General features: G+C 39.5%; 5 protein-coding genes and 2 long non-coding RNA genes across 11 annotated transcripts; 4 read left to right on the top strand and 3 right to left on the bottom strand.

Moving 5' to 3' along the window:
- The first annotated feature begins 19779 nt into the window (after positions 1 to 19779).
- CDYL (chromodomain Y like) lies at positions 19780 to 123171 on the top strand. Its single transcript, XM_082754645.1, has 7 exons — positions 19780 to 20132; positions 68658 to 69324; positions 112333 to 112589; positions 113284 to 113456; positions 115627 to 115837; positions 120096 to 120239; positions 121311 to 123171. Exons 1-7 carry the CDS (start codon positions 20109 to 20111, stop codon positions 121467 to 121469), a joined length of 1635 nt encoding a protein of 544 aa, XP_082610771.1. The 5' UTR covers positions 19780 to 20108; the 3' UTR covers positions 121470 to 123171.
- Positions 22347 to 54172, top strand: LOC309875321. The gene is made up of 3 exons (XR_014317011.1): positions 22347 to 22376; positions 23994 to 24091; positions 54150 to 54172. It is a non-coding gene; the product is annotated as an uncharacterized lncRNA (long non-coding RNA).
- On the bottom strand, positions 97679 to 125956 carry LOC309875322. Its single transcript, XR_014317012.1, has 3 exons — positions 125866 to 125956; positions 124248 to 124468; positions 97679 to 98097 (listed from the first exon to the last, which is right to left on the bottom strand). It is a non-coding gene; the product is annotated as an uncharacterized lncRNA (long non-coding RNA).
- A 15808-nt stretch (positions 125957 to 141764) lies between these two features.
- Positions 141765 to 153588, bottom strand: RPP40 (ribonuclease P/MRP subunit p40). The gene is made up of 8 exons (XM_082754646.1): positions 153396 to 153588; positions 152485 to 152629; positions 151117 to 151185; positions 149531 to 149626; positions 148222 to 148347; positions 143939 to 144137; positions 143465 to 143599; positions 141765 to 142659 (listed from the first exon to the last, which is right to left on the bottom strand). Exons 1-8 carry the CDS (start codon positions 153519 to 153521, stop codon positions 142461 to 142463), a joined length of 1095 nt encoding a protein of 364 aa, XP_082610772.1. The 5' UTR covers positions 153522 to 153588; the 3' UTR covers positions 141765 to 142460.
- Positions 153589 to 160936: 7348 nt separating this feature from the next.
- PPP1R3G (protein phosphatase 1 regulatory subunit 3G) lies at positions 160937 to 179672 on the top strand (the record flags this gene model as incomplete). The annotated part of the gene is given in 6 exon segments (XM_082755370.1): positions 160937 to 161093; positions 171840 to 171948; positions 172881 to 172945; positions 174671 to 174910; positions 174913 to 175011; positions 175014 to 179672. Coding segments are annotated over 6 exon segments (1611 nt in total). The 3' UTR covers positions 175955 to 179672.
- A 4188-nt stretch (positions 179673 to 183860) lies between these two features.
- On the bottom strand, positions 183861 to 275494 carry LYRM4 (LYR motif containing 4). 2 transcript variants are annotated; one of them, XM_082754421.1, is made up of 3 exons: positions 275313 to 275494; positions 249885 to 250005; positions 183861 to 184227 (listed from the first exon to the last, which is right to left on the bottom strand). In XM_082754421.1, the coding sequence occupies exons 1-3, from the start codon at positions 275396 to 275398 to the stop codon at positions 184165 to 184167; spliced, it is 270 nt and encodes an 89-aa protein (XP_082610547.1). In that variant the 5' UTR covers positions 275399 to 275494; the 3' UTR covers positions 183861 to 184164. The 2 variants fall into 2 exon arrangements, with proteins under 2 accessions (XP_082610547.1, XP_082610548.1); XM_082754422.1 differs by lacking the exons at positions 249885 to 250005; positions 275313 to 275494 and adding exons at positions 223339 to 223483; positions 227084 to 227205.
- Positions 275495 to 275497: 3 nt separating this feature from the next.
- On the top strand, positions 275498 to 521718 carry FARS2 (phenylalanyl-tRNA synthetase 2, mitochondrial). Of its 4 annotated transcripts, none has more exons than XM_082754420.1 (9): positions 276051 to 276141; positions 281214 to 281290; positions 312152 to 312245; positions 330774 to 331406; positions 344886 to 345045; positions 351671 to 351802; positions 421045 to 421205; positions 442160 to 442311; positions 521390 to 521718. In XM_082754420.1, exons 4-9 carry the CDS (start codon positions 330792 to 330794, stop codon positions 521526 to 521528), a joined length of 1359 nt encoding a protein of 452 aa, XP_082610546.1. In that variant the 5' UTR covers positions 276051 to 276141; positions 281214 to 281290; positions 312152 to 312245; positions 330774 to 330791; the 3' UTR covers positions 521529 to 521718. The 4 variants fall into 4 exon arrangements, with proteins under 4 accessions (XP_082610543.1, XP_082610546.1, XP_082610545.1 ...); XM_082754419.1 differs by having other exon boundaries at positions 312147 to 312245; XM_082754417.1 differs by lacking the exons at positions 276051 to 276141; positions 312152 to 312245 and adding an exon at positions 275498 to 275549.
- Positions 521719 to 576716: the final 54998 nt, after the last annotated feature.

Here is a 576716-nt window from a genome sequence, read left to right as displayed (position 1 = left end):
TTACAATCAGTGTGCATACCCAGATTATTCTAAAAATTGATGTGCCTAGGGAAGGAAAGAATTAAAAGTGCAAGTTTAAGATAATTTCTTTCACTTGCCTCTCTGCTCAAATGAACTTATTTTTATAATCAGGATGCTTTATTTATATACCTAAATGCATTGTCTTGAAAACAATATGAAATGCTAGGGACTGAAGCAAAATTAGCTGTAAAAACTTTGAACATTTGATTATGGCACTTCCAATATCCAATGCCTACAGTACATCTTTCAGATTTGCATGTGTTCTGACACAAGGCATTCCTCAGGTGTAGCTCTCCTCAGGAAAGAGCTGATTTTATTATTGAGAGTGCTTTAAATTCCATGTTGGTAGTGAAACTGTTTAGAAAACTGATAGACTTTGAAGGAGGGAAGGTGAATACACACCAGGGTGAACAGGTTGTCTCAGCCCCCAAGAACTAATGTGAAAATCTTTATTCATTTCCATTGACATTCATTTAATTCAATGCATTGCCTATTGGTATGTATGAGCTATTTTGTATTTACTCCAAAGGGTCTGAGGTCCCTTTCTCAGCTACTATCCATTTGAAATCAAGTAAAGAATCTAGGTCTCTCCCATACAGTCCTCTTACTGCAAATGATTCGGAGTTGTTTGTCTCATAGCCTATTAGTTACTGTGTTCTTTCCTGTAGTCCCTCTTCAGCTTTACTGTACAAACCTTTCTCATGGTGGCCAAACCAGCTTAAAGTGCTTTTATCCGCCCCTGCCCTGGGCAATTTGTTCCTGCTTTTGCATAGGAGTTAGATGCCCAGTTCACTTGTGCTAATATGACTTTCTGTGAGGCTGTGTTATAACCTGGACCAGAAACATGGTCTGAAGTTTAAAAAGAATCTGTGGTATTTTACCTTAATTCAAGTTTCTGGCAACACGAAGAGTTGAAATATGATTGGAGATCTGAGCAGCAGAACTTGAAGTGATGGTGTGCTGGCAAGTAAGTCTTCCAGACCTGGAAAACTACACATTTCACCTTTTCTCAATTAGATGTATGCATGTAGGCCTCTTTTCTTCTTCATTCCTCAGCTCTGTAGTTACTACATTGCAATAAAATAGGTATATATTTTAAAGTACAAGAATCTTGACTGGCATCGTGTAAATAACATCAGTATAGCCTATGAACAAGTAAAACTAATGTTGTGGAATCCACTCTTTATTGGGGTAGCTCTCCTGAACCAATTGCTCAGATAGACAAGTTAACACACAAAAAATCCTATGCAATCAGAAAGATAAACCTGTCTGATTAGAATGCTGGTGTCTCAGATGGCCTCGGTTACAAACCTAACAATGCACTATCTAGCAGGAAGCTTCCTTGTGACACCCCTCAAGTAAATCCCAGGTACAAATCCTCATTGACAACACTACTAAAAAGAATGGAAAATGATTGCCACAAAGCTTAGCTACTAAACTGCAGCCTGAACAGCGTTTCTTTATAACCTTACTGAATGCAAGATGTACCTATACTTAAAGTTGCTGAAAAATGATAGTAGAAAAAAAAAAAAAAAAAAAAAGCCCATAAATTTGGATTTATACCAAAAAAATACAGGATTGAAGTTGATGCTAGGGAATCACTGGCAGCAAAGAAGGGATTGTTTTCCTACTATGAGCATTTCTATGTGCAGGGAAATACAATATATACCACAACAAGAAGCAGTAGATTTAGAAGAAATTGAATTTAGGTTTTCCTATAACTTTGGGCAAAACTATGCCAAGAAGCTTTGGAGGGTAAGTTACACAAAGCTATGAAACAGAAGAGTATTAGTACAGATAGAGTCTTTATCATATTTAGCTAGCAACTGTCTCTAGGTTTTTCCAAAGAATGACATTTGGCCTAATAATTACTGAGTGGATTTTCCATGGAAGGGTAGCAACCTTGCCAAATTTTAAGTCTTTGCTCAAAATTACTGGAATGTTAGACCTGGTTAGTTTTATTCTAACACAGAGGAAAAGAAACCACAACATAATTTTTTTCAGAAGAAATTTCCCACAGAAACACGAACTGAAACAGACCTTTTGGAAAAGGGTAAGTCCGGATTTGAATCTAGATGGATTTTATGTTTTTTGAAGTAAAAGACAAGTGGGGAAAAAAAAATGGAGCATGTCATGCCACTACTGTGGCAGCCTACAGCAAAGATGACATTTTAAAATTTACTTTCTATAACTTGAGATGTGCATTAAACTGTGCAGAAATTCTTTCATGAGCAAGGGGAGTACTAAGGAAGCTTGCTTCTCTATGAGTTTTGGTCCTTCATTCCTAAAAATTCACACCATAGTAACATGACTTTCTCTCAGCAGTAATATGATTGGATTACCTACCTTGCTGCTGACTTCCACTACATTTTAGGGAGCTCGGAGAACTCTGTCCTTCTGTAAAATTTGTCTAAAATTATTTAACAGGTTTATAAGTCATTAGAGAAACTCTAATAGAAAATATCACATAATTTATCAGGCTACCAAAAATAAACACCCTTTTGTTTCCCAAGTAAGAAGTTTCCTTTTGAGAGTGAGTGTTATGTTACATGTCTATATAGCAAGTAAAAACATAACTAATTGGCGTAATAGGTAATTTTCACCTGTAAAGACAAACACAATAATCAGGTAATCTCAAGTCAACAAGATCTGAAGAAGCCAGGATGGTTTTTAAGAAACCATCTCAGATGAAATGCAGTAAATGACAGTCTGTGTATTCTCAGCTATGGAAATATAAATAAGTTAGCCTTTAAATCATTGTGACAAACAACTATACAACATTTCCAAAAATAAAACCACAAAACACCATTATTAGTGACTAAAGGAATGTTTCCCTCTCACCATTATAGTAACAAGTTTAGATGAATATGAACAAGCTTTTTTTAAAAAACTCATTGGAAAAATATATAATGTATCATGTATTATTTTCCCAGTTTTATTCAGAGGGACCTAACAAATAGATTACCAGTTGTTAAATTATGCCTTTTTTTTTTTTTTTAATGCATTTTTTTAAATTGTTGTGATCCTACTTAAAATACTATTTTTTTTTTTTTTTTGAGAAGCTCGTAATTATTTAATGATGTGGATGAAGGTCTTAAAATTTGGCAACTAAATAGCATCTGTATCAGGGATGAACCTTTTGTAATCTCCCTGATGAACTGTCACAATGATGTCTTTAATGAAACCCATTCTTTGCACATGCTCTGCAGTGCTTGGTCATAATTTGACAGCCGCAGTCTCTTACGAATTTTTCCACACTCATGTGCTGAGCTGGAAAATCCCTGCCACTACTCCAGGTTGCTGTAGAGCACTGTAGGAGCAGGTAACAGAGTTAAACCCAGAAAGACCATTCTTTGTGTTCTCAGTGTTTTTATACTGCCAGATCAGTACTAAGGAAAGAATTCATATGAAACATAGAAAAAAATAAATGTCTGAAATGCAATATGTAGCAAAAGCTTGGAAATATATTGCTTGGGAACTTGGGTAGGCTTTGGGGACCAGGGAACAGGTTTTTCTTATTGGCAAATTGAGAAAAGGAAATCGGCTTCAGGAAAGGGAGATTTGAAACAAAAATAGCGAGGGAATAGGAAGGCTGAAATAGAACAGAAAGTAGAAGGAGATCCTGAGACTATCTACATAAAGAAACTGGACCAATAATTCTGGTTTGAAGGATGAAAGGCTGGGAGATGGCAAGGAAGCAGACAAAAAGCTGGTAGAAATTGGGGAAAAAAAAAAAAAAAAAAAAAAAAAAAGCTGGTAGAAAGTGGGACTGGGGGAAGAGACAGATTTTGTGTATGTTCGAAGAGAGTTGAACAGAAAAGGGTGTGGGGAGCAAGAGCAGCCTGGGAATGGCTAAGCACACTCACCAGGGCAGGAAACTGGTTGTGAGCCACAGCCAAAAACTGATTAGAACAGGAGCTGGGGAGTGGGGAGGCTGGAGCTGCAAGAAGAATTGTGGAACTGAAGACATATATTAGCTGACAACAAGTCAACAATGGTGTCTCCTAAGATTATAATGGTGTCATCCTAAGATTATAAAGAAAACAAAGACCTGAAAGACAGATTTGAATGGATGGGGACAGTAAACAGCCAGCCATGTTGAATAGAGAAAAAAACTCTGCCTAGCAGAGCACACCCTGGCAGTGCTTAGACCTGACCCCATGTTTCTTGACTCTTAACATTCTTCTGTGTCGGCAAGTACTCATGAAAATCACTAACATGCAGGCATCTCATTATGTGGCTTTATACTTGGCTTAAGTGGATTTAAGACCACACTGCCACTGAAAAGGATCAACATGTGTTCTCTGGTTGTCTTTTCTTGCTTCAGCACTGACGATTTTGGTCCCACAATAAGAGTTGATGCAGTTCACAGATCTAATCAGGCACTAGATAGTATTTTGCAGAGGTAGTTTTCAGTAAGATCAGCAAGGTGGTCTGATTTATGGCATTGCTACATGATTACTCATACTAACAAAAGTTAATATGGTGGAAGTTGCAGCAGAGACAGATGGGAATGCAGGGAACACCGCCAGTCCCAATTTTTTTTGACTGTCTGGTCCTAGATCTACTTACACCAACCCTGAAATGGTGCCCTCTTTCCCTGCTACTTGTCAACCATATGGAGATGGATAGCTTACTAGTACTAACTGCTACATACTAACTGAAGTGGCAGCCATCTCCTTTCAATAACTAAAAATTTCAACCCTGATAGTTGTCAATAGTACTGCAATCTGTATGATGCTGTACAAACAGATCTTGGAGTTTTGTTTGCTTGTTTAATTCTCTAGAAAACCAAAAATGGAAAGATCTGTGTTAAATAAGCATTCTGAAATGAAGAAACACTACCATTAATGTTGCCTTTTAGAAAAAAAAAATGTCATTGTATAACTAAAGACAGTATCATAATGCCTATAAAAGTATACAATTAAGGCAACTAAGAGTTCTTGACTTAGCAAACTTTCATAATGTTCTTTTAACATTTTCTGTGCATGTGAAGTAGTATACAAGCTGTTTTGAGTCTCTGCTTAAATATATTAGAAAATCTAAGAAAAGGGAGAGTCATAGGTGTTTTGTATGTATAAGCAGGACAACTAAAGGTACCATAGCTGAAAGAGAGTGAAAAGGCACTTACATCATACAGTTTTCCTGTAATAAAACTAAATACAGCAAGGATTCTTGAATATTCCCTTGGGGTTGCTTATTGGCACCTGCAAAGCTAAAAGAACTCTTTGTATTGTATTCATTATAATGTCTCAGTACCACTAAGAATAATGCAATAGTACTTTCTTTTTCACTCTGAGGGAGAAGGGGAAAAGTCAGTACTAACCAGCTTATTTAAATAACTCTAAATATTAATTACCTGAAATTCCACGCACCGAGTTCCTGTAGCTGTGCTTAGAATTTGTATGAATTCTATAAATGTGTTTTTGTTGTTGTTGTTTTTTGTTTGTTTAATAGTTGACTAGAGAAAATGCCTAATACGTGCAAAAGATGATTCCAAGTAACAATCACTCTGCTTTTATAGGCAGTGGGCTTTGCTTTAGTAATTTATATCAAAATCGACAAACTCAGGAAGGAAAGATATCCTTTGTACAGGCATGTCTGCTTGGAGAGTTTGTACTTGCATAAAGCGAATTTGATTGGAGCAAAATGGCAGCTGCATTTGCAGAGCTGACTTCTCTGAGAATTATCTTATCAGGCTGGTAGCATTGGTTGAACTGACCTGATTTCACAAAGAAGCCTGAGAGGTGATGGTACTACTATCTTGTTGGTCACAGCCTGGGTCACATTAGAAAACTGGACCAGCTAGTTGCAAAAATAACTGGATCAGTTGCAAAAGCTGGTTGCAAAAACAAGCTGGTCCCGGCATAAGTGATTTTCTTTAGGTCGACTGGAACAGTCTACAAGAGACACCTTCCCTTTGTTACCCTTGATATCACCAAAGCCAAGCAGATTGATGAGTAGGATGATTTCTATTTGAACCTGCAAAATTTTGATGGAATGACTTTGAGCTTTTTGTCTGATTTGTTTTTCCCACTTTACTCCCAATAAAAGATAGTCGTATTCATATTCTCCAAGGATCTTGCAAATGGCAAGAAGTAGTTTATAGGGATAACTATGGATTAGTTTCAATTTCTAGAGCCAAAAATCAGCTGGATGAACTGGAGGTAGGAGACCTTAGGCCTTAGTGAAATTTCATTCATAAGACAGAACAATGACATTGATTCCAGTAGAAAAGGCATACCTTTGCACATTGTCAGGATTGTGGGTTAGCATCCCTTTCTATCAGAGCATTGTGCTAGTGCGCTAATTGAGGAAGATACTCATTTTGCTGTGGTTTTGACACCAATATATATATGATTTATATAATTTATATAATAGGTATAGGCTTAATATGCTTGTTTTGTGTCAGTCTACACATTAGAGGATCACTGCAATGGAATGTGTATCAATCAAAAGAAGACCCTATATGTTGTTATTACAGAAACCTAAAACAAAAACACAATTTTGTGGAAGTTGCAAAGTGCTTTGGACAGAATTGGACTTACTTGTAGATTGGGAAGAGAGTACTTAACACCAGTCTACACGGGTTGTCAGCATTACTTTATGCCCACTGCAATGGTTTTAGAAGATGGTTTCTACCACTAGAGTAGTTGCTCCAAGATAGTGTTTCCACTTAATTAGAAAGGAAAGCAAACAAACAAACAAACAAAACCACTTTGCTTTGACACATTTGAAAGGCTTGTTGAGCTCCACTCCAGGAGCACATTCTGTGGGTACTGCTCTTTCCCAGAATCAGTTAGCAAAGACTCCGGTTGAAGGTATCAGAAAAAATTGTACATTTTTTTTTTGTTTTGTTTTGTTTTTTTTGCCAAGTGTCGTTATTTTCTGTGAATGAATTGCATTATCTGTTTTGAATGTGTCACCAAACATGTCTTGCATGTCTACACACTTGTAGATTATGTCTAAGAAGAAAAGAAAGATCAACAGAAAATCTCTAAAGAGCAAATTTGACATTATTGACACTTTGAAAACCAGAAATGCCAAGGTTCTTTGGCATAAGTCAGCAGTAGCTTGGTAGTGTGGACACTGCTGTGAATCTCTACTACATGTTTCTCAAGCCACCCTATAGAGAGCAAAAATATAAAAAATCCAGTGTGAAAAGAGCCTTAGTAATGATTTATACCAGAATGGATTTGAAAAGGATTTTTCAACTATGAATTCTTCAGTTAGGTTTGAAACAGATATGTTCTCTAACCTACATGCAGTTACAAAACTAAATTAAAATATGCTTTCTGAGCAAAAACATCTCCTGTGGTAGCAGAAGGGGCTTACATGGTATTGTTGGTGAATCCTGACATGTAACCCAGAATTTAATGGACTGCATTCCTATGATCAAAATAATGATCACCACCTATTTAAGATAGGAGGTCTAAATTGAATAAGAAGAAAGTATCTGAACTTGTATCCCCCAAATTGCAGTTGGAAAAAAAAAAAAAAAAAAAAAAAAGAGAGATTTGTTCTGTGTAGAATCAAAAAATTGGAATTTCACTTAGGAGTGAAAAGATAAGTGAAGTTCATGCTATTTAAAGGAGACTCAACAGCCAGTTGTGAAAGGCAGGAAATAAAAATATTGCCTTAAGTAGCTGATGAGGTCCTCAAGATTTAGAAGTGCCTGAAAACTATTCATAATGAGATTTGACGGGGACTGTCAATGAATGGAAGCCAAAGTTCACCAATCTTAGTCTTTTTTTAACTCTGTACTTACTACTGTCAACAGGTAAGGAAACAATACCTGAAAAAATGTAGGGATCCATTCACTTGTTCCTGCATGCAGGAGAAAAGAAGAAGCCTAAGTCTAGATTAGTCTTTATTTCACAAATGGCAGGAATTCAGGATTGGTACCAAAGAAGACAAGGTTAGAAAGAAATATAAAAATAAACACCCCAAGAAATTACAAGAATTATTCATTAAGCAGAGTTGCTGATCTTCCAGATTTTATATGTTAGTTGAGTGCTTAGGAATAAATCTCATTGTTACTTGATTATCATTCACAGTAAACCAAAGCTTTTAACCTCCTATCAACCTTTACCTTGGTGGACACTTAACAGCCAGAACTAGAAATTCCCTTGAAGAATAGGATTATCTCGTCTCTTCAGGGGTAGGGTTTGTTTTCAGAAACAACATCCATGTGAAGACTTTTTATTTTTGTTTTTATTTCCCAAGAACATTTATAATTGTCTAATGAGATTTAAATAGAAATTGGATTTCTTCAGGAAGCCTGAATCAGCAGAGCGTTAGTTTACATGTTGAAGACTATTTATAGTGGAGGGAAAAGTATGTGTATGTGCATAGGTGTCTCGCTTTAAAGTTTATGTTCTGATGAAAACAAAAATTCTTTTCTTTAAAATACTAAAATATGAAAACAAATTCTTACATTAGGCAGCTCTTCAAAACCCAAGGATGTTAGCAGATATGCAAAAACTCTTTTAAATATTTTTCATTTTGCCAGGAATAGCAGAGAGGCTGGATGTTAATCTTCACCTTTATAAATTCCCTTTATTCCCTGAGATTCCAAGTTAGCTGACCTGTTTGAAAATTCTCCTCAACCAGCTGGACAGAAAATAAACCTGCTTAAAACCAACTTACTTTGTTCACTGCTACATTTTCATCATTAGGAATGCAATTGTCTTTCACGTTACTGAAGAAAATACCCATGATGAAAGCTAGCAAAAGCTTCTGTGGAACAGAATAAATAAGAAAGTGGAAAGAGAAGTTTGAAACTATACATATCTTCAAAAACTATTGCATTATTTAATCTCTGTTAAGGACATAGTTACAGCTATTCTCCTCTTTAACTTTCTGTAAGTAAACTAGAATATTTCCTGATGTCACATTTCATGCTAAAACCAAGCACATATTTTAACAGACCTTAGAATACCAGATAAATCTAAAATCATTGGAACCAATTCTGTTTCATTCATGTGCCTCTGTTTATTTTATTTTTGCCAGATATTGTTTTCTTCTTACACAATGTAATAGGAATGTGACTGTGACAAATGTGGGTGTGCCTTTGAATAATTTTTCAAGCTGTATTTAGATCTGTCCTTAATATGATGTTTCTGTACTATATACAAGGCACCGAACACATTTGACTTTCACGTTTTGAGGTACATTATCACTTCCCAGTTCTGTCAGGTGACAGACACATGCGTCTAAACACCTGGGTTAACCTTCTGTGGATGAGAGTATTCCCCAAATGAAGTTCTTCGTTCATTGATATCCCCACTGGTTTTCAAACTCACTCGTGCAAATCAGGTTATTTGACCTGAAATACTCTTTCAAAGTTGATTGTGTCAGTTGTTAGAAGTTGCCTGTCCTTGGGGTGTGGGGGGGAGAGAATTGTGAGAAGCTATTTGATGACTATCAGCATGACTATGTTATTCCTGCCTAACCCTATGAAGTGGATTAGTTCCAGCTGGACCTTAACCAAAATTAAATAAAATATGCGCTTAGGCTCTTTGGTGTTTCTAAAATCCCCTTGTCTCTCATGCTTTATTCCAACTACTAAATAAAGGTGCCTTCTTTTAAGGGAGCAGTTTGTCAATATCAAAAGAAAAACAGGTGTCTGAAACCAGTCAGATCTGCAGGATGATAGGCATTAGTACATACAAGATAGTGCTTGCCTCCTGACTAAAAATAAAAGAAGAACAAGATTGCATACAAACACAAGCCCAGGATCAGACAAGTCAGGAGCCAGAGGTGAAGCCAGTCCTGTAACACTGAAAATGCCATGTCAGGTTTCTGGTAAAAGATAATAGCGATTCCACTGTCTGCTCTTAAACTTACAACTCTGAAAAAAACAACAAACAAACAACAACAACAACAACAACAAATAATAATAAAAAAAAACACGGACCATCTTACCATCTTTTGAGTTTATTACCCCTTGGATACAATGCATTCTTCACCCAAGAATGAATACTTTCCTTTAGTAAAATTATGTTTGCTGACATTTAGAAACTGCTTTATAAAACCCTTGAAAGTCAATGAGAGTTTTATCACCTGACTTATGGAGTTTGTCCTTAAAACATTTAAAAAAAAAAAATCTACTTCCTTTTACTATATGAAACTTAGCAATTATTTTCCTTGGTACCTTTCAAGTATACACAAGAACAACCAACACAAAGAATAGGATCTGGAGCAGGCCCTGAGCCCTCAACTTCTCCTGTTTCATGCAGAAGCAGAAAAGTTTCTTCTGTGATACCATCTCCAGTTTCCTTGAAGTGTTCCACATGAAAGATTCTTTAAATATAGACAGGAAGATGAACAGTCCCTGTTCTCTTCTCTGGACTTAGATACTTTTAATAGAAATACAACCAATTTGTGATACTTGTCGTAATATGTTTTTGATGGTTGACATGTTTTTTTCCTTGTCGTTCTGCAGAGCTTTGTGTAAGAAGTGTATTCCCTTGGGAGGGGCCAGTGTTCCAGGCTTTGAAGTTGTAGAAAATCCTTTATTGCACTTTAAAGCTGCTTCCATATGCAGAAATAATTTTCAGTAGTTCTGTGGTCTTTTACAGGTATTAAGTCTTTGTCTTGCCTGAACCTTAAATTAGTTCATTCAAGTTAATTAGAGTGGCCTCTGTAGGTACAAATGACAGAGACAACAATTACTGTACTCTTTTTCAGATTTTCAAACCTACATTTCAAGTAGTTCCTCTCCAATATATGTATTATATTGAAAGCACGTAACACTACAAAGTGATATATAAAGATGTTACCTTCTGCACTCACTTGGGATGACCCATATAAAACTAACTCATAACTATGCTATTTGTGAGTAATGGAATCATCCCATCTTTATTTTATAAAAATCTTTATACTATGTAGTATTTATGCATGCCTGTGCTGATCTGAGATTGTATCTTTGGGGAGTGCGTTACATGCTATGTTATACTGTTTTTATTATAGGCAATACATATAGCAACGCCTACAGTTAATGTTGCTTGACACTTTCTGGAATAAGACACTTTTATGTTGTTATCTTTGCTAAATTCAAGCCATTTGGATTACAGTTTTTCAAGTTGGATACATGCCTCTTGACAAATTCTTTAAAGGAATATTTCACCTAAAAAGATTCAGCTTGGAGCTTTTTGTTTTCCCCAGAACAATATTCATCATAAGTATGTTCTTCTTTGTATAGCTTTTGTAGCTTCTCCTTATTGGGTTGTGCCAACAATACAGCTTGATAACTGCTTGACTCCTTGAGGAAGTACTCACTGGAGTGTCCTCATATCTCCTTTGTTCACTCGTTTTACTTACTGCTTCATAGTGATCTAAGGGTAAAACACAAAAAGGTAGATACAGGGAATGGTTAATGGCAAGAGTTCCTTCCAGACTACAGATGTGATCAGTTGTGGAATTTCAGTTAGTACAATGTGACATAAATACACAAACATGGTTGACATTTAATTAGTTTCTCAGTCTGATTAGACATGGCTTTGGACTTTATTCTTTTTTTTTAAAGAAAAATGAGTATTATGCTGCAACACAAAAGTTATTAATGACAAAATAAAAAATATGGCATGTGCCTGTGTTAATGCTTGACCTTCCAGAAGAAAAGTCATTCCCATTGCATTGTATAAAGACATAGATAGAAATGTATCCATACTTTGCCAATCCACAGTTTCCTTGTGTGAAGACAATGAACACAGCTCAAGATGATATACATGTAGAGGCTTGATGCCAAAACCAAATGTTTACTAGTGTATTACCCTTGTTTATTGACAGCAAAACTTGAAAAATGATACCGGAAGATCCCCAGCTACCAGCTGCTACTAATTAACAGAGCAAATCCAGTAGAACTCAACATATCCTAACACAGGCAAACTTCCGGAACTAGGCCTTTTGTTCCAATGCCACCAATCTAAACAACAAGGCTCCTGACTGCATGCACCAACCTTTGTTAGTGAGGGCTACCTGAAAAGAGGGAAATTTCATGAGTCTGCAAGTTCAGATTTATTAGTTCTCAGCTGCAAAACCTCCATCTGTAAATTGACCTAAGAAGAGAAGTCAAGTTGAATTAAGCTTCCATGTTAAAAGATCATATTGTCATAGTCTATCCCTAGGAAATATAATAAATTTTATATCCAGTGGCAATGCTGAAGAAGTCTCAAGAAACCATAGCAATAGTTTTGATCTCTAGTATCACCATGATTGTTGCAAAAGGTTATTAACTCATCTATGAACCACCAGTCTGATCAGTAAACCCTCTGGACAACTTCAACAACAGATAAGGAACAAAATGAAGGGCATTCAGACAACTTCCTCTTCTACTTCGTCACAATTTTACGACGCTATATGCTGGCAGGGCCATACTTCCCCCAAAAAGGAACTCTTCAGGAACCACCTCCAAGAAACTTCATTAATTCTCCCACTAAAGATTCCTTACCTTGTGCAGCTCTTCCTTTATGGACGACAACATTGTTTTAGTTCAGACTATATTGAATTCACAGTCAAATTTCTAGTCTAATGCCGAATCAAGTCAAACACTTTACTTTCCCCTCCCTATGTTGAATGGTAGTTTGCCTATTTATTTTTATTTTTTGAAAGAATGGTGTTTCGAACTCCAATCCTAACTGATTGGAATAATATTCTTATATATTAATATAATTTTGGTGAGATATACTGGTAGAACTAGGCTACGTTACAGTGGAACAGATAAGTCTACTTCATGATGATTACACAAAGTATAAATTTAATCTGCTGTCTAGAAAGCCTTGCCCTAGGCAGTCAAGGGAAATGAAGTAGTAGGTCATTTCTAGACCTATATTCCCAGTACTGGGTGGAAGGCAAAGAACCAGACCTACATGTAAGAAGCCAACCATGTGGCTGTTTATTTCTTCATCATCTTCTTCAGACAATATTTTGCATTTCTGTAAGCTGGAGGAAAGAAAGGATTACAATCTGTGCCATTCTCTCACAAACTCTAGTTGAAACATCACAACACTACTTGATACGTTGAGATTACCGTGTTAAATTAGTCTTCTGGACACAGAAAAATACTGTGTTAAATCTTGAAACTGAAACTAACAAACCAACAAACCCATAGATCTTTGACCCATTTCAGATCTGCAAAAACTGTTAGATCAGAAAGTCCATAATTTTTATTCCTAATGATGCCTTACTATTGCTCTAGGACAGAGCTTTCCTCTGCATTTTCCAGTTTTCCTTTTTCTTCAATTACTTAAGAAAAAGGAAAAAAAAATGGTCAAGTCAAGCTTTTGACTTTTCCTTTCTGTTAGGAAAAAAACAATGTTTGTTAATCTTTCTAAAATTATCAAAAGGAATACCCTTTTCTTTCTCAATATCTAAACATGCCCTTGCCACAGAGAACAGCTAATATTTTGTCACTTGGACTAAGATTCTTTTCTCTTGTCAACACTGGTTATAGGATTTTGAAAATGCTTGGTATGTCATGCTGAGAAAAAATCTTGAAGATTTTTAAGTTTTGGAAAAATCAACTTGTAAATGTCATACTCATAACCTGGGGAAAAAAAAAAAAAAAAAGAAAAGAAAAGAAAAAAAAAAGTTCTTTATGAACATATATCAATGTATCCTGCATGAGCTATATTGGAATATCTACCTCTTAAAGATCTGTAGGGTTCTTTGTATTCACTATGAAAGCACGTAATTTCAGCTGCCTATACTCTCCACATATCAGTGACTTTAAAACTGTATTTAGACATGAGAAGGAAAATTAGAGATTCTAGATGAAAGGAAAGAAAGACTAGCTTTCAGAAACAGAACCCACTTTTACATCAGTTCTCAACCTACTTCTTTCTTAGTTTATGGCATCTCCTTTCAAACATTTAAGAGGACTTTCCCTAATTTAATTTTCAGGTAATGCAGTCTTCATAATGATCATTACTTTGACTATGAGAATAAGCAAACTGTTATGGCTGATCAGCCACTTAAAGAGTTCTGTAAAGATAAAATCATCCTTCAGCTTCATTCCATGCTTCCATCCCAACACAACCATTAAGGTAGGATTTTGTTTCCTGAATTGTTTTGTAAACTGGTTCTCATCCTTGCCAAGGCAAGGGAAGCTACATTACAGTGGTAAGATTGCGCCAGTTTGAATAGGACCAAGGCATTCAACAAAGTAGCTAAAACTCCGATGTGGATGTCAACATCTAGGCTCTGCTGGTGACCAATGGGGTGAGCTGCAAGGGAGAACAATGTGATTGCACAGGATGTTTTTTCTTTTCTGTTTCCAGTTTGGGGCTTTACAGATAAACTTTTTTAAAGTTAGGTAATACCTGTACACATTCGCTGTCTGTGTGCATGCTCACTATCCAGTCAGCTTCTCACATCACCATTTCTATGGAGCTTTTGCCTCATTCATGGCACCTTCTACGAATAAATCAGGGATGTGTGGCAGACAGATTTGCCAGGGATGTAAACAAAGTAATCAGATTTCCATTACTATTGACTGCATGGCTCCCATAGTCAGGGCTAGGTCTGTCCCTGTGCAGTGATGGAAGCTGTTGTATTTCAGATTCCAGTGTCATGTGCTGAAAAACTAGAAAGGCTGGTAGTGAAAGAGGTAGGAGAAGGCAGGAAGAGAAACACAGGTCCAATAGATAAAAGATGCATTTTGTCCCTTGAGATTATAATTTAGTCCTACTTCTGTCACGGAGCTTTAATTTGATACTAAGCAAGTCATTTTTAAAGCATAATGGCCAAGGATGTCTTTTCTATATATCTTCAATATATAGAGAATATATAGAGAATTCAATATATAGAGATTCAATTCAAGATGTTGGGCAGACAGATGGAGTTGCAGAAGTATTTACAGCTGCAACTCGTATAAATAAAAATGCTACTTTTAACGTATTTTAACGTACTACATATAGAGGAGGTGAAATGGCCTCAAGTTGCACCAGAGGAGGGTTAGCTTGGATATTAGGAGGTTTCATTACTGAAGGGGTTGTGAGGCATTGGAACAGGTTGCCCAGGGAAGTGGTTGAGTCACCACCCCTGGAGGTCTTCAAGAAACATGCAGATGAAGAACTTAGTAGCATGGTTTAGTGGTGGACTTGTCAGTACTAGGTTAAATGTTGGACTAGATGATCTCAGAGGTCTTTGCCTACCTGAATGATTCTATGATTCTGTGGCTCTATGATATTATCGTAGGTACTTAAATCTAGGCCTTTTTAATGGAGCAGCAGATATCTCTGACAATTTTGACTTTAATTTCTTGTCTCAGTTCTACATGGGTAGATGATGGATTACAATACAAGTTCAATTCATGGGCAGATTGTGAAGAAAAATTATTGTTTGTTAACAAAAATTATTGAAGTCCACAAGAAAACAGTGGAGCATCTGCTAACATTTTTGAAAGCAAGAATCTGGTGAAATAAACTATGCCCTTTTGTATAAAGAACTAGATATGATGATAACAAAATGTACAAAAATTACCAGTAATCTATTACTGTAAGTAATGATTACCACTGTTTTCTTCAGTTATTTACATATGATTATGTTACTGTCCTAATCTAATCCAAGAGTCAATGTTTTTCAGATCAATGCAAATCATGTTTTAGTAGTTGAGAGAATAAGGAGACTCCATCTTCTAGACTTTCACTTCAAGAGTCTTGTTTAACAGCCATTCCTTTAGGTGATTCCATTTTTCACAACATGTCACGGAACAAAAAAAACATCTTTCTGACTGAAACCACCTCTGTTTAAGCCACCCCTACAACAAAATGGGAAACATAATCCCCAGCTTTGTGTTGAAATTATAGATACAGATTTCAATAAAAGTGGTTTGTTGTTGTTATTTTACCTATCATTTGTAATTGTTTATTTTAACTTAAATATCCCAAGACACTTAGAAGACAAGAGAATGAGACAGAGATGGGGAAAGGAAGAGGGATAGAAATTTCAAGAGACTATCAGAGTACAAGGATGAACCATATCCTAGGAGTTAAGATGAGGGCAAATAGGAATAGGATCAAAATATAAAGTGAAAATATTAGGGGCAAATGGATATTATATACTACATACCTAATCTTTCAACGTTGTTTGGCTAACATGGAGTTTTAAATCATCCAGTTGTCTTAGATGAAAAAGACAAGATCATACAAATGTGAGTAGGATTCATCTTACCTTTCTTAGGCAGTTGAAGGATAGGTATCATACTTTCAATCAGCAAAAATTCAGCCAACATAGTCAATCAAATTTAAAGTGCAATTCATCTGGCCAGACATAGGCAGCTATCTAAGATGAGACGAAGCATGCCCTGAATTCCATTGACTATGCTGACTAGCTTTTCAGTGACTGTGAAAAAGTAGCATGGGATGAGAGAGATGTGGACATACTGGAAAATGTCCAATGGAGGGCCACCAGAAAGATCAAGGGACTGGAGCACCTCTCCTATAAGGAGAGGCTGAGACAGTTGGGACTGTTCAGTGTGGAGAACAGGAGGCTCAAGGAGGATCTTATCAGTGTGTATAAATACCTGAAAGGAGGATGCAATGAGATGGAGCCAGGCTCTTTTCAGTGGTGCCCAGTACCAGGACAAGAGGCACAAACCAGAACACAAGAAATTCCATATGAACATCAGGAAGCACTTCTGTACTGTGTGGGTGATGGAACAGGTTTTCCAGAGTGGTCGTGGAGTCTCCCTCTTTAGAGATCTTCAAAAGCCATCTCGATGTGGTCCTGGGCAACCTGCTCTAAGGTGGCCCTGTTTGAGCAGGAGGTTGGACCAGATGGCCTCTACAGGTCCCTTCCAACCCTAAACATTCTGTAATACTGTGATTCCATGATATAATTTGATCAGAAGTTAATATCTATAGCGTAGACCATCACATTTGACCTTATCAGTCACATCTTTTGAAATCCTTCAGGTAATCACTGACTACATCTCAACTACTAAATGCTTTATTTCCAAGTTCTACTCCCAAATATATATTAAAAACAAAAACAACAACAACAACAAACTTAAAATGACCGATCAAAACAGTTACTGATACTCACCTTAATGTCAAGAGTTATGATCTTGTGGATAAATGTCTGCATATCACATATGGCTGAGATGCCTTGGTCAGAGCAGATTCTGGAAGTGTAGACTCATTGCCATCTAATACAGACCTCTATGATATTTTCACTAATGCCAACTTTTAGGCAGCTATGGTCTAACACCATAACTATCTCAAATTCAGCCACTCCACCATCAATGAAGATCTTTATAGACATTTCAGTGGCACATGGTGATATTGAAATGGAGTTGACCTTTTTAAATTAATGTGATTCCATGATCTGCACCTTGTCCATAAATTTAAACATTCTTCACTCTGCTAAATGAAAGAACGATTGTCCCGACATTTGCCAAGACTGCCACTACAGGCAGTTGTCTTCTTCAAACTGGAAGCACTGTATGCTAAAACTTGTGCATTTTTCACATTGTCTGATTCTTTCCAAGACTGGGTTAACCAAGGCTGTTTCACTCACCTCTAAGAAGACACCCTGCTACTCTCAGATTTCAAACAGGCCTGGCTTTTCACTTTTCCTAGACTGCTCAGTAACTGTATTCCATACAACCTCTTTACTAGACACATTGGTATGCCACATTAATAAAGCCATTTACGAAGTTGCTGTAAAGTTTCATTTTAACAACAAAGATTGTTCAATAGAAAAGGCAGATAAAAAAGATACATCCTGCCTCAGTGAGGAAAGTGTGAAACACTTTAAAAAAATTAGAAGGAAATGCTGATCTAGACAACACACACAACATTTAGACAACTCAATTTTTTCTAGAAAGAGCAAGAAGAGATCAAGCTATCGTGAAACTTAATGTAAGAAAACCCAAATGCAAAACCTTGATACCAGTCACAAAACTTGGTACCTCTCAGATGCTTGAACCACAGCAGTATCACGTGGTATTTTTGAACAGTATGGCTGATTCACCTGAGAAGTCTTACAAAGCAACAAGGACAAAAGGTTAGAATAGGCAGCAAAGAAGAATTAATGGCACTGCAAGCAATGAATACGTGTAAAAGAAGAACGTCCTTCAATGAAGATGAAATGTGGAGGGTGGTTGAAACATTTAAAATTAGTAATAACTCTGAGCCTTTTGTTGTTTCCATGAAGTACTAAAAATAGAGCAGTACTGATGAACTGTATTTCTTTTTAGTCATCCAGAAGAACAAAACGCCTAGGATCTGTTTGACTACAACGTTAAAACAGAAAAGAGGGGGCAAGAAAAGAAGAACTTCCTGTGTTCTATGCTTATGCCTTGCAAGCAAAGCAGCATCTTCAGCAACCATTGCTGCCAACCCTTTGCCAAAACATGACTACAGAATACTTTAAAAGGTTGTCCTTCAAAAGATGGCTACAACGATGGTATGCTGTGTACAGCTCAAAAAGGATTCAGACCACAGCCCAGAAACTGAGTGAATGCTCACCTCAGGGTCAAGAGGAAGGCAGTCACAGAGATCCTAGACCTCAACCATGTCCATTTCTTACACAGGCCCAGACTTGGGTCAACGATCCTGTCACTGAACAATTTACAATACCTAGGTTAAGCCCAGCTCTTGAAGACCTCAAGAAATGGTTTAAAGACAAATCAGTTCTAAACTCTTCATAGGCTAGTTAGGAAATTACAAAAGTATTGAAGGTGGCAGACATTTTGTCTATGGAAATGGTGTCCATCTGGCTGTCCAGTGCCAGATTTTCAGTCATCTAGAGGAAGAACGTTGGCCTGGAGGAAGTGATCTTTTGGTCACGAAGAACGGATGGATGGGTAAACCGCATCTCCAAAAGGAATTTCCAGTCCTTTCTGTATAAATCATCCAAATCCCGTAAGTAGATCGGCATTTTCTGAATGGATGCCTCCTGGACAGTGGTCCCAAACTCGTTTATCAAAGTAGAACATTGAGGGGTGTCTTCGTTTTTGAGAAATGCTTTTGCAAGTCTTTGGCCAAAAAAAAAAAAAATAGTAATAAAAAAGAATAGAAGCAAGAGGTAACTTGATCAAAAATTTGTTGAGTCAGTGTGTGGGTTGACTACACGCGTGTGATGAACTCCGCTTTAACTTGCGCTGCTCTGCGGCAGGGTGCAGCTTTCTGGTGTAGGATGAGACACTCACCTGGACGGGTGGCTCGGCGTGACCCGGTGTGGCACGGGCACGGGCACGGGCACGGAGGAGGAGGAGGAGGAAGAGGAGGAGGAGGAAGCAGGGCGGCGGGGTGCCGCGTGCGTGTGCGTGTGCCCCCCACCAGCCCGCGCCCGTCCCGCGGGCGGCCCCGAGCCCCGGCTGGGCAGACAATGGGAGATCAAAGCGGGGGGAGGCGGAGGAGGAGGAGGAGGAGGAGGAGGAGGAGGAGGAGGAGGAGGAGGAGGAGGAGGATGGTGCCGGGCGGGCGGCGAGGCGGAGCGGCGGCGGTGCGGCGCTCTCTCTGCGCTCGATTAGTGTTCCTGGGGAGGGAGCGAGCGGGCCGGGCCGGGGAACGGAGGGCTTGAGGGGGGGGGGGGGGGAAGGAGGAGGCGGGAGCGCGCGCGCGCGCGCCCGGGGCGCCGCCGCGTGCGCGCGCGCGTGAGCGAGCGCGCGCCCGCGGGAGGTGGCGGAGCGAGGGAGGGGAGGGGAGGAGAGGGGAGGGGAGGGGGGGTGTGGGGGGGGAGTAGAGCGCGAGGGCGCGCTCGCGATCGGGGCGCGAGCCGCGTTGCGCAGCTGCGGTGCGCGCAGCCCCGCCGCCAGCAGCAGCGGCAGCGGCAGCGGCAGCTCAGCGGCATTCAGCGAGCGGGGCTGCGGGGTGCGCTGGAGAGAGACGCGCGGGGCGGAGGAGGAGGAGGAGGAGGAGGAGGAGGAGGAGGAGGAGGGGGAGGAGGAAGAAGAAGAAGAAGAAGAAAAAGAAGAAGAAGAAGGAGAAGAGAGGAGCAGCAGCAGCAGGAGGAGGAGGAGGAGGAGGAGGAGGGAGACGGAGGAGACGGGGGGGGAGGAGGAGGCCACACGGCCACCAACTGAAACAAAGTCTCCGCGAGCCCGCACCCAACTCCACCTTGTGAGGCTCCCCAGCATGGCTTCCGAGGAACTCTACGAGGTAACAGCCCCCCCGCCGCCGGCCCCGGCCCCGCCGGCCACCCCGCCGCACCCCGCCCCGCCCGCGGCTCGCCTCGCCCCGTGTCACCCCCGCCGGCAGGGCCCCGGCCCGGCTGCCCCCGGCGGGAGGACGGAAGGAGGGCAGGAGCCCGAGCGCTGCCGCCCGTGGCCTGCGCGGCCCCCCCCGGTGCCCTCCGGTCCCCTCCGGACCCCGCCGGTGCCCCCCCGCTCCCCCCGGTGCCCGGCAGCAGCGCTGACAGCCGCCGCCGCTCGGCCCCGGGGCGAGCGCGCCAGAGCGGCGTGCAAAGAGGCGTGCAAAGAGGCGTGCAAAAAGCCGAGTTAGCGCCCGGGTCCGGAACCGGGCTGCGTGTGTGCGTGTGCGTGTGTGTGTAAAGGGAGAGGGAAAAGCGGGGGGGGGGGGGGTGTTGGTGCGCTGCTCGCTGCCGGCGCCGTCCCCGCAGCGAAGTGCTGTGCCACCATCCTGCGCGCCGCGATGCGAAACGCCAGGAGCGCGACCTGCCCCGCGCCACAGCGCCGGGCACGGCTGCCCGAGGAGCCGGGGGGGCTCCCGAGCTGGGGCTCCCGCACGCCGGGCGGCCGCGGGGCAGGCTGGCAGCAGGGGAAGGGGCTTCGGGGTGGCGGCGGGGGGTGCGGTGACAGCCCAACTTCGAATTTCCTGTCCTGTGTGTGGCAATTCTCACATCCTTGCCCTTAATTGAAAGGCATCATGGTCCTCTTGGATTTAACTTCCTTGTTTTTATTTTGACGAGAAGTCATCCCTGGGAGTGCAAAGCGGTGGCCGTTTCGGAGCCTGTCTTGTCTTTTGGGTAAATGGGGTAGTCACCCCAAGCCACAAAGGTGTTTATCGCATGGTTAGCAGGCAGCCAGTCCGCGATTTATATATATAAAAAAAAATATATTTATATCTAGAGGCTGGAATGCTAAGGTCAAAGGAGACAGGCGGCCTTCAGGACACTTGGCAGAAGGAGACGCCTTGCTGTGCGCACTGCTGGTGCGCAGGTGTCTCCTCAGAGTGGCATTACACCCGTGGGCGAACAGACCTGTGTAAGCCAGGGAAGGGTACCCCGTGTGGGCTTATGTCTGAAGCAAGTTGAAGGCTGAGCAGAGGTGCTGAACTGATGGATGAGAGGACCGAAGGCCTGTGTTCCCAAGGCAGATAAATCACGGTTAATTGCTTTGGCAAGTTTCCCCCATCCTCATAGTGTGGCTTAAGCCAGTCTTGAAGGGATGATCCCTGGAAGTGGCTGAGAAACGTAGGGACTGCTCTGTGTAGGAAAGAATTGCCCAAAACTTGCTTTGACTTCAGGAAAAGTTCTGTCGGGTTTGAAGAGTTGGGCCCGTAGACCATGCTGTGGCCAGTGCTTGCGTGTTGCGTGTTTCTGGATTTGTTCAATGACCAACAATGGGACGTCATTTTCGATAGGCATGAGAATGACAAGAAAAGTTCTGCTTGCTGGATGTTGGGCTGAAGTTAAACAGTGAGCAGCCTTTATTAATCTGTTTGTTCGTCTTACGCTGTGTTCCCAATGTTGACTTGTATGAAAGGCTCAGTAGGCTGTTGACCATGGTCATCCTCACTAGGAAGGCTACACATCGTATTCGTTGGGCAAAAGTGCGTCTCTCAAAATGCTTGCAATCATAGACTGCTTTTTTTTTTTTTTTTTTTTTACTTTTAAAACCAGTCACTTTCGTTCATTGTGTAAGTGCAAAGTTTACTTGAAGTGCCAAAATTGTTAATGCTTTTGGACTCAGATGTGGTCAAACTGTTGCATGTGTTTGTTTTTTTCTAAGTTGCTGTTATTGTTTGACAAGTTTTGTCTTTTGATGCAATTTACAGAGCCGTGCCTGAAAAATCAGAAATCATAAATAATTTAAATGTAGTGAATACTAATTTGGGAGGTATATAACTTCAAGTTGAACTGAAACGTTGAATATTGGATAATTTAAATTCTCCGTGAACTACCATGTTATTGACCATTTTGTGGATATTTCATTGTAACTAACGCAATACAGTATTTTTTCAGTCTGGTGATTGAAGTCCAGTGCAATTTGCTATATATCCATTTTTCCTTCTGAATCTTCGTCTTGTGTCTTGAATGAAAAAAGTGTAAAATCTATTTGAGATTGTTAGGCTGAGTATGAATGCTAACTGCTCCTGCTGATAGGTGCCATGGTTCTTCCAAAATACAAATGAGAAATCCGCTTATAAGCAATACAAATGAAGGTAAGTTCCTTTTTTAACAAAAAATTCTTTGTGGATTTGGTTGTGTATGGGATGATTTTTACTCTAGATATAAACTTGGGAGAGAGGGAGCCCAACTATAGGCCGATGATTGGGAATTCAAAGATAGAAACCTTGAAATATGCTAACAGGCTGAAAGAGTGACTTTGTTGGGCTGGCTGTATCCTTCATGTCATTTGTTCCTCTGCTTTCTCAGAGCTGTTTTAATGATGACCAGCGCTTTTTTTTTTTTTTTTTTTTTTTTTTTTTTTGAGGGGGGAGTTGATTTGAAGAAAATGTGAAGCATTTATAGAAAAGCATTGAAGAGGCTGTCTTTTCTAGATGGAAAATGAAAGACAGTAATCTTGCCAACCTCAATGGGTGAGGCAAAGAGCATAGTTTTTCTGTTTGTTAGTTTGAGTCTTCAAGTGACAACATGTCAGTGAGGTGGACAGACTTGGAAAAATTGGTCAACAAGGCAGGTAAAGGAAAATATAAGTAAAAGTGCCATCTTTTTTTTTTTTTTTCTTCCCAAATTTGTTTCAATAGGCGCGTTTTACACCATCTTTCTTCATCCATGTCTGCTGCCTTCTGCATTGCTGTAGCTTTTGAGAAGTTCTGTGTTCCAGCAAGTACTAGGGCTACTTTCTTTTATGTTGTGACAAGTTTGCTTTACTTTATGGGCTTGTTCCCCGCCCACTGCAAGACTGTTGCTTGTTCTCGTCGTCTCCAGTGGAGTAGTTGTAAGTGTGGTGCCATACTGCCACGTAGATGGTTCGTTTGGAAAGCAGCTGTGGTTGCTGCCTCCGCAGTCACATCACTTGACCTCCTCTGGCAGACCCTTGCTGTCATGTCTGGGATTAAAGTCAGCCTAAATCGAGATTGCTGTGACAAATTCATTTGATGAAATGTAGAAATGATCCTATAAAGGTACTTCCCTGGACAACTGCATAATCTGACAGGTCAAAAGTACCAAAAGCAGTACTAAAGCCGTGCTCAGTTTGGCAGGGTCTCTATCTTCTAAATTTCAGTAACTGCTGTACTAACTGCAGTGGAAATGTAGTGAAATTCTCTGCCTGTTGGAGATTTTATCTAATCAAACGACCAAGTGTTTCCATCTTTCCTCTAGGTATAACTGTTACAGTTGATGGTTTACGTGACCCACTGGATCAATACATTTGAGTAACTGTAGTTAGACCCGGGCTGTGATTGCTACTCAGATTAAAACATTCCTACTGGGGTTTACCAGGAAGTAAGCAGAGCGATTTGTCTGAACCTCGCCAAGTGCAAGTGTGCGTTGGTGTCTTTTCTTCACTGTGTATTTCACCTTGGCATTGCTCATAAACCTAGTATTTTAAAGTGACTTAACCAGTTTCCATTAAAATATTAAAAGCTGACATATTTAAAGTCCTGTAGTCCAAAATTATATGTTTATTTATGTTTTATAGATTAGAAAATGTCTTTTTTTAAATCCTTCATGTGTCTTGCAAAATACATGCACTTTTTTTTTTTTTTTATCCTAAAGTCTGTTGTTTTCAAGGTGATATTTCACTTCAGATGATGATTTGTTATTTTTGTTTTTATTTTTAGAACTAAAGCCTTTGACATTAAATTTTACAGATATAGTGAAACTACAAACTGAAACCAATTTCAGAAGCACCTGACTGAAGTTCTGTGGTCTTGTATTAGTCTATATGTCAAGTTTGATCACCTAATATGTAAGCCCCAAAGACATGTATTCTATGAATATTTAAACTTCGTGTATCCAACAGTGGTCTCAAGTTCAAAAAAATAAAAATAAAAATGCTTCTGATGCCATGGGCTCTTCTTCAACTACTGTGCTAATTTCTGAAATGGTAGAACATAGAAAACTGGAGGAGAAATGCTGTCACTTAGTTGAAAACTGGATCCTGCATGGGAATCATCAACTTAAAAGTAAAGTTTGTATCACAGTCCTAGTTATATTGTAGCAATCACATCTTTATCATGTTTTGTGAACTTTTACCAGGAAGTTTAAACATCTCTTTCACTCAAATTAGCTGAAAGGTGAAATCCACTATCTGCTGTATGCAACTTGGAATGCATTGTAGTTTTTGGTAGCTATTTGATAAAAAACTGATAGCAACATAAAACCGATAATACCCGTTTGGGCAGTAGCAATTTTTTCCCCACTGAAACGGGTTGTTTTTATTCAATCTGTCTCATAGAAATTTTAAAGTATCTTGGGATATCTCTTTTGTTTCTTTTTTTTTTTTTTATGTGACAATTCCTAAGATGTTGCCCAAATATCAATGACATTTCTTCATGAAAGGGGGTCTTACAGTCATTGTGTTGTAATGGCTGGATCTTTCTGGTTTTAGTTTGACAACAAATTGAACGAATATTACTGCTTATTTCAGAAGAGGTGAAAGACTAAGAGAGACTTGCTTGGCTAGGCCAAGTGCAAGGTCCTGCACCTGGGTCAGGGCGATCCCAAACATGAGTACAGACTGGGGGATGAACGGATTGAGAGCAGCCCTGAGGACTTGTGGATATTGGTGTAAGAAAAATTGGACATGAGGCAGCAACATGCGCTTGCAGCCCAGAAGGCTAACCATATTCTGGGCTGCACCAAAAGCTGCAAGGGAGGTGATTGTGGCCCTCCACCACGCTGCTCTTATGAGACCCCACCTGGAGCCCTGCACTCAGCTCTGGGGCTGCCAGCACAAGGACATGGACCTGTTGGAACAGGTCCAGAGGAGGGTCATGAGGATGATCAAGGGGCTGGAGTACCTCTCCTGTGGAGACAGGCTGAGGGAGATGGGGTTGTTCAGCCTGCAGAAGAGGAGACTCTGGGGAGACCTTACAGTGGCCTTCCTGTACCTGCGTGGGGCCTACAGGAAAGCTGGGGATGGACTCTGTGTCAGGGAGGGCAGTGAAAGGACAAGGGGAAATGGCTTTAAAGTAAAACAGGAGATTTACACTAGACATTAGGAAGAAATTCTTCACTGTGAGGGTGGTGAGGCACTGGCACAGGTTGCCCAGAGAAGCTGTGGATGCCCCATCCCTGGAGGTGTTCAAGGCCAGGCCAGATGGGGCCTTGGGCAGCCTGGTGTGGTGGGAAGTGTCCCTGCCCACGGCGGGGAGGTTGGAACTGGATAGGCTTTAAAGTCCCTTCCAACCCAAACTTCTCTATGATTCTTCAAGAAGAGTCGAAGCTGTACATCTAACTTAAAATAGATTTTAGGATTAGCTGTTGGTCCCACTTTGGTGACTTTCCCTTTTTAAAAATGGAGAGCTAATGGAAGAGCACCTTAGGAATGGCACCACCACATTTAGTGCAAGAAACGTGATGCTTTTCCACATCCCTTGCCACATTGTCTTTCACCAGTTTGAGATATTTCTTATCTTCTGTCCCAGAGCTCTAGACAGAACCCAGGAGGCCTCGGTGCCCCCTCTTCTGCTGCTGCCTAGAAACTGCCTCAGCCCCCACTCTTTCAGCGTGTCCTGCTCTCTGCTGTGATCTGGCCTAGCAAGAATCTAGTAACTGCTCCTGAAGTCCAAACAGCCAAAGGAGTTTAATTCTGATTGTGTCCTCTGTAGGATTGCAAGTGAATCACAGAAAAGGAGATGGTTAACAGTTTTTTAATGTACAAAACTGCTTTGTACGAGCATGTATATGTAATGTGCATGTATATTATGAAAACAGATAGAGATATATTTTTTTGCTTTGACTTACCCATGTCTGTCAGGGAGGGAGAGGGAGGAGAGGAAGAGAGCAGGGGGAGAGATGCTTCCTCCACAAAGGATACGAGGTTCTGATAATTCTTACCTTCACAGTCTCTCCCTTGCAACAGACTGCAATTTTATTTCTTGAGGTTTTTGGGTCAATCAAAGATGTTGGCTAATGCATTGCCACTCACACGTAGAGTTACAGAGTAATTACTTCCACCTTACAAGTCTGTACTATCAGAGAAGCTTGCTCCCACTATTCCTACTTTCAGTACCTCTTGAATGAGGATAAATTGTTGGACACACTGAACTTAACAATACATGCCACAGCCTCTTGTTCTTCGGGAAGCTTGATACAGCTGGAACAGCATCGGTGATGCAGTATCCCCCTTTGACTTCTCACTAGGTGCAGCTTCATTTATTCCTGACCACTGTGGCATGACTGACCTGTGCCAAAGCCATGGAAGAAACAAGTTACGAACTGTTATGGTTTCATCTCTCTCTCATAAATTCTCTGTGCTTGCAAAGATTGTACTTCATACAAAGCATTGACAACCAGAATGACTTTTTAAATATGTCATAGCTGGATGTGCAGATGTGTTAGATAGAACTGATATGCAGGCCAGTAATGCCACTCATAATGTACTATAACAAACTCCAAATCTGGTGTCACTGGGTAATGTATTATTTTTGGATATCTGCTGAAAGAGTGAGCTCTACAGACTGTATTTGTAAGGTGAAAGGGAATATGTAAGTCCTGTTAACTTCTTCTGTGCCTTTGAGGTTTTGGATGGATGTTGCGATGAGGTATGTGATGACCTTAATTTGTCAATAAATACAGGATTGTTGGGTTTTTGTTCATCTTTGAGTTGGACATTTGTAATTTTCATATTAAGTGTACAGTGTGCTTTCTCTGACAACATATTGTTAGTCTAGAAAATATCTTAAGAATGAGAGCTCTGTATTTTTCATTATCAAATATATTATCCAAAGTCATAACATCTCCCCAAGCAGAGCTTTTATTTTTCCAATTTTTGATGGGCTTTCAATATTTACAAACAAGAATATTATGCTCTTTGAAATATTTTCTTTGAACTTCCCTCCATACTACTTAGAGGAAAAGAAAATTAACATTTTACCGGTTCCGTACAGTATAAAGGCAAGAATATTTACTGTTTTAATAAACATCCTCAGAAGATTTCCGTGTGTCCCTTAACAGTGACCTGCTGTAGATCTTTTGCAAGGAATCTACAAACATGTATGAATACATAGATGTATGTTAGAAAAAAAATTAACCATAGATTTTCATTTTTGTAATGATTTTAAAGCCACTTTGCTAGCATTAAAATGTGAAGTAAAGTAACTATTAGGTAAATAGTTGAAAGATACTTAGTAATTTTACTGAATAGTGAAACAAAGTAATTACCATAACTGGGTTTTGGATTTTGTGATAGATTTTGTGATTCTTCAGTGAGGTTGCACAGTTTATAATCGCACTGCATAAAATAAATTAGTACAACTCTGATCAAATCTTGCTTCTAGGCCATTTTATTTTATTTTATTTTATTTTATTTTATTTTATTTTATTTTATTTTATTTTATTTTATTTTATTTTATTTTATTTTATTTTATTTTATTTTATTCTGTGGAGAAAGATAAAGTAAATGTTTTAAGTGGCCTAACCACATTTATAGTTGTGCTTCTCCAACTCTTCTGCCCCCACAGTTTCTGAAAGTTTCACAGCTTTTCTGTAAATTAAGACTTATGTTCAGTCTTTGCTGATTGTCATAATAGCATCTGAAAAATCAAACCCTGTTTTTCAGAGTACGTTGGATAGATACAGAAGGAAGGAAAAATCTTTCTTCCTTTCTGACTGGGATTTTCATTTTGCAAGTGCTAATGCATACCTCTGTAAGAATTTCTATTTGCTGTAAAGCACTAGTTTACAGAAATTTGTTTGTTTCAAGGAATAATAAAAAAATGGTTTTAGTCTAAAGCCATTGGATATACATTTTACAGATATGCAAGTGGGAAAACCATTGAGGTACATTTTTAAGTCAGTTGAAATATATACAACTTCAAAATACTTCTCTGACACTGTGTTGTGTTGGATGTTGTATTTAGTAGATACTCAAAAGTCGGTATTTTTTGAAGTTCTTTCCATAAAACAGTTATCTGATGAAACATCATCTGCATATTGACAACACTTGAATGTAGAAATATTAAGGGTTCAAAACAATTCAAAGTACCTTCAGGAAAATTAGCTGGATTATACTTTGGCTAGTTGCTATGTAATAGTTATGCTTGATTTTAGCACCTGATTTTCCCCAGTTGCATGTATAAAATATAGCGTGTGCCAGCACAGTGTGACTCTTCAGTCATATTTTACTGGCCAGGTCACGTACAAGGTTAAAACTAACAGACCTGGAATTGTGTCTTGAAGAAATAATGAGTTTGTAAAACTATATGCATTGTCACAAAAGATCTGCCCAGTTCAGCATCCTATCGCTGGTCAGTAATGTCCATCTGTCAGTAACGCTAGAGGGGAAAAATGGGAAATGTAGCACAGCAGTAATCACTGGGAGCTTTTGTGGTTCATTTTGCTGGGGCCAAGAGAGATTTTAGCAGTGGCTTTAAAACTTGGGCAATGTAACCCAAGCCTTCCAGGTGTTGATGCCTGCTGGAGGGCGGCTGACACAGGCTCCAGCAAGGAAAGGCACACCCGTAGGAAGAGCGATGCCTCACACATCTGTAATTTCTGTTGGTATTGGTAGGGCATGATGTGAGTGGGAATACAGCATGATAGCCAGATCTCTCGCTCTGTGTGTTGAGCTAAACTTTTGCTGCTTCCTCTCAGGATGTTTCTAAACACACTCTGATATGTCATTCAAATGGTAGAGTTTAAGGCATTTGTACAAGTCTTCTCTTAGTCAAAACCGCTAAAAGATCGCTGTTACTAAACATGGTTTTAACTTGAACCTAAGTTTTCAAGGAGAGGTTGTTATCATATATGTATATGATCAAACAAAACAGAAGCATCAGCTCCAGATAAAATCTAAAATTATCAACATTGTACACTCTAGATAGCCGCAAAGTTTGTGGTGGAGACTTGGTATACTAAAGGACTAAATATACTAAATATACTAAAAGACAAAATAAGGACTGGCTAACTGCTTTGTGTGGGTAGACTCCTAGTTGAGAAAAGTTAGAGAGAGGAATATGGCCACAGAATAAAACAAATCGTAATAACAAACTCCAGGAATTAATCTCACTATTTGAAATTAATACCATTTAATACCATTTTGTAAGTGGGAAAATTGGGAAGATGGGTGGATAACATTTCCTTAAAGAGGAAAAATCAGTTTGTTTGTTTAGCTATGTAGGCTTTTTGCCATGCAGTAACCCTATGTGGTAGCTCTGAGATGGCTCCTCATGGTTTCAGGGCTGAGATATGCTTGTTTGGGTCACAGATAAGGACCTGAAGTAATCTTTGATTATTAACAGGGCTTTCTAAGAACAAAGAAACACAAAGAAAGAAGAAGTGATGGTGTTTTCATCACACGGAGAATCTTGAGCTTTTGTTCTCAGTGTACTTATCTGCGGAATTACCTCATAAACATAGTTGCTGTCAGAGAATGTGTTTAAAGCCAATGCTACAGTCAGTTGTGTGCGTATTTATAGCTAAACGATTTCTAATGCTTTCTGAAGGTGACACTGCAGATTGTCTTCCTCTGGAAGACTGGGCTTCCATAGAAACAACTACCTACTGTCTTTCGCAGCTGAAGAAATAACTAGATGTGCAAACATTCCCAAGGGCAATGGAAGTTTTAAATTAGTGCAGTTTTAGAGGAGTCAATCAATTTTCACTTATGATACAGTAAGGTCAGAAGATTCAAAGTTAAAATTTAAACTCAGCATACACCGGGTTGTTTATAGTGTGTGTAAGTATCTAGAGAAGGTTAAAGCCCAACTTAGAAAGTTCTTTTCAAATTTCTTCTTTTCTTTGTCTGGTTCATGTGCTTAGTGTTATGCACTTCTTGTTTTGGTTTGATTATACAAAAGGCTGTGTGTTGAGCAGGAGACGAAAGGACATTTGATATCTATTTTGCTTTAGTTGAAAAGAAACATACATGAGACAATGTAAAAGACAAGTCTAGTGCTAGTTTAATATCATGATTTTTGAGAGGCATAGCTTCCAGAGAATCGAAGCTGGATAAGCTGTATTTTTACCCAGGTCATTGCTGATCATCAAGGGACGGTGATCAATAACAACAAAGGATTTTGGTGCCGATGGCAAATAAAGTAGCTTCCTGTTTCGAAAGGTCCATAAACGTTTCAGATTCTATTTCACTCAAGTTAGAGGCATCTCTCTCAGATCAGGGTAGCTGCTTAATTGATTTGTTTTTCCTTTCTACCACATTATACTCATCAAATCTCCAGAGGTTTGTGCTTATTTATTTAAATTGCCCAAGAATAAAATATTACGTTCTGAATTAGATAGAAATAATTTTCTTTAGGGATGCTTCTTTGCGATGTAACATTGTAAGACTGTCAAAACGTGGAAGACAGTATACACCCATCTTAATTCTATGCAAACAGTGCCATGCTTCTCTACTTTCTTATCAGTGAAGGTTGAATAGTCGGGCTGTTTGTCTTTTATTGGATTTATTATTATTAGAAATGCTTATTGAGGTACATCATTATTAAAACACCTAATTTTTCCAACCAATTACTTACAGGTGGAATGCTGAATAAGCATGTTGAATGAGGTGTGTGTTTTGGAGATTGTCTCTGATGCCATCAGTGACAAAACATGGATTTAATGAGAAGATAGGATGAGTCTGTCCCATGGATGCTAGGGCTTGACCCACATCTAGTGATAGATGAAACATATTACTGTTACTCGCCTATTCTTAAGTTATTTTGCTATGATCAACCAGATGAAACTGTTCTATTCTAGCTTTCTTACTTTTAGATACTTGTGAAAAGCAATGAATGACGCACAGTTGTCAGTTAAGTTACAGTTAAAATAGTGTGAGATAAAATTTCTTTTCAGTGTAAATGAAGATAATTGTTAATCATTTACTGTTATTGGTCTGTAAAGTGTGGAGTTCCAGTCTTTATTGCTGAGTGTTATTTGAACACTTTCAATATTAATTGAATTATTCAACATTAAAGTTGTTACTCAAGTAATTACAACCTAGTTTATTCTAAAGAATGTAATCCTCTGCAGTTGGACATATATATTTCTAATCAAAGCTAATAGATGTAACAAAACTGAGTCATTGCATGCATAAAAAAATAATTTCTTTTATTATGTCATTATTATTGTCAAGTAAAAAAATGTCCTTTGGCTTCTTTGCTTGTTCTTGATGGACATTTTTATAAATATTGGGAATTAATAACATTCATTATTCTAACTTTATATATATATATATGTGTCTGTGTGTTTTTATTCTTTCCATTAGTAAAAAAAATATTTTATTTGGCCGTTTTTTAATTTTCTTCTGTGCTATTATATATGTTTAAGAAACTTGAATTGAGGTGTGATTAATTTTGGGAAAGGGATTTTAGATGTTTATATGCTAAATAAAAAAATTATACCGAGACATAGTAAGTCACAAGAAGGGGAAGAAGAAAGTCACGACTGGCCTGCAGAACCATGTGATAACTCTGTGTTCTGCTTTTAACAAAGCAAATGTCCCATTTTCATTGCTTTGTCCCTTTTGTCAAATCTTAGAGCTCCACCTTCCCAGCCTCTTTGCTGTACCTGTCTCTCTCATTTTCAGTCAAACCACCAGAAAAAGCTTTTACCATGTGACTTATTCAGAAAAGGACGATTTCAGAGTAGAATCAGTTCCCTATTGATTGTAAAGTAAAGATGATTTTTGTTTTTCTCAGCAAGAAGCTGGAACTTTTCTATGGAGTGGAAGAAAGGCATATCATATCCTACTAGAACTTCCTTATCATTTGTAGAAGTTGGCAAATAGGTAGGCAGGGGCTGTGGGGAGAAAATGTGGGATCTCATCGTTAGGACACCTGAGTGCTGTCTTGAAAAATGCCATTCTTCCTTCCCTTCTGTCATGGTTAGTCTAGCACTGAGCAAATCACTCAGCCTGAGTATTTCAGAGATGGTTGCTAATCATTTGCTCATCTCTCTGACAAAGTTTGAATCCCAGAGCCAAAATATAAGCAGAATGGAATAGCAGAATGTCTCACCCCCCGCCCCCCCCCCCAGCCTCCCAAAGTAAATATTGTCACAACATCTTAGAATAAAGCAGAGCAATCTAACTGAGTCTTATAGAAGGAAGCAATGTTACAAGTACTATACACAGATAAAGCTGTCTCTCTTTTATGTCTTTTTTTTATTTCCTTTTTTTTTTTTTGGGGGGGGGGGTGCGTGTGTGTGCACACTAACTGCTGAGTGAGGTATTTAGCTAGCATGTAATGTCATCTCTGATATCCTTTGTAATCAGTGATAAGAGTCATCCAGAAGGCCATTCAGACCATTCAAATAAATTCCTCTAGAAGGTCACCAGAACAGAAACTTTATCCCCTTTCTCTACAGAGAGGTTTAGAAAGGTTAGTCTGGTTAATTTAGTCATTCTGTTAAATATGCTTAAATTGTGACCCCCTAAGCAGTGATCTTTTTTCCCTCCCTACGGTCTTTTGAACCTAATGCAGGATAATACCCAACTTTTCTTTCATTGCAGGCCTTCCCATGGGACTGTAAACTGTGTTAGTAGGTGAATGTTGTTAAGGGATTGTGCTGTTGAAGCATATAAAGGGTTTAGGCACAGCACTGAGCTGCCATGGCGTAAATTAAGTTCTTTTTTTATCTGAGTGACAGTTAATCTGAGTGATGGATCAAGTTACATTTTTAAACCATAATTGTTGTATTTTGCTTTGTTTCAGCTTAAATCTCAGAAGGGTTTGGGGTGGTAGTGTGTTATAATTGACTTCAGGAGCTCCTTCCTCAGACCATTCATCTGTTTCTTCCATTGAGCCACAACAGCAGCTTGGCCACATGCTAGGAGGATTAAAAAGCTGACCTTGCATAATAAATGACAAACAAGAACCCTAGCTCCAAAAATATTTGTTTGGTTGAATCCATTCCTCCGTGCGGTTCAGTGCATTGCTGTACACGTATTTGCCAGTATGACAAAGCAGGTGTCGAAGGTTGAGCTCTACAGCCAGCAAGTAATGTACACAGAAATGCCCTGAGACTAGAGGAAGAAATTTGCCCATTCTGATAGCACTTGTGTTGGTTTTCCTCTCTTTCTCTTAATGTTTCCTTGTTTGTCATAATGATTAAAAGTCAGTTTTAAAGCATACTAAATATTAAGGAAGGAGACTAATTATTCCTTGTCTGGTTCCAGCTTGCAGTCTGAGTGCTCAGTTCTCTATGGCTTAAGCAAATTTCAGTGCTGCAGGCTTTACTTTGCACTACTGCCTCTTTCTCTGGCAAGCCACCCATTCTTGCCCCCTTCCTTTGCACTGACACTGATTTGTGTCACTGGATCAGGAGAACACCACTGAAGGCAGCCTACCTAACTGAAAGCTGTCCGCTTCTTTCAGAGTTTTCTGCCTTCTCTCTGACTGACTCAGGCTGAAGCCAAAGAAATGCCATTTCAAGTAAAGGAGCAGGAATACATGGCGTGGTTGAAGGGAGATGTGTGGGGAGGGAGGGTTGCAGCAGTGACTTGGATCAGTTGAAAAAAGAATCCGTCAAATGGCACGTGTGATTTTCAGCTGGGTCAAGTCACTGGACTGACTTGCGGTGCGGTTGTGCAGCTTCTTGCCCCTGAGTTGTGTTGGCTCTAGAGTAGGGTCAGTGTCCCTGGACGGCACCTTAAGGTCAGGGAGCTGTGTGCAGGGATGGGGCGACCAGCGTGAGAAAGATGCTGCGCGGACTGACAAGGCGATCGTCTTCAGAGTAAAGGACAAAGCTGTTCTGCGCCATATAGTTTTAGTGGCCAGTTAAACTCCCACTTTGATTGGCAAATGGAAAATTCATACTTGCAACAATTTGCAATGCCAGTTAATTCTCACTCCTGCATGACTATTACTTATTATCAACATTTTCCAGAATTTTACACTAGCATAGCAGTTGCAACATTTGATGAAAGTCTTCATTGTTTTTAGAGTGCAATAAGTAATAAAAGTCCTGCAGCCATGTAAGGTTGTTTTTTACCTCTCCACCCTGACTGTACTATAATTTTGCTGAGGTGCTGTTATGCAAACCAAATCTGAAGCCGTAGGTGGCATACAAGCATAATTAAGAGTATCATTTGCTTTTAAGTATTTTAGTTTTACACTGGCTGGGCAGTGGGCAGGCACTGGGATGGGACAGGCTGTCTGTTAGTAGCTGAGCTCACTTTAGGCTTTATTTCATTTAAAATGCTGACACTAACAAAGATTGTTTTTTAGCCTCTCCAACGGAATTGAAGTTCCAAGTATAAGTACTGTCAATATCTTCTGAGTAGAAAAACTTTTGCTTTAATGACTTTTGGTTTCGGTTTCACACGCAGGAACAAATTATATTCACTTTGAATGTGTTTATGTGAGGGTGGGAAGACTGATAAGGAAAGTAAGCCATGTTGCTCTTTAACTCCTTCCAATATATAAATAAAAACTGGTAGGAAAGAATAATATCAACTAATACTAAGGACTACAAGGCTAGTGCTCTATTATTGAAGCATTTTGTAACTGAGTGAGAGTTTATAAAGCAGCCAAGTAGTTTAAGTGCCCCAGATCCAGTCTTCTCAGTTCTGTGTGTGTGTGTGGACCCTATAGTTTGGTTATATTAAGTAAAAATATTCTGACAATTATTTTAGTGTAGCTAATAATTAATTAAGAAATGTACTATTTCTTAATTTTAAATATGATAATAAAAAGACTAGATTATGCATTCAGCATTTTAAAGACAATTTTATTAAAAGGAATTTATGTACTTACTACAAATCTAGTCAGCATTTGTATGCAATTTGAAAACATCATAAAATAAATTGATTAAAATGTTTGTTATTTCAGAGGTGTAGCACACAAAAAATAAGATCATGTGAATGTATATTCAGATGACTCCCTGTTTTAACAGGTGCACATAGCAATAAGTTTAAAACCTATACTTTGGTTTTAAACCAAAACAAGTTAATGTCATTGCCAACCACTGGCATTGATCCTTCATTTAAATAAATAAATAAATAAACATGTAAAAAAAATGAAAGTACAGAACAAGACTACACTCAGTTAAAAAAAAAAAAATGCTGTTGATCACCATCTGGAAACTTAATCCAATATATTCAAATTTATTTACTTGCCATCAAAGTGTAGAAAAAATACCCAAACATTTTAGGCTAGTTATGTGAAAATTACCAAGGCCAACAGACCTTCACTGTGCCAGCTTTTACTGAGTGCCACACTTTTATATCAAGAGTAGGATCAAATTATAAAGTTAGGCTATTCTTATTGCCCCTTCCACTTTTTCCTCCGTGGTTCAATTCTCACATTGTATCTAACAGCCAATGTGTCCTGGGAGCTGTTTTTTGTTTGTTTGTTTGTTTTTATATATACCCAGAAAGCAAGGATCAAGCCATTGGATACTATCTCTAATTATTTGCAAGATAAAAACAACAAAATGGTTTCTTAAGAAAGTTGCCTCAGAAAGTTCATTAGGTCCTGAACTTTCTTTTTATAGAGATAACGGCAAGTGTTCCTGGGATTCATAACAGCCAGTGTTTTTCTTATCTGTTGTTTTGGGCAAGGTTTGAAAGTCATCACTGATCCTTTGGTGTTTTTTTTTTGTTTTGTTTTGTTTTGTTTTTCAGTCTTTCCAAATTACAATTTGAATCAAAGGTATCCTAACTAAAAAGGACCATGGGCACAAGAAAGAATCGTGATTATTTTCTTAATGAATAATAACCCACTTCTGTACTGTGTGAATATTTGTGAAATATGTTAGGGTGATTTGTGCTATTGCTAAAGTAACATCAGCACATATATAATCATAGAATCACAGAATGGTTTGGGTTGAAAGGGACCTTAAAGCCCCCGGTTCCACTCCCTCTGCCACAGGCAGAGACCTCCCACCAGACCAGGTTGCCCAAGGCCCCATCCAGCCTTGAACACCTCCAGGGATGGGGCATCCACAGCTTCTCTGGGCAACCTGTGCCAGTGCCTCACCACCCTCACAGTGAAGAATTTCTTCCTAATGTCTAGTGTAAATCTCCCATTTTACTTTAAAGCCGTTCCCCTTCATCCAGTTCCTACCCTCCCTGACACAGGGTCTCTCCCCAGCTTTTCTGTAGGCCCCATGTAGGTACGGGAAGGCCGATATAAGGTCTCCCTAGAGCCTTCTCTTCTCCAGAATGAACAACCTGAACTCCCTCAGCCTGTCTCCATAGGAGAGGTGCTCCAGCCCCTTGATCATCCTCGTGGCCCTCCTCTGGACTTGCTGTAATAGGTGCATGTCCTTCCTATGACAGAGCAGAAAACCAGTAGTGGAGGTATCGTTTGATTAGAAATAACTGATGATGCAGAAATGAAATAAATACTCTTTACTGAATCAGTACTCTGTGAAGTAACCTGTTTCAACATTTTGATTTGGAGCACTTACATCAAAGAGGAATCTTTCTTTAAATGTCTACATACACTGAAAATATGCATTGTTATTTCAGAGCCCTTATATTAGGTGATCATATAAAACCTTACTGGAATTTCTAATGTCTGTAAGTCATTCATCATACTTTCCTGAGACTAAGAAATTGTTTTCTGTTCAATTTTACTTTTCTTACAAAAATTAAATAAGATAAAAGATCTTAGCTTTCACCAAGACAATCAGCACTGACAGTTTTCATTGCATATTTAAATCAGTTCTATCCCACACAGGCCTTGCCAATAAAATGTGCTTACTTTTTCCAAAAGGATGATTTCCGAAAAATAATTTAGAGATTTTACTGAAAATATAACAAAATCAATTTTGTCTGAAAGTTACATTATTAAAAAAAAAAATAAAAAGTTACCCAGCAGGTTTATAGTTCTAACAGTGAAAATTCATTACAGATAGGCACGAAATTATCATGGCATAGTAAGGCAGGGGTGAAGATTCAAATATTCAGGTGAATGAAGACAGAGAAAATGCAGGGAACAATAGTGATTATTAGCTGTCACAAAGAAGAGAATAATTGTAAGAGATTATATAGACAATAATAACAAACCTTCTGTAAATGGGGTTAAAGACAATATGAAAATTTTCTTTTTAATTGAGAGAAAAAAAAAAGTGTTAGTAATGACATTGGCCTACTAGGTAAGGATAATAATAGCAAAGAAGACAGAAATAATGCAGAAATATTCAGTAATTCTTTACAAATGCTGCTTTAAGTCCAACACTGTTGTTCTTTGGCCAACATGTGGATGTTGTGTTCATAGTTTACAATGATTTACAAAAAAAAAAAAAAAAAAAAGGAATATATTTTGTTGTTGTTACTCTTAGCAGTGAAGATTTTCATATGTACAAAATTATCCACCTGAAGACATCTAAGGTATTGGGTTTTGTATTTTGTTTTTCTTTAATTTTAATTGTTGTAGAGGTGTAAATGAGATCGGAAAGGACAGGATGCAACATAAATACTGGACTGGATTAGCTGATAATGATCAGAGGAAGAACTGCAGAAAGCCTGAGATGAGAGCTGGTTAGCAGAAAATTAAAGAAAGACAGCAGAGTCAGTGCTTGCCCAACTAAATAGGTCTGCATCTATTTCTTCATGGTGAAGCTGAAAGTTTGGTTGACAAAGACATTCATGCAGATATAGTAATATTGTGAGGTATTCAGATTTTCAAAACCTATCTCTTTGCTAAGTCAACATGGCCCATATTAAATATATTTTGAACTGGTTAACTGACAGATCATAAAGCAGTAATAAATGGAGGACACTCATGTTAGATTTTATAGAGATTTTTCACAGCCCATTGCTTTGAGGACTTGGATAATGATCTGGAGGAAAATAGAATATAATCTCTGGTAAAATACATACATGCAAAAATTGATGGATTAATAACTGTGAAGGATGGTCTCTAGTTAGTTAACAGAGATCATTTCAACATATGTTAATATAGCCAAATGTATCTGTCTAGACAGTAAGATCATGAATTTAGTTGGAGAGTAGTATTTTGGAAAATACTAATTCTTCACAGATAACAATACTGTAGCTAAAATGCAATGTACAGTGCCTTGGTATCGATATAGGGATTTCACGATGAGTGAGGTGTGCTTTTATTTTGCTGTGAGGTAATGTTAGAAAGCTATATCCTGTTTGAGGCTGAGATGCAAAAACACCCTTGATAAGCTTAAAAAGATTCAGAAAAAATACATCAAGGACAATTAAAAACCTCAAAAGAAGTAAGTGAACAAATCCTGAAGTACTTAGTAAAAGCCTAGAGCTGAGTCTATTAAGTTTGCAAATGCAAGTTTAGGAGGTGACTGATGGCCTGTCCTGTAAGTACCTATATGGGGCAAAGATTTCAGAAGGAGCCATTCTTTCAGTGTAGTAGACAATGGTAATTAGAAAATACAGTGGCTGAAATCTGGATTAAGGTGTATTTCTTCTACAAATATAATAAACTTTAAACTGAAGGCGGTTATATATCAGAAGAGTTTATTTAAGGATGTTCTGGAAATGCCAGTGACAAAAAGCTGTGGATCTTTCCAAAAAGATGTCTCTAGTTCAAGCAGAATATGATTGTCTGCTACAGGAATACACTGAGTGAAATTCTGTGTTGTACAGGAAGGCAAACTAAATGATCATAACTCAGTAAAATCTGTGAGTTTGGATAATACACAGGTCACCTACCAAATCTGGCAAAGTTGTTTTCAGCATCAAATGTGCCCTGTACTCAGTTGTAATGTCTGTCCCTGTATTTTAGAAGGTATGGCTGAAAAAAGAAGGAAAAGCAGGGCTGAGGAAAGTGAGGAGAGTGTACTATAAAGATCAATTTACATTATATTTTATATATACTGGTGTATTAAGTGTGAGATTTATTAAATCAAAATACATAAAAATCCCAGCAATATATACTTCTTCTACCTACCATTTTGAAGGATTTCTACATGATAATGGTGTGAATTAGCAACCGTCTGGGAACAATACCCTGCTATTTGTTAAAGGAGAGGACAATAAAGTTCTTCTAGACAGGAAAGAATCTACATTGTTAACAGATGACCTGAAAGTTCAGCTCATTGAAAAGGCAAATATTTTGACCAGGAGAATAATTCTTCCTGTGGAGCAGTATGAGTTGCAGTGCTTAAGCTGTACAGCTATTTTTAACCGTGTCACAGCTATTGAGCTTAGTCTTCAATTTACTTCATAAACAATGTAAAAAAGACTAAATAGATCTTTCTCCTTGATGAACATAGAGGTGAATATGTCAGAAACCTTTTAGGTTGCAGTTTTTGTTTCTTTTGTGTAATTTCTGTAATTTTGTAACAGTTCACATATGGATTTTTGTCTCTTGTTCACACTATCTGCCACGTTCTGTTTTGTTAAACTCCAGAAATATTGCATCAGAGTAACCGAGGGCAAAATCTGGACTTGTACATGGAATGAAGGCTGTTACGATCAAGGAATAAAACATTAAGTCTCTATATAATCCTATTTTCCTTGGGTGGCACAGCTATGGTTTTCCAGAATTTTGTTCTTGAACACTTCTGTGGCTTAAAATGCAGTTTTAAAGTAGAATTGAGTTCAATGTGTAGCTTTTCAGCTTGTCTAGATTCTTTCAGATATTTCACTTGAGCATCTAGAGCATCTAAAATCTTTAACAGAAAATCTTTAATCTGATTTACTGAATTCTGTATTTGATATTTTTAAGTATCTCTAACTTGGAATGATAAGTTTTGTTTTGTTTTGTTTTTCTCTGTTTTGGATAGTAGTTTTGCTTACTTTAGTGCTTTCTAAGACTAAAGTTATGCCTGAATTATGTTTTGCACATTAAGATTCTTCCATTCACAAGATTTGTTGATAATACAGTTAAGATCTTACTGAAAAATATTCGGAGGGATGAAATGCTGTTTTCAGGATCTGCATTTATCATAGTTTTAATATAGCTCAGTTTTCAAAGATGGTATGACGGAAAATTTGTTTTAACCTTAAAATTGTGCATCATTTAGTAAACAGGCATATATGTATGTCTATGTAGTTCTTTGTTGCAGTCTCTGAATGTTGCTTTGTGATTGCCTTCTGAGAGTGTGTATTGTTTATATAAGTTCTATATGATCTATTTGGACCATGCCATAAAGTTTATGCTTACTCTGTGTGTGTACGTAGGTGTGTAATGCATCCTTTGGGAAGAAAATAAGCCTCTTACCTCTTTAATTACCATGCTCTTCCTTGTAATGTGGTTTTAGCTTTTCACCCGTTTCAGGAAAGCATGACCTAAATAGGAGAGACTGCGAACTGCACATAGTGCAAAGCTCTGTGAATTTGGTTTCCTTTCCACTGTTGAAATTAGTGAGTATAGTCACTGTGTGTTTCTAAATGGTGAAATTTGGTCGGGCCCAATCTTTTCATTCTCTCCACCACTTCACTGTGCCCATGTTAATGCATATGTGGAAAAATGGAAGGAAGGTATGATGTACTAAATGTCACGGTAACTTGCTTGGCTGTTCAGGAACAGATTAAGAACAGACCGGGGTACCTTTGAATATTATTCATGGAAATGAACTAGAAAGCATAGCCAAGCATACAGAATATTTTTAATATTCTTTGTCAGGTTACATTTTGGTATCTTACTGTAATTTTAAAAATAATTTGTTTGACACTTTTAGAAAGCTTATATTAATGCACTTGAAACTATATTCACACTGCTCTCTGATACAGGTAACTTGCAATGTTTATATGTTACTACACACACACATAAAAAGATATTTCAAATTCAGTTCCCACCAAATTATGAGATAGTTATTTTGCTTGTGTGACAAACACATGTACATATAAACAAACCACATTTAGATTAGCCCCTTGTTCATATATACTTGAAAAATCTGATAAAACTCTTGCACCCTTGGAAGGAGGAGCTTTCTAGGGCAAAGGCTGTGTCTGAGCATCTTTTTTTTTTTTTCCTTTTTTTTTTTTTTTTTTTCTTTAGAGATTTTATACCACCTTGTAAAAAGACTGTTATTTACATCACAAATTTAAACACTCTAGATTGAGGAAATGCCAGACTTACGGTTGCCTGTGAGTTCTTAATTCTCTTTCTTTGTGTCTAATTTTTGCACAGAGTAGATCAGAGGTCCTGCAGGCAGGGAAGAAAACTGCTTGCAGTTGCAATTAAAAGAGAACTAGAAGGTGCACAGCAAATCAACCCTTTCTGATGAATAAAGTAGAAAGCAGTGCTTTCCCCCTTGGTGCTCCCAGGCAGGAAGCATAAGCTATCAGCAAAAAACGTGGTAGTGGCGTGTTTAGCTTCTCCTGTTTGTCCTTATTCTCAGCCACTAGAGATTCCCAGATACGGCAAATGCAAAGTGTGTTGATAACCTGCCTTCCCACCGCCTCCTCATCTGGGTGTTCCCTCTGCCAATGCTGGTGCTCATAGCATTTGACAGAGTCAATTTAGGTAGCTCAGGCATCTGAAAATTCTTCTCTTCCTCTCTCCACCCCACCCCACTTTTTTCTTTTTCTTTTTTTTTTTTTTTCTCCCTTCTTTTGCCTAGTGGTTTGAAGCTGGATTTGTTCCAGGAGCAAGTTCAGTTTAAATTTGGGCAACCCCAGAAGGACTGCTTTAAGCAGCTGGGGAAGAGCATCCTTAGACTGTTCAATCTGCTGAGTTTCAGAGCTCACTGGCAGTTTTGGAGGTGATATAACTTCTCAAAAAGATGGCCATTATTAGGTAGCTTTAAATAGAGTATTATTTCACTACTAGCTCCCCAATAGTGGAATGTCTTTAAAGTAGCATACAAAATTATATTAAAGGTATAATAACTTCGTAGTTGAAATACTAGCATTGTTGTGTTTCTAGGTGTAAGCATCTTGAATGAATTAGGTCATTAAAAACTTGAGTTACATCTACTTAAACAAAAAGGTAAAGTCCAATTGCTAGATCTGGAAGTTAAAAAACAAACTTTATGGAATTTTATATGCTAAGACTGCCTGTTGCCTTCTTACAAAAGAGAGCAGGGTCAAAACTTGGTTTTCTTCTAGAATTTGCTTGTTATTCTTTGTTCAATAATTTTCTTAACTTGGAATGTAGATAAGGAGTTGATGTTTTTTGTCAATGTTTTTTGTCCTTTGGAAAATGAGAAAAATGCAGGAGTAGGGGGAGTACCTAATGAGCTTTTCTCTGTTCCCATTATCATCATTACAAACCTTGTATCCAGTCGTATAGATAATGAGTTGGTAGTTGTTTCCATACCAACAGACCTATCACTCATAATAATGATTTTATTTTTCTTTGACTGTCTGCACAGATTCCAGTTAGTCTGCTTGACTCCATGTGCAGGGCATCAATCTTCTGGGTAGTAAGGCCCGGTGGGATCTTGCCTGCTTCTATTCATTGCCCCCCTGCCTTTCCCACCTTTCCCCACCTGAGCTTAAGAGTACCTGTTTTTAAAAGATCAACAAATTTCCTCTCTGTATAGCATATCTTCCTGTCTCTTACCTGGTTTAATAAAGCAACCCACCTACTATATAGAGTTACAATCCTGTAGTTATGCTCTGGAAGAACAAGTCCACTCCGCACCATTCATCAGTGCCCTCTACCTAGTGTTACTTTTCTCTGGTCTGCTAGCTGAGCTACTCATGGGAGCTCTCCCTAATCCAATTCGGTCAAATTGAACCATGTTAGGAAAGATATGTTATTTAAATTGCTTAAGCTGATCTAGCTTATTTTGACTGACATGTTTAGGTTGCTCTTATGTGTGCAGCTCAGCCAGAAGATTTAAGAAGTGGTAACTGTCAGCAGGATGTGATGATAAGCTGGGGGCATGGGTGGCAAAGAGCAGATCTTTCCCAGGTATGGCTGAACTGGTTGAGGTATTCTTGTGTACAGCCTGAGATTTGGGATCCTGAATTTCTTAGTGGAGTACTCTTAAGTCTGTTGGTTCATTGAAAAAGAAAAAAACTGCCTCATACCAGTCCCTCTCTGAGTGCTCCTGTTTGCCACAGCTTCACCCGGCACCACCTAGGGTATATTGGCCAAGAGGCTTTGATTGTCCACTTTTGAACAACTCCTGCCAGCATTATTTCATAGTTGAACTAAAGTGCAGGTCTCCCTCTGGTGCCTACTTTGTAAAAGCACAAGATTTTATAATTGGGCTGAGCAATTGAAAATCAACTGTATGGAAAGAGAAAGGTCTCTTTGTTGTCCCAGTAATAACAGTTCTGAGAGTGCTGACAGTAACATTAGACAGTAGACTACTTTTTTTCTCAAGTTACATAGTGCTAATCTGTGCATAAATTCAGAACTGTGTATTCACTGTCAGCTGCAGCAGTGCTTGTCCTCCACACCTCTTCTAACAGAAAAATCTTCTGTTTAGGAGGTATATTTCTTAGTAGATATATGGAAATGTGACAGAAGGGTTTTGCCAATTTCTTACCTATTCCACTTCTTTACTAATTCCTTTTAGCTGTTCATTTTGGAAATTACTTGACTACTGGTTGGTCTTATATAACTGGAAGAGTTTTCTGCTTTGGTGCATTTCAGGGTGTCATGATCAGGATCTAATATAAAGCCCTTTCCCCAATGGTGGAAAAGCTTAAACATGAAACATTGATAGGAGCACACCACCACACATCTTCCCAACAAAATGCTATAAACTGATGCCATCCCCAAGGGAGGAATTTTTCATTTGAATCATCTTCTACCCCAGGGCTTCTGACCCCTTTAGAGAACCCAGCTTTTTAAACAGCCCTATAGTTCATAGCTATCTGTGTGTGGTGTTTTGTTGTTTTTTGTTTTGTTTTGTTTTGTTTTTTCCATATTCCCAAGAGCACAAATTTCAAATGTTTCTCCAAAATATCCTGGTTATGCCAAACATCAAAAAACTGCATGCATTTGGGGATTGTTACCTTTTGGTTGTACCTTTCTGACTTTGAGAATACCTTGACAGCTTCTGATAACAGCAGGCAGTTCTCATACAACCCCAAATGATGTGTGTGACTCAGTCCTGCATGCAGGTATTTCCACAAATAAGTCTGTTTTATAAATGCTCTGAACGGTTGTTTAGAAATACAGTTTTAGAGGAATATTGGTCAATGTTTCAGACACAAGCTTTTCTCATCCTTTGTTGTGAACCAACACATTCAAAAATATCCCTGGTACGAGTAACAGAGCAGCAAAAAGGCCTGATTTGGACTGCCCCAGCATGAGCAAGGTTGGGTTGATTTTTAGGAATGACAAACTGATGGCACCTCCCCTCAGTTTTGCCTACTTGATGTGCTCTTACAAAACAGCAATCTGAACCTGCATTTGAAGGCAGCCTCAGGGCATCTCTGTGGACGATGTCCAGCACAAAAATGAGCTCCACTGAGGTACAGAAAGCCTGTCTATGGGGATACAAGCTGCTGGCCTTTAAGAGAAGCCACAAGGTCTTTTGACTGCATTTGTGCTTTACCAGTCTTTGGAAAACTGCGGAGGAAAATGATCATCATGGTCTTTTGGGGATGGGGGTGGTGTTGGCCTTTATTCTTTTTCTATTTCTCTACCCCCTTGAGATAAAACTTGTTTCCCCATTGGAGTGTTAGGTTGTAGTTAGGCAGTACTGCAGCAGGAGTGATGTGTGGGGACGAGACATTTGGTTTTTGTTGTTGTTGTTTTCCAGTGGGCTCTCTGCATTTTGCTGGCTCATCTGTTTTTATAGCTGAATGTTAACCAGGTCCAGAAATTCAGCTAAAATGTAAATATTATCCTCATCTGCTTCTTAGCAGAATTAGTACCCTGAATGGGTACAATATGCAGCTGCTCAGCAACTATGCCAGCACAATAGTGGGGGAGTGGAAGAGAACATGAAGAACAATGTGGCGTTTAAATTTTCATAAAGATTCTTGAAAGGAAGGAAGCAAGGATGAGCAGGTAGCAAGTCACCAATTGGGTAATACTTTCCTGCAAGTTGCCATTAAATGGCTTCTGTTCATTTCAGTGAAATGAATTCTCGGCTTGAACATCTGTCTGTAACCAGTCTTTGTGTTGTCCTCTTCCCATATTTTTCTAACACTTTCATAGGAAACAAAGCAAAGTGTTGAAGAAGCTCTTTCATGCTCTTATTCGGCTTTCAAAAGAAATAAATTGGGCTCTAAATGCTTTGTAATTGTGGTGCTGTCCAAGGCAGGTCAGTGACCTCATCTAAGAGCAAATCTTAGTAGCCGATTACTTTTTCACTGCTAGCATTTAGTACCTCCTTAAATTCTGCCCTTGAGTTTAGACATCATCGCAAAGAAAGGCAATCTAGGTCCCAGTGGTAACAGATGTATGTGGAGAGGTGGTGAAAGATTGCTTGCAAGAGTCTCCTGTTTTTTCAGCGATATAAAAAATTGTTTTGTCCTGGAGGCTCAGTCAGATGCTTTACAAGGCTTCTGAATCTTACTCCTCCATTTCCTTCCCAAGGAAACTGCCTTTCTTTGTGTAATTGTTTTGTCTTTAACAATTTGTTTGCTTACAATCTTCTGAAGTATCTTTGAATCAGAGAAACCTTAAAAATATGGAGTTCTCAAAATGCACTCGGTGCTGCGAAAGAATATTGCTCAAAAGGGCTTGCCATTTTTCCTCACTGTGATCTTCGTTGCAAAATAAAGGAGGCACTAAAGATGAATGGAAGCTACCCAGATCTCTGTCAGCACCAGATTATGGGAAAATTCGGTTAAATATATTTCGGAGTCTACCTGTTCACACATGCACAACGTTGCACTACATTCGTAAGCTGGGAATCGCGGTAAGGATTGTACTGCAAGGCGAGTTAACATAAAGCAATGTTTTCCAGTAAGCCCAGACATTAGACTGGCTGCTAGAGGGAGGAGGTGTTCAGAAGAGTTTAATGCACTTCCATAAAGATACCCCCACAATTTCCAACTGCTTTTCTTTGGCTAAACAATGTCTTTCTGGAAGACAGTTCTTAAGTAAGGTGGTACTTTCAGTGCTATCTAGTTCCACTTTAGGAATAATTCTTGTTTAGACTGAGTTAAAAACTAGGTGGTGGCGTAGTACTATTTCTCAAAATAGCCTTTTTCCTCATTTAATTTGTTTAGAATTAATTTCTTCTGCACATATCTTGAACAATTGAGTTTTGGATTGACTTCAGTGGAGTTTGAGTGTTACTTGTAGTGTGAGCATATCTACTAGAGCACGATCTTCACTGGGGCTTAAGAGCATCCTAGCCCCTCTTTGAGACATGACTGAGTTTAGCCAGGTGCTAGCATCTGGTTTCGCAAATCAGGGTACTTCTGAGCATCAGTCTTAGCTATGCTTCCAGTACTGTAGCCCTGCAATATAATAATTAAAGTATTAATTCATAGCATGCTTCCTCCTTTTCCATTTGGCCATTTTACTCCCATCTTCTACTCCAAGTCACTTTCAAATTTGTTTTTGCATACAGTGCTGAAAACACCTTGTCTTTCTGATGAAAATACCATTGTACAGTATTTTTTACATGCAACCTTTGTATTCTTTGTTCTAACCTAATCCTCACTTTCTTTTTACTTGGCTTACTGCACAGTGTTGCTTCTTCCCTTCTGCTCAAATCATTGCTCTCAAACATTATTTCCATATACTCATATTAAAAAAATATCATCTACTCTGCCATGTTGAGAACTGAACACAGGGAAGGATGGTGAGTTGTGTTTCAAATGATGCTCTGTCTCAGGATGTACTGTTTCATTATTCCCTTCTCCTCTTGTCTTCCCTACTGTTCTCCTTCCTTTTCTTAATGTATTTTAAGATTTTGTAGATCAACTATGTAACTAAGCACTTAGCAGCAAGATTTCAAGTTGTTTGGCAGGTGCCAAGCTGAGCATTTTTTATTTTTCTTTTTTTTAAGAATTCCTCTGGTATCAGAGTAAGATCTGGTTTTGCCGATTTTGATTCATTAGTGGTTGTTGGCAGTCAAATATCTCGTAAACTGTGTCAGTGTGATTCAGCCACACCACTAAACGTAATATCTGGTGGTTAGAAGTGAATATATTTACCTTTGACCTTTGCTCTCACATTAATCTCCATTGTACCTGTGTCTAACACTAAGGAGAGTGTTTTGGAAACTGTTCAGAATAAAGCAAATGCTGGTGCCTTGCTAAGTAGTAGCATATTAATTTGTTTTCTAAAAGAACACAAAGTCAATCCTGCAACTTTTACTTGTGTGGGAAATGCGTACTGAAACAAACAGACCTGAGACTGAAATATTTTTTTCAAAGAATTTTAAGATATATTCAAAGAATTGTTTGTTTATTTTTTCATGTCTGAAATACATATATAGAGAGATTGTTAAGATAGAAGCAGTTACAGAGATCTACATATATTGGACACACTCCATCAGAACATGCGAAAGGCAGCGTATTGATTCCCAAGTCTGAAAATGGCTATCCGAGTGAATCCACACATACTGTACTTGGGGCTCCTCATGTTCCTTAACATACTTCCTTAATTAGGCTGTTCATTTCCTAGATTTAAATAACTGTCCCCAGCTGTTGTGCGTTAGCAGATCCCCACTGCTGGTCTAAAAAAAGTTGGCTGAAACTTTTTTTAAATTTAGAATTTGGTCTGAGTTTAATTTAGCCAGTGTTTACTACTATAACTTCTTGTTCTTCTCTTTCTCTGGAGAGAGAATTTGGCAGTGAAGTAATAACGTGTAACATATACAGTAACACTTAAGTAACAGGAAGAAAGCTGAATCTGAGGAATTAAAAAAAAAAATCTCTTTTCACGATAGAACAAGGAAGTGACAGTATTCTACTAGATAAGCAATTAAGATGCAGATTAATGTAAAATTGTGAATATGTGATGACGTGGCTAGGTGTATTTCTAAATAAGTAATTAAATTTATTAAAAATCATACTTCATATTATACCTCATTTAAAGGCTGAACTTTCTATAACTTACTAAGCTACAGAAAATTATAGAAAAGTATAAAAGACTGTATTTTTGCTGCTGGAGAATTACATCAGTGAATCAGTCACTAGCTGAGCTTAAGTAAACTTGAGCTTAATAATAAATTAATAATCCATTCCTGCTAGCAAATGTTTTTATAAAAGCAGAGAGATAATTTCTTTGTTTTAGCTTATTCAGCTGTCTCAATTAATTTATTACAAGCTAAGAAAGCATTTTGGACTTCAGAATTCAATGTCATCTATTCCTGTCTAAATAATAGATATGAGTTAAGATATTTTACTTCTAAAATCTTGATTTATACATTGTACAGTATATTGAACTAAAATATTCAGGAAAGTAAGTTTTGTACACTGTAGCTGAATTTTAATTTACATCCAAACAAAAGAAACACATAGGTTATAAACAAAATCCTAGATTTTAGTATTTAATACAGTTTCCTTAATTCCTTTAGAATTAAGAATGATTTATCTCTCAGCTGAATAAAAAAAAAAAAATCAAGTAAACATTTTCACACCTTTTTCATCACACTAATAAATCTGAGTGATGTGTTCACCTGTTTGGCAAAATCTACCAAGTTTGGTTAAAAGATAGTTTTTATCATTCTGATTTAACAATACCAATCAATGAAAATGGGCTTTTCATTAAAATGGAAGATTCAGGCAAGTAGAAAACCTTGTTTTAAATTAGGATTCAAGTCTGTGGTGGTTTTCGTTGTTTGTGTTTTTATTTTGTTTGTTTGTTTGTGTTCCCCAGTGAGTCCATTCTACTGCTCCCATGCCTTCACATTTTTTCGCTGTTGATACAGCACCTATCTGGTAGAACAGACATACCCTGAAGGAAGAACAGGGCAAGTTGAATCATAAAGGATTTATTCCCAAAATGTAATGAAGGAGAGAAACAGAACAGGACACTGTTTCTTTGGAAGCTGCAGAAGTGGTTGAGGAGAATAAGTGAAAAGACGATTGAACAGAGAAAGCAACTCTCACTGAATTGATCTGATTCATTTCCATTTTGGGGGTAGAGGCAGTTAAAAAGGGCAGGAAAGAAAGTGGTAACAAATCTGAGTTAAAATAAATTTCACTAGTGGCCAAGAAAAGGATAGAGTGGGAAAAAGAAATTTAAAAAAGCAAATTGAGCAATACCTCTGTTTTAGCCCACTTGTAATACCTGAAATATTCTTGTATTTTCTTCTTTAAATTTGGCTTTTTTAACCACCGTGTTTGGTGGTTAGTCTTTTTTTCTGATAGCTAATGTTTGGGGGAAAAAACAAAACAAAGCAAAAAACACAACACTCATTCAGATGATTTGAGAAAGCAAGGATGGAGTTAACTACCCAGCAAAGATCAGGATGATTCATGAGTCCGGAGACTCCAGGTTTGAAAAGGTCCTCGATTACTGGGGGCTGAACCAGTGTATCCGAACAGTAGGAGATGCAGATTCGAGGTGCATTTTCATTGCAGTTTTTAAGCTGACTGACTGCAGACTGCTTGCAGTTTCTCTTTCGAGCCATCTCAAACTACGGTTTCCTGCCTTGCACGAGTGCTGCTGGATCTCATGGTGGGTTCAGAGGCCTGGTGAGTTTTCGACTGAGTGGTGGGACAGAGAATTCTCTCTGAGGTCAGATGAACTGGACTAAGGGAAGGGTTGAGGACAACTCGGGGTGAGAAGAGTGATGCTGTGGCATGAGTTATTGTCGTGAATCTTCCCTTAGAGGAAATCCAGAAAATGGCTAGGTGTTTTGATGAAATGACCTCTCTAAGGTTTTGCTGAGTGGGTAGGAATATTGTGGTACATAAGAGTTCAGTTCATCTTCAGTAGGCTCGGCTAGTAGGGAACACTTGATTGTGGGGGAGAAAAGGAAAGATAACAGGCTGTAAGAAAGAAGATATATAACGTGATAGTGGGACAAAATGTTTGATGATCGACTACAAGAAGTCTTTAGATATTTTGGCAACTGCACAAGTGTGGTCATGATTGATTAGCACTGAGTGGTGGCATTTCTGCTTGTAGTCATTGGGTTTGTCAAATCATATAAAGAAAGAGTTTGCAGTTCCAGGGAAGAGCTGGACCTAGCTATCCTTTCTGAGGATAGTTATCCTTTCTGAGGGTAGCTAGGTTTCTTATCTCTATTTTGTTTTTGTCATCTAATTGTTGTCAAAGTTCTAGTTTGAGGTAATTCAAAAAGCCTTCCTGCTTTCAGCCGATGCCTGCTGTCAGCTGATAGAAAAGAGAAAGAATACAAGAAAAAATTACCCAGATATTCCCCATAATTACTAGATTTCTGTTGAGTAAGGGATGGGGAAGAGTAAAACAATGCCTGTTTCAGTCATCATAGAATATCCCTAGTTGGAAGGACACGGGGATTATTGAATCCAAACCATGGGTCTGAGAGCATTGTCCAAACACTTCTTGAACTGCAGCAAGCTCAGTGCCGTGACTGCTACCCTGGAGAGCCTGTCCCAGTGCCCAACCACCCTCTTGGTGAAGAACCTTTTCCTAACACCCAGCCTGACCCTCCCCTGTCCCAGCTGCATGCCGTTCCCTTGGATCCTATCACTTGTCACCAGACAGCAAGGATCAGCACCTGACACTCTGCTCTCTTCATAAGGAAGTTTGTTATTTACCTGTGAGCATCTGTAGACCTTCGTTCTATTCCAGCATACACAGCTAAAATTAATTGCATTGGCATAAGTTAGCACCACTGCCACAAAAAGCAGAAAAGTCCTCTTCCTGTAACTGGCTGCTCCTTCCTGCCCCCATATATAGCAAGGTTTTTGGCCAATACTGCTGAAAAATGATACCAGAATCAAATTTAAGTTGAAAATGTTATGTTGTTGTTTTTTTCTTTGCTGGGACATCCTTGAGCTGGATCTGTTTCCCAAGATTGTTCATTGTGTAGCGCAAAAAATGTGCTAAAGTTGTAAGAAGAGGACTATTAGCACATGGTCAAATAGCAGGGATTGCTTGTCCTAGGTGCTGGTGCCCATGCTGAAAGAAGAGTACCTTGTATTTTTTAGTCACAACTATATCAGTTATTCCTGAGTTGTTGAACGTTTTTGTACAAATATTTTCAGTTGTTTTAAATTTGAACTCAAGGCTCTTGCATTATCATTTGTCTCTGACACTGGCATCCTAGCTATTTGACTGCCTGAATATCACCTTGCTGTAGGGCATGGAAATTCTCACAAACAGAATTTGTTTGGGCTTGGGGCAGGGAAGAGAACAACAGAAGATGTGGGAAGTAAAATGGAGTGAACTTTTTGACAATAGAAGGGTGTTGGTTGGCTAGTTGTGTGTGTTTTTTTTTTTCTCCTTGTGAATGTTGATCTGATTTTTTTAATACTTCAACATCAATTTTGCTACTGTGGCATAGCAACTTACAAATACTGTGGCATGGCATCTTAGGGGTAGTTTAGGAACCTCAGTATGTTATTTATCCAAATGAACCAGGATCTTTGGTCAAGTTATTTCTCCCAGAATACACGGAGAGTTGTGTTTCTCTTGTGCTTTATACAAGGATAGGGAGGAGAGATGCCTGTATAGTATGAGCTATTTCGTATCTTCTGAGGAAGGGCTTGATATGCTCTAAAAAAGAGTGAGGGCCCTGGGGGTTGGAGAAGAGGCCATCATGTCAACTCTTATAGGAAAACGAAGTTAAGTAGGTTTTGAATGACATTAAAGCAAAGTGCATTGAGCTTTAAATAACATGTTGAGATATTCCAACTGAGATCAGACAAAAGAATGAAAAAAGTTCCTAATGTTTTTGTTGTTGTTCACTGGGGGAAAATAAAACTTTCAGAAGAAGTGAAATTTCCAGTGGAAACATTGATTTAATGAAAACTGCCCTACTGAGAAGAAAATGTGTCATTTGAAATATTCCTGACAACATTTAAATCTCGTAGGTAGTTACCTTTGTGTTGGTTATACTTTCAGAACTACCTCTGTAATAGTGACTCAGAAGTTGTCACTGGTCTGAATTAAATAGAACATAAAGGCTACTAGTCCAGTTCATGCTCTTGATTTGCTGGTTGTCTTGGCATTTCCATAAAGCTTCATACCCTGTTGTCAATGAAATATTAGTCCTCACCTTTCTACTTCTTCAAAGTACTGAATGGCTGTTGATGTAAGAGGAGTCTATTGGACAAAGGTTCACCTAAGTAGTGTCATGTCTTGAAATAATGGTAGTGAATGAGTAAAGAATAATGAGACAACACAGAGTGATTCTTCCTTTCACATACCCTTTTCCTAACAGTAATTAGGAAACAATAATTTAAGAGTTTCCTGAGCTAGAATTTGCATTCAGTAATTAGTAATCTATCGTGGATTTATTGTTCATAAATTTGCCTAATCCTTCCAAGGTGCAATGTTATATGCTCTATAACTTGGTTTTATTTAAAAATGAAACAGTGTGTTCTTGTTTTTAATTTTTTCACCAGGTCTGTCCCCTGCTTTTTTTTTTTTTTTTTTTTCTTTTTTTCTTTATAATATTACGGGAAATACAGGAAATAGTTCCTGTTCGTTTTCTTATTCATCGTTTCAAATACCTCTAAATCTCATTCATTTCTTTCCCAGACTGAAGTGTCAGTCAGTCTAGTTTTTTCTTCTTTGGAAACAATTACCATTATGACCATTCTTGTCATTTGTGATCGTGTAGTCTTAAGGGGGGGGAGGGGAGAGGGAGAGAGAGAGAACTGCACATGATATGTAGTCTTTAGGTATATACCATGCAGTGCTTGAGGAGCTCAAGTAAACTTCAAGATGTCCATTAATTATGTTTTGGAGATTTCCACTTTGAACTCTGGGGAGTCAGCTTTTTTTCCAAAGTTTTCATGTTTGTGATGAGTTGATAAAACAAGAAGGACCTGATGGCATGGGGAGGTATCAAAAAGATGGTGCTTTAGACATTTAAGGGGGGGTGGGAGGGAGGAGGTAGTCATGGAGAGGTGGTGCTGGGGAGGGCTAAAATAGTTGGAGAAAAAAAAAGATGAGACAAAAGCGAACTCAGAAGGTCACCTGTACTCATAAAGATCTAGATAGAGACTTTGAGAAGCAAAGCCTATTTCAGCACAGAATTCAGTTTTACACATAATGTGGCTCAACATAGCAATCCTGGCAAATATGAGTTCAAAAAGAAGCCCCTCAGAGTACAGGGCTGTTCCAGGAAGTTGGATTGCATAGCTGTTTGTCTTTTCTGTCTACATCCACCCATAAAAAGCCATGCTCACACATGAGCATTTCTGTCCCATATACACAAAGTTTATTAAACTTAAAAAAACATTCAGCAGAACCTTAATTTCTGCAGTTAGTTTAGGAAAGCCTTGAAGGATTTTCCATTAATTCCAGTTATTCCCGTTTTCACTCTTTAGAACTGGTTTCAAGATCCTTGGTTAAATTTAAGTTGCTGTGTTTATCTTTCTATTTATATTACCATTACATAGTATAAAGTAAATCCTCTCCACCAGTACTCACCAACAGTTAAGTGTTTTCAATTAACATATGATTGAAATAACAAATAATACCAGAAAATAGGCTTCCATGATTTCCGTCTTATTTCTCCTGATTTTACGTAAACATGGTTGCAGCTTTTAATAGTTTTTATTGGCTTGCCTTTTTTTTTTTCAAGTGAAAACCTTTTCCACTTTGTTAGAACAATTTCCCTAATTTTTGACAGTATTTTGAATTGTTTCCTTCCCTTCTTACATAAATATGTATATTACTTTCCTTCAAATTGTAGTCTATTTGTGACTGTTAGACCCAAGTATTAATTAAGTCTATTTGATAATGTGAGTAGACTATCCATCATATTATCAAAATACAACTCCCTATCCAAATTTATGGTCTCATCTAAAAAAAACGGTAGTAAACACTCCATTGTAAACGTAAGCTGCCTTGGAGGAAAAAAAAAAAAAGAAAAAAAAGAAAAAAAAACTCTAAAGAAAAAGGAAACACTGGTGAATCTGATTTCTTTTATTTTTTTTTCAGGGGAGGAATGGTGATGTAGACTGCAAACTGGATACCTTGATCTAGACAGGCTACTGGCACTTGGAAAGCTGTGAAGGTGTAAGAGTCAATCTGCACAACTTTATGCAGCAATGTTTTAGGATGTAAGGAGGTAGATTGAAACAGTTATGTTAAAGTTAATGGAGGAAGAAGGGTTACATTTCTTCTAATACACATTTTACATTTTAACAAAAGAGCTGTCACTCATGTCTGGTTAAACTCAAAAAAAAAATAAAGTGGGTGGTGGTGGTGCAAAATATATGTGTGCACTAGCAGTAGTTCATCTGTGGAAGTTTATCTTTTTCATATCTTGTGACAGAATTGTAGGCAGGAAAAAATATTCTGTAAGAAGTAAAGGTAGTGTTAGCAAAATGTCTCTAAGGTGCATCACAGAGATGTGTATAAAATCGTTTAGAAGGACTAAACCATTTTTTCCCCATATTTCCTTTTGAAATGATACTTGCTGTATATGTATAATGGGAACTGAAATGAAATTTCACATTTATTAGTAAACTTATCCTTTAGGATTAAAGATGATTCTGTTTCTCTTCTCTTTCTCCTTGCTCTAGTGAGACGTCACAGAGTTCTGGAAGTATCAGTAAGAATCAATTAATTCAGAAATTGGCATTTGAATATCACTTTTTTAAAAATGCTTGACTTAAATGATCTTCTAGTTTCAAAGCAGTCATGCATTGTTTGTATTTTAGCAGAGAACTCTGAATGAATATTTCAATCTGGCCCTTGAATAATTATTTGTAAATGTGAGATGCTAAGTTAAAATAACAATATAGTTACAGAACAAAACTAAAAACTTCTTTGTAACCTTTTTGTGTTTATGCAGAGTACTTATATATGTTCCTTAGAAAAGTGCTGGTTTTCTTCCAAATTTTATTTTCTACAGTGGGATAGTTTCATTTTTACTTACCCTCTGGTTTAGTTGTTAGAAAGCAAGACCTCTTCAAACATGCAGTGCAGTTAGGTAAGGAATACATGGAAGAAGAGACCAAGTCCTAATCCTTTGTTTTGACACCATGTTGTACTTGTTACTGTGTAAAGATTCATGTCATAAAACAAAGGATTAAAGACTTCAGGCAGAAAAGCTTTTGAAGGAGGTAGACTTTTCAAAAACATGATAATGTTCTTTACCATTAACAGAGCCAAGTTGTTCCTGATTCAATAGAATATGAAAAAAAGGCGTTTGTTGTCATGGATTATAATTATGAGAACATAAGAACTTTTTCTTAAGATCTAGTCTGTTAAGGGGTAGATGTGGGAAATTAATGGCATGCATTTTTTTTTAAATGCATTTTAAAAGAAAATAACTTTTTAAAATAATAATAATAAAAAAGTTATTACTAAAGAGTACTTTACTTTTTTGTATCTTTAAAGATCAAAAAAAATCTTTCTCACATGAACGGTATGACTAATTTCTCTTAGTTAAGTGGGAAACAGCCTTAAAGTCAATGCCCCAAATAATCTGGGAGTATATCTGTTCTCAAGTAGCATGATCTGGTATACGCAGGCTTATGAGTTAGATGACAAAGTACGGCAGCATGGACACAGTTTCCTGGAAATCCCTTTAAAAACTCATTAGTACTTTGGATTACATCTAAACTCATGCATTTGTTTGGGAGATCTAATTCTGTTCTGTGTAGTGCTACTGTAATGGTAACAATATCAATTCATTTAGGCTAATATTTGAGTAACTCTAGAGAGAAGACTAAGTTCTGTTCTGAGTAGCACTTCACTGTGCTAAGGTATTTAAAATGCTGTCAAAAACTATCACAAAAGACCTTTAATATGCAAACATCCTTTTTTAAAGGTATGTTTTAACATGTATTCAAGTTAGCCACTAGCTATTTTGAATAGTAAAGTGATACTGGACATTACCAACAGATGACTAAACTCATTATCAGCAACTGAAAGGTGAAAATATCTATTTATAAAGAAAATTTTGAGATCAAAAGATTTTCCAAAATGTTACTATTTATAGAAACAGATTAGCTCATTTTGCAAGGAGTTCACAGCATAAAATGTTTGGATGGAATATAGTTATACAGTAATAATGGTAGGAATTGAGACAAATGTGTAGGGAGAAAGCAAATCTCATCTGTCTTTCCAGTAACAAATGAAAGAACCGGAATTATGCTTCTGTATTTCAAAGTTATTGTAACTATACCATGGCAAAATAAGTATAATGCTGTATTCGCGGAAGTGGTTGACTTGCTGTTAAATTAATTATTTCTATTTTATACAGACAGGGATTACCAAGTTTAGAAGTTTAGCAGACCAACAAGCTAAATCTTGCCTAAGCATTCCCTGAATTTGAGTACTTGTTTATGCAATGAAACCGACAGGAATTACTTCTGCAGAAAAAGTGTTTTGTGAGTTAGTAACTATTACGGTAGGGTAACTCCCCGCTGTTGATGGGTATGATGACTGTTTCTCAGCATAGGCAATCTGTAAATAACATTTATGTTGAAAAATGAAGATTTTTTTTTTATGTATTTTTTTCCATTTTTGTGGCATTAGTTTGGATATATTTTTTTCCGCTGCAGAAAGGCAAAAAGTGCTAAGGTGTTATATATTTTAAAAGAGTTCTTAAGTGAAAAAGCATTCATACTTACAATGCATATTTAAACTCACTTCAGATATGAAAAATTGTAGTGAAAGGGAAAACAGATACCAGTTTGTATCATATACTTAATTTTTACTCTCCAAACACCCATTACTGAATTCCTCTAATTCGTAATCAGAGATGAGACAGCCATTTCTTCTCTTTAGCCTATACAGTATTAAAAAAATGATTTGAGATGTTTGTGATATACACATAACTAAGGGAAAAACAAAGGTTTAGGATTAACTTTAAATATTTTCTATATAATAAAAAGCCTGTTTGCAAACAGTCACTGTAACACAAACAGTTGCATGGATAAAGGTGAAAACAGTGATTTTTATTTTTTTAAATAGGCATAGCATTATTTTTCACAGTACTTCATCTCAGTGTGGAAACTAGAGAAATTAATAAGAGTTTAATATGCTGTTACAGTGTAAAATGATGAAGAAAATAATCCTCAAGGCATTATTTGGAGAGCAAACTATGATGTGTGATTAGGTAAAGCACCGAAAAATAGCAGTATCAGATTCAGACAGAGACAAAAACAGGGAAAGAAATAAAAAGTAACTGAGACTTAAGGAGATGGCATGAGAGTAGAGAGAAACATTAACTTCTTTCTTTTTTCTTTTTTTTCCCCTCCAAGAACTACTCTTTTAAACAGATCGAGTTTAGAAGCGAGTAAAATGGGTGAGTGTGGAGGCATCAAAAGCCAATATAGTATCGGTACTTGGTGGAAAATATACCAAAATATCTTCTTCCTCTGCAACACAGCACATAGTAGTTAACTTGCAACTATTTTTGTTGTAATAGCAGAAAACTGTCAGATCGTTTTTATGTGACATCTCAGAGAGGGAGTGGGGAGGAATTTGAATGTAAGTAGAGAAGGAGTTTTTTTGCTAGAAGCTAACTCTTGATTTCTGAGACTGGACTTTGCAAGTTGTAGTGCCTTGTCATTTCTGGCTGAATGAAGATTTTAGCCATGGTTCAGGTTAGGAGAAGGCTCAGGCTTTCCACAGACTTTAAAGAGCATTGGCAAAATCTCCAGAACAAATAGTTCATGTTTCCTTAATATCTGTATAGTGACCTTTAAAAGGCAGAGTTTTAATGCGTTTTATCAAGAGTACAATGGTTACTTTATGCTAGGACCAATTTTGAGACAGTGTTCTCTGGACAAAATATATGGGCAAGAAGAAATGTTTTGAGTGACAATAACTTTATTACCTGTTTCTGGAAGCTAAATGTATTTTTGCTTCTCTTACTTCAGTTGAGAGAAATAAAAGATTCTTCAGAAGGAGGTCTTTATATCTATATTACTTCAGAAATTCTTGTTAATCATGTAATAGAGAAGTTGTGTCTACTCAGCTTTATTTTTCTTATTATTGAACACTTGAATTGTTGGAAAATGAGCAGAACACAAGCTGCTGTTGCTTGAGCTGTCATTATCCAAGCCCAAAGCACTTTCCCTGCAATGTGTGTTGTTGCCAAAGCATGAGGAAATTTGAGATGGGACAGCATGTTTAATTAACCAATGTCAGAATAATCAGTTTAATTTCTACTGCCTATTTTTTTTTTTGCTTGCATATATTAACCAACAGTGGGTAGAATTGGTAAATAATGGAGCTTAAAACAGTGCATATTGTCAAAACCTTATAGGCATCAGTCCTTCTGATTCAAGACCTGCAATGGATTACTTTGAATGAGTAGTGATATGATGTTAAAGAGTATGCATTGTGCCTAAAGCATTAGATACATTTCAGGAAAATCATAATTATTAGATATATGATTCCATATAAATAAAGCTAACAGGAGGTGTGTGTGTGTGTTAAAAACAGTGATGTAATGTATGTCAGTTTCGTATCAGATTGACTTGTTTGAAGGATAAAAAGCTGAGGCTTAAGAATCCCTTACAGTTATAAATACAAGTGAAATAAGAGTCATTTGAACACATACCTTATTGAAAAGCTTGAACTACTAATGTGCTATGTGCAAGTTTAGTAAGAAGTTAATTATGTGCCTAAGATCATGAACTTAATTAATGTACACATTGTAAGAACATTTAAAAACGTCTTGTTGCAAATAAACATTAAGACCTTTTAGGCTGGAAGAATCTTTGCCAAGCAGAGTTACCAGCAATCCCACAGCTTTATTGGTATCCCATGGGTAGAGGGGATACTGTTCCAGAAGACAATGGAAATTAGAGAGTGGAATTGTAGAAGTTGCAGTGGTATTAAACAAGAATTTAGGTTTAGACCAGAAGCTGGGCAGATATGGAGGGAGCTAAGACCTTAAATAGAGAAATGTCTTTTTCCAACTGATAGTCCATGCAAAAATAGATCATCCACTAATAAATCCCACAGAGAAACAGAATGTAAGAACTAAGGCAGCTGTGCAGCACTGAGGTTGATTAATTAGGGGAAATTTCCGTATCACTGTCTTTTCTAGATGGGATTAGATCAAGTATTAAGAAAAGTCGTATTACAGGCAGATGGACTGGGGAACTGTGCTCATAGAGTGCATTCACCCAGGAGATGCTGGAATTGAAGCAAGGAATACAGAAGAAGCCAGTAAAGAATGTTGATCTTAAATATTGATCTTAAATATGTTGATCTTAAATATGACCTGGAATTGTTTAATGTGTTTTTCTGTATTTGAAAACAAAAATGCAGTTATGATCTTGTATCCAGATGCTTGAATTATGTCTTGCCGAAATAAACTTTCGCTCCTTGTTTATCATTAATTTTACAAGGCAAAGCTGAGGAAAGTCTGGTGGTGCAAGTAAGGTATGTGAGTATTATGTGTTATCAAATCCAGTGATTCCAAGGAAAGCTGTCTCTAGACATCTTTATTTCACATAACCACCTTAGGACCTCTAAGAACAATAATTAAATAATAATAAAATGAAGAAGCAGTACCAAAAAGAGCCCCACTGAGTAAGGGTTCTACAGTAGCAGACTCCTTGATCTCCCTTCTGCAGGCAGTAGGCTGCTGAAAAGTCCCATTTGGTGTATAAAAGTATTATTGTAGAATTAAGGATTTGATAAAATCAAATACAGCATACCAAGTTCCCTCTTAACTATCCTATGTTGTTTCTTTTTTTTCCTTATTCTTTTTCCTTGCTATAGTTCCCACTGCTGAAGTTTACTTAGCCGTGACAAAGCATTCTCTATCATTTGGAGACCATTTGTGCTGTGACCTATTATCTCCTTAAGACACCCTATTTAGATAAAATATTTTGAATCCTTGTCAGTCATTTGCCCTTATAGAGTCTTTCTAACTGAGTACTGTTGAAGATTCCGTTTCTCCTGCTTTGAAAGCAAATGTCTGCTGTCTTGATGCTTAATGATGATGAATTCTTCATCTGCTACTCTCTATTATTCTAGCTGCAGGATAAAGTGACAATATTTCTATTGGCATTATCCTTTAAGTAAATAGCAGTCAAGCTGTTGAAGCTCTTACTGTGAGGTAGCTTGAGTTTATTACTATGCTTTTCCAAATTATCACATCCCAAAACGTAATCATCTTTCAGTGAAAGAGGTTTGCAGATTTTTTTCTTCTTGTCAGAGTTGCCAGTAACGTATATACACTTCAGTTGTCTGTATTCTTGAGGGGAAAATAATATTGGCTGTGCCAAGTTTGAGACTGTCACATTTAATGGCTGTAGTGGGGAGATACCAGCAGCAGAATTTGACTAGTCTAGATAGAGTTTTTACCTCTGGGGAAAAAAAGGACGTAGGATTTGCTTCCTGTATCATAGCTATTACTAATGATTTGGAGATGAGAAGAACATCTTTCAGAATTCTGTGTGCGGATGATGCTGAGATCTTCTGGTAACTAGTGATGAGAAGATGATTGATAACTTCATGAGAAAAACAAAATAATGGTTATGAAATAGCCCTGACTGTCCAGAATGCTTATTTTAAATCAAATCCTAGTAGTTTTTAATAGTTTCTTCTGATTAGGGCATTGCCATTTGAGAAGATAGGCCTATTTTAAGCTATTTGCTCTCATTTGAAAAGGGAGGAAACAGTGTATGTTTGGCAAGAATACATTGTTGCAGGAGATTTCTTAATATTATTATTATTATTATTTGTATCCAGTACTGGGCATATATTAACAACTTGTCTTATGTTTCTTTCTGCTTTTGTACAAAACAGGAAATTTGCATCACTTTGTAAGTAAAAGAACAGTGATGAAAATTGAGTTGAAACGTAAGAGTTTTCTAACCATTTCTACAGTAACTGGATAACTAATTTAGGCAGGTAGTTGATGATAGTTCTGCAGTAGGATTTAACTTGCACCATAGACACTTGCTGTGATAATTTCTATGTAAGTTTTAACTGGAAAGATCTGTGATGTTAACATTTTAACATCAATTATTAGTGGTGATTTGTCAGGAAGTAAATCTCAGGCAAGCTGCTTCTCCAGTAACTTCTTTCTCTAAAGCAAAGCAAACTCCTCCCCACCCATTTCTCATGTACTCTATCGAAAATGCTTCCTAAGATCTTTTTTCTGACCATAAACTGTATTTTTGAATAGATTGTAAAGGAGTCACATGTACAGTGATCGGTGATCCTCAGTTTGTTGAATGCAAAGGCATAAAACTTCGTAATGTGCAGCCTGGGCATAGCACGTGTCATGACCATGATTCTCTGAAACCATTTGTGTTGGTGAGAATGTAGCAATTGTTTTGTTTCTTGTGTGTATTACCAATAGGCATCCATAATCTTTACAAAGATGATGGTAAATTATGAGCTTGACCAGGATGCTTGTATTCTTATAGGCAGCTTGATGAGAAATTTATGCAGCAGGTGAACTAAAACTTTAATTATGACCCATAGGGCAGAATAACAATAGAGTGTTGCAGATAGTTGAAGCTGGCTCTTGCATGACTTGTGTCCAGGAATCCCAAAAGAATGGACAGCCCTTGATCCAAGTGAAGTTTGGAAAAAGGAAAAATCTCAGTGTTTGTATTAACACAGTTATTTATTTTTTAGAAAAAAGGTTGGTAATACAGAGTTGTTTCTGTTGCAGTGCCAGTACAAAGGACCACAGGAGTCATATTAGCCCTTTGCCTGATGCTTGTTTGTATGTCTAGAACTTGACTGCACAAAGTGCTTCCTCAAAAGGCAGCTGGGGAAATGAGGCTCTAAGACCTGCCCAGCACTGAATTGCAAGCACAATGGCTGCAGATTGTAAAGCATTGGTCCTGTGTAAACTCATCCTGCTGGTCCTGACTACCAGAAGACAATCTTGTGTGTTAACTCTGTGTTGGCAGGCCTCATCTCTCATCTCAGAACTCTCATAAAAGTCACACATGAGCTTAATCATTTTCTGTAGCTAATTTGACAGGAAGGCAATAGTCAGCCCACATCTGATCTGTAGTGATTTTGTACACCTCTGGCTTCCAGAACAATATATATGTAATACAGATGGCACTATAGCCAGGGATTCCTGTACTGTATGGACACTCCAGCTAGTCGTGCCATAACGATGCAGCAGCTCAGTGTACAACAGTTCATCGACTGCTAATCCAATCACTCTGTTCTGCTAATCAAATCAGTCAGCTTGAGGGGTATGTTGCAGCAGGGTAGCATTCGCTCCCAGATTAAGGCAAATTGTGTAAGTTGGAGCTGCAATGAGGATGAACTCTAGGATGTATATGGTATTTTAGGACAATTTTTTAATGGTGTCAGTTTGAATTTAAATCATACAATACCATGTGTGATTTTGGTGTTCTGAGCATACGTTTGTTAAACTGTTTGTAAAATTCATCTGCTGGTACTGCAGTGAGTAGTACTCAGAACTGGTGTTAAGTCATAGCATTGGAAATAATGTATTTTCTAATTAAATGTACATTAAAGATTTTAGTTCTCATTTTGCAGACCTTTGGGTGTGTTTTGACTTCCTTATCAAACTAGTTTTTGTATAACTATTTTCCCCAAACTGGTTCCTCCTTTCACTATAAGCAGAATTTGGCACTTTACTCTTTTCAGCTGTTGTGTGCTGCTATATATTAGTTGCTTTTTAAAAAAACTGTAGAATGCATTTATCTTACTTACAATAAGAAGTACTTGAAAACTGTTTATCACTGACTTCTGGTAGATTTTACTAAATGGAGGGTATAATCATTCATAAACATTGCTGATGGCTTATGGATGATCATTTAGATCCCATTTTCTAAATTAACCAAGTGTGGCCATTCACGTGTAGCACATGTAAGTGTGCAAAACTTGCACATGTTCTAGCTTCAGTCACTCAATTGAAGAATATCTATATCGGTATTTTGGCTTAATAGGAAACCAGTAGAGTGAAAGAGTTGGTACTGTCGCCCCCCTACCTCTATGCATTATGCTGTGCAGCAATTTTCTTTTGGACTAGATTTAATTGAGCCTCTCAGGATCAAATATCTATGCCACAACATGTGTTGAAACTGATCAGTTTCAACTTACTGGTTATTTATTTGGACCCATATTCTCCTGTAGTGGCTGAAGCATGTTTTTTGTAGTGGAAGCACCATTTTCAGTTTATGTTTCTCCAGAAAGAACCCACATCACATACATGAAACCATTGCACAGTAAGTGGGAATAGTGGGGAGTGGAAAAGGATTTGCTTCTCAATTGCACTTTTGCTCTGAACCAAACATAGCCTTAAGCTAACAGAACAAGGTTGTCTTCTATATTTTACAGGCAACAGACTATGAAGTCAAATAGATTCTATTCTGTTTACTTTTAAGTTAATTTTGTCTGACACAAATGTGAGGACAGAGAGAAACACCATGGGAATGGAAAATGGATTTATGATAAACAAGGCAATACTCCTTGAATATTTACTTGCCTACTTATATGTTTATTTTGCTCATTCTGTTTATTTTTTTCCTCTTCACTGGGAACAGCTGTACCTTTACTTTAATCTCTTCAAATCTTCCATTAAATTAAAATATGATTTTTTAAAAATTTATACATAAACATATGCATGCACAGTATGCCTTATGTAGAGTTTACAAACATGCCCAAATTACAGTGCTTTGGACAGAGAACATCCTTTTGGATTTCATCCTTAATTTGATTGAGCTGAACTGAAGACCTTTCATCCTGGATTAAGGTTGTATAGAATAAACCATAGAACATCCCAAGTTGGAAGGAACCCACAACAATCATTGAGTCCAACTCATGCATGTTTTATTTCTGACTGTAGCAGAATGAAGAGGTTACTGTACCCATCCCGCTCATAGGTGTTTATTGTCCTCTGCAGTCCTCTTAGATGTGTCAGAAGTATGGCGTATGTGGCTGCTCTCCAAACCTGTTATTTCAGGGTGCCTACATTAGCTCAGGTATTCTTAATATCTAAACCAGGTCACTTTGACAGAGCTACATTAGGGAACAATTACACAAGAAGTTATGCGGGCTGACAGATGGGGAGGAGCTGTTGCCTCTGAGCATGGGACAGGGAGGAGCCGTTGCAGGTGGGCTATAAGTGTGATCATTTTCACCTGGCACAGCTGCAGCCAGACACAGTTTTGACTGTGACCTTATCTTATTCTTATCTGTTTCATTTGAAAGTGTAAATGCTGTATATTCTATTAATAAAAGCAATTAAAATCAAAGTATTTGCTTCTTCAAAGGGCGAGAAAGCAAACACTAACCAATTCTCACCACATTTGTGGAAGGAAGGGAAATTTACCATCTTGCAGATGGGAAGTCTCAAATACAATTATTGTAAGTAGGACTGTAATTTGCATATTCCAGTGTTGGTTTATATGTCTGAGCAGTATGTTAATTTTTCTGACAGTTTTTCTTCTGGCTGAGTTTTGAGTGTCATTGACCAGTACCACATGTGGAGAAAGCAATAGCTTAGCATGTTAAAATAAACTGGGAAATGTTATCTTTTGCCACCCAGATAGTTTGCCTGATAACTTTCCTTCATATTCATTTTATCTTTCCTTTTTGTATCATTTTCCTTTTTATTCTTCCACAACACTTGAAAACTAGATGTTAACAGCACATCCTGGCAGCATGGAACCTTTTAACAACTAAAAATAAATATTACCCTGTGGCAGAAGGCATTGGATGCTGTAGATATGGTAGCTGGCAAGAAGTAGTTGTCACCAGCATTTCTGGCATGATCTTGGCCTAGGATGTGATCTTGCTCTTACCTTGGTGCTTTGCAGTACTCTGCCAGTTTTTAACTCTCTGAACACCACCCATCATAGGATCAGAAAAGCACTAGCTCAGCTCTGTAACAACAGGGGGGAGAAGCTATACTGCATGTTTTGATGTTACCTAGTCCATCAGTTTAGATGTATCATCAAACTGCACCTTAATTGGAAGAAGGAACATAGACATCTTGTTTTTCTATTTTCCTGCCCCACTCAGTTATATTGTTCTTCATTTTATTATTTGAATGTGAGTTATTAGCATCTTCTAAAATAAGACCTTGAGGTGTTTTGCATTGTATTTCATGTCATGTCACCACTGCATAATGACGTAGAAATGTATAACTTGGCCAAGCCTTCTTTTCTATTAGCAAAAGAAGTACAAGCTTGTAGTCCCTGTTTTAGCTCTGAAATTGAGTTTAAATGTTCCTTTTCTATTGTGACCCCATGTCACTGTCCTGGTTTCAGTTAGAACAGGGTTAATCTTCTTCCTAGTAGCTGGTAGGGTGCTATGTTTTGGCTTAGGATGAGAAGAGTGCTGATAACACCCCGATGTTTTAATTGTTCCAGAGCAGTGCTTACACCAAGCCAAGGACGTTTCAGCTTCTCACTCTGTCCTGCCAGTGGGCAGGCTGGGGGTGCAGCAAGTGCTGGGAGGGGACAGACCCAGGACAGCTGACCCAAACTGTCCAAAGGGGTATTCCATACCATCCGACGTCATGCTGAACAATATACAGGGGTGGCTAGCCAGGGGAGAGAGGGTTGGGCTGGCTGCTCGGAGTTAGGCTGGACATAGGTCAGCAGGTGGTGAGCAGTTGCATTGTGCATCACTTGTTTCGTACACGTTATTAGTAGTACTATTATCATCATTATTGTTATTGTTATTATTGTTATTATTATTTTCCTGTCTTAATAAACTGTCTTTATCTCAACTCACAGGCTTCACTTTCCTGTTTCTCTCCCCCAACCCAGAGAGGGAGGGGAGAGGGTGAGTGTGGTGTTTAGCTGCAGGCCGGGTTAAACCACAACAGTCACCTTATTCAATGACCCTGTGTACATTGTGGAAGCATTCCAATCTTCTCTCTCCAAATCTGGATGAGAAACACTTTTGTAGCTGTTCTTATCAGCAAGAGGTCCTAGCACAGTTAGACTAATTAAGTGGAGGCAATTCAGAAAGTCCTTCACTAAATCTCTGAAGGCACGTGATAAATTGTGTGTTGCAGGTTAATTGATGGGTTTTTTTTTGTTTGTTTGTTTGTTTTGCATTGTAAATAAAACAGATATAAGATGTCTTCAGGAAGAATTAAACAGTGTTAGAGAAAAACTTTGAATCAAAAAGAGCAATGTCAAAATAGGTTTTGATGCAGAGTTGGACAATACAGCTAAATATAAGTTTCCTGTATGTGTTCCCGTTTGCTCTATAAATCATCAGGTTAGTAATGGATTTTTGCATCTCCTGTTCTAGAGTTCATCTGTTATCTCTGCAAGGTGTCTGTTTTTTTTGGAAGAGAAGAATGGCTTCCTACTTTAAAGGGGCATGCCCTTAATGAGTGGCCTTTCAACACCTAAAGATATTAGTAGAAGTTTGTGCCCAGTAATCAATGTAGTTTGTTATGAAGATTTCCTGATAGGAAAAAAAAAAAACTTGTTAGTAGCAGAGATCTTTCTCTGAGAATCATATTTTTAAATTTTACTCTAAAAGGTCAAGAGAAGGAGAAATGATATGCAAAACTAATGCAGGAACTAATTTTTTGATGACATGATATCAGGCTTCTGATTCATGAGTTAGTTTTTATGTTTTAGTTTAATATTTCTGACTTACTACTGAATATCTTTACTTCATGTCTAATAATTTATTTTTTTAAATGAAGGCTTATTTTTCCATTATGGCTTTATTATTTGAGATAGCATTTTAGTTAAGATGTTAAGTATAGTGTCATAGAAAAATAATAGTTTCAATACTGTGGGGTTTTTAAGTCCAGTGACTCGACTAAAAAGTGCAATAACCAGCATAAAAACTGTTTTAATATTTTTAAATATTAAAATGTTTAATATTTGGACAATTTTTATTGTATTGCACTTTAAAATGTACTGAATTGCCAATACCATACAACCGAGTAACAAAGTAAAACTGGGACTAGTCTGACAGTTTGTGTTTCTTTTATTTGTAGTGGATTTTTTGTTTGATTTTCTAGACCTTAAAAAACAGAATGATGCAACATCCTAATTACAAGACAGCATAGTACAAGGATACATCAAGTTCTAGGATGTATAGTTAGTTTGCTGCTGAGATTGTAATAATAGTAATCAGTAACAGTAATCATTTAACTTTGCTGTTGAAAACAATGCTGTACATTATGATAACATGCAACACAAAAATTCAAAGCTGAGGTGCACTCTTCAGGGAAACTGTTGTAAATGATAATGTGATTCAGCAATGGCATATATACCTGTATTTTCCTTCAGTCCTTCCAAATTATTTTGTAGATCCTCCGTTCTTTTTAATGCCACTCCAGTAAGTGTTACTAGTCTTCAGAGGTTATCCTAAGTATGTGTGATTCTTGCTTATGTGCATGGTCTTAGTTCATGAGTGGCTAAGCAGCAGGGCTAGGAGTTAAATTAATAAGCAGTAGTTTCATCCCATTTCACGTTCCCCACTATTTTTTCCACCTTTTTTTTTTTTTTTAACCTAATAACCAAAAGGGAGATAAAGATGGGGAAGAAAGCTGTATTGGTTCCGTAACTGAATTGAAGTGGGTTGGAGGATTTACCAGAAGGAGCAGCCTTTTCTGAAAAAGGGGAATTGTGAGACTAACCTTACACTTGCATCTTTTCTCTTTTCTTCTTCTTTTTTTTTTTTTTTTTTTTTTTTTTCTTCTGTGAAAGAATTCAGTTTCTGAGGTGCTGCATGACTGGCAGTAGTTTTGGTACAAGGCATGAGGCTCTGTTTCTGCAGCTGCTGCTGTCTGCCCTGGCGTGCTTTACTCCAGTGCCTGAATTCCTCTAGCCTGTGGCTCCCACATGCAGTTATAGCATGTGCATGCTTAATACTTGTGACATAAATACCATCTCTATTTGCAGATAAGTGAGGCATAGTAATTGGTTCAAGTATGTGTATCAAAGACTCTGGCCAAAACAAGTTCTCTGTTTTCAGAAGACAAAGCAAACTCTAAAAATTCTTGCGTATTTGCTCCAATTTCTGAGCTGTACCATATTGTCCCTGGTAACTAAAGGATATCTCACCATAAGTAAAAGATTCTCACATATGCCTTATGCTAAGTAAGCAAATTATTTAAACAATACTAAACTGATACTTTTTTAAGGTAAACAAACTGTTTTTGCAGTATATTTGAACATGGTCTCTATATTCAGAGAAGCATTGATTAAGATGTTGAAGCTGGTATTGAAACTTAGCTGGGGCCAGTGCCGATCGTTAATATATGTTTATTCAGGTTCTTGTGCATACCAAATGCGTGTTGAAGAATAACTTTGGTATTTTAGAACATCTTGTATTAGACAGAAATAACAATCTGAAGTTTAAAGAAGGGTGTTTTCAGTCAGTAATGAAAGACTATGAGATACAGAGCTACAATACAGAAGTACAGAACTGCAACAGTAATTTTAAATCCATCTACACTTAAAAAAGAATTGTTTGCATGAAAGTTGCTCACTTGACTTGCATATCTGCCCATATCTAATGTTTAATTTTCATTTTCAACAGGTAGAGAGAATTGTTGACAAGAGGAAAAACAAGAAGGGAAAAACAGAATATTTGGTGCGATGGAAAGGATACGACAGTGAAGATGATACCTGGGAGCCAGAACAGCACCTTGTTAATTGTGAGGAATATATACATGAATTTAACAGACGTCACAATGAAAAGCAGAAAGAAAGCACATTAACCAGGACAAACAGGACCTCTCCAAATAATGCCAGAAAACAAATTTCTAGATCTACCAATAGTTCTTTTTCAAAGACATCCACTAAATCTTTAGTTATGGGTAAAGACCATGAGTCAAAAAATAATCAACTCTTTACTGCCACCCAGAAGTTCCGGAAAAACAATTCACCATCTCTTTCTGGAAGGAAAAATATGGACCTTGCAAAATCAGGTATTAAAATTCTAGTGCCCAAAAGTCCAATTAAGAGCCGGACAACTGTTGATGGCTTCCAGAATGAAAGCCCTGATAAAATGGACCACATAGACCAGGATCAAGAAGACTCTGTAGCACCAGAAGTAGCAGCAGAAAAACCAGTGGGAGCGTTATTAGGACCTGGTGCAGAGCGTGCCAGGATGGGGAGCAGACCAAGGATACATCCATTAGTGCCACAATTGCCAGTGCCAGTAACAGCCACAATTGCATCAGCATTAACAATAAATGGAAAAGGTAAGTGTGCAAGTTGGTCTTTTTTATGTAGATTTTTCATTTGACTGATCTTTTGAGCTGTTCAGATGCAAACAAATTATCCACTCTGTTTCAGCCATGTTAAATCAAGTCTGGAGAACTTCACAACTTTATTTTTACATAACTGTATGACTATAAAGCCATTTTGAATTTTACCAGCCTTTGCTTTCCTCACAGAGATTCATTGATATTTGTGTTTTCAAAATCACCATAAGATACATCTGTGTTTGCTTTGACATCGTGTGGTACACATATTCAGTGTACCATTTTAAGAGATAGCATCATTGCTTTAAGTTTCTTTAAATATGTCAGACTCAATTTTGTTATGAACATTAGAAGCATACATTAAGTTCTATTAAGATTAAGTTCTATTTTGGTGAGAATTTGAGCCAGTTGTGCAGATACATATGCCTTCTGTCTGGATTGAATTCTGTCTTCGTTATATTTTATCAATATTTTGTTGTTTATACCTCATTTCATATTGAGATCTTATTTAGATTTAATGTCTGACATGGTAATATCTCAGTAGATTTATAGTACAAGTTGAATAAACTGTACATTTTTAACACCAAATAAACCCAAAGTGTTTTTGTGTGTGGGGAAAAGCTGTTCGTTCCCCACACCCTGCTGAGAGACTGGATTAAGACAGTCATTGTGCTGATGTCCCGAACTTTTATTCTTCCATGATGGACCTAGGCTGTTGTTGTAAGCATGCTTCCGAAGCTAAATTTTCAAGTATAACGTTCTCTTCAAATAAAGGGTAAAATCTGCAAGTATTCTTTTGATGACAGCTTACTGGAAAAAAATATTGAAACCCAAGGACTGGGCCTGCAAGAAAACATGCTTAGAGACAAGCTATAGGCATAAAAATATGTTAAAGACTTTGTGAGAGTTTGTGTTGCATGCCCCATTATTGCTTACATACAGATTTTGGGGGTGGGGGAGGGAAAGCTGCTGTTGCAGGAGAGGTTGAAAAGCAGTGGATAAGGGAGGAATGCTCTTCTGGAGCTGTGGTGTCAGGTCATGGACCAACCCATTTTGCTGCAGTTGAACTAGGTAACCATGGTAATGAACACACTGATGCCAGGAATATCTCGTCCTTTGCATGGGCTAAAGAAGGAATGTAAATCTCAGAGGATGTAAACAAAGCTGGAGGGGAAAATGCAAGAGGTGCATGCCAGTATGCAAGTTTTCTGAGTAGGTGAGGCAGATGAGTGTGTTCACACACGTGATGGTTTCATGATAATTAATGCACATTTTGTAGTATGATGGTGTTCCTAGTGAAGTGGCTGATAAGCACTGCCTCCAGCATCCTGGATTTTCCTCATGGCGTTCACAGACACAAGCAAAAAACAACATAAAAAACTTAACTGGGTAGGTCAATAACCACAAATGATTACATCACTCCCAGCAACCTTTCACTCTGGTAATACTGGTATTTCAAAGGCCTGTTATAGGGCATCAAGTGGAAGTGGAAAGGCCTGCACAGGAACGATAGTGACATATAAGATATTAGCTGAGGTACATTAATGCGTTTCACTGAGGTGTTACAGGTCCCTCAACTGTCACCACCTCCTTCAGCTTTTCTGAGGCATTTGTCTGACCATCTAATATTGAAAACTCTGCTTGGGATAGTGGCAATATGAGATTTTTCTTACACTTACATTTTTGCAAGACCTTAAGGCATAGATCAAAAAAGGGGGAACCAAGGAGATAGCCACAATACATGGTAGCACAAAAATATGCAGTATATTTGTCTTCTATCTGTTTCTGGAGGTATATTAGTTCAAGTACATTATCTTAGGCTTTCCTTCTCTGACCATACTGCCCCCAAGCTGAGGTGTGCAGTTTGCTGTGACACAGAAGCAAATGTCCTAATTTATTATGGTTTTGTGGTACTTACGCTTATCTACAACTTTTGGGGAGTAACATCCAAATCGAGCAGTAACTTTCTGATTACAAATGTGGAAGCAAGTTACAAAAGAAGAATATTTTGCAGACCATGGTTATATCTGACACTAGGCTCTTTTCCTAGCATTTTAGGATTTCTGTGACCGATATCTTTTTCACAGAAGCCCAGGGTCCTACTCAGCCATTCCACCACATGTGGGTGGACCTCTGCTTAGAGGGAAGCCCAGAGGGGCCGCCCCATCTACTAGAACTAGCCTGACCTTGGAGCTTCCTGCACTGACACATTCTTCATCTCTTTGTTAAAGGTGCACTTTTTGCTGTTTTTATTTTTAACGTCACACTGCTATTCATTAAAAGGTGGTAAATAGACGCTCTCCTTCCTCCCCTGCACAGGGTTCTGGCGGTTCAGAATCCTGCTTCATCCCTTACTCAGGACATTCCTCCTGCCTTGAATGGACACCTCATCACATTTTCAGCGCTGTCAACACCTCAGTAACCATGCCTCACAAGAACTGATCGCTGTGCAGAAACTTCTTCAAATTTGTACCCTCAACACTAGCTCTACATATGCACCAGATCTGACATATTAATAATACGGATGATAGATCTGGCATTTGAAGCACTCATTCCAAACATCCCACCTCCTCCACGTACACCTTCTGTTAATTTTAAGAGTTCCAGCTTCCACATGGAGGATGCTGTCAGGAAGACAAAAGCATGTTTTGAAAAATAACTTTGTACTTGAGCTGGTTTAGGAAATTTTTATCAAAACATTTCTGTTGGAAAATCCCAGTTAGTCAAAATAGAAATCATTAATTGGAAGGTGTAATTTTGAAGCATTCTAGAAAAATACAAATTACATTTCAAATCTATTTTAGACAACTTTTATGATCATACCTGTTTTCACTGTTGATTTTTTTTAAAAAGCAATTTTGGAAAAAACATTTAAAATTTTAATATGAAAGCAGTGGTCTGAATTTGGGGATTATTGTTATGAATGCTTGTGAAACTCTTCACAATTTAGTCAGTTCTTTGTGTGTTTTTCCCCAGCCTCAATTTATTCTTATTTTTTAATCATAAGAGTACAAACAAGAAAAAAACTTGTATACACAGGAAAATCCCAATTTTATTACTGGAATTACTAGGAAATGTTAGTATTGTTGTAGCACCTAGTTATGCTTTTCACATGACCAACTGCTATGATGTAGTTCTTGTTCCGAAGAACAGTCTCTGAAAAGGCAACCAGCAAATATTTACACAAATATGCAGGGGTGCCAGGGGAATGAAATAACTGTAGTGTTTGCTCTGGGAGTTGGTGGTTTCAGCACACTAAAATCTAGCTGCTGTCTGAAGTATATATTTTAACAAACCAAATTATTGTATTGAATATTTATATTTTAAAGGCTTGGCCTTGAAAACAAAGTCAATGGTGTAGTAAAGTACATTCAAGTCTAAGAAGGGTGATATATGGAAGAAGTGGGAATTGTCCATTAACGAACATTGCTGTGGCGATCAACAGCTGTTACTAAAAGTTAATTGAAGTAATTCTTAAAGGGATCAGTGAAACAGAAAAACAACACCAAAAAACTGAAATGTTGTGGAAAAACATTTAGTGGTGCCTACAAGCAGTAAGTATTATTCAAAACTAGGCAAGACAGAAAATGGCCTCCTATTTGACAGTAGGTTTTGATACATTTCAAGTTTTTGATAGCTTCCTTCCTTCATCAAAATTGAATTAAAAAAAATCTTAGACACAATTTTTAGACACAGTACACTCCAGGGAATTTCCGTTGAATAGAGTACACAAGATCTGAAACTCTAAAGACAATCTGTGAGGTACACAAGGCTAGAGAGTTGTCTTGGAGTTTTAGAAAGGACTAAACCACTGGATAGTTTGTTCACCCTCTGTGAAATTTTACCATAAACCAGGCCAATTCCCTTGCTTTGGAAATTGTAACTGCCTTGCTATGTGTTTGTTGTTTTTTTTTTTTCCTCTGGATCACCCTACAGTCACTAAGGTTTTTATTCAGCTAACAATGTCCAATATGTGGATGTAATTGAGAATCAATGCAACACAGAGAGAGATTTTGGACAGAAGAGCCTGCAAAACTTAAAGTATAAAATGAGTGCGAAAAGCCCGTCTAGCTGCATATGTTGGTATAATTAGGGTAAGGTAGGCTGGTGGCTGGTATGTGGGAAAAGAAGAAATACAAGAAATGTAGTGAATTACTTGCACCACCAGTGTGCACAGTAGCGTTAGCATCTCCCTCCTTGCACATACTAAACCAGATGAATAACTTGCAGGTGCAGTAGGCTGTCTGACAATGCAATGATAGGAGTATATCAGCCTATGAGTAATGAAGGTGTCTGCTGATTTTTCAGTTGGGTGATGGTGCTGTTCTTATCTTGAAACAATAGAATTAGCTCAGAAAGAAAAGCCAGACCTCTTGAAAGATTGATTGAACTCAAGTTCTGTTTATCTGTTCTCTCCCTTCTCCAAGACAATTTATGGGATTAAAACCCACAGATTTGGAAAACCAAAAATCCATTCTTAACAGCATGCAAAATAGCACCCATTCTTTGGTTGTCTTGGTCTCTACAGGAACCAAGCAGGTGTAGAAGCACATATGGAGCTGATTAGAACTAGGGAGAAAGGTGATGTTGAAGTAATGCCAAGCTGATCTGAAAGGCTTTCAACCCTCCCTGTTTCTTAGGATGAGGAGATCTCACCCAGTTCCTTCCCACATTTTCCCAGTTACTTTCTCCCCTCTCCCTGTATGGGCCTGGGTAGTTGGTATTACATGAGGAGCCTCTTGAGCAGGCTGCTGGCAGCAGCACAGCTCATTAGGCCACCCTCAAGAGGCTCAAGAGCATCACAGCTGACAAAGGTGTGTAAGGGGTGAACCAAGGTATTTGTCCTTGTGAACCATGAACGATGCATATAGTACCCTTCCATAAAGCAAAAGAAAGCTCTCATTGCTGTGGGAATCAGAGCAAATGGTACAATTAGAGGAAAGTTGGAGTGATGTATTGCAGTTTTTCAGATTCCTTTTTATCATTCTGGAAAGATAGAAGCTGCTCTGAGTGCTCCTTCTATTTGTTTTTGTTTCGTCTTGGTAGTAAAACATAATTCCAAAAAAAGACTTGAGACAGGAACTTCCTTTTTCAGTGTGTTTGTAGATTGCACTTGGATGGTGGCATGATCTCTACTGAGTGATCTGGAAAGCAACCAAGTATTTTATTAGTGGAAACAAAAGCCAATGAAATGGGTTAAAGTCCTATGTAAAGCCTGCCTAACTTCTGAAATTACTAGTTCAACCTCTTTGTTGAATGCAGCAGAGTGTAATTTTATCTTTTCTATTGTGTATGCATTGTGCAAATCACTAATTCAGAGTAAAACAGTTTCCATTTAGTCAACCTTAGAGATACCTTTTGGTTTTTTTTCTTCAGAAGTTGCATTTCATTTAGAATCTGCTTTTGAAGAGTTCACATTATTACTTCAATTATGCACTAGACTGCAACATTTTAACCTACTACCAAATTTTCCATCTGTATTACTGCATTTTCAGTTTCTTCAGCTTCTCTACTCAACTAAAATAATATTCCAAATTGTTAATGATTTCTTGTTTATCTGTTATTTTCTGGTTTAATATAAATGCAAAAGTTTTACATAATATGGTAGACTGGACAGTCCATATTATGTGTAAAATTGATCTGTTATCCCAAATTGTTCTGTTTTTCTTGTACACCTCTTCCATCACTTGTGCAGTTTCTGTTATGTTGTACAGAATACTGTTACTTTAGGTGGTGCTTCAGGATCGAGAACTTCCTGTGAAAATCTTTTGTCTTGCATCAACATATTAACCATAATGACAAAGTAGGATTTAAGTGCAGGGCTTGCTTGAGGCTTAAGGCTGTTTTTCAGTGAACAGAAGGTATGAATGACCAGTTTCTTGCTTTTTCTGCCTTTCTGACCTCTTCCACTTCTTTGAACAGAAATGCCAGTTTTGTCCATTTGAAGACTGATGGTGTCGACTTTTGATACAGCTGAACTGCTATAAAGGGTGTCTCTTGATAAGAGTGGTTCCATTGCTTTCCCTCACTTCCCCAACCCCAGGTTACATTATGGCCTAACTAACTGCTCCTTCAAGGACAAACTCATTTATATCAGCATTCTGGAAGTGACAGCAGGGAAGAGGGTACATCTCTGGAGACAGAGACAGGCAGACACCCACACATGGGGATACAGATGCACATTCTGTCCCTGAAAAACCTTTAATGGGAACTCTGGGTATAATATATATGTGTGTATGTCTTTCTATGTATATGTATATATACATATATATAAAGGGAAATAAATTTCTCAAAAAATAAGCATTTTGGAAATAAAATCCTCAGCCTCAGTTGATAGAAAAGTTCCTGTTATTTTCACCAAAAGTTATTACATCTACAGAGCCAATGGGAAACGTCATGCTGTTAGCTGTGCTTTTTTTCGAGTGTTCCATCAATTTACACTGACTGAGGGCCTGGGGTCTAAATCTCTCTTGACCACTCAGAAGGGGTAATGATCATTAATGATCAGCCATGACGTCCTCCTACAGTACTTGTATCAATATGAGACAAAAGTAATTTCTGAGGGCACATTTGTCATACCTGTTATGGCAATGCTTGAAAAGCTTGGGAAAGATGAAGCAGAGTGAGCACAGGCTCTGTTTGTAAGGCTCACTTTCAACCTACTTTACTTATGTTGATGCAGAGAAAATGCAGTGAAGATCAGACTTGAATGATAGAACAGAAGTATTGAACTAGATTTGTTTTCTTCTACATTGTCAAAATTAGGCAATGTAAGAACAGCTTTTGATAATACAGCAAAAATGGGAAGTGCAATCAGAAATATTCTTATGGTGTCTTTTGTGGTTTTGTGTCTGACATAGTAACCAACTCTTTTTTGTCTCTCGCTGTTTCAACTTTTAAAGAAGTTATATCTCCCATCTTTCTTAAGACTGTGAAGTAGATTGAATATAACTTCCCTGAGGAAACTGCCAATATGAATCTGTGTTCTGTTGACAAGAAGATTATTCTTTTTATGTTGATACAAAGATCCATAAAAGCTGAGCAAAAATAATCTTAGCATGGTTCAGGGAAGATTTGTCTACATCACATTATCTACTTAAAAGGGGAAAGCATGAGCATACAGGTAAATTTTCAGTCAACAAGAAGTCCTTATAGGGAAGCTGTTATAGGTGGGGAAACATAGCATAAAACTATTAAATAAACTGTTTCATTTTTTCCATTGATCCTTGTAAAAGATAGCAAATTGTTAGATTCAAAAAAATGCAAAATCAAGACTTTCTTTCTTTTCGTGTTTTTTGTTTGTTTGGTTGGTTGGTTGATTTTCTTTACTTTTTTTTGTTGTTGGTGGTGGTGGTAGTGGTTTTGTTATCTGCTTGATTAACAGCTGGTAACAGCCTTGCATTTTACAGTTATTGCAAATATACTTTGTTGTTTTTTAAGTGAGACCTAATGAAATAGCCAGATCCTATATTGTCTTGGGATGCCTCTATGTAAGTCGTTTTACTCAAACTGGTTTAATCATGATCCAAAACTACTGCCACTGTTATTTATAACAACAAAGTAGTATTCTCTTAAATAAGAGAAAATAAATTCAGAAGCTGTACATTTGTGAAACTGTATGCAGTTTTTCAAATCAAACATAAAAATGTTTAAATTATCTGCTGTACTTGCCATTTATACTGTAAACATATTAAAGAACACACACTAAAATGCATTAGGCCACAAGTTATTAAACAGTTAATTCTCCTCTAGTAATTGTTTCCTTAATTTTTCAGTATTAGATTGCATAAAAATAAGGTGTTGTTTTAAGAAATATTTTTAATTTAAAATGGTTTAAAGCTTATTATATTTTAAATGCCTTTAAGAAACAAAGACAAGTATAAACACTTTTGCTTTCAACTAGAATATTCTATGTTTGAACATATTTGAAAACTGGAAAGTTCTAAGATTTAACTTGGGAAAAAAAGAGAAAGAGAGTATTAGTCTATTGTATTAAGAGTTCTCTGAACGTCTCTGTAAAACAGGGGATGAAGAAGTACAGATTGTAATTTATCTTCTTTGAAAGTATTCCTTGAAAGAGGCAACTAAAGAAAGTAAGTAGTTATGCTTCAAAAGGCTGCTAAGAAACTGTTACTAACAGGAAGATGGAAAGCAGAGGAGACTTAATAGCTCATTTTAATTGTGTCAGAAGCTTAGCAGTGGGATGTCATAAGAAGGCTCCATAATAGGATCTGTGCTTATTTATATTTATTAGAGATCTTAAAAAAAATGCAGTGGTCAGCAAAGGTACAAAAACTTTCAGAGAAACACATAGTTATTAAGATACAAGAAAATAGAAACTTCAGAGGGACATATTTACAGCTGGAACATTAGCAATGTGATGAACAGCAGGGAGATAACTGGTACCAATCATTTTCCTTGTTGGCTCCTAAATAGAGTTTATAGCCTGAGTACAGATAAGAATGTTTAAATGCTGCGGAGGACAACTCCAAGAAGGCTTGGATTAATATTGGGCTAGAGAAGCTCTCAAGGTTTCTCACACATTTGTCATTACTCTTCAGTCAAGCTTGGTGTGTAACAAATCTGTGAATGATATGTATTGGCTGATATAGTGTCTTCCGTGCGTTAATTGCCATATTGTTTTTAAGATGGGCTCGGATGAGGGAGAGGGAGTTGAAAAACTGTCTAGCTGTCTTCTCAGGCTAGTTCCACGTAAGAGGTTTCAAAGTGGATTTGCAAAGTATATACAGTTGGAGAATCTAGGACAAGCCGTTGGTGAAACCTTGGTACAACAGGAACAAAGAGCATATTAATATGCATCTGAAGGGAATACTGAAAATGTTGCATCTAATTATTTTAGAGAAGAATTAAATTAGAGATGTGATGAAATAATTACTGATGTAGTCGGAAATTTCTGCTCAGGAATGAATGACTAAGACATGGGGATATCTAAAGAAATTGAAAGGTGTAAAGTTCAAAATAGAAGGATATGTTTTGATAAAGTTTCCATTTAGATAAGAGCAACAGGAATAAGCTCTGTTTACAGGAAAGGTATTATGTTAGAGAAAATGTAAGTCCTCTTGCCGTAAAAGGAAGGAAATTTTCTGTGACATACCTGAAAGTTGTAATAGAGGGATTTTTATACCTCATTCTACATTGCTAGCCATTAGTAATTACAAAATAATTAACTCAACTTTTATTTATGAAATTACTTTTGTACTGTACAAACATTTAGAGATTCTATTCGTTTTCCTCTTAAGATATTAGGAGAGGTTCCTACTGAGGTCCTTACAGGGAAGAACCTTTAGCAGTGCTAACTCTGTGGAATTCAGAGGTAGGTGTTTGTATGTCCACAGGTAGCAATGTGGACTACTTTCTTGGTTATCCTTTTCTCATTTCTATTCCAGGTTTGTCTCTCTTCTATGTCAACAAGCACACCCACATCCCAAACCATTTTGCACATCAAATCAGTAGCTAGTAGCTAGAGAATGTCCTATTGTTATTACTGGGGGTTAGCATGCAGATTTTAAGAGTACTTCTGGAAGCGTTTAGGTTCTGTGGATTCACAGAGAACTTTTAGCAATTGTGCTTGAGTGGCATATAAATAATATATATTTAAGTCGTAAGATGCAGTTTAGTTTGTGGTGTTTTGTTTGTATTTTTTTGGAGGGTTGTTTGGCTGGTTGGTTGGTTTTGGAAGTTGGAAGTTGAAAGCATCATCCGTCATATCTGTCGTAAATTGAAAGCCTTGTCTTGTTTCTAACAAATTCCAGAGGACAAGCTGTGAACTGGGACACTGCCCTTTCTCTACTCCAGATCCACATCCTTTCCATCCTTTAAAGGATTCCATCATTTAAAAAGTTCCATCCATATTCATATTCATACATTAAAAAATGCTTAGAAAACTTTATAAAACAATTATCTTGAAAAAATAACCCAACCACAAAATGTAGATGTTTCAGTAAACAATACAGATTTTCATTCATCCTTTTTGGTTTTGGGACAGTCATCTCAAAAAACCCTCAAGTGTAAACAGATTTGTTTTGTTGTGTTCCCCCCTCATCCCTTGGTTTTCTGGACAGATTTCAATGTCAGTGGGCACTTTTTAGAAATACAGGAATGAGTTGAAACCAACTATAAATGCAAAGCTAATTCTTATTTTACGAGACATTAAACTGTATTGACATGGATAATTTAAAATTAATTTTCAGCATAAGGAAAGGATATCCTGATAGGGTTTCTCTTAAAGTTGATGATTGTGTAAAGATGTGTATGTGGCAGTGCAAAGATAGGTTTTACTTCTTACAAGAGTACAAGTAGGAAAAAATAATGGGTATTTCAAACAAAGTGCTGTGTGTTTTGTGATTTTTTGTTTTGTTTTGTTTTCATTTCTGAATACAAAGGATGACTGATTATCCTATGTTCTTTAGTTTAGAGAATCATCTATTTTTACTTCGTGTGCATGTGTAAGCAATTAGCTTGAAAACCTGTTTTAAATATTTAAAAGTTTATACAAAACACAAGTTACATCTTTGATTAGCAATATTGAAAGATAGTGAGTTCTTTTGTTTTCTTCTTTCTTTGCTTTGTACATTGACAATGCTTTATGTTCTGTCAGCTTTAGTGGTTCCTGTATAGTGAGCTAAGTCAAGGGAGTGTGTGTTGTTTTCTGTTTTTTTTTTTTTTCTTTTTTGTTGAAATGACCTTTCTAATCACGAGCAATGAACAGCAAAAATAAAACAAAAATATTTTTTAAAGAGTGAAAAGATAAATTTAGACATACTGCTTATCTCATGTCCTTGTAGGAAGTGGGAAGTTTTCCATTAAATATCTATCTATCTATATACATACACATATATATGCTTATAAACAAATGAAATATAGTTCTTATAATTGAATATGATATATTTGCAGAATCTTTTTTTGTTTGCTTTTTAAAGACAGAGAATTCTTATTAAAAAAAATAATTGGATTTAGTCCCTGATTGTTTATATTTCTTTGCTTCCCATTTTTTAATTCCTGCTATGAAGTCTGATATTGAATTAATTTATATATTTATTTAGATTGTGGCAGGTGAAATTTAGGCTCCAATGAAATTAATGGATCCCTCTAGTTTCTTTACAGGTTAAGTGTAATATTTGTTCAGTGCCTATCTGAAGAAGCTATTACTATACTATTGTGTATTACGAATTACAGACCCAGTAGGGTAATGTAATACAAATAGGCCATATGCATCCATATGTTCGGGTTAAAGGCACGGAGGGGAAATACTAGATAAAATTTCTTTCCTGATAAACTTGTATAAAAGTCATTCAGTCAGTCTGTAGTTGACCTGGCATTAGTATCTGTATACAGTTTGTATAATTTTGTCTTAATAGTTTAGTATTTAGCCAGCACAAGGAAAAGCTATGCTATGTTCCTTCAACATCTTACTAAAACTTGATGATCAAATTCTCAGATGTTTCATGTGTGGTGGTGGTGGTTTAGGGGGGAGAGATACTTAAATATTCACCTGTGTTCCTGTTATGAGTATTGCATATAGTTCTTTGGATGAGCCTTAAACACACCAAAAAGAAAAATCCATTATAGTAAGTCATTTTTAAATAATTTTAATTACACTTAGACTACTTATTTTTCTCTCTACAACACTTTTCCGGTTGTATGCACTAATTGGTTTCTCTGACTTCTCACTGAGACATGCTATAATCCCAGCACATTTGCTCACACAATTTACCTGCTATTCCCAGGAAGGAGGGACCTGCACAGGGGCTGGTTTGGCAGCACTGTTTTGGGGTCAGGAAGGCCCTTCAGAAGGCTGTTGAAGTCTTTGGATGAAAACTTAGGTACTCCAGCATCCCTGGGAATCCTCAGAAGTCAAGGAGGATTTGTGTTTGTTGTACAAGGATACTTATGCAATCATTGTATGTTTTGACAGTGCTTGTTTATAAGTCAGTACCTTTCGTGGCATGTGTCCAGTATTCACAGATACTTCTTCGAGCCTGCAGAATTGTGTTACTGCTTTACTTAGAAGGAGTAAGAACTTTTTGTAGGGGCTGAGGTTAGGTTGGTAAATTGGTTTGGTGTTTTTACGTTTAGATTTTGCAGAAAACTGCAGAAATTGCTATGAGATCCTAGAAGTGCTTTGCCCAGTGCTTGTTGTGCCTCAAATCAGTCTTGTTTACCTCAGTCAGACACGGTGAAATGGCCGTTCTGATCAAGTGAACAAATTAAATACCATACTGTTGCAATGATAAAGGTTTCAATGCTCGGTATTTAGTGAATTTGTGTGAAATGAGTTCATACATTCAAAAAATATGGTGTAATAAGATGACAAATTAAGAAGAAAACTATACAATTGAAATCTTGTTCACCTTTTATCTGCCTTCATGGAAAGCAACTTTTATCTAGGGTCAGCTAGTGTAAAGCCCATCAAAGGAAGTGATGCAAATGGGAGTGCATTTTATTTCTCTCTTAATAGTGGAGCAAAGCCTTCCTTCAATTCTGAATTTTCATAATAACAGAGAATTGTAAGCAGTTTGTACAGGGATCCCAACTGTCTTTTGTTCTCAGTGAGCAACTAAAAGACTAAAGCCAAAATGTGACTATTTTGATTTCAATATTTTTCAGTTGTAGGAGATGAGGTGGTTTTTTTTGTTCGTTCGTTTGTTTGTTTGTTTTTAAATACAGCACTGAAAAGGACAGCATCATTATTCCGGTTGCCTGAAATAATTTTCTCATTTATTACATTCTTATATGTGCTGCCAAGTTGCTTAGTGTGCTGTGTCCACTTTTTCCCCCTACAAACAATAACAGGTTAATCTCTGAAAAGCTAGGAAAGCTCTGACCAGGCAGGTAAGTTGTTTTTACTACTAACCTCCAAGGAGGAGCCCCAGACCCCCAAACTCTTCATTTTCTTTTTATCATTTTGTTATTATTTTAATTCAGAGTTCCTTTTTTGGGAAAAAAGGTAGGAGAGGTGCAAAGATGTCTGAATAGCTCTTGCTTACCAGTTAGTCTTCTTGGTTTTCCCTAGTGCAAAGCTGCTAGCTGGTTGGACTTCTAGCTGGCTTGTTACTTGTGGGAGAGCCAGACCAAGGGGGAAGATTTAGGCTTGGCAGCTGCCTTCTGTGGAGTTATTAGAATTTAGGATTCTGAGTCATCACCTCAGCTATACGTTCCCAAAAGGAGAAAGAGAACATGAAATCAGACTGTCTGGCAGTGCTTGGAAATAGTCTGGGCATCTACTTGAACAGGAAAAATTAAACAGGAAAAATCTACACAATTATGAAAAACTGAAGCATCATTTTTGATCAGCAGCCTCCAATGCTATTTGCATACCTGTTAAGGCTTTTCAGCATTCCTGATGTTGCATAGAGAGGAAAAATAATTATGCAGGCTAATCTTGTCAAAGGCACTTTGAGTCAGGCAAAATCAGCTAAATAATAATGGTCTCAGACTCTTCTAAAAATAAGAGTTACACATTTTAACAAAATCAAAGTTTCTTTCTCTTCAAAGCGTGTTTAGGCATGGCTCCTAGTGTATGTACTGCATTGTACTGTTGTGTGGTAGATGAACCTTGGTGTATCAACACACACACAATATATTATGATTCTTCCCTGTTAAAAGGAAACGTGTTTTTCTATTAAAGGTGGCACTCAGCAGTGTAAGAGGTGTGGAGTAGGAAGGATATAGAGAGGGGAATATTTGATAATATTTAGCTTCCTTTTAAATTATGTCTTTTCTGTATGTAGTGATGATTTCCTTTGACATGATCGCCTTCTATAAGTCTTGGTCATGGTTGCTTAGACTTCACAGTGAATAGAGATTAATTGTCATGGCTCAGGAGGAATTGCATAAAACACAATATGGAAGCTATCTGCAATAGCATACAGAATCATACAATTCAGTGATTGCATGACAGTATTGCTAATATGATAGGATGTTTTGCTTCCATTTCTATTTGTATAAATACAAAAAGTTGTGTTAGACACTTTTGACTAACCATAGGTCATGGTTGTTCATCAGCACAGAGACTACGATTGCTGATTGTTCTTTTTTTCTTCTACAGTTGGAATTCTTTAATTTTTTTTTAAATATAACATTTAAGTCAAAACACTCTGAGGTAGTCTAGTCTGCGCTCCAGTGTATTACAAGTCATTACATTTCAACTCTTATTGCTATATCCTGAGTTAGTTTGAGTTAGCCTAGGGTATTACCAGACTCTGGAGACTAAATTTTTGTTTGTCATTTAATGCTGAATAGCAGGGAGTTGATTAGAAAAAATATGCTCAGATGAAAATACTTGTTTTGTGTGTCATGTTCTGCATAACATCTTGAGAAGATGCCATCTGCTTCTGAATAAATAAATAAACGGGATTCCTATTAAAAGAGCTTGCTTGCAGAAAAGCAGCTTATGTTTCAGCCATGTACACATAGCCTAGCCCTGGTAGTGTGCCCTCCAAACGCTTCCTTCTGGCAACCTCCGCTCTTCTCACCAAGATCCATGCAGATTGTTCTGCCTCCCTGAATGTCTGAGTATGCTGACAACGTAAAAATGTGCAGGCTGGTTATTAAAATGGCTGTTGAGGTCATGCTGTTAAAGGGCTGTGTTTCAGTGTTCACAATTTCTACCTTCAGTGTTCTTTTCAGCTGAGGAAGAGAATAGAGGTGGGCTCAGATGATCCCCTGCTAAACTTCTGCAGCAAAATCTGTGGACTTTCTGCTGCACATAAAAGTCGATTTGGCATAAGCAGCTTTATGAGTACTAGAGATGTATGGAGTTGTTTTGTTGTTGTTTTGTTTTTAAAATACATGAAAAATGGTTGGGGGTGTTTTGTTTTCTTGTGGTATTTTTGTGTTTTGGTTTGGTTTTGCTGCAATTGCCTATGCGTATATGCAGAGACATTTTTAAATTTTACATGTGTCAAGCTAGACTGTAGCCTGGAACAACTCTTGTAGGAGCTCCAGGCCAGGGAGATGCAGTGTGAATAGATTTAAAGATAGAAGAAATCACAAACACATGCTGTATTTTTGCTTGCATCAACTAGGCTCTGGAAATTCTGCAAAACTAAAGAAAATATTTTAGGCTTCAAATTATTGGAAGCTGGTTTCAGGAATATCCTCAACTTCCCTATGCTGAACACTCGCAACGGTGGGAAAGGCCCTGACAAAAAGAAAGGACTTTTTTTAAAAAAGCATCTAGGTTATTTTTCCTGTTACTGAAGTGTCTTCCCTAAGTTCATTCTGTCTGTTGAATGCAGCTTCTTCAAAATCTTCTGTTTACGTCAGGGGAAGAAGAAATCCAGCCGCAGGTTCCTGTTAGGCGACCCAGCTATGCTTTTCCCTTCATTTAGCACTACAGTTAAACATTAAGTAGAAGTGCTTCTGAGCCAGTTTGAACAATGGCTTTTTTTCCTTCTACCTGTTCCACTTTGTGGTTTTGGCTGCTTATTTCTGTCCATATTCTTAATTCATGCGAGCTCCTTAAAGGGAACAAGGAGGGGCTGGGCATAGGAGGGGCTGTAAACTGGCCCTACTGTTTACAGAGGCATAACCTCAATGTTTTTTGAAAAGACTTTTCATTTGTTCTTTCTCCACTAAAAACATCTGGTAAAGTGGTGGAGAGTGGTAAAAAAAAAAAGCTGGTTTCTTTGTTGGGCAAAGGCCCTTACACTTCGTATCTTTACAAAGACCATAGATGCAGAGATAATGCTGGGGTCTACTAATTAATAATCCCTTAGATGCTTCTTCTAACTCCTGCACAGGATACCGATCTGCTCCCTCTTTCATAGAAGCATGTAGTAACGCCAAGCAGTATCTTCAAATGCAGGCAGTGAACATAATAACCTTTGAACAGTTTTACACCAGTGGAAAGAATGCTTCATATCTTAACGAAGCTAAGTCTTTTCAATAACGATTTCCCCATGCCATCCACACTCTTCTCATTGGCAGCTTTATCTCTGTGGGTGAAGAGAATGGAAGTAACTGATGTGAAACTTTGCTTCAGCCAAGAATTTTATAAGTCAGATGCAGCAAAATATGGGTCACTGGTAAATAAGATGTTCTGGAACTACCTGATGAGGAAAGAAGTCTTTTGATGCATTAGACTAATGTGATAGCAGGTCACAGAAAGAAGCTAAGCAAATTTTAAAAGGCAGTATTCAATGGACAAATATGTCCCTGTTTTTTACTCAGCTCTGTAATAGGATTAATACTCAAGATTGAGCAGATAGGAAGAAAAAAAAAAAAAGTAATCCAGTCTTCTGCTCAAAGTTCTGTATTTTGTTTTGCTTCTTAGCAAACACTCAGACACCCTCTTAAAGGTTGCTCAGGGCTTGTTTAGAGTATCTCTGAGGCATGCTTGTTCCCAATCTTGACAACCTGATTATGACCTGTTCTTTTTAACCTAACATCTAATCAGAATTTCCCTGGTTACAACTTGTTTCCATTGCCCCTCATCCTCTAATGTGCACCTCCAAGACGAATGTGGTTCATCCTCTGTACAGCCATGTGTTAGGTAGTTAGACATGAGTAAGGTCATCAGCCCTCATTCAGTGCTTCTTTCCAACGTGTCATGCCATCCCACAAAGACCGCAGGAACCAGCATTGGAATGGTTTTTGCTTTTGCTTGTTCACCTTTGGCTTCCAAAGTCTGATTTGGGTCGGGGAGAAGAGGCGATTTCTTAGATCTGAGAATCTCCCATCTGCTTCATCAAACTGTCAAATTAAGCTTGTAAACTGTGTTCAGATCTTGGTTTTATTCAATATTGGTCACTGTTTGAGTCATTTGATTATTTCAACATGTAGCCTTGCAGTCTTTGCTACAAATTTGGAGAATTTGAGAGATCAATAGAGCTCCTCAAGTGGATACTGTTACCAGATGTGAATTCAATGGCATGTGTTAGGGAGTCAGTTTGAATCTCTTGCAAAGTTAAGGTCCCCACTGGCTCTGTCTTTAGTGGTATGGATTTCTACCAACAGCTTCAAACTAGCAAGACGGTATGTGTTTATAGTAAGCCTGTTAGTCAAGCACTTTTTTCTCCATTTAGCAATACCTAGCATCTCAGGCCTTAGAGCTGTGTAGAACAATGTGTCACTGAGGCAATAAATTTTGGCCTTTGCTCACGTTACGATAGCACTGAAACCAGGACTATGCATGTGGAGAGCAGATTATTTTAAATCTCATGGGTGTTATTAGAACTGCAGGTTGGACTAAAGGAGATGTTGATCAATTTAGTCTATTGTTGAACTGAGGCAGAATAGAGCATGTGTTTGTTTTCTCCAGCAGGAATTGTATAATCTGTTCTTAAAATATTTCCACAATGGGGATTAAACCATCTCTACTTCAGCTTTTATACTGCTTTTATTAGAAAAACCCTTTTCCATTGCTTTCTCCAATAAGTTTTAATTGCTTCAGGCTAAACTGATACTATTCAGTAGCATTTCTTCCAATGAACAATTCATATTTGAATTTCACCTGCTGTAGAACAGCTGTCAGAGCTCTATAGGTACTTCTTTCTACCAGACTAAAAATACACCATTTCTTACCGTTGTTGGTCAACTGTGGACTGTCAAAGGGATCTCTCTTCAGCTATGGTGCCCAAAACTGGATTGTTTCAGCAGATACTGACACTGGCACTTGACAGAAAGTATTATCTCTTTGCACATGTAAAGTTTCCTTACCACAATGCCTCAGAATTGAGCTTTGCCCTTCTTTTTACATCTCACTGTTAACTGGTATACACTTTATAATTGATTATAACCCAATAAGCTTCTCTGTGTTCTGTTGCTTAGTCTGTAAAACCACATTTTTTTAATGCATGTTCTATTTTTCTTTCTAATAAAGTAATTTTTTTTCTTTTTAAGCTGTCTTCCAGACTCAGCATAATATTTTAGAAACTTGATTCTTCACTTCTGAAACCTTGCAATCCTTTCAGTTTGATGTAATCTGTGGATTTCATAAGTTCACTTTCTCTTACATTATCCAAGTCTTGAATAAAAAAAATATTGATTAAAGTTGGGCCTAAGGCAGACCTTTGTACTTGAGAAGTATCTTTAGTTTGATAGTGTATAAATAATAATGTTTCCACATTTATTTTTTCAACCATTCTTTTACCTTGCTTCTCTTACTTCCCTATTGTTATTACCCTTAGACAATTTCTTATCTTGTCATACCACAAAAACCAAAAGCATCTACTCCATCTTTTTTCTTTTATTTATTTTTTCCCATATCACTATGTCATTTACCTGATTTCAGAGAACCTGTAGAGGTTGGCTGTGGGTGTGGAGTGGTTGTTTTTTTGTTTGTGATCGTGGTGGATTTTGTTGGTTTTTGGGAGGTTGAGGGGGAAGAGTGTTATTTCAGAACTAGGTGGTAGGGAACAAAAGCAAAAATTTTACCAAACAAATGACAGCAATGGTCTAAATATGTTTACAGGTGGAAATGTATTTCTTAGCTACTTTTTTTCTTTTTTTTCAGCAGCCCACCTCACCTGTGCTTATAACCACTGCCCCAGTAATCCTAATGATGTCAGTAGCGTACCCTTTTTCCATTTGTCTAGTCCAGCAGCTGTGACTACCTTCAGAGATGTCTTAACATTGTTTTGCCGTCACTCAAACTTCAGGGTGCTACTGTCACCCACTTGACTTTCTAGGTTGTGCAGACTTCCAGGTTTTTTCTTTATGAAGCTAAAAAGGAGTTAAAGCAGGTCACACAGTTCACAGTGAACTGTTTGCATCTACTGCACCAATACACCTGGCTTATATTTTCTACTATAGGAAGAAAATGCATTTCTTCCTCCCCCCAAGATTGCTAGATTGTGTGTTTTCTTTTTTCTTTATAGCTAGCAACAGTAAGGCCTGCTGTTTCACTGACTCAGTGCAGCACTGGGCAATGCTCACTGTCCTACCTTCTGTGGCAAGGAGTAGTGCTCTTGGGCTCAAGTTGTGGCCCCTTCTCTAAGGGGAGATCTTTGCATGTCCAGTGAGTGGGCTGTGTTTGTTGGCAGCCCCTGAACTGCTACATGTAAGGTTTGTCCATCGTGCTATCAAGCATTAACCTCGGCTGCTGTAATTTATGACTGCCTTGTATTTTCATTGGCTTTTATAGATCAAAGTGTGTGCTGCTCCTGAATCAGTTACAAATCTGAAATGTTTTGCCTATCAGATTTTAAAGATCACTCAGGAGATTATCAGCCTGAGTATATTTGTAGATGTTGTCTTTAGAACATATTGCTCAGTCAGTCAGATCAGATGATGTTTGCATATATTTGTAACATGCAGCAAATACCTTTCTTCCTCTTTTTTTTTTTTTTTCTCCACACCTTTTACTTTATTTTAGTTTGGTTTAGTTTGGTTTACTTTATTTTATTTTTGGAGTAGTGGACTTTATTGGTTTGATTTCCTTTTGGTAACATTAACCACATGTTTTGACCAAGGAGCTGTGTAATTATAGTTATTTTTAGTATTGATTTTGGAGGAGTGATTTGCAGTGCATCTCTTCCATGGGAATAATTTCCAGTGTTTATAGTGCACTGGCTCTTCCATTGCACAGTGACTTGCATTTTTGATAGTTGACACTGCTGAATCAGCTGCACTTTTTGTTTCAATTTAGCTGCAGACTTTCAAAAAGGTTATGCACAACTTGTTTGAATATATATAGAGAGAGATATAATGCTTGGTCCTGCTCACATCACAGTCAGATTTCTTTATTTTCCCATATATTTCCCACTCTTTAGGCTGTGACTTTGTAAGTAAAAATGAGCAGTCTCTTATGTATTGTATTTCTTTCAGGTGGTGATCACTCTCCTTTTTTTTTTAAAAAAAAAAAAAAAATAGTGCCAGAGTTATTTAGTCTCCTTTCTCTGTGAAGGTAAATGATTTATAAATCACTTAGACTCAAGTACATGAATCAGTAGCCTCATTACTGGGCTTCAGCTCATTTAAATTAAGGGTTGTGATTCAGAGGTTAGGGGAAAGTACTCATCTCAAAATATCCTATAAATCTACATAATACTAGAATAGGTACTGAATGGATGATTTTCAGCATTTATTTCATTTTATCACTCTTGAAATAAAACAAGAAAGTCAGCATCCAGTTCCGTATTATTTGATAACTGTACAGAACCACGGAAATGTTTATGCTCAAACAAAATACCTGTTCAGAATTTAAAAAATAAATAAATAAAAGCATAATGGGCAAAATCATTAATTATAAATAGGCAGAGCTTCAGTTAATTGAATTTCTGCTAAGAACTTTTCCTGTCGGTGCTCTGGCTTCCTGTTGCAGACTTAAAGAAACAACATGGGTATCCTAAAAACCCTCCTGGTCTTTCTGTCCTACAGACAGACATGCTTTTCACTTTAAGATTGTTACAATGATTTTTGGATGACTGTTTAGTGCCATAATCAGTGGAGCATTGCATTGAGACTTTCTTAAAAACCTTTGACTCTTCCTGGTTATATTACATATCATAGAAAGTGGCAAATCTAGCCGGTGCTGGTTTTTGTTTGCAAGGTAAATGTGACCTCAAACTTTCAAAGAACTGACTTCATAGGGTCACCACTCAGAAGGATTAAAATATCTTGTGGTGAAATTCAGTGGCAAATTGTATGTGTTTAAGAAAAATAATCAGTAATTCTTGCCTTATAAGTTTTATTTTCCACCATTCCACATTGTCTCAGGTACCTCTACCGGTTTGAGACAGCAGCCTGTATTTGGTCTCATTCTGAGAGCCAAGAGTCATAAAAACTACCAATGGTCTCAAGAAAGGCAGTTGTTATGGTGAATACAGACATTTCTTGAAAAGGGTGAAGAATACAAATAAAGACCAAAGGATTTCAAATGTTTGTGCAACAGTTTGGTAAATAAAAATGCACATCTCCAAATTTAAATACAGCCTGCATCTTATAGGCTATAACAGAAAGTTTATAATGATCTGTGTGGTTCTGTAAGAGGTGACATTTTGCCAGAAAAGGCGAATTACCTTCAAGAGCAATATACCTTTCTACGGGATGGTGGTTTCTGTAGTCTGGAAAGTTCAGAATTTAGAGTGATAGTTTTGATACCAGAGAGTGACAGGAAAGGTTTCTTTGCTCACTCTGCAGGTAAGAAAATTGTCTTAGTTTACAGGCTGACCAGAACTACTAAATTTAGGGCTTTTTGTGGTTGCATAAAACTGCAGTTTTGCACTTGCTTTTGCCAGTGGCAAATCATTTCTTCTATGTGAAGACCGTAGCAGGATGGCTTCCTTTTAGTACACCTGTGAGGGAAGATGCATAATATAATTCTTAAATGATATTTTTCTTGGGGAAAGTCTTTGTATATTTGACAGTGTAATTTGCAGGGATGTGCACAGAGCACTAAAAGTATGATTCAGATGATGCAGAAAATGAATTTCAGTGTGTTTAACATTAAGTATGTGTTAGTGTTAATAGTCCCTTACAACTCCCAACACTGATTCCCAATTCTGTAATCCCACCTGTGTTTCAGAGACTTTTGTAAATTCATGGATCAACATAGCAAATGTGGAGCATATCCAAACTAGCTTGGACTTTGTGGTCTATAAGTAATAAATAATAATTGAGGGGGGAGAGAAGAGAAGTTACTACATATGAGTTGGTTAAATTCCTCTTCAAGTCACATTCTTTGGTTATAGTTAGCGTAATAGGCTTTTGCCCACAAAATGCACTGGTCAGGCTCTAGGATCAGGTTTTTTTCATTTTTGTTTAAGTTATGGAGAATTCAAATTTCATTGCCTGATTCTGATGCTTTGAATTAATAACACGATTAAATCTAAGAGGTAATAATCTCCATATCTCTACCTTCTATTTAAGACTGTACAGAGTTTGATAGTTTTTTTATTTTAATGTTTGCATGTTATTAAAGCTCAGGATAATAAGATCCCCTGAGATGGCATCTGTAAGTACATGGAAAATCCCTGCTTCCCTACTATTCTGCTGTCTGGTTATGCCAGAGAACCAGGCTGTCAATATGAAATCATTAAGACAATTCTTTAGGCTGGTAGGAAGCACTGCAAAAGTATCAGGTTAATCTAAATCCTTAAATTTTACAAAGACTTATGTTTGGTGAAGAGCAATTTAATTCCTGAGCATTAAGGGTTCTTGCTGTCTCTTCTATTTCTTTTAGTCTTCTCATGGTAATGATATGTGGCCTACGAGATGTAGCATGTTTCAAAAGGGCAAAAAGAGGTTCTAACTGTTATTGTTGGGGAAAGTTTTCAACTCATGCATCTCATCAATGCTTTTCATGACACATCTGAAAAGACATTTTGGACCTAGTTTCAGCATGTAAATAAATAATACAGATTGGTCCAGCTGAGAACTAAAGCTGTATTGTTTGCATTAAAGAATGTAACTTAGTAATTTTCTGGTAATGTGCAATAATACATTAGTAATTGTACAAATCCCAAGGTTTATTTTTTTGACTTAAAATAAGGAAAACAAAGGGCATAGCACCCTTTCACTATTTACAGGGGGTTTGCCCATTTCCAGTATGAGCACTCATTAAAGTCACTGGCAGGTGTTAGATTTTCTCATAATTAAAGTGAAGTTGGTGTAATTCTGTTAGTTACTTGCTTTATAATCATTTGGATAGTTTACCATATTAGCTCTCTTTGCATGAAAGATCTAATACGTCTTTGAAGCTCTACTTTGTGCTTTAATAAGAAACTGCATTTCACTTTTGAAGAAATGTGGGTATGTTTTGGGAACTTTATTTTTTTCTTCTAAAGTCAGTATATTCTTTTACAGTTGAGGCTGGTACTGTGATACTCTCATATGCTATTGCTGCTCAGATCAAAAAACCCTTATCTGATAGCTCAACGCTAAGTTCAGATTTATACATTTTATATCTCCGTATGTTATCTTCCTTTTTTTCTGTCCTTTTGGTTTAGTTTTTCAATATAATCTCTGTTTTTCAGTACTAATAGACCTCTCAGGTTTTTGTTTGCTTCTTTTTTGTTCTCACTGTGTAACAGTTTTTCAGTTGCTGTGAGGTGAAAAGGTACAAGCAGCAGCAGCAGGGTAGAAATGAAACCTGCAGAAAGCATGTTGCTCTTTTTTATTTCTAGCTTACTTGAAATGATTTAAACAACAAAAATCTGTAAAACAACAAGGAACATTTAATGAATGCCACAGGTTTCAGTGCATAAAAAAATCAGTGAAGTACCTCTTGTTTTGGAAGTTCATTCCCTAAATCTACCTAAGTTTCCTGAACAGAAGATACTTGGGCTTTATCTGATTATTGCTGTTATACAGCCCCCTTTTTTTTGCCAGTTAATTTTAGTGCAAAGTCCTGCAAATGTATCCTTACTTTAATTCTTTGGTCTTCAGTCTTTAAAATGTTTAGATATCTCTAGGTTGTCAGTATTTGTGGTTGCTTTGGAGATTATATTTGTTTTTACCTCTTTGTTGCAAATGTTCTTAGATTTTAACTTGTGAAACAGGTTAACAGCTAAAAGACAAATAGTTTAAATTATGGAGGCAATTTATTTTCTTTATGTCTCTCTCTCAAAACATTGTACAGTTTTATAAACCAGAGGAATTCCATAGACAAACATTCTGGTTGACCAAATCTGTTTGCCTGAAATATCCACAGTTTTGTGGATTAATTTCATTCCAGTTATTACAAGCACTGCAGAGGTAATAGTTCATCTGTTATTCTCCACTGCTGTAGTGGTTAGGAGTGTCATAATGGTGATGATGCCTTAACATTCATGTTCTTGGTCTCTCATCTCCACTGGTTAGGTTTGGCTAGCATGTTCCTAGTCATGCTGTACTTTTTTGCTCTAAAGCTCATGTTTGTGTTTATGTACTGCTCTTAAATATTCTTTTTGAAATTATTTTGTTTATTGATTGATGCCAGGTGAAACTTCAGCACTTGGAACTTGCAATAAGGACATGGATAATTGCTCTGATGACTGATTTTCATAATCTCTCAGGTGTGGTCTAAGTGCACATATACAGAGAAATGTCCATGTGCTTCTGATTGTTTACACAAAATTATATTTTACTTGCTGTTTTATAGCAATACTTACTTATATGTACTTTGCCATATTTTGTAAGAGAAAATAGGTCTTAATGTGGTCACATTGTTAAATATTAACCAAGAAGTGTGTCTTTGCCAAGTGATAACAAAAGCATTTTTTGAAATATAGGTTAGAGATAAAATTAAATAAGCCAATGTTAGATTATTTTAATGAAGTTTAATGCTAAAATCCACATGGTTAAAGAATCAATTACACTGATAAAAAATGACAAAAAAAAAAAAAGTTGATTTTCTTGAATCATAAATGCAGCTCTGCTAAGCAGATGAGAAGGAAGAACTTCCAGTGCTGATTGACCTCTTTTACTATGACAGACAAAGGAACGTCCTTTCCAGGAAGAAAATTAGTTATTAAAAAAAAAAAAAAAAAAAGAAGAAGTTTACAGAGTTTTTAGTGTGTGTATATATTCACACAGACTAAATTTCAGTGGGCAGACATATTTAATGGATAAATTCCATTGAAAATGTTACATGGTGTATGTCATATTTGTGGGGGTTGGAATTACTTTAAGGCATTTTACTTGCACTATTTAAGCTTTGGGACAGTGATGAAACTTTGGCTTGCGCTTTTAGCCTCTTGGGAGAAGGAGGAGCAAAAGCTTTGGCATCTTCACCTGTTATGGAAGTTTAAGCATAGTGTCTTCATCAAGAAATTTGATCTGCAGAGGAAAAACTTAATAGCAGAAAGTTTTGTAGTGAATATTGGGTTTACATCAGAGGGAATTATATGAAAGAAATGTATGGGATGTCTAGAATTCTCTTAAGACATGAGTGCAATAGGTTGCTCAGAGGTTTGCTTTCCAAATATCTCAACAGTGGAAGTAGGGGAGCAAACATCTGCCACTTACACAAACCTTTGTGCAATGATTTCCAATTTAACAGAGCTTTGCTCTTTGTGTCAGAGATGTGCCTTTTGTTTTGTTTTTTTTTTTGGGGGGGAGGGGGTATGTTTTTGAGAGGAGTATTTTTGTAACTTGCTCCTTTTGTGCTGGGAGGGTGTGAGGGCTGTGCCTGAGCAGGCCAGGTGGGGAAGGGGCTGCTCACCAGATCACAACCAGCTGTGGCTGTGTCTGCTGGAACGCAGCTGAGGGCTCCTCCTGCTGAAACTCTTTCCTCCCTCCCTTCCCTCTTGACAAATTTCATCAGCCTTTGCTATCTTTCTGCAGCTAACACTTTGCTTCACTGTGAGGGGATGACTCTCTGCTCTTGCCATGTCCTTTCCACGTCTGCGTGGCAGGGAGCCTGCCTTCTGCTGGACAGCCCTAGGGCAGTGGCTGGCCCAAAGTACAGCCGGTGTGGAGGTCCCTCCTGCAACTCATTCAGTTCCTGAATGCTGGTTTGGCTTGCAAGGACCTTTCCCTGGCAAAGCATTGCTCAGTTTATTGCACTGCAGAAGGTCATCCCAGGGAATGAGTCGTACAGTAGGCCATAAACTCCCTTGGGCAGTCCAAAAGGTATTGCACAAAATATATCCAATAATAGCACCCATATTTAATTTAGATAGTATTTTGGTTTGTGTTGAAACCAAGGAGATTAGCAGTTTCCCCTGATGAATGAGTGGTCATGCTCCTTACCCTTGGAGGAAAGGGAATTGTCAGTTCTAATCTGATCATTTAGAAGTTTCCTCTTACCACAGGCTATTTCTCTCATCATTATTTTGTGACTTTTATAAGGTTATCGTTTATTGTAACCAGTCACAGAGTCTAGTCTACTGTATTTAGAAGTATTTTACAAATAACACATAAAATGAGAGCAATTTTCACCTCAGTGAGGTCACTGCAGAAATGGTGGGCTCAGAGTGGAGAATGCAATCCGTAGGGACATTCTTACAAAAACCTTATGTAGCATAAGACTCCAAATTTTGTGGCAGAGGTACAGATACATAATAGATCTGTGGTTGTGGCTTTGCAGACAAATACTCGAGGCATGTCCACAGAAGAGGATTTTTTTCCTTCCAGGGTTCATTCAAGGACAGGCAGAGAGTTTCCCATCCAGCCTGAAAGCAGCAGTTAGCTGAGAATCCAATTGTTCGAGGGTTTGCTAATCCGCATGTGATACCATCAGTCCAGGTAGCTTTTCTTTATCCAGCTTGTTGAAAAGTAACTGCCTTGTAGGTCAAGACAAAAAGGCGGAGTCTCTAGATAACGTGGTCATGTATGCATCACAGGAAGTAGGGCTGGAAGAGACCTTTGTCATCTAAATCTATCTTCCCCCTGGACTGCTCTGCAGATGCTGTTATTGATTTAATCAAATGGCTAACACATGCAGGAGAATGGGCACTTGGAAACAGCTGTGGCTCTGTGGTTAAAGAATGGACCAGCAAGAGGCCAGTAGCTTTTATCTCACTAAGCATAGATGAAAGGAAGGAGCAAGGAACTGTGAAATGGAGGTAGGTTCTCTCTGAGGCTCATCTGGTGGAGCAAAAGGTGTTTTAGGTAGTGCTATAAATCAGAATGCCGCTTGCTTTTGTAGATGTGCTTAAGACATCAGAAGTTGTGACAGAGCCAGCTAGTCAAGGGTGCAGGGAAACAGTTTTAGTGAGGGAAATTTTCAGTGAAAATGATGTTTAGTGAAAATAATTTGTCTCTGGAGATGCATCGCTTTTTGTAGAACTGTGTTTGCTTGTGATGACTGCAAATGGGGGGGAGGGGATTGGTTTTGCTTTGAAATTTTGTTTGAATTTGTTGTTAAAGTGTTTAGTTGCATCAGAATAGTAAAAAACACTTCTCAGACCTCTGATAATGTAGAATTGGGACACAGGGCAGTGCTCATATGCTATTTTATGTGGTTATACACTCACTATTTTGCATATGGGTACAGGTTATTTGTCTGGCTGTGTAATGTGCCTGCACAGGGAAGCCAGCACCATTTTGCTTGTGATCCTGTGTGAGACAAAATCTCTGTGTTTTATAGTAGTATCCTGATTGAGGGGACTGTGGACCTGAGGCTTGGGGTGGACTGGTTGTTCTCTGGTGCTTTTGGAAGGAAAGTAACTGTGAGAAGTTGTTATTTCCAATTGCCTTCTGACCACTGAGATGTAATATTTTTAAGCTGCCAGAACAGTGCAATCATTGTCAGACCCTATTGGAAGAGTGACCTTGAAACAGTCTGAATTCAAGCTATTGGTTTCTCTTCACCATGTAAAGGAAACATCCTTCTAATCTTAGAATTTAAGGTTAAATCACTTCTGGCTTTCAGCTATACATATGTGGGACTGAAGTTATGATTAATTTTATATCAGTCTTGAGGATATAGCATTGGGTTTATTCTGCTTTACTTTTAGCCTCCCTGAAGGAGAATTCACTGAGCTAGATGCTGTATTAGTGTCTGCAAACTCTGTTATGTTTCTTATTTTTTCTTTCCTACACTCAACATGAATAATATGCATTCAGGATCATAGATCAAAAGAAATAAATACTAACTATTCATAGTAATAAGTGCTATAATTACTTTACTCTTGAATGGATAGGCAACTTTTTTTTTTAACAATAGAGATTGTAGCAAAAGCGAGTTTAGAAAAGAGAAGAAAAAAATCCTATTTGCAAATGAGTTTGATATATTAAATACACATCTGACTTTGTTTAGAAGCAACATTTTTATTTTAGTTCAGAGCAGTTTAAAGAATGTTATACAGAAGGAGTAAATCTGAAAACAAAAGAAGAATCTGTTTAGTCTTTTTTGTTGTGTCTCCATTTCACCCTCTTGAGCTAAAATCCACTCCTACTCTTGATTGTTTCCTATTTAATGGTGGTCATCACATTTATTTTCCATTAAATCAGGATGAAGATTATATGTTACAGGGTATGCCTATAAACCAGATAAAAAGGAAAGAGAAAAGTGTTTTTTTTAATTGTTTTGTTGTTGTTGTTCAGACAGACAAAAAGAAAGGGAAAAGGGTTCTTTCAGAGTGTGAGGCACAGCAAAAGACTTGTCTTAGGAACGAGGGGCTCTGGGAAAACCAGTGTGGCACTGTGCGAGTCTCTTTGAGACCAGGACCGTGTCATGGGCTGGTAATGATGGGCAGCATGTCAGGGCGCGTAGAAGGAATATCTTCTGACATGAAGACTGCAATTTACTGCAGCTGTTAGTTTAGGGGGGGGAAAAAATCCAGTTTTCCCAGCATCTTTAGAGGCTCTGTCAGTTCCACTGTTTTCTGCATTCTCTAAAGTCAGCAACTAAACAATCCCAAACTGGCTTTTTGAGTATGTTAATATAATTCTCAGAGATGTCAGACCATTCTCTTTACAACCCTTTCCAAAGTAATTATATGATTAAGTAATAGGAATATTTTCCTAACGATAAGCTGCTGAAATGAAACAGTTCAGGACCTTCTACCCTTCATCTAAATTCAGCTGTGCTTAGAGGAGCATTTGGAGAGTCTGCTTTATGAAGCCACTTTGAGCATTTGTCTTCTTTCCTCTTTCATCCAATTTGCTCTAGAATTTATTATTGGCAAAACTCATGCTGTAGAGACAGTCCTGGACCTAGTAGGCAATGAAATCCATGTTTGTGAAGAGGAAGTGATGAATGGTCATGCTTCTCTGACTGTCCTGGTTCATGCTTTACTCCACTGCAGATTGTGGCGCTCTCAGCAGATGCATGGCTTTACCTCCGATCTCGTCATTAGCTCGTGGCTCAGCAGGACGTCTTGTCCACTTCTAATGTTGTTTCCTTCTCTATGACAACTTTTGTTGTTTCCTTGCTCTCTGGCAAAACATAAATAAACTACAAATTGTTGTCATCAATGAGATGTGCTATATTTCTCTACCAGATATCTGCTGCAATTTTCTCATGATTTTTCTGTTTGGAAACGTTTGAAGTGCTTTCATGACTGGCTGTTTTCCACAGTATCAATAAACCAGTCCACAGATCCATTCTAAATGATAATTCACCTTATGCTTGCAGAAGTAATTAATAGTCTCGGTTTTTGTTGTAGACATGTGATTGAAATATTAGCAGTTTACATTCACAACAGGTGTTTTTTTTTAATGCTCTAAACTGTAGAGCATGAAAGAGTTATGTCGCACTACAATGACTACTACTATTCCCTACTGATTTCAGTTCTGCCATTTTGCTGTGCAGACAGATCAGTGGTTCACTGAAGTTTTTCAATAAACTCAATCTCATAATTAAATGGTTTGCATGAGAAAATACCTACCCTTTTCTAGAGTTGTTTCTGCCAGTCAGTATATATATATTTTTTAAACCTGGAGATAAATGAGTTGCTGTTCTCTAGATGTGCTTCTCAAGCTTTTTTTCAGTTATCCCATCATCTCTTTCCTTCTCCCCCTTCCCTCCTGTCCTGCTTGGTCAGCAGTAATGCTCAGGCAGCCTGATGAGGCAGCTGAAGGAACTGACCAAGCTGAAACCCAGTGCACCCTGCAAAAATGTTTGGCTCGTTCCTGTTATTAAAATAATTTTTGTCAGGGTGTTGTTGTTTTTGGCATATCTTCATTTGTTTACGTCAGTTTATTACTCATTTCTTGGTACTTAGTCATACGTTGATATTTCTTTACAAATAATGAGCCCACAGTAGGAAAACACTAGTACGTTTTCCTGGATGTTATGCTGTAATTGAACTAAGTTTAATGTTCTTTGTAAGTTTGGCTTGGTATTCGTTTTCGGCTTTATGACTAGGAGATGGGAGAGTAAAGTTAAGTGGGGCAAAAATATTGATGAGGGTAAGTCTGTTTTAAACAGAAATTCTGTTTACCTTGGGGAGCCTTCAAGGAATTGTTCAGCAACCGTATCAGGGAGGGGAGAAGGTATTTGGGAGCCCTGATGTGCTATTTTTGGGTTGGATATAAATACCCACAAAAAATGACTTCTTTCCAGTCTGGTGGGCCCTATACAGGTGAGAGACAGAAATGTGAAGGGAAACAAATCTTAATTTTAATTCTATGTAAACTAGATCAATATTTAGATACTGGTGAATAATTCTGAATTAAGAGGGAAGAGCATTTTCCATGGGGTTATGATGAGACTCATGGAGGATCCTTGGCTTGTTTTCCTGAGCATGCCAGCTAAACTGCATGTTAGTCTGCTGGCAAGAGCACTCTAGCCCATGGACAGACGTACAGCAGATGTATTTCTTTCCCTTTGGAATAGGGAAGAACTTGGAGAATGCTTTCAGGGTGTTGGCCTAGCTTGAGCCAGAATATGATCGTGTTCCTTCTTGCTCTTAGTCTCTTACCTGTTTCAAAACAAACAAAAAACTTAAAGAAATAAACAAACAAAAAAACCACACCACATATATTATTTTGGAAATTTCAGCAAGTGTATCATTTTGTTTAAGAATTAATGAAAAAGTAAATGGTCCCACTGCAGCATTTTTGTTAATTATAATGAGTTGAGAGAACACCTTCAAGATAAATTCCTTTGAGATCCTGACAGTATTTTAACTGAGCTGTTGGGGGAAATCTCTGCTACTGTAGTATTTTCTATGATCTAGCTATATTTGAACACTTATCTACAGTAGTAATTAAAAATATTGATGCTATTCATAAATCCTCAATATTGTGATGAGTAGATAACAGAATAGAAACCTATATGCAACATCTTCGCTTCAGAGTTAACTAGTGACCTTATAGCAACATATTCTGAAATCAACTGGAGGTGCAAAGTTCCACACAACCCTGAATATCAAACTCCTGATGACAGACACTGTTGCCAGTCTTATCACACAATAGCCCTGAAATCTGAGTTGTTATTAGAAAAACAGAATTGAGTAATAACTTTCACTTTTTGGCATCAATAGAAACTTTCATGTTTTAGGATCTTATAAAAATAATCTTATATAGGTTTGTGTTATTTTTTAAAAAAACTTTTCAATGTATTTCCAACTTGATAATCACTAAGAATAATTGCATACAGCTTCAGTGTTGAGCGAAATCATGTTGCTGTGTTGATATTATTCTAAAATCGTGAAATTTACATTAAATTAAGTATACATGTTAGGGAAGCTTCTGATGCATGTTTAGTAATGGTATGAAATCACAAAATATTGGTAAAATATATGGCAAGTAATGAGTGAACTGTTGGAAGTAGATAAAATTTCTCTACAGTATCCAGTATGGCTCTCCTGAGTATTGCTTTGGATTCCCAGTAGGTTTTAATCAGAAGGGAATTTTTAAAACATGACTTAATGAGAACAGTCTTGTAACAGAAGTAAACTTCAGAAGTTTAGGGCTGTTTGGTCTGGGCTAGTTGGTGTTGGTGGTGTTGTTTCTGTTGCCTTTTTTTTTTTTTTCTTTTTTTTTTTTTTAGTTTGTTTGGTTTTAGTTTTAGGATTTTTTTTAAACTTTCTGAAACTATATCAATACAAATTTTATTACTTGAGGTACCTTCCAAGTTTCCCAGTCTTTAAGCAAGCAAGTCTCAGAGGTGTTTCACTTACTATGATACATTTCCCATCTAGGCTATCACATTTATGTTTTTCTTTTTATACTATAAGTCAGCAATCTTGCTGTGTTCAAGCTCTTTAGTCTGTCACTTGTTATATGTAAAATATAGTCATTATAAATCCTTTCTGTTTTCTTTTGGCATGCTGATTTCCCCACTAATATTTTAATTCACTTTGTAACTTGCACTCCATTTCACTCTTATTTTTGGTCTGATTCTCCTCTCTCTTGTTTTTTTATTTATCACTGGAAAAATGATTTGTGTTTAGCATCTTTAACTATTAAAACTTTAGAGTTTTACTTTACATATCTAATACCGTTCTTTATCTGTTTTAGCATCTCCCTGTATTCTTCCCAGTGTTCTTTACTTCCTATTTTCTTGTAAGTATAGCATATTCTATTTTTCCCCTCAGTTCCTATTGACCTGTTTAACCATGTGGAGTTAATTGAAGCTACATCTCACTCCTGAAGAAAATAATTCAATTACAGTATACGTTTAGTTCAATTTATTTACCTTCTCCTTATGAGTGAGGTGTCGTGGTATTGTCTAAAAAAGTATTTAATGCAATATCTTTTTACATAACAAACTTATCTAAAATTGCACAGCGTTCATCTTAATAGAAATTAAAGTACAATTCTATTTGACAATACCGTCTTATTTCTGTTTTATTTATTCTGTTTTGTTTAGTGGTCAGAATCTGACTTGAGCAGGTGGGTCCCTGGCAGATTTCAGGAAACAATCAGTAGTATAATTCAGCTACCATTTTGTCTCATCTATGGCATGTTTTAGGTGGTTTCCAATTTCAAATTTTGTTGAAAATTGGGGTGAAAATTGTACTAGTCCCACCATTTTTTGTGTACACGATCCTTGTTTTTCTTATTAGTAATGCTTCTGTCTTTTATGTACTGACTTCCTCTGATATTTTGGACTTCTTTGTGTATTCTTAATGGGTTGTTTCCAAAGGCAAGATTCACTGCTTAAGGCTATATGTAAAGATATGTTCAGAGCCCCATTACCCATGAACCTCTTCTGAGTAAATGTAACTCCAAACACAGCTTTATGAAATTCCTACCGAACATCTGAGGCTCCATCACTGCACTTTGGAACTGCAATCATTCCCAAGCCCAAAATTCAAATGGAGGTTTCCATGACCCCACTATCTCAAGCTGTCACTTTGTGGACCCAACTCTTTCCAGGCACTCGCAGTGATCATGTTCAAAAATGTACAATTTGACTCTTGAACTGCGATCACACCAGCGTGACTCCTGTGAAAAGATGTGCTCCTACCTCCATTTGCAATCATCAGATAAACTTACTTTGCCATTGCCAGCTACACAACCTAGAAAATTCTTTCAGAGGCTGCTGCACACTTCAGTTGAAAGAATCAGATATGATAGGCTTAGTTCTTAGTTTTCTGCGGCAAAGGCATTATGGTCCCCAACTAAGCTTCCCGTTTTCAGTACAGTTGATAATAGTTGCTAGGTCCTACTCTAAGATAGATCTTAACTGGTTTATCTCTTTTAAACTTGTTCTGAAATTGGTCCTAAACCACATCGGGTTTTGTGTTTATTTTTTTTTTTGTCGTTGTTTGTTTGGTTTTACTCTGCCACATCTAAAACTTCCTAAATTCTTGAATTTTTTCTTCAAGATTTCAGCCTCCTAATATTAGTCTTTGTAATATCTTAGGGAATGTGGTTTCGTATTGGTGCTGCTGAAGCCAAATGTTCCACTTACTGCTTCCTTAGCTGTCTGTTCTGACTAGCAATAGTATCAATATTCTTATTTGTACTTTGTTCTAGGTGCATATAATTTCTGGGAAAAACAAAACACAAAAACAACCACACACACACACACACACAAACTAATTTATAAAAGCAGATTTTTACAAAGGAAAGTAGCTTTTGGGACCATCTGTAACTGTTTTAAGCCTGACTTCTATACAGACTTGCTCTTTAGCCTGAGGGAAGCCACTTAGCAGCTCTGCACCATATTTTTGAAAGCCTAAGCAATTAAAGACAAGCTGATTTCTTTCGTCAGCAATATGAAGAGAACACACCCAAACGCTACCCATGCATCATGCAGTATAAAGGCAGCTCAATGCCTTCAGTTCTTCCCAGCTACTGGCTGAGATTGGGGCGCTGCATTTTCTGTTTGCTGCTTTCAGATGTAGTTATTGCCTTGTGGTTTACTCTTGGCATGTTTTATTTATTCTATTTGCTTATTTACCTCTATATTCTCCATTTCAATATTTGATGTAAATATATTCTTTTGATGGGCATTTTCCCCAAATACATGGCAGTGTTCAAGATTTTTGCTATCTCTGCAAATCCCAGAACCTGGAGAAGCACCCCATTTGTACTGGGGTTGAGTTACAGGGCAAGATGATGTGGGGACCTATATGTCCTCTTTTCTAGTAGTTGCCTGCCTACTTGAGAGAGGATATTGCTGAAGTTTTCTTCATACAAAGCATCTGTTCCAAGTCTTCTACTGTCAGCCTGCTACTGTTAAATTTAGGACTTTCTCTTCCTTTTCTTCTTGTTTTATTTTAATAGGGGAAGTATGAAGAATTCTAGATATTCTCCACGTGTTCTCCACTGCAGACATGTCCTCACACACACTGATCTTAGCTGGTATTGCCAAAAACAAACAGGAGAGATGATATCTAACTTGAGAGCAGAGGGTGTATTTACTCTTCTCCATCCCATCTTAACTTACTTAAGCTGTTTGGAATTTACTCCTCTCCAACAATAAAAAAGGACAGATTTGGCAAGATAATGTTCTGAATCACTTTTTCAGTTCAGTGCATTGGACTACCCAGCACCTGTTGCATCCTTTCATCATCCAGTTTGTCGTGTGGGTTTATTTTCCCAGGATACTGGGAAAACTGGGGGAGAGATTTGCCTCCAGAGTAATTTGTGAATGCCTCTTTAGATGTGGTGTTCATAGCTGTTCTGTGCTTTACCTAAATGCAGGATCTTTCACAGATCTTGGCTCAAATCCTTGATTCTTCCGTAGAGATTACTTTCCTCTGTTGAGTACCTCAGATTCAAAAGTATGAGCCTGTTTGGCATGTACATTTCTGAATGCATATTCATTCATCAGACGGCTAGAGCTGTGTTGCATATCACCAAGACCTCTGATCTTTCCACCCATACTTTCCTCCATTTCCGCCCCCCCCCCCCCCCAGGTCAATGCCCAGCTCTGTTGCTTTTTGCTCTTCAACCCTTCAGGCAGCAGAAGTGCTACAGGCACTCTTGCTTAACCACGTGACTCAGGACTAAACAGCCAGCACGGAAACACTTAGTTTTTGTTTGTTTGTTTGTTTTTCTATGTACTCAAAAGATTCAAGTGAAGACTCCTGCTTTGTGCTTTCCCCTCCCACCCCAGGCAGATATTTCTGTCGAGGTCAGCTATTTCTGATGAGGGGTACTGCTGCAGAACAGACTGCCACCCAGCAACACGATGTGCTGAAGACTACCCTGGTTGAAGTTATTGCTGGCCATGTTGCACAGCGTGTGCAGCTGCGTACTGGGAGGTGGCCTTTGTGCATCAAGCTAGTACAGCTTCAGGTCACCTGTTCACTGACACTTCTTAATGAACTTCTTGGTGACCATCCCACAGGAGGTCAAGACATCTGCTGTTAATGACAGATGTCAGGCAGTGTCTGCAAAGATGTCTGTACCTTCTTGGGATAGATCTGTAAAAACAGAGATAACTTTTTGCAGCTGGGATGTTTACTGCAGCTATTCTGAGCAGTAAAAATCAGAGTTTCTTGTAGAGCTCAATATGTACACATCAGCCTCCCGAACCTCCAAAAGTCCTCTGTCCCTGTTTGCCTTGTACTTTCCTCCATCTGAATGCCAAACATTTCTGTGGACGGTTGTGAATGGAGTTCTTGCAAAGTCTGGTATTTAAAGCCGCATCTGTGTGATAAGAATGAAATGTGAATACTTATTGACATGTTGTTTTCAAAAAAAAAAAAAAAAATTATTTTGCCACCTATTTAATTTTTTGTAAAAAGTTAGAGAAAATGTTTTAGGAAGTTGGAAGTTTCGGTAATTCTTACAAGAATTATGTCACTTGTACAGGGTATGTACAAGTTCATGTCTATACAGGAAAGTGCCTGGGATTTCTTCTACCAGTATCTATTTTAGGCTAGCCTTACATTAGGACACTCTTATTCCACATGAAGAGAGCCTTTTTTTAAGATCACTTTGGGAATTGGATTAAATTGCAATGAAGTGCTCTTAATATAGAATGTGTTCACCTCAGGAGTTAGTGTGAAATAGCTGGGTATACTTCACATTTAAACCTTAGCCTATTTTGTGGTAGCTTTCGTCTGTAGATGAGCCCCAAGAGATGTCCTTACTTAACTCTCAAATTTGAGAGCATTTCAAATGAATGCTCTGGTATCATAACCTGCAGCTCTGAGAATATCGAGGGACGAGATAGGAGAGGGCTCTTCTTATGACATGTTCCCAGTATTAAGTGGCCTCAAAAAGGAGTCAGTAACCTGGGGAAGGTTTTTATCATTTGTATTTATTTGTAAGGAAAAGAAATACAAATAACTCTTTGCTTCCCTCATCAAATGCCTTGGTGCATGCTACTGTGAAATATGGCTGGGATTTCTTGATTGGAATGATAGCAGAGCATCTTGGGCTTTTTTTTTTTTTTTTTTTCCTCTCCTTTCAAACATCTTAAATACCATCTGAAACGATGGGAATTGTCATATGCACTTTTTTTCCCGTTTATCAGTAGTATTTTGACTACATTCAATGGAAGGAAATTCACTCCAAACCGAGTCTAAAACAGAAGTGGAAAGGGGGAAGAGAGCAATTCTAATTTGTCTAGATGCCAAGATAAGGGAGAAAAATAATGTGTTGAGTGTTAGCTTACATATTTCAGATGAAACAATAAGGATGGAAATGGGTTTGAAAAGCCTGTTCAGTTGTTAGGAGGGTTTTGTTGTTTTTTTTTCTGCAACGTAAGACAGCAAGTGGAAAGTTTACTTAATTAATGCCTTATGCATAAAAATACATAGCTCCTTCTCAGAGGTAGCAAAATTTGATCAGACTTTTTAATAGCTTTGTTACCAAATTACATTAATAACGTTTTGCCTGTTGTTTTTTACATGCATAGTCCTAGCAGATGTCAAGGCTAATATATTGTTGCTCACATCTTTTTAAAAGTATGTAAACATTGTTATGATCACTTGTATGTCTTAAAGTGACCAAAGAAAATTTGAGGTGGAAGAAATGTTTCTACCAGTTTTCTCTCATGCTTGCTCACTTTCAGCAGTAGAGTGTTATGTTATTAGTTGCATTTTGGGGGTTGGAATTACAAGTTTCTATTTACCTGTGAGGTTATACTATGAGGAGGAAAGACATTCAAAACCAAAAATAATTGCATAGTCTATAACCTATTAAAGTGAAATGTGACCACCAATGCTACCATCTTCCAAACAGCGTCATTGTAAACATATTTGATTGATGCTCTAAGTAACAGAAGATAGAGAGAAAACTATCTACAGAAGGAAAATATGGCTGCTGTAGATCATATTGCTCTAAATGTGACGTGGCAGCCAAGACCACGTCACATTTAACCCCACACATTGGTGTGGGGTTAAAAAACTTTTAATCAAAAAGGGAACTACTACCTGTGTGTGTTTGTATGTGTTTCTCATCTCATGTTAACTTTGTCCACAAAAAATGGTGTCTCGTAAGAAATGTAGGTTAACAGGTTTCAAAGTGATACTTGAAACCCATGCAAAATACAGGAAAAAGAGTAGGGATTAAGGGCTTTTTAGAAGTTGAAGACAGACACTGACAATAAAGCCTGGTAGCCACTGAAGGATTGTTTCTCTCTACTGCTAACTTATAGTTACCTGTTGCAGATGCTTCACAAGAATCACCACAGTAATTCACCAAGTAGGCTGTGCCTAAAACATGCAATCTTCATGTATGGACAGCTGACAAATTTGCAGAAACCTGAGGTGGCTGAGGAATATGTGATTCCTTATGTAATTACTTCCCTACAACAGAATCAAGAAGTGGCTAAATTTATTTGAAAAGATAAAGTGACTGCACATCCCCACTTCTCCCCCCAACACCATGAGTTTGAGGAGGTTTCAGCCCCGGTGGCAGGGGATGGCAGTGACCAGCAGCCCATCATTTGACCAGGTCCCACTGTTTCCCCTCCTGGTCATGTCTGAGGCTGCCTGTTCTAATGCTGGGGTTGTGCAGAGTAGTGTTGGTAAAAACGGCTGGTTTGTGCACTGCGTCAGTGTAACGCTGTCTCCTGGAAGGATTTATGTGAAGTGAACCTTTCCTTTGTAAGTGACAGACACCTTCTGAACACTTTTTCAGAAGCATGGTACAAAACAGTATTTTAGGTGAAAGGCACAACAAATTGAGTTATTTTCTTCTTACAAATATTTGGAGGATGCTGCAACTGTTACTTGATGCCAAAATGTAAATGCTGCAAATATATATAATTGGTCAAAAAAAATTAAAAAATGGTACAGGTATAGAGTAGCTCTTTGGAGCACATACGGTTTTGATAGTTTTTTAGAACTCGTTTTGAATTTCTATAATCTGTGCCAATACACTGCAAATATTTCCTTTGTAATTGCTGAAGCAGAGGTGGAAAAATTACTGGAAGCTGTTGTTTATTAAGTTCGCATTGCAGTATCACTGTCTGGGGTTAGAGTCTCATGTGAAATACTTGATGTACTGCAGGGTTAAAACTGTGAAAGCTTAGCAGTATTTACAGTTACAGTTTCCTAGTACCTATGAATGTGTGACAAGAAACCACTGCTTGTGGGCAAAAAGGGAACACGAGGCAACCTGTGCTGGACAACTGATATGAAGTCTGGTCATTTGTACATACGGGGAGTACAAAACAGTGCAAGTATAGAAAGGACATTATTTGTTGGCGTAAAATGCAACTTCCAGCACTGTTTTTTGTGTGTTTTTGTTTTTAAAATCAGTTTTGCTGATCTTACTTTTCCCTCTCCCATACTTGAGTTGAAATCAGTTAAAATTACAGCATTATTTTTGCAGTTAACAGTTCAAGAAATTATTGTTGCTGGTGTTAGTTCATTTGCTGATTCAGTGGGTGCTTCTTATTAACCATTTTGTTACTTAGATTAGGAGAGGAAGTGGTTGGTGCATTACTGTACAGGAAAGGTGTGAAGGTCCCTGAAGCTCACTAAGATCGCTGTAGACACATCTCAAAATACTGAGTGATTGCATGATTAAAATGAGAGATTACTTGCTGTGCAGATGCATCCCAAGTAATGAGGGGGGCCAAAACAGAATTCAGTACAAAAACTCTGCCTCTACCAAAACATAAAACTAATGGCTGGTTCTTGACTACGTGGCACTGCTCCGGAAAAGGTCCTTGGATTTGTTTTGGGTGTTTTCCTACAAACATTTTCTCAGTGCTAGCTTAAAATAAAATAAAGTAGAAATTATCTTAGAAAAGGACTGAAGACAAAAGAGGAGGCTTGAATATGTTGCATTATACAATCCCCATCTTGAACATTGTGTGCCAATTTGTTTCAAGATTTAGCAGAAGAGAAAAAGGTGTACAGAGGAAAAGGGCCTTGGAATGACTTCTGGAAGAAGAGAGGGTAAGTGGATAGAGATTGATCAGTTTGGAGAAGGGATGTGCTCACAGGATGAAGGAATTTAAAAAAAAAAAAAAAAAAAAAAAAAACCTTGCAGAACTTACTGCCAGAACTCCTTTTGAAAGACAAAACTGGAGTGGCTTCAAAAGTAAATTGGACAGTTTCATGGGAGGTGAGACTTTGAATAAATGGCTTTGGGTGCACCCTATGACTGTGGACATAAAAATTTTAGGCATCTGTAAATTTGCAGTGGCTGGAGTTGAGGAAAATAGTTGGCATTGTTCACACCTCCCATCTTTCTATGCTCATTCCTCAGGCATCTGAAATAGCACTGTGTCAGGCTATGTGAACTAAACCAAACTTCTCAAGAATTTGTGAGACAGTAACAGTAATGCATTTTGATTGTTACCCCCTTCATATTTTGGGGAGATGGCTTTTATCTGTGTTATTGTTGTCTTCTGCCAGTGGGATGGGGTGACACCGTAGCTGTTTTCCCCTTTTTCAGCTCCTATATTTTGTGTATTTCTTCCTTTTGGCTAAGATCAGTTTTTTATCTGTTACCCGTAGCCTCACCCGCCCACCTTTTTCTTCTAAGAGTGCTGCATGAAAATGGTGACTGTTACCAGGTTTTGATCAACAGCCACAAAACCCGAGTACTGCTAATTTAATTTTGCATCTGTATGCTGAAGGTTTAAGCACCAGTACTATGTCTTCACCTTTAAGATGATCACATTGTGTTGATTATTTTTGTAACTATGAGCTTCTTATTTTTTAAACAAACATTGTTCTGCATTAGTTGATGATATCCAGGATAAATTGCTTTCTTTCAAGCTTTTTTTTTTTTTTTTAAGGGGAGGGTCATGGTGCTTTGTTTGTCTTTGATTTGCTATCTTCTACAAAAACATTAAAATGGAGAACTTCTTTTTGTTTTGTTATGAAATACACATTATAAAATTATAAAATATAGTTCTAATTAACTTGAAAATAAGTAACCCCAATGCAAAATTATCACCTGTGGAAATATATGGAAATACATTTACTTCTCTGTGGTATGTTTTTTATTTTCATCCACGTTTGCTGCAACACATGCCCAAGACTGCCTGGTGATGTAACCCTTCCCTGTTTATATTTATCATGAAGCTCTGCTTTACATCCCTGGGTTGTTTCTTCACTTTCAAGGACTGGATGCCAAAGAAACAGCCCCCTACACTTCAAGGTGTAGATCATCACGAACATACAATGCTAGTAACAAATACTGATGACTTTGTTTTAACTCTGGGGATGCCATGCTCTAACTCGTAAGAGCTGGCTAAATCTCCCTGTGCAGAAGTGCTGTTTCTAAAGCAGACAGGCTTTTGGTTTCGGTCTAATTGTCCTAAAAGTGTGTTTACAAGATGAGATGGAGGAGACTTCTTCCACTGCCTTGCAGCTGTCCCTTGTTTGTGGTTGGAAACTAACTATTGACAAGTGTGGACAAAATTTATATAAAAAAGCTAAAATGTCTCTTGCCAATTCAATAAGCATGAGAAGTGTGGTGTTTACATTTTGGTCCATCTTGCCAAACGTTTTGCCTCTCAGGAAGCATATAACCATTGCCTGTTAAAACTCAAAAGTAATTTTCTGCTATTTGAGTCTGTCTTTAGCTGGGTGAGTTGTGCGCAAAGATCTACTCAAAGTTCTTATGCAAGTTTACTAGCTTGGTTTTTTTTTGGTGGTGGTGGTTTGCCTTTTTTTTGGCTTAGTCTAGTCTATTGTGCTCTCTGGGTTCTCCACTTTTTTCATGACAGCTAGGACAGAAGCAAGAAGATCTTATATCAAAGTTTAGAAATTAGATGATATTTCAGTTGTATTAATATAATGCTCATATGGAAAAACAAACCGTTGTGGATAGTGATGCGATTTCATCTCAGTTTCCTAAAGAAACGTGGGGCAGCAGTGTTGCTCCTGCAAATTCCCTTTGAAGGGAATCCTTTTAAAGGGGTGTAATCCATACAGTGTAGCTTATAAGGGTAAGGTATCTAAAGCATCCCTCATCAATTTTACATTTGGTCTGCATTAATTTATTATTTTTTTTATTCTGCTGAAATTAAAAAAGGCAATTTGATAAGACGTGAAAATTCAGGAATAAACATGAATCTTCTGTGATATTATAAAATATTTTTTTTTCTGTTTCCTTTTGTTCACATCTATTCTCTCTAAGGATGATTGCAAGCTGAATTCAGCTTCTTACTCCTTTCACTTTAAACAATTGAAAAATCTTAATTGTCTATCCTTACAAAAAGTGTTGTGGTAAGAGAATTAAATTACTCATATGACAAAAAAGATTTCAAAAAGTAAAATAAAACCTTATTTCATAGCTTCTTTGGCAGGCAACCTACCTAATTAATTAGAACAATCACAATCAGGTGTATTTATTTAGGAACTTCTAAAATTAAAACTTATAGTTGAAAGCATTTTCTGTAATACAGATAGAAAAATGTACAGTGTTCTAAAGTTTAATTTCAGTAGTCTTAAGATTATATATCCCACTTCATACGGGTAAAATTAAGCAACTTTTGAATATAGTCAAAATGTGGAGACTCAAATTATTTAGGTGAGTCTTTTAACACCTTCACTGGTCCAACAAGTGGTTCAAGTATCTTGTAGAAACAAAAAAAAATAAAAAGAGGTAATTATAGTATCACATATTAGAATGTTCCAAATCTATCTTCTTCAGAAAGTTAATGAAGAATGGAGCAAGATCCACCAGTGACATGTAAATAGGTGGCTAATTAAATGTGTTTTAACTCTGCTTTTTAAAAGACATTTTATGCATGATGTTCTGGAATATCTATGAGATAAGGACTGAAGGTATCCAGAAGATTTTAACGTAGACTTAGGCTTCTGTTTTCAGCAAAAGACTTTCAAACCTCCTGTATCTTGGCCTGTGATGCATTTTTCCAACATTTTTAATTCCATTCCTCATGCACACTCGATTACTTTGATCTGACAAACTTTATGGATAGTTTACATTAAAAGTTTAACATACAGATGGATAATAGATCCAAGATGTTCTCTTACTTTCTCTTATGAATGCTAATTTTTTGATATTATGTCTCTAATGTGGATTATAGAAAAACCTGTCCCTTCTGTGTTATGAAGAATGGCCTGTTTACTTGCATTCCTTCAAATTCTGTCTATTTAAGTTACTGGGAAAAGGACCAGAAAGACATAATGCTCTATCCTCTATTTGCCAGTTTTAATAGCAAAATTGTTTAGACTTGAGAAATATCTCATTGTCTATGAATCCATTAAAATATCCATCACTGCATGGGTTTTGATTCCTTCCCAAAGCAATATAGTCTTTATTTTTGTCTTCCTTTAAAGACTACCATGCTTTATATGATCTTGTCAATCAAGATCTTTATCTGACTTGCTGCAGGTGTCATTTTCTTCCATTCATTATTTTTTGTGGTTTTTGAAACAAAAGACATTTGCTTTCTTTTTGTGATCTTGATGCTGTTGGACCACTTAAAAATGTTGGAAAATGAATAAGTAGAGCATTAGTACATTGTGTGATTTTTTTAATTTTTTTTTTTTTTTTAAACAAGTAGAAACCTACTGAAGCGTGTTGGTATTAGGAACATTTAGGAAACTTTTCCCTCCTTTCTAAAAGGAAATTTATTTCTTGGTCTGCTTTGCTTCTTTTCTCACAAACATACAATTCATTTGCCTGGATCCCTTTACCACTTTACTTTTGCTCTGTGCACTGTGTATATTTCTGTAATGTTGCATTGACTTCCATGGGAGTTTCATATTTATGTGTGTTCTTAATAATGACTAGCATGTTTTCATGCTAATAGGGATCTTGGAACTGCTGAACTAATTAAGATGTTATTAATGGAAGGTTACTGTTTAAACTATTTTACAGGTACATCCACCTTTATGGAAGCATTAGCAGCCAATGGTACAACCAACATACAGACTTCTGTAACAGGAGTGACAGCCAGCAAACGGAGGTTTATTGATGACAGGAGAGATCAACCTTTTGATAAAAGGCTACGTTTCAGTGTGCGACAAACGGAGAGCGCATACCGGTACAGAGACATTGTTGTTAGGAAACAAGATGGATTCACACACATTTTGCTATCAACAAAATCATCGGAAAATAATTCACTAAATCCAGAGGTCAGAACAATTCTGATTTTGGGGGGTAAGGGTACAGGAAGAATTATAAATCTCTTATTTGCCTTATTTGTACCATTTATTCAGGTACGAGCGTATGCAAAATGGCACTTAGATTTTTTGTTTGTAAGATATTATACATCCAACTGAATTCTAGTATAATTCTGATGAATTTATTTAGCTACGTTATCTGAATATTTTGATGGATTGTCTTTTATAATAAGTGTGGCAATTTGTCAAGTGTAACTTGAAACAAACTTTAGCCTGAATTAAGTTTCTTTTTTTCTGAACTGGTTGCATATGCCATCTGCTGTCCAAATTACAGAAATGCTGAATGAATTCTGTAGTTACAGATAACATCTAATAGATCTTTTCTTAATGTTTTCGTTATCTTACCATAATTACATGGTAAGCTTCTAATGTAATGTAATTCCAAAATGTAAAGCTTCTAATACTGGTGGGGTTTTTTGGTTTGGGGTGGGTTTTTTTGGTCACTTGGTTTTTGTTTTGTTTCTGTTTTACTTTCTAATATTTGAATAACGAAAAGAAATTAACTTTTCTAATATCGTGGTTGAATGGATCCTGAGGAAAATTAAGGATGTAGAAGACTGAGATCTCTCATGGTGGAGGGGAAAGAACAGTATGCTACTTTTTAATGATATAATGAAAGGATTCTAATGATTTTTTGATTTTTCAGGTAATGAAGGAAGTCCAAAGTGCACTGAACACAGCAGCTGCAGATGACAGTAAACTCGTGCTGTTTAGTGCAGTTGGTAGCATTTTCTGCTGTGGTCTTGATTTTATTTATTTTATACGACGCTTAACAGATGATAGAAAAAAGGAAAGCACTAAGATGGCAGAAGCTATTAGGTATGTAAAGCTATCTTCAATCATCTGAATAGGTATTTTTCATTGTGTAGTCTGGCTTGCTTTATCTTTTCTATTTCAAAAGTCTCTAATTCAACAAGACCTCAGATGTTCACCTGCTATGTGATAAGTGTGCAGCACTTCTTCATGCTCCCTGGCCATTTCTATTTGGGTTGTCATTTCATGCATCACTATTTATACCATTAAAATTTTACTATGAAAACTGGCATTATGATAATATTTCTCCAGTTGAAACCAATTTTAAAAGACTTAAACAGCCATGGAGTTTCTGGAAAACTAATTTAACACACAAGACAAAAGATGTGCACTGAATGAGTAAAGATACAGTGCCTACAGAGCAGTGGAATGATGGATATTTCACAGAATTAGACTAATAGTAGTGAACATCATCCCAGTGCTAGGTTCCAAACCTAATGTTTAAATAAAATGAGCTGAGCTACTACGAACTAGAAGAATGTTTACAGAAGAAATGTATGGATAAGTACAAGGAAGCAGATTATAATTTGAACACTCTGCTTTTGAAGGCTTGAGATCTTGGAATAGCTCTTGCACATTTCCAGAATACTAACACCCCTTCAGAGACCTACGTTCAGTAGTTACCAATATGTCTCTGAACTTTAAAATTATGAATAAATCCTTTTTTTTTTTTTTTTTTTTTTTTTAAGTAAGAACCCTACATTCAGCATCTAAAACTAAAATGAAAATTCACCTGTTGTTCAGAGCACAGGATTGCTTCACAGGTGCTGACTCAACTGTATGATGTACAATGTATTCTATACAGACCTCAGAATTTAAGAGTCATGTACTTGCACTAAACATGTACAATTTTATCATTATATGTGATAGCTGTTAGCTAAGAAATGTCAGCATCTTTCTTTTGAAGTGCTGAAATTCTCCCATCCATGTTTCATGTCTGTATTTTTACTAAGAATATCTCAAAGATATTTAGTGTTTCAGAGCAGAGAAACACTTAAGCATCCATACAGGCACAGGAATATACCACAAATGCTTCTGTATCAAGGAAGGAAACTCCATAACCTCACTGGTAATCTGTGCCTGTGCTCAGTCACACTGCCAGTAAAGAAGTGTTCCCTGATGGTTGGATGGTATCTCCTGTGTTTTAGTTCATACCCATGGCTTCTTGTCCTGGTGCTGAGCACCACTGAGAATAGTCTGGCTCTGTCCTCTTTGCACCCTCCCTTCAGGTGTTTGTACATATCAATAAGATCCACCCCACCGCAAGCCTTCTCTTCTCCAGGCTCAACAGTCCCAGCTCTCAGCCTTTCCTCATAGATTTGCTGCAGTCCCTTAATCAGATTTGTGGCCCTCCGTTGGACCCTGTCATGTATACTCACATCTCTCTTTTACTGGGGAGCACAGAACAGAGCACAATATCCCAGTGCTGAGCAAGGGGGATGGATCACCTCCCTTGACCTGCTGGTGAAGCTCCTCCTCACACAGTACATGATACCATTAGCCTCCTTTGCCACAAGGCAAGTGCTCGACCTGGTGTCCACCAGGGCCACCAGGTCCTTTCCTGCCAGGCTGCTTTTCTTCTGGTTGCCCCCCAGTATACACCAGTGCCTGGGGCTGTTTCTCAGGTGTAGGACTTGGCACTTCCATTTGAGAGGCTCCCGTCAGCCCATTTCTCCAGCCTGTAGAGGTTCCTCTGGATGGCAGCATAACATTTTAGCATACCAGCTGCTCCTCCCAGTTTTTTGTCGTCAACAAAATTGCTGAGGTTATGCTAAACCCACTGTCCAGATCATGAATGAAGATGCTGAACGGACTGGACTAAGTACGCACTCCCAGGATACACCACTGGTAACTGACCTCCAAGCAGACTTTGTTCCACTGTTCACCACCTGCTGGGCCCAGTCATTCAGCCAGTTTCCAGTCCACCTCACCATCTGCTCATTGAGTCCATACTCCATCAGCTTCCTTATGAGGGTTTTATGGAGGCACCAATGAAAGCCTTTCTGAGGTCTAGGTAGACAACATGCACTGCTCTTCCCAAGTCATGTCAGGGCAGGCTATTATCAGGTTGGTTTTGAAAATGACATTACTGCAGAGATGAATTACTACTGAGTTCTCAAGGACTGCCATATTTTGCTTTTAATATGAGTGCATGTTTGTTTTTTTTCCTCTTCAGGAATTTTGTGAATACTTTTATTCAGTTTAAGAAACCTATTATTGTAGCAGTAAATGGCCCAGCCATTGGACTTGGAGCATCTATATTGCCTCTGTGTGATGTGGTTTGGGCTAATGAGAAGGCTTGGTTTCAGACACCGTACACTACTTTTGGACAAAGTCCAGATGGATGTTCATCCCTTACATTCCCCCGGATAATGGGCCTGGCTTCTGTAAGTAGCTTGCAGGGTAGGGGACGACAGCCTCACAATGCCATTGTGAAAATTTATCCAGAGTGATTTCAAGACCTTTTAACCTTTGCTGTGCTGTCTTTTATTTTTCTTTCTCTCCTGAGAATCTTTCATGAGAAACCAGTACTTACTCAGCTCCATGCTGTTACAACTTAGTTTACAAGTGAGTGCACAAACCAGAAGGCGTGGGACCTAATCCCACATCCTGGGCCCCCTTCAGCCCTGACAGTGGAAGAAGGGGAAGATGCATGCCTGGATACTTGTTCCCTGCTGGTGCCTTGTGAGGCCCAGCCACCAGTGTCCTGCACTCAGTACAGCATCAAGGAGCGCAGCAGAGAGCGGGCTGGTTTGCACTTACATAGCAGGCCCTGTACCGCCAGCTATCAGCAGTCTCGTGCTAGTTTGCAAAATAGTCAGTTCAGCTTTCATGCACCCATTATGCTCAAGAAGTTGTGTTGAACTTCCCTTCTTTGTAGACCTCTTCTGATACTTAATATGAGCATGTTATGCAGGTAATGCTCAGTCCAAATCATCCTTGTGATTTGTTTTAGTTTTGTACTCTGTATTTACAGTAATTCTGGGTTGAAGTAACTGGTTATGCTTTGCATTGTTGCTGAAGCTATAAGCCACATGTTATTTAAGTTTCTCTTTTTTCTCACTTTCCAATTAGATGAAAGAATTAAATGTAACAAAAAAGCTATTTAAAAATCTCTTACCTACATTATTTTAATGTTGTTTACTATTTTTATGCTGCATTCCTTGAAAGCTGAGACCTACATCCCATTCTAATTGAAACTGAATAGTAACAGTATGAAACAAGTGCTTGCAGCTATGTGTTTGTTCCTAAATAATAGTTTATAATAAAATCCAGTTTTTCCCTATAGGCATTTATTGATTTAAAAATACGATTTTGATATATTAAAAGCATCAGTTTGAACAGATCTTAAAACTAATTGTGTGATGTCTAGATTTAGTATAGAAGACAAGGTAATTGAAGAAGGTAATTGAAACAGATTAATAGTTGTAAGAGTGTCTTTAATATCTTAGTGTGCTACAAACTACTGATTGTTCCTTTCCCTTTTTATTTGGCCATCCATCCATTCATTCATCCATTCATCCATCCGTTCCATCCATCCCTGTCCTTTAGAGATTTGTGGTTGTTACTTTTGCTTTCTTCAGAATTTGTATGAAAACACAAGAAGCTCTTCCCTAGCATACTCTTTCATGCGCCTTTGTGAGTGCTCTCATTGTTAAAGACTTATATGTAAAGCTTCCAGTGCTACCTATAAATGTATTAGAGAAAGTCCCATGCTTTAAGTCAGTTTCAGTGTGTTCTTCTTATAAGCAGCAACTATGTAGAAATGTTCAGTGGCAAGCTTGTTGAAAATACCTTTCCTGACTGAATCGATCTTGGTTGTTGAGCAGTCTGTCATGGAGCTTTTTTTCACAGAACGTGTTTGACATAAAGTTCATTACTGCGGGAAATTTAAAGCCCAGACCTCAGGATTCAAAACTGACTCTATACGGGGAATACCAGGAATCTCAGAAGGATTCTTAAACTTTGCTTTTGAGTTCTGAAAGTAATCTATAATAGAGATTGTGCAGGCTGTTTTGGGAGCTGTGTTAATGCGTATGTGCTGTGGAGCTCTTGCTGTGTGTTTTTTTTTTTGTTTTTTTTTTTGTGTGTTTTTTGTTTTGTTTTGTTTTTTTTTTTTGTCTTGGCCATAAAGCACAGGAGCTGTGTGATCAAGTTTCACATGCTGGGTTTTTGTGTCAGTCTTTAGCATGCGTGGCAGTATGACTTAAGCTTTTCTGTCAGTCATGAGGGATTCACGTTTCCTAGTGTGTATAGTTTACATCAGAGCCAGGATCTTGAGCACTGTAGAGACCAGCTGCTTCTCAACTGTAGTGGGAGCATGGGAGAGCTGAGGTGCTCCGTGGCAGCAAGGGCCTGTGGGCTTGCATGGGAGGTTGCACATGAGCCTCAAGGCACTTGCTGTAAAAGAGGGAAACTGAGACCAGTGGGTGTCCTAGTGAAGCATGAGGATTTCACAGTGGAAGGAGAAAGACAAACTAAATAGAAAATAAGAGTTGGTAATGAGAATGTGATATTAATTATTTTTATCATCTTCATTTCTATTGCTGTATTATATTTCTTGGAAAGTAAGCAACAAATGTGTTAAATCTCACCACAGATAGTCATCTAATCATGCCCTCTAAAACTTGTTTAGTAGTGGGTCTCCGGCATACGCTGTATGTAGATTAAAAGTGAAACATTCCCCTTCAAAATCTGTCAGCTGAAAACACTAATGGGAGTGCTCATTTCATGTAAGGTTTTCTGCTAACGCTGCATTACAGCTTGCAGAAATCAGATAACTGCACCACTAGTGTTTGTTGTTTTCACATTCAGGAGAAATGAGTCTTAGGAAAAAAAAAAAAAAAGGTTTTATAGCATTAATTTTTTTAACCTCATTACCAAAGATGCTTGTGAAGAAAATATAACTCACCAGCGAACTTAAAATTTCTGAGTTTCCTAACCCCCAATAGATTGACTTCATGTTTTGATCATCAATACCAAGTATCTTTTGAAATTATTTTGGATTTTTTTTCTCAATTTCCGTAGGAAAATCTATTCTTATTTTTCAGTCTAACTAGTATAGATCACTGATCTTTGGCTAGTGTTTCAAGTCAGTATCATTCATAAATAATTTGGAAAAGTAGAAGACATAGTTGTGATACTTCTGTTTGCTGGAACCTTTCAGAGAAAGTATAACTACAGGGATATATAACTTATGCCTTTGGTTTGACTTTTAAATAATAATAATAAATGTGAATCACAATTCTCCATATTAAGTTATGGAAGATGTAATAAATGTTACTTTTAAAAATCCTAAAAAAACAACCTCTTTATACAAGCCTCTAATGGACTAGGAGTCAGTAACCAAACTGCCACTAGAATGCAGGTTTTGTATTTCATTACAAAGGGGCACGTAATAGGACAGCTGAGTGCTTAGATTTCTCTAACAGCCTCATTCCCCATATTCCAAGTGTCCACTGATAGCTTTATCATATTTTCAATGTAAATCAGTCATTTAAAAAAACAGTAAAACTGATTTTTCAAGGTTGACAATTGCTCTGAGTTTTTAATCCTTCACTGGCTCTTTCTGTGCAAATGCCAAGGCAAACAAAAAGTTTAGGTGTTTATGTAATGTCAAAAAAGGTAGAATTAAAGCATAAGCATAAATGGTTGCAGGGTGATATTTTAACAGGGAAGCTGTTAAATAGTGAAGAGTGTGATTGCAAATCAAAACAATTTACAGACCTAGAGATAACTGCATACAATGTATTACTCTATTCCATACCTTTTATTAATGCTTTTAAACTGTGTGTAAGGTCTTAAATAGGTGGGTGGGTTTTTTCTTTTTTCTTTTTTTTTGGTTGGTTGGTTTTGGTTTTTAGTAAGGCTGCTATTTAGAAAGAATTTCAGTTCACTATTGAACTTCTAAATAAATGGGAATATTTTCAATGAATTTGAACAGAAATTGGATTATATCCTGTTTACTTAAGTGGGTTTTGTACGTTGAACTCTAAGATGTGCCAGCTATTTCAAATGCTGCATCATAAATGAAATACTATGGTGCTGGAGACATTTGAGATGGGCTCAAAATAAACCATATAATTAGACTTCAAAAATATTCATTATTGAAAGAAAAAAAAAAAAAAGCTGCAAAATATTTAACTTTGTGTTCCTTCCAAGACTGTCGGTTCCCAGGAGGTCTACTACCAAAACTGGCTTATCTCTCTAACTTACAGATAATGTAGACTTTTTAGGAAGGATTTAGTTGCTACAACTAAAAGGCAAGCAACTTCAGTATCACTTTACAGGCCTGTCAGGCATTGTAACATATTCTTACATATATAGTTAATCAACTCTGAAATACTCCAAGAAAGCTGGAGCTTATCAACACTCATGACTAGGAAATGACAAAAGATGTTTACGCTTTTCATGCCGAATCATAGGCGTCTGTATTTTTATAACTATTGAAGTAGTATAGTCAACAGCATTGACCAGATCATCTGTAGGCAAGTCTTTGTCTTTAATAATTAAAAGTTGGAAGAGCCATAATCGAAGTACTTCAAAAATAGTGCAGGCATTTTCCTTATTTGTTTTGAGCATTTTTCTTTTAAAGAGTTTTGTCTCATTACATTTCATACCAGAAGTAACTTTTTATCCCTTCAGGCCAATGAAATGTTGTTCAGTGGGAGGAAGTTGACTGCGCAGGAAGCTTGTGCCAAAGGACTCGTCTCTCAAGTGTTTTGGCCAGGAACATTCACACAAGAAGTAATGGTTCGAATTAAGGAACTTGTCGCATGTAATTCAGTTGTAAGTGCCCTTTATTTTCTAACCATAAGGCTTTTTATAATTAGATAAATTAAAATTAATCTATTATTAGACTTATATCATCATGTTCTCCTTAAAAAAAAGTTTCATGACATGAGGACCACATTTTAGAAATATTAATGCCTTTTAACATTTGAACATATCTTGTTCTGTGTTTTTTTTTTTTTTTTTTTTAAAGGTATCTGACTTCTCTTTATCATATGCGTTAATATATTGTGGTTAAGAACATAACATAACATTGGACTCCTTAAAAATATACTTCGTGTTTAATTTAAGTATAAATGGTATGGCATATAAATCCAGCTTACCCTAATTAACATAAGAAACAGTTGGCCTGAGAACTGAATAGAAATGGTATCTTAAGTTGTGATTTAAATTAATAAGGAAATTGGTAACTTAAAGAAATATTTGTAAACATAGAAAAATTCAGCCTTTGTCATTAGGCTGAACTTACAATTTTACCAATGATGCATAGGCATTCATGGTTTTGTGCGCTAATGGCAGTTGCATGACAGCTGGAACTACCAAAATCTGATGCTTTTTTATGGGAAGAGAAAGTACAAATCAACTGTTCTGTGCATTAGAAATGCTAGACTTTGAAACAGAATAATAGTCTTCTAAGTGAAGAAGCAAACTTAAGACTTTTTTTTTTGGTCTATTTTAGATACTATTATTTAAGCGTCAATGTATGCCTGGTTATTAGAGCAGTTTTGGTTACTAGTTTTATAGTTGGCCTTCACCAAAGTGGAGTTGGCGTTTTCTCTAGTTACCAGTATAAAACCACGTATATGTATTCGTATTTATGGTTATTATTTTCATAATGGCTTGTTATTTTTGTACTTTATTAAGTTGTGTTGGTATAAGGTAAAGGAAACTGTGTATGACTGAGCAAGAATCCATAGGGTTATAGTATATGAAAAGATTGATAAGTGATAAAAGATTAAATTTCAGGCTTTGAAAAAAAAAAAAAAAAAAAAAAACCAACAACTGTGAGCACACAAGTTGCTCTGTTCTCCTGTAATACTGAACAAACTCTCTTCTCTATTCACCTAGGTACTTGAAGAATCCAAAGCTTTAGTACGTAATATCATGAAGGTGGACTTGGAACAAGCAAATGAAAAGGAGTGTGAAGTTTTGAAGAAAATCTGGGGCTCAGCACAAGGGATGGACTCAATGTTAAAATACCTGCAGAGGAAAATTGATGAGTTCTGATGAGATGCCCATTGACACTGGAATTGTATTTCTTGGACATCAGGGCAAACGGCATATGCCCATTTAAAATCCTATATAAACTCACCCCTTGCTCAGCTTGGGAACAGCAGTGGAACTTCCCCCACCTTTTATTGTCAAGGGGTTTAAAAGTACTGTATCACTTAAATTTGAACAAAACTCTTTTCTCCCTGATTGTTACATGTATATATGCACATACATAATGTGTGTGCATATATATATATAAACTTTTTATATATAAGTATATATATATAATGTGTGAGAGTGTGTATGTAGACACACACACACAAGAAGCTAAAAAATGATAGAGTGCACTACCAAACATCTCTTTAAAGGCTATAGTTTTTGTTATCTTTGGCTAGTACTGTATCAAATAGAGAATGGATTAAAAAGTGAATGGTGTTGCATTTATTTTCTGTGTGGCAGGGAAGTCTGGAATAACGCTTTTCTTTTTTCATTAGAATACAGAACTGAAACGGGTATTAGCCAGCCCTTACTTTCACTGCCCAACAAATCAGCTCAGATGTAAAGCATTGTCTCAGAAGAAGGTTGACATACCTCAACTAATGGAACACTCTAAATTTTTTCAGAATCGAACTCCAGAAAGATTAAATCACAAAAATCCCCCAAAAGAGAGTGTGCTCAGGATTAATGCTAAGAAAACACTCTGTGCTTTTTTTCTGGGGGGAGGTATAGAGGGGTGGGAAGAAGGTGGCAGGAATACATTTAATTCTTACCCAGACAGCATGAAGAAACCACTGTCTCTTGGGGAAGGGGAATGAGGGGAAGTGGAGGGGGAAGGAAAAAAAGACAAAAAAAGCTTGTTTTGCAGTATTAGTGAATCACTGAATATCTATGTATGAATATCCTAAGTTATAAGTTAGTTTAGTGTTTTTTTTAATAGCCTCTGTTTTTTCTTTCTTTTTTTTTTTTTTAATAACTACGTAAGTGCTTATGTTGCTGGGTGAGAATACTACTTTATATACTTTTTTTTCCTATTTGCTGGTTTAATTGATGTATTACACCAAAAATGCATTTTATGTTCATAAATTTTAGGTTCACTTAGAATATATTATTTAATAAGTTAAAATTCTTTTGGCACACTATTAAGTAAAAAAAAAAAACTTTAAAAAAAACTACCTTATATTAGATGTTTAATGTTCTTTGTCTATGCTTTTTTATTATTTTAAATATACACTATATACAGTATGGTGTAAAAGAGTGCCCTGTGTAAATAGACCTATTTTGCATTCCTTTCAGGAGTGGTTATTGATTCCTGACTGCAGATATCTATTATTACTTGGGTATCTGTGCTTGCAATCTTAATGAATGTATTATGAAGAATGAAAAAGAAATCAAACCTTATTTTTGTACAGTTTTGAAGTTTTTAACTTGGAACTGACCCACCTCCCCTTCCCAGTGGAGAGCTGTACAGTGTGTAAATCTGCCTTTACCTTGGATTGGTACAGTATTTTTGCATCTGTGGGACCTACTTTTTTGTTCTAGTAGTTTAAACTATATATAAACTGTACAATCTGTAAAGTTTTTATAGAATAAATATTCAGCTGTGAAAACTGGTTAAATAAAACTAATATTTCTTAACACATTTTAAATGCGGTTCTTATATAGTTGTATTTTTCAAAGACAGTTCTGATTTTAAAGAAAGAGATGCATAAATGTTGCAAATTAGAGACTTCAATATTAAGGTTTTAATCTGTCAAATGTATATAAGCTCTTAACAGTTTCCATTGAAATGTTGAAAATTAATTTGTTTTAAACTATATAGATATTTTCTCTTAGATAAGGTTGATAGGAAGACAACATTCAGTAAGTCATTTGATTCTTAATTTTTTTTGTTACAGTTTGCAAAAAAATTACTGAATACTCTTTCATATCTCTTAAGAATGTATCATTTTCGCAATAATTCTGTGGTAAAGCAAGTGAGGATTCCCTACCTGAATTTGATTATATTGAAAGGGAGAAAGAAAGATACATTACACAAAGTTCTGTAATGTTAAACCTTTTTGAGTTTGACTCAAGTTGTTATTCACATCCCTTTTCTGGCAGCTTGAAGAAGAATTTGGGCATAGATTGCATCTATTTCAGCTTGAGGATTATGTATGCTATTCTTAACCATGAATAAATTTCACTGAAACAGCCAGCTAGATCTGGAAATATTTAGAAGAATTATATCAGTTGAACATGTAGGCAATTCAAATGAAAAAAATAATTCCATTTGCTTCATTTTGTGTTGTTACTTTCAGTCAGGCTGTTACTATGACTCAATTTGCATATTAAGCTGTGAATAAACGAGAAAAAGTCCTTACTTCAGACCAATTTGTATAGTCATTGCCACAGCTACATAGCTGTGTCACTGCGCAATTGCCCTACCTTTATATTAGAACCAGTAACTAACTTTACACTATTAAAAATATGCTGTCATTCATTAATGACATACTTTTGTATATATCAGACTATAGAGATATCATTTCTATAGGAAAGTTCTGTACAGTTCTCTTAGGTACAGGTCAGGAAATATCCTCAGTGTGCAATTGTTACTGATATGCACAACGTACCTGTGGAGGTTCTGAGGATGTTTTCATTTAAGATCAGAAGCATTCAGCAGAAATAGTAAATCTTAGTAATACCTTGCTAAGGCATTTGTACTGAAGAGGTCATATAGGGAGTAAACAGGGTAGTTTTTTTATTTTAGTGTCTCTAAGATGAATATGTGGAAGCAATGTAAACTGAACATCTTACCCAACAGGAGAGGCCCATCCAGCAAGGTAGGCATCAGGTACTGAAGTAAAATGCAGTGTACCTGTTTTTCACATTCCCCTCACATCTGAATTGCTGCACTATCAATCCACAAGAGATACCTCCAATAATTGCAGGTATGTGAATCTTCCATGGCTGCCTCTTCTTACAGGGCTTGAATTCTATTAATGATGATTTTTGAAGAGTTTACAGATTTCCAAACACTTCAGGGAAAAAAAAAAAAAAAGCACTTGTGAGGAAAAGTGGCAACACTGTGAAGATTTTCTATCAAATATCTAATAAGTAACACAGAACTTTAATTTTAGCTGCTGTCAAAAAAAAAAAAAAGTCCTCCAACCCACACAACTGAGGACCATATATTTGAATGGAACAACATTAAGGCTAGTTTAGTTTTTAGAAAACCATAACAGAATAAAAGACAGCAAAATGATGGCCTTCTAATAGCAATCAATCAATCATGAGATCATATAAAGTGACTCAAGACCTTTTAAAATTAGTGTTTTCAGTGCTTTTCTTCACAGAAGTCAGGTCTTTGTTTAGCCTGTTTCGCTGCTGATGCTTGTATTGTTCTACACAAGCTTGCAATACTGCATAGGTAAATCAGCCTGAAGAATCAGATTTAGCTTCTGATCCTTAAATGCAGCTGCAGCCACAAGGGATTTACTGGGCCCAAGGACAAGGGTGGAAAGACTGCTGAAACCAGCATTACCTTCTAAGGCACTTTGGAGTTGCAACTTCACAAAAGCAGTTGCACTTTAAGACGCCTTTTCTATGCTGATTCTGGTACTGAGGTACTGGGGTGTGAACAACTTGTTCTAGGAAATTTTGGAGCCTCACAGGTTGTTGGACCCAGGTGCTAAGAACATAGAAATGATATCTTTCTGAATGTCTGAGAGAACTTCCATATGGTGTTTTTGTGGTTTTTTTTGTTTTTTTTTTTTTTTACACCCTTCGGGCACAAAGACAAATCACAAAACCTGCTTGGGTGTCAGACATCTAGCCAATGGCTAGTAGAATTTGGAAAGATGGTACTGGAATAGGAACTTGAGTTAGCTTTAACCTGGCTCAGTCTTGACCCCTAAGGCTCCTGTCAAGACTGTCTGCTACTGTAAGTGCTTTGCTGTATTACACAATCTGCTCTGTAAGGAATTCAGAATTCACTAGAGACAAGTGAGAAAGCAACTATCAGTGTTGGTGCTGAAATATCAAAGTATGACAGGAACCTTAATAGTACAGTCTAGGAATCTCTCTGGGACATTCTAGTTCTCCTGAAGTAGGTACTATCACAGGCAGTAGAAGCAGCAAAGGGTTAAGTACTGGCAATTGAACTGGGCAGGCCTTTGTGTATGCTTACTGCATAAAAAGTTCCATTACAATCAAATTTATTTTTGGAATTAAATAAAGTTACTTTTCTCCTGGTCAGGAAACAGTACCAGAAAGACATGATTTGAATGTACTTGGAACTGTAGGAAAGCCACCTGCCACACCTTCTCTTGATTTGTTACTTTGGGGAAAACAGAAACTACAGCAAGGTTTTAGCTCTAGATAAGTTAACCTACAACAAAAGGTATTTGGGGCTAATTTCAAAAGCTGAACTTACCTCGAGGTCTTTTCTTTGTTCCACGTTACTCATTTGCCTAAAGCCTGGATTTCAAGCAGTTTCCTTCAAGAAGTCCTTCACTGGATTGCTGATGTTGCTAAAGGGTACTTCTCTGTGCTCCAGAAACCGCACCATTATTGTTCTGAAAAAAAAAGCAGAAGAATTTAATCACCTTTTTAGGTGAGATCCTTTTGTTGAAGCTAGGCTTACTTGAAAGCAATTGAAAAAGGTGTTGAAATACATCAGTGCAAAAGCAAGCAGTTATAGCTCCATTATTTCATACTTTATCCAAACAGTGGGGAAAAATAGGACTGCAGACATCTAGGGAACAGGGCCATAAACAAAACGTTTCTGGCTGAGTGGATGGGAGAGATGCTCTTCAATGAATCGAGCCAATAATCTACCTGGCTTGTTGGTGGGAAGTTGAAGTACTTCGTGTTCATCTGGGCTTTGACAAGTACACCTTGGATGAGAGTAGGAGGAAGGTGATATCTCTCAACTCAATTACAGTTAGCCTTATGAATTTCCATGCTAAGGAACTGCCAGCAGCTGTCAACACTCAGGCAGTCTTACAGTGCTATATCAGAGGCTGAGTTGGCAATGTTAGATCACGCAGCATGAGTGCTGTTACACTGAAGACTGCACACAGGTAAGTTTTCCTTTCCAAAGGAAGCTGTAGCCATCAGGATGAGAGCCCCTGTATGGTGTAAGATCACCATGTCATATACCTGTTCTGAAGAGCTGCTCACATTTCTCTAGAGAATACTTCAGTTACAGGTCTCCGCATTTTTTTTTCTTACTCTTGAGGAACATGACTGGTGGATTGTCATACACCAGACGTTCAAACACAAGCAGGGAAATAAAGAAAAAAAAAAAGAAGAACATTGTGAGGCATTACCAGGATGTAGAGCAGTTTGACATGTAAAGATTCTGAAGTGCAATACGAAATGAGGTGATGGTGACAGAGTCCTGTTGGTTCTCCTTAGCCCTCCTGCACAGGGAAAAATAAAACAAATAAGGGAAACTGGTAACCACCAAGACAGAGCAGGGAAGTATTTAAAACAGCAGTATGAAGAAATAAAGGAATAGCAGTTATACTTTCTTAAGTCCTAATGTTAGAGGAGAGAAAGGCCAGGTGAACATTTACCTGTTCAATCCATCAGTGTAGAGTACGTTATCAGTACCTACAGCTTAACTCATGCAGACAAGCCTCACATTTGCAGTCCCTGGTCCTCACGGGAGACTTCAACCACCCCCATATCTGCTTGAGGGATAACAGAGAAAAGAGAAGGCTCCAAGGGGTGAATTCATCAATGTATAGCAATACCTGAATGGAGGGTATCCAGAAGATGAAGCCAGGCTCTTTTCAGTGGTGTCCTGTGACAGGGCAAGAGGCTGTAAGCACAAGCATAGGAGGGTCCATCTGAACATCAGGGAACGCTTTTTCCAATGTCAGGTTGACTGAGCAGTGACCCAGGTTGCCTGGAGAGAGTTGAGATCTTCAGAAGCCTCCTGGACAACCAGCTCCAGGTAGCCCTGCTTGGGCAGGGGAGTTGGACCAAACGACCTCCAGAGGTCTCTTCCAGCTTCAACTGTTCTGTGTTTCTGTGGGGAAAACAGAACTAAAATAAACTTGTATTTATTTTCCAATGATACAAACATCATCCACAAATGATCTTTATGGCTAGAGCTGAAGGATCATCAGGCTCTGCAACACTACATACTTTAATCTTTTAAGAACCCAACATCTTGTGCTCAAAGGTACCAAATCACCCAGAACAGAGCTGAACACAGAGTGACTTGTGTGTTTTGGATAAGACGGGGATCATCTTTTACTCTAGTAAAAAGCCTAAAGAAAAAGTCTTTTTTGTTTCTTCAAGGATAAACAGGATTGAAATACTTAAACAAAACAAATACACATGCCTTTTATAATACCTGAAGAATTGCTTTAACCTCAGCAGCTTCTAAAAATTTTGCCTTTTTCTTCCCTGAGGTCTGCCTTAATCAATCAAGCTGCAATGCTTCTGGCAGTCATACTGAAATGCAGCCACACTGGCTACTGAAGAAGACAGTAAAATATGTTAAATTGGACCTAACAGCTCACACAATCTGCTGTGTATATCCTCTGGATATAACTTACCAAACACACTATAGAAAGACAATATAACACTGCAAGGTGAGAAGTCAATTAACAATGCTATAATAAAACAGTATTTCCTAAATGCTTCTTTCTGAGACTCATTCATTATGACCCTATACTTCCATCTCCAGCAAAATGTCATGATCGTTAGACAAAGCCCAGAATATAAATACTCTTCAAAGTCTTGCTTAGCATCCCTGCCTCTTCCTTATCAATTAATATTTCACCGAATTCACAGTACCATCCTTCTCAGTGGGAGCAGGCACTCACACACCTCAGCATCGCTCCAGCCATGTGCTAAGCCAACTGGCCACTGCCAGTAGCAACTTCTGTGAAATGCAGATGCTGCTCCTCACACTTCTAATGTATTTGAAATTCACTTACCTTGTCAGGTTGGATGGGAATCTTTAGTCAAACACTATTATTTAAAAAACATAATAAAAAAAATTGTTAAGCCAGGAATAACTAAAACACACACATCTGCAGAAACGGTGCTTGCACTCCATGATGTAAAAATGACAAAATAAGTAAGTTTTCTTTCCACGTTGGTTTCAGTAAGGTCTGCTGTGGCACAGGACTGCTATGTCATAGAAGCACACTATGTTCAAATGTCACAAGGCACACGTCCACATTTTTTTCCTTCCTTCTCTTCAGCCCTCTCACTGGGCTCTACACTCAGAAAGAGCAGCGGGAATTAGAGCTAGAAATGTGGCAAGTCCTGAACATAAGTTCTGAAATAATTTTTTGATTCTAAATAGCAGTTAACAAAATTAACAAGAACGTAATGCTGGGAGCTTCTGAACGAGACAAGCACTTGAATCAAGAGGATCAAAATAAGACAAAATAAGAAAACAAAGGAAAGCAACCATGTCCACAAGAGGTTTGTTTTTGTTTTTGCTTGCTTTGTAGGCCTCGTGACCAGTCATGTCAAAATAGGAGTCTGCAGACTGAACGTTGCGATCTCAAGAGCTGAGCTGTAACATCCCCAGAAGCAGCTGTAAAGTCAGCATTGCACCGCATCTAAGAATAACTGAAGTCACACTTTCATTTTGGAGTGTTTATGAAGGAATTACACATTCCTTTATGCTGACACAGAAAATCCCATTCTAGATATAGATTAAGTATGTCTGTACATCCAGGGGAAGACAAAAGTCAGGTTTTGACACCAATTTCTATGAAGCAAAGCAAATTTCATTGCTGAACTTTCAAAAATAAACAAGCAAATAATACCGCAGTCCATAACATTATACATATATAATGTAACAAATAAGCCATATAAAAAATTTCCAGAAGTTCCCCAAGACAGGTTGATTAGCTGAGGAAAAAAGAGAAAAAAAAAAGTAATAATAATTTTGCCAATTTCTAGGAAAAGACAAACAGAGAACTTTAGGTTCAGAGACCTTAGAAGTCCTCAGCAGAGTTTTGTACTCCAAGAAATTGGCTTGAACCCAGGAAGTGCCCTGAAGGAAAATTTCTGGCTAGTAATTCCCAATAACTTGACATCCCACCATGATTTCCCTGTCTCTGACATTCCTGGTGCTCCTTTAAGTTCTTGCCAATGAAGAGGAACTGTGCTTGAGAAGAGCTTCAGTGCTAATGGCAAGGATCTACAGCACACTCTCTGGAAATGTGTTATCGCTGAAGACACAGTACCCAGTAGTACAAGGCACAAGCAAGGTAAGTGTTGGATTTGCTCAGACCACTGCCTCATCACAAACTGGAACTCTTTACACGGACAATGGAGAATAAGAACACATCCAGAATGTACAAAAAATAAATAAATAAAAAGTAATGCACAAAAAGAGAGGTAGTTCCCTTGCAAGAATGACAACTGAGAATAAGGCTCTTTTACACCTGTTTCTCCTACAAGTACAACAGGAGCTCTACTCAAAACATGGCATGAAGGTGTCTGTGCACAGTGCCTCGAATGCTGCCATACTTGACACTGCAAATCACTGATGATAAACCATCAAGAGTACAACTTTGCTACAGACTTGATGACTTTCCCCACTAAACACACTATCACCAGCTCGCAGGCTTTCTCATTAAGGCAGCCACAACCCCAGCTCATACCAGCAACATGAAACTGCCCCTTCCAACATGTTCTCCCTGATAACTAACGCCCAGCTGCTTCACGTCTTTGTCTAGCCAAAACAGCCAACCAAGGCACACACATGGGAGGAGGTGGAGTCTTCTAAGAACCCGACAGAAGCACTGATATAACACTGCATTATCCTAAGGGCCTTCCAACCTCACCGTACTTGCAGCCCAAAAGCTGCTGGGTAGCCAGCACCTGGTACTAGTTCTTTCTTTTCGGTTTGTGGTTTGATAAGGGACACAGAAAATTACTTCAACACGTGCACGAAACCACTGCTGGAATTGCCACAGAAATGGGTGTGGAGGACATAATAGAGGACAAGGCAAATGCCAAAGCACCTCAGCCTGTGAGAAAGATTCAGAGATTGTGTAAAACCATAAAAAACCTGAAGGCTGTGGGTCTCCTGCAGCAAGACCTGGCTTTCTTGCCTGGGGCCAGCAGGGATTCAGCCCCCAGAAGCGAGGCTGTTGCTCGCTGCTCCCTCTGTGGAAGGACTGCATTTGTCAGGGCTGGATAGCCCATAACTGCGTCTCCGTGGGAACCCCTAAGGGGGAAACCAGGGTCTCCTCAGAACTGACAGGAAAATTTAAGACTTCCTTGAAGAAGAAAAGGAGCAAGGCACAAGAAATCCAAGGCAAGAAGTGGAACTATTCCTAGCAATCATGATAATTGCAGTTTTGTAAGTTAGGCTGGCTGGGTGCCCAGAATGGGTAAACAACCCTGAACCAGTTTAACTGACAAGCGTATTACAGCTTGCATGGCTCTGACACAAGGCAAAATGACCTCCAACTTTTCCAAAATCTTAGCTACAGATTTTCTCCCCATGTTTCCCATGTTTTTTTTTTTGTTTTTTTTTTTTCCTCTAATTGTGTAATTTAATAAACCTAGAACTGCTCTAGGATAGCAAAGTTTGGTATTTCCAACAGTAAGCATGAGGTTTAGACACAGCTATCAGTAAAAGCAAATGGGAAATAAATTTTGCTTAGATCTAAGTTTTAAAAATCCTTATTTTAAATATATTTCTAACACATAAACAGCTGTTGTACATACACAATGCATAACATGTAGTATTCACTTGTATATGCTGCATGGACAATTTACCCAATAAGTTTACAAGGTTTTCCCCATTGTAAGAGTTTTAGCCATGTTTTTTCCTTTATTTTTGTTGTTGTTGTTTTACAACTCACCCACATACTTTTGTATGAAGACAATTTTAAACTCAATTTTATCCCTGTGTTACAATGACCCAGTATTATCCCAGCAGAATTTCTGAATTCAATGCTTCTGAAGATCAGAAGCATTCACAAAATTGCAATGGAGGGCCTGTTGGCACAGCTTCAGGAGCTTTACTTAAAGGTCCAAGATTATGTGCGAGGGAGAAACTTTCACAAGCAGTTTTAAGAACTCTGAAGGTAGATATCAGGCATGCTTTACTTGAAGTCCTGTGTTGTAAACAAACATTTATTTATTTTTTAAATAGAAGATGGAAGATTGCAATTATTTCAATTTTTGGTCTGCACAGGCTTTTCATGCCTACAACGATTTCATCTGAATGCCAGTGTTCTTTCTACAGCTGGAACTATACATCCCCTCATCAAATAACACCAATATGGAAAGACAAAATTATTATTAAAAAAAAAAAAAGTGTTGTCTCTCAAGTTTACTGAGGGAAGAGGCAAAAACCTTATGAAACAGGAGACCCTGAAAGGCTGTGCACTATATCCTTCCCCGGCTTTCCAATTAGCACTGTATCCAGATACATGCTTAACATCCTTCAGCCCTCTTTGCTGTGTTACCATTATCCCCCAGTAACCCCGAGGCAGAACTTGACAAAAGCTCAGAAGAGCTCCTAGAAATAACGTGTAAAACCATTTGCCACCTGAAGGGGTCAGTCGGAACTGACTGGAACGCAGGAGAGCTGGAAACCTGGTACCCTTCTAGCTTGACCTGCCTGGAGCTGGTTACCACGCTGCATTTCTTCAAAACCCCAAATCTTGTGGTGTTTAGGCTCCTAAACTCCTATTCACACATACACAAAGTAGAACATGAGCATTGTTGGCCACAAGCTGCTGAAAATTGTACTACCTAACTTCAATAGGTTCATCTTTCTTAATGATAATTTTTTAATCACAAGACAAAAAACAGTCCCTTCGATCCACTTTTGTTTCTCCTTGGGCCTTTTTAATTTGCTAGCTTCTCAGGCCTTGATTCCAGCTTCCCATAAACTCAGAATCACATAAATCACATTTTTTGCATCACAATTTGCATCTTTTCTAATAAAAAGAAGGCCTAATTCTCTCCTAGCATTATGTCTTTGAGCATTCTTCCTTAGTGTCCTGTGGAGCTGCATCCGATTCACAGCAGAGTACAAAAATGACTGGAGCATAGCAAATCTTTTGGTTGCCTTCATTCAGACCCCATAGTTTCTTTTGCTGTTATCTATCTTTCCCACAAATTCCACTTGATGCCTACTAACAAAATGCACAGCACGCTAGCTCTAGACTTGCTGCTTATGCTACTCTTGACGCTTTTCTTTTCCCCAACCCCCTACCATCACAGTACTTTATTTATTCTTCTGACTTCTGCCAAACACTGAAGTCATAGCTTGAATCTTCAGTTTACTCAGGTCTCTAGCTCTTTTCCTTATTCTATAGCTGCCTTCTCCTTTTCCTTATACACATTATCAAGTCTGAGTAACTGTATTTTTCATACCTGTATTACATAATGGACAACTGTAGTTTATTTTCCTTCTCCCCTTCTCACTAAAACCTGGCAGCTCACAACGCTCAGTCCATCTGCATTTGCACATCTTCTGGGAAAATCTGGAGTTCACTGTAACACAGGGGTTAAGAAATATGAAGCTTATTTTGGCTCTGCTGTGATTCCGACTCCTAGCAGCCAACTTGCCTCTTTCAAAATGTCATTTTTCAACAAAACCCATGGGCTCTAAGACTTTAATTCATCCCCAAACTACATGCAGATGAGCAGGCTCCAGCCAGCTCTCACTTGCCATGAAGCCAACATGCTAATACAGCTCCATCTTTGCTTTCAAAAACCTCATGACAGGCTAATTAATTTAATAGTCCAGACTTCTCTTTGGCTGGTTTCAATTCCCTTCCCAGAAAGCTTCCCCCAGCTCTTTACAATACCTTGAAACTGTTTTTCACTATCTCAAACAATTATTGTTCTTGACAGTTGGTCTCAGAATTTTCCATGTACCAACCTTTTCCATCACCATGGCAAGCCAGATGCTTTGGGAAGAAAAGAAGGAAAAACAAGGCATGACAGATCCCTTTTGTACTTTGCCCAAAATCTCCAAAAAATGTTAAATATGACATTATTCAGCTGGCAATAACACACTCAGAACAGCTACAGGGACACAAAGCAACAGGCTACGTGTCTAACCATGGGGCAACGACAAACTTTCTGAAGCTTGTTTAAGAACAACCAAACAAACTTGAAAGCACTGGCTTGGATGAACCAAACTGAAGTGCGTTTCTCTCTATCCTTCCTTTTCTAGCAACAGCAAAATCTTTTGTGCAACTTCACCACTTTTGAGTGTGTTGTTTGTTGTGTTGTGTTTTTTTTTTTCTTCAAAAGAAGATTGGAAACACTGTAAGGTGGAAAGCAGAGATGGACTCTGCACATTACTAGAGTGCTGGACACAATGCTGGTGTGCCTTTCACATTCAGTATCAAAAATGGTTAGGGTTTCAGTGAAGTTCTCAGAATTTGCACTACTCCCTCTTTCTTATTCACAAATAGTGAATCCTTCACTGAGAACATCTAGGAAATTTATGCGGGAGGGTTTAGACATCAGGAATCAAGTTTATTCCTCATAGGAAAACTGACTGTAGTAACTTCCAAACTACAGATGTGGCGAAACATCTTGTGGAGTTAAATTAGACAGAAAAAAAAAACAAAATCAAAAAAACAAAACAACAACAAAAAACACACTGTGAAATCAAAAGAACAAAAGTCCAGAACAAGGCAGCTACCTATTTCTACTTCTAAATGGAAACAAAATTCTTCAAAAAATCTGATTCAATAACCCCTACCCAGTGGCACACAGAACACCTTTGAGCAGAGGAGAGGACACAGCTCCAGTGGCCAGCGTCACCAGATGATTTAGGCAAAAGACATACCATCCTCAACTGTACTTATTTATAAGGCAGAGTATTGTAGAGTATTGTAGTTAATTTACAGTAAGTGCCTTTCCTGGGCATTTTCTTGCCATAGTACCACAAGAAACCAAGAGTGCTTATTACAGTGGTGTCCAGCCTCTTCATTTTTGCACAGATCCTGGTATTTGTAAGTCTTCTTTTAGGGAAGTATCTCCTCTTCTTGTTTGACTGGGAATGGAATATATCTAAACATACGTAGAAGTATTTGGCACAGTAAGCTATTGTTTCATTAAGAAAAGTACAATAACCACTTGATTTTTACCAAATTCAGCACACTGTGGAAGAACATGGGAAATCTCAATCTGCACTGAAATCAACCTTCTTAACACATGCTGACCTCTTCTGTCCATTTGACTCTTACTGAGTTCACAAAAAGAAGTACAGAAGAAATACTCAAAAAATACTCAACTTAGTACTAAAACACTGTAACTTTTTCTCAATCACTAAGATCTCCCTTCAAGACAAATTTTATGTTTAATCTCAGTCCAAGACCAATTTCTAAGGTCTTCTATTTCTTTCCTTTATCCACTTTTTTTTTTTTTTATGGAAATGAATTGAGAGGGAAGAAGGGCACCACAGACATTTTAGAGCAGTAATTGTATGAGCTTGCACACTTCAGCCTTTTTAAGAACCTGAGGTGCTTTTACCTTGCTCTCATCGTTTACACAGACAAGCACTTAAAACACTTTGGACAAAATCTGTTTCATAAAGCAATTTCTATGCTATTGAAAAAGCCTCAAACATCTGCCCTGTGTTACCACTGCAGTTATTCATTACTGAAATTTGTTTCTGAATCATATTTTTTGAGTATTCCAGAAAATATCAGGTATTCCCGAAATGACTGTTCTCCAAGGAAAAAGAAAGAAAGAAAGAAACAAACAGAAGCACCACCTTCTTGGAGGTATACTATTTGCAAACTAAACTGTGAGTTGCCAGTGCTGAGAGCTTTGAATGACAGTTGTCAGATTGCTCTTCCAGAAGAAAGGCCAGATGTCCACAGTTTATATTCCCTGGAAACAAGTCCTCCTTGCATATCTACATAGGCTGTGGCAACTGCTGGCCAAGGGCAGAGTAAGCGGGCCACTGAGCAGTTTTAGAAATGATGCCAGTAAATCCAGGAGCACTTGAACTTTCTGAATCAACCCACCAACCCACGCTGGTGTAAGGAAAAGAAAGAAATAGCTGCTTCAGACTACAAAGTACCAAAGCAGTCCTGAATGCAACAGACCTACCTTCTGACAGGTAGAAAGACCTGTTCTTCACAGCTCCTCTTCATAGAGGTCATCAGCATATAGTGCACTTGATCAGGCCATGCATCAAAGGACCAGAGAGAACAGCCTCCAGATCTAAAGAAGTCTCAAATGCAGTTGAAACTTAACAGCAATTCCACTTTCAGCCCCCAGGTAAGAAAAGTCGGTGTAGGTTGTCATTTACAAAAGCAGTGAATCTATAGGATAAAAATTGGCTTTTCCATCCGGTCTACCAACATCAGTGAAAAGTTTTGCACAGAGCATGTGTGCTTTCTTACATGGAAGTGTCATGGCTATGCTCCAAGCTCCTAGTTCCACAGGAGCTATATAGGGAGGTTCCCACAGCCAACAATACCTCGGGGACTTGAAAGGAAGCTACAGGAATGCTTCGCTATTTAAAAATGCATTCATTTCTGTTCAGGGGAAGGGAAGACATAGAGGAGAAAGGTTCCCATACAAAGTAATGTAAGTGAGGTTGGGCTGAAGGTCCTTTTGAAGCCGTATCTTACATAGCTTCTTGAAAGCATGCTCAGTCCCTGCTGAATCTTGCCCCTCTAAATCTTCACACAGGCACGGAGCTTTGAGTTCACTCTCATTTAATTTGGCATAGCGTGTAAATATTTTGAGCATTGCTTGGGGAATAGCAAAGGGAACCTGGCAGGAAGAAGCTGAGAAAAAGAAAATTAAAAATAAAGTCCTTTTGAGAAACCAGGGAACTAAATAAGCATCCTACTGATTCTGCAAAGTTCAAGGACCTCTATCAACAGGGATCAAAACCTAAAGCCTGTGTATTATCCCCAGAATAAAGCATTGGCTGCTTCCCACCAAATGCATCAATTTCTGTCTAGATCACATAGAAATGACATGCTTGTAATGGGAGCCATAATTAGTAGTGTTTCCACAAAACAATACATGGGAATTTAGCCATGTCTCTCTGCTCGTTTTACAGGGAAGTCCTACAGCTAAAAATCTCAGCCTTCCTCTTGGGGAGAAGAGAACAATGAATCTTGCTGCAGAATGACATATTCCAGGCAATTAATTACAAGAGCTTCAGCCCTCAAAGCCACACTCTGAGCATGACTGGAACATAAATAGATTAGCAACTGCTAAGGATTGCTTTTCTCCTGATTTGGAAAGAATGTTCCCACTTTGCTTTTGTAGCCTTCAATGATGCACAACCATTCTTTAAATAAGAAAAGCCATTTCACATTTTTATAAATATACCAAATGCTTCATGTTACCCTTAGTTACCCTTCATCTCTCTATTCTCTTCAATGTTGCCACCTAAATGGAGCCACATTTTCCAGCACACCGCAGTCTTGCCTTAAGCAGAATAAAACCTATGCCGCTTCCTTCACTTACATCATCCCCCAGACAGGTAAAGACAGGACTTGTTTCACCCTGGAGTCCTGGTCAAAGCCACCGCTCTCCGATCAGCAGTCTTCAGAGGGAGAAAGACATGGCCAGAGCTGATCAGACATTTTGAGGTGAATTCTGTGAATGCTGCATGCACCTGTAGCTCTCGCAAAGTGCTTTACAAAGCAAGTAGCATCGCTCTGTTTGTTGCATTGAATGAGAAGCTGTCAGAGCAGTACGGAACTGCAGAATTATTTGTAGAAGGTCACCCCCCCCCCCCCCCCCCCCCCCCCAAAAAAAAAAAATCCACCAACACCAAAACTCCTATTTCCATCAGAGCAGACTGAGCTAAACTGCAGAATGAGATAACCTGAAGGTGCACCACAGTCCTTCACACTTTATAGCAGCTGCTTTTTCTGCATCTCCTTTCTAAGCACCTGAGTAAATGAGCTCTGTGGGGCTAGGAATCCTGTTGACGGCTGTTAATGCCATTGGGAAACAAACTGCCTACAAAAAGGCATCACAATGCTCAGCACCGCTTTTGAAGATCTAACTACAGCTACAACCACTTGATAAAACTCAGACCCTTTGCAGCCTCTATAACCCTACTGATGTACAATGCAGAAAACTTAAGATTATTGGGATCCAGTGAACCTAGACATCCAGCTTAGATATTAACAACAATAATATTAACATCGATGCTCATCTTCATTTGATAGTGGGTGGGGAGAATAAGTGTTTAGCTCTCTGCCAGACAAAACAGCATACACTACTGCTTAGGATATTCTTCAAGTGCAAAAAATATATCCATATTCTATTAACTAAAGCCAACTAACTTGTTGCAATACAGCCAACTAAAAGAAATTTGGCATAGCCATCTCAACACACTCTCTGGAAAGCTCAAAACTGTGCAAATCACTTCAGCTCCCCCTTTTTGCTCCTGTATATGGCTGCATTAAAAGTTTTAAGCAGTGCTGAAAGTAAACTTCCAAAGATGGATCAGAAGCCATATTTTGCTCTGCCAGAAGAGACAATCTACAAAGAATTGCCTTGGTTTGTAGTAGATACTTAAGAAACTGTTAATATTCAGAAGGTGGACGTTTAATACCCCATGAATTGGATTAGTCTCCGTTTTTACTCTTTAAGCTCTATCCCAAGAATAAAAATGACTGAAACAGTTCAAACATGTTCCGGTATAGCCAGCACATAAGGATATACCAAAGACAGAAACAATGCACGTATTAATATTTAATTAACAGCACCATAGGAACTACGATCTAGTAGCTAGAGTACTAGATTGGCTATAATGAGTCTTCGCTCTAACCCCAGATCAGCCACTGACTTGCTATTACCTTCCATAACAGGGAAAGGAAATACTCCTCTAAGCCTTCCTTTTTGCTTTTCGTGAGTGTTTGTGTGTGTAGCAGGGACTCACTCTACACGTACAGAACTCCACAGTGGCTCTGCAGTACTGGGCAAAGAGTCCTACTGCAGATTGCAATTAACCGTAATAGCAGCATCTTCCAAGCTACCTCAAGACTGTTTTAGATCTTTGGTATTTCCAAACCACTCTTAGAAGCTTTACAGATAAACCAAAAGGCAGCCTGTGGAAAAAAATAACAACAAAAAAAAATCCAACAAAAACATTATAACGCTCAATTTCTATGCAATCGTCAGGCTGATGACATGAATGTGTTTCCTGTGTTTTGTTTTGTTTTTTCCCCAAGAATCCAACTGTACATCTTGGCTAGCTTCTCCAAAATGGGTATTTCTCATCAAACCAGAGCAAGATGCAGCTAAGACAAAGCTAAAGCTCCTCCTTCCATTAAGCCCCGTTTCCTCCCTTTCAAGCAGCCTTAGATTAGCATTCATTTTTGTCTCTCCAACATTACCCAGAACTAAGCTGTGCCAAATCTTGCTGCATTCTTTCTACAACCACAGCATCTTTAGTATTGCTTTGGATAGTCCAAGTTCTTTTTCCTCATCCTTACGTCTAACTTTTTAGATTTTCCCATATTAATACTAACAATATTAATATTTCCTCAAACAAAACAGCGCTACCGAAGTTAACTCCTATTCCTGCCATTGTCAATCACAGACAGCTTTGTTTCTCCAGACAGGTTCCTGACTCGGTCACCATTTGCAAAACAAAAAGGCAAATATATTCCATTTAGATTGATTTTGCATAACACATTATCCAGCTGCCTCAGCTTTTATATCCCCTTTGTCAGCATTAATGTTTGTTCTCTATTTGTTCTGCACCCACCAATTTCTAAATATGCATAAGCACTTGCTCAAACGTGGGGCTGGAGAGAAGCGAGTGATCTTTGTGGTCTGTTCCCAGCTTGCTGCATTATCATCCATTAATCTCAATAAAACTCTTTCCTTCCATCAGCCAAGAGGACTGGCACGGCTCCGTAGAAGGCTGAGGTTAAAGCAGAGCAGTGGTTCCCAAACTCTATAGGAGCGCCTTATCACTGTCCACATACCAGGAAACAAAAACCTCTACCCCTCATGCAACCAGCTTGCCCCAGGCTTGTCTCTGGATCAAGTATTTGGCTCTCCTTCCCTATGCTAGATAAAACACTCCCCAGAGGCCAAACTTCTTAGTAAGCACTCAGCCCTTTGATCTCAGAAGCAGCTGGCGGCACAGCTGCTCCCCATTACTTTTGCAGCTCTCAGGAACCCTTTGGATTTTCCTCATCCTCCCTCACAGCCAGGCACAAAGGGCAAGCACACCACCAGCAGCCACCTTTCGTTCTCATGAAAAACTTGAGCTGCTGCCTCGCCTCACGTACCCAGCCCAATTCTTTCTTGAATTACTGCCCAACCGGCCCAGCCCCAGCTCTTCCCCCGTAAGCAGTTCCTCAAGCATGTGAGCAATGCCTTTCTTCAGCAGGTCTCATCCATGCTTGGGAGTTTGCTGGGGAAGACAGGCTGCCCTCTGCACAGCACTTCGTCTGTGCTACAGGCTGTAGGGAACAAGGTGCTGCCTCCTGTCCCCCACCTCCAGAAAACCTTCCCTCAATTCACAGCGGGTGGCAGATGGAAAAATGCCAGTTCCACCCAGTGGAGTCTCTCCTTTGCAGCTACAAAGCCCAGCAAGTGCAGGACCAATTACCTCCTGAGAAGGCACACCACAAAACCTTCCCGGGGAAACAAGGATCTGGTTAACAACGTGTGATCTCACAGAGCAGACAACTGCAGTGACTGAGCACAGCAGGGTGCTTTCACTGATACTCCACCAGCCAAAAGGAAACAAAAGCTAGGAACCAACTCAGCATCCCAAGTAAGCTGTAGGATTCAGAGAGAGTATTTTAATCCCTTCCCTGGCTGGCAAATTCATTTGAAACAACCACAGTAGATGACTAGGGACTGCATGAAGCAGCATTAACAAATGACTCTCTGCCTGCACCACCAAGCTTTGAGAAGTGCTTTTAGGTTGTTGCCTATGTAGATAGGCCACAAGATACATTGGCCAAGCTGAGATTTCCCAGGATATCTGTAAAAGATTAACCTTAGTACTCACATGCTGATGAAAGCTGATAGAGCTGAAAGACCTGCTTCTGAGCTCGCCTTCCAGAATCATCTCAGTGAGGCTGCCACAGCCCACCCACCAGTGCTTCTGCAGCAGCTGCCTAATCAGCTATACCAACACGCTCTGTAACCAGGTGCCTCTTGGAAAAATCACTTCACCTGGTCCTACTGCTGTCCTTTTAGAGCCAAGGCCAGAAGCTGCTGCGCTCCTGTTGGCTCCTTAGAAAGCACACAAGTAAGACCTCATGCCTTTCTCTTAGTTAAGAAGGGAAACTAGCCCACTGCTACAAGGCTCTCGGTTCTGGAAGGCAGAACTCTTTTGTGAGAGGGGAAGTGTGTGTGGTGTGTGTATAAAAAGTTAGTTTTCTTAGAATCTGCCAGAAAAATGAGAACTTTCAATGGAACAGCTACAAATGGTTTCCATCAACCAACTTTTCACAAAGTTTTTAGATTTTTATAGAACTTTTGCTGCAGGTGTTACTTCCAGGAAAGTCCAAACTCTCAAAAGACCTTCTGATCAAGAGGAAAAAGGAAGACACTTCTGCTTACTAGTCTCTTTGTGAGAGTTGAAATATAGCACAATCCCTGAACAGAGACTTTCAAAAATAAACTTTAGCCAACAACTGATACTATCTGCACCCATGCATAGCAATGAAACAGTAACATTTGAACCAGACATGTTAAATATTTACCAGTCAAATGTAAAGCCAAGAATTTCCCCAGATTCATCCTCCATTTGTGATCATGTGCCTGAGTCTCTGTCTGGACATGTGACAAAGTGTTACTTTTGCTCTAGGTAAGCCATTAGAAACATCTCATGAAAGGTTAATTTTGAAAAACAATGACTTATAAAAGTGTTACAGTTAAAGTAAATAGTAAAGTTGTTACAGTCATGTGTTTGCAAAATGTGCAACAAAAACTGAGCAAAAGAGTCTATGATTGGTGGAGGTATATGACTTATTACACAGTAAATCATCCAGGATGATTCTCTTCACAGAAGAGAAGCAATAAATAAGTAAAATGAAAGCTCAAAAATGTTTTCCGAGGGCTTTCTGCGCCACTCATCCTGACAGGTCTTTACTTTCTCCTCTACAGCTATGCCCTAACTTCCACTATCAACCTCCCACTGCATTAAGTGAACAAATTCCATTCTAGACCTGTATTGGTACTTTAGCTCACTCCATAAAACAAACACATCCACCAAAAAAAAACAAACCACCAACATCCAGACTTTAATGGACTTCAACAGGAGTTCAACTTGATTCTTTAGAGCTATGCTCTTAGCTTTACTGCTTATTATAACAAAAGCAGTTTTCACATCAGCTGCATTGTTTGAGTTTCCATAGTGTTCTTCCCAGAAATGTGTTCCTGCAATAATATGATAGTGAAGCCTTAGCTCCTCTATAGGCTGCCCTGTAAGCAAGAATCACAAGCTACTTTTAAAAGTAGAGATTTGTTGAGGTTTGGGGTTCTGAGTGCGTGTGGGCAGGTCAATAATAAAAGCAGCGAGAAGTCTTCTGCATCACTATTGACACTGCTCCTCACTTCTCTTCCCTCTTCCAGCTTGTGGAGAACACTTCTCCCTCTTTTTATTTATTTATTTATTTTTGGCCTGCATGTAGGCTGAAATATCTTAAACATGAATTCAAAGTTTTTAGAGATCTTTAATGTAAGGAAAGAAAACATTAAATCCATAAATGAGCTTTTCTCCCAAATATGTAACAATCTTCAAATCCCAAAATGACACCTGGATAAGAGGAAATCACCTACAGTCAAAGTCAGAGAACTTACAACTTTTCATTTTCTTAAAGCTAGAATTGTGAAGTCTTTCAGAAAACACTGTATGACAGTGAAGAAACAAATATCCTTTCCTTCCATTGTAGGTCATGCTTTAAGGGCTATAAATAACAGATTAACACATAAAACTTCTTAAAACCTAGCTTGTTATCTAATTAGTTTATAAAAACTATCTTACTAGATTTCTATACAGTACCATCGGATTATTAGAATGCTTTTCCTGCAGACAGAGCTTTACGGAGGACAATCGTCATGAGTTCCTACAGCCATCTGAAGCCAGTAGTCCAGATTTCTAAAAACAACAAAGTTGTACAAGTTCTCTCCTCCTTTGTGAAAACCATGTTCATTTTCTCTCCAGGAAACAGGACTGTCTGCAAAGCCATGCACAGTTAAGGTCAGCCAGTGTGCCAGTTTTGGTTCACTGAAATAGGAGCTGCAAGGAAGAAAACAAGGTTATCAATAATTATAATGGAATGGCCAGCATGGTCAAGTATACAATATAAAGTAAAAAATCAAAGATGCAGGCACTTTAGTGAACATTTGCCATTAGCAATTAACAAAAAAAAAACTGCTTTATAAAATAATAAGTAAATTCAAGAAGAAAATATTACATAGGGAGCTTCCAGAATTCACTCTGTAGCACTAATACAGGCAGACATCACATGGATCCATGATACGCTAGTATCATGTAGTTTGGTATTTAACTAGAACCACATCTACCCTGTTCATCAATATTCAGTGCCCTACGTTGTTACTACACTTGATTAAAAAAAAAAAAAAAAATCATTATAAGGTAATTTACTGTAATGCCATAACAACCTTGAAGTAACTTGAAATACTCTTTCCAGTATCATAAAGGGATTTCAATCTTATTTTCCATCAGTAGTTAAAAATGCTAAATCAGGCATATTTGAGGGCACCTGATGTTCATAAGCAGAGAAAATTTGAAAAATGTAGGAGCTCAGTGCAGTCACTGTTTAGAAATTAAGATAAAAAGCACAGTCATTACTAGGATACAGAGCAACCATTCTCAAATTTGTATGTATCAAAAATAATCCAATTTACTGCTTTTTTATACTGACATTAAGCTTCCTGCCCATTTCCTAATTCAAGTCTTCATTTTGCACATTTTATTTACTTCCAGTAGTGCTACTGAAAATAAGTATTTGAAGCTGATTTCAAAAACTAAAAAATTTTAGAGTACACATTTTTTTTGATGTACTGCTGTGAACCCTTACCACAGCTGCTCCAACAACTGAATTATCTTATCAGGAATTATAAAGCCTGTAATTGTGCACAAAAAAGCTTGGTCCACTGTTGTGTTTGGCTGAGGACAGCAATAGGTTGATATGAAGCTAGAAGATTTGTTGTCTCTGAAAAAAAACAAACACAAAACAATGGAAATAAGCAAACTTTAAAATTTCCACAGAAAGACTTAGTAACAAAAATTTGTACCCAACAAGTAGTATCTACATGTATGTATGTCATCTAAATTAACATCCAAGCAACTAATGGCCACGCAACTCCCAAGATTCATGGGTACCTCCAAAATCACAGAAGTTACTCAAGAAGTATAACCATTTAAGTGCATAACAGCCATCCCACTTGCAGAAACGTGCCTTTCTTAATTCTTACTTAACTCTTCCTTAAAATAAATCGTGGTTTTCCTTACTTAACATGTATTTAAAGATGAAATAAATTCAAGTACTTACAAGTTAACTTGATTCAGGACAGCACCTAGCCATTCAAACAGTTCTTCTGTACTGCAGGACTCTTCTGGCTTTCCTTCTAATTCATTACTTTGCAATGCTGGACACTGCAAGTCTCTTAATGTGCTGAATGTTATTTTTGGCTTCAGGGCTCGTATTTGGTTTTTGGGAAAGTATGACATCAATGTTGATCCCTCTGCACCTTAACAACACAACACCACAAGGAGCGCTTACAAAACTACCAAACAAAAGGAGCACAGAATTCATGAAACATTTGTATGTGCGTATAAGAAAAGGCAGCGTGCGGTGTTAAACTGCAACTGAAACTGCTTACATGCTGTTATCTTTTGCAAAAGCCATCTTTGGCTTCCATGTCTTCTTGGAAATGAGAATTAATGCAAAATCCAGCACTTCAGCACAGCTCAGTTAAATTACTACTTAACTAGCAAATGAAGAAATAGAACTGCCAATAGAAAACCTGAGCAAAATTAACTGACCAAGTAATGAAATTAACTCAGTAGAAAGAGGAATTCAGAGCATTCCTGAAAAAGAAAGCATGAAAGGAAAGCTACTTGCATGTTATCTGCTCCCCAAGACCTGCAAATATATTCACACTGTAAATACACCCACACCTATATATCTGAGGCCAAGGAACATTTTGCCTTACAAGTGTCCATACATTCCCTCCCTGCTCACATGCAGGTATCTGCTGCCCTGTAAGAGTGATATATACATTACACCATTAAGTCACCTCCAGGTCAGCATCTCTAGAAATTCCTCAGGCACGAGAGGGAGAATACATATGGTAAATGTACTCGAAGATAATGCATCTCAAAACCATTTAACTGGAACTTGGCTCAAATGAACTTGGGCAGCATTTCTTCCACAAGCACAGAGCATCTGGAGGGATCCCTGCGTGTAAGAAAGCATCCCAGAGGCAGCACGGCATCTGGAAGCTAGAGCAGCTTTGATGGGGTGAATTGGGAAGTTCTCAAGAATACCTTGCAAAAAGCTATAGTATTGTATAAATTCTCCTGGAATATCCCTTTACAACTACAAAAAAAATCCCTTTTCAATGATATGAACGGCACTTATTCTTCTACCTAGGATGTTAAGGTAAGTAAATCTTTCAGTTTTCTCAGCTGAGGACAAGACCATGTAAGAATTGTTCCCAGAGGCTTTAACCCATCAGTAAAAACAAGGTATCTGATGTTCTAGGTGTGATGGGAAACCTAATCTATGAGCTGTAAAGATTTAGAGAAAAATTCTTGATTTACAACAAATTGAGAATTCATCTTCAGATGCGGTGTATTTGGAAGGTAAACTCATTCCAGAGAAATATCAGAATTAACCATCGAGATAAGAAGCTCTCCCACCTACCTGGCTGAGGTGTCTGCCATCCCAATGGCAGACACTGAAAAAGTGGGCAGTTGACTAGTTTAAGAACTGATTTATCACTGATAGAAGAGAAATTCTAGGACTGTCTGAGAGACAAGGACTTTGAAGGGGAAAGGGTAATGAAAACAAAATGTATGGCATATCTCACTTTACTAGGATCAGAGAATAAAATAAAAAAAGTGAGAAGTTTTCAAATGCAGTAAGACTGCAACAGTTAGATGTACCTTGATGAACTTTATGGGAAAGGATCTGTTTCTTCAGCTCTAGTGATTGATTCAAACCAGATGAAGTCCTAAAAACCTTACATAAACTTGGAAATTAGCATCTCGCAAATCAAGAGATATTAACCAATCTTCTTCTTGAAGCAGTAAGATAACTAGCGTGAAATCAATTCTCCTGAATTTAAAGTTCCAGGTAATATTCAGTTTTCAAAATGTGACATTGTGTTCTCTAGTAAACAAGAAATAGTACCTTACTCATGGGAAGTCTGAAGTCCAGAATAGCATTTAAATACCACTGGAAAGCCACGTATGAACAGAGGAAATCCAAGTACAAGGTACAGATAACTGCAGAACAAAATATTCATGGCTCACTATCAAAAGTTCTGGACTGCTGCAACTCCGTTAGCCATTATCTAACCCACCAAGGGCAATCACTTGGAGGAGGAAGGCTAACCTGACCCTTTTTAATCATCCTGCAAAAGAAGACTGTCCAAGTGCAGAAAGGCACTTTGACAAAGACAGGCAGCTACTGAACTCGTGTTAATTTATAAAAAAAAAAATTGTTTGGAATGCTTTAAAACAAACAATCCTCATGCAGTCTGTACTTTCCATAAGCATTCGTTAGACTGCTCAAAGGACGTATAATATTGCCTGAGAAGTCTTAGTCAAACAAGAATTTATACATTTTAAATGTCCGCTCCAAGTGGGATCCTCAGTGATAGTCTTAACTTCAGGAAATCTCGAAGGCTACAGCCAAGACTCCAACAGAGCAATTCATCTAGCTACAGCATAGCTTTCTGTGTCAACAACAACCAGGCACATTATCAAAGTTCTCCTGGAGTTTAGTGAATTTCAGCCAATAAACATTTAAAATGTCATACAAATTACAGCAGTAGAACAGAGAAGAAAAGATTGTTTTGATTGCCATTAAAGACACGAGACACTCCACATTCCCTTTTTCTGTTCCTCTTGGTGCCAGCACCAGGAAATAGAAAAAATGGGTATGAAAACTGAAAACCCTGGTTTTGGAAAGTGACACGAACGTTCACAGGCCTGCAGCAGTGCTGGCCATAGCAAGAAACATAAGTTACCAGCTGGAAGGCTGCAGGCACTATACTCATGAAGGACAAAGATCTTCCCAAGAAAATACATCTCTTTTCCCTTTCCAGCAGAATCCACACAGTGCCTCATGTCTATTAATAACATCTTTGAAGGTTTTATTTTTGTCAGTACTCAGGAAGAGTCTTTCAGATGTTACAAGCTCAAGAATTCCTGCTCAAAAAGACATTCTGATTTAACTCCATATTCATGAAGTGATTAACCTGACTAGTTTTTTGGCCATAAGAAACTGACAAAAAGGAATGCTATTCTTCCTGAATGCTGCTACAACTGGCAGCAATAAACGTAAAAAACATACTGGCCCTGAAGTCATTTTGCTCTCTGTCCAGGGTCAATAAATCTAAACAAGCTGAGCCTGAGGATCTGCCACCTGAGCTGGATTTATGTCACCGTTTATGGTAGCAGGAGACTTCACCGTGACATCTTCCTGAAGATGACAAAGGCAGAAGTTGCAAGCTTTAAACAACTTCTGTATGACAAGCAAGGAAGAATACTTGTAACACATTTAGTACTTAAAAAGGAGGAGGGGAATGTGAAAGACTATCAAGTGAAACACGGGACAGTGCTGAAGGAGCTTGAAAGCAGTTTTAGTTTCTTACAGTAACTTTCAGATTTAGTCTTCAAGAGTCAGGCAAGACTAAGAATGTAAAGAGCAGATTGGAAAGGATCTCTCTAATATCTCCTCCTGCTACTGTGGAGACTTTAGTAACTCTGAGCAGAAACACACTAAAAGCTACACAGCTCTGATAGGTCAAGCTTCTTTTTTTTTTTTTTTTTTGTAGTTTTGTTAATGCTGCAGAAATGCTACATATCCTTAGACACGGCCTGTTCTGAGGTAATATAAGCAAACAGAGGACTTTGGAAAAAGACCCTCAGAGGAACTGCAAGACTTAAATCCTTGAAGTAAAATTAATGTAATCAGAAACCGGTAGATAAATGGACACTGGAATTACGATGATTTGAGACAGTACAATTTCTTATAACAAACTCTCACTCTGCTCCACTCTCAACAAAGTGTTGAGAATAACACTTCGAGAATAAAGAATAAATCATTTTAAGAATAAAATGATGTAATACCAGACTGTGTGTGTATCAGTGTGTGCAGCATGTGATGGAAACGGGGACTTTTGAACACGTTCCATAACCACTACTGAAACTCACAGTTCCCCACCTCAAGTACTACACCAAGTATGTAACCTGTGCATACTCATAATGGTTACATAGGTCACAGTTTTATAAAGTAGGAGCAAAACTATCAAAGAGGCAAAATCAGGCCAGAAATCCTGGGCAACAGGGAGACAAAGAAATGAAGTAACTAATGTATAACTCCTAAGAATCACTGCTAGATTCCTGAATTGATCTGCTGTGTAAGAAGTTGCACAAACACAACCAAACCAAACAAATAATAAAATCACACCCAAACATAATTTAATCTAACTTTGCACTCCACTAAAAATGCATTTGGACAATACTAGAAAAGAACAATAAGCCACAAACATTTGGACTTCAAGGCAATTAAATTTTACTTTTACATTTAATTCTTATTACCTGTATTATACCAAGCCATTAGGAAGTCAAATTCTAAAGGTTTCTTTTCTTTCAAGGCCCAAAGCACCCTCTTATGTTTCTTGCCATCAGGGTGAAAGTCAGAATCAGTCAAGTCAATAGTTATAACTGCAAAAATGTACAAAAGACATTTTTACTCATTTGACTGACTTTAATGATAACAATGAGTTAACAATTAAATAAACACAGAGAACAAAAAGCATTAAACTACCTTTTCACATGGTACAGCATCTTTACAAAGCATTTGACTATGCAAATATGACTCCCCGTTATATAAATTAATATTCTCCTCCTGCCAGCCTTGTTTTGATATAATTTGAAACTGCTTTCTAGTGACTGCAGTGACAGATTCATTTGTAATGGCAGTGACAAAGTCCCAAAACAGTGTCTTTAAAAATATTTTAGTAACTAGGCAAGCTATGAATAAAATAAAAATAAAAAAAAATAAAAATAAAATAAAATTTCTAGCATTAAAAGCCACGTGTACGGCAATGACACAATTACAAATCTTTTTTTCTAGATAAACTTGTCCCAGACTGAAGTTTCACTTTTCATACAGAAATTTCATCATACATTTTACCTGACAAATTGAATGGTAAAATGATGCTCAATTTTCCAAAATTCTTACTGTAGGTACTAAAGTTCCCTCTTCAAAAGTTAATCTATATCCACTAGCACAAATTTTAATATATTTGACATAGCACAGTAGATATTTAAATTATTATTTAAAAATCATACTAAGTATGTTTCCTCTGCATCTGTTGTAGAATTAAAACTTTGAGTACCATAAAGATTACAATTTTAATTGTGTCAGACAATATAATTCTCCCTTTCAAGCAAGTAGTCTTGCATGAGTCTCCAATGTTTGTGTGTGTGTGTGTGTGTGTGTGTGTGTGCGCGCGTGTGTGCATGCGTGGAGCATGCAAGTTGTCAGACCTACTTTAATTAGGTTAGTATTTTGTTTCAAATCAGAATGCATAGACACTCCACAAAGTATACAAAAATTATTGAATCCTACATCACCCCAATATAAAAATTTCATCAAAACTGCAAAAATTATAAGTTTTATAGAATACCCACAATATCTCACATTTGTTTCCTTACAGCTGCTTTATTTTGAAAAACTGTTTTTTCTCTTCATGCAACCCTTTCATCTGCATCTGGAAAAATACCATGTAGACAACAACCAACTATAAGGAAAAGTAAGTTTTGGACTACTGGTTTAACATCCTAACAAGGTGCTTCTCAGACCAATCTGAAATAAGCATTGTCAACTATAAATTATACTTACTATATCTCATTGCTTTTTTGCCAGAATACCGAGAAGGGCGACCTTGCAGTCCAAGTTCCTCATAAGTATCTTTATCCACTGACAGAATTAGTTTTCCTATAACAAAAAACCTCACAATATAAATTACCTTCTACTTAGTTCCCTTGAAAGTCTTCTGAGCACCATGTACTTTATACAATGTTAACTTTGGATCACTAGGTATTACCAATGTACTCCAGACTCCTTAGTTTCAGTTAAACTGATCACCAGATTAACCCTTAAAAAATACATGTACATTTAAATTCAATTGTTCTTTCTTATCATACAGGTCTTACGTACTAGGATGAGAAAAGTGCAACATGATTCCTGAGACAGGCATAATTTGTCTTTTTTTTTTAAACTGTACTACCTAAATGTTTTCCTCAGTCTTTCCTCTACTTGTCCCCTAACATTTGCTGTTTCACTGGTTGAACATTACACCAGGACGCAATTTTGTAAAGATTCGTGCGTGCACTGCTCAGTTGAACACAGAAAAGCAGTACCTCCCGCTCCTGTGGAACCACACACATGGAGTAAAATACGTTTAATAGTGACGAGCAGATATGCTCTGGAACAACTCCACTTCCTGGTTCATAAGCCAAATCTGGCAGCTGCCAGTTGGTACAGAATTTCACACAACAGATATCGCTACCACAGTATTTTGACTCTAATGCATGTAACAGCATAATATAGAATATAAACAAGTAAGGCTGTTGCTGAAGATTTCAGATGGCGATATCACCAGAAACTGTAATGCTATCTCTGCATTAATTGTGCATCACTTATAATAACTGCACCATGTACTGTGCAGACTCAATCTCTATCAAGTATCTACTTTGCTAGGACTGTGTTAATAATATACATCAAATAATTCTTCCTCTGAAGAATCTGAATTTACTTCTGCTCTGATAGGCACTGACTCTATCATCTTAGGCTAGAGAGCAGACAATCCAATTTGTTTTTCAACTGTGCTTGATATACCCTGAAACGTGAAGACACATCTGAATCCTACAACAGTTACATTATTTTCACAACAATTACATTATTTTCTTTGTATGTAAAGTCCCATTTAAGAAGTGTTTTGTCATAAAACTGTGACGGAAATGGAACAGAGACTTTTAACACATTAGACACTTCTCAAATAATGAACACAATGTTTTAAAGAGTGTTCCTAAGCAGTGCTAATAACTTTTCTTTTCTACTTATTTCTTTTTTTTGGTACAAACTGTGTCTTTAAGACTAGTAGGAAACAAAAATTTGTAATGCAGTGTATTCACAAAAAGAATCCTCAGTAGCAACTGATATGTCAGAGGAAGTACTGACAATCTAATACTATAAATAAGTTATGCTGATTTTCTAAAAATTGTTTTACCTAAAGGAAAGTTAACAACACGAATCAAAAAAGTTAAAATTAAATATTTTATCAATTCAAGCATACTTCTAATAAAGTAGACTAACATGGTAGGCACATTTTCTAGTTTACATAATTCCAAATGGAAACAAAACAAAACCAACACTGAAGACCACAATCAAAATGTGTATCTTATTAAAAAGAAAACAAAACATACCAGTTGGTAGCAGAGCTGCAGTATTATCTTGATCAATTTTTGTATTATAGGTAAGTGCATAGCATGAACCTTTAATAGTAAAGCAGAAAACCATGAGATTATACCATTTCTGAAGAAAGATAACAGGAAAAACATCAAGATAATTAAGCATGTCAAATATATTTGGAGTCATTCTCAACTCTCATTTTTTATCAGGTACCTTTCCTCCACCATCTCAAGTGAAATGCTGTTGGGTTTTTTTTGTTATTATTTTTTTTTTTAATAAACTTTAGACTGGCATTGTTTTAAAGAATTTGTAATAGAGATAACGTCAGTAATATGCCCCAGTATGGATGCACTTTATTTGCACATGCAACCAAAGAAACTTTTATCCTGAAATATTGACGTTATTAATTCACATTAAAAAAGGTGGAAGATGCTCACATTATTCAATATATTGTGTGTCAGATACTGCCACAAAATTTGGTTTAAATATTCCAGATTAAATATCTGTTTTAAACGTGCTTCTCAAAATACACAGTCAGATCCTGTAAAGTTGATACACTAATGTCATACCGCTTCCATAAAACTAGTGGCAGAAAAAACATTAATGAGACTAAAGTAAACGTGACTAAGAAAAAAAGCCCCACGTTTAGCAAGTAATATACATGAATTTCTTGTTTTCCTCTTTCTCTGACATGTTTTCTTCTCCCCTTTCTTTATTCTTTAAAGCTTTTTGCCTCCCTGGCAATCATCTCAAGAGTATAATATTTATCAGGAGCCAGACAAACGGGCCCCACTAGATGAAAACAGCCCACATGGAGTATGTAAAAACAAGCTGGCTGGGCACAGGCTGCATCTTTTCAATCTTTCTTTGCATCCTCTTTGCTCTTACTACATCAAGATGAACCACCACAAGCTCATCAGCCAAAAGAAAAAAGAAAAGCAGCAAGCCTGGTTTTCATCTTGAAAAATAGGCACAGGCTTTGCCAGCAGTGGAACACTGCTCTGTGGTGAAATATGAAGGAACCAGAAAGACAGAAGGGAGACGATTTCTGCAGGAATTTGCATTAAAATGAAGAGCAGAAGATGAGAGGTGAGATTATACGTAGAAGCCCTCTTGATAGCTGGCTTGCAGAATTAAGATGGAATAAGGAAAAACGAAGAAGAAGCAATCATAACTGCTTGGGACCCATCAGTTGTAAACAAATATAGACACCACAAAGTGGAAAAAAAAATGAGAAAGAAATGCATGGAGAGTTTTCTTACTACTTTTTCTTTTCTTCATTTAAAACACATACCAGAATAAATAGCAGTAAATAAATTTTAGCGTTTTATGAAAACATAAACAACATTACTGTGTCTGTTATGTTCCAATTACCTCCTTACCTTTCTTCACAAAAGAATCGATGAATTCATGAGCAACCAATTCATGAACCGATAAATTCTTCACCAGATAGTACACTCCAAAGTCTGCAACGGTGCTTTTCAGCACTTCAGGTAGTATACCACACTCAGGGATCAAAACAGATACCTGTTAGGAACATAACTGGAATGTAAATCACATCCTAAACCACACTCAGGGGGAAAACCAAGAAATACAAAAGAAAATCTTTCTTTTTCGAAGAGATCAGTACATTACGCCAAAATGAGATGAAAAAGTAATTTCAGACTACTGTCTTTAAAATGAATTTGCACAAAGCCTCAGTGTACAGCTGATACTTTTTTTTTTTTTTTATATTACATGCTACACAACAGCATTTGATGTGTTGTGCAAAAGCATGACTTCACACGGCATGCTTTAACCAAAGTCATTATAAATTTGGCTTGAAGTTGCACTGGAACATTTCCTTTGGCCTTTGCTGCAGGAAACGATTATAAGCAGGAACACAGGCTAAGCATTTATGTCATCTCAATGGGTAAGTGAAGCTCTCAGTACAACAAATTAGTTTTTGGAAAACACGTTTTCTTTTGTGGGCTATTTTGGAGGCGAGCAGAGAGGGCAGACCCCTCGAACGAAACTGGGGAGATGGGCTGAGGATGGCCATGGAAGCCGTAAGGGACGCGTTAGGGCAGGTTTATCCCTGGGAGGAGGAAATTAATGTCCCGAGGTGCCTGGTGCAGCCCGGGTTCCTTGCCGAACTCGGTGTCACTCCTGTGCCAACCCGCACAGGGGCACAGCGCGCCCAACGGCCGCCCCCTCAGCGCCCAACGGCCGCCAACGGCCACGCGCGCGGCGGCGGCGGCGGCGGGGGGCAGCACCCATTGGCTCGCGACCCACTCCCCCCCCCGGCACTCACGCGGCAGTTGTAGGCGTGGTCCCGCACGTGCGCCGCGTGGCGCGAGCGCGGGTGGCGCGCGTGGCCCTTCTCGCACACCAGCAGGTGCCGCGGCGCCTGCTGCACGCGCCGCAGGGGCGCCGACATCCTCCGCCGGCCGCCGCGCGCGCGCCGCCGCCCGGCCCGCCAATGGGGGCGCGGCCCGCCGCTCGCGTCACCGGTAGCCGGGCGGCAGGGGGGAAGCGGGGCGGTGAGGTCACTTCCGTGCAGAGCCGGGCCGCCGCCCGCCGGGGCGAGGAGGGCAGCGGGGCGCTGTACGCATGCGCTCAAGCAGGGCATGAAGCGTGGCCCGCAGGGCGGGCGCCATCTTGCAGTGCCCGCCCCTACGTAGCGCCGTGGAGGCATTGGGGTTGGGAGAGCCCTCCCCGGTCACCTGGTCCAACCACCCCCCTACCACCAATGCCACCCACTACACCGTGTTCCTAAGCACCACGTCCAACCTCTCCTTGAACGCCGCCAAGGACAGTGATGCCACCACCTCCCTGGGCAGTCCCAGCGCCTGACTGCTTCCTGAGCAGAAATGTCTCCTCATTGCCAACCTAAACTTTCCCTCGCTCAACTGATCTCAATAGAATTGTTCAGGTTGGAAAATGCCTCTCAGGTCATCACGTCCAACCATTAACCTAGCACTGCCAAGTCTACCACTAAGCCATGTCCCTAAGCACCACATGTAATGCGCCTTTTCAGTATTTCCAGGGGTGGTAAAATGAGTTTTCTGACCTCGATATGGGGCTTTGTGCTGAAAAAGGAGGGTTTCAACTCACAGAATCACAGAATTTCTAGGTTGGAAGAGACCTCAAGATCATCGAGTCCAACCTCTGACCTAACACTAACCAGTCCTCCACTAAACCATATCCCTAAGCTCTACATCTAAACGTCTTTTGAAGACTTCCAGGGATGGTGACTCCACCACTTCCCTGGGCAGCCCATTCCAATGCCTCACAACCCTTTCAGTGAAGAAGTTCTTCCTAACATCTCCCCTGGCTCAACTTAAGCCCATTCCCCCTCGTCCTGTCACCAGGCACGTGGGAGAACAGGCCAACCCCCACCTCGCTACAGCCTCCCTTGAGGTACCTATAGAGAGCGATAAGGTCGCCCCTGAGCCTCCTCTTCTCCAGGCTGAACAAGCCCAGCTCCCTCAGCCGCTCCTCGTAGGACTTGTTCTCCAGGCCCCTCACCAGCTTCGTCGCCCTTCTCTGCACCCGCTCAAGCACCTCGATGTCCTTCTTGTAGCGAGGGGCCCAAAACTGAACACAGTACTCGAGATGCGGCCTCACCAGAGCTGAGTACAGGGGGACGATCACCTCCCTAGCCCTGCTGGTCACACTGTTCCTGATACAAGCCAGGATGCCGTTGGCCTTCTTGGCCACCTGAGCACACTGCTGGCTCATATTCAGGTGACTATCAACCATCACTCCCAGGTCCTTCTCTGCCTGGCAGCTCTCCAACCACTCATCTCCCAGCCTGTAGCTCTGCTTGGGGTTATTGCACCCCAGGTGCAGGACCCGGCACTTGGCCTTGTTGAACTTCATGCAGTTGACCTCAGCCCATCGGTGCAGCCTATCCAGATCCTCCTGCAGAGCCTTCCTACCCTCAAGCAGATCGACACACGCACCTAGCTTGGTGTCATCTGCAAACTTACTGAGGGTGCACTCGATGCCCTCGTCCAGATCATCGATGAAGATATTAAAGAGGACCGGCCCCAGCACCGAGCCCTGGGGGACGCCACTAGTGACTGGCCTCCAACTGGACTTGGCTCCATTCACCACGACTCTTTGGGCCCGGCTATCCAGCCAGTTTCTAACCCAATGAAGTGTGCGCCAGTGCAAGCCAAGAGCAGCCAGTTTCTTGAGGAGAATGCTGTGGGAGACGGTGTCAAAAGCCTTGCTGAAGTCAAGGTAGACCACATCCACAGCCTTTCCCTTGTCCACCCAGCGCGTCACTTTGTCATAGAAGGAGATCAGGTTCGTCAAGCAGGACCTGCCTTTCATAAACCCATGCTGACTGGGCCTGATCACCTGCTTGCCCTGCAAGCGCTGCGTGACTTTGGGCTCTCAAAATGGAGGCTTGAACCCTCAGTTTTCAGTCCAAATCATTCTAAGTCTTGAGGATCTGGACCCCAAACAAGGCCACTCAACCCCCTTCCAAGTGGCATGACCTGAACTCAGGGGTCATAGAACCATAGAATATCCCGAGTTGGAAGGGACCCATAAGGATCATCAAGTCCAACTCCTGGTACCACACAGGTCTGCCCAAAATTTTAGACCATGTGACTAAGTGCACAGTCCAATAGCTTTCTAAATTCATACAGGCTTGGTGCAGTAACTACGTCCCTGGGGAGCCTGTTCCAGTGTGCAACCATCCTCTCGGTGAAGAACCTCTTCCTGATGTCCAGCCTAAACTTCCCCTGCCTCAGTTTAACACCATTCCCGTGGGTCCTATCACTGTTGTTTACAGAGAATAGGTCACCTGCCTCTCCACTCCCCCTCTCAAGGAAGTTGTAGACTGCAATGAGGTCCCCCCTCAGCCTCCTCTTCTCCAGGCTGAACAGGCCCAGTGACCTCAGCCGCTCCTCATACGTCTTCCCCTCTAGGCCCTTCACCATCTTTGTATCTCTCCTCTGGACACTCTCCAACAGTTTCATGTCCTTTTTGTACTGTGGTGCCCAGAACTGCACACAGTACTCGAGGTGAGGCCGCACCAGCGCAGAGTAGAGCGGGACAATCACCTCCCTTGACCTACTAGCGATGCCGTGCTTGATGCGCCCCAGGATATGGTTGGCCCTCCTGGCTGCCAGGGCTCGCTGCTGGCTCATATTCAACTTGCTGTCAACCACAACCCCCAGATCCCTCTCTGCAGGGCTGCTCTCCAGCATCTTGTCACCCAGTCTGTACATATAGCCAGGGTTGCCCTGTCCCAGGTGCAGGACCCGGCACTTGCTCTTGTTAAACTTCATGCGGTTGGTGATCGCCCAGCTCTCCAGTCTGTCCAGATCTCTCTGCAAGGCCTTTCCACCCTCATCAGAGTCCATAACTCCAAGTTTGGTGTCGTCAGCAAATTTGCTCAGAACACTTTCTAGTCCTATACTCAAATCATTTATAAAGACATTGAAGAAGACTGGCCCTAAAATGGAGCCTTGAGAGACCCCACTGGTGACCATCCACCAGCCTGATGTGGACCCATTTACCACAACCCTTTGAGCCCTGCCTGTCAGCCAATTGCTCACCCATTGTATGATGTCTTTGTTAAGTTGTATGCTGGACACTTTGTCCAGTAGGATCCTATGGGAAACCGTGTCAAAAGCCGTGCTGAAGTCCAAAAAGATCACATCAGCTGGTTTCCGTTGATCAACTAGATGGGTGATTTTGTCATAAAAGGAAATCAAATTTGTTAGGCAGGACCTACCCCTCATGAACCCATGTTGGCTGGGACCAATGACTGCATTGTCCCCCAGGTGTGCCTCAATAACTTAAAGAATCATCTTCTTCATAATTTTACCAGGCACTGACGTGAGACTGACAGGCCTGTAATTGCTAGGGTCTTCTTTCTTACCCTTCTTGAAAATTGGCGCAACATTTCCCAGCTTCCAGTCTACTGGGACCTCTCCAGATTCCCAAGATCGTTGAAAAAAAATTGAGAGAGATCCTGCGATGACGTCAGCCAGCTCTCCGAGCACCCTGGGATGAATCCCATCTGGACCCATGGCCTTGTATGGATCCAGGTGGAGCAGCAAATCCCGCACGTGTTCAGGGTCAGTTGGGAGTTTACCATTCCCACCATCATGGTCCTCCAGCTCAGGGCACCCTGGATCCCAAATCCCATCATCAGTGTTAAAGACAGGGGCGAAGAAGACATTAAACGTCTCTGCTTTGCCTGTGTCATTGTCTGTGAGGAGACCTTCCCCATCAAGTAGCAGACCTATGTTTCTTTTTGGTTCTCCTTTTTCTGGTCACATATCTAAAAAAACCTTTTTTATTGTCTCTCACAGACATGGCCAGCTTCAACTCTAGATGGGCTTTGGCTTTTTAAACCATCAAACTCCTATAATTTTACTAGTTCACCAGCCACACATCTTGGTGGTTTGATACAATACCTCAAGCACTCTTATTCTTCGTGTCCAGGCTTTGTTTCTGGTGGAAACTGCACTTTTCAGGTGTTCTGTCTCTGTTTAGGTCTCTGTGATATTGCTGATCAATAACTCTACTGTGAGAAGGCTGGTTTTTGCAAGCTCCGTGTTACAGAACTGCACTTGGCTGACGGCAGGAGGGATGCTCCTGAAGTTACCAGTTCAGTGATTTTGGCTCGTGAGACTGACTCAGACCCACTTGTTTGCAGGTACGTGCTTTCCGGGTGCTTGCACACAAAAGTAACATCAAGACATTGCTCCTCTGAACTCGTTGACTTCTGTCCTCTGGCTTGTGAGACTCAGGTATACATCAGGTCACTGCCTGATTAACATTGGTTGAGGAGTTCTGAATTCTGCACTTACATCATGTGTATAAATTGGTTTATTAGGAACCAAGAATGGCTGTGTAATCACAGTAGTCTCCTAATTTAAAGTGTGCAAAAATTAATGGGAAAAGCACTACTTGATGGATGTCAGTTATTACCATACCCGCAGGCAGAAGCCTCTGTGAGCAAACAAGCATTACACTCTGATGATCAGAAAGCCTGTTCTGCTAAAGGGGTGAAAAGTTCAAGTCTCTGATCAATAAGCCCAGCCAGCCAGAGAGGAAATTCAGCTATATTCAAGGCAGCCTGTGGAGCTGTGTTTGTTTTGGTGGTTTCTTTCTTTTCTTTTCTTTTTTCTTCCTTTTCTTTCTTTTTCTTCCTTTTCTTTGTTCTCCGTTTTCTTTTTTTTTTTTTTCTTTCTTTCTCTTTCTTTCTTTCTTTCTTTCTTTCTTTCTTTCTTTCTTTCTTTCTTTCTTTCTTTCTCTCTCTCTCTCTCTCTCTCTCTCTCTCTCTCTCTTCTCTCTCCCTCTCTTTCTCTTTCTGAGCTTCTCTATGCTAGTACGATTAATACTTTCTGCTAGGGATACAAATGGATAGGGAAAGAAATGTGAAAAAAATATGTTGGGTAAAGGGCAAGAGAGTCAAGATTCATGGCTGCATATTCAACAGAGTTAAGTCAGCGTTTGGGGGATTTTGGCAGGCGTGTACTTCACTGCAGTTCAATGGAGCATTGAAGGATTTACATCGCTGTTCAACTAGTTCGGTTCATGTATCAAGCAATTAATTTTAACCCACCCTTACTTTTTAATGTTGCTTGTCCTACTATAGGGTATGTGTGTTATATAGAACCCCCTGAAGACACTGAGCTATGTTAAAAAAACAAAACAAAACAAAAAAGCATTTAGCAGTCCAGTAGTCTGTACTATAACATACAGAATTTTCCTGTCATTAAATAATGGGCTCTATATACACAGTGTAATTGTTGGTAAATGCTGACATTTTTATAGTGATTATTACAGTTTTGTAGGCAATTAAGTGTATAGTTTCTATATATTGTTTTTTTTTTTTTAAAAAAAAAAAAAAAAAAGACATAATTTAAATTACTCAGTCCTTGTAAAACCATCACAATTTTCCCAGGGACTTCAAACCAGTGACAGGTTGATGCAGCTTTACTGCAACTTAGTTTCTGCATGCTTAAAGAGAGTTACAGGCTGTAGTCTAGAGGAAAGAAACGCCTGGAGGCAACCTGTGGTAATAGCCTAGAGTAGGAAAGGATTTCTAAGATACTTCCCGGAACTGGGGAAAAATCAATTTTTTTTATAAAATGACTGAGTTTGGAAATAAAAGCCTGATCTTCACACTGTGTACAGTATCTCTATTTGCAAAGTCCAGGTACTTCTTTCATGTATTTTTTCACTGTTGAATAGCAATCTTAACCCATTCTTTCTGTTGGATTTTCTGTGATTAACATGATTAAAATACCTAGACTTTCATCAAATAAAATTTTAACAAGTATTTGTCACATTTGTATTTTGAATTTGGTTTGTGTCTTTAAGATTAAACAAATTATTTTTGAGTCAGCAGTTTCTCTTTCCTAAATATTGTTGACTGCAGAAGAGAAGGAAGGAAGGAAGGAAGCTGTCTTAACCATTTAACCTTGGCTATTGCAATTAGTACTTTGCAAAACAGAAGCAAACATATACCAATGGTGCCTTGTTTATCTGAAATTATAATAAAGTGTGAACAACCGAAAACAACATTTCACTTGATAAGTGTCAACTATATTTATTTATTTATTTATTTATTTTTTCATTGAGAGAAGTGGAAATATGGTGAAGATATTGATAGTTAGCTTTATATCCTGTTTTTACACACTCTGGTCCAAATGCGGTGATGGATTGTAGATATAATCCCACTCAGACTTGTTTTTCCAAGAGATTACAAACAAAGCTTCTGCCAAACTGCTCCCCAAAGCTGCTTTTCAGGCCAGGAAGAATAGTGAATGACAGATAGCTCTGGACCAAGCTGCTGTTTTTTTTTTTTTTGTTTTGTTTTTTTTTTAAAAATCTGTTTCTTTTATTGTTAAAAAACCTCTGTAATCTGGGAAATTTGCTCATCCTTGTCATATTAGAATGGAGCAGGAATGGTTTTGATCTTCAAACAGGCTTCACCTCTGCTTGCCTTTTAAGGACCAGGTTTTGGCTTGGCCGTGCATGGTGATGGGGAATTTTCTGGCACTTTCTGTCTTCCTTTAAGCAGATCCCCTGTTGTCACATTATGACTGTTACGAGGCACCCTTACAAGATGCCGTGGCTACACCATGGTGTTCGAGGAGGAGTCAGGACTGTGTTTCTCTGTTCACATTTCTAGCAGAGAGCAGTGAACTGGTTACTGCCATTCCCCTGGTTGCTCCTTTATTTTGGGGGGAATGTCCTGGAAATGCTTCCACATCCAGCTAAACACTCAGCTAAACCTTCCATTGGCAATAAATACACGTTCCTTTCCTTGTCCCATAATGAGACAAGGAGTCACTGCTGCCTTTTCTTTTGCTAAATTCTCCTTCCCCAACCCTGTAGGTACCAGACACCTTTTTTCTCAGACTGTCAATTAACAGGATCACAGGAATTTTTTTAACAGTATTTTTTAAAACAACAACAACAACAAAAGGCTATGTTGAAATTTAATAATGTAGGGTATATTTTCTTTTAAGATCAATGCAGGATAATTCCTTTGTGTTGCAGTTAATGAAGCTTCTGGTCTGCTCCAAGGAGAGGATTTGCCATTCCCAGCAATAAATCATTACTTCGTGGACCTGTTATTGTGTACTCCTTTGTATGTTGATGCATGTTGTTAATAAACATTCTGGTTGCAAGACCAGTGGAATTTTCCCCCGTTTCTCTTACATCCTCAAATCACAAAAGGCCCGGTGCTGCCCTTCACACTGCCGCGATGTGTGTAGCTGTTTTTCAGTGCTTGGACCGAGGACGGGCAGCAAAGCTTGGCCCTGCACAGTAACTTCAATCACCCTTTTTCACTGCAACATCGAAATCATGCGGTTGCCTATTTCAAGCAAAGAGCAGCTGAAAATGGTGCCAGCAGAGGAAGAAAGCCACGGGGAGAGGAGGAGACTGTCTTCTCAGCCAGCTGGAAGCCTTTTTCTCCAGGGCTGGAAGGCAAGCTTTCCTGAGCAATCCAGCCTGTACACAGGTATTCAAAAGCACTTGCCGAAATGCCTGCCTGAAGGCCTGATTTCTTTCTTTAGTGTTAGCTATAAAGTCAAGCAACCAAAACTGTGTAGTAATTTAAAATAACCTAAGATTAAAATAAGCTACATGTTCCCAGCTAGTAGCCATACTTTCAGGAGGATCTCAGGATTCAGGGACCAAGGCAGTATTCTCAGAAGTGAAGCTTAAATTGTGAATAGTACATTTCATTTATCTGAGCAAGATTCAAATTAGAATCTAGAAATAGACTAAAATAGTTATTCTGGATAAACTAGTTAAGAATGATTTTTTTTTTTTTCACAAAAACCCATTTCAACACACTTATTTTAGAGTAAATCATCTTTTTCTCATTTCAGTTAATTCACATTATTAGGATTAAGGGTGTTACATACCGAGTTGTTCTGAAATGTGTGTTTTGTTATAGTTGCAATTACAGACATAAACTTCAGTAGCCTGCCATATTATAAATTTCTTTCAAAGACATGACATAATGTTTCAGATAATTTTCACATTAAATCTTTAACAAATATTATTCTGTATTAGCAGGCTGTCCTTATCGTTCTGCTTCAGATATATTTTTATTGCTCAGAATATTTTGTAGACTGCTCCTGTCATGCCAAAGCATTATTTATACATTGGGATTTAGGTGCCAAAGCATGGTATTTTCACGAGCTGCACTGTAGACAACATGTACATTCCTATGTCATTTGGAAAATATTTTTTTAAATCTCACACTGAGACTTAAGTGTGGATTCAGGCTTTCAAGTTTAGCTTTGTAAGTTTCATATGTAAACTCTTTGCAAAATTCTTGACATTAATGTTCAAAGAATCCCATAAACACCTGTTAATTGTGCCTATTATATTAATAGTCTTTGAAACCTTTCTCCCCAGTCACCTGGAAGCTCCATTGTGAGAAATAAGCTTCATGGAGGCTATGAAGAGAAGGGTGAGGAAGCAGATAAAGCCTTGCTACTTTCATGTAAATATCTGCAAGGTATTTATATCACTAAAAATATTCCTATCCCCACCCTCCAATTGTGCTTGACAGCAACTACTATTAAAGTGGATCATAGGATCAATGGAAGCAAGCTTTTTTTCAGGAACTACTGATGAAGGGAAACTGTCTCTTCTTTTTCTCTTGCTCTTCTCTGGGATGTTCAGACTCTCATTTACTTTTTTTTTTTTTTTTACTTTTTTTTTTTTTTTCAGAATGACTTTAAGGCCTTTCTGTTTATATATATATACATATTTATATATTTTGAATAAAACAATAAAAATGCCACTTTGAAAGACCAATTGCCTTGTCTATGTGAATTTTGGTTTGAATTCAAATTCTGGTGAACTTAAAGCAATTACATTTCCTCTGTTTCCTATTTCCTGGGACAACTGTGCAATTCCCTCCATTAGTTTTTCATGGGTAAAGTGTTTGAGAACAAAATTGGATAAAAACTTTGCTGCTACAGATCAGCTCTTTACCTGAGATCTGAGAGCTTCTGCATCATTTGGTACACAAACCATTTACAGCAAACCAGATGCTAATTGCCATGATGGGAGGAAAAATTCTTTAGAGCCTTCGTCTTTATATTCTGCCTGCTAGTAGTTTGCATCTGGATGAACGTCTTGCCAGTATTGCTGCTACTGCTTCTGGCCAAATGTGTTAGGGAACAGGCAAGCCTTTGTATGTCTGGAAGTTTTAGATGAAAAATCCAGGCAAGAAACTGTGCCATTCATTCAACCAATGAAGCAGCAAAAATCACATCAGTGTGAAGATTTAGCATCTCAAAAAAGGCTTTTGAACTTCACTGGCTGCTTGGAGGATTATTGGTGTTTGCAGAACATACAGCAAGGTCACCACTTTGCTGCATTTACCCACTGCACTTATATGTCAAAAATAAATCGGCTTGCATCTTGTTGCAGTTCAGTGCCGATACTTGATGGGTCTTCCTGTTCCGTAATATGAATCAAGAAATGACAACTATGTGGATTTGGTCATAAACCATAATGGAAGCACACCCACTGAACATATGTCAGGAAGGACATGGAGTTTTACATAGAGGCATTAGTTTTCAAATTTGAAAGGAAGACAGATTTCACAGTAAAATAAAAACTCTCTGCATTTGGCCAAGATAAATCTTTTGTTCTTGGATTTAGAAGAACAGGGATTGTATTGAGAAATAGATGCACGCTTCTTGTAGGAGGAGTAAGAAATGCCATTTTTTTCTTCATTTGGAGGGATAGGTAGAAAATGGCATATAAAGTTACATGAAAATAAGTAGAATCTTTCTGACAATGGCTAAAAAAGGAAAACTCTGCAGGAGAGAAAAATACTCTTGAAAAAAGCTTTTGAAAAAGAAAGCCTAGAAGTAATTTGACTTAATCACTGAATCCATTCAATATTCAAAGTGAAAACGAATCCGCTGCCCTTAAAGTTTTACTCAGTTCATTCATTCAGTCTCCCTCTTTGGTTATTAAGCTGATTCTCCCTGTGACTCCAATCTGATTACTACATCACTCCACAAGATAATTAAGGGCTCCAAATTTTGGTTCCTTAAGATTAACCTGGCTACTCTTGATCTAGTTGAGTTATCCTTAGGTCTGAAAGTAAGAAAGAAAGTTTGAAAGTATTTGGGTGGGACTGCTTATATCATTAGGAAATGATATGCGAGGGAGACAGCTATGGGAATCAATTAATAATTGAGACTCTACAGGCTATGATTTACTTAAAAGATTCACAGTTATATTCTGAATACTTTTACAGTAGTGTAAGCTTGGAATTACTTCCTTAACCTTGGCTAAGCTATGCATGGTATGAGTGACACTGACCCATTGGTGTTGTGAAGAGGATAAGGTAGAACAGTAAAAAAACTTTCTTTTCACCTTAATTGTGCTCATGCATATCCATTGTTTGGAAGGGAAACAGAGCAGAGTGTAAACAGCAACACTTCCTATTCAAGAACATCTCTGACTTGAACACCAAGTGTCTTCTTTCAGTTGAATTGTTTCTGAACTCCTTACTGTGCAGCTGCTTCTTGAAATATTTTCTGAATATTGAAAATATACTGAATACTAATACTGAAGTAACTTGAGTCCTTCTACTTCAACAAGTAAAAAGATAAACAATTCAATTTTGGCACCCTGAGGTTGCATTTACAATCTATCATACTCACATTATAGACACTAGATATGAGGTATTGAATCACTGAAGTAGCTGCCTTTAAATGCCTCACCAGTTTGGGAGTGAAAAACAATGAGAGACATGTGGGATTCATCTTTTTGTTTTAGTTGGATATGAAAATGGAGGCGCAAGCAGAGTTACAGCAGATTAGTTGTGCAGACACCAGCAAAGGAAACATATTTAGCTAAGCTTATTCTTAAATATTTACTGTATGGTAATGTGAACTGTCTATTATCTACAGATGGCTCAAAAATGACAACTGCCCTGAACTACGCCAAGCCTGCACTGGGAACAAGGAGCCTAAAACAATTTTATTAAGGTGGAATCTCAATTCATGTAGATATGAATTGTGATAGTATTTGTGGTAAGGTTCAATTTACTTACTTTAATTTACTTACTTATTTACATGAGTAAGGATGTTCTCTGCAGTATGCACTATGGAGAATCCCATGAGGAAATCCAATCGCATCTCCAGAGCAGGACTGGAATACTGTTCAATAAGTAACGCCTACAGCCACACATTGAGCAATGTAGAGAAAAACAACGACAACAGCATTGAGTAGCTGTCTATCTTGTGTGCTTAATGTGAGAGTCCTGAGGGAAAAATGCATAGGAATACATAATTAAAGACTGTAACCTAAACAATACGCACCAAAACACCGCATTAAGGTTACAGAGGCAATGTCACTTTGGGCAGCTTTTAGCATATGGGTGCTCACATCTGTTTTCTCAACATACTTTTTACATAGATTTTTGTGGGTAATTAATAATAAGCTCTGCTTTACTCTTTAGAAAAAAAAAAAAAAAAAAAGGTAACAGTGCACTGATTTGAGGAAATAACACATATTTCATAATTGAAATGCAGGCACTAAAAAGAGTAGACAAAGTGTGTTTTACTCACTGGAGTTTGCAGGAGAAGTTTTATTTATATCTCTGTTTATGGCTGCTGTTGTTTGTCCTTTGGCTAGGATACTGGGACTGGTCTTGAAATTGCCACTGAAATTGTTACCTCTTTAATAAACAGTAACAGACATGAGTTTGTACAAAACAGTAGGCATAGAACTTCTGTAGTTAGATCTGGTGTGATTTAGCTAATTAGTATTATATTTTATAATGTTTATAACATTTTACAACATCAGTTTGGGGGTGTATACCTGCCAATTCTGTAAAGCACTGACTTCACTGAAATTACCAGTGTTGTATCTACACAAACATTTACAATTAAATACTTGCTAAAATAATTTCTAGACTTTGGTCAAATTATTTTACTATGACCATTTGCACCACTCCCGTTTGTTCAGCATTTTTTTGCAAATATCCAGTGCAGGCACTGGTAAGCCTAATATTTATTTTTTCTAAACCGTTCTGTGCATCCAGGTTCTTCTACCGTGTGTGTCAATACATTCAAGAAGGTATGACTTTCACAGCTCAAGGTGATAAAGTATAATGGAGGCAGGGAGGCAGAAAGCAGCTTCCTAAAATGTAGTCATTTTCTTACATTAAAAAAATGATTAAAGCATCTGATTTGGTTTTCAGAACAAAATATTGCAAATCTATTATATATAGAACAGTTCAAGATTCTTTGAAGAAAGGAAATACAGCATCTTTTCCAAACAAATCACAGTTTGTTCACTGAAGAAAGTTAATTTCTTATAAAAACAACCCGTGAAAAGTTTGTTGCTTTAATTTGAGAAACAGGAACAATGTTTTAATATAACTGCTAACCTTCCAGAATCTTTTGTGTGACAGGTTCATCTGTGATCCTGACTTCACATTCACACTCCTCCTCCTTCATCCTCTGGCTAATGATTACTGCCTTCTCTTCCTCCCACCCCTGGGCTGCAGCAGGTTACCTCTTGAAGTGTGCTAACATACCCTTGTATTTTTGTTTGACGGTGTCGTGGTTTAACCCGACCGGCAGCTAAACACCACGCAGCCGTTCGCTCACCCTCCCCCCTCCCTCTCTGGGACGGGGGAGAGAAATGGAAAGTGAAGCCCGTGAGTTGAGATAAAGACAGTTTAATAAGACAGGAAAAAAAATAACAAAAATAATAATAACAATAATAATAATGATGATACAATGGTGATAATACGAAAGTAATAATAGTATGTACAAACAAGTGATGCACAATGCAATTGCTCACCACCCGCTGACCGATGCCCAGCCTAACCCCGAGCAGTCCGGCCCCCTCCCCCCGGCTAGCCACCCCTATATATTGTTTAGCATGACGTCAGATGGTATGGAATACCCCTTTGGCTAGTTTGGGTCACCTGTCCTGGGTCTGTCCCCTCCCAGCTCTTACTGCACCCCCCAGCCTGCCCGTTGGCAGGACAGAGCAAAGGCTGAGATGTCCTTGGCTTAGTATAAGCACTGCTCTGCAACAATTAAAGCATCGGGGTGTTATCAGCACTCTTCTCATTCTAAGCCAAAACACAGCATTCCACCAGCTACTAGGAAGAAAATTAATTCTGTGCTAACTGAAACCAGGACAGACGGCCTGTTTCCATTCTAGATTAGTACATGACAGGGTCATATGTGCATTGTATTAAAAGGTATCAGCTCTGTTTTGCTTCAAACAGAAGCAGTTTCTGATTTTAAAGCGTTTTCTGATTTTAAAATGTTAGAAAATGCTGGCTTAGTTTGCAGGAGAGATGATCTTTCATATGCTACTTCAATTTTTCATTTTGTTGCTGGATAGGAATGCATTTGCAATCAAATGAAGTTTAAAAGCAATTACAATCAACCACACCACTAGATGGAGCTTCTTTTCTGCCTTTCCTCCTAAAGATGCTTAAATTAGGACTGAATTCATACTGAATTCATAGTATGTATGACCTATTCTATTTATAGTCAATGAAATATAAAGCTTTTTTTTTTTTTTTTTTTTCACTTCTGGTGATGCAGGATTGAGCATGCCTCCATTCATATATGGCTATGTCAGTGACTTTTATTTGAATACTCTTAATGATAGCCATTAATGCCAATCCTTTGCTTTTGCAGCATTAGGCAGTAGCACTCAGTCCTAGATTTCTTGTTCATGAACATGAGTTTTGAGGTGCAGGCTTACTTGCTAGAACAGCATGTTGATAGTAAAACAGCACATATTTCTCCTGTTTCTTTCCTACTGTTAAAACTATTAATATTCTTTAGAAATGCAAATCTCTTTGTTCAGACCACTACATAAGCTATTTCATTCACTGAAATTCAACTGTTTTTTTGTTTTTGTCTTTTAGCAGTACTGTGTGTACTGTGTTACAGATAGCCAGCTGCAGATACTATAGAGTACAGATACTGTATATGTACATCAACTGCACAACTGTATATGTACATCAACTGAAATAATCCTTTCTTAAGTCACAAGAATCAGTATAAACAACTGCAATAAAAATTCTCTCTTGCGGGACCTTCTATCAGGTACCTACCTGTTTTGCTGTCTTCTAACATACCTTAGCAATTCAGAACAAACTCTAATTGTGGCAGTCCTGGGGAACCTAAAAGAGTCAGAGTTGAATTTACTCCTTTTCCTGCAGTTTGGAAAACTACGCATTCAAGCAAACTATTTTTAACACAGCATTTATACATCAAGGTTATGACTTAAAGCCTACTGACGCGTTTTAAGACAAGTGAGAGAAATAACTGACGTACTACTTACCCAGTTGCGACTGCCGTGCTGAAAAGGTTGCCCTGCATTTGCTAGGAGTTACTAGAACGTGCTATATTGCACAACTCTATTTTCCCAAAAGACAGAGGTATCTGAGCTGATGAGGTCAGGTTAACATTCGCTTTTAAAAAAGCCAAGTCCAACATGACTGTGAAGCACGTCAGAGGCTTCACCAGCTGACGTGGCAAAGGCCCCTCTGACCAGCTGACCAACTCTGTTGTCCAAGAAGTGTCCAAATGAGTTCATGCCACTATTGATTTTGAGCGAGCTACCTTCTTGCTTATGACAAACACAAAAACACAAAACAGAAAACATCTGGGTGTAAGTTCATTTCACTTTCCATTTTCATGTCCTATTTCCAATGAGCAAAAATCTAATGTCTTAGAGAGGAAAAAAAAAAAAGTAAAAAAATCTAAGGTGTTGGACATTTAATGGTTCGTGGCTAGTGACTCAAAAAATGGTTTAGAGATGCATTGCTTCATCAGTTATGCATTATATGCTATCTAGAAGCTCATTTTGGAGTGTATTTCAAGCATTTGGAATTCTGGGGTGTCCTCAGTCAGGAAGTAAACATGTCTTCTGTCTGAGTAAGTTTCCTTACAGAGTTTTAAGGAGATGTTCGTTTTCAGTTTTCCAGAGGCAGACTGCTAGGTGGCAGAGCAGGAGCAAAATCCAGTAACTTAAGACAGATGGCAAGAAAAAAATAGGATTATTTTAATAGCCCAGCAACAGTTTTGGGGGTAGAATGCCCTTTATACTTGGCATAAGATGGAGCTCCATTCTTACTAAAGTCCAGTGCCATACGATGGCATAATCATAGAATCACAGAATCATTCAGTTTGGAAACGACCTCTAAGATCATCTACTCCAACCTTTAACCTAGTAATGTTTGTCCTGCTCTGTTGTTTAGGGTAACTTCTTTTAAGTTTGGGAAGAATGCCATGAACCTTTTGTTCCCCTTAGGTTATCCTTATTAACCCTGGGGCATCTAGAGGAGACAGCAGAGCTCTCTTCTGTGTGGCAGTTCTAGCTGCTTGCTTTTACTGTTTCACAGGTTCTGGCGTTGCCTTGATGTCTAACTTTGAGCAACTGCTGCATAGGGTCTGGAGGCCAGAAACAAATTAAATTCTTCATATGTCCTTGTAAGTAGATAGCCTGTATGTCTTCTGTCAGACTTTTGCTCCAGCAGAAAGCTTCATCTGCACAATTTCCTTTGGCTCTGTTTCTAGCTGACACACTAGTCATCATGATCAGCATGGGGCCTCCCATGAGGTTTCCCACCCACCGCCTCCTCCTGAAACGACTTTGTGAACAGTTTGTTGATGTCACTAATCACCAAGTTTTAAAAAATCTTTGATACCAAAAACAGATCAGCGAGGAGCCAGGGCAGCTTCTGCAGGAGCTGGGCCACCACGCGGCTCTGTCTGAACTCCAGATTTCTGTGTAAGCTCTGGACCAGCGCTGTGTATCAAGACATGCAATATAGGGTCAACATCAGGCACTGTTCCCCTCCTTTAATTGCAGCCAAGCAAGAGATGAGGGGGACACCCACCATGAGGCCATCCCACCACCCTCCAGCTGCAGCTGGCCCCTCACAGCTCACCCCCCAAACACCCTCAATCCCCTTCTTCACCTCACAGGGACAGGCCCGGGCCTGTAATTACATTACAGTGATTATGTACAGCAATAATGTATGGTGGAATTTGATCCACATTATATTTTTTCCTAGATTGATAAGCAAAAAATATACATAAACACATAAACCCATTTTGGAAGCTGAAACCATTTTTCCAAGTGACTATCTGAACTTTGCCTTTTTAAATACTCTGTCTTTGGGTTAATTTGTTGAAATGCAGTAACTGTCTGTATTAGGATGGTAGCTTGTACACAGGAGGGTATTTTTTTTTTTTATCATAACATGATTTACTGCTTAAACATCTGACAACCATGACTTACGATTTTCAGGGTACCATGTGAATATATAAAAGTTGACATAAACATCTTACAAATCACAGGTTAGTACCTTTACGCCTCGTAGAACCACAAGAACCAAATCTGAAATCTTAGGGAATGTAAAGGTTTTGTTCAATATGGTTTTGGTCTTTTTTACATTGTTTGTTAAAGCATTTTAAATCTTTTCCATGCAATTTCTGCAAAGTAGAAAGTCAAAAAATATTGATGAATCATTTTGTGCCATTGCTATATACTTGGTTATCACAAAGAATGAGCTCAATGTTTATACCACATGCAGAGGAAGAAATCTTGGAGCGATTGAAATTGATTACAAAACTCCAACTTCAGAAAGGGTATTTCACCCAAATGAAGGGACCTTCCTTGGCCTATTGCTAAATAGTTATTAGTAATTAAAAAGGATATTCCACATCATTGTGGGAGACACAGCCCTTGCTATAGTTCAGGAAAACTGTATTTCTGTATATTTTAAGCAATCTCCACTTCCCATAAGGAATGTCAGCATCAAGTCTTTTTAGAGACAAGACAGAATACAAAGAACAGAATAGTTCAGTTGGAAGGGACCTATAGAGAGCCCTGGGGAGGTAGCACTGCTGGTGACCAGCCAGGTGCAGCCCCATTCACTGCAACCCTTTGAGCTCTACTGCCAAGCCAGTTCATCACCCAGTGTGGTGTGATCTGGTTTGTCTCACAGCTGGACAGTTTGTCCAAAAGGATGCTGTGAGGGACAGTATCAAAGGCCTTACCAAAATCCAGAAAGATATGGCAGACATCTCTAAAAGAGATTGCCTGAAAGGCTCAGAGCTCTGAAGGATTTTGTTTGCTGAGTATCCTGCAGAAAAATTAGGATCTTGGATTTAAATCTTTGGGTTTAAGATTTGGAAACTAAAATGATCACTTCCAGATATTTGTTTCCATTTCAGTACTTCTTCCATTACAGACCTAATCCATGCATTTCTGGAGTACAGCTGCTTGGTTTTCCTGCATAAGGAAGAAAATTAGGTCTAATAATCTACTTCTGAATAATTTCCAGTCAGGTTTTATAGACCCACTGAGTCTTTCAGTCAGTGATCATACTCACAAACATAGTAAACTGAATCCTAACCTTATTAAAAATACAGAGAAACTCAAATTTCCCATGGGCTAGGGAGCACTTAAAAAAATAATAATAATTGAGGAGACTATTAATATCCTCCCTGCCATTTTTGTACAACCATATCAGCTGCTACAACTTGGATGAAGAATGTGTTTTTTGAAATGAATAAGATAGTTCAGAACCAATTTTGCTAGAATTTGAGAGAAAAAAAAAAAGTATTAATTTCATGTGTGAACTGTGATAATCCCTGCATATTTGCAAATCCCTGTAAATATAGTTAAATATTTCTTAGTAGTTATTAGTCATTCAAGTTGTCTGATAAGCTACAGGAGATTTTCTTAAGTAAGACTTGAGTGGGGACTTGAAGAGATATGGCCTATTTGAACTGGCTACATTCTACGTGGTAGAGTACTTTCCATCTGGACTAACAGGAAAATCTTCTAGTTTTGGGTTTGAAGGTTGAAGCTAATATTAAAAGTGCATGAAAAGAAATGATGAAAAGCATTTGAATGGACTCCTGGATTAAACTGTGTGGCTGAGTTGCATGAACAGAATCCTCCCATTACTTGACTCTGTGTGTCTGCAAACAAATACTTTTATGTTCATTTTGTGTCCAAATGATGACTATTGATCCAAAGAGCTCGACCAATTTATTAAATTGCACATCAAATAGAGCTCCATCCCAAAGCAGCAAACAAAAATCTTTGATCTAACAAGTCCTGAAAAATATATAACCATGCAATCGCAGTCAGAATTGAGAAAGCAATACCATGAATCACTTACCACTGATTTGTGCATCCCTATTTTTCTCATGTCACCCTGTAGCCATCTTAGGATCAAAATGCTCCTGCAGGATATGTGTATTGAATGCAGGATGGGGATTAGAGGGACAGGGTAAGGAGATGGGAAATAAGAAGGGAGAAGAAGAAAGAAGGTACATGTACAATGTTAATCCTGTGTGTCATATGATACCGTAAACATAACTGGCAATACCCCAGGGAATGCAAAAAGCCTCCTGACTGTGACTCTGCTGTCTTTTACCAGGAAATCCCTCCACTTTTATCTCAACATTTTCTTTAGTAACAAATGCAGTAAACAGTACTTGGTAGTCTGAAGCTCTGGTTGCCCCATCCTTTTAAGAGAATCCATTTTGAAATATTTCAGAGACAACACCAAATACCTCCTTAAATAAATGTCCACCATCACATCACTTCAATGTTGTGTAAAGAAATGCCTGTTGTAAAGATTTATCTGATTTCAAGTTACACTCATTTTCAGAATACTAGCAAATGATTACAATAAAAAAAATGAACTTCTCTTTGTATGCTGCTGCCTCATGTAGACTCTTTTCATGTAATATGGATTCCTGTTGTCTTAACTGCTTTTTCAAATTTTTTGCATACAGTAATCCTTTTTGCAGATCTGTCTCCCAGATTTATGGAGTATATAAAAAATGTGTATCACTTCCTACAACATTACTTATTTTTTATCAATATTTAGATTAAGTTTCTCATTTTGCAGTCCGTTATTTTGCTTAAACCTTTCACATTGCTCTTCAATTTCTATTAGTCCAAATGGTTTTGCATTATCAGCAAATGGCACATTTTTCCCCTTTGCTGCTTAAAACACTTGTTAATTGGTTTGGCAAGCTGAGAAAGCATGCTTTAGTGGAATAAACACCACATGAGGAAGTAAGTGCTGGCTTCTTAATTTCTGTTTTCTTCATTTCTGTTTTCTTCATTTTAACATAGGTATTAATTTGAGAAAGTAAAGTAGTCACACTGTATTTTATCTCAAGATTTTTGAAGACATTTTAAGTACTAAGCACTATTAACCATGTTATGTATTCATCTTTCTTCATTTCAGCTTGGTAATTTTAGTTGTCACAAACCTAGAACAGGTAGGCCATGAGCTCTCATTTCGGGGCACAGGTAAGCAAGGGCCTGCATTGCAACCTGTTTTGGTCAAAGTGAATGTTAACAGGACGGTGACACAGCACTGCCATTTATTGTTCTGCCTCATTGAAGCTTTCTTGTAACATGTTGCAGACCTCAGCTCTGTGGTTTACTTCCATTAAAATGAGGGTGGCTAGTTTAAAGAGCTTAAGTGGTGGCACACTGTTCACTTGGACCGGGCTAGGTAAGGGACTGCTCCTATGAATAGTTCAGCTGACAGCCTGGTGAACATGGCAACTTAAAGCAGAGTGTTGGTGATGAGCAGTTGACGGCAAAATGGTATTAGTAATGTTTTCCATTAGCACAGCTGGTGCCAAAGAGAATGTTTGTCCTTCATTCCTGTTCCTACAATGCTCTAAAATGAACTGCTAACAAATGTGGAGTGCAGTGCCAGAAGCTACAGGAGTCAAACGATTTGGCACTCCTAAATAACTGTTGGCTGCTCAAATTTTCACTCGAGGTGCAGGACGAGTATCATCACAGCACTATCTCCTAAGGAAACTGCTCAGTAATGCTTCTGCTGCTCTGACATTCATTCCTCTGTGAGATCCAGACTGCACACTCAGTCAGGCAGCACTCACGTTGGTAGGATGCATTTTGGCAACCAAACGTATACCAAAAATAAAACAAACTATGCAAAATAAACAAACAAATAAAAACCAAACTAAAATATGAACAACAACAACAACAAAAAAAGATAAATCCATAGTGGGAGTGCATTGCTTCAGCTAGTACAGTGTTATTTGCATATGCTTTTTAGTGTCTTTTCCCTCAGAATGAAGGGAAGTTTAAGAGTGAAGTATTTTTGCAATCATCCATGCAAATCATCCACAGACAATAGCAATGGCATGCACAAAGAATGAAATTAAATTTGGAAAAATTCTCAGATATGGGTCTCACCATCGTAAAAAAGCGTCTTGTTAGGAGGATACTGTTTACTATACATTACCCTCAGAAAATAAACCTGAGGCAGAATTCCACTTCTTTGTTTAAAAGGTAAAATTTGTGTTTTGTTTTTCCTCCTGGATAAGTTTTGTTGTTGTTGTTGTCAGCTTGGAAGTTCAAAGACATTCTGACATTCAAGTCAGGGTGCATGTGCACATGTGCCTCAAGAGGCTTTGGACTGTATTTTCCACAGGTGGAGAACTGCGGGCAACAAACGTGGGGGGAGAAAAAGCAGCCAGCAAGATTTGCTCAAAAAATAATAATGTTAAAAATGGATGCATTTGGTGTTCCATTTACAGGGCTTCAGGTCTTAAAGGCATTTGGTGTTGCATTTACCTGCCTTTGGGGTTTTGTCCTAGAGTCCAACTCTCAAAGTTTCCCCCAGCAGTCAGGATGGGTGGAAACTGATCTAAACGTAAAAGCTGGTGTGTGTGTGTGTATGTGTGTGTGTGTCTTACATGCTCTCCACTGCAGGAGATGGACATTTTACCATTAGTACAGAGCATGGGGCCTGCTTCGTGCACTGCTTATGCTATCTATCTACCTCCCCGCGGCCTCCTGCCTCGGTGGGAGCCGGGCTCTGGCTCCGAGGTGATGCCATCGTGGTGCAAGGGTTTGTCCTGCTTAACCCTGGCCCTCTGGGTTTCTCCTTCGGGCCTCCTCTGGTGCTGCCGCGCGATGGATGGAAGCCTAAATGGTAACAGCAGCACAGCAGCAGCAACAGCCCCAGGAAGAGCTGTTCTCCCCCCTCTCCAGACCCCATAAAACTCCCGGCGGCGTTGCTCGCGGCTCTCTGCCCCTCGCTGTGGAAACCGCGGCCCCCGGCGGTGGGGGGACGCCGTGCCCGCCCCCCGGCCGCCGCTCACGCCTCGCATTTCCTCCCTGTTCACTCCGGGAGAGGAGAGGGGAGGGGAAGGGAGGGGAGGGCAGGGCAGGGAGCCCGGCAGGGCCCGCCCCCGCCCGCAGCTCCGCCGCAGCCCTCCGGGGTGGCTCCGGGCCCGCCGGGGGACGCGCCCCCCACCCGGGGCTGGCGGCGGGGGCGCCGGATAAAGCGGTGCCGGCCCCCGACGGGACGGGACGGGACGGGACGGGCAGGGCCCGGGGGGGGCCATGGCGAGCCCCTTGCAGCCGCAGCAGGAGCTGACGGCCCCCGGCGAGCAGCGGCTGCTCTGGGGGAGCGGCGCGGCGGGGGCGAAGCGGCAGCCGTCGGGGGAGCGGGCGGAGGGGCTGCTGCTGCTGGAGCTGCGCCGCTGCCCACGGCCGCCGGCCCCCGGCGCGGAGCGGGAGGAAGAGGAGGATGAGGAAGACGAGGAGGAGGAGGAGGACGAGGAGGAGGAGGGGGAGGAGGCGGCGGCCGGCCCGGGCTGCTGCCCCAAGTGCAAGAAGCGGGTGCAGTTCGCCGACTCGCTGGGGCTGAGCCTGGCCAGCGTCAAGCACTTCAGCGACGCCGAGGAGCCGCGGGTGCCGCCCGCCGCCCTGTCCCGCCTGCAGAGCCCGCACGTCGAGCCGCCGGAGCCCGGAGCGGCCGCGGGGCTCCCCTGCGGCGGCGGGGCCCTGCTGCTGGAGCCCGACTCCGACTTCCCCGACGGCGGGGCGCCCTCGGCCGAGCGGCTGCGGCGGCAGCGGGTGTGCCTGGAGCGGCTCTGCCGGCCCGCCTCGGCCGCCGGCGTGCGGGGCACGGTGCAGGTGCTGCCGAGCGGCGGCCCCGCCGAGGTGACGGTGCGATACACCTTCAACGAGTGGCTCTCCTTCATGGACGCCCCGGCGGAGCCCCTGCCGGCCGCCTCCACCACCAGCACCACCGCCACCAGCACCGCCGCCCCCGCCGTCGAGGCGCCGGCCGAGCGCTACGGCTTCACCCTGTGCGTGCCGCCGAGCCCGGGGGAGGGCTCGGCCCTGCACTTCGCTGTCCGCTACCGCAGCCAGCAGGGCGAGTACTGGGACAACAACCAGGGCCGCAACTACACGCTGCGGTGGTGCCGCCGCGACCCCGACGGCGGCCCCGGCACTGACGGGACGGGGCGGGAGGGGGGCACCTGAGGTGGAACCGGGGCCGCCGTGGCTCGCGGGGTCGTTTTTTATCACGTTTTGGAGGATGTGAGGGGACTGAGTGGCGTGTGGTTTGGTGCTGGTCTTGGAGAGGTGTTATTTTCTTTCTTTTTTTTTTTTTTTTTTTTTTTTTCCTCGACGTCGTTTTCCGAGGCTTCGATTCGGGCTTCACCGCACCTGCCTGCTCGCCGGAGCGCCCGAGTGACAGGAGCCTTAACGCAGCGCCCCGCTTCCCCTGCTCGCACGGCCCTTCCAGAGCCGCGTTGGGCCTCACCTCTTTGGCATTATTTTTCCAATCCAGCGGTCCCCACCAGCGAGGGCCCCTGATAACTTCAGTGCCTGCCCCACCTTGGCCGTGCCCCCAGCCTCAGAGCTGGGTGCGGGTCGGGGCTGCCCTGGCTTTTGTCACTCAGCGGGCTCTGATAGTGCTCACAGCCTTCCCCAGGCTTGGGTGCGGATCCCTGCGTGCGCCTGGCTAATAGCAGCCAACGGGGACTGCTGCAAAAGTGTTTTTGCTTAAAATAGGCCGCTCGCTGCTTCTCACACAACTGACGGGCCTAAAAACGGGGCAAGGGAGGAGTTAAAAATGTTTGCAGATACTGAGTCTGTCAGGAGAACTTTGATAACAACACCGTTGAGTAATGTAAAGTAAAAGATGGTGCCTGTCTCGCACACATTTCTGTATTTTCATATTTGGGGAGCAGTGACTGAATTGGATGACCTTCTCACTGAGGAGTGACAATGTGATACGGAGAGGGTATCCTCACTAATGAATGAAAGCAAATGCTTTAGTTCAGCTCTCCTTATGTTACATTTTGCACTGCATTTCTCAAGTATTTTTAATTTATTCAGCTTATTTTGCTGTGCCTTTTCTAGTATTTGTATGTTGTTGGGAAGGGGGCTTGTGTGCACCGCAGCGCTGGACACTTACCTGATTTCCTCTTCACTCTTGCATTGCAAGCCCGGAGGTGGACTGCCACTGGTGTCCCAAGCCCTGAAACTAAGTAAAACGTACCAATGCAGATGGGTTTGTATGAATAAAAACTTGTAAAAAAGCTTCTAAAAAGCCCACTGATATAGATCTTTTTTCTGTATCTTCGGCCAGCAGGATGTAACCAGATAGTTCGCAGCTCCCCAGCCTGGTCGTGCCCAGGCCCTAACGCGCTGCAAGTTGCAGCTCCTGCAGTGGGGACGGAGCTGTTGGGGCACCTTGCATTGACCACGAAGTCTCACCATAACTGTGAACGCTGGCAGCTGACAGGCAGCGTTTGGGACGGGGGTCCTGCCAGAGCCATGCAGCATACTCTCCGAACAGGCGTCTTGTGAGAGCTGTCCTGGGAGGAAGCTTTGCTAGCACAGATGGACAACAAGAAGGTTTTGGTAGAGATTTTTTTATGGCTCCTCTGCAGCTTGACTTACCTTACTTTGACAATAATTTTTTGATGGAAGAAAAAGTAGATATTATCAGGATGCAGAAAAAGCTTTGACCTTTGGATGTGTATTCTTTAGCAAGGCCTTCAGTGATTATCCTCATTTTTAAAACAGAACATGCTGTGAGTTTTCTCAGATCTTCATTTCCTCTGAAGATACAAAACATTTTAAAGCCCATTCTATGTGCCTTAGAAAAATTTGCACCTCTATAAAATTCCCCCTACTTATACAATAGGTGCTCAGATGACCTGCCCTCTCAGTGAGCTGGCACAGAATCAGAGGTGGTGGAAGCAGCAGAAATTATGTGAAAGAGAGGGAACTTCAGCCTGCAGTCCCTGCAGTTTTGCTAACACGTGCTGCTTCTGGAAACACAGCCTGCCCTTCCCCTCCTTGAAGAAAACATACATAAACCGTAGATTATGGCATGAGTACAGCCGAATATAAAGGGGTGTTTAATTCCTCCAGAAGCCATCTTGGTAGTAGAGCCGTACCTGTATCTGTGCTCAGTATCATTGCTTTAAAAATGCACAAAGTAGAAGCTCTGTGCATGCAAACAGCAGCTCTTACTGCTGCTTTCCAAGTTCCATGTAAACTCTCTCCAAAAGTATGGAAGTTATTTAAGGAAGAATAGACAACTCTGTTACTGCTGTACAGAAGTTTGTTTTAGAATAGTGCATTATCAGATTACAGGGTTTTGCATGGAATAATATGCTGTGAATTAGCCTTTCTTCAGATAGTTTTATCAATGAAATAATGTGCTTTTAAGCTGACATGTGTTGGTAATGGTATTAAGACAGATTCTTCATTTAAGTACAATGTAATACTTTGAACTTCTGGGGCCCATTCCTTTTTCTGTGTTTTGTTTATTAATTGCTTCAGAGAAGAAGGAAATTTCACCAAAAAAGGGCGGGCTGAAGGGCTCTCTCCTTAAACAGGATTTAAACGAGTAGCCATATTCTGATTTCTGTATCTGGGCAGAGGTAGACGGAAGAATTATAGCTAGTTGCAGTTATTTATAGCGGGTAGAAACATTCTCTGTTGTACACAGTACACTTCTGTACTTTTAAGATTTTATATAAGCAGAGATTTCCAAAGCAGGTTTCAAAGACCACTTGCACACAGTTCTCTGTATTTTCATTAATGAAGTTACTGGGGGCTATGGAAATGCAAGGCTTTACCAAAGATTACATTGGGCATTATGTAAAAATCAGAAGTAGAACATGTATGTACTGAATGCTAGCAACCCTTAATAACCAAATACAGGGCTGCTGCTCGATGTTGTAGGTCAAGATACATAGCATATAACTTTATTCTCAAAGAAATAGATTCAAATTGAATTAGTTCTAATTCTATAAAATGAAAAAGCCCGACAGAGTAAAATGCGAAGAGAAACACATTTTCTGTTTGGTTGCATTACTGTTCGTGGAATATTTTATAGAGATTCAGTGCATAGCTTCTGGAGCATGTACTCACAAACACCCTCCCTACCCCAACTTAAGAAATAACAAAGATAAAGATTTGTTAGCACTCTTGGAAGAACTCCAGCTCTACAGATTTTCAGTTTATGCAGATTTATCTTTTTTTTTTTTTTTTTTTTTTTTTTTTTTTTTTTTTCCCCATGCCCTTAAGGGCATAACAGAGAGATAGACGTCAAAGGATTTTATAAGTATGAATAAACCCCAAAAGTTTAAAACAATTGAACCTCTATATTGGGTAACTGTGAAGGACATCAAAGTTAAAAGTCCTTTAAGCATTTCTTTGCAGTTTATAATAACGTTTAAATTAAGATTGAAATGATTTCAGAAAAGGACCGTGAAGTTAAATTTACTTTGGCATCATGAAGAACTACAAACTTACATGCAAACTACTTGTGTCTAATTTAAAGCTGGGGCTTTCAGTCAGAACTTGAAAAGTCTGGCTTCTGCTCCCATTGACTTCCTGGGATCTGGATTCAGCCCAAAGTATTGCACGAAGGTAGGGGAAATGATGGAGGTTTAATTGTCTGTTCTGTTCAGACACTTGTGTTTTAGGGTTAGCATAACATGGCACTGTGATGAATGTTCATCTGTCAGAGTTCAAAATCTGTTCTCTGGGCTTGGCAGTAATTAAATCACCTTAATTGTTTTTTATGACTCTATTAAAGAGAGGGAAAATTACTTGCCTTGGATTAGCATATTTCCAAAGACTGGTATAAATATTTATGTGGTGTACTCTTTCAGTAGAAAGCCTGAGCATTCTTCACAGGTCTCCATAGTTCTCTCCCTCCGAACATAGAAGAACAGTCATCTGAATGCACGTCTTGCCATCACTTCCCATTGCCCCTGCAAGGCTTCAGTAGTTAGTGGGCTTAAACTGCAAAAAAGGAAAGAAGTTTAGAAAGAAGCAGCTCTTACAACACACTGATGGTAGTTAATTCTCTGTGTAAACGGCAGAATTCTTTGAAGAAGCATATGTCTGTGAAAGAGGTTTGAGAGTTCCTGTCCTTTTTTTATCACGAAATTGTAGAAAATGCACAGGACTAGAGAAATTACTGGTTTATCTCTCTCTTTTTTTTTTTTCCTTTTTCTGCTTCCACATTAAGGGTTTGTGCACATACTTTCTAAAATACTGAAAAAAGATAAAGCAAGAATATAAACTTTTGTTAAAAGAACTACACACATTCACTTTTTTTTTTTTTTTTTTAATAAATGTTATCAAGCAAAACATTCCTACAGTATGAAATAATGTTGCCCATGCTAAGAACCAGGGAACGAAGCAATCAGCGTAATCATGACTTCAGTGATGCCAGGATTTCACTGTAAATTATTATGGAAAACTGCGGAAAACAGCCACCACATAACTCCTCATGGCTCTATTTACGTATATATGTGTATACGGTCCTTACTGGACACCTAGAGAGACACACTTACGGTGCATTACAGGAAATAAGTTGAGGGGCTGATGTTTCTCTGTAAAATTATTTTTTCTTCAACCTGTTGATATTAGAAGGTAAAAGTAACACTTTTAATGCTTGGAAACTTGGTGAAGTTTCATACAGAAATCTCTTTCTACATGTTAGTAGTAAGTTAAAATCCTTGGCCTATTTCATCATCAGATGTGAAGTGTTCACATGCTGCTCTCCTGGGTGGCTTTACTTCAGAAGAACTTTCTTGCTGATATATCTACGCATTTTGAAACTGAGCTTTCAAGTGCAGTAAAATCTAGTGAGAAATTGTAACACAACAGGCATGCCTCTCCTTTAAACAGCTATTAATGTTGAATGAAGTATTCTTTTTGCCTTTTGGAGAGCTGTTTCCAGGTTTATATTGTAAAATACATCACAAACCAGTATATGTAGATAGTCAAATTTTGGCACACACTACTGAGGTAAATAGCTTGCTAAACTGTTGAGATCACAGACAGATTAAAGTTTCAGTATAACACAAAAGCAAGTTTTTTTTTTTTTTTTTTTTTTAAAGCATTGCAGCTTTAATAGATATTTATTGAGCTGCCTGCCTTCTATTATAAAGAAAAAGGATATTCCTTTTATAACAGTTAACACTCTACATAAATCATGGGATCATTCCTTTGTGTTCGATCTATTCCCGTTGTTTACACTGCTTTGACAACATCCAGTAAAACTACTGACAGAGTGCCAAGACAGAGATTTAATGAGTACTGCAACGTAAACTCTGCTGCTGGAGCAGGGAAGGTGCAGCAGTTAAGGGCACAGAAACTACGAGGTTGGGCCAAAGTGCCATCTCCCCAGCACGCTGCCTCCACCAGTGACAGTGTGAGTAAGCCAAACAAAGAGTAAGGATAGGGCAAGTGCATGTGAACGTGAAACTGGAGGTGTCCCAGCCTACAACTATTTCTGCTCTGTGCTTCCTAAGCCAGGTGAGGTTTCTGAGTATTTTCCTTTCATAGCTTATAGGATTTCAACAGTAAAGCATTGGTAAGCTGTTTTTACACAGAGCTGGGTACGTTATGACCAAAAAAAAAAAAAAAAAAAAAAAAAGACATAAAAGACATTAGGAAAAGGCAAAATAATATTTCTAGTTATCTTCCAATCCCATACAGCTGACAGGCCGATAACTAACACTAATGGGGAGTGCACTACATGCGTGTTGGTGAGAAAAGGAAACACATCTGGCCCAAACAGGGAATAGACATCTAAAATGCAGTGATTATGTGGGATTTGGGGAGTATACCATTTAGGTGTACTAATACCTTTGCATTTGTGTTTACAAGTTGGATAGTATTATGGAGGTTTTGGGTCCTTCGCAGCAGAAATTTCTCAAGTTACTTCTAGTGAGTGATATATAAATACTGTATGGTAAGCTGACGGTTAATTTGGAATAAGAACTAAATTTTCCTTGACTGAGTAAGCGAACTGTCTTAACCTCTGCACTACAGATTGGGGAAAGAGGGAAGTACAGAATCTGGATCTCATTTTAATTTTTCTTGATGGATTTCTGTAGAATGTATCCTGAAGACTACCAGTGCTCCTTTACAGGTACTGATAGCTAAGGGAGAACCTGAGCGGTAACCTTGAGACAAAAAAGCAGGAACAGATGGCACAAATTAGGAGCACAGCAGTGTTTTATCTACCCTTAAAACTTAACAAAATAATTTTCAGGCTTTAACATAGAAATAATCTCCTTCATACTTTTAAGGCAATTAATAAGAAACTTCATATTCACATGACTGCATGCCTGTATGACAACATGTAACATCTACAGCTGTATTATTAGCAGAAGCTGAACAATAAAGATCTTCGATAGGTACTAGTATTTTGAAAGAAATGACCATGCATGTAAAAGGACTCTATTTGCCCCCCCCCCCGTCTTTTTTTTTAACATACCTTGAAAACTGAGATTTAAAAAGTAAAAACGTTACAGATGCAATCATTCCTCTTCATACATTAGGACTACACTGTTTGCAAGGATGTTTATTTTGTTTCCTAGCACACATTCTCCGATCCTGATTTGGTACGTAATGCTGCCAGTAACGAAGCTGTTTTAAAGAAAGATTTTGCACGTATTGTGGATGGCCAAGTTTCTTAGAGCGTAAAACTGGCATTGCTTCCAAGCCTGTGTTCTCTAAACGTGTAAGATGTTATTACATTTATTCGAGTTCACTGGAAGCTTAAATAATAACCTTTCCTCTCCTACACTTCCACCCATTAACTTAAGTGCACTGAATTTTCCAGTTATGAAGTTCTCATTTTAGAATGAGAATCTAACATATTTTGCTTATCAAAATAATTAAATTCCATTTTAATAAAAAATGGATATACTATACTTTTTTTTTTTTAAAGTGAGAATTTGTAGTCTCAGGTCGTCATAGTATCTTATTCTGTACGCTATATAGTTAATGGAATGCATTACTATACATTTCTACATAACTACAAAATTATAAAGGATACTTTAAATGGCTGTGAGGACCGGGAGTTTGCTCTAAGATACTTTGTCTATCCTCTGCATGAGTAATATTGTCATAGCACGGGCAATGCAAAACAGTAGAAGGTCTAAACAAAGATGAATTTGGGGAAGCAAGAAAAGTAAAAGGTTTTTAGATGAATTTGGGGAAGCAAGAAAAGTAAAAGTTTTTTAAAGGCCACGGTGTCATGGAACTAGTTTTGAGTTTCTGCTTCTGTGTAAAATGACAACGACCACAACAACAAAGAAACCCCGTGGAAGTGCTATTAAAAAGCTTTGTACTGGTTATTTTTTCTTCAAGTTTCTAATAGAAAACAAATATAAGCCCAGCAGTGACTTGAACAGAACCCATATAAAATATAGCTTTTTTTTTTAAAAAAAAAAAAAAAACAAATGTATTTTCTTAAAAGTGTTAATTAATCTACAGATTTAAAAAGAAGCAATAAAAAGCTATCCTGAGTGTTCCACTTCTGATAGGTAAAAGCTTACTTCCAATTCCTGATCTAGAGCACTCGAGTTATTTTCATAAGTAGGTGTTTTTTTTTTCTACTGAATCCAGGAATTTTGTTAGAAAGGGAAATCTTGCATGAAGTGATTTGGTACTTTCTGCTAATAGCTTTACCTCAAAAAAAAAAAAAAAAAAAAAAAAAAAAAAAAGAAAAGGAGTCAGTGGTGAAAATATATTTTAGAGCTCTCAAGCTGCAAGTCTTACATTCTGTCATATACAATACTACCTATTCCTTGTTGCAACTAAGGTGAGACACATTGTTAACTCTTGTTAACTCATTGTTAACTCTCAAACTGAAGAAACAAGTGAAACTTTTATGTCAACTCCTGAAATATCAAGGAATGTTCTTGCTCTGTTCATACCATACGGTTTTAATATTTAAAATGAACTATGTATTTAGTGATTTAATTCAGATGCTGTACATTTTTAAATGAAATAGGATAAGTAAGAATTTACTCTTAGTAACTGAATGAAGGGTTTTAAATCTAACATATCTTTCGTACAAAATGAGAGAAAAGGTCAGCAGCAGGAGAACGTATCTGGTTACAGGTAGTTTAATGAACTTTTATTGCCAAATTAGCACAGGAACTATTTTATCACATGGGACATACAAGCAAACAGATTTCAAGACTACCTTACATGCTATTGTAAATCACAGCAATACATTTTAGAATGTGTGAAACATAAGAAAATAGTACTTTGGTTGCCAAAAACTGAGTCTCTCAGACATTTCTTCTGCTGAACAGAAAAGCTCAGACATGCAGTGATGTTATGCATCTGTATGTGGCACTGTAAGATGCTGAAGATGGTCCAGTGTTGCTTCAGGATCAGTCTTCTCATAGCTATGTGTTTCCTGGACTCTCGATAACCAATTTCTGCGTGGAATACAGTTGGCCAATAGTAACCTGAAATCAAATCAAAATATTAGAAAAAAAGGAAAGTAAACATATATAATTTTAATTTAAACTTCACAAAGGAGATTAAAAACTAACCATGAAGTGAGTAGCCCATGTATTATGCTTTTTCATAATGACATTTTCCTATAAGCATTTTTTCTAAATAATATTTTTCATCACCCTAGGCCTTAAGAAAAATAATGAATATGGAAAATAGCTGCATATATAAGATCTTGAAATAATGATGTTGAGGGATACTGCTCAAAGGCACACATTAACATTAGAAGTCATTACAGAAGAAACGCGTACAGCCTCCATGTTCAGAAAAATGAAAAGAAGGATTAAAAAAAAAAAAAAAAAGATATTATCAGCAGGTATTTCTGATTACGCCTTTGGGTGGAGAGCCTAGATATAAATTGCATGGTAGGGTCCTGTTTTCCAGCTCATTTGGAACCCCAATTTCGTTGCCTCACAAATGGTGAAAAGTTACCTGTACAGTTAATTCAGCAGGAACATTTTACACATGCTGGGACTGACCACAAGAGGTTATTCACACTTCATGTATTTGTGTTTTCCAGTGAGATGAAGAAATGAAAAATAACAAAAATGCAACACTGATGTTTTGATTCCTCCTGTCCTTTTCTAGCCTGCATCGTGACATTGGTAAACTGTAGCTGGCAACAACAGCAGTCACACACAGCTCTTTGCTCAGCAGTTGAGATATGGAAGGAAGAAGTTTCATGCAAGTAGGCTAACGTAAGGAGAAGACAACATTTATTTTAAAAGTATAAAATTTGGAGTTGAATTTTTAATACTGATTATGCCATTTTTTGCCCCTAACTCTCTCCCCAAGGCCTGGGTACACAGCAGCTCTGTGTCCTTTTCACTGAAAATGTTATATTTAATTAAGGAAGTAGGACAAAAAAGGCAGGTGCTTAATTACATGAAGCAGAATATATGTAGCAGAACTTAATACTACACTAACTTTACTTTCTCTCAAAATAGAAAAAATACTGAAATATTTTTTTCAGCATTTTTCATTTCCTATGTTTGAGGGGAAAAAATCCTGGCAGCTCTTAAATTTTCTCATATATGCCCACGCTCACATAAATGTAGATAATATTGCCTTTTAGGAAATGAGCTATTTAATCTTGATTAACAGCCTTGTCTGAAACATGTAACACATTGATTTTAATCTTGAAATATTCATTAGGAGGGAGCACGTATCAGCCATTCTTAAAGGAACAGCAGCTCTCCTTGCCAGCAAATATTCCACTCTTCAGGCACTCGGAGCTAAGTCAGTAACAGCATACGAGCAATTCTGATTATTTCTGAAATTCCTTATGCAGTATGCTGCATAGTGAGCATTTAAAACAAAGGCCACACGTAACTGTGTCATGTGTTACCGAAAGAAATTTTAAGCTGTCACCAAGTGTCACCAAACGGAACTCGCTGCTTCGGGGCTACACGGCAGGCTATATATACTTCACTTGCTGCCTTACCACAAACCGTGCTGTAGTGCTTGATTTTTGTCCTCTGTGTGTTTTGGACCCCAAAGAATCTTTACACCTTTCCCACACAGCGCAGCAAGTTTAAAGGGAGGCTCAGGGAGATTACATAAATGCTGAAACCTGAATTGCCATTTTTTCTCCACCCACCAGGGAGATGGATGAGGCTGAGTACGTGACTTCTCAGTCAGTCACACTCAGCCAGGGCACGTGGCTTTGTAGGAGAAAGATGAAAGCTGCTGTTTTTTCTCTCCTCGTGCCAAGAGGCGGTGTTATCTACCGCTGTACCCCTTGACTTGAACACAATAAAGTCACAGATGTGTGTGTTGAGCTGTTTCCTTAACAAACCACAGGTTTGCACACATTTCAGAGTGTACAGCCAGTAACGCTGTGCCCTTCTGTCTTTGCTAGTCTGCTGCAGCTGACATGCTCTATTGCCTCACTTCCAGAATCTATTCCATAACATTTTAAGCTGAACTTTGAAACTTAAGTTTTTTCTTTTTTTAAACCGCTGGCCTCAAATTTCTTAAATTATGATCAAGCTTTTTGCTGTTTCCCATGCACTTCAGACAAAACAAATACATGTTCCATTTATAGCTGTTGAAAAATTTGCGTCTATAAACATCAACTGCATCAGCAGAAAGACGGCAGCAGTATTGACACACGGACATTCATTAACTCTCTGAATCGAAATAACATTCCAAGCACGCCCTCGCGGAAGTTAAGTCTAAAGGAAGCTTTCAAACAGCAAGCATCACCAGGATCATTCTCCCAAAGCTTCTAAAGAGTTAAGTAGCTATCAGTGTTCTTACTTCACCATGCATGCGCATTTAGTTTATACACAGCATGCCATTTACTCTTCTGGCAGATGGCTGGAAGCCAGCACAGAGGTCAGTGTCACAGCATTTTCATTAATCACAGGAAACTGTTGTGGAAAAAGGGTCTAGCATTTGCTCGGCAACCTTGCTGCCCATAATTTTATTTACCTCTGTAAGGTAATGGTGCAATTTGATTCCGCAGGAAAGAATGCACGATAAAGAACCACTCTGTCATCAGGGAGAGACAATCAATACAAGTATAAAGCTGCTTTTCAGATCTTACTGAATGACTTCTATGTCCGGATGAGTCTGTACTTGATGATTCAATTCTGTCTGCAGAATTCTCTACTTTAAAAATAAGCATGACGCATCCAGGTCTCAAAACCTGACCATTTATCCTTGTTTAAAGTTTTAGTATTATTCTATACGGTCCTTTTTTTCTCTTGTGGATGTGAGAAAGTTAATCTTGCCTTCCACCTGAACTCAGGACAAGCCATGCTTTCAGAAGGAAATTTGTCAGCGGACGTTAAGTGAGGCAACAAATGGGGAAAAAGAAGTTACTGAACAGTCAGCACTGATTCATCCTGTAGCACAGCTGTACTCTGCTTCTTATTTGGTGTTTGCGCATTCACTTACAAACAAGTGCTTTCCCTTGCTTGTGGCTGGCAGCAGTGACCCCAGGAAGAAACTAAACTATTTCATGCCATCTTCCAAGGCCAGCTCTGCCATACCGCTACATCGGGTCTGAACCCCAGAGGCTGCCCTCCTGTCTGACAAAGCCAGGGGCTTAGATATTGCAGATCCACTGCCACCGCTTGCTATGTACTGATGGGATCTTCAGCTTTTAAAGGTATGTGGCACATCTGGTGGCATGAAGATTTTAGTTTGCTGCTCAGAGCTGAGAGAGAAGGGACTGCTTAATATTGCAGCTCTGAAAACAAGGTGACCAGGTTTTAATTTTTTTTTTTTTTTCTGATTTGCCTCAGTCCTGTTAGAGGGCATGGTTCTGCTCTGAAAAGTACGGTGGCATCTTTCCTTGACAGCTCTGTCTATATTCAAAATGTCTGTCCACTTTAATAGCCAGTACCACATTTTGTCCTCCTTAGGGCAAAAGTGGCCAGGTGCCTATTTTTTCCCCATGTAATTGACAGAAACATAACTGAGTGGTAAATAAACTGTGAGTACTAACAAATCCTGCTGAGCCAGCAGAACAAGATATTTCTTGTCATTGTCCCCAAACTACTCATCGTTATCTTCCTGCCAAACCTAACAGCCTCCCAACCACTAGCTAGCTGCTTGCGTCAGCTGTCACTGACAAATTTCAATCAGAAAGCCCTAAAACCACTCAGGGAATTTGCTACGGAGCAGATCTGAGCAAGGGTAACATCCAACAGGAAGAGGCAGCGTACAGCCATGGTGTACAGCCATGCGGGGGGCTCTGAAGAAGGATGGCCACAGCATCAGGAAACAAATTCAGAGTCAAAACAAGAAATCTGGTTTATAATCTCTTAGTAGGACTGACACCTAAGAACGGAAAACACCAATTTAGGTCTCAAACCTTGACAGCATCTTAGTACCTTGCACAGCTGGATGTTGACATACCTTGACCGAGTTTCCCAGCACGCAGAAAACATCATCCTCCTAATTGCAATCACGTACGCTTTCATGTAAATTAATGCAATATGACTACAGACACTTACAATGGTATTTTCTACCATCCCTTTCTAAGCAAAATCAACATAAGATTTGTATGGGAAGCAAACAGAGTGCTCAATGGGGCAAAAGATAAAGTATTTTCTCCTAATGATGTTTTGGATGTTTGTTAATCTCTCTGCTTGCAGCATAATTAAGTTCCAAATCTCCCCATAGAAACTTTATTTTCTATTGTGTGTTTGTTTAAACCAACTGTTAATCAAGTGATGAGACGGTGCCCAGAGAAACTACCCTTGCATGCTTCCCATGTGGTTTGCCTTCTCTGTCCCTTCTATGCATCACCCTAGTTGTAAAAACAAACAAAAAAATTAACAGGATTTATTTAATAACTCTCCCTCATTAAAAAAGTTTCCGAAGTAATCTCTCAGGAGCAATATTCTGCCCACAAAGGCAAACCAGCCCCAGGTTTTCACACCCTTTATTTTGTGTGACAGACAAAAGCAGAAGCAGCCTAACAGGAGATGGCAATAACACTCTTGCTCTGCGTAGAATCGTGTTATTGGTAAAGACAAGGTCTGAACACGTGAAAGTGCCACCACAGCATAGGAATGTGAAAACATCATAAGCAAGCAATTCCTTTAGCTCTCAATTATTTAAAAATCAATTTCCTGAGAGAGTCATTATGGAAGCAGTAAAAAAACATTTATTATTATTTTTTAAAGAAACGTAGATGATAACTAAAGTTAATGTACCACAGATGGCTTTGCATATTAAACGCATTTATATATATATATATATAAATAGGCTATTTCATATATGTGTACATACACACGCACACACGCATATGTATAAAACAATCTCCACATAAACATAGCAATCTTCTCTCTTTTGTTTCACATTTGCTTGTAGGGAAAAAATAGTTCCTTTACTACAGCCAGGAATCACACCAGCGTTTTCATGGTTATTAGGGAAAGAAAGTCCTGTTTAATGTACCTATATCATGTACACACATGTTAAATCAGCTTGGTTCATCTTGTTGCACCTGAGAAGTTGACAGGTTTATCTTACAGGCACACTGATGAACCTCAGCAAGGAAGAAAAGCCACTGACGACTCCACTGTCATACCACATATACTGCTGGTGATCCTGGCCTCTAACACCACACGAAGAACTCGTCCTTTCCTGTTTTCTTGCAGCACAATTATAAAATGTGTATTAAGTGAATACTGACAAGAACAGAAATGTATGAGAATAATGATTATTTGTAAGAGCCAGCCAGTGTTGTAAGTTGTTTACCTACTATCTTATCTGTTGGACAACGTCTACCAATTTGCAATCCTATTGCAAATGTTAGTAAGTGGATATTATTGTAATTACAAAGAATTCTCTTTTTTTTTTTTCCATGCCTGAAATCAGATGTTATTCACGACACACTCCATCATAAATATTTTCCATATTAACTAAAGACATTTTAATGGCTTTTATATAAATATAGACAGTAATTTCTGATGACTTTGTAATGCAATAATAAATACACCAATGTGGCTCATAGTAATTAAACCCAAACAGCAAACCAAAACCTCATCAATAACTGTTCAGTGCTTTACCAAATCTTTGTGTTGATGTTAAATGCTGTAGCAGCAGACTTATTTATTTTTGCTTAGGAAAGAGTGATGAAAAAACTGCATTTGGCTCCTTAAAGACAGTTTAAACACAGGTTCTTTACAGCTCAGTTCTTCTGAGCTGGAATCAGTATAGAATAAATTAGATGATGTTGGAGACATTTCTTTTCATTTTCAGTGACTCCACTTGTTCCAGGAATGGGAAAGAAAGCGAAAGGAAGCATGGTGCTAAGAAGTTAGAGATGTTGTATATTCTACTTTTGCCTGTGTTTTACAAGTGCTGTTTTCTTTGTTCCTTTGAGCCAAAACATCTTCTACAGCCAGTGCTACATGAAGCTTTTGAAAAGGCAGGAAAATAACTACCATTTGTTCAATTTTCAATAAAGAAGGCGTGAAGTAAACTATCTAACAGGCAAGAATTTCTCTGGAAGTTATTTCTCTTCATATTGATAAATTATGTAGTTTTGCTAGAACCATAAGCACAATTGGCAGGATTTTATTCAGCCCATCACACATAATATTTATTTAGTGCTTTTATTAATCTGTTCTGGGGGTCCCCCTAAAGAGATACTTTTCAGCAGAGAATCGTATCTAATCCAGCAGTGATTAACACAAAATACTGTGGGCATATGTACATATGTACACAGAAGTGTATGATGAACTACAGTTGCAAGGTACTCTTCTTTTTAGATGCTATTTCTTACTAAAAAGAGGATTTATTATTATTATTTTTTTAATATAAATTACACAGACCTGCTACTATCCTTACAAGACAAAGTGGACATGACAGACATGGCCTTTGCTCCAAATAGCTACACACTTAATATAGCTTGAAATAACAAGTAAGGGTCCTAAACAGAAAGGAAAACATTGGAATGACAAGTAGGCAAGATCATGTGCTCCTTCAGTAAAGTCACACTGTTTCACTTCTCTTATTTCCTCCAAGCCTCTTGGCCTGCAGGAAAAGTGAAGGTGACAGGCAAAATGCCATCTTAAAAGCACGTGGGGCAATATCACAGGTGGCAGGAGCAGTGGCCAGCTGCAAAGGGGTAAGAAAAGGGGGAAGAGGCATCCCTCTACTGCTGCAAAGGTGACCCTCTATGGATTGCAGAGTGGGTCACAGGAGTGCAAGCAGCAACTGAGCTGGGCCTGAAACAGCCAGGTGCAAGTTTGAGACAACATGCACCCAAGGAAGAAACAGATCTGCACGCTGACCTGGAGATAGCTTGCTGACCCTGAAAGATCTCTGCTTGCTTTCCACGTACTGGCAATCGCTGGGCACACACCTCTCCTCTTCCTATTTGTTGCCTGCTATCATGCTTCAGCATCTTGCCTTATCTCTCTTGTTTATATATGAAACCTCCACCTCCACAGAGAAGATCAAACTCTTCAGAAAGCTAAGTGCAGAAGCAGCAGCTTTTCTAGAGTCAGTCCCATGTGGGTAAGGGGAAGGAAACTTAATATAGCCTGAGCTCTTCTGAACATAGCATGCAGAACAGAAAAATCACTTGGCTAAGATACTGAGCATGGCAAGACAAGGTATACAAAACATTGGTACTTGAAAATACAGAGAGCTAGACAAAGACCTGGATAACACCGAGTGTGGTGTAACAGGTACTCTGGTAATGCTGACACATTTGGTATGGAAACGCTCAAGCCATACACAGAGAATCCTTTGTTTTATAGCAGCTGCTTAAGCAAAATTAACCAAAGTCAGTGGGAGTGCCTGCCGTACTTTTCTGATTACTATCATACAACAGCCACTTTATCAAAATACATATTTTGCACTATATCCAGTAAAATACTGTATTTTGTTAATGGCCTTTGAGTCGCAAGAATGTTTAAAAAAATACATTTTTATCTCCCATTGGTGCTTTATTTTGGGAGGTGAAAGACGCAGTAAAGCTGCTGAATTTTTACATGAATGTGTATCAGCCACAGTTTAATTATTTGCTGCTTATTATTATCATACATGTCTGCTTCAAGACTCCATATTGTCCTCGCTTAACTTGTTAGTGCTGGTTACAGGATGGCACCAGGTACACTGCATTTTGTAAAGCTGACAGATGCTTTAGTACCTTTTCAAAGTCTTTCAACATTTTGAAAAAAAAAAAAAAAGAAAAAGTCAATCCTATACCTTATACACTTTCCCAAGACCTAAGGCACATAAAACCCCTTTTTCTGCCCTTCAAGAAAACTAAAGCTTTGATAAAACCAAGAACTAAACTCATTTTTACAAAACAAACAACTTACTTGAATATTCCCACATCTTTCTCTGCACTGATGCTACCTTACACATACCTCAGACATAACTACTGAGCTTATCTGTGCGCACATTCAAACAATATAATTAAACTTGAAAGAGCTGAATTTATCTTTAGAAATTATATTCCTATTTCCAAGATAAATTTTCTGTTGGATGCTTTGGATTTAATCTCTATCTTCACACAGAAAGTAGCACCTCATCTATTTAAATATTTACTTGTCAAGTCCCTATTGCTGAGGCTAATCCAGCACTTAGCTGATCTGTAAATGTATTAGAAAAGGAATAAGAGCTTTTATTTTTCTGCATTAACACGACTTCCTTTTTTGGCAAAATTCTAACATATTACTAAACTACAGTCATCTGTTCCTGACAGAATCACAAAGATAATTTCCTTGTTTATCTGACTCTCTTTGATGGAAGATATCCAAAGGTTTTTTTTTTTTTTTTTTTTTTTTTTTTTCTTGTTCAGCTGTCATTTGCATTTTAGTACCTCCAAATTCAAATCCCATACCTGAATGTGACCTGCACTTCAAAGAGGTTTTTTTTTTTTTTTTTTTTAATGGAAGAGTTACAATGGAAGCTGCATAAAGCACACAACTTCCTGGCTTCCATATCCTCAGGGGACCAGAAGTGGTCCCTCTAGCTCTTGGGAATCAACGACTTCAGCGTTTGGAAATTCAGCTGGAAAAAGCATTGTCTGGACCATCTCAACTCTTCAACCCCCTGAGCAGGGAACAGGTGAGAAGTACGTTGATATTTTAGGGCTAAGGATGGATTTGCCAAATTTCAGCTGAGGTTTGTGACTGTGTGTTACCACTTTATAAAGACTGTAGCATGGACAACCTGAGACAAATTCTCAGGTTTGGTTCAGTTTCCAAACACCTGAGACAAAAAAATGCCATTAGGCAGCCTCAGCAGAGGCTGTAGTTGCAAAGTGAGGGAACTACTCCATCACTCCAGAAGATGCTGCAGGTGAAGATGTGGAGACTGCAGTCCTCCTGCACCTTTCACCACCCAGCACCAGGCATACCTGGGGCAGGAGTCACCCTCCCTGCCTCCAGTGCGGAGGTGAACAGCTCTCAGCACCACACAGGGCTGGAGACAAGCCCTCAGGCTTGAGCAGGCTCAGAATTTGACCAGTGTCCTCTCATCAAATCACTCTTCAGTCGGCAAGCTCGCATGCAACTTGCTTGTTGAATGTGTCCTGTACACAAACGAGTTAATTTCCCACTGCTCCTCAGCCCAGCCCTTTTCACAAACATTAAAAAGAATTAACGAGGGAGAAAATAATTATTTGCAAACCCTCCAGCTCTTGAGCAGAAGATATCTATGTTTGTGTGGATAAAGGGCGTATCTTACATTTACTTGTTTAATTGGAATAAACTACAACAGCACTATTTTATTTATTTATTTTTTGGCTAAGATAAATTACTGCGTTTAGCACAGCTGGTAAAAGCTAATTCTGTACACACAGTTCTTTTCACTAGTGTGGGTGGCAAAACATTTTCAGCAACTGGCTTAATTAGTTCTTCCTTCTTTGCAATAGCACAGGACACTTAACAGGAAAAAAATAAAAAGATTTAATAGAATACATGGTATAAAATAATCATGTTTGCTCTTCTGGTTTTGCCAGATCTCCCTTACTCAGTGTCACGCCATGCAGAGGCTCGCCCTGGTATTTCTCAGCAGCGATAACAATTAGCAGCGAGAGGCTAGCGGTTATGCCAAATATAGCCCGGGAACAACCTCTCCTCTTCTGCACAGGACACATTCGAGCATTCCTCAAACAAAACGAGCTGGCCAAAAGCAAGCAGCACAGCAATGGGAGCGCCACGGAGGGCTTTCCCCTCTGCAGAGCTGCCATACGGCCTGTGGGTGGATTATTGGGGAACGACTGGGAAGCCCGCGCTGCGAAGGAGACGAGCTGCCGAGCACAACCTTCCCGACAGGGATCATTTGTATGACAGAGCCCAAGGTGGGTGCCAAGCACAATCATTTCAGCTTCACTGCTCCCAGTGTATGGCACGCCAGCCGACAGCCACGACCCAGAAGAAGCCTGAACACCCCCAGCACAGACACGGACCCCTCCATCCATCCCCTATCAGCTGGAGAAGCGCCGGGGGGGCTCTTCCAACAGCACAGACATGGAGTGCCTACGTCCCACAGCTGCCAGCAAGATACAGCCCCCCCGAGATAATAACTGGGGCTGGCAAGATACGTTTGACCTCCTGAATGCCAGAGGGAGAGAAGGGAAAAGGCCAGAAAGGGCAGAGGCATCTGTATTTACCTTCATTATATGCCATTTAGGAAGCAGCCAGGACTATTTTTTCTGGCTGTTTTGTCTAGAATGACTCTGGAGCTACACTACAGCGAGTAACAAACCCATTTAAAAACCAGTCCAAAGAATTACAAGCCATTAGAAATATTTCTCCTTGTCCTCACTAGATTGAAGAAAGGCAGGAGTATGAAACATTTCTCTTATGAAAAACTGAATGTGGAGGGGGAAAGCCAAATTAAAACTGAAGGACTGTTTTAGTAAGACAAAATAACCAATTAGTGAGGAAAACTTTTAAGATATCTTCAAGAAAAGCAAGTAATCAAAGTACAGATAACATTGTTTTCCCATATTTGCTGTTCCTATTTTTCTTTTTCAGGGGATTATTTTTACATATGCCTATTCGTTTCTTTTGGCAGCAAGCAGAAGATGATGGAGGGCTACTCCATAGATAGCATCAGGCAGACTGATTAGGAACAAGAACCCATCAAAACTTCTTGTAACTGCTGACAGCTCATTTATGAGCAGTCTGATACTGAGAAAATTTTCTAATACATACTTCTCTATAAAAGCTGTTAGAAAATCTATGAAGCTTTGGTCCTTGGAAGTTTGTTGCTAAACTTTGAAAAGATTGTTCAAAAACACTTCAGGAAAAAACAAAACAAAGCAATGAAACAATAACAGACAATTAAGGGGGAATACATTGAATTTAGAATTTTGTCAGTGGAAAATTCCATCCGAAATAATTTCTGACATGACACTTCTCATTTTTTCTATCTTGACAGGTTACATATTTCTTAGTATTCATGTCTGTATGAAAACATTGAACCAAAAGGGGAAAATAACTGATTATAGACAGAAAAAGCTACTATGAGGGATATAGATAGGAAGCTGAGATCCCTTCAGTGCCTTGAAGTACTAATCATCTCAGAGATACTTTTAACAAAAGGAGAGTAAGATTAACTGGCAAGAGATTAGAAATGATTATTTAATATATGCAATTCATTTTGTTCTTTAACATACACACATTACAAAAAAAAAAGCTTGTTCATTCTGTGCCAGATTATTTATTTTGCCATTTTAAAATACCATATAAACCTTATGAGTAGAAAAGAACCCCCCTTTGGGGGAAAACACAGGAAAGTGAGCCAGTAGATGGCATTGTGGCACTTCAAAAGACATTTCAGAAAATCCCACTTAAAAAAATGCAAGCCTAAATCCCACTTAAAAAATTGCAAGCCTAAGTACTGTGTTTAACCACTTACTGCTTAACCAACGTAGTATCTTGCTCCTGCTCAATGCTACACATGCTCAACTGAATAAACAAAACCACACCATGTAGCTGCACTGTCATATTAGCTCTGAAACAAATCTCCTCTGCTCTGGTTCCCAAATCCAATTAGCTCCGTATGCTAGAGTTACAATCCCAGATTTGAAAAGATGATCCTTATTTGATGGCTAATGCCCCATGAGCCATGGCCATCAAGGGGATACCAGAAAGAATGCTTTTAGTTGACAAGTATTTTCTAAAAGGCAGTCACATACAAGATCTTACACATCAATGCAGATGATATCACACAAAAATCCACTGCAGAAAAATTATGTTTAGGGCATAATATCCTTCCGGAGTATTTTAAGAACACTCCCATTTTCTTTCAATTAAACTTTCAATTACGCTCTCACAGCTATGGAGGAGAAGACTGTGGCATTAAGGACCTCACTTTCTTGTGTATCGCACCAATTTTCCAATCTGCTAAAACCACAACAAAATTGAAACCATCTTGAAGCACTAGATGTACAGAAAAAAAATCAGCAATTTACTTTAAGACTTATACGACACACAGAAAACCTTATTTCAACTTGTGGTTAGTAGTTTGTCTGCTCACTACTTAATGGACAAATCTGCTTTCTCTGGACCTGCTCTTAGCAGGGCTTGGGCCAGAGACCTCTGCAGGCCACTTCCAATCTTACATATGGATGCCTGAGGCTTACGTACAGATGTCCCTCCTGAGAATTCATGTTTAAGACAAGGTCTGGTTTCACTGTGGTATTTGACTTGTATCCTTGTATAATAACAAGAAGAATTCAAGACAGTGTAACCAAATCTGCCTAGCTTAGGGCCTCTAACTTAATTCAATAGTGTTCTGCAAGTGACAAATTTTCAGACTTCCTTCATGTCCCTTCCAGACTAAATTAAAGCAGTCTAGTTTTCCTGAAGGAGAATTTCCCCTTCAACTCTGCATTTTCTGATCGGCTAATATATGAATTATAAAACAATCAAGCAATGGAAACCTCATCGACAAATTAAAAGAACAACTCAAATATTTTTGACAATTTAGTGTGTATGTACAGACCCATCAGGCTCATTTGACCAAAGCAATTTTTGTATGTGGAAATCCCCCTCTTTGAAATTTAAGTAGCTTTTAAAAACACAGAAGAATATGAGAAAAATCCCTCTGTGAAGCTAGTATTACTGTGAATGTTTAAATAGTATACATTAATGAATCCCTCCTTTCCCGAACAGAGAGGTCAGGTTGGACTGGAGCACCCACCCGGGAGGGCAGTGTGACAGTTCTTTCCTCTCACCATCACAGACAGAAGCGGTCCCATCTGTAGAGGCAGACAGCAAACGTTGCAATTCCCAAAGCACTTTGAAGAGGAAAGAATGGCGGAGAAGGGAATGCAAGCACTGCTGTCCTGGGTGGGTTCAGAGCTTTTTCCAGTACGTTGTCCCCAACACTGGTCATCAGCAGGTCCTCTGAGAGAGGCAGCACGAACATGGCAAGTATACATTTATCTTTCTTCTGGAATGCCTCCCCTGCTTCCAGCGACCACAACTTCTTGACAACTTCCTGTCCACGTAGCTGCATTCATACCATCCTGATAAAAGGCTCGATTAATTTGTCTCACCCGTGTTTGAACCCATCCACATGCTGGCTTCCTCAGCATGCTGTGGCAATGAGTTCTAGGATATAAACTGTGCACTTCTGTTGAACTCTCAAACTTGAAGGCTACTCATTTTGCCGTAGAACTTGTAATAATGTCACTCTATTTTTACTTTCTTCATGCTGCTCAGCAAGATTATCCTCTTGGGAGAGCTTTCAAGGTTCCTCACGGAGGTACCTTCCTTTATGCACAACTACCCAGGAAGGAGGACAGCAGCCTATGGAAGGGCTATTCAACCAGCTAACACATGTGTGGCCAGGAGCAGTGAAAGCAGGACTAATGAGTGGCATAATCCCAGACAAGCTGCAAGAGCACCTTGACATCTGCAACCAATCTGACAGTAAAAACTGGTTCGTCTAGGGAAAGGCTACCTGAATGACTGCTCTTACTATTATCAATGCACATCTTGCAGGATTGTTGGGAAAGCAAAAGAAAGTCCTCATGACAATGGAGGGAAAAGTGCACTGAGGCCCACCTCTTCTCAAAAGCAAACACAACAGCACTAGCTACTTCGCTGCCAGGGATTGGTCTGCAGAAGGGACTCCCTAAGAACAGAGCACACCAAAGTTTAGGAGTGATGTTCAGAGTGTCCAGCTGCGCCTACTTACCTCAGTCTGGTTCAGAAAGTCGCTTGTGCCAGGGTGGACCCTTGGAATAAATAAAGCATGACCTTGCACGGTGACCCCCAGTGTTTGGTGGCTAACAGGAAAAGGAAAGCATTCGTCCCCTCTCTTATTTATGATGTATATTTGGTCTTGTATCCTGTGAAGCTCAGGGCTGGGGATTGCCGTAAAACCAGTAGGAAGATGATACTGGGTCACCTGATGGTTTTGAGTTCCAGAAAGTTCATTTCTACCTTAAAATTAGTACACACCTGTCTAGCCTGGACCTAAATGTGACTTGAAGAGGACACTACTAGGTGTTACTGAGAAAAGAAACTTAGTTCTTTTCCTGTGTTCATCAGTTACCCCTTGCTGTGAGAGATCTTGATGGGGAAGGCAGTCTGACTCTTTTAAGAAAGACAGTTTTTTCCCAGCAAGTCCTGTCTGTTTTGCCCTTGCAACTGGATCTATGGAAACTGATTTCCTCCCAACCACATCGAGTGCTTGACCTTTTTGCCCTTTGGCATACTTTACTTGTAAGCATCAAGTCTTCTTGTATGGCCACCACTTCAACAGCATTAGAGTTGGAGCACGTGTGAAAGCACTCATACTCTGATCATGTCATGTGGTTTTCTCAACCCATTCAGCAGCTCATGGTGTAATGGCCAGACCCTGCCAACCAATTCCAGCTCTGTCCAGTACTGGTTTTAGAGAATTTTAGCTAACCCCAAAAGATAAGACTATTTTTTTAAGATGTCTGTTGCTTCAAAATTCACATTGTGAACAATCTGTATAAATTACTGTTGAAAAAATCTTAAATTAGCTTGGTGCTGATTCACCAAAGCTGAGGCCATTGTTTAATCTAGCACCAGAGGGGATTTTCTGAGACAATGTAAAAATGGTAACAACTGTGGTTGTGCCACAGGCTTTCACTGCTCTTCCAGGACAAAATTATAGTCAGAACAAAAATATCTGCCCTTACTTGCACAGATGCTGGGAAAATTTGTGGTACAATTCACATTAAAGCTGTCTGTACAATTTTCCCCTACTGTTCCCACCACTTGCAGGGCTGGTAACCATTTGTGAAACAACAGCTTCCTAACCCATACCCAGCAACAACCACACAACATCTGTACCATGCGTAGAGCTCAGTCTTATGGTTCCCTGAGGTTGGAGGCTCCCCACTGACAGCATCTGTCCAAAAGGAAATGCAGATGGCCATCTTCTCTGGACTTTTCTGCCCACCTGACCTAGTGCTCTTTACACCAGTCACTTGGGCAGATTTAAGGCAGGTTGACAAAACCCCTTGGGTAAATTAAAGAGTTAATTATGTGACAATACTTCTTGGTCCTAAACATTGGATTAATTGTTGGGGATCTGTTTATAGTTTCATTATAAGACCAAATCATCAGAGAATGTATTACCCTCAGGATACTATATTTGCTAATTCGCTGTATAATTCTAGGGTTAATTGACAACTTCTTGACATTCCTAAAATCAGTTCGACAGATTTTCCAGGCGCTCCAACACTGCCTACAGCAATTCTAAGCCAGATACAATAATATCTACTGCCCACAAATAAAAAGAAAAAGCTCTCAGCTCAGCAAGAATTATGGTTCTTGAAAAAATAAAATAATAAAGAATCCTACAAGTTGGTGCATAGGATCTTCTGTACAAATCGGCATTTAAAGACTAATGTTTCTCACCTTGCTGCAAGCTCACAATCCAATCAATAGACACATTCATATATATCAACAAGGAAAAAAAATACAAATAACAGCCAGAAGTAGAGGATGCTTAACCCTAGGATACCTTCCAATTAGGAATTTCTTTAAACTGCAAGCATCCAAGTCAAATTTAACTAATAAGTTAAAATTTTATTATTTTGATTTTTGAGCATTTACATTCTCACCTCTGTAAACTCATTCTTTAACTGCATACTCAGTTATAGACAACTTCTTTCAAGCGGTATTTCACTTCATTTCCCCAAGCCTGGTAGGGTTTTATGGTTACACTGTCTGCATTTCTGCTGGCAATAACTTCTGAAGCTGCCAACTCACTTTTACAACAGAGTAAAGATATTAAGTTCTCACAAGTTCCTAAAGATACTAGGAACTACCTACATGAGAAACCCAAATTAATAGCTTCTCTGGAGGAAAGGTAACAGCATCAAGTGCAGTTCTTTCTGGTTAGGCATCAGAGAATCAGTTTGGAAGAGAGAGGTTGTAAAATGCTTCAGCTACAGTGTAAGCTAACACAAGACCTCTTAAGGTCTCGTAAGAGAATCATGATAACTGAGCCATGAGACCCAACAACATGGACAAGCAGATTTCATAAACTGAAATGTTCACAGTCTCTTTTTAAACTTCAGACCCTTGTGCAGTGACTGTGTACTTCCTCCCCACCCCCCATTACTGGCCCCCGCTTTCAAGTGCCAGCTAATATCACCTTCTGCTCGACACAGGACAAGATCCACACATGACAGCCTCAAACAGAGGTCACTCATCCCCTGCAAAGTCCTCTTGTAGATTGTCCCATGTTCTGAAGCATGGTAAACAGCCACCCTTCTCCCTAAGTTTCGATACAAGCTCTTCAGCATCTGTAAATAGGAAGCACCCAGCACAGGAGCTGAACTTGCAGTGTTGGTGTTACAGGACATAAGACTGATTTCTTTCAGTCACAGAGGAAAATGTTAAGTTGTTAAAGGACATTGTAAGAGATGGAATAAAACTACAGCCTGCCTGAGTAATTATGCAAGTGTTAGAAAACTCCATGTGCCAACCGAGGAAGTTGCTCTTACAAACAAGAATGATAAATACCATATTTGCATCAAAAGATATTTTTCCTTTCAACTTCCAACTAGACAATAACAACTTACAATACCATTTGAGGGAGAAGCTTTCTCAGGAAATACACTGGAAACTCATTTATTGTTTTCTGTAGCTCAAATGATCCTTGACACAGTTCCTCTCCAGATCTTTCTGCCTGCTGCCCACCCAACGCTGACACTTTGGTTCTACGAGGAAACCAAGTCTCCTTTCGGCACCAAGGGCATGAGGAACTACATAGCAACTCTTTAAGCAGTGGTCTAGCTAAAAAAAAAAAAAGCATAGAGAGTCTGAGCAGATACATTATTTGCCTTGGTCCAAGTCAGATTACTGAGTGTTATACTTCAAACCTGAGAAGTGAATGCATTTATTTTGAGTATTTCTCTTCTTCTACTCTTCTTTACAGAAACATGCAGCCTCTTTACATGATGCAGGCTGAAGTAACCCTGCTGAAGAGGCATCACTTGTATGTAAGGGAGCTTGAGCAGTTTATTCATGCAAGAAACCTGTTTTCTCTGAGGATGGGGGGAACCAGTCCAGAAGGAAGCTCTGACAGGGAACACTAGGTCCTTGAGCAGGGGGTCCTAAAGCAAAAATCAGTCAAACGTGTAGAATAAAATGGTGCACTACAGTGTCTAGTGTCCCAGTTTCATGGTATGGGAATCGGGGGAACAAAGTCATCCTGAGGTGACTGCACTTCGTCACTTACAGGCCTGTTCGGCAACACCCACTGACAAGGCCAGAAGCCAGCAGCAGCAGCAGCAGCGTGCCACAGTGAATGCAAACAAATAAAACAAGGCAAGGCTCAGTGTCAGACAAGAAGAAACCATCTTTTGAGGGGTAAAATTATACTGGCAAAGACTGATGTAAAATGAAGATGATCCATTATTTTCATAAGTGGCAGGAACTTTCTGTCTATTCCAAAATAAAGTAAGGCCCTTTGAAATCGGATACCACTTATCACTAAGTTAAATGCTAGGAAGGAAAATACTATAGATGAGCACCCAGAACATTAACACACTGCACTTCCTTTTACATCCAAATGGCCATCTTTCTGCTGTTAAAAAGTTGATGTTCTCAGCATTTAGACTGTTTTGCTTCTGCTGTGAAAAATATAAGAGGGAAGGTCCGCGGCCTTTTGGACTCTGTGCCAATAATGCCAGTCAATACTAGCACGTAAGTTTTTAACGATTCACTATACCGTTTGATTATCCGCTCCTCAAAACCACCTTAATTAGCAGAAATATTGATTTTACACTGTTCAAGCCTAACAAGCTTAAGAAATACGAGCTGAAAAAAACTAGTACTGAATAATAATAATAAAATAATAAACTGATATAGTAATAAAATTGTAACAAAAAGAAAGCATCTTTCTGGATATAAACTGAGTTGCAGTGGGTAACATTTTAAGTCATTTTAGTTTGCATCCTGCTGAGGCTATCATTTATACAGTGCTGCCTTGCCAAGCAAGTCACCAAGTGCTCCTTGAGACGACATGGTTGCACTGCTGTCACACTGTACTGTCTGGTTCAAAATATTCTCCCTGAAGTATAATAGAGTCACAGCACAAAGCAAATGGTGCCAAAGGTCTAGCTGACAATCTTTTTTTTTTTTTTTTTTTTTTTTTATCAAGGAGAAAAGCCACTTGGTCCAAACCCAGATTTTAAAAAGAATGACAGAAAGTTAGTGTTAATTCATTCAGCAATTTTCTTTTTCCTCACACATTTTTATCTATTAAAACAAACATTCTCCTTCTCTCTGCAAGAAATTCTGAGCACCTTTTCAGTCTTCAAAACCATAGCGTATTTGAAGTAAATGGACACGTTTTAAAATAGAAAAAAGAAGTCTTCATAACTAACTCAACTAGATAGACTTTGAAGTCTGAAGGGACAAGTGAGTAAGTCAGCCTCTCCTTCAGTTTTAGGCATTGCCAGTGATTCCCGAGATAAACTTTTGACAATTTTTGCTATAGCACTTTCACTTTTTCAAATACTCCATTTGCACAAATGTAGTTGAAATAAAACAGCATCCTTCTTCCATAATAAAAGATTAAATGCTTTCATTAGATGCCCAGAAAGATGATTTAGTTGAAGAACCTTGTCATTTCCTATGTCTTAATAATAAATAAGAGACACCTTCCCCCCTTTTCTTTAAAGGGCCAACCTACAGTAGGACGGTACTCACAGACAAGGAGGGTGCAAACAGTTTTTAAGTAAAAAGAACACATTTTAATCCATTCTTCCCTGACAGTAAATGTATCTTTCAGAAAAGATAAAAAGCATGTCTTAGCCTTATGCAAAGAGCCAAAGTAAATAACTAAATCCTGGCTAATATTTGACAGTTGCTGCCTTATGGAAACACAGAGGTTTGCAAGGATAGCAGCAGAATGATTAAACTGTAAAACAGTATGTCAGCTGTTGAAGAGATTAAAAACCAACAGTCTGTATAACAGCAACAAGAACAAAGACGAACAGGGGAACAGCAAGTGGTGGTGGTGGCATCTGCAACACCAGAAGTGTGTGTCTGAAACATGCCTGAGTTCTTACTTCAGCTTCTAAGTGAGTATCACTGCTAAGGTTGAGCCCATTTAACAAATTCTGCCTCAACTTGAGCTTGGCATCTGACCAGTTGGAGTTATATACAGAATGTAACACAAGCAGGACTTCAGAACAGCACCTCAGGCCAGAGCGTACACCAACACATTTCCTTCCTGTTTGCAAGGACCAAGGCTCCAGATTTGGATTAGAAAAATGCATCACAGTCAGAAACAACTGGTGGAACAGGCCATGGAAGGTATTAAAACCCTCTCGTGGATGTATACGTGAAAAACATGGTCTAATTTCTAAGGAAATTTTCTTATTGCTGCCAGAGCTCATTCAGTTCTACCTATGTTAGAAAAGCTGTTCTAGGTCCTAACACAAAAAGTATACCAGCAGTTCACCCCCAGTTTAAGTACCACCCACGCTAAATGACAATTCATGAAAAACTGTACAGAATGTCAGCATCAGTCAAGAGCCAATACTCTTTGAGCTAATACACCCTGTTATCAACAACAGGCAGCTGAGAGAATGGCAGCTCATTTTTGGATTCCAGGCTAGACTGGGTACAACTGCAATCACCCTGTGGGCTTCACAGGAACAGTGGTTAGCGACTTGTTGCAAGCACATAATGATGTAACAGCTCATGCTTTCAACAAGCTATTTCAAAGTTTTTCTTTTTTTCACATTTTTTTTTTGTCTTTAGCTATGCTCTCATTTTCCTTTCACTGACTTTACTGAGAAGATTAATGATGAAAATGAGATCTTTTGGAACTTGCTTCTGTATACGAATTGTACCTTCAGAGTTCATCTAGGCAATGGAGTCACTAAGGCTACTTAAAAAGCTCCTAATTGCTGTATTTCAATGGATGCAGTGTGTTGCTTGAACTGATCTTCACCTAATTACCAGTAAAACGTTTACTTATGTTCCTTAATTAGTAGAATTTACCAACACATTCAGGTAAAGCCAGACACCTAGATGCATGGGCTTAATGAGGTGGCAAATAATGCAAACAGAAATAAAGTATTACCTGTTTAAAAACTATCAGGTAAATAGATTTGTATAAAGCAGAGGTATAGGTCATACTCAATACAATTTTAACAACTGAAATGGACTTGGTGCTTATTCCTACCTGTTACTATAGCCTCCAGTTCTCACTTTTTAGTGTTCTGTACCAGCTTCAGCACTGCAAACTTGTAATCTGAAATGTATATTTATTTATGTGACTGCACATTTCATTGTAGGTACTTCAAATCATTTTGCCAAATGGATCTGTTAAATTTCACAAGTTTTCTGTGATGTAATGCAGTATACTAACTTTCCAGCAGTCAGGTCCACTTGACATTGAGAAGAATGTTGTCAGCATTCGCAAGCTACTTTCAGTTTCTGCTGATCAAATGCATGTTACTGTCTCTGAGTCAGGATACACAGGGCAAACTGATACAATTTGAGAAAAGTGAACCAGAGGATCCAAAGAGCACACAAACAAAGGTGAAATGTTACTAATTTGTCTAAAATATTAATTACCAAGTGTAACTCCTGTCCATACAAATTTTTCTGTTGAAATAAGTTCATGGTCAAAAGGAAGCAAGAGAACAAGGTAGAGGTTAATTTCTAACATGTATGATGATTTACAATCAATCAAGGACAGTGATTTGGTTCCCTTGTCATTGTCCTGTTATTGAGAATTGTAAAGTGGCAGGCATATATTTAGGGGATCTTTTAAGAATGCCAGCAAGAAGCTTCCTAAACGGTATTTTCTTGCAACCACAGAACAACTTAGAAATGTTTTCTTGTAGTTAACTATGACTGCAATAACAAACACAAAGGTCTTGCAAAAACAAACACCAAGTAAAAATTGCTGTTGGAGTCTGCAGGAAGGACAATGCTTAGATGTGGACGTTAGAGGCACAATGTCCTGGCAGATCACATCTACCCATGAAAGAGGTTAAAACATGCAAAACAAAACTAACATCTTCAGATGTCTCAAGACTTGAAGCATGGACCCTGAGTTACACACCTACACTAGCAGTTAGGACTTCCCAAATTCTGAAAATTTCAAGTTTCTGTAGAAGACAAGACGCTGTGGAAGAACAATGGCAGAGACTGTGCACATAAAGGGAAATGATCTAACTCACCAAGTTCTCCAAACTGCAACTATTAGAGGATAATATCTGGTGGACATCAAGTGGGGAAATTAATGCATTTGGTATGAGAAATCTCTGGCCTCTCAAAGCACACATTGTTCCAAATACCATCATCACAGGTGAGCAGGTAGGTGTCTAATGACTAGATTATCTTGCATGCTCAAGTTCTTAGGCATGAGACCAATGGTTCACAAACAATTCAGAGGCCAAGTAGAACTTTTGTTACTATTTACCATAAAAATCAAAATCTGCTTCTCTCAGACATAACGTACGGATACAACCATTCGGCAGTCTCTCAGGTACCAGCTGACTGCCACAGAAGTGAACACAAGTGCGTTACTTTCCCTACAGCCTCTGGTGTTCAGGTGTGGTCAGGCCAACAGGCAGTGGAAGAAACCCCTGCTGCCTCCCTCCATGGTTCTTGTAGTGCCAGCTCACTGCATGGAGCAAGAAACTTTGGGTATCAGGAAAAACACGCTGGAGGACAAGGACACATGGAATGTTTCATACTTCTGGTTTACTGAATCCCTTTGCGATTTGCTGTTACCCAGCACCAATCCAAATTGTAATGAAGTTGACATACAGCTATTCAGCCATAAAATCAAAACTGACGACATGAAAACATATACTAAAGACACAGGTGTGGAAATGAAAGGAAAACTGTAACTGGTCTACACTGACTGGGAATACACCTCCTTGCTCCCAACCTCCTTGTGGTGAATGATATTCAATCTCACTCTCTTCAGCAAACCATTACTTAATATATCACTTTTAACTGTTATGTTTTGTATGTCATATGCATGACAAATGTTGGTGGCCTGAAATCTAGAAGCACTTTATTATGTTAAATGAAACAAAATAAAGTCCACCCTGCAAAATACTAGTATTTTATACCGAACATATTAAAAATAATTTCACATCGATAAATACAATAATCTTCTTAACCTTTAAAAACAACATTTCCTACTAAATGATCATAAAACCATTTGTTAGTGCCTGTTGTGGTTTACTTATAATTGCTACAACGTAGGCGTCCTTGTACCACCGACAGGAAAAAATACAAGTTCCGCAAGCTAGAGCAGAAGAAAAGAAAATGTAGGGGTTCTCACTCCATTAGGTCCCCTCACCTTACTGACTTTTCTCTACGGCCATAAAATGGTTGCTGCGGAAAGTACAGACACCTGTATATATGTTGTTCTCACACTGCTCACAACCTAAATCGTAGAACATTATCACCTATTTACTTTAAGTTCTTACATATTTTAATTAACTAACTGCAAGCAGGTTACTTCAACACACAACTCAAATTCTCTGTGCTATTTTCCTGGTGCATTTTCTAAATAAACATACAATGTCCTGGGTGTCCTGGAAAGGATAAGTAAAGAATAAGCAAATAGCTTGCCTTCATTTTTTAAATTAATTAATAAAAATAAAATAAAATTCTCAAATTAGAACAGAACTTAGGCAGGTCTGAACTGACATTTTCTGCAGCAGAAATATTGCCTAAGCCCTTTCAGAACTTGCTTGCATGCCAGAGAAAATATTTTCATTTCCTTGAACTTGCTAGGCAACTCACCAACGTGAAGTATATGGTAAAAATCCTCTCTAGCAATATCAAGCCTGGAATATTTATTAAAAACATTTGCAATCCATGAAAACAAATACTAATTCTGCACATATTCAAACTATGAACTCCACTTTGTGTATTAAATAGCACAACAGAACCTCATCTAAAACAGATTTTCATATTGGAGGGGAAGAGGTGGTGGTGAGTGGGCGCTCTTCTACACATTATTGCTTAGATTTGACCTTCTGAGCCACCCCTGACTAAAATTAGCAGGTTTCATTTTGAGCTTGTTTGGAGGCACACTGCGCTATGTTCCAGTGCTCTACAGCGGAACTAGCAGTAGGATTTAGAAGCGTTCTGTGGTGTTTTCTTAAGAGAATATAAAGGGACATAAGTTAGCACAGATGCTGCTGTACCATCTATACCTTTCTCTGATATACCTAACATTGTGCAGGCTTACATGATTACACCTTTCCACCTCCACCACCAAAAATTATATTTGTATACCACTGCAGCTTCTAAATAATAGAAATATCAGTGTAGACGAGGGTCCGTTATTATGTTTGTATGTGGGACAGCTTATATAAAAATAAATTACATTCAAGGTCCCACTTCTTTTGTATAACTAGTCAATTTAGAAAAAAAAATTGTTCTTGCATATGATTCTTTAAATCTCTCAAGGTCACATCTTGTTTTTCTCTGACTCTACGGTTGCCTCTGTTCTGATAAGTGAAGGGAACAGAGCTGCATGTTATATGACTGAACAAAGAACTGTTATCCAGTTTCACAACATGGTTGAATGTAACGTTCAATTGTATTTATTTAAGCAAGAAACCTTTCTGAAAAGGACTGAATTCATAATGACTGCTGTTGCGTTAGTTTGTTGATAGGGAATTCTACCCATTCTTGAGAGAGACTTAAATGTGAGGACTTCTACAATACATAAAACCAGAAGCAAAATTTTTTAGTGTAACAATGGAAGGCAGCATGAAACATGCCTGCCCTTTGGAGTCTGATTTCTGTGATTTTGAGTGCTGAGCCTCCGTATTATATACAAAGTTGATAACCAAATAGCTGTTACTGCCTTCATGGTAAAAGCCTGGCTCTTGCAAAGACAGAACACTTCCTTATGTGGGTTGCTATTTGCTGTGATCCACATTTCAGTGGAAATCCACCTCTGCAAAAATGTTCTGAGTTTTATTCTTGTTCTTGAAAGGATTAAAGAGGAAATGTACACAGACAAACTGGTTTTTGAACACTTGACATTTTTGACCAAGAGTTACAGCAAACAGGAAAGAAACAAAGGACAAACTCACAGTCACCATCTTAATACCACACAAGAAGAAAGGTTAGACAGAAAGATCAAGCACCTTGCATCTCTAAAAATGATCTACTGGAGTCCAGGGTCATCTTATAGCTTCACAAGCTTTTCCAGAAAAGCAAAACCAAAAATAAAACAACACAACAATGACAAAAACAAAACAAACAAACAAAAACAATAAAAAACACTGACCAAAACCCAAACCAGGACCAACCCAAACAGAAAGAATACCAACCAACCACTCTCCACTGACCCCATCTCCCTGCTTTGATTTTTATCTTCTTTTATAATGGCACCCAACCATCAGGCTGCGAACACTGTGCAAACAGAAAAATAACAACGCTTTTCATATTGCTTTTTACTTGAAACTGTCCTGGACTAAAAAAAAAAAATAAAAAAAAATAAAAAATAGAGGGTGAAAAGGGAGAGGAAGAAACGTGTGAAGAAAAATGGCATTCAATAATGCACTTTCTTGCTAGCCAATTTCTGCCAACTTCTGTAAATAAAGCACAGAAACAGCTTGTCCATTTTGGGGTTTCACAGGAGAAAGCAAAGATTGAGTAACAAGCGAGAATCTATCAGATGAGTATCAGAAAGTGAGGACTAGGCGATCCAGGTTGGATTAGAATTAGGACAGGCAGGACAGGCCGTCACAAGAGGTTATTTTCACAACCAGGAGCTAGCAGAACATACTTAGAAAGACAGAACTAGAACATCGGGAGTAGAAAAACTTATTGATGTAATATCAGGACTTAAAAAGCTTCCGATAGAAGGCTAAGAATTGACACACACAAGGTCACAAAGACAAGGGAGAAAAATACTGCAGGAACTGTAATACTGTCTCTGGGCAACTGGATGGCATTCGTTGCTTCATCGTTAAGAAGCAGTTTTCTTGGGTGAAGGTTGTTTGATTTTTCTTTACCATTTCTTTGCCCCTTGAAATATTCTGCAAGTATCCACTGGAATATTTCCCCCTTAGTTATCTGAACAACAGTTTGTGAAGAGTTAAGAGTATCTACAGAAAAAGATCACGAGAAAAATGAAACACACCTAAATGTTATTGGAAGAAGTACAGAGAAATCTCAGATTCTCTGGAAGTATGACATTATCAACCATCACTGACTGCTCATAGTTCTGTTTACACATCTCTCCAGCTATGAAGACGACACACAGCTTGCTGAAGCCCAAGAAGCTTCAGAGAACAGGGCATATGTTACATGGGTGGCCCTACACTTGGTCCTACAAACCTCCACAACTAAAGAGCTGACAGACACACGCTGCATATACAGCACTGAGCAAAGATTCAAACAGAGTTCAGCAGCATCCCCTAGCAAAATTCAGAAGTGCTGGGGGTTTACTGGCCTTGGTTGTGACTAGATGTAATTGTTGGTGGCATGGCATGAGTCACATCTGAGCTGCTTGCGGCTGCTGTGGAGTTCAAAACGACGGGCTCTCCACCCCTTCTCCTCAGAAAGCGTATGGCTCAGTCTATGGTGTTTACAGCATGAATTGGCTTTAAAAAGTGCTTTTTTCTTGTTTTGACTATCCAGGAAATGTGAACACTGCTAGTGAAATGAGATGAAATGACAGAAAACAAACTATTTACTTCCAGGTGGACAGCTGCATGAAACTTTCACTTGTGGATAAAGAAGTGCAGATAGTGAAGAGAGGGAATAGAGACATACGTACTTGGCAAACCCACAACTGAATCCATATAAAAACTACAGGTATCATCTTAAGCTCTTCACTTACCACATAATTCTCTTATCTAGAACAAAATTAAAATAAATAAAAAAAAAAGTTGCTGGACAATAGTGCACAGAATCTGTTAGAATCCGACACTCCCAAAATAGCAGTGTTCCAGTTACTGATTGCCAGTGCATACCCATTTAACCTCAGCTTCACTCCTGCACAAAACTAAGCAACTTAAAACACTGAAGCACCTCCCATGGATTTGCTGTTTAAGATTTAAAACCATTGATTTTCAACTGCAGCATAGTTGTTTAACTCAGGGGAAAAAAGTTGGTACTAGTTTGAAGCTTGTACTAGTTAACAAGAAGGAATCTAATTCCCCAGGATGATCTGATTTATTTATTTTTTTAATCTCTTGTAAGGGCAACAATTAAAAAAAAAAAAAAACAACTCTGCAAAAACAACTCTGCAAGGACAACAATAATAGGAATTACTTCACACTGGAGGATGAGTACACATTTCTGAAAGATGAGTGAGTATCTGTCAAAGTCTCGTCACAAGAAAGTGCATTCCAACACAGCAGACACTGCAAAGTGCGCGTGTAAGGCATAAAGGGCAAACTGGCAATGACACTTCCCCAAACCCTGTAAAAATATCAGAAATTTGCCACTTGCTGAGATAAATGACAGCAACTGAAACAAATGACAGGGCTTTTCAGGTACAACCATTTTCAAATTCTGATGCTCCTCTCTCAACACACTCCTTATTTAAAATTCCTGAGGAAGAATCAACAAGCAAGGGTCCTCTGGAGCAATGAAAATATTCAGAAATTCTCTTCCAGATTTAGGCTGCTTTTACTACCACAAAACCTCCTCTCAGACTCCTAAGATTACTCAAGAAAATTGTCTGCTCACAGTTTTGTTCATTAACAAAAGACTGAAATTCAGTCCAAATACGAGTAAGCCTTTGACTCAATCTCAGTATGTATTTTACGCAAGGCCTATACAGTGGCACTAACATACAACATTTTTTCAGGAACTCTTATTTTTTTTTCTCCTAGTATGTATTTTATAAAACAAACACACAATGCATTCATCCAAACTGAAAAAAAACAACCACCGCCCTTCTGTCCTATGAGGTATGAGGGGTAGTCTTGGCTTGGTTTATATCTAGTTACCAAGATCTCATCACACGTCCGCTGGTTCTGAAACCAGCCAGATATAATATATAAATGGAGCTGTGTGCTGCCAAGAATCCGAAGCACTGATCATGGACAAAAATAACAGCAGTACAGCTTAGTAGGAAAAGCATGTAGGGAGACAGCATTTTATAGGACAAATAAGAACAGTTAATGGTGGTGTTTAAGCCCTTTTAAACCTTTAATTCACAGCTCTGCTTGTTTGTTATTATAAAGAATGTACTTTTCAGGAAAGATATTCCATAAACTTAATGGGGGAAACGCTAGAAGTTAAATTCCATTCACACTGAATCCATTAGCAAAATTCCCATTTGCTTTAAGTGGGATCAAACTCTGTTTACGGTTTAGAGTTATTTGGTTGCATGATGTTTGGATTAAGTTTGAGGTATACAAGGGATTAGAAAAGAAAGAATGCCAACTGTTTTGTCTATCTTATATTTTCTAGAAATAGAGACTGCTTCAGCTCATGACAAACGGTCTGCTTCACCAAGTTCAGAAGTAGCCACATAGCCAGAAAAAAAAAATTAATTGCAGTGACTCAATTTAATTGGACATTTTCAGATGCACAAACTTACCTATTCACATCTGTTTACCTCCCTGCTATTGAAGAACTAGAAAATACACTTATAAAACAAACAGAAACCACCAAACTGTACTAATAAAAAGGGGGTTTTAAGAGCAAGACAGAGCTTTGTAAATGGTAGATGAATCAATAAGACTGCAGTTCTTCATGGAGACTAAAAATCAATAAATGACCCTGTATTATTCCAGTGATGCTTGTAAAGGGTTTTGTTAGCATTCCAGAGAAGGTGTGATTACAGCGCTGATCACTGCTGTGCAACTCTGTCACACAACGCAATAAAGCCATGCTTTCTAACTCTGCAGCCAAAGAGGCCGAGAGATTTTGCTTCTTGTTTCTTACAGTAATGTAAGAAGCATTCAGCATCCACAATGAAACAGCAGCAAATCATGCATTCTGTGCTCTAAAAACAGCCTGGAGGGCAGCGCTGTACAACATGGAGTCCTCCTAAGTTCTGCAGAAAGTTTCAAATGCTCACCCACTACAGAAGGTTGCTGTTAGCTGGTTGTGTACTACAGCTTGTCTTGGTAAGTTGATCTGTTTTACCATATAACCATTCTCATCTTGATTTATTGTTACCATTATATCAACGTGCTACTTTTGTGATAATTCCTTAAGACTGATAAGACTGAATTTCGGAAGCAGTGGACAGAAAACAACAGCCCTGCTGCTGCTTGCTTACTGTGCTGAGATGGCAAAAGTAAAAAAGAAGCCACTGAAAGAATCTGCATCTTCTTTACTGTTGATAAATCCATTTCACGACTGCAGAGAAACACGTCTGCACTGGGCAATGGTTCCACTTAAAAACAAAAATAGAAGAAGAGAAATCATTGTTTTAGAGCACATTACAGAAACATAACTCCCCAAGTGAGTCTGATGCATTAAAAACACCTCTTTAACCACTGTCTAATGATTTCTGCAGACATGAAATGGAATATTTTACTACTATTTACAGCCATCTGTGCTGCTTTTTCTTTCAGTTCAGGTTTGCCAAAACCGTAATGAAATTCTCTGTGCTTTATACCATCACACACTTCTTAGTATCAATACACCAATTAAACATATCACTGGTGTCACAGATACTAACTGCTGAACTCTCGCATCGACAGAAGCACAATTTTGTTCCACATATAGCTAGAACCTTCTAATTACTAAGCCATCCTCCTTATCTACTTTAAAGTTTATCTCAATAGCGAAGGGAATGCAGAACGAAACTTGCCTCAAAGTCCTAACATGATGCAAGGATTCAGAAGATCTTCACCTATCTTCTTGTTCTACCACAGGCTTTTGTGACTGCGGACAAGCCATTCTGAGTGCATTTCTTCATTTTTTTGGGCTTTGCTCCACATTGTGAGCCAGTGCCTCAGCATGCATGGACTGAATTCAGCTCAGACTAAACCATCTGAGAGATCTTCTCCAGAACCACATCAAAGGTGCTCTAGCAGTAAGTAAGCATTAAGCTGTTTGGACTAGACAGGAGCTAGTCGACAGTAAAATAAAACTAACAACAACAGCAAGAACAAAATCACAGAAATGAACAAACAACAACAAAAAACAAGGTCCCCAAATATACATAATGCTGATGCCAGGTTCTTGACACAAAGTATTTTGTTTTATTAATCTGTTTGTATACATCTTCTCTAGGGGGTTAATGTGGACATTGTCTCAATTTTCTCAGCCTCCCGGACAGATCCATCTTCGGAGATAGTGATGTTTAGGATACAGGGATGGAGACCACACCTATATGGTGGCAATGTACCAACTTCAGTGGGTCCTTCCATTGCCACCCACTGTTCCTTATTGTTATGATCAGTATTTTCATGGCCACAAGGTGAAGAAGATAACTTTCTAACAAAGATTATTATACTTCTCCACAACAACAAAACAAGCCACTTTTCAGCTGGGTCAGCGTTGTTGATCTAGGTCACTATTTTGACTTCACAAACTGAGACACTATTACAAAAAGGGGGAAGAGTTACTTATTTTGACACTTAAACATGTTAACCAAACTATGGCCTGAAGCACAGATATAAGAAGGCAACAAAACCATCTAAAACAGACAGGAAAGTGACACATTATATTTACAATATTTAAACTATTTACAATGTAGATTAATTACTAGCATAAAGAGAAGGGGTGTGATAGACAACCTGCAAAGTCAGAGTGAACACTAACAGATCAAACAGCAGTAAATCAGAAAGATTCATAAAGCCTTGTAGGGGTTTCTCTTTGGAATGGGTCCATGTGATTGAAAGTTATTATTCTCTGTTCATCTGTAGCCTGCTGTCAACTCTTGTCCTACTTAGTGATAATCTGGTAATTCTCCCTCTCTTCACTGCATTCCTTAGCAGTTGAGCAAAATGAATACCAAGCAAACTAAATAAGGGAAAAGTTGAAAAGCAAACATATTTATCCAGGTAACTAATACTGGATGAGGTAGTGCACCCATATTTATTTGCATATATAACTAGAGAAAAGCTGCTGTGAACTGACAAGTCTAAAGAAGGCTAACTCAGAGGTAGCAGTAATGTGATTGTATTTAGCATTTACAAGTTTTTCACTGCAGTAAAAAGAAGATTACTTAAAATACTTGAAGATATGTATGGAGAATACATATCTTTTCCATGCTGTACCTTAAAAGAACAGCGAACTTCAAGCAAGCTCTTCAGTCCTCACTGCAGACCAGGTTTCACTACCCCCTGCTATTTTAAAGTCAAAGTAGCTTTTTAAAAATTTCTGGCTTTTACAACTGCAAAATATTTTCTTGTCACCTACACATCAAGATTTTTCATGTTTTATCCCAAACATGCAGTGTTTATGTGATCTGAATTAAAATTACAAAAAAAGAAAAAAGGAACAACTTATAGTGAGTGAAATGTGGATAGTAGGGAAAGAAAACTAGGGAGGAAGTCAAGTATAAAAAATGGAAGAAGAAAACTGGGTTCAAAAATTGTCCATTATAGCAAGGAAATATACATCTCTATTAAGTGACATGGTCAAAAATTGTAACTTTATCTGTAATTACTCAATTAAATCAAGACAAATGTCTTAATATCTCAGCCTTCTAGAAGTTCTTACTCAATGCAGAGAAATTAGACAAAAGCAATAACCTTAGGTTCAGTAGACTATGATCAAAGGTAACATTCAGCTACTGGCTTGCAGGGGCAGATTAAAAAAGAAATTTCACAAAGTATTCCCATACCTATACTAATATCATCGATAAAAAAGACATTTTGGCAGCACCTACCAATAAATGAACTGAAGCTGGTGATATGTATTTGACATGCAATGTTCTTTCTTCTTATGCTGTGAGCTTGCTGAGAATGGTCAGCACGAGAGGAAAATCTGAGTGATGCAAGAAAGGGATCCAGTGATTTAATCTGTGGCATCACTTAATTCAAGTTTGTCCTGGCAGAATTATTACTCACAAACATTGGGGACCACTTGACTGTTGTCTTTGAATCCTCAGAAGCAAGGGAAAGTTGTCCCTCCTTGTGCAGTTTCTGTAGTAGTGCAATCTAAACGTGTGCTCTCCCTCTCTTGCGTGAGTCTCTGCCATGACACGCCTGTACCCAGTTGATGCACTGGTCTAGGGGCTGCTTAGAAATCTGCACTGGGAAACCAACCTCCTGTTTTTCTGAAGTGGAGCTGCTTATACTAGCACTGCTGCAGAAAGAGCTTTTCACACCTTTCCAGTTGCATCTTCCAGAAGATAAGGGATGCTATTCCCAACCTGTTAAAAATCAGTGGCTGCCATTTGACACACGATTTATCCAGACAGCCAGGCTATCACCATCACTCAAAAGCAGCACTTGCGTCACTTTATGCATTTTCTTCTCCCTACCCTGCTCTTTCTGATACCAACATGTTTGGTGAACTGACTGGGAGAGTGACCAGGCAAACCACCACCACCCCTCTGGTTCCTGCCTACAGAGGTTGCTTCCCTAGCCAGCCTGATCCCACTTCCCACGTGCTACACAAAATACTAGTACCTGCACAAGGGACGAGGCAGGCTTTTCTCCAGCTACAGGCTGACAGCTGCAGTCTATCTCCAAGAAATTCTTCTTTGGTTTAAAATACATATTCTGCATTTTCTTCCCTGAGCCGTTCAGAGACTTGGCTTAATCCTCCATCACAGGCACATCTCAGCAAGGTGTCTAATTGATGTCTCTCAAGTGTTCCAGTTTCTGCTTAAGTGCCAGCAAAATTCTTTGGAATACCTCAGTATCAAAGGTGCTACACAAGATCTCATTTTTAATTGGATACAAACTGCAAGAAGAAAATATTCACCCAAAGCAACAGTTTTAGGCTATCGAAAAGCAATTAAAGCTACAGCTACAGTAAAGAGTAAGTTACTTCTAATACAGAAAAGTGCTTTCTAAGGAAAAAAAAAGGCAGCAGTTCTATGCAAACTATAGCCAGCATGTTTTGCAAATACAGATAAAGAAAACAAAATTTGTGACCTTGGTGACTGCTGTTCGTTTGGCAGTTGCAGGAATATTTTTTTATTTTCCAATATACTGAGTACTAGTTTATATCACATACATTTATTGGAAGAGCAATGTTCTATGCCTGTCTTCAGTGAGGAAAGCACTATTGTATAACAACATTAGATCCTTGCTGTGCATTTTTGTAGGGGTTTCTTCAGATCGCTACAGGCCATTAACCTTTCACTTCAGGTAAGTAATGAACAATGACTTTTGCAACAAAAGGAAATCAGCTGTGTTACCAATGACAACTCCACTTTTAAATACATGCACCAACCCCCTGTGCATACCCTTATTATTTATTTATTTTTCAAAATCAATTCCGGTATGAAATAAGAAAGGTTCCCTTTGGCTTCACCTTGAGCTGATAATGAAAAAACCCTCTGTGAGGCCTGCTCCAAGGAAGTCTTCTTTAATAGCACTGATTAAAAATAAAATGAAGTTTGTACTTCGGAAACAAGATGTATTGCTTCCTGCTCTCTTTCACCAGGATATCTTGTAACTGGACCAGTGCTAATTGGACACTTTGGCCAAACAATTTAATTTTAAAGTGGGAAAAAAAAAAGGATTTAAATTTCCCTTGGTTTCCAACTGAGCCAATGTCACTGGACAACACCAAAATGCTGAACTGTGAAATCAACACAAGATCCTAATTACACCAGGGGAAAGCACAGGAAAACCCTGGTGGCATCTGTCTTCCCCATCTCATTTATGTACCAGATTAACATACATCTTCAAGCAGAACCACAGAAGTGTTTCTTAAACACTTCTGGTGTTTCTTCTGCTCTGATTTAATGGGTCTTACACAACTTTAGGATGTGCAGAATAGGCACGTTGCTGACACCAGGGCATATCGTTTACAGAGGAGGTGGTAAAAGCTGACAGAGTCAGGACAGCAAGCTAGAAGAAATAAGCACACAATTAAAAAGGAGGCTTCTTCTTAGGCAGACACTAATTGGGAAAGACTTGCATCTCTTTGTTTTTTGGTTATACATCATGGTGGTCAAAACCACATAAATACCAGGGAGCTGAAAATCTTAAGCAGCTGCGGAAATGCAGTAACAACAAAAACACAATACTTATTTTTCCTTTCCCACCCTGCTTTATTCTGTCCATTAATTCACTCTTAACCCCTGTGCCCTTAAGGCTTCTCTTCCTTTCATCATTTCTCCTATTAGCAGGGCTTTCTCCTCTCCAAAAGCAGCAGATGTGAGCTACTTCCTTTTAATGCCTCTTTCCAAAACCAACTTCTTCCACAAAGTGGGCACGCAAGAGCTCATCTCAGCAGAACACAAGAGCCTGTGAGAGGTGCTGGAGAACAAAGGAGAGCCAAAGAAGAATCTACCTTGCATCTTTTAATGCTTGCTTTCTCTTTGTGTTCTGTCTATGGCAAAACCACTAAAAAGAGCACACTGAAAAACTGCATCCTACTACTTCTTTCCTTTAATTCCATACATTGGTATTTGTAATCAGATTTTGTTTATGAAATCTAAGACAGATTTTATTCTGTCTATAAATTCTGTTAATAAGATGATACATTTTTTTCTTTTTTTCAAAACACTTGTAATATTCTTGAGGCAACAATATGCAGTTGCATAATGCCTTGATGCATTTTATTAAGTTTTATTCAGACTTCCTTAATATTCTGCATGCAGAAACTAGAATCAGGAGAACGGCTGATGGGCTGTACTTCAAAATTCTGTATTGCCTCAACTACTAGCTCAGTAAAGACTTTAAATAAAATCATAATTTAAAGCCTCAAGAGAACAGAGAGACTGCTATTCGATTTGTTATGGAAAGACATACTCAGGAGAGATTTCTGATTCGAGCAGAATAAAATCTGTAAGTCTAGAAAGAGACTTTTTTTTTTTTTTTCCTGGAAGAATATATGCAATGCCAACATCTAAAACAATGTTACAAAGCATAACCAAAGGCATATAAGATGTCTTGACATTTATCTGCTGAATTAGACAGGGCCTACAGCACATTTCGTATTTTTAGAACTTCTGCCATGTGCATATAATTAATTAAACTTCAATCAATCACTTCTAAATACTGAAAGAAACAGTTCCACACTGTACCTCTGGATTACACATTAATCATTGGTTTGAAAGATCATTTAATTGCAATGAGAATTAAATATATCACAGTATTCCCCCAAATTTTTGTGCATTCTCCCCAGAATTTTCTGCCATGCTCTGCCTTTGTATGAGCCCTCTTTTGCCTCCTAATATTTAGGGAAGGTCTGCCTATAAAATAAAATATGAATAAAGCTTTCTGCAGTTCAGGCTGCCTGGTAACTACACATGTATGCATTGGCTACTTCCCCTCCCTACCTTCTCCAATGTGGTTTGCAGGAGAAGTTTGTAGAAGCATAATAACATCCAAATATTTGCATAGGCAAGATTTTGAAGATTCCTCCAATTTCTTTCTTCTGTATGCCCAGTTCATCATCTTTCAACCCAGTATGAAGATGCTGATTGTGCTACCCGCCCTTAGCTGTAACAGCAGCTTTCAAATATCATGACTTCCCCCAAAAGTTTAAACACTGAGATGCCACGCATGTCAGAGTAAATTTTCAAGAATAGAAGACCCAAAAGAGACCTAGCCACAAATGGCAGGCTTCGGCACCATACTTTCAGCGGATTAAAGCAAAATAAATCTAGTGCAACAGGTATATTAGTTATTCCTGCTGCTTACCTACGTGTTTGGAAAAGAAAGCATTCTGCCTACTTTTTGTTTAATTAAAAAAAGCAGAAGTCACCTACAAAAATAACAGCATCAAGTAGGGTTTCACATACACACTGTCTGGTAACTGTTAGACTGAGCCTTTCTCTTAGACTAATTCCTTGGTCCTTAGAGGGGTGTTTCCAGACTGAAACCATGAAGTACTTACAGAGCAATGACAAAGTGCTGTTAGACAAGGGATTTCATTTGCTCAAGGTGTTTTGGTTGGATTGTGCAGCTGTAATCTCCTGACATAACACTCTGTTTCTTAAAAGCTACAATTCACTGCTCCAGCAGTGGCTATGCCAACATGATGACTATTAGTCGTCACATTTGGTACCCAGCGCCAGGACAAGAGGCCACGGGCACAGACTGACACACAGGAGGTTCTGTCTAGACACCAGGCAACACTTCTGTGCTCTGCAGGTGATGGAGCACTGGCACAGCTTGCCCTGAGAGTTTGTGGCCTCCTCCTTGGAGATCTTCAAAAGCCACCTGGATATGGTTATGCTGCTTATGGCTTCTTACCATGCCAAGCCAGATCTCCAAACTTGCTCCCGTTCAAGTTTGAAACACATTTTATTTCAGCCTGCTCAAAACATTTTGCACCACTTGGTAACAGCTCCACTACAGCTCTCCCTTTTGCCTCATCCATTAACAGGTATTTTCTCAGTATCACTAAGTGTTAATACAACCTACAGCAGAAGGCAAAGCTGACTTCAAATCAGCACATATGGATTAATTGAGCTACTAGGTTTTTGTTTGTAATAGTGAAGAGAATGGGGTAGACTACAAGTTCTTATTGAAAAATGCTGTTTGATTCCAGGCACACCCTTTAAAGTAAAAGGTCACCATTTAGCAAGTTACTACACAGAGTGGAAGTTCTCTATGTAAAACTGAGACCTTAAAGCAGTAGATGCAGGCCTAGCAATCTGCAAAGGGAAACACAAATGCTCTTGCAGTACTACAAAAAAAAAAAAAATAATAATAATGCACACACACAACAGCCAACTGCAAAAGGTACAAGTGTTTGTGTGAAAAAAGAGATCCGATTTCTATTAGGGTGCCTGGGCATATACACGGTGAGGGCAGATACTGCTACATGCCTGTGGTTTAGTAACTGTAAATTGTATGCACACTTATTAAAAGCTAGCTAATAGCTGGTGTTGCCAGTGTACAGCACTGAACAGGAGGCTGGTGAAGGAACACATAACTCGATGGTGTTCAAAACACCTTCCACCCAAAAGGTGATGCCCTGGGTCTCATTTAGGAATAGCTACATGGATGCAGCCTATGTGACAGTTATTCTACAGATAACAAATACAATAATTCTCTATTACACAAGCATCATCTCAAGGTCAGCAAACATTTGTTAGGAATCACTGAGAGAACTGTAACCTGTGTTATTTTCTGACTCTTCCTTATTACTTTATGTAATAAGGAATACTTATATGTATATATATAATCAAACAGCTTTCAGAAGAGGTGTGCAGATCTAGCTAACTTTCTTGTGTACGGGAACAAACAGCTATTATTTCTGTGCACACAAGGAACATTACTGTTCTTGGCAGAAGTGCAAAAATAGAGTCAAAGTCATCTTTCAGGGAATTGCCTAATGCAAAGGAGGCACCCTTCAAACCCAGTTTTTAGAAAACAAAGACATGGTTGTGATTACTTTCCTCATGTGGAAAGAATGACAGACTCTTCTTCACGTTCTCCTCTATGTATTTATTTTGGAAAATTACTTTTTTTCCACTTCAGCTTTCAATGGCTTCCTGTGCAACAAATGGTGGGCTGTGGGGAAAGAAGCTTTACTACAGATGAAGAGCCTCAGCCAGCTTCCCCCCGCCATGCCTCGCTGTATTTACAGCCACGCCTGATGTTACTGAGTCCTGACCAAGCACAAGGTACCTGCAGAAATGTTGCTGGTTCAGAATTCTTCACCCGCAGTGAGGCAGCCTGCTACGCCCTCTTACACCCACTTCACACACACACAATGCCTGGTGACTGACTGGTGACCAAGCAAGATACAGCAGGGTAGTGGCAAACTCCTGTTATAGTTTTTATTCTGGGTTTGGGATTTTTTTTTTTTTTTAATTTTTAAAAAGCAAGATATTAATAAACCAAAGGGTGCTCCCCTGAGAGAAAAAGCACTCATATGCAGTGTGATTACTCACTTGAATCAACCATAACGCTACAACAAGTCCTTCCCTAACTGAGAAGTCACCTATACTACAAGGCACCTGAGCATCATGACTGAGAGGAGTTTCTGCGCAGCATTAAGAAGGTGTGACCGAGAATAAAAAGCAAAGCGATGAAATTCCGAAGCCCTTTTTGGTGCTGAGCACTGGCAAAATGCTGCAACTTTAAGGAACATCACTCTTCCACCCAAATACCAGATTGCAAAGGTATGAATGATGTTTCCTCACTAGGTGATCAGCTTAAAAGATTGTGGAGTAAGGACACAATCACAGGTTTATGTGACTGAGCAACAAAAGTGACATAAAATGTTTGAAGTCCTCCTAGCAAGCACTGTGTGAAGGCAGGCATGGGAGTGTAACTAGTATTGTATATTAAGGAAGTTACTCTCTTCTTCCTTCCCATCAAAAGCAGCCATCTTCTGCTCTACTGCAGGTACCTAGTGCAACAGGGATTCACGAAATTAAATGTAACTGCAGAAATGCAGCACTGACCATTATTTCTGCTGAACAGATTATCCCCCCTACAGTGCTATAAGGCAGCACAGACCATAAACGCTTGCTGGAAACTCAGGACAGAGCAACACTAATGAATAAGGGGTTACCTTACCAGTTCTATTACCTATTGCCATTATCAGCATGTTACTTTACGTTTAACTATCAAACAAGATTAAAAGCTAAAAAACATTTGAGCGGAAAACTGAAGATATAAATAAGCAAAGAAGAAAGCAAAACCAAACAAAGAATTAGACGCACAACATGGCTGAAGACCTTAAGTCTGTAACAAGTATATAAAGTTTTTACTTTTTCACCTTCTGATGGTGAAGATAATGAATTATTTTTTAGAATGCAAAAGCCCTTGAGAAATACATTTATATGGCTGAAGTCTAAAAACAAACCAAAACCTATTCTCAGAACAAATCATATGTGCACAGTTATTAATTCCACTAATAATTCCAGTAAGACTGTAAAACAAGTCACCTCTCAAAACATCTGAAAGAATTATTCACTCATTATGCAAAATGCATGACACTTGGCTTTTTGGATAAACTTAAAGAGATGCAAAATGCTTCCAAGTTCCATCTACCTATAAATAATTTCCGTGTTTTTAAAAACATGCATCAGTAACAACATTTCATAGCACTAACATTTATTTTCTTAGTTGAGATGACTACCTGAAATAACCAGATTTTTTTAGTCCTTTGAAGAGAAGACCAGTTTCACAACATGACTGAAATGCCTCCTACAGGAACAGAGGAATGAGGGTGGGCTACAAACCTATCAAACACTGTTAAAACAATGTTTTTCTTTTCAAGAACATGTCCTACATGTGTTTGCATAGTAGCCTGAGGAATTAGCTTATATAGAAGAGGGATCTTGAACAGCATCTGTAGAACAAGTTTGCTATGTGTGGCACTGTCCACAGACAGCCTCCTGGTGCTGTGGAGGTTTGATTCCTGTGGTCTCTGAACATGGAACCAACACGTCCTGTGGATGCTTCAGCCATTCCCAGCAAGCAGCCAGCTGATCTTGTCTCTTACAAGAAGCAGAAGAAAGACTCATGCTGGTACCTTAGGGAGCAGGGGGAGAAGTCATCAGGCCACAAGCTGTAACACCAGGGAGGGACTTCTGGAAGAGGATCATGTTTTGAGCTGTTGGCAGAGAAGTGACCTGTGAAATAAAAAACTGGAGCAAGACACTGCAGCTGTAATAGGGTAGACTAAGAATTTGTGCACTGATGGTGCAACCCGTTGCACCAATGCTAAGTCCAAGAGGACTGGCTGACAGAAGCTTGAAGTGCTGTAACTCCTACGGAGACACTCAGCACCAGCTGGCAAGAACAGAGAAGGAGAACATTGCTAACAGATGAAAGAAAGGAACCAGACCCAGCAGTGTTTGTGGTCCTACCCACAAAAGCAGAAGTGACCTGGAATACAGCCAAGGCCTTGAGTTTCTTTCTTAGAATGGACTTGACTTGGATAAGATCTCAACTTGCCTCAAGGCTTACAAGCCTCAGAAGGCAACTTGCAGGGCCGTGAATTCTCAAAGTCCAGAAAAGAAAACACGTTCTTGGGATCAGTCTCACCACACCAAGAGTCACAATAGCACAGGAGAATACAAGGTCACTTAAGAAACACCAGCCCTACCATCTTTGTAACCAACATGAACACGTCCAAGAACGAGTCTGCAGGAGGTACCTCTGCAAAGTAGCAGTATTTGGAGCAGAGACATAATGTCAGATATGTAGTGGAAGCATGGAGTGCAGAATTACTTCTCGACTCCAAGGAATAGCTGAAAAGGAATAGAAAACAAATTAATACAGGAGCCCTCCTACCCCCCAAACTGCAGCTCAAGACCAGGGCACTTAAGAGGAACTGCAGAGACATAAAAATTTTGCTTTATATCAACCACATCTGTTTATTATCATAGCGACCAACAGGACGTTGCTGTGGCCTATTTCCCATGGATGACTGTGCTTTTAATAGCACATATGACAGAATATCTAGAATGCCAGGTTTTGTAGTGACTGTAACAAACATTTTATGTAAAAACCGAGGAGTAAAAAATAGTTGTCTAAAATGCCTATAATTCTACTAATGTTTGCAAATACCCATACATCAGAGAATATATTAGTGAGAAAGCTTCAAGCTTGGAGTGAAAGAACACTGACAAGAGGAAATAAATCCAAAAAGATGTCTGCTTGCTTTTCTTTCTTACACTGCTCTGGATGTACACATTTTTAGACCTTAGAGCTTTGTTTAGTTATTTTGTGCAGTGGATTGGAATTGTTTTTGTGTGCATGTGAGAGTATGAACACATGGCAAAATTCAGTAGCTGCACAAATAAGTTAATAGGTCTTTTAAACTACTTTGCTTTTCCTCAGCTTCCGTTGTTTCTACTCCTTGTTCCTTAAAACGCAATACTAAACCATTAAGCAATTCTGTATCTGCTCCAAAAAAACATGTGACTGATGAGAAGAACGACACATAATGGTATGCCCAAGAAGCCCCTTGCAGGGTAATATACTTCATCCTTCATACCAGGAAAAAATATTGTTATAGTGACAACAGCACTTTCAAGCAATGGTAGACCCTCAGAGTGGAAATTCTGGGATGCCATTACTGTATTCGTGACCTGTTTGAGGGCTGCACAGATCTGCTGTTTTTTACCTCCCCCAAGTGGTCAAGAGAGTTTTAAATCTGCCTCGGAGGAGCAGCTTCCTCTCTAGAGCATCTTCTACAGAGTCAGATGAAAAGGCTAGTGGCGGACTAGAAAAAATGTAAAGCTAAACAAAAAAATGTCATTGAGAGGGTAGAAAGCCCAGGAAATGCTCAGCCTCAGAAGTAACACATTTAATTCACATATCCCCATATAACCCCTAAATTTGATTCCTGACTTCCAACGTACAACTGACCAACAATGTGAAATAGCACCCATGTTTGACAGTTTACAAGTGGGTTTAATCACCTTGGTACAGATTTACTACTAATTTATAATCCAATTTGTCTTTGAAATAACTAATATTTCAAGTACCTGACATCAGAGGTAGCTGAACCAGTATAATCTCATTGCAATTAATAGCCTCAAACCATTCAGTTGCAATCTATCACCACTCAAACAGCACTGATTACAATTACATTCCACTTCTCTTTAACATCTCCTGTAAACTTTAGTAAGTAAGCAACTATTCTTCACCCTTTCAGTTACATGTATTTGTCTAAAAATGGTATGGAAAAGTATATAGAGAAAGAAGAGGAAAACCTTACTGTTACTTCAGCTATACTCTAAATCTGTTACAAACATTAATGTGGCTGGAGGCCAGTTTAGACAGGATATAAATGACTGTCCTCCAGTTTGTTCTTTCCTTCAGTCATTAAAGTTTACTTAATATTCATGAAAAATACCTCAGATTCCTGGAAGCTGAAATCCTCTCTTTATTCACAATACAATTATACCTCTGGCTGTATCATAAATTACCTACATTCTCAGAACAACATACTTACTATAAACTTAGTCTGGAGGTCCAATCCTAGATATGAAAGAATAAATTTGTTTTTATACCTAATAATTATTTAAAATGCTTTTCTGTTTATTTAAGTTATAAAGAGTATTCTTTGTACACGGTTGTCAGAGCTTTCTAGGACCACTGAAAAATCTTTCAGTCACTGAAAAATTTGAAACAGGGAATTTCCACTGGTGTTTCTGCTTTGTACTCACACACAGTGAACTTCCCTAGAGAGATATATACAATTTCATGATTGATCTTCCCAAAGAAAGGTCTAGCTGGAGGCAGCTGGCTTTGGCCGGGAAAAAGCAGTCACCAAACAGGCATCTTTCTCATTATGACAGGCAAGGGTGGCTTTGGAAATGATATTAAAACTATTTTCTTGCCTTGTCAAAGCTGTCCCTGTGACTGGGATGAAACATACACAGCTTTCCACAAACTGAAGTTCAAAAGTATGTCTCAACTTCTACTTCCATTGGAAAAAAAAAAAAAACAAACAGAAAAAAACAAGCACAATTTTGTGTAAACAAGTTATGAATTATAACTTTGGCTTTAGTTGTAATCTGATGGATCTACTACTGTTTCATGCCCACTTCACCTTTGACTTTTTATCGTTAAGTACTGGATTGTACAATAGCTAAACTGATGAGTTGTTTTAGTCAGACTCCTGTTCTCATCCTGTAGAACTTCTTAGAAGATTTCACCATTCCCATTCACTATTTACATGTTGATTGAAATTTTCCAGCATTTATCTATCCCAAAGCAGTATTTTCTCCCAGGAACTATGTGCAAGATCCTTCCTAGATCCAATAGGGAATACAGTAAAGCAAGACACAAAGAAAAATATCCTTCTGATTAAAAAAGAAATATTTTAAGTATTTTGATCTGAAGAAATTAGACTAAAACACATATGCTTAAAACCTGAAATTTAAACTGGATAGAAATCTCTGCTAACTACTACTTAAATGTTACTTTCTACACCAAAAATAATCTGTAGCATGATACAGATTAGTATCAGATACAGATAGTAGTTGTAGTTAGGAATGAACGATGGAAATTACATGCATTACAAGTATATACCATAATCAAATTAAGCACTGCTTTTACCCTGGCATACTTTACATACACGTACAAAGATTTTGCTCTCTAAACAGTATTGGCATTTAGAACCTGTTTCTGTAACTTGAAAAATATGCCAGGTTACTCCTGCTCAAGTTCCCTAGCTTTTTGTGCATCTATTCAAGAATGTTATCCTTAGTTCATTGCTATAGTTGTTTTAAAGTGTCTTCATAACCTCCTCCTGTGCAAGAGGACAGAGTCCATCAGTAAAAGAACAAAACCAAAATCAAAGTCCTAGCACACTACCATTAAGAGTAGGTTTTAGTTCTGTAAACTAGATGAAGTCACTGCTGATGCTCGTTAATACAGTAGTAAAAATAGTATTGGCAATAACAACTCAGGATAGGCTTGAAATCTTTGCAATTCTAAGTCTCCCTGGCCTTCAGCCTTACGAAAAACTAGCAATGCTGGAAAAAGAAAAACCAGCAATACAAAAGAGAACTATCACTGGATCTCACTTTGTTCACACTGATTAATAGCTGCCCTTTGTGTTTGTCCTTTTGTGTATAAGATACGTTTTATAAGAAAGACCTAATTCTTAGCCAGGTACATTCATGCCTCAGTATGCATTCTACAAGGGGACTTGATACCCACCATACAACAAATACTGTGCCATGGAATTGGCTGCACAAACGGTAAGAAGGGTAAGTGGCTTTTTAATATTATTATATTGCACATTTTTACCACATAAATTTTACAACGTATCTGTGTACTGACTGTGTGTAACTGAAAAGCTGGGCAATATAATAAAGAAAAATGCCACTTACCTGACTTCCCATAACATGGTCTACAAGAATTCAGGACTGTCTCTCACTAGTATGCTAAACATAGGGATGTCATAGTACAGCAAAGAGTCAGCCTTTTGACAACGAAGGATGTCATGTAGCCTAAGGAAAAAAAATTACAAAGGATTTTTGCTTCTCTAAAAAAACTAGACTGACAGGTTTGTGGAACATGCATCACACAGGATGAACTGAGACAGCTTCTGTGAAATTGTTCACAGTTCAGCTATGCTATTTTCTTCTGTTAAACCAATCCTCTATTTAAGTTTTCCTTTTAATGAAACAGAAAAAGGGATGTTTGTCTCTCCACATACCACTTCTATATTCTTTCAGAAGAGATCCACTATTTTTTCTGAAATTCTTATCCTAAACATGATTTTTTCTGTTGCTAAAGATACTTCTAATACATGCACCACTTTCTAAATAGCTTTGTACCACTGTCTGGGGGATGGAATAAGGGTAGGAAAATTGGAGGAATTTCAAAGCCAGACATAGAAAATTTCTTCAAATAACTTTTTCTAAAGCCATAATTTACTGCAGCTTTATAGTACTGTTTAAGTGTTCAATAAGATTCATACAATAAGAATAAAATCAAAAACCAACAACAAACAAAATCCAACAGCAAACTTATTTAGAAAATGCACCAGGCCTGAAGGTATCTTGGTACACTATAAGTAAAGATTAATGAAAACATGACTTACAAAGTGCAGAACAAAAAACAAATAAACAAAACTAAAAAGCCCTACCCAATTCCAGAAGACTGTTACAGTGTGCTATAAATAAAGTTTAGGCATTAAATTTAGTTTAAAAATATCATTCACCCTTTATATACAAACAATATCAAGAGGTACCTTGAAATACCGATAAATGGAATATCTATGAGCACTCTAGGATACTCTTAGTGCAATGAACACAATATTGCCGGGAAAAAGCAGGCTCAATTTCCTGCAAGAGGTGTAACATAGTTCATCTGTGTTCAGTAATAAGGCTAGACAGATGCCTAATGCCCAAATCTAGAGCATCATTTGATAAGGTGTAAAGAAATCTCTGGTACAGAACATTTCATGGAGGCAAAGTCCAGCCACCTTCTGACTGAGGTCAGCTGAAAGCAAGCTTTACACCTGAGGTCAATAAGAAAATGATTAACATTTCTAGCTTCACACTATCTGTGCATTGGTGATTTTAAGATACTGTGGTTTCTTCCAATGTAGTATGGGTTACAATGCTCTATTTTTCTGCTTCCCAATAACTCCATTCACATAAATACACTTCTACCATGTAAAAGTTACTTTTTCAGGGTAACTGACAGCAATACATTTTCCTGTGATGTTACATACTCTTCCAGTTAACACTTCTCCACTTTTGCATGAAGTGCAGTTTTGATTTTGCAAAGATATGTGTCAGTGCAGTAACAAAGGCCAGACTTTTGGTTCATATACAATTACGCACAAATTCACATCAGAATTGAGAATAAAAAATTCCTCAGTATTAAGCAATCAATCACAAAAACCCATTGTGCTTCTAATGTCTGGTCAAAATTTTTCTGCATTTGCTACTTTTAAAGGAGAACCAGGAAATTCATTACCTATACTCACAAGTTCATGTGGAATAATTTGCTATGTGTCTATAGTTTATTATGGTTTCCAGCCCCAAAAGCTAACTTGAAGCAGAGGAATGACAAAGTCAACTTGAATTTCTTCACAGATTATACAGGATCTAAACCAACCCTCTTTAGGACCCTTGAAAAAAAAATCAAAACCTGCATGAACTTTAAATCCAACTACTGCAGACTCTCTAAACCAAACCTGAAAAGCCTAAAAGACATTTTCTAAAAGAAAAATATATTCACAGCACCCAACACCAAAAAGAATCTTCATATTATGCCAGTGTTAAAACACCTGTCATATACACAACTGGAGAATTACCTGTTTTAGAAATGGAGAAGCCAAGACAACAGGTAAAGACAAAATGGTTGAACAATGTTCTACATCATGGCAAAACCATAAGTTAAACGTATTATTGTAAATCGCTGTTTCTTGAGACTAAATACTTGTTTATCCTGCATCCTTTTCAAATATCTTGGGTATTCTAAAAAGAACATGTGTAAGTATACACCACACTCCCACTCAGCTACAAGGCAAAGGGATGATACTAATTTTACACTTGCAAAATTCTATTAATACTACTGAAATGTTTTCTTTCATCTCAGGAGAAACCTTCTTTCTAGTGTAATTTTCTTCACGTTCCTTCTTTAGCCATGGAATTGCTCTCCATACATCCTGCTGTTGGTGAGTATCACTTAATAAAGGTTACTGTGGAAATATCTATAGATCAGTAGAAATTTCTGTTACAAGAGTATGGTCCTTACATGTGGGTTTTAATCTTTCAAATAAAAAGACTATGTCAGCAACTATTTTTACCACGGGGAAAAATCTGATATTGCTTATTAAGAGACATGTTACAACAGCACCTTTTTGTTGCCTTATTGTAAGTGCTCAAAGACAGCTTTGAAAAAAATAGGTTCCCATGAGAAAGGACTACACAGCAGACACAATTCTCTTACAACACCTTTGAAAATTCCACAGAGAAAAATAAAAGAACAAAAAAAAAAAAAAAGAAAAACCAGCAGTAATAATTTGCCAAGATTTTATAGAAAAAACAAAACAAAACAAAACAACAAACACAAACTACTGAAAAGAACAAGAAAATCATACCTACCATTTAGATAGAAAAGATCACCTGAACCCTCCATAATACTACTACCAAAAAGAAATCGTCTCTAAATACAACAGCGCTATTCAGTATTTTAGCTGCACAGTTCTAGGTCACAATGAGGCTGCAAGGTGGTGGTGCCAGGAATGGGGATTTCCCTCTTCCCTCTGAAGTGCTCACTGTGGGAACCAGAAGATCATCTCACAGATCGTCAAGGAAGAGCAGTCCACCTGCAAAATGCAAGCTGGTACTAACAGCCTTTCCAAAAGTGTGTGGTACAGGACTTCTGTATCCCATGCCTAAGGCCTAGGATGTACAGATCCTTGCTGAGTGCAAGTTCTGAGTAACTCTGTGGCTCCTTCTTCCCTCCAACAGAGCGCTGGAGGTAGCAGGTGCAGAACAAGGGACACAGGCAGGGAAGCAGAAACTGAGGGTCCACAAACTTGGAACTAGTTTGCTGCCTATTTCAGTAGTCTTCTTTCTGCTAACACACTGTAAGCCCCTTGGCTTTTACTTCAGCCAGTAACAAATGGTAGAAACGAGCCAAAATAACTCTGTTATTACCTACAACACAGAAAGGCTGCATGCTAACAATTAAATGTTCATAGAACCCAAAATTTCTGTGCATTTATGCAATTACTACACCAGTAATGAAATGCTCAACCCTAAATATATAGTAACACAATTCAGGCAATTTTTTTAGAAGTGATTTTTCCACCTCTGCTATCCTCAAATCTCCTTATGCTCTCACAACTACAGATAAATACTGAGAGTGAATTTTCAAACAGACTCCCAAGCCTGAATCTCAGCTCAAAACCCAGTGGAAATGTTTTGCAATAAACGTGTTTCTAAAAATGGCCCAATACGTCAGAATAGCACAGCACAGATTTAGAAGGAGTGTGAGTTTTTCCTCAATGCGATACTGAAAACAGCATTTCAGCATGATTTTAAACACAGCCTCGTAAGTGTGATAATAGGGAAGAGAACTATTAATACAAAAACGTCATCAGCTCCTTCTCCTCCTCTCAGGTTTTCAGGCTCTTGCAGCACATTGTTGCCTTACTTGATCCAAAACCAATACAAACGTGACCTGCAGACACAAGCTGGCAGAGCAGACCATTGGATCAAGGTAGATACGGCTTCGTATTGCAGGACCCATGACCCTCTGCCTCTTAGAGGTCTTCTTTTGACTATAAGCTCTTCTTTTACTACTTTTCCCCTTTGAAGATTTGACTTGAAGGATAATAAGGCTTAATTAAGGTTTAAAATCATTTGGAGGCGGATGATCGCACAGAGCAGAGAGGACAGCACAGCACAGAGCAAAATAAGGATAGACTACACAGACAGGAACAGAATTGCAAGAGCAATTCCAATGGAGGCAAAGTCTCTGTTCTGTATCCACAGTCATCTTCATACTGAGTGCCGAGTGCAGGAAACGCATGTGAAATGTTTAGTTTTGTTTGCATTTTACCTTTTGATGGATCCTGGGATGAACAAGCATGCCAGAAAAGCAGAGGTAAAAACCCAGTTGATCATATGATAGATACCAGGTCTTGACAGTTTACCCACACCCGCCCCAAACCCTAGCATTTCCAAATCAGAAATATCTGCACACGAGTCTTTTAATTATAGGATTATTTCCAGAACTTCTCTCTTAAATGGCTCCTAGTGATATAGAATTTAAAATGTCCCCCTCAGTGTGATTTCTACCAATTGCCCTGCTTGTCCAATATTAAACAACAACAGCAACAAAAAAAACAACAACAAAAATCCACAAACATAGAAATCTGAAATCCACCATTGTAACTATGAAGAAACGGTACTGAAAGACATGTCATGTGCTAAAATTAGGAAATCAAGCTCTTAATTATTCCAAAAGTTACAGGCGGTGCTGGTAAATATTTCATGCTTTTTACTGCAAAAAAGAAAAAAAAAACACACACACACAAAACAAAACAAAAAACACATTCTGATCTCCAGGGTTCAGAACATGAATCTGTTCAACACCACTCTCATGAGACTGAGCACGGAAGAGAGGAAAATTTGCAAATACGTGTAACAATATCCCATGTTAAAATGCCAGGGTGAAACACCAAGTCTTTGCAGGAACATTCTGAAATCTACTCTTTATGCAAGGACAAGAGATGGAACTTTGCAATGAGGGACATACTGACTAGAAATCAAAAACAAACTAAATTTCTATATACTTTAAAAAAAATAAACAACCCCCCCCAGATGTTAACTTCAGTGTGCTTCCTTAACTATTACATCCATATCTCATATTACACACTTTGATGTGTGATTGTAAAATGTACTGTAAAATTGTTATATGGAATTGAAATTTGTTGCAAGAATGGATGAGGTTTTAAAATGCTGTATCTAGGCTAATAAAGCAAGTGCTAAATATATGCTATTTGACAGATGTAAAAGCAGACTGTTTCACAAATGCTGTTACAATTTGTACAGCACTTTAGAAACTTCAGGCTAACAGCAACACATACATGTAAATCGCCAAGAACTGGCAAGAACGCTAGGTTTTATTTTTGCTTGTTTACCCAAATCCTTCAAAGAGACTCACCAAACCACTGCTGAGATCCACAGGAGAAACAAGGAAAAGGTGACTCCATCCATGAGACCTTTTCTCTAATTATCTCAAGCCAGATTATTAGTTTAGTTGAAAAAAAAACACAAACAAACCAAAAAACACGAGTCATGCTACACATAGGGCTGTCTGATTATTCATTCATGTTTCTACAGTTAATATACAAAGTATGGATTCTAAAAGACTTTATGACAAAGAAAAGTTCAATAAACAAATTTCAGATTCTACCATCGTGTGATCTACATGTAGATTCTGATCTTTTTAAAGCACACACTAACTACTATAGTAGGTGCTCTTACACACACACAGATGCTTCATTATTTAATTTACTAAGCAGCACTTCTGATCATGTGTCACAATGATTCAGAACAATCTCAGAAACTGCAAGTTCAAACCACAGCAGGATTCTGAATCAGGTTTCTTTAAGTGTTTCGGGTCAGTAACATCATTTAATCTCAGGAACACACTGCTCTGGCGTAGCTGTGTTGTATCTCTGGTGCCAGGAAAGAGTTCCCTCAGACAGCAGCAGGAAATACAAATTAAAATGCATATGTCATAAATAAAAAGCAAGGGGCTGCCATTGATGAGGAGTCCACATGCCTGCATGTTGGGTAGAAGCTCCACAAACTCCACATATGGCAGAAATGACAGTTTTCAGCACTGAAGTTCATGGAAAGCAAGCTGGTGCTATGGTATACATCCTAACAGCACAACACGATGCATGGCTAGGAGTAGACAGCATGAGCAATTAAAAAAAGAAATAAATTAGAAAAGATGAGCAATAAAAACATGGGTGAAGTGTTATGACTGTAGATCATCATCTGCTGTTTAGCTACTAATGCAGACTTTTCAGAACTGGAATCACTTTTATAAAACATCTCTCATTACTTCTCATTTCCAATCAAATAGATGTGGACAACAGGACGTGTCCAACTGTACACATACAATCTCTTAGCCAAGTATGCAAATAAGCAGCTGATTCCAGTAATTTTCTTCTACAGCCAGACACTGGCTTGTTTGACAGCAATGGATGCCATGAGCAGTGAACTGTGAATGCCTCCATGTGGTTGGAAGTGCAAAAAAAAATACTCGGTGCACGACACTTTAAGTTAGACATTCTGGGTCCCAGGGGAAGACCAAGAGCAAGAGGAAGATGGTGGAACAGGGGCCCTAAATGGCTACAAGAAAGCAGACGTGGATGCCAGGCATCAGCTCTGACCAGGCTGGTCCTTTGAAACTGCTAAGGTCTGAGCTAGTGGTTACACTGAGGTAGGAGAACAAATTATGTTGATGTATTATTACATCTGCTGCACTGACCAAGGCTCTCAGTTGTGCAGAATTATGCAGAGAACCACGATCACAGCACTCTGTATTTGCATTTATTTACAGTGCTGATCTACTCACAATACAGACAACAGTCGCAGATTTACCAGCAGCACACTAAGCATAAATTTGTGTTTTGTACAAGAAATAACACATTAACAATTCTGTTCTGAAAGTCATGTTGCGTAAGAAGATCTGGTATTAATTTACAAGGGTAGGACCCCAAATACACATGCCTTATTGTGATGAACTGCAATTTGTCAGTTATTTATGAAACACAGGCTAGTGAGTACTCTGTGTCTCTCCCCACATGCCTAAGAGAGGATCCTTTAGTTCTACACCTATTCCATAACCCTAAAAGCACCAAGCCAAAATGAATGGCGCCCTGCATGTTTAGGGATACCAACTTTAAGAACACCAAGGGTGAATTTAATGCACAAAAGGCTGGATCAGAATTAAGGGCTGGATATAAAAGCCTCCAATTATTCTGCAGTATGTCAGGCTATGCTTTTATTTCCTTTGCTGGAGAGACTGAGGAAAGCATTACTGTAAAAACATTTTAAAATGAGAAGCAAATGGCATTTAAAACAGCTTCATTTCCTACTTAGAGTAGACTCAAGAGCAAGGGGAGCAAGCATGTAGGAAGGAGAGTGCTTGAAGAAAGAAAGAAAGAAAAGCACAGTAACCGGCACTTCTCTGCAATAATATTATCAGCCTGCTGAGAGCAATTACAATAGCACAGACAGCCCTTGCTTTATTGTGACCTTATTGAATTAAATCTGAGGAAAAAAACTCTGAAATTCAGCAGGGAATTTCTTAGAAAATTTTAATGCCAACTTAAATTTGATCCAAAGGCCTCAATATTAAAGGTCATATCCATTACAGTACAGTGGGAAACCGTGGATCTCTCTGTTCCTATGTTCCACCCTTTCTTAGTTTTGTTTTCTTTTCTAAGAGGAGGTCAGAGATTCTCCTTCTCTCAGTCGTACAGCACTCTGTATCAGAGGTACAAGACTATTTACATTTTAAAAAAGCATTAGCCAGCAAATCAAATAAAAAACCGTCCTATCTTACTTTAAATGAAAAGCTGAACACAAAACCACAAATCAAACAGCAATGATGAAACTAACGCACTCTACAGTCTGATTTTACCACCTTTTGTGGATGTATACAACATGCAATTTGATCTTAATTCAATTATCTGCCACAGCACTTCCAGATCAACTATCATCATGATGGAAGGCAGGTATCAAGTGACCACTGACTTTAACAGAATGGTAAAATCTGTGATTTTTTTTTTTTTAATCAAATTCTTAATTCTTGATCACAGCAAACCTTTGAAATAGGGAGTGCATTCCCAAAAGCCTGATCAGCTGAGCCTTCAAGGTTCCTTGTTTGTACATCAGCAAGCACAACGGTGACAAAAGTTATGGAGTGCCCCTGCAAGCCCCATCATTCCCCTACTCACAGCTTTCAGCTTTACAGCAGGAGATGCACATGCTAAGCACCAGTGAGAAACAGCACACTGTACAGCATACATGGCACTGCTCATGAATTCCTTTCTGCAGGAGCTATTGCTCCCAGATTTTCAGGATATCTACATGAAGTTACTCTGCTTTTTAGCTAGAGAGTTAGGAAAGAACTCGAAACATATATGGCTTGTACTTTTTCAAAAAGATTAAAAAAAAAATCTACTTTTACACAATTTTTTTTTCCAAATATGAAAGTGTATGAGAGAAAAAAAAACCTCAAGCTCCTGAATGCTTATGTAATTGCTTTTGAGCTTTCATTGCTGTGACTTCCAGTGCAACCTGAGCTCCTAAATATGAGAAGGCAAGTCTGAATCCTTGTTATCACTTTGCTCAGGTACCCTCTGAACAAAAGAGCCATTGGTTCTTTTCAGCCTAGGAATATTCATGATGGAATTAATATTCCTTACAGTTCTTACTTTCTCAGTAGCCTCAGTATTCACTTAATGTAGGATGTCTGATGAAAGGAAAAAGGTTAAAAGACAAGTTTCCCATACCAGGGTCATCTAGGTTTCAGAATGTATCCCATCTGATGACCTGGCAGTGACAATTTCAGCATTCCCCAAATGTACTGGGGAACCTGGCAGTTGAACTAGTGTAACCTACCAATCAGTCTTGGTTGGCATTTGTGGAGGACAGAGAATAAAAATAATCTTTTCTGAACTTAATTCATACGAGATTTTAGATTCTTCATGCCAAACTACATTTCATGTGTGTCCCGAGGACATTACCAGGTTTGAAACGAACAAGGGAAATTCAGCTTGAATGCCACCACTTCTTAAACTACAGACATGCTTTCACCTATCAGTATGTTGATCCAAACTTACTCTTCTACACTTAGATGCAAACTACCCCTAGCTCAGAACTTCTGCAGCAGTGTCCGAGCAAACGTGCCCTATCAGCCATACACCAGGATGACCGCTTTTGAAACTAAATATAAGTTACTCAAACACTCTACTACAAAGCTCTCTGCAAATGTATCAAAATGCCACGCTAAAGAAAGCATTGATGGTTTTGTCTTCTGAATTACTTTACCCTTCACAAAGAGATTGATTACACATCCTTGCTTTAATCTGATTTGATTTGCTAACCACTGTAATTTTGTTCCTCAGACAATTGTGTCTTAGTCCAAAAAAAAAGAGGGAGAGACTTAATTACTTTTAACATTTGCAAACGGTCAACAAAATGGCTGCTACACTAGAGAAAAAAAAATAGCATTTTGTCTTCTCATACAACAGCTAGCCTTGATGTTACAGTACAGACATCTTAGTTTTGTAATACACTGTATTACATTTTGTATTACAAATTTATTTTATTTTATTAAAAAAAAAAAAAGGATTTTATCAGTAAGAAGAGGTTACAAACTATAAAAATAGAAATTTCAATTGTGACACTGGGTAGGATGGCATCAGGCTTCATAAGTGTTAACTCACCTGTTTGGCTGCCATTTTTGTCTCATAAAAGTTCAAAGAGGTGAAATAAAAACTATCAATCTACCAATAATAGTTTTCAAATAACAGCAGCTTACTCGAAATACAGAGAAATAATTATTTTAGGGTACTTAAGCTACTATGTGAGGGACCAAGGAATTGGAGTGGAGAACAATGAAGGCTGGAGGAAAGGAGTACAGTTAAATTGCTCAAGTGAAAGGAACTTCACTATCTGCATCAAGATTTGAGTGTTTAAATTGGTCCTTAAATTTCCTAGGACTGAGATCCTGGTGAATTTTTATTCACCCTTTTCTCACCACACTTGCTAAAAGGAGAGTTGGTATCATCAGGTATATAAATATTCTTTTCTTACTCTTTCCACAGATTAAAGATGCTAGTCATGCTCCTTTTCCTCTTTTTCAATTGACCTGTTGTTCCTTCCTAAAGCATGCATTTATCTTCCTAATCTCATTTTCAACTTAAGCAAATGGTGTATCTGACTCTATGGAAAATCCCACTTAATTCTACAGCATTTCAGATAACAATTCGTTTAGTCAACAGTTCCTTCTACGAGTAGCACTGTAAAATTCAGCCCTATACAAGAAGCTATTAAAATAATTAATTTTATATAATATTTGAGTATAACAACATTAATTAATTTTATCTTAATTGTTGTACATGTATGTGTGTTTACTTGAAAAACTGCATTTCACCTATAAGACCTAAATTAAAAAGACAAGAAAATTACAAAACACAAATAGCTGCTTCCTTGCTTCTCTGCTTCCCTACCATGTCACACTGTGTAGAGTCAGTGGCTCTTCTTAAACTGCCTCAGCTATTAAGTCTTTCTTCGCTGTTCATTAGACAAGGTTTTTAATTCTCAATTTGTCTTTGGTGTGTCCCATCAAACATGGTCAGACTGACACAAACAGTGTGGTCAGCATCCTGCCAGCTTTCTGTCTCAGCTGTCTCTCATTATCTTCCAGTTTACTGCTATTTGGATGTAATGGTAACAGGAAAAAAATAAAAAAATAGAGTGAGGTGGATGGTAAAGGGCTATCTACTGAGTCAGACAATATTGTAAAATTTGGAATACCAAGCTTTAACTCCTGCTGTAAGCATTCTTAGGGAACCCGGGCAAATAATTTGGGTCCCAATGCACCAAAGTCCTCAAGTTTATGCTTAAATTTAAATAGAAATTGCCTGCCTCATTTTTACCTCAATACCTTTAAGGGCAAGCATGTGGTGAAATGCATAGCTAAAAGCAGGTGTCTTGATCTCCAAGAGCTTGCTGCTCCTTCTGTAGAGCAGGGGTAGCACCAGTGATTCTCCCTGTCCTTTGCCTTGCTTGTGCAGCTGGGAATAGAGAAACAGTCCCAGCCCTGACAAGGTCCTTGCAAGACAAATGTGCAAGTATTGCCACACTCACAAAAATGTTAACAATAGTAAAAGCTGTTTGAAAAGACTCTTTTTTTTTCCCAAACCCATAAAGTATAACATGTATGTGGTAAAGGTATTTTTCTGTCATTTTAATGGGTTAGTTTTTCAGTATTACTTTACAGCATGTGACTTTGCATATAATTTTTTTCTCTTCTTCCCCCTTGAGAATACATACAAATCATTTAAAAGCAATTTACAACATGTCAAACTGCTTAAGGAGACTCTTAAAAAAAACTAATGTATGAAGTTAACCACTGGCATGATTTATTATTGAAGTTCCACTGTTATAACTTGACAATTAAGAAATATTGATAAATGTAAACACATTATTGATGTCAATTAAAAAGCACAAGATTGATTAACCTCCCAGAGGTATACTGGCTCAGGCTGTTAGAGAGTAATCACCCTCAGCAAGTATTCACTACTGACAAATGTGCACAGAAATTAGACTGCTGTGAGACAAAAAGTACTTTCAATTAAAATTAAGATCATCTGAACACATGACCAAAGCATCGGGTCAACAACAAAATAACACCACCAGAAATACAAGCAAGATACGTATTAATATGAAAGGCTAAGTGATTAGGTCACATAATGCTCTCATTAATCATGCACTGATGAAAATATGGTTAAAAATTACTGAAGGAACTGCTCAGCAAGTGAATTATACTCATGAAAGAGAAAGAAAGGCTATGAACGTATAATTTAGCCACTACACTGCAATATTCATAACTGCCCTGCTGAGGGACAAGACCTTGCTTACAGGATAAACATCAGATCCCAGTTTAAAGTATATATTTATGTACATCCTAGAGGTGACCAAACTATAATGGTGAACTTGAAACTCTACTTAGCAATGGTTCAATTTCTGCAGAGCAAACAGATGTTCAGGTAGTACATACTTTAGAGGGGGGAAGCATACACCTGGCATACCCCAGAAAGGAAAAAAAAAAACAGGAATCAGTCAGTTTGTAATTTAAACATGCCTGGAAGAATTTGGCCTCTTTTTTTTTTTTTTTTTTTTTCTTTTATTCTTTTTACTTGCTTACAGAATTAATGTACTGGCATAATGCCTGTCACCACAGTGAAGGGCACTGCAGCTATAGCTTTTAATGACAAGAGAAAAAATAAAACACCAAAAAAGACCTCCAACACCAAACATGCTCACCTCAGAAAGCAGAGCTAAAGACAGCAGCAATGCACCAGTACCAAGGAGACTGCGTAAACAGTAATTAAACTCCTCACTACACTCTTGTCTAGAAAATAGACTTCACTTAAACTTCCAAGGGCTTGACCAGACATACTGATAGCAAAGTCTGGCCACTTCCCTCCCGAAAGTTTGACCTCCATCACAACTTCATGGATCAGACATGTTCCATTCAAATACAAGCAGCTACAAAGGCATTAGACAGGATCTGAATTAATGCACAAAATGTAAAATTGAAACACATCCATGATAAAGCTTTTTTTATTTGAAAGAGCTTTGTGTGAAGGCCACACGTGTTTATGTTTATTGCCAAAATAAAGTGAGATCACTCTGGACCTACGTGGCTGCAAAATTCAGTCAAATGGTACTTGTGACAGATCCCGTGTTGGGTGCTAAACTAAAACACAGGGGTATTCAACAGACCCCACACAGGACCACTGGTATATGAAGACACAGCAGACACAAAGGACAACTGCTGATCATTATTATTTTAAATATTAACTTTTTTTTCCCCAGATTTTCATTAACTTACAGTTAACATTGGTAGGATTTATAAACTGGTTTCATTTTGACAAGCAATTTTAAAATACAGAAACAACTGTCAGCTTAGCTACTGGGACAACGGAACAGCTTCAGGGTCAAAAGCAACAGAAGCATGACGATAACAAAATGGGTCGGCATAAAGGACGACTGAAGGCAGGTTTGTGGAGCAAACAGGACAAACAGAGGTTTTTTTTAAAGCCTGGCGTTATGCTGAGAACGAAGATGAGAAACTGTTTAGACTGAACAAATTATCTATGGAAGAAGCAAATTAAGGTATCCAATTTAAAGTGGCAGGGGAAGATTTTACATATTGTATTTTCAACTTGCTGTAGGGGGACTTGTGTCCATCTGAGAAGTCAGGAAAGAACGCAAGTAGCTTAAATAGAAACTAAAATGCTGCTTCTTCCCTTGAAAAGCTATAAAGAGAAAACCTGTAATTCTAATATGCTGAGAGACTGATGACTGAGCATGTTGGGAGAAAATGTCATTACGAAAACATAAAAACCCAGCATTGTGCCCACGTTTACAAGATCAAGTGACTTGTAGGTCAACGAGGTCGTCAATACCATCCTAAATTGCAGACTGAAGCTCAAGGGCAGCAGGACACAGTCCTGGGGATCTGAGGCACCAAAGTTGCCAGAACCTGTCCTGTACTTGCTTAGTTCTGATGCCATTGAGCCTGGCCCTGCCTCTTCAATAAGCAGTACAAAACTGGGATGAAAAGTTTTCTCAGCAAGGAATGAGAAATAAAAGAACAAATTAATAAGCAATAAAATCTGTGGGAGAACAAAATTAAGATCACTGCTGTAATAAAAGCACCGTTCTCTCTCTCTCTCTCTCTTTTTTTTTTTTCTTTCTTCCCTGGAAGTCCTCAAAACAGCAATCCCTTTCATTTCCTCAGGGTCTAGCTCTACTTAAAACTGGTTTACCCCCATTATACCACCACAGATCAGCAGAAAGATCTATCATCTGAAATGCAAGTAATTTACAGTACACATGCAAGGCATTTACAAGATAGTATGTTTCATAAATAACACACCAAATACAGCCACACATCTCTTTCCTATTCAGTAAAAAAGAGAGCTTCCACAGATATTCTCTGCAGCAGACTGGCACCTCCAGGAAACCACGTAGCAAGAAAGGGAAAGTAAGTTGCTCTGAGCTGAGTGTATTTTCACAGAATCACAGAATTGAAGGGGTTGGAAGGGACCTCGAGAGATCATTGTGTCCAAACCCCCTGCCAAAGCAGGTTCCCTATAGCAGGGTGCCCAGATAGGCATCCAGATGGGCCTTGAATATCTCCAGAGGAGACTTCACAACCTCCCTGGGCAGCCTGTGCCATTGCTACGTCACCCTCACCATGAAGAAGTTCTTCTGCATATTGGTGTGGAACTTCCTGAGCTCCGTTTTGTGGCCAGTGCTTTCAATGCTATAAAGTCATCTTCACAGCTCCCGGGGCTGGCACCAGTGCATTCAGAATGGCAGACCCAACAACACCACAGTCACATTACAAACATGGCAGAAGTCACCTGAGTTTGGGAGGCTCAGATGGGTGGCACTTATTTCTACCTTTCCTCTCGGCAACGTTTTGTATTTATATTAAGACACACGTGTATTTGCTATTATTTGCCTTGTTTGGAAGAGGCCCACGTGAAGTTTTGTAGCAACAGCCATCCTTGTGAGCTGTATTCATCTACGTACCAGACAGAAGCCTTAAGACTTGAACACAGGAAAGCAGAAAGTGTGAAGGGATGAGTAGTAGATGAACACATTTCCCTGAAAACAAGATTTTTTTCTCCATGTGTCTGAGGCTTTCTTCAGCACACGCTGGCTCAGTTGGTGCTGCTGCCTCTTTCAAGGAGCTCCAACCAGCCAGGCCGGAGCAGCTTGCTCTTTTCCATGGGGAAGCTTACACCTAGCACTGATCTGATCAGATGCGACACACTGCCAAGCCAAATTGCTCACTATAGAAAGTCAGTCCTCCTCCTGTCCTTCAGACAGCCCTCCTCTATGTGTAACACCAGATGCTCAGAGCTCTGGATGCCTTATATAACTACTTATTATTTATGATAAGGCCCCGACCTCTCTGGATTAGCAACTAAATATAACGGAAATAATAGAAGCTCTTTAAAATACTTCATCTGTCATACAAGCAGCTGTTAACACTCAGGTCGTGTTTTTTTTTTTTTTTTTTTTTTCTTCCTTTACTTTTTTTTTCTTTTCTTTTTTTTAAAAAAAGGTTGTTGTGTATTTCAAATGCTGTGTTGTATGGCAAGCATTCCTGTTACATCTTTTGGAGCAGGGAGACTCTTAGAGCTTCAGGCTAACTCCCAACTGCCCCCGCCTGCAGCCTAAAGGTTACTTTCAATGCAGGACCTACTTCGGTATTTAATATTGCAGGCAGAAGCTGCCACTTGCAATTTAATCAGTGGGGCAAACAGCAAATCATTTGTGAAAATGCTGTCTTGTTCTCCATCAGGAGAGTTAAATGAAAGCCTGGAGAGTAACACTGCTCTGGAGACTCACACAGGTGTAACCTGGAGAGCAACTCCACCTGAAGATGGTGAGATGTCTGCTGTACTTCCTGCACGTTCAGTTGCTAGAAATTAAGCTGGTATGACAGCTCTGGGCTTGTGGCACCTGTTACAGTACTGCTCATCTCCAACGCTATCCCCCATGACAAGATGAAAAAGCTACTTGGAAAGGTCAGCTGAAGGAGATCTCACTACCACCACGTCCCATGAAGGGACAAGTGCTGATTCACCTGTGCTTCAGTTCAAATTTACCAACCCTTTTTCAAGTGACTCCTGTTTCAGTTTTCTTCTTGTTCCTTCTCACGCTCCTCCCCCCCAAAAAAACCCTGTATGTATAATTACTGGACATAAGATGTATTTACTCTCATACTGGAATACAAAAGTAGTGTAGCTCTGAATTTTATGCTTCAATTTTAATTTCAGCCTCATTATACTAAACGCTAGCTATCATCCATCCCTAAATCTCCCTCATTTGCATCTACATCTCTTTCCAAGTAAAGAGCACTGAAACTTAGCGTATGTTAAAGATTTCTGTTTTTCTTCAAAGCATGTCCTTCTATGTAGGTTACAGTTACAAAAGAAATATATAAACTTATATTTCTTGAGTTATGTTCTTAGATCGTCTAGAGAGTAAATGCAACTTGGATAAATCAAATAGGATCTAAATGACTGGGAGGGAAGTGTTAAAAAATCACCACTTCAAGAACTTTGAAATCAAAACCAAACCCAGCCCACAGAACAACTCCCCTAATGCCACCTCTCCTCCAAATTAGCTAATTCAATTTCAGTATTTGGCTTCGCCAACAAAATTCCAGCATAATTTTAGAAAATGCACACAGGGAGCCAATCAAGTGAGAACTCCTCTGCCGAATCAATTAAAAACTGACTACTGGCATTACAACAGACTAGGAGATGCAAGAAAAGTGAAAAAAGTTTCATTCCAAACATTTTCATTGTAGCTAAATTCTAGGTGGCATTGCCAGTTTTTACAAGCGTATGGATGCTTGATTACCTCCAAAAACTAATTCTATACAGTTATTTGATCAAACTGTTTTGATAGGATCGTGGGCCATTGTTTTTTCATGTTGTTCACCTCCTGATCTTCTTCTGCAAGTGAGGCATTTAAAAATTCTTCCCTGCTTCTACCCTTGCTTTAACAGAGTAAATTCTCGAGAGGTAGAAATAGTTCTCTCTGTGTAATTTTGGCTTTATCCTGGTTTGAAAGTATAGGTGTGCAACTGTAACAGCTATAAATATGACACTTCCAAGGAAACAGTGCTTAGGTAGGAACTGAGAGTCAATAAACTTTAGTACAAAAATAGGTATTTGCCATTGAGAATCTGAAAATTAAGAAGAAATATATATATGTTTTCAAGGAACTTTTAAAGAAAAACTGTAAATGAATCTGATTTTAACACCCCTTCCAGTGACAAACTTGTTATAAGGAAACCATCTTAGAGCTCCAACATAACAGGAAGCCAGCAGGAGGAAAACGTAAGTGACTTGCCAACATCGTACACATTGGTGAACAGCAACGTGGGTGCCGCACACTGGACTCACGGGGTTCAAAGAGCTTTTCCAGCTATTCCTTCATTTTTATCTCTAAACTGCTGCTAATGTAATCAAATGTTATAAAGTATTTCAAAACTTTCTTACGTATACAGAAAATAAAGTTGGAAATGATTTGTAGCCTGCCATTGGAACTCCTATTAAGAATTTTCTGCTTCTAAGGAGAAGAACCCTCTAAAAATAAGAACCTTCTGATATGGTTATCCAGCCTACAGTGCTGTGCTGCATTGGACACAGGCATCTTCAGGTACACATAATTATTTCATAAAAGTTGGAATTGACTATTTCAAAGAACTTCCCAGTGTCCCAGCTGTGCAAATTAGTACCGGTCTCCTGCATGCCTAATGGTGTGCTTTCAATCCAGAAATACATACACTATGGTAATTAAGCACTTTACCTGCTATTCCTGAAAATCAATCACAGGATTACTAGAACTGAACTTTTAAAAACAATGGGAGTGTTTGCTGATAAAGCTAGAAAGCGTGAGCAATAAAAATCAAAGCAGGCGCAGTAAACAAAGTACTTCTATCCGTTCTTACCATAACCATAATAGAAATTATTTGTCCTGCTAAAACTATTTTGATCAACTGAAATATGATTGCTTATGCTGTGGCTGTATTATTACCAGTTTATACTAAGTGCTGTATTTGTACATTCTCAGTATAATTTCCACTTCCATTCAATAGTTACTTTCATCTATGATAATACTAAAATGAGATAATGCCAATAAATGGCTCAAGAAGATGCAGTACTTGGCTATGCACACCTGCACTGGCAACATGGCTTGTTTAAAAGCATATTTCAAAGGAACTGTTCAACTGTCCTTATTTCAAACAAATTTCAAAACAAATCCATACTAATCATATTTACTAGAGGTGGAAAATATGGAGAAACATGAGAGTATGAGACCAAAAATCTCATACTAATTGTGATATAGTCTTTTACCAAGGCATAGTCATGAAGCATTTCATTAAAACAATATTAAAAGTTCTGTTAATAAGAGACTGCAAGCATAATAACATACTTACAACATGCTGCAAACATGAAAAATGTTGCAAGTGCTCAATATTTATTGTTATCAGTGCCTTTTTAATAGTTTTTATACTTCAAAACCACATTCCTTCACTCTTTTTCGTATCTGAAGGGAACCGCAAAGAGAAGGTAAGCCTGAAGGAGAACAACGCAAGTTTATGATGAATTTTGTCCATCTCTGCTTTTAGAACATGCCTATGACCAGTCAGATACAAAGGAAGCAGATCTTCATGTCTTGACCGTCTAATGCTTCACAACATCTTGTCTCCCTGCTGAAGATTTGTGTAAAGCATGATTCACGTTGGTCTGGATTAGTTAAAGGGACAAAGGCTGTGGAATGACAAATACGTTACACTGAAGAGTACTCTGCAGCTATGTGATCTCAAAAATGGTACAATTGATATGCAAGCCTTCAGAGCTGGCAGGGAGTCCAGCATAACCCTTCTTAGCTAGACAAGACGACCAGTGGCTTCCATCTGCAATCTGAACTGAGGAAAAAGTATTGTGGAGGAAGGCAGAAGAATGAAATGCCCTATATATTAAAAAAAGACATTTAATCAGAGCACACAGGTCTAATACAGCTTTAGAATTTCCCTTTTATATTTTCAAACCAACTTGAGATACAGTATGCCACAGAGAAAACTAACAAATACTTTAAAACACACAGTATTACCATATCTTCATAGTAGCTTATATAAACCTTGAATCTCAACAACAGCAGTAACATTTCAGGGCTAATTCTCTTACCACTCATACAGCGATGGAAATTCACAAACAACATCATACTGCATGGCCAGAACTGGCTGTTGTGATCATCTTCTTTCTTAAGGACCTCAAAGAATTCTCCTGAAAACTTTTTAAAACTTTTTACTTCAAACTACTGTGTGACAATGCATTTCTCAGTGCCCTTCTTGAAAGGGAAGATGCTATAAATTGTGCTGTTTACACAGTGAACACACACACTCAGACACAAAATCTTCAGAAACTGTGTCGAGAAAAGAATCAGAATCGTTCCTTTCTTTAGCCATCCTATTTTTAAATCAAAACCGATAACAAGCAGAGGAGGACTAAGTTGAAGATGAATGTTCCTCTATGCTTTTCAGCTTTATAAAGCTACTTTTATAACATTCAAACAAATAGTACAGTGACTGACATGAACAAAATGACAGTAATCTGTCACCATTTCACATTTCCCACTAGGCTGATTCAAATACTTATTTATGAACCTTACACTTCAATGGTCACTTTGATGACTAAACCATAAATTAGAATGTAAAGTGAATATAAATTTGATTTTAGAGTAACAATAAATTGTCAGTGAAGTGGGATGTTATTTAATTTTTATTGACACACTATGAAAAAGTCAGCAACACCAAGATGTGCTACATCATAATAAACCCCAAACTTAGCAAAAAATGCACGCTAGAACTCATGTTTGTTTCCATGCTTCTGCCTTTAAAAATAAAAACACTTAATATTACGCTGGTTAGTTTTAAATATAAGCTCTTAATAATGTCAGATGACTTCATTACTTGTGTTTTCAATTAAACAAAGAGCAAGAATGATTTTTTCCCTACAGAGCATGATAAAATTTGACTGCAAACACATTAATATAAATTTAGACTCTAAGGTTTATTATAGTTCTAAGGAAAAGCTTACTTTTAAGATAGAGGGCTGTTATTTTTCCAGTATTTACCTCTTTCTGTACAACTGAACTGGAGATGACACTGACACCTCATAGAAATTTTGCAAAGAACAGTTCTCCATTTACTAGGAAAACTTTGCTAGGGGGTAGTGATGGGTGAGGGCATGACTCAGCAAAAATAAATCTGTGTTACCAAAGCATCGGGAAGTCTTCCAGGAACTCATGTCTCAAAACAATATCTTGGCAAACTCATTTTCTTTTATCAGATCTTTTTTCGTTAAATGTTCCACTGCCTATTATATCATTATTTTGAATCCCACAAATACATGCATAATACAAGCACACCTTTCCAAAACTGCATGCAGCATGATTATGCTTTGAAATTGGAAAACTTCTGTAAGTGTGACACATATGAAATAAATCAATGTAAATTGCACTTTTTTAGCAGTGTTAAAACAGGGAAGTGGTGTCAGAATCTCTTTAATATTCCTTACTTTTCGAGTTTGATTTCCTAAAAACTTACATTGAATGATACTAAAATGTGATCCAATTTAAAACCTACTTCAGCAGATGTATTTTGCATGTGGGAGAAACCTCTTAATTGTTGAGAGTTAAAGCAACAACAATCAAAACCTTGTGGCTTTAGCAGTAACAGGTTATTCTGCATTATCCTGGTTATGTCCTAGTGACAAAGACACCCTTCAAAGAACAAACACAGAGAAAGACAGGCACTTAATGCTGTTTGCTTGACAAAAGTTTATAAGATACTTAACGTGTGTGCAATATGTTTGTACCAAACTCTAGAGTTTTAAATGTGTGTAAAAGGAGATTATCATATTCAGAAAATTCAAGTGGAACTTGAATAAAAGGGAACTAGAATCCTACATGTCCTTTCTGTTTCTGAATATCTTCCTGGTTGAAAAATAAATGCCTACTTATAAAACATTTTAAAGCGAGAATTATGTATGACATTACTGAATGGAATGTGGCTTTCCATGACTTCGCCCAATCTTAAATTGAAAAGATTTATTTATAAAATTGGCCATTACTATAAAGTAGCAAAACGAAAAAGAAAAAAGTAGCAGCAGATTAAAATTGTTCAACTGATAATGAAAAAAGGCATAACAAAAGATTCAAGACATGATGCACATCATAGAGGGGAAAGCGTCCTCCCATCATGACTCTTGTTTTAGAGAATTGGTATCTTTTTTCAGTGTCTACAATAACAAGGTAATCCCTGTATTCACAGGACTCATTGAGAAGAGAGAAGTTTCATTTTAAAATCTGTCCTGGACCTATTATGGGTTAGATGAATCAAAAGAACCATGTTTTCTCAAAAAAAAAAAAAAAGACTGAAAGCTTTTATTTTAGGAAGACTTATCCAGCAAACTGACCTTTTGAGAGTCAAATGCTAGCTGTATGAAGCTGGGGTATCCCAAACACTAACGTAATATCAATCAGGGTCATCATTTCAGCATCCCAGGTAGGTATCAATATTTCCTACCTATTTCAAGTGCTTTGATACCTTGATACTGAATTCTTTTCAGAAAGAGGAAGCGCTTGTTATTAAAAAAGGTTGCACCAAGTAAGTCCTACTTAAATTTATTTATGGTTTAAAGTACCACTTCAGTCATCTATTTCACAGCAAAATAGTTATTATGATAGCCTCATTAATGCTTTTCTGAGTTATCAAAGATACGTTTACATTTTTACTCACATCCATCACAGGTCAATTTTCTGACATGATGACTGTTTCTATATTACAATCCAGAGCAGATTTTTTTGTAGTATTTTATTTTACCAACAAATTGTTACTTTTTTTGATGCAGATTTCTGCAAGTGGCAGAATTGGACCCCATTCATTCTTATCTTCCGCCACCTTTCTTCTTCATTATTTTGTCCAGTCTCTAATACTTCTCTGCATAACAGACCTGCATAAATTGCCTCTCCAAGAAAGACTTCAATAACAAGAGCTGAAAAATGCTACTTGTCACATACAGGTATGAGAAAAGAGAAACAAACAAACAGAAAAAAACCCTTGGCATTTAAATACACTTGCACTGAGTTAATCCAATCATAATTGCTTCCTTGAGAAACATTTTTTAAATACAAGATTAGCATCTGTTTGGGTTTAAAAAAAAAAAAAGATAGCAAAGCTATGGGAGCACAAAACAACACCTGGTCCTGAAAAAAAGAAATTCTAAAGAAATAATTTAATTTACACCATAATTTTAATACTTTCTTGTTGAATCAAAGGGCCCAGCTTCTTGTTGAAGTAAGAATCTAGCTAAGTGACCTGCTGGTTGTAAAAAGCACCGTGTTAAAACAGCCATTGGAGGACCAGGTGCTTAAGGAATATTCATTTGGTATTTAATAGAAATACTACTGAGCTCTGACCAGTATCAGTAAGTGCAGACTTGGCATGGAGACACAGCTGAGGCATTACAAGTGCCCGTAGAGAGTTCAGGACTAGAAGCTTTCTTTGTTTGTATTTCCAGTGGTCACTGCAGATAGAGTGTTTTTACAAGAAGTAAAAAAAAAATCTAAAGTTTCATAAAGTGTAGTTTGTATCTAAATATAGTACGCACTAGAAGGAACAGAGATGCTACAAATCCTACTGAGCCCACATCAGAGAGATCACATCAGTGACTCAACTTTTTCTGAAGAAAAACTTATCACCCTGCTTGGACACACATTTAGCCAGCATTTCATTAATTTACTGTAGGATTTTCTTGTTCTGCTATTGTTCTAGAAATGTATCTGCAGCTGGAGAAATACAACCACAGAAGACAAGACTATTTGCAGTGGTTGTCACTGCCACTTTTCCAAAACTATGATGGAAGGAAGAAGGAACGGGGAAAGGAAATCTAATATACATGAGGTAGCGCAAACAACTTCAAGGGAAAATGAGGGCAGTGCAGAGAAACAGAGTGAAGAGACAGACAGAGGTAGTAAAATAAACAACAGAAATGGTAACAGAAGATCATATAAACTTTTGATAGCAAGGCCTTTTCAGGCTGCTAAAACGAGCATCCCTAAATCCCCTGTTAAAAGCATGATGGATAAATGAATGTTTCCCATCTTCTCAAACTGAGACATAAAAACTACTGCTCATCCAGAGATATTTTGAGCAAGGATTTAATTTTTCCATCTGTAATGGCATAAGCCAGTAGACCGATGAATATACAACTCTTAGCTAAAATAAGAAAAACAAACATACCTGCCGATGAATAATCTCTAGGTTTGCTTTTGCTTTATTCACTAGTTCTTCTATTTTTTCAGAATCCGTTATATTCTTGTTTTCTCTGAAGGCATCTCTTATCCTTCTGATGGCATATGTTCTAAACATAAACAATAAAAAGACAGGTTCATAAATGTGCCACAGTTTATGACATTTCAATATTCTTTAAAACATATATATATATTTTAAATACATCTACACACACGCACACTTCACTTCACTAGTTTTTTTTCTCTCTCTCTTTTTTTTTTTTTTTTGATGTATATATTTATTTTTATTCAGGGTCTTGTCTTGCCTGAGTTGAAACACTGACCAGATTTTTTTAAATTAAAAAAGCCATTTTACTTAAAGTTGTTGGAAAACTTCATACTTCACGTATCAGTCAAGTCTTTATAGCTCTGCTTGTTATTACTGTAAACATACTGTTGGATTCCCAGTCTGGATACTATAAAGCTCAAGAACATAAAAACAAAACAAAAAAAACACAACCAGCTCCCAAAGGACTGTGTGTCAGCGTGACTATTTTTATTCCCAGTATCCTAGAGGTCACTGGTCTCAATGCTAACAATAAACACATTATACATACGAACGAGTTCCGACTTTCCACTGGAAGACTAATGGACCAACCACACCAAAAATGGCTCTTTCTGTCACCCATTTTTTTCTGACAAAGCATATTGCACCTTTCAGTCCAACACCTCATCCATTTCCCCACTCATAAGCAGTAATAAGTAGGATCTCTGTAGTCATCTCTGAAACTCTCCCCGTTCTTTCAAAGCCAATAAGAACCTTTATGCAGTCTGCAATGCATTGCTTAATAAAAAAATAGGGCCCATTTCAATATTAAAATGCAATTTTCAGAGTGAGCAGGACATGCTTTTATTACACACTTGTTAGGAGGATGGAAGGAGAAATGGCAGTACGCTGACCCTGCCCAGCTATCCTGGTAACGTTCTACTTCTCTATCACATCAGTACCAGTTTTACTGCAGAAGGTAAAACCCCACATGCGGCTCTGGAAGGAAAGGCTGCTGCAACCACCACAAATAGTATAGTATTTCAACAGCTGTTTCCAATCTTTCATGAAAGTGAAACACAAGACACAAAATTGTCTGAAACGGGATCATGAACCCACCCAACTATGCTGAAAAGTGAAAATACTGGTACAGGGGACAGGGGAGGGGAGAGGAAGACTATGCAGGACCCCCAGCCAGCATCACTCCACACCATTAGATGGTGCTATCCAGCTCCTAATGCCGGATCCACCAGCCAAGAGGCCTTGTTTTCTCTTTGAGCTCATAAATAATACATTTCAATCACAGGAATCGGGATGGTTATGGAGTCCCACCCTGCTGCCACACACCAGCAGATGGTGCGCGCTTTTAATTAGGGCCTGTTCACCTATAATGTGACACTGGGGTGTGCGAGTGAGCGAGCGTGTGCTTGTATGTGTGAAGTTAATAGAATGTATTAAATATGGAAGCTCATTCTCATCTGCAGCTGGTGTCCTAGCAAGATTTGAAGGGGAAGCTGCTTTCTTCTAGAAAAAAAAAAATATATATATATATATAAAAATCAAAACCCCCACAAACCCAAATAATTAAGATAGACTGTAATTTTGTTGCTTGATAATTAATGGATTTCAAATCATCGCCTATATATATGTAGGATTAAACTGTGCAGAAACATGTTTTCTGCAACAAAGGAAGGGTTGCCAAAAGATACACAGTCCTAATATAATTATTTTTTTTTTAGCTTAATGAAAAACAACAACAACAAAACAACAATAAAATGGTAAGCATCCATTATTGGGTACAAGTCTTCCAAAATGCAATACAAATGAAAAAAAAAAAAAAGGGGGGGGGGGCCTAAAGCAAATGCTTGTTCAGTATAACACCTACAGACTGTTTTTTCTGTTCTGTACATATGGTGCATTAATTGTTTCATTTTCTCCTTCCTCCTCTCGTTACACCCAACAGTTACTCAGAAAGAAAAGATATGTGCTTAAAAACTGGTTAACTGGTTTGATGTTTTCTGTCTATAGTCAGAAAGTATGTTGCGTTTTTTTCCTCTTATAGTTTCTTTAAAACTTTATAAACATTAATACCCAAATGAAGCTATTTTACATAGGCTTAAAAGCATAACCTTAATTCTACAGCTAAATCATTGTATCTCCAGTATATTCTAAACACGCTTCAAAGAATAGCTCTGTATCGTGGCACTACACTAAGGTTACACTGAGATTCAAATTGCTGCTTAAGGAAGAGCTGAACTCAGAGCTCAAACGTGATACTATACTTGGCTGCAAAGCATCCTTTCCTCTCCACTGAAGGGTGCCAGGAGAACAGCTCCAGCTTTCCAACACTCAAAAGTCTTTGAACATTATGTAATAAGTCAAGATATAAACAAATTTACTTTGTTCATTAAACAAAACAACAACAAAACTACAAAAACTAAACAAATAAATCACACAACTTTTTATAGGCTCAAATTGGGAACAATCTCAGTTCCACATCTTAACACTCTCTACGCTTCAAGAGCTGAGTGAGCACCAAAATCTAGCACTAACATATGGCTGCAAGCCCATGAACGACAGAGCTCTTTTGAAATAGAGCAGCATGTGTAGCAACATGCTGTAAGGACACACATGGTATGAAAAGAACCTGTTCATTTAGACACACAATCTGTTTTTGATAGAAGAACCACTCCGAAGATCTTCTGGGTGATGAAGAGAGACTGATCAGCTGACCAACTGCCCTTATGTTGGGTATTTTCAGTTCAATAAGCATAAACACCAAAAATCAATTGTATACCATTTGAAGGTGCAGCTCGAAATGTCAGTGGTAGAGAATACATGGCTATCCTCACAAATCCTTACAGAATCAACCTAAAAGGAGTACTGTCTGAAGACAGAGAAAGACGAAAAGTGCATTGGCAAGTGGAGTGGTTGCTGCTACTCCCAGATGGGCATTTACCCGAAATGACACAAAGAAACCGAGGGCATACCTCAGTGCAACCAGTTTCACTTGATGTGAGAAAACAAGAGATGCTGCAGTTCTGCCACCCTCCCCGCCAGGCAGAAACCCCCCTTCTGCCACATCATGACTCCAGCCAGCCTGGTACCTGACCCCGTGGTGAGCCAGTCCAGCTTAGTGAACTGACAGAAATCCTACCTACAGAGGGAGAACCGCTTATTTGTCTTTTTTTTCCCCCACACCAGTGAGTTCAGTTGGCTCTGTACAGGACTGGACAAGATCTGAGGAGGAGGAAACGAAGCAGTACTGATTTAGATGGGTGCAGCACGTGACAGATGCCACTCCAAGAGAAGCTGAGCAAGGCGGGTAAGTTAAGTTTGTATCTTTGGGAAAGTTCTGAAAAAATGCAAGAGTTCTCATTAAGAAACATCATTACAAATGAAATTTGTAACGCATTTCACAATCTACTGTTTTTCTCACCATTCTTTGGAATGTGATACGCTTTTTGTGATTCATGGGCATCCATTAAACAATTAAATCCCAATTAAATCAAAAGTATGTAATCAATGGGCAACAGATTCAGTGCAATGGCTTCAGACCAAAGCTGCTGCAGGTGGATACAAGGTAACAGATGTTCTTAAGTACAAAATAAAAGGAGTGGTTGGGGCTTAATGCAAGAGCAAGGCCAAATCATTAAGACAAACTCAAAGGGAATGGGGACTAGCTGCTCATGTTAAGAGAAAACAATGGCCCCAAATAATAGTAAAAACCAGAGGTATGGTTAAAAAAGTATTTTTCCTAATACTCAGTCATTTAGCTCTACCTTCTGAGAGTCTGTCTTTCTCTTTCCCTGAAGCACACTTGAAAGCCTAACATGAGTCCTCATAAAAATGACGCCTGCAAGAAGAGAATGAAATCACAACATAGGTACTTCAGAAAATAATTGCTACTTGGGAATATATTTTTATTTCAAAAATGTTTGCTTATCTGATGTCTGACTAGAAAATAAAATAAAAAATTAAATATGTCAGTCTCCTTTTCAAGTGTTCACTCTTGCATCTTTGTACTCTGCTAAAGTGGAGTGCAAGAAAAAAAAAAAAAAGCTGAAATACTGTGCAGGCATACTTGCTTCGTACTATGAAGCATTGTATCTTCAAAATAAAACTGGACATATACCGTTTGTCTCAGCAGCACTTCGCATTTACCAGTATCACAACATGCTAAAGGTTTAAGTCATCTTTCAAGGATAGCTTTACAAACATGTTGACACTTCTTCTTTGTGACTGTGAACAAATACAATCTATTAATGGATCACATCGCAGTTACAGGCAACGTACAGTTAAACATAATGGCTTTACAAATTGTTCATCATTGAGCATTTATGCAAATACAGAAGGGGAAGATTGTGACACACAACCTGTGCACACAAGACAGACATTGCAGGGGAAGCGTCTGTTGGGTTAGAACATTCAAGACTTTAAAAAAAGGTATAAGCTAATAAGGAAAAATGCATTTTCTTTTAAGTTGTATTTAATCAATTAAGGGGAGAGATCAATACTTAATCTCTGGGAAGCCCACTATAGTTAATAATTCTGAAATAAAGTATATGATGCTTTTACTTCAGTATGCAATGTGCAGAAGTGAGATACTGATATACAATATAAAAATATACCAAGTGAGGGACCCTTCTTGTAAAAGGTAGTTATTTCCTTTTGATAACTATATTTTCTTACTACCTCTCCTTTCAATCTTGGAACATCTATTAATTTAAGGCAACAATAACATGTATTCTCAGAACTTCCCATTGTTACTAACAAAACGTGCACCAGAATTGATTGGCCTAACTGAATTTTCAGAATTACATGTAATTTAAAAATTGAAAGATTTTAGAATTTAAAAAATGCAGAAAATTAGTACCTTAAACTTTTATTACTATTAGTGAGGATTGTCTCCGTTACAGCATTAGTTCCGAGGGAAAGATTATTTCCATACAGATATGGAAATATGTATGTATAATGTATCTATCTGCATTTTCTGTAAAGGTCTCATTAAAAGTCACCAATAACGGTCATGCAAAAGCCGCATGCAATTACCTCTTAATAACAAAAAAAGAAACATTTGATGACGGAAGTGTGTTTGAGAGTGAGAGGCAAGAAAACTCAACTTGGACCAATAAAGACAATAAATTCTTCCCTAAGCCTTTATATTCCATAAAGAAGTAGTTGTGACTTGCCTAATTAAATGCAGGAACAAGAGCATGGTGTGGATGCAATGCTTTTAATCAGCAAGGTGTTCCTCAAACTCCATCGCTAGACTTTTTTTCAGCACTGCCACCTCAGTGGCACAGTAAGAAAAACACCTGCCTGTTCTGTCAAATAAAAGCAAAGCTTGGAATCAGGTCTTGCTTGGGGGAAGCAAATGGGCAGTAGCTGGAGAGTAGGATTGGACGACAGGAAAATAAACAGAAAAAAAATCCTTTGGTTAAAGTGCTAGAAAACTTAGTACCAAAAAAAAATATCTTTCTAGCATAGACTGTTGATTAATCTGATATTATTTAATTTAATCTTTGAATTGATCAGAAATCGTGATTTGTTTCCTAGACAAAGTTTTCCCCAAAAATGTAGAATGAAACCTGCAAGCTGTTACTTGGTTTCTCTGCTCATATACAAAATATGAGTTGCAATCAAATTGCCAAGAAATATGTCAGGAAAAGAACAGCACTAGCTACACTTCATGAGAGAAGATTACCCAAAAAGAACAGAGGAAGGGGATAAAAATAAGGAAACTATGCCCTTCTGCCATAGGGGGAATGGTATAGTGAATCATTATAGGGAATAATAATAGAAAAGCTACTATTTACTCTTTCTCCCTACTACAGAATTAAGTTCGGCATTTCAGCAACCTATTTTTCAAAGGTTGAGGTATTGAACATACATAGATGACAAGGCATTTGCTGATGAACATTAGAAAATACATTTGAGACCTGGTGACTGTGACTGAGTATATATGACATCCTATATAATCAGATATAAAGATTTGCTAACAACTTCCTTCTAAAGCAGATCTTGTTAGTTTGTGTCCCATATCTCAGAACTCGTTCCAATAAAAACTCCAACCTTTTCAGTGCAAGCTGCCCTTGATGAGAAAGACAAAAAACTTGCAATATACATGTCTATTTCAAAAGTTTCATTTTCTTTAATTAATCTAAAAACTGAAAGTGCCTCCACATTTTTACATATAGACTTGCAGCTCTTTTTGGGAAAAAGCATTTATTTCTTCCAACTATCCTTGCAGAAGTTAGTGCTTGTAATCATTTCAGCAATGACAACACGGATTACTGCCCAATTGGCAGGATCACAGAGTCATTCAGGTCAGAAAGGATGTAGGGAGGCCTCTAGGCCTGCCTCAGTCTGAAAGCAGGGTCAGTAATGGGATCGGGCCAGGTCACTCAGTGCTTTGCCCAGTCAGGTCCTGAAAACTAGGAGGGCAACTGGACCACCTCTATGGGCAACCTGCGTGCTCGCTTCAATGTCCTTGGAAAAGCTCTACCTTCAGCCAGTTTGGAAACCTGGCTCCCTCAGCCTCTCCTCACTGGGGCCGCTGCTTCTGCTCCCAAACATCTTGGTGGCTTCTGCTGAATTTACTTTAGGTTATCAATATCTTTCCTGGGGGTGGCCAGACTGGATGCAGTATTCCAGATGTGGTCTTACAAGCACTGAGTAGAGGGGGATGACCACCTCCCTCCATTTGCTGGCTGTGCAACTGCTGATACAGCCCCGGGTGGTCTTGGCCTTCCTTGCTTCCTGGCTTCCACTGCTGGCTCATGCCCAGTTTGCTGGCGGCCTCAGCCCCTTTTCAGCAGCCTGTCCCAGCATGTTCTGTTGCTGTGCTGCTCCTTCCCAGGTAAAGGACATCGCGCTTGTCCTCACTGGGTTTCATGAAGTTGCTCTTGGCCTATTCCTTCAGCCTTCCTCAGTTACCCCGGATGGCAGTCCTACTTGACTGCATTAACTGGTTTCCCAATTTAGCGTCATCTGGAAGCTGTACGAGAATGCACTGTTACTTCCTCTGGGTGTAAAGATGTGAAACAGGATGAATCCCAGGGCTGACCCCTGAAAAAACATATTTACTACCAGTCTCCTGCAGAACACGTACCATTAACTACCACCTTATAAGCCCCAGCACTCAACAAGTCTTAAAATAGTGTGGTTGTCCACCTATCCAGACCCTAATATCCTAGCTTATACACAAGAATATTGTGGGAGACAGCGCTGAAAAGCCTTCCTAAAGTAGAGATAAATGATATCCGCTGCTCTCCCCTTGTTCTCAAATTCAGGTATTTTATCATAGGAGACAATAGAGTTGGTCGGGTGTGATTTACCCTCAGTGCTCAAACATCTTCATGTCCCCAGAATACTACCGGTGCTTTTCACAGAAAACTACAGCTATTCCTGCAGTTCTTTGAAACATACATTTTTGTTGCCATACTTCTAAAAATAAAAACAGTTTTTGGGTTAATTCTAAGCGTAAAAAATTTCTGCAGAAGGGAGTGCTTTTCATAAGGTCAGGGTTAAAAGAAAAAAGGAAAGATGCCCAAATGAAAGAGTTCTTTTAATCTTAATTGGAGTTGTAAGTGCAGTGTTATATTGCAGAAGAGGTTAAAAAAGGGGGGTTACCAGTGAAGGACCCCATCGAACAAGTTGTTCAGTTAACGAGGCACCAGGCAAGGATGTGCTGCAGGAACCAGAAACAGAATTTGCCACAGATGAAAAGTGTCCTGATGGCCTCAAATGACAAACAGCTCTCTGCTACACTTTCACCGCCCAAGACCCTGGCAACTGCTCACCAGGACACCAGGGTAGCTTTGCAGTTCAATTACCAGGCGGGGAATGCCTTGAAACCACAAGTTCAAATCCTGACAAGACGGATTTCTCTCTTCCTCCTTTTGAGGCAGATGTATACCATTCCATTTGTTGTGCTACTATTTCTGAACAGCTCTTAATAAAGGACTAGCCTGCTGTGAATCACCATTACAAATTCCATTATATTTTCCCAGAAATACTGGAGTTTTAGTTCAGTGCTGTCACCAAAATTTCTCTCTTCACCACCGGCCAGGGATTGCCTTTCATTCTATGAAGAGAAGTCGTTCAGTCTCTGACACAGGTACCCTGAAGACAGCCAGCCATACTGCAGGTCTTGGCAACACAAACTGTTCATTTAGAAACCAACTGGGTGCTGAGCAGCCTTGCTGGCTAGAAGCATTTCCCACTTGTCAGTACAAAGCAAATTGCCTTTGATGAAGCAGTAGTGCTTTTTTTTTTTTTCTTTCTTTTTTTTTTTTTTTTTCTTCCCCTACTAAGAAGCAAGGCATAAAGCCCTGGCATACTCCACCTTCTTGGACTGCAGCAGGTTTGGCCTGGATTGAGACTTTGGCCAGTGACACCCCCAGTTGTGCAGTGTCTCATCCAACCTGGCCTAGAGCACTTCTAGGGATGGGGCATCCACAGCTTCTCTGGGCAACCTGTGCTAGCGCCTCACTGCCCTCAGAGTGAAGAATTTCTTCCTTATATCTAATCTAGATCTATCCTCTTTAAGACCATTGCCCCTTGTCCTATCATTATCTACCCAACTGAAGAGTCCTTCTCCATCCTTTCCATAACCCCACTTTAAGTATTAAAAGGCTGCAATGAGGTCTCCCCAGAGACCGCCCTTCTTCAGGTTGAACAGCCCCAGCTCTCTCAGCCTTTCTTCACAAGAGAGGTGCTTCAGCTTTCCAATCATCTTCATGGACCTCCCCTGGGCTTGCTTTTAACAAACTGTGTAGTGGGTTTACGTGTCAAGGTTTTGGTAGCAGGGGGCCATAGGGGTGGCTTCTGTGAGAAGAATCCAGAAGCTGCCCCATGTTAGGTAAGGGCCCCACTGCTGACCAGAGCCAAGCCAATAAGTGATGTTGTTTGCACCTCTGTGAGAGCATATTTAAGACAGGGAAGAAAAAAAAAAACAACACTGCACTACACAGCAGCTGGGAGAGTGCGTGGAGTCAGAAACAACCTTGCAGGTGCCAAGATCAGTGTAGAAGGAGGGGGAGAGGTGCTCCAGGCGCCGGAGCAGAAGTCCCCTGCGGCCTGTGGTGAGGACCATGGTGAAGCAGGCTGTCCCCCTGCAGCCCATGGAGTACCACAGTGGAGCAGGGCTCCACGCTGCAGCCCATGGAGGAGACCACGGTGGAGCAGGTGGACCTGCACCAACGGAGGCTGCCGCCTGTGGAAGACCCCTGCCAGAGCAGATTTCGGGCCAGACCTGTAGCCCGTGGAGAGGAGACCACACAGGAGCAGGTGACCCGGCAGGAGCTGCTGCCCGTAGGGGAGCCAGGTTGGAGCAGTTTTCTCCTGAGGGATGGACCCCGTGGTACGGACCCATATCTGGAGCAGTTCTGGAAGAGCTGCCGGCATGGGCTTCCCACAGGCAGATCAGTTCACCAAGGACTGCATCCCGTGGGAGGGACCCCACAGCACAGGGAATGAGAGTGGTTGAGAAGGAGTGGCAGAGAAGAAGCACTGTATACTGACCATAACCCCCATTCCCCCGTTCCCCTGCACTGCTCAGGGGGAGGAGGTGGAGGAGGATGGGTAGAGAGAAGGCATGTTTTTGTTTCTTTCCTTTGTTTCTCACTTCTCTAGCTTGTTAGTAACAGGCAATAAATCTTGCTATCTCCCTACTCTGAATCTGTTTTGCCTGTTATGATAATTGTTGAGAGATCTCCTCATCCTTATCTCAAACCTTGAGCCCCTTTGTCATATCTTTCTCCCCCCTTCCCTCTGAGGAAGGGGAGTGAGAGAGCGGTTGTGGTGGAGCTTGGCTGCCCACCCAAGTAAAACCACCACACAACTCTATGCCCTTCTTGTGCTGGGGGCCCCAGATCTGGATGCTGCACTCAGTTCATCCTCACGTCTGGGACTGCCCTGACCCAGGTGCAGCACCTTGCCCACTTTTCTAGCTTGCCCAGGTTCCTTTGCATGGCATGCCTTTGTTCTCTTGTATTGACTGCAACATTCAGCTTGGTGTCATCTGCAAACTTGTTGAGGGTGCACTCAATCCCATCATCTATGTCATTGATGAAGATATTGAATCATATTGAAATTAGACACAATTCAGTGATCTCATAACAAAGGAAACAGTATACCACAAATACCCTTTATTAAACAATCCGCATGAAGTAACAGACACCCTGTTCTGTCTGCTTACAAATAACAGACTAAAAATTACAGGATTTAGAAGATTACCATTATTATCCAAACTTTATCCTCTCATCCACCTCTATCACCTCTACAGCTGATCCAAAAATCTTTGTTTCTTAAATCTCAGTCAACAGTGACAACCATCCCCCACTGGACCTCCCATCACCATATGGCTCAATGACCTTCCCTCATTTATAGCAAAGCGTTACATGTTTAGCTTAACAAATTTGCAACATCACTTTTGACAATAATGATGGATATTTGAAATTACAATGTAATACTAAGCAGCATAGAAAATTCTAATATATGCAAAGCTCATTAGTCATATCTAAGACCTAAAAAAATTAATCAGTTTGGAATGCATAATAAAATCACTGTCCCACTTTTTGCCTACAGAGTACGGAATATTATTTTTAGACATTTGGAATGTGAATATAGTGCCTTTGAACAATACAAAAATGTTTTAGGTAGCTCAGACAAACTACTGTGATTATGTTACCAGAGGTTCAGAAAAAAAAATAAATCAAATGCAGACTGTTTTATACACCATGAATGCTACCTAAGGCACAGCAAGACAAGAACTGGATTTTATCCTTCTGTATTTTCTTCTGTTTAATTAGTTACAGTCTATGGAAGTCTCCACAAGTCTCACAGATGGTAACACTAGCAGAAAGGAAGGGAGGGCTGAAAACCCTAACCTCCGCCAGCAGCAGAATACTAACCCAGAAGTGGAATGGGTACCAACTCTGGGTGGTATTTCATGCCCACAAGAAATCATATGTAGCTTCTTACACGATAATAGAGCAGAAGGAACCACAGTTGAACAGAAGCAAGATTTGAAGGGAAAAGAAAATTCTGGTTGCTAAAGCTGAGCAACTAGCTCACTCGCAGGCCATGTCAGATACACAGATTTGAGTTTTTGAGACAGGCACAGCCAATTTTCATCCACATAAATTAGCTAGCATCTCTGTGCTTTCTGCACTGTGTGGCTCTCCACTGCTTGTACCTCTAAGATGCTACTGCCAGAAACAGACACTGAAAAAGCCAGACCCCCCTTGCAGGCTGGTTATGCGACAGCTATGCTCAGAGGTACTGGCCTTCACCGCAAAATGGCATAATGATGGTCAGCTAAAACATACCTGACACCTTTCAGTGAACAAACATCCATCTTCTCAGGGCATATATATATATGTATATATATATATAAATAGAAGATCACATACATCTTTCTGGAGTCCAGAGGTAACATGAATCAAACTAATACTAAATCTAAGTGAAACTATACAATGCTCTTGGAAAGCTACTGCACACCAAAGAATAAGAAGACTACACCTATTTTCCTGTTATTTTTCCTATGATTACTCTAAAACACAAGGTAAGACTGCAGATCTGCCAGTTACGAAGATGAGGATGGCCATGGCTCCCAGCCAAAATGTTTCTTCTGGACTAAGTATGGCCTCCACCTCCAAAATTTTGGTGCACTGGCTCACACTCACAAAACTGTTGATGCCAGCATAGAGCAATACTTTGATCTGACAAGACAATAAAAATATAACCTAGTATCAGACAGAAAAACGAGATGAAATTTAAAACTTTAGATATGCCAGTTCAGTGAACAGAAGTCATTCGGTTAACTTGCTGGCATATCTTCTGTGCACTGAGGCAGTTTAATCTTACCACCATAACAGAAAGAGAGACTAGAGATGTCCAGGAAGAAGAGAAACATGTACACGTTATTGTCTTTTAATATAGTCAAGCTCAACTACATGAAGTCCAGATGTTACAATTTAAAGGTGAAGATAAAGCCTAGGGAAAGGCCAGTATTTTATTTATTTATTTTTTTTAAAGAGTTTTCCACTCGACTTGTTAATATTCTCTTTTAGAAGCTTATACTATGAACTGGGAAGAAAAATCAGCTTGTTCTACTGAATAAGTTCAGACTAATTCATCCATATATCATTAAACATTCTGCATTTCAAGCCAATATTGTGTTACAAAAAAAAAAAAAAAAAAAAGGAAAAAAAAGCCAGATAGAACTTACTAGCTAAGTAAAAGTCACAAGAAAATACAGATTCAGTCATATGAGTGATGGTAGCACTTTTTTGTCCTTTATTTACAAATAAGAAGCAGCCACACAGCAAATAAAGACTCCTTTCAGTCCCATAGGCACACGGCTGTAAGGAGAAATTCCTCTCAGATAACAATTACTCTAAAAGTGGAATTAACCTTGGGCTTAAAAATCAGTAACTCATGAGTACTGGCTAAGGCTACCACAAGAGATATTAAGAGAGGAAAAGATACATGATGAGTGGTCTATTTATCATAATAATGTTTTCAGTATAACATCTTACGAGTAGGGCAGATTACCTTTCCTCTGACACACGACACGACCTTCCATTTCTTAGGGTAGCAGAAAGGTTTCCAATCTCAGAACAAATTATCCACAGAAGCTGCTGAAGCACTGGGTCCCTAGTTAATGGCAGCAATAACTCGCACTGATAGAGAATTTCTCCTTCAAGGATTCCAACAAATTGTTGGAAAAAACAACAATCAAGCCTCAAAATCTATATAGGTTAGTATGTACAATTGCTAGTTCCCAGAACGAGGAATTACAATATAGAACGCTTATATGCCTAAAAATGCAAAAATACTACCAGAACTACTACATTAAAAATTTAGTAAGAAATACACTCAGTAGCTCTGGAAATTGGGAAACCTATTTGGAGGTCTATTTCTGTGCTACACAAAATACATTTCTTCTTCCTGTTTTGTAAACAAAACACTTAAACATTTATTCCCATATTGTAAATTAAGTCAGAGAAAAAGCATTACTAGTGAGACATCTAATTTTCTTCGGGTAGTGCTAAAATTATTTAAATCAATCAATAAACATTCATCCCTTCAAAACCAGTTTACACACCAAGATCATTCTTCTGAAAAACTATTCGCTGATTTATTGAACTAGAAAAATGCTGTGATATTTTAAATGAGTCCGAGATGTTTCCTGGAACTTCATAACAGGTTAGTACCAAGGCACTTCCATCAGACATCCAAAACATTGCACAAGCTGCCGTACCTCCTAGAACCTTATAGCTTGAGCTCTCTTTTGAGAAAGAGCTCTCATTTGAGCTGTACTGACTTAAAAATGTTTTCCTAAAAAGGAAGCATTCTGATGTTGTTTAAATAAATAAAAGCATTGATTACAAAGAGGATGGCACACGCTGACATATGAAGAGATTGTTTCTCAGAGGATTCCATTGATGATTCAACCCCAAACTTATGAAGTTTGATGGTTTGTACCCAGCCCCTTCCACAGAGATCTGCTGTTCTTAACTGCAATTAACAGCGCAAATGAATGATAGCTTCTGAAACCTCTGCCACATTTCTCATGCTGCTCTTCCAACACGGTTTGCAGAAGTGTTATAGCTGCACATTCACTGAACACGTAACTCTCGCCAGTGGCTATCCACAAGCTGACTGATAAACTGGTCACATCCTCCTCTCTTGCTCACTTAAGGGACAGAGCTCAAACCATCCTTTCTCTAAGAATGTAATCTAAACCAACGTGAATGCATCAATTTTTTGAAGATGCTCTCCAGCATTTAAAAAACAACACTATATACATGTATAATCCTTGTTAAGTATCTGCCAGTTATGTTGATAGTCTGCATAATTTATCCAATATAAAGGGTGATGGAACTATTAAGCAAAATTAAAATGGGTAAGCTTTAAATAGAAAATTAACCAGCCAAGGCAAATGTCTTTTTTATTTTTTTAAATTTATTATTTTTTAATAAAGGTTGCATAAGATTTTATTTATTTTTTTAAGGGAGATACATCAGTTACAATACCAAAAACCAGGCAGGGTCCTGAGGAGAAATCCCTACCCTGTGCATTACATCATGGGGTTATTCTCCCTGTAGTCTGTAGGCTCATCGGGATGTATTTTTCATTTCCCTTTTTCAGGTCTTTCCAGCAGAGTTTGTTTACCACTATTTGTATTTCCTAGTATTCACCCCTTCCATGTTCTCCAGTCCCTACAGAAGTTGTCTGTTAGTTTCAATCACCATCTCTTTTGAGACTTTAGTCAGAAGACCTCAACCTACGGTCTGGCTTCTTTTCCATAGACCAAAAGAAAAATGCAAGCTGCTACTCTCCCTCCCCTCCACCCCTCTTTACCCACATTGTCAACTTAAAACAGAAATGAATACTTTTTCTATTCCCACAGAAGAGACTAGCATAACATGTAATTTATTTGTTTGACACATGGAAAACAGAGAAAATTGCTAAGTGAGGCACCTAGAGCTCTGATTTCTATACAGCGCTGAAAGCAAGCACATACTGACAGTGTATTAGTGTTCTTACTTAAAAAGTAATTTAATAGATTTAACTTAAATTAGTAGTCAGTTTAAATAGCCAGTTTGCCACCAGACTGCCACTAACAAATGGCTTGAGTACTACATCATTATACTTAAATAATCATGTATTATTTAAGTAACTTAATTACTTAAATAATCATGTATTATTTAAGTAATTAAAAAAAAAGAACCCAACCAACAAGAACTTGAAAAATGGCAAAGATATTTCAACTCCTCCTCGCTAGAGCTCTTTAAGCTACAGAATTCATGTTATTGCATAGACAGCTGACCTTCACCATGCCCCCAGAGTTCATATCCAGTAAATTTATAACAGTGGGTGAGGTTATTGAACTAACAGGAGAGGTACTATTAGCCACTTGGCAAAACCATTCCCATGTAAGATATTCGCACAATGCTGGTTTGGAGGAAAAAGACAAGATCTGAGTGCAGAAAATAGACTAGACACCGCAGACCTAGAGAATGGCGAGTATGTAATCAAAGCTGACTGAAAGCAGTCACAACCTTTAGTATATAGACAAGTCACATCTAAAACAAGCAAACAAAAACAAAACAAAAAAGGAAAATAGACACATTCTAGAGACACAAATCTGCTGAAAACATTTTTGGCAAACTAACAGCTCAGTTCTGCATTGAAAAAAAAAATTATAAAGATAGAGGCCTTGTAAAAGGAAAGTTCCCTGGGAAAGGCCTTCCATTTTCATAATCTGTATGAGTTTAAGATGGTTTATTAAAGCTCTCCCTCAACATGCTCGAGGGCACCCAGCTCTGAAATTGACTAAAAGCCTGTCAATGTTCAAAAAGATATCTTACAATGTGATTACTAAGAGGAAGATTAGAAAAACAGCATTGCATCCCTGTGTCGATAAGCAACAATATGTTTCCGAAACGTGTTTACAAATGAGCATTTATGATGTTTACTGTTTTTTGAGTAAGACCAAATCTAGTGTACTGTTCATGATATATTTAAATGCACTGCTGAATTATGGCCTACAGTCAAGTAACACCCAGGCTCTTAAGAGACCTGTGTCCACATTTCTTCTTATGCAGATGATGAACAGATGATGAACATACACCTGCCTATGACTGCAACTAAGCATTGTGATATTCTGGATGCTTGCTGGAGAAATAAATAGTATCAGTGAAGAAATACTACCAGGCAACAACACCATGTGTCCTGCAAGCAAATACTAATTAGAAGGAATCGCATGCTGTGCATGAGAAAGATGGTGATAACTTTATGACAACCTCAGAAGACACAGTGAATTATTCTCACAGGAATTTAAGGCCCAAATAAACTCACAGATTGAAGCTGAATTGTATAGGCTTCAATACCCTAATGAATTAGTGATTATTGGCAATACATACTTTGGAAGCGATTACAGCTTCAGGGAAAGCTTTTTTTTTTTTTTTTTTTTTTTTTAAAACGAAAGGTACTTTTCTCTGGCAGCTGAAATGAGATAATCTTACTTTTATATGAGCAAACAACCCAGAAACAGGTATTGAATGGATCTAAATCAGGACATGCCAGACAAGCAGACTCAGAAGGGGTGTCAAGACTTGGCAATGAAGTCTGTGGAGACTCTGACTGCTCTGACTGTTGTCACATTCAGAATCTGGCCAGACATTTTGAAACTCCAGATGATTTGATGTTCAGCTGCATTTATTTAAATACTGCTTTGGTGAAGTAGATACAAAAACATAGTTAGTTCTGCCAAATTATAAATCAACATTTTCTCAATTTAAGTTAAACATCTGTTCATCTAAATGCTACTGAGCTCAAGAAAGAAGAACACTGCAATTTGATAGAAATGAACTTGTTATAAGACTTAACACAACCATCTTGGTTCCTGGTTCCATCATTGTCTTCTGCAATGGCTTTATTTATTGCTGTAAATAGGATTTTTTGAAGAACAGTTACTGGTATGGAACTGAAGTGATTTCTTGACCTCTTGATACTAATACCCACATAAATGCACGTACACACACACACACAAGCTTTATTTACTCTGTGCGTAGGTTCTTTTTTGCTAGAAGAATTAAATGTGATTCAATCAATTACAACTAGTTAAAGAAAAGTTAGAAAAATATATCTAAGCAACAGCTTTTTCCAAGACTTTGTAACAAACATGATGTTAAAGAAAGTCAAGTCATAAGTACTAAAAGTCTCTGGCTGAATATCTGGTCTTGCTGGTCAGCACGTTCATAGCACAAGACCTACATATTTTCCAGAGGAATACTTAAGAGATTTTATTTAATACGCATTTCGTTATGGAATATGGAATCCGAACACAACTGAATGCTTTCACTGTTATCATACTGAATGCTCAGATTTAAGTTGCATCCTGAGAAAAACATTAGAATTTCATATAAAGAAGAGGTAAAGCGGAACAGAATAAAAAGGATAAAAACATACAAGGGAAAAAAAAAAAAGCAGTTTTTCCCTAATGCCATAACTAGCCAGAAGAATATTGTCAGAATGATTTGTGACATCATCTTTCATCAGAAAGGACTATAACATCAAGAAGAGTCCCCAAAAATACTCTTCACTAAGGATGTCCTCCTGGAGAGGTCTGCATAGAACAGTCACAAAATGACTGACCCAAATATTCAAACATGTTAAAAAAAAGAAGATTTTGATTTCTTTTCATGCCTGTCTTTCTGGGAAAAACAAACAATCATGTACAATCTAGAAGTTGCACTTTTGTGGTTAGTAAAACCAGAAACCATGGGAAGAGCTTTATCAGAGACATAGTTCAGACAGTTATGAATTGCTATAGCAGTGGTTCTGATCACCCGCAGTGTCCTTTTTTTTGCAAAATCACTCTGATTTTTTTTATTTTATCTTTAATCCAGAACTCTGATCTGAAGAATACTTGAAATAATAACTTGTGCCTTGTGTGTCTTGAATAAGTCTGAATGTTACAAGGCCAGCGGCTTCTCATTGTGGGCAGCATAAGGAAGGATAGTCAGGAGCTCAATGTTAAAGCCTCACCCAAGAGCAAGAAAAGGAGGTGGTGAGCTAGGACAGTACTTCAGTACTTAAGAGCTATTACTACATTGCAAAGTGATTTCATTTACCAGAACTCATATGCACACATCTATTGGCATGAATCATTACCAGAGACAGTAATTTTTCCATCGCTCTCATTAGTTCCCAAACAAATTCTACTGGTAATTAAATCTTACATAAAAAGAAAAATGTCTCTGTTCTACTGTGCTACATAAGGAATGTAAATAATGTCTTGGATAACAACTACATCAGATTTACTCAATTTGTGTGCCTTTACTAAAATAACAAAGTCCATTAATTTTTTGAGGAAGACTCCACTCATTTGTTTTCCAACTATAAAACTTCAAATTTTTAAGAGCTCTGGATGCCATTTATGTGCTCCAAACTCTTCCTTGCATGTTATTAGTATTTAAAACTCTCTTCTGGGGGAACAAAGTTACAATAAGATTACAATAAAATCACATCAGAATTGATCTGTAGCTATCCTTTATTGTTTTGAAGAACATAATTTTACAGAGCCCAAGTGAACGTGTTTGGAAAGTGACAATTATCATACTCCTTTTAAATCCAGGAAAGCAACTCAAAATGAATGCAACCAACTGTACTGGGTCTGGCTGGAATGTTAACTTTCCCGGCAGCAGCCCATACAGTGCCGTACTCTGTACTTGTAGCTGGAACAGCAGTGTTATCACACCAGTGTTGTGGCTACTGCTGAGCAGCAGTGGCACAGCATTGGGCCTTTCTCTAACCCTCCTAGGGGGTGGGCAAAAAGTGAGGAGAGAAACATCACTAGGGCAGCTGACCTAAACCAATCAAAGGGATATTCCATACCATGTGGTGTCACACTCAGCAATAAAAGGTGGAAACAGGAAGAAGAGGGGAGGGGTGGGCTCTCGTTGAGAAGACGTCGGTCCTCCTCTCGAACACCGGCTGCGTGCGTTGAGGCCCTGCTTCAAGGACGTGGTCAATCATCGCTCATTTGTGGGAATTAGAGACTAATTTCTTTCCTCTGCACTTCCATATAGCCTTCATTTATTTTGTTTGTTTTCCTCCCTTCTTTTTATTTTTCCTTTTCCCCTCCCTTTTCCCCTTTCCCTTTTTATTTCCCCTTAGTTAAATTGTTTAGTTCATGGTAGTCTTTATTTAATTATTATAATTATTTCCCTTTAATTAAATTATCCTTATCTCAACCCGTGAGTTGTTCTTTGCTTTACTTCTCCCCCTCCTCATCTAAAGGAGGGGGAGTGAGAGAGCGGTTGTGGGGTTTAGCTGCCCAGCACGCCAACAATTCTGATGGAATGATTTACTACTGGGGAAGTTACTATCAAAAATCAAAACATTTTGCAAAATTGTTTCCATTTGGTTTAAAATTCCATTTCAGAGAAGAATGGTACCTAATGGTTATGTTTTGACATTTTTGGAACAGAATGTTTTAGCTGTTTTTCCAAAATATTTTATATATAGAATACTTAAGTTAAACGGAAATACCTAGTACCGTCAGACCCAAACTCTGACAATTTGAAATCATGTCTGCATTTATGCCTCTAGAATTTCTTCCTAAGTGCTTGCATTTCCATGTTTTACTACAATTCAGAGTGCTATCTTCTTAGTCCTTTCCACAACTCCAATCCTAAAAGTACCACCTTGCAATACTGACACCTCTAGTCAAAGATATATTGTTTCTGACAGAACAAAGCAGTATATATAAGAGGCCCTCAAATAACATTATTGCAAAAGATCTGCGCAGTAACACTGAATGTATGTCCAAAATTTAACTATGCAGAGAAGACGACAATATTAATAGGGCCAACCATAAATACATGTCAGGAACAAATTGTTTTTATAGAACACTGTTTGTCCGTGATTTTGGGTCACAAAGCTGCCAAGCCAAAACAAGTATGGGGAACAGCATGTGCCAGAAATGCCCCTGCACCATGGGCTAAGAGATACCACATCTGCTTGCAGCCCTGACTTTTTTTTTCCCCAAAAATACTTTTTCAAGGATAGCCACATACTCATCACAAGGGAAACTAACTGAAAAAATCCTGAAGCTTATTATCACTTGGAACACAGCCAGCAATTACACAGCCAAGGAAAAAAACAGATGCTGTAAGGCTGCATGTCAGTCATCTTACTCTTACAAAGAAGTCGGACAGCTCTTCTGGACAGAACTGACAGTTTTAATTTCTCTGGGTTTCTTATCTCAGTTACAGACTACCACTTAGGACAGAATACAGTATTTTCTACAGCATGGTATGTCTCTGTTTTGTTATGATTGTTTTGGATTTTTTTTAATTTAAAAAACAAACATCAGCACCGTTCAGTCTTTTTTTTCCCCTCCCCAGTACACAGTGATGTGATACCCAGAGCTGACAATCTGCTAGTAGATCTCAATCACAAACATCATTAGGAGAAGCAGCAAGAAAAACGTGTATCCAGCTTGGGTAACTGTCACATGGAAAATCTTAACACAGTTGCTAAATTAGCTGAGAAAGAAAGGTGTGAAAGAACCAATGACCAGATTCCACATCCCAGAAGCAAAGCAAGACTCTCATTAAAGTGCCCGAATAAGGTATGGTGGGAGAGGAGGAAGAGAAAGAATACCATTTTGGAAAAGAGTTTATTTATTTATTTACATTTTATTTGGTATGAATTATATTGTCAAACAACTGCTGAGACAGAAGCCAAGCCAAAGCAGAGAGTTCTGGCAGGAAGAGCTTCCTCCGGTCACCCTCTTTCCAAAGGTCCCATATACTCAACTAAATTGCATCATGTAAGAAACTATCTAGATCCTATAAGGAAGAAGGAAATCAAGGAACAACTGTGATGTACTTATCATATATTTATGCTCCATCAAAAATTCCATTTTATTCTAATTGACACAAGGTATTAAGGGGCTGGATGCAGCGCCTGTGCCCAGCTGGCAGCGGGAGAAGAAGAAAAGGTTGCATTAATTCTCTAGCAACTCAAACACCTCTTAACACTACAGGCACCAACACAACAAGTTTGTAAGGAAACAAAAAAACAAAAAAACAGACAAACAAAAAAAAAACACACGTGGAGAATAGATTAAAAACAAGGCAGAAAGATGAAATGGGATTTAATAAGACACAAAACAGCTTTTAATGACACTTTTAAAAATTAAAGACCTGGAATTCCATCTGGGAGATGAGAAGATGAACATGATTAGAATTGTTCTGCATATCTTGTGTTAAATTTACGGTCAAGCAGTTCCCTATAGCAAAGTTTCACATCTTCTCCACTGCCTAATATCTAAGAATCGTATTACACAGAGTATAGAAAAATTAAAACAGTAGTATATTGACATACTACTTATTATGTCCCAGTTCCTTACCTTAGCCCAACAAGTTGATCAGCACACTCAGTATCTGAGTAAGACTTTAACTTGGCTAGCAGTTAAAAAGAAGACTCAAAACATAAAAGACAATAGTTAAACAGCAACAGAAACAACCAGAAATGGTGCATCAGTAAACCAGACCCTTGTCCAACGACAGCCCTTTTTTTTTTTTAAAAAATCCAAAGACCTGATCAATCTTTACATAACAGCAGCTGGCTCTCAAGATTCTACCTACTTTCACTTTCCTGTTTGCAAAAAACAATTAATTACTGCATACACAGGAATGATTGTCAGCTGAAATATTTTTCTAAATATAGATCAGTATACATATATATATATCTATAGATATATATGTGTATATATATCTATATATACCTATATCTATATATATATATATTTAACCTTAGGTCAGTAAGTTACCACCTCTACACATACAGTATATCTGGACATCCAGGCCAAACTTAATGACAGTGAACATGAATAAGAGACTATTTTCCTACCCACCTAGACTCACTGTCACTAATAAAAAGAGTAAGCACTTTGTTTATGGTAAATTGAGATATTAAACCTACTGCAAAAACACAGGAATCAAACATTTTTTGGAAGAACAGCTTTAATGCCAAATGACTAAAACCACCTTAAGAACAATGCTCTGCCCTACATAGTAGAAGCCCTGGATTTTCACTTCCAGAACTTTAATTCAAAATAAGAAGAAAAAAGCCACGTTTATCACAAGCAACTTCTGAGATTTTTAAAATTAAGATTTTTTACATTGATAAAATCCATTGTAAAAAATAACAAAAAAATAATTTACTTTTAAAAACAAATCTATTCAATATTACTTCTGAAGTTATGGCCTTGTATTAAAAGCTCAGCTTACAATAGTCTATTTTTAAAGAAGGTAAAGTAGCACTTCAGTGTCAGATATGCTGTCAGAAATTTTAAAGTTAAACCACTGCAAACTTGAAGAGCAATCAGTAAAGTATCACTTGATGGAAAACAAAGTTTGTTGAAGTGCTAAGCACTTTCTGAAAAAGATTAAATCAAAATCCCATCACCAGCTATATCACTGAAAGCAGGAAAAGCAACCGACACTGGAAAAAAAAAAAAAGCATAACTTATTTTGCTTATTGGTGTTCTTAGGGTGGCAGAGATTTGAAAAAAAAATCAGATTTACTAGTTGCAAAACCTTGAAGGACACGGCTCAGATGGAACTGGGTGCATTTAATTCACTTGTTTCCAATGCAAATGCTGTTTTGACCTATTTCTTTCCCTGGTTCTTCTATATTCTGGGTAGTTTTATTAATCAGGTAATATTGCACATTCTAACAGAAAAATCAAATTCCATTAAAATGTGATTTATATGGACAAGAAAAAGACTAGAAAAAATACAATATCCACCAGTTAACAGAACATAATGGGCAACAAATATATGATAAACCATACAACACCTTAAACAAACAAATTATTTGCAAAAAGTTTCTGCAAATGGATTTGAAGCTTGTGACACTGCTCATGATTACAAGAAATTAAAAAGTGAGAAAGGAGACCAGCAGGAAGAGAGTAACATGATGTTTCTCAGAAGTTGGTAGTCAGTATTGTTCTTCATAGGCCAAGGAAGACTGAGGACCAGAAAATCATAGTGTTCATTAGCTAGAATCTCTGAAGCTCGTCTAACCCAAACTCCTACCTGAAGTAGGTCTACCCCCAGCAAGGCCAGGTCAGCCATGGTGCAGTTTTATTAAAACTGTCACAAAAACTTTAAAAAATGGAAATGTCAAAATCTCTCTGGGTGACCTGCTCCAGTCCTGCACTACCCTGTCACTCAATTCCAATGAGTTTTGACCACTGAGTGTCAGCCACATTATACAAACAAAAAAATTCAAAGTTCAGGTTATTCACATTGGCTATCAAATGTTTTATCAGTTTTTACAGGTTCATAAATCCTTTTGTTTTCCATACCAAAAAGAGATATAACATAAAGCTGCTATATAAATTGCAAATGCAATTTTTTTTAGAAAAAAATTAGAAATTACAACCTTAATTGAATTAAATTAAGATTGTAATCTAACATGTTACAAACCATCAGGGGATCTACTTTTTGTCAACCATGCAGAGAAAACAGTACACTCATTAAAAAAACACCTTTTTTTGACTCAAATCTTAACATCTTCCTCCTTCATGTATTGATTTTCCACCAGTACAAATCACACTTCCTTCTTCAGACCATCTGCATAGGTAATGGGGCAGAATGGCAGACAAGAAATTACTTACTGTCTACTAAATCCTCCCCTGCTGTTAAAACCTGGCCAGCACACCTGGGCTGTGGAACACTCCATAATGTTTACTGCTGGACTCCAGAGACAATCCTGAGTGCTATTATTCTAAAGATGGTCAGTGGTGACCACAGCTACTTTTAAGATCTTAATGCTATTTTTCACATTTACAGCAGTAAAAGTTCTGTTGGGGTGCCAGTAGAAAATTTGCTATTAGAAGGTAACATCTAGAATAGAAAATTTACACAACAAAAATATTCAATTTTACATCACAATCTACATGTACACTTCAGAGAAAAAGCATAGGAAGCAAATAAGGAGCCAATAACCAGCAGATCATCCTCCAGATGTACACTTATAAATACGCACTGTTTGCAACCGTGCTCTGAAATTCTCCAGCTGAAGTCATGAATCAATAGGATTCATCTTCAGTATGTCCTACCTTGGTACAAGTCGGTTCTTTACAAAGTCACTAAGTTTACTCCAGGGTACGGCAATATCACGTTACAGCAGCCCCAAGGACACAGCAGAACTGCTTATCAGAAAAGAAGCTCACAAGCTGTCCGTTTTAGCTGTGGGCGCGGCATAAAAACCAAGGCAGAAGGGTTGTTGTGGTCCCAACAGATCCCTAGGTGTAATAGCTGCTGCCAATTGGTTCCCACTAGAAACTGCTGCTGAGTTTAGCGCTCACAAACACGTATGCACACCAAGACTTTATGCATTTGCCAATTTTATAGTATCTAAGGACAAGGCCATACAAAACTAAGCAAGATCTTTTCTTAAGAAAAGTGAAAGCTTACACTGTGATATAGCACCAAAAGATAGCAGATACCCAAGGTAAATGCATACCTTCTGATTTCAGTGCTGTAAAATCTGTTGTTAGTATAAAAACACTCACCGGTATGTTTGCTGTTGTGTGATAGGCGGCCTGGTCTTTGAGCTGTAAGCCAAAATTTCCACACAGCTGAGCCCCCCTCAAGTGCGTATCTCATTTCTGGGGAACCTTGGTGGGGGTGTGGACTCTGGATGTAGTTTACACAGAAGAGATGACAACAGCTTCTTATATCCCTTGCTTTCCATAAGAAAGGAGCAGGATAGAAGCAGCCCACATATGGCGTGAGGCTGGTGCCACCACTTGCTGCTGGCCTGCTTCCTCCCAGCACTGCAGGGCCAGCTTTCTTGCTGACGGCCCCCAGCACAAACACATTGCTGGAGGAAACACTGTGGCCCAGACAAGCAACTACACACAACAGCTCACCAACCACACCTCTCACAGCCTCAAGCCATCCCCAATACATGTGATCCTCTTGCTACCATCCAGAATAACAGCAAGCTGGGATCCTTGAGACAGCAAGGGGAAGTTTTGATAGCTGGGGAACTAAAGGAGAGGAACATGATGCACACATGCACAGCTGCAAGGAGTCAGCAATAAAGGCTTCTGCACTCCAGTTGGGGTCTGGCCCTGCAGCCTTTCCTCTCAGGGCACTTTCTTGCACTTAAAATTTGGGGAATAGTTATTCGTTGAATAGTACAGACCCTGCCATTATGTGAGTTCAAAGGCTTCTGCTTCCAGCTCCATGGTTCTTGCCAGGCTGGAGGTGATTCACAACAAAGGTAGCTCACATGTCTCTGTGGTTCAGCGGAGCGGCAAAGTGAATCTGCTGCCAGTAGGTAATGTAATCATGCCCGTACTGATGGGGAGCAGCCCCTGTGAATGCTGTGGGTACCCAAATACGACCAGGCACCCAAATGTGACTAGGCCTGTACCTGTAGCACACAAGTCGATGTACCCTTGGCCAAATACTGCTGCTTAGGGTTCACAGCTAACCACAGAAAGCAGACACCCACTTCATACAGCAACCTGCGTGGCTGGGCGAGCGCACCTTACAGCGTGCTCCACACATTGAGCTCGACCTCGGGGACAGCGGGCTTAGGCAGCGAGCCCAGCCCGGGCAGGGCTGCAGCTGGCCCAGGGCAGGACCCTGCGGGGCAGCAGCTCCTGCAGCCTGCCACCTCCACCGGGCACGGGGCAGCCCCCCCTCGCCTGCTCCAAGCCCCCCAAGCTCAGGACGTGCGCGCAGCGCCGGGCTGCCCCTTCCTCCTCCTCCTCTTCCTCCCCACCCCGCTGATTTCCACCCCCGATCCCCTCCCCAGGGTCGCAGGGACGGGCACCTGTAGTTGTATCCGCCGAAGCGCTGGCTCTCCCGCAGCAGGGCCCGGTAGAGCCGCAGCACCTGGGCCCGGCTGGCCGCTGCCATGTTGCCGACAGCGGGCGGCTCCTCCCGCCCGGGCCGCCTGTCCCCGCCCGCAGCGCACGGGGCCGCGCCGCTTCTCGGAGACGCCTCCCAGCCGCCCGCGGCGGCCGGGCAGGGGCAGGGGCAGGGCGGCGGCGCAAGGCGCGGCGGGGCGGTGAGTGACGGCGGGGGCCTTGCCGCGGACACGGCCGTCAGACCTGGGCCCGAGTGGGGCCCAAAGCCTGGGCAGCCCGCGCCGGGCGGCATTTGGCGGCGGGCGGGCGGGCGGAGCTGGGGGGGGGTGCTCGCGGGTCTGTGCTGTGGCCCTGTGGAGGGGGGGAAGGTGCAGCGTGGGGCTGGGATCGCTGTGGGGCCTGGAAATAAACAGCAGCTGGCGGGCACTCGGGAGGTTTGACGCGAACAGCAGGAAACGCTGCGTTACTGTGCTCTGGCACAGGTGCCCAGAGCAGCTGTGGGGTCGCCCTCCCTGCAGACCTGCAAAAGCCACAGCCGTGCTGGGGGGCTGTGGGCGTGGAGCATTCCTCCTCCAGTATCCCCTTTCAAGTGGAATGAAACCATACCTAACGCTTCATCTGTATCGCTACAGCTCAGATACTGGTTAAATTAACCTCCCTCAGAAGCTCTCACCGTTTTAACCAGGGTTTCCCCCCCCCTCAGCACTTTCATTTTCAAGATGAAGCCTCCTCCGTTTACCATTTCTCGTAATTTCTCCATAGCCATGAGAAATGACCACACCGGTTTTATTGGTGAGTTTAACACACAGGCCCACGTGTCTTAAAACTGGCCTTGAAGGGGCAGTACCCAGGCAGCAGCCCATACACACAGTGCCTCAGTATTGTATGGTCCACAGACCAACAGGTTACCCCAACAACTTAACGAGTAGGTTCTATTTGTGGTGTTCTGTAGGAACACCTATCTGTTCTGTATGTTCTAAACACACGTATAGGTTCTATAGAACATATAGGTTCTATATAGGTGTTTATTTGGTAAATCTTAGACTTTATTTTCCACTGTTGTGAGGCTGGGGCTCTTGTTCTACTTAACCACCTCCTTTGTTGTGTATGCTTGAGGCATCCCAGTCCTGTTGTTGCTGGGAACCACATGCATAGCATCCTTTTCTGCTGAGAGTTTTGCCCCTGCAGAAGAAATTTGACTTTGTAACTTAGATGTCTGTTGCCCCAGCTGTATTGATAATATCAGTAATATGGTTTCTGTGATTACATGTTCTTACTTTCTTTGCAGTGTGTTTTGTACATACAGCGTTTATATATATATGTATATATATATATATATTCTACATGTGTCTCTGGCAAAAGTGCTTAAATTGTTGCTGTGGATTGAACCCATGTTTTGTTGTATACATGTTTGAGTATTATTGTTTGTGCCAGTTGTATATCAGATGCAGTTGCATGGAACTAAAGTACTTCTTAAATAATAGAGATATCAGTGGAGCTTCGCAAACTCATCCTTGCATGCATGCTTACGTGGTTGCTATATTTTAAAAGCCCTTTTAGGCTGTTGGAAACTGAGATTTTCCGTACATACCAAATTTCTTGGATGTTCATTTTATCATAAACCAAATCTAGAAATTTTATAGGAAAAGTTGCATTTTTATAGAAAAATGCAAGCCAGGGAGGTGCTGTGATAGGCGTAATGTTTTTGAGGCCTTCCTCAGAAGTCTCCTCTCATCTCCCGTTTCTGTCTTAAACTTTATTTAATGTCAGGAGATAAGAACAATTTTTAAGCCAGAACTTCTCTTTACGCAGTCAAACTAGTGCTGTTGACTGGAAAAAATTATTTTCATGTGTGTTTTCCTATTGCTTTTTCTTGTAAGCTATAGATTATGTCCTCAGAAGTCCCGTCGTTCTGTAGCAAGTGGGCATTACCTCTGCTATGACTGAAGTCTGTAATTTTAATATGATGGGTTGCATGTTCCTGCTTGCCTTATGTTTAGGTGCATTACTGCAAGCCTGCAGAGAATTTCAAGCACAGACTCAGCCCAAATGACCGCTGTTGTGTCCTGTGACATCACATTGGAGCCTATGTATGGTGAAGCTGAAGAGATGGCTTTCTTAAACTGTCTACTCCTGTCTAATGGGAATCCATACTTTAATTTAGTTTAGACATCAAGTCAGGACCAGTCACCAGTCAAGGCATGGGAAGATGTTTTTCTTTAATTCTCCTCCTCCCTTTTTAAAAAAAAAAACACCTCTGGTTTAAAACTCAGTGCTGTTTTATTTTTACCATTTATGGGGATGGGAGAAGAGATTTATTTTTTAATTGCAGGCGTGCATATCATTGAAGGGGGTTGGTCAGTGTTCATTTGTACAGAAATCTTTACTTCTGGCATTTGGTCTGAGGGAGGAAAATGGCCTGTGCTTTTCCTTTCTGCATCTCTTGTGATAAATAAGCGATTTGAGAATGATGAGTAGTATTGATATTTGGAATAGTTACTAACATTTTGAATTTGTAGCTGCTTAAAAGAAAAAGAAGGGGAATTTGGATGACATACCTGAAGAGACCGTGGACTGGTGTGAAAGGAAACAGCTGTTATATTCTTCAGTACATATTGGATGTTCTATTGTACATTGCCAAATTGCTCCTTGCGGTACACTATCTCAGCTTTATGACATGGCACTCAACACTTTAAGAGAACATGTGCTTTCCTGTTATGCTGCTGTTCGTGTTGATTATTTTTCTTTTGGGGTCAGAATGATAATTGATTGTTGTGATATTATCATCTCTTAATTATTATTTTCCAGTTTGTGAAAACTTGTTAACTTTTCCCTGCTGCTGTGGTGCTTTCTCTCTCTCTCCTTTCCTGCAGTTAGTGTTGATGGACAGTGAGATCCTATCCGTCCTAGAGTAGATCCTTTAAAACAAGGGTGGTAAATCAAGGGAAGTTTTGGATTTCACTCACAAACGTAATGAATTACAATTTAACCATTCCCAATAGTGAGCAAAATTTCCACAGTATCAAAAGGAAGCCTTGAGTGTAACTATGCTTTTTTTCTTTAAAAAAAAAATATATATATATATATATATATTTATTTGATTGTCTTATAGGACAGGACATAAGAGGAAATTTTTAATCAGGAGGAGAAACTTCTGTGTTTCAAATTCATCCCTGCTCCTGAGTTATTTGTGCATCTTGGAAAACTCTACTTAAGATTTCAGAGGGAAGAAAAAGCAGGAGGAAACTCCTTTGTCATTTTTTATGTTACCCCATTTCTTTCTGAACTGAATTGCAGAATGTTTTGTAAAGTAAGACTTTAAGAATAGCAATAATAATTAAAAAAAAAAAAAGCAAACATAACACACCAAAAAGAAAAAAGCACACCTGAATTCAGCAGTTGGTTTTCTGAAGTAATACTTACTCAAGTCAAGAAATTCCTGTTTTATCATTGCTGTTAAATCTGTGCTAGTTCCTGATTGCTAGTGCTGCAGGTATTGGACTGGAGGGAACAGCAAATTCAGTTTTTGTTTTTTGACCTTAGTTTTAATTCTGTAATTTCCTGTGGCTATGTGCAGCACCAGAGTGTTTCATGGCCATTGTATTGCCTGCTAATTGTGTATCACGTTAAGCAGCTGGACAGTGCAGTTCAGCAATCATCAGATAACATCTGGATCAATGATGTGCTGTGTTGACATACACTGTTTATTTTAAAAGATGTTGATAGCAAACATGTGTCTATGAAATACGTTGAAATTCTTGAATAAAAAATGCTGTAGCAGTCCAAAGTTAAAAAGATAATTTTGTTACAGGAATAGGCCAAAGAATAAGTAATAGGGGATTAATATTACTAATAATGTTCAAATAATTCTCTGTGTAATAGCTACATAAGATGCATGTGACACATCTGACCTTAATGCTGATGAAATCCAAGGTATTTTTCTGGACCAGGAGCCAAGGAGTGAAAGTATTTCCAGTGTGGTCATTTGCTATACTGAAATTTTACTGAGAAATTTAATCATGGGAAGAGCGAAGGACAGGCTTTATTTATTAAGCGTTGTCATCCATGGCCTCATCAATTCACAAGTGCTTTCTCTGCTGTGCTTTCCAGTTTCATCTTGTCGAGACTTAAATAACTTCCTTTTCCATGGGAAAAATAATCTACTTCATATCATGTCTTGCTGTTAAGTAATGTTTTCTGCTGCTTAGCCTAAGCCACCCTCTTACCTAAGTTCATCCTGCTATTTCAGCTATGCCTCTTAGGGTCACTGTGTGTAATTCCTCACCTCTCTTATTTACACCATCATCATACTGTCCACAGCTGTCATCTAGCCAGGCTAACTTATGTAGTTATTTTGATTATTTTTCTTCTTTCTACGTAGATACTGCATTTTTTAGCTCAGAAATCAAGCTTAGCTAGAAAACAAGGACTGATACTTTGTTTAAGAGTAACTGATAATCTCTCTGTAGCCAACTCCCTTGTATATTTTTTGCTGATTTGTGGTTTGCAGTTGATGGGCTGGTTATAGAGGGTGCTGCCAGCCTTTTTATTAAGGACTATGATTGCATCTGAGACATCTTGCTAGAGCAAAGTTTGTCCTTCTCTTGAAATAAACTCTCTTGAGTTTATTTCTTATTGTATGTGTGATTTGTATCATATATGATTTTTTTAATGCAAATACGTGTACAAGCAGCACGCAGTCATGTGGTGGTCGTAAAGGTGAAGGTCAAGCTATTCATCCCTGATTTTCAGTGCTGCAACATTGCTTCATTCACATCAGGCACTGTTCTGCAGGATTCTCTCTCTTTTTTTTCCCAATTACCCAGACTCACATTCCAGGTATGGGAAACCAAAGGCCACCTGTAGCTTGTGTGCATCCTGGTTCTTCCCTTGTTCCTGCATTGTGGGCATGGCCCATGATACAGGGGCTAGCTCCACCCAAGTCATGGGCTATTGCTTAAGTCCTCCCTGAATTTCCACTTCACTAAGTGTTTCCTAATGAATACTTGTTTAGTGGTGATTTCCTGGAAGCAATTCCTAAAGCAAAGTATCAAAAGGAGATATCTCATTGCTATCAGCTAGAGTGGAGCTGCTGTAGGAAGAGTTATTATCCAAGGTAGAATAAAAGCGGGGAGTGTTGTATAATGTGTGGAAAGCATGTAATTGGGGAAAGATGTGACCTCTGCAAAAGGTACATGTGGGACACTAATATTTTGAATTTTTACTGAAGGAAGGTTAAAACAAAACAGTGGTTTACGATACATGTGTAAAGCAGTAAGGATGAGGTAGGTTGTAAGTAATTTGCCTGTTTTAATTTTCTGACTGTGGTGAGGAGAGGGGAGATGTGGCTTTCCATTTGTGAGGTGTTTCCCTTTTATATGATGCCGTGCATCTATGTGACATCTTGCTCTGTTAGCTTTGACTTTTGGTCCAGAAAAAAGTTTAAGTATGAAAAAAAAAAAAAAAAAAAAGCAAATCTAAAGAGAGTATTTCTGATGTGGGAAGGAGTCATAGTTATGGAGTAACGTTTTCATTGAAATGAGGAAAATAATAGACCTGTGTTAGAGCACTGTAGTAATGGTGGTCTTTAAGGTAATACTTTAATTTTGCATGATCCTTCGCATTTTTGATCTTTTATTCTCTGTCAATATCAAGTTTTTGTCCCTGGAGCTCTGGCTAGCATTCATAATAGTGCATTAAGAACATGTTTATCAATATCTCATGCTTCAGATGCATTTATAAGATAAGATAAATTGTCAATATCTCCTACGTGCCTTCACACTTCTAGACAGAATTTTCTTCTAATTTTATTCCTGTTCCAGTTCTTCATATCTGGGCTGATTGTGTCAAAATTTACCTTTCAGCCTGTCTCTGAAGAGAAGGAATGAAGCACTAACAGGCAAAGGAAGCAGGGCTGCAAAAATATTATCTCCAGTTGCTGGTAAGTGCTTACAAATACATTTAGTATTCTGAATCTGTTTTTGACACCCGCATTGTCAGCCTTTTTCGTTAATAACAAGTTTTGAGTCTTTGTTTAAAATAGTAACAATAAAAATATATTCATCAGCAACTGTTAAAGACCTTGCTACATATCTAACGTAGATTTCATTAAAACGTATATCTAACATACAGATTTAATGGGTTTCCTTACTCCCAATACCAAGACAAAGAAAATGATGAGATTCAAGATACAAAGATAGGCAATAATAATATTCTAAAGGACAAGTTATATATTTGCATTGGAGTCAATTTCTTTGAGTATGGTTCCTTTGAAAGCTGTCCAACTATACAGGCAGTAAGTTTCTGTTCAGTGTGAGAACAGCCAATACACTGTCCTTTCTTTACAACTATTTATAGTTGATCCAACTTGGAATCCAGCACAGGATGAGGGGAGAGTGAGCTCAATGAGCTTAGATGAGAAGTAATAGTTACAGCCTTACAAAATCTCACCATTAACTTTCCAATGTTATTTTCTTCTCCTGGACATAGAACAGGTTAAAAGGAGAGTGTGTCTGTGTATCTTCATAAAGTTTTGTGTCTTAGCTCAAACTGGGGATGAGCATGGATTTAGGTGGGGTTGCAGACTGATGAAATGTAGCTACCAGCTTTCCCGTAGGGGTAGGTTTAATGTTTTACAGAAAAGCAGCAATGGGGAAGGAGTAGTTTGAAGTACATTTCTGGCAAGTTTTATGGAAAGCTCACGTGTCTGGAGTCCTGCATTTAAATATCTGCTTGTTCTAGAAGTTTTGGGATTAGCTTTTTCAAGCATGTCTCATAACCTAGGATCAGTTTTGTTGTTTTTTTCCTGGTGCTATACATACTTTCCATCAATTTTTTTGCAGGTGAGTTACGTGGTTAACTTTCACCTTTTTTGAAAGTAATTCCTGGTGAAGTGTGTGTTATTAAAGCTGAAAAAGCGGATAAACAGGGCAGATTGTCGGGGTTCTTGCAGAGTTTTACTTGTGCTTCTTTAAAAAAAAAAAAAAAGTGTATGATTTGAAAATTGGTTTGACATAATCTTTTTGTTTTCTCAGTTATTTTTTCTATAACATAACTTTTCTTCTTTTGCAACACTGATTCCAACTTTGATTTTATTATACTAACTGCTTTCAGGGTGAAAAACTATATAGTGCATTATTCCAGTACCTCCCTTGGGAAGTTAATGTTCTAAAATGGACAGATACAACATAGCACATACAAAATATTCACCTACCGAAGAAGTAATTAAATGTCATCTCTCTATAAAGGTTTGTTGGACATTGAAAAGCTAGTTGTCTTTTATGTTGGCACACCAGCTTTGTCAAGCTTTATGGAAGAAAGTTGTTCCAAGTAGAGTGATGTTGAGTGATAAAGTAAATGATTGAGTGGGGATTTACATAGGTTATGGCATTTTATGTTTTATGTAACATAATTGGTTAGCTGCTTTTTCTGTTTTTCATCCTCTTTCCCTCCTTGCACAGACTGTTTTGTATTCCCCCATCCCTCACCCTGCAATTTATTTTATTCTAATACTGCCATGCTTCATTGTTTTCTTGTGATAGATTTTAATTTAACGTTCATTCTACAAACAAATTCTGCTGGATATATGAAGACTTGAACTCTCAGTGGAAAAACCATGCTTGTTGTATTTTTTTTTAATTTAATTTTAATAAATACTATTCGAAAGACCTCGCAGGTTCTACTGACTCGTACTTCTCACCTGTTATTAAGAGTTCATTTGACCACAGTGTCCCCTGACTGCTCTCATTTCAAACCTGGAGTGACAGAGCCTGCTAGATGTGTGGAACTTCGCATGTTATAAGCTGCAATTTTACAAATGGTTTTGAAGAAAAAATAAGAGACTGTTATATTTTAACTTCTTGATTTTCTTAGTATGCAATGGATGTGACATTAACTTAAGATTATTTTGTCATTTATCACCTTGACCTATAATAACACCTTGTTCTTCATTACTAGTAGAAATTTGATTCTTTCATGTTGTTTTATCTCTTTTCTGCAATTTGTATAGCTTCTTCCACCCAGCCAGTATGTATATCTTGGTTCAAAAATGCAAGATGAGAGGATATTGCCTTTGTTTTCTGAAGAGTAGATGTGGAAATACTTCCATGGACCATAGTTTGTGATATGTATCCTGAGCTCTGTGTTTTCTTTTCAGTAAGGCTTATTTTCAAATGCCTGGTGTCACAGAAGGGTTCTCTGATGTAATTACGATATATAGCTTTCTCAAGGCCTTTCAAGCAAAGGTTTTCTTTCAATCTCTGTGCTGTGCTTTGTCTAGAGTAAGCATATCAACATTAGTCAGCATTACAGGATATGTTACCTGGTAACGCTAAATTACTGTTCATGCTCAAGCATGATGCTGCTTGGGAGCCCATTGTGCATATTGGTGCTGTATGCATATTCTATTTTCCAGCATTAGTGATAGACAAGTAAGTTAGCGATGCTGGTCTTGTTCTTTCTATTGCAATACTCTCACACTTTTTTTTTTTTTTCCTTGTCTTGTGGTAGCAGGAATGGATGGAGACAAAATTTAAACCTGTTCTTATGACACTTCCTTTGCTTTGCTTGCTACAGAATATTTTGGAACTAGTTCTCTAACAACTTACAGGAGGTGTCCACACCTTTTGAACGTTGTAAAGTCAGTAGTGTTCAGACATGATCAAATGTAGTGTTACATAGTAGGTATGCCTGAATACGTATGAAATGTCATTGACTAAATTAATCCTAGCTGTAAACTTTAACAGAACCAGAGCACGGTTGTATCAGGAAATAAGAACAGATTTAAGCAAATTCATCCTAAAACTTGTCTGGTATTTATTTGAGTAGGCAGAATTTTTAATTGAGGGATTTTATTTTAAAATTTCTGAAAGTATTTCTTGGCAGCACTGTCTATAATTCGGTATCACTTGTTGCAGTTAAAGCATTTTTAAAGAAAAAGACTGTTTTTTACCCTTAGACTTTCAACATATTTAATACATTTCTTTATATATAGAGAGAAAATATTTCTTAATATAAGTAGAATATTTACAAATTGTGTATTCTCTGGTTATGAATGCATAGGGGTTAACAAAAGACAGGAAACTCAAAGTAAAATTTTAAATCTTGTTAATGAAGGTTGGCTAGGCAGTTAATTCATGCAAATCTTCTTGAATATGCTTGTTTTTAGGAAAGCAAAGTAAGTCTTTCATCTTGCAGGCCAGCAATGTTTTGGAAGACTGATGAGGCAGAACAGAGTCTTGATAAAGACATGGGATTTTGAAGAAATAATTATCGGTCCACCTGTGGATTAAATTTTATTGCTAGGATCAAGGAAATAACAGCAGAGTAGTAGTTAAAATAATATATAGAGAGTAAATAAGGTTACTAAAAAGACCAGAGTAAAGGAAGCAAGGCTGAAAATGCTCAGCACTGCAGCCTTATGTGGTTTTTATTTTATCTTCTGAAATTTGTATTGCTGTGAGACCAACTGTACTGAGACAAATACTGTGGCTGCATGAGACTTGCTGATAGAGCTGTTCAACTTATTTGGGAATCCTGCTGTTCATGTACATCCAGCATTTTGTTTAGTTGAAATGGCTTGGAATGAACTGCCATCTAGAAACCTATGTGGTAGGCTGCTTTCCACACCGCCCCCCCCCCCCCCCCAACTCCTGCCAGGTTAGTTGCTTTTTTCTGTACATTTTTTTTCTGTCTTACTAATATCTACAACCCATGTGATTTGTTATGGAATATTAATGATGGCACAGTGTTTCTAAACAGATTCCATAACACAGTATTTATTTGCAATTCCAACCTAAGACTTCGGATTAACGGTTCTTGTGAAATGAAGGGGACTTCTGCTTCTAAACCCTATTAGCAGCGAGGGAACACAACAGACTAAATCACTGACATGTTAGTGGAAGAACAAAAAAATCTTCTGATTGTTTTCTTATTTGCTCAGTCAACAGAAAAGAGCTTCAGAAATGAGGAATCATGCTAAAACAATAAAGGCTTTTGCATTATGTAAAGCAAAAATGTCAGTAAGTAGAATTTACTTCTCAGTACAACCTGCAGGACCCCTTTATGTGCATCAGAGATAATGGGCCCTTGAGGACAGTGAGCCCGTAGCAATGCTTTAAAGTAGAAAAAAGTCTCTCAAATGTTTTCAAAAGCAACATTAGTGCCTGGGTGAATTTATAGGAAGCTTTTTTTACTCATACCTTAATCTATAATACAGCCCATGTTATTCTGCACATATGTCTATATTCACTCAAGAGTTGAGGTTAGAACCATTTAGTATTTTTTAGAGCAGGAAGGATGTAAAGTGGCTGACTGGGTGGCATTGCGTATGCAATTTTTATTGAAACTGTGTCTGAATACCATTTTTCATTTAAGCTTGTGTCCCTATATAAATGGAATGTGAAGTTTCAGATACAGACACCATTTCGCCTGTCAAAAGCTGACAGCTTCAGTTTTCATTTAAGTTACTCTTGATTCTTGAACAGGGAAGAATATTTTTTATTATTTGATTTCCTATGCAATGCCCACTGGATTTAAGACATTGTTTATGTAATGTCTAGTAGCACTGATGCATATATTGAATTCCCAAATGGAGATTTTACTCCTGGCCAGCTCTGCCTTAAGTCAATGAGAACCTTCATGCTGATCTGAACAGAGATTTGCTGAAACCCTGAGTACCAAGGGACTGAATTAAACATCTGTGTAGCACTGGGAGATGAGTTTTGAGGTGATGAAATTAAAAGACTTCATTTTTAATATGGTCACCTAGTGAAAAATAGTATGTGAAAAAGCATTGTTATCCAGAATTGAATCAAAGGTTATTCAGATAGGTTGCATATATGTGTATAGGAATGCCCACTTGGCTGAAGTGGTCCAACAGTCATAACATTCATTAGAAATTTAATTAGAAATAGGCAGTTATTTGATCCGAATGTACGCTCTTTTTCTTTGACTTTAAATGACTACAGATTGTCATTCTCTTAATCTTAGGAAGCCTTATAGACTTAGTGCTCTATTTCAAGTGCATTGGACTGACATTTCCCATGCTCGGATTCTGCGATATATTGCTGCAGTGGTGAACAATGTGGTACATAAATAAATTTATAATGAGCGTAAACCTGTCTGTGAAAGATCTAGTTGAAATCTTTTAGAACTATTGATGTAACAATAATAGTCTGTTTTCCCTCAAAACCGGGAGTAGCCTCTAATACAGCTTTATGAAAAAGATTATTTAATTGTATGTAACATAGTCAACTACCAAATAATTCACTTAAAATTCAGCTCTGAGGGAAGATACAATATCTGTAGACTCATGGAGTCCTCTTCACTTTCACACTGTCAGAGTGCTTTTGATAAAGAAGAAAGAGGATGGAGTAGCAGCTAGCTGCCTGGAACTGATCCACAGCTCATTGAATTAAATGGGATTTTTTTTCACTAGCTTTGATCATCCTTGGATTGAACCTGTATACATATGATCTAATTAGAAGCAAGCTTGGGGAAATGCTGGTATGTTGGCTTTTCCAGTGTCTTGCCTACTGAGATGGTATAAAACAATGTATTTGTATATCTATGATATGGCAAGTGTGGAAATACTGATGGTGGCTTTCCTCACGCTGGACCTCGATATGAAAGCTAGACATTTTACTGTTATAGTTTGAGTTTGCCTGAGAGGAAATAGTTTTTTAATGTCAAATGTTTAGTTGTGCAGTAACATCTTTACATCATGCCTCATGTTGAGGGTATCACTTATCATGCTGTCCTTTTGTTTGTTTAAATCATGTAAAGTGGTACAGCTTCTTGCTGGGAGGCACCTTTACGTTTTACGCAAGTTTCAGGGTTAACCAGAGGAAACCTCTCTGTGTAAAGCCAAGTTTATGTCAGGTTTGTAGGCCAAGCCATTGCTCAGTCATAGTTGAAGATGGCTAAATGTTCTTCCTTAGCCATCTACCAGATTTCTATCATGATATTTTGTGCTGTGTTGCACCTTGTCATGTCCGCTGTCCCTATGCCTTTGCTGCAGCAGTTCCTGAAGTTAAGATGCCGTTTGTTGCAAGGCAAGGTGTTGGGAACTGGTTGTGTGTATTTACACTGAACGTGGAGATTCCGCATGGATCAGTCTTGTATTTGCTTTGCAAATATTGGCAGATACTACTGTGAGTCTGAATGATTTACAGTCTAAGGGTTTATGAAAGCTAGCAGGCTTTCTACGTGTTAGTAGTGTAAGTAGGAAGAGCAGGTATTAATACCAAGGTAGAAAGTGGAGTGTTAGCTTGTATCCTTTCTCAATTTAGCAGTAGTGTAACTAGTCATGAATCTGTCACTTGGATTTACTTGCATTTCCCATAGTTTACACCCAGTTCACAGCCTGATAAATGGGGATTCTCTGATGTTATAGCTGTATACATATCATGGAAATGAGCCTAAAAAATGAGATCTACATCAGTCAGAAAATACTTAAAGGAGCCCCAGATTTTTTCAAAGGGGCATTTAAGAATTACTGAAGCAACATTAAGTAGTATGCCAGCAAGATACTGGGATTTTATGTGGTTCTTGCGGCTTTACAAGAAAAAGAGCTTATGTACCGTCTGCAACAGGGCATATGCCACTTTTGAGGTAGACATTGCCTTCATAAATAAGCATAACATGCTCAGACCACGCTGATGAGTGAATGTGTACCCTAAAATCGTTGTAGATGATATAAAAATATGTGTGCTTTAGGGAATGATCCAGACGTGGGAGAAGGAATGGAATAGGTGATCTAATGTTACTTTTTTGTGTCTAGCTGATGACTGATGAGCTCGTATTGCTAATTCTGCATTTGTGTTTGAGAAGAGACCTAGGTAAGCCTTTATCTCAAAAAATTGATAACTTTTTTTAGAAGGAGAACTTCATTTCTACAGTACAAATCTAAGAAATAGTAGAGAAGTCACGTATTTTTGTTCTCCTGTTGTGGTGTCACGTGGGAACAAGAGCATGGAAAAATATTGTTTAATAAATTAGGAAGCAAGGTATCTATATCTTGCTTGTTATATCTTTAAAGATTACAGGTAAATGATCAGGATATTGTTGTACATGTTGGGAAAACTTCAGTTTCAGGTTCTGTCAAAAACCTACTGTTTGACTGCTGAAAGATTTTTGAAGATGTAATTAGAGAGTAGTTTTCTACTTTTTAGGATTTGGTTTCTTGTGTTTGAATACGTCAGTTGACTTCTCTGTCTCTTTCAAAGTTTAGTGTTCCTGTATAGTCTACTGTTTCAAAAAACTATCATCGTTGCTGTCATATCTCCCAACACTTCAAAAAAGAGCATCTTTGGAAAGCAGTGACTTGCATACATCTGCCCAGGATCACCCACAGAGAAGCATGCAGTTTATGTGCTGCACAGCCACTCTGTGCGTATATGGATTGACTATGAAGCATCTCTAGTAAACCCTCGCTGGCTCAGGTATAATTCAATGGCAGCTTGTTTCAGATTTCTGGATGTTGATGTGTTCACACTTAAACATGTTGCAGCCCAGTGAAAGCAGTGAGTATCCTGGATGAACGATATCTGAGGAAGTGAAATAGATGGTACGTGAGTGTGATCTGCCCCCAGAGTGGCAGGTTGGCTGTGCGTTCTTTAGCAATGAGAATAGACTGAAGCTGTGTCATTTCTGAGAACACGAGTGATACTTTCACTTACGCTGTGGCTGGGTGCTTTGTTTTGCAGTCATTTTTGAAGACACTATTGGGTTAAGTTTAATGTTATTCTTAAAAATTAAAGTTTTAAAATGCGGATTCCAAAGGAAGTGAAGGCTGCAAGACGGTATGTGTACATCTGCTGTCAGTCCTTTTTCCGCTTCTCAGTTAAATTTCACAAGGGGTATCCAAATTTCAAAAGACAAGTTACATGTGTAGGTTGAGGAAAAAAAGCCTGAATAAAGGACAGCACCTCTATTAACATTTCAGATAAAGCAGAGGTAATGGGGTGAATTTGTTCCTTATCACTGAAACTGCAAAAAAGCTTTGCCTCCAGACCCAGAAGACATAAAGTTTTGCTGGTTCTGCTGCTTGCAAAAAAAGCTTACTCTAAGCTACTGAGGGTGAATTATCTTCTGTTGGCTGACACATGGTACATAAATGGAAAAGAGAATAGTGCTGTCTGAAGTATTTTTAAGGAACTGAGAAGGCATGCTTTCTGAAAAACAACATGTAAGCTTCTGTTTAGAAGAATAGTGTATGTCCATAGGGGAGGGCTTGAAACAGAAGACATAGTTTCTATGAAATCACAACATTTGCTAATGATCTCCAAGACTGGGAGAAGTAAATGTAAGCTGTTAGAGTGCTGTAGAGGGAGAAGGCTGCTTAAACAACAAACCTTACACTGACATGTCTACATCTTTTAAAGCTGGCAGTGTGTTGCCATCATCTGGAAAAGGACAATATAGCTTGTCATAAATGTAACAACTTTCCTCCTCAAATGAACGTCGCTGTGGGTGATACATGAGACATTAAATTAATTATTTTTTTAATGAAAGCTGTTCTCATTTTGTGGTTTTAAATTCCTTGCTACAATTAAATTCTGAAGTAGAAATATTCTAGGTATTTGGAAAATAAACCCAAAACTAAGAAATGTAGCTTTGCAAATAGAAGTCCATAAAATCCATTCATCTATACTTTTTATTTTTCATTTTTATTTTTATTTTTTTTATAATTCTGGTGGTTTGGTTTACTCTAGGAGTCACAGTTTATTCTTCCAGCATATATTTATATATGTTTTTTCCTCAGTTCTGTGGATAAGCAGCTCTTCAGAGGGCAAATTCTACCATCTTCACCTTGTAGAGTTGCGAAGTCCATCAGTATGTTACGTTGATAGCTAGACAGAAAGAAAAGGTAGGGCATTTGTAGTATATCGAGCACTTCAAGAAAGGCATAGACAAGGAAGTTAGTAGAATCAGGTTTGTAAGACCTGAGAAGTGAATGTGTAAACGTGAGATTTCTCTTTGTGTGACTTGTCAAGATACTTGTGTAGCTTTCATTCTTTCCCAAGTTAGGCATGTATAGTCTTGGGAAAAATGCATTAAGTATAGGTTTGGTTTTGTGTGTTAGCAAGCGAACTCATTGGGGAGAGCATTACATTCCAAACAGATGTAATTACGCTGCCCAGAGGAAATGTGGAAACTCATCCCTGAAGGCATTCAAACCCAACTGGATGAGCTTTAGCAGCCTCCATTAAATGGATGTGCTTTGGACAGTGTATTGCATTAGGCTACCGCTGGGGGTGTTTTCTGAACCTACATGTAAATTGTTCTATGATTCTCTAATTCTGTGACTTACAGAAGTGAAGCTTGTACATGTATCCAGTTCTAAAGGAGTCAGGTCCTCAGGACTGTTACCTTTAGGAGAAGTTAAGTCCTGTCTTTTCTAAGCCCAGCTCTGACTGTCTGTATCTTGCTGTCATTAGGCTTTGCTTTCCTGGTGGGCAGTTTTGCACTGCAGAAGACTGTAACCATCATGAGAAGTTAAGATGTGGGAGATAGCCCCTTATCAGAACAGATGCGTTAATTCTCTGGAGGACTTAAAACTGAGATTTTGAACAAGTTTTTGTATGCTGAGAGCAACAGGGACAACGAGGAGAATTTCAGTTGCAACACTATTGGGCTGTTTGTATCTGGATCATGCTTTTGAGAATTCAACATACCTTTTTTTCCCATTCCAGGGGAAAATACTGCAGGTCCAAAAGGTGATGGAGAAAGATAGCTCACCGTATTTTCTGTATTCCTTTCCCATTGCTTCTACTGAAGGATTTTGGAGCAGTAACACTATCCCAATGTATGCTTGGACAGTTTGTACTACAGTGAAGCAGCCAATTTGATTGCTTGAGCACCATAGTACAAAAAAAAATTTAAAACAATCTTCCATGTAACTTGTAATGGTTTGATGAAAAAGAATGCATTTTCCTTGTGTATACACACAGGAACACCCCACTGCAACTAAACAGCCTGCCTTTAGGAGATAATGCCTTAGGTGGGCATGGTCAAGCGAGGATCTGAACCTAGGTGACCTTGCTCTGTTACTAGAAATATTCAAAGCAATATGATTTTTTTTTTAAAGGCTAGTAATTTAAAATTGAATTCCATTGCTTGAAATACGAGGTGTTTTATAAAAAATAAGATGACAAAGTAGTGGTATATTTACTGACTCTCCTTCAAGATGCTGTTCTGCCAAGCCTACTAGGTAATATATTTACATTCTGAAATGGTGTTGTATTTTATTTCACTCTTAAATATAATACTGTGGAGTACATAAGATTTGCAGCTGTCAAACAGTATCTGCTCAGAGCATCACTGATGATGTTTAATAAAGATCTCATCACCAGCTGCAATACAAATTTTGTGGAAAACCATAGTGATATTTCCTACCAATGATTGATAATAGGCTTCCCTTCTGATGGCCTGCCCAGCCAGAACCTTTTTATATTTATAAGCTGTGATTTGAATTTGGAACTGGACTCTCTAGCTTTTACCCTCACAGGAAGCCACAGCATTAACAGAGATATGTGAACCATTCTTTCTGTAGAAAGCTGTTTATGGTAATTCTTGAGGGAAGAGGCCCGTGTTGTCTGATGATCCTGGACACAAATAAACTACAACCTGGGGAACGTGCAGCAGCACTAATGACTGCTATGATCTGTGGATTTTCTAGTCATCATCATTATCTCTTCTTATGAAAGGTAGTAAATAATTTTTAATTTAATTGAAATTTGATTGTAAATATCCAGGTACAAAGGCTCTGTCTGGACTGACCATTGCAGCTCTGGACGCTTCCTGCCATTTCTTGGTAGCAACAGGGTGTCTTGCAAGTGGCATAAAAACCTGAAAACCTCCTTTTCTTGGTTTCTCTAGATGTTACAGAAACAGATACTAGGTTGAGAAGTGAATATTTATATTCATGCCTTTGTTCTCTTTTTGATTGGTGCAAGGAAAAAAAATAGGCATTTTCTCAATGAAAAGATGAGTGTGCCAGGATGAATTTAGCTCAACAGAGGAATGAAGAACCTTTACTACAATGAGCAACTTTACCCAGATGACTTATTTGCTGAAAATAATTAAGGTTATCTGGATAGCTAAAAACTTTCATCTACTATGCACCAGAAGGAGCATCTGGTTTGTTTTGCTAATTTGTTTGCTTTGCTCATAGAAGTTTCCTTGCTTGCCAATCCAGTCAGGAAATCTAGCATAATTATTTAAACAAAACTCTCCCTAGCATGCTATGATAAGGCCAAATAATTATATAGATCCATACACTTAGAGTGGATGCTCAAAACAGCTTAAAAACAATGATTCATCTGACATGAGTTGTTTTCTGGACAGAGAACAGAGTTTACCTGTCCAATATTAGGCTGGTTGGACTTTGCCATCATTAGGAGTGTTGTCATAGACTAATTTTTCTGAGGTAGAGTGGAAACTGAAATTACCAGTGCCAGCATCAGCAAAGATATAATGCATTTAATTTGTTCTTCAGATGTGGCTAAAATAATTCCACTTCAGATGTCCATTCTCTTAGGAAGAAATCTTTTTAAGCAGGTAAATTTGTACTTCTAAAGCTATTAGCCACACAGCGCCTATGTTTGTGAGTAGAAATAAGCCTACATAAGCTTATTGAAAGAATTAAATGGCACACAATAAAATTGAGTCTTTGTAGTTACCATGCCATTGATTCTCAACTGTATAAGTTATCTTTACGAGAAAGCAATGCCTTTTTCAAACTACTGCTCCTTCAGGCTTTGTTTCAGATATTTAAGTTGTAATGGATTCATGTGGTTGCTGTACTTCTGTGAAATGATGCTTTCCAGAAGTATAACTGTTATGGTTGGGCTAGTTAATAAGTTCTTTATTTTCAGGGAGGCAGGTGCCAACAATTATGGAATCTGGTAACCTGGATGGAAAGGGATTAAAAACTGCTTTTGCCTCGTGATGAACAGCTACTGAATAATTCTGGGTACATTTGGGAAACAGATCTGTTGAACAAAGCAGTAACAATTTATGGTCACTATGTAGAGTGAAATTTCATCTTCCTAATATGTTGAAGTCTGAACCTGCTTCCACTGAGAGAAATAGAACTGTTACTTCCATGAAAGGTTTTTCAAGCCCAAACTCTAAAATGCTGGAATATTTTCAGGCCTGGGCAGGGAAATTCTTACTAGCTAGCTGTATTTAACAAATGTGAATGTAAAACAAATTAGAAAGCTAAAATACAGTTTAAAATTAAGACCTGGAGAATTACATTAAGTTTTGTTGCTGTCATGTACACTGCTTTTTGAAGAAAATGCTGAATCTTTGAAACTTTTCTAGGGCAGGTTTTTAGCCAAGTGAAATCTTTCTGAAGGTTGTAGTTTAGGAATATATCCGCTTAGGTGATTACAATTTCTGCCTAAGTAAATTAAGAGCATTATGCACACTAGAGGCAGGATGCCCTGCCCTGGGATGAGTCCTGTCCTCATAAGATCGTTGTAATACAGTATTAAATTGTTTCAATGGACTGTAACTATAGGTCACTGATACCAGTTACGGGTGTGCTTTTTTTCTTTTTACAGTATGAACAATTTAATGCTTGGTAAAATGAGAAAATACATCTTTAAATAATTTTGCGGTTGGACTGTTCTCAAAGTTATGAGAAGTCTTGCACAGCACATGCAAAGCCCTGTCCAAGGCCTTTTAGAAATAAGAAATTATTTGGCTGTGTGCACTAGCTACCTCTGTTCTTTCCTGTAGTGTGGGCAAGATCCGTCTCCCACAGCAATGTACTGTACTCATATCATACTGAAACACAAATGATTAAAAATAAGATACAGTAAACCAAAGGAGTGGAGAGGTGTTTTGCTACTAATGTATTGGATGATTAACTTTATAATAACTTTAACTATTCTCCTGATGCATTTTTACAGTCAGCATTAAACATTAAGGATGCTTGTTTTACATGAAAGTTCTTAATGATGCAGGCTTTGCTCCAAATGTTTCAAGTATATTTATTTAAAACAAACAAGCAAACAAAACCACATCTGTTTTTATTGGACTAGAAGGGGGATGCCGTGTAACCTGTAAAATCTGTAACCTGACCTCAGGAGTGTATTGGCTGTAGTGTAAGTCTCTTTCATTTGGATTTAAACAGAATTTTATGTTTGGCATTGTATTTGACAATTGTCACTTTTAAACCAGGTTATTTCAAAAGGTGGGGGGCAATTCATGCATGAAAGAAATAACATTAGCCTTTTTTTGTTGTCGTTACATGATTGTGGGTTGATGCTAAAACAGGAAATACAAAACAGTGGAAATAATTTGTATGTTTAGCCACCCTTTAATGCTGGCTACAGTGTTGTCTTCTGTGCTTCAGCTGGAAGAGCCAAATTTTGCAATTTGATTAAGGTGCTTGATGCTTAAAGAACTAAGTGTCACACTTCAGTCCCAGGGATAGTCAGACTCCTTGTTGCTCTTGCTGAGATACAAAATTTCGAATGCAACCATGTTTAAAAGAATACATGCAATCAAAATAACTTTAATATGAAGAAATAGGTATCCTTAGTATTAAATTAATCATGATTATTAAATTAAACAGACAAATACACTTTCAGTGGTACATAACTTTTCTGTTGCACCCAGTGCAGTATCTTTTTGCTTCATTTGTGTGGGTGGTTTTTAAACATGCTGTTGGGAAGTTCTTAAAAATCTGTTCTAATAACTACTGAGGCAACATTGGCCTTCGTACACATGGGCTTTTTACAGAACTCTGTCATGCATAGGCATATCTTTGCTCAGATTTTGTGTTTTGTATTTTGTCAAAAATGATTTTTGTTGTATCCTCCTTTCTCTTCATACGTGTTTATGTAAGCATATTTTTGCTGTATGGAAGTCAAAAGTTACCGCCAGACATTTATGCACAAGTATTAATGTAAAGGAAACTGAAGTGATATAACAGCTTTGGATTTCAAAGACAGTTGTGAATGTGTAGAGGTCTGCCTTGTTCGGATAACTGTGTGGACCCAGATAGTGATTGAATTGCTTTTATTGAGGTGGTATAATTGATGATGTCAAACAAAACAGTTGTTTTTTTTCATCTGCATATGCCATATATAAAAAATAAATATAGCTCTGAATCAAAAGGTCATCTTGAAGATATCTCAGTCTTGGGAAGTTTGGATTTCTGTTCCAAATCCTAATGCCTTCATTCATTGTTCTAGTAAAAATGATACCTGGCAGCTGATAAAGGTTAGTGCTAATAAAGAGCCATTTTACTTTCAAACTCACAAAGTCAAACAAACCGGTATGCTTTGTTTTCTTTTTCATTCTGTTTCTTTGTGTAGTGGTACTTTGAGAGACTTGAGTATTGCTCATTGCACCGTCTGCCAGCTCTAACCTCCTTTCTCATCCACATTTAGAGTTAACTTAATGCTGGTACCCGTAACCATTCACTGGGGCCAGCAGAGGAGGTAAACTGAGCTTATACTCTTGTTCTTATACTTCTTTGTGGAAGGAGAGGCTTTCAGATACTGTCATCTCCCCAGGAACAGAAACTTTTTGAACTCTGAACTGCCCCTCCTGCTTAGGGCTTTGTCATCTGTCCATTGAGTTGCCCAGCAACATAAAGGCATTTTGAAGGCAGTGATGATTATAGTGCTTCTGCTTATTTGAGAGGAAGTCATTGGACCTTTCTGTTGCCATGAATTCTTAAAGCTACTGACTTGCCATGTGCTTCCAAGGGTCACCTTAAAGAATTATTTTGTTCAGGGCAAGTAGTTGTAAGACATGTAAGGGACAAATATTTTAAACAAACAGGTCTGCTGAAAGCATGCAAGTAGTGCTGAGGGAATTGTGTTCTTTTATATATTTTTTTTCTAGTGAAGGATATTTATTAGGGTGAGCAGATGGGCACTGCTCATTTTTGGCATTCATCGATAAGCCTGCTACCTCTCCAGGTGGCTCAACAAAAAAATAATGCTATGGCACTGCTCCCATTTTATTTTTATTCCTCTCAGACTAGTTAGTCACCTGTCTCTGTTCCCCTCATTTAGAGCCATCTGCTGGATTTTTTTTTACTTCTGTTTTTGGTTGTTCTCCATTCTAAATTCACCAAGGAATCTCCAATAGGATCTGATGCAAAGTCTTTGCATGTTTGCCTGGCATTGGACAAATATCTTCTCTGTCCTCTCTTTAGCCAGCTTGTGAGTTTAATTTTCAGCAGCCTGTCCTTATGAATTAACGCATGTAACATCAAATTGTTCTTGTACTTAGTGGACTATTGTACCACTTTTCATTATTAATGTGGCAGTTTTTATATGTTTAATGTTGAAATATTAAAATAATTAAGTACAAGTGAGAATCCACCATCTTGCAGAGGATCATCTAGATTGAAAAGATCTTCAAAGTCACCAAGTCCAATCAACTGGACCTCCTGAGTCACACCTCTAAACCATGTCTCTTAGTACTTACATGTCTACACGTCTTTTGCATACCTCCAGGGAAGGGGACTCCACCATTCCCTGGGCAGCCCATTCCAATGCTTGACCACCCTCTCAGTGAAGAAATTCTCCCTCACATCCCACCTAAACCTCCCCTGGCATAACTTGAGACCATTTCTTTGCATCCTGTGTCACCTGAGAAAAGAGACTGACATCCTCCTCACTGCAGCCTCCTTTCAGGTAGCTGTCGAGAGCCTATTTTTTTCCAAACTAGACCTCAATTCTCTGTGTACTCAATATCCTTCTGGCAGTGAGGGGCCCAACACTGAACACAGTACTTGAAGTGCGGCCTCACCAGTGCTGCATATGAGAGGACAATCACCTGCCTGGTCTTTCTGGCCACACTACTTCCGATACAGGCCAGGATGCTGTTGGCCTTTTTGGCCACCTGGGCACACTGCTGGCTCATATTCAGCTGGCTGTCAACCAGCATCCACAGGTCCTTTTCTGCCAGGCAACTTCCCAGCCACTCCTCCCCAAGCCTATATTGCCGCGTTGGGTTGTTGTGACTCAAGAGCAGGACCCAGCAGAGAAGAAGAGTAGAGATTTTTTTGCACACAAGTGTTTGAAACACAAACTTTATCTACATCATAATACATTTTATTTCTTACTTGAAAAAACAAGATTAAGAATGTGCTTGTAAAATGGAAAACCTCTTATTGCAATGTGTGAGACTATGTAGACTCTGTTAGAGCTGACTGTGGAGGACTAAACAACACCTTTCTCAGTATTGTAAGCAAGTCTGTCTGTAGTAGACCAGTAGCTTCTGTTCCACACTTACTCATTGTTCGTGTTGGGGCCAGATCAGCGTTTGAGAGCTCTGTTTCCCTATGCATTCCTATTCCTTCCTCCTTTCAAACTCATCCTTGTTCTCACTCCTTGGTGGGTGAAGCTGCTTCTGTGTATCCATGGGTAGGCAGCGCAGGTGGGAAGTCTCCAGCACTCTCCCATGCAGAGGCTGTTGGCAGATCCTGCTGAAATCAGTGGGTCTGCTCACGCGGCGAGGAGCTATTGTCTGGTGTGTGCAAACCTGCTTTGGTGAAAGAGTTGAATTCACTCGGTACCACTAAGCAGCTTCAGCAAGAGCTTGGCTTCCCTATCTGTTTGGAGCACCAGCAGTATCTGCGTTTTAGTATATATAAATTGGGCCATGTTCCTAGGTTTATATTTGTGATTGCATTTTTTTTTTTTTTTTTTTGTCTAATATGTTACTAAAGTTGTTACAGGAAACACTAGAAGAAAAGTGTCATTAACTTGAACAGAATGTGAAATGTTTCTGCACATCTTGTGTGGCCACAGGTATAGGAAAAATTGAGACATTTGATCATACCGAACTCAGTTACTTGTTTGTTACTTCTTAGTTATTAAGATTTTTGTGTCATGTTGCACTTAAGGTTTGGGAGCACTGATATTCCTAATCTTGCTGCCTAGTGGTAGTGCTATAAAGAATATGTGTAATATTTGTATAAATAAAGAATATGTGTAATATTCGAGTTTCAGTTCCAATTCCCCTGTCTTGATTATGTTTACTGGAGAACAGCAGAAATGTTTTTTATCTTTTTTTCTTGCAAATGTCTATCTTTTCCACCTTTCCTTTCTACACACTGTACTATCAGCACATCTTTTTGCAGCTCCTACTCCCAGCTGCTTCTATTGAGCTTGCATCAGATTACTGTGACTCTGCATATTTCCAGATCTTTCTCATTTCTTGGTTTACCTCTGCCCCTCTTTTCCCCTCCTATTAATTGTATGATTTCCTCCTACCCTGTACCTCCTACCCTTCCCTACCCTGTTGATATATGTAGCTCTTGAAAGAGTTTCTCTTGCCACCACCTGTCTGTTCAAGGAAATGTATGAAAACTCTGTTATCCTCATCATGGTTACTGAATTATTGTCTTATTACCTATCCTTATGTCTAATCTTGCTTTGCTGTTTTAATAGATAGCCATTGTCAGTGATACAGAAAGACTCAAGATAAATGATAGATTTTAGGAGGTAAAGAATGAAATTCTACAAATCTTTTTGGTGGCGGTGGTGGTGTTTGGTTTTATATTTTACTTTATTTTTCTGAGTGGTAGTATAATATCTATCCTGGGATTTATACTCATAATAGATTATCGTAATCAGTTCAATCAGCAGTGGCTCAATACAACTGAGATCTGATGTAAACCACAGTGTAATACCTACTGGGTAAACAAGAGTGAAATTTATAGATGTTTACTAATATTTTCATTTTTTATAGAGTTCTTCATGTGCTCTTGCAACTTTTCTGCAGACCAGTTTGCCTCTGGTGAATGACATGTTTTATCCATGGCTTTGAACTCCTAGTGACTGTTTTTTTTTTTCTCTATAAAATTATTCTGTTTGGTGACTTTGCATTTCTGTGATATTGAGCTTTAAACTACAGGAAACAGACTGAAGTGACAATGGCAGTCGTTTGTCATTTGTGATGGAGAACCATGTCAACACAGTTGAATTTAGTTTGACCTCAATGATTTTTCCCCTCCAAACGTCAGTACAAAAAAGATCTTGATGTCTTCAGAAGGGATTTCTATACAAAAGGGAGTCAGTGAGTATCTGGATTTTAACACTGATGATCTGGATGAGTAAGCAGTGATACATATTCCATCTGTGTCAGGCAGAACTGCTTGAGGGAGACCTGTGTGTTTTCATCACTGGAATTCAAACTGTTTTTATTTCACTAGTTTAAGTCCCCCATCTCAAGTCCAACATGTACTGCTGATACAGGAAGGTGGCTTTCCACTGACCTCTGAAATGAGACACCAATATAGTCACAGTATGAATCAGTAAAGAACATTAAGATTTTTATGGAAAAAAAAAAAACACAGCTAAATGAGTTTTACAGCTGATGAACACTTGTGCTCCTCATCCTACTGCATTTCTCACAGTTGATTTTCTATTCCAACTTAAACATGTGGAGAAACCTGGTTAGCAGATATAAAATAGGCCTTATTTTGAAAGAAGATTGGCCTCCAGGGTGGTTACAAATAACATGTACGTTTTAAACCACAGCATGCGTGGCCTAATGCATCTAATGCAAGGCATATCTAATGAATTATTGCATTAAATCAAGGCTGATAATAGTGAGGAATACCTACAGTCATTTATTTAAAAATTAAAAAATTAAAAAAAAAAAGTGTAATAAAACAATACAGTGAAAGTGTAAGAGTTCACCAAAATGCTGAGTGAGCATTTTTAAGAGGGCGTTTTTTTGGGTAAAGCTTACTCATTTGCCTCAATTGAGGCAAATTTGCAAGACATTCTGTCAGTTCTCTTACTGCTGTTACACATCTTTATTTATGTTTAAAGTGTTCGTCTTCACTGCTAATGTTCTACTTGGTGCTTTTTTAAGTGGTTGGGCTCAGTCCTACTGTCAGTTAAACCAGCAGAGCTACATGAAACATCGGACCCATAGGTCAGTGTTCTGTCTCTTACTCTTATAAAGGACTGAGATACTGAAATTATGATCTACAGAAGAAGTGCTGCATGGTAGAGAGGGGATGGCATGCTAATGTGGGAGATCTTTTAATAAAACTTGCATCTTTTTTCAGGAGAGATGAAAATAATAATTAAAAACAAAACAAAACAACCGCCAGATGACTACTTAAGGAAGGTCATCTGAAGGGGGAGGTAAGTAGGGAGAACCTTCAGTTCTATAGCTCCTTAAAATACGTGTTTTTGTTTTTCATATCAAATAACATTGCTAAGTTCAGCCATTACTGATATGAAAATAAGGAGTGTTGTATTGTTTAGATCGTCAATGTGAGTGGGACAGTCAGAGGGATTTCATCTATTCTGTTCAATAATATATGGCCAGGGCAGGGCACATCTTTCAGAGAGATATTCAGCTTCAATTTAAAGACCTAAAGTAATGGAAATTAAATCAGGTATGTTCACAGGTAATTTCAAAGAAAAAGAGAAATCGGATAATAGAGTTCCTCAGTCAGCTAGAGAAGAAAATAAATGAGTATCGGCTCTTACAAACAAATCATATATATTTGTGTGTGTGCATGTGCACACATGTATACATACGCATGCATACAAATGGCACTTACACGAGTGATTATCCCCTGCATCAAATTAGTTACCGACTCCTAGATTGTATCTATCCTAAATCAAGGCATGTGGATAAACCGTTAGGGAACTATTCTGTCCCGTCCTTGCTCCCTCCCCCAGCTCTACCCAACTGGTGCTCTTCCTTTCCAGATACATCCTTTGGCTCACAGTGTGTGTGTCTGGGGCTTTTCGCATCTTTTCTTCTTTCCTCACAGTTGTTGAAAGTGACCAGAGTGCTTCCATATATTCCAACCAGGATTACAAATCATACATGCTTCATCTGCAAGAAAAGTAAACAATTTAATTGTGCTTCCTATTGTCAGGGCTTGCTCTTGAGTTCATGCGTGGTAAAGGTACTTGCATTAACCACTGCTAGTTTCAAGCCATGATTTATTTTTTTATTATTTGGAACAGTCTTCATGTTGGTAGTTGCAGTTGCCAACCACCTTTGTTACTGTTTGTTTAACCTTCAAGGCCCGGTTTCAAGAAAGTATTACAGCCTTACAAACTTACAAGTGTTTGGAAATTTAAAAATTAAAAATAATTTTAAAAATAATTAACTTCAAGACTTTGCATTTGCTTTCTGGGCTTGGGAAATTACTAATTTACATTTCTATGTTTCTTCTTGTATGCTTACAAAATTAAAATAAAAGGAAAATTCAGTTTCTGCTTCATCATCCCCTTTCAAAAGCTGAAGGCTTTATGTAGAAAGCCAAGAGATACGAGATGCTCTATAAAAATTCGATAATGAGAGAGAAGGAATTCACAGAGACCTCTGCTTTAATTTTTGACTTTGTTTTCAGAAGTGGGAGGAGGGCCAATTTTCCTATCCCTAACCTATAATCATTTGGCTTTTTAAAATATTATAAGAAAAGTATCTTCAGTGGAAGACAATTATTTTTCTTTTTTTTTTTCTTCAAATACCACAACGAAACAAGTTCCTCTTCCTTTCTAAGCATAAACAAACAACCAAATGAAAAAAAAAAAAAAGCTGATTTTTCCTTTTCTTTCTCAGTTTTTTAAATCTGTTTTATTCCAGTGTGTTAGCACTTGTTGTCCCTTCTGAAACTTTACAAGCTCTTTGAAGTAGTTAGTACAAGTTACACATGCGCACAGCTGCTTAAACCTGTGAATTAGGATAGGAGACACTTCTATTAAAGTTTATGGTGTGTAGATAAAGGCTGGTGAGATTTTCAATTAACTTGAAGGATTAAAGCATTACAGCTATTGTTCCTGCCGTGTGTGAGGTGAGGAAATTGTAACCTGCTCATTAGATACGGGTAGCATTTAAACAGGAAAACTCATTCTGTTTTCTTAATACTTCTGAAATGAGATTACTGTCTGCTTGTGGATTTTTAATAGGTTCCTAAATAAAAGGAAGAACAATTATTAAGCAGAATCAGCATGCAGGCTACTGCAATAAATAGAGATAAGTATCATGACGCTGGAAAGTGGATGTAACAAAATAATACTTATTCTGGTTGATCATGCATGTGGTATGCATTTCAGGTTAATCCGAGGCCCCCCAAAAAACAGAAGTATTAAATCTTTGGATACTATGGGATCACAGGGCACTTGCCCTGTGAAAAAATGGAAAAAAATCTCGTATTTAGTTTACAGAAGGAACACTTTGGTTCTTGAGGACACTTGCTATTCTGCTTTGATCTGCTGAAGAAGGTAGAGGTGTTTAGTTTCACGCATTAAGGAACCATTGGAAAGTATAAATGCTTTGCTGGGTTACTGTCAGATCAAACAGTGGAAAAGACTAGAGGAGCGGGAAAAGACTTTGCCATAAATAGATATAAAAGACTTAAAGGCTGTGGTCAGAGAAGGTAGGATGTTTACAAAGAATAGAAGTGTTGTGGAGGAGAGTGAGCTCACATATGCCTATGGCTATATACAAGCTTGTTGTTTTGAGAGGGAAGAAAAGGGATTATTGAGCATTTGGATTGAAAGGCTGAAAAGAATGAAACATGGGGAAGTTTTAGAACTAAATACAGCTTTGGAACATTGGCAAAATAGGGGAAAAGAATATAAAAACACAGTTAAGTAGGGCATTGGAAAAATGTGTAATAGATATATAGGGCAGATAGAGTAGGTTAAAAAGAAGGTAAAGTAGAAAGTGTTTCATATGCTTCAGGAATTTTGGGGGAAGTTAATGAAGACTTTTCCTCTCCTTTTCAAATGGTGTTGCCTCCATCATGCCACCCTGCACTGTCTGTGAACACCCTCTAGATGGTGTTGGGGGATACAGGCATTTTGAGTTTCTCCTAACTATGACTTAGGATAGATGCAATTTTTTTTTTTTTTTATATAATGTTATTTTTGACGAAGTGTTGGCATAATTGTAGGTGGTGTTCGAGCCAGTGTGTAGATTTAAACACTTAGATGAGGAAATCAAATACAGTCATGAAGAAAACGGTCTGTTATCCTTTATGTAAAACATACACTGTAGCATGTTACTCCATAAGGAGTTGTGAGCCTAAAACAGAGTATTTCTATGGAACCCATCTCTGATGGGGATTACGTAGGTTTTGACTTTGCTTTTCTTTGGGTTGCGTGCCTGTGTTTCCCAAAGGCAGGATGTGCTTTCAGAGCTCCACAGTTTCCTTTTCTTAGCACAACTAAAAGTTATTGCATGTTCTTTCTGGTAGAGTGGAATGAACAGAGTCCTTCAGAGATTTTTTTAAATTTCTTTCTGTGATGGGCAAGTAGTTGCACCTGTTCTGTTGTTTGAAACAACAATACAATCTATTGCTCACAAATATCTGCTGGCAGAAATGAAGTGCCATTGCAAGAATATTTTTGGTTTGCCGTGTGTAAGAATGGAATTCATTGCTACTGTTTTGCTCTTCTCTACGTTTGTCTTTGAAAACAAAAGTCCTAAAATATTTTTATAAATACTGGAAGGACAGACTTTGAGTAGCCATCCTTTCCCTTGAAAATTGCAAAATATTTTAAAATGCTCTGCAGCATTTTAAAAACATGCGGCATTGCCTCTTTAATCATTATTGTGTAGTGAGGGCACGCTGATTTGTGTTCTGTGGAGCGTATTAAACATGCTGTTGTTGCACAGGCTTAAAGTTAACCATGCAGTATTACAAATAATGGCAACAAAAAGAGATTGTACCCTGATTATCTCATCATTAGTGCCATATTTTCAAAGAAAGTGAACAGTTTATAAGATAGTACACAAGCTGCCATTTAAGCTGTTAGTGAATCTTGAGTGGAACGCAACATCTTGTGCTTATGAGGCCGCATGCTATGAGAAAAAGCACACGACACTGCCAACCTCTTACAAGTGTTCCCTTTAGAAAAATGAAATGAGAATTTAGTTTTTCCAGTCCCCACGAGTCCTAATGTCAGAGTAAAAAAACCAAGCTTCAACTGCCATTGCATCATCCCACATTGTGCCACCACTAGCTGAGAAGTCCTGCAGGACTTACATTATGACTGACTGTAGTTTCCAGATGGTTTTCAATAATCTTTCCTATGTATGTCTGTTTTTTAGTGTACTATACTCCATCCTCGGTAAAGGAGTGCAATGAATGGCAATACAATACCTTTGCTCGCACAGATCTAACCTTGGATTGATGGGTACAGGTATACATGAAGAATCATAGAGTTTGGACGGGACCTCTGGAGTTTGTCTAGATCTCAAAGCAGAGTTGACTACAGCAGGTTGCTTGGGTTGTTGTCCTAGTTAGATTTTGAATATCTCCAAGAATGGAGAATCTGCAGTCTGTGCCAGTGCTTGACCACCATATTTTTTTTTCCATAAGGCTTAAATGGAATTCCTTGTATTCTAGTTTGTGCCCATCGTCTCTTCTCTGATTGCTGAATACCACTGAGGGCTCCATCTTATTTACATCTTCCCATCAGGTATTTATGCACATCAATAAGATCCCCTTGGAGGCTGAACATGCCCAACTCTCTCAGCCTCTCCTCATATGTGAGATACTGCAGTCTGTTAATCATCTTTGTGGCCCTTTGCTGGCCTTCAATGCCAAGCCCGTAGATGGACACTACTCCTGGTGTGTGTGGTCTTACTAGTACTGAATTGAGGGGAAGGATCTCTTCCTTTGACCTACTGCCAACCATCTTCCTAATGCCATCCAGGGTGCTATTGGCCTTCTTTGCTGCAAGAGCATATTACTGACTTACGGCCAAATTGTTTGCCATCAGGATCCCCAGGTTCTTTTCTGCAAAATTGCTTTCCAGCTCTTCAGACCCCAGTACATAATGATGCATGGCATTGTTTCTCCACAGGTGCAAGATTTTGCTCGTTTCTTCATTGAACTTTGAGGGTCTTGTCAGCCCATTTTTCCAGCCTGTTGTCATCCATCTGAATGACAGCACATTCATCTGGTGTATCACTACGCTTTCCAGTTTTGTACCTGTGCACTTTCTGAGGGTGCACTCTGTCCATGAGGGTGCATTGACCTCTGGGCCGCTCTACTGGTGACTGGCCTCTGTCTGGACTTTTGTGTAGGTGATTGCAACACTTTTAGCCTGGTTGTTCAGCCAGTTTTCAAACCACCTCGCTGCCCTCATTTCTAGCCTGTACTTCATCTGTTTGTTTATGAGGATGTTACAGAAGACAGTGTCAAAAGCCTTACTGTAGTCAAGATGAAACAGATCTACTGCTTTCTTCTCACCCACCAAGCCAGTAGTATCTTTGATTTGAGTATCTTTGATTTCTCCTTCATAAATCCATGCTAATTGCTCCTAATTCACCTCCTTGTCCTTCACTTGTGTTGGAGATGGTTTCCAAGATCTACCGCCTTCCGAAGGTTCGAGGTGAAGCTGAGTGGCTTGTAGTTCCCCAGGTCCTTGTTCTTGACCTTCTTTAAGATAGAAGTTTTCTGCCACATCTGTCTTCAGCTAAACTTATCTGAATAAGACCTTTAGGTTACAGTTGCCTTTTTTGATGTAATTTGCCTATTATTTTTGTAAAGACACTTTTAATTTAGACACTTCAAATACAATAATGCCATTCATTGGATTTAGCTTTACTATATGTTGATCAAATCTTCACCTTAAAGTGGGGTGCAGGTTAAATTAGTACTGAATATAAATAAGGCAGTATGCTAAAAGAAGTGTAATATATCGTGTCATTTTTTTCCTCCCTTCCACTTCATTAGCTGGAAGCAGCTCAGGTTAATTGAGAGTGGGAACTCTATTCCAGACTACCACCTTTAGAGAATAATCAGTTTTTCCTGAGAACATCATGAGGAGATTGTTAGGGAAGGCACTCATAAGTGCCTGCCTTTGATGCACATGAGAAATCATTTATGTGAGCTAGCAGCTCCCTACCCATCAGTGTGAAACTTAGCAACATTCATTTCGCTCATGGAAGGGGAAGCTTGCAGATCAGTGGGAGCAAAACAGGACACCAGTCAACTGAACTGATTTAAGTCGTAATTAAAAATAGATTCTTTTAAATGAATAGGCAATCTTGTGTACTTTTTGTTATTTTCTTGAAAATGTCTGGTTCTCACTGGTTGGCAAAAACTGAAATAAATTGTTTGGTAAATAGCTGTAGTCTGTTATGCTAAGTTAGCATTAATTTTGCTCAACATAAGGCTATATTATATTAAGCTATATTAAGCAGTTACAGAACATAACACAAATTTAATCAGTTTCTTAATATTTATACATTTTTATTTTATAAAATAATGCTTGTTACATTTCTTATTTATCAGCTAATGGTCAATTTTCATTTTGTGGCATGTACAATTGCATTTGGATGGAAATTTGAAATTGTTTAAAAATACAGAAACCTAATGTTATACACTTTTTCCTGCAAAGCATATTATACAGTTGAAACTAATGGAGTAGACTAAACAAAGGCAGTATCTTTAGTGAATGGAGCAGATTGTTTTGTGTATTACAGCCTTCTAGCTTATTTAATTAATGTATATCATCTTGAGAAGGAAATGTACATGTGCTTTTGGTCTGACAAAGACTTTATGATTTTCTTCTGAAAATTTTGTGCATGCAATACAGTGGCATATGATTTTTGAAACGGCAAAAAAGGTGTTTGTATTAGTTTCATTTTTTATTTTTTTTTTGAGTTACTGTGATCTGTTTTATTATAGTTAAGTATTCCTAGTTGTTAGTGTGTGCTTGTTCTACTGTGCCAGTAGTTGGTGTCCCCTGGCTTTGCTTTGTTGACAGATTTAAGAATTTAGGGCACAAAATGTTTTTAGGATCATCTTTATTTTGCCAAAATAGAAGAAAAAGCACGAAAAAGCTTTCTATGAAATGTCTCTCTTATTTTCACTCATTTCTCTTTGGTTGTGTGTTGTTTGAGTTGAGGACTCTGTGTATGTACAGAGCTTAGAACAGTAAGCTTCAATCCAGGCTTTGATCCGGACTTCTTCCATTCCAATAATATTAATTATTTGCTCTATGTGAACTAAGGAACATACATTTCTTAACATGCCTCAGACAAATATTTAATTAATTCTGTCTTGGACAAATACACCTCAAAGCTTTTTTTGCCTGAGAAAATTTAAGATCTGAAAAAAATTACCCTTTCCCTGTGTTCTCAAGCTACTGATGCAGATATTCAGCACCGGGTGAAGAGAGAGCCCTTGCACCTTCCCAAACACAGTCTGGCATCCCCACATTTCCCAGCCCGTGGTGTGGGGCTGCTCCAGTCCTGCAGCCAGTCCCACAGTGTGCAGCACCCACAAGAGGGAGAAGGGCCAAGGAACCCCATGGCAGCATGCTTGGGGGCTAGATGCGGCCAGTACTCCAAGGCTGTTTCCAGAGGACAGATCTGGGTCTTTTTTGGTGTTTCTGTGAGATTAGGACTACCTGAGGTGAAGGCAGGCTTCGTGGTCCTGGGCAGCCTGCTCTGAGTGGTCCTGCTTGAACAGGGGATTGGACCAGATAAGCTCCAGAGGTCCCTTCTCACCTCAACACTTCTGTGATTCCCAGCAGCTCTCAAGTAAGGAAACACCTCTGTGGTTTGGGCTTGTGATGCCTGGGCCAGCAGGTATCTCCTCTTAGGTCTGAGGGTCTCATCCCCATCTGCTGTGGACATATGCCAGGAAAAAGGCTGCAGGTTTGTCTCTTCCCTTTGCATTAGGAGAAAACAAAGGCAAATTTCGTATTTCACACCACCTCAGATGCAGACCTTTGCAGTAGGTCTCCTTCCTAGGACATATTGCATGCAGTCAAACCCCAAGATGACTTCCTGACTGTCAGGAGGAACCCATCTTGACTGAAGCAAATGGTTGCTGTGAGTGTTGCAGCCTGATTGTCTTCAGTGCTGTTTTACTGGCGTATTCTGATGGTGAATTAGGCCTAGCATACGTAGGGACAAATAAAGAATGGAATAAAGTATACATGTAAGTATATGACTGTATATGACTCTATGAATCTACCTCAGGATGTGCAGTGTCTAAAAGGTTAATATCATACGTAATAGTTAATGTAAGTGCTGGCAGCTTACGTGCTGAAGTGGCTTTTAAGAAATAGCTGTATATGTACTTACCTTGCTGACTGTCAAAATCTGATTTCCATATTTTGGTGAAATTACCAAGTGAGTAAAAATGAGGTATTGGAAGAGGCAAAATCCTTGGTATTTGGGTTTTGTTGTGGGAACTCTTTGATCTTTAAATCAGTTTAACAGCAGTACGTAATACCATTTGCTAAAACAGAGTATATATTTCATGCTTATGTTTAGGGAGTCTGGCCCATCAAGGATGCCTTAAACTATAGGGTTCCCCAGCCCTGTTTTGCTGTTGCAGTAGCCACAGCATCTTGCAGCCCTGTACATGTGTGCAGGCAGAAGTTTTGTATTATGCTGGGGGTGCTAGTGGTCTGCTTTCAAGTGGCTTGCTGTGATTTGAAAATCCATTTCTCAAATGGGTACTCTCAACATTGCAACTCAGTGTTCAAAAAAATACATTATTACACCTTTGTTATCTAGAGCTTTAACTCAGAATGTAATGAAACAGCTGGACAATTGTTAGTTGCTGGAAAGGGGAAGAGGATTCTGCGGTTACTAAACTTTCCCCTTCTGTATGTAGGCACCCCCTTTACCCAAACCTGTGAAGTCTGTAATTTCTGAAGTTATTTTTTTGTCAGCAAAAAATAATTTTGTTGTTCCCCAAGTTGGAAAAATCATCTTCCTTGTGAGATAATTTCTGAATAACTCTGTGTGTGTGTTTATGTGCACGTATAGGAACCTCTTGGCATTCATGAGGAATGCTCTGGGGAGGATGAGGACTCGTTTCAAGAATGAGGACTGACTTTGCAGAGTGATACTTAGAAATTTTTCTGCCATGTGTCTTACTACATTATGTAGGGCCTGTATTTGCTTTGTTTCCACAACAATCAGAAAGTCTTTGGCTTTGCTGAATACTTTTATTAAGCCATTACTAGATACTTTTTTAGAACTTCTTGTCTTGCACTGCACATTCAATGCTGATGATACTGATATAGTGAAATCTGACGTGCAGGAAGAACGGAGCTAATTAAATAAACAGATGCCATTCAGATGGTAAAAGACTGTTCTAAACTAAAAGACTGTTCTAAAAGTACTTGAAAAGGGAAATTAACATTTTTATTGAACAAGTACTTATTCATCTTTTAATGTAAATTGTTATTATTCTGTAGTGCTACTGCTGCTTCATCATCTGTCACTGGATCTTTCTAGGGCCAAATCTTTTCAGTCTCAGTAGTGCTGCTGAAGTTAATATCAACTGTTCTGCACAGTTTCTGTACACAAATAATGGAGAAAATGAGTCTGATCACTTTCTCTTCATTTTCTCCATATATTTGTCCATATTGTACTGAAATTTACTTGGTAAAAGGATTGGCAATAGAAAACTTTTCATCAAACTTTGAACTATTGAATTGACTTAGGTTGTTTTTATAGGAATTCACCAGGCAGATGTCCAGAATGAATCTGTATGTCACATAAGGTAAAAAAATATACAGGGTGATTTCTTCTTTCAAGAAACCATTCCTTTGCATTAGGTTCATTCCACAAGGTGGCAAATTTAATTTGGGAGTATCCATTGCTTACTTGCAAAGGAAACGAAGAACGCTCAGGATTTTATGGAGCGTACCTTTAAAAAAGAGAAATGGTTTAGGAGATTGTCACCTTCTATTTTATTTTATTTTATTTTATTTTATTTTACCTCTTTTATATACAAATCTGCTAAAAGTATACTTCATTTTACATTAATGTAGTCATGGGTTGGAATTCAGAGAGGAAAACAATTTTTCCCATTTTCTGCAAACACAATTTTAGATACTTTGAGCATTGACAATGATTTTTGCAAGCTGTTATCTTCATAACGTGCAGAGAAAATAAAGGGCTTCCCTTACATTTTATCACAATTTTAAGTATATTTTACATTAAAATTAGTAGATTGTGTCCCACTGCCTTTGCTATTGCTAGGAAACTCTCGCTTTGCAGCCAATCCACATTGTTTAAGTTGTCAAGCAACATGACATTTGAACATGTGAATGACTTAATTTTCACTGGGCTATGCACATGCTTACTGCCCCATAAAAAAGGATTCAAAGAAGCATGGAGGTTCAGATAGCACTTGGATGGCTTCAAGTTTGTGCTTATGCTCAAATTCCATGCATGGAATCATGCATGAGAGTCTAGTCAAAAGTCCCGTAATTAAAAGGCAATTAGAAGACTGTGAGATAACTTTGGGCAGGTCTTATGTTTTTGGGGGTTTCAGTAAGTTTGAAAAATGTACCACTGAAGCCTAATTTTTTCTCACGTGCAAAATTAGCTTTATTCAACTTTATGTTGGTACCCTCTGCAAGCCCAGAGAAGGGCCTTCTGCAATGAAATGCTGAGCAGAGTTTAGTTTATGATTTCAACAGAGAGAGTGAAAAATCAAGCAGACTCTCAGCTGATGCCAAGAAAGACTTGGCAGGGAAGGAAGGAATTGGTTGATTAACAAATGGAAATTCAAGGAGAGTTAAGACCCCATGTGACCTGTGAGCAAATGCCCCAAGTGTTACATATATGGGGCAATGCAGTTTAACATCTTTAATGTAAATATCCCCACATGTCTATACTCTTTTTAATTGTAGCATCAATCAAATTCAGATATTTGAAATTTAAGTCAGTGATGGCTTATGTTGTAAGGTATAAAAAAAAGTTTATTTATTTTTTTTTTGTGCTAGTGTTTATGAATTTAACTGGTGTTGCTTGTGAGTCACAACTGGTAATCTTAAAATGATGTCAGTAAGATTTTTATGCTATACACTCGCTATGATGTTTGATATACACTACACCAAAAATGTTTTACAGAAAAGAAGTTTGTTTACTAACTGTTTAGAGGGTTTTACATTTTTATTGTAGATAACTTTCATTTCCCTTATCTGTAAATCTAGGCTTTAGTTGTTCATTGCTGTATGCAGTCCAGAAAGGGAGGTATTTTAGTATACTTTCAAGAAGCCTGTAAGAAGTACATGTAGTAAAATTCAGTACCTAAACAAAGTGTTCCTAAGATTTAGTACCTGAAAACTATAGGAAATAAAAACATGCTCAGTAGCAAATGAAAGCAAATATTTCCCATATTAAAAATATGTAACGATTTGTAGAATCATGCGATAGGTTTGTAAAACAGGTTCATGATTTATAAGGTAGCATTGTCTGTCCTTCTTCAAAAGTCAGAATAGTTCCCAGAGAAAAGGCAGAATTTCTGTGTAAAAGCATGAAAATTGGGAGTGGCTGGCTGGGCAGGCTATTTACGTAAGATGCTTAATTTATACCTGTGAGGGATGCAGTTCATTTGAAGTAATTTAAACATTTAAGAGGATTTTGAAATATGATTGGTTTCCAAGAGTCATAGCCTAAATACTCTGTCATATAAAGATGTTCTAGAAAGATGGATGAACAGGACTTTCAGAAACTCATGTGGTACAAAACATGGAATGCTAGTGGTCTCACATGATGGAAAATTCACATATTCACTTCAGATCTGTATTTGGACAGGAAATGAATTTAAAAACATCTAGAGTGTTATCAGTTCTTGTATTTTCTCTGCCTTGCGTCTTTAAAGTGGGTTTCTTAAATTACCCAAAATATGTAATCCAAGCCAACTGAGCATTAATAAGGTTTTAAGAATAAATTAATAAAACTAATATAGGAGTTACTCTGAGGCTTAAACATGGTATAAAACATATTCTTCCAACCTAAATATTGCCTAATTCTTGTTCATTATTTCTTTTTGTCAGACTAGAAGTTGCATACCTGTGAGTAACCACTTTGCTGTGAGGCAGACGCACAAGTGTGGCCTTATGAACTGCACCTCAGGACTGCAGAACTGCCATTAGGTCAGTAAGGGTAGGAAGAACTGCAGATGTGATTTTTCCCTTATTACATTAGGTGGACAGTTCCAGCTGTCAGATCCCTGGGGACAGTATGTTTCTGTTGTGCTAAGCCTGTGATTAGCATGCTGTGCCAGATGCCCCTTCTTTTCCTTCCCAGGGAATTGTACCCAGGTTTCCTACAGAGAGTGTCCACAGACTCTTCTGGTGGGCTGTCTTGTGGGACTGGGTGACACAAGGTTGTAAATATGTTTGAATTGGCTAGCAGTGTTTTGTAGTTTCCACTTTTTTTTTCCATCCCAAGTGAAGGCTGTATACCCAAAAAGCATTAAATCCAGAGTTTGTATTCTGGACTACTGAAAAAACATCCCCCTAGGAGTCTTGTGCACACACCTTACGTTTACTAGAAGCAGAACAACACAGGATGAGTTTGTTCTGGCTTGAGGAGACTTGCCACTAGTAACAATGGTTTCAAATGGAAGCTTTTTGGAGAAGAATGAGATTTTTTTTATATATATGCTTTTTTATTGTACTTTCTTGAGTATATTGGGAACCTGCCTGACGTAGATAGATACATTAGAATCTAAAAAGGATGACATGGTGTAAGGAACAAGAATATGGCCTGGGGAATTTTCTTTAGAAGCCAAGAAGCAGTCTGCTTGCCAAGTGACTCCTTTTGTATCCTTGTGTATGTGATTTTAAAATAAAATAGTCTACTTAACAGAACTGATAGAGGGAAGGAGAGAGAGTCTTCCATTCTGGAAGAATTTGTGTTGGATCCCCTTTGTCTGATATTTATATTTCTGATGGAAAGATCAATGGGAAGTCTACGAAGAGAAGAGGAAAAGCATGTTGGAAGGCATAATGGAAAAGCTTTTGGTAGGGTTTTGCTTACGTTCTGGCTTCCACTGACCTGGCTTCATTCAGGGAAGGGGTTTGTGAACAGCTATGTATTTCTTCATCAGGTCTGTCTTGGAGCTTTCTTTCTCATGGAATGCTTTATGCAATCAGGAGATATTTTGCATGATGGGTGTTTTAAAATTTCTTCTGTATTTTGTTTGTTCTTTGAAAAAATATGTGATTTTAAGCTGCTTTGTAAGAGGACCTGTCCATTTATTTTCAAATCTAAGCTTAGTTTTCCTACTGGTGTGTTCTTTCTATAATCACTGAAGAGTGCACTGCTCTAAAACACCCTCTGTTGAGTGCTGTTTGCTGACTGGCTACTTCAGGCTCTAAATGTTACTACCCTCCTCCTTTTTTTTTTTTTTTTTTGTGACAAAATGAGTCTATTTGAAACAGCCTTTTTCAGAGAAACAAATATGTTATTCTATTTTTTTATGTTGCCTTGATCCTTCCCACTCTTGTTGCTGAGTAACTAAATTAATATTTTACTCATAATATAGTAGATTCTGTGACTACAATTTTCAGTGCACCCTGAAAATTCCTCTTCACTGGGAGCACTCTGTGGTTTGTAGTGCAGTAAGAAGAGTTCCAATTTCAGAATTGAATTTTTATTTTTTCCAGTTGTCCTGTTTAAAGTTTTTCTTCAGATGACTTTCTTTGTATATCTTGGAAACACATGAAAATGTTAAGAACATTGGCACATGCTGTGTATCTGATATCTTGCACGACTTTTTCTTGGTTATGAACATTTTGCAACAAAAGGCAGGTGTTACTCCAGTGACAGATCTTAGAATATGAAAAACATATATATATTTTCGCTAAGAAACGTAGGACACAGAAAGACAATTACTTTTTTTTTTTTTTCCCCTCTGCTTTTGCCAGTGCTCACTTTTATTAACCTTTTTTTACCATGAAATAAAACAACAGTGACAGAAGAATGTGAATCACTGGGGTGTGCATATCAGAAGTCACTAGTTAGGAGCCAGTGTTCATACTTTATAGCAATGGACAGAAGTGAAAGCCCAGTGAATATAACTTCGGATTCTTTCTTGCATGTCTGTTTGAACGTGCTTAGGGTGTTAGAGTAACAAAACAGAATAAAACTTTTTGCTTTAAGAAAGGGGAAATATTTTATTTTCAATTTCTTCAAGCAATAAAGTTGCAGACATCTTACAGATTCACATTGTGCTTAATGTTTAATCTTGCTGTAGTCAAGAGTCAAGCCAAGATAAAATGTCAGTAAAGAACGGAAAAACACTGGCACATAAGACAGAGACAACAGCGAGGTCATTGTTTGTTTCAGTGTTATCCATTAAAATGTTCAATCTTTAATACTGTATTGAATTTAAGTCTCCTTATTCTCAAAAAAGAGATTAAAGAGAAAGCAGTAGAAGTTCCTCAAGAACACGAGCAAAGGGAATGATGACTTCTGTATGAGAGATTTAAAAAAAAAAAAAAAAGGTGTTTTCAGTGTGTCCAACTGCAGTTTGAGAAGTGGAGTAAAAATAGTATTTTGTTAGCCCTCTGTGTTTTTCACTGACATCTTGAGTGTCTCTCCATTTATTTCAGAGGAAATTTCTATGTAGACAGCCAAAAATTCTTAACACGTGGGGTGAAGTTATGAATGGAAACGCCTAATACAAATGGATTTTTCTGCCTGTCCTGAACCATGGAACAAGATCAGGGGACTGATGGAAATGCAACCGTAATGCATCTTTAGTAAATCAAATATCATTGTTGCGGCACGCAATTATCAAGCAGTGTTTATCTGAGTGACCACTGCAGCTTGTCTATAGCTCTATTTCCTTTTGTATAAAAAAACTGCTAATAGATTTTGTTGTAATAGGAAGGGAACATTGTTGTGTTGAGTTTTGTTTACTGGTAGTACACAGCTAGCTGCGACAGTCAAACTTTTTAATTGGTGTGGTTATTTGTACTCTTGCCAGTTAATCTGCGAGCAGGAGTACCAGTGAGTGGAATAAAATGTGGAAAATAATGCTGTGTTTTATATAACACCTGCCATACTCTAGAATGTTAAAACATTTAGTAAATAAATGCTGAGATAGATAAAATATGACAGTGACTACAAGCAGATACATCACCTGCTAAAAAATTTAACTGGCATAAAGCCATAAGCACCATTAAAATTGCTACTGAAAGAAAGATTTGGCTAGACCTCTAAGGGATGACATGCTATTATGTCTTTCATTAAGAAAAAAACCCCACAACATAGAAATTACAAAATAACAAACGAAAACAAGACTGAAAAGACCTAAGATACTGTCTATTCTATTCTTTGGCCCCCAGATTTTATACCTGTATTTTAGCACAGGTGTCTAGAAATATGTATGAAATAATAAAACAAAAGTGGGTCTGCACAAACCCTCTCTTAACACAGTTCACTCCATTTGTAGAAAGTCTTTTCCTAGTAACTTATACTGTTTTTTCTGACTTTGTTTTAGGTACATTGCTGCTTTTTCTAGCCAGCACACAGTGTACAACTTTCCTTCTGATTCAATTATGATGAAATTGCCTCTCAGTTTCTTCTTCAATCCAAATAGTCTCAGTACATTCATTCTTTCTACATAGTTCATCCTTTTAGAGACTTGATAATTTCTGCTACTGTCTTCATGTGTTTTTTTAGTTGCTTCACATGTATTTTTTCTTTAATAAATATTGAGCCGAAAATTCGTTTCTGTATTCCTTACCATTGCTCAACAGAAGGACGGGAATGCTTTCTGTGTTACGAAGTGTATGCTCCTGTTTTATATTCCCTTTTTTTTTTTTTTTTTTTTTTTTTTTTTTTTTTTTTTTTTTTTTTTTCCCCTCCCTCTTAATTCATGCATTTAACTTGTTTTCAGCTTGTGGTCTAGTATACCCCTTACCCTCTTCTGAAGTACCTGTCATCTAGCCACTTATTTGCTGTGCCTGAGGTATGCAGCTGATTATCTGCTGAAGTGCAGAAACTTGCACTTGGCCCTACTGAATTGTTCTGTTATTTTTCTGACTACTTCTCTAGTTTGTTGGGATGATTTTGAATTCCAGCCTGTTGTTCAGAATAGCTGCAGTGTCAGCTCTTGATGATTTGCAAAGTTAAGCATCTTCTCTGTTCAGTTATGTAGGTTGCTAATGAAAATACTGCCTGAAACTAGACCATGTTCAGGTTCTTGCAAAAAGCCACGCAGTACATCTTTTCACTTTTGATAGTGAGCTCTTAACGATTTTGGGTGGTCCTTAAATCAGCAAAGTTTGCCTCCGTTCTGTAGTTATCTGGCATAAAACAGGCATACCTGCTCATAACAAAGAATGCGTGAGGGAGTTGTGTGCCTTTCCTTCCGTAATACAAGCTGGAAAGCATAAAAGGGGAATTGGGAGTCTCCTGATTTCACTGGCCTGTGTATTCACCGTATTCTCCGTGGGGTAGAATAAAATTTGAAATTTTTAATGAGATCTGATGAAGTAGAAGAAATGGGACTAGTTACTCCTTTGTGCAAAGTGGGACTTTACTGTTTATAAATGATTTCATAGCACAAAAAGAAAAGATAATGTGCACCTTAGTAACTCCATGGTAGTCGGATGGCCGTATCTGGGTTTTCTGTGGCATTTTTAATAACTTTGATAGTCAAGGTGATACTTTCTCAGCTTGGATTTCTGCAATTAGTGGGTACTTGTAAGTGCAGGTTGCAGTTGCTGGAGAAGAGACAGATGTGAAAGCTGAGTTGTGGGAGAGTCTTTTCTGTGTAGACCTTACATTCCCCCTTTCCTGTGGCGTAATACCGTGTGTCTTTACAAAATACACCTTTAAAATGTATTCAGTATTTGTATCTATAGAAGGAAGTAGTCGTGAGTTCAGTCTTATGTTATGAAAGCATTGTGGCATACTGAAAACTACATATAATTCAGTGTTGTTGTTTTTGTTTTTTTTTTTGGTGGAAAGGGTCAACTACAGCAGCATGACTATAATGAGATGTAAAGTCATCAGTATTCTTATGGTCAGTATTTTACTGGTGTTGTCTTGTTTCTATTCCACAGGCAAACAAACAACGATAAGTATGAATCCAAGTCTGCTAATAATTATGCTAATTGCCCACAGGTTGCTAATAACAGGCTTGGGACTTGTGAGAGAGATGACAGAAGTTAGGATAACAGATGCACTGACTGCACTGAATTTGATGCTGGTGGAACTTAAACTGAGTAAAATGCGGATACCGTTAGTATGAAGATTAACGTGGTAATTACATGAACAGTTGAATGCAGGACAATCATACGGGCGTGTAATGTTACTTACACAAAATACTTCTGCGTGTACCTGGTATGTCAGAGGGCCACATTCTAAAGTTCTCAATAGATAGGTTTGAGTTCAGGCCTTAAACTGCAAATTCCTGCCATGTGAAGTATGTCTAGTGTAGGATTCAAGTGCTACACGTGATTTTATAGTAATCTTTGTAAAGCTTACATAGGGATGAGTTAGGTGCTACCCTTCTGCAAAGTGGTGAATTTCAGCCTTTAGTGAGAGTATTCATCATTTTCAGGTCTATCTGGAGATATCCTTTTATAGTTTATTTCTCAATTTACAGCAAACTTAGCAAAAGTGCAACAAAAAAGGTGAAAAGACAATTGAATTTTAGATTTTTTTCCGACTGGTGAAACATTTTGTTTTATTCGCTCTACTTAGTATCAAATATTAGAGCAGAGAAGTGGTTTGAAAGTATAAAAGAGAAGAAACAGTAAAGAGCTTTCCCTAGTTTGTTTATTGGTTGTGAGAAGAAGCTGGCTTTAAGACATAAAGGGAAAAAAATAACCTTTTTCTTTCTACCAAAAAAAGTCTTATTTAGTGCTTTATATTATTATTATTATTTATTTATTATAAATTCATGTAGTGCTAAAGAAAACTGAATGCCCACAACAGGTCTGCACTAGTAATAATGCAGGAAGCCACCTTTCCCCTGCTTCTGTAATTAAATAGCATCAGCCTGGAAGCAAGAGGTTGTTCTTTTTTTTATTATTTTTTATTATTTCTGTCTGACTGTATGATACGTGATCTTTTCATGTAATTATGAGCAGAAGAGCTGATTGTAATGTTGTATTTTATATGTGATTTTCAATACTGTGATTGAAGGCCATATCATTGGATGTAGCTCTTCTTTTACGGATGTTGAAATGTTACCATCATCCCTTGATTGCTTTCTTCTCCTTTGAGCTGTGTTTCTGGTAGCTCTGTAGTAAGAAGTTAATGAGAATTGAATAGACAGACTTCAGTTTCATTCTGCTTGAATTCTGTTCTTCACGTTTTGTTGGTAAACATTGCTATGCAGTAAACTCACCCAATATTTTATTCAAATAACTTGCCTCAAAAAGGGCCGTTTTTTCATTTTCATACTGTTTCTCTTCAGCTTTGTTAAAGAAAATTTAAACATTCCTATTCAGTCTATTGATCCTTATTTAGCAAAACTTCCCTCTGTGGTGTCAAGAAATGAACAAAACAATGAAAGCCATCAGCAGCTGCAATCCAATTATTCTACTTTGCCTCCCAGCAGATGACAGAAAGAAGAATTGGAAAAGGAGAGTTTTCAGTCCAGGTGCCAATGTGTTTATTGGAATGGCAGAAAATAAGATGCCATAAAAGTCCAGGATAGTCACTTTAACTTTAAGAATTCAAAAAATTTAATTGTGAGTGTTTTCATCCTTGCCTTAGTTACATGATGGATTTTATGGGAATATTTCCCACTAAAGTTCAATTGTTTTACCATGCCTAAATAAATGTCAAAGGCAGCAATTGGGCATGCAGCTTTTTATGGCAAGGTGACAGAAAATGGTCATTGTTATCAATAAATAGATAAAAAAACAAACAAACAAACAAACAAAACCCTATGCCAAGTAATTTAGCTTGAATAATATAGGATCTGGTCATTTAGGGAACGATTTCCAGCTCTCCATCTCTTAAACTATTCACTAAAGTAATGCTTTTAGCTTCAAGTAAGTAATTTTTTTTAGAAAAGCAGTGTACAGTGTCTACAGTCTGGCTTAGCTGAGACCCCAAAACACAATCTTATAAATATTTGGACTCCCAGATGGTATGAGGTAAGAACACAGCAGAGTCCTGTAATCACTGTTAGGACTATTGTTATTTAAATTGGCATGCAGAGTAAGGCTCTACTCTCTGTGATCCACATTGTAGAATGTTTTCTTGAAGATACACCAAAAATATTTTAATGGAAATGATTTTCAATTACTGTATTTTTTTGATACTGAAAAAATGCTAGTACACATTATAAATATGTGGCTGACCCAGTTTGATCCTCTGGAGATACTGATTATATTTTCTTTTGCTCAGTGAGACCTGATTGCCCTTATTCACGTTTCATAGCAGTTAATTATAGCAATAGTTCTTTTTTTTTTTTTTTTTTTTTACATATTTAAGGGAGAGGGATTCTTGCTAGTCTGTCTACCTCATGATTTACCTTTCTTTGGTCTTCTCGCATCCCGTGTAGTTGACTAACCTCAGCAAATCGCCTTTTCTTACTTTCTTGCACATTGAGAGACCTGCATATTGAGCCTTCCCATTCAATTACAGTTTAGTTTTATAGCATCCTGTAGTGCTTTTAAATCCTGGTGTGGATTTGCTTTTACTCTGCCCTTTGGTAATAGGAAAAATTATAATTTAGAATTTATTTAGAACTAATACGCGATGTCTCTCACTGGTGATCTCACTTTTCTTTCCAATTGTCTGTGCACCATGCACTGAAATTCTCCTTTCTACATGCCTGTAATCTTAACCTTTCTTACATACCCTTCCTGGCTTCAGGAGCTGCTACCACTTTTTGAGTCAGAGCAAATGCATTGCTCTTTGCTGTATCATGGCATTGGTTAGGTTTGCTTTGTGGACTTTGTGTGAGCTCTGCTGAACACTTGAGCCTCAGTTCTGAAAAATACTTCAGCAAATACAAACTGCTGTGTCAGGTCAGGACCTGAATTCCTTGGCCCCAGCAGAACCAAGTCCTAAGGCTGATGACCTGTTGCTTTTAGTTAGGTTTTCACTGGTAAAGATGACTTAAAGTTTCTTAACTTAATTTCCTGCCTTGAACCTTGGTATGTGTGGTGCTCATTAGAATCTCAGGTGATTCTGTCAATTCTCACAATTGGAAAAGTAAAGCTGAGTTAAGCTATTTTTAAAAACTGTAGATTCATGTCACTAGCCAAGATTCAGTTGCTTTGAATATATCATACTGTCTTAGGAGGATGAAGGGAAGGGTGTGCACCCAAGGAACGGATATGGTAAGACTGCTGTGGTGAGCATGAAGAAGCGTGGCTTGGGGCTGGAGGAGAGGAAAACCTGCACATCATCAGCCCTTCAGCAGTTATAATTACATATATATACTATACATGTGTGTATATATATATAAATATAAATATATATATATACACACACACACAATACATATATATACAATTATATAGTTATTATTACGGTAACATTAAGGCCAATGAAGTTTTCAAGACAAAATACAGAACAGTGACTGAATTTCCTTCTCAGGGAATTTACGTTTGAGCCCCCAAAACTTGCATGTATGGAGAGGGGGTAGTTTCAACAGTAATAGCCCAGTATTTCTGAACTGTTCAGCATGATTTCTTACAGGCAATTTTGGCAAACTGCTTTAAAATCATTTTGATTTTATTCATAGCAGCCGCTGTACTTGTCAAATTGTTGATAGAATAATACTGCAAACAAAAAAATTCTGAACATGGAGAAAAATAACAATATAATTAAAACCATTTGGAAAGGAAAAATAAGTGAAAAGCAACATGTTGAATTACAGTGCTTTTGAATTGAGAGCTGCAGCACTAATAGGCATAAATAATACAGTATTTTTCCCATGAGAATCTAGCAGGGCTTAATTGGCTAAATGTTGAAAAGCATTTTGTGATCCTGCGTGGAGATACTCTGTGTAAGAGTAGAGTGCTTCTTAATGAAAGTCTAAATGCTGTTGAACAACACTGTTTCATATGTGTGTAAGTACATCCAACTGGTGACAATGGTGATAAAACCTATGGGTAACATTACTGAACATGTTTAAAATCTAGTAAACTGATCAATGTAAGCTGAATATGGCTATTTTGGTCAATCAAACATACATGAATAATTTATTTGCCAATAGGACCACCTTCTTCTTTAGTAAAAATTGTGTATTATTTTTTGATATGATGCCTCTTTGCTCTTCAAATTTGCTTACACTAAAAATTAAAAAATACTCTTTTTGAAATTAAACCTTCAAATTTATGACATAAAAAGAACTGTATAAAATTGGTACATACCTGTCCCTAAACATACGCTTATGTAAAATTATGTCAACATTTGTGAATAAGTACACAATGTGGGAACAAATAGTAGGATCATTGAGTCTGACTGAGTCTTTTCTTTCTTTTTTTTTTTTTCTTTTTTTTTGCAAGTTTCCCTCATGGAGAAATAGCATTTGGAAACTGCTGGGGATGATTTACTTCTTAGGTCTTTTCTGGGGGTATAGATTTTAAAATCTGATTTGTCATAATGGGTACAATTTTTCTTCTGTATTACTTCATTATAATTTGTAAGAAAATCTCAGTGTTTTTTTATTTTTTTATTTTTTTTTTTTATTTCTCTTCACTTGTGGGATTATATGTTTTGCACTTGTTCATGTGAATTTTCTATATTTGAGCAGCTTATGTCATGACAGCATCTTTTTTAAAGTAAGTTACTTTATTTGCAGAAAACATCACTAGATTTTCTTGGGGAAATTGAGACTTGAAAACTTGGATTCTATATCCTAGAGTGGGTCATGGTCCTTCTTAGAAATCAGTACTTGCTATTAATAGTTCTGAGCCTGATGAATTCTTATCTTTAAATTCTCACATTCATCCATTTACTGTTTTCTTCCAAAGCTTGTGAGTGAGGGTGAAAGTATTTTGTTTGTTTGTTTGTTTGTTTTTTAAATTCCTTTTGACCACATAGATTTTACTGCCCTAGCTTGAAATCTGAATGCTTGTCTGTCTGTGTTGTTGCCAATCTTTCTTGCATAATATTCCTGACAAATGGCTTACTTATTAATATTTCAGCACTGTTCCTACCAACCTCAGATAAGTGGTAAGCCCCAGGCAGGGAAATGCAGTTCCTTCCTTAGGAGCCTTCTAATCTTCTTCTGAAATGCTTTGTCAGAAACTGTGACAGATAAATGAAGATGGTACAGTTGTACAGTTCAAACTAGCGGTGACTTCTTTGTACATGTGTGATCATACATTTACTAACTGGGAGGTATTGCGCTGCTGTGAAATCTCTGCTGCAAACGTTTACATTTTCTCTTCTCCATCTATACTGAAATCTGTGAGACTTATTGATTCTGAAGTAAAATCCATAGAGAAATTTGTCTCTATCTTTCTCTTTTGATTGGCTGTTGAAATATACATAGTTCTGGTAAATGCTTTGTCGGTTCACAGAGCTTCATTATTTCTTAAATAGACCAAGGAGCAATACTGCCGCTGAGTTGGAGTTTGAGCTGACATCAAGTTCACATCATAGCTAGGGCTGAGATATGGATCTCTGGTGATACTTTGATATTTTTGCTCAGGATGACAGCAAATATGTGAAATTGATCTATTTAGAGCTTGGTAAGACAGAAAGCTGGTATGTCAGAAAAGAACTCCCCCTCGCTCTCTCCCACCATTTAGGGATGAAACATGGTGCAGGAAAGGCTAGTTTGATTTAGAAGCTGATTACATGCATACTGAAACCCAGAAATAACTCCATTTTAAAATATTCATTTTATTTATTATTTAATATTTTAAGTATTCATTCTGTTAAACTATAGCATGATGTCAAGGATAATTACTGTGCTGGACATCTGGAGATCTATGGCGAGTCATGGATTTTTCCAATTTTTCTCAAAAACAAAAGGAGAAGGAGGGAATCAGAGTAATACTGGGAGATAGCAGATAAAGCTGAAGATTTATTTTAGTTTGTGGAACAACTGAGTGTTTCATGCTCAGCCTGCTTCTCTGACACGACACATCTAAGTCATTTGGTTTCTTAGAATTGCATAGGTTGGGTTCGTTTCTTAGGTTTCCTTTTTTCACTGTGCCATATGAAGTGTCTGAAACATATTTATTTAGTTAAAAGTAGCCCATTGGGTAGCCTGTGTGTTGAATCTGATACATAAACATTGCCGTATTTCTTTCTGTCTTTTCCCTGAAGAAGGCTGGCATTCATTATTTGATCAGTGAACGATGCCTCTTGAGCTGAAGGATATCTACTTTGCCTACCACTGGTGTTTCTAGAGAGCTGAGCTTCTACTGCCAGGACAGTGCGGCACTTCTCTGGAGCAGGGACTGCTGCTTTCCAGCTGGCCCATCAGGAGGATCCAGCAATTCTGGTTGCTGTGGTTGAATAATTTTACCTTAAATTGTAAAGATAAAGCATATATCTATAGCTTTATGCTCTTCTGCAGAATATGGCAATGTGCGTCTTCATCCCATAGATATTAGTGATGTACGGCAATGCTCATATAGGTGACTTACTGTAAGTGCAAAGCAGCGCAGAAGTTTAGGAGGTTCTGCTGCTTTAGGAGTGGCGTGTGCGTTACTTTTATCACCTCCCATGCTGTGGAGTTGCTGTTTTCTAGTCCGATGCTTTGCATTACTGTGATGGAATCGTTAATGCTTAAAATGAATTACTTATTCCTCCTCTGCTGTCCTTTGTGCTGTTACCAAGCTGTGCATGTCCCATTCTTGGTATTTAATAACTGACTTAAAATATATATATATATATATATTATTCCCTCTTCCTATTTTCCTGTTGAGGCAGGATGAGGTCTTTATGATCCTGAATGTCCAAATGGTGTAGATAATCAGTCAGAACCAAGAAAATAAACCACTGTATAGAATTAATACTAATATCTCATTTCTAACTAAATTACTTTTTACTCATATAATACTCTACAGGAGTAAAATTCTTCAGAACATATACATGTATAGAAAAATAAAGATACTCAAGTCACACTTGTTGAAGGAAAAAAAAGGCAGAAGAGATAGAGGTAATCTTGACTGCAGTGAGGATCTTATGGGTACTTAATTGTCTGACAGTTATATAAAATATGTTGTCTAATGAAGAGAGCTAGCTGGCAGCATTTTCAGGGTGCTGGAAAGAGAGTATTCCCAGACAAAGGTAGTGTTTTTTCAGATTGTTTCCTTCAAACAGTGTGTGTATTTAAAAGCAGACTAATTTGAAAATAGTTAAGAATGATTGCTGTATTGCTTTTTGGCAATCTATCTTGTAATGCATTGAAAACACACATATCCTTTGTACATCCTTAATAATTATAGTGTAATGTAATTAATATGTAGTGTAATTACAGTGTAATGTAATACTTATTATTGCATCCTTCTTACATAAGGACTTTCCCTTAAAGTATCAAATTGACTATTAAATTTTTTGCCTAACTGTGTAGGAAAGGAAGAGCACAAGTATAGGAGGTCAGATCAAGGCTGTTTAATTTTCAGTAGGTTTTTGTGCACCTTAGTCCTAGCACCTGATGGAAATTTTATACCAAAAGGCTTAACTGGCATTTCTTCAGTAAAGAACAAACACTGTTTTAGTCTGTGAAAAAGAATCAAAAAATAGTGCAGGTATAAATAAAAGAAAATTATATACTGTTTCTGAGGAGGGAGGACTGACTTTCCTTATTTTAATCTGCTTTCACATATATATATATATTAAACCATTATTTTGATTTATTGATTTATTTATTTATTATTGATATATTTGATATATATATATATCAAACCATTATTTTGTGTCAATAGTTATTTTTTCTTCTGGCCTATTATAATAAAAATAATGTGGTTGGACTGTTCACTTTAAAGTTCTAAATTTCACATTTTAGAATTTGGTGTCTTTCCATCTATTAGAACCAGAAGTCTCAATTTATTTGCCTTGGATCTTTCAATGCTAATTGTGCTGAGTACTTTTCTCTTTTAAAAAAATTATATGCTCTCTGAATAATTCAGCAATTTGATGTGACTGATTAGCTTGCTGATCACTAATTCCTTTGTATGGATATTCTACTTCTGCCTGCTTAAATTTAATTCACTACAGGATGTCTGGAAACCTTGTATGTCAATCCTTGAAAGTTTTGTTCCAGCTAGGCAGCACAGCTAGAGTTCACAAATGTTTTGAAACACGTGCTACCTGTTTAGAATAATCTTTCTGGAAGTATTATTCTTCTTATAGGTGGGAAACTTATGGATAAGCCTGGCCAGTCAGGTTCAGCTGGGTGATACCATGTTGGGGAAGCTGTAGGGTTTGCAGCAACCTTTGGTGGGCAGAAGAGGAAACTGAAATTTGTTGCAGTGTCATGTGTACTCAAGATGATGAAGAAACACTTCAAAACTGGTGCTTTCCTAGTGGTCCTTGCAGAAGTGTGTTCCCTTCTCCAAAGATATGCTACCTAAAGATATGCTACCTAACTGTGCCTATCTTAGACTGTCCTGCAGTCTTAACGAATGGTGAAGGTGGTTGAAGGTATGCCTCAGGCCTTCTGTGCTTGTCTTCAGGTGCTCACGCATGTAAGACAGGCCACAAAATAGTGGCATTTGTTGAGACAATAGGCATCTTCTGGATCAGTAAAAAAAGGTAGGTGGTTGTTAATACCTTTTATTTCATATTTAAGAAGGTCTTACATGTAACATTGAGAGGAAAACATGGTCATGTCTTATCTCAGAAATTTTTTTTTAAACTTTCTCCCAATATTGCAAATGTCATAATGTTGCTGAAGGCATCATCATGATTAAGGCATAACTGTTAGCGAGCAGGCAGCAAGCCAGCCTATAACATGTTTTTGTTTTGGTTAAGAAAAAAAAAAAAACAAAACGAAAAATTAGATATTCTGTATCTTCCTTGGAGCTTGTGAACAGATTATTAACTATATGAACTCTAAATAAGTGAAAAAATTGAGAGCCAAATATTGTAAGGCTATGTTAGCTTGCCTCTTGCCTGGTACTTTGTAGTGTACGCAATATTTTGTTTCATTGTATGTTTAGTTATCATCAGTGACATCTGAAAATATTCTGCACTTGGAAGGTTAGGTTCTAAATGGATTCATTCAGAATTGTCTTCAAGGCTATTTCAGAGGTTTTTGTATATAATATATAAATTCAGCATACTTGATAAGAGGGAAAGTTTGTTCTGGTGTGCAACAACGTATCTGTGTTTTTAAAAATGTGTTTGAAAAAAAAATCCAAGCTTATTATTGGTATTGCATAGGAAATAATTTCTGTTATATCCCATGCAATGTAGATATGGCCATGGCAATACAATTATATTTGCTGCTGTATGCCTACATAGTTTTCAAAACTAAAATTCAATGCTTAGCTAAATTGCTAAGCAGACTGGTAAATGTCCAATTTTAGCAGCCTAGCATATGTTTATAATTTTTGTCTTAACATATGCTATGTTGGTTGAACTCCCCTCCCCACACATACGGTAGATAAAAGCTGTCACATCACAAAATGGTGGCAGCCCAACTTTTCTAACATTTTCCATGGCACTTCAGACTCTTGCATTAATTAGCTATTCCTGGATAGGAGACAGACTCTCATCTTTGTAGAATTTTGGTTTCAAACCCATCATGTGCTTCAGTTTATGTATGCAGTAGCCCATCTGTATTTCTGCAGCCATAAACAGTAAAAAAATAAAAATGCTCACACACACAAAAAAAAACAACAAACAAAAAAAACACAACAGGGCATACCACAAAGTGGTCAATGAGCATGAGGATGCTCTATGTTCACAGGTATAAATACCTAGCAAGTGGCACTGAAACCAGGCTGTTTGGTTTATTGTTGGGCTATGCTTTCCTCAAGCAAGAGCATTCTCTATCTTCCACTTTTCTTGGAGAAGAGATGATGGAATAAAACAATTCTGGTGCACAGGCCTTTTTCTTTTCCCTGTGAGCTGCTAGTCTACCCCTCTTTTTTCCTCCTTACAGAGGTAGGCGTAAGGGGGAATTTTGCTGAGTGTATGATTCTTTCCTAAAACTCAGTGGAGTGGAGGGGGCTTGTGACAAATACCAGAGCATCAGTGACAATGCTGTCCTAATCCTTGCTGCATGTGACAAGGAAGCCTGGATTTAGATACAAACGACATTCCTAACATTTCAGCAGTATGATCCCTTACCTCATCCAACTGCCTTTTGAACATGCTCCAAAATCATGATGTTTTCTGGTACTTTGTTCAGCTCTTGCCCTACCGCTAAGCTTGGACCATCAGAGCACAGCATGCAGTGTAGGCCTCAGCAAAGATCCTAGCTGCAGCCGCTGTTTGAGACATCTTGGCATGGAGGTAGAGGGGCAGGGCCATGACCTGTGTGGTGCAATGGTTGGGCACTCAGGACTGTGGCAGTGGCAGAGGCAAGGTAAGGAGCTGTGTGGCAGGAGATGGTGGGCCTGGCAGTTGCACGTCTGTCTGCAGCGCTTTGAGATGCCCCTCTGGGGGCTGCCTTCCAAAAATCCACCTCAGCTCCCAGCCCTGAGTCAGAGCCACCGCCAGCCCAGAGCACATAACCCACTGGGTTGCTGGTGTTGCCTTGCTGTCTGTGGATTGCAGATGCCAGTGGTGCTCGTTTAATGTTTATTTCCTCTTTCTGTATTTGTTTTTGTCTACAGGACTGCTGTCATTTAGCAGGGTATGGTGATGAGCTGGCTAGCAGTTTTCACTGTGGAATTCAGGTTTTGTCGACCTGCACAGAAATTAGTTCTGTCTTACTGCCAAATAATAAGCACAGTGGAAATGAAGAAAGAAAAGGATAAACTTAAATTGCGCTTTTTTCACACCTTTAGCTAGAAGTCTATAAAATATAGTTGCCTATTTATTACAATAAGCATAAGTAATTAACATATTTAATATTGATTATTTATTGTTAGCAGAAAGGTAAAGAGACCATTTATTTTCCAATGTGGATCTCCATCCTAGTAATTTTTTTATCGTTATCTGAATTTTTCTTCTATGATGTAAAGGGTGCAAGCACGCTCTTTTTCCTGCCTTCTCAGACATTGGCTAACTCAGTAACTCATTAACTACATTAACTAACGTTGGGTTAGCCTTTTTTTTTTTTTTTTTTTTTTTTTACTACTGCTCAGAGTATATTTTCTTTAGATTAGAATAGTAATGCAGGTAGTAAGGCAATTAAACTATTTCAAGCACAAGTATAATGTTAGGATAAATAGTCTGACATCATTTAATCTGTTCTTGCCCCTGCCCCCATACAAGTTTATGAAGACTATATATATCACATGGTCTGAAAAATCAGCATTTCTAAAGTATCAGAGACTGAATAGCAGATGTCTATCTTAAAAATCATGAGTCTTAAAATGAAAAATAAACAATCGTCCCTTTTATTTTTTTCCAGAACTTTTTTTTTTTTTTCCCAATGAAGCTATAATCATCATCAGAACTGTTTATATGAAAGTTAAATTTCTCATATGGTTGTCTGATTCTCAAAGAAATGGCATTTAGGAAAGCAGCAAACATCACGAGATTCATGATAAAATCACGAGAGTTTTTCATATATTACAGTTATGTATAAGTTCTGAATTGAATTTTTTAGACAAATAAATGTATGGGCAGATGGTGATATTTACATAGGGAAGCTGAATTCATTATCTGACTAGAACTGGATATTTCAAGCAGCTGTTTGAAAATGAGAACTCGGTTTCCGTGAAGAAGAACGTATGTTTGGGGAAAATGGAGCATCTTTCTTCAAAATTTAATGCTGTCCCTCACTTAATCTATGTCAGAGGGCTTTGTGTTATGTGTGTGTGTGTGTGAATTCATCTGTGGAAGAATCTTAACAAAATTGGCCAAGATCTAATTTGATGAAATAGTTCTTCAAGCTATAAAAAAAAAAAACAACAAACCAACAACTGAGCAGTCCTTCTTAAAAGTTCCAAAAATAGTTAAGTGTTTTAGCTGTTCTTTTATCTTAGACCCTCTTTCTCTCCTTTTTCTATAAATCTTTTTTTCCTTTAGACAACATAGTCAGTAACCTTACTATGCCCTGCCAAATATAATTTCTGTCTACCCAACTTGTCTTTATTTTTATTTAGTGAGATACAATTGTTTGTATCTCACTAAAAATAAAAAATAAATCTATAGTGAACATTCAAACATAAGCCAGAGGAAAAGAGACCAGGTATGCACAGATCCATTACCTTTTAAAGATCTGATTTTTTCTAAAATCTGTCTATTCTATTCTCCTGTGTGTGTGTGTGTGTGTATATATATATATATATTTTTTTTTTTTTTTTTTTTTTTTTTTGCACATTTCTGTTATGTTTCTTTGGAAGGTTAGCCAGATACTGTAGTGCTGTTGTAAAGATGGTAACCTATCCCTTGAAGATGGTGGTTTATTCATTACTTATGTCCTTTATTCTGACATTTTTTTTAAGAACACTTTCACAGGAAATTCTTTCACCCAAGAACCTGTCACTCAACTTCTGATGCCCGTTTTCCCGTTCTGTAATAAGCAATTTGTAATGCTTAAGTATTTTACTGGAATCTATGCCAGTATTTACAAAGCCAAACTCTTGATTTTTCAAGTGCTTTTACATTATCAGAATGGGCTTATGTGTTTTAGAGTGCCTGAAGGTGTTGTGATCCTCAAAACTCCTTGTTTATGGAATTATCTTCAAGAACTACAAAGTAGTCCATGTGCATGCATGAAGCAGAGTTTGTTTCTAAACAGGGTGGATGTGTAAAGAGGGCCCTTTGACAGACACGTCCTGCAGAAACTTATAACTTCATTCACCTTCCTGATAATTGTCAAGCCTTCCTCTGGTGCAGTGGTATAACCAGAAAAACTAAGTATTCTGGAAGCATTTGGAAAAGGGGTTTTCTGATCACCCTAAAACATTATTTCTGACAACATGGAGTCTTTCTTGTGAACCTCGTGCAGTGCTTGTCTGTGAACTTATTATGCTGTTTCCGTGTAAATACATGCCTTGGCCGTGTAAATATACAATTTGGCCATTGTTTTTCTCATTGTGGCTCAGTGGTTTGAATGGTTAGACTGTTTTTGTTTGACATTAAGTAGAAAATAGTGGTGGTATAGTGCGCGCCACATGCATTTGGTTTGTGTGGAATTCCTTCCACAGGGTCTGCTAATGCTGGAAGACAATACAACAATATGTTAATGCCTGGATTTTATTATAAACATGTCCCTGACTGATGAAGGGCATTGCTAAATTTATGAGCTTCTCATATGTCGTGTTCTGTTATTGCCTCATATTTTAACTGGATAAAAAAATGTTTTAAATATGATGCTTCCTCAGCTGCAAAGAGTTGCAATATTTGGAATGGGCCTGAGACCAGGTCTAGTGATGTTAATACTGATAAAGTTATGCAGAAGACTGTTAAGTGAACAAGCAAGCTGAATTTTGATCACACGGATATTCCCCCTCCAAAGTCAAAACAGCGGTCTGTGACAGGTGTCATGTTAATTAAACAGACATTTGGATTTCACTTATCTGTGGGATGCTAGCAATTTCTGCAGTGAGATTGCAGATGCAAACTTTCAATTTTTTTTTCTTTTTTCTTTTTTTTTCCTCCAGGTTATAAGGGAGTTTGCAATGGCAATGCTCTGGAAATTCATGAGAGTAGCGAGGTATTCTGAAACAGCTTTACCACCGAAAGTGAGAGGAATTCCGGTCCATTCAAGGCATTTTTCTTCTTCCAAGTCTGTACCTTCAGATTTTGCTGCCAGCACAACCTGCTTAAACACTGTGGAACTGCTTGGTAAATCTTATCCCCAGGATGACTACAGCAATGTCACAGAGAAGATTCTTTCTAAAGTGGGGAAGAACTTGCATAACAAAAAGCATCACCCTTTGTGGCTAATCAAGGAGCAGGTGAAGGACCACTTCTACAAGCAATATACAGGACGCCGTGGGACTCCACTCTTTTCTGTCTATGATGGTCTTTCTCCAGTGGTTACAGTACAGCAGAATTTTGATAGTTTACTTATACCACAAAACCATGCCAGCAGAAAGAAAGAGGATAACTATTACTTGAATCGTGATCACATGCTAAGAGCACACACATCAGCTCACCAGTGGGACTTGATACACTCCGGCCTAGATGCCTTTCTGGCTGTGGGAGATGTCTACCGCCGTGATACAATTGATAACACCCACTATCCGGTCTTTCATCAGATGGAAGGAGTTCGGCTTTTCTCCTGTCATGAGGTAGGAATTCCTTAGCTGAGGTGAAAGAGGTTTGGGTAAGTTGATCTTATTTGCTATTAGCAAGTGCATGCATGTAAATGAGTTACCACACAGGTGTTATGCAGTACATTGATAAAGATCAAGTAATTGGTTATGGACAAATACAGGTGAAAAATGTGGAATTTGAAAACACCTGTAAAATTCCCTAGAAAAGTCTGGAAAAAATGAATGATGAATACCTTGAAAGCTAGCAAAATAAAGTGGTATCTGAAAGGAAATGGTTAGCTCATCTGTAGAGATCAATTCTCATTGTATCGCAAGTCCCTTCTAGTGAAGTCATTTTACCACAAACTTTGTCGTATTAGTACTTGAAAGACTCATGGGTATGAACTGTTTCAGAATCCAGAGTGCAGTTTTTACTTTGTCATCTTTTTTCTTTAATAGCTCTAAGCTTCTGTAAATGAGTATCTCTTAATGAATTGTTCTATCCTTTACTTCATCCTAAAAACCATATTGAAGGATTGATCTGTTGCAGCTGTCAGTTACAGCTGTGCAATACATACAGTGTAAACTCATGAGTCCAGAAGACATCAGGTAAACAGTGCTAGGTAGATGTCCAAGACTTCTGAGTGCATATATTTTGTTGGTACAACTTGCATGTTCTGCAAATGCTTGGGTGCCATTAAATATTCTTGCTGTATCATGGATTAGTGTTATGTATAAGCCAGTTTGTTTTCCAAACAGTAATTGATTTGTATAATTTGTGTATGCTTGTAGCAATACTGCCAAATTCACATTTATATAACTAAAACTAGCTTATTCTAATAATACTGGGATGTAGACTGTTCTTAATGTAGTTGCCAATGGGTGACAGGAGCTTGGCAGGGAAGCCTGCTGGCTTTGGATGCCTGAGGGAAAACTATGGAAATCGCACTGCACTGCTTTCTCACTGGTGGGAAAGGTTCATGCTGTCTGCACTGGTGCTTCCCACTCCACACTGCTGCTTCATTTTCCACACTGAAAGCATAATACCTGCTTCTGAAGATGTTCTGTGAGTGATATGGTATCAAATACAGCTTGTAGCCACTTTTTTGGTAACCTGGAAAGGGAAGTTTGCAGATTTATCCAAAATTGATTTGTTTGCTGTTCTTTCACACGGGCTTGTTTGTGTGCATACAGAAGGGTATATGCAAGAGAAAAATGGATAACATTATAAAAATGCCATATTTAATACTTTAAGTGCATCCAAATTTTTTGCTTGAGCACAAGTTCAGACATCCATGCACAAAGGCTTATCTGCCATAAAATAGTCACATCTACACTCTTACAGGATGGACTTTTGAATTTAGGTGGGACTGAAATTATTGTTAAAGAATATGTTTCTGAAGAAATTTTGGACTTCATGACAGAGTATTTCTTTCTTCTGTGCAAATTTAATAACAAGAATAATAGGATTTAGTCAGTGGGAAGAAATTTACAGAAATGTTTACTGACATCATCTGTCAAGAAATACAGGATGTATAACAATCTGATTCATTTCATTACAGGTTGCTTCTTTATCTCTTCCCCCTCTCCTTACCCCCTACAAGAATGATTGAGTTGTTATTGGATAATGTTAATAGCTGATGAATTTAAAGTTAGCTATGTGCTAACTAAAACTGGAAAACGTGTCTGTCTCTCTCGAGAGTGAAAGTCCTGTCAACTTTCTAAGCTGATGAACACAGACTAGTGGTATGGTGCACAGCATGTAAATTTTTGTTTGTTGGACAACATGCACAAATTCTAAACCTGTGGATGATCTAAAGCATCCCTTTCAGCTTCAGTTGCAGATGGAATACTGATAGACTTGCAATATGTAAAACTTCTTGCAGACATCATCACAAGAGCCTTGTAGAAAAAATTGAATGTAATTGTGAAATTTCACTGAAGATTTTGTGTTTTATATTCTAGTTGCCTGCTCAAAATAACTGACAAGTTTAAATAATTCTAGGAGTAACTGAGCAGAAAAATGATTAAATGAAGATAATACTACATGAAAGAAATATTTTTATATTAATTTATTTAAACCCATGTTTAAGTTATGACCCACTGAACAGAAGTGTGTGAATGTCAGGGCCTGTTACATTCATCTCAGACTTTTCTTTCATAACCACACCATGGTCTCTGGTGAGGAAATTTTCCTAGTACAATGGATAAGAAGGTATACAGCGAAAGGGAAAAACAAACAAACAAACAAAAAACTGCTAGCCCTTGGCTACAAGCTGTAGATTAGTTTAATTTTATATGCTATAGTTAATTTACTGTTCTTTTTTTTTTTTTTTTTTTTTTTTTTTCTTTTTTTTTTTAGTACTTGTCTCTTTCTCAACGAAAGTGATCGCAGAATTGGAGTTGGGGCTTGGTGGTCAACAAACCTCAAAACCCAGAATGATTTTCTAGGAACTTGAATTTTGAACTATGTTTTGTGTTTTATAGCAATTAGGTTTTATTAAATACATTCCTTTGGAGATGGCAGACTTGCCTGGAACTACCCCTAGGCATGCATTTACTGTTGAACACAGTAGTGTTGGTATGTTTTTGTTTCTTGTTTGTTTGCTTGAGCACACATAGGCTATTTTCTCAACTTCAGGAGGTTTGGAGAAGTTTCCTTGTGTTCAGCTGTTTCAATACTTCACACTAATCTTATACAGGCCCTCACTAGAGAAAGCAATTTGTACCAAATATTTAGCATGTAAAAATAGTTGCAAAAAAAATAACCAATGGAACAAAAAAGCAAATGCTGTTCTTTTTTATATATTCCTTTACTATTTTCTAATTGTATGAAGATGGGGATCAGTATTTCCTACTGATAGTGGCAATTGGGTTAAAGCTTTCTGTGTCTGGGTAAGTAATGGCAGGCTTTATTTGGAAACAGTCAAGCTAAAGCAGGCCTCTGCAAACAGTTTAAAAGTTCAGGCTGGTATATCCCACATAGCTCAGACTGTATGTCATGTGGAACATGTGGAACAAGGTAGATAAAGCTGCAATTTGCTAGGTCCTGCATTTTGGCCACCTAACCTTACCCATAAAAGTGATCTAGAAGAAAGCTGGAGAGGGACTCTATCATGGAGTGTAGCCAGGGAACAAGGAATAATGGCTTTGAACAAATGTAGGGGAGATTTAGATTAGATGTGACGTGAGGGAAAAATTCTTCACTCAGAGCACAAAGCGCACATGGGAATTAGGGCTGAAGATGCACCTTGCTTCTGTTCTTTTCCATAAAAAATAGAATGAAATTACCTAAAAACACGTGTTAAAAATAAACTCAGGGCACAGGATGGGAGGTGCAGGACAGTCTCTGTGGCCGAGGGGCAGCCTTTCTCTCTGGCAAGCCAAATGGCCCAGGGGAGCCAGCCCCAGAAAAGGGGCCCTCAGCCCCCCCAGCCCTCCTCCTTGTCCACATGAGGGCATCTTCCAGGCTGCTCCCAGCACAGCCACCTTTGGCCATGCATGGGCCACTCCATCAGAGGCTTGCTGAGGTCACCACAGTGGCCACCACTGCTCGTGGGCCCTATAAAACAGGTCCCCTGCAGCTGGCCCACCACTCGCTGAGCATCTCGGCCCTCTGACTGCCAGCTTGTGTGGCAGGAAGGAGAGCAGGAGAGCGAGGCGAGCGGCAGGCCTCTTGGTGTGCGAGGACGGCGATGCCGTCCGGTGAAGGAAGCACCAAGAGGGAACGCTCCTGACTGGAAGGAAGGGTGTTGTGGGCGGAGGGATAGCGCCAGTGGCAGAAGAGACACCAGTGCCCAAGGGACCTCTGGCGCCCAGCCCACAGACACATACAGGCAGTATCATTGGCACCGCAGTGATGTGGGGAACAGGCTGGCCCCTCAAACACCCAGCAACAGGGGGCCTGGGCCTCGCCATAGGAGCAACGGTGATGTGGAGCGAGGGCAGGAGCATCAGACAGAGAGCTGCAGGGAGCCGAGGCATGCCCATAGTCCAGGACACAGTGTGGGACCCAGTAATGGCCGTAAACCAGACGGCACCGTCAGACCAATGCATGAAAATCAAGCCAACAGTGGCATGGGACCGAGGCATGGGACTGGATGGTCCCCTGGTCCAGCACCCTGGCCTGAGAACATTCTGGATGGAAGGCATCCCGTGTGGGCAGTCCCAGGCACGGACTGGCTTGTCCTTCTGCCAAACACAGTGGAGCCCATGGAGCTGGGTGCACAAGAAGAGGTGGAGGAACCAATGGAGGTGGATCCACCTCGGCCAGAACAGAGCTGGGACTACTGAGGCATGTCTTTGTGCTCTGCCATCCGAGAGTACCAGCAGCATGGCAGGAGTGCCCAGCGAGCCCCTACTCGTTGCTCAGGCTCCATTGCAAGCATTAACTTGGAGCCAACAAACACCATGGACATCCTGCAGGCTTACCTGCAAGATGTCCCGGCAATAAACAATTCTTGCCAATTCTTAGTGGTTGTTTGAGTGCTTCTTTTTTTTTTTTTTTTTTTTTTTTGGTGGTGGCGGGGAATGGGCTAAAGTTGCGCCAGGGGAGGTTTAGGTTGGATATTAAGAAGAACTTCTTTACCAAAAGAGTTGTTAGGCATTGGAATGGGATGCCCAGGGAAGCAGTTGAGTCACCATCCCTGGAGGTCTTTAAAAGATGTTTAAATGGAGAGCTTAGTGATAGCTTAGTGATGTGGTTTAGTGGAGGACTTGTTAGTGATAGGTCAGAAGTTGGGCTAGGTGATCTTGGAGGTCTCTTCCAACCGAGGTGATTCTGTGATTCTGTGAATTTGCCATTTCACCTCAGTTTGGGAGTGGAAAAAAAATCAGTCCTCTGCTGAAATTTTAGGTAGGATAAGGAAGATGTAGAAGTGTCTCTCCTTTACAAATACAAATTCTGTAGTCAAGGCTGGGTGAAAACTTTTGTCCTTTGAAACCTTTGCTGTAATTTTTCATACTGTCAAAGTTAAAATTCCAGAAATAAGAGCTGGAAAAACAAATCATGGGTAGAAGTTTGGAATTTTAGAGTTCTCCTCTGTGGTCTCCTTATCTAATTGCTTCTTTGGCTGTACAGTTTTCATGATGGTTGTTTGGCTGTTTTTTTAAGACAAAGTAATGTGTAATTGGAAGATGGGCAGGTAGCTGATGCTTTTTGCAGCTTTGCATGATTTCAAGTATTAGAGAAATTCCTATTTTCCAAGCAAACTCATTGGTAAAAATAGAAGTTATTAAGGCTGATTTTTTCCATAAACTTTTAAAAAATGTCCTCTGGCTATTATTAAAGAACCTCTCAGAATTTATTCGGACTTTTTTTTCCATATATTTAAAAATATTTTCCATAATTATTACATGAATGTTGGTATATAGGATCTAATATAAACAGCTAAAACTAGTGCAAAATTTAGCTTCCCAAATAAGCTTCAAAATTCTGGATGTAAAATAAACTGTTCTTTTAAAACATTACATCCAAATGGTATTTCTTTTGTATTCTCTTCCTGCAGCATGCCGACATGCCTTTTATCCTTCTGAAGGACACACATATTTTCCTCCTTCTATGGTATATGGGTTTTTTCTTTTTTCTTCCTTTTTTTTTTTTTTTTAAATAAGTAAATAATATTTTTTAAAATAAATAAACACTTTGGATTTGCAATATCGATACTGTTGTAGTCAGATTTGAACTCTAGCAAACTTTCTTGGACAGACTAGAAATGAAATTACGTCTGTGCTATGCAGTAGTCTTTGCTGCAGTCCTTTACTTTATCAGTTTGTAGAAAGAAAAATCTCAAAATACACTCTCAAAGACACTTCATGCCTGTTGGCCACCAGAGGGAGCCAATATAAACCCAATGGCAATCGCAAAACATTTTTCAATTGTGAACAAATATTGTTTACACATTGGAAGGAGACTTCATAAAGTATTTTATAGTCTGTATTGAATTATACATAAATTTTAAGGGGAACAGATGTGAAAACATAGGAATTTCTCTTCTAATTTAGTAACCTCATTCCAATGGAGCCCAATATCTGATTGTTCAGATAGGGAAATGGTTCTCTCATCAGGCTTGTTTGTGCTAACATCTGAAAACTATAAATAGACTGGGAAGAAGAAGTAGAGCTACATATTTATTTTTCATTGAAATGTTTTTGGATGAAATGCCAACTTTTTTGCTGCAATGGAAAAAAATGTAAATCTTCTGCTAAGAAGCAAGGGCAGCCTGTGCATTACTACTAATTTTTGCCATTCTGTATCATTGCAAAAAAAATCCAAATGTTCCTGTATTGTGAGTTTGTATCATGTATATCCTGAAGTGTTAAGACTCTTGTCCTAGGTGGTATAAATTTAGATGTTTCTCTGTTTCATATAATTTATTTCTCCTTTACTAGTCTTTTTGTACTTGTGTACCTCAGCCATGTTCTTCTTTTTTTTTTTTTTAATTTTTTTTTTTTTTTTTTTTTTTTTTTTTTGCTTTGGGGTAGGTGTGAACACCTGAATGACCAACCTCTTTATTTCCTCTATTATTTATTTATTTACTTTAATCAGTGCATACCATGCTAGGTTTTCATTGTCACGACTGACATGACAGTGCCATTGAATTTGACTTCTCCAGAGTCCTGTATGTTACTGCACCTTTGGACACTGTGCTTCTGTTCTGATGTTGTATCAAATGAAAGCTCCTTTTCTTCTGTCATTCTTTTCTCCTGATGTGCAAGGGAATTCGAATAAATATATTGTGTTCCAGGGATCAGCCCATTATACGAGGTGATTTGGAGCATTTACAGTCCATGCAAGAATGTTTGTGTGGAAACTATTTTATTCCTCCATGTATATGAGAGTCATAGCAACAGTGGCACCGAGGAACGAGTAATTAAAAAAGACTTTAACCGGCCCAGGAAAGACATGGATCCTACCCCTCTGCACCCTGTGGCAGGGAGAGGCTTTTCCAAGGGGTGATACAAGGCCCAGCTGAAGTCGGTTGTGGACATCCCCCTTTCTGTGTATTTCTTCTGATTTGGGTGATGCTCCTCAGTGTGTGAGGAGTCGGTGACTGTCACCAGATGGCATGGAGGCGGGTTGGTTTATCAGTCACTTTGATGGAGGGCATTTGCCTCCTGTCGCATGAATCAGAAGGAATTTGGCATTTGTGGCTGCTTCAGGATAATAGTATTAAAGTGGAGATCCATTCACCTCTTTTCTGTAGGTGGTAATCGTAGAAACAGATTTTACTTTAGGATGGGCGTCTCCCAGCTGTCACCCTACAGGATTCTGTGCTTGTGCCATCTCTAGCACTGTGTGCCAGTAGTTGCTGGGCATACGTCCTAAACACATTTAGACATGGGCAGTTGTGCAAGCTGCATGCATTGGGTTATAGAGCTGGGGTTCTCACCAACGTGTGTCACATCAAGCTTCAGGTGTTGCCGCTGCCTCCAGGATGGTGTTTGAGATTGATGGTGAGCCCTGCATCACTCCCAAGGAGCCTGAGAGGTGATCCTCCTCCTCAGGACATAGAGGGGTAGGGGCATCTGTTCTAAATCTTCCATGTTACTTAAAAATAGAGCAGCGTTACTTTGCTGGAATATTGTGATGTGAATTTATTCCTGAAGCTGAAATTTGGCCGAGTAGCATGGATAAAGGGCCTGGCTGGAACTGGCTTTACTCTTGCAGATGTCTTTACAAGTTGTGAACAGTATTTTCCATGTATCATACGGTATTTTCCATGTTGTAGTCTGTAAATTGTTCCATAATAAGTAGAGTTTCAGATTACAAGGATACAGATAATATTCTTTGTTATTTTATTTGAAAATTTTATGGCAAATGGCATCAGAACTTCTGTGAGATGTTCACAGTGGTCGATGGCCTAGGAAGTTTGGAAGCCACCACTATATCTTTAATTATATATATATAAAAAAAAATTATATAAAGTATTTCTTACTTGGACTTTGTTTCTCATCCAGCTAAAAAAATATTGCAGTGTGCTTCAGAATAAATAATTCAATGCAATTCTAAAATTCTGCAGGAATTGCTACAAGTGTGTTTAGGAAACCTAGTGTACTTAAAAATAGAGGAATTCTGATTCCCACAGGAACAGAAATATAAATCCTATTTTATATATATGCCTCATTGTAACTGATATCTGTAGAGCAGCATTGCTTTTCCTTTGTTGTTCTAAAATATCAGTATGGTTTTCCATTAAACACAGCAATGATTTTTTTTTTTCAGAAACACTTTGATTAGGTTAAAAATCAAAACAAGCAGAAAAAGGCCTTTCTTCACTGTAATTGGAGGACCGAAAACTGAAGAATCCAGAAATTAAGGTGACTGCTCTGCAGGCTTGTTGCTTGAAATGATCTTCACCATTTTGTAACAAAACGAATGCTTATTGGTATGTAGTAAAAACCATCCTGTTGTGCAGCCATGGCCTGTGTATCTTTTTGGCACTTGAAACTGCCTGGGCTGAAGTGCAGACTTACAAGTTTCATCATCTTGGAGGCTGATTGGGGCTGGCATTAAGTTTTCTTTTTGATGAGACATCATCAAATGGCGTCATCTTCATCATTCCTAATCCATCAGTTGAGTGTTACAGCACATTAAAGATGTAGTGGAAATGTTTTGCTCTTTGTAAGTGAATTTAGAGTGCAGCTGTTTGTTTATTTATAGAGATGTTCATTGGGGCAGTGAGTCAAAATGTATTAGATGTGGCAAGGACGAGTGCTGCCACATGCAGACTCCCCTTGTGTAGAGTGGATCTTCAGTGCTGGTTTGTTTGTGAGGGTAAGTACATGAGCATTACGTATTCATTATCTTAATAATTGTGTATGCATGACTGACAAGCATAATAGATGACAACTTTGTGGAAAAACAGGATATAGTGTAGACTGTCCTGATCAGAAACCTAATATAAATGCCAGCCTCCTGTGAAGAGAAACTTAATCTTGCCCTCAACATTAAATGTACGTAGAATGAAGCAGTGTGAGATTTAAAGTCTGCCAAGTGATTGAAGAAATGCTGGGGTCTATGTTGAAACCATGTGTGTGGCTTCTGTTCTCCATGCCATGCTGAGAAATACAATGAAGTGCTTTTAAAGGAGCATAGCTCCATTTTTCTTTGTCCAATTAGAAACTAGTATTTTCTGGGCACTACATGTTACCAAATTTGACTGTATTCTTAGTGTGAGCTGTCCTGATGTGAGGACAGGGTAAAGTTCATGCCAGATGGTAAGGTCACTTCAATTCCTTTCTGCCTTTGTAATGCAGTATCATTCAGATACGCTGATAAATTGCAAGTAACTATTAAATATTTTTTGACTTCTGCATGATGACACAATACTCATTTTTTGGAGTGCATTTACTTAAAGAACAACTTGACTCTACAGTAGATAGAAGCATAGGTACTTACCACATGGTTACATGAAATTTCTCTTCTATTAGTAATAATAATCAATCCTGTCAGATACAATAAAATACTTAATTTTCTCTTAGTCTGCACCAAAGGAATAAATGTACATGAAATTGTAACATCTTCGATGTGACAGTGTTTTTTTTTTCAAGATTTAGATATTTTTTTCCATTCGTTCATGTATATGCTGGTGAAGAACTGACATCAAAAAGGAGAGATAGTGGTTCTTTATTTTATTTAAATTTTGACATCCCTGGCTTTTATGTATGTAGAAATGAAGTAGTGTTTCTAATCCAAGACATATTCAGCACAGTTTGGTGATCACTATGGTGAGACTGGTCTACCAATTTTAAATTGCTTATCTTGACATAGCAATATTTGTGAATGGAAAAAAGGGGAATAAATATTAATGCAACCACAAGGTATCTGTTTTTCCTCTGTATTGCCCTGTCCACAGTTGTGCTGGAATTGACAGGAGCTAACAGAACATCTATGGAAAATGCCAGAAGGAGTCGTAGTGCCTGACTGAAAGGGAGCCATTTTGCTACTGTCACCTGTGTTTCAATAACTCCTTCAAGACCTGGCAGCCTTTGATGCTGCTGCCCAAAGTGGCCCTGCCGTGACCCACATGCCAGCATACCTCTCAATGCAGCCAATATGCTGATAACCTTACATGATATGCTCACTTCTAACCCAGACCGGTTTCCCAGCCCAGCTCCCTGATCCACCACATGGACTCTACATGGCCCGTGTGGGGTGCCTATGGATGGTCTGGCCGGACAAGCCAGTGGCAAGGTTGGGGAGCTGCTGCATGACCCAACACATGTATTTAGCGGTCCTTGCATGCATTTTCTTGCCACGTCTGATTCAATCTGCTGAAAAAAAAATAATAATTGCTTCATTGCTTAGAAAGTAATTGCAATATGAGCATTTCAGGAGTAATACAATGGTATGGAAAAGCGTGTCCATGTAATACCTGTTTTAACGTGTACATCTGGTGTGTTCTAGTCCAAGGAGGGAAAATCCCTGTAGGCTGATCAGTGTTTCTGGTTTACTGAGGATAGTCTCTTCAGGCGATAGAAAAAAAGAAAAAGCCAAAAGCTACCTGTAGTGGGCAGTCCAGAGCAGGAATCCAGCGTGGCCACACCAAATGGCCATGTCAGGGAGTCTGATTCTGTCCATTGCCTACCGAGGGAGCCTAAACTGAATCTGCTCCATACAGCTGGCTTTTGGGAAAGCCTCTTGGCTTTCAGACCCAGGTGGTAGATGGTTAATGTGTCCTGCTGACAGTAAATTAGTTATTGGGTGGGTATCATCTGCTTCTTCCAGCCAGAGCAGAAATAATGCCAGCGGTAGGAAGTGTGGGGGGGTTAATCCTTTCAAGTGAGCACCTGATTAAAAAGTCTGCCATTTAGTAGTTTAATACCTAGTTTTGTCAAGCTGTGGCCTTTTGATTAGTAAAAATGTTTTTGTTAGACTGGTGAATTATCATTTTAGTATTTCTCTTCTTGCTCTTATTTTGCATTTTTCTGCAGTGCACTAAGGAGATTAACTTGAGAGGTGTATTCTCAGTCTGCCAGCCAAGTCTCCTCCTGACTAGCAATACAAATATAAATGCTACTGTTATATATGGAGTGGTAGTTCGTGTCGAGAAAATGGTTGATATTAATAAAGAAGGGGGAGATTTGAGAGAGTGGCCATGGGGGTTGGAAAGCACCGTGGTTGATGACAACGTTAGACTCTTAACGATGAGGCCATCAGGAATATAAAAGAGTTTAGAGGGAACAAAGAAGGGTGATTCAGGAGACTCCATGCAGTCTCCGGTTTCTTGATCTCCAGCCGTTAAGGCATGGAAGTTTCTGGGTGTTTGCTGTTGTTATATGCAAAGTTTTCATTGACCAATGAAAAGTTGTTTTGAAAACAACTGCTGTGGAGAGAAGGGTATGAGGGGAGCCTGCCCTCAAGATAAAAAAAAAAAAAAAAAGAAGGCAACACGATGTGATGAAGTTATGTCATCATTAAAGAAGCAGAAAGAAGGAATGAAAAGGAACAGGCTGGCAGAACGGAGACCAGGACGGGAACAGGCACTTTGATTGCCTCATGAAGATAGGTTCGGCCAGACTCAGCAAACTGCTCAGAGAAGCTTATACAGAAGAAAGTCGCTGGAAATAGGCGGCACTGGAGCTGGAGAGAAGCTGGAGCTGAGAGAAGCGGACCTGTGCACACAACTGCCCCTCGCTGGTAAGCAGCTGCACATTATGCGGAATCATAGGTCCTTAGGAACAAAGACTGTCCTGGTAACCTTACAGCTTATTCTCCTTATTAACAATCAGACAGTTTATGAGCCTGAAATATGGGACCAAACTGAGGTCAAGGTGTGGGACTCTGCAACTAAAAATGACAAGGTTGCAGTGGGATTGCTCGGCACCTGGCGAGCAGTCTCTGAGGCCTTAAAGAGCCATGTGGAGCCACAGTGAGACACGTGTGGTTTGCCAGACAGTGAGGGAGCTGCGGGCTCCTTTACTGATCTGACTGCTACGCCATGGGCCCCTCTGCTGCTACAGCCATCGAAGGCTTTTGCTGTTCTGCCCCCTGCTGACCTGGATGTGCCTTTTGACCCAGGCCTATTGGCCTTGAAAAGGAGATGGATATGCTTTTCTTCGATCCAGGAGGAACGGGATACATAAGGCCCGAAGATCAAGTTGCTTGACAACTTAAAGTAAGACATATTGTTCAAAAGGAATGGAAAATGGAGACTTGTTTGTAATCAAGAAAAGGAATGGAAAATGGAGACTGTTAAATCATGGAACTTAAAGGATTGTTTATTACCTTTTCTGATTATACGTATGTATAGGCATACTCGGGTTTAGTATGTAAAGCAATGTTCTGTATATTTAGAATGTTTGATGTTCGTGTTGGTGGAACATAGACTCCCCGCACACCCAGCGCTGTTTACTTGCCTTCTATACCTTTTATATTTTTTATAAGTATAAATATTACTAGATTCAGATTGAGTTGAGACTTCATTTATAACACTACTGATGTGTTTTTTTTTTTTTTTTAATATCTTGTATCAATTTGGCTGCTAGTTTTCATGCTGTGTAAACTCAGACAGCTTCTGCATGTGTAGTATGTTTGAAACATGCTACAAATTAGTCAATTAATTGTGGCCAGCATTTGTAGGCTATGCGAGATTTATTTGAACTTTTTAAAAGCATTTCACGTACTGTAGAAGTCAAACTGCAACTGAAACATTTGTGCACATCCATGGATTGTTAAGGTTACACGCTGTTGGTGGCATCTCTTGAATAAAAGCTAGCTATGTTGGGAGGCTTAATGTGCAGAAAATGTCAATGTGTGTTTTTTTCCCCTGTGTGTGTGATGGGTTAAATGTGCAAGGTGAAGGAGGAAGGGGTAGTAGGAAAGGGCACTAGAAACACTTTCACAATTTAGCTCCCTATGCTCCAGAATTAACAGAGCTATGTAGTTGTAAAGATTTCAAAAAAAAATCCTCTTTGCTGTCTAAAATAGTTTGTTTTCCTAAGACACAGAACCTCCAATGAGGTGACTTAGTGAGAGTGTTTTGTTGGTCCCTTTGAGAAGATTTAGAATCACCAGTCCGTATCTGCCTGGGATTTCCTGGACAGAAATGTATGGGAATATACAGGAAATCAGAAGACTTCAACTTGCAGCAAATGTGGTGGAGAGCAGCCTCTGAATGAAGAGCAGCAAGTCTGGCACATCCTAAATAAATTAGATACTTTCAAAATAACAATCTCTCAAAAAAAAAAGAAAAGAGATTGCTTTCCTTTATAAATAATATTGAAGAATATACTGTATTTATAAATTATTATTGAAGATAAAGTTCAGAAACAAAAGAAATCTTACATCATCACAAGAACCGAAATATTCGAGTATTGTAGTGTTTATTGAATAGAATCTGTATAAAATCACAGCTTCTACATTTGTTTCTCATGGTGAAGGCATAGCAGGTAAGCTTCTCACTTAAATCAATAAAACTTCCTGTTTTTTTTTTTTTTTTTTTTTTTTGTTTTTTAATTTAGAAAGCCATTGATGCAAAGCACTAATTTTGTTTGTATGTGTTTTTATTCTAGTTGTTCTCCAACATCAAAGATGGTGAAAGCTTCCAGTTGTTTGAGCAAGGTCATCGCACTGCACACAAGCAAGAATGTCACACCATGGAGGCAGTGAGGCTGGTGGAGTTCAATCTGAAGCAAGTGCTCACAAAACTCATGACTCACATCTTTGGTGATGGTAGGTTCTTGCACCTTTTTTCCTGGCCTGCTGGTAGCTGTGGGCATCCATACTTTTGAGAAAGATTTTGCTGCATAACAAAAACGGGAGACTTCAGGAGGGGTGATGTTGACAGCTGGTATTCTGAAATAGTCATACGTGTTTGTAATTTTGGGGGCCCTCATCCATATTCTTTATTTACATTTTTGCCTTAAGTTTTGTATAAGAGTTCCATTCAAGTGTCTTTTAATTTTTGATTGGTCTTACACCTGTAGTCTGCATTTTATTTATTTATTTATTTATATAAATACTATTATATGTGCACCTTATAAAATTATCAAACACAGCCCAACACACCACACACTTATCTCTTAATTTTCCTGAATACTGGTTTGCACAATGCTGTGAGCTGAAGAGATTTTAGTTATGCCAGTGTGTCAAGGTAACATAGCAGGCATGAATACAGATAGGGACACGTCTGATCCAACTACAGCCTCTCATCTGGCAGCACGGAGCTTGGCAGAAGGAGGTGTACATATGTGCATGTGTTGCTTTGGTATATGTGACCGCGGAGTGCCCTTACCACTTCCCTCACATGAATAAATAAAACTTTGCAGCTAAGGGGAGACAGTGTTTGCTAAGTTTGCACCAAGATGAAAAATAATTGTTGTTTGGTGGTTAGAGTGGACTGAGAAAGCGTAATGAATGTCTGTGTATAAGAATGAAATATCCTCTCCTCAGAAATACCTGCTTTTGGTTTCAGTAGCTGCTGAATTTATAAATGGCCTGAGTTAAAATTGCTGCCCTAATGCTATTTCCTGGCAAAGAGGCTGCTCTTCTGAACTGATTCATTTTTCTGTTGAGGAAATACTGGATAGCATTAGGATGCATGGAGAATGCTGGCTACTTTCAGAGCTCTTTTAAGATGCCCACTGAATTTAGAGCAGTAGTTCCAAGAGTGGATTGATGATGGTAACAAGTCCTTTCGATGACTCTTTGAATATTATTCTGATATTCTAAAGGAGAATTTACAGCAAGAGAAACTTTTAACAGCTTTTGTTTTACCTTGCATGGACAGAAATTTTTTAGGTTCCTGAACTCAGTGTTTTCTGTGGTTGTATTTAGCAGAATGTGTATTTGACTTAACAGCAGCCTTTTGAAATGCATAAAATTAGGATCAAAGTGAGCAATTGGAAGAATGGTATTTTTAGATGAACCTCATATGCTAAGGATGTTGTTGAAATAAGCAATTCTTAGCCATTATTAGTTATATTTGAAACTGTAGTGACATCCTTCCCTAGCTGTTGACAGAAGCAGCACTTTAAGCTTTAGAATGCTGGCTATTATTAATTCTTCCAGAGCTCACATGATAGCTAGAAAGACATTAAAAAAATTATACAGACTGAAAGTAGATGCCTCTTACTGTAGGGATTTTCTATGTCTATATACACAGTATTTTTCCTGAAACACAAAGACAAGATATATAATGATTTAAATATGATTGTCTCTCTTTTTTTACCCCACTCCCACTCCCCCATGTAAATGTGATGCTATCTCTCCTTCATTGTCTTGATCTTGTAAGCTGTCAATAAAAACAGGAAAGTAATACTCAGAGTAGCAAACTTCATGCCAGGCACTAGATGTAGAAGATGAGTGCAATGCAAGTGACCTGAGGCACACACAATTAAATTTATATTTTGACACCCATTGTCTTTAATATTTTTTTTTTCACTTTACTTTACTTTTAATTAATTTTTGTGTCTCATCCCTCTGATACATCCCATCAAGTCCCATTAACCTGTATTTGTCCAATTCGTATGGTTTGTCCGTCACTCAGCCCTCCCCTGCTATTGGTGGTTTGCCATTTTTTTGTAGTTGCTTCTTGATATAGAGGTTTGGGGGCTGACTTCACCTGTGAAGACCAAAGTAGAAAAGGCCCTGAGTATCTCAGCCTTTTCTTCTTACACTTCTGCTTGTTATTGACTTACTTACAGAAGGTTCCGTGTTATTTGTGACAACCCAAACCAGTTTGAGCTCCAGCTGGGCTTTTGCCTTTCTAGCAGCATCTGTGCATGCCCAAGTAGTATTTGTTTGCACTTCCTGGGAGTCTGTCCCTTTTTCCATCTCTCATATACTTTTTATTTGCATTTGGGCTCACTATATAGCTTACTGTTTAACCGGGCTGTTTTCATGTTTCGACAGCTTTTTTTTATTTTTAATTTTATTTTGCTACTCATCCTCCTCATGCCCTAGGATCTTAAACTCTGCAATTTTATGAACACTGTAGTCAAGGGTGCTTTTGACAGTAATGTCTCTGACCAAGGCATCTTTATTTATAAGGAGTAGGTCCAGGTTACTTGCTTGTTATTAAATAAACGTGTTGTATTATCTTCCCCAGGTATACTTGTTTCCAAGGACCTGTTTCCAAACTAATTCTCATTCTGTTTTTTGCTTATACTTTCAATCTTTATCCCCTTTCAATCTTTATCCCTTTTGTATTATTTTTAGTGTTTGCTGCAAATTCTAGTTGTCTTATAACAAACACACACAACTAGTGGGGGCCGTTGCTGTCGTTTTTATCCCATTAGGGAAGTCCCTGTTTTTACATCAATTTTTTTCATAATGAGGGGTGTGAAAATCCCCATAAAATTTAAACAAACAAACAAAAAAGCCCTCCCAAATCTCTGTCTAGAAACGTACCTGCCTTTCTATTGCTACAGTTTGAGAAACAAGATTTTACCTGTTGGAATATATAGAGAAAGAGGGAAGCGTGGCCTTTAAAACATTGGACACGTGTTCCTGTTAATGTATTGCTCATTTGGGTCTTCAGGAAGCGCACACACTGATTTGCTCCTCTGCTGAGAAAACACCAATGTGGAGGTGGAAAGGGCTCACAAGTACTGCAGCCCACAGCAGACTTGGGTATGAGCTGCCGTGCTTCGTGTGTCTCTCGTGACAACACAAAAGTCTTGCAGAGAGCAGTGGCTCACAACTGGCCGGGTGGAATATGCGACACCCGGGTGTATTTGGGGTGTTTCCACACGGTTGATAAATGCTTCTGACTTTCATCCCATTTCTTTCAAGACAACAGCCTTAATTTAATGAATGTAGCTCTTATCCTGCTGGGGCAACTACAGGAACTGAGCAGTGGGGATTTTGGAAAGTAAAGAGATTTGTGGTGAGGGTCAGCTGCTTCGTCAAGTTAAGTTGCAAAGAGTTTTGAGCTCAAAGCTGATCATACTGATTTCTCATGTGTTGGTTGAAAGCCTGTCCCAAAATATATTCATTTTGTCTTGTAGTATTTTCATTAGATTCTCCTCAATAAAGTTTTCTTTTTCTCGTTCACTATTGTCATATTTACCTAACAAATTCCTAGGCACCTGTAAGAGAAGGTGGGAAGATGAGTAATGCCATATTTTAATTAATAGTTCTGCTATTGTTAGTTGTCATCAAACAGCCACTGAATGTCATTTAAATCAAACACATTGCTCTCATCTTTCTTTTTAACTCTTGTACTGATATCTCGGTAGAGTGCATTAACGCTGACAATTTACATTGACAATTTATATTAGCTGGATTGGAGGTGTGGGCTACTCAGCAGTTGACTTCTCTGGTGGCCCCAACTCAGTGCCTTCTGTTCTCCTTGCACAACTTTCCTCTCTCTCCCACAGACTGCTTCTCTAAATATAATCCCCACAGCAACAAAGAGAACTTCTGGTCAGCAAAAACCATCTGGGTCTCTGGCTTTGTTGCTTCAACACCATGGCGTAGCAATAGACTGCTTTGATGTGTTGGTCGCTTTCTTTTCTTTTTTAGTGCCTTTGGTCAAGCCTTTTTCATCATGATACTCAATTAGACTAGCACTGACAGATACTTGTTTAGTTTAGTATCTGATAAGACCATTGCTTCCGAGTGCAAGTTAGGACCAATGTCTTACCTGGATTCACTACTTAGAAATAACAGTAACTATTAAATTCTTCCTTCCTCATTGGAGATGCAATACCTAGGTTGCTAACGTACACGTGCCCGCTGGAAGGACTCCCATGGACATCATGAGGATGAGCTAATATAAATAATTCCTTGTAACTAGTGAAATTACTGATTTTGTATCCAGTGATCAGACACTGTTTAGATTCTGCATTATGCTCTCTTAAGTGCATCCCTGGGTTTTTTGGTCAGATATGCATCTCTCGGCCTCCTCAAATGTCTAGAAAAGATATTTTTTTTACCAGGATAACCATAGGCTTTATATGCAGAAATATATCAGGCCTAATCAAGTAAATTATCTGGTACTACAGAATGCATGATCTTCACAATCCTTTAAGTCTTTAGTGTTTTAATTTTCTGAGTGTGAGCAATGTCCTTTAATCCTTGGGAATATGCTGAGTACAAAGACAATAATTTGTCTAAATAATAAACATAACCATTTATTCTGTGATTCTCTACGGAGAGGCTTAATCTTGCTGAAGTCTGAGTGCCCTCTACTTTTCAGTAAAGTCTTCCAGAATCAGAAGTCTCAAAGAAGACTTTGCAGAGGTATTCCTGGGTGTCCTGGCTACAGATAGATACAATTACGTGTCATATGGGCTTAATTTAGAGAGCAGAGTGAAGGTGAGAGCTGTTTCTTCCTTGTGAATATATTTTATTCTTTTTTTTTTTTCATATTTACATTTAAAATGAGTGTCCCTTAAGAAAAGTACTTAGAAGTCTTAAAACTCAAAAAAACAACAACAAAAAAACACTTTATTTTATTTCATCTTTTAAAATTTAATTAAGAATGAAAAGCAGATAGTTTCTTTTTTTTTTTTCCTGAGCTTCTTTTTAAAGTAATTAGATGATTAAAAAGAAACCACAGTCAGAATGTTGTTTCTGAACATCAAACTACTTGAAATTCCATGTCATTCTTGCTGCAGTTGCAAATTTTGCAATCTAAATGAAAATATTTTGTGTGCATAGCTTCGCAGTAAATGCATAATTGTACAGCCCTAGGATTAAAAACGCATTTGTACAAAGATTGGGAAATTAAGAAACTGTTTTCCACATACCATTCTGTTGTATCCACATGACTGTATCCCACCTATGTGATTTTTTTTATCATTATGTACACAAAAACACTGTACGGTGATTGATTGCTGTAAGTTGTAATATAGTTGTAAATGGTATAATTGCTAATGCTTCCAATTTTCTGAATTCTTTGTGTAAAATTATCAAAGCACGTCTAATGTATAAACTCACCGAGGTTGAATTTTAAGAGAGAGAAGAAAATGTAGAAGTACCAACGTGTTTGTTTTGAAACCTGCCAGTCCATTTGAAAGTTCATTACATCCAAAAATGTACCTTGTAACTGTCAGGTCTTTTAGGTTGGGCTGTACATGCATACTTCTGTTGTAACTTACTGTTTCTGTAGCCACGTCTAATGTTTCAGAAGTGATCAAAGAAAATCTAATTCTGGAGGCTACAACAAATGTTTTGATTTGAAAAACTCTCAGTATAGATCATGGGTTTTCACATTAAGTTCCTTTTATGAAACAAAGCCCCCAAACCAAACCAGGGGTGTTAACAGTTCCATCACCCAAACAACCTTTGCTCTGCCCTTTGTTTTCAGAACTGGGCCTGCCGGATTGTTAATGAGCCTACTGATGGTTAGAATTTGGCTTAGCTGAAGGGAAGGATGGTGTTGGGGTTAAGGCATTGAGCAGAGGATTAGCAGTTCAATTCTCTTCTGAATTTTTATGGTTCATGTTTCCGAAACCTTGTTTTTCCTGGCACCTAATGGCTAGAGAAAAATCTTTAGCAACAGACTGCTTGCGTAAATGATTACAAGAACTAAAACCCATCAAATATAATGAGGTCCTTGACTACAGCCCTGCATTTGACAGTGCTGTAGACCTTGCCCTCTTCTGGCTCTGCTGCTCTGCAATGTCAGGTGGTTCCCATCTCTCCTCAGTGGGACTTGAGATGTGGGGAGGAGAGGGAATTAGCAAGTGTCACCGCACTCCTGCACTTCACATCCATGCAAAATTTAAAGCTGGTCTCTTGGGAGCTCCACAGGTCCAGAGTTCTCTCTGTGTTTGCATGTGGCATACCTAAATAATGCTGTACATCTCTCTCTGCCTGTGTATATGTTCATATAATTTTGTGTACAGACATATATTTTTAACATCTATATTTAAACATACACAGAAAGAATCTATATTTTAAATAGGTTCTGATGAAAAAAATTGCTTGCCTAGCTGATCAGCAAAATGCAATGGAAAATTTAAGACTTAGTTTTTCTGTGAGGAGCAGTTAGTCATTTCCTGGTGCAGAGAATAACAAAATTACTGACTTTCCAATGATCTTGGCTCATTTTCATTCTATGCCAGGTGGTTGCTAGAGTTTGACAAATGATAGATTTGGTTTCGAAGGGTGCTTGAATTGCACAAAGTGTTTTTCATATTAGGGAAGACATGGTCATTTTTTTCCACAAGTTTTAAGATTTATCGCCTTGCACAAGTGTTGTAAATTAGTTTGTTTGCTATTTATTTTCTCTGGATTGCTGTAATTGGTGTCATTAGTTGAAGGGCAAGTTTTACAGATGGTTGGGAGGGATGGCCTTTTATGCATACACTCGTTATATTTATTTATTTTTTAAACACTGCTACAGGACTGCAAGTCAGATGGGTAGACTGCTACTTCCCGTTTACTCACCCTTCCTTTGAGATGGAGATCAACTTCCAAGGAGAATGGCTGGAGGTCCTGGGCTGTGGGGTCATGGAGCAACAGCTAGTTAACTCAGGTACTGAAACTCCTTTACTTCATTGACATCTCTATTTGCAAACACTTCCAGTGCAATCAGTTTCACAGCCTGAAATGCCCCCCTTTCTCCTGGTGAGTGCAGGCATCTCTGTTAGCAGCAGCTGCCACAAATAGTCCTCAGGTGGAAGGCAGTCCTTCCATGCTGTGATTGGAGTGTAACAACTGAGTGAGCTGGAGCCTGCAAACAGAAAGCTTGTCTTTCATTTTCTGCGATAAGGAGACAGACGGATCCCAGCTTTAAAAGAGAAACTGATGAATTAGGTTGTGCATTTTTCTGACTTACAAGAGAAGTCAAGTGCATGCACAGTTATGATTTTAAGGTATTGTGAGCAAATAGCATCCCCTAGTATTTGAAATATGAGAGTGTTCTGGTATCTCTAACATGTAGAAAGAAGAAAGTGACTTCAATCATCATATTGCTAGTTAGTTGCTGGGTAAATGATAGGTTGCTTTTTGGTTCTGATTTTCTTCTTTTATCCTCAGCTTTGTTAGTATGAGGTTGTAAATTTCATTAAGAGCCACATGATTTAAATTGGAATTATGACAGTAAAATGTCACATGACTATTTGCTTTCCAAAATTTATATGTGAGTACAAGGAAGGAGAGGAGAAATTATGTGTTTTTTTATTTATTATTATTATTATTATTTTCACAGTGAGAATTTAACATGCTCGTCTTTTCAGTGACAATAGGCAATTCTGCTTAAGCACAGGGCAGCGCTCAGACCTCCATCAGTCAGTGTCTTTCAGTATTAGTTATTAGGTATGGGAGCCTTTTGGAATATGATCCATTTAATTCTCACAAGCATACTTTCATATAGCCATAGAATACTCAGTTGATTTCACTGCAGTTGGTTTGCAAAGCTATTGTGTTTTAATGTGCTCTAAATACTTTCTTTTGAAGTCCAAGTAGGATACCTATAAATGGCCCCAGTTATTTGGCACTGCTTTATTTTCTTCAAAGCTTGCATATATCTTAATACGATCATTTTACTTTAATAAAGATGAATCCTTTTCCAGAGTTTCTCACCAGTGGGTTAATGCTTTATGCCAATGTACTTTATCAGGCTGTTGTGTTCATGGTGTGGTAAATATAACACAGGTTCTGATCAGCCTCAGAAGTGAAAGAGTGCTGTGTAATATTATTTTGATCAGATGTAATATGCTAATGGCCAGACTTTCTTCTTTAAAAGCTTTTATGCTGCTCAGGTCTTATGTTTAGGTTCTTTTAATGTGTGTGAGGAGAGCTAAACTGTGGCCCCAAAACAATTACTGTATGTGTTTATTTGTGTGTGTGAATGAATGTACATGAAATGCCAACAGGCAGTTTTCTACAGCAGTCAAAATTTTCAATTTAATCTGTCTCAGCTCTTTCTCACCTCTCTGAATTACGGTCTTCAACGTTATATCCCTTCTGCACCAAAACTCTACTATTTATTGTAATTCTAATCTTCCAAGAGAACATGAATTTATTAATTCAAGTCTAGCTTTTGAACACCTTGTGAATTTGTATTATGAGTTGGAAAAACAAACAGAAAAAAAAAAAAAAACAACAAAGAAGGACGGGTTCTTTTCCTTTATTAGCAAGATACTTTTAGAGGGTTGGACCATTGAAGAAGTGCCAGTCATTTTTCACTTCATTTAGGAGTTTCACTTTATGCAGCCATACTTTTGTTTTTCAGCTTCCTCTGGTAGAGGTTGGACTCGATGATCTTGAAGTCTCTTCCAACCTAGAAATTCTGTGATTCTGTGATGGTAATTGCAAAAATATGTGATTACAGAATCTGAGTCTAATGTATTTTTTGAAGCATTGAGATCTGTTTACTTTTAGTGAGGAAGAAGTGTGGTCATAATTTGTGTTGGCTAACAATTAGCTTATTTGATTTAAAGTAACATTGCAGACAAGTTAGTTCACATTTTCAATCAAGTAAGGAGTCAAACACAAGCCTCCCCTACTTACTACTGCTCAGAGCATTCTTTTCTTTAATCCTTTTTCACAAAAATTTATAAATCCAGTAGTTTCCTGGCATGCCAAACTGCATCTTTTTATGATGAAGCCGGGTTTGCTACTACTAACCCATAGTTGTTTTTTTGTGTATGTGTGTTTGTGTGATGTGGCAGCAATCTGCCTTTGCCCAAAACTGAAAATGCAGAAGTCCAGAAAAAGATACTCTGTGGAAAAGAATGAAGGTGAAAATTTTCTTTCCTTTCTCCTTCATCTTTTTTTTTTCCTCTCCCTATTAGGACTTGAGTATCCTCTAAAACTATCTTGAACAGAAGTGTTTTCTTAATACTTATCTGCTACCTTTAGAATGTCTCTAATGTTTCTAGTATTCACTATCAATAGGTATTAGCTATTACTCTAGTCCCATCTTTGAAACACCAAAGGTTTAGTTTTAAAGCCTTCAGTTTTAAACCAGCTCCAACTCTACTCAACCCTACAGGCGTACTTTCACGACCAGAGAGTAAATGCTGGTGCTTACACCTCCCTGCTCTGTATCTTTCTGTTGTCAGGTGTCTAGAATAGGCACTCCAAATTGCCTCTTCCCATCTCAATCTTTTCATGGGCTCTACGAGAAAACACCTCAGTAGGACTGAATGAAAGAGAGGCATTACTCATTTTTGTCTGGTTAAATTTGTTCTGAAGGAATATTTCACTCTTGGTGTGCCAGTTTACCAGGTAAATGCAGAAAGATCTTTTTATGGTGTGCTGCACAGCTTGGAGATAAAACAAACAAACAAACAAACAAAAAAAACTGGAGAATAAACTGATGAATTCACAGATTATTTTTTTTTGGTGTGTGTGATCTGTATCATTTCTAGTATCTTACAGGTTTGGATTTTTGTTTTATGATTTTTTTGGGTCTTCATTTGGTATTGAATATTACAGTGCTCACTTCTGAAACCTAATGTGTATTGGCAAGCATTGTTTTTCCTTCCATAAGAAAATATTTTCCTAAGGGAAAGAAAGATAGCTTTCTACCTTTAAAATCCTCAAATCCTTTTTTGTATGTGTTACTGCCCGTTGATGTAAGACTGGTTTGTAAGGCAATCAGAAACAATCACTCAAAGCAGAAGCTGCATGTGCCTGGTGACTGATGGTGGCTGTAACTTAAACAGCCAGCACAGATGATTTATTTACTTATTTTTCAGTTTTGTTGTGTTTCTGAGCTAACTATGATAGCAGAAGAACTGGTTATGCCTTACGGATGGATTAAAAGACAAGGTCCCTGCCACAGCAGGGCCAGGATATTGGGCCTTGAGTAGCTGTGTCTTTATGCTGGCTGAAGGCGATATCACAGTGGCAGATCCGTCAGTGACATCTTCCTGCATGAGATTGCTTCTCTGTAGTTCCTTAGCAGTCACCCTCCTCATGCAACAAATCTCGATGGTATTGACAGATCCTGTTAAGATTTTTAGTCTAGACTGAAGAATGTCGTTGCTGCTTTAATGCCCCATGGAATTGGGATTGGCGTTATATTTGTTAGATTGGTGCTTGCTGAAAGAGATTATTTTGTTGAAGTTTCTGATGCCTTCTTATGTTTGGGCAGGAACCTTTCTTTGATTTCTTTGATTTCACTTTAAAATTGAATGTGATTCAGACATTCAGTGCATGTAAATAGAAATGTATTTGTTATAGGGAAAAACTGGTCAATTGGTTCAAATGTATTGATAGCACTCTGCTGCATCCCCTGTCTTTCTGCTATGCTCTTTTTTTCTTCTGAGATCTGCAAAGAGACTCTCTAGGCTTCTCCTTCTCCCCTGCTCCCTCCGCATGCTTCTTAATAAGCTAGATTTCCAGTTTCTGACCTAGATCTCCACAGTGTAGATGTAGTAAAGAACCCAAATATAGCAGGCAGCAAAACAAACTAGCACTTTTTTTTTTTTTTTTTTTTTTTGGTGGCAACTCATTGCTTTATATTTTGTGGACTTCCAGAGTGCTTTATCTCCCCTTTAAGTTTCGTATGTTAAATCAGTTTAGGATTTGCCCAGGAGGGGTAGCCAGCCTCATTCTTGGTCATTCAGTAGGCAGTGGGGATGATCCACTCTTCTGAACCATTCAGATTTTGTGTGTTAACAGTGAGTAAGGTTTCTGTTGTCTTGGTGTGTGGATGAGCAAATAAAAGCTGGTAGGCAGTGTAGCTACCATTTGCATTAAAGCCAATCCAGCTACTGAATATTTTTAATAGGAGTTGTTTGTATTTGGGGATATCTCTTCTGAACAAATGGAGAATATGGTGATATTTACTATTTCTAACAGTGATATTGGCTATTTTTAAAATAAAAGTAAAACATGCACCCTATGACTGTTTTTATATAATTGTGGAAAAAATATGCAAGGATGCACAGAATTGTAACAAATAATGTTACATGTTCCCCCAAGGCTGACAGTGCTAAACTAGAGCAGTTATTTACTGTAATGTAAACACAGAAGATCTCTATTATAATCTAATATGCAATAAGTATAAAATATAACTTATTGTACTGTTTAATTTTTCATTTTTATGTGCACTTTTTTCATCTTTAACTGCACCTGACTACGTAACTTTAATAGGAATGTTTTATATGCCTTTTAATGTAAAGAAAAATAATTTTTATTCTGGATAACACTGGAAAAATACAGAAACGTTACAATATAGTAGCAAGTATTCTCAGTTTTAGGTCCACAAAGAAGGGATGAGGAAATTCTGTGGTACAGTAGAACTGACATTGGTTAACATCACGCAAGGTATTTATTTCTGTGCTTCAGGAGTTTGTTACCCAAGATTCACGAAGATTGTGTTCATTGGTGGCTGCTGAAGTTCCCAGGTCTGTATGGAATTATATGATTAAAACCTTTGAATACAGGATGCTGCTTACTCAGAGGCGGTGATCATAGTGTTGCTTAGTACCTGTGAAATTGGAAGCAGTTAGGGTGTGATCCTTTGCTGATTGAAATCAATGGCAATGTTCTCTGTGCTCACTGTTGCAGAATACGTTAGCTTGGGACAGAAGCATGAAAATTGGACTACTGAAGTTTGCCCCCAAACCAAGAAACAAAAAATCTCCCATTCATTTAAAAAAAAAAAAAAAAAAAAAAAAGAAAAAAGAAGGGGGGTGGGGGAGGCAGACACAGTAGACAATTCCATTTATTTTATTTATTTATTTTTTTTGGTAAGACTCTTCTTGATGTATTTGTATTTCTGATGTACTGCAGGAAAATAACCTAAGGATGGCACATCAGACCTAAGGTGGGTGCATCCCTGTATCCTGACTCTTAGAGTAGCACAGACACGTGCCTTAAGAGCAGAACATGACGTAGATCTGCTGATACACACTTGCAGCTCTTGGTTTCCTGAGCTGAAAACAGGACTTTGTTTTTAGCTGTCATTGTGGAATTTTCTATCATTTGATTTTGAAGTGCTGGGTGGTCTGAAGCACTGTAAAACAGTTGCTCACCTCTGGGTGGGTGTTCAGGTTGTTTTTTCATTTCCTGAGATAATAGATCACAAGGGCAGCTGTATTTAGGCTACCTGCAGGAAGAGTTGGTGAGGCTTTCTTGCTGCGGATATGCTTTTTCTTCCTTACCCATCAGAAAATAACACTGATACGCTCTTAAGAAACTCCCCTCTCCCTTTTTCTTTCTTTTCCTTTTTTAAATTGTCAGCTTGAAGTTGAATGTAATAGCCAATGGTGTAGGGGTTTGGAAGTGTATTTTGGTTTTCCAGCACGAATAGCAGGAGATCATCATGGCCTTAGCGAGAAACTGAGGAGACACTGCGCCTTTGGAAAGGCTCTGAAGGAAACTTTATGTCAACAGTTTGCATACAGTTACAGCTTTAAAAGTTTCTGGCCAATCTTGGTCTTGAAACTGAGTGTCATATCCCGAATTTATAACAAAGGTGTTTTTTCTGATATTTCTTGTTTAATTTTGTGCACACTTCTCATGAAGAAAAAATTGCCAGCCTTGTTGAAACATCTTCATGAATACTGTCGAACACAAAGAAAGGAGTTTGTTGTGATTTCTGCAAATCCTTGCTTTTGTTTTAAAAGGCGGAAGTTTATTTGTCATGAGTGTACTCTTTGGTGAAGCCTGATTCCTGAAGTGTAATTTTTTTTGCCATTTAGAAGCCTTTTTACAGATCAGTGGCAAGACTTATGTCCAAAATTTAAATAGCACTTGGTCCAGGGCTGCCACCTTCACTCAAATACAAGTCTGGACAAGGAGAACTTCCTTGGCTGTAATGCTGCAGTAAAAAAAAAAAAATCTTTATTCATTTATTGAAGATCCTCAAAACTGCTGCCTGAAGCAAAATAACAGTTTTAAGTTTTTAGCCTGTCTACTCATTTTTGCCTTTTTTTTTTTTTTTTTTTTCTTTTCAAAAGGATTATGAGATTTGAATGATTCTTTGTGGGCAATAAATTAGTAGTTAACAAAAAATTATGTCAATGTTACCTTGCAGACATAGGGGGGAGTTTGTTTTTAAATTTATGAATATGTTCTTAAATCAAATTTTAGTTATGGGTGAGTTTGGTTCATATATCAATCAGCGGGGAGTGTTTTGAGGAAGGGGAAATTTAATATCTTTCATCTAGCAATTTTTTCCTCTTCAGCTCTTGCCTGGTAAATTACATTAAAATGTTGGAGCAGATGGTGCATGTGGCTTAAATAGTATGCAGACCCATGTTCTATCTATGCTAACAGCTCTCTGTGGGGACCTTGAAATAGTTAAAGCTGTATGTGTGTATATGGATATAGTGTATAAGGGTAAATATAATGCATTTAAAATACGTTCCTGCAATGCTTCAAGGTGAAATTAAAGTTACAGAGGTTTATTGGTGTCTCGAGCAGCTGGGGCCTCCCCAGAACACAGGATAAAAGCGAGGATAGGGTCTGATGGGTGGGCTAGTCCTTCCCACACAGTACATCCAAAGCAAACCCTGCACAGCAGACTTAAATCACAGTTCTCCATTGCAAGCCTTTCAGTGTTTGAAATCTGTTCTTTTTAGGTCACTGCCTGTCTCCTATGCAACCACATGACTGCAGCAGCACGCTGACGTCTCCCAGTCTGTCCTGTACTTATTCTCCCAAGACCATAGGGAAGTGTCGTCATCCCTGTTTTGTGGACTAGAACTGAAATACACAGGAGACTGACACACACATGCATGCGTGCTGCAGGCACAGGTGTGAGCAGCCTCTGCAAGAGAGTTAGCTTTCCTACACTCTGCTCATACAGTCTGTAGAGAAAGGAGGTCTTCCACTGTGCTTTGAAGGCATGACTCAGCCTTCTGTTCTGGACCGCTCTGCCAAGAAGCCTCTTTCTGGGACTGGCTGCAGGGGGAGCCTTCTCTCCTAATTTGGGCAGGTACCTGAAGGTAATGTGAATACCCCACAAAGGCAGTGTTTCAGATTAAATGAAATTAATGGGAAGTTAGGAAGCATCTGGGTTTGGGTGACTTCCCAAGGGTCTCAGAAGTTGTCTGTTGCAGAAACAGGAGTTGAATCCAAGCTGTGGGTTTATATCTCAACTTCTGAGTCACCTTTGTCTCAGCTTATCCTAGTGATTATGTCTGCACATACATAAATACAGGTAAACGTGTGTGCATATATGCACACAAATAGGGACAAAAGACAAGTGACCAAATAAATACAAAATAAGACAAATATGGCCTCTTACGATTTTTTTGTGGTCCCCTCTACCCCCCAGGTATAAACAGGAAAACAGATTGTCACAGCTGGCTAATTCTAGAGATGCTCCACTGAGCTGGCAGCCCCTGAGACCTTGCTTTAGCCAGTCAGATATGGAGCTGGTGTGGAATTGTGGGTTTTTAGAGAAAGATGTGTTTGAATTTTTGTCTGTATTCTGCAGTATTTTGTACAGATACCCAGAAATGTATGTGCATGGCACATCTCAAGAAGTGTGTGCCTAACACAGTGCTGACCAGTTTTGAAGGGAATAAGTAATAGCGCAGAGGACCCAATTTTTCCTCCAAAATGTATGGTGATTCAGCCTTTATGTGTACAAGGAGAGGAGCTCTGACTGTAGCCACCTGGGTGGCTTTTAGGAATCCTTTTCATGGTAAAAGCAGGGCCTTGACAAGATTGTCTAACACCTTGTCTAGCAGAACCTTAAAAAAATCTCAAGTGTTGGAGAATTCACCGCATCCTTGGAGAGATTATTCCAATGATTGATTGTTCTCACAGTGAAAACTTTTAAGTGCAATCAGTCTATCACTGGTGCAGCTTGTACCCACTGCCCCTCATTTCTTCCCTGTGATCCAGACTCTCAGGACTTTGCAGGTTCTAAGGAGTTTGCATTTTTGAATTGGGATGATTTTTATACAGAGAATCTTTCTTCTCTTTTCTTTCTGCTAGAAGAAGAAATCAAGGAGAGTTTATTTCCTGCTTTGGTTGAAGACTGCCTTTTGGGTTTGATATTGTTTTGGTTTCTTTTGAGGTGCCTGGAAGGAAGACTTGGTCTTGCCTTGATAAGTAAACTGAAACATAGAAATGAGTTGCACAGAGGTGGTGCTGCAGTGAACCAAAGTATATATTATTATTTTTTTATTTATTTCTCTTCTTCTGCTACCCAGGGCTACACCACCAGGTCTGATGTGTGTGCTGTGTTATGAAGTTATACCTTTCCCCTACCTTTTCCTTTTTCTTGTCAAGATAACTTTCCTGTTGTCTCCTCCTTAATTTATAGCTCTATTTTTAAAGCTGTTTTTTCGTCTAGTTTTTCATCCAGAAGGAATCCATAAAATTTTTTGAAATGTTGCTTTCTCTGATTTTATTACCTTTGACAGACTCATTATATATGTTAGAATTGGTGTTCTTCAGAAAGAATTAATATAAGCTTACTCCCAATCTGTATGTGTTTGTGTAGAATGAACAAATATAGTATTCCATTTTATGACAATTCTATTACACCTATTTCTGAGAAGTGTGTTATTTATTTACAGGGGTATTTTGTGGGGAAGTAACGAGAGGATTGGATTTTGAAGTGAGTAGTTATTATAGAAGTTGGATGGCCATTTGAGTTTGTGGCTCCATATGATTTTGCCAGTTGAGTGTTAGAGTACTGCTGTCAATGGATTTAGAGGATAATTTCCCTTTCATGGTGCAAGACCACACTTTTAGTTGGAATTTATGTTTCTTATCTTCACAATTTGGGAAACCACTTTGTCTTTATGCTTTATTTTTTCCTGCACAAAAATGTCTGTGGAAAAGTGTTAACTCAGTCTAACATTAGCCTTGAAACCAGTGAGAGTGGTTATTTGATTGTCTGGTGCATGGTACTTTTTTCTATCTAGCAATGAAAGCTATTGCCTAGCATCTGAGGCTGATTTTAGTCCATTTGCAATCTAAGAAAAAAAAAAAAAAGAGGTGGTAGAATGTGTAGCTGCATCTTCTCATGTTTTTATTGCATTTGAAGCAGTTTGCCTCTATGTATGTATTACCCCTCCTTCCCTTTTTTTTTTTTTTTAATCAAAAGTAAATTAAAGGTTTAGTAATTCAGTATGATTTGTCTCCGTGGGATCCAGCAGCAGGACTAGAGCACCACACACAAGAGGAGGCTAAATAATGATGGATGTAGCTTACTAAGCAGTTCACAAGCAAAAGAAAGTGCTACTCTCAAAAACCTTGAAGAGCAACAATTTATAGCACAGAGAAGGTGTTTCCCTTGGCTTTATTTATGCAAATGAAAATACTGCCAAATAATAGTATTGAATTACCACATGGTTATGTGATGAATGCTGAATGTTTTTAATCAGCCAGGAGTTAGTCCAATGAGCCTAATATAATTCCTCATCAGTCTAGGAAACCCTGTGGGTTTTTTTGTTACATTATAATATTCATTTTTGCCATTCCCAGGACATTTATCAGGGCTACCCAACAGAGGGTGGAGAAGAAATTTTACAGGCACGTCCCTAACTGTTCCTTACTCTGCTACATAAAGCTCAGCTGAGACAGTTTTAATTCAGCTGAGATTAGATGGAGCATTTCAGGAAGTATTTCTCTTTACTAGATCACAGACACAAACTTGCTTTCTCTTTTCTGGAGGGAGAAATTTTTGTTAGGGTGTTGCTACTGTGCATCTTTTGTTGTCTTTCATATTTCTAGCTGGTGAGCAGAATGGATGAACACAGCTCTCCTGTGTGCCTGCTGGAGGCTGAAATACGTGCCTCTCCCCATCACCACTTTTTTTTTTTTTTTTTTTTTTTTTAAAGTATTAAGAAAATAGAAAACCAGTGAAGGTGTACAGAGCCTTCCCACCTCTGTACCATTTGTCAAGGTCTTCGTGTTGCTGGTGTTGCAAAGAATAGCTTAGCTTCAATTTGCTTGGGTTTCATCTTCAAATGCCCAGATTTGCTTTGCAGTTGATCATTCATAAACAGAAAATCTCTACGAGTAGTAGAGAAGATAAAACGTACAGCACTTGACTAAGAAGGTGTTGAGAAGGAAGTCATTATTCTTTGAGGGTTGACTGAGTTTCCAGAAGGAAGGAAGGAGTCTGGAACAGGTTTGGCACCTCCGTGCTGCTGGAGCATATCCGCAGCACAGCTATGGATTAGAGACAGCCCGTTCCAGGCAGCGTACCAGCTAGTTATGAGTGGAGTTTGCTGCACCTGAAATGAATCAGGGAAAAATGCCAGCCTATATTAACACTTCTCTCCATGTAAATAACAGTGACAGATTACTAATAGATACTACAGCAGTCTTTTTTTTTTCTTCTCTGAACAGAACAGATGCCATAAATTGTGTAATCTGACTATGTAGTGAGCATCAGTAACAAGTTTGATCCTAAATCTTCTGATGTAGTCCCGCTAAACTTCTGTATGTAACAGCAAATGCAATGCAAGAGGTAACCATGGAGGTAACCTGGTACCCATCTTATTTTGGACCAAGTGGGGACAGAGGAGGGGAAAGGTTCTGCGGGAGGGCCTGTTTCTTTGCTTGCTTTCGAGGGCCATTTAGATTATTTTAAAACTTTAGCTGAATGCTTGAAAATCTTGGCAAGCTCAGTTTTCTCTGGGTTTTATCAAGATAAATTAAAACACAACAAAGAACCAACAAACAGAAAATTTCCCAACAAAAAGCCCGTAAGCTGTTAGCAACAGCTTTAGCCCTCTTCAGCTCCTCACCCTACAAAAAGCAGTATCTTTTATCTCCTCTTTATATTAAAATAGTATGGGGACAGGAAAACAAACAAACAAACAAAAAGAATAGTGATTCTTCCAGTCCTGAGAATTGCTGCCCCTTCTTATTCTGAAGCATGGGCTGCTCATTCTACAGTACTGGTTGTCTTTGTGCTGGTGCCAAATTGTCTCTGACATTGTCATTAGAGCTTTTCCTGTTTTTAAAAACAATAATTGAAGTAGATTTATTGAGTTTTCTTGTAGAACAGTGATGGATTCAAAACAGCAGTGCTGACTGTAATAGAAGAAAAGTTATTAGGATTCATTTAAATAAGGCAAAAGACTGCCGTTAGGAGTTCATCTCTGACTATATGGATTGGAAAGTATTTAGCTAACGAATTATACCAAAAGAACAAGTTCGGTGAGGGGGATCCTGTTCTCATGTTGGTTCAGACTTAGCATGTTTCAAAAGTGACAGTCGAAGGTAAACTCTTTACTGGAATCCTTTTTTCATCTCTGGGACAATGTATTCTTAATACAATACTGCCACGTCTCACGGGAGAAACTGTATTTGCCAAAATACTGCTGCTATTGTACTAGAACCCATTGTATTACAACCAAGATGGGCAAGATTATTCATGTTTACAAGTGCTAAATTACTTTTTATTCTTACTGAGTAAAAGCTGATGATCTTAAATAGGAAAACTGTATTCTACCTGTATTGGCACTTGCTGCTGCTATTTTTATTTAGTAGGAGCCAAAATTCACCTTATAAAGGAAAGGCTAGTTTCCTTAAGGTAGTTTGCTCATGAGGGGCAGATTGTCCCATGCCTGCCCTCTTGTGGATATTTATTTGTATGGTTCCTTGAAATCTGAGGTTCTAGCTATCTTCAGAGGAAGTTTAATACTTTAGCTGGATTGCAGCTCTCGTGTCTCATAGGCCCATGAGCATTAGGAACGAAGAAAGCATGAGTTTAGTATAGGCACTCCAAAACAGGAAGCTGGAGTTCATGTAACCCATCTAAAGGTGTACTTAATCATGGTTTAATCTTTTTTTAAAACCATTTTTTTTAAAATATGTATTTTTCCTGTGTTGCTATCAGTTTTCACACTTCAATAGATGTATGGTAGATTCTTTTCTATGAAGAAAGGCTGGGAGAGTTGAGGCTGTTCAGCCTGAAGAAGACAAGGCTCTGGGGAAACCTCATTGCAGCTTTTCAATACTTAAAGGGGGCTTATAAAATAGATGGAGAGCAACTTTTTTTATTGAGCAGACAATGACAAGACAAGGGGAATGGTTTTAAACTAGAAGAGGGAAGATTTAGATCAGATGTTCAGAGAAAATTCTTCACTGTGAGGGTGGTGAGGCGCTAGCACAGGTTGTCCAGAGAAGCTGTGGATGTCCCATCCCTGGAAGTGCTCAAGGCCAGGTTGGATGGGGCTTTGGGCATCTGGTGGGGCTTTTGGGCTCTGGTGAGGGGTGTCCCTGATCATGGCAGGCGGGTTGGAACAAGATGGTGTCTAAGGTCCTTTCCTACCCAAACCATTCCGTGATTCTATGAATAGTGAAAGACAGCAGTCTGTTCATAAGCATTTGTCATGTTCTGCTTGTGGAAACTGGAAGAGCTGTGAGTAAACATTAGACAAATATTGTAGCACCCTCTGCAGAGTCTGCTGAGTTGTTTTCTATCATGTACGTGGTTTTGGTTTTTAATAGTACCCAGGTGATGAGAGTGATGTGCTCGTGAATCTCTGTTTTCTTCAAATGTGATCCTAGGAGCTGCTGTCCTAATGGGACAAAGAACAAGAGCTTCTTTGTTTTGTTTTGGCAGCATGTGATGCTGAGCTTCTAGATCAAAAAAGGTATCATTTTGATGTTTCTGTTTTTCTACTGTTCATCATTAAGAAATAATCTCAGTAGAAGCAAACCTGTAATCCTGGGATGGAAAGAAGGAAGCACTCAATATGATAAGACTGTAATTCAGTGGAAATCAAATAAAGTGATTTTGTTGTAGTACTCCATCAGTGGTTCTCTGTTTGTCACCTTTGTGGCTGTCATAGAAGCACGATATATTCAATACATGGGAGGGGGAGTAGGGGAATATGAATGATTGTCAGTGGACATAATATTTACACAGATGTGGCAGTTAACTGCCTCTTCACCGTGTTACAGACCATTCGTAATCACTGCCATTGCTCTAGAGTTTTCTACCAGATACTCTTATGAAAATATTGTTTAAAAAGAATTAGAAGATAAGGTGGATAGAAATTCAGGTCATACTGAACCAAGTTTACAAGCAGTTCCAGAAGTAGCAAAGCTGATCATTTTCTGTAGGTCTGCGTGGACTCACTGATACCAGAGAGTGATCTCACATGGTTTGCTTCTTCTTCATGGGTCAATAATTAGGTCAAACACAGCTGTCAGAGACCTCCCTTTTATCAGCTGTCAGAGACCTCCCCCATTCTGTTGTTCTTCATTAGGTTGTCCCAGCATGTTTAAAAGTTTTCAGGAAAAGGAAAGAACCAGCAGTTACATGCAAGGCTTGCCTGGACTGTGGGATCAGGTTGGCATTGTTTCCTTAGACTAAATCAACATAATCACTCTTGGAGGTGAAATGCACAGTTGCAATCAGCCAAAAAGGCACAGATCCTTTACTCACTTCCAACAGACAGCCTCTTGTCTTCAGTGCTTTCCATCACACCTGCAGGTGTGATACTCTTCAGTAGGAGAAAATCATTAATTCTTTCCTTGAAAAGCTCAAATTTGAAAAAGCCAATGTTCCCCTGCAATGACCTTGCTGCCTTATGATACTCGGCAGGAAGAGAAAATCAGTAACTTTTTCCTTGAAAGGCTCAAATATGAAAAAGCTAGAGTTCCCCTACAGTGACCCTTTTGCTGCTTTACTCCCACCTCCCTTTCATCATCCCTCTTCTCATGGGGCTTGAAGAAAAATGCGTGCACCTTAAGTTAGGGAAAAGCTCTGTGACTGTACAATTCACAGGTGGAGTTTAAGGAAGGTGAACTAAGGGGCACTGAGCCTGTAATTTCTTTCATGCGTTCTGTACGTTTGTGCGACACAGAGCTAGCAGGGCCTTTCCGGGCTCCCCGGAGACACCCAAAAAGCTTTGTAGCAGAAGGGAGTAATTGCAGCAAGTGTGCAGGCAGCTGAAGGACAGCCCTGAGATGATTTTCAAACCACAGCAGAGGAAACTGTCGAGGAAGCATGACAGTAGGGGAGATACCTGCACAAGCTCATAAGCTCTGTTCTCCTCCACTACCTGTGGAAATCTTGTGCAAATCTGTGAATTCAGTGGGCTCGAGATTATCCCAGGCTTTGCTCTGCTCCTGATTCCAGGCACGTGCTTTGGCCAGCACAGGTGTTTGAGAGGTGATGGAAGGCTTCTGTTGAGGGCCTGAGCCCCACTCTGTTGACCGATTTTCTTGCTCAACTCCCAGTCTCTTCTTGTAGAATGACAGCTTCAGTTTGGATAATCCTCTGCGTGGACTTATTGTGGACTTGCTTGCCATATTTACAGGGGTGTTAAATGGAAGCTGAGGTCTTTCTCTGGGGGAATGCAAAAGCATGATGAGGAGTCATGATGAGGTTCAGTGTGGGACTGGTGTAAAAAGCTATATGAGAAATCAGTATGAGGAGTTGAGCGCTGGTAGAAGATAGGGAGTGAAAAAGTTGGAGTGTCAGTTTCTTGACCTCTGAAGTTTAAGATGTGGTAGCAGCTGTAACTGAAGCAGAAAAAAAAAAAGGTCTGAAGAGTCAGCACTGGGTTTTTGTGGTTTATTTGTTTCCTAAATGAAATTAGAAGGTTTTTTTTTTGTTTTTTTTTTTTTACTTCTAAAGATATGCCAACTGAAAAACTGTATGTAAGCTGTACAGTCTGATGGCTTGAAAGGAGTATACGGAAGACCAATATTCTCCGAAGACCTTACGTTCTTTTTTCTTTCATTATTCCTTAACAGATTAAATTTCCTGATGTGAAGTGCTACCTTACTGGAAAATCTCACTCACCATTGGCAATTATATAAGTAGCCTTAAGACATGATTCTGTTGCACCAATCCAGACTTGGATCATTTCTTGCAGGTTCCATAGCTTTGAGAAAGTGTTAATGTGAGGTGTGCTAACACAGTCGTCTTCAGCTGCTGAAGTGCATCCATCATCTGAATCCTCTTTGATGAACCAGAAAGGAGGGCCTAAGTATATTGGGATAGCATAATTCTATTAATTAATCTCTTAATTAAGCAGTGCTTCTGACTGTCCACAGTGAAAGAAACGTGACTAATCTCTGTTTTTCTGCTTAGATGCCCTCTGTTGGATGATGATAAAAATGGTGCTGCTACGTAGCGTTTATCATTGGAATGCCTTAACAGTGATTTTTTTCTTTTTAAAATAAAAGCCGTATTGTTCACCATGTTTTATAGAAGGGGAAATTGGAGCATAACTCAATGAAGTGACTTGTTCAGTGCTACGTTGCCATCTACTCTGACAGAGACCAGCACTTTGGTTGTTCGTCCTCAGTAAGGGCAATATTACTGCTATCTTGTCACTTTCCATTTGGAGCATAACTCTGTGCTTTATGTATTTCTTGTTATGTGCTTTTTCATTACAACTTCATTTTCTGAAGAGCTCAATCTTCTGGCTTAGAAAGTTTGATAGTGCTGGGCTTGCCTTTTGTCCTTCTTTTCACCTGAGAAGGTCCAAGCTGGAGGAAGCAAAACGCACATTGAGTAAATTATGTTCCAGTGTTATATGTGGACTCCCTGAGATCCACAGGGCTTTTTCCAATAGCCACAAATTTTCTTTCTGCAAGGATTGTTTTTCTTTCTTGTAACATGTGATTGGCTCGGTGCACTTGAATTGGTGCGTTATTAAAGTTTTGGAAAACCCTCCAAGATTACTTGTTAACAGTTCATCTGGAGTTCCATGGTATTTTGATTTTCATGTGCTACATTGTAGTTAATATGATTAATAATAGAGGCTGCCAAACTAGGTAAGATTAAAATGTACCTGGGATGTCTGTTCTCATATGAGAAGATATTCAGTGACTACCAGAGTTACGGCTGCTGAAACATCAACCATAGCCATGGTATTGCATAACTGTAGTTTCTAGTTTCTGTAGCTGGCAAAATACCAAAGGAGATGGATCCTGAGAGCCAATCCTATTATAGAAGATTCCTGTGTATGATAAATGGCTAGCTCTTCAACCCAGTTTCCCAATGTGTGGATTTTTTTCAAAATATATTTATAGTCTTGTTCTATCTGCAGAATGATATGCAATTTCATATAGTAATATTTCATTTTGTCTCTGTCCTAGTGATTAGTAGAGTAATTACACACATACAGTATGTGTACTTCTCCTGCATTGAGTAAGATCAGAGCATGGGCAAGCTTACTGCTAAAAATGGGGTTTATTTGATTTTATGTTTGCTTTCTGCACAAAAGTGGCATAACTGAATGAAAGTACCAGTGTCTACATTAAATCTATTCAATAGGATTTCCTAAAACTTAATATCTTTGTCACGTTCATAGTCTTCTTCAATTTATGTATGTACAAAATGGAGATAATAACATTACTGACTTTTTGCTATGGTTTCAGACTTGATCAGTACTTGTAAAATGCTGTTATACTTGCAGATGGAATTCAGTCAGCAAGTGGAAAGTCACCTGGTAGCGAGCAAGTGTTGGTAGAACAAGGTTGCCCAACCTCGGATACTAGTGAAGCGTGGATGCCAGAGGCAGCGTGTAAGCAGATACTGGACGGTGTGCAGCAGGGCTGGTGTAGCAGTGGGTGTCCAGGCTTCTGAGAGAGGTGCAGCCTCTAACTCCCAGGAAATGCAAAACTGAGCAGGCCGTGGCAAAAGCTGTCAGGTGTAGAAGCTGGACATTGGCAAGAGGTAGTGCCTGATGGCTTCTTGTTCCTTTATAAGGTAGCATCCCCCAGCCTCTGCTGAATACCTTCCAATTTGGTAAGGAAAAATGCAAACTGGTACTCTGTTCTTCATAAATGGATAATCTCGCTTAGTCCAGGTATCAGGGAGAGCTGATAGAGATCCTCCTTCAGCAAAGAGGGCCAGCAGATGCTGTACTTCTGGAGGAAGAGCACCTGTGCTCTGGGACTCTGAGGTTTTATAGTTAATGCTATTAGTTGCATCAGTGCCAAGGAGCCCCCAAAAAGATTATTGTTCTTGAGCATTGTCGTGGTTCCGTTTGAGTGGGCAGCCAAGCTGCTCTCTCATTCCCCCTCCTCAAAGAGGAATGGGGAGAAAATATGTGAAAAGGGCTCAAAGGTTGAGATAAGGACGAGAAAATCACGCAATAATTATTGTAACAGGCAAAACAGACTCAGCATAAGGAGATAGCGAGATTTATTGCTCATTACTAACAAGCTAGAGAAGTGAGAAACAAAGGAAAGAAACCAAAAGCACCTTCCCCCCCTCCCCCCGAGCGGCTCAGGGGAACGGGGGAATGGGGGTTATGGGCAGTCTACAGCACTTCTTCTCTGCCGCTCCTTCTCGGTCACTCTCGTCCCCTGTGCTGTGGGGTCCCACCCACAGGATACAGTCCTTGATGAACTGATCCGGCGTGGGTTTCCCACAGGCAGCAGCTCTCCCAGAACTGCTCCAGATATGGGTCCGTACCACGGGGTCCATCCCTCAGGAGAAAACTGCTCCAACCTGGCTCCCCTACGGGCAGCAGCTCCTGCCAGGTCACCTGCTCCTGCGTGGTCTCCTCTCCACGGGCTACAGGTCCAGCCTGGAATCTGCTCCGGCAGGGGTCTTCCACAGGCGGCAGTCTCCGTTGGTGCAGGTCCACCTGCTCCACCGTGGTCTCCTCCACGGGCTGCAGCGTGGAACCCTGCTCCACCGTGGTACTCCATGGGCTGCAGGGGGACATCCTGCTTCACCATGGTCCTCACCACAGGCCGCAGGGGACTTCTGCTCCGGCGCCTGGAGCACCTCTCCTCCTCCTTCTGCAATGACCTTGGCACCTGCAAGGCTGTTCCTCACTTCCTTCACTCTCCCAGCTGCTGTGTGGCGCAGCGTTTTTTTCCCTGTCTTAAATATGCTCTCACAGAGGCGCAAAACAACATCACTTATTGGCTCAGCTCTGGAAAACAATGGGGCCCTTCCCAAACATGGGGCAGCTTCTGGATTCTTCTCACAGAAGCCACCCCTATGTCCCCCTGCTACCAAAACCTTGCCACGTAAACCCACTACAAGCATGCATACAGCAAATGAAAAATATAGAAGAATCTTCTCTGTGGAGCTCACAGCAACTAGCACTGATCTGGCATGTAATGAGCAAAGAAATCAGCAAGTGTAGGAAAAATGGATGAAATCTGTCACCTTAGGGTTTTTGACTAAGCTAGTAGCCTCCTGGGTGTTACTGGTCACAGTGCTGTCAGGCTGCCCAGAATAATGTCCCTGCTTCAGGGTTATCCAAGGTCTGCACCATAGCCACACAATTGAGACCTTTGCTGCGCATTATTTTACGAGTACATTTTCATATTCTTTTCACTGACTTGAAGATAAAGATATATGCTGACAAGGCTCATGCTGAAGAGTTCTGCTTTAGCTCTCTGATCAAAATTTAGGACCATCGTCTACCGTGCAAACTCATTTTGTGAGGTATCCAACTCGAACAGTTCCAGAACCCATTTGTCATTGTTGCTTAGAAGCATTCGAGGTTTTTGATGCATTTTCAATCACTGCTTACAGCACTCTATATTGTTTTCACAGCACTTGGCTTGGTGGCTGTGGTTCTTTGCTGCATAGGTGTTTTTTTTTTTGTTGTTGTTGTTGTTTGTTTGTTTTTTAATACTGCTTAAAACACTCCTTGCAGCAGCTGTGACTTGTGCCCATCAAGGTAAAAAGACGGCATTTTTATTGCTGCTGCAAATCTTTCTGCACTGGCTGCTTATAAGTACCCAGTGATACAGCAGCCACAAAACCAGCACCACCGCTTGCAAAGACTCTGTGGGGGCAAAGTGAGACTAATGCCTATTTCCAGCCCCTTTGGTGAGAACTGCTCCAAGCAGAGAAAACCCCCTCTGTCCTCCCCAGCACGTCAAAATCCAGCAGCTAGCTGCTAATTGCCTTTACAGTGATTCACATGCCATCTGCCATTGCCGGGAGCTTTTGTCATGTGTAGCAGGCTCTAGGCAGGTCCATAAACTTCGTGTGGTTCTTATGTTAATATCGGCTATTATCGAGCGACACCGACTCGATACAGCATGGTAATGACAGTGGTGTTGCTACCTGCAGAAATTAGTTAAGAAATAATTTACCTGTTGTCACCCTTTTTTTTGGCTTTGAGAAGACTGCATTTTCTACGATAAGGAGCGGGAAATTAAAAAACAACAACAACAAAACACAAAAGATTATGTCAATCGTGTGCCATTAAGGGTTCCCCTACCCTCAGGGAAACCAACTCACGGATGGTGGGAGAGAGCTGTCAGAGCTAATAGAAGCGCAAAGGATTACCATGCTCCTGTGTGCTGCACCTCATCCGCAAGCCAAGAACGAGCAGAAGCGAGCGTGACCGCCCGACACGGTGGCCCTGGGGCCACTGGGAGCCCCGCTTGCTCGGGGCTGTGCTGGGGAGAGGTATCAGTGTTGGTCCCGTCATAACTCCTGTAAACGATTGCGTAAGAGTCCTGGTGCCATGACTGTCAAAAGCAAGGGGGAGGGATGGGGTTTCTCCCTCCCTCTGCTTTTTCAATGGTGTGAATTGGAAGCTCAGCCCTAACACGCTGCTCTGAGCAGCCGGGGATTCTCTTTCACTCCAAGGGAGAGGGGGGCTCTCGCTTTTGTTTAATCCTGCCTTGGCTTTGTTTGTTCGTAGTTCTTTCTTTTTTCCTTTCTATTTCTTTTTCTTTTGCCGGCATTTACATTTTGATACTCGTTACTGCTGCTGCTACTGCTTTCAATAATTAAATGTTTTATCAGCGTTTTCTAAAGCACCTGGATGCCTGCTGAAATGCCACCTAGTTTTAAAGTGGTCTCTTCAAAGCAGAGATGCCGCAGAATCTCATCTTTTTTTTTTTTCCTTCCCCCATTCAAGCCTTCTTTTGAGGATGCTGATGCACATCATCCATAAGCAGGCACACGAAACAGCTTCATATGCTAAGGCGTTACAAACCGGGGCGGTGAGGGAGGATGAGATGAGAGCGTGACATGATGCAGTCAGTCATTCCCGTTCAGGGGTGCAAACAGCACGCTGTTCTTCCAGGCACACGGGCGTACACGGCCGGCGAGTGTTGCACACCTCAGTGCTGGCTGGCTGGCAGCGCCAGTGGATGGATGAATCCAGCAGCAAGAAGTCATGGAGGTGACCCGGACCATGGGCCTCCCCGTTCCCCAGGCGAGCTTTTTGCCAGCTGAGCTCGGGTCAGTTCATTTAGCGTGGACCACCAATAATCCTCCCAGCTGCCTCCCAGCTCCTGTGGTACTAATCCGTCCTGTTGGTACAGCAATTTGTGGCTTTTATTTTAACTTTACCTGGCTTTGAAGCTCCGGAGAAGCTTTTGGCTCTCCCTTTTGTTCCGTGTGGCGGGTGCGTGAATCTCGGAGCCCAGAAGAGCGAACATCTTCACCCCGTCCCCGCGGATCCCCCAGGACAGGCCCCGTCCCAGTGCCCAGGAGCATCGGGCAGAGCGCGGCCGCGCCATGGCGCCGCAGATGAGCACCAGGGTTGCCATGGAGATCTGCGGCCCAGCCACAACGTGAAGAGCGGGTGCTCGTCGAAGCACGCGAGCTCAATGGAGAATGAGGGGCCAACAGGGCTGCGTGTACACTGGGCCCACTGGCGGCTGTCCCAGAAGGAGTTTGAGTTCCCTTCTTCTCCTGCTGTCCCTATCGCAGCACTCCTTCCTGAAAGAAAATGGCAGTAGGCAGCCCTGGCCTGCCGCCCCTTCATCTTCTCGAGGCCAGGGACGGCATATTAATGGCTGTGCCCTGGGGAAATGGGGGGAAGGGTCTGGGGCACGCGGCTTTGATGAAGGAGTGTGCGCCACTCGCCGCTGGGGCTTTAGTGGGTGCCGTGGGATTTGTTTGCAGCATATGTGATGCTGTTAATGATTGAAAAATTACCACAACAATTAGTCACGGATCGCTGAAGGCAAGGCCCCCGAACGCTGTGGACAATATGATTAAATCCATGTATGTGACAATTAACTCTCCTGCAGGTTTATCCACCAAGGAGATGGGAGGTAGATGGACAAAAAAATGACAGGCGAGAATAATGCAGCAGAATGGACCCGATACAGCTGGCACTATCAATTTTAATCTGACACTGAATTAATCACACTTGGATTAATCCTGTTCTTATTGCACCATTCTGGTTGCCTGTTTATTTATATTCTTCTTCCTTTGTGTGCTACACGGAGGCATGACGGATTTAATTCCTGTCCGTTCCATGTTTTTAAATTTAAAAGGCAAATCCTTCAGTCATGCCGTGTTTGAGGTACTCCGTGGCGCAATTATCTCATAAAAAATGAGCAGAGTCCAGATGCACCATGCCATGAATCCCCTTCTGTATCACAGCTGAGTAACTCTCAATAAATATTTGTTCACTCAATATTCTGACTGGGTAGGTCTAGTTCTGTCTGTCTGTCCATCCTGACAGACATGCAGGCACACGAGTAATGCTTTGACTGTGTGTTTATGTTGCTGTTAGGAAAAAATCGGTTTGTGTTTGTTCATGATTCTGGCTGTGTTCGAGACTTCATTTTGAGGAAGCGAAAGCAACCCTTTTGTGTTACGTAGATGTTGTGTTGCCAAGAGGATTCAGACTGGAAATGTAAAAAGGTCTGGTGCCGGAACCAGAGGGGGAAAGTATAGATGATCTGGTGTAAGATTTTTAAAAGATGAAAATTTTTAAGGGAAAGGAAGCACTCGTGTTTGCCAGACAATAGCAAAGTCTTGAAACTATCTGTACCAGTAGACAGTCTGCTCCAAATTAATCAATGGTGTGCCCTTTCTAGTCCAGTAAAAGTAGCTTGCTCACTGCACTGTTGATATGCTTGGTCCCTGACAAGTCTCTTGTTCACAAAGTCTTGTTCACAAAGTGGCAAGTGCAGGTTGATGGATTGGGCTATAGCCACAGCTTAATTTCATCTGTAGCTACTGCAGACCTCTCTCCTCTTTCTCCTCTTCTCATTCTTTGTGTTTTGTTTTCACCTTGTAGTCTCTAAAAAAGGTGTTTTAACTGTGAGTTCAAGTTGACTTTTAATACATGCGACTAGGCTCACTGTGAAGACTCTTTACCCTGGCATATCACTGCTATGGTCTGCAATGCAAATTATTGCATTATTGCAAATTATTGCAAATGCTGAGATTGCTTATCTAAGTGTCGCAATCGTCCTGGTTTTAAAAATCCCAGTGAAAATGTTGGAGATACTTAACTGTAGTCTTCAACACAGGGTGACTTAAATGCAGGTAAAATACCTGTTTGTATAAAATGTAAATATTTTTATCCAGATTCAATCATGAGTCCTCTACATATATATCAGTAACTTGAAAATGTGAAGCTTCCTGTAGCGCAGCTGAACCACCTTCTTTTAGTGCAGTGATTCTCTTGTTGGGAGAGAGCACAATTTATACTCATGCTATGACCTGCAGGCTTAAGCACAAAGAAATGAACAAGTTCTGTGAAGTAAGTTGGCAATAAAGATATCAGTGACCTTTAGGCATGTAATTCAGTGCCCAAAGTAGCCTTGCCTTGTTGTCAATGTAGCTTTCAAAATGTAGTTCAAGTAGAAAGAGTAGGTGCTTGGGGACAGAGGATGTTAATATTGCTTCTTGTGAATGTTTGCATGGAAAGATAGCATGCTGCAGCGTGGACAGAGTGGACATCTATCCCATTCACCAATAGTCGTACATCCTAAGAGAAGGTCAAGCTGAACTGGCTCAGGTACTTCTAGAACACAGGAAAGTTTGCAAGAGACCCTCATATTTGTTAGTAGTTTTGTGGAAATCATAGCCCAAATAAAGCTATATTTGTTTCAGAACTGCTGCTTTCATTGCTTCTTACAGTCATTTCTCCAACTTAATATACTTCTGCATTTTGAGTCCACCTGGATTCAGTTGTAGTTATTCTTTTATTTCTTTTTCCACTGAAAATCTACAGAGAAATAACAACCAATAAAAGTATTTTGATCAGGGAGAGTTTAAATCTGCATCTCTGCAAATGCTGATGCTGTGTTCTGATAGATGTGTAATAAGTAATGGATATTAGTATTGATCTGGCCATTGTGTGAGTCTCAAAATACCCACTGAAATAGACGAAGATTTTTTGTTGATTTTTTTTTCTTCTCTACTTAATTTGCCATTTGCTGAGATCAGTTGTAGGTTCTGATCAACTTCTAGGAGCTCAGAAGAGGAGCTGAGCCTTTTATAAACTTGCAGCAGTGGACTGCTAGCTCGGGATAAAACTGACTTTTACTTCAATATCAAAACACTGTCTGCACAGGTGACACAAAATACTAATGATATGAATTTTATTTCTTCTCTTTTCACCTTCCTGCTCCCTCAGTCCCCTGATATGATCTGGTGTTTTGCTGTTGTATTTGGTGCTGGTTTTTGATGGATAGCCAATGTCTGCTGGTTACGTAACTAATTGACAACCACAGAAGTTACTTCTTTATTAAGCAATTTATTAAACGATTGGGAGACCATTTGTGTAGACTCTGTTAACATAACACTAACAGTTCAGCACATTAGTAAGAAGAAAGTAGTACAAGATGGTTTGAGATGCATTTTGAAACTGAACTTTGTTTCATTTCTTCTGACATTTCAAATCACAGGGAGGTGTTGTATCAAAAATACATTCCCCCCCACCCCCCGACCCCCGTTGTTTTTGCCTTTTCAGGAGGGAAATGTTGGCATACTAAAGTCAAAAAGTTCAGTTACATTTTTTAGTACCCTAATCCTATCCACACGCGTTTCTCTTTGGTCTTTGAAAATACTAACAGAACAAGATTAATTACTTAGTGGGAAAATTGGTTTATAAAAGAAAAATTTTTAATTTCTGTCATGTACTTGGTGGGTTTCTGCTTGGGGCTTCTTACATTTGGGCTAGTATGCATCACATTTTACACCACTTAAAGTTTATTTAAATTTAGCTAAGATTTGCTGTGCCTGCAATATAATTAGAGCAAGAGTGACTTGGCTTAAGTTTGATTAAGAAGAATTAGGCTTAATTGTGCAGTTACATCAGTAAGTGCTGTTGGCATGCTTAAAATTACAAGTGGATGCCCCATATGTGACGGTGCTTGCTACCCATGTCACTGCCAGAACGGAGAGCGTAGTTAAGATTTTGTGTGTGGATGTTGGGGTCAAGGGGTGGGATGGAGTGTGTGCATAGTTTGATTGCTTGCAGGAGTGTATGAAATAAAAATGTATTTGCTCACTGACAGAAAAGACAAGCTTGACAGAGATGAGGTAAGAGGTCTGCCAATAGGAAAGTAAATGTTTTGAGCAGGCAGAAGTTGAGGGTGATATGCTGGACTCCTGGTATCTAAACCTAAGCCACTGAGGTGATTATCCTGCTCTTCCCAGTGAGGATGTTTCCTCTCTAGACAACATTCAAGCCATGGTCTGAAACAAGGAATATATTTTTTCTCTGTGTGTGGTTTTCATTTCCTTTGCTTACATGGAACTAGCTGGGAGCAGCACAACACCCCAAACACCAAGAATTTCTCCCTGTGGCTCCGAGAATAGAATTACTTAAGGTACTTCAGTTTCAAAGAGTGTATTAATCTGAGCAACCTTCTGAAACAGTGCGAAGGGAAGAAGGAGAAGAAGAAAAAGGCCTCAAGAACTTTGGAATTGAATCTATTGATACAGCATTCACTCTCTGCTTTTTTTTTTCCTTCTCTTTCTAACTGAACTGAAATTTTCCTATTTTGTTTTGTTACCTTTGTGGTTTGCAGTAAAACACTACCTGGATCCTAACCTGTGGAGGAGTGTTTAATACTTTTCTGAGAGGATAAAATGAAAGTAAAACAAGAAGGAGAGTAAGTGCTGGCCCATTTGTTGGCCCAAATACAGCTCCCCATATTTGACAGTGGTGTGTTAACTTTGGCTGTGCACTTGCTGGTAGCTGCAAGCCAACTCTGATCTGGAAGCTAATAAGACATTAGCATTTGGCTGTGCCTCTGCCAGGACGTTTTTTTTTTTCCGGATTTTGGTTTGCTGGAGTATTGCTTCAAATTGGACGAGAGAGCTGGGAAAGGAGTAGGAAATGGAAGAGAATTCTCTTTTTGTAGATTGCTCTTTTGCTTCTCTTTGGGCAATGGGTCTTGCAGCAATTAAAGCATTTTTTTGCCAAATAAAACGAAGACTGAAGGATGACATTGTTATTCCTCGGGACAGTGCAAAACTATTTCATATGGTCTTTAAGTTCTATTTGTAAGAATATGGGCCATCACCTGGACAGATTTCGTGATTTGCAGATGAGGTACTTACAAGCGAAAAATAGGAACTACAGGGGAGGAAATGGGATGGCTGAAAAGGCAGAGTGTTATATTTCACTCCATGGCTTCTTAGTGCACTCATAATTCTTTCAGGGTATAGTAAGCCAACAAAGAAGTGGAAGGACCAGGCTCTCAGTGACTTTCATGAAGTTCTCTTTTCTTTAGCCAACAGAGAAGCAGAGCAGATTCAAGACAAATCATCCAAAACATGGTCTTCCTTTCAACCTCAATGATACTACTCTGGAAAATTGAAAGCCGAGTTATTCAGAATATCCCTCTGGACCGGTTGTTTAAAAACAAAAAAACAACAACAAAAAAAAAGCACACTATTACAAAAAGTATGTAAATAATATTAGTGTGCATCTGTATGTTTATATATTTGAATACGCACACACAGATATTCTTAGACTTTTTTTGATTATTGAAATCTATCTAGTTGTTTTAACTTGGTTACCTTAATGTGTATGACCTACTAGAGTGTTTGATTTAAATCCTTGCTTATTCAGACGTAATGTTGTTACAAAGTGCAATTACTAAATTTTTTAGGTGCAAGCAGTATAGAAGTTAGTAAATACTTTAAAAGAACCCAAATCCTGCAGCCTTGGAAAAGGTACCAGGCAGGAATACTCAAGACATATAACAAGTTACAATTGCTAATCCAGTTGAGACGTTTTTATAGGCCCAATGCTTGGTCCCTGAATGTGTACTTGGTCCCTGAATGGCCTAATACCCTGAGTGCATGCACTTAAGATGTTTCTGCAGAGTGCATTGTACTGCACATAGAACTGTTTAGCTCTCAGTAAACAGAAGTATATTAAAAATACTTCTAACATTTGCCCTTTACCACTCGTAGCTGGCTTGCAAACATCCACCCTCCCTAAGCAGAAGTAAATCCTTTGTCCAGTTGATTAGCTAGGAAAAAAAAAATCTCTTGGAGACCTTTGCGAGGTCATTAGTGAAGCTTTGCTGTCAGAACGTGAATATGCCACCTGCCTTCCAGAGCCCAGGGGAGCCTGCAGGCAATGTGTGTCTTGGAGCACGCCACAGAATAGCATCTGCATACTGCCAGACTGATCTGCTAATAGCCAAGGGAAAGAGAGAATTGATGCCAGGGGTGAAGGGAAATGCTGAAACCTTGCAAAGTGTTAAGCAGTGCTCACCTATTTATTAGACAGTTAATGCTGCCTGTAGCGTTACCAGTGGAGAATAAAAGAAGTGGGGCATGTTGCAGATTGTTAATTGGACTTAGAGCTTCATGTTGTAATTACTAGCTCACTTTCTTCTCTACAAAGGAAAAAATATCCCAGAAGGGACCAAAGCTGAGATGGTTTTCATCTGCTAAAAATCTCTTTACATTTTAAATGTTTCTATTCTTTTTTCGTATAAAAAAAAAAGAGAAAAATCATTTTGCTCTCAGACTGATAACGTGCAAGAAGCCCCGTAACTGATTTTGACTCCTTTAATGGTTGTCCTTTGTAGATACTGGGGTAGAAACTGGTGGTTTTCTATACGCTTTGAAATTGGTTGTGGGGCATGCATTTGTCTGTGGGAGGGTGAGCGAGGTTATTTCAGTAGTCTCTGGTTCTGCTTTTCACAATGAATTGAGAGTTATGCCTCCGTAGGCTTGAAGAGTGTGTAGATGTGTCGGTAAGATCAATAGATAGAGCTGCACACAGAAGGAATGAATGGTAAAGCCATGGGTAAAGGTACGTGGCATTTTTATGCTACATAACATAAAAGACATACTGTGTTTTATAAATATATATATGTATGTATGTATGCACACACATATGCTGTATATAAGTGTATAATGTATGTTCTGCCCCTTAGTTCCATCTCTGCTGAAACCCATGAGCTAACTAGCAACCTTTTTTTTTAATGTCTGTGTAAAGCTGCCATATGAGAAGGATCTTTTTTTTTTTTTTTTTTTTTTTCTCTTCTCTTGTTCTTGCTATCCCCTGTAAGTTTTCCTCTTGAGGTTTTGTTACTCAGGGAGCTAATACTTATCTCCAGTCTGTGAACACTTTCCAGACTGAGATGTCACAACCTGCCACACCTGACAAGAAGATACAGGTGTCATTCATCTCCTGTTGTTGCTGTATATTGCACAAGGCAAATGTCTAAAGGATGTATAAACACGTGGGGAGAGATCTTCAGTTGGTGCAGATTGTCATGAACCCATCTGAGATGTTGCACAAGCCGAACATCTACCTTTTTATCAGCTCTCCTCTCAGCGTTGTGCAATAATATGAGCATACGTGCATGCAGCCTGTCTGACACGATCACTAGTTAGCTGAGCAAGTGACTTAGGTTTCTCTGTTGCAGTAGAATATGGGGCTTGCAACAATACTTCCACCTCCCATGATATAAGTGCAGATAGCATTTTACAAATTTTTTTTGTACGAAAGACAAGATCTATCTGTGTAATATGGTAATGTTTTAAAAATGCTTCCAGAGGGAAGTTGCTTTAAGTGAACTTGCTAGAAATGCACAAGCTAATTTTAAAATCTTAATCTTCCTGTATAACCAAGTTCTTTCTTTTTCATCTGAGAGTGACCATTTTATCACTATGGTTCTTTTGTCCTCTCTGAGTGTCCAGCTTGTGCAAAATCTTAATTTATTTTTTTTTTGTCCAGCCACGCTTTCTCAGTTGTGCTTCCATTTACCCAATGCTTTCCAGGCAAAGGACAAAAGCAATTGCAACATTACATAGGAGATTATATTGTTAACTGTTTTATTTGGCTTTTTATTTGTGGAAATGGCCTCTCAATTAAATTAATTTACCATAATAAGAAGCACAGTGATAAAGTGACCTCCAAGATGGTCAGCTATCAGACAGCTACCTTTGTATTTTGCCATTATTATTATTATTTAGGTAAGTATTTCACTCTATGTAGATGAGAATTAGTTTATTTCCCCCTTCAGGCCTGTCTGCTTGCTGCAGGTTGATGGTAACTGGCTAGCAAAGAGTTGCTCTAAACCTGGTTTGTTGATGCTGTCAGGACAGAATTACGGGAGGTGGGGATGACCATCTTGTCCCCGTTAATACCAATAAGTGTGGTGTATGCTCTCCTCGCATGAAGGGGGTAGTAGGTGTGCAACTCTTACTCCTTATCATGATCGTTTCCTCCAGCCATGATTTGTGCTTATGATGCAGAAAAGAGAAATCCAGCCTACCATTTCTGCCTGCCTCTCATCCACCCCTGCCCTTCACCTTCCCCAGCAGGCACATGGACCTCCTCCACCAGCCCCAGCTGCAGCGGATTTACCTCCCACACCAGCAGCAACCTTGTCTTCCTCTCCTGCTTTGTTAGTATTTAGGGTAGAGGCAGGTAGAGCATATTGGGATAAACTTTTGGCTCAGTTTAATGGTAACTTCACGCTACAGCTCATCTATTAAATGGCCTTAAAGCGGCTTCAAGTGGAAAGGATTCATTCCATTATGCATTTTTTTTTCCTTTTTGCATAGCTAGAAATATCTGCAGCTGTGTTGTTAGAATGAGTTCTTCCTTCATACGAAAGCTTGTCTGCAGCTAAGGACTGAATGTATAAATACTTCTTTCATGGTTAAAATAAAGATAGCACCGTGAAAATAATTTATTTGTAAATTCTTTCCCAGCTTATTTGACAATTTAGCATGGTAGTTGCTAGAATGCACGCTCAACTAAGAGACAGGACAAGCTTCCAACTGTGCATGCAGAAAGCATCTGAATTTGAATTTCAATTAATTCACGTACAGCAAGAAATAAAAATGTCATGTTTGGAGGAGGGTTATTGTTGTTTATGCAGTTTTGCTGGAAGACTTGCAGAATAAATGATTGGCTTGTACTACAGCACAGTATTAGAATAAGAAGTGATTACATTATTAGCTGACAAGTCATGAGTGGTCTGTACGCTTTAGTTTGCTCCCATGTAAAACTGCTTTGAAGATTACAGGTCTGTCGGTTATGTCTCTCATCCTTCTTAACATCATATTCAGGTAGCTGTTACAACATTACTTGCCCTGTAATAATTCATTGAGTTATCAGTTACAAATATTTGCTCAGCCTAAGGAGGCCAGGCAGGCATAAGTGAAAAAAGGTCAGATCATGAGGGAGAATATTCTGTGGCCTGAATTCTTGAGTAAATTAGTATCTTACTTCTGATCATAAGAGAATTACAGTTGGAGCCATATCGATTAGTCTGTGCCTGCATGCACGTGCTCTTGATTGCTAGGCAGCCAGGCCCCACTTTGATTTTTGGATTGTCAGAGCTAATGATGCCAGGAGGCCCAAGTACAGGAGAATAAGTGGCCCCCAAATGACTCGGCTGCTACTAAGCATGAGCAGAAACAGCTAGACATCCCTGTGTGCACAGCTTCCACTGGGTGAAAACGCTACTTGACAGGACAAGGTATAGGACTGATAAGGATTTTTCTTATTAAACTGTTGCTGCTTTGTGTTTTGAGATGAAAAAAAAAATAAATTACTTATGTTCAAAATTGATACCTGTAAAAAGGATCTGGTTAGTTTCTGAGTTTTTTTTGTGATAAGTTGCTCCAGAAATATCCTCTTTTTATCCATTTTGAGACTTTGTGACACTCTTGACACCTTTGTGACACTTTGTGAGGCTTTTGACTCCTTTTTTTTTTATTGAGAGCTGTACTGAAAGGTGAAGTATCACATTTTCTGAATGTTGTTTCTAAAACATCCTGAAAAAAAAATTATAAAATTATCTTTACTATAAATTGAAGAACAGATTTTATGCTACTGTTTGGAGGAGCAGCACAAGTGAAACAGCAATATGTGTGTGTATGTGGTTGGACTCCTGAGGCCCACACCATCCTGAATGATTTTAACATCCTATATATAAGTAAATGAGGGCAAGGCTTTTTTTCCACTTGGCTCTTACTGAGATAGCGTCAAGGAGTTCTTGTAAAATACTGTGATCTGACCTAGCATGCTATAACATTACACCACAGCATCCAACACTTTGATGCATAAGCAAACAAAAGAGCTGAGTAGCAAAAGGGAGAGTTCTGTCAAACTTGAATGAGAAAAGAAAGGATGTTTTGAGACTTTAGGTGTATTTTGTATTAATGACTTTGGGAAGATTCCCATCCATCTGCTTGGGGACTGAGGTTGCTAGACAAAAGAGAAGAGGTAGAGGTATTAGAGAAGAGGTAGCTCTGCAGCTGAGCCCTTTGTAAGATGCGAATGAATTGAAAGAGCAGCTCTTGATTTCTTTAAAGATGGAAAAGAATAGTAGCTTCAAAAAGGGAGCGGAGTATAAGAATTGCTATTTGCAGATCAGTTAATTGACATATAAGTAAGGATTTCAGTCTTTGCATCTAGTGCATACTTATTTGAATAGTTTGACACCACTGTCCGTATTTATAAAATATGCCAGTGCTGTCCTGTATTCTGACTGGCTTTCCCACTGACTGTGCCACAGAATAGTAGATATGGGAATCGCCCTAGGGTCTTAATGAAAAATACCAGAGATTGGTCACTCCCTGATGCATGTACTCTCACCTCCCTGATGCATGTACTCTCACCGTTTTCACTGAAACCATTTGAAACTCTTCTTCCCTTTGAGTTAAATAATCTTTTTTTTTTTTTAAACCACCTATTCAGTTGGCTGATGTGCCAAGGATACTGCCTTGTCAATCTGTTTGCTCCTATTTGGACCAAAAGTATTTGTAAAAGTTGGATTTAACTGGGAGAGGGAGTGGAGAAGAAAGAAGATTTTTTATTTATTTATTTTTTATTTTTTTTCCCCTGAGAAGTAATGTGAGAAGTTGATCTCTGGTGTTTTCACGTGGAGGAAAGTTGCTGCATCCTTTCTAGGTTCATCCTTGAGATGTCCTTTTAAGGGGAGTGTACGTTCTAAAATCCATTGATACTGCTGGTAGCTGAACACTTAATAAAGATTTAGTGATTTTTAATTGAACTAAACACATTGTCCTACACACAAGATGTTATTTGAACTTGCAGAAGCAAGGGCAATAAATAATGACAGTGATGCATAATGACACATTAGTAAATTCATGGTGGCACCCACTCCTTGCTAGGCACTTACCACAGTCTCAGATGACAATCAGATTCTCTGAAGACCTTGCAGTATAAAAATAGATGTATGAGTGATCTACTAGTAGGATGCCATCCTCTAAAAATTCCTGGAAAACTAGCCTTTAGTGGCTTACAGATATATTTATACATGTTAAGAATGTGTATTTGAGAACCTTTGGAGCTAAGGCATGTAAGGCTTCTTTACAAAGAACGAGCAAGAATAATAAGAGCAGTAAATTGAGTTATACCTAACTGACCGAAATACAGCCTATCCAATGCAATCTTTCCATATGCCTGTACTTCTGTGCTTCTCAGGCTTTGCTTTTAGAGTTCAGCATCAGCTGGACAGACTCTGGTCACATTGTTTTTTTCAAACCTTTTAGTAGGTTAGGTAAGTCGAACGGGAGGAAAAATTTCAGAAGATGGATAAAAACAGTACTGTGGGTGTTAAAGTTTTTAAGAGCAACAGCACTGACAATACTGGATGAGGATTAAATGATATCTTCCTGATCTTCTGTTAAGTTTCCTGAATATGTTCATATCCCTTTGAGGCAAGGAACTGTGATTCCAATAAATACAGTGTCATTTTTGGCTAGTGTCTTAGTGATTTCTTCCTTGTAAGGTTCATCAATACTTGTGATGAAAAAAGAGAAGGGAGAGGGATCTTCTGATACTATGGAAAGACCCACAGGGTTGTTGGACCCCATGTGCCACCTTGGCACAGAACTGAGGCTGCCCCGACCCTGAGAGTTTCAGGGATGTTTCAGCCAAAGGCTGAGTGAGGTCAGACGTCCTCCTCTGAGGCTGAGCTGTGCAAGCCAAAATGGTTCCTGACCCTCAGCAGTTTGCTGTCCTTGCCATGGCTTTCCTTCCCTTTGAGTCCGCTGGCAGAGCTGGTCCCTAGCCCGTCTGGTACACAGGGGCCGTCCTGGTGGAGCTGGGTTAGGGGCCAGTCACACAGGGACAGCAGGACGTGCCCTGTGCTTGAGGGATGTGCACAGGGAGGCGGTGATGAGCAGCTGAGGGACAGTAACCTCCACTTGTGCCTGGACCACAGCTATAGAGCAGGAAGGACACCCAAGTCCAAGAAGTCCTTGAAAAGGGTTTGGGCAGAGGATGGGGAGGATGGGATGGGAATGGCTCCTGTGTTTCTGGTAAAGGGCTACTGCTGAGCTGCTCTCCTTCCTGAGACTGAAGGTTTGCATGCATGAGCTTCCTGAAAAATGATCTCGGAACTAATTATAATTTAACGATCTAGATTTTTTTTTATTGTTTTTGCAGGTTATTCTATGATTGTCCTGACCTTTTCTCTCTGTACCGACACACATAGTAGTAAGAAATGACAGACCTGCCTGCAGCCAGCTTAGTTTCTGGGATTACTTGCCACAGCTTCTGCTAATGCTTTATTCTCTGTGCACATCACTAAATGCTCTGCTTTTACATCCCAAAATGTCTTAGAATCTTTGCAATCTTGTGTTAATTTGAGGAGGGGGATTTAAAAGTAGGTGTTTTAATGTCAGCATTTGCAGTAATAATTGGGCTTTCTTTTTTTTTAAGGAGAAAAAAAAACAACACAAAAACAAACACAAAAAACTTCCAGAATTCACCATACCTAAACGAACAGCTTTTGTGCATCTCTGATACCACTCCCTGCTCTTTAGAACTGGCCTGTGACTTTGTTCCTTTGTCCTTGATGTTTCTTTTTTTTTTTTTTTTTTTTTTTAATGGCAGTTGTTCCTGATTTTTCTGTGCCAGAAAGTTGAGAAGAATGATCTTCTGCGGCACTATAATGCTTGTCAGCTCTTTCCAATCCTGAGTTTTAATGAACAGTTTAGTTCCTTGCCTTTGTGCTTCTGCCTCTGCTGTTTTGCTGCTGTGCTAGAGCTTTCCCCGGGTGAACAAGGGAGTGTCTGACAGAAGGACAGGATTTCTGTCCTGCCTAAATAATTCCCTTTGCATTTATCCAGTCTCTTCTTTCTCTTTCTTTCTTTGCCTTCCTGAGAAAGCAGAGGAGAAATGCCACGTCCCTAGGCCCCTTTATACTCGTTTGTGTATCTGTGTTACAACAGCAGTGCTAAGCACTTGCATAATCTCACTCCTCTGCATAATCACTGTAATCATTTCTACATCTGTTTTATAACAGGAGTGGGTCAAATTCTGCGACAGAGCAGAGCAACTCTCACTCTCCTCTGAGTTTGGTGGCTTGGCTAGCACTCATCATCACCCTGCAGTCTTGACTGTAAGCAGTGTTTTATGTGTCAAAACATGCAGCCAAAGTCTTGCAGATTTGGGGACTACCTTGTGTTCCTTTGATTTCTGTGGAGTCGCTCAGCTTTGGGAAAGGGCAGCAGAGTGAAGGGCAGCACAGCTGAATCTGACTCCTTGGCTCTCTGATCCTTTTAGAAAAGGTGAGCTGGTGCTGTTTGTACTTGGAGCGAGGAAAGCTGAGCCCTAGTGCTGAAATTACCTTCCTGAGCCACAGGTCATGGGGTCCTGGCTGTCCTCTGCTCGCCGCTCCAGCCTCACGCTGCACTGCAGATAAGCCCGCGGCGCTTAAAGGCCCTTTCCTAATCTGAGGGTTGACGAACTGCTGGTAGAGGGAGCATTTCCTCCCAGGTTTCTGTGTTAAGTAGCCATTTGGATGCTGGCTGCAGCAAGCAGAGATCCTACGGAGCCAGCGTGAGCAATGTCTGCGTTAAAGAGGTCAAAGAGCCGCACCATCTGCAGTCAGCGCCGCGCTGCGCTGTGCCCGGCCTGCAGCGCCGCAGCCAGCCCCCGGAGGGGACAGTGCCACGCTCTCGGGGTGGATGGAGCGAGCGCTCATCCTCCTGCATCGCTCTCTTCCTTCTCTCAGTCCTGACCTAGTTTATTAGTGTTAATTTTATTAGTGCATCTGCTTCGTTTTTGTGATTATTAAATGCTTTTGGGGCTTCATAATTTGATTATTTCAGTGCCTTTCTCGATATAATTGAAGCCCGAATGAATGGAGCCTGAAAACATACTTTATTCTAACTTGATAAATCTTGTACAGCTAAACCAATTTATGTTAATACTTTTTTCTTTTTTTGCAACCTTGTGCTTATGTAATTTGTTTAGTGGTGAAATCTATTTTTTTTCCCCAGTGCCTGAAACTGTGGCATCTTTCTCTGCTAGGTCTCTTTTTATTTTAAAGTTTTAAACATTTAATGTTTAGGGCTCTATATAATAAAAACCCATCTTTGTAACAGGAGTTTGACAATCCAATTAGACGTCTGCTGATTGTCCCCTTCCATTAATTTGCATCATCGCCTCCTGCTGTGCTAGCTTCTCTTACAGTACCTTTTTATGTCAGCCCTTTCCCATTATTGCTAGTTCAACTTGTGTCAGGTACTGTGGTACTTTCTTCATTCCCTCTCTGTGCCATAAGTTTCACAGGCTTTCATTTACTGCTATGTTGTGTTTTTTTTTTTATATCATTCATGGCTGCTCTGGACAAGAACTGCTTTCCTGTGGGACAGAGGAAGGTTTCCTGTGCCAGAAAGGAGAAGCTTCAGACCTACTTCCCCTGCAAAAACAAACAAACAAAAAAACCCACACACCAACAAACCAAACTGGTGATGCTCTTCCTGTGCAGGCCATTTTGATGCCTTGCTCAGCTTGTTTGCTCTTCGCCGAGTCTGAGCAGCACAGCGAGATCCTTCCCTTCTGCCTGGTGGGAGTCATACACGCTGGCTGAGTGGGTGGGGAAGTGAGAGGACTGAGCATCATTTACCTCCTCTGGGGTGCTGGCAGTGTGCAGGCAGTGCTCATCTCAAGAAGACAGCTTTGGTTCCCCCTTGCTGTGGGCAGGAGGGAAATGAAGCCGAGGTGGGGCTGGTGAGCACCTCCGCAGGGAGGGTTGGGGCCCTGGCTAGAAGCCACCAGGGCATCAGGAGCTGCTGGGTTAAACGGCACAAAGTTGTTGCTGGGTCACCATGAGGCAGCTGAGAAGTCCTCTGTCTCCTGAGCAATGGCTTGCTAGAGATTAGTCCTAGAAATGTAATGGCACACTTTCTTTAGCCTGTCTGTATCTTTCCTACATCTCTAGTAATGGTTTTCTGATAGCTGTAACTATCCTGTCATAGGTACATGGCATTACATCTTTGTATCATTTGAGCAATTCTATTGCTGATAGGAAGGATTTAAATTGCAGCTTAGCTGGGGCCTATTTTGATATCCTTGATGGTAGCTTGCCGAGTTTTATAGAGCTCTAAGTTGGCAGAATAATGTAGATGACTGCAGAATGTGCTGTAGACTTTCTTCCACCTGGAAACTGGGAAAACCTGACATCTGGTTGGACAGGGACTGGTAGACAGTAAGTGAAGGCCTATCATGCATGCTCTAGGGCCCCAGAGAATTTCCATTACTGCTTTGGATCCAGTGCAATGTACAGGCACAAGGTACAAAGCTATAGCATCCAACCTTCTGTGCTGTGGGATTTGTCTTTTTTCATTTTCTGTGTTATCAAAAGGCACAGACTGGATTGTGTTTGTTCTCTGTCCTCAGTGTAAACTCTAGCACTAGAGGAGTAACAGTGTGTTGTGGCATAAAAAAAGGCTTGAAACCTTGCCAGAACTTTTTTACAATTAAAAGTGGGGTTGGAAATGTGAACGCCTTTCCTGTTTGTTGTACTGATGCTTCTCAATTTCCAGATAAATATCAGAGTTATGACAAATAAGTAGCCAAGGGAGTCCATGTAACTGGCTTCAGCGCCTTTCACCTTCACGTCACCGGTTTGCGTCTAGCCCAGGTTGGCAGTAACCAAAAGTCACTGTCTGATTGCTGCTCAGTGACATGCACAGAATGGATCCGTGTTTCCAGGCTTGGCTTACCAACAGACACCTAGGAGCAATAGGCAATGGCCTTGGTGTTTTCCTAGGGAGACCAAAACCAAGTCAAGCCCTTTCTTGTAGAAGTGCCACCACAAGAATAGAGTGAAGGCGATTCAGAGTGATGCTGGAGGCTGGATGCATTGTGCCCGTCTGGGATACATGGACTCTCTGGATATGCAGGTGATCTTGGTGAAGGGAGTTTGTCAGCTGAGATCCTTTTATTAATAACATTGCTAAAAAATGTCCAGAAACAGTCTCCGATTCAGGACAATTAGAAAAAGTTCCACACCAGGCTCCTCCAAGTATCCAACTCTTTCATTGTGTCCTTACTTTCTATGGTAACGTGCTCTAAAACTGCTAGGCAAAAAAACCCACAAACATAAATACTCTAATATTAGAAGATTATCTTGCACATCTAGGTAGGATATACAAATGTTTAATGCATGAGCATTTTGAAGTTGTCTGGATTGATGTTTTTCATTTTAAGATATGATTACTGAAATTTAAGTTTGAATGGACCCATGTTAGTTCTCTCCTGAAGTACTTGCCAACATGCTTGTGAAACAGAGTAAATGCTTGTGCTTACAGGTTGAAAAAAATGTTTCTTACCCAGTTTAAGGAAGTGTTTTGCACACGACATTTCAAGTATTCAATGCAGGCTATTTATGCTGAGTAGCACCTAAGAAACAAGAAGGGGAAAGTGGTTTTGATCACATGTAGAAAGGAAGCAATTTATACAGTGGTTTCTTTATTGTGGCTTTAATTCATGGCAGAGGTGTTTTAGTTGGTGAAGATGGTAGGCTGCATACAGTAAAAGGGAGCTTTCTGTCTGTGTTGGCTAGTAGACAGCAGTGATATATCATGGAGATGACGCTTGTTGTTTTACATTTTGCAATAAAATTTTTAAGACGATAGGAGCAAGTCACAGAGAACTGGAGACAGGATCCAGTGATATTACATAGATCAGGATTTTAAAGATAAGATGGAGTATTCACCTGGCAGGAATAGAACCCTCCACTTCCAATAGAGACTGCTAGACTTTTTATTTTATATAACGTGAGCTTACCACACAGTCAGCAAGCCGCAGCAGTGTTATGTGGTACTTTCATTCAGGGTGAAAGACAGACAGGAAAGTACACCCTGGAATCAAGGTTTGTAAAAATCAGGGGCCTTATCTGTAGCGCTGCCCAAACAGATTTTAACACTTTGCAATTTGGAATTTCCTTCTGAAGGTGAAAGGAGGAGAGAGAATCTAGCAGGAATGATCTCCTCAAAATGTAGGATAAAAATAGGTGCATGATAAGGACAAGGAACTGTGGATTTTTCTTCATAATGTTAATAATAATGCCATATTGAATTATAATTTCATTTCTGCCAGTTAAAAGCTTATTAAGCTGCTATCATGGTAAATAGGTTATTAACATTGACAATGAATGTCACTAGTATCATTGAAAATTCTTTTAATTCCCTTAATCTCTCTTAAATGCTCAGCATAATGTGCTGAACTGTCTAAGTTTTGGACCAGATGAATTATATCATGTTCTTTCAGAAAGTAAGTAAAACTTCATTTTCTTCTTTTTATCATTACAGCTTGTATTTCCCAATATTAGAGATTTAATAAACACTTTACTGCAGTATATGGAGATCTGTCCACCAAATAATTTATTTCACTTTGCTTCATTTGGACTCAGATTAGTTTTTTCCTTTTTTTTTTTTTTTTTTTTTTTTTTTTACCATTCCTTGCTGAAGTTGACTCCAGTTTAGAAGGAATATGCCTGATTACTACAACTAGTGTTTTTACAAAGCAAATTTGTTCTTTTTCTGATTTTGACAGTGTTATGATCAGTTAGGCTACTACCAAAATGGCATCCAGAAATCCTTGTGTTCCTTATGAAGCTGGTGCTCATGTTTACTAACAAAGGGAACAAAGAAAATCTTGAATGTACCTATTAAATTTACATGCATGCAAACCAGCAGTTATTCTACTGCAGTTTATGGAGATGAGCCATCAGTGAAAGCAGCTTCGGAAAAACAGACTGAAATGAAAAAATTAAATGTTTGACTTTTTAATTTGAGCTTGTTATTTTAGAATCATTTCTACCTTTCCATGCAGAGAAATTTCTGCAAAGCTATGGAAATAAGTAAAGTTATGTTTATATAAGCCTTTCAGATCTTAAAATGCTCTCTAAGTACAAGGATTTTCTTCAGTTGCTCACTGTGGCTATGCTCTGGCAGAGTGTTGTAGCTGTTTAACAGGACATATCTATGGTGTTGGATAAATGCAGAATGACAAAAGAATAGAGCAGAAGGTAATGCTGCAAAAGTGAAATTTGATTTATACTATCCTGACCTTTTCTGAAATGCACTATCTTTAAAAGACGTGAGTGATATCTTTAAAGGACATCTAAGTGATGGCTATCTTCAGCATCCTGTGTCCCCTTTCGGCTTGCTAGATCATTTTTAACATACGTATCAAGAATGAAAAGCCTTACCCACGACATTGAACAAAAACATGGTAGTGTTGTAGGTAAAGAATCAGGAAATCATGGATCTGCTGTTGACTCATCGGAGGACTGTGTCCAGGTCTTTTAGGTCAAGGTCTCCTGAATGTTTTGATCTTGCATGCCTAATGGACTTGGTCCCCTGGAGCTGTGGGAGCCAGTTTGCTCACGTAAACAGAGGGCAGTTTGGTTCCCAGGTGCTTTGTAAAATCTGAGGACAATGAAGCACCAAGAGATAAATGACCCTTTGTGGACTGTCCAGTAAAACACGAGCACACAGAAAGAGCCTGACCATCTTTGTGAAGCATGTGTTGTATCTCTTTACGACTCAATTCATTGCCTGAAAATTGGGATTCAGAATGCTCCTTTCCTCTCATCTACTTAGGCTGTAACCTCCTTGGAGTGCTTAGCGTTGTTTATGGAGTGCTCAGGAAGATGGGGCTGCAGTCCCATATGGGACACCTCTTTGAACCAGGCCATCGCAGTTGTAAAGACACTAAGTACTGCCTGTAGTATCTGGATTTCCTTCAACAGTTTTTATCAAGGCATATACATTATTTACTATATGGTCTGAGAGTTGGAGCAGAAGGGAAGGTAATGTCTGGGCTCACTTGAGAATCATTTAGCATTTTCTTGAGAGCTGCCTCAAGCAACCGAGTTGCACTGTTGCGTAAGTGTGCTTACAATCCCTTTCCTTGGGAAAATATTCCAGTGACAGGCCTTTGGAAGAGGCAAGGAACTGTTACTTCAGCCGCTGCATTGAAGTGATGTCTGTGGCATGGTCTGGTGTAGCTTCACCACTCTGTGTATTGCTCTTTTCTCCCTTGTCCTTTTGCCAAGCATATGATTTAGCTGGCTCTAATGTTTTCAGAAACTCAGTTCAGTGCAGAGAACTCTGTGGCACTGCTGACTTCTTCTTTCAGCTGAGTGTGTACTTAATACTAAATTTCATATAGCTTCCATCTTTTTAATCTGTGTCAAATGTTTCCAAATTTGCTCACTCCTGCAACTTGGTACCAAAAATGGAGAAGGCAAATAATTCTTGGTTTTCTTTTAAACTTCTAGTATTTGGAGGAAACCTGCCAATAGAAGCTTACTGCTCAGGTCATACATCTGCTTTCATCCCATTGCTGTGATTTCACTTGCACTAGAAGCAATGCTAGTTCTAGCTGAAGATAACAGACAATGCCAAGCATTTTTTTAAAAATAGATACTTAAAGGTGCAGAGCATGGGCTTGCTTCTCTTTGGTTCTTCTTTTAAGCCATATTTTTACACAGTCACAAGAGTTAAACATTACTTTTTAAACCTATGAAAGCTGTAGATTCTCATGTCAGAATATGGGGGAAAAACAAGTCTGCCAAATACGGAGAGACTTGGTGAAACTAAGTGAGCTGGCAGCATAGAAAGACATTTTCTTTTTTGTTGATTAAAGAGTTGAAACAGCTTAGTCCTTACTCTGCTGAGTTGATTCTAGATCTAGGATCTATTTATCCTAGATTCTTTGCTTCTTGGAAGCAAAGTTCAGATCCCCAGGAAAAAAGGAGCAAAGCCTAACCCATATACATGAAGCTGGATGTACATGCTGCAAGATGGGTTTTGAGACAATTCCTGCATCCAACATTGTCATTCTGGGCTATGACTATAGCATAAAGGACAAGAACTGTGCTGTCAGGAGGACTGAAGAGGCCCTTTTTGGCTTCACAGTTAAAAGGAAAAGGTGTCTAGCTCTAGGTGTACAGTCTGAGCAGGTAAGTTGTGATGACTCTGTGGCATGCAGAGGGGCTCTGTCATTTGGAATGACTGGTAGTTTCTTCTCAGAAGATTATTTTGCTTTTTTTTTTTTCTTCCCATTCTTTTTCACTCCCCAAGTAAACAAAGGAACTGAATTTTCCTGGTTTGAATTTGTCTGTTTGGGGTTTTTCTTTTTTCTTTACTGAAGAGAGCCGAAACTACAAAATGCAGAAAGAGATCATCTTACCTCCCTAATCACTTAGGTTTATTTAGCCGTTGAAGAGAGGATGGTGAAAGTGTGCTCTCTGTCTCTCAGAGACAGGATGCAGAAGAGCTGCTGTTTGTTTGAGTCTTGCTGTGCTGGATTAGATTATGTCCAGGTGATAAGTGACTGATACCGCGCTCTTCACTCCAATTTTTGTAATTCTCCTGAACAGTTTCTGTCTCTCTGTGTTCTAGAACTCCTGAGTGCAATAACAATACAAAGTTGGAGGTGCAATTTTCAGTTTTCCAGATGGCATACTTAAAAAGCATTGCCTCAAGCAAAAGAAGTTACCTTTCTGCTGGCAAAGAAACACCCTGAGTGAAAAGAGTCCACATACAGTTTTTATGTTTTGTAACTAAGTTCACTAAATGGTCAAAGAGAAAACTGAGTTCTAATGGCCATGCTTAATTTTTAGGAAGTTTGCATTAGTAAAATAAACAGAATGTATGTGTTTACTTATAGTAATATGCATTGCCTAAAAAGAAAAAAAGACTGAAAGCAAGCTGTTGTCCCACGACCTCTTCCTGAATGTGAATCACAGAATGATACAACTCGTTTTTTCCTAGCTACTCTTCTGTTAACTTCTTGAAGAATGATAAATGAGAAGAAAAGAGTGTTGGAAGAATTAGCACTTCAGGGTCTCCTTTCATTCATCAAAGAGATGTATTTTCAACCTTAATATAGTCTCACACATGCTGCCATCAGCGAAATCATTACATTAAGAAGTTCCTAAAGTTAGTAGAGAATTAATGGAGACATACTCTGAAACTCCAAAGACAATCATAAAGATGTCAAAGATTTCCTTTGATCTTCTATTTGTTTTCCACAGTTCCTTCGATAAAGGCATAAATTCTTGACTATAACCAGAACAAGGCATGGCTTTCTGAAGCAGCATTCTGCCAGTAAGAACACTTGCCAGAATAAACCCTCAGTTTTAGGAGTACAGGATAAGTGTTGTTCTGATACCAGAAGATGAAGCAGAGTTGTCAGATAGAATTGAACCTGTATTGTTGTTTCACCTTTTTGCAGTTCTTCTTCTTCCTATTCCAGTGTTTTTACGTTTACCTAGACAACATAGATTATTCTCTTTATCTATCCAATATCTTTCCTGATTTCTGCGTGACTTGATGAAGTCAAAATTCTTCAAGAAAAAAATGAATTTATTCGTCACAGTGTGCTAGCATGCTCAGGGGATGCCTCTTTGATCCAGTCCAAGTTGTGATGATTTTGGGACTTGGTAAGTATCCTTTCTGCCAAATAGCTGGATGCAATTTGGGATTTTAGTATGTGATGCCATCTTTGTGGAGAGAAGCCTCCACCAGTATGCAGTAATCAGGACCTCTTTCTCAAGCTTCATGCTGGAAGAAGACAGCTTCTATTTTTGAATATTTCATGCTTGTCACAGGCAGTGTCAAATTTTGTCTTTCTTCTTTGTATCCTGTCTTGCATTTTTTTTTGTGTTGATTATATAAATGTATTATGTAGAAATAAGTAATCTTGGCAAAGTGAGTCTCGTGTTACATTTCAGACAGGTTTTGAGTTTGGAAAATATGTGAAACACTTGAGCGTGAAGAACCATCACAAATCTGTCTAGGACCATGTTTTGGGTTTGCATCACTGTTGGCTCAGTCTCGTTATACAGTGAGCACTTTGCCAAGAGAGGTCCCAGCTGATGAGATTAAATGTTACAGACTAAAGACTAGAGATATTACAGGTTAGGTTAATTTAGGAAGGAATAAAGAGGGACACCCAGTTCCAAAGGAAACAAAATCTGCTTAGAGAAACTCAGCACTTCATTTTGTCTGAAATCACAGAATCACAGAATTGCCTATGTTGGAAGAGACCTCAAGATCATCGAGTCCAACCTCTGACCTAACACTAACCAGTCCTCCACTAAACCATATCCCTAAGCTCTACATCTAAACGTCTTTTAAAGACCTCCAGGGATGGTGACTCCACCACTTCCCTGGGCAGCCTGTTCCAATGCCTAGCAACCCTCTCAGTAAAGAAGTTCTTCCTTATATCCAACCTAAAATGCACACAAGATCTTTGAAAGAAAGGATGAGAACAGTTGCAGGAGGGACAGGAAAAGATACAGTATCTCAGGGTACCGGCTTAATGCTCAGAGTGGTGGACAACGTGCCAATTGTAAACCAGCAATGCATTCTCACAGCGAAGACGACCAACGTGGTCCCAGGCTGCACTGAGTGTTGCCAGCAAGTTAAGGGTGGTGATCCTTCTCTGCTCAGCACTGACGAGATGCATTTGGAGGGCTGCATCCTGTCCTGGGCTCCTCCCCAGTGTGAGAGAGATGTGGACTTACTGCAGAGTCCAGCAGTATGAGATGAGAGCAGGGGGTAAGGGCTCTGCCGAATGGGGAGAGAACCTTGAGGAGAGAAGGCTCAGGGGAATCTCCTCAGCGTGTATCGATATGTACCGGGGAGGTGCCGGGAAGACAGGCCCAGACTCTTCTCAGTGGTGCCTACTGACAGGAGGACATTCAGTGGACACAAAATGAAATAGAGCAAATTCCATTCAAACATAAGAAATAACTTTTCGCTTGTGAGGATAGCTGAAGAATGGAAGAGCTTGCCTGGATGGGCTGTGGAATCTCCATCCTTGCAGATACTCAAAACCCAACAGGACCTGGTCCTGAGCAATCTGCTCTAGTTGATCCTGCTTGGAGCAGGAAGGATTGGAGAAGACAATCCCCCCCAGTTCTTTCCCACCTCAGTCATTTCTCTGATTCTGAAGTAGGCTGTATTGAGCAATAGGGGATGTCAGTTTACATTTTTCACTCAGGGCTCCCAGGCACTACATGTGTGATCTGTCTGCTCAGAGACACTGTGGAGGAGTGGGCTCTGGCTTTTACAGCACTCTCAGAGTTGTGATTTTTATCAGTCAAATTGCGTTCAGTCTTAGTGTCAGGTTCAGAGGTTGTTTGACTGGAAGATTATTAGCCACCATACATGATTTTTTAAAATGTATTTCTGGAGATAAAGGTGGTTGATACTAGCAGGAAAGATGCTGATACTAGCAGGGAGAGGGGGAGAAAGAGAAGAAAAGAAGGAATGACCCATTTCTCTACCAGCCCTGAAAGAAACAGCACAGAAGACTGCTGGCACACCGCATGGTAGTTAATTCATAACAATTTTTAATGGTCTTTTAGATTTTAGTAGAAGACCAGAGAAAGATAGTTGTTCATAGTAACCTGTCACTTCTGGCACAGTTTTATTTCATGTTTTCTACGTATATAAATAAAAGCGACAGCTATAATTTACGATAAATCGGGTAAATTCCAAGGACTAGTAATTCTCTTGCTTGTAAATAATAGCTCCTGGCATTGGGAACATGCTTCACCATTATGTACTGAAGAAGTAATTTAAGGGAAGCTCTTTGCCATGTGCTCTGGTCTTACGTGTTTGGCAAAGGGTGCGCAATGAGATATGAACCACAGGTACTTTCCAACATGATAGGTTTCATCATTTCCATCCAGTTGGAAAGTCATTTAAACAGGGCTAAAAATTAAACATTTGGGCAGTGTTAATTAAGAAAATGTGAAAATGCCTTGGATACATTGTTGTCTACTTTCAGAGAAGGTAACACAGGGGAGAAAGGGTATGTTATACATGTTATATCTTGATGCTAATCAGTTAACATTTTATTCCCCTAACTGTCATACCTCGGTATTCAGTGTTCTTAGTTACATGTTTATGGTTATGCATAATTATAAAACCATTTTCCTATTGATTTTGAAAATGATGTTTTTCTTCAGGCAGTTTGTTTCAGACATCATAGATGGATCAGCTGTGCAAATTCTCAGTCAATGCCCCAAATGTACAGACTTGTTTGTTTTGACATTTTGATTGTGTTTTTTTTTTTTTTTTCCTTTTTCCCCCCCCCCCGCTGTAATGTAATTCTGGTTAAGTCTATTTTTAGTATTTATGTTCCAAAAATGAAACAGACTACATGAAGTGGGACTATATTTTGTGCTGTTTTAATATCCTCTTAGAAGTTCAAAAGCAAAATGATGAGAAAAGTCAGTCTATAACAACAAATTATTGGCTGTGCTCTTGGTGCTGGAGAGCGGTTTTGTGGAATAAGGCCAAGAGGCTAAATGTATATTTAAAGAATGTGTTCTCTTGTATTTTTTCTTACCGAAAAAAGGCTTTGAATTCTCAACAAAGGGTTTTATTTTGCAGGCTACACTCTTCCACAGTCTCTGTTCTCCACTGCTTGAAGCTTCAGGTTATCTGAAGAGCTGGTCATCTTTGAAATCTGACCTGACTAACCTTTTTCTGTAGAATGCAGTAGTACGATCCAGTCAGAACAGAGAGATGCTTAAAAATTTGACACAACCAATTGACAGAATTGGTATTGTATGACAGTTTTGTAGGATGCTGGACTAGTGAATTCACTTCTTGAATCCCACCAAAATGGCATTTGTCAGTTTCTCAAGCAAATAGCGGTTAAAATGCTTGTAATAGATTAGCTGTGTTGTAGTCCCTGGGGGAAAATGAAGAATGCCTTGAGGGTTTCAGAAAGATTTCAGTCCTCGTCTTAGCAAATGCTTATATGCAAAGCTTGTGGTGTGTGTTCTTATTAAATATGTGCATGTTCGTGTTGTCTACTCAACAAGCTCAAATTGACTGACTGGTATGAGTGACCACTGGATCTGTATACTTTTCACCTGTTGCATAGGTTGTCATTGTTTGTATTTACTACGTCTAAAATTTTCAAAAACTGTGTGATTGTAATTAACGAGTTAACAGACCAAATTTACCAAACTTTTTACTTGGCAGGTAGGGCACATTAGTTCTAACTCTGTATTATGTGCATAGCCACTGCCAAGGAAAGTACATAGACACTTTCTGTTATACTATTAAGAGCACATTTAATTAAGACAAAATGCATAATTATGCTTTTCAGTGTAGCATAGTTCCTTCCCAGATGAATCAGAATTTAATGTGATGGTCTCCTTAGGTGTTTGCTGAATACTTTATTCTCCTCCTGTGTTACTTATTCATGCTGTTTCAGAAGCATAATTGCATGCAGTGACACAGTCACAGATGATGCAAGCACATTGTGCCATAATCAAGTTTTGCTCACAGATATTCCCTATTAAATAAAAAAAGGGCAAACCTGATGATTACTTACCTCCATTGCTTTTTTCTCCAAAAATGTATTCTTCTGCAGAACAAAACAGTACCTGAAATTTCATTGTGTTTCTTCTAAAGTACTTGGGGAAAAGGAGACCTTTGAACATGTGACCTTTGGGTTCAACAAAAGACTGCACGAAAAAATGGTATTTCTGGCATGATAAGTGCACCCTCCTCCATGGCCAGTGTCCTGAATGAATCTCAGAGACAACAGGGGGATTGTGTTGCTGAAGAAGAGAGCGAGTGAGGCAATGCTTATGAAAGCATTGTCCTTTCTTCTCCTTACCCGTGGCATTTGGTCTGAAGAGTGGGATCAAGGCAGAATCCCATTACCATACTTTACACTCATCTCTGATTTACTGCTCAATATCACTTCTGTGGTCTATCATGCCTGACCAAAATGCTTATATTTAGGCATGCATCAAACTTTTCCTAAAATCTGATTAAATCATGAGTGGGTTGTTGAGGCATTCATGGGGCAGGTTTGCTAAATAAGTTCTAAACTGCAGGTTTGTAAGGTAGAGGTTTATTAAAATTAAGATGTGCTAAAGCAAACCAAAAATGTAGAAAAGGTGAATATGTCAAATTAGTGTAGAATTGCCAGAGTTCTCTTGACACTTAAAAAAAAAAAGAAAGGAAAAAGAAAAAAAAAAAAAAAGTAATCAGAATTTCTTTCTTTGTAATGAAGCCTGTCATGATCTGAAACAGCAAAAATTCATAGCCTAGAGGAGGTCTGGGAATTTACCAGCGTGTATCTTCCTATTCCTATGAGTTTAGCTCAGGTAGATTGTTGTTCTAGTGTGCATAATTTGTTTTTACAGCTGCTTTCCATGCAAGAGTCACAGAAGGAGAAATGAACAGTCATACATCGTACACATTTCTTTCATTTCCAACAGAATAAAATCATGGAATAACTTGCATATTGTGTGTGTTGGGTGGTGAGAATTTTGGTTAGTTTAAAAAAAAGTAGTAAATGAGTAATGAACAACAGTCTTAATGATAATGGCAGTGCAGCTACATTGGACATTAATGGACACACATCACTAGAACCTTGTTGTAGTTCTTACAGCTAGTAAATATGTAGTTCTTACATATTTGTTTTAATAAATACGTATACATACTTATGTATATATTACATGTTTATGTAAAAAAAAAATAAAATCTGAAGTGGTTCTGACTTGCTCTTGATTTCATAGGTATTGCTCAGAGGGCCGTAATTTCACTCTTTAATTCCTAATGCTGGTCCCCATAATTAATGGATTCTTGTTTCAGAGGCACCAGATAGCAACACTTCCTTTGAAAGCAATGTGAACAAGAGGCGTTTATCCTTTTTGAAATCTGTTGTAATGCATTTTGAAAAGCATACTGCTAAGCTTGATGTGTGTTTCTGGGGGAAATGTATAATGGAGTGGTTAAGAGAGGTTTGTGTTTGAAAATCACAGAGGTCTTGATAGCTGTCATGTATCATCATCAAAAAGAAGTGAGTAAACTACCCATCTCCAGTTTTGGTACTGTACATGGTTTACAAAGAGCAAAAGGACTGCAAAACGATAAACGTTGATTTATAGCTGCCAGATGCTCATGCTTCTGATGTGTGCTGGTAACAGCCACCACCCCTCCCCAGAGAGTGGGTTGGTTTCAGGTGAGATGGGTCTTGAGGACAACAGTGCAGAAGTCAGCAGGTGGGCAGGTGAACAAGGTGTTGAGGTGGAAGGGTGTTGAGAGCATAGAAACAGCTTGTGCAGGAAGATTTTTTTTCTCTGCAAGGGGTAGTTGTAGTAATGAGGAATAACAGGAAGTTTTCTTAGCTGCATGTGGCTGAGATAGAAATTGTAATCTTGTTGAGGAGCTACTGGCTGAGAGGAGCCTTGGTGGGGTACACAACCATAGCAGAATTTGGGCGTCTTTGATGTTGGTCTTGTGTGTAGTAGGAGCCTTTCTCTCCCTGGAGCACTGACAGAAATGCTGGCACCACTTCCTTGCTTTGTAGCAGCCGCAGTTTGTACCCTGAGGGACAAAGGCACCGTCTGGTACAGCATTCTGTTAGGCCACCAGGAAAAGAGAGGAGATGCTTGTTGTCTCTCCTGCCTTGGTGTTGTACTGCAGGCTGCTTTTCCAGTGTTGTACTGTATTTGTCCTGAGCTGTTGTTTTCTATGACATCTCTGCTAAGCTTTACCCTCGAGTGAAAATCTTTTGTTCCATCGGCATGCTTTACTCTAACCAGCCTCTTGGGCTTAGAGCTTTTTCTTTATAACTCTGAAGGTATTAGTTCAGGAAGGTGGTGTGTCTTTGTGTGACATATACGTGTCTATCTATATGTAAATATATAAACGTGCATTGTTGCGTGTATGTGATCACACTTGTGAGTAACATTCAGCTCCACTACGCATAGCAGAGATATTTTTTATTTTATTTTATTTTATTTTATTTTATTTTACAATACAGTCAAAATTTGTAAGAACTGTATTTCTGTGGAGAAATTTGTTTGGTCCTTGTTGTCCTGATGACCTGCCCTTCAATTTGCAGTACTCATTCCAGATTCAGCATTGTAAGGTTGATGATAAAGTGCCCCTACCTGTAAACATGCATTTGTTAATGTGACATGAATTAACAGTAATACCTTACAGATGTGGCAGAGGGCAGCTTGACTTTCTTGCAGGTGCCCTTAGGAATGAAGCAGCAACCGCCAAGCCCCATCTACTGAACTCTGACTGTTTACACCGTAAAAAGAAATTGACTCTTCTAATTGTATTCAGAACTGTAGAAAGCTGTTGCTGCTTTGGATTATTTGATCTCTCTGGGGAAACTTCCATCAAACATAACGGCCTACATTTCTACTTTGTTAATTATAAAACTGTGAACAAGAAAATGCAAGACAATCTCTACTATTCTTAGTGTAATAGTAACTTCCTAAAATATTACTGCCTTTATGAGTCCCTGTGGAAGATCTTTCTTTGTGGAAAAAAACCCTATTGAATAAACGAGGAAACACATTCCAGTTGTATTAAGCAAATAATCAACATACATTTAGCACGGTCTCTTATAAAATCTGCGTAGTTTGGTTTTCTGCGGGATGGCTCATGACTTTTTTTTTTTAAGGTACCCCACCCCAAACAGATGTTGTTTATTCTTTTGAAACATTAGTTTATGTGTTTTCTGCCAGGAAGGACAGATTAAAACAAACAAAAAACAACAACAACAACATTATCTTTTCTATTCTTTTGTGCTGCTATGGATGAGCAGCTGGGAGTCATGTAGAGTTATACTTTGCTTTTGGCTGCTATCAAGGCCTTTCATAAAATGAAAATGTTTCTTTTGCCATCTTACTGGAATGTTTTTTCAGAGTTCCTAAATAACAAAGTTGTTACAGGCCCTTTATTGCTTAAAGTATCTTTTCTGAAAGATAAAAATCTTAAGGTATCAGATGAGGTCCACAGAGAGGAGTGATCACTTTGTGTTGTCCATCTGGAACCCCAAACAGCTGAAGATCCCTAGAAGGGATTTGAGGCTTTCTCCAACACTGTGTGTATATTCACATGCTTGCTTTTTACATTGTCGTTCATTATTTTCAAATGTCTTTTCCATTGTGTTTCCATTGCAGTCCAGAACAGTAGCTTGCATGGATATATTTTCCCACCTCATTCTCAGTCCAAGCCAGAAGGCAGGGATTACTCTGTGAGATTTACCATTTTCAACAGGCATGGAGAATGTTGTCATCTTCAAGGCTTTGTCTATTTTGGCTTTTTCACTGTTACTTTAAAAAACAATAAAAAGGACAATGGTAAATTATTGACATGTGTCACTCTGTGGAGATACCACTCAATAGGACCAAGTCTTGGGCACTTGCCTGAGCAGGGGGGTTGGACCAGATGACCTCCAGGGTTCCTCTGTGATTGTGTGTTGCAAAGAGGTTCTTCAGCGAATTTCCTCTGGGTGCTTTGATGTTTCTGTGTTCTGCTGTGATCAGTTCTGTTGTTATGCCTGGTAATTGAATTGTGATGGTCCAATTCCTGCAAGGTTTCTGCAGCTCCCCTCCTTAGAACATCGTCGGTTTCGGTGATGGCCAGTTGTTGTGCACTTCTAATTTCAGGACTGTAGCTTAGCTGATGCCCAGTACAGATCTGCTGAATCTGCCCAGTACAGATCTGCTGGATTTTGAAACTGTGAGGCATGTGAAAGCAGAGCTGCTGCCAGGTGCAGTTGTTTTTTGTTGTGTCTGTGCTCCCCCAGTGCACATCTGTTAGAAGACACCTTATTGAACAGTAAGATCAGATCTTGCAAAATGAGCAATAGGATGGCTCTGGGTGCAGAGAGTTAACCTTTGGCTTTGGAAGTACCAGATGAGCACCATTTTATTCTGAATTCAGTAACAAACCATTGTTGTCTCTCAGCTGAACTTTAAGATGGAAGGCGAAAGAAAACCGCTTATGAAATAAACTGCTTATTATGAAATAAAAACTGATTAGTAATGATTCTGTGCATAGATCTTGAGGATGTGCTGTAGTAACTCTGTCCTCTGAAGTTGTAAATGCTTTTTTTCTGAGATGGTCACTGAACACCAGATGGATTTGGCTGCCATCGTTGAAGTAATCAGGCCTGGCTTTTTTTTTTGACAGGCAGCATTTAACAACTTGAATGATAGCCTCGTGCCTTTATTTCACATGTGAAACCTACGCTCATGTGACCTTAAGAGACCACTGTAAGCCTCTAAGCTTTTGGGATACTTTTAAATCTTTATTGATCGGGTTCATCAACCATGGCAAATATATAGAAGAGCTCCACAGTGATGTTGATGACCCCATATTATGTTTCTTGTCTCAGTCAAACAGTATCAAACTTCCAGCAATGCAATGTCATTTTTCCCCCTTTAATCGTCTCCTAACACTGTGTGCCATTTTGGCACATATCATCAAGCAGAGTAGCTTTACAACTTCTATGAGACAGAGTTTGTCCTTTGTCTTTTCAGTGGTAGCTGGGAGGAGTAGGGGATATTTGTATGTACTCTCTTGGAAGTTTTTTTGTCAGTAAGTTTTTACATGGGTAGCCTTTCTGTATTTTTTTTTTTTTTGACTTTCTGCATGGCCACTGGACACAGAGCAGTTTAAGGGCAGAGAATGATATATCTTCATAATTATCCATGTGTTACTTGAAGCGCAGTTGTGCAAATTCTTCTGCCTTCCTTTCTTGAACAACTATGTGGATTCAAAGACAAAAGATCAATACAGGCAGCCTTTGTAGTTTTCTTATCATAGCATGTCAGTGTGACTGAATTTTGAGGTCAAAAATTTGTGATGGTCAGGACACAATTGAGATTCTGTGATAATAGGTAGCAGATCTGCTAAGTTAAGCTACTCTAATAAAACTGATGTAGCAATGAATTTATCTTGAGATTAGTGGTAGGAACAGAAAGTTGATGAATAACACACTGGCTTTTGAGTCACTGGAAGCAGTGGGAGGATTCTGCAAATGAGTAAATATTAAAGTGCCTTAAGATATGTCAGCCACAAGCGGTGGCTGAAATATTCACCTTGGCCAGAAAGAAGTAGGATAAATTATTCTTTGGGCAACCCGGCCTAGTGGGAGGTGCCCCTGCCCACGGCAAGTGGGTTGGAACTGGGTGACCTTTAAGGTCCCTTCCAACCCAAACCATTCTGTGATTCTTCCTGGAGCTCCCTATTGACCTGACTAGACCAGAACCGGCAGCTGGGATAGCTTGGTCAGGAGGTGGCCTGTAAGCCTTCGGCCTTGGTGTGTCACAGACATCCCTGAAGTTTCTCTGGCTGCAAAACACAGAGAGGAAAGGGCTGTTTTGTTTGCCCGAAAGGATTGTCTGAGTGTTTAGTAAATACTGGCTAAATCAAAAGCAAGGAATGAACAACCTGACTAGCAGTTTGACTGAGTTCAGCTTGCTCGCTGCGCTGCAATTAGGTGAGTATCAGCTGCACAGGACTGCGCAATGGCTGGACACCGCTGCACATCGGGCAGACAGCAACAAAGCACAGGTGGTGCTCCAAACCTCCTTGCATCTCCCCATGTTGGGGAAGGGGGTCGGCACTGGCATGGTTCTGCTTTCTGGGTTTGCTCTTTGTGTTTACAACACTTGAATTTTCTTGACTTCTCTAAGGATGAAGTTTTCCAAAGCCAGTCATGTGACTGCTAATGAAGACTACAGCTTGGCAGGCATCCTCCTGCTTTTTCCTGGCCCAACTTTCTTTCCCTTATTTTTTTTTAACGAATTCTGAAATAAGGTGAATTTAATCTATTCTGAAATGTTACATAGCTCAAGCAGTTGTGCAGTCATTAAATGTTTGTGAGCAAATCCATGGAAATGCAATGCTCATGATTCAGCTACTAATAATGCAAATGAAGAATAACAGTGGTGAAGCCAGTGATGCATTTTTGTGTGCACGTGCATGGAAATCTGAATAAATAATAACTGGGCCTAATGTGTTTTTTTTTTTTTTTTTTTTTTTTTTTTTTTTTCTTCTTTTGCTACTTGGCTAACAACAGCTTAGATCTCATCTGGTCTCAGTTGGCACGACTTCACTGATGTTGGAGGAGCTTTTGTACTAATTCACACCAGCTGAGCATGTTAAGCAGTCCAGTCTGTGCAAGTGTTGCTACCCCCCACCCCTCCCTTTTTACCTCTCCTTCTGTTTTCCATCTTGTGCTTGGTGATCTGGCCAGCTGACTGCACAGAAAGTACAAGCCTGTTTCAGAGTACAGCTTTTTTGTATAAATCCAGAACTCTATTAATATCTGATTCCAGGTACTTTTGCACAGGTATTGAGAGAATTTATTATAAATCCAGAATGAATATTTAAACTTTTCTATAGCTTTTTTCCCCCTTTCATAAATTAATTTTAATTGCTGAACCCATTTCTAGGTATGCAAGCCCTATTTCTTTTTGCTGTGGTTTATCCTGGCAGGTGATTCAGCACCATTCAGCCCCTTGCTCACTCTCCCCACATGGGATGGGGAGAGAACCGGAGAGGTAAAAGTACAAGAGCTTGTGCGTTGAGATAAGGACAATTTACTAGGTAAAGCACAAGCTGCAAATGCAAGTAAAGCAATCCAAGAAACCCATTTGATACTTCCCATCAGCAGGCAGGCATTCAACCACTTCCAGGAAAGCAGGACTCACCATGCGTAAAGATTTCTTGGGAAGACAAACACCATCACGCTGAATATCCTCCCCTTCCTCCTTCACCCCACCTTTATTGTTCAGCACAGCACCACATGATTATACAGGACATCCCTTTGGCCAGCTTGGTCCATCTGGCTTGGTTCTGTTCCCTCCTAGCTTCTTGTGCAGCCCCAGCCTCCTTGCTGGTAGGGCAGCACGAGAAACAGAAAAGTCTTTGGCTCAAAATGAATATCTACTGAAATCTGCACTTGATGGTTGTTCTTCCTTAGAGTTTGGTAGAGGAACTTCTATTTCTGTCATGACAGCAAGAAGTATGAAGGATTTACTTTCATTCAAGCATCACTATGTTGTAGAGCAGATCATGTCTGGCTTAGAGGAATTCCATATTCTGTAGAAAGAAAGCTTATGTTAAATGCATCTCCAGACTTCTTGTGATAATTATCTGAGGACACCTTGATTAATCTGGTTGTATTTAAATGGCTAATGACATTTTAAATTGTTCAGGAAGGCAGGCAACCATGATGAAAACAGTGCTTAGAAGCTAAAAACATTGTGTAATTATATGCAACTGATGCATAATACATCCTAGGAACTGACAAGGAAAATGAAATTTTGATGAAATTGTTGAATTTCTAATATTCTAATAGCAAGTCATGCCTGTGCAATTATTATGATTTTATAGTATTTTGCATTTTTAGAGATATCCATATTTTTAAAGTATGCTAATAAAAAAGAAACGATAAAAGGAAAGTTAGCAAGTTCTGTGTTACAGCCAAGCAGTGGTCCATCTCGCTGTTCTGCCTCATGACTGGTGATATTTGTAACAGAGAAATGTGCAGAAAAATCTACAGTAGAAACGTGTGATAGCCAAGTATTGCATATATTTGTTTCTAGCATTCTTACTAACTGCAAACACAAATCAGCCAGCTGACAAGGTGAAATATGATGATGCTTATTATCCCACACATACAATATACTGCACACTTGCAATGCCATGTTTTTATCAAGTGTAACTTATTCCTATATGGCTAATCTTGAGTTCTAGAGTAAGGAAGATTTATAGTCTGTGTCTTTTGATAAAACAGGCTATTTAAGAAACTTAAACACATATTCTGGATTCCTACTTTTTTTTGGTTTGTTGTAACGAATTCCTCACAAACAGGATGAGTAGGTAATTGATTAGGTGAAGTAATTTAAAGCTGTCTAATTAAAATTCTCTCAGTGCAGCATTGTGATGTAGAATTTAATACATTTGGAAGTTCAAAAGCTTTGCAAAGTTGGCATAGAGCACACAAACTTCTGTTGAAGTGTGTTTTCATGATTCACATATCAGTTTTAGAAGTCAATTCTGAGCTGTGTTATTCACTTAGCTAATGATTAGGTTTCTGTGAGGAAATAACTGGTACATTTCAAGTTTCATCATTTCTAAGATAAGGTTAATCATAGCCTTATTTCATAGTGTTTCCCTAAGGGTTAATGTTTGCAGGAAAATATAAAGAACCTTGCTATAAAAATGCTTCAAAATGCTGGTCTCTGTAGGCTCTGGCTGGTTCTTGTCCTCCACTCTGCACTGCTGCATCGCTGTTGGGAAATTATTATCTTTTATTGTTTAATTCCCTTTGGGTTTGAGATAAGCCAGATGGTGAGATCTCCTTGTAAGGGAGTTTTCTGCTTGGCATTATCAATTTTCCAATCCCATATTAGTAATGGAGGAATTGCTGCATATAATTCCCTTTGGTTTAACTGGTTTTATGTACCTATGTGTTCATCTGATGGCTGCTACTAATTCTCGTGTTTAACTTCAATCCAAACTCATTGCATAGTATAGAAATGACCAGCTTCCCATTAACAAACAAATATATATGCACGTGGCATTGCTAATGTGTATTCAGGTACCTTTACAGGCTTTTAAAAATATATATATATATATATATATATATAATTTTTTTAATTATTATTTTTTTCTCCTTACAGATTATAATAACAAGATAATAATGTCAAGGAAATTTAGCCAGAAAAGGATGCATTGCTTTGCCTTTTTTGGTAATGCATCTTCCAAAGATGTCTAATTTGCTTTTTACTAGATGTTAGGACACATCTTTTCATGCTCATATTTTTCATAGTGGGAATCTAGATACTGTCATTGATGTGGGAGTTTCCCAACCAGAACATTAGTAAAATCATGGTATCAAAGTCAGGGCAGTGGCTGCTGAACAAATGAGAGGACCTTTTGTCTGAGGAGTTTTTGTTTGTTTTAATTGGAATTCGATTTGAATGGGTGTCCCCTGTAAGTATCCCATTGTGATGTACTTAAAAGGGTGAGTACATGTGGTTAAGGTGTGTTTTTTTGTTTTGTTTTGTTTTGTATTAAAAATACTACTACTACTACTACTACTGCTAATAAAGAAACACCATGAACTGATCTAGTAGACTGAAGGGGTTATCCAGATGTCTGTGGTCCAGATCAACGCAAGTCCAGGCAGATGCAGGTTTTACAGGGCTTTTTTTTCAGTCAAGTCATAAATCTCTAAAAGAAGCCTGCATCCATCCATCACTCTAGCACCGCAGTCAAGTAAGTTCTTCTACTATGGCTGTAATCCCTGTCAGGTCATGACTCTACAACTGTGCTTAGACTTCTCATTTTTCCTGCTTGTTTCCCATGCTGTGTGCATTTGTGTACAGTCTTTGTTTGCTTTCAGGAGTGAGGTAGAGTATTCCTAGAGTTGGCCGTGCCACCTTTTTTAAAAACGATCCTGGGTTTGCTCTTTCTCCACTGTTACCAAGAGCCCTAACCCACCAGAGGAAAGGATGCTCCAAGTACTGGAGTGCAGAGCAAGTAATAAGATTTGGGCAGATTCAATTTCTGTCCATAACTGTGCTGACATAACTTGTATTTACAAATAGTTATTCAGTACAGTTATTCAATGGGTATGTGGATATAAATGGATTATGTGTATTAAGATGTCATTTCTTTACAAGATGAATCAGCTGCTGAAAGCCGGCCCCTTTGTCATTGCATTTTTGCCCTGTTTTCAGCTTGAGGAGGGGATAGAGCTCTTAATGTACTTAGTGCTGGAAACCTGATCTTATTTGCCTTAAATACTGAACAGGTTAGTTGAGAAAATAACTTAGAAAATGTCCATGAAAGTAGAATGAAAAATAGAAAATTAACAAAATCAAAACAGAAACACAAAAATGAAAACCCTTATCCTTTCTACCTTAAAAGAAAATAAAAATAAATGTATGCAGCTGAATAAAAAGATTAAGAAACTTTGTATGGCTGTTTAAGAATAATAATAATAAAAAAGAGGGGTGGAGAAAGTCAAGAAGAAACAATTTCTATTGACTTGTTATTTCTTTTTGGAAAGGTCACTGAAAATTTACACAGTGAAAAAATAACAATCCAATTAGTATCTATCCACTAAAACTAATGTTAATATTTTTCAGATTCTCCAGACAAGCAGGACTGGTGTTCAACATGAACTTCTCTAACTGAGTGCAGGGCAAAAGTTAACACAGTTAGGAGTTTCTGTAGCAATTGCTGCCAACTTTCAATACGTAAAAGAAAGAAGATGTAATTAAGAACTACCTTTAGGTTTATGTTTTTAGGAAGAATCTTCTTTTAATTCTATTTCTGATAGCTATAAGAGATACAATTTGATCATGAGAGTAAAACTTAAAAGCACAGGAGCCCCTTTATCTAGCACTTAAAATTTTTCACACTGCAAAATAGTGTTTAATTAATTGTCATTACGTAGGAATTATAGAATTAGTGAGTCTAACATTTCATTTATCATTCATTTCTTTAAGTGGCAGTTAAAGTGGCACCCCAGAATTAAGCTCAGTGCATAACAACAAATTAATTACTAACCATTTTAAAGGAGCATTAGTTAGAGAACTAGTGACTTTTATTTTGAGAAAAGAATCTCTTTATAAGGGGTTTGAATTACAGCTTTTCAACAGAGCAAGATAAATGATTTTTATTAATATATTCATTCCTTCGGAAAGAAAGGATGATGAGTAGTTTTCTCTGTTAATTTATTTAAATATTTTAGCAATGAATTAAAATACCCCATAAGCAAAGCAGTAACCTTTCACTTACATTGTACGTTTTCATTATAGCAAAAGCTACAACATATGAGTTGGGAGTGCTGGGTGAAGGATGCTGCCCTTACAAACCTGTGCCTCACTGAGGCTATAGGTGGAAATCATCAAATGGGTGGTTTAAAGGACAGCAAAATAGGACAGTGCCATACATATGAATGCTGTTAAGACTTCTGTTCTTTCCTGAGCAAAAAAGGTTGCTAGCTGAGTGAAGGAACATCTCCTGTCTTAATCTTTTCATGTGTGGCCACAACCTGCGGGCTTTTTCTGTCTCAGTGCCTGATTTGAGACTTTGGGTTCTGATTTGCAAAAGTATTGAGTGCTCTCACGGCTGCAGCTGTAGTAATAGGGAACTATACTTTGAATATACTAAAAACTATGTAATGCTCAGTGCTCAGAGCCATCGGGTCCCAGGTATCTCAGATTGGGAGCAAAATTAATAGGCGCTTTTGATCTTAAAGTTTTTTAATTCCTAATCTACAATACAAGAGATGGCAATACTTTCAGCTCACTGAGACGTGGAAAAAAATCTTTAATATTTTTCAAAAATTCAAATATTATGAAACTGAGTGCTTTACTGGGAAGCTCATCAAAGAATAATGTCTTCAAGAGCTCATTTTAAATTCTGCTCAATATGTGAGTAATCTGGGGTATGTGTACACCTGGACTCAGGTTCACAAGTCCTAGTCCTCAAGGGGGACTTCAGCCACCCTGATGTCTGTTGGAGGGACAGCACAGCAGGGCATGAGAAATGCAGAAGGTTCCTGGAATGTGTTGGTGATAACTTCCTTCTCCAAGTGATAGAGGAGCCACCAAGGAGAGAGCTTCTATACTGCACCCAAACCATTTATGATCCTGTGGTTCCATAATTCAGCAATGCAAGGAATGCAAGCAGTCATCACTAACTGCTGTCTCTTCTCTATGCTGAACTAAAGGTTCAGCATAGGGACCACAAGGTCTTGTGGAAAGATTAATACTTGAATGTCTCACTGAAGACAGCATAGTTAATGTATTTCTAAGATGAGGGCAACTTAGTATTCCTCAGGCAACCTTAATTCTAACATTTCAGAATATCTGAATGTTTCATTGAAAAAACAAGTATTGTATTAAGGCTCACTTTTGTGTGCCATTTTCTCGTTTTAAAATGAAAACTGTAAAATGGAGATGCTCTGTTGTATATTATCATGTTCTTATGAGTCATCAGTGCAATATAATTACAAGCTTTGTAGAGTAATTCTGTGTTTATATACCTCTATAATTATTACACATACGAAATATTAGATATAAGTGGGGGGTTCTATGACCATAGTGGGAGAATCATGATTTTTTCAGGCAGTTGTTAAAGTTGGAGCTCTTTAAATTGCAGTCTTTGCCTTCTTTGAATGTGTTTTCTGAGGAAATTCCCTACTCCTTCAGAAGCAAATAAACTGTTCTGTTTTGTGCTGGTGTGCAGAGTGAACTGTTCTCTACTCTGTTCTGTACATATACCTAGGGAGAGGGTTATTATGGGGACATCCCTTTGCAGTGAGCATTCCCTTCCTTCCTGGGAGTTAGCCGTACCACTCTGCTCACCAGCTGTGACTACAGTAATGCATCATCAAGAGCTTGTGTGCAGGATGCTGGTATGTTTACATAGGCACATGTGTGTGGTACCAACTGGACATCATCAATATATCAGTAATTTAGTGCAGCACACAACCTGTGCGTGCATCGCTCCCCAGCCCAGCATTGGAGAGGTTGGCCAGTGTAGGTTTGCCATTGATGTGCTTGATTACAGCAGAACCAAGTTGCTGCTGCTGCTGAGATTGTGCTGATACAGATGTGCTTTCCTGATGAAAAGGAACACCATTAAGAAGAATCTCATCCAGTTTTATAAGAAAAAACAAGTTTTACAAGTTCACTGTGTTGTGGGCACATTGCTGTTGTCTAAAAAACATATTTTGGGGTTGCATTGTTATTGTCTAATAAATCAAGATTTTAGTTTTCATTTTAGCAAAAGCATGTACTTCCCTGGTTGCCTGTCATCCCTGGGAAAACTGCCTTGCATGTGAAATGGGATGTTTTGCTATTGATACGCTTTGCTAGGAAATGTTATTAGAGAGAGATAGCATAAAAGGGAGATTTAGAAGTGTATATTGAAAGACTACATATGAATTTCATTTTGAAGGTATAAGAACAGCAGTGGAATCTTGTCAAGATATTAGTCCCTGAGGGAAAAGCAAGTTCTTGTAGGATTCTTTTCCTTTCCTATTGATTTCATTTATTATAGTGTTCTTGTAGTCATGCCATTTTGCTAGAAAGAATTGCAGAGCATAATCTGCTTCACTTGTATATTTTTTTGGTTCTGCATCTGTTTCTGTTATCCTTTACATGTCTTGCCAGCTTTGTGACAAGAGTGCCAAGAAGCCTGTACAAAATGTACAACTAAGGTGCTTTCACAAATTATTTCAAGGGCCTCAAGTAAAACCTCTCCTTGTGTGTTACGTTGTTTTTATTAAGCTTTTCTTGTGTAATTTGTACTTTATTAACATGAGATTTTGTAATGTTACATTTCCTCAACTACAAATAGTAGAGAAGCTGCTAAGACTGTATTGTATGCAACCTCTTCAAACCCAAGTGTAATACAATTTGTGCTGCTTTTTAAGAAAACATTATTTTTCAGAAATAAATGTGCTGCTGCCATCGCTCAGGAATTTCATATGAATTAGAAATTAGAGGGGAAAAAAGCTTATTTGAACTTTGAAGAACAGCAGTTACTCCCTCTCAGTTCACTGTTTTATTTTCACCTGCTTCATGTGGAGATGATGGGTTAATTTTAAAAGTAGTCTATAACTAAATATTATACTGGTAAGCAGGAAGAGCATGTTGGTCTGGCTGTGATCCTGTAGTATTACTGGTGAATGAGATAAGCCGATGAAATAAATTATACTATCTTTTAGAAAGTGGCTATAGGCACTTTGTGGAGTGCAAGAAGAGGGAGAGAAGGACAAGAAAGTATTCAAAATGCAGTGTCTATTGTATTAGCGTCACATGAACTCCTAAATCATGAAAGGCTGCTAAAAATCATGAAACTAACTAAAAGAAATCTGAGAGAGAAATCCAAAAGAGAAGTTAATGTGTGGTGATTATTCTGACATGCAGTATTATTGTTCTCTGTCCTGTAATCATACAGGAATGCTTATTTCGTGGTAAGAATTCAAGCTAAAATTGAAACATGGGGTCCAACTCATCTCATCTGGTTTACCTGTCTAAAAGTTAAGTGCTTTATCCGAATGTGTCTTATGATAATGAATTGCCATTTGTGTTTCTCACTCCCCATTTACAGTAGAGTTCAAGAGACCAACTTAGATCAGATACCTAGCAACATGTAGTGGTGAAGAAGCTGAAGGCATCCCCTAGAATGATGCTTCTGCTCAGCATCTTCTTGCAGATATCCTATGCATTTTACAGATCTCTCTACTTTCTCCTGAAAGTATCCAAAAATGTAAGAAAAACAGATTAGTAGCCATCAAGTTGTTAGTGAGCTTGTATAATTTCAGAGGATAAACTGAATAAGAGTTTTTGACTCTTATTCAAGTCAGTTGTTTTGACTTGCATGTAACCCATCAGTTCCTGCCTCAGAAGAGTGCTGGGAATTAGAGCACGATCCCACCATGTCACTGGACAGGCATTGGATTAGGCAGAACTTGATCCTATGGTCAAGTTCTGGACCCTATGCATATACACCTTCATCTTCAGGACCCTATGCATCTACATCATACTCTTGCAGTGTACGACCTCACATACTACTTACTCCCTGTAATTATATATCTAAAGCTCATCTGTATCTTTGGATAACATGAAACCTATTGACAGAAATTATTTTAACCAATAATATCCTGTGGTTTTTTTTAGACAGGAGATCAATAAACAGGCATGGCTTGGAAAGCCAATCTCTCTATGAGATACCAGCGAGAAAAACCTTTGGAATCATTGTAGCACAGGAGCGGTGGAGTAATTCTGTGGTAAGAAAGGAGAATTGGATTTACTGCTTCTGATCAAAGATTTTTCAGGCTGTGCTATGTGATGATACATTTAGCTGCATCTTGCCTGCTGCAGTTTTGGAAATAAATGAGTTGTGTGTACTTGGACCCTTCAGAATCCAATCCTAGCGACAAGGCAGGTGGTGCCTACATGAATCGTGGCTTTTTGGGGTTTTTCTGAAGATTGAGTTTGTGGGAGAAGAGTGTAGATGTTAATTCATAAGCCTTACCTGTATGTTAATTTCAGAAAATGTAGAGCCAGGGACCCCCAGTCAGTAGTCTGGGGCGTTATTAGGATAGGTACTGTAGAATCACAAAATGCAAGGTCAGTCCCTGAATGTAGAAGTTGAATTTACTGTGCAGTGTCAGAGTAACCATGCCTCTGTGCTGCTAGGAGCTGAACGCAGTTTTTAACCTTTTGATATGTACAAGGGTTCTGACTGTTCTGATTTTTGAACAGCAATATCAAACAGAAGCTAAACAGTGCTGTGGTATATACATGTGTAAACTGCAGCCTCTGTATCTTTTGGGAATGTTGTAGCCTCTTGAAGGTTGTATCACATTTATGTTGTTGTTCCTTGCTTTGCTTGTTGTTTTTAAAGAAGAGACCATTTCTAAAGATGCTAAACAGTCAGTGTAGGTATTGGTGAACTTTTGGGGAGAAACCTTCATCTAGGGACAGTAAACATATATGGAGTGAATTTGTCCAGCTGTACTTATATGCCTGAAAAATGAGATTCATAATTGAATTTTTGAACTATACTGTAGACTTATTTTTTCCAACAAATGGCAGTCCATTGTGTATTTCTATATAACTTATATTTTTTTTCAAACTTATACGGCCACAATGTCTAGGGAGATTTAAGAGTACTTAAAGATATTAAAAGACCCAACAACTCAAAAATCCAACTTTTCCCTGAATGAACAAAGCATTAAGAAAGGAAAATGGAATTTGCTTTTACATACTCAGAACAAAAAGAGCAGTACTGAAACCTGCAAGCAGTGTCAGGGGAAATAAACCCATGGAGTCAACTCTTTTTCTGGTCTGCGACATAAATTAAGAAAGCAAATTGTACTGCCCTCCATGGAGGTTGTCCAGTTTTGAGATATCTATATATAAAGAGGAAAAAAAGAAAAGAAAACCAAGGAAGTTACTTTTGTTGTTGTTGTTGTTGTTTTTTTTCAGATCTGTGAGCTAAAGTACAGAGAAACAGAAAGACTGTATACCATAAATGTTTGTAGTCAATGACTAATATCTTGCATTGCACTTGGAAATTAAGTGGATACTTTATCTTTCATCACTTGAAAGCTTGAACCTTACAGCAGCGTGTGGTTATGAATGTCGAAAAATACCTGTTTTTTAAGTAAAATTCTGTTTAATGGTGGTTTTTGTCATTGAGTCTGTTGGGAGTACTTAGAAATATTTGTTGGAATGGGAGACGTGGACTCAGGCATAGAGAGACAGATGGACAGGAGCAGGGGAGAAGGACTGAGGAATTGATACCTTTGGAAGCAGAAAGACAAAAGAACTGGAAAATAAAAATGACAGACTGAGGTGGAAAAAAAAAAAAAAAAGCTTCTTCTTTGGTATGTTCGATCCTCCTCTTGCTAATCAAGTTCTCCTGCCCTTCTCCACTCTAGTCATCTATTTCTCTTGACCAGAAATGTTTTCCTCTAAGCTATTTGGCTTGATGGAATATTAGCAAAAATGGTAGAATGTGTGTTAATTACATATTAAAAGAAAGATGAGTCTAGTGGATGGCTTCCCTTGATAGAAATTTTTTTAATAGGCTGTTCCTTTAGTATGTACCAAACTATTTTGATTGTGGAACAAAAATAAACATAAATATTAAAAACTCAATCAAAGCCTTTAAAGTTCTTTTGCTTAGTTTTCAAGTGAAGCAAACAGAACAGATCAGTCTGACCCAGGAGACAAAGCTGTGGTCTCAAAGTGACTATTATTGTTGGAAAATTATTCCACATTTGAGATTTAGAAAGATAAGTTCTTTTTCCGCAAAATAGGCATAATTGAATGTTTACTTCTTTTCTTGAGTTCTTGAGGAGTGGCTTACTTAGCATGCACAGTCTGAAAGCCAAGTCCTTATTTTAGAAGGTAATTTAAACTGGATTGCACACAGGAGCCTGACTGCATCAATTTAACAGAGTTAGAGAATAATATGACAGTTCTGATTTTTGCTTCTGCTGAAGAGAGCAGTTCAGAAGGAAACTTTAGTAAGGTTTTTGGCCTCAGTTGCTTAATATCCAAGCCACCTGACCTTGTACTTCCATAAGCTCTCCTTTATTGGAGATTAACCTTGCTATTTACATTTTTTTTTCTCCACATAAAACCTTGGACTCCCAAAATATGGGAGTTCTATATGAAATAGGAAACAATTTTAAATGATTTTCTAATACAGGTAAACATAGTTTACCTCATTGCTGTGTCCCTCATGTAGAATATGCATTCTTCGTCTATAATAATAAGCAAATCTTTATTTTGCAGGAGCTGTTTTTCAAACCCTTGTTCTTAAGATGTCCATTAGCCACATAGAGCTCAAATGTGGACACAGGTCTTTGTTTCAGGAATTTCTGAAGCTTTGTGTGAGCTCACAGTAATATATAATTCTCAGGTAGAGAGTTCTTTGGTGATCTGTTGAGGTACAACTGCTCAATGTACAAATAGAGAAGAAGACAAAGGAAGCTGAGGATGATGAATAAGAACAAATAGTTGAGGTACAGTTTGGAGACAGCTGAAGTGTTACTGTTTTGCATGGGAAAGTAAACAGAAAAGGTGTCGGAGAAGAGAGTAAGAGCATGTGGTTGCAACTGAGGCTTGTGAAGCACACTTCCCATTTGGAGGTGTTGTGCATTGCTTGATAGCAGCTGTGGCCGAGGTTTTATTTCACCTGTTTTCTCTGATTCGTGCGTGGGAGGAAGTCTATATCCTTGAATTTTGGTTTCCCTTGTCCTGTTTTCCATTGATGAATCAAAGCAGTGTACTCTAAGGCCATACTTTATGCTGTGCTTCATTCAGTGCAGTTGTTGAGCCTGTGTTCGGGGCTGCTAGGGTTCATTATGTCTGTAAATTACTTTCAACTCAGTTTAAAGCACTGATTTGTCTTATAAAACATGATATGCAGTGTCTGTATCCTTGAGAATCTGTTCACCTCTCTACCCACCATGAATTTGTTTCAGTAACAGACATGGTTTGGACTGAAAGCAGGAGACTAAATTCAAGTATTTGTTTCTGGACCTTGTCCCAGCTTTTAGCTACACCCACTTTGGATATGTTCCTTTCTGGGCATTTTGTGAAGAACACCTTGTATGCAGGCTGTTGGATGCTTCTGACTTTGTCTCAATCCAAGATCAAAATCTAATTTCTTTCACTTCTCAGTAACTGCTGAGTATAACAATTTGAAGGCCCAATCTAGGCTCTTTTGAAAGGAAGATTTCTTTATTGGCAGTTTTACAGGAGTTGAAAAAATTGTTAAATAAAAGCCAGCATAGATATAAAAATAAGCATGACTGAAGTGTATAACAACAACAAAAAACCACGTTTTTGTCAACCTGTTCCTAACACAATATTGTAAAATATGCCTTCAAAATCTTGTACTGTACAAAATGTCATACCTTACTCTCCTTGTGAAGTTCAACATTTCTGTCTGTGGGTATTTCTGAGGATTCAGTGGATATAATCCATGAGTTCTAGTGGGTGACTGTGGATGTCTCACAGAGGAATTACAAAGCTTCACATCCTGGCTGAAGTACTTTAAACTAGTAATAGTATTGTAAGACACAGACAGTTAGGAAGTGGTTGATACTAATATGTTGGAGTGTTCTTGTAGTTCTAGCTTTATCTTTGAAGATTGGTATCACATTAGCAAATAAATGGTGCTTTGACTTTTTTTTTTTTTTATTTATTTCAGTTGTGAATTAAGTATCTTTGATCAAAGTAGCTTTCATTCAGCAAAGTGTTTTTGGAGAATGGCCTGATGGGTCTAGATTCAAGTAGGTTCATTGATTCTTGTGGTCTGGAAGCTTAGAAGCAGGACTCTTAGACGTGACTTCTCAAAGAAGATGGGTTCCCATGTAAGACATAGTTGTAACGATCCAACCTTCTTTTTCAGTCAATTGGGACTGTGTCAGCTGCTAGTGTGGGAAGCCAGTCAAATTGTTTTATCCTTTCCTTTTCCATCTTTGGCCACCTGACATGCAAAGCTTCCAGCAATTTTATTCTGGTGGGTAGTCAAGTTTTTCACGCCAGGCAGCAGGAGCCTGGCAGCATACAAACCTAGGCTAGATGGGGAAAGCTTGACTGTCAGGAGTGCTTTCTCCACCGGACTGTGTTATTTCAAGTAGTAATGCTATATTTGTCTCACCAGGTCCCTGGAATCTGCCACTTTGGCTAGGTCTCTTTGTCATAACCTCAACCTGACTTCTGTCATGTTTGAAGTTACTTGTATTCATTCATTTTTTCATGTTGACTCACATTATCTCAACTTTTTCATGTTCTACTTGCCAAAATCCAAACTAGATAAAATATATATGCTATACAACGTTTTGTAGTGGTCTCACTCACCAGAATAGTTGGCTGCACGTTTAACTTTTAGTTTTCAATCAGAATGTTCAGGGCTGTGCTTTAGTCCTGTTGAGTTCCCCAAGGCAATTCTAAAAATGCTTAAAGTTAATTATATTTTTAAATGCTACTTTGACTTGGAGGTTTACAAACAGGTAGTTGGAGAAGAGACCAGAGGCAAAATAAATGAAGATGCGGGGCATAGTGGAGGTTTATTTGTTAGTGCTGATTTGAGGAGGAATTCCAGTTGTCTGCATTTTTCTTTCATTTGTTTGAAGAGAGGGGAAGTCTTCACTGATATGGACTTCTGGCACTTGAGAAGTTTGTGTTCTGAAGGCTGATAATTGTATAAGGATCATCCAGCAGACAGGTGTTTATTCATAGCTCAGACGACAATGCTTTGAGCTCCTAGGCAGATAGCTGGATAAAATTTGGTATGTGTGATACATAATGCAAAGTAGTATAATGTGGCCTAGTCCTCAAAAAAAAAAAAAAAAGATAAAATGAAAACATTCATTACACAATTAAAATGCATAGCAAATCAATTAGGTATGAATATTGTATGTTAACCTTAAAGTGTGAGCTAAAAGAGTTGCGATGAAAACCATTCTTGTATCAAAATAATTTAAAAGCACAAGTCTTAAATGTAAGGCTTTGCCTCACAGAATACACACCTGTTCTGCTGATCTTCTGTCATATCCATTTTGTTTCTTTCAGATCTATGAGTAATCATCAGTAATGTGGGGAAGGAGAATCAGCATCCCCTATCATGCATACTAACTTAAATGAGCATCAATGAAACAATTAACACTGATGCTCAACCTGGCACCTTTAGGTGGCTGATTGAATGCCCCTGTGGGGCTGAAGCAGTGTTTTTTCAGAACCCTCATAGCTATTGCTTCAGCTGATCTACTTAGCCCTGAGGGAGGGGCATGGATTGTGTTAATCAGACAGCAGAAACTTCCATATGTGTATGAACAGGAGTTTTGCTACTGATTCGTGAGTTGATGCTCTAAGACAAGCTGGAATTTTGGGGAAGCAACATCATTGCAGTGAATTATTCCTCTTCTTCCTAGCCATAAGAATATAATTATTTCTATATGCAGGAGTATGGAGAGAAAAAGTATTTTCAGCTTGGGGAAAAAAAAAAAAAAAAAAGCAGTTAATGGTTCACTCTTAATTGAAGCTTAAAATCTTTCCCAGGTATTAATTTTCAATACATTCTGTGTAGTGGCTCTCTCTTCTCCATAAATAATTCAGTTGACAATGGCGAGTATTGCAGTTCTTCATATAATGTTGCTTGGATTATAGGGTCAGGTTAGCTCAGGGACAGTTGGTTGGTCTAAGTGTATCAGTTCAAGCAACTCTGCTGTGAGGACATAAACTGGCACCTCTTGAGTTTGTGCCCACTCCTCTGTTTCTCAGGAATCCTACAGTTCAATATTTAAGCTGTCTGCTTTAAAACGTCAGAAAGTGAGAAGTCTTACCTATGAGTACACTAGGAAGGACAAGGCAGAACATCCAGACTGCTCTGGGGAGTACTGGTATAAAGTTGACTGAATTCACATGGCAGCACAATACTTCAGAGGTTCGAGATCAGGCACAGGTGGGTTCTTCTGGGGACCTGGGAAATAAGTAGGTTCAGGTTAATTAAAAGACAAAGTGATGACTGTGTCTCTTTTTCCAAACTTGTTATGCCTGCTGTTATTTAAGCAGGGCTCTGAACTGTTCCCTCTCATCACTGAACATGACAGCATATCCCAGAATACCATCAATCCCCAAATAATGGGAGTACTCTTGTCTCCTTTCTGATAAGAGATGGGAGTCAGAAAGTAGAGTTCTGTCTTCAGCCTCCTCCATGATGGTGGGGAAGTTGCAAAGTTCAAAGCTTCCAAAAAATTTGCTAAAAGTAATACTTGGAGGCGGGGGGCAGGTAGAGCACTGGTATAATGACATAGGTGTGAGATGCACAGCGATATATGACTTGGGAGCTCACTGCCAGTGCTGGTGGGAAATCATAGAATCATTAGGGTTGGAAGAGACCTCCAAGATCATCTGGTCCAACCATCCCCCTACCACCCATGTCACCCACTAAACCATGTCCCTAAGCACCATGTTCAACCTTTCCTTGAACACCCCTGGGGATGTTGACACCACCATCTCCCTGGGCAACCCATCCCAATGCCTGACTGCTCTTTCTGAGTACTGAACACAGTACTCGAGGTGTGGCCTCCCCAGAACGGAGTACAAGGGGAGAGTCACCTCCCTGGTTCTGCTGGCAAGCCTGTCACACGTGCACTTTCAGCCTAAGTGCATTTATTAAGGCTTTTGTTTACATTTGAAAAAGCTGTGAGCCTTGGCAGAGCTGCTGGGCTCTTGGCTTTGTTGAAAATTGGTGGAATGATGCCTGAACATGGAGATGGTTCCTGATGTTGAAAAAAAAAACAAAACACCACTGTTTAATAACTCAGTGTTCCTGCTCTGTAAATTAAGAAGGTATGAATATTTCCTGACAGAAATGTTGCATCATTAATATCTGTAAAGCTCTTCTGTATGAAATATTCTTGTCTTTTTATATTTAGTGCTGCACAACAGGGACTTCTGTATGTGGGGGTGGTGGCTTTCCCTGGGGGCAGCGGCCCAGGAGCTCTCCAGTTGGAGGTGTGATGCCAGCGTGACAGGGCCTTGAAGGCCATTGCCCTGCTTCTGCTACGTGCCTCAAAAGAGGCAATTTTGATCCTCTCAACTGTTGACAATGATGTTAATGCTGCATAGGCTTGGCTGGTCTGTCAGCCCACGTGAAATATCCTGAATAGGAAATTCGTGGTTACATGTCTTGTAAAACATAGTCAAGTTGGATGTGGAGCAGAGTTCTAAGCCTAGTAAAGCATTGTGTAATGTTCTGCAGCGTTTCTCAAACTCTGTCTGAAACTTTGGACGCAGAGAGCAAAGGGTGCAGCTTTATTCCCACTTTTGAGTCCTGGACTCAGTGATATGCCCAGTCTTGCTGCTTGGGATGTGTCCATAAGCCTGTAGATCTTTAATTTGCCAGTTGCTTGCAGGTATTTCTGTTTTGCCATTCTACCTTTCTTTTTTTTTTTTTTTTTTTATTTTCTTGGGAGATAGGTGAATGTTTTATCAGCAATTTTTCATGTTGTGAATTTAAGCTTTTGAATTTTTATTTTGTTTGTTTCTTTATTGCAGCTGGTGCTCAGGATAAAATTGGCTGGGCATTTGGCTTGGGTTTGGAGAGGCTGGCCATGATCCTGTATGATATTCCTGACATCCGACTGTTCTGGAGTGAAGATGAACGCTTCCTGAAGCAGTTTATTGTGCCTCACCTTTGCCAAAAAATAAAATTTCAGGTAAAGTAATGTATATATGAAAATAATTTTCCATAGGTAAGAAGTGCGGGTAGCCCTAGAGAATATCATACAATTAAAATTCTGTGTCATTAACAAATTAGGTTTTAAAGCAACAGCTTTCCAACTATCATGATTCTCTCATAAACTGCAAAAAAAAAAAAAGGCTTTTTATAACGTTTTTTCAGCCAGATAATGTTCTGAGTTGCTGCTGATACTCAGTGAATATCTCTGTTCTGAGTAATAAATAAGCCTGTATTTAAAATCTAAATCTGTCCAGAATGGAGATTGATTTAGGCCTGTGATTGAACTGGGTGTATTCTTGAACTGGGGCTGTAATTCTGTATCATTATGAAAACCTGTTTGATGCCAACCTTTCAAATATTGTAATACATTCCCAATAACCCCCTTTTGTTTTCACTCTGTGTTCATTGAAGTCATTGTGAGTTGCGCTGTTCAACATCAGCAAAATGCGTTGTGAACATGCACCAATGTCTTCAGTATGTTGGCTCTTTCCTCCAAGTGCTAGTGGGGGAAGAGTGCAGGTTCAACTTCTGTTTCTTTTGTAACTCCTCTCCTGAGGCTTCACTTGCTTTCAAAGCTGGCAACTTATCTTCCTTCTTGTAGTAGCAAAGTAATCAAGGAAAACCGGATTGAGTGGAAGTGTTACTTCCATAATGTTCTTCTGTGTCATCGCAGGAAGGCTAAAGTCAGCTGTTATCACCCATCTTTGGGAGAGTTGAGCTGACAGCTGTGTAGATGTCTGATAACAGATGTCTGAAGTACTAAAGCATCAGAATGCATATTGCTGCTGCCTTCTACCATTTTCCTTGCATTGTGAATGGCTTGAATAGGTTTTTTAACAATTGAAAATATAAAAGGGGAAATCAACAGTGATAATGCTGAGACGGTATTTGAGCAGTCTCTACATAAAATCAGTAGCAGCATCCATTTTTGAGTTCATAGCAGTGCTGGCACATCTTCTCTGATAGAGTCAGAATGTTGTTTGAGTAGATTTTCTTTGTGCCTTTTGCTTTTGTGATGCTGGTGATGGTGCAGTCAGATTGTAGTTGTCACTTACAGAAAGAAGGCAGATTTTGCCATGTTTCTTGAAGGTAGGTCTGTCTGTAGGTTTCACACATTTTCTACAGAATGTTGTTCTTTTCAACAAGGGATGCTCAAGTGTCCTTCATTTCGGCCTGTATCTTTCTGGGTGTCATTGCTCCTGAGGAACATGGATTGTGGCTTGGTTTATAGATTACAGTCTGATCTCTGATGGAACTAAAATGAGATTTCTTGCTTTCTTTAAAATTGAGGATCCAAGTCTCAACCTACTATTAATGGTAGATTGGGTATTTGGGAGAAGGCCCAGATTGTCAGGATGACATGATCTGATGTTGAAGGTAAGCCAGAGAGAGTACTGAGTGGCTGCTTCTTTAGGTTGTGTATCATTTTCATGTTCAGCTTCAGATAAAGTCAGGAGTAGTGAACCGATCTGAAGGTAACAGGGGCGTGGGTAAACTCAGAGGAAAGAGCAGCTTTTAGGAAGCTAAAGGTGATAGAAATGTTCTTCTTTCTTTCTTTCCCTCCCTCCCTTCCTCCCTTCCTTGCTATTTTTTTCTACTTGCTGCTGTTTGGTAACATTAACTGAGCAGCATGTGGTTTTTCACTTTTTTGCTTGTTAACTGGATCATCAACAGGAGGGTGGTGACAAGGTCTTTAAACATTTCTTTTTGCTGAGCAGGGCTGTTTTCAACTGGCATTGATTCAACTTGGAATGAGGAGAGAAGTTCTACATCCTAGAAATCTGATTATTTGATGTTGTAAAGATAGCCATGAAATTGAACCTTGTTGGTTGAAACACACTTTGAAGTAATAACGTGACTCAGGAGATGTGATGCAGTTCCTTCAAGGAAAAGGAGTTATCAGTTGCAATTGTGCTCTAACTTGGTCCATAGAGAAGGGCTGGAGTAATGTTACCGGCCAATTAGCTGTTGCTCTATCATATTAATGCGCTGGCAGTTGTCATATCCCAACAAATAGGCTAATGAAAAAGTAGAACGATTAGGGGATTAAGAAGTGTGGGATAGGGATGGAAAGACACTTCGAGTCTCTTCTTTATCCATTTTAAAGAAAGAATCTGGCCAATGTTTCAGAAAGTGTTTTTTTTCCACTGGTATCAAACATTTCTTGGTATCCTTTTAATTTGTTTCCATTTTTTTCTTCTCTCGCTTTCTCTCACTTTCAACCCCATAAAAAACCCACACGTACTCCACTTGGAAGTCCTGTTTTCAGCTTTGGCAGAATAATTCTCCCTAATCCTTACTTTATATTTTTTAACTCTGTCTCTCAGTATAAAAGATGAGTAGTGTCAAGCTTGATTTTGTTGTTGTTGTTGTTTAAAAGAAACTCTGTATCCACTTTTCACATGGTGTCTTATATTGAGGCTTTCGAACTCAATTCAAAACATACTGCCAGTACATACTGGCATTGCATTTTTTAGGGTAAGTGACTCTTCAAATGAGATTATTGTGAAATAATATTCAGTGCTACCATTAGATCTTGGGTGATGGGAGTTAATAAGCCAGTTTTTCTCTCTTTCTGTTCTCCGTTATTTTTCAGTTATGCTGTAAAACCAAGTTAGCAGACCTTCTGCACCTGACTGCTTTCTAAAGAGACAAAATTAATGAATCACATGGTTTATTCATATTTTATTTGAAAGAGAACTTTTAGGCTGTCTTGCAGTGTTGATGTTTAAGAAATCATGATGGATATTAGAAAAGTGTTTGATTTTCTACAGGCAAGGCCGTGCAGTATTTTTCAGCCTTACTGAACTGAACCAAGATAGACCAGATGTTTTGAGAGCCTTTCATTACACAGATTGAATCCTACAGTTCCACAAGGCCTGGGCAAATGTCCATTCTTCATGTGCTTAAGTGAGATAGACTTCTCAACCTTCTGATATTTCTCCTATTCCTTCTTATAATCTGATTATCCACCAACACAGGTATTTTTCTTTCTGTTCATTAAAATGTTCTTCAAACAGATGAAGGCCACAGTGAACAGCAGTAACCTTTAATAACAGCTGGGCTAAATATACTCTTGTTCAAAAATGGAATTTAATTTGAATATTTTCTTGAGACTTAAAGTATGTTTTCGGCCTTTTAACAGCCTGAATATGTCAGGCTTCTTCATGTGTCATCAGTTGCTCAATTTATGCATGTAGGCTTCAGTGGGTCAAAAAGCTGCCTAGAAAACTGACAGTGCTTGTACCATTGCGGTCACTCAGCAGAGCAGTGTTAGAGGGCTGCTCCCCACAGATCAGACTGTGGTGTCGATGAGGATTACCTAAACCACTCCAGCTATAATTTGACACAAGTCACAGCAGTGTGGGGGATCAGAGGCTAGTTACTTGCCTTCAGTCACTCATGTGTAGGGCTGCTGTTCAGGCTGTGAAATGAAAAGCTGAGAATGGACAGGGCAGGAAAAAGTGAGCCCCTGCAAGGTGTAACATAGTAAAACAATGGTTTGGATCTGATCTAGTATGCTGTGTTATATTTCTGTTCATCAGAGCTCTGAGGAGAGCTGCATGTATTTGCTTTTCGGTCCATGCTGAGCCTGCATTCTTACAAGAAAAAGATGTGTCTGTGGGCTGACAACTCTCAGGGAAAGGTACAAAAATGAAATGACGTTTAGGGAAGGAAGGTACTCACAGTTCAGATGAAGTGCAGTGTGCCCAGAGGTGTTGATTAAGACGAATGGACTTCAGGACAGTTCCTGGAACCTCCATCATTGCACTGCCACAGCGAGCAAGCAGCATGTCGTGTCAATTGACTGCTGATGCATTTTCTCTTCACAAAGTCACTTTCATCTGATACTGCCAGTGGTTGCTGCTGATGGTGTGGTTTTAAATAATTATTTTGGTCACAGGTGAGCCCTGTGGCCTGGACTAAGGTCAGAAAGAAGTATGTTTATATTGTTCGAAGGAAAAGAGTAGTACAGAGGGTATCTGGACCAGATTCCTAGCTAAAATGCAGACCCCCCTGTGTGAGATTATAAGAGTTTCTTTCTTCTTGTTCTCCTTGTTTCTGTGTTATTTATAATATTCTGCAGTAGCCCTATTACATTCTGCAATAGCCCTAGCACCACCAGCTACTCAGCACCCCCTTCCATCACCTGAGTGGCTGTTCCTTTCTTGTATCTGCTTGCCCATGCAGTCTGTCTAGAGTTGGTTGTGGGTTTTGTTTTTTGGTTTGGTTTTGTTTTGTTTTTTTCCCCTCCAAAAAACTTAGCTTCTGCTTAAAACAGTAGACTTTCCAACCAGGATCATTTTGATGGAGCCAGGATAGGCAGAAGTCCTAGAACAACTCTGCTCAAAGACCTGAGGGGCCAGTAACCTTTGGCAGTGGAGTGAAGAGAGCTGACAAGCAGCTTGAAGTGATGCCCCATTCACCTCCTGCACAGCTGTAGTTTGTGGTCCTAACCTAGGAGACTGTCTCTGATTTGGAAAGTGAACAGTCAAGGTTAGCAGAGATGAGAAAAAGGACATCTTCGCAAAGGTGTTGTGTAAAAAAATCATTCGTTATACAGGGAAGGAAAACAAGGTGGGCTTGCCTTTCTCCTGTGCTAGGTAGCAAATGCTGAGCCTCACTCACTTCCATTTGCCTTTGCTCAGTGTGCCATAAGGAATTAGACCCCTATTCTAATGACAAAGTATTTATCCAGTAGCCCGGTTTGCTCTGTTTGCTGAACACATGAGCACTCATGTTCCCAGTTACACAGTGCAACTTTTTTACTTTGTTTCTGTGTGCTTTTTGGTTTACTGAGACAGTCATCATCCCTGTGCATCTTTCTTGTGCACATACTTGATTGTTGCTGTGAGACAGGTAGCTTGTCCTGAAGCTGTAGAAGATGCTGAAAATAAAATGCACTTGCAGGTCTAGGGGGAAACTTTTGTAAATTCAACCATCATAGTCTGTCCTTTATTCTGTGCTTGAAAGGGAGAGCATCTCGTGTAAGCCAGTTATTTCAAAAAAATTTATCTTACTACATTCACTGCAAAGAATGAGTCTGTCTGATCCATCATTAATATGCTATTCCCCATAAATTATATTTAGGATCTTAGTCTGTGATTAGCTTTATTTTCCAATAAAAGAATAAATAGATTCACTGGGAGCTACATTTTCAGATATTTTTCATCAAGATTAGGTAACTCCATGCTTAAATGGTTATTCATTTATTATGTTTACATTCTAATAGTGCATCTATTAAAGGCAAATGTACAACCATTAGTATGTAAATTCAACTTGTATGTCTGAACAAATGGGGTACAGCCTCAATTGTGATTTATTGTCTAATTAGTTTTACTGTAATTGAAGATATATAAAGTGTGTTTGTGTGTTTGTGTGCATGTGGAGGTACAACAGAACAGATGACAGTGTAGCATAAATATTTTATTGGCCTGACTTTGGGAAGGTTGAATTTTTTTATGAATGACTTATGTAGATCATCTTAAGTGAATGTCAATAAAACCTTTACAGTGCTATGTATCATCTCAGGTTTGCCTGTATACTCTGCAGAACATTGCTAAGCTCTTTTTTCATTTTGGGTAGCAAGAGAAAGAAGACAAAAATACCATCTTCATTGTGGAGGCCCTGTACTGAGCTGTGCGATTGGATTAGAAATTGCTTGATCATCAAGTCTTCTTTCATCAGGGTGTTGTCTCTTGTATCATTTGTAGCCGGTGCTGGTATTGAAGCTTCAGGAACGTGAGCCCTCTGGCCTCCGTCAGGCAAAGTACTGAAGCACATGCTGAGCCTTAAACTTGCAAGCAGTCCCATTTAAATCAATGGGTTAGCTCCTGTTCTGAAAGTCAAGCATATCCTAAATGATTAAATAGTTTCAGGTCAGAGATCTCTTACTTCCTAGGATGTAACCAAGAGTGATCAGTGCCTTGTAGGGCTGAAACAGAGAAAACCTTCAAAACGGCTGTTACAGGCAGTAAGAGTTTAATGTGCCAGTCAGTCTCCAACCCTTTCTGTTGCTGTGGCTTGGGGGCTTTTCCTTTCTGCACCTGGAACTTTACGCTTGTCCTTGCTGAATTTTGTAAGGTTCCTCTTGGCTTATTCCTCCAGCTTGCCTAGGTCCCTCTGGATGGCAGCCTGGTTACTGAATTTATCAGCCCCCAGTATTTGGTGTTATTCTGCAGATTTTTTGAGGAAACACTCTATTTCCACCACCAGGTCACTCATAAAGGTGGTTTTGCTGCTAAATAGTGTGTGATAGTGCTGTGACCTGAATGCAGAAGCAGCACAAGGGAAAGGCCGTGGATCAGTGAGGGAGGTGAGCAGCTTGGGTGGAAAGAGGAGCTTCTGCTAACTGGGAGTCTTCCACTTTTTCCTCCTCCAAGAGATCCAAAACCGCAGTCCTGGAGGAGAAAGAAGGAAGGAGTCTGGAAGTAATTGAAAGAAAAGTCAAGGACTAGAGGAGAAATGACAAAGTAACTTGGATTAATACATGTAGCTTAGACTCCAGAGGTGGCATCCGAAGTCAAAGACAACTGTGCTCTACCCATGAGATCCAAAGGCCACTGAGTCTGTAAACGTGTCCTGTGGATTTCAAACTGGGCTCTTCATATCTTCCCAAACCAGGTGTTTGCTATTGTCCTTTGTGCAAATCATGTAAGAATACTCTCACTTAAAAGATGGAGCATTGCCTTTTTAAAACAACAAATGAAAGAGTCAAGATCACAATTTTTCTGCTTCTCTGTACTCTGTTGAAATATAATGGCAGAAATCCAGCCTCTCAAGTCTTTATGGATAACATCCACAGTGTATCCAGTAAAAGGCTTTGGCACAAACAAAAGAAAAAAAATAGTGCCTCAAGAATGCCCATCTCAGGTATCACTGAATTTAGAACATGTTTTTTGTTTAGAGGATGCTCGGTGAACACTTGGAAAATGTGGTATACCCAGCAGGAATGTTGTCAATACAACTGAAAGATTCCCAGCAACTGGGAACAGAACACTGGGGACTTTCTTCTGAATTTTATTTTTAAAGGAAAAGAAGTGACTGTAACCTTGACTGTTTTGAGCTGAAATCCTCCCTGAAACAAATCTTCCAGTATCATGTAAATCAAAAATGAATTTCCAGTTACCGGTGCTGCTGTGGTGTACTGTTACAGTGTGTAGATTCATTTTGCTGCTGGCAAAAGCCAGTGCAGCCCAGTCAAAGCACACCTGATACTATTTAAATGATTACTTTGGAAAAAGTGTGATGAGCTTCCAAAAGCATGTGTTACTGTGGTTTGCTCTGATCTCTAAACCTTGTATATTTGCTGTTTGACTGGTTGAGGCTCTTTAAAACAAACAGCTCACAAATGAGTAATTCTGCTACTGAATATATCAACCAATCTTTATTGCATCCCAGATGATGAAGTGTAATGGTTATACAGAGTGCTTAAATAAGCCACGGAGCAATTTCCAGCAGCGATATATATGCTGAAACCCACATAAAATTAATACTATATTAATTTTACATTAGTATATTGACTAAATATAAATAAACCTGGAAATCTAAAATAATATTAGATTTCAGATTGGATATGTGTAACTATGAGAACCAGCTGCAGTTGGTTTCAGCAGGAATCTATGAGTGTTCAGTGCTTTCAGTTTTACTGTCTACAAAAGTATACAGGTAATAAGGAGGATGACCCATACACTTTTGCCAACATTTTTCAAATATTGGTGTAATTACAATGTGGTGAATAGAACTCTTGCTAGAAGTAGCCACCATGACAACTACTTGTCTTTGGACCTGACCTGACAAGTAACTCAGTTTCCCTACTCAATAATTCTGTTTTCCCTGGTGTTTACAGTTGCAATGTAGTTACAGTGTACCTCTCCAATACCATCCCAGGACAGAAAGCTCTTCAGGGCAGGGGCTATGGTTTTGTGCTCTGTCTACCCAATGATACCCTGGCAGTCCTGTAATTATCACAATGTGAGAATCTGCATTCCTACTGCAAGGTTAAATATATCTTTGTGAGTGTACATTATGTGTTTGATAAAAGAATAAACTCCTGTTTAACATGTACCTAAGCTCTTGCAATATATGTGTGTGGCTTTAGAGATTCACAGGTCTGTATTAGTGTGCATACACTACCAAATAAGTGTTTAGAAGAGATAGTGAAATCAGTAGGAAAAGATGTGCTCTATTTATTATTTTTTCTGTAAATGGTTGGGTTTTGTTAAAGATTATTTTACTTGATAGCTGTTTTTAACATTTGTGCAAATGTTTTGTGCACAAAAGATGCATCTTATAAAGAGGTTTTGATAAAATGGTCTCTAAAATCATGCTTAAACCCCTGCAGTCATCGTCTGCAACATGATTAGCCATTGCAGCTTAGCTGGAAGTGTCACAGGGAAATGAGGGCTGGGGATAATATGTCTGGATGCATGTGTGTGTATTCACGAACAACAGCACCTTTCTGAAGTACATGGTATTAATAAAACCCTGATTTTCAGCTCCTACTTCTCTGATCAGAATATGAATTAGGCTACAGAGAACAGCCAAACAAGAGAGGGCACGGTTGGGAAAACCTGTGTTATTCTTATCGTACCTGCCCTCAATTTCTTTCATCCTCATGGATCATAGTAGTGACTACCTAAAACAGAATGTGAAAAGTAACTCATGTTTCGGTGTGTGTATGCTGCAGAGGATTGGTCTTGCTTTCACAATTTTTCAAAAATTAAATAATGGGAGAAAAATACCTCTTCTGAGGATTGCTTGCATCCTCCTGCATGTGGATTAAATTTGCTTTGTATAACTATCCCCACATATCCCTCTTCTCCTAAATCAGGAATAACGAACCAATTTTCTTGTAAAGCAAGAAGAAAGAAATAGCATTCCTGGACAAGTATCCTGCTCATAGGGGTTTGATTGGGTGTGTACTTACCACTATAACTGTTCTTTACATTTTGTATTTTAATATTTAAACATTTAGTGTACTTCTTGTGCTTTTATGGCTTGGGCTGTTCTTGGCTTCTTGGACTGTTTTGGCATCTTTGTCGTTTTCTAACTGTTACTCTATAGCAAGAATGTAGCTTTGGGGATGCTCTAAGTCTGTCTGAAAGGAAAAATGAAAGACTTTTCTCCCTCTTCTGAGTATTGAGTAAGAAAGTAGAGCCTTTCATTTTAGTCTCTCTCTAGTTTACCTCTTTTGAGGTTGTCATTTGTATGATTTAGTACTGAGTGTGGGAAAAAATGAAGTTGACTACTCTGAAGAATGAAATGCTGGATTTGGCCAGAAGACATTGGAACCTGAGCTGTGTGTGGCACTGCATTTTCTCCAAATGAAGAAGGAAACCCATATGTTTCAGAGGCACTGGAAATCAAGGAAATTTTTTCAAAACTACAACTCATCTGCTCAGATAAATTTCTATACATAGCAGTTAAGCTCTTTTTATTTCCTCGGGATCGTAGACTTTTTTTTTTTTTTTGGATGTTATCTACAGTAGTATTTTCCATACAATACAGATTAGCTCATAAGACTGAGAAGGGTGCAAGGATGAGGACATTTTCTTCTCGTTCTTTGACAACTGTAGCAATGTCCAGGGCCCCATGTGAAGTTGCCTCTGTAAAAGAAGTATGAAACATCATCAATGTTTTCTGGAAATCTCTGTGCTTTTTAGGAGGGAAAGAAAAAAATACAGCTTGTTAGGCAGGACAGAAGGACTTTTTCAGGACTCACATGTGCCTGTGAGATTTGTGATTGTACTTATTATGGTACAAGCCACATTCAGGTGTTCTGGAGCTTCACCGTTCAAACAACAGCTCTCCAGAATTGGGGAGTTAATGAGCAGAAAAGGAAATACAATCAGCAGCACATTAGATGAGATTTCTTGTCTAAGCTGAAATAAAATGTTGGGTGCAATTTGTTTCCATTTTTATGTTACGTATTTGGAAGAAATACATCTTCATATTGCTGCAGTCTCTTTCCAAATGCTTGCATTTTTTATTTCGATATAAATCTTTTATATGAATTGTTGATGTGTGCAGTATTTTACTACACTGAGCTATTTATCTCAGCATTATTATTAAGCATAATGATAAAAAAAACACACCACATGCAAACAAAACCAACAGAAAGGAGGAAACCCAACTTGTGAGCATGAGAAATGCTGAATGTCTGCAGCAACTGCAGGTGCTCAGCACTGCCAAAGAACAAATTCTTAGTGTCTGCTGAGAAGGTGGGGGTTTGCTGGTTTATACCAGTTTATTGTCTGTTCCTTGCAGCCATGCAAGATAGTTCTTAGAAAAATGCAGGGTTGGGACACACAGTCCTCGTTCCCTGTCAGTTTGTTTTCTGTGGTCTGTGTCTTCTCTCCCATTTTCATTCCTACTACAGAAAACCTGACAGTGATTATACCTCTGGAGCAGGAGATTTGGGTAGAAAGGACAGACAGAATATGGACAGACTGTGCAAAAAGCAGTTTTAGGTGTTGATTATGAGGCTTGGTGTTGCTTCAAAATTGCTGACGCAGCAGCTATCACCAGGTTTCATGATTTAAAAAAAAAAAAAAAAAAAAAAAGGTTTCTTTCAGGACTCTGGAAATTTATACATCTCCATCCCACTTTCTTGACACAGGCTGGGCCTGGGAAGAGATAATACTGTGTACCCATTTTGAAAATTCCAAATCTGCTGGATTCTTTCCCTATGACACAGTCTTGCCCATTTTCTGTAGAGGACACCATAACATGGGTCATCCCATCTGTTCCTCTTTGTGTCAGAACAATTCTCTGATGGCAACTGCTTAAATGAAAAAGTGATACCATAAGAAGTTTTTATTTGCTTTTAATAGACTTGCGATGATAATTTATGTGTGTGAAATGGGAGAATATTAGCACCGTGAAACCAGTTTGATCAGCAGACTGTCAACCAACAGCCTGAGGAAAGAAGCATGAGTAGACTATGTATTTTCCACGATAGACCTAGAGCTGCCAAAAGAACATGTCAAGCTTATCTCTTCTTCACCCTGCTGTTTTCAAAAGGGGGTTGTAAGAAGCTGAGAAGATGTGAGAGTCAGTAGTAGAGCAAAATTCCCTTTTGGTGGTTCTTCCTGTGAGTCCTATCTCTTCTTGGGAAAAAGAAGTTATTTTTAGCTAGTCAAGCACAGAGCGGTGTGTTCTTCACCAGTATTGAGTCATTTGTATTCATCTTTTTGTCTTTTCCATAATCAGATTGCAAGTGGCAACGCATATCCAGATACTCAAGTGCATGGGTACCTGGAAATATTGCTATACTATGTGCACAGCAACACTGTGATAACCCTGCTTTTCGTAAGAGTAGGTCAATCCTTTTATTTCTTTATGTCTTCCTGCACTTTTTCAATTCCTTACTGTAATATAAAAATAAGCTTTTCAGTGGCAATACAAGTGGCTCTTTTGTATGTGGAAAACATCAAAAAATCCATGCATTGTTTCTCTCTCTTTTTTTTTTACCATAAGGTCTATTTAAAATATTTATTTGCACTCAGAAAAGTGTATTGCAGCTTTAAACTTGGAGCATTGTCTGTGACAAATTTAAATGAGCTTGACTGTAAAATAAAATACTTGCAATTTAAGACAATGTTTAAGAACACAGTCTCTTTCCAGTGGCACCTCAGAGGTGTAATAACTAATAGTAATTCTGGGTGAACTTCTTTAACCTAAAAGCTTTCTACTCACTCACTCTGCCACAGCATCAGTCTTCTTGTGAATTCTTCCTAGCACTTGGAAAAGGTGGAGCAGCTTATCTAACGAGTTTAATTTTTTCATTGGCTGTTACCCATCTTAATTTTTCAGTGTCATATCAGGTATTGACTTTGCTTTGTCAGGCAGACTTCTCTATAATAAGCTGTAACTTTTAGCAAGAAAGGTCTTATTTATTCTTGTGCACGTGCATGTGTGTGTGCACTTGTGATGAATCTCTGTTTTGTTTTGTGTTTGTTTTTTTTTTTTTTCTTTTCAACACTTCTTCATTAGCATTGGAAAAGGTGACTGACTGAGATGATATCACCTGGTGATCACTTACACAGGGCATTTAAGCTCTTTTCTTGTTTTTGCATCTTCAGGGAACCTGTAACATGGCTGAAGAGAGAAACTGTCATCTTCAATGAGACCCCGTGGGGCTTAGCTTAGGTGGGAAGGGGATGGAGCTTGGATGGCACTGCACTGTACAGCTGAGAGGGATCTGGTCCACAGACCTGGCCGTGCAGGAAGCCACAGCTCCTGCTGATGGGCTGCAGCTGCTCCCTCCCTCACTGATGGCTGAGACTTAGCTAGAAAGTCAGTCAATGCCCCATGGCACCTCCCTATTCTTCCTGCATCTGGAACAGCATTTGCTTGTTTTTTTTACATTTGACAGCAGTTCAATTTACTGTGTTTCTTGATAATGTTGTTTCCTTTCTTGTACTTTCCACAAGGTACTTCCTATATTTCTGTAATTCCGTTACTGATTTTCCCCAGGGATGAGGGAGGTAAAAGCAAAGAGAGTGTTTTGTCAAGGTGAGGAACAGCAGTGATTTGTAACCCAATGCTGTTTTAATTATGGAGGCTGCTGCTGACAAACAAGTGTGTCTTTCTGCCAGACGCATGACTTTCTTCAAGGTATCGATCTCTAGAAGGGAGTCTGATGTTCATCCTCCTTTTTGTCCCAATGAAGGGATGTGAACTGCAGTGGCTGGAGTGGAAACTGGGATAATGTTTGATTGATTTGGGCTGGCAAGTCTATCCAGCTGCAGTATTGGTAGGCAAATGCTTCTTGTGGCAGATTGTAGCTTTCACTTGGGTTCTCTTCTGAAAGTGAAGAACAAGGTCGTAACTGGGGTTCCTAAACACAGCTTGGAAATCAAACATTTCAGTCAATGACCACAAACCAGAACTTTTGGGAACAAGAAGTAACTAGGTTGGTTAGAAAGTAACAAGAGGGGAAAATGGGGACATCTGTAGGAATGTTTTGGACAAAAAAATTCCCCTTTTCCCCATCACAGAGCCCCTAGAAGTCCTGATTGAGTGGTACTGCTGCCGTGCCTATGATGAATTGTGTGTAAGCTGGTGTACACCCAGTTCTGTTCAGTAGCTCAACTTTTTATGCTGTCCCTAATACTTGCTTTAAAATGAAAAAAAATAAATCACTAAAGTAGTAAAAGAAAGGATATTTGTTTTAGTAATACTATAGATACCAGAATGCCATGAAAGAAGCAATTTCCTTTAAGACAAAAGACCTGTTATGCTGTATCTAACTGTCCAGCTCAAGTACACTATCTACTGTGTTGGCAAACAGAAGAGCAGGTATGAAAGCAGTGTGATCCTTCTCTAATTTTACTCATCTAGCTGATAGCAATGAGAGTTGCTGAACCAAAAATGTGGTTGGATCACTCTGCTTAATAGTTACTTAATGACCTATCCACCCTGAATTTTACAGAATCACAGAATCACAGAATTTCTAGGTTGGAAGAGACCTCAAGATCATCGAGTCCAACCTCTGACCTAACGCTAGCAGTCCCCACTAAACCATATCCCTAAGCTCTACATCTAAACGTCTTTTGAAGACTTCCAGGGATGGTGACTCCACCACTTCCCTGGGCAGCCTGTTCCAGTGCCTCACAACCCTTTCAGTGAAGAAGTTCTTCCTAACATCTAGCCTAAAACTCCCCTGGCTCAACTTAAGCCCATTCCCCCTCGTCCTGTCACCAGGCACGTGGGAGAACAGACCAACCCCCACCTCGCTACAGCCTCGTTTAAGGTACTTACCAAGAGCGATAAGGTCACCCCTGAGCCTCCTTTTCTCCAGGCTGAACAAGCCCAGCTCCCTCAGCCGCTCCTCGTAGGACTTGTTCTCCAGGCCCCTCACCAGCTTCGTCGCCCTTCTCTGCACCCGCTCAAGCACCTCGATGTCCTTCTTGTAGCGAGGGGCCCAAAACTGAACACAGTACTCGAGGTGCGGCCTCACCAGAGCTGAGTACAGGGGGACGATCACCTCCCTAGCCCTGCTGGTCACACTGTTCCTGATACAAGCCAGGATGCCGTTGGCCTTCTTGGCCACCTGAGCACACTGCTGGCTCATATTCAGCCGACTATCCACCATCACTCCCAGGTCCTTCTCTGCCTGGCAGCTCTCCAACCATTCCTCTCCCAGCCTGTAGCTCTGCTTGGGGTTATTGCGCCCCAGGTGCAGGACCCGGCACTTGGCCTTGTTGAACTTCATGCAGTTGACCTCAGCCCATCGGTGCAGCCTATCCAGATCCTCCTGCAGAGCTTCCCTACCCTCGAGCAGATCGACACATGCGCATAGCTTGGTGTCATCTGCAAACTTACTGAGGGTGCACTCGATGCCCTCGTCCAGATCATTGATGAAGATATTAAAGAGGACCGGCCCCAGCACCGAGCCCTGGGGAACGCCACTAGTGACTGGCCTCCAACTGGACTTGGCTCCATTCACCACGACTCTTTGGGCCTGGCTATCCAGCCAGTTTCTAACCCAACGAAGCGTGCGCCAGTCCAAGCCAAGAGCAGCCAGTTTCTTGAGGAGAATGCTGTGGGAGACGGTGTCAAAAGCCTTGCTGAAGTCAAGATAGACCACATCCACAGCCTTTCCCTCGTCCACCCAGTGCATCACTTTGTCATAGAAGGAGATCAGGTTCGTCAAGCAGGACCCGCCTTTCATAAACCCATGCTGACTGGGCCTGATCGCCTGCTTCCCCTGCAAGTGCTGCATGATGACTCTCAGGAGGATCTGCTCCATGAGCTTCCCTGGCACTGAGGTCAAACTGACAGGCCTGTAGTTTCCCGGGTCTGCCCTCCGGCCCTTCTTGTAGATGGGCGTCACGTTTGCTAGCCGCCAGTCAACTGGGACCTCCCCCGATAGCCAGGACTGTTGATAAATGATGGACAGTGGCTTGGCCAGCTCCTCTGCCAGTTCTCTCAGTACCCTTGGGTGGATCCCATCTGGCCCCATCGACTTAGTCCCTTGTTGGTCTTCCTTCCACTCTTCTGTAACAGATCTTCAGTCACATTATGCACAGGGTGGAAAAAGAAGAAAAAAAAAAGTACACTTTAGTTCATTTGAAATATTTAGTTTCATTTGAAACATTTGCTTCCTTTGTGCTCTTCTCTTTTCTCCTTGTTTCTATGAGAAATGGTGAATAGTGAATGAATTCATGGTCTGAAAGCGTTTGGGGCACTTAAGGCGCTCACATGATCTTCAAACCAAGGACAGAGCATTCTCACCCATGCGTGAAGGAAACCTCTTCCTCTCAGAATATGGTCCCTATATATAAGCAGAGTGCCTTAAACAAGGAACAGCTGATGTTCCCGTGGACACGTGGTGTTCCCTATACCTGTATGTGATCTTGTCAGCTTGCAGAGATGAGCACCTCTGTCAGGGGAGCAGACTGCTGTCCGAACGGGGCTGATCCTACTGTGCGTGCCTCTGTGCATGGAGAAGCTTGGAGCATCACTGCAGTCTAATGCTCTTCTGCAGCTCCCCTCAGGAAGACAGAACAGTGCGTCACTCCCAAACTTGTCTTTTCACATTGTTTTTAAAAGTTTAATCCCTGAACATATCTGCATATCTGCTTACTGGAATTTATAAAAGCTCTCTGTTGAAATTTCTCAATTTTCTCCTTTTGATATGTGTGCATGCCCATGTTTGTACATAAATATATACATATGTGTGTGGGTGTATACACATATGAATATATAGAACTTACTATATATATAACTAAGAAAAAAATAATTCCGTGAAGGAAAGCAGAGAAAACTTATCATAGTGGAACATTGTAACTGCGAATTTTAAGCCATGACAGCCAAGAAATTCAAAATTATGTTTCCTGCAGCAACTCTAATTTGTCTACGCTGGTCATAAATACAAAAGTGTAAATCCAGCAGCATACACACTAATACAGGATACTTCATTATATGCAGGGGGCTAAGTTAAAGTTGTAAATTTGCAACTTCAAATTTCGTGCCTGTTGCGTGTTTAAATTTCCTGTGATGACACTGAATGTTGTTTCAGCCTGGAATATATTAAGAAAAGTTTAGCTGTTACAGGAATGTAGCTTTCATTTCAATGAGAATATTACATTACGCTGAAACACTCTAGAGTTTATATACGTATTTTTCCAAAACATGGGCAACGCAGGGCTGTTAAAGCTTGGCAGCCACGATGCTGCTAAGTCTCGTATTTTTCTGACTAGACTGCTGATGGCAGTAAAGCATGGTTGGCTTTTTAATAGTTTGGCTGTTGTGTAGTTGCTAACCCAGTTTTTAGTACTTGTCATTGTTAACCTTGCATTTGTGTCACAGCTGTCAAAACGCAGCTACAGCTTTTTCCTCTGCCATGTTCGTAGTTCCCTTGTTTGTGTCACCCCAGCTGTAGCTGGCAGCACCTGAGTGAACAGCCACATCACAAAACTTCTCCTGTCCCCTCAGCATATTGCACTCATAATTACTGTGTCTGGAAAAATGTCTTTTTTTGCTAACACTAAATATTTGTGGAAAGCCCTGAGGGCCTTCCTGTTTTCAGAACTCTGGGCTGAAGACGTTCTGTGGCCTTGTGCTGGCTGGTTCACTACCACCACTCACTGTGTGCCGTCTCCAGCCCTTTTCCTTAAGAGGAGGTGGCTTCCACCCTGCTATGCTCTCTCCTGCACAGCGGTGAGGTGTCTGGGCCCAGGCTAGCTGACTGTCCTGTGCAGATGAGCAGAGGTGACTCTGCTGGTAACCACATGATTGCTTTTGTCAGGGCATCAAGAGTAGAGCCCTAGGGTGGCACCATGCAGAGGCCAAGTGTTTGCAGCTGTCTACCAATGCCTCAACATGCTGAAGTTCTTCATCCAGCACGTATTACACATAAACCGCTGGTCAATGCAATTTTCAGCTAGCTGCACCAGGCTGTGAACTACAGTGGTGGAGGAACAGGCCTGTGTTTTTGTAAACTGCTGCAGAGGCAGTGATCTATAGCACAAAAATCACAGAATGGTTTGGGTTGGAAGGGACCTTAAAGCCCATCCAGCTCCAACCCCCTGCAATGGGCAGGGACACTTCCCACCAGATCAAGTTGCGCAAAGCCCCATCCAACCTGGCCCTGAACACCTCCAGGGATGGAGCATCCACAGCTTCTCTGGGCAGCCTGTGCCAGTGCCTCAGCACCCTCTGAATGAAGAATTTATTTTTTATATCTAGTCTAAATGTACCCTATTTTACTTTAAAGCCATTCCCCCTTGTTGTGTTCCTACCCTCCCTGACACAGAGTCCCTCCCCAGCAGGTCCCATGTAGGTGCAGGAAGGCCGCTGTAAGGTCTCCCCAGAGCCTTCTCTTCTCCAGGCTGAACAAACCCAACTCCCTCAGCCTGTCTTAACAGGAGAGGTGCTCCAGCCCCTTGATCATCCTTGTGGCCCTCTTCTGGACTCGCTCTGACAGGTCCATGTCCTTCTTGTAGAAATGGAAAGCAAATACAGCATTAAAGTAGTGTCATGGTGAAGAAACTGCAGTGTGACCAGAGAAATGGTGCCGAGCTGCCCATGTCAGCAGTGCTGTCTGCCCGGGCTGACCGGTTCCTGGCAGCAGCGTTCTGCTGGTGGGATCAGTTCTACCTTCTCCTGAACCTATTTTGGGTTACGTGCTAATCCTTTAAAAAACAAATACACACAAAAACAAACAACAACAACAAAAAAAACACATAAGGGGGCTGAACAGGTGGTGGAATGAGGGATGGAAGTGGTATGCTGGGAGTTGGGACCAGTGTCCTGTTGGCTTCTCTGAGTGCTTTGCTGGAGAAGCGCTTATAACCAAAATTGTGAGGAACAGGTAGTTGGAGGTGGTGGCTGGACATGGCAGCTGAGACAAAAATGTAGAAAGAACGCATGATGCTTGAGAGGGGTCTCTAAAACATCTGTAAATTCATAAGAAAACTGTCTTTGGAGCTGCTGTTTGCCTTGAACCTGAAGAGCAATTAAAATTGATAGGCTTTAGACTGTTCTTGTTCAAGGGCAGGGGAGTTGAGACAGGAGGACAGTATTGACAATTGGACTTGTTAGGCCACAGGATGTGTTTGCTGGGGTGTCTTTGTGCAACCTTAGTAACTTCATTCTGACCTGCCATCTGGAAACGGTTGTCCTATGCTCTTCACGTTTTAAGTGTGGCTAATAAACAATTATGTAGCTCATGTAGCTCTACAACAAACAGATCAATACATTTGAGAGCTAGGAATGTTATCATTATACTGACTTTAGTGTTGATATAATACTTTCTGCAATGATATTGACTGCAGCCAGGTGGTGAAGGGGAAGTATAATATGGGATTATTGCCTTGCATTGCCTTCTCTTGTGTGTGTATATATATATATAGTATTATAAGGCTCTGATAATGCGTAAGTATCTAATAATAAATAAGTTATGCTTACTGCTTTAAGCATTTGTCCTTCCAGTCCACATAACCCTCCTCAACACACACACAAGCATATTCAAGTGTGTGCACACAAAATTACAATTCTGTATCAAAGTTAGTAACACCATGGTTTTACTCAATGAAACAGTTTTCCTATAGAGCTGATAAAGCAGAAGGAAGACCAGATCCTGCAGATTACTACAACTCAGAATAAATTTTCTCATATTGAATTTGATGACACTTACAGTCTAAGTCAGTATTCAGGTTAAGTTTGCAAGATCTGGTCATACTGAGTCCCTGTGTACACCTCTTTTAGAGTGGGAAAGAGAGTGCTCTTTTAATGTGCCTGCTGCTTTTGAAATTGATACTCACTAATACTAACTTGCTCTGAATTACGGGTACTGTGCTCCTGTTGAGTTTTAGATATTACTGACTTACTTGAATATATAATCATTTTTCTTCAGTTTCTGTCTCTCTGTGGGAGTGAAAGAAACCACGTGCCCAAACTGAGCGGTCATGCTTAGGCTCATGAGCCACATATGTTTGAAAACTAAACACTGTGAAGCTGGGAGTTCAGGGAGTTTTTGATTAGTCCCTACAAGCTTTGAAACGTGCTCAGTAGGTTACTGAAATATATCACTGGTAAATGTAGTGGTAGTCTGGGGTGAGAATATTGGTGTCTACTGCAGGATCATAACTTTATTTACATTAAGTTGTGTATCAGGTCGTTGGTAGAAGAGTATTTCCAACATTTACAGCTGTGACTTTGATGCAGCAGAGGCAATGTTTACATTTAATTCATTAACTTGTGGTATTTCATCAAAAGCTGTTGTATGATGGCTTTATTGTATGATTTTTTTTTTTGAATTTGATGTACAGGATGTGAATTCATGTGGCAATTTCATTCCTGTAACAAGTTGGATAATTCTTTGCAATTCGAAACTTACTTACCAGGTTGGAGAGGGAAGGTATTAATTTTAAAATTGCATTGTATTCCTAATCATATGTTTATTGACTGGTTTACACTGTACAGACCAGGATTTGTGTAAATCAGCATGCTATAAATTTGCCTTTTTAACAGGTTTATTGCTTAAGCAGGTATTCACTTAGGATTTCACTGTTGTATCATAAAACATTCCCAGGGAAGGAATACATTTTTGAGTGAGATGCTATGATCTGTGGACCAAGGTGTACACCACATCTGTCAAAAACACATACACAAAATAAGAAAAGCTGTTTTCTCTTTCAGACCCCCAAAACCTCGTGCTAAAGTACACAAAATCTAAATGCAATACATTAATGGAAGGCAGGAGTAAGCTATTGCATGACCTAGATGGCATGAAAGAAGAGCATTGCCAGTTTCTTTTCTTTAAAGGGCGAAACACCTCAACAAAGTCTGAAACCCACTGACTTCAGGGAAGTTTAATCAAAACTGAAAAATTAATAATTGTCTTGTTTTCTTTCTCTTCCTTTTATTTTTTTTTGCAAGTAACAAGATGCACTGTTTTGACCACAAAAACAGGCCATTCTGTCTGCAGCAAAGATGCTATGGTTTCCCCTTTATATTTAAGAGATTGTTGTGGTATTTGTGGAATCAATAGCTATGCTACTAGCAATACATTTTTTGTGTAAAACCTATAAAGATCTACTGGGAAGTGAAGTGATCCCTCTCTTTAAGCCAAAATGTGTCCCTATTTGTAACCTTCCAATATGCAGGCACCTATTTATATGACTTTCTTAGCATGAAATTGGACATTACAAATGATAAAAAATGTTATTTAACAATATAAAATACATAAAAATTCTGTACATTCATGTGGTAAGGTTTTTTGAAGTTGTGAAAAATTGGGAAAAGGCTTTTAAAAAGTGAAATTTTACCCAAGGAATGGTTGTATTAAAATGATCTCTTCCTTTCAAGCAGCTCTGAAACAAAATTGGGTGTCAGGTTCATAAATGTTAATTTTAGCAAATGCAAGTTTTTTCTTTTATTCTTTTATTCCTTTCTTTTAGAATCTCAGAAACAAAACATTTAGGGGAAAATAAAAAAAAAAAAGGTATTTTAATTTAGTTCTTCCTCATAATTAGCAGAATTAATGCTTATACAAACTTCAGAGACAAGTTTTTACTGTAGTGCACCAGTAAGTTCAACCTCATTTAAAAAAAAAAAAAAAGAGAGAGGTTGGGGGGAAGAGCAAAGGTGTCATCTTTGTTATTTACCTGCATGATTTTGGCTGAGGATAGAACAGAAGATTGAGTGAGTTTGAGGAATTGGCAGCTAGAAGTCTTTTTCCTCTGAATGAATGAATTGAAGTGGTTATGAAAGGATCTTTAAAAGAAATTTTCTAGTACAAAGTCCTGTATCTCAGTTGTTTATGAGGTCAGCTTGCATTTCAAAAGTATTTCAGAAAGCTTTCAAAATGTGCACTGTGTGTATTATACCAACTCAAAACAGAGTTATAGGTATTCCTGACAAAGCCAGATGCTTGCAAAAGTATCTTTTTAATCTTTTTTTTTTTGTCTTTTTAAGCCACTCAGTAGATATCCACCTTTGATTAATGACATCTCCTTTTGGCTGCCTTCTGAGACATATTCCAAGAATGATTTCTATGAGTTGGCCCGAACCATTGGTGGAGACCTGATAGAAAAGGTTGTCCTACTGGATGAATTTACCCATCCAAAGTAAGTAAAACTTCTAACATATTTTTCCTGTTGTCAGAATATAAATATTTTAGTGCTGTATATCAAGAAATTCTTGATGTTTACAGTATCTGTGCATTTCCTTTTTTTAGCTCCGAAACATTTTTTACTACAGTTTTGACAATGAACACTTTTACTTAAAAACATTATCTTGAATTTCAGTTTTGCATTAGTACTGAGCTTTTGGTATTGAAACTGCAATCCCAATGTGTTGTGCTCATTTAATCACAACAATAATGAACAACTTCATTCTTCACTACATCTGCCAATTCATGACACTCTTATCCATAATATGTCTGATATCCTAGTCATGCTTTTTGCTGAGCGGCTGGTGTTTGTCTTCTTGTTCTCTTCCTTTCTTTTTCTAGTGCAGATTCACTAGTAGACCTTTACTATAAATGCCAGGGATAATGATTTGTTGCAGAAGACTATTGTTGGTGTTCAACAGGAAGGAAAAAAAAAAAAAAATTGTTCTTTTTTCTGATATTATATTCTTGAACAGTAGTCTCTCAGGCTTCAAAATACCTTCTTATTTTTGTAGCAGTACTGACACAACAGTTCTGAGTGTGCAGGTTGCATGTCTAACTGATACTATCTGTTGTATCAGAAATTGACTATCAGCTATGCACCATTTTTCATTTTGCTCTTTCCAAATCAAGGAGCAAATATGCTGCTGGCTACCCAGTTGGGTTTTAAAATAATGTCTCCTCTGAGTTTGTTTTTTTTATCCCTTTGGAAAGGCAGTTAGTAAATCTATCTGTAGTGTAACTTGAAGATGGTGGGAAATGGTTCATGTTATTCTCCAACACCTACAGATTACATGTATTTCTTTCTACATCCAGGTATTTAAACCTATTGTTCTTTTGAATTTGATGTGCTGACTGTTCAAATATAGTAGAATTAACATTAATGTTATCTGTAGGAACTGAGGTGATGGACCCATTTTTGGAATTGGTCTTTTCTGTTTGTTCATGCTGAATGTTTATGGGATATGTAGCACCTCTGTTCCTTGCTGTGTTCTGTCTACATTCTACCTGGTGATACCAAATGATACCATCTTTGTTGTTAATACTTTTGTTGGGGGGAAATCCTGCATGTAGCATGGACATCTCTGCCAAGGATAAAGGTTTGGAGAAATCTTAATCCCTGCTCCCTTTCACAGAGGCAGTGTTATTCTGTAATTACTCCTGTAGCCTGTTTCAGAAATCTGCTTGTACAGGGAGAAGCCACATCAGTATCACTTCATCAGTCATAACTCAGCACATGGTCTGTGATCCTTTTCTTTAATCAGAATGATATCTTCCACATTGGTAGAGTGGTGAAGTGGGGACAGGATTCACTACTCTGGATTTCTAGTGTATGTGTTTTGTCTTCTAATATGCTTTGACACATCCTGAACATATACCAGTGAGGACAGTTGTTCAGTGCAAGTTCTTTTCTTTCTCTGCAAGGAATACACCTCTGGTTCCCTTTGTGACTTCTGCAAATGGGAGGGGAATGATGGTTCCTCGCTGAGAATTTTCACACCAATTTAGGACTTTGCTAGTATTGTCTCTAAAGCCATTAAACCCTCGCTCAGCAGACATCAGATATGCTTTGATGCTACAGAGTGGAAACACTTCTCTCCTCTAGGTCTGAAAAATTTGGGTGGGTGTCACTAAGGGATTGTTGGTAAGTAATGCAGTTCCCTCAAATTATTCAACTGCAGCAGCAATAAAAAGAAATCTTTTAATATGCCCTATTAAAAAAAAAATACAGATAAAGAACATCTTAACCATAATAGCTACTTTGCCCATTCGTCTTAGAACAGGGTGTGTGCAGATACAAAACTTCTGTGGACTGATGACATAAGCATTGTAAGTCATTTTGTCTGTTCTCCAAAGCCTTTGGAAGACTAACTCTTTGAAAAGAAGGGTGTTCTGCTTAGTCTTAATTCCAAGATAATTGCCTTGTCACGGGAATGGTACAGTGGCTTCTTTAATTCAGTGTTGCAGAAAAGCCTCTGGGCAAAGAAATTAACATAAAAGAGATCCTTACTGTTGGATCCGAATGTTATGGATCTAGATGCTTGTAATCATTATCTTAAATCTTTAATGATTCTGGTGCGTAGGGTAGGAGAAAAGTGTATAGGGTACGGAAGCCAGTAGTGCTGCTGTGTTGAATGTTAGTTACTTATACACAGCGTGATAAGTTCATGCTTGTGGTTGATCACATTTGGAATTTAAAATTCAGACTTTTTTCATCCTTAAAAAATACCAGTTTCATGCAAGTATAAGCAAAGGGGAGATGAATTAGGACATCTGGCAGTATTGTTTTCCTTCTTAAACTACCTTTCTTAGTTATAGGACTGTAAAGATGGGAAAACAGAAAATGCTGTACAGATAAAGTTAATTTACAACACAGAAAGATGTCTTTTAATTAAGATCCTTTATAGAGGCTGTCTCTATGATATTGTGTAGTTATCTACAGACTTCTCTGTGGTTCAGAAACCTTTCAAGGTTCCACGTGGCTTCAGACTGATAACCATGCTGCAGTATGTAGCAATTATAGCATGCATTCACAGTGAAAATGTATTCCTATACAGGGAAAAGGAAAGGGGAAAAGATATGAGACATGTGTTTGTTTAAACAAGGAATATATTGCTGCATTAAAAAAAAAAAAAAGTTGTATATCTTGACTATCCACTTCATAAGGTGATGACGTTGAGCGCTCTTCCAGGAAAGCACAGGTAATTAAAGATACAGCAGGAACTATTCTCACTGCTGAAAAGCTTAAATTTAGGAGAAAGCCAAGTTGCTGTGCTAGGTTAATTAAGAACCTTCAGCCTAAATGCATCTTAGATAAATTTACTAAACAAGACACAATATTGAGGTAAACTGGCTAACATGAGGTATGTGAAGAAGGCTTTCCAGAAAATAAACACTTTTAGTTCAGTTTAGTCTGCAGATGTGTCTTTTTTTCTGTGATAGCTGAAACTAGTTGTGATGGATACCAGCCTAGTGGGGCTAGATCAATTGTAAAAAAGTTGCAAGCAGAAAATTTCACACTGCAATTGCATGTTACTTTGAGGTGGAAAAATGTTTGTTCCTTATCAGGGAATAATGTATTAGCAATAGTTAGGACATTATACACTTCTCTTTTCACCTCTCTTGAATTCTGTTATTTCCTCTTAAATTCTTGTTTACCAGTGCAAAAGGTAGACAGAGCAAAGAAATCGAGGTGCTCTGTTCCAGGTAGAGAAGTAAATTTTAGCAACTAAATAAAGGTAGGTAACTTTTATATGAAGTGATTCTGAAATCCAGACTGTGTAGGGATGTTCAAGAGCCCTATGATTCACATTTCATCCCTTCAGTTTCATCTCAACAATTCCAATCACACATGCTTCTTTCAAGTCAAAAGTTTTGAACTAAAAGGATAACATGGACTTTTCATGTGTCTACAATCCCCACATGCCTCTCCACGTTACAGATATGTGCAGGAGGTGTCACATAAAAAGAGATTGCCTGTGGATCCCAGCTCCTAAACAGCACTGGAACCCCAGGGAACTGGTCAGGGGATTTAGATCTGTCACCAGTCTAGGAAATCTGTGAATATGAGATCCTTAATTAGGAGAGGAGCAGTACCTATGAGGTATAACTCTTGCATCCAGAATATGAATCTGAGAAAGGGAGTGAGTTGTACATGAGAATGAAAAGGTCAGAGGATAATCCTGTCTGCTGTTGATACCTTCCTATTGCCCTTCAGGTAAAAGACCATCAAAGGGTGGCATGACCAAACATGGATGGGAAAGTAAGGCCCACTGTCACCTGATTTTTAGGATATTCCTGTAACCTAAATGTTGTATAAGGCTTGTGCTGAGACCACAGTTGGTGTAACTTCACCCATTGTGGATAACGCACAACATGGCTACAACACTCCTGTTATCTAGACATATAAAGAATAAATAGATGGATATGAAGAAAAAGTTATGGCTTTGCTGAAATGCCAAGGAAATTGACTTAAATCACGGCAAGAACAGTGTTAGGGGACATGTAAGGCAGACTGAATAGACAAGAAACATCCCTTAGCCCTGAACAAAATGTTTTTCATTGTTCGTCTTGCAGATTTAAGCTCTCCTTTGCTTGATATATTAGCTGCAAACAGTTAGATTTTCGTATGTTTGATTAGTGGAATGTATCTGGCTGTGCGTGGTTTATAAAATCTCTTCACTCTGACTTGCCTTGAGTTGTCAGCTCCAGTGTGTTGTGGGAGCTGTGTGTGACCAGCCACCAGAAGGTAATGGCACTGTTTCTGCCACCTGGCTGAATTATTTCTTTCAAATCCTCTGAGATCTTTAAGGACCTTTAAGCATTGCTGTGCAAATACATGATGAATAAGGTTTTGTGACTGACATTCTTCCCTTTGGAACATTCCAGTTCTTTGCAAAAACAAAGAAAATATTTTGGACTATATTGATACTGAAAGGGAAAATGTCAGACAGTTTTTCTCTTACTTTTTATTTTTTTTTATTTTTTTATTTGTTTGCAATGGCTGTTGTACCCTCCATAACTTTAAGTCCAGGTCTTCTATGACACAACTTGTCAAAAATGTCTAATCAGTATGAATATCCTTCAGAAGTTAAATCAGAAAATAATCCCTTTCTTAGTGGTTGAGACTTGCCCAGTTTCAGAAAGGAAACAGGCTTCACAGGGAAAAAAAAGGCTGGCTAAATGGCAATTAAAAGATAGAAAGGTCTTTGCTCATTATAAGTAAGCAAAATATAAGTAATCAAAACTGCTACCATCCAGAGAATTCCAGTCAAGCAGTATGTTGCATTTCTGAAACATTAAAGTATTGCAGTCACACACACATGAAATTCCAGGGGCAATAAAGAATAAAGACAGTAAATGGAGTTTCATCAGGCTGGCAGCCAGTCACTAGCGGGGGTTCCCCAGGGTTCCATTTTAGGGCCAGTTCTCTTTAATGTTTTTATAAATGACCTGGATGCAGGACTTGAATGCATACTAAGTAAGTTTGCGGATGATACTAAACTGGGAGGAGCTGTTGACTCCCTGAAGGGTAGAGAGGCCTTGCAGAGAGATCTTGACAAATTAGAGGGCTGGGCAATCACCAGCCACACAAGGCTCAGCAGAAGCAAGTGCCAGATTCTACACCTGGGACAGCCGTGGCTATATGTATAGACAGGCAGACGAGAGGCTGGAGAGCAGCCCCATGTGAAGGGATCTGGGGGTTCTGGTTGATGACAAGTTGAACATGAGCCAGCAGTGTGCCCTGGCAGCCAAAAGGGCCAGCTGTGTCCTGGGGTGCATCAGGCACAGCACTGCTAGTTATTTGAGGGAGGGGATTCTCTTGCTCTGCTCTGCTCTGGTGTGGCCTCACTTTGAGTGCTGTGTGCAGCTTTGGGCACCACAGTATATAAAGGACATAAGACTATTAGAGAGTGTCCAAAGGAGGGTTACAAAGATGGTGAAGGGTCTAGAGGGGAAGATGTATGAGGAGTGGCTGAGGTCCCTTGGTTTGCTCAGCCCAGAGCAGAGCAGGCTGAGGGGAGGCCTCATGGTGGCCTGCAGCTCCCTCACGAGGGGAGCGGAGGGGCAGGCGCTGAGCTCTGCTCCCTGGGGACACCGACAGGACCTGAGGGAACAGCATGGAGCTGGGACAGGGCAGGGTCAGGCTGGGGGTTAGGGAGAGGTTCTTTACTGTGAGGACAGTTGGGCCATGAAACAGGCTCCCCAAGGAAGTGGTCATGGCACTGAGCCTGCCAGAGTTCGAGGAGCATTTGGACAACACTCTTAGACATGTAGTTTGGTTTTGGGGTGGTCCTTTGTGGAGCCAGGAGTTGGACTTGCTGATTCTTGTGGATCCCTTCCAGCTAGGGTTATTCTGTGATTCTATGAAAGCATACCTGTCCAAAGTAAGAGAGCAAATACTAACTAGTTGTATGTGGTAGAAGTGACAATACACTTTTATCCCAAGTTGTCCTCAGTGAAGGGGATGTGCTGCAGCCCCAGCAAGCAGAGTCAGAAGAGTCAGATTGCATGCCTGTCCCCCAGAAGACAACAACACAGTGAGAACCCAGAACTACTGAGGATGCTTGTTGTTGCTTTGGGTGAGCCCTGCAAGTGTTTTCTTCAGCTCAGCTGTGTCTCTTCTCCTAGGTACCCTGCATAATTCTGTTGAGTGTGATGGGCTCACATCCCCGATCTGAAAAAGTGCTTTTTGAATTGTGCAGTGAGGTAGTTTTCCTACCAGTCTGGGACTTGATTTTTTTTTTTTTAATGTCATGCAAACATTTCTTTTCTGTAGAAAGAGAAGGGAAGGAAGGAAGGAAGGAAGGAAGGAAGGAAGGAAGGAAGGAAGGAAGGAAGGAAGGAAGGAAGGAAGGAAGGGAGGGAGGGAGGGAGGGAGGGAGGGAGGGAGGGAGGGAGGGAGGGAGGGAGGGAGGGTATGCCTCTACATCTTCCTTTGTAAGGAGGATCTGGAGGTTGGCTGAAAAAAAGTATACAATACTGTAATCAAGAAACACAGTGTGTCCTCAGTGGTACTGAAGAAGTAAATTTTTAATCGGAACAACTAAAAATACACTGAAAAGGCAGTGTGGGAGACAGTAACGGGGGGGGGGAGGAGGAAGAAGGGCTGATTTGCTGCATTTTGACAACTGCATTGTTAAAAATATAAGTGGGGAATAGGTAAGAAAGGATTTATTCTTGCCTTTGAGTGAATCTGAGCACATTTCTGGGGTGAGATCTGCACATTTGTAGCAGTGTTAGGTGAAGGGAAAGGAAATGTATTGGCTGCTGCGATTCTGTTAGGTAGGTGGCCCCATCTTTAGAGACTTCGGGAGTACTCAGTTGACCTGTCTCCCTTCTTTTCCAAATAATATGAGGAACACATTTGACAGGGAAAAGTCAGATCCTATTGACTGCTATGTTCTGTCAAAGCACACCCCTAGCTCCTCATGAGTATGTAGAAAAAAACAATGCAATAACATTATTTTCCTTTTTATTGCCAGATTTGCTGCACCTTCCCTTATAAAGGTGCAGATCAAATCAAATACTTTTAGGTCTGCCTTATTTCTTAAAGACTATTTTCTGTCTTGGTTCTGTCTTGCTTCTGGAGCAGGTGAATTAAGCAGAATAATTCTGAAGTACTGCTTGCTGCTCGTATTACGCAAATTAAAACAATCACTTCAGTCCCTGAACACCTTGTTGTTCTTCAGCCTGAGCACTTTACAATTTGCTGTGGGATTTTTTGAGATTACCTTTAACTGCTGAACTGGCTAAGTCCCAGCAGCAGCTTCTATGCAGAAAACAAAAAAGAAAAAAAAAAAAAAAAAGAAAGAAAAAAAAAAAACACACCAGAAGCTGCTTTTGATAATCACTATTGGAGGATCGGTTTGTGGTACAAGCCAGAATGCATTGTTTCATATGGAAGTAGACTTCTTCAGTGCTGTGTTTATTACGTATACATATATAATCTTGGAATCTGTCTCCATATTTTTTATTAAGCACCCTTTTCAAAGGTTTTTAAATGCTTGGCCTTGAGCTTTTGAATTCCAATGTGAATTCAGATGCTTAATTCCCTGAGGTTGCTTTAGAAGTCCCTCAAATACTGTTTCCCTGCCCAAATCTAAAAGTGTCACGATGAACTATCAAAGGAATGAGGGGGGGACAGAGGAGTCTATCCTGTAGAAATATCCTGTAGCATGCCCTTCGACTGTATGGCATCTGCTTATTCTGGGCATCTCCTGTTTCATCCACCAGAAAGATGGACGTGAAAAATGCCAGCAAGTGCCTTATTTATTTTACAAGATGGTAAAAATAAATAAAATTTTGCTTTATACAATGAAGTGAGACTTCTGTGATTTATGGCTTCTTACACAGCTTGTGAATTGCCCATTCAGATCTCTGATTCCAGTGTTTACCTGAAGACCATCTTGTGGGGGAAAAAAGAATAATCGACCTATCAGGAAAGAAAGACTGTACCTTTTCTCCTATTCTACGCGTTCAGACAGGCACTATACAAATAGCTGTTCTTAATGGCTCACTATTGAAGTCTGAGGTTTCCTTCAAACCACTGTATTCAAATCAATTGTGGGTCAGACAGTATTCTGCTGTACAGTCCATGGCTCTTCAGAGACTTCACGGAGAAAGTCGTCCTCAGTAACTGAAAATAATTTACTATTAACGAGCTTCAGTAGGAGTCCCATTATTCTTCTTTGGTGGGAGACTGGTGGCTAACACACAGACTTGTGGGAGGATTGGTATTCAAGAAAGGAGAAAGATGAAGCAACCACAGGTTTCCATTAGAGAGAGGGGGAACACAGCCCTGAAGTGTGATGTATCACCAGTGATATTCCATAGGAAATGTAATCACCCTTCACGGGTAATGAGAAGAGAGGAAGACTTAAGCACATGAGCCACATGGAAGACAAATGTCAACTCCCTTATGTATTCAGGCAGATACGGAGGATAGCCTTGCTATAGAAAAGGGATAGCTGGAGTCACAATGAATCTTTCTAAGAGGCTGCTCGGCTGAAGAGCTTAACCTTTTTTCATCATGTCAACCTGGAGTCAGCCATTCACCACCAGGTCTCAGATGCGGCCCAGAAATCTTTGCCGCAATTCCCAAAGCACTTCACAGGAGGCATCACAGGAATTAGCACACTGATTTATTGACAAGCTGTGGGCTGGTGAAAAATGGCTAAACAAGTCAGCTGCCACAGGATGCAAGGGGGATAGCAACAGGCATGTGAGTGCCTCTGTGCTCAGCGAAGTCCTAGTGAATCACCGTCCTTGTAGACAAGAGGGTAAGACTACTTCTGTGCAAAATTGTTTTTCGTAGTACATAATTGTGAGCATATAAGAGTTTGAGAAGCGTTACAATGGCTGTGAATACATCAGAGTTTGTTAGATGTTAAATCATGTTTGTTAGTTGTTAAATGTGGCATTCTCTGAGGAGCTTGAAATCAGTTTAATCTCGCGGTGCCTTTTGAAAGCACTCTACTCAGCAGCTTGGGTGGGGGAAGAATATGCTATGTGTAAGAGATAAAGAGTTCTCCTTTCACCTAATTTTTTGACCCCCTCTACCTACCTCACATTGAAAGGGTTTTCTGTAGCATCTAAGCAATGTTAAGAAACAACACTTCTGTGGCTGATCCTGAGTTTTCTTCAAATTCTCTTGAGTTCTGCATGGAGATCTGCATGGCAAGGTAAAACTGGTACCACTGGCTTATGTCTTATGAGAATCCTTATAGTCGCAGAAGGTGGTCACAATACTGAGACAGCCACCAAAAATTTCTCAGAGTTATGAATAACACCGCTGTCTTCTGTGAGCTGAGAATTGCACACATGGTGCCTGCAGGAAATATGGGGGTTTGTACTTATCTCTCCGCAAGACCTTCACAGAACTGTGTTGAGGCTGAATATATGGTGGCCAGGCCGGCCACTAATTCTTAGGGTAGATTCAGCCAAACATATATTCTATAATGCTACCAAAACGGGAGATGAGAAGAAAAATCTTTATAAGCTTTTTCACTTCATTGTATTACTGTGCAGAAGAGAAATGGGTTTAGCACTAAATAATTAATCCTGCTCTTTATATTTTATGGATCCAGAACACATTTTTATAGGGAAAAAAGGCAAAAAATATTATAGCTAAAAAAGATTACTTAAAGTTGAATCAAAATGTTAAGCAGCTCATAGGTTAATTATCTTCTTGCTGGAAAATGTCAGCATTTAGGCTGAGGAAACAAGTTTTTCTTCATTTTCAGAACAAACAAATGTCAGCATTCCTGAAGCAGAACCCAGTATCTTCACGTTGTTTGTTTTGTGTTTGATGCGTATTGTATTTTAACCTACTAGTTAACTATAAATAGTTGAAGAAAATTGTTGCCAAGCTCCATCAAGTGACAAGCAACCAACCTTGTCTCTAGGTAAAATTAATACAAATTCTTGGGATTGTGTACTCTGTAAAATCTATATATGATAGAGATGGACCTGAGCTGAAGAACATATGTCTAGATTGTGATTGTGGGTGTTCCAAATGCCTCTGGAATTTGGGTTTCTATCCTGCTTCTCTCAAACACTGTCTGGTAACATTAATATTAACGTTAACACCATGCAACTGATCTATTATTTATCAAGCATCACACAGAGATGCAAAGGAAAGGTGCCATTTAAAAATTATTCTGAAAATGAAGAAATAATCTGTTTAGTATTTTCATACCCGCATGTGGGATGGATGGATACGAAAGAAATGAATGACTGTTCATACTTCATAACATTTGAATACTTCATACTTTGTGAATTAATACTAGAAAGGAAATAGTTTAAAATTAAGTTAATGGAATTCTGTGTCTTTTTAAATACGTATATACTTGTATATTAAGGTCTCATTGTGCACATCTGAGATGCTGCCATGCTCATCTTGCAGACTGGTGAGACAAGGGAGGCTGAAGAATTGTGTGGCATGTCTGAAGTCACAGTGGGGTGGCACATGGGAAATTTAACATCTGAGGTCAGAACATTACCATCAGTTGTGTTGAATAAATGGGATGTATATTGAGCAAGTGAAAATCGACTAGGATGTCACAGCATATTCAAGTTCTTCTTGAAGTAAATTAATGTCTAGACTCAATTAAGTAAAGCAAAGTATTTACCTGTGGGCTGTGTCACTTAGGCAGACATTTTTCTTAGTGTTTCCTAATGCAGATATTCCTGTGTTTGGCTATATAAGATGAGTCCTTACTTTTCCAAATTTCTGAGTGTTAGCAACACCCACTGGGTACTGTGGGAACTCCAAAACTTTCAAAACCACACTTTTGCTTCATTCATAGAGCAACAACAAAAAAAAATAATAATAATACCAAGCAAACAAAAACCAAAACCACCAAAACCAAAATTGTCACGATTTAATGGGACACTTTGAAAAATCATCTTGCATGTGTTTTGTCAGCTGCTTTTGATCATAACACTAATTCTCCTCTTTAGAGTGTTTTAAGAGGTAGAGATGCATGAGTATTTCATACACAGCTTTTAGAGGAAGATGATGGTCTTATGTGAGGAGAAAAAGGTTATTGAACATAATGTAATTTCATTTGAAAAAAAAAGGGAAGAGAGGTTTAAATGAGAGAGGTTTTCAAAAAAAATGAAGGTGATGAAAGAAACTAATGGGATCATCTTTTTCTATTGTATTAGTCCAAGAGGAAACATTAAAAAAGCTAAGTAAAATGTACAACATGGTGTGTAATAAGTCTGCAGTACTGGGTATCTTTCAGGCAAATAAACCTCTATGGCTACACGAAAATTGCAAAGTCTGTCAGTTCTTGTGGTTCAGAACATAAGTGACATCTGCTTGGGGTCATGATGAAATCCCAGTATGAATTATGAACCTGCAGTATTTATAAAATCACTGTTGTATTTCATACAGCTCTGAAACATCTGTTACTAGACAATTCTATCAGCAGGTTACTGGATTAAATGGTGTCTTCATATACCTTGGTATGGCAGTATCTATTTCCTGTATGTTTAAAAGTGTACAATATCTAGACAATTTTAAACTTTGCTTTTAAAACAACAGTTTCCTCACTGGACTTCAATAGGTCCTTCTGGGCTTTTACAGTCCATTTTCTAAATATGAATTACGGTTACATACCAGTTGTGAATATTGAATATTAACCAGCAGATCATTGTAATAGCCATTATGAGCTACAAAGTTGAACATGCAATTGTTTATGCAATTCTAAAGTGATAGATATTTAACATTATAAATTTAAGGTCTTCTACTCTCATGATTGCTAACACAGTTCCTTGTGTTGGCTTTCAAGTAAATCCAGTTTCAGCTCAGTGGAGACTATTTTAGGGATAAGTTTCTAAGCTGGTTTGGTACAAGTAGATTAATGTGCTTCACTATTGTATAATTGTGCTAGTTTTATATATATATACTGGAGTTTTGAATCTAATGGATTTGAAATGTGCTTGGAGCCCAGGCTTATTTGCTGTTTAATCTTCCCTCTATCCCACAAGGTCAATTCAGTTATATACAATGTACTGTCTCTCTGGAGAAAAGAACATCTCTGTGTACTAGAGGCAGAACTATCAACCTAGGCAAATACTGAATGGAAAACCAATATGTAACATGGATACAATATCTTCTTTAAAGTTGTCTTCTGTGTAATTAGTATTTCTTCTCTCATTCACTTTTTTTTTTTTTTCCTACTGTTGGATTCAATGACTATTCTCTTTCTGTGTTCCTCATCTGCAGTCCTTCTAGCAGCACACAGAATGTATGATGATTGACTTCTGTCTGAAGCAATAATGTCTGTATGTGGATGAAGTTAAAGCAAACAGGTTCTCCTATTACTAGTGATATTCTGTTTTTAAAGGTCCAAAAATCCAAATGATCTTACCTACTAATACAAGGTAGCTGAAGGCCATGAATGATTCAGGCTATCGAAGTGCTTCTCTGTTGCCTTTCAACTTACAGCTTTGTTTCTGAGATTGATAGTGTGCTCACAGAGTGAAATTTCTTGATTTAAAACCAATAGTTCTGCCACTATCAAGATCTACCTGGAGCACTGGGCAAAACAGAAATGAAGACGGATGCAAAGGTGGGAAAAGCACCATAATTAAAAAAGGCCAGTATCTTGATACATGACTAACAGCTTTTCTGAACAAATTAATTAAGGTTGATGACTATCAAAATCTGTAGTCTGGCATTTCTGCAAGTGAGACCTGTTTCACATTTGAAACTTAGACCAAAAAAAGAATTCATGAACCTCAGAGATCTTTTGAAAATCTTGGCTGAGAATTTAAAATATGTTCTGATGAGAAATAGCTGCGACCACGACTCATGCACACTATTTTTGTTATGTAATTAGACTTCCAAATGTGTTCAGAGTGCCACATCTTTCCCTGCAGAGCAGCTGCCTACCCAGGTATTCCCTGTTCTGTACATCATTTCCCTCTCTATGTAGGAACTTGCAGCTGGTGAGCAGCCTCACTCATCAAGTTGGACACCAAGAATGTGGTTGGTCTCAGAGAAGATAAATCTTGGTCCTTGAATCAGGAATTGTGCTATGTATTACAGTGTGACAATGCTTTACTCCAGAAATCTGAAAGTTGCTGGATCTGGAGGTTGTATCAGTTTGAAATTAGTATGTGTTAGTTTCTGATTCTCTTAGTCTTTCTATTTATTTATTTATTTTTGGCAGGGATCCACTTTCTAAAATAGATCTGCTTTGACTTGCAAATTCCAAATAATTGGACTAGCTCTTTAGTTGTGTGATGGAAAAATTCTACTGTTTGCTTCTCCTTCTTTTTGTAGTTATGAATAAAAAGAAGCATCCACAAGAAAAGAATATGTATGTACATATTCTATGATAACCAAGTAGCCAAAGATGTTGCAAGTTTGATGGACAAGAGTTAAAATCCACGACTGGTCAGAATATCAGATGAAGCAAATGCTGTTAAATGATTCTGAGTAACACTTGGCCCCAGCTGTGTTTGCACAGTATACTGCCAACAGAGTGCAGCAGCACCTTAGAGAGATGCTACAGTCATGACTAATAGCAGTTTTAACTGAAAAAAACGTGTCCCTAACTCAAAGTTTACATGTAATTTGTTAAGTTCATTAAATAACTTGCTTGGATGGAGTTAGGTGTATACTTAAGTAATGGCCAGCAAAGCACAACAGTAAAGAGAAAAATACCACATACAAAGGAAAAAAAAAAAAGTCTTTTAAACTGTATATTTTGTAAATTGTAAATGAAAAAGTCATATGTAAACCATCATCCATGGTAAGTTACTTATCTGGTATATCAGGTTGTCCTAACATCATCCACCAGTTGCAGGTGAACAGATCATTCTGGTGGTGGAACATATGATTACTAAAATCAGTAAACTTGAAAATACAATACACTATCAGCAAGTGACTTGTAAGTAATTAGCGGAAAAGATTGTGATTTATTAGGAGCACTTAACTGCACTTTCTTCACAGACATGACTGGCACAAGATGAGACTAATGAGTGTCATGCCAAAAAGTTCTGTTTTGAAAATGCAATCTGAAATTGTCACTAATTGATTTTCTTTTCCTGTGTATAAGGAATGGGCCATTTCCATGTTGGAGAAGGTCAAAATATCAGTTGCTAAAGAAAACTGTTCTTCTGTGAGTGCCACTGAAACTCCCTGTTGGTTTCAGTGAAGCTGGGAGCATGACATATGCAAAATCAGGACCTCAGAGCTCCATCCAAAGCCCACTGAAGTCAGTAGAAACCATCCCATTGTCTTCAGTGGGAATAGGATTGGGCCCTGTGTTTCCTTTGCTCATTAAAATCCAATCTGTCTACAGATAACACAGAGCCATTTCTCTTTTGGGAACTTGGACTTTACTGCTGGTGAATTCAGTTCTCCATTGAGAAATATGATCACTGCTGTTAGAAATACACTTGTTATTCAGGAGGGACATGCTGATATTTGCTCAGTAGGGTAAAGTGGTAGTTAATAATGAGATTTGCATTACAGTTGCATGCAGAAGTCCTTCCAGTATTCTGGTATTTTGGAACTACAGAAGGCATGTAGATGTGGTAATACACTAGCATTCTACTTAGTGATGCTTTTATGCAAAACTGGTCACCTCTGACTAAAAAAAAATAATTATCACCAACTGTAGTAAGGACAAATAAAACTACAGAGTCATTATGGAATTTTCTCATTTTGAAGCACCAGAACAACCAGGAATGGAACATGAAAGAGCAAATAAGGCTATAACTAAGAATGTTTTTTCCTAGATGTGTCTGCAGATATGACAATGTCAACTCTTGCAGGCATGCAGCTGGGAAGGAAAGGAGGAGGCAACTAGTCATTGCTTTGCATTTGGCTTTTCCAAGTTGAACTTCCACTTTTACTGCAATCATACCAGCTTTGTCTGGCTAAGATAGAGAGTTCTTCATGTGCTTTTTGGTTTGTTGTCTGCCACTGACAGGTATTTGAGGGTGCTGAACAGGGCCATCAGCACTTCCATTAGTGAAGGATACTCTTTCTACAAGGAACCTGTTATCTTTAGGAGGGCCTGTTTTCAAAGTGAATATATTTGGGTATGTCACAAAGAAGTGATCAAGGTGTACTGTATTTGTCTATGTTCTTGTTTATGGTCTGTTTCTGGGTCTCCAAAATAAATAAATAAATAAATAAATTCTACATGAATTTAACATGGTAATGATAGAATGGAAATACCAGAAGACCAAAGTGCGCGGTCTAGTTTGCATTAGGACAGGCTGTCAGTGAAACTAAAAAAAAAGTTTGCCTCAACCACAGAAGCCTGACTTTTCAATTCAGGCTGCTTGATAACAGCCCAAACATCCCTTCAAGGGTATGCTGTACACCCTTTAAGGTATACATTCTGATCTACACATAGCACTTGTTGCCATTGGATAATTCTGGTAGGAGAACAGCCGTAGAAACACAGGGAGTGCTGGAGTAATCCAATGAATGCCCCGTCTAGTTGGGTGTCATCTTGCCAACAGTAGCTAGTCTGGGATGCTGTTGGGATGTGTATGGAATCCTTTCCTAAACCGTTAAGAAACGATAACTCTATTATAATCTTGGTCTTCTTAATCTTCATCTGTTAGTGATCACGTATAGTTGAACTGCAGGGGTTATTCATGTACCTAGCCACTTGTGTTTTAATCCTCCTGGTTGTTGATATCAATAGGATGTTGTGGCGATGATTTCCACAGATTATCCAACCCACATTTTTAAAACAAAGTTTCAGTTTGGAATGTGATCTAATTCTGGTTGATCCAGAATTTATTTATCTTCCTTTTCTAGGAAGATAAGTAAAAAATACTTCCTAATACTATATTCTGTAAATGTATTCAGTCCTCTTGTTGCCTTCCATATAAACAGCCCCCATCTTGTCAGACACTCCTAATTGAGTTGTCTGTCTTGGGCTCTAGGACTTATAATTAGCTCCACGTATTCTGTAGATATGGAGATCAGTCAGACTGTATCCAAGGTGAGCACATGACATTGACTTTTATGTTAGCATTATAGTATTTTAAGTGTTTAGTTTTTCTTGTTCCTTTGGGAAGATTCTAGCTTTTATTTGCTGTGTTTGTGCTGAGCAAATGTCTTGATCTATTGGGGAATGGTGTGATCGGTTTTCCTCCAGTGAACGGTCTATTATGTTGCTGGATTTTATTTCTCCGATTTTTTCAGCAGTAAGTTTTGCATTTTGGTTACTTACCCTACTTTTCTTACCAGTATTCTTTTGTACTCTTATTAGGCTGGGTGTTGGGATGAGGAGATGGAAAGAAAATACGAAGCCACCATACATCTGAATTAGTGTTGCCTTGAGCCAGCAAAAAATTAGATGACTGTACTTTGACTGCTCTTTTGTTGGGGGTGAGGGTCAGGGATGGGTAGGCTATTTCACATTTTGTTTCCATGTGTGTAGAAGTAAGTGATTTTATTTTTTTTCTTCTGGACATTTCAGGACATTTCTGGACATTTCAGGACATTTCTGGACATTTGTTGTGAGCAACAAGCTGAGAAATGCTATCATGATTCTGGTAGCCAAACCATAATAAAACATACTCAACTAACATTTTTTATGAGAAATTTCTGCCACCTCCTTAAGGAAACCTAAGGCTTATTGTTTCAGCACTCTTTAAGCTCAGCCTCAGTTGCACTGTTGCTTTCTCAGGTGTCTTTTCCCTGAAATTTGGTTGCACGCCTGCTGAGGCACTGTGTTTTGACACCACAGAATGGTAACAGCTCAGTAGAAACTGCCTCTAACTTACCAAAATAAGTTACTCTACTGGTCTGGGAGCATTGAAAAGAGCTCAGTAGCTTTTGATCTCTCCCCAGATCAATCCTGGGTCCCAGTGTTGGCCTGAAGAATACATCTCTCCTTCAGCAATTACTGTCTTTTCCAGCAGGGTTTCCAGCAGCTGATCCTCCAGCGCTGCTGCCTGGGCTGTGGCTACAAAACCCATCACAGAGCCGTCTCTAGTGAACACTTGCTTTGTGTTTCTACAAAGCAGAATCCATTTCCACTTTCCCCTAGTCAAAGCAAATAAAACAAGCAAATTACCTGTGAAGCTTCACCTGGTCAACTTTAGATTGCTACTTTATGGGCATGGATCCCACAAGTTCATAATTCTGAGGTCTCTGAAATTAGTTTCACAGTGAATGGCAAAGACACCTAAGAGGCCAGAATCAAAGTTGCGGAGGTGCCTTAATAGTTTATTTTAACTTTAAAGCAGTTAGCTGTGCGAGCTACGTGTTCTTTATTAAAAGAAGAATGAGAAAACTTGCTATTAATTTTGTTCTTGCTTTCGTGCAGGCTTTGCTTTCAGGCATGCTGATGGTTGAGCACCTGCCTTCTGAAGACGTGTGGCCAGTTTCTAAGCCTGTGAAATAGCTCATCTGAGCTGCACCTGGATCTTAAATCTTATCCCTGGCTCTCCCAATTCCTAGCAGTGCCGGGACAAGCCCGTTCTGAGCTGTTTCTTTACACTGTGCATTTAGTAGGGGGTATACTCCCTTCTTGCTGAGAATGCTTCTCTTTTTTAGGGTTTTCTTTCTCAACACTGGCATTTGTCTGTCTGTCTCTCTAGCCCCCTTTCCTCCCTTCCCCCTCCCCCCCCCCCCAGTTTTCATTTTCAATTATTTTTGTTTATGTCGAACTTCTGCCTGCTCAGCTGCAGCAGAGCTTGGTGTTGGCAGCCCGCCTTGTGTTGTACAATTCTACAACTTCTGCTGCTTAGCAGCATGTTGGAAATGCTTTGAAATAATTCCATGTTGGACCAAAGCAGCATCTTTGTTGTTACCCCCTCAGAATAATTTGGTGCTATAATTGGAATTCTCATTTGAAATAAATAAACATGATTTCTGATCTGTAGACAGGTCTGGATGCACAGTGAGTGACAGAGAGATGCACGCCTACAGCCCTCTGAGCAGAGATGCATTTGCAAAGCATGCGTGGCCCTTCTGGTGCTTTGGGACGGGTTCACAGTGGAGAGGGAGGGCTGAAGGGCAGCCCCAGATCCCTGCCAGGCCCCGCGGGATCTGCCAGTGGAATCGTTTGCTCTGTGCTGCTCTTGATGCAGATGTGCTGTAGGGTTGGAGAGGATGGGTAGAGAAGGCTGTTTCATTGCCACTTCTAGTACACAAGGCAGCATGCTTCTAATGAAAGTATGGGGAACCAGCTTCACAGCAAGCAGGATGAGATCCATGCAGCTGTGGAACTCCTCGCAGGAGGGTGATGGGAGAGCCAAAAGTTCACATGGGGAGACTAGATGAGGTAATGGAGAGAAATAGAGTGAGACATAAGAAATACGTAGAAGCGACATCCATCTCATGAATGTTTGCGTTGAAAAACGAATTGGAGCCCAGGGGAATATTAAGGGCTTGGGTTACATAACAGTGCATCGACTCATTTTTGTATCTGCTTTTCAAGACTGTTTAATTGTGTGTTTGTGTTTGTTGGGTGGGAGGATATTTTTAATAAGATTATTTAGATCTGTGGTAGGGCATAAAACAATTGTTCATGCATTCTTATATGGTGTAACATTCAGTAACATTTTTTTCTTCATGGCTTTGAAATCTGGGCATTTTTGCTGCAGGCAGTTATTCAATCTACTGCCATTTTTTCCCATACCCTCATATTTGAAATCAGTTGTTTGACTTGTAAAAAACAGTTGTCCTGAAACCTGATTGCATTAAAATCTGGTGCTGTAAAGGGAATGTTTAAATCCACTTTGTGCTCCTTTAATTGGGAAATGCCTGGGACACAGAGGCTTGAAATTGTTCTTTCAAGCCAAGAACGTGGTTGCTGTTTGTCTGGCACAGCGGTGATGGCTCCAAACATTTTTGTGAATTCAATCAAGAGACCGCCTAGCGAGGCCAGAAAAGCAAGGGGTGAGAAGGTAGCAATGAGATAAACGTGAGGCGGGGGAGACCTGCAGCACGACTAATTTGCAATTAGCATCTCCCCGCTTCGCTGTTGTCTGCCCGTCCTGCAATTCCAAAGGAGACAGAGGAAATTTGGTTTGAAAGGATGTTACGGATGGCTGTAGAAAGCTGTCAGGGCTACAAACAGACAGAGACGCGTCTGTGGTGCCGGCAGAGGAGGAGCAGGTCGTGCCCTGTAAGCTTCTGCGGAAAGAGTCATTTAGCACAGCTTGATGGGAATTGGGTAATGGCAGTATGTTTGGAGATTAGATTGAGGAGTAAATGATGGATGAACTGCATAGCCCAAAAAATACTGTACACTGCTGTCATGCCTGTGTTCTCAAGATCAATAACTGTCGGAACAGTGAGTAGTCGTCCCTTTACTATCCCCTTTTCTTCCCTGCCACTTAACTCCCCATTGCATTCCTGTTGCTCACTGATGCAGTAGCACCTACGAAAAAAAGATGAAATGGCATAGATTGTATTTTAAACATGACTGGAAATCCGTATTATTTTTTTAAGGATTACTTTCCATTGCAGTTTTCTAAACATCCAAATGGACTTGTGCATTTCTTGAACATAATAAAATGAGTGAGCCAATGTTTTTTTCCTCCTGCTTTAATCTAACAAAATTCCTTCTTCTCCCAGACATTATTAATTATTCATGTCCCAACGTTCCTGAGGAACTGGGTTTTTTGGTACTGCCACTGGAGAAAAATGGACTCCAGGAGAAAGCTTACTGGCTTCTTCAAGCATTGAGTAAACCTACTATTTTCAGAATTCACAAGATAATATTTTTAGAATTGGATCATTTTTTATATTGCCTCTTTGGGGACTGAAAGATGATCTATGCTTGGGACCTTGCTGGGCTTCTTTGTCCTAGAAAGATGCCTCAGGATTGATGCCAGACCCTTCTTCCCGCAGTGGTCTGTAGTAAGGACCAAGAGACAGAGGCAGTTTCTGGACCTGTCTTCCCAGTGGAAACTGTGCGCCCATTAGTGTTGCCCATGTGGTTTCCCAGCTCTGTACTCACTATGTTCCTCAAAAGCTGCTGGTTTTGTGATAGCTTTTCATATAGAGGATTCAAAGAGCTGCAATCACTCCATCACATGAGAATCAAAGCAAATGAAGGAAGCCCCTCAGTCTATGGCTTAACTTCTTTTTATGCTTTGCTTTGGGCAGTATCCTCATACTGTTTTAGCCACTACTTCACAGAGGAGCACCTCACTGCATATGCATTCAATCTGAAAAATATCTCTTTATGTCATCACCTTAATCATGGTCTATGTCCGATGGCACTCAGCAGTAACTTCCAGTATAGCACTGCTGCACAGAAAACCAAAGAGCCCCTTTTTTGGAGGGTGTGTGTTTGAAAATGGATAATGTTGTGTGAGTGCAAATTATCCATCCATGGGCCTGGGAGAAAACATGGCTAAAGGGGACTTTTCTGTGCAATTCCTATAAAATCATCTAGAAGAAAGTAACCTTCCCAGGTAGAACTTACACAGCAAAAAGAACAGGCTTGTACATGATGACTTCAAATTTTATAATAAACTTTTGTATTACATTTTTTATTAAAGCGTGGAATCTTTAAAGCGATTTATCTTCAAACACTGATGCATTTCTAAAACTTGATTATTTTTGTACCTAACAAAATTCTAAAGAATTCAAGATGATTTTTTAATGCTTAGTATTGTATTGCCTCATATTGCCTTTACAGGAGGCTGTTTAAACTATACAAAATGATTATGCAAGGTGCTTCTCTACTTACTCTTTCAAACTTAAATAAAACCCATCTTTTCAGAGGGTTTGTTGCTGCAAAAGACACAGGTTCACGCCCCTGCCTGACTTGCTTTCCAGCCTTTCTCTTGCCCTGAGGCTACAGACCCTTTCAGTTTTGGTTCTCAGGTGACCCACGCTTCACACGTGGTCGATGCTGGGGCTTTGCAGCGCATGTGGCATTCAGTGAGACCATCTGCATTGGAGTGCTGCCATGTGTCTTAAAGAAAAAAGAAAAAGGCTTTGTGGTGATGCAGGGGCTGATGAATTAATCCATTTCCCTTGCTGTGAGAAACCAGTCATTGCCAGCCAAAGGCATGGCATGGCATGACTTCTTATATACACGATCACAGATTCATTCAGGTGGAAGGGGCCTTGGGGGCCTGTAGTCCAACCTTCTGCTAAAAGCAGGGCCGACACTGGTTTTAGACTGGGTTTCCTGGTTTGTTTTTTCTGGTCCAGTCTTGGAAGTCTCCAAGAATGGAGACTGCACAGCCTGCCTGGGCAACCTGCTCCACTGCTTGACCATCCTCCTGCTGAAAAACTTTTTCCTTGTATCCAATCTGGGCTTCACTTAATCTTGACTTAATGTTGTCCATCATCCTTCAGCCTCTTCACTCCGTCTTTTTGATAAGCTCTTTGTAGGTACTGGAAGGCAGCCATTTGGTCCCCCAAAGCCTGGTGCCCTTCCAGGGTAAGCAAGGACCCACAGCCTGTCCTCACCTGTGATCCAGCCTCCATCTCCATTCATGCACCACCATTGCATTCTCCATGGCTATCCAGTTTATCTCAAGTTCTTTTTGTTTGTTTTTTGTTTCCGTTACTGATTTCTGTGCCCAACTACCTGAGGGTTTTTCTCTGCTGCTAACATTTCAGATCAGCCCTGTCATTACAGAGAGCACAGTTGTCTTTTTTTTTTTTTTTCCCCCCAAAATTGTGGCTGACTAGACCCAGCAAACTGAGCTGGACCATGAGCTGCACCAGCACAGTGCAGAACCTTTGCAACCAGGAGAGCTGAATGGAAACCAGAGCTTCCAGAGTTTAGTGAGATGTGAATATGATATATGCTCTGGGTTTTGGAAGAGTTAACTTCCTTTGGCCATAGGGTCACTGTATCCTGGCTTCACCATAGGTGTAGGGGGTGATAGAAACAAAACAGGAGCCTGACTGGCTTAAAAATGAGAGATTGAAGCTTTGTACAAGAGCTGATAGTATGTGTTCAATGATTTCCTTTTAAGGCCAGTTTTATTCAGTGATTAGAAGAATGTGGGTGGGTCAGGAAATCCATAGCACAGATTCTCTACCAGCTGAAACAAGGTGACAACAGACAAGGTGACAATGCCAGTGTACCCCTGTGGAGAAAATTGCTTAGCATTTCAAATAATTTAATTTTCTTTAATTGTGAAATCAAGGTATATCAATCAAGGGTGAGAGAGGACTCAATAAATTTGATCATGAAATGCTAAATTATGGCTAGATGGTAGGATTAATTTTCTTTTCAATTTCAATTTTGATGACACAGATGAGTCTGGTGGCTGTGATGCATCAGCTAATTCCCTATCAGAGTGATAGTTTTAATGGCACATGATTTCTTGTGTTTTCTACTTGAAAAATGTTATATGCAAGAAAAAAAAAAAAAAAATTTGCAATTTTGTAGATTTCCATTAGCAGACAAATGTATATTTGAATTCAATCGGGAGATGGTCTTGTGAAGCTTGAAGCTGACCTCTTTTATTGTAGAGTGTTATATTTCTTGATCATTTTAGGCACACTTGAGAGCGTACCAGAAATACCATTGCCTCTACTGTCATTTTATTTCAGCTTTTCAAAGTATCTCTGCATAGAAGTGTTTTAATGGGAGAGCTTGCCTGTGATATTCTGTCTTCAGAATTTCTTTCCCTGGGGAAACCTGTTAGTCTTTTAAAATGGCATTATAACTTGTTCAATAAGCAGCTTGGGAGTTGGAGGAAGTCTGTGAGGAAGGTTGAAAGTAGGAGAGACTTCTGGAGTAGTAATTTACTATCTGTATGGGGAATGCTGAGTTCATACAAAACAGGGTATTACTCTACCAGTGCTAATAATGCATAACATTTGCCTTGTCTTGCATTTTAAAAATAATGTATATGTACAATCAGTCCTCACAGCATCCTGTGAGAGAGAAGTATCAACATTACAGTAATCCTCATAATGTATTAAATGAGAATAATGAGTATTTCAAATGGAGAGCTCAACAAGAGGTAGACATAACATGTTTCTAACTCTAAATTCCATAACAGGTTTTTGTTGATCATCCCAGCCATCTTTCTCAGCCCATTTATTTCTATGTTACCTTTGCAAAAGTGTTTCTTATCAATCTGATTTTTCAGTTTTCCTATTTTGCTGAAAATATACTTCAGAGTTACCCATATGTGGTTATACAATGGTTTGCTATGTAAAAGGAGAGTATGTGTGAGTCCATCTGTCTGTCTGCCCACATGAGGAAGGGAAACAGAAATGACAGAGCTCACTGCAGCAGAAGTTCCCAGACTTTCTGGGTTACAGTTCAGATTTTGGTTGAGTTTTCTCCTTGCAGGCTTCTGCCCAAACGTACCCTTCGTCCTGAACTCCAGCCTCAAGCATAGCACAAGCTAGTGCAGTTTTGTCAAGTTCTCAACTTTATTTAGCAACCGACCACGTAACACCTGACCAAACTGCGGTTTGGTTGTGTAGGCAGTGTAGTTAGCTGAAGATGAAGATATGCTTGCTGTTCTACTAAAAAGAATAATTATTGCATTAGTACTGATATAGATATACTTTATTGGCAAAAGCCCTGATCTTGCAAGAAATTCAGCTGCACTGCTGTAGAAACACTGTGGGAAATCCTTTGGTGGCATGGGGAAGCAGGAGCTTTAAGCATGTTTAAAGAGACAGAATTCCACTTGGTGGCTTATAGCACTGAGGTTTCTCTGAGGCATTTTGTATCTTACATACTCTGCATCTACCTATGTGTATCTTTTTTTTTTTTTTTTTCTGTGAACCATGTAGACTCTGTTAGTTCATGCAGCAAATGTTTGACTGAAAGTGCTCAAATAATTGATGGATATATTGCATATGCAACGACCTGTCAGACTATTGAAATACAATCTTTTCCATTATATATTGTCGTATTTCATCACTTTCTAACAAACAGACCCCAGCTTGTAAAGGATGAATAAAATCCTCTTCAAAATTCTTTATGCATTTTTCCCACTATTTTGCTGACACACGGTGTCTCTACTCCACTACCAGCTCGCACTTTTCCTTCTCATCTCGGCTTCTTTATCCTTGCTCCAATGGTGGGTTTGTTTACTTAGGTTCTTCAGCTATCAAAAATTCTCTCTTATGGCTTCCTTCTCTCACAACCTTGGAATAACACTTTATCTCCAGGCCTTACTTTAAAGCTCTTCTTGTGTCAGTGCTTTTAATTGTCAATGGTGATATTTAATAAAGACAACTGTTAAACGAAAAAATAATTTTATTTCATGAATTCAGGGACAAATTACACTCCCAGGTATGATTCTGTGATTATTGTTTTTACTTTGAATGAGACTTTGGTTCTTCTTAAATTTTTTATTTCTTTTTAAGAAAACTTCTTCTCTTGTCACTTAGGTACATTTAATTGTTGAACAGTGATGTGATGAGTCATTTTAGTGTTAACCCGCTGCAGTGTAGCAGCCAGCTCTATCCAAATCAGATTATAAATTTGGAAAATGTTTTACTTCAGGACTTGCACTGCTGTGAACAATCTGTAGTGCAGACTTCCAGGGTTGGAAGTTCTAGTACAATGATTTACCTGCAACACCTCCCTTTCGTGGGGAGATAGGAGGGAGGCGGTAGAGGAGTCTCCTGGTTACAAGGAAAAACGAAAAAGGTCTGTACACTTCACAGTATTCTGCAAGGGATTGTGTCCCTAGGACTTCTTTTGATACCATGGCTAGCATCCAGGTTTGTTTCCCGTATTTATTTTTTTTTTGGACACGTATTTCCCAGTTCATGGCCTAAGATGGATCATAGTCACTCAGCCAGATTCAGTACTGACAGCCTGCTTGAAAATCATATTGTACTGTGGATTTGAAACCATCTTGCTGTGTCACAGTCACAAATTTCATGTACGTTTAACTAAAAAAAATGAGAACTCAGAGGTTTTGTTGCTGCTTCACCTGTTACCTACATGTTTTTTCTTTCCACTTGCACGGATATGTGTTTAAAAATGCTTCTCCCTGCTGCACATCCATGAGGCACCAGAGAGGAACCAACCTCAAAATTTCACTTTCTTTTGTTCTGCAGACAATTTAGACATTAGTTTCAATCAAATCATACTCAGAAAAATACTTGCTTCTATGCTCTGAAGGTTTAATCTCTGTTTTCGTAGGAGATTTCCTACATGGTTTAAGTTGCCAGCCAGTTTTATCAACAGATTTTTTTTTCCAGAGCTCTTTTACTATGACCATCCAAACTTAGCATGTGTTTTTGAGAGTCTTGCCAACTTGTGAACAAAATTCCAAGTGTGAAAGTACAGAATTGATTTTCTAAAAACTTGGCTCGATTTTTGTCTGACTTGTGTTCCATAAAAATAGCTGAATATGAAGTTTCTAACTTCAGCCTTTTTTTTTTTTTTTTACCTTTGAGATGTTAGACTGCAAAAAAAATTAATCAGCACTTGCAGAGAATCTTTGTTGATAAAGGTGTAATCAAAATTGGATTCTTCCTGTCATACTCTTGCCAATTCTGTAAAAACAAAGATCATTATTCTGCAGGTTCTTAATGGCATATATTCCTTCAGCAAGTGTTAAATGTATGCCTTTCTTCATCATTTTAAACCTCAACTCTTTCAATATGGCATATTTAAACCTCCATTTAGAAATGTTACCAATTAGTTTCAAGAGTTTCTTAACAAAAATTGCAGTAGACAATCTAGTAAGAATTATGTGCACCGTCATTTGACAAACAATATATAATAAGCTTTTCATTTTATATCTGCTTCTGGCTTGAAAATGCCTCATCAGGTAATTACAATCTGTTTCCTCTACCAAATCACCTATTAAAAATTGTAAATAATGTAGGCTTTGAAAAAAAGCAAGGCATGAAGCAATATCATTGTTCCAGTCACACCTAACCCAACTTTCCTATGCTAGCTGAGATTTATATATGTGGCAGTTCCTTTGTGGTTACTATCTGAAGGGCTCCGAGGGGAGCTGTAGGGATGCCTGTGCCTGGGGCTGCTGATCCTCTGTCTCAGTTGCCAGCCGTGAGTCCCAGGGGGCTGAAGAACAATGCCAGAATGAAGTGGTGCTCTGCTAGCATAAAACTTGGTGTGTGCAGAGGACCGTAGGCTCATGCACTACAAGTAGATGCTGTGGCTCCAATCTGTAGACTTCTGTACTTGCTTTCCTCTAGTGGCATGAGTAGTCCCCTAGGGGTGCTTACAGACTTTGTGTTAAGTAGATCTAAATGTCTGTGCACAGTTGTCACCGTTATGTCCAGTTGTGCAAAAATTGTGCACATAGATAGCATTTCATATGTGGTTTCACAGTCCAACATCCTTAATTTGCCCTGTTTTCAGAAGTCTGTAAATAAAGGATCTCAAAGGTATGTAGCTAGCATTATCAAGATGCCTGCATAGGCCTGTGCAGCAAAATAACATTACAAGCCTTTTTGCCATGCATTAGGTGACTTAGTGCATTGTTTTACAGGAAGCATTTTAGGACATACAAAAATATCCTAGCTGTAACTACGCTTCTGGATATGAAAATATCAGTTTGCTGAATTGTCTGTAGAATTTTTTAAAAGCACTTAATCTGATTTAGTCTGCACATTTAGTCTTCATTAACAAGGGGGGCTCTTACTAACCCAAAGATCCCATTAAAAATTACATAATCCAGCTGGCTGGATGATTGAATCCTTGGACACTGACATTAGGATATCTTGTATGCTAGAAATCTGTGTTTTCATCCAGTTGGCACTGAGAGGTTTGTGGGTGGCCAAATGTGGTCTAGCCATATTAATATGTTTAAAAAAATGTTAAGGCTGATCAGTCACCTTAGATAGCCATGTGCCTGTCATAAAACCCAAATCGCATTATTTGTTTCCATGAAAAAGTTATCTGTTCTAAAGAGCTAAATTTTCTGTCTCAATAGTACAGTCCAGGCTGCTGCTGTTAAAATCTGTAACATGAAAAATAAAGGAAACAGAGGATAGATATAGATGCAGGTGGACATGTATTCAGAACACAAAATTAAATTTTATCTAACTAATGTGTAAGAGGCACTGACTCTGATTATATGTTATTTATATCCAGGGTGACATCTCCCTTATCTAGAATGCAGAAAGGGAAGGGAATGGTTCCTTTGGGGCATGGGGTAGAGATCAGGTCTGCTGTTAATTCCTTGCAGGTTCGTGGTCATGTTGCCAGCTGTTACTATTGTGAAATGTATTCCTGGTTGCTGTTCCCTTTTGGTCCAATCTGCGGCCAACCTATTCTGGGTGTTGTTGGATCAATGCTGGTTCTAGAGTGGAGCAAGGCAATGTGTGGAAACCGTCATTGTGTGTAATAGAGCTTGTGTGGTTGTACCAGACCAGGCACATGCCTAGGATGAAGGTAATGTGCACCAGAAAGGCCACAGAGGCTAATGAAGAAGGAACATGATGTTATTTTCTAATTGTCTGTGTTACAGCAGCCCTCGGCAGAACATAAATAATCCATTGTTGGCACATGGAGTTGCCAGGTCGAGCTTATGGCAAAGCATCTTTGCTAGAGGAAATCTGGCAGAAAGCATCTGCTTTCCTACTGTCCTCATCCTTCCTAGGAGTAGAAGCCTAAGCCTGTAGAATACTAGTCACTACAGCTGTGATTCCATGGATGCTTCATTGAAAATGTAGTCCAGATTGCAATAGTCTTTGCCTCGTGGCTCCAGAAGGCATGTTAGAATGTAATAGTCACCCAAACTATTATGCGGAGTAGTTTGCATGTTGACTCTGTATACAGTGCCCAGAGTAGTACTGCAGAATGGTTAACCTGCTATGCAGCTCCGTATACCTTTAAGTAATAAAACCTTAGTTGCGTATTGTCTAAGCGAGAAATAGCTTTTTTTCCAGAAGACAAACTAGGCTGCCTAATGTGATAGAAAGAACTGTAGTCTAAGATGAGATTTAAAGATTCGAGGGGGCACTGAGGTATGTCTAAGCAGAGGCAGAATGTACACGACTATGTAATGACAGGTCTATCCTAATCTGAGAAGCGATTTTTTATTGGAACATTTCAGATTAATGTCTCTGTGCTCAGGCCTAGCCTAACTGTTGCTTCTTACCAGCCTACTACCCCTGTATAACGCCAAGCTTCCAAAAGGCTGCTCAGCCTGTCCTCAGAGTGCTCAGGTTGTTTTGAGGGGACTGAATAACAATTTGGGGGGGTGTGGTGGGGAGGGAGTCTGTGTTTCTGATATTTTTCAGAGTCACTAAGGGGGAGTCAGGAGAACATCTCTGCCACCCGGTTAGAGCTGCGGGGAAGCACACCAGTCTGTTGGCAGACTGGCACAAAACTGAAGGTAAGATGTCAGTGCCTTAATTTTCCTAAGTGAATGAACACACTGGACCACTAATGGATAAAGAGTCATTCCACCTGAGTAACAGCATAAGAACACATCTCTAAAAAGGCATGGTTGAGTAGGCTCAGGTAGTCCAGAAATATTAGTAAAAAGAATAACCTAGGAAGAGGTTGCAGTGATTCAAGGATCTGAAACATAAGTTTCCAAGGAGAAGAGAGTTCCAGATACACAAACTTGACCTGACCATATAGTAAAGAGAATTACAATTGTTGTCCAGCAAAACTGAGTCAGGAAAGAGTGACTGTAAAAATGGTTATGTTCTAACTCGCTGTGCTGCACAGGCAACCTGTGATCTAAAATCAACATAAGTGCTTTCTTCTCTTTCTGAGCATCACTAGCAGATTACATTTTGTACTCAGAACTTAGCAAACTAATTTTTTAACTGATGCATAAAAGCAGGTGAAAATACAACTGTAATGTTCTGTGGCTGGTTTAGCACTGCAGTTGTAGCAGAAGTAACAGCTTTCTTACCTAGTAAATAGATAGCATCAGCAGTTTTATATTGAACAATAAGATACTGTTTAGTATTGTGCAACTGTACTTCTCTCTCTGTAAAGAATCACAGAACCATAGAAAGGCTCGGGTTGGAAGGGACTTCAAAGATCATCTAACCCCCCTGTCATAGGCAGGGATGCCACCCACTAGATCAGGTTGGCCAAGGCTCCATCCAGCCTGGCCTTGAACATCTCCAGAGATGAGGCATCCACAGCTTCTCTTGGCAAGCTGTTCCAGTGCCTCACTTACAGTGAAGTATTTCCTCCTAATGGATGAGAGTCCATCTAACATTCATTAAGCCTCCTCAAGAAAATCTTAAAGCAGGCAATTTTCCATTAGACTAGTAAACGCATGCAAAGCTGCTATTCATAACCTATATTTTAATAACTTAATTTGGGGGAGAGGTAGGAGAAGAAATATTCATCATTACTGCGTAGTAAAATGCATTGGAATTATGAACCCAGGGAAGACAAGAGAGTTTGGAAGCTTAAAGTGTTTAGTATTTTAAGTGTGCCCCTAAGCTATACAAGAATCAAATACCAAATGTGTTATGGCATTGTCAGCACTGAAGAGATTATTATATGGTGTTACATGTGCACAGCCTCCCTGGTAGAGCAGAGCCTCTGTCATTGTGTCTGGGGCCTGTTTCTCTTCCTGTGGTCTGTTTCAATAGGATGAATAAGGAGCAAAAGCATGGCTTAGGTTTCTCCACTCCTGGAGATATCCGACTGCTGGTGCAAGTTGGAGCAGCATCCCCGGTGCTGTAACGTATGTCAGGAGACTGGATCCAGACAGAGTCAGGCCATGGCTGGATGGATGCCCAGGTGGCCAGCTGCCAGCGCTGGTCCCTCATCCCTCACCAGAGCAACTCTGAGCCACTTTGCAGTAATTAGAGGAAAGGACCTATACTTGTGGTACTGGAGTCAAGGTGATCATGTAGATACCTCTGTAAAACTCACTGCACGCAGACCTCAGCTGGTAGCTGATGGAATTAACGAGCATTATGGCTTCTCTCCAGATACCTAGGTTCCCAAATACTTTACTTCTTGTAATCGATGCACGAGAAAGTAGAGCTGAGGATTGTGAACATCTAGAAAAACAAAGAAAATTATCAGCTCCTGGTGGAGGCTGAGACCTCTGCACACTTGTATCTGTGTGTATTAATTGTCCATTCCTACATACACAAATCTAAGTGAAGTGATATGCTTTTAAACATCCTCATACCAGCCACATTTTTTGGAAAGTACTGCCTTCGTTGTGAGTGAGACAAATTTTTAGCCTAGCTATACAGTGTGGATCTGAAGCCCAGTGCATTAACTCAGAATAAAGGGAGAAGAGGACACAGTCTGTACAGATCAGAGAGTTAATGCAATTCAAAATAAAGAGAAACTCATTGAATGTGCATCTTCGTTTTAGGTGCAGGTATGAAAAAATACTACTCAGGCGGAAATCGGGTGATCAGAAATGAGCTAGATCAATTAAGTTGGAAAAAAAATGAGATTGCCCTTTTCATTTCACTATAGGGAAAAATGATTAGCATTACAGAGATGTAGTTTGTTCTAGTCCTAGAAATAAACAGTTGCCTGTCTACTGGGTGTGTATGTGTGATTAAGAAAACAATTTTTGTTGGTTGGTGCAACTGATGTTTCTGTAAATAAGTTTGTTCAGTGCTGGCCTTGAAGAGTCACAAATATGTTTTAAAACACTGTTATTCTTCATTCTCTCTTCACTGATCTTGAACCTTGGTTCCACTTTAGCAGAAGGCACAACACCTCCATAACAATATGCTATGGGACAGCTATAATGAAATAATAATAAAAATTACTTTGCATTTTCAGTTGCTATTATTTGAAAGACAAGTAGACACAAGCTGATGGCAGCACTTCAAATTTAATGCAGAAGTTCACTCTTCTCTAAAACAGTCAGATGAACAAATGTTAGGCATTATTTCCAGCCTAGAAGAGACGAAAACACCAGTGTGGCATTTGTAAACATTCTTGCAAGATGATCTAAAGATGTTATTGTCTTAGTCTCAACCCCTTTTTGCACTAATTTTGTAATAGCCGGATGATTTATGGAGAAAATATCATTTGGCTTTTATGTTGTGAGCAACAGAAGAATGATTGCTTCTAAAGTGTTGCTGTTTAGTGGGATATTAATGGAGGGATAATCCATTTACATTTTTACAGCGGAAGTTTTGTAATGCTGTTGGGATTCATTTATTCTCTGCATTTGCAAAATAGCCTCTACTGAAATAAGCTGCAGTAATTTGCTGTGGAGCAATACAGTAGTTCGTCAAAAAAAAAAAAAAAAAAAAAATCAAAGCTCCATACCAATGTCCTGCTGTTGAAATAAGCGGTTGCTTCTTAAATAAATGTTAAATAATTTTTCACAGGCGCCTTATAAAGTGGATCAGAGTTGTAAATTCCATGTGCTGTATATTAGGTGAGCAACCTGTATACATTTTAGCTATGTGGCTTTTGTTGATCTGCAGTGGGTAGTAAGATGCATAAATACAAGTAACATTTCACTTCATATTTATCTTCTCAGTAGCAACTGTTTGCTGGTTCTGCCCTATCCCATCTTAATTCTCTTCTAGGTGATCAGTGGTTTGGTCTAATCTGCCTCTGTCATACAGTCCTGCTAGGCAGAGCCCTGAGATTCCCATTACTTTGTGCAAAGAATGCAATTTTCATTTACAAATGAGTATTGTATTCCTCTACTGCCTGTCCTGGCACTGCAGGAACTAGAAAGTGATTATTTTGAACTGTAGACAGAGACCTGCTTATGTTTTCAGCTGCTCAGGTAACCTTTGCAGAAAAATTGGGGCAGGGAGTGAGGGAATAAAGATAGTCTGACAATGCGCATCTGGTCCGGCGGCGTATTGGTAGTTGGAGATGATGTATACTGAGAAAACACACATGCAGACAGAAATGTAATGCAGCTGACCAAGTGCTTGGGTGCTTCAGCACTAAGAGGAAAGGAAGCTGGAACAGAAAAAAGCCCTCTGTTGAACTTACCCCATTATTAAATCTTAGAGCAGTCTGTTTCTTTCAGATTCTTTTCAGTATGGAAACATTTGAATTGATCATAATTTGACTCATGTAGACTGCCCTGCATATTGCCTTGCTATATGATACATGTATTTTATTGACTGTTGGCCTGCATAGTCTGTGTATATGTGTGTATGTGTGTAAATTGCAGACAAAAGCAAATTATTTCTCAACTCCCTTTTTTGTATTCAGCTGCAAGGATTGAACAAATAACATGATGTTGGCTGGTGTCATGCATGGTGTGGCTATGTGTGAACTCTGGGCTCTGCAGCTCTGGGAGCTTTTGTGGCCTCTCTGAAACACAACACTTGCTATGGCATCAGTGAATAGAAGGCACATGCCTTCTTTGCGGACTTGTCTGTACAGCATGGGATTGTGAATGGTGCCTGGAGCAGCACAGGCTTCTGAAGCTGTAACAGAGGCAAAAACTCTGCATAAGTTTGCTTCTTTTTGATGCAGAGTCCATGAAGTACTGGTCATCACACCCCCCTCTAAGAAAAGAGAATGCAAAGCTAGTACAAGGTACAGATTTTGTCTTTGATAGATCAGAAATAAACATCGTATACAGCCTGTTTTCTTAAAAGCTGTTACAGGCAGCAACAAATGGCTAACATTTGGATTCCCACATCCAATTTCAATCAGCTGGACAAGGAGAGAGGAAAAGGGAAACTGTGTTTTAAAATATGCTTTGCAGAGGAGAGATCCATTACCCAAATTTAGATGTTCTCTAAAAGATGATGTTTTGTTATAACCCACTAAGTCTGTGATTTCAAAGCAAGCTAACACTAGGTAAAATTCTGTTGTCTATGCTGTGCATGGAGATCAGAAAGAACCCCACAATTGTGTTCTTGACCTTAAGGCTTACGAAATGCACCCTTCGGAGCAGCTGTTTGTAGGATAGATTGTGTGCTAAAACTTCCTCGCATAATCAGAAAACCTTTTCTAATGAGAAAGCATGGAGATGTAGGCACTGTGCAAGACGGGGCTGTACTGTACTGAGCTTCTCTCTTGAATGGCCAAAGCACACATACAGCTCCAGCAGGTGAGAGTTGGCAAGAGGGTTGCAGAGGCCAATAAAGAGAGGATATTACTGGTGCATCTTCTTATAATACACTGCTTGTAAACTGCAAGTACATCTGGAAGAGAAAACTTGTAACAGCCTATATTACTTGTGCAATTATGTTCTTTTTAACTGCAAAATTTAGGTAAGAGAAATATGTTCTTGAAAAACACTCCTGTGTTTCCAGCAGCGATTGCAGGAAGCTCTGATGGCTTTTAACATACAAAGAAAAAAGACATGAAACAAAATTTAGATTAATCAGCTTTCAATTATCCTTTGAAGTGTCTTTAAATCATCATTTTAATATCATACTCACATTGAACCTGATTTACATTCACTTGCAAACTTCAAATATGAAGTCCCTGACTAATTTCAGGGTGAATTCTAGATGGGAGATGATATGTCCCTGAAATGTATCATTCATTTTCACATTTAATACTTAGAAATGGAGCCAAAACATTATCTTAATGCTCAAACAAATTTTGTCAATTACAAAAAGGGCTTTAGTCAACTTGATTGTAGAGAAACTGTACTGAGTTAGGGGTTATTCATGGGGAAATGTGACGTGTTAATTCTAGTTTTCACTGGGGAGACTTACTGGCCATTTACACTATTTTGTGTGAGTTTTTAAATATACAGTTTCCTAATTTGAAGGTCAGAATTCAAGTCAAGCTCATTTTTCTGAAAGGTAATTTTCAGGTGGAAAAAAATAAAATATTTAAGAAAAATTTGAGAGTGATGACATAAAACAAACAGAAGGTTCAGCTAAGGTTGCACAATTAACTCTAGATTCCACAATACAAGTTTGTCATTTGCAGGAAAAAAAAAAAAAATTACACTAAGACAACTTATTCTGAATCGAAAACTTTCTGAAGTTTTGCTTTTTTCATTCTGATTTTCTCTGTCCATCCTGGGCTCAAAGAAGTCCTTCAAATATAAGCTGTATTGAAGCAAGTGTATCCAGCAAAGTAAGTTAACCTGAAATGGCTCTAGAAGGAATGATAAAAGCAATTGTAACAATCTCTATAAAATAAACCAGAAGGAAGAAAAAGAAATAACTTTCTACAGGGAGATCAATAATGAGTAGGACTCATGTTTTCTAAAGACCCCAGGAACCAGCTCATAACTAAACTTGTTAAATACTGCTGGCACCAAAAAAGATTGATTTATTTTTTTCCTCCAGAAGGCTGAACAGCGGCAGACCTCTGACAATTAAGACCTTTAAAAAAAGTCAGTTTTGACATCCGTATCAAAAACATGCAGGGAATCTGTTAATTAGTTTGACAATCTCATGATGAAATGCTTCATCTTGGGGTCTTGATGTTGGAGACATTTCAGCCTCTATCTTCAGTCAACTGAAGAGGATAGGTTTCTTCTTTTCTGGGTCTAGTATCTTGAACTTGCAGGAAGTCCATGTGATTTATTTTTCTGTGTTCAGCTGGTGCCCTGTGCAATATTCTTCTTTGGAGGCTTGTGGGGAAGAAAAGACATTTGCTAGGTGGCCGTGAAGAAGTGATGTCCTCTATTTGGGAATTGTGGTCAACTACAGATCTTTAGCAGACAGTTGCTATATGGCAACAAATACAAGACATTAGGTAGTTGTGTTTTCATTGAGGACAAGGCTTTAAGTTGGCTACATTAATCTGTGATGGTGAACTGTGATGAAGCTGCTAATGTAAAAGAATACAACAGCACCTATCAGTGTCACATTTATCATCCATAGACATGGTACAAGTGAAAAAAAAATCTAATTTCACTGGTGCCACACATCAGATCTGGAGATGAACAAGCAGAGAAAAATCATACTTTTTATTGTATGCAGTCCTTTTCCCCAAAAAAGGTTCACTGGTAACTTGAGCACAACATTATCTAAACCTGAGTTGTTTGTTTTTTGTTTTAACCTCTCTGCATTTTTCCATTCTGCCTTGTGTTTGAAACTCTTCTGCCTGTGCCTCCCAGGCTGATATAGGAGAAATGAGAATCAGTGAGAAGTCATGGTGTTACGACTGGGATTTTCTTGTGTCTCCTCACTCTACAACCCCCTGGAAGGATATGAAACAACTTCCACATATTTGAAGCTCTCTTTTCTCTTACTGTTTAACTGTGATGTCAGAACCTTTTCTGAGAGAACTGATGTAATAATTAAGTTTAAGAAAACCAAGCCTTACTGATAATTACTAGAAATGTTCGCTAGCCTTAACACTACACAAGCTTTTGGGGAATTGTGGTGCATTCTGATGAGTGTATTTTATTAACAAGATGCTTCATATTTTAATGGGCTATTTCTATCAGGTAGTTGAGGTGCTGTTATGCTAGTTACTCAATTTTATGAAGTTAAACAATAAACATTAAAGTAAAAACCTCAGGAAAATTGCCAGAGTGCAAAATAGATCTGTCCCTTGGCAGATTTAATTTACTCTCATTTTCAAAATGTTTTTCTTCTCATTTAGTAACACGCTTTTTGCTATTTTGAGCAAAGGAAGACATACTTTGTTTTGAGCCTCTAGGTCCAAAGGCACAGAAAGGAGTGATCTCTTTTCTCCAGGGGGTGACAAGCTTTGTTTTCAATTAACCCAAGTTTTTGCAATATGAGGGCTGCTGCTGATTCTGCATTTGAAATCTTTGTGGCTGAGCCATAGTGAAGTTGAACTGGGAAGCAAACCAGTAAGAAACCTGCAATGGTTAAGTTAGAACAGTTGTTCGTCTTTCGTGTTTTCTGCATTTACCTACTTTTATAGACAGTACTGACACCTTTTTGTGATTATGAAAAATGAAGTTACTCATTTAGTTGTAGTCTCACTCTTCCACATGCATGAATCTCAGCAAGTCAGTGTTTTGTTTGTGCAGAGCATGGGAAGTAAATACATAGCCCTGGGGGCAGATATAGCCCATTAATTCCTTTTATTTTCACCTAGCCTTCGGGCACATAATTATTTTTCACGTGTTACTGTCGGAAAACCCTAAGCTATGTGATTAATGTGAGCCTATCAAAGCTGTAGAAAGGCATAGTTAGTTCTCAGGAAAGAACAAGACCCCCATTCTCCAAGGTGGAATATAAATCATGTGGGCAAGGAGGGAAGTCAGGCTCCACATTATGGTAAGCATAAAATTTCTAGGCAAGAAACTCTCCTGCTCTGTGCAACTGTTACTACTCAAGCTATGAGCCCCAGGCACAAAAGGCTTAGTTTCATGGCACAGATGGCAGTTCATCTGCCCAGACAGCTGGGCTATTTCACCCTTGGACCTGTTCTACGAGAGGTCTTCAAAAAGGGTTAAAGAGCAATAGGGTTTGGGCTTAGCTGTTTAGTATGTGCGCTTCTCCCGGTTGCTTCTTTGCCAAAGACTCAGTACCAGTGTGCTTTATTTTGATGTCTTTGCTTCCAAAGCACAGAGAGAGAAGGAGTGCTGCTAGTAGCCGTGTTTTGACCCTTTAAAAAGTGATATTGCCATATATACTTTTTATTTGAAAATGTTTTAAAAAATATTTAAAGAACCTTGGAGAAAGGGATGGTAACCATCTCTGTGATCAGGAATATTCCCATTCCCTAGTCAAGCTGTTTCAGGGGTGGACTAACACAATGAACTGAGTACCTAACCAGCTGCCTGTTGCTGGTGGCTCTAGGGACAGAAGCACCCAAAACAGCACACATTTTCAGATTGCCCTAAGGCTGAGAGGGATCGGTGCCCAGATGTGCTGGGATCGGGTGCCACCAGCACAGGTGGCTGTGCACAGAGCCAGCTGAGGCCTGCAAGGCCTAGCTCACGCCTGGGGCTGCCTGAAGTGGCCAGGCCTTTACTGAAAACAGCACACCTGCATTCAGCAGTTTTGTTTCTGAGCAAATAAATGTGTCTGGGCCTGATGTGGGGCCAGCTCTGATGTCTGAGTTAACTGTGTGTGGCACAGTTAACTGCAGTTCCACTTTTTGCTGGGATCCCCGGCTGCGGCTGTGCTACCTGACCCCTTCAGCTCTTGGACTGAGCAAATTGCTAAATGCCATGTCTGCCTGCCTGCCCCAATGCAGGCATTTCTGCAGCCCTCATTAATTGATCTAGTCAGTCTCAATCTTGTTTCATGAACATAAGGCCTGTACTTGTCTCTGCCTTTTGGATCTGACTTACTTTAGCTATTTAGTGGTGGTGGTTTTTGCTCCCTGTGTGCGAGGAGAATCCTTCCAGCTCTGGGCCCTCAGTCTGGGACTTGTTGAGGGCTGTAAAGATGAGGAAGAGGATCCTGACTGAGTAGAAATGGGAATTCCAGCATCAAAAACTGGTTTACTGTGTGGAAAGTGGTAAGGACAATTCCCCTGATCTACAGAAAGAGGATAATCAACAAAAAATGCAAGACAGCATTTTAGAAGAGTTTGAAGCCGTGATGGGAGAGGCTGCATTAGAGTTAAATCCTTCAATACAGGATTTTTCATCATCAGATAAAAGAAGGTGAAGTTTAATGAGTGCTGAGTAAAGCAATCTTAGCTGTATCCAGAGCCTTTTAAGAAACAAAATCAAATTAAAAACAAAACAAAACAACAACAACAACAAACCAGGCCTAAAATAGAAGAGCCAGTGTTGCTTGTGAACACTTCCCAATTCTTTGGGCTTGTTCTTGGGTTGCTTTTTTCTTCCTTCCCTTGTTTTCCTTCCTCCCCTGCATCAAGCAGTGCTTGATATCATCACCTTGTTGTCATATCTGCTTGGGGAAACAAATTTGTCACAGCAGTTTCCTGTCAATACCCTGTCTTCAGATAGCAGCATGTGCCTAGCTTGAGCACTGTAGGATGGTGTCACTTTTGCTGATAAAAACCCACTCTTTTCATTATCTATTGAAGAATGAACCGCATGCTGGCATTACTCAGATTTGGAAATCAAGTGTGCTGTCAGAGATTGAATTTGTAGCAATCATTTGAAGTCACAGTTTCAGCTTATGCATAGATTCTAGGAGCCTAGATTTCTTGTGATTTCTATAAAAGAGAAAATTATCCACACTCAGAAAGATTTCTCTGTTATTCTGTGATTTTCAAGCCCAGGTTTTAATTTATTATTTACATGTAAATACATATATATATAATCTATTTTAGTTTAATATCCTCAGGGTAATGTTGTACCTGCACATAGAAGTGGTGCTACAGAGAGCTGACAGACAGCCTCTTTACTTTTCTCTCACCTGTTGCTTCATTCTCATTAGAATTTTACATTGCTTGGTTTACTGATGGTGTCAGAGAGGGTAGTGGTGCGATGAGACTAGTTATATCAGAGTCATTTGGTTGCTACCTGTAGCAGACAGTTTTCAAAGAGGTATTCCCTAAGTGGGAATTTAAGATAGAACTGAGTCATCAGTAGGTCAAATGGTAGTGCTGTTTAGGAGATGTATCCTAAGAGAAACAAGTACTTAGAGAAGTGTAAATTGTGAGAACTAAGCAAATGAGCATCTTAGTCGAATCAGTCAAGGAAAACCATTGCATAGCTATAGTATGAAAACAGGGAATGTAACCTTGGAAATAGTTTCACTAAACATTGTAGCAGAGGTTACATATGACACTGTATGGAAAGCAGAGGTTCATTAAATCCCAGAGCAAATACTACATGCAAGAGGATGGAGGCCAAAGAAGAAAATATGCACTTGTCTACATATGTAGATCCACATAAATCTTTCTGGCCGTGTTTGCCAAGTCTAAATTGGAATTAATGTGGTTGCTGCTTTTTTTTTTTTTTTTTTTTTTTTTAAATAATAATCACTCTCTGTGTTGAAACAGCTTGTTGTTTTTTTTTTTGTTGTTGTTTTTTTTTGTTTTTTGCCATGTGGGAAATTATCCCTGAAACTAAATTATGACATTCAATTTAGCTGCAAGTTCAGGTTTTGTAATGCAAAAGATCAATAATAATATTTTCATTTGTTTGTTTTAAATAGATGTCTTTTTAGACCAATACAAAGGCTGAACAGAGAATAGATAAACTGGGCCCATGATCTGAATCAACTGCCTCAAAGATCTGATGAACCATATTGAAATTGATTGTTGGTGATAGCTATGAAAGAGGCTGTGTGGCACACAGTAGGTCATGGTAATGTGAGAATGTGAAGGATCTTCAGCCTGTGCTGAAGTGCCCTGAGAAAGAGGAAAGTTGAGGTGAAGAGAGCACAGAGTGAAGAGCCAGGAGCCAAGTTCAGGGTGAGATGGTCCAACCACAGCTGCAGAAAAATTTCTGAATTCCCAAAGGGCCTGTTTTAGCATCTTCTGCAGCTGTTCCTACTGAATGGACTTCTTGGCTTTGTCCTCCCTTCCCTGCAGTCCATCTAAAGATACCACATCTTACTTATCTGCAGAATTTACTGCTTTAAAGGTGGGTGGCCAATTTTATGCTCAATTACAGAGCAGAATGTACTCCCTCAGCTACTTCTACATCTCTTCCTCTGTCTTGGCTTGGTATTTGTGAGCTATCTGATAACATTTGCCTCACCATAGGACTAGCCCAGGCTTGATGATCCAGTGAATTTAGTATTAATGGGGAAGTGCTGCAGAGGTGGCACAACTGTAGGAAGATGGACTGGAGTCTGTTTCTTTCTGCACTGTCAGCAGTACCATCTTCTAGTGGCAGGATTGTTGGGAAAGATGTGCGAAAAGACAACACAAATGTTAGAGGCTCCAGGAGGAGTCTGGCATTTAGCAAAATGCCTTTCCTTGAAAACTGACAAATTAATAAATGATGGAATCAAAACTGGAATCCTGCAGTGTCACTTCAGAGTTGGTGGTAGGAGCAGGGCAGCACTTTAACACTTTGCCTGAAGGGAGTGAAAAAGACATTGTGAGTTAAAAGAAGAAAAACTCATCTAGTAATTGCCTGACGCAATATTCTTGTCTATAGTAAAATGTCTGTTACAATTTTCAGACTTCAGAAATGAACGTGATAAGTTCAGTTTCATGCTTGTGTGTGAAGTGGCCTGGCATTCAAGACTGCTAAGTATCAGAAGTTGTATGGGTTCAAGACTGCAAAGAACCAGTTGTATGGGTCAAGTTGTGCTGAAAGTATAATCTGAAAACAAAGGAGTAAGGCAAATGTTAGGACTTACATACCTTTGATTAGCAGTACAGGTGTACAAATAGAAGAAAGCAGTTCCCTCTGTTTCAAAGCCCACAGTGAGATTCCTGAGCTGCTTTTAAAACAAAACGGAAAATCAAATATTTTTTTTACTTTTAAAATGGAGAGATTTGATTTTGAACCCTTTGAGAGGTGACCAGAAGGGCCCAGGATGCCATTTGAAGCACTGAGGTAGTTCCAGGATTTAGTGTTAACCTGTCTATCAGTAGTATGATACTACTTACCTGTCCTACATTGTGATTATTGGATTAATTACTTAGATTGCATTGCACTTTGAATGTATCTCATGTCAGGTGATGTCTGTTGTCTGAATCAAAAGATTCAAAAAATCTCTAAGCACTGTTTTGTTTTCTTTTTAAGTCATCTGGCAGCACCTTTCCAACTTACCAGTGTGCTATAGGATAAGTTTGTTTTAGGACAAAGAGAAGAGCAAGCTGTTTTGAGATGTTTTCAGTTCACTCAAGGCATTTTTTTCTTGCTTTAACTTTTAGTAATAAATTGATTTTGAACATGTTCAAAATTCCTGCAGTTTGTGAATAAACATTTGAAATGCCGTTCTTCATGTTATAAGCTCCTCAAGAAATGTTTATTCTAACAGGAAAGCTTAAAACCTTTTTTTGCTTTGTCTTTCATCAAACCAAAACCATCCTTTTCCCAACATTTTGAGGAGCAGTTGTGCCTCTCAGCTGATCATATGGGAACTGCTTTTGGCTTTGGGGGACAGAGAAAAATAAAAGGAAGTAAATAAACAAGGCTGCTAACTGTTATGGGAGACTATAGAAGAACAAAAGAGATTCCCTAGAGATTAGCTTGAACTAAAATCTGTCATGCTGTGAAAAAAACAACTATGCAAATTCCAAAGTCTGCAGAAAGATAAAGGAATAAGTGGACTGGCCTGACACGTAAAGACCAGTTAGTTCCTTTAGGAAAGCCTGGTCCTCTGATTTGGACCAATCTCTGTCTGAAATGAAACCCAAACATAGCAAACAAGCAAAATGTCTTCTTAAATCCCTTTCTCAGTAACACGTGACTGAATGCCAGCTCTAGACTCGGAGTCTGCCTTTGCTTCTTTATTAAGGTGTTTGACCTAAGGTCAGTGGATAAGTTCTTTTCAGCAATCCGTTGTGTGAGCAGTGGTCTGGTCTCCTAGGCCTGAGTGGAGCAGTTTCTTTCCAGATCATAGTGCTTCCAGCAAATAAGCTATTTTGAGGTAAGCTCTCTCCCATGGGACTAGTTGATCTAATCTGTTCTCTTTCCATCACCTTCCTAGTCCCAGACTTGTATACTTGCTCACTTCGAGCTGTGATGAAGCTAGTTCTCTTCTGTAGTGAACTTTGCTGCAAGTGTGTGGTAAGTGGCCCAGCCTGTCCATATTCCACTATATCATTAATACAACTTCTCAGTTTTGACTTTTTCTTATTGAGGATATTAAAAGGGAATTTCATAATGCATATTATATACCATGATTTCAGGCTACTGCTAAGCTGCTAGTATAGATTTTAAGATGTTCAAAAATTGCATTGACTGTTGCCTGCCCTACGATAATGTATAGTTGTTTGGATGTATGCATTAAGTGTCTCAGCAATTGTAGCATTCCACTGGCATTTCTCCGATAACATTCTACTTTTTTCTCCATTTAAGGCCATTCCAGTCGGTTTTCATGGCTGAAGACATGGTCTTTGTCAAATAGATGATACTGTTTTGTGCTAAAGTCAGCAATCATATCTAAAGAGAGAAGAGATTGGGTGAAGTAAACTTCGGCTTTATAGTGGTGTTTTATCTCTGTTGCGTGTGCAAATACTCCAGTCCTCTGTCCCCACATTCTACCAACTATCCAGTAAATGACCTCTTCTCTCTGAAGTAGGGATATTTCAAGTGAAGGAAGGCTTTGGAGCTACTTCTTTCCATTTTCTCCCTCTGGGACACAGATAAAGCCCCAGTCTCATGCAACTACCCTTAATATGTCACAAAAGCAGATCACCTGGGACATGAGTAGAGATAAATTGAGGCAAAACAAATGACTCAGTGTTCTTGTGATCTTGGAAGCCACCTTTACTGCTCTGCTGTGCAGCACAAATTTTCCCTCCCTCCAGTGCAGCAGCTGAAAGAGGTGTTGCTATAACCCAATGCAATAAATTTTAGGAGGGAGAAAGAGGACAGCAAAGCAATAGGACCACATTGTTATTTCCTGTTTGCTTTTCTGAATGATGATACTCCAGGTATTTGTGATCTTACTTCACTGCCCACGCGCTATGGTTTGTGTTGTACAGCCAGCAGACAAGCCAGTTTTATGAGGTGCACCAAGGTTGCATTTGTCTATGCCATGCTTGTTCACAAACCCTATTCCTTGTTCTTTTCCTGTTTTCCTTTCTGAGTGGCACTTCTGTCACATTTTTGAACTAATATGATAGTCACAGACATTTTTGTAACCTGAAAGCTTGTAGAGAATTTTAGTTCCTATAGGAAAACGTGCAAATCACGACATGTAAATTTGGATGGGGAGTAGTCCCTCTAAGTTACTACTAATTTAGGTGTTTCAGCGCCTGCCAGAAAGACTCCCCTTTTTCTCTTTGGGTGGATCTTCCCCTTGACAGTTGTTCTAGCCAAACAGAAAATGCCATTGCTAAGAGAAATCCCTTTCCCCTTTCCACTGAACTGATGTGACATGATATTAAGTCTAAATAAATGCCATTAGCAAAATAAATCCTTCAAGGAAAACTGAAAAACCTTCATGAAACCAGAAAGCAGTGACTCCGCAGAGGTTGGGTAGAAGATCAGCAAAGCAGTTGTCATTGTTTCAAATGCACTTTTCAGTGGGAAAGTCAAGTAGTGAGAGGGGAGCACATAAGAATGCCTGAGGTGAAGGAAGTCACAGCCCATTGCGATGTCTGATGGGAGGAAGGTCTGCAGAATATGGGTTGGTGCTGGTATTATTTCACTTCTCCTCTAAGAACTATTCCTTTCTATGTTTTCTGGGACTGCCAAAATTTAATTTTAGCTTTCCATGGGCTAGAGCAGGCCAGGAGACCTCTTCCTCTGTCCAGGTTAATTTGGCAGACTAAGCTGGAGTGTTTCAGATTCTGTTGTGTGGGTTGTTGCAGCAGAACCCAGGTTCTTCAGTCAGGTTGCATGTGTGTTAGTTTATTGATAATGATCTGAGGGAACATGATAATGCTACCTGACAGATAGGCAGATCTCTCTAAATTTTACACTGCAGTATGAATGAGGAAGTCCTGCACAATAATTGGCCAGAAGGAATAGCAAGGTCTCCGTGGCCCTGAATTACTATACTGATTGCTATTCTTACCCCTCAACTCTACTCCACTACTTTGGGTGACATAACTTCTGCCAAGCCTCAGTTAATTCATCTGTGAAACAGGGCTAATCAGATTTGCCTACCTTATGGAGATTAATTTATTAAGTTTATATTGCAAAGCAGTGTGAAGGCATAAAATGTTATGGAAATGTTGAGTAGTAGCCATGTTACATTAATTTTGTTTATTGAGTCCCATCACACATAATGTCAATGCACTTCTGCAAATTATGGAAGCACAAACTAATCAAAATATAGGCTTTTCTAATTCTGTTTTTATTTTGCAGTATTTTTGCTAGTTTTCCAAATCAATATGAGCTGGGTAAATAAATAAATGGCATATCTTTTGTTTTGTAGTGCAGGCCATTTTAAAGTCTGCTCTTGAGAACTTAATTTTTTTCTGTTTCCTATCCTCTGATCATCCCCCAGTTTTAATCCGTCTGTCCCTTTTTCCATCTTGCTCTTGTTTTTTTTTTTTGTTTTGTTTTGTTTTGTTTTGTTTTTGTTTGTTTGTTTGTTTGTTTTTGTGTGTGTGTATGTGTGTGTTTTTTGGCATTTTTTTTTCCTTCAAATGATTCAACTTCACTTAAAACTCTTTGGCCCAAGATTTCTATTTGCTGTGTCTACTTTTGATGAGTTTGATTCGAATTTCACTGTGCCTTACCATCCTTACTGCTAGATATAACCTATGGACTGAGTATCCACATGTGTAGACCCTACAGGGAAAAAAAGAAGCCCTTTTAGTTCATCTTCTGGGGTACGGTGACAATTACAGGACAGAAAGTTCTGCTCTGCTGTTCGTCATTGAGAACAAATGTGCTTTTGCAAAACCACAACTAGAGAAGAAGGCAATACTTGGCAAAAAAGCTTCCATTAAGAGCACTTGCTGGAAATGTCTGCACATTGTTCCTGAAAAATACACTACAGGACACTGCAACCTTCATTTTGTATTATTTAAAATAGACAGAGAAAGAACTTTTCCAGGGGACACAGGTGTCTTGTTGGGGAAACTGTTGAAAGATACAGAAGCTCATCACAGCCAGAGCCACTCCAAAAGCAAAGCAATCCCCTAGATGATCCTTGAGTCCCAGAGGTGGGTTGTCCAAGAGAGGAAGGCATTAACAGCAACAACAGAAGGCATGAAGTCCAGAGCACAGAGAGTGCTATTCTTGGTCCCCAGTGTAGTGGCAGAATGTAATTAGGTGTTCCTGTAAGCAAACCATTTTCAAGCAGACCTATTTTGAGGTAAAAGATAAAGTAGATGGAAAAATAAGTACGGCACCTGTATGTGAATGATACATTCTCCCGGAAAAACTGTGACTGCAGAGGAGCAGCATGTGTAGTGTAGGTGTTTTCATCCTATTTCTACAGAAATGCCATCTTTACAGGAATAGGCTGGTTTTTTGTGTATCTTTGGGGTTATCTGCATTTCAAGCGATATGCCAGGGACCAGGCAGTACACTATGTATTTGGCATCCTGAACTCTCAGCTCTGATATGTCCAGCATCTCCCAAGGCTGACACCCAGCAGTAATCCCAAGTGGATTGGCCTGGCCAGCAAGCACCCCTTCCAGAACAAGGGAAGTTGATCTGGCTCCTGTTGCTTATTACAGTCATTATTATGGATTATTTCAGAGGGTGTTGGTCAAAGTTTGACCCTTTCCCCTAAGGGCAGACTGTATTCTTTCAGTAGTGCTGTCTCAGGCTTCCTGGAATAGAAACTTCCCAATGGCTCACAAAAATGTTCTCTTAATCCAGGAAGGTCCTGCGATATTGGCACTTAGTGTATTTTCTGTATAAAGGAGCAATTTCAAATCCATTTTTAAAAGGCTGCAGTGACTTTCTCTTGGGACTTGCGTAGTTAAGTTCTTAATAACTCATTTGTTGAGCTATTCATTCTCAGGGAGTTGAATGTTCTCCCTCTGCTCCTGTGGGAACACACCAGGCTCAGGCTCTGCATACCAGCTGTATGTGGACAAAGACTTCATATCACACCATAATCGAGGATGAGATCGAGTACACCCTTAGTAAGTTTACCATCATCACCAAGCTGTGTGGTGTGGTCGACAGGCTGGAGGGAAGGGATGCCATCCAGAGGGATCTGGACAGGCCTGAGGGGTAGGCCTGTGCAAACCTCATGAGGTTCAACAACGCCTAGTGCAAGGTCCTGCACTTGGTTCATGCCAATCCCAAGCACAAATACAGGCTGGGTGGAGAATGGATTGAGAGAAGCCCTGAGAAGGACCTGGGCGTGTTGGTGAATGAGAAGCTCAACATGAGCCAGCATGTGCACTTGCAGCCCAGAAAGCCAGCCATGTCCTGGACTGCACCAAGAGAACTGTGGCCAGCAGGGTGAGGGAGGGGATTCTCCACCTCTACTTGGATCTCGTTTTACCCCACCTGGAGCCCTGCCTTCAGCTCTGGGTCCCCCAGCAGAGGGACACAGACCTATTAGATAGAGTGAGTCCAGAGGAGGGCCACGAGGATGATCAAGGGGCTGGAGCACCTCTCCTATGAAGACAGACTGAGGGAGTTGGGGTTGTTCAGCCTGGAGAAGAGAAAGCTCTGAGGAGACCTTACAGGAGGCCTGCAGGAAAGCTGGGGAGGGTCTCTTTGTCGGGGAGTGTAGTAATTAAGACAAGTGTTAGTGTTAAACTAGAAGAGGGTACATTTAGATTAGATATAAGGAGGAAGTTCTATACTGTGAGGGTGCTGATGCCCTGGCACAGGTTGCCCAGAGAAGCTGTGGATGCCCCATCCCTGGAGGTGCTCAAGGCCAGGCTGGATGGGGCTTTGGGCAGCCTGGTTTGGTGGGAGGTGTCCCTGCCCATGGCAGGGGGTTGGAACCAGGTGACCTTTAAGATCCCTTCCAACCCAAACCATTCTGTGGTTCTGTGGGTCTGTGAAAGTTACCACCTGTTACTGTACAAGTGTGTGTGTGCACAGTCTGTCCTGCAGGAACACACCTGAAGAACCTGTCTTTGACAGGAGGAGCTCCTTGTTTCTGTTTCATTTCTTCTCTGATCAGTCACTGGCAGTTCTTGGAAGCACCAAGCATCACGATGCGACACATGAAGTGGGTTATTCTCTAGATCAGGACTGGGCAGAGGCAAGGCAGGCATGTCAAACACAAAGTCAACAGGCGACTGTTGGAGGAGGCATTAAAAAAGAGTTGGGTATTCCCCTGCCTACATCACATGGAAAGATAAAGGATGCATACAAATTTCTACCACATACAGACATCAGTTTTATCTTTTGGGCAAGCATTTATTTCTTTATTAACTTTGAGAGAGAAATGTGATTTTTTTAAATGTCCATGCTTACGAGCAGAAGTTTGACACACTGCACCACATCAACAGCCCACCAACAATTGGAACAGCTCTGGAGGTCGGATTTTGCTGTGAGGGACAAAAGATCATTGCAGTAATTGTGGTTTTCTTTCATTTGGATTGCAAACCCTCCTGACTGCCTCTGGCTGGTCTGTTGTACCTCAGGATGCCTTCTTTTGCAGAGGACATCACTGTTGTCAGACTGAGTAAAAAGGGTGTTTCCCACTATAATGAAAAGTTGAGACAAACTTTCTAGGTAGCAGGTGAGACCAAACTGTAAGACTGAACAAATAGCACCATTAAAAACAGATAGATCTGCTGCACACAGGTTTCGGTCGTGTGGCAGAAATTCTTCTTTTGAAGAGACAGAATGGAGCTGTGGCTGAAAGAAATCTCAGCCCACTTCATTGGCACCAAGCAGAGGCCAACTCCCAGGGAGCAAGAATCTGCCGTGGTAGCATCCAGAAGCAGAAATCTGTGCAGCTTTAAGCAACTAGTTCAGATAGAAAATATTCCAGAATATTGTTCCGTCAATTTTCAATATGGTCTTTCAGAATGGCCTTTTAATAGGTACTGGCCAAATTGTAATTCCTCAGGTCATACAGAGGAAAAGCCACTGTCAGCTGAGTTTCTTGAAAGTTTTTAACATTTCACTGAATGCTTTCATACAAGTGTATGGTGGAATACCTCCAACTGATGCCTAGTTACACATACCTGTAAAGTTAAAATGAAGTGTGTCGGTGTAGTAGCTAGTGCAAATTAAATTCACAGATTGAACTGGCAACAAAGGGGAGGAAAGGGTCATTGACTGTGTGGGAGGCTCAGGAAATCCAAAGTAATACATTTTTGAGACAGAATGTTCAGCATCATCGGTTAGGCGAAAGTGGTAAGATTTCATAAAATCCTTGCAGTATTGTAAATGTATCTACAAGGCAGAACATTAATATTGCCAGCATTTATTACAGCTGAATAAAACGTGGTGTTTTCAGATCATGGGGAGTCATGTAAAGCTTGTTCCCATTCATATGGGTCCACATCTCCGGGGTTTTGTGCAATGAAGGAAACCCAAAAAAGCTTAGAGCAAATTTCTACTGAAACCTAAGTATCAGGGTTTATATATTGATGATCGCTAAATATTTTTGTTGATTTAAATTTAATTTATTTATAAGCCAAAGGTTTATTTAAATATTTGTTTTATTTTTATGATTCCCACATGAACATAAAAATGATTTTTTCTCAGAAAGTTATTTGAATTTCTGAAAAAGTTGCTGAGACTTTTTTTTCCACTGCAGAATTCCTCAGGATTTTGAGTTAGTAATACATGTAGCATCTAAGCTCAGTGATTTTTCTGTTTGATGTACTGATTTTGAACAGCTTCAGTGTAGGTAACAGGACTGTGTATTTCACTTGCTTAGAAGTAAACGATGTTATCATGGAGTTATTACATTTTAAACACTGAGTGAAATTTTCCAAAGTTACTTATCCTCAGCTTGGATCAGTGAAGGTATTTGTGCTTCTGATATCAGCCAGAGGCAGGCACTCACACATTTCTGTACATCTGGGCCTTGAGAGCAGGCCTGGTGCTCCTGAGCTCGCAGAGATCCTCCTGAAAGCTGTACCCGTTTTCAGCACCTCCAGAACCTGGCCCTGTTATATATATTTTTCCAACAAAACCTGACATGTTGCTTGTTGTATGTAATAAAGCCTGCATACCTTGTGGGACAGGCAAGATAATGCTGGAAGGATCACAAAGGTTTTTGAGCATTGCATGTGGTTGTGTCCCCTAGTTTCTTCCCTGCAGTGTAAAAGTTTTGACAGGAGGATAATTTATTAAGCTAAAATGTATGACAGTGGAAGAAAAAGTGACTTGCTCAAAACAATTGTTGCTGTTAGCAAAAGAATCTGAAGCTATTTGATACAGCAAAGACAGGGTATGAACGACCCTTTTGTTGTGACATGAAGTAGGTCAGTGTGTTGAGCAGGCTGTAACAACTACTGGCTTCTGCTTGAATTATGGAGAAAGCTCCAGCACAGATGTAGTGTATCTTCATAGAAGACACATCTTCTAAAGAGAGGGAAGCCAAAGTTTAGTGCTTAGATAAGGACTCAACATCAGATGTGACAAATCACAGTTCCATCTATTTTTATTTCAATAGCATTAAAGAGCAATGGAGGGGAAAGAAATCTACTTCTGTGCTGTGAGAGTAGCTTTGACTGATGACTAAGTGCCAGCCTGGGGAATTACAGCAGCTGTGTGTGGCACACTTCAGTTTTCCTGAATTTCGAAGAAACTGCAGAGTTTGGCCTGCAGGTGCCAGCTTGGTTCATTTATAAAATTTACCTGAAGAGGTGTCATGTATTGTCTTCAAAAGCACAGTCCCTCTTGCTTTTATACAAGAGGCGGAGCCACGCTGAGTACTACAAATAGCAACAAAAATTTCCTGGGCAAAATTTCCTTGGGGCCAATGGAAATCATAGCCACTGCACTAATGAATGTTGCCTCTCCCTGTGGCTCTCTGTTGCTGGTCACAGGCTTGGAGGATGCTCAGTGAGCATCTGAGGAGCTGTTTTTTTCCTTCAAGGCAACCCAGCTGCAGCAGGCCACGCTGCCGAGGGCACTGGGCTGCAGGAGAGTCACCATTTCTGAACTCACCTCTGATATCTGTCCATTGCAAGGGTCTGGATTTCTTGGATGCCTATGTCTTCATACACCCCATTTGTCTCCGGGGACAGAGCTGTGAGAGCCAGAACCATCACAAGTCTGAACAATTTCCTGACCCCAGATTGATGTATCACATGTGACGTCTGCTGACAGCAGGGAGAGTATGACAAGGGCCTTGAAGAATGAGTGAATACGTACATAGCAGTGCTAGTAAGACTGAGGAAAGTATGAAAACCCATTGAAATTTTGTAAGCCATCAAAGCAGAGAGACATTAAGGATGCCTTGGATATTGGAAGAGCTAACTGCATTGTTCTGGGGAGATCCAGTTCAATTGGCTTCTGAGTCCTGCAGGCACCTTAGCCAATTTTAAACGAGTCCCCTTGTTCTGAAAATAGCCTAGTCACCAGAAATTGTGGTATGTGTAGGTTGATCTACCTATAAATAATTAGGGTAAATTGTCCTGCATCAGACACTGCTGTTGCAGCTGGCTTGCTTCTGTTCCAAGCCAAGCTCTGCATTATTCTGCTGTCTGTAGTGTGGATGTGCCATCTCTCAGACCTTCAAACAGTAGCTCAGGGAGGGGTAATAAAGCTTAAACGTGTTTGAGAAGGAAAGAGTTTGGAGCAATATGAGCCTTTGAATTACAGCAAGTTGCCAGGATTTCTGAAGGAGTCTCAGGCTGAATAAAGTGACTGTGCTGATAATGAGACTATATAATCCCCTGTGAAAGTCAGCTCCCCTGCAACCTACAGGTCCTTAAACCTTATTCTAGAATGAAGGAAACTTGTTGCAGGGAAGAAAAACAATGGTGGCAATAAAATATATTGGGGAACGTGGCTAAAGCGTAAGAATGCATGTCAGAAGGGAATATTTTGTAATTCTTGCAGATGCTAATGAATTCTAAATATACAGGGTTAACTTTGGGAACAAATCACTGTTGATGACCTAGGAAGTAGGATTAGTATAATTTTATGACTTTGACATAAAAATGGGTGCTGCATAACACTGCAAATGCTTATATGTGTAGGTAGTTCTGTTGCAGGAGATAGTAGTCTTCTCAATGTCCTTGCAGTCTTTAAGAAGGACTATTGCTCAGCTGAAGTCATATATCCCACACTTTGGGTTAATTTCCTATCCGTTTGATTGTTCCTTTTTCTCTTTGAATGAAGTGAACTATTGAGTTGGCATGAAACATGGTTGTAAATATTGTGATGCTATTATATAAATTGTGGGCCTGTCCCCTCCATGAGAAGGTGTGTTCAGACCTGTTTTATGCATCTTGACAAACATCAGGAAAAAATACCCAGGCAGCACAAGTTGTCTGAGATGTGAAAATGTACGAGACGTGAGGATGAATGAGATGTATTAGAACTGCTTAGGTTAGGGAGGAAACAGATGACAGGTGACATGATAGAGGAATGTAAAAATAATGAATAGTGCAGAGAAGGCTGGCTGCATGCTTGTACTTCCTGATTTGCAGATATAGCAAGAACATCCAATGCACTTAGAAGGCACCACATTCAAAAGAGCTAAAAAGAAATCTTTTATGACAAAAGTGCATAAATAATCACTGACACAATCTTCTCTTGAGCAAAAAGTCTCCAGTGGGTTTGTGAGAAGACTAGACTATCATATGAGTGGTGTGAATGAAATCTTCCTACTTCAGCACATCCACTCAGCCTTTAGTGGATGAGAAGAGTCTTCCTCCATTGACTTGTTATTGGAGAATTGTTGTTTGCTGGGCATGGGTCTGCTTTCTCAAAGAACTGTCATCAGATGCTCAAAAAGATCAGAGAGCTGTTGATCTGCATTACAGCAGTAATCCTTCTGTTACTGTAAGTTGTTCAGTCTTCAGTCCCCATATTTCACCTCTTGTTTTTTGTTTTGTTTTGTTTTGTTTTGTTTTTTCTCTCCCGTGGGATAATGAAAAACTATTTTTTAAACTCATTTGCAGATTACTACCTCCAGATCAAAGAAGCACACAATTCTTGTTTGAAATTTAGCTCAGATTTATCTTTGGGTACCCCCATGGCAGTCAGTCAAATTACCTAGGACACTAACTACATAGAGGTTGTTCCTGAAGAAGCCGTTTTTATGCTGAAATAACAGCTGTTAGATGAGTAACAGTTGCAGAAATAGCAAGCTACAGTGGTGGAATTGTGCTGCATAGCTAAGGTGATATGGAACCGAAGATTAATGCAATGTGAAAATCAGTGTGAGGATACAAATTGAAGGAAACACAGCCACAGCTGCCATGCTATTCTAAATTTGGAGTAAGAGCCTAAAGAAACCCCACTGCAGCAGAAAAGAGTGGAATCCCATATAAAGGCCAAACAGTGCTTTTAAGTACAGAAGTATCTTCTGCGGAAATGAAAAGCAGTTTGCTTGTGTTTTGTGTTTGTTTTTCTTTTTCAACTTGAAGTATCTTTTCACAGGATGGCAGGTTGTTTAGAATAAAAATACTTTGATTTCTGACATTACAAGAAAGATGTTGACAAGGCAAGTCCTGTATAAGGCTACCAAGATGGTCAGGGGACTTGAGCACAGGGCACGTGAGCAGCTTGAGTTGTTCAGACCTTGGGCAGGAGTTAATGTAAATTAGAGATACATCAACAGTGTTTTAAACTGGGAGTTCCCAAACCTCACCGCTGCAGCTGCCTCATCTCCAGTGGTACCTCCGCTCCTCTGACGTTGCCCTGAGGCCGACAGGGAGGGCTGCGCTAAGTGACGCTGTCGCTTCTTCCATCACTGGGCTCTGTGAAGGCCGTTAATACAGCAGAGATTATCTGTGCCGTTTAACCCCTGTCATGTTCTGTCCTGCAGTCATAAAAGGCGTCATATTGCCTTCACTGCAGGGCACTTCCCAGTGAAAGGATTCTCCCACAGTTAAGTTATTTTTTGAAAGCGTGTGTGCCGGTATTATCTGGAAGGGAGAAAATCTGGGTCTGTATTTTTAGACTGGAATCCTGTGCTGTCCCTTCCTTCTGAGAGCAGCATGCCATCAAGGACATGATAAGATGAGCTTTCCTTTTTTCCCCGAAGGGGCTGCCAGTGAAGTTGGAGCGCATGATCCCTAGTGCAACAGCAAAAAGAGAAGTTTTGAAACATCTTCAAAAACTTTTTTAATCCTCTCTCCGGGAGGACAGAGGTATTAATAGATCACAGAACAGTTTTCCTCATTTGATTACAAAGATAAAGTTTCTAGGTGCCTTTCCCCCCCTTTTTTTTTTCTTCTTTAAAGATGAAAGTTGAGTCTCCTGTTGGGGGTTCCCCTTGGTCCAGCTGGAACAAGGATTTGCCACTGTTTCTGTGTCAGGCGTCAAAAAGAGAGTTATGAAAAAAGCTCTAGTATTTTGAAGTGTTTTTTTTTTTTTTTTCTTTTTTTTCCCTCTTTATGAGGTGTATTAATATGGTGTTTTTTAGTGTCATGAAAATGTTCAAGAGAAAAGACTTCTCACCCTAAAGCTTAAATGATTCTGATGCAGTTCAGTGTTGACTAACATATAAATGTGACTACAGAGTTTTCATAAACAATGACCTCATCAAAAGGACATTCTTAATATCAATGGCTATAACAGCTGAGCATTTAAAATACAACCTGCAGCCTTATATATTTTCCTTCCTTATCCCTTTGCTCCTTGCTGGGTTCGTAGGATGATGAACAGACTAATCAGAAATATCATCTGTAATTGAATTCAATAAACCTGTTTGAATTGGCACAATTGCATCTTTGCAAAGAATATTTTCCTCTAGATGACTGACATTTTTTATCTACAAATGAATATATCAGGGATTTTTACTACTTTAAGTCCTAATGAAGTGAGACTGCATAACAGTTTACCAGGTCCAGCTCTGGGTCTGATCCTGTGAGCTGCTACATGCATTCAGCTCTTTGTGAACCTAGAGGGAGATAAAGATGATCACAAGCCACAGACCAAACTCTTTTGTGGGATGTCCACAATGAAAATAAATTCCCTCACTCACTCAAGGTAAATCCAAGGTAAATATGAATATAATTTTATTTCTTCAGCTACATGTTTCACAAAGACATGCAGCATGGAAAATGTTAGGTGAGCTTTAAAATACTTGTAAATGCTGATGAATGAGTACTTCTATTGTGCAGAAGGTAAGTCCAAAATAGACATAGTAAATGTCCTGAAAAATAGAGATTGCAATAATAGATTATTTTTATTTTATTAGTTACTCAACAAAAAGCATTTCAAAACCAGCGAGTAATGAATGATTTAACAACTTCATTCGTAACGTACTTAGTATACTACTTTTTCTGCTTTTCCATTGAATTAGTGCATTGGGTGATTTAGTGATTTCTGTTTAGATCTAGCCAATGTTTGATAGGATTTACATCAAAGCAGTCATAAAATTAGAACAATAAATAAGTCGTCTGACAGATTCTTTCAATATTAGCTTAATTCGTGCTCCAACTTATCAAGGGTAATATTTATTATAGACCTAAAGGGCATGGAATTAAAAACCATATGAATTAGCAGGAGAATCCTGACAGTTAAAGTCGATTTCATAGCCTGTGTGTTTCCTTGCATGGCTAAGTAGGGAGGTTATGCCATTAGAGCCAATAAAACAGCATTGGAATAGATGGCAGGCAGGATGAAAAGTGAGCAAGTGCTGCATGTCTGTGTAGATATGTCTTTATGCATACTAGCTTAAATGAATGAGGCGAAGTGCAGGAACCAACCACCACAAGTTTGTGCCCAAAGTTTATATTCTTTTGTGCACTAAAAGCCTGCTGGTGCTTAGTGTACATTGACAGTCCATTTTCCCTCTGTCTCCACAACTGAGTGGGGAGGTCTTCCTGGTGATCTTTTAAAATAAAAAGATACAGTCTTCACAAAGTGAGCATTGTAAAACAGCCTGTTAGGGAGCTAGTTGCAGGAGAGAGATAGAAAATGTGAATTGGTGTTTTTTGCAAGCATTTAAACTCTGCCTCTGATGAATGTGAGGGCGTTGACTTGTTTGCCTGAAGGAATCTCCTGTGAAGAGGGCATGAATGCAAGTTGCTTTTACTCCTGTTATGGGACCTGTAGGCATCCTCACAACACTGTATGGGTGCAGGGACTCTGGGCTTGATGTTCCCAGAAAGCCAGAGCTTAAATCCTGGAATGGGATTTTGACAGTTTCACAGGTGGAAGGAAGATGGTTAAGTCTCTTGTTAAGAGTCTGAGTACTGGCTGAGTTGCTATGCATACACTTTTCTTCTCCCCATCTTTTCACAACAAGTCGGCTTGCTTTGATCTGGGTGTTTTTGTGCCTGGTTCAGTTAGGCACTGACAGAAGAGCTGCAGTTCTTTAACAGGAGAAATCAGCGAGGATGGCTCTTCCATTTTTCATTTTGCTTTGTGCCTTTATAAAGAGGGTATGGGTTTCTGAAATGTCTGTCTCTGTGCCATCCTTGCTACCATAGTCTAAACTGTGTCTTGAGTAACATTAAAATGTACATTCATTGCTTGTCTTTTTCCAGTAGAGGTAGCAGCCTTTGCAAAAAGGAAAAATTTGCAGTGCTTTGCACAGCCTCCTCTTCAGGAAAACCAATATAGAAAATCTCCAGGGCAGCTCATCAAAACAGATGTATGAAACCTTCAGGGGACACCCTTTTCCCAAAAATAGGCCCTTCCTCTATTACAGGCACAGACATGTTCCTGTAAGCAAATTTTCCAGAGACATATCTGACAAACAATTCCTTCCTCTGTGCTCCATGTAATGAAAATCTTCTGCTTCATCCAATTGGGATTAACAGTTCCTGCTTTAACTATGAGTTTGGGCTTGTATTGCAGTAAAAGAATATTTTCCTTCTGGGCTGCAGGAAACACCTTATGCAAGCAGGAATTCTTAATAAGTCCCACAATACTCACATTTGGCACATGTGCATATAATAGGTGTACTTGGAGTCATTCAAGTGTTCGGTAGTACAGTTTGCTTGTTTTACATCTAGATATAGTGTCGCAGTTGCAGAAGTCTCTCATTAACAAAACAAAAGTTACTTTTGATGATAGAAAGGAGAATTATTAGTTGTCTTTAAGCTGTTGATCCTGTAGTAGTTTTGCACCTTTCAAATATTTAATTCCTCATCACAAAGGGTACTACCTGCAGCGCTATCCCACTAAAAAGGAAGAGGAGGAATGCTGTGAGGCTGCCTGCTCTCTCAGTACACCAAAAAGAAAAAGAGGTTCACAGAAGGAGCGAGGCCTGATGGGCTTCCAGCTTTTGAAGTCTGTCAGTCTTCCCTCCACTGACAGCAAAGAGAGGCTTCCTGTAGTTCCTAACGTTGCTCTGGGGAGTTCTGTTGGATAGGGGAGGACCCTGGTCCAAGACTACAAGCAGATCCCTCTTGGATCTGCTTCCAAAAAAAGACTTGAGGCAGCTGGTTGTTTACCAGCTTCAGGGAATGCTTCAAGCAACATCTTTTGTGCCATCCCACATCTCCGTTTACCTACCTCCACCTCTAAATGCTGTGGAGCAGCTCCTTTTCCTCTCAGATGGAATCAGTGAACATGCCCTCCTACTTACACCTTGTCTGGATTTTCTCTGTGATCTTATAGTGATTTATGTAAAGGGATAGACAGATAAGTGTGGTGGTTTTACCCTGCTACACAGTTGAACTCCACCACAACCACTCTGTCACTCCCCCTCCTCAAAGAAAAAAGGGGAGAAAACACAATGGAAAGGGCTCAAGGGTTGAGATCAAGACAGGGGAGATCACTCACCACTTATCGTCACAGGCATAACAGACTCAGTATAGGGAGATTAATGTCATTTATCACCTATCACTAGTGGACTAGAATGGTGAGAAACTAAAAGTTTCTGAAAACACCTTCCCCAAACTGATCCTGCGGGGGCTGCCCAGAGGCAGCATCTCTTCAGGAACTGCTCCCACACTGCTCCATACCCGGGGTCCATCCCCCAGGAGCAAACTGCTCCAGCACGGGTCCCCCACGGGTGGCAGCTCCCCCCAGCCCCCTGCTCCTGTGGGGGCTCCTCTCCACGGGCTGCAGCTCCGGCCCGGGGCCTGCTCCTGCGGGGGCCCTCCATGGGCCGCAGCCTCCTCCAGGCCACATCCACCTGCTCCACCGGGGGCTCCTCCACCCATGGGGGGGCTGCAGCATGGAGATCTGCTCCATGTGGGACCCGTGGGCTGCAGGGGGACAGCCTGCTCCACCAGCGGCCTCTCCACAGGCCACAGGGGAACTGCTGCTGCCTGCCTGGAGCACCTCCTGCCCTCCTGCTGCAGTCGCCTGGGGAGCTGCAGGGCTAGTGCTCACTCCTCTCTCCCAGCTGCTGTAGCACAGCGGTTTTCTCCCTTTCCTAAGTCTGCTCTCCCAGAGGCCCAACCAGTGTCACTCATGGCTCAGCTCTGGCCTGCTGCAGGACCCTTTGGAGCCAGCTGGAGCTGGCTCTGAGCTGACATGGGGCAGCTTTTGGGATCTGCTCACAGAGGCCACCCATGCAGCTAACCCACCAAGTCCTTGACAGGTAAACCCAATACAGTGTGGCACTTCTGTAGTCTCCTGCTCCATCCATGTTCAGGATGTTAAGCATCAGATTTTGGTTCTGCTTTTCAAGGTAGTGCTGAGCATCTCTTAGACTTCAGTAAAGCCATGCCAATAGTAAGGTGATACTTGTTTTGTGTGAGGTGTCGGAATTCAGCACCTAGCAGCTTTCCCTCTAAGGAATACATTTTGTTTTGTTTTGTTTTTTGCTTCCCACCTACCTTTCCCTCCTCAGGGAATTTCACAAATAAATTACTGATCTAGACATAGATGAGCACACTGAAGAGAAGGGTATAAAAATAGTTCGATGCTTGTAAAATGGATCATTTTCACAGCCAAAGTATTTTTGCTCTTGTCTCAGAGGAACATTCAAAGTGCATGGAAAATGTTTTTGCAACAAAAATTATTGGCAATTTTCAGCTAACACAAAAATATTGGAAGTACTTTTCTTTCTGAACTCTATTTGAGCACTGCTCAGTTGAATATAACAATATATAGTTGTATTATAGAGCTTATATATATACTAAATAACATATATATATACTTTTATATGTACTAAATAACATAGGAGAGTACATCAGTTAGAACTGTATTTCCATCTTTTCAATTACACATACTTTGCTTTACAGTATAGATAGAGATCTACCAGTATGAACATTAAACCAAGATACGTAGTTGTTTTCCCCAAATTCGATTCCAGTGTTTATGGGTTCTTTGTCCTCTTTATAAATATGGCAGGATTGGCTTTGGAAAATCTCAGTTGTCTCTGTAAAAGTCTTCTAAATGTAAATGGAAGGTATAAATCAAAGGCTTGCATTGCTTTTAGAAAGCCTGTACATGAGCTAGTTTGAGGACAGGGAGCAGTCTAACACAGCAGTACAGAACTTGGAGTGGGCTGCAAACTTTCCCAAGAAGCAGGGCAGATTTACTGTGTGTGGGCATCTCCACGCTTGCCTGCAAACAGTTGTTTAATCATGGCTCTATTTTGTGATTGTTTGGTGGCTATTGCATTTCTGAAAGGAAACACAAATTAGCCAAAGTCTCTTATGCCTTCAGCCAGACAAACTTGCAAAATCCCACAAGCTTCTACTTGTTCTTCCATGAATCTCTGCTACTATGAGGAATATGAAAATGAATGTATTGCAGAGTGAACCCATTTCACTGATCTGTTGATTCTCATATAGGTTACAAACAAGCAGTATCATTTACATTTCAGTGACACTCGGAAGTTAGCCAGAGAGATATAAGGGATGCTTTCAGTTAAATCTAAGAAAGCCCAGGTTAAGACTTTTAAGTGCTGGTACTGGGCTGAAGATACCACATTTCACATTGACAGCTGCTTTTGAGAGCCCAGAGCAGTAGGAGCTAAGCTAACAGGTTCTCTGGTTTTGGTCCTGGAATTGTGACTTTAGGCTGTGGCAAAAACTTCTTTTGATATTTAAACATTCCCAGTCTTCACTCCTGCACTCATGCAGTCCCCTGTGTTACTGCATCCCAATCAATGAACTAAACTGGGGAGTCGATCTGGCTGAAAACCAAAAATATGAGATGTGGTCCTTCAGCCAGGTTGGTGTCACCTGTGTGCACAACCAGCTGTGCGGCCACAAAGCAGGAGCAACGCTGCTGCAGGAGTGAGTCGGGCAAGGGCTGCTTCAGCTGCTACCACTGCTGGAGACAGGGCTGTTGAGACACAGCCTTGCTGCTCTTCTAAGAGGGAGAAGGCGTAGGAAGAGAATAATCCATGGCTTTGGGGGATGTCTAGCAGAGAAGTCACATGGATGCCCTTTACCTTCTGTTGGAGACTGTCCTTTTCATACAAAAATACTTGATTACTGCCTTTCCACTTTGCAGGCAAGCTTTGCAGCTATTACCACGTCAAAGATTACAGTTTAGATTAATCATATCTGTGTTTGAACTTAGTGCTCTCTCACCGTCATAGCTGTGATGGAGGAAGAGAAACAGGCTGATTTTTCCTGTTAAATTTGAGGGTGACAGATCAACTGCTAGTCCTTCCTTACTTGTCTGATAAACAGCCCATTTAGCCTGCTCAGATGTTTCATGATAGACTGCTTTACTCCTTATTGAGATATCTAATGAAGAGGACACTTAAGCAGATATGATATTACTTCGATAAATATGTGTCAAGCACTAATAGACAAGGTTTTACCCTCCTTATTTTCCAGGGTTTGTAGTAGGATTTTTACTCGGGCATATGTTGCCACTCCACACTGCCAGATTATCTCTGAAAATACCATGTTGTCTCCCATACAAGTTCAGCAGTCCTGGAGCAGGACCACTGATACGCACAGAGATGGTCCTGTACATAACATCCAGGTATGTCAAATGTGTGTATTGCATTCTCCAAGGATTTCAAACACTTTTCTTTGGATGGGAGCTTCTGCTGAACTGAGCTTCTTAGGAAGGCTAAGTAAAGTGCCTGTTTTTCTCTTCACGTGTTAAATGATTCATTTAATGACATTCAGGAAATCCTTGTCACTCACTGTCCTCCCCAGTCCTGCTTCCCCTTCTGATACCTGCCATAGTCAGAGATGTCTGATGTTTGACAGAGATGAACACGTTAGTTTAGACAGGCCAAGCAACTCTAAATAAGGTAACTTGAATTGATCCCATTTTTGTAGCTGAATGAATTGCCACCTCTGCTCATCTCCACAGGCTGAAAGCTTGCGCATTCTTAAATATTTTTATGGGAGCGGTTTAAGCTAGTGGGTTTTACCATATTGCTGGTATGGCTAGAAGCATGGACATGGTTGGTTTCCACAGTTCAATTGATGGATGGAAGCTCTGTAATTCACTGTAATTCAAGCATCACAGTATGTGAGTACACTTAAATTTCATTTTTGGCATTGTCTGTAATTCTTGAGATACTCTTCTTGCTTGCAAGCAAAAGACCAGATAGTTCTTTCTGTCTGTGCATTGCTTCCTTGAGCCTGTTTTTACTGTTGCTTTCTACCACTTAAAAACAAGTTTGCCCAGCTTGTGCTCTCTGGAGAAAGCAGAAAGCATGCAGGTGTGCTTGTCCTGAATAGCAAGGGCAAAGCTAGTGAACATCATAGATACTGTGTATCTACAGGTGTGTTTATAACACGAGACAGGGTACATTTTCACCGAGACACAGGTTTGTTTCATTTCTTGATTAAAAGGAAAAAAAGAGAAAGCCAGTGATTTCAACTTGGTCCATTTATTCTTTCAGTTGATGACATTTACAAGCCATGCAACACTTGGAGCTGGGACGTCTGTTCCTCAGTGATGCAGGGATTTTTTATGCTATAAGCCAAATTTAACTGTTATGATCGTTTTCCATCAGACTTTCAGTACTGAAGGGATCAAGTTCATCTAGATCAAGTCAATCTTTTGTGGTATTCAGTTTGAAATTTACAATGGAGGCCCTTGTAAGGGCTGAGGAGTGAAATGGATGACATGTCAAAGATGGTATGAAGCTGAAAGAGAAGTGTTGAGTGGAAACTCGGCAGAGTGGTGGAATTGTGAATCCTTTCCAAGTCTGTCCTATGTTTCTATGATTTGTGCAGCATGTCTAGGGGGTTAACAAGTAAGGTTGACCATGCACGAAGTTGGTACCTTTGTGCTGAAAATAGCTTTCAGGCAGATTTTACATCTCCTTTGTGTTTACCAACTAACTTCAGATGGCTCCATGTACAGGATTTGCAGCTCAATGCCAGCAAATGCCAAATCAAAGAGAAAGTAGATAGAAAAAAAAGAGTGAAAGAACAGAAAAAAAAAAAGACCGAAAATGAGAGTGGTTGCCATTAAAAACAAAACAAAACAAAATGCACAAAACCCATGATCCATAACAGTAATAGGGTTGCCAGGTGTAATGGTCATGTTTGTTGCACAACTCAAGGCAGCACTGCAATTGGGAGAAGGGGGAGTAACGCTCTGATTCGTGTTGTGGTGAGTGTTCAAGGACATCTTCAGAAGATACACTGATTTTATATGCGATGCTGCCAAGGTCATCTTAGAGGAAAATCTCCAGAGAAACATGTTTATTGCTAATTGTTCCTCCCCAGTCGAGTTTGACTGCCTGTGTCCCCTTTCCACCTGTTATAATGCAGCTGCAGAGGCTGCAGCTCCCCCTTTGCAGCAAAGGGAGTGATGAAGATGCAGTTCCTCCTTGCTCCTTGTCCTGCTGCTCTGTGCTGTGCTGCAGGCTGATGCTGTGCTGGGCAGCAGGAGCTGCACAGACTCTGTGCTGGAAGCCTGCACCTCCAGGAGACCCGGTGCTGCATCCTCAAGGATCAGCGGAGAGCAATACAGCGCTGCTGCCTGGGGTGTGCCAAGTGCTGAGATCCTGAATATTCAGGCTAAACGCCGTGGCTTAATGCAAGGGTGAGAAATCATAAAAAGGAGTGCTCTTTGCTGTCTTTGCCTTTCTCTCTCACAATATTTTTAAGATGGCTGAGTTGTGCCAAAAGATACAAGTCGTCTTTGAAACAATTTTTAAGTGTAAATGTGACATATCCTCCACTAATCACACTTTCTTCAGGTGAAAGATAATAGAGTTGTCTGACTAGCTCAGCCGTTGGTCCTTGCTGGAGTAGTTACTCCAGAATGAATTATATCCGTAGTGGTGGTTTTGTAATTTCTGCTCTTTTTTTTTGCATTAAGCACTCAGCTCATTTAGCATCTCAGTTTGAATGTGAAAATGTTCTAAGAGGTGAAAGATCAGTGATTTATATGTAGTACCCAGCATCCTTCTCTGTAGTCCTCATTTTACTTTGAGCTGATGTCACAGCAGATACATCAGTGCAGTGAACCTACTGTATTTTTTCCCAAAACATTAAAAATCCATGCTAATTTCATGCCTGCTAATTCTCAATCACAGAACATCTTCAATTAGAAGTTAAATGATAAAGTAGTGTTAGCATGGATGGTATATAACCACAGCTGATTATTTTTTTTATTATTCATTTTTTATGTTTGAAAATCCACGTATGTGTGTGCTCATTTCCATCATCTTCTCTAACCAGAAGCAAGCCATTCAATGTCTCTAGCCATATGGATTTCACATACCACTCCGAGCAACCCAGTCTTATATGGTAATGACTCAACAACTTACTGAATCCAGTTAGCAGCTTTATAGATCGTTACTCAAAGTATCTCGTAGTTAAGTTTCATAACAGTCCCAGTTGGATTATCTCACATTCTCCATGTAACTATTCATTAAAGGCAACCATGCCTTCGATCAGCAAAGGAGTGATTCACAGTTATTACTTCTTTCTCTCGATCCCCACACCCTATTTCTAGCCAGCCTTGCTTCTCAATATGTGAACACCAAACAGTCAGCTTGGGCTGCTGTCTCACAATATAGGGGAGTAGTTAAAGGCAGCAATCGTGAACAGATTAATCTTTAATGGGAGTAATCTCTTAAGCATCACTGCTGTGTTTGATGAAATACCAAAAGAGTGAGCTAACAGGCAGAGCTCCCTCTTTGCAGGGCCTGTATTACATTTGCCAGAAAGGAGAACTTTGCTTGCATGGAATGAAACTTATGCGAGAGCAGAGGCCCTATGAAGGACCCTACACTTGTAAGGTCTGCTTAAACCATTCATCTCAGACTTAAGTGGTGTCAAAAGAGCTTGAACTGTTGCAAAGCTCAATTGGCATAGCTGCATTTGCTTACCTCTTCTCATGCTATCTTGAACACGTTCTTTCATTTCCTAACTGAAGTGGTGGATCATCATTTTTAAGAAGAGGATCCGACTGGCTGCTTCTGCTGATCAGTTTTAAAAACACTGCTACCCAGGGAGCCATCCCTCTTGTTTTGTAAAACGTCAGCTAAATCCTCAGTTGGCATAAAGAGATGTCATTCCATTGCCTTCAGTGGGTCAGGAGATAGGACTCAGCAGCATTTGGGAACAGCCAGACATATCTTTTTTCCTTTCCCTTACATCCGAGTCTCATTTTGAACATAATATTTTTACATGATCTTTTTACATGAATGTGCTTTAGTGCTTATGTGAATTCAGTGAATTGCCAACTTGTGATTTTAGCCTCTGTTTCCACATGCATTTCTCTTGCCAGCATAAGGTTTATGCTGTTCTCACCCCCCGCACTGAGCTGGCACAGTGACTTGTGTGGCTGTTCAGTGAACCTGATTGGGAAACTAAGTCTTTATTTTTTTTTTCCTAACTGGTCATTTTTCAACCACATCAGCTCCCTGGTGTGCTTCATCACACATGCAGCCAGTCAGACAGATGTGCTGGTTGTGTACAGTAGGGCAAATCTGAGAAGGAGGGAAAAGGACTTGGAGATGGGTTAGAAGAATCTGTGCAAACAGGATGCTGTTGAATATGAAACCTCAGTTTTATTGACTCATCCATGTGCTACTGAAATGCTCACCTGGTATTTGGGGAAAAAATAGATACAGACTCCAGCTTGAAAAGAAGAAGGGAAAGGGAAAGGGAAAAGAAGAAGAGAAAGGGAAAAGAAGAAGGGAAGGGGAAAGGAAAGGGAAAGGGAAAGGGAAAGGGAAAGGGAAAGGAAAAGGAAAAGGAAAAGGAAAAGGAAAAGGAAAAGGAAAAGGAAAAGGGAAAGGAAGACCTGAAGACTGATCCAACACAGTGTGGTTCTAAGCATGAGCTTTGTAGGTGAATGCAGAAACTGATTCAGATTTTTACATTGCTTTCACTCCATTAATTCCTGTGGAGTTTCTGTGACGTGTTGTGGGATATATAAAATCAGAACCAAGCTCTCTTGGGATCCAAGAGACCAAGCTTGTTCCCAGCTATGCAGGTGTTCTAGCAATATAAGAAAGCTCAAATCCAGTTTAGAAATGCTTATAAGTATTTTGACTGTCGTGCAACTGTTCAAATCCCACACAACTCATCCTTTGGACTGATGCTTCAGCTTCTGTGGTAGGTTTATATGAGTGCAGGGTGAGATAACAATTCCTCATATGGATGCAAAAGTAAAATCACAATAGTATCAGGCATCATTATACTTACTAAACCCTGTGGATGAAAAGTGTGTGGGTTTGAGGAATGGGACCTGCACGTGTCTATCTACTTTGTGCCATTCAGGATACGATCTTGCTGGGTTGTCCAAACTGTCTCTCTGGGTCTTCACCTTTTCACAGAGACCACTGTGCTAAAATGTCACAGGGATATTGTGGTCTCCATCTTCTTCCTGTTAACAGCTGCGGAGTTCCTCTGTCATCTCTCCCTTTTTAAGGATCTGTATTCCCTCACTGAATCCACACATCCAGCACCTGTGTTTGTTCAGCCATTTCTGCAGAGAGATGTCACTGGCTGGGGAGAAGAGAGACACGGTGCTTGCAGATGATCCAGAGGGGACCATGAGTAACATTGCTACCCTCAGCAGTATTCACGCCTAATGATTTTCCTATTCTTTGGTACTGTGTTTCAAAACACAGTGCTGCTGCTGCTGCTGTGTTACCCCATCCTGGCTGAGTATCACAAGAATTAGGCAAAGTAGAGAACATGCTGGTGATCTTAAAGGAGTGGCCTCCAGGTGACTCTACCTGTAATCTCAGAAGGAGAATCTCCTCCTCTGTTTGTTACCATGATTCAAATGAAGAAGATGTACTAGCAGCGATGATGGTGTTTGAGGTCGGGCCACCAAATTGCTGCATCTTATGTATAATAAATACCAGTCTTTTCCTATATAACTCTGGAGTCAGTGATGTAGGAATAACTGAGCTGATTTCAGTAGTAGTTGCTGGCTGGGTGCAGCAGTATGCAAATTACAGTGGTATACCTACAAGTAAGGCACACATGTGGGACTGTGGTGCAGGAGAGCCTGTGGCATGTGTGTCTTTCTGCTACAACTTAGGCAGTCATGTCAGAAGTTGGATCTTTATTTTCTTTGAGGAGAAGTTTTGAGAAAATACTTCCTAAACCCTGTTTAAGAGAGTCTCCAGTTCAGGGAACAACAGCCTGCAGTACTTTCAAAGTGGTGCATGCCCCCATTAAGCCATTCTTTGTTACTGTACAGGCATAAGTCATAAATAATTTATTTGTTCCTTGGCAACTTCATATTTCATGTAGTAACAGAAGAACACATATGCAATGGAACTTTTATGAGATCAACATTTTATCCCTGAGAAAGATTTAGTAAACATCAAGATTACTGTGAAGCCAGTGATCTTATCAGTCCAGCAAACTTTCAAAGGTTAGAAGACTAGCCTCTGCAGCAATGGCTATGAATGTATGTATATGTTTACATGCATGTATTCTTATACAGGTACACAGGGTTGTTTTTCTTTGTAGCAGAGTCATGGCCTCTTATTCCCTACTGCAAAAGGCAGTGTTGGCAGAGAAATTTAAAGGCAGCTCTTTCCTTGCTGCTATTGTCTATAGAGAGAAGAGGTACAATAAGTGAATACAGAGCAGCAAGAGTGAATGAAGGTGGGGAAGCAGGATAACATGTATAAAGACAAGGAAGGCATGGTGATTATTCAGAGCAATATATTGAGGCTCCAGAAGACGAGATTTCTATTACATTTCTATGTATTCCTATTTTGAGATCAGCTGATCAGTAGTATGTCCTTGGACATGTCATTTCCTCTCTATTTGTCAGTTTCTCTACCTCCAACAAGACATGAAGTTAATCAGCTTCTATGTAGAAAGGCCATCATTGCCAGAGTAGCTGTCCTCACCAGGGCCAACCAGCCTTCATTCATGGACTGGTGTTTCTGATGTATCCCAGTCCCTAGACTTCCCCAAATTGCCTTCAGTTTTAGATTTCCAGCAGGCTTATTTGCAGCTTTGTTTTGTTAGAAGAAAGTCCTTGTCCTTCTCATTTTAAGATTGTCTGGATTTGAATGTGAATTCAGGTGGCTGAAAGCAAAGGGTTAAGTTCTTGATATAAAACCAGTAAAATACAAAAGGGAAAGCTTCAGTTCAGTGTATCAAGGATATACAGCATATTCTCTGGCTGTTCCTTAGAGCTTTCCTAAGGCATCTCTCAGCCCTGAAACAAAGGAGACAAACAGCTGAGTGACATTCTCCCTTTGGGTTACTGTCTTACAGAGTGGACTTTTCTGTTGTTTTTTTGTTTGTTTGTTTGTTTTGTTTTGTTTTGTTTTCCATTGGCTCTAGGCACTGAAAAGTAACTTGGCAGCACTTCGCTTTCCTGTCTGTTGTATTTCAGCAGTGGTCTATAACACTAATGAAAGGGTTGCTGGCCTAGAGAGGTTGCATCGTTTTCAGAGAATTCGTTTCCCTTCTCAGTCTGTCAGTCTCTGCTGTCCCCTTCAAAAGCTTTCCCTGCTTGCTTTATTTCCTGGGAATGTGGTGTCTGTAACAGATTGCTTTTGCAACATATGGTAGCAATGGTTTCCATTTCCTACCTGCTTGGCTTCCTGAACCATTTTTTTCCCCATCTCCTTTTAATGCAATGGGATAAACAAACACATGATGCGTATTTGTTTGGAGCTATCTTTGCTACTCAAATAACTTCCTGCATTTTAAAGGCTGTTACATTTTATGCTAAAGAACTGAAGAGTACTGCCATGTAGTTCATCCTCCCACTCCAAAGGAGGATCAGCTCTACTTATAGCATTCCTGACAGACACTTGTATAACCAGTCCTTAAAGATTTCCAGCAATAAGGGACTACACTGCCTTTCCAAGCAAATTTTCAAGCAAAACATTACTGCAATTTGAGCCTATCACTTTCTTCTCCTGCCCTTTTAAATGTTGATGAACAGGTAACAACCTAACTGCATTTTATCTATTTGAAGGGTGTTTCCATGCTCTCTCTTCTTTAGGCTGAGCAACCAGCATTCTCTCAGTTTTTCCTTATAATTCCTGTTATCCAGACATCTGCTTATTCTCATTGCTTCCCAAAGATCTGCCTCCAGTTGCCTCACATCTTTCTTGAGGTGTGGAAAGGGTACCTCAGCAGAGCCAATAGCAGTGTTGAGTAGAGTGGAGTGGAAGAATGCCACTCTGACTGCATTCCTGCAATTCATCCAGAGTGCTGTTTGCTTAGCTGAAAGCAACACAAAAACGTCACAGATTCACCTTCAGATGGTGATTCTGTGCAGTCTTTACCTCCTTTGTGCAGGATTGCTCCTTACCCAGTTGTTTCCCATCCTTCATGAGTGCACAATACAGAAGCTTGCACTTGCGCTGATTGAGTCGTGTCTTTCAGCTTTTCCAGTTTGTCAAGATTATTCTGAATTCTAATTTTGTCAACAAAAATATTTTCTGTTTTACCCAGCTTAATGTAATTTGCTGATTAACAAACACTTCTGCTGCATCACCTATTCCATTAATGAAACTATTCCATCGTACGGGAGCTAGGATGAAGAACCCTATTAGAAGGATCCTTCACATTTGGCTATGAACTAGGGGTGACTACTTCCAGAAGCAACAAATTATTGGCAGCTCCTCCAGCTGTTTGGGATATCACGTTTTAGTAGCAGTCATGTTGATTACCAGTTTGTTCATCTACCTTCATGCAGCTCCCTCCAAGGTGAAACATTTATGAAGACAAATTTTGTACTACCTAATTTTGTCAACTTTATTTAGTATTTTTCTTCTTTTTTACATTTTTTGTTAAAACCTTAAAATACCTTTCCCAATGTTTTTGTTTTTGTTTTTTGATGTCTGCAGCTTCTTATTTTTTTCCGTATTTTATGGATTATTAATTCTAAACCTTTTTCTCTTATCTGGTTTAGCAGACTGGGAAGATACATGCTGTACTCACATACACAACCCTACATGTACGTTTGCACCACCATGGTTTTGCTTCTTCCTGCAGTTTATTGATATATTTATTGATTATTGCTCTATTAGCCTGTTACCCCTGTATAGAGGGAAATCAGATTGTTTTGGCTGGATTTGCTTGATATTTCCATGTCTTCTGTTATTGTTGTTGTTGTTTTTGTTTGTTTGGTTGGTTTGGTTTTGGTTTGTTTGGTTTTTTTTGGTTTGTTTGTTTTGTTATTTTTTGTCTTACATCATTGGTGTGCTTACAAGTGGTTTGGTTATCTGCACCAGAGTCTTTCTGGGAATGTGAAGTAAAAACAGCTGGTCTAGAGCTCCCCTGGATTTCTATTGGTTGTTTCCTTCCTTCCTTCCTTCCTTCCTTCCTTCCTTCCTTCCTTCCTTCCTTCCTTCCTTCCTTCCTTCCTTCCTTCCTTCCTTCCTTCCTTCCTTCCTTCCTTCCTTCCTTCCTTCCTTCCTTCCTCCCTTCCTCCCTTCCTCCCTTCCTCCCTTCCTCCCTTCCTCCCTTCCTCCCTTCCTCCCTTCCTTCCTCCCTCCCTTTCTTTTTTTTTCAGAAATAAACACTCTGTTTGACCTTTTCCAAACATTTGGTACCTTACTTGCCTTCTATGAACTCACAGAGACAACTGATAACAGCTCTGAGACTTTTTCCACTCATTCCTAAAGTATCTTAGGGCAAAGTTCATCAGGCTTGGACAATTTAAGAACATTTGATTTACTCTAGTGCTCCCTGTGTATTCCCTACTCTGGGCTGAAATCTTATCCCTTCTTTGCTGGTAATAATTCCCGCTAGTCAGAGGATCAGATGCCCTTTTTTGCAAAGGAAAAACGTTATTTTGATCTTTCTAATGCTATGTATGAATGGTTTTCTTTCCTTTCTGGAGTAGTAAACCAATAATTTCATTGTGCTTACTAATGAAGCATCTCATTTTGTGCCCTGACCTTTTAGTCTACATGCCTACATGGTGTTTTGTTATGTGATGCTCATACAATCTTATCATAAGAGGTATTCACATTGCAAGCATCATATCATTGCTCACAGTTTGTTTTTTGTTTTTGTTTTTCACAAAGAGTAGGCGTTAACATTAATGATATAGATGCCAAACATAGCAGTTAGAGTTTTCCAAAGTAGTGCTCATTTTGACAGGTGTAAAAGTTCTGGCCAGTGCACTTAATTGCTACACGTTGTCCTCATTTAGCTATTTTCAGTACAGCTCTGACATTCCCTGCTCCCCTTATATTCAAAATAACCAAGCAAGCCTCACCTACAACACACGGGCTTTTCGTTGTACATGGTGGTGTGAGTGTATTATCCATGCAGATAGGACCCAGCAAGGGGTTTTTGGTTGGCTGGTTGGTTGTTTTTGTTTGTTTGTTTGTTTGTTTAACCTGTTTAGCAGCCAGACAGTTTGCTTGTGTGTTAACAGCAGTTTAATCTGCTGGCCAATAGTCATCCTTGCTTTGAGGACTTTTTCTGAGTTGTCTTCCCAGGGCAGCAACTGTCAGAAAAGCAATAAGAACAGGTTTCTTGTGACTGTCTGTGTGAAACCAAACTACCCTCAGGGAGGGAAAGTGGGGAATTTCTGTATCTCCAAAACAAATCCAGTTAGACGGATTAGGACTCATAAAACCTGACAATTCTGAGAGAAAAATAACGTATGGAGTGGAAGGAGGTAGTAAACAACACTTAATTGTGGAGCAGCTGCGAAATTTCCACTAGGTTTAGCAGATACTGTGTAAGCAGGCCTATTGAGTACCCCCTGTACTTGCACACACACAGGTGTGAATGTTTTAAAGTTGTCTTTGAATGCTGCAGGCTGCCTGGGGGGGGACAGGTGCTTTTAATTTGTTGCTTTTATCCAAAAAGGGCAAGTGATTTCTCTCCACTTTTACTCCTGATTTTAAAGACCCTTCTGTCTTCCTGTTAGCTTCTCTCTTCCTGTTACTTCCATCTTAACCACCTAACTCTTGAGTGTGGTGAGGACAAAACCAGTAATCTCAATGACGAAGTCTACATAAATACCTGAAACAACATTCAGTCCTTGCGATGCACTTGTCTGCCACCTAACTTTGTAGACCATGATTTCTCTGAGTGCTCAACAGAGATGCTTCTGAACCTGCTGTCACTCCAATCCATCTTTATTTCTTAGGAGAATGAATTGTTTAAAATTTTCATACAAATTCCCTTTTCCTCGATTATGAAATATATTTTAATTTGACAGCAATGTTATTTTTAGTAATACTTTTTGTAGCCTTTAGTATTAACATGTAGTTGGGGGAAAAAACTGCTAAATATTTATACTTCTCTTCTTTGATCTTTCACTCAGAAGAACTGAAAAGGTATCACACTTAACATTTTTATTATAAATATTTCAGATAACGTTTGAAAGAGGCCAAATTCACCTCTCGCATCGGATTTGTTCAACTTATTGAGATAGGTTGTCACTCCTTAATGCTTCCAGATGGCAATTCAGTTGCCAATAGTTGGAAACTTTTGGGTGACACTGTTATGACTAATCACCAGTGACAGAACCATTAAATATTGCTTTTTGACAGAAGTAAGACCAAACCCTCTTCCTTCCTTCTACTTGCATGCTGTGTCTGAGGGGGAGGTAAATATAGTATCTTCGCACAAGAAGCACAATAACTCTGCAAAAGCAGTGCACCTTCCAACAGTACATTTTGCAAGCAGGTTGTGTCCCTCACCTTTTCCAGTGGTAGCCAGTTGTGCTGGAAGGCAGTGCGCTGTCCTGTCTAAGTCATGGAGTTCTGCCAGATCCACAGAGCCTATTGCTGCCAGAGCTGCCTCATTCTCCATTTAAATTGTTTGTGATTTAGGAGGTCAAGAGAAACGTGGAGAAAGTGGGAGAGCCAGCAGTGACAGAAAGTATGTTGATTAGTTGTTCTTTTACTCACTGAAAATGTACATTCTTCTGTGAGAATTCAATATTATTTGCTGGCTAGCAGTCAAAACACTTCAGCTGTCAGCGCTGCAAGGACTTTCAGGTGTTGCATGCTTCTGTTCTCAGTATGCTCTGATTCTTCATCAGCTGTGTCAACCGAGCTTCTTTTCTAGAGAGCGGCGTGATTCATCATAGGAGTTTTTGGCCTTGGCCTCTCATGGGAGATACAGTCTTGCCATGGCTTCTGAACCACACAGGGAAAGAGAAGGTCAGGGAGCTTAGATAGCAATTCCTATGAGGCCCCGTATCCAAACTGAGTTACTTTGTTCTTTTGGTTGCTGGATTGGCAAATGATTTAGCTTATTGTAGTCAAATTTCAATCAAAAAAATAACATGAAGTATTACCCCTTGTATTTTATTTTGGTGAAAATATGATTAGACATTGAAAAGCATTTGACACTGAACCTTCACAGTTAAATGTAGGGAAAGTGAAGCTATACAAAACTCTGTGCTGTATACAGAACAGGTGTTCTGTCTTGCGTGATGCTGAGACTAGCATTTTTTCTCTTATTTTCAGCATCCAATTATTTTTCTATGTTTAGTACATAATTAAATGTCCCAAATATTTTACCAAACAACCTTCACATTTGCCACTGCAATGGGTAGCAGTTATTTCGCTGGATTTTGTATGTGTGTTTTTGTATCAGAATGTGTGCTTTTTCCTATCTGTATTCCACCTGTGCAGTCCTTGGATCTGTCATAGTGATAACCCTGAAGAAGAAGTAGGTTTATTTTATCATATTCTGAGCCACAATGGCTTGCACACATTCTGATCTTTGTGTGCATGCCCACTGCAGGGCTTCCTTTTATTCCTGAAAGCCTCAGCCTTGGTAAGTTGAGAGAGTCATTCCATTAAAAGTACATAAAGTTGCATCTCTCTGGCATGATGAGTGCTCCAGGGTTACTATGCTGACAGCAAAGCAAGTCTTGAAGACATTCAGCCTCCAGCCTATTCTTAAATCTTCCTGGATTTAAGCAGGATTTTGAACTGACTCACTACATGGAGTGGTGGGCCCTTAGAAACTGAAGTGGCCTGGTGTGATTGGAGAGAGCAAAATTTCCCTGACTAAGGGAAATTCCAAATCTAAATCTCTGTGGAATTAATTCCTTAGTGTTGGTATGGATCAGATATGATGGGAATTTTGTCTTGTCTTTTGTCTTTTTGTCTGTGCTTGATAAATATTTTTCCCAAAGAGAGGGAGATTGGAGAAGGACAAGCATTGATACTGGAATCCATACCCTTGAGAACTGGTTTTACACCTACTTTACAACCATTGATAATTGCTTTCTTCAAGAAATCAATGAGTTGTATTAAAAAAGAAGGAGAAAAAAAAAAAAAAAAAAAGCATGAAACAAAAACACCAATCCCAAACCCTACAGCTTTGCAATTTTTTTCTGGTTTTCCATGGCAGCAAAAGTCTGTGTCATGGTTAGCTTGTGATCCTGTGGGGACTTCAGATACTCTTTTGGTGTAATGGAGAATGATATTGTTCTTCCTATACTTCACACTAGTGGTATTTTGTCATTGCTTGAATGTAATGGATTCCATTACTTTTGGAGCTGTGAGGCTTAAGAGCTCTTTAATGGGAAGTGCTTGGATCTGAGATGGGTTGACTGTATTGTTGGCTGGTTACTGAGACAGCTATAACAGTGCACAAGGGAAATATTCTTTCAGTTTTTTTGTGCAACTTGCTCCATTTACAAGAGTTCCTTCTGCTTGGGAACTGATGGAAAAAAGCCCTGCACCACCCTCACATTAGTTCTTCTTTTGCTGACATTCAACAGGCCAAGGTGGCCTCTTGAAATGAGAAAAGGTAGCTAGAGGCCAAAGTGCTGAGCCAATGCACAAATAATTGGTTGAATTGTTTCAATTAACTTTTAGTGAATGCATCTAACAGCCAAGAGACTTCCTACTCTGGGTGATGCTTGTGAAACATTTTTTCAGTATATAGTGGTGTCTCTTCTGGCATGTAAGAAATTAGGTGACAGCTTTAGGTAGAAAAGGAAAGTCATGATATACAGTGGGTTCATACTTGACAAGAGCCATAATGACAATGGTTTAGTTCCTATTTAAGGCTACATGACAGTGTCTTAGTGACCGAGAAGCTGAAAATATTTGAGTGCTTGCATTTTTCATCCATCTTTCATTAACTTAAATAGCAGGTGTTATTTATGTGCTTTGCCACTGCATCCCATACCGTGCTCTTTATTTCTCTCAATAACATGGCTATTAACAGAATTTTGACACTTTTTTTTTTTTTTAATTAAGAGAAAAGCTTAAAAATGATTTAATATTATAGAAAGAATGAATGTGAAGGCCAGAGGTTCAGAGTATTCAGATACAGATTTCACCAAGTCCAAATAGAAAACAGCAAAAAGTCCATTACAGTCTCAAGTTTGTGAAATTTAATAGCAATCTGTTTGGTCCAATTGTCAGTCCAATTGTCATATTCACTATGTCAGTGAACATGCATCTCTTTTAAAACTAAAAAACAAGAAAAGACCCATAGTGGTCAAGTAATGTTGATGGTCTCAACACAGTTATGTTGACCTGAACTATTTTTGAAACTGAATCATTCTGCCAGGTGTTAGCTGGAAAAGCTCTGCAACAGAAATGACCATTCCCTGCTTTCAGTTGGTTTAAGCCAATTCTGTCTTCTGGAGGTTATCTAGTGCCTTTCACTGGCATCAAAGTTACCTTAAACAAAAACATATCCATTTTTTAAAGTGCACTTTTTTTTTGTGTGTGTGTGTGTGTGTGTGTGTACGATACACTCTTCTAGAGAAATGGAGTATTAGCATTTGAAAGGACCGATGAGAACGCATCTTTGGGAATGGCCTTTGTTCAGAAAATTACGGGTATATTCTACATGCATATCACCATGGTAATTGAATTATTTGCCATTGACAGTAAGGGATATAGCACAAGCCTTTTGCCATTTTCCATGATGTGGTTCCTAGCAAAGAGTGCTATTTGTCAATTTAAAATTTATAGTATGACATTTAGCAGTTGTGCCTACTGTCATAGTGGACGTGGTCTGAAAGCATGGAACAAAAAGGAAAAGGTAATTACCTCTTCTCTGTGCTGTTGGATGCTGAAGTCTTTTCTGTCTTTTTAAGACAGGCATGTGGAGAAGCAAAAGTAAATAGGGAAAGAAGAAGCTTTGGCTGGATAGATTCTTCAGAGCGAGTTTTTAGCTGTGTCGAATGAGTTTCATGCAGGCACTGGGGCCAAAATCTACCAAGCATGGGAGGCCTTCCTTCCCATAGATTTCAGAGAAAAAAATGTAGTTGGCTCTTTCTGACTTGGATATCTAAACTATGCTCTCTCCTTATTAGTCTTGTTGGAAACCACCACATGGAAACACAGACAGATACGGCTGTGCATTCAGCTTCTATTGACTTTCCTGAAAGTGTTTTGGTGAGATGATGGAAAAGATTTCTGTGGAGTCACTAGGGGCTAAACATCAAATCTGTGGCCTGCATTGCTCAGTGCAGGAAAGTTTTACCTACCTTAAACTCAAGGTGTATTTTCTGTTCTAAATGAAGTCAGACTCCATGTCTGAAGAAAGCAAGGATGAGTTGAGAATATCTATCTACGTGTTTGGTATTCTTGCAGTTTAGTATTTCTCCCCATGTCAGCTTACAACAAGAACCATTCTGGAACTTTGATCCACAATGCAAGACCTGATCACTCTGAAATATGTAGGTGGTCACTGAGTACCGTGTAAACATTTATGTAAGGTAATTACATGGTGACTCTTTCTTTGGGATATAGGATGAAAACTGATGTGGCAGGAATTGGGAGAGCCTCGAAGAACCTCATTCACACAACTCAGTTAACATAGAGAAAAGAATCTTGAATGCTTGTGTTACATTATAGGTCTTTCATTTCAAAAAATACCGTGTAGGAAAAGGTACAATATGGATATGGCACTGAATAGTACTGCTTAGTGCCTTGCTCAGAGAACAAAAGAGAGAGTACTCATTTTTGCTCCTTGATGCTGTGGGAGATTCTCATCTCTACTTTTCTATTCCTCAAAGTAAGCTTTCTAGAAAAATGTCTGGTTCTCTGTTGTCCTTACCCATTTAAGAGCAGGGCTAACCTCCATACAGAAGTCTCTGTGCTTTTGTGATTTAAGACAGATATAAAGTAGAACACAGTTTAAAAGTGCAGTGCTTTTTCTTTCCCCTTCAACTCCCTGATGCCCTTTATCTCCTTCTTCAAGTGCAGGACGGGGAATTCTTGCTACAGGATTGCACATAGGTGAGCCAATACCAGACATTTATTCTTTAGGTAACATTTTGGCTACCAAATGACCCCATGTCTTACTTTATCTAGCCACTGAGGCAGGTTGCCCAGTGGCTGTGTGCAGATATGTTGCTGTTGGTACCTTCTGGGGTCAGCTTTATAGACAAATTGTATTTAAAACATCATTCAGTGGACTTCCATGCAGGTGAAGATAATGCACAGTTATTAATTTTTATTGCCTAACATAGCCTTTCATTCTAGCCCTGAATCCAGTGTCAGGTTGCTTTCGTGGTCATTTTATAGGATAACGGGAAGACCGATGCCCCTTTATTTCTTGCTGTGCTCAGTTATCAGGCTGAAATATCAAAACATATACGCTGACCTTCAGGGTGGCCTCATGCAGTGAATCTGACCAGGCAGCGAGTAGTTCTCTAGCACATGGAGGAAGCTGTGTGCCAGTTCCTTAATATCAAGAGGCAAAGCTGTTTCCTCTAAAAAAAAACACATGAAAGGGTGTTAGACATTGTTTCACCTCAGTGTTTATTCACTGACTGTAATCCTGTTTCATCCGGTGGCCTCAGAATACATCCCCATCTTCTTTTTCCCTTTGAGCAGTGCTTCACTGTATTCACTGCATTTCATTACCTGAAAGCCGCAGGCTGGTGCAGAGGAGACTTGTGACACTGAGATCAGCTAAAGCCTAATGGGAGAGAAGGAGTCCGCGTGACTGCAAGCTGCGTGGAATTGTCTGGAGGTGCAGCTTAGGTAAATAAAGCCTAATACACTCACCGTTAAGCTGCTTCTTCTTTTATTTTTTTATTTTATTTTTATTTTTTTTTAACCTGATGAAGCTGCTGTTCTCGGTTTTGGCCTCACATTTTCTGTTGCTTGGGATAGAGAGCTAGAGAGCTGCTTCTTCTGTATCATCAGGCTGCAGCATGACAAGCAGGAGAGAGTCCACTATGCAGTAGCTGAGCTATCTTTAAGGTAGGCAAACACTCTGTGACTCTGAGCATCCTTGCAGAACACAAGCATATCAAGAAAGGAAATCAGCAAATGTATTATTTGCTGACAAAAATTGTTTCCAATCGCAGTTGATGGCAGTGATAAATCTCATTGTCCTAGTATTTTCATTTGAGGGGCAGAGTAGGTATTGAGGTGTAAAAGACCAAGAAGTACTTGTCCCCATCTGCCTTGGAAAGTTAGTTAATGCTACTCTGAAAGCAATGCTGAAGTTTTCTGAGACTTACAGCTTGTCTTTATGGAAATATCATTAATCCCTTTTACTCTTTTTAATTAGTAATAAAGATGCAATTAATTCTAGCTAAAAGGACGAGAGAAAAATACAACATACCAACCATGTGAGTGATGTGTAGCCAGCCATATGTAGTAGCATTTATATCATTGTTCAGCTATAATTACAATTAGATTAATTACACATGATGCAATCCAATGCTTAACTGCAGTTACATCTAACCAAACACCAGTCCAGTGTTGCTCTGTAAGACCTCTGTCTTTTCGGAGTTTAAGTGCATCCTAAAGATGCTGTTTTCCACAACACCCACAAGAAACTATTGCATCATGTTGTGACCTATTTAATTTGCCCATGAATGAACTGCTCGCTAGGATGGATGGAGAGGGTTATGTAAACACATGGGACAGGAGAAATCATTACCTTCAGTAAACCATGACCAGTCAAGAAACAGTGGTAGTTGTTACCCCTACCACAGCTTAGAAATGGTAAGCAAACTTGTGTTGACATCCCATTAAATGATAGTACTGAGTTTTCCATCGTGAGATATATTCTCTGTATATACAAGAGTTCAGGATTGGGCTTGTGACTGTACAGCTTCTAAAGGGATTTTCAGTCGGAGCAATTTGGAAATGTTTTTGTTCAGGTAGGTTGCTGTAACACCTTTAAAAGCTGAAGCACAACGATCTGTTGTCTGCCAGCCTGGTTTTGATTTTTATTTTTTTTTTCTGTTGAGCCCAAATCTTACTCCAATTTCTCTCTTTCAATATAGCATCTGGCCAAACCCCTCTTGTCCAATTTCCATGCTTCTCCCAGATCTCTCTTCTCAACTGCTTTGCAGTGGTGGAGCAGAGCAGAGCAACACTTTCTCTGCAGTTACACCTCCCCCTCTTTTTTTGAAGATCACTTTTCTACAGCGTTTATCCTGCACCTTGGGAAAGCTCTTGGCTGGTTTTTAGCAGTTAACTGCAGTCAGCTAACATCTCATGAAATGTAGTTTGCCCTTTCTTGTACTAGTCAGATTTAACTTGCTTCATCTTCAGAGAACACACCCACAAAATGGAGAAATGCTTTATTTTGAAATAATCTTTTTGTTGTAAACTGCCAGTGAGAGCAGGGCAAGCTTCCCACCAAAGTTGAATGAGACAAAGTTGGTATCAAATAGCTGTTCTGAGATAAAAACTACCTGTGCCTATTTCTTGTAGGATCTATGTTGAAATGAGTATCTTGAGAGATTTATCTTTGTACACGAGCACATATAACTTTAGTTTTAATCAAGTAGTCATAATAAACATGATATCTGACCTGAAACATTTTCAGGAAAGAGATGATCTGAAGCTTGATGAATGCCTCTGTGCACCATTAAATGCAAATTTCTGCTAGTCTGGGAGATCCTTCCATCTAGTACTTGATCTCCAGTTTCCCTTTATTTTTCCCTCTTAGATTTTCCTTCTTTCACTGCAGTGGTTACCTTTGAAAGTAGAAGCTGTGTGGGCTCCATTTGAAACCAAAAAAAAAAAAAAAAGGATGCATCATCTGCCGTGTAAATGCAGTAATACAAGCACTGCAATTATAGAGCCCTTTTGTGCAGGAGCTACGTACTCTGGCCTATTTTTGATGGAGAGCAAGACAGCCAGCCTGTCACATGCCTTTCTTTCTCTTCACACAGACTTTTTCTTTCTTATTCAGCTTATTGGTTTGTCCTAGTTTTGTGTTACCTTGTCTTTGCCCAACTCAGCAACTGTTAAATATATATATATTTTAATTTTTAATTTCCATCATTCCCTCTTTCTTTGTGCTGGTCTCTTTTGCCTTTTCCTTTCCACAGCAAGGGGTAAGAAATGTTGACATTTGTGCCTGCTATCATGTCATGCCCTGTTTCTTCCTGAGTTTGCTGGGCTGCCCCTGCTTCGCTAGGCCAGCCTCGTGGTGTGTGGTGTTGGCAGTTCCTTTTGTGGCCACTTTTACAGGAAAGCCATCCTGAGCAGCTCTGTGAGGGCTGCTGCCCTACCTCACAGCAACTGCTGGGGAGGCCGGCTTCTTCCCTTCACGCCAGGGTGCATCCACCATTTTGTCCACGGAGCAGGAGGGCAATGTCCCACATCACCTCAGCTGCAAAATGAATGTTTTACTCTGTGTTTGCGGCTGTGTCTGGAGCCCCCTCCTCTGTGCTGGAGGCTGGATATCAAGGCTTGAGATGCCCTGCATTAGCTAACAGCTTGCCAGCACGTGGAGATTGAGCAGTGTTTTCCTTAGTCTGTCATGGCCAGCCCCACCGGCCTGAGGGGAATATGTGTGCACAGTGCTCCCTAGAGACTGCCATGTTAGCACCAAAATGAGCGAGTTACAGTGTCAGCAGAGTTCAGTCATGTTAGCATAGCCCTACTCCTGGACTTGTTTACCCTGGTAAGAAGCTGACACACCTCAGTACTCAGCTGAAGTTAACTCATACAGGGCTGGCTGGCAGCTCCTGCTCAGCCTTGCTCTTTGTCAGTCTTGGCTGTGACACAGGCAGCCCTTTTGCTTTTATTTTTAACTATCTAAACTTCCTAGTGGAGAGCTGGTTCAGTGACCCAGAAGAGGTCTGTGTCCTATTGTGAAGCACATTTGAATGTAGAAAGCCAAGCAGTTTATCTCAAAGTTGGTTGTTTTTTTTTTGTTTTGTTTTTTGTTTGTTTGTTTGTTGTGTGTTTTTTTTCAGTATGAGTATCTGGCAGAGGGTGGGAGAAGAGAAGGACCCAGAGCAAAAACAAGTGGAAATGTGAGGTGGACTTCAGTAAAATCCACCGCCAAAATTAAAATTCAGCTCAATCCCACCTCTCCAGACTGTGTACTTTAGCATTAAGATGATTTTCAAGCAACAGGAATAAAATTAGACTGCAAATAAAAAAATGCTCCAGGGGGTAAGTGTTCAGCCTCGAGTATTTGCATTTGTAGGCACATGTATTTATGGTTCCTCTTTTGGTTTATATTTTGTAGGACAAAGAAGGTCAGCCATTGCTACCGTATTGTTTACCGTCACCCGGAGAGGACTTTAACGCAGAACGAGGTGCATCGTATCCATCAAGCTATTGAAGAATCAGCAGTTCGAGAACTTGGGGTTGAGGGCAGGTTCTAGCATTGTTGGTCTGAAGCCCTAATGACAGTTGCTTTCTCTCTCTCCTCCCCCCCCTTGTTTCTTTTTATCTGTTTGGGGTGGGGAGTACAAGTAAAGAAGGATTCTGTGACTGAACGTAGCACATGGAAAACAATTGATAAATAAGCAATGGTAAAACTACCAAATAATAAACATTACTACTGAGAAATCACTGACAAAGCACTGGTGCTTTATTTTAAGAAAGGGGGGAACAACAGTAATGTAAGATTTCCCTCCTGCTACAATAAGGAATACACTGTCTGGTGGTTTTCTGTGTTGTTAATTGGTCCCTGGGTTCCATTAAACTGTAAATACTTGGCATTATTTCTGGGTTGACAGGATCTTCTGTCCGTGTAACGAGTGAAGCAAAACAGAGACTCAGCTTAGCTCAGGGAAGAAAAACTATTTTATCCTTCCACCCCTCCCTCTTTCTTAATAAGGAACGGTAGGTTTTGCTTCAAGAAACCTTCAAAGAGGTACACCTTGCAAAGTTTGGCTCTTGTACCTTCAGAGACCCTGGGTATTGCTTTCATCTGCTACAGAGAAGGAGGAGAGAGTGTGTCTCTGGGTTTGGATTTGAGTCTCTTCAAATGCTAGGCCTTTGGTGAGTCTTTCCTGTTGCATGTCCCTGTTCCCACAGAGCTGAGTGGAGGCACTTACCGAGGCACTCAGAGCTGTGCGCCTTCCCCAGGTGAGGAGCTCCCTTATCTTATTTTTAGGGTCAGTGTCTGCTCAGAAACTTGATGATTAAGGAACGAAACCAAACTGAAATGGGATCTCCTCCAGACAGTAGTCACTTTACAGGTTGTTTGACTTTTTCATTGCAGGTTATAATTAAGTAAATTTTGGTAGTGGTATGATGCTAGGTTCTGCAGAAGTGTTCAAATGGTCTGATAAATACTTGATGAGCTATTGCAGATGCTGATATGGAATATGGGACCTGTTTTTACTTGCAATGGTATTTCATACAGTCTTGCAGGTCACATCTGGTTGCTGTGCAGGGAACATTCCCTCCTTCAGGGAAGAAGGCAGTAAAAGCACTGCAATAAACAGCATCTAACGCTGATTTATACCTTATCAAGAAACATCTGTGCAGTGAGCTTGTACTCCACCGTAAGAAGCGAGTTACTATTGCAGATGTGACAGAAGCAGAAAGCTCATTTCAATTTCATTACTCAACATATTTAGCTGTGTAAACAAATCCTAATCTAAATTGCTGTTGTGTCATCCAAATAACTTGATTATGAAAACAATATGCTAGGCTGTCTACAAGGCAACAGAATGGGTGCCATTTAGGCAACAGAAAAACATACTTGTTTATTTTTAAAGCATGATCAACTAAGATCCCTTACACACAGCTTAGCCCGTTAAGTCTTTCTCTGTCTCCTTCATCCTTTTACATTTCAGGATTCTCAGTGAGAACCACTGAGGAGGAGCACTGCACTGAGTAGTAACTTTTGCAAGACAGGGCCTGATCCATGCTACCACATTGGGCAGCAAATTATGTGGATGTTAACTGGTGGTACTAAATATGGAAAGAGCTAGAACCTGTCTGCTGTATCAAGACATAATGGGGCATAGAAATTTGGGGAACACAAGGAGGAGAAAAACAGACAACAAGGCTTTGTCACTGTAGCCACAGATGTCACTGCAACAGAGTTGTCCCTGAGGTTGACCTAAACCCATGAGATCATCTTCTGGAGTGGTTGTTTACATAGCAGCAACTTTCATGTAAACCAAAACGTGAACCATTCAAATTATAAAACACCAGGAGCAAGTTTGATTAAATTATATGAAGGTTTTTAAGGCCTGTAAAATCAGATGGGCTGGCTGTGAACTTAATAGGAATACTTGGGTACGTTTAGATTAAGTAAGCCTTTGTCATATATATTCTAGGATTAATCTAATCTAAAAGCCTATTGTTTTGGCAGAGATTCACCACTACTAGCAAAGTAGACCTCAGATCAGAAGGCACGGGAGTTGCAAATTTATGCCACTGTCCTTTGGGAAATACGACTTTTCCTTCTTTACCTGTCCTTGATTTTACCAGGGAAATCTGCTATGGGCAGTAGCAGACTCTAAATTGAGTAATCTGAAATCACATGCTCCCTTGTGGATACCAACAGAGAGCCTATGGGAATCTAAGTGTGTGATAACCATAATTTATTTTGCTGTTGATCGGAGACAGATGATGCTACCAGTATCTCAGTGGCTGGTCTGATCCCTGCTGAGAATGTAAAAGACCTGACTGAGGATGGTCCCTGACCAGTTCTGTCACAGAAAGGGCTACCCTCACCTGTTCCTTGTTTTTTCCAGCACAAAAGTATGTAAACTAGCTTGAAGACCAGGAACAACAGGCTAGTTCACCCTCTAGTCTACTACCCTACAGTCTGTCTCACGAACATCCCTTGATATTTCACTGGCCCACATTGTAAGCAATGGCTGTAATTGGGTGGGCTATGGGTCTAGTAAAGGTGGGTGAGTTCCTAAATATTAAAGTGATACCATGCTATGTGGAAATATTAAGGGGAAAAGCATTTGATTAATTAGTGTGCATACTGACTGAGTGGTGTAGTGGCAGGCACAAGGCCCTGCTCCTTGTTTTTATCAACTGTCTGTGTTTATTTTTGTGTGCCGCTGGGTTTTATATCAGCGTCCTTTAATAAAAGAGAAAAAAATCAATTGTAGCAAAAGATGCAACATGTCCCCAGGAGAACAGGCTGGGGATTTCTTTGACTGAATGTTGTATACTGTTTTAATGTTCTGGGTGCTGGTTTTGTTCATAGTTGCCACTGGTTTTCAAGTTATCTGTGATTCCTGGAAGACTAAAGATTTTGCTTTAACACTCAGTTTGGGATATTCCCAGTAAACTGGCATCAGATTTACAGTGCACTGAGACTTACCTGGTTTTGATGTTCTTGTTAAAGGCACTGCAATGGAAAAGTGTTGTGAGCAGTAAATTGCTCAGTGTTTTTACCCTTGAGATTTCAGTGACCTCTGCCATCCATAAACTAGTATTGCCAGGCACAATCAAACAGTTGCACTAATCTGAAAACAGCTTTTTACTGAGAATCCAGACTTCATAAACCACTGGTGGTTTTGTGGTGATTTACCCTCCATTTAGAGTGTTACTCCTGTCCCTTCTGCAGATTGGTGGCCATACTTTAGCACTGAATTTATCAGCTTCTTACTCTGTGCAGCTGTGCTGATTATCACAAGTTTTGGGAAAGTGGTCCCAGTCCCTGGATAAATTCATGTGGGGCTTAGCTTCTGGATTTGAGGTAAAAACTCATGGCCAAGCCAGGACTCTTTGATGGTCCAGTGAAGTAAACTCAGGGAGTCTCACCCCCCACCCCAAGAAAACAGAAGTAAGTCAAATGCATTGAGTTCATGTTTGGGTAAAGCTGGAGAACCTTGTCTTCACTGTGAGGTGGCTGGAGTTAGTTGTTAGTTAGGCCAAGGTTGGAAAGCACTCTCTGTCTTTTTTGCCCCAACACACACACACACAAATAGACACAGAAGTAGTTTTATGCACAAGGAAGTTCTGTTGAGTTCAGTGCAAGCCTGTGAAATGGCCATATTGGCTATTTCAGTGACAGACCTGCAAGCTGATAGCACTGGACTATCCCCATCAGAGTTGTTACCGTCTGGGAGAAAAAGGGATTTTGTACTTCAGTGTTGAAATAAGTAGCTGTATTTTTAAATCTCAGAGAGTTTTATTCAGATATTATCTCCTGTCTTTGCTAAAGACGATTCTTTATGTAAAAAGGATTTGCTTTCTATGTAAACCAGGCATACTGACTAATCACAAACATCCTGATCAAATTTTAAGGTTGTGAGTGTTGCCTCTGAAAGGTCACCAGAACTGAAATGTTCTTATAAGGACCTTGAACAAATCTGTAGGACGCGCAAGAAACCAGTCATTGACACATTACCAGCTTTTAAACATGACTGCAATTACAGCTGAATTTTGAGCTTAGTATCTCAGAAGAGAAGACTGCACTCCAAAACCGAGCGCGGGCATATGCTGGGGGAAGGCATTGACTTCTCCAGAATCTGCTGTGCAAGGTTTGATCATCGTTAACATCTGATGCGGTTACGTGGTTGGCACTTCTCATGCTTTTATGCTTTGTCAGATGGCCTCTGCTATTCTATTTATGCCCTTTGTTAACTAAGTAGGGTCTGTTTTAGTGTGCCTCTTATACTTGGAAAACTATGTCAAAATCACTTCAGCCATGACCTGGCTTTCTCATTTTGGTTTTGCCTGCTTTGGTTTTCCTTCTCTTACAGTTCTCACTATTGAAGTTGGGTATAACTTTGGTGAAGAAACAGTGTCAGACTGTAGGCAGGGAGATTTATCATACCGCAGACTAAAGCCTGTGCTCCCACGCCGCATTACTGCGGGGTCTCTCTGTGCTCACCCTCTGGATGCAGGTGATTAACACGCAGTCCAGGGAATTGCGCCTCTGCCTGCTCAGTAATTTGCTGGGCAGCACCGCAGTCATCCAGAGCAGCTGCCACTTAAATGGGCAGTAGATTGTTCTCTTTTTATTTTAGTATCTGCAGCTTCACATGTATCACAGTGTGATACAGCCAGAAGCACTGTATTGGTATTTGCTGCAGCTAAACATCAATTAGATGCCTCTCATGACTTGGTGCCTATGCAGTCATTTTTCAGTAGAATCACTGCTTGCTCATGAGGAGTTATTCATCTACAGATGTCAAAACCTGAGGCACGTTGAGACGAAGGGCCAGGATTAAAAGATTTTGAGACCCCAACAGATACAGATAACTGCTTGTGGAATTTTGTTGATGTCTGTGCAGGTTTGAAAGTCCCACTGGGCATCTTTCCAAATGTTTAGTCACTTGAAACGCTTTCAAACCTGGCACTCAGCGACCATAGTGACACTGGTGTTGTTCTGGGAGAGGGGAAAAGGTGTAGTGAGAGATCACACTGTAGTTGAGCAGCAAGGCGGGAGGAGTTGTCTCCTGATGTCCTGGGCTAAAAGCACTGAATTATCCTCTCTCCCTCCCTCTCTCTCTCCCACTATGCTTCCGGGAGGCATAGACGTGCGTTTGGCTGCCTGCCTTCGCATAGGCACATAGTAAATAATTAGCATGCATAGCCAAGCTTTTTGGTCATCCGTTATTGTTGTAACTGATGATTAATTTAAGGGGTTATTGATTCCCATTCCAAATCTGTACTCACTGGTGGTAGAGAAACTAATAGTCATTCACAAGATCTTTATTGACAGATCTCAGTGTAGGAATTGAATAAGTCAGCGTGGGAATGGAAATGTGTTTCCATGCGATCTGTAGGTTGGTTCGTGTCTTTCAGGTCACAAGGGGATGTGTAAATTGACTGAAGTTTAACTCAGTCGAAGGCTTAACTTGCTGTACCCTCTCTGAGATCCTTTTTGCCAGGCATCCAGCAGCTTGGTGGGTGCTTTCAGGAGGGATGGGGCCATCTGAAATCACCAAGCAGCTCTCCAGAACCAGCTCCCCAGTGTCCGCCCTGCCAAGCACAGGGCCTGCCTTGCACAGGAGCACTGGTGAGCCTGACTGCCTACATTTTTATGCCATGTGCCCACAGTACTCTAAGGCCTACTTCATCATGCCCTCCCTTGCAATGCCTCCTTGCCTCTACAACCTCCTAAATGCTATTTAAGCTCCTTCCCATGGCCCAGAAGCTCGTTTTTTCCCCCTTTCTACCACAGTGCCCTGCTCAGTGCCAGGTGCTTTGCTGGAGATTTCCTCAGACTTCATCCCCTCTGCTGGCATGGAGCAGATCAGATTGATGGCCCTCATGCACGTGGGTTAATGTTTCTGTAGGAACTTCACTTTTGGGTCTCTGTACTTAGCAGAGCTGCTGTTTTTTAAGAGGGAAACGTTAAGAGGAAATGTTAAGAGTTTTTTAAGAGGGAAACGTTACTGGAACGTCGTGCCTTGGAGACCCTCACCTTGAAGTCCAGTGTGGGTGAGATTATTCCCCTGGGTTCAGAAGTCAGTGGTGGTCACTAACCGTGCAAGGATGGACGCCCATCACCATTGCACATACCCTTGCTTCTGTAGGAAGGTGAGACAGAGAAACGGGGTTGTAATGAAGGTTGTTAGCATAAGTGTATTATTAATGAAAGTTCAGACAGGGGAGACAACAAATTAGTAAGAATCCGATGCCCAGCATGATGTCCTCCACGTCCTTCCAGAATATGATTACAAATGTGTTTTTGTTAAGTAATTCCAGCAGCCTTCTGTGTGTTTACAAGCTGCTGTGTTATTGCGCTTTATAGTCTGCATCGCTTTTCATTCATTTCCGCTTGCTAGAAAACAAAAAAATGTGAATTTGGTTAAGAATGAAACTATTTCCTGTTGTTTGTTGTCTAGAAGCATTACCTCTTATTTTTGGACAAAGAGGGCAGCCCAGCATTTCTGAGGAGATCTCCAGCACCTAGCACAATTATGTTACTTGTGTGCTGCGCACATATACATATATGAAACAGGTTGGTGTGGGTGATGTGAGCCTTATTTCTGTGCTGCAGATATAAAAGCAGAGTTGTTGTTCACCATACTCAGTGTGATTACAGACTTTTGTCTCCTGCTGCTCTGCTCCAATACACAGAAAATCACCTTTTTCCAAGAAAAATTCAATACTTTCTGATGCTTCCTGCTGTCAGAAAGCCAACAGTCTTCTGAGCACTCTCCCTTCAAAGAGCAATCGAATTTTTAGTCAGAGAGAACTCCCTTTCCCACTTGAGATGCTTTCCTTTCAGGCAGAAAGACTTTCTGGCATCTGTTTTAGGCTGCTTTGCAACACCTGCTGCTGGTGACAATGCAGGTCTTTTCCGCCTTGTGGGAAGAAAGGTGGCATAATAGAAAGGTTGGATTTATAAAATAAATTTGAACTACTTAAGTGCCCTGCTTTAATTAAAAAATAAAGTAAAGTAAAATAAAGTAAAATCCTAGCCTCTTATTAATAAAAATCAGTTTTGATCTTTACTAGAGGGCAGGCTTGTGCAATGGTAACATTTCCACATCAGTGCAGCATATGAGGCTCCAACAGAGGGCAACTTTGTCACTGAAGGCTCTTTCATTCATGTTGGAAAATTGCTTCGTAGTTTTCTGGCTTCCTTTCCAGTTGCTCACACATCTTAGAGTCGTTGGCAGTGCATTCTCTGCTTATTCTCTAACACCTTCTGTGTTACAGACTGAATTCCTTGACTGTTCACAGCGTTGGAGTTATTAAGCATCCTTAGGGCTATTGTGAAGTATATCATCAGGGGAATCAGGACTTCAGGACTTCAAAGGTGCTCAGCAGGTGCTTGTTCTGCAGGAGCAACATGGCCTTATGGAGGGTTTGTGTGCACGGACATGGGTTTGCCAAGCTGGGCAGGAACCAGCACATCTGTGACTGGGCTTCTGCCCAGATAGTGGATGGGCTGCCCATGAGACCTGGAATGTGGTCCACTTCAAGGCCAAGGATGGCAACACGTGGTCGGGACAGGAAGGAGAAATTCCTACCTTGAATTCAGCTTGTCTCAGGAGAGCCACCATAAGATGTGCCAGTCATGTCCTTGAGAGGAACCTTGTTACCTGCCAAGAGCAAAAAGCTCTGCAGGGGACAGGGCAACAGATGTGACAGTGGGTTTTAACTTGCAGGGCCTGTTGATTGCTACTACCTTCTCCGGGCTATGAAGTAGATCAGCTGGATGAGAGGATGTCCAGACAGTGCAGCCTCTCCTAGCAGTAACGTTTCAATGGAGACGTGAGGAACAGAAGAAAAGTAATGACATTTCCCAGTGGTGAATAGAGGTGAACTAGACCACATGAGCAGTTCTGCCCTGTGTTCAGGTGGCACCTGTTACATGCTACTAGGGAAGAGGCAATTTGTCTGATGTAAATGCAGACGGCATTGTGCATGGCCATTTCAGCCTGGAAGCCACATCTACAATCCAGGCTGATGTTAAGCCAAAGAGCTTTCCTGCAGTCTTTCTGAATAAGAAAAACTCAAGTCTGAGGGTTATGTGCACTCCTTATATAGATTGTGAGGTTCATCCTAGGCCCTCATGATCCCAGTGACCTTTCCTGCATGGTTGTTGAGGTATTTTGTAAGTAAAGGCAGAGCGCTGTGCAGGGAGCCCCATGCAGAAAGCCCTCTGGGAAAGCACACCCTGTAAGTGTAAGGGTAGGATAGGCTTATTATGAAACCCCTTCACTTAGTGACAGACATGAAAAGGAGGAGCCAATCTGACCATGTATGTGAGACTTTTCCTTAATAGGGATGATAACCCATACCTTTCTTGCAAGATCTTAAGGATTTTGGAACTTTTTTCAAATGAGGATCAAACCATACGCATTTATCAGACACACAGACTGAAGGCTGGTGACACTGAGGATTTTGTTTGGTGCCACAGATCAAGTTCTGAATCCAGGTGTCCCTGAGTCACTTTTGATCCAGTACCAGAGTCCCTTTCTGTAGGTGATGGGTGCCCTCAGCAATAAAGGAAGAGGAGACCTTACTGCTTTACCTGATCCTTGCAGCACTGTGCAAGATGAGGCCTCTTTTTACAACTCTGCTTCTCTGCATTGCAGTGGCATCTAATAAATTACACTGGATGCTTTCTCCACTTGATTTTGCAAAATCAAACCAGAAGTACAGCAGTAACTGAGAGACTAAGTATGAAGGAAGGCAGCTGGGAGGCAAGGAGGGCCACCAGGCCTTTAATATTCCTCACTACTTCCCAACCCTTTCTCCTTTCCAGAGCACGTGCTGGGTGAGACCAGCAGGACAACCGGCAGCATGTTCACACACCTTTGGTACCTTGTGAATGCTTTTTCTGCAAGGACATTAGTCTGGTGTGTGTACCAGAACCACATCAGGAGCTACGTGGTTGCTGCCTGGGGCTTTTGCATGCATGGTCTGCCAGGAGATTTAATGTTCCCATTCAGGAGCTCTTGGCACCTTGGATGTGCTGTGCAGGGGGAGATAAAATGCTTAATGACAAGGCTTACCCCTGCAGGTGCATTGCTCCAGGTATGACGGTGCAGAGGATGGCAGTGGTTCTTCTCACTCTGATCCTGCCCTGCACTCAGGCCAGTGCTCACCACTAGCACTTGTATTGCAGTGACTTAACTCAGGCACATTTTCGTAGGGTGCCATGAGAACTAAGTCTCATGTGGTGATGACTAAAACATATTTCCTCTTTTGAAAGGCTGGCAAACATGCTTGAAGGCATTTCATTGGGTTATCTAACTGCATTTTGTTTTTGTTGTCTCAATATGATTATGTATTTAGGAGTTCTCAATGGATTATTTTTGTCCATCAACTTATTTGGTTTCCCTTTGCACCCATGTAAACTTCTGTCATTCACATCCTGTGGCAGAGTTCAGCTAAGTTGGGTTAAAAGAAAGCATGCTTGGGTTTGGTTTGAACCTGCCAGCTAGCTTCACCTGGTGTTCCAAATCCCAGAATAACCCACACAGTCAACACCGGGCCATCAGTAACCAGAGGGGTTCTGACGAATCTGGGAGATTTTTAGAGAAGAGTGACAAAACTGATCAGGAGAGGTGGAAGTACAGGTAGATGAGTTCAAATTAAAAATGATGCACAGCCTAGCTAAGGAATGACTAACAAATGTGTGGTTTGTGAGACATGCAGCTCTTTGATGAGTATGAACACCCTCCCACTCTCCCAAGCGCAAGAGAGGAATTTTTAGCCTGACATGCAGGGATGTAACAAGGGCTAATGGTGTGACAGTCAGGCTGAATGTAAGGTAAAATATCCTGACAGTGAGATGTATTTTGCTGTGGAGCAGTCTCCCGAGGGAAAGGACAGGAGCCCAACTGCTTGGTCCTTTTTAAAGCTAGACCAGACAAAGTATTAAAAAAAGGTACTCCAGAGAATAGTCTTTAATTGGCAGTAAGATGTACTGGTGATCTAATAGGTGCCTTCCATTTCTAATTCCTATATATGATGTTCTCTATAATGAGTTTTGACTGTTTTAAGCTCAGAGGGTAAAATGGAGATAAAACTGAAAAGGAAAAAAAAAAAAGAAAAGATTAACAAGAATTAAGAAAAAAAAAATGGAGGTTTATTTAATAGTATGAAAAGTGACAGATTGAGCGTTCCCCAGGCCAGTGATGCTATTCAAAAATAGCATTGCAAATGGGGAAGGGAAAGTTGTTGCATGAGTAATGATTACAGTAGTGACTTATTTTGATAGAGCTCCTGTAGTCCAGAAAGATCCAAAAACACATTTCAGATTGGGTGTGTGCACATGTGCATTCATGTAATATGAGAATTGTTTCAGCTGAATCTAAAGCGTACTGACCACTGGACTGAAACAGACCATTTTAGTGGCAAACAGCAACCCAATGCAGCAGTTTAGTGTGGAATATGATGAGAAACTTCTGTAACTGAAACTATACAAGAATTGGTTTAGTTTGGAAGAATTTCATTGATAAATTATCAAGGCATGGGTTTCTTTTGCAACAACCTTTCCCCATGTCTCTGCTTTCAAGGTAGAAGATCCTGGCAATATTAACTTGGCTTCACGGGTTGCTTTGGGGTAAGAAGGGAGAAGTTTGATGAACTAGCATGACCCAGAACCAAACCACTTTGGACTGGCTTCAAGGACAGGCACAAAGTCGCTCTTGCTGGTCATGTCATTGCTGGTTCTGTTGGCCCACATCACCCTCACGCTCTCACCTCTTGGTGACTTTTCAAAGAGTGTTTCCTACAGAAGCTTTATTTTTCAGGCTGTTGGCCCTAGATTCGTGACATAACATCTTTCTGTGGGCCTGTTGCCTGGATGAGACTGCTGTAGGCAAAGGCTGCCTCTTTGTATAGTTCTTATCTCAAGACTTGTGAGTTCTGACTTCCATTCTCTGAATTGCTGGAGGACAGGGGGACTCTCGTTTAGTGTAGCAAAGAGAGCAAGCAAGCCCCAGTGGAAAAGAGAAGTCTGAAAATGTGAAATAGAGGCATCTGTATATGGAACTAGGAAAGGCAATTTGGAAAAAATGAAATGTATTGTTAGATGTTTTTTAATATTGTTGTTTTAAAGTGAAATGTGTTTGTTGTCATTCATATGGAGGACATCAACTATTTTCTTATTTTTTTGTTTTCTTAACTAAGCATTCACAAATCAGAGTTAAAAGAAAGAGAAAATGGTCAGAATACAGATGTTAGCATAATTCTGTTTTGTTATTCTGCATGAAATTAGACTTTCTTAGACGACAGCATTGAGGAGTCATTTGACTTGAAAGAGGAAGGAGATGAGCTAGGTGAGAACTTGCATATTGAACACGTCATCCTTCTGAAGCCACATGCTCACCATGGAACTGACTCACATGACATTAAAAATTATTTGATCTCATTTACATTATCTGTTTAATTTGTTTAATTTAATATTTGTTAGCTTCACAATTATTCAAACACAATTAATTAATGAAGATGGCAAATGTTACTGTATAAAGTGATTGATTACTGAACAGCTGAGGTACTGTATAGTTTGACTACCTCTGATTTTTACATATCACTAGACAGATTTATCTAATATTTGAGGTTTTTATGCAATAGTCACTACAGATTTAGCTACTTGGGGTATTATCTAGTCGTACATAAATCAGTCATAATTTTCCTCTGACTATTTTTTATTCTTATTCACAGAGGTTGGTTGGAGGTAGAGTTTTCACTTTTATCTACAAGAAATTTTAGCATTTCATCAGGACAAGATACCCATTCAAGCCTGAGACAAAATTCCGCCACTCTCACACTTCCCAAATATCAGAGCCTAGAAGAATTTATTTAAAAAATAGTGTCTTTTTTTTTTTTTTTTTTTTTTTTCCCCAGGTTGATGAGGCATTCAGAGATGTTAGAGGACTTGCTGTTTCCTTATGTGCTGGTGAGAAGACAACAGTTTGAAAACCACCAGTAGGCTGAAAGCCACTAAAAGACCACTTCATGGTCTGGAGTTCTCAGGATTTGCAGGTTCTTAGTGTTACAGCAGCTGACAAAATGGCTGCGCCAACATCTTCCACCACATGACCTGCTGAAAGTGCAAGGTTCCCCTGAAATGGCTCAAAAAGTCTCCGTCCAAAAACTTTCAAGTAGTCCTAGGACTTAGACTATATATTAGTATTTGACTTTCAGTCAGACCTGCGTTCCTATGCTTTTTTTGTGTATGTGTATGTGTGTGTGTGTGTGTAAATAGAACTTACATTCCTTCTTCACTTATGCATCTTTGCAATCTTACCTTTCTTAATAACATGATCAAGAAACTCTCAGACTGGGGGTTGTTCATCAGCTGCTGTTAGATGATATAGCATTTAGTCTGGTTATACTGTCTTGTTTGGGGAGAAGACTGTCCTCTGGCAAGAGGCTGTGTAGGTCCCTTACCACTGTTTGCTTGGTGGCTGCTGGTCTGAGGAGGCTGGAAAGTGGGGGGAAGGGGCCTCATCTGGAATCTAGCAGCAAAATCACAGCACAGGTAAGTCAGAGATCATTGTTTCCTATTTAAACATTGAATTCTTATTAGGTAAAAGGAGGGATGTGGTTACAAAAACCAAGCAGAGGACAGATCCAGCTTGGTCAAGGGGGTCTAAGTACCACAATAAATGATGTGATCTACTGAAGTGGGAGCTGGGGGCTGTTCTTTTTATTTCCTGCGATGGCATTGGCCAGTGAGACCATGAAGAGGTCGCTTCTCCTCAGTTTGCTAGTCTGTAAAATGGGAATGATGATGCCAGTTTTCCTGTGCCACGTTTTGAGACCTCCAAAGGTAACAAGCACCACCTGCTTTGCACTGCCTGCACAGGCCTGCTTTGTTAGCATGGACATTTCAAGAGCCAATGTCTGCATTTGCATCACAGTACGTCTCGATGATACAGGGACTATGGTATCTGGTGTAGCACAGTGAGAAGGGCTACTCAGGAAGCGGGTCCCTGAACTTCAGCTGGTCGCCATGGTGACAGAATAGCTTAGCACTGCAAGAAGAGCGAAAAGCGATATATTGTGCTGGGGATAACTTATGGCATCGAGGCTGCACATTGAAGTACCTCTGCTTGTCTGGCTCTGGGCTTCCTGGACACTTTGCTGAGCTCTGGGGTTTCGTCTCTCTGAATCTTCTTCTCCAGCTCACCTATGATGAACAGCTCTGGCCCGAAAAATGAAAACATGATGGTGAGAGAACCACAGGGTGGCTTTCCCTTGGCTTTTTTGTTGATATGGTGGGCGGGAGGGGATTCTGCATCTCTGAAGCCCTTTTGCAAGGACTTGGTGTTGAGAGCTGGTGAATACCATCTGCTGTATTCAGTCGGTGTTTCTTCACCTTTAGCCAGACCCTTGCAGACGTGTCGGGCTGTGCAGAGCTGAAGTTGGGTGTCTCTGTGCTGAGGGAGGGCTGAGAAGAGCAGTGCTTCAGCTGCCGAGGGCCTGTTCAAACATGCAGCATTAACCAAGGAGACCATGCTGGAACCAGCTCAGCTTCTCCATGGGGCCCTGGTGGGTGTGTGGGCTGAGGCACCGCAGCACGAACGTTATGTTCATGATGAAATGTGGGCGATTTCTGCTGGTTTGGGGACTGTCTGCAATCTGTCACCAGGGGTGGGTTGTCTGGGCAGTGGCAGTGGTTGGTCATTCAGCTCCATGTCCAGACGGGCATGTGAGGCCTTCTCTTTGGTGGCCCAGGTGTGTGATGGGGATCTTCAAGGGCTTGCACTGAATGGTCTGCTGGCATTGATGGAGCTGGTGAGAGGCAAGTGCTAAAAGCTGTTTTGAGAGAAGTTGGAAAGCATAAAGAAAGGCCACTTTGGAGATGAGGAGCAGGACAAGTAGTTGAAGATTGGAGGAAGCACCAACTTAAGTAACATGAACGTCCTTGCTCTCTGTTGTTTCTATTTTATAGTTCGGAATGAAAATGAGTGAGGACTTTCTGCTCTGCTGATGAAGAATCCCATGCTAATGGATGTGGTTGCGGAATGGGGGCCACAGATTTTATAAAGGAGGTAGATACACTTGGTGGTGACAGTAAGACTGAGCTTCTGAAGATGGGAGGAAGAAAACACGGGTCTAAGAAATCTCTTTAAAAACCAGGGAAAGCATAGGGAAACTTAACAACAAGATAAAATGGCAATTGCATATAAGCCCACACATGCACTCACTCTCTTGCTCTCTCTCTAACACCCACGCACTTGAGTACATCTTTCAGTCCAAAATAGTAGGGAAAATACATTATAGCCTTTATTGTCAGGAGTAATTTCTCTTCACGTGTCACTACCAGCAAATTCTCAGAGCAGGTGGATACACTGCACAAAACTCATCCATATGATTTTTTTTTTCCTAAACCTGAACAAAGCAAAGCAAAAAAGCCCCTGTGAACTGTTAAGTTGAAGAGCTAGATGCTGACAGTTCTTGGATGGATGAAGGCTGCACACAACTATTTGTATGCTAGTAATGCAACGTGAGACAGCAGGATGGGGAACCAGAGCTCACTTTACTCACAAGAATGGCTTCTAGTCCATGTCCCTTTTCCTCTGGATATGTCGGGGAACCTGGCTTCAGCCCCAGTATGCGTTTCCCTCATGAAATGCTTTGCAAGCTGGGGAATTTCCAACCCCTTGTGTTTAGCCTACAAGGAGCATGGCTGAAAATAACCTGCTGGCTGCTCTTTCTTGGAGGTAAGATGCCATACAAGATTGACATGTTCAGGTTGTACGGGCTGCACAGCAGTTTTACACAGCAGGGTGAAGAGTGGTGGCTTCTAGCTGATTTAAACTTGTAGCATCCTGCTGCGCTGCTGGCAACAGCATTAATACTCAGCTGAGAAAGGCTGAACTTGGGGTATCTGCGGGTGGGGAGACTGGGACATCATATGCTCTCCAAAGGTTGGCGTGGTCCACTTGGATTACACGAGCAAAAGCTTGGTCCCACACTAAGCATGCTTGGCCACCACCTCTCCTGGAATAATCTTTTAATATAGGTGTGCAGATTCACAATGCAGCTGGCAGGCAATCCGGGGGTTTTGTCCTGCCTTTAAACAATACTGCAGACATCTCCACTGAGCACTGACACTGGGCATTCTGGCTTTGACTGGTGGTTGCTTGGCTCCATGAGGCTTGCCATCCCAACACACTTGGATCAAGGATCCCACCGGCTCATTTAAAACTGAAGATGGTTCATCACAGTCATGTCCCATGTGGAGAGGAAAAGCATCCCTGGACTCTCCTGTGAATTGATCTGTTCTGTGTATTCAGTCCCAGCTAAAAGTCAGGAGCTTATTTTATGCAAGATAAGATTATCATAATTCCTGGTAAGGAACAGAATATGAATTAGCAGATTTTTTTTATTGTCTTTTTTTTTTTTTTCAAGAAGCAAAATAATACTTGTGATTCCCTCCCTCCACTTCCAGTTTTATCTTCTTGCTGCCTGAATCTACTGAGTCTGAATTGAAAATATGTGGGAAAAAAAGTATATATATTTTTAATGGTGCTTGGAAGAAAATGGATTCTCAGAGTTTCTCTTTAAATGTGTCAACATAAATGACATCCTAGCAAGTCTTGCAGATTGCATGGCATAGGCAAATAACAACTATTTATTGCATTGGCTATGCAATTTTTTACCGAGGTATTTCTGCTACATGCAGAATAGATGGAACAAATTTTCCTTGTATGTGTATACAGTGCCTGTCAAGCGATGCATGCAGTTGTCTCCATTAGTGCTCATTTGTGCCAAGGTTTCTCATCCCAGAATTTAGCCCCTCCCAGAGGAAAACTGTATGAAACATTACAGAACAGTCCAGATTATATGCAATTTTCTGTCTAATAAGTTACACGTGGCATTTTCTGTCTCTTTGGCCTCCTTGGCCTCCTCTCTTATAAAGGAAGTATAAGACAAGTCTGTCATGGAGTTACAGGAGAAAGACTTTGCAGATGACATTAAAGAGGCCAGCACTAACTCTTTAAGGTCTTTCAGTCTTTGGCTAGCAGCTGGTTTCAAAGGGATAGCAAAATAAAAAGAAAAAACAGTAAAAAAAAAAAAATGTCAAGTGAGGCTCAACAAGGAAACACAAACACTCTGTGTGTGCGTATCAGTAGAAGTTATGTATGTAATCACCTTGGAATTAATTTGATTAAGAAAATAATGAAAATTATTTCCTATCTCTTAGATGTTTGTTCTACTACAACTGTTCGTGCCACTGACTTTGGGTATTCTCTATTTATGTGTTACTTACAAAATATATTATGCATCAACCCATTCCCTGGGTAAGAGCATCACTTCTGTTGCTTATAGCTGTCATCAGAGGGACAACAGAGTGTGTCTAGAGCTACCCCTAGATCTTGCTGAATCAGATTCTGGGTTTCCCTCTACAGTAACATACTGTAATTCTTCTCTGCAATGCTGATCTAAATACCTCTGGTGATGCACACAAATGATGTCTGTGATACGAACATTGTCCACGTGTGTCTGTATGTTATTTACTTGAGCAGAGCTCACGTTTTACTACTCATGTTTATTTTTCAGAGTAAGAAAATAAAGGTCTCTGTGCTTAGCCTGCAATGACAGTTTTGCAGCCAGCTAACACTGAGCAAGAAAAATGAAGACTGCAGAAGTAGAAGAAGGAAATGAAAGTTGCTCTACCGACAGGGCTACATGAATTCAGCAATGGGTGGATTAGGCTGAGTGTTATCAGTGATGATGAAACACAGCAGACTGTGGTAATGAAATATTTATGAATGGGGAAATGATACTGCATTCTGCAGTGCAGCACAGGGGAAAGTGAAATTTCAAGAATACTGTAATAGCAAAGCCCTCCATTAATTATCGAAAGCAAGCTGTAATGCTAGTTACTATGACAACAGGGTCCCCTATGTATTTTGTACATGGTGGGGGGACAGAGAGGGAGGGAGGACTGCTTTTATTTACTGGAGGGCATTGTATTTCTTTTCTGTTGTTGTTAATTATGACTGTCCCAGCCTGTGACTATGTGGTTAATTTCAGTGATAAAATTATTATTGGCTAAATTATAGGGAAAGCCTTTAATAAGTAGTATCATTGTTTTTATTCTGGAAAGAACTAAAGATATCCTTTTCCATATAAAGAGAGATGCAATTGCTATTACTAATAATCTTATATAATATTAATGCATGATAATGTAATAATAAAAAGTGAAATGTTATTTCACATAGAAGAAGAGAAGTATTATTAATAATAATTTGACTGTGTTAGGCTTTCATCCACAAAGCATTTTAGAAACAGTGATTAATTAAAATGTCAGTATTGGCATACTAAATCCACCACTACATTTCCAGATGGGGCAAGGGAATGTACAGCTTCTGCCCGCCCACTTATTTTTAATTACTACTTGTTTGGTTTCCTAAACCCAGGACTCTCTTTGAGTTCTCCGTGTAAAGCCCTTGGGCTGTGCTGAGCATTTCTGCCCACACCTGCACATGGGGCAGAGCGTGCAAGGAAAGCAAGGTACAGGGCACAGCGAGGAAGAAGAACGCTGGATGAAGCATGTCTCATGTGGCAGCATGTCCAACTGAGGAAGCTCTCCCAGCTTTCCATGTGGCACAAATTTGTGGATAACAGGTGTATAAATAGTTACTAAAAAGAATAGGCAGGGATTTACCCTCCAACCCCTGTAGTCCAATGACTGTAGATGCTGGGGATAGATGGGGGTAATGGGCCACAGGCAGTGGCTAGGCTGGCTTGCTGTCACTAGGTAGCATCTTCTACTTCCACTGTAAGAGACAGAGAACTGGTCTGCACAGCTGATCATTGCGGGACAGTCAGACACTTCTTATATTTTTTTATCTTCTTATTTTTAGGCTGAGTGGTACGTTTCAACGATCATTATGAAAGGGCTATACAGATGTTCTTACTGTAAATGCTTTCCAGGTGGGAAAAGCATGCTACAGGTCCATTAAATGACTTGCCTAAGGTGACACAGAAAATTAGTAACAGAGCATATGTCAAAATCCCATTTCCAGCTTCAGGACCTTCTCCCATGACATGCAATGAATTCCTGGTACTCAACTCCTTCAGGAGGGAAAGCATTGCAAAGGTAAGAAGGAAAAAAATGTTGGGTACCTGCTGTGTGAGTGATTTCTTCCAAGTAGCTAGATGTAATCACATCTGTTAAACATTTCCTTGCAAGGCGAAACAAGCCAGCAGTAGGCATTGCAGCCCAGCGCGTCTGACTGGATGCATAACCTGACTGCAGGAAGAGCATGTCAAAGGTGTTGGTAACAACAGGATTTCTCTATCACCACTTCATAGATGCAGAGAAGGGCATAATACATGCATACACACACACATATAAACTTATGTTTTATATGCACAAAATACAATGAGCTGCACAATACAATGGGCATTGGCTTAGGGAAAAAGGGTTTTGCCTGTTCTTGTTCATGATGAGCTTACTGAATGGATTTGGAGGAAAAATGCATTTATTAATTTTTTATTACTGCAGCCTTCCCTGTCCTTCCCTGCCCTCAGTTCAGAGCCCTCAGATCCTCTTTGCCCAGCTGCCCCATTGCTGTTCTAGGGCAGAAACCACCCACACTGACATGGGTCAAGACCAAAGCCAGGACTCCTCCTTGCCCTTTAGTAGCCTGTGCTTCCTTTTTTTAAAAAATAATTAATTAACTAACCAAACACAGCTTAGTGAGCATGTTGTGAACTCTGTGAGCAATAAACAATGCAGTAACGCAATCCGGCCTTCCACTGCCTGATGAACAGCTGAGCTAAGCCAAGAGGGAAAGCAAGGGCTCTGTTTTTTGCTGTGATGAGAGCTGCCCCAAAGGACCGATACAGACGTGAGCTTTCCTCTCCTTGACTCTAAGGCTGGAGGCATCCAATAAATAGCTCAGGCTACAACTCACTCACTTACAAGCACAGGGAGGAGGAACAGGCCTGGCAGGTGTGGGGAAGAGAAGCAGGTCATATTGGTTTAACAGTTTCAGAAACTTGGTGGAGAAGGAAGGTGGCATCGTGGGGAAACACGATGTCCACGGTGTACAAAGGTTTGCCAGGGACAGATCAGGTACATTAATCCTGCTTCAGCACACAGGGACGGCTGGACATCCCCTACATCTCCGCCCCATGTATGTAGCTCTCTGATCACTGCCTCTTGCTGCAGCAGGATTTCTGTCAGTGAGGGGCATGGTTTGGCTCCAGGGAAACCCACCCCGAGGCATTCAGAGCTGTGTCATCTGGGACAGAGGACAAGGGTGGCCTGCTGTGTTGTAGAAGAACCATTAGTCCCCAGATAATTTTAATATAAAGGAAATAATGCCACTAATCATTCCCTTCATTACCCAGAGGGCACAGCCTATGCCTCAGTGTGTTCAGAGGTGTGTGTGGGCCTCTGCTGGAAGCAGGCAGAGCTGTGGATGTCTTCTTCCTCTTCATGCTTTTGGTTGGCAGTCTCTAGGTCGTAAATCTTGAGAGTATGCAAGTGTGTGTGTGTATGTCAGTTTTATTTCGTTGTCACATGTTTAACATCATTGGGGTGATTGCAATAGTCTGGGGCCATGTAAACTCTGTCTTCTCTGAGGTGGAAGATGCTGTTAATAGACTTGTACACCCTTGTGTGGAAAGGACAAATTGTGTCCCTGGGATGCGTCCAGCGGCTGAGGTAAGCCTTGCTGGACCTTTTGGTTTGCTTTATGCTTCTGCTGCTGGCTACAGTATAAATTATCTCATCTACTCAGGGATTAACCCATGAGTCAACCCGTGTCAGAAGTCATGTTCTTCGTCTCCGGGAGGACAGAGCTGAACACTGCCATGCTACAAAGACTTGCACCAAACCGTGGGCTCGGTCTAAAATAAATGTCAGATATCTATATAACAAACATTTAGAAAGAGTGCAGACCAGTGTTTACAGACATTTTAACCTGCTGGAGCGTTGCCACACTGGTGACCTCGAAATGGTGCTAGGAAGAGCGGCGTGTGATCCCTGGGAAGGGGAGGGCTACGTCTGCGCCAGCCCCTGTGTGGAGGAGGGGGATCAGAAGGGGAGATCGCTTCTGTCTGCTTCTGCTTCTGACAGCCCCTAAGGTGCTGGGGGAAAAAATAAATCCATGCGTCAGACGTGTTTGCATCCCTCCATAAATAATGAATGCCACCATCAGACTGAGCAGGGGGTCCCTTCCCTCACGAGGGAGGAAACAGGCCTCTCCTCTCTAGAGCAGGAGGCCATAAGCCGCATGAGCGGCTCCCCCTCAGCTCCATCTCTTTGTTGCAATTCAGAGCATGCAGCCGGCCAGCCCTGCCCGAGCCTGCAGCAGGAGCTCTGTCTGCATGCTGTCAGCGAGCGGAGAAGCCCCCTTCGTTAGCCGAGGGATTCTGTGTTTGTGCTTCGGCTGTGTATCCTTCCCAGCGCCATCCTGCTCGGCCGCTGTAGGGAGCACTAAGAGGCACGGGGGAACCGTGGGCATTTACCCAAGGGCAAAAATATTTGGATTCAGTCAGCGATAACAGGAATCCCTGAAAATTACAGACATTTTCCAGAGCAGCTATTTTCTATGCCTGCAATGTTTCATATGCTACATGCCGAATTTCTCTGAAGTGCAATTAAAATACTTCAGCATCTGAGATCTGGAAACCCGTGGTCCCACATTCTTCATGTTGCTCCTGGCTGGCTGCGAAAGGCAGGGAGGGAAGGATTGATGCTCACCAGCCCACGGAGGGATTTACACCAGCAGTTTTCACCAGGCTTACTGCAAGTCCGACCAATGTGCAGGAGGAGGTGTTTGCACAGCCAGCACCTCCCCTACCCCCAAGGGAGCAGAGTGGCGGCAGCACCCTTCCCCCTGGGCCTGATGCAAACCTGCTGCTGCAGGCTCTGTGCCTGTGTGCTGCATTCAGCAAACCTGGAATGATTTTGTACTGGGAGAAAAAATAAAGTTAAGGCTGCAGCTCTGCTGCCCAAAGGTTGCTTTATTTATTTGTTTGTTTGTTTGTTTGTTTGTTTGTTTTTCTGCTTCCAGTAGCAGGTAAGCCTGAAACTTCGAATGCAGAGCAAAGCGACATGGTTGGGTTTGGCTCTATAAGTGACAGCCAGAGATGAGCTATTGGAGGAAGCTGTATGCTCATGCCAAAAAAATATCAGAAAGCTGCTATACGTAAGGTTGCTCTGGCCATCAAGGAAAGCCAGCTTATTCTTCCCTTGGCTCACCCTCAGCCCCCTTGCACCTTTGCTGCTCCCCACACCTTTTTACAGCTGCCAGGCAGAGCATGTGTCTGGATGTGCTATCCAGAGAGATGCACTCGATAAGCTGGGAGCATTCTGGATTGGTAAGCAAACATTCAGATGAGGGATATCATACTTTTCTTAAAGAGTGTGAGCTTAATTTAAGCCTTGGCAGCCAGGCTGAGGCAACTGCCTGAGCTGGCAGAAGGCTGCTGGGTGAGTGATGGGAGCCCCCATGCCTGAAGCGTGGCTGGCTAAGCGGGACAGGCTGCCAGTCATGACGCGGGTGCTTAGAAGCCGTGTCCCTTATGATCCTCTGATTCACGGGCAGGGAGCATCACATCACTCAGGGGCACCTACAGAGCCCTCTGGTGCCATCCTTCAAAGTTTCACTGCAGCGACATCAAGACTGACTCCAGGCAATGCTCTAACTCCAGGCCCTGCTGAACAGGGGCTTGACTCAGCTCGTCACACTTGTAATTAGTTAACATACTGAATGCTGTGAGGCAAAAAGAAGCAATGGAGTTTTCCCACCTAGGAAAACTTATGGTTACAGAAGCATGATCAATATTGAGCAACAAAAAGAGAGGGAAGAAAGAGCAGATTCCTACTTCTTGGTGGCATTGCCCCTAGAGCTGCTCCAGCTTGCTGCTGATCATTTTTCCTCTGGTGAGGGGTCTGACAAGAAAGCAAAAGCTTTACCAACCTGGCACTCTTGACACTTGGATGCTGAAAGGAAAATGAGGGAGAATGTCATATTTGGTGTCCTGCGGCGATGGAAATATCAAATGAGATGCCCGTAATTATCAGAAAAGCATCTGGGAAAAAAAAATAATGCAGACCGTCAAGCAATTACACTGCAGATGTGGGTGTACCAGCAGTGGTGGCTGGGGTCTGTAGCACCCCAGCATAGCATCTGTTTGTAGCCAGCTCACCAAGCCAGTCCCGACAGCTATGGTCCATTAGCAGATTATGTGAGCATGCAAAATACACCAGCACAGGAACAGGTAACGTGTCTGATGGGGACTTAAATAACCTGGAAGACTTTGGCACAAAAATGGGCAGGAAAATGGTCTCATGTTCCACCAACAGCTGAGCTGCAGGGACAGCGAGCTGCAGGGTGAGGAAGGTTGAAAAATGGCTGGGATTCTAGTGCTTTGAGGTACCATTAGCGCTGTACGTGTGTGGTTGTTGGCGTCTCATCTGTTGATGAAGTTTTGGAATTTCAATCCTTTCTCCCCTTTCTATGCCCTGGTAAAGTCCTTCCTGCTTAATGGTGTATCTACTAGGGAAAGATTAGCCAGATGAATTATATTTGCGGGCAGCCGTTTTTGGTGCTGCTAGTACATTATCACCTCATTCCACTGCTAAAACAGTTTTTACTCAGAGTATGTGCTGAGATGTTAAGCACTTTCTGTAAAGAGGTATTTATTAAGAAAAGAGAGCCTTGAGATAGAAGTAAGAGTCTAGATTTTCTGGGAGGAAAAATAAAAATCTTTGTAGGTTAAAATTAGCTGTCAGATTGCAGGGGTGAAACCACCTGAGGTTAGAGCTTTGCTGCTTTTTAATAGGCAAATGAGCTATTTCATGAGGAATTGCCTTTCCGTGACTATTGAAATGAGTTTCGTCTTCCAGCAGCACCTTCTGCGGCATGAGATGTCTCGGTGGCAGGAACAAAGCGGGCAGCCAGGTGAGACTGCCGGGGAGACAAAGGATTCCCGCTGCACAACGGGACGCCTCGCAGTGAAGTGGGTATTGCCATTTATTGTGAGTGCCTGGTCATTAACAATTCATTGTAATATATTACACGCAGGGATCTCATAGGGCTCTCATGCACTTCCTCAGAAGTGTGCCCTGGCTTCCCTGAAGCATTGTTTGAGCGGAGCGTGACAGCACTTGTCAATGGAGCTGTTGTGGTGACATGTTTAAGAGCCCTAATGCACTTTTTAATTCTCCATCAGTCTCATGCACTTTCTTTCAAATTCAGATGGGTATTTTTCTGCCATGTCCATCCCAGATGATGAAGGCTGTATTTGCTGTGGTCTTTGTTCTGCTCTTTGCCTTTGACAGGATCTGGTCCCTGACTATCTCTGCACCAGCCAGAGTGTTTCCTAGCTCATTTCCCTCTCCATTTTCCTTCCTGGAGTACATGTGCTGGCTCCAGACACTGACAACTGGCCACCACAGCAGGGACAAGTGAGAAGGATGATCGGAGGTATGGAACAGCTTCTCCATCAGGAGCAAATAAATAGATCAGGGCCTTGCAGCCTCAGAGACTGAAAAGAGGTAGGGTGGAGGCTTGCTGGAGTCTAAATATTGCAGAGGGGGGAACTGTGGCTGCCTCAGATGATTCCTCATGCCTTCTTTCTTGCTACGGGTACACACACGCAGGCCAGCATGTGGCAAGCTCAAAGTAGGGAGGTAGCTCTGCAAACCACACAAAGTCAGGCTGTGAGCACTCCTTGCCACAGGCAGGTGCAGGTGCTAGAAGTTCAGGTGGGCTCAAGGGATCATGAAGGAAGTTCACAGAAGTGAAATCCATTGAGAGTTATTACATACAAAGGCTGTGCCTTGGTTCAAGAAATCCCTGAGCTGCAAGTGGTCACAGGCTTAGAAATTATTTGGGAAAATATTACCCTAAGCTTGATTCACTTTCACACTTCTTCCCAGGCACTCCATTGCTGGAGACTTGTATAGATGAATGTCTGATCTAATACAGGGTGTCTCCTTTTGTGTTCACCCTGCTGTTGCCACAGTGCAGTCCTCTGAGTGTGAAAAGACAAGGCCAAACTGCCTCACAACCTTCGGTAGGAACCAGGCTAGCAAATGTGTCTTTGCAGCAGAGTAAAACGGCTGCCACTGTCTACAAAACTGCTCCTCTTTCCAAGGTCTATCCTGTTTCATTTGGACTTACAGTCTGCATTTTGCTGACAGAAATTATTGCCAGCACCCACTAAATACTGGCTTCTTTATGTGCCCAAGGTATGATTAGCTCTGCAGTATGTTAGGCCTTCACTTTTCACTGGCTCTTGTGCTTGGCATGCACCACTCACTGCAGAGAGGACTGCTTAGCGATCTCTACTCTATTATACCATTATTATGTTATATATATATAATACGATAACTTACTATTATTATTATATATTAGCTATAATTATAATAATGCTTATATTTTATACATAATTTCTTGTTTTACCTGTTTTTCAGTGATGCTGGGCAACTCCCCTGTGCTGAGGTTGCCTTACATCTCTTGCAAATAGTCTCTTACAGCACTGTTCAATATCTCAAAACCTTGTAGGATATGACACCTTCCCTGGCTGGAAATGAAAGAGTGAGTATTGGGGTGCTTGAAGGGTGGGTTACCAGGGCCTGCCCAGCCCCCTGGGAGCCCTGGTCCTTCTGGGGTCACTGAGATCTCAGCCTTCAAATGAAGCTAGTGCAAGGGATACTGTGCTAATGAGGGAACCTCTCCATTGCATCAGCTTCATTGTCACAAATGTCATCTCCAAAAGGGATGGTTTATTTCCTGTGCAGCCTACGGTGCATGAAGCAGGGGGCTGAAAATCCATTTTAATGCTAGCAAACGGTGTCAGGTGAATATGAGCTGACATAAGAATCTGGATAATTAAAGCAGCTTCCCTTGACCTGATATTAGCAGTGTTGATGCTCTGATACTCTGCAACTTGTGATAGATGTAGATCCTCAACCATTGATTTTTTTGGTATCTGTCCATAAATATTATGATAAACTGTTGGTTTTGTGGGGATATTCTTTTTATTTTGTAGGGAGCTGAGTTACTGCTGCTTGGTGAAATATCAATGATGTACTTATCTATGAGCTATCTGAGCACTGTGACACAGAAAGCATTAGAATTCATCATACTTATTATTGTTCTTTTACAAATGACTGTATGCCAACCACTTAAATCTTGGCACTAGAAGTGCAGCCACACAGAGGTGGCTGCACACCATCTTCTGTGCAAAGGGTCTGATTTCATCATAAAAGAGGTACTTCCAGAGACCATGGAAATAAAATCTTTCATGAAGCAGAGAGGGGATAGGAAGTCAGGAGAGGACTGCAAATACAAATGTGACAAGAGGTTAGGAGAAAATATTTGTCAGCAAAAGGTAATAAATGTGTGTCCAGAAACATAAGGAACTAAGGAAACCAGAGAGATGCATTTGGGTTTGAGAAGGCTCCCTGATGGTTTCATGGCACCTTTTCTAAACTTGACTGAGCGTTAGGACTCATGTGTTCTTTGCAAATAGTTTCACCTGCACCCGAAGTCTTCTGTTTTCCTCTGACAGCACCATCTTTTCAAAAGACTCTATTGGCTGACTTGCAAAATAATTTTTCTATGACTTCAGTCCTGATTGTCAATTCTGTTCCCCAGGAGAAATAGCCCTGGATGTTCCTTTTTCTCATCTCATCCATCTGTTGTGTCTGCCCAGGAATTATTTTGAGTTTCGTCTTCGTTTTCCCCTCTCACATCTGGATGACTTAATCACTGACACATCCATCCATAACTACATGGCTTCCCTAGAATTGCCAGGGAACCCTAACACAGCCAACAAAGGTCTCGGAGACAGTGAAGAGACAAAGAAAGCCCCTTAAGGTACCTCAGGAACTGAAAATAATGTGCTTGTGGCAGCTAGGACTAAATTAGCTCTTCTGAGACGCAAGTCTTGCTAACTGAAGTTTCGGTCTCAGGCTGGTTCCAAAGGAAGGTATCCGCAAGAAACCTCTGGACTATACCATGCTGCATGACTGGGGAGTGAAATGTGTTCAAATTTTTGGCATTGAAGTATATACAGTGAGAGGCTTTGAATCTGATTCAGGCCTTACACAACTGTAAACAGATATTAGATCATTCCTGTTTAAGGAGTGAATCCAGTATAAAACCAGGCAAGTGCAGACAAAGTGTGGCTACTTTTGTTGTTGTTGTTGTTGGGAAGTTTATCTTTCTTTGTCTGTGGGGAAGATGAAACAAGGGGAAGACTATATCGTTGAAGTGGAGAGGATATTACAGCTACTGGGTGATTCCCAGGCAGTTTTGAGTTCCAATCCCAGTTCTAGCTTGAGGAAGAAAAAAAAATAATGGAGGAAAAAAATCTGAGCCTCACAGAAGTGAGGCTGGTTGTCATCTAAATTGATTTATTGAATTACTTCATTTATTTATATATATATATATATTTTAACTGCAGATAATCCAGAGCACATTTCAATGCACAGACTTAGAAAAACTGAAGAACTGACACTGAAGCACTGCAGGTGCTGAAAGTCCCATTTTATCCACCCGTGGTCATCCAGCAGTGGTGAAGCATCTATGTGTACCAGCTGTCAGCTGAACAGGGGCCTGCAGGCTGGAAGAGAAAATGCACAGAGCTTAGCACAGAACTAAGCATTGGTGGAGAGCTGGAGAGATTGCCTGTGTCATGAGCTGTATCAGAGCCAAAGCATCAGAGTGTCTGGCACATGTCATACCCCAGATAAACTGCTGAAACACAGACCAGGTCATATACAAGGTGAGACCAAGGCCACACACCCTGTCTCAGCAGAATTCTGTTTAGCACAGGTTACTCTAGGCTTTCAATACGATTGGGAGAGTTTATCATTAATTTTCTTTCCCCAGTTGTCCTACTCAGCCCTGGTTAAATTAACTTTTTCAATCACTCCTGCTCTGTCAGATTCCTTCCTTATTAGATGTCCTTCAGTGTTTCACTGAAGGCATTATTATGCTTTACAGGACGAAATCATTTTATGCTTCTTTAAAGCAGTGAGAACCCTTCCCTTCTCCCTCCTTATTCTCTGATCTAGCCTTATTGATACTTTCTCATTTCATCATGCAATCAGTGGGGAATATTAATCAGGACCTGGTGGGGTCTTTTTAATTTGGATTGCAGGCAATGAAAGCCACTATCTTCAACTCATAAGAAGTATGTCCATAAGCAGCAAAAGCAATGAGATATAGTTTCCTAAGGGCCTGTCTAGAGATTGAACTCTGCTGTCTAATAAAGGCTCTATTGGCACTGCTGTTTTTCCCTTAGTGAGGTGATTAATAATGCGTGTTTTCGCTATTCAGCATCTTCTATTTCTTAATTATATTGGGACTTCCTTTTTTTAAAATAAATAAATAAATAAAAATCTTTCCCACTGTGTCAATTGTGGTTGAAACCAGACAACAGCTTCCAAAGTGATTGTGTTAGGGACTGGATGTGGTAGGAACACAGACATATGAGCTTGGTTGTGGAACCTCATTTCCTTAGGAAATAAATCTAAAAATTTGCAATAAAAACATGCTTTTTGGCTTGCTCAGACAGTATAAGTGGTAGGATACACAATGTCTTAATTATTAGTTTGCCAGATAAAAGTATATACTTGTCCCATCGTGACTAGAAAAATAAAACCTCAGCTTCCCGTGGCAGAAAAGCTGGTGAAGATGCCTGAAGTGGAATATATATTAGTTTCCTCCATCCCTTGTCCCACCACCACCAACAACGTGCAGCAACACATTTTGCAGAACCCTTGTAAACTATATAAAACATCATTATCGGAATATATTTGATGGCTGAAAACGCTGTGCCCAAGCAGCTCTCTGGCATGTTGCTAGGGGTGTTTCAATCCTTAGGGGATTTCTGAGAAAAGACTGGGCCAATTGCATTGCAGATGTTTCTAGGTAAGGGTTTGTGTTTCCACAGGTATTGTTTTCTCAGTGCAGAATTGTAAAGCAAGCTCTTCTTAAAGCTGAGGAAATCATCCCCTGGTGATGGACATAATGACAGTGCTGGCAGCGTGATGCCAGGAGGTAGGCAAATGGCATCAAAGCCAGCCCTAGCTGCTGTATTTCGTTTGTTGGTGGTTATAGTTTGTAAGAAGAAATGCACATTGCATCCTGTCATCATTGCAAGCACCACAGATTTAGGTGGCCTAGGAGTCATGCCGATTTTTATTTATTTTTTTAATGTGCACTGGATTTCTTCACATTAAAGCAAAAAGTATTGCCATGCAGGGTTAAACAAAAAAGGTGCATCCCACTACCCCATTTCTGACAGTAGCCAACAGACAATGTTGTAGAAAGAGTAGACAAAGGATGGAAAACATACAAGGATGCAACCCCAGAACATTTTCCAACACATTTCAGGTCAGACATTTCCTAAGTCAGATGCATTGTCTTTGTATTTAACAATCCTCAACAGATTTTTCTTCCAAGTATCTGTCCAGTCCTTTTTGAACAATGTAAATAAATCTTTAGCATCCATAACATCCCACATCAAGGAATTCCACAGCTTTGTTAGACACTGGGTGAAAGCTACTCTCTTCTATTTGTGTTGAACTACCTCCCCTTTCCCAGCTTTGCCTGATGTCCATTGCTACTTATCTTGGAGGTGACAATGATTCAATGATCCCTGCAGGCGTCCTTTCCTTCTATTGCAGATTTTCCACGGTGTTGTGTTTTCCCAGCAATCTCCTCGTACTCAGCATTGTTGATTTTGGAGCAAAAAGCATCAACTCACCACAAAATAGCTTGCCTTTTGTCATGGGTTTCCAACCAGGAAAGCAGCATCTTCCAAATCCAGAAGTGTGCCCAGCAACGTGTCAACAGCATTTCTCATGTATCTTCTCAGCAGAAAGAGTTTTGGCAAATGGGAACTGCTAAGTGTCTGGAGGAAGACAACCCTCATTAAAACACTGTTTTGGCACTTGGAAGAGGTGGTTCTAAATGCATCACTCTCTGCCTTCTGCAATGTTTGTGTGATTTGCAGGGATATAAGGGAAAGTCATTTGTACCGAGACTCTTCAATCAACAATAAAAAGCTATTATACAGCTGGAGTACTTGGCCAGGGTTCTCGGTGCAGATGACAAGTTATGAACAGCTGTGTTGCAGTGTAAGAAATATAATCAGACTGTCTGGTGAAGATGGTTGAGGGGCAGTCATCTGCAGAAAGTAGGGCAGCCTCGTGTTTGCGCAGGAGGCTGCTTGCTGCTTTGCATATGTCGTGATGCCAGGGAAAAGCCTCTGCTTCTCAGGGGCGCTCAACCTGGAAGTAGCATCACCAGACCTTCTATGAAGGGCACCAGGTTCATGGTAGTGTGACTTTGATTTAGTGAATTCCTAATTGTGCAGAAGAGCAGATTTGTTTTTACACAGAAGCTTTTAAGCTGTGATGCTGTTTTCAATTTCTTGTCTGCTGCACGGAAGAAAAAATAGGGAAGACCAGCAAGTGGGTGTAACAGCTGGGTACCTGCACTCTGGAAGTACTGGAGAAAGCTGCCTGCTGCTTCATTTTCAGCCTGTTGCCACACAGACTGAATCTGAAGTTAGGATTTAAACAGCGAAATCCCTGGCTGGTGTCAAGTCTGACAGTCTGCTGCATACTGCTTTGCTCTGGTACATTTGAACTCCCCTCTCCTCGCTACCAGCTTCAGAGGCAGGAGAACAGCCCTTGGGATGGCTCTTCTTCACAATATGGGGTGAAGTCTACTTGGGGTAAGGCCTCTTACCCTCTGCCTTCACCAGGGTGCACACCATGGAGCTGCGTCAGCGGGCGGCAGAGCAGAGCCCTGGCTCGGCAGCTTGCCCTGTGACTGCAGCACGGGCTGTCAGGAGTTGGAGAACAGCTAGAAGCTATTTCTGCTGTATCTCCTCCCAAGAAGGTATATTTTTAACAGCCTTTCAGCAGCCAGAGCTCACGTCTGGAGCTGTAAAAGGGGTGTTGGATGGACAGCAGCCTTCCCGCTAGCGTGGTTCAGTCTCGGTGCCTGGAGAGGCCTGTTTCGCCATCCCTGCATTCAACCTATTTGTGCCTGCTGGCCATTCCTGCCATGGCAGGACCCGGTAGGCAGATTGCGTGAGCAAATGCCAGGTGTGTACTTCCCAGAGAACAGGCATCCAAGGCTGAATATTTGCATTCGCTCGCTGCTCTTGGGTATGAACATGTAAAAGGTGCACACGTTGCCTATCCTGTAAACCTCTGGCTGCTCCTCAGTCCTGGCCAGACTGCCATTTTTCCCCCTTGTTTTGGGCAAGCTACCGTTTAAATGAAGCTATATCTTGTTGGTCATGCAAGTTAAAAGAAGAGATTGGAAATTCCTTGGGGCAGAGGCTGTCTTTATCGGTGACTATCATAGCTCTCACACATCCCTGGGAGGCAATGCCTCGTAATTAATTACTAAATAATTAATAATAATATGAAGCAGATACCACTCAGGAAGTAATTAACCTCCTTATGCTTACAGGGAAGTCCTATGGAATGGAAGAGTAATTAAAGGCTCTTTAAACGACAGAGCAAAACTCCCAAAGATTTCAGCCAGTGCAGATTTAGGATTTGAGTCCAGTAGGATTTCCTCAGACATAAAAAAAAAAAAAAAGACTTTTTTTTGTAGGTAAATTTTCCAAATCTGATATTTTTAGTTAGTCTATACAAGTTTGCAGCCTGGATGAATAATTTTAATCACATTTAATTTAATTTAGGATGGTACGAGGCAATTAGTGATAAGGTATACTGGAATTTTCCATGAAAGCGAGCAGGTGGATAATTCATGTTGGAATAGGGTGGTCTCAGTTTCATTCAGGCAGTGTCATACAATGGACAAAAGCAAGGCCTGGATAGTAAAATTAATTTGCAAGAAGTGTCTTTAGGTAACCTGACCAAAACATCCCTTCTGCAAAGACACAGAGGGAGAGTTTTGCATCGTTTTTGTTCATGCCTGAATGGGACTTTTGCAGTCTGAATCAGTGTTCCTCCAGATGAATTCACACAGCCAAGCAGAGGAGATGTGAATTTTCTTGGACATTGGAGCTTCTTTGCAAGAGAACTGATGAAAACATCAGCTAAGAATATCAGGTCACACAACCACTCAGTATTACTTAATGGAGGTAAGCCTTGCAACCCTTGATTCATAACTTCATCGGTCTCCTTTTGCAAATCAAAATGAAAAGAAAGATGCAACCTCCTCAAACTCTTGCAAAGTGTTTTTGAGTCAGTGGGGAGTTGGAGCTCTGAATTTGATAGTTCCCAACAGCATTTATAATGTACCCCCTCTGAGGATGCATGTCTCAAGAGTGTCTTGGTTCACTGATAATGAACACTGTCCTGTTTTTCAGGATTCACCCATGTCCTTTGAAAGTCTTTCAATATTTCTTTATCTTCTTATTATACAGGCTATTTCTTCTCTCCTGATACCAGCTAAAGGTGATTGTATTGTGTTGTTTTTGACAAACGTATGACAGAGAGTATGGGAAAATGTCAGTCATTTTGGTTCAGTCTTTGGAGCTCTGAGAACTTTTGGATCTCAAGAAACTCAAGAAGCTTCCTATTCTGTCACCTCAGATGCACATGGCAGACTTAGAGGTTAATAGCTTGGCAGTGCAATGGAAAATGAATTTGGCTTGCATTCTCCTGAAGCCACTTTGGAAGAACACTAATGGGATTTTCTGCACAGCATGACATTACCTTCTCTCTCTGCCCAGTGCAGTATAAATTCACCATTTCCAAGAAACTCCCCAGCTGCAGGGCATATAGCTCAGGCTGAGAAAAGGTTCTCCACAGAGATGCATTGCCATGTGGTAACCCAGGTGCAGGTAACTGAGAGGGAAGCCAGGCAGAGCACTGCAAGGAGGGGAATGGCTGGGGGTCCTCCTTGATTAGCAATCTTCAGCGGTAGTGTAGTGGAAGTATTTAACAAGTGTTCTAATAAATGTATTTCCATTTGAAAAATGAAGATCCACACTCAATAGAAGTTAATTAAAATGATGTAAAATGCAACCTCAAAAAGATTAATTGATGTTAGTGACAGCTTGGCTTTCCCTCATGTTTCTGGAAGCTCAGCCTCCTAGTCCAGATCCATAAAAACTGGCTGTGGGTTTTCAAGGCAACTTTTTACTTCAGCATTTTCAGTCAACATTTGACTGTCACGAATAGGAGTTTGACCTGAAAAAAACAAGTGATCAGTTAGAATATAAATTTAAGAAAAGAAGAGTGGTTAGGATTTTCAGAAACCTTTAGGTGAATGATGGTCCCATTTGCTGGCACACTTAATGTGACCATGTTGCTAACTGCTATGGAAAGGACAGCCATGTCCTCCTCCTTCCCCACCTTGGACCACTGCTGCTCTTCTGCCAACTCCCTGGCATGAACTGAACCATCACACAACCACTGACAAGACAAAGTTACTGAAAATTCACTCCCATGGCCCTGACAAGACTTGTTTTCCAGTGATGTTGTCCCAGTGCAACTGCACTGCTGAGACAGGACCTGTGTGCGCTCTGCAAGACATGGCAAGCACTGAAAACTATGGGAACTCCCACAGGGAGAAAATATGTGTCTTGTATGTCAGTGTGAGTGGGCAGTGCCCAGTCCTAGCCCCATGTGCATGTTGATCAGAGGGTATCGTGCCTTAGGCATCACTCATTTTTTCATCCCAAGGGCATAGGCTAGTTAATGAGGTATATCTACCTGACAGTATATTGTAGCTTTCAGTTAGCGTGACAACAGTTGAGCTAATCTGTACTAGTTATTAATGCTACATGTGGACTTGCCCTTGTCCTAGTGGCTTTACTCACACTTGGGAATCATTAGGGTTAAATACCAGAGTAAGTCACTGGTCATTGGATAGCACCCAGACAAGTTGAACAAGAAGAAGAGGGCAAGCTAAGGAAAAAATCCCACAATGGAAGAGAGGAGGGCTCAGGTTGTGGTGACATGATAGCTTTCCCTGGAAGGAAAATGCAGTTCAGGGTATTCCTCCCAGCTGGCACCTGGGCTGTGGTTCCCAGCCTCTGTTGTGCTGCCCCAGTACTTCTCTCCAGCCAGACTGGAAACCAGGTTGCTGAAATAATGAGTTACCAGAAACACACGGATTTTCAACCTCCCCAGCCACAGCCGCTGCTTCTCAGATGAGAGAGCCTCTTTAGCACTACCAAACAGCTGACATGGAGTGTCAGCACAGCCCTCCTGCAGTGCTCAGCTGGACCAAGACCCCCGAGCGCGTTCCTGCAGGGTCTGGTGGGCCTGCTTGCCTGCACAAAGCTGCTCTTGTGCTCAGGTGCTCACAGCATCGAGCACCCGATTTGAATTCAGGTGCTCATCTGAGCAATCCACGCTGTTAAATGTTGGCCAATAATTTTATGAAACCTCTTTAAATTGTCTGTCACCTCCAGGGCACTGATGCTTCAATCCCTTGTTGCTGAGGCCTCTCTGCTTTACCGTGGCAGAGAGCTGCCTTCCCCCAGGCACCCATCTGGTGACAGCAGCAGCCGTTGTGTGCACCAGGAGAAAAATATGGTTTGAGTTTCCTGCTCCCACCCCTAATATTTATTTTAATATTTTGTTCTGACTTAGGACATTATTACATAAATGCTTTACCACTGCCTTTAGGGAATGTTTTAAAGTGTTTTGATTCCTAGTTGTTGTTTTCTTTTTATTCCGTATGTCAACCAGTGCAGGAGGGAGCCTACTGCAGAGGCTAGGAAGATGGGAAAGTCCCAGTGTTACCAGTACTCAACCCACCCTGCAACAATAGGTGGCTTGAGAGGCTGAGTTTTGCCTGGAGAGTAGAAAGAGGAATATTCTAGATTTTCAGCAAGAAATTTCAAGAAAGATTGGATTGACAAAGGCCTCACACGCAGACTAAAAATGTCAGTAGTAACTCACAAAATAAATTCAATGAGAATAGACATCTCTAGCACTAGCCCCCCGTTTCACTTGGAAAATAGTTTTCCAGCCTCACTCAGAGTAAAGCTTTTCCTTTTCTCTTACCCTAATGTTAATCCCGTTCTGCATCTCAGAGTAGGCACCCCATCCTCTCAACAACTAAAAGCTCCTCAGGGATGACAATTTTTTCTGCACTCGGGTTCCTTTGGCAGCCTCTGCCCAATCTCACACTAAGGATTTGAGCATTCTCCCTCCCTCCTCCTCTCTCTCTCTCTCTACCATAATCATTGACTGATCTACAAGACACAGTCTCCACTGTCCTTATAATCAGTATTCCTCAGAGATGGATTTTGGTATCACACCTCAGTTTCCTTTGGCAGCTTCTTTCAGCCCCAATGACAAGCATCCAGCTTTCACTTCTCCTCTACTTTAGCTCTCACCCTAGGTTGAAAATGGCACCCCAGCCCTCCCAAAGACTAAGTATGCCTTAGCAGAGGATGCTTCCTTCAGCTTTCATTCTTCTTGTGTCCTCCTGCCAACCCCCTTGTAACCATAGCTCCGAGCTTTCACTTTTTCTTGTCTCTGATCCTAAGCCTGTCCCTAGGCTGACCCACAGGCTCACAGGATCCCCAGGGCATGAGTAAATCATAATGTCCAGGATCAGCCTCACCTGGGGCCTCTGCCCACACCTGTGAGCCCATGAGCTCTATTTAGGCTTAGCCTAGAGCATTTGCACTCTTCTTGAGCTGCATTGGAGGAGTATGGTCTCCAGCTCAGCTGCGCTTGGCTACAACCTTCCTCTTTGATCTGAGCCCAGCCTGTGGAGAGTTCTCCAGGCTTGTTCCTCAATACCATGGCTCTGACTGGCAGTCACTGGACCTAATCCTAACCCATGGATTGACTTCCTGGATTGACCCTGGATGTGCTTCATCATGATGATACTGCATTATCATCTGGACACTTACTCAAGCCAGGCTGCCATCTCTGTGTCTGCCGTGCTTGCCTCATTCAGGTACTGTGGGGCTGGGCTCTGGGGGGTTAGGCCCTTGCATGTTTCCATGTTAGCACCCTTCTCCCTAGGGAGTAGTGTTGCTTGCTGCAGCCTGGCGTAGGCTGCAAACTCTGTTCCACTCAGAACTTCAATTTTTCTTAGCAGAGAGAGTTCATAAAATCATACTATGGTTGAGGTAGGAATTGACCTCTTGAAGTCATTTGGTCCAGCTCTTCTGCTTAAGAGCTGGTAGAGCAGGTTGCCCAGGGCTGTGTCCAGGCAGCTTTTGAATATCATCAAGGATAGAAACTATTGCCTCTCTGGGCAGTCTGTGCCAGCACTTGGTCACAGTAAAGAAATGCTTCCTGATGTTCAGACTGCACCTCCTGTGTTCCAGTTTGTGCCCATAGCCTCGTGTCCTGTCACTGATTACCACTAAAAAGAGCCTGGTTGTGTCCTCTTAGCGCCCTCACTCCAGTTATTTATAGACATTGATGAGATTCCCCTGAGCCTTCTCCTCTCCAGTCTGAACACTCTCAGCTCTTTCAGCCTCTCCTTGCGTAAGAGATGTTCTAATCCCTCAGTCATCTTAGTGGCCCTTTGTTGGACTCTCTCTGGTATGTCTGTCTCTTGTACTGGGGAGCCCAGGAATGGACACACAACTCCAGGTGTGGCCTCACCAGTGCTGAGTAAAGGGGAAGGATCACCTCAAGTGGCAACACTTCTAATGCAGCCCAGGTTACTGTTAGTTCAAGCTCCTGCACTGTTTTATTTGGCAGGCCTTTCCCAGCCATATCCTCGCTCTGAACTTTCACTTTCTCTCAGTCTTAACCCTAATCCTGCAAGCATCCCACTCCACCCTGAGACTCGCAGCTTCTTAGAAGAGGATGCTGTTTCCTTTCCACCTCCACTGCAGCTGTGTCTCTGGGCTTTGTCTCATCACAATCCAAAACATTAAGGGAAAGGCCACCCATGGCTCAGGGACCTTATTCCATCAAGAGCCTAAATCTTCCTCCCAGAAGGCCAGTCCACCTCTAGCTCTTGGCTTTCTCCTTCTTTCTACCCCAAGGGGGGGCCCATAGACCCAAAAAGTCTACTTGAGCAGAGACTCTCTCTTTCTCTAAGCCCTAACCCTTGCCTGACCAATCTTTCTCAGAGGAGAATTTTAGTATCTGCTCAAATTTCTCTTCAGCATTACTCTTCCAAAATATCTCTGTGCTTTTTCTTCATCTCATCCCTAATCCTAGACTGATCTGTAGGGAGAGGTCCTCACTGTCAGGTGCCTCAATGTTCTTCTGAGGAGACTTTTAGCATCAATTGTAAGTTACCTTTGGAAGATGCTTTTTGAGCCCCCTATAGCTGTCTCTGTTTGCAGCCATTTAAGCAAATATGCCATACACAAGGTGTGGATGGGATGCATCTGAGAGTTCTCTGTGAACTGGCCCATGCCACTGCAAGGCTACTATCTAACATAATGTCATTCACGGGTCCTACAAGGGATTGAGCCCATGAGGATACTACTAGTAGCCAATGCAGGGACCAATATCGTCCAGTGTCTTTATTGGTAACCTGGGTGTTAGGAACAAAGTATAGTGTTTACTCAGCAAGTATTTACGGAGTTAGAGAAAATGGTTGATATGCTGGAGGTCAGGACAAGAGGAGGGACCTGGACAGGCTGGAAAAGAGACCTCTGACAGAGACCTCATGAAGTTTGATGAAGTCCTGCACCTGGGGAGCGATAATGCCATGCTGCAGTACATGTCAAAGGTAGGAAAGTGGCTTTGCAAGAATAGAGCTGGAGGCCCCGATGGGCAACAAACTGAATGTGAATCAGTCATGTGCTGTAGTAGTGAAGGGGGCACAACTGCATCCTGTATTGGCAGGGGTGTATTTGATGGAAGTGAGTCTTCATGTCTGTTGGACACTTGGAAGGCCGTGCCTGCAGTGTGGAGTCCTCTTTCAGGCTTTTAGCACAAGAAAGATATTGGCATACCGGATCAAATTCAGTCAAGGGCTACTGAGATGGTCAAGGACTGGAGTATTTGGTGTCTAACAAGAGGCTGAGGGATTTATTCAGTGTTAAGAAGAAAAGGCACAGAGTGCATGTCACTGCTGCTTAGAGCCAGCCTGTTTGTTCCCAGAGGTGCACAGTGACAGGACAAGAGGCCACAAGATGGAACTTGAGAAATTCCAATGAGATCTTTAGGGAAAAAACTTCACAACAAAGTCAGTCAAACACTGGAACAGATGCACAGAGACCCTGCAGGATCTTCACCCTCAGAGGTATTCAAAGCTCAGCTTGCTGAAGCCCTGAGTAGTGTGCATGACCTAACTTTAAAACTGGTTGTGTTTGTGCAGGGGGGTATGGCCAGATGACAACTGGAGATCCCTTTCTATCTAAGTCATTGTATGATTATGCTGTTGTATACATAAGTCTTTGTAAGTTCATACCCTAATCAGATTACTCTGAGAATGAGGTGTGTTGTCTGCAGCAGCAGATTCTGCCTGTGCAGAGCCTGCTCTGTTTTAAGCCACAGTGTCACAGGACCAATATTTAAACACTTGTTGACACACTAACACAATGTTCTGGCACTTAATGGTGGTAGGAAATGATTGTATCTGACCCAAAATTCAAAATTATCCTCACAGTTTTTTCAGAACTGGTACAGGTGTTCAAATTCATGCACTCACTATCCTGTGCAGTTTCAAGGAAGAGGAGAAGATGTTTCAAACCCTTTGGGAAATTCCTGGCATGATAATGGCCAGGGGAAGGAATTTCTGTGCCCAGAGATTAAAGCTGAGAAAGTTGCCCACTGCTCCCCACTTCCCTGAGTGATGGAATAGCCCTTTTCATCTTCATCCCCTCCTCTCTCACCCATAAGCAAACCAAGAACATTGCCCACTTCCACTGGAGGCATTTGAATATGTGCTTCCTCATGCTGCCCACTGCCTGTAAGTGACATGACGTGCTCCCTGACATTTTTTTCCCTTCACACCAGCTACTCCAGAGTCCCCTAGCATTGCTTTTTCTTCTATTCTCCCCTTTTTCCTCCTCTTCCCTGCCCACCCATCTGTTTAAAAAAAAAAAAGCCATTAAATATGTACATACTTGCTGGGAGAGCAGTGAGAGGCAGCAGCCCAACTCAGTTCAGTGTTTGCTTAGGGCAGACTGTCTCTGGCTTCAGTGCATGGTGGTGTGCTCCAACAGCTCACTTGAATATTTCCCCAGAGGGTAAAGCCTTTGCTTTCACTGTGAATTCATACATCACCATTGTACTTATAAAAAAACATGGACTCTTGCTTCACTGCAGGTTTGTTACAAGGGATTAAAAGAGAACATTTCAGCACCTTATGTATCTGGTCAGACAGCACCTGGCAGGCCAGCCAAGGGATATGAATGCTCTTCTCATCTGAAGAGCTGGCTCAAGGAGCATCATCTACAGGTACAGGTAGGCTCAAACCAACCCCCCAGAAACTCGGAGCCAACATGATGTTTGAAGCATATACCTGACTCCCCATATTCTGTGTATGTGTCTTATGGCAGGGAGGTGAGCAATCACAAAATACTGCATACACAACTTTTCATCCAGGAGTGTGCAAGGCTGACTCCACTGACCAGCAGCAGATGACGGTCTTGTTCCCTGCTCCTTGTGCTTGGAGCCACTCACACATCCATGTTTATGTGAGCTTGTTTAGTTCCTGTCTGAACCACACTTACCCTGGCAATGAGATCCATAGGTGAATCTTATCCCATGTGAGAAGTTATTTTTTCTTCTTTGTTTTCTAAAACTCACTGTCTGCTCTCTTCAATGGATGGGCTTAAATCCTCTGGTGGCATAAAACATCATTCCTCCTATTTTGGGTCATGACCTAATCATATCAAATTATTGTTGGCTCCCGCATCTCTGAGATAGCTGGTGGGGAAACTGCAGGTTTTTAAAAGCTATGCCCTTTGCTGGGTATTAGATGTGCTATTATTGCCATTCTCTTCCCTACCAGAGCACAAAGCATGCTTAGCAGCACTCACAGAGCTCCTCAAACAGCACACAGGCTGAAACTACAGTCTGTCCTGCAGTTTCTCTTCATGTGCTCTGTGCTGACAATGGAGACCCAGATAAGGAGGGAGGTAGATGCTCTAGGAAACTAGTTTTCTTCTTTCTATTCCTCCTCAGGGAATGCAGGCAGACATGACTAGCATGGATTTTATAGACTGCATATAGGAAACGGTGATAAATGTAACTTCTCCTTTATGATTCATAAATATTAAAAATGTGTCCAGATCTGAAATCAAGATGATTAGTTAAGGCAAGGAAAATTCTTGAGTACTCCCACATTGTCTTTGCAAAATCAAAAAGTAGGGTACTGAAATATAACATACAAAATCAGGAATGTCTCCTTTTTGGTGATAAAGGCCCAGCCAGTTAGTTTCATTAAGTAAACTGGAAATTAAACCAAACCCCACATTACTTTTGATGTTATGTTTCTATGAATACTCCAAGCATAATTCAGCAGTGTATGTTTTTGATATAGCCTGTACTTTGTTCCAGTGTCAGGGCTTTGTTAAAGCACCAGACAGAAGCTACAAAATCAGATTGCAGGCTGTTTTGGTCAAGTGGTTGTTGAAGCTAATTTATCAAAGGAAAAAAGAATGGTTATGAGGTATTAGTGGCTACTGAGGCTTCACTCACCTTTTTTTTATTGCCTTCAAAATGAAGACCAAGTGACCATAGCAATTGCTATTTGTCATTAGGCCAAAACAAAATGATTTCTGTGGCATTAAGTGAACACTACCCCAGCAAATTGAAGGCAAGGGAAGGCAGAAAAGAAGAAAAGCAACCAATGGGAAAGGTGTTATAGGGTAAGACAAAACTACGGTCTGAAGGATGAGAGACTGCTCCTGAGGCAGTATCCCAGCCCCAGGTTCAATTTCAGTGCTGTTGCTGTCGTTTGCATGAACCTAAACATCTGTCCACACTGTTTGCACCACAGCTACCTTTAGCTGCTTCACTCTCCTTTCTCTTGAGAACAAAAGAGGGTCATAGTATTCTATTTACCATGAGTTTCATTTCCAATATCATCAGGAATATTCATATGCAGGAGTGTGGAGCCAAAGTATTTGCCTGAACTGATTGTTTTCTCTCTTAGGCTCTCGGTTTAGAAGTGGGAAGCAGATTATAAAGGAACATCCCTTCTTCCTTTTTACTCTTGTGCTTTGATTTTTTTTTTTTTTTTTTTTTTTTAAAGAGGGAAGAGTCTTGTGGTTTTGTCCAGATTTTCTTATAGGGTACGTGGTAGACGAGAGGAGAGGAGGAGATAAGAATTCTGGAGGACACAAGAGAAGAATATGCAAAGATTTTAGGAGTTCACTGTCCAAACAAATTTAGAGCTGCTACTCCATCACTTCATAAACTGGAGGTATTAGGCATGATGCCTCTTCTGGTAGCAGTTATCATTAGGGTAGCCCAGAGTTCAGATAACAAGCATGTTAGGACTGCAGTACTTTGTACATTTATCTACAAGTGCCTAAGATCGCATGATGCCACAGAAACAAGTGATGCTTTGTAGTTGCAAAATGTTGAGAACTGTTAGATGTATAATTACTGTCTTTTTCAGTGTGACCACTGAACTGCTGTAAATCACCCGTATGGTGGACCAAGGGAAACCAGCTGATGTGATTTTTTTGGACTTCAGCAAGGCTTTTGACACGGTTTCCCATAGGATCCTACTGGACAAAATGTCCACCATACAGCTAAATAAAAACATCATACGATGGGTGAGCAATTGGCTAACGGGCAGGGCCCAAAGGGTTATGGTAAATGGAGCTGCGTCAGGCTGGCGGGCGGTCACCAGTGGGGTCCCTCAAGGCTCCATTTTAGGGCCGGTACTTTTCAATATTTTTATAAACGATCTGGATGTAGGAATAGAGGGTATTTTGAGCAAGTTTGCTGATGACACCAAACTTGGAGGAGTTGTGGACTCAAATGAGGGCGTAAAGGCCTTGCAGAGGGATCTGGACAGGTTGGAGAGCTGGGCAATCACCAACCGCATGAAGTTCAATAAGAGCAAGTGCCGGGTCCTGCACCTGGGACGGGGAAACCCTGGCTGCACGTACAGACTGGGCGATGAGACGCTGGAGAGCAGCCTAGAAGAGAGGGATCTGGGGGTCGTGGTAGACAGCAAGTTGAATATGAGCCAGCAGTGTGCCCTGGCAGCCAGGAGGGCCAATCGTATCCTGGGGCGCATCAAGCACGGCATCGCTAGTAGGTCAAGGGAGGTGATTGTCCTGCTCTACTCTGCGCTGGTGCGGCCTCACCTCGAGTACTGTGTGCAGTTCTGGGCACCACAGTATAAAAAGGACATGAAACTGTTGGAGAGTGTCCAGAGGAGGGCTACGAAGATGGCGAAAGGCCTGGAGGGGAAGACGTACGAAGAACGGCTGAGGTCACTGGGCCTGTTCAGCCTGGAGAAGAGGAGGCTGAGGGGAGACCTCATCACAGTCTACAACTTCCTCGTAAGGGGGTGTCGAGAGGCAGGAGACCTTTTCTCCATTAACACCAGTGACAGGACCCGCGGGAACGGGGTTAAGCTGAGGCAGGGGAGATTTAGGCTGGACGTCAGGAGGGGGTTCTTCACAGAGAGGGTGGTTGCACACTGGAACAGGCTCCCCAGGGAAGTGGTCACTGCACCGAGCCTGTCTGAATTTAAGAAGAGATTGGACTGTGAACTTAGGCACATGGTCTGAACTTTTGGGTAGACCTGTGCGGTGTCAAGAGTTGGACTTGATGATCCTTAAGGGTCCCTTCCAACTCAGGATATTCTATGATTCTATGAAGGGAAATGAGTGAAATATCTTTATTTCACTGATGCACTCCAAATCCTACTAATGTTTGAAATTCTGATGCTCCCAGTGGAAGCATTAGCTTGGAAACTTTCTTCTGCTTCATTTTTCTCTTAATCATCTGAGGACAATGAATTGCTACCTATTAGCATCTCAGCCCTTTTAAAAATATTTTTATTTTTTACCTGAATTATATGTGTGTGTGTATATATATATATGTTCTAGCTTAGTGCAGTGGACTTGTCATAAACATTTAAGATGTACTATAGTGTCATACTTTCTAAGCAGTATAATAGCATTCCATTTATTGTTTCCCAAGGACTTAACTTGGAAATGAATGGCTTTATGAAGAGGCTAGTCTTATATTAGAGTTGATTGATTCCATTCATCCTCCAACAGGCTCCTCAGCAAAACAATTTCCCCTTAATTAAGCAATATGATGTAAATTACATGGTAATTGATTTAATAAAAATATATGATGCAAACTAACATGGGGAAAAACATCTTAAGGAACAGCAGAATGATTCTCTGAACAGAGCAGGTAATGGGAAGACTACTGGAAATGAGGTCAGGAAAACAATAAAAAAATGAAGCTTTTATAGATTATTTTCATCATTTCTGTTTCCCTAACAGTTAGATGGATGAATCCCTGGGTATTTCCCTCATTTTCTAGCCTCAAAGAGGTTTGAGAAGCTGTCCCCCTATTTTTCCCCTTATGCCAAAAAATATACATCAATTTTAAAAAATAGCACTGTCAGTTCTTTGTGGGGTAAAAAAATAACTAGATCAAAATAAGACAATATATATTTACTCTTTTAGGTTTCAAGTGAGAGAGGTGCTTTCCACTTCTTGTCCAAAACTCTTTGCTAATACTCTTACACACTGTTGCGTAAGTGTTATTGTTTATATCTATTTTTGCATAAAACCCATGGGACTATGTTAAGGTAAAATATCCTCACTTCAACCGCTGTTTGTTTAATCTGTGGAGATAGAAGGGATTGCCCAATTGTGAAGGTTCGGAGCACAGTGCATGATAGCTTTGAGGAATATCCTGAAAACCTAGCTCTTTGTAGCGTATATTTGTGGCAGTTTTCTCTGGAGCCGCATAAAGGAAGGTTCCTAGCTGTTACTTGCCATAGCACAACCTTTTATGGTGTGGATGAATCCTAGAAGGTGCAGAAAGCACAACTTTTCCATGTTGATCTGTGCTTTGGGTTATTCATAGGAGGAAAGCTGCATTTAAGTGCATATGGTCAAGCTGGGCAGGGGGAATGGAGTCACAGCAAATATGTAATCCTGGAAAGGGACAGAGGTCTACTGAAGGGCTGCAAGAACTGACAGAAGAGCATGAACAAAGCCTGCAAGGATGGGGGAAAGTACCATGAGGATGCTGTGAAAGGGGTGATTGGAAAGAACTTAGAACACAGTCCCAGAAACATGCAATTTTCACATAAGTGCCTGATTATTCTTGTAAACGTTGCTGGTTGAAGTGCCTACCTTTATGGTTTCAAGGCCTCAACATGTGTCTGAGAGTAGTAATGGATTCACATCAGGCAGTCTGATTTTAGTGTGATTAGTTGCAGCTCTTATGTCTGCAAAATTAGCCTAACAGTCTCATAAGCACAACTGTTTAGGAGAGAGGTTTTCCAACTTTCCTTTAAGGCAAAAATATCCCACAGTCACTTTGTGTCTGTCATTTGTTCTTAGAATCGTGGGGGGGGGGGGGGGGGGAGGGAGGAGGGGAATAAACACAAATACAGCATGTTCTACACTGATTTTTATTTATTTTTATTTTGGGGATTAAATTAAGTTTCTTCGGGAGTCCTTCAGAAACACAAATACACTCAGCACAGGCTGTGGTCAGAGGTTTAGAATCGGATCTTATGTTAGTTTAATTTCCTTTACTGAAGCAAAACATCAGTCTTTCCTGGCAGGCTGTCCACCCAAGCAGGAATATTTTCGATAGTCAGCTCCAGATAGGCAAAATCCTAGAGAATGCCTTTCAAGAAAAATACCTTGAGTCACCATACCTTCAGTCAAAACAGTAAGCAGTGATTTCCAATCTGCCTTTTCCTCAACAGAGTAAGTCAAGGGATAAGCAATCATTGCTTTCTGAAATCAACAATGTCAAACCTTGACAGAGGGGAGGTTGGTGAAGAAAGGTTAGCTTTGGTGTCATTGTGGCATTAGGTCTGAACAGCTCTGGGAGATCACTAGTACAACCTGCCATTCACAGACCCCCCAAGGATTTCTTTTTTAAATGAAAGGTTGCAAAATCTCATTCCCTATTCCAGCACTGCACACACGTTTTCCCCTCCCCCCATCAATCGGATGAAGCTAATGGGAATCAGGTCCTTAATGGAGGGCAATGGCAATTCTGTGCAGGTGGGAAGGCATAAAACATTTGCCAGCCAACCTGTTTTGACTGGTAGTCAATAAAATATTAATATGTGACCTTAACCATTTTCACTTTCCATTAAAAACCTCAGGACACTGGGACCTGGATATTTAAAAACTCTTACATTTCCTGGTAATCAGTGTTTAGAAGTGAAATAGAAAAATGTACCTATACTCAATGGTGTTTGTAGCCAGAAAGCTGCTGTCACCAACTGTCTCTGGTCTTAGATGCCAAGGTCCTTTTTAAAGGACTTTGAATGCAACCGGATTGGAGAGGGACATATTTGCTTTGCTTATCCAAGTAACTTTTGTCTGTTGAACTAAGAAACAAAAGGTTCTTGCTTCAGTGGCACCCACTGCTGGATTATGGCTGTGATCTCTTGGCCAGCACTAATCAAGATGGCTATGTGAGGTCTAAAAGACTAGGTGAACATAAAGCTTAATGTATGTGCTGTCTTTTCCTGATTATGATGATTTATGCTGTAGGGTGGCAAGACAGCTCATTAAAACAGGCATAAACTTCCAAGGCTGTACTCTTCTCTTGCCCTCCCCAATACTTATAACCAAGAATATTTGTATGCACTAAGCTATTTTAGTGTTCAAAGACATTTCCTTCACTACTGGCACTAACGCTGCAGGAGACTGAACTGGTTACAACCAGGATAAACCCTAATTCTTCCATTCTTTGGCATGTGGCTGAAAGCAGCTGTCTAGGACCACTAGGAAGGATGGCTTGGGAGCTGGAAGCACACAATGGAAGCTTCAGAGATGCATCTTTGCTATGAGCTTTGGTAATTAACCTCATTTCTCGGTCTTTATAGGTCCCAAACTTCTTTATGTCTGCTGGCAGGATTGTTTACTGTATTATAGCTTTGTCTGTGGTATGAAGTGAAATACTGAAGCCACTACAATTATTAGGCTCTGACCAGCAGCTGGAATTTCACCCCCTAGGCACCTTTACGATCTTGCTTCTGTGTGTATGTTCCTTATGAGTTGAATAGCACTGCTCATCTGAGAAGAATTATACAAATGCCTAGTATCAGTAGTTCTGGGTCATGTAGTGCTACAGATGAAGTGGTGTGAAGAGTTGGTGTGTTTCATGTGTTTTAAGTATGCAGAAGACTTGGAGCAGAAATTACAGTAGAAACAAAGATTTTTTTTCTTCAGTGAAAAGAAATGTTTTGATTTGTTTTAACTTGAAAATGATTGCAAGTATAAGACCATAATTTTATCCACTTTCTCTTTTTTTTTTTCTGGCTGATGTTTTTCCCTCTTTTCTATTGAGTCGAGTTACACAGGCTGCCCTATAGCTTTGTGTCACTGTGCAGCAAAACAACCTATGGACCAATAAATGAATGGGGAAATATGTTAAGGAATGAAGTGTTGTGCAAAGAAGTGCATCAGTACATCTATAACACCTAACTGAGCATCAAACACAGGCACAGTGGTCGATGCAAGAATGAAGTCCTCTGGAGGTACTTTTTTATATTGGTTTGAATTTCATTCTCACTACCATCCCTGCGTGGTGTGGCCTGGCTCATGCTTGTGGTGCTCAGGACTGCATCTCTGCTGTTGAGTGACCGGGATGCTCCTTTACCAAGGTCTTCCCCAATCCACTGCATGGCCCCTGTTACACTGAGGCACAGGGATGGCTATTATGTATGTGGGTAGGTTTTTAATCCAGAGTGCTTTAAGTGCCAGGGATGGATGTGTCACAGACTCCTCAGTTGATGCCTGCATCAAAGGCACATGGTCTGTCTCCTGGGACAAGGTGGAAGGCTGCAAGGCTTGCTAGGACACTGCTGGGACTTGTCCTGAGAGGAAAGAACTAGATACGATGGCATTTGTGGCCACAGTGTCTGTCTGCACTGTTCCCCCATCACTTGTGCTCAGATTTCCTCTGGGAAGGGAATGATTGATTTACTCCAGAAGGAATGAACTGCTACACAGGCACTGCAGAAGGCAGCGGAATCAAGCTGGGGAGAGAGAAAAGATCATCCCAGGTCCAATCTTTACCTTAATTGCACCCTGGGCAGCAATCCCCACAGTAAAAGAGAGCATTGGTCTCTACTTTTACCGTGACTGCAGGACACATGACACACAAAGGGCTATTAAAAATGTAAATTCTCACATGATTGCTGCCACAAGTGATCAGTCCCTGCAGAACAAGAGAGCATAACCTGAAGGCCTGTGCTATTGCCCACTCTTCTTCAGCTCATTCCCACGTGTGGTAACCAGTGCGTCCATTGATGCTTCAGACTTTACACTTCTTCCTGTGCTAAAAGGGGACAGATCACATCTGGAACCAGCTGCTTTCTGTCTGGCAGTGGACACCTTGGTAATATGGGGCACTAGTGGCTAACATTTGCAAACCCTCTCCCCACTCTAAACTCTGAGGTCAGGGCACCAATTCCTGCAGTAAAAGAGCATGGAGCAAGGACTCTTGCCAACCTTTGTCATCTTTGTAGCTGTATAAATGCTGTAGCATTCAGCAGTGTGCTGGGCTCATGAAGGTTTACAAACTCTTCCAACCCTGATCACTGTTATAAGTTGGGGGACCAATCTGTGTTGTAAAAGAGCTTGCAAAGAATTTGCTCTTCTCAGCACAAATCCTCTTACAATGTCTCTAGGCCCTGCATATTGCAGAAAGTAGTTATGCTTCTGACGTTTTTTGTTCTCCAAGCTGTAACTATAATCCCAACACAAACCCTAATGTTATTCACAGCCAGGAGGTGAACCCACTCCCTAAAGGAGCACATAATTTTATCTCTAGTAACACCAGCTGTTCTTCCATTGTTAAAGAGCCTCTGTGATGTATTCCTCATTAAATTGAGCTACAGAAGTCAAGTCCACCCCATCCCCTGCACCTGCTATAACCAAGGGATCACTCCCCTATGGGACAAGAGAACCTATTGCCTTGGTCACAGCACCACTCCTTTTCCTAGTGCCTCACACCTTCTAGAATAGATTGGCCTCTGCAAAGTGTCCTTGTCTTCACCCTAATTCCAGTCCCAACTTCATTCTTAACTGTAGCAAGAGGACCACAATGAAAATGAGTTTGTCCCTGACAATGGCTTTCTGCCTAATTCCAAGGGTTCTGTAGAGTCCAGAAGAAAACTGAGCATTAGAATATTATATCTTTGCCATAAACCCAAATACTACCTACAGCCCACATGCTCTAGGAGCTAATGACCACTGGATAAGACCCAGTAACTACTGAAAACAACATCCTGCTTCCTAAAGCTGTGGGTCCTGACATACTTTGCAGTGAACTAGCCTCTTACAGCTATTGCCAGCTATATTGTCCCTGTGGATGGCACAAGGCAGAGATAATGGGGCAGGTGGGTAGGGAGGGGTTGACTAGGTCCCATATATTAATGACATTGCTGTGGTTCCAGCCTTTAAAGAAGAGACTTTTCTTTTTTTTTTTTTTTTTAACAGGAGCAATATATCATTGCCTATCCCTAAGAAGAAAGGTTTAGAGAGCAAATTCTGCTGGGATAGAGTTGAAGGAGTGTCTCCTCTGGAGGAAGACAAATTTCTTTCTTTCCAAGTGTCCTTTCTGCAGACCCTGGGAGAAGCTGACCTCTCAAGGTGCCTGAATTTCCTCTTGGATGCTCACCCCAAAAGGCACTAACATGCATACAGCACGTGTAATCAGTGGAGCTGGACCAAACAAGGAGTGACCCAATTTGCCCGTGCCAACACAATAGGCAGCTACCACCTTAACTACCTGCTGGGTGTCTAAGCTCAGGTGATGTGACAATTTCCCAGTGACAGCAATTATCTTTCTGGTCTGCAATTCACTTTTTGGTGGGTTTATCGTGGCATCCCAGATAAAATATGCTTGAGCACATTCTGTCCATCCTCCACAGCCAGACTTCTCTTACCGGCAGGTTAGTAGGCACACTGGTGTAGTTGGCAGTGTTAGAAATGTTTTTCATCCTTGCTACAGAAATATGATGGTGGAGCACTTACTTGCAAGGGCCCTCTAGATTTGTTCATGGTACTATTGTCTTGCTCTGATTTCATCCACATTTTACTGGAAAACAGTACAAAACCAACATAAGACTAATGCATAGCCTTTAAAAAATTCAGAGATGCAGACAGACAATATTATAAACACTCTGGGCTTTATTTATTTATTTATTTTTAGTTTGTCTCATTCCTGAAGCTGCCTTCAGCAATTTCTGCCAGAAAATACTGTTATTAGTTTGTTGTATTACAGTAGTATTCAGCTAATGATTTTTAGGAAATGGCTACAGAGATATCTATTTGTCTGTGTGTGTGAAAGAGAAATATGCCATTTATATGAAACATCCTGTCCATAGCTGTACCCAGTTAGTATTGGAAGACTGTTTAGAGACTCAGTTGTACTCTGTTGGTGCTAAAATTGATTTCTTGGCTGAATTATTCTGCAATAGAATAAGCCCACTAATTGTGTACCTAAATAAAATTGAATTTTAACAAATTGACTTTTATTTTACCTAGGATGATAATTTATTGACACAAATAGAACTTCTTAATTAAATTTGGCATATCCAGGTCTGCTGAGGACATGTTAAACCCTTTTGCCATGTGGTTTTAGAGTACAAAAAAAAAATAAAATTAGACCATCTTGATATTCCTAGATTAAATTGTGTTTATTGCAGGTTGTACAGCCAGTCAATTATTTTGACTATGTAGTTCTTAAGGATCCCACATGGATTTAGCATAGATCTTCTGTGAAGAAGGACTATTAATTTATAATTTCTCATTAAACACATCAGAGATTGAAACCCATTGTTGCTATTTTAGAAATAGGTGTCTTAATTCAAGAGTGCCTCACATGCAATCTGTAAAAATGGAAGGAAAGCAAGGAGTACAGAATTACGTTTATCACCATCTCTCACAGTCTGGATCTTGCTAATGCTGGAGAAGGTCACTAGAAAGGAAAATAGCTGCAGCATCACCAGAGCTTTAGGGGAAACTGAAGGCTCAGGGGCTCACCTACACATTTGCTGAGATAATCCCCCTAGAGGAGAAGTCAATGAAGTTGCCCTGTTCTATGCAGCAGGTAGGGTACCTCAGTCTCAGTGGTAACCCTAGTAATATGAGGCCTTGGATTCTTCCTGGAGACCAGAGTTGATCCCTGTGGTCTTCTGCTTTGTGGAGTGTGATGGAAGCTTGAACCAGAGGGTGAATGTCTGTAAATGTCCATAACTTTCCAGTAAAGCTTGAACCAGAAGTAAATGTCCATACATCTGATACCACATCAAAGAACAAGGCTGACGCTACTGACTGCCTGTTCTGCAGGACAGGCTGGTCTATGAGGTGCTGGTAGGCACTTCTTGGTCCCCAGCAGTAAGTGCTGCCAACCTGCCTCCTCCTTGAAGTGCTGTCACTGGTACCAACAAAGCAGGAGAGGAGCAAAGTAGTCTTTAATGAAAGATCAGCAGATCTTTCTTCTTGCTCATTCCTTAGGGCTGCAAACCACAAAGGAGAAAACAAAAACTTTCTTGACTTCATACTTGGGACAAGAGGATGGATTAAATTCTAATTGTGTTATCATGCTTCACCCAAAGTTATGATATTTTTTCTTTATTTCTATAGCTGCTTTGCATTTAGGTCTTATATTTTTGTGTTATACAAGTATGCATTGGTAGAACACCCAGATATTTACATTCAGGATAAATATACAAAGAAAAAATGCAGTGAAAACCAGCTGTGAAACAAAGATATATGTGATGTCAGAGTATATATAGCTGTCTTAAGTTAAGGTTTCTCCCTTTCCTAATTATGTAAACATGTTGCTATATGGTTTCTGAACAAGGAGGTACCTGTTTTTGTCTCTTTGAAAAGAAGAGCAGCTGCTTTGTTGCTGCTTTGCTCAGGGAATGGACTCTGCTTTCAAGGGACAGTGCCTGAGCAGGTTTACTGCTATGTGTCCTTTCACCTGAGTCCCTACAAATTACTGCTGCTGAGTTAATTTAAAGGTGACTGCATTAAACTATCAGATTGGTAAACACTGCCTAACATGCTGGTCAATGTACTGCTTGTATTTCACAGCATGTATTTCACAGGGGGAGATCTCTGCCTTTTTGGTATCCTGGTTTGATCAGGTTAGAAGTGCAGCAGTCCCGTGGGCTCTGCTGAGAGGAGCATGCCCCAGGGCTGGACTGGGCTTGGCTTGCAGGAACACTCTACCGTTCTACTTCTTTTCCATCATTTGCAACGATGAAGCAAGGTTTTGGCTTGAAAAGTCTCAGTGTTGAGTAGGATGGCAGCATTTTGGACTACACTGAAGTGGTAGAAGTCTGTTCACGGGTAAATTCCTTGAGGTGCTTGGGAGTCACTCTTTACTGCTATTTGCTGCCAGTAGCATCATCTTTTGCTTTCTCCCAATTTACGACTCCATTTTGAAGTCTGTAGGCCTAATATGTTTCGCGCTGTTCCTTTTCTTTAGTAACACAGCAGGCAGACACCATCAAGCAGCTCAAAACACCCTCCTTAGGTTTCCAGAATGAAGCTATTAGCCAAGGAAAAACACCACTTCTTCCCTCCTTTACCCATCTGGTGCCTACTCTGCAGGGATGAAAACTGTCAGTCTGTAATAGGCTGACACAGTACTGAGAGAGTGGCCTTCTTTATGAGGGAGGAATACATATTTGTATGACTTTAAGATTTTTTTTTTCCTCTAGTTTCTACTGTCTTCTGAAATGGGCTATGTACCTGCATTTGGCAAGAGAAACAAGGAGGAAGGAGGCAGGGGTGAGGAGTGAAACCATAAACAAGCCAGCCCAAGACAGCCCCTTGTTGTGAGGCTACCTATTTTGACACATGCTCGTATATTTTAGAGTACAGCACATTGAAGTTGATTGTTTTGGCTGCTCTCACTCCTGGTTCTTGGCTCCCAGCCTGGCTTCTGGAGTACAGGGAAAAGTCAGCCCCCTGCCAAGCTGACAGGCGCAGACCAGGAGAACTCACCAGCATCCTCTGCCCTCCAAAAACTAGTCCTCTGCTGGGCACATGGGGGAACAGTGCCTCAGGTGAGGTGACAGGGCTGCCAGCTCCCAGCATGGGTTTCAAGACACAGGATAGCATAACATGGCTACAGAAGGCTGATGCTAAATGCCTTTTTAAAAAAGAAACAAGCAAACAAATAAATATCTTTATATAAAGGAGGGGGAAATACAAACCCAAACACATTATTTCTCAAATGACTCTAATAGAAGTTTTCTCAAAAATTTCTGAAGATATATCAGCTATTATACTTGGATCAGAAAAAAAAATAATTGTATGCTGGCACACAGTGGGTAAATATCAGATGTTGTCTGCTTGTTGGCTTTTTCTTCCATCTCCTTCAGATATGCTCATCTGATTTTCTCTGTAGCCTGATAACTGAAACTTACTGTTATCATTCTGGTCTTGCTAGAGTGCTGTGTCTAAAGTGAGCCACTGCACTTCTAAAAGAGCAAGGACTGACTGAAAAAAGACCAGGAGTCAGCAGTGAGATACATTTTATGAGAAAGATGGAACTAACTGAAACTGGGGTGTGTGTGGTAACTATTTTCAGGAATTGACATGTAATCCTTAATAAGGTTTTCAAAAACATCAGCTGTATGTATTTATCCCTCAGAATGAACTAAAGTAGGACTTGATTAGCTGAAGGCTCCCTGTGGCATCTCAGGAAAGGGATGAGGGCCAAAAAATTTGGAAGACAGTTCCAGTTTAGAGCGGATGTATGCTGCGGTGGAAACCACCACAGCACACCCTGACATCACACAGGTGTCTGGAACTCAGGTTGGCACCCCTTGCTCTACAGGATAAATTATTTGTTTTATTTAGGCATGAAATATTCCTATATGCCATAAGGACCTCGATTAACACATTTCATCATAATTGTATATTTGTATATATCACATGAGTTAAAAAAAATAGAAAAGTAGAAATAACCATTGTGGCTTATCCTCTTGGTGAGAGAGATAGAGGCTGTGGCTTGGGAACAAAATAAATTTCTTTTTCCCTAGCATGGAAACAGGACTGCCTTTGTCTCTGGCCCAGATGGAGAACCAGTTTTCAGAGGCAGGAGAAGCTGGAGGATGCGGGTAGCCCTGCAGTCCTAGAGGTGAGGGATGTACTGCTGGTGTCTATAAATAGAAAACCTCTCTCTCTAGGAGTCCCACTCCTGCTGATAAGGTGGTTGTAAACAAACCCAGAGCACAGAGGCACAGCTGAGTGTGATGAAGGCAAACATGTCTATACTCATGTGGAAGTCCAGCTGGCTTCAGCCTACACCTTCATTTACTTCCTTCCCATGTTTGCAAGACAGGGGTCCATTCTTCAAACTTAATGGGCTTCTGACTGTGAATATGGCATGGTTTCTGCACCAGCCTACTGGAAGATGACTCCAAACAGCTGGTACCTCTGTGTATGCTGCAATAGCTTTTCTTGATCTGATAGGTGAAATGATGCATGTTCCACACAACAGTGCACTGGCCCTCTTATTTCTTTAAACTTTTGTCCAAGTTTAGGCATGGGATAAGCAAACAAAGAGCAGAACTGCCTCCTCCCTCTGATTCCTGTCAGAGGTAAATGGCCATGTGGGCAACCTCTGTTCAGCCAATAGGTTGTGCAAAGAGGCGGGAAGAGACACCACCCAGTCAAATAATATAGACAAACCTTGTTCAGTTCATTATGCAATTTCCTCTTAGAAGGGGGGATAGACAGGAGGCACATTGGTGAGTGGTGGTGCAGGAACAAGCAGCACAGGCTGTCCCTAGCTCTGACCCAGAGTTTTAGTGCAAGATGGGATTTGAATGTTCAGTGTTTTGGTTCTGTGGATGAAAGGAAAGGATGGCGGCACTTCCCTCCATCATGGGAGTGTGAATCAGAAGTGATTCATAGCTAGTGAGGTACTCAGATATTTCTTAAGATAGTCATAAAATGGTTTGAAAATAAACAAAAGTGAAATATGGGACTGGATGAAATGGAAAGGCAATATAGTGATCCACCCACTTTAAAGGCCAGAAGAGACCATTATGGCTATCCAGACTTCTCCCATGGCACAAATCTCAGGACTTCACTGAACTTCTTCCTACTTCAAAGCAAGAGCTGTGATCCAGCTAGAGCACATATTTTAAGAGAAACTGCCCAACTTGATCTTAGAGGGACAATGTAGTGGGAGAATCCACCATAGCCCTCAGGTTCCTTCCCTATTAAATATATGTTTCTCATTTCTTGTCCTTATTTGTCGTGGTTTGGCTCCTGACAGTCAGGCTCACTTCATGTTGGTATGCTAGCTGGAAGGGCACACTGTTATCCTGACTCTATTGCCTGATCATAGGACTCTGAGCATCACTAAAGGCACTCCACAAATTTTTATTTTGTGAGCTTGCTAACTCCATTGAGCCCTAAAGGCATGGGTTAACTGGGAGTCCCAGGAGTGCTCTCTAACTCATGATTTTGGGCGAGTGCCCAGTTGTGACCTGATTCCATACTCAGGCAAGCACAGCATCCCGCTGCCACCACTCTAGGCTCTGCTTCTGCACCAGAAAATCTCAGGTTCCAGGCATGCAGAGCCCCTTCAGCTGTTCCCCTGTGGAGGATGGGGAGGGCATGAGGACCCTATCACTGGATGCATGCCTCTGGTTGGCTAGGTGCATGCAGAGAATAACCCATCTTAGTGTACTCAGCAACCTGCTAGCTTTTTTTTTTTCATGTTCATTGCTGAACCTTCTCTGGGATTTTAGCTTTGAACTGTGGACCTCGCCTGCAGATGCTCTATTCCAAGGCTGGTCATGCTGGTGCTGAGTACCAGGGCAATGTAACTTCCTGAGGTAAAATGACAAGCAAATGTTCTGCAGCTTTCTCTCCAGATTTGATTTTGATTTCATTTGAATGGTTCTGTGCCTAATTGCTTGCCTATAGTGAAAACTTAATGTGTTGATTTTCCAAGGGCTACAGAGAAGCACTTGGAGAACAATCAGTCAGATGTTTTGTCATATCCCAGGCAGCCCTAGCAGCATTTGCCTGAAATGAAATGTAACATCTCTACACTGCAGGCAATATTTTTGCTGATAGTGTTTCTGCATATCTTGCTATATAAAAATAGATTTTTTTTTTATTTTTATTTTTTTAATGGTTTAGTTATTGGTTAAAGCAAAACCAAAACCCGACTTGCATTAAGATGACAGTACCAAACTGGAAGCTGAAGCGGTCCTTTCCATTTGATTGCAGTCACATCAGGTCCTTAGACTTGATCCTGAGCCATCTGCTAATTGCTGCAGTTTTGCAGTCATATATCCCAAAGCTAATTTAGTTTGGAAGAAGCTGTTGGAACATGGATACATCCTTGGAAATCACCGAGTGCCTCTGTTAATGGGCACTGCAAATTGATGAGCTGCTCCAGCCTGCCCTACCACAGGACAAACTCAGATAGTGTCCTGTCCTTCACAGACTTCTTAGACCCTGTGCTGTTGAGTAACTTTGGAGGATGCTGAAAGCTAAAGGAAGCCCTGAGGCTATCTATCCATAATACCAGACTGAAGAGCTGTCTAAACACTGAAACTACAGGCAAGGCACCAGAGCACCTGGGAACCCCATGACAGAGCATGCCAACACATTTATTTGCCTGCTGGCATGTGGGAACTGCCCTGTCAGGTGATTATGGGGCACATGGTGCATGGGATGCAGTTGGGTCATGCTTCAGGATGCTCTGGAGGCTTCTCTTCTTGAGCAGTACAATTGCAGCTGCCAAAGCTCAAACTGCAGCACCACTCTGCACCCCAAAACACTGTCAGGCATGCTAAAGAAAAACAGAGACTAAATGCAGAGTGCATTTGGACCAAAGCAGGATCTTCAGGTTACTGCTGTTTCTTGTAAGCCCATATGTGTCCCTTTGAATACAGCAGTGACAACATAGCAAAACGTTGCTGATGAAGCTGCACCAGCCTCTCTGGGGACCTTTTATCAACATGGGTCTGTCAAGGTTATTAGAAACATCAAACTAAACAAAACGTGATGGAAGGATAGACACTGATTTGTCATCATCTTTTCCTGTTATAACCAGTCCTCTTATGCTCTCCATCACTCTGATGCCCCGTTTGACTCAG

Source organism: Aythya marila, assembly GCF_965140915.1.
Source record: "Aythya marila genome assembly, chromosome: 2".
Taxonomy (NCBI): domain Eukaryota; kingdom Metazoa; phylum Chordata; class Aves; order Anseriformes; family Anatidae; genus Aythya; species Aythya marila.
Note: the sequence above shows the minus strand (reverse complement) of the source record. Positions and strands in the feature narration are given on the sequence as shown.

Bases quoted from the DNA above. Each gene is read 5' to 3' on its own strand.
- CDYL (XM_082754645.1), top strand. From the start codon at position 20,109: ATGGCTTCCGAGGAACTCTACGAG. The intron at 115,838-120,095 runs GTAAGTAGCTTG...TTATCCCTTCAG, and splicing joins GGATAATGGGCCTGGCTTCT to GCCAATGAAATGTTGTTCAG. The intron at 120,240-121,310 runs GTAAGTGCCCTT...CTATTCACCTAG, and splicing joins TTGTCGCATGTAATTCAGTT to GTACTTGAAGAATCCAAAGC.
- RPP40 (XM_082754646.1), bottom strand. From the start codon at position 153,521: ATGTCGGCGCCCCTGCGGCGCGTGCAGCAGGCGCCGCGGCACCTGCTG. The intron at 148,348-149,530 runs GTAAGTATAATT...ACATTTTTGCAG, and splicing joins CAAAAAAGCAATGAGATATA to TTATAACTATTGACTTGACT. The intron at 142,660-143,464 runs GTAAGGGTTCAC...TCTTCCTTGCAG, and splicing joins CAGTTGTTGGAGCAGCTGTG to CTCCTATTTCAGTGAACCAA.
- LYRM4 (XM_082754421.1), bottom strand. From the start codon at position 275,398: ATGGCAGCGGCCAGCCGGGCCCAGGTGCTGCGGCTCTACCGGGCCCTG. The intron at 250,006-275,312 runs GTGCCCGTCCCT...GTTTATGTTTAG, and splicing joins TTCGGCGGATACAACTACAG to AACATATGCCATCAGAAGGA. The intron at 184,228-249,884 runs GTATGTTTGTTT...ATTTGATTTCAG, and splicing joins TAGAGATTATTCATCGGCAG to GTTACTATTGGCCAACTGTA.
- FARS2 (XM_082754417.1), top strand. From the start codon at position 330,792: ATGGCAATGCTCTGGAAATTCATGAGAGTAGCGAGGTATTCTGAAACA. The intron at 331,407-344,885 runs GTAGGAATTCCT...TTTTTATTCTAG, and splicing joins GGCTTTTCTCCTGTCATGAG to TTGTTCTCCAACATCAAAGA. The intron at 351,803-421,044 runs GTACTGAAACTC...TCTTTATTGCAG, and splicing joins GCAACAGCTAGTTAACTCAG to CTGGTGCTCAGGATAAAATT.